This window comes from Anas acuta, chromosome 15 (genome assembly GCF_963932015.1).
Source record: "Anas acuta chromosome 15, bAnaAcu1.1, whole genome shotgun sequence".
NCBI lineage: Eukaryota > Metazoa > Chordata > Aves > Anseriformes > Anatidae > Anas > Anas acuta.
This window is the reverse complement of record NC_088993.1, coordinates 10,160,382-10,575,456: the sequence shown is the minus strand read 5'-3', so window position 1 is coordinate 10,575,456 and position 415,075 is coordinate 10,160,382. Positions and strand designations below refer to the sequence as shown.

Sequence of the window (415,075 nt, the reverse complement as noted above, 5' to 3'; positions counted from 1 at the left end):
AGCAGGATGGGGAATGGGGTTGTAGGTCTAGTCGAGCAAACTGCCCTGCACTTTTACTGCAGTTGTGTGAGTGAGAATGATAGGGTTTGACCCTTCAAAATCCACTTGTCACATACCCATGAATACAAAAAGTTCATCATTTGCTTCTTGTTTTGTTAAAAATCTGGGTGTTTCATAGCCAAAACCAAAACACTCCAGCAGGTTAATAACACAGAGGCTGAGGGATGCTGTCTGCTTTAATTACTGTGCTGAACACAGCAGTCACTTGAGGTTGCACAGCATAAGATTTTGATGTGACTGCTTAATAGGAGAAAATATCAATGTGCTGAAGTACAGGAATCCAAGGAGAAAAGAATGCAGAATAAAGTCCAGCCAAGAAAAGCAATCGCAGTGAACAAATTAAATAAATGAGATGTGGAAAGAAGGAACCATGAGAAATAGATAAATGATAAGTAAATGTCCATAAATTGAGTGCACTCTGAAGGAAGAAATCATAGATATATATGATAGAAAGATATAAAAAGAGATTTAAAGGTAAAAGTCCTGTTAATAATTGAGCTTCTAAAACCTGAGATGTTAGCCAGAGCATGGCTACTACAAAAGCCTTATTAGATTCACAAGACAACAGGAATGATTAATTCATATCAGATAGTGCTGGCTTCCCAAGGGAATAGGTCCAAGACAGATGAAGAGAAGCCTGATCTGGGTGCCTCCAGATGGACTGTAAAGAACAGGAGCTTCCACAGAAGCAGTGTATTGTTTTCTTTCTCTTTCCCTTTATTTAGGCTCAGTGTATATGTACCCAGTTACATGCCATTTTCAGGCTGAGGCTGAAAATGACCAACAGAAAATGCTGGATGAAAAAGCCCTCATTTCTGGGACTTTGCATGACAAATGCACCCTATACAAGCCAAGCTGAGGACATAGAAAAGATCAAAAATGTTGAAAATAAAACCTCAGATTCTTGTAGTTAAATAGATTGGATCTTGATGTCACTTAGGACATGATGGATGCTGGCAAATGGGTCCAGTGTAGTGATACAAGAGAAAAGAACATGCAACTCACACCAAACATCTCTTGGCAAGGTATTCATATATTTTTAAATTAATATAAATGCAGTAGCAAGAAGCCTGACTGACAAGAACACAAAACTTGCTGTAAATTACTCATATTTATATTAATTCAGCAGTTATAAGAGTCAATAAGCCACAGCTGAAATCAAGGTTCAGATTTGCCTTCTAGCATACCATCACTACCAGAAAAGGCAGTTTGTAGCAACCTAACAGAAGTGAATGAGTGAATGGAGAAAACTCTAAGCTCTCGAGCTTTGGGAATGCTTTTATTTATTTATTTATTTTTGTGGTTTTGGAGAAGAAAGGAAGGGTTTTAATAAAGAATGTGCTATGTCTGGCCTTCAATAATATTTTAAGTTATTCAGACAAAAAGAAATCCAATCTCCATAAGAAGGAAGAAAAAGCTTTGAATCTAAAGCTTTTAGTTTTTTGTTTTTTTTTTTACCTTCACATCGGTTCTTCTTGGTAGAATGTGCTTGAATTAATATCCTGTGTACCATAGCCATCTATGTCTTTGACCTTGCTATACCACCTAAAGCAATTGGTAACCTCTTTGCCTTCCATTTTAGCAGATGTTTGAAAAGAACTGCATTCTATTTTGAATCAGGAAAAGATAATCAGTGTGCAGGTTACAGCAACAGGTACATTAATTTATAAGCAAGTATCTACAGTCTTTCCAGGGTTCTTGAGAGCCTGTTTTCTTTTATTCACAGCATTCAAAACCTTCTTTCTTGGCCCCAGCTCAATCTGAATGCTTTGTAGATCTTCATCAGAACATAGCATCAGGGTGTCTAAATCAATTTTTTCCCTCATGAAGACTGGAAGAAACTCATCCAGCATCTGGGATGCCAGAAATACCTCAAGGGGTGTGTTTTCTGCTTCCTCATCATCCCAAATGCCTTCCTCCTCCTGCCAAGGGATATCAGCACCATTTTCAACATCATCTTCCCTGTCATTCTCAGCACTTTCATTCTGAAAGAGTTCACTGGACATTTTAAAGCTTATGACTTCTTTCTCAGGAGACATGATTCCAGGATTTACATCTGCAGCCAAATTCCTTCCAAATACGATCTTGCCAAGACCTGGCCTCTGGAAAATAGAGAGCCGACTGTCATTGTCATTTAGTAATTCATCCTCTTCTTTCTCATCAAATAAATGCATCACACTTCTCCTATCCTTCTCATCTGCTTGGCCATTGCTTTGTGTTTCCTGGCTTCTTGTGCTACCAGCTGTCTTTTTTGTCCTCAGTTTGAAGGTGTCTTTCAAATTTTTGGAGAAAGGAGTTGTTGTATTTGAAGTGAAGAGACTGGGTATCTTTACCCTCGAGTGTGTCCCTTTGGAAGAGGTTACTGTGCCAGCATTTTCTTTCATATAATTCCTGTTCATTTCATGTTGGTGTTTCTCTTGTCGCTTCTCACATTCCTTAATTTGTTTCTCCACATTTCTCTGGGCCTGGGCTTTTTGTTTGGCTACCTTCTTTGGGTTCAGCAGGTTCTGCTCCGTGGCAGCTTTGTCCAGGATTCTGACACATTCATGGCGATCTCTGCTGGCAGCCACCTCAAGAGGAGTGCGGAGGTCATTGTCCAGAGCAAATATATTGGCACCGAAGTTGATCAGAAAGGAAACGCAGTGGATGTGACCATTGCAAGCAGCATGGTGGAGAGGAGTGTTCCCCCAGATGTCACATTTGTCTGGATCACCTCTAAGAAGGAAAATAGCACAGAGTGAGCTGGACGTATACAAGCATAACATTGCAGTGGAACTGAACAAATTGTAAATATTTACCTCAGCTTTGCTGTGAGGACTACAGCATAAACAAAATGAGTCAGTTTAGCTCCATCCTGGAGATCAGTGCTGCACCGATTGGTGCTACTTACCTCAAGCACTGGGTATACAGGCAAAAGGCTGCAGCCCTGCCTACTCTGCCACAGACTGCTGAAAGCAGGCTTTGACTTATACTCATTGGGACTGGTTGCAAAACTGTTTCAACCGCTCTTGGGCAGAATGTTTTAGAGGCTTTTGGGTGACTCTTTCCTTTTGTTTGTCAAACACAAGGACAATATTAGGAGGATTCTTCAGTGATCGCAGTGATGCATACGTATTGTGTCCATACAGTCACTTCTTTGGTAGGTAATAGGTAAATGATTAGGAGTAAAGCCCTGATTACACATTTCTCTCCATTGCTGCTGGATTAAGCTGAGGCTGATGCTATTGTTTTTCTTCATCACTTTTGTTCTCCTTAAGCTTCTTTTACTCATGGGGTTTGGAAAGCAGAAGCTCATTTGAAAACAAAATACCATGTCTTTTCAATAAAATTTAAAGCCAGAGAACTTTTTAACTCTTGCACCGACTTCACATTGATCTGCTGCTTGCAGACTAGAATTGGCTTGAATCTGTTCATTCTTATTTGGTGGGATCAACATCAGCCATGGTTCTGATCAAAATTTGGGTCATCTGTGATCAACATGTCAGGCAACCACAGTATCCCAAAGCCTTTAATAACCTTGGAAAATTTTGCAAAGTCTTGGATATCTGTTCCATGGCAGTTGTACCGTGGATTAAATCGTATATACTATCACAAAATCTCCTTCAGGTGTTGATCTCTGTCAATGAACATCTCCGGAATTAAAACACTAACATATTTGCTGAAGGCCAGTTCTGAGAACATCAGAATTCAGCCTAAAATGCTACAGGCAAATGGGAGATTAGGGGCCATGTAGAATTGAAGCACACAGCTGGTTGTGTTGAGAAACAAGAGCAAGCCTGAGCAGGCCAGGCTCTGAGAGTGCAGGCATTTCTACAGGGAGGTGGCAGCTGAGCATCAAAGTTTTCCCACTTAGACATGTGGAAACCATGTGTACAAATTTCTGCTTTTGTGGCTGTGCCCTGGGGAACTGCTGCAAAGTGTGCCAGATTCCTTCATTCCCACATTAGCAACTGTCTGCATTATCCTGGCCTTGGAAGGGCTGGGCCATCCATCCTCCCCTTCAGAGCTGTTTGAGGTCTGTTTTCCCTCTGGAGCCTGCCAACCTTTGAGTCTCAAACAATTCACAAACCAGAGTGTCAATTCCCAGCTCAGGGGGACTTTGGGCAAAGTTTTACATCTACTTTGGCATCTCTTACTCCTCTTCCACTGCTTTCTCAAGCATGAAGGAGGCTCACACAAAAGAGAGCAGATCTGCTACTTGGTCTTGCCTCCATTCATGTGCCTTCAAAGCAGGCAGAGAAAACATCTCTTAATGTCTGGGAGACAAACTCTTACAAGATGAAAGGGCTTATTTTTAGTATTGGTACATTTTCCAAGGGCTGAGTGTGTTGCAGGCTTCAGAGTCCTAAAATCTGCAACCACTAGAGGAAAAATATCCTGTATCTCAGTGCCTTTGTCAGGAAACCTTCTTTGCTTCAAGGAAAGGATGGCTTCATTAAAAAAATTAAAATACTTTCTTAGAAGACACTGCCTGACTGTAGAACAGATTGAACACCTTCCAAAGTTCAGCTTCTGCCAACAGAACTACTGAGACACAGCCATATCTCTGACAGCCTCAGCCTACTGATTGTGTCAAGAAATCTTAGATTAAAATAGAAGTGCATGTATATGTTTGATAATTTTGAGAGCAATGCTATCCCAAAGTTGTCCTCTACTGAAAAAAAAAAGAGTTAAAAATACATTAAGTAACAAACACACAGAAATTTCTTATCTTTGTGTCACCTGCTGTGACTTCTATGAGCATATACAGTAGAAGACACTTTTAACTCACATATTGAAAAGATTACTTAGTTATTTGTTCATTAGGTAGTCGTTCTGTCTTCTCTATGTCCAGAGACCTTTATTGACTCTAGGTATTTCCTTGGAGCTGCCTTTATACAAGTTGAAAAACTGTCAGTCTATTTTCGCTTTTCCTGGGGGACACAGCCATAGCTATAGAGTCCAAAGGTCTTTTTTATTGTGCTATTACAGCCACACCTGAGTTCAATGAACCTTAAAGCAAGTCTATGACAAATTCCTTTTTATTTTATATTTTCAATTCTAATTTTTAAAGAAAAGAACACTAAATATATCCAAACAGTTATTCAACTTTTCACTCCAATCTTCTTTAAACTATTATGATTGAAAATGCAGGTTGATCTTCATCTCATCCCAGAAAGAATATTTTATTTACTGCATTTTCTTCTATTAAATCTTGCTAGAGAATCACAGTTTAAAATGCAGACTCCAAGCAGAGAAAATACTGAGATGATATGTAGAGGTAATGGCCTTTTGAATAATACCTTTTAAATTAGTACATTTAAATGATAAAAAGAGAACTATTAGGAGAAAACAACAACAACAAAACAGTAGAAAACCTTTTTTTTTTTTTTTTCTTTTTCTTTTTCTTTTTCTTTTTCTTTTTCAGTTTGCAAGGACCCTACCCAAGTTCTGAAACAGTACTACAATTTTTAGTGTGATGGTAGTTGCTAATACTATAAAAAACAGAGAAATAACATTTTTAGATTTTACTGTCTCAAAACTATCAGTCATGACTTGCCTCTGTAAAGTACTAAATCTTCTGGTGGTACCTGCACTTTAGGAAGCAAATGAGATAGATTTTTTTTGCTAAAAATGTTTCAGACAAGGCATTTACTTTTAAAGCCAGTTCCAAAGATATATAACCACAAAAGGCTGTTGGCCCACTTCTCCATTAGAGAGAGCTTCACCAACCCCATGTACAGACCTGTTTGTAGGTTCTGGGCCTAAACCCATATGAATGAGGAGAAACAGTTCTTGGCAGTGCATTGAAAGAAATGACCAGGATTTTCAGCCTTTTGGGTCTGGTGTCACAGCAGCATTAGAAATACACAGTAATTATACTTTTGAGCCACAAGCTCACGAGAAATGGAGGCGGATTCACTCACCCTCTCCGGCATATGACCTCTAGAGCTTCTAGATACCCGTGGTATGCTGCCAGAAGGGTGGGCGTCATCCCGTCTTCATCTGAAGTGTTAAGATCTTTTCTAGTGGCTTCTTTCAAGAGGTCCAGATTGCCATCAGCTGCTGCTTTGTGATACCTGCTCGACATTTTCAGGAACTTCCCGAAGCAGCTCTGTCCGATATCCAGACAGTACAGCTACCTTTCCATTACAGGGATAGTCCATTAATGATTACAAGTTGAGACGTCACCTTGAGGATGAATATGAGGAGGCAAAGTTCACCCTAGCAAACAACTGGAGTTCTGCAATAAGGCAGTGGTGTGCTGAATGCTTTCATTTCCTGAGGGGTGGCTCTGCTGCTTACCTCTCAGTGCATATTTGTCTATTTAAACACAGAGGGGATTCCTTCGTCTTTTCCATGGCTCAGCTGCTTTTGCCAAACTTATTTGTTCTGGGAAAACTGTCTTTGAAAGAAGCTTTACCACTGATGTCAACGTGACCAGATTTCACCCTAAGTAAAAACAAACCCTTGAGTTTTGATAGGCTGAAATACTTTGGAACCTCCACTGGACAAGCTGTTTGTAACCTATCATTTATTTGGGTTACTGCATTTGAAAACAAGCCTCTCCCCATCAAAGACAGCCACATCCGTGAAGCCGTTTGGTGCACGCAGACGGATGTGTGGGTGGAAGCAGGCCTGTCAGGACCGGGAGGTGTTCGGCTAAGACTGGCCAGCTGGTCCACAAAGCACAGTAGGGAAAACCACAGTCTCTGATCTTAACACACTTGGCAAATGTAAAGTCATCTCACTGGTACTGTAATCTCTATGTTTGGATGCAGGTGAAAAAATCTGAATGATTTCCTCAAGACGGCACAGGGAATTCAAGAAATAGAAACATGATGGTCCTGAGCCCGCTGCCCCACATGCACTGCAGTCCTCGCCTTGGAACAGATTGGTCCAGTCCCATTTTCACACAAGCACTTCCTGCTTTAGAAGTTGTTTACATTGACTTCAGTGGAGTTAAGGGCTACATCTGTGAGTGAAAGCTCATAGAGTTAGGCCACAATTCTAATTTTTCAGTTCAAAAGAATTGCTAAGAGAAAACCACATAAAAGGTCAGCTTTAAGACAGGAGCTCAGAAGGTATCAGTAGGTAAATAAAATGTCCTGGGCTGTCTGTTACTCTGGTCACGCTGACAACAGCTGCCAGCTCTGTGTTACTTTTTTTCTCAAGCTGTTTTCCATGACTAACTGAATTAACCTGTATCTCAGAGAGAGTACTCTCAGCAATTAGCAGTGAGGTTCTGTTGCTTATTATGCCCCTGTTACAGAAGTGGTAGCAATTGCAAACCAGCTCATTGTCTGAAATTGGTGCAATTACTGGATGGAGAGCCACCTCATTTACTTCCCATAATGCCACCCACGTAACGCACAGCAGACCTCTCCAAATGGGCTTTCTGTCATAATTATTTTCTCAGACAGGGACTGAAGAGCTCTTCAGGAACAAGCTTGTACCAACATTTTCCTCCACGTAGAGAAGAGCCTGTCAGGTCCTGTAACAGGTCTGAATCTCTGAATAAACAAGTCCAGCTAGGGGTAAGCTGAAGCTCTGGTCCACAGGCAGGGCTGCCCCACTGCTGCCCGGCCCCCGGGTTGGTGAGGAAGGGCTGTGCTTCACCCAGGCCCACCTCCATCCTGCTGCAGGGGACAGTTACCCTCAGCTCTTGTCAGGTTCCTGGCACTGCTGTTTATACCTTTCTAATAAAAACTTCAGTGATTTATTCTATTTTCTGTTTAATCAGGCTCAGCACTGAGTTAAATTTACAGCTACTAGGAAAAAAAAAAGAAAAAAGAAAAAAAAAAAGGTGCAGAACAAAGACAGATTTTATACACAGATTTTATTTATATACTAGATTAGCTGTTTCTCAGTGCCATTGCATTTTATTTCCTTAATAAAGAGTATTATAATTTCTTTTACTCTTTGTAGAATGATCACCCTGGCATGTATTGCCTATACCACCAGTGCCTGCTAGCAGAGAGGAGACAGCATTTTTTCTAGTACGTTGACATCTTATATTGTTGGCTACATCTATTGAAGCGAGTCAGTGGCAAAAAAGGCTGTTTTTGTTTTCTTTTGATTATTGATTTCTACTATAGAATTATATTCATTAGCTTTTCTATTAACTAATTCATCACACAAAATATTGATCTCAGAGAGATTTTTATCATCTAACATCTCAAAATATTTACTTCAAAAGAAAGTTACTTTATATGATACTAAGTGGAAAACTATTGTTTCAAGTTTTAATTAGAGGTAAAACAAAACCCACTTCAATTGGAGGGAAGCTCTAGGACTTTTTCTTTATTTATGTCACAAAAGCAGGCATCACCAAAACAAATAAAAAAGAAAAAAAGAAAAGACCAAACAAAATTTCCATCTATTTCTAAACTCCTGGTATTTGTTTATTCTTGTCCCATCTAAAAACCTCAACTTAAAATGCAATAAATGATTCAATGTCAAATGAATTAAATTTCTCAGCCTGAATAGAGATGTGTCTTTGAGAGCAACGCTCAAAATTGAGAACTTTTTAAAGTCTCTAAGTAGTTAGAATGAAGCCTTTCATTTTGGGTCTGAAAAGAACTTCAAAACCATTGCATTTCCAATTGAAATGTCCTACCAGGCTCAGGAGAAACTCTGTTGTAATGGTACGTGTTGTTGTAGACTAATGAATTATTTAACTAACAGTTCTCTTTTGTTATTGGGATTTGCTACATCTATGATTATTGTTCTATTTCCTTCAAGGACTATCTCAAGAAAAATACTGCCAGTTAAACAAACTATTTATCTAGTAATACTACAGTATCACTAGTTATGTTGTTCTAGATAATTCAGAGCCCTGTATTACTTGCCTGGGAGAAAAACAGTGAAGTTGTGCCATCTGTTTTGCATGAGGTATTACCTAGCACAACATTGCCTCATTGCAACTTTTATGGGCAACAAATGCAGTACAGTAAAGGCCATACAAGGGAAGGGGGGAGGCAAGTAAACCTCTACTTGTCTAATGAGATCGCTGGAACAAATGGGCTTGGAGAAGAATGAGGTTGTTCACACAAGGTGACTGTGGCTACACAAATCAGAGATGATAGCAACATCTAAGCAACCATAAAAAGGTATTTTTCACTCCTCACACAGGCAAAGCTCCCACTGCTGTGTCCAAGAACACTGTTGCTGTACGCGCTGTTTCCACAGAGAGGTTGTGTGTCCCCCCTGCCAGCGCTGGCTAAGACCCCATCCTGCAGTCATCTTTGCTAGGGTTGTGGGCTCCAGCCCTCACCGTCTGCCCGCACACAGCATTTCAGCAGCAAGGCCTTAGTTTATCAGGAATGATGCATAAATTGGAAACATAGCAAACCCAGAAAATCAAAGCCCTGTCTCTCTTCACCCTCACACCTCGACACCCACCCACACTGTACATGTAAAAGCAGACTGGGAGACTTCTGTAGAGCTAGAAGCAGTGATGATGTTGTATGACAGTGAATTGCTGTCTGAAATGCTGTCCTGCTGCTGCTATGTGACCCAAAGGCAGGCAAAACCCATGGGAATGTACATCCGGGCTGAGATGATCTGTGTTTTTCAGTGTTGGTATGCAACGCCCCAGTGTTCAGCACTGATCTTGAGCAATGCCTTTTTTTCTGCAGAAGTCAGAAACTCAAATAAGTAAACAAAGCAGAGAAACTGAAGAGGAGACCTTGCAGTTTTTTTTTTCAGAAAAGTAAGAGAGTAACGGAGATAGTTTTGTGTTCCAGGACATGAGTTAGATGTTTAACCACATAACTCAGGCCATAGTTATTTTCACAGGTTCAGCAACTCAGACAGGTGCAGCTGAACTTTTTGAAAGGAGAAACGGCCATGCTTTCTCTGCGGCTTTTGTCGCACACCCTGGAATTCAGACATCTTAAGTGAAGCAACAATCAATTATCCTAGCACATGTTGATGAATCACATCCTGCAGTCTTACAAACTAGAATATTGAAGTCAGGAGATGCTAACGTGCACTGCAGGGCAAATCCAGGTGACCATGGCAATCACATTGCTCTAACTGTTTCCCCTACCGTGTTAAGTCCAAGCTAAATAAAAATAGATAAATAATGCAACAACCTAGCATACAACTCCAGAATTTGTCTCATTAATTTTCACTGTAATCATGGCTTTTGAAAGCAGTGATTCTGATTGTAAAATAAATAAATAAAGGCACGTGGTATACATTTTGTGAGCCCAGGGTCTCTGGGAAGTTAATTTCTTGCCAAAGCTTTGCTTCATACTAATCCTATTGATGGCAAAAGCAGAAGTCCAAATCGTTTTTCTGCTACTAAAATCAACTGCTATTTACTCCAGTGCAGTTGCAGATTCTAGCTTTGAACAATAACAGTCCAGAGCCTCCAGAGATCTTCCAGTCTAAAAATTGATATGGGACTTCTCATCTTCCTTAACCTGCCACTCATGTTTTTCTCCTTTCCACTCATGTTTCTCCTAAACCTTCCACTCATGTTTTAGTTCTATTATCAGCATTGCAGATTTGTCCATGCAGGGGAACAAAATATTTTCAATTATATACAAATCTACCAGTGGAATCCTTTTAAATTATCAGAAAATTGAAGTGGCACAGAAATCTCCTTTTAAAAAAAAAAATTGACAAAAGTGTACTTTTTTCTATGCAACATCTGGCAATAGAATAAAGAGAGTAAATTTGAGATAAGAAGAAAACGCCTTAAAATGGTATACAACAATCAGTGTCACAGCTTTAGCATCACTTCAAGGTTTCCTATGAGCCCTTCTCCTCACCTCCTCACCACAAGCAGACTACATCTCAACAAGACACAGGTGCAAACTCTCTGTCCTTTAGGCAGCAGAAAGACTGCACCTGTGTGGAGCCTGCACCAGGTCCTATATAACTCTGCCTGGGCAGCACAGAGTAAGCTTGTGGTAGCAGAGAGATGTGGTTGTGTATGGAGGAGCAGTCCTTCAGCACCCCAAGGATGTGGTGAGTGGGGTTTGGGTGTGGGATGGGGGAGCTGGGCTCTTTCTTTGTTGCTCTCTGATTTGACTCTGTTGTGCTTGCAGGTTGCTGTTCCTCCTGTTTGGATTTTTGCTGCCCTTGGTCCCTTGTGATGGTGGCCTCGGGGATCAGGATCTCTTAGGTAATGAAACCTCCCTGGGCTGGTAGGGGTTCAGATGGGGTCTCTGTTTTCTTGGAGCTGCTTCTCCCTCTCCTGGTGTAAGAGAGGGTCTCTGGGCTGGGGGTGCACCTCCAGGAGGGTGAGGGCAGAGCTGACTGTGGCCTTTGCTTTGCAGAGAGTGTGACCTGTCATACAGACAGGATGGAGGTTGAGTTTTCCAGAGAGCTTGGCAACTATTCCTGGCAAGCATGTGCAGTGGGTAGGTATTGCTGCTGGCATGGTCCTTTCCTCTGTAGCTTGGAAGTAGGTGGGTGCCTGCCTGCAGTACTGATCATTTGCCTTCTTCCTAGATGTGAGTGGTGAGGAAATGGTGTCCTGTGACCATGCTGTGGATTATGAGAAGCTGTTGGTCAGTGTCCCGCTTGTGAACTGCACTAGCCTGGAGGTAAAGGGAGTCTCTGTTCTAGGAGTGTGCTGTTGATGTTTTCTGGTTCTTTTCTGGTCATGATTAGATTTAAGAAGGTTTCTAGTCCTGACTTCATTCAGGAGTGGAAATGTCTGGATCAGTCCACAGGACTACTGACTTAAGCTGCTAAAATACTGCTGCCTGACTACTTATTCTTCTAGCCATGCATTAAATGCTTTTGGATGCCACCATAAAAGCTGTGCTCTCCTGTAATAGAGTTAAGAGCTAGTTGAAATGATACCATGTAGGGAAGTGAGGTCTGAGAATTACATAGCACTTTATTTTTTCATATGTATATTGATGGATCAAATAATGCAAGTTATCCTCTCTTGGGGTAGAGCAGTAACTGGGAGGCCACCCCAAGCAGCTGGCCTCAAAGGCAGAAGCTTTACAGCTATTAGTTGCTTCTAGGTATTTGAAATGCCTGCAGACTTCCATTGGGTTTTGTGGTAGTTACTGATATGTGGTATTTACTAATGTGCTTTTCAACAGTTGCTGCTACAGTCCACTGGTCAGGCAGTCCTTGAAGCTTTCTTCTTGATTCCTGTATCTCTTAAGCTGCAGAGTAAAACTCTAATCTTGTGTACCCATGATCTTCTAGAGAATATTTTTCTTATCATAGAACTTCTACATAATGGTTAATCTTGCCCTTGCTCTGGTACAAATGCCTGAAATAACTGTAAGTTGGAGCAAGTCAAAGACTTGTTTTTGTGCTGTGAGTACTGCTTTCTGATTAAAGTCTCCTGTTGCCTATAGTATGGTCAGCACCAGCTGAGACTGAGGCTGATGGTGAATGACACAATGGGAGAGGAGAAGAACATAACCTACAGTACTCACTGCAATGTTGCCCGTGCAGATGAAATCATTGCTCCTTTCTTTGCTGGTGCAACAAACTGTACAAAAGACTTCATGGCAGTAAGTAGAGGAATGGGAGTGCTATGGATCTTTGAGGCAGGATGGCTGTCTCTCAGAACTGTGTGGCTGGGATCTGCAGAAAGCTCCAGCCAGCTTTGGGGAGGTCTGTTGGCTGTGTCCACCTTGGCATGGCCCACAGCTTTTTGAAGAGCTAGTCAGCAAATTAACAGTAACAATGCAGATGGTCTGGCTCCAGCCCTATTGAAGGGGGAACTGGGATGCTAATGCCAGCTTCTGCTTTGGAAACTTGTAGCAGAGACTTCTCGTGAATGGTGAACTCATAACTATTGTCTGCTTGTGTTGTCTAACTCCTGTGCTTTACTTTCTCAGGTTACCTTCCCAAGACTCATTCCAAGCTTCAATGATGAGCATACAGTAGGTGACCTCCTTACAAAAGGGAGGGTGTGGGTGTGCCTCAATTTTGAACCTAAACTGAGCCTAATGCATTCAGGCTGGAGTACTTGCATCTTGTTGGGAAGTCTAATTTGGTGCTATCAGTACAGGTAGCTTGAGTGTGACATCTGCAAGGTGGCAGCCCTGCAGAGTGAAGAACTAACGTCTTGCTGTTGTGTGGTTTATGCTTTCCCTTCCTAAGGAAAGATTTTCTGCTTCACAGGTTCCAGCAACTCCAATGACCTGGACTCTGTCAATTGATGATGGAACCAGGGTACACCAGCTGAGCCTTGGGCAAGCCATGCAGCAAGGCTACAACTTTCTAGCTGATGGACACAACCTGATTTTTCAGGTGGCTTTTACTGCTACTGGAGTTGTCTCATACAAGGTAGGTGCACAAAGAGATAGGACTGGGAACTACTTCTCCTGATACTTCTGAGTCTGGACACCTTCCTCCTGACATCTGCAGGTGCTTTCAACAGAGCTTATGTCATCAGATGTATTTAGCTGGTGTGTGTATGAGTCTGTTAGACTTGACATAGTTGCCACTGAATTGTCCAGCCCTATAAAATGGGGGAGTACAGCATGCATCTCCTATCAGCACAGCTGATAGGTGTCTACATAGTTGGGGTTCCAGCTGCAGTCTGTCCCATGAGCATCTGACTAGCAGTGTCATGAGCAGATCCCTTCTGGAAGGGTGGGAATAAACTGTTTGAGATGTAAAGCAGCAGCCTTGAATCAGATATGATATACCAACCTGCAGGATTCCACCTGTGGTGGCTTGAGCTGAGTGCACTGTAATAGAACTGTATCTTTTGCAGCATGATGGCAAGGTGCTCTACACTGTGGCACTCAAGCTCACATATGGCCCTCCTGAACGTAGGTTGACTGTGGAGTCAAGAATGCTTTGTGCACCAGGTAATGTGTGGAAAAAGCTGGTCCTCCTCTGTCCTGAGAAGTAGGTGTTATTTATATCTTAACAAGGCTGTCATTGCAGGTCCAGCAGTCTGTAATGGAACACACATGACTGTTGTCATCCCAGCCTTCCCAGGCACCCTTAAGGCTGTGGGTATAGAGGATAAGACCATTCCAATGGACCAGCTCCAGGAAAATGGGATTGCTCTGGATACCAAGAGGGGGGTCAAGCTGCATGTGAGCAGGGAAGTCCTGAAGTTCAGGGTGAGTTCAGATTCTGAAGTCCTCAGGGTTGGTGTGGTAACTTATGTAACTCATTGGTGTTAACTGGGAATGTGGTCAAAGCTTCTGTGCTAAGCAGTGGTCAAGCCAGCTGTGTGCCCTGTGGCTGGCTGAGGGCAGTTATGGTGTTGTATTTGCCATGGCAGATAGTGATCACTCATAGGTAACCCAGGCTTCCTCTCCAAAAAGAGCTGGAGGTAGACTTGCTCTAGCTGAGTGAAGAGCAATGTGGCCACAGGGCAAGAAGAAACAACTTTAATATATGTGTGTGTTAAAATGAACACTTGTATTTATACTACAGGAGAGTAATTCTTGTCTTTCAGCTACATGGGGAGAGCTGCCCAGGAGTTCAGTCCTATATGTCTGCCTTGAAACTGGCTTTTCAGTTCCATGGGGAGATAGTGGCAATGGTGATGCATCCAGAGTGCCCCTGTGACCAGCACATACCGTTAGGTGAGTGATTCTGCAGTGGACTCAGCCCAGTCAGCTGCTCAGCTGGTAATACTTTCTCAAGGCTTCTTCTTGAGCTGTGCCTTCACAGGAAGGTATATCTCTAGCTAAAATCCACTTGCTTTTGTCAGAGTGAGTCATGCCCATGTCTGGGCATGATAATGTCTGTAAATCTCTGTTCTAGCTGCTGTATGCACCCAGGATGGGTACATGGATTTTCAAGTCCTTGCTGACAGTACTGTACCACCACTGGACTTGGATACACTTAAGCTCAGAGACCCAGCATGCAAGCCAGCCTTTAAGTCCTCTTTGAATGACAGGGTTTGGTTTCATGTCCCACTGAGTGGATGTGGGACCAGGTATTGGGTAAGTATGTTCCCAGGGCTAATGGGGAAGACTCTGTGCAGTGTGAATGCCCTCACTAATGCTGTTATTACTTCTCAGCTTGATGGAGAGAAGATCATTTATGAGAATGAGGTGAGGGCACTATGGACAGACCTCCCACTGCGCAGGATCTCAAGGGACAGTGAATTCAGGTGTGTCTGGATGCCTCTTAGGTGGGAACTGTTTCTGGGTCTAGCTGTTTTCTGTATGGATGTGATACTTACTTGCTCTCTCATTCTTGCAGATTAACAGTCATGTGCTCCTTCAGCAATGGTGATGCATCCCTCTCTGTAAGGGTAGACAACTTTCCTCCACTGTCATCTTCAATGAACCAAGGTCCCCTCTCCTTAGTTCTTCTAAGTTACCCAGGTAATGCTGATTCTAGTTTCAGATAGCTGGGGAAAAACTGAACTTTCTGTTGAGAGGGAGGGTGTATAGGTGGACTGTTCTGATGCTTGGACTTCCAGTGACTTCATATGCTTTCTTCTCCCATGCTACTTGAGGTAGAAAATCTATAGCTTAGTATCTGACTCTTGGACCAAGTGCAGCTGGCAGACTGGCTGGTCCTGAAGAGTTTCAGGCCAGTCTCTTCAGGACTCTGTACATTAACTTACTAAGGTTCTGGTTCGTGCCTTTCAGAGGACTCCTACAGGCAACCTTACCGTGATGATCAGTACCCAATAGTAAGGTACCTACGGCAGCCCATTTTCCTGGAAGTGCAGGTCCTGAACCGCAATGACCCCAACCTTCATCTTGTATTGGATGACTGTTGGGCAACAGCATCACAAGATCCAAGCTCACTTCCCCAGTGGAATATTGTTGTTGATGGGTGAGTACTGGTGCACTGTTGGCAGTAGGTGGCAAGATTCCCCTGACTCTTCCCTTACCACCACCTTCTCTCTCTGGAAACAGAGTCCCAGGTATAAGGGCTTTGCTAGAGGTGCACTCTCAGGCATCTTGATTGCACCACCCTGGATGTTTTGGAATTTGCAGGAGAATGGCAACATCTCTACATAGAAAGCTAGCCTGCTTCTGGAAAAAAATCTGGCCTATACTATTCTGACTTACTGCTTCTTAATCATTGGCAGGTGTGGATATGACTTGGACAGCTACAAGACTGTGTTTCATCCTGTGGGGCATGGTGTCAGCTACCCGAACTATCGTCAAAGGCTGGAAGTGAAGACTTTTGCCTTTGTATCTGGTGACAAATCCCTCCCTGGCCTAGTAAGTGACACTACTTCTGCTTAAAGCAGTAAGTAGGACTACTTGTTTCTCTAAGTGATGGATCTGTGTGTGTTTTCCAGGTGTACTTCCATTGCAGTGTCCTAATCTGTAACCGTTTCCAACCAGACTCCCCTCTGTGTGTAACAAAGTGTCCTAGACAATCTAGAAGCAAAAGAGGTAATGTCTAAGCAGATACTAGGCTGCACTGGTCCAAGATCAACCTGCTGTACCATGAGGCTCATCTCTGATATGTTATTGTTGTAGAGAGTGGGATGACAGGTGTGAACTCTGCTGTGGTGAGCTTGCGGGGTCCTGTTCTCCTTGTGCCAGAAGGATGGTCTGCAACTGAAGGTACTAAACGTGTTATGTGAGCATAGTGCTTAGTTCGAAGATGCAGCTTTTTACTGTACTTAACTGTCTTCTCCCTTTGTAGGGAACACTCTCAGCAAGGAAGCATGGGCTGGTGTTACAATGACTGCTGTTGCCACTCTGTCTGTGGTGGCCACAGTGCTGCTATTTTTGGCTTTTCTTAAATGCCTGAAGAGAAGAGCATTGATGCTAAATGTAACATGTTAGTGCATTTTTACAAATAAACTTGATGTGATCCTTAACCCTTTCAGAAAAGACTTATCTCTTTAGTATTGCATTGCCAAGACAGGTGTCTGGCAGAGCAGTGGTACTACTACACTACTTGGTCAGAGTTATCAGGCTAAAACCAGAACCAAAGCTTCTACGATCCTTCACATTGAGTAGGCAGTAACCTGTGACTAGTGATCTAATGCTTCCTGTCTTTGACAGTGATATTAAATCAAGTGGCTGTAAGAGCCAAGTGAGCTCTGTGTCTTTGTGAGGAGCTGAGGATTGTGTATTGGTAGCTTTTAAGATCATTATGGTTGATGTTTAACTGCCCTTGAATTGTGTGTTTCAGACATCAGATCACAAGTTCTTTGAAGATAAGTGGGCCTCAGTGGTATGCTGAACCCCTGGCTGCTCAGCTGTAGCCTGCAGCTGACCTTTTGTACCCCTGGATTAAAAGCTTTGTGGTGCCTTCCTAGGGGTGAATTTTGGTGAAGTTAATAAATGGGAACAGGGTTTTGGGACTATCTACTTTAAAATAGAAAAATGTGTGGGTGTGCATATCTGTAGAGGGTACTGATGGAAGTTTTGGGACTGGTTGGCTTTCCTGTGGATGAAACTACAGGGTTTCTAGGACTGAAGGCAGTGGAGCAAACAACCTTGGGTTATGCTTGGCACAGTGCTTTTGATCCCCAGAAGTGCTGCTGCTGAGTACCTCTGCCCACAATTGCTGTTTCCTGTTTGCCTTGCATCACACTGCTGTGGTTCGTTGCTATTGATTATTGACAAACAGAATATGCTTTAGGTTTCAAGTTCAATGGTTGGAACTCAGTTTTAGTCTTTACTAGTGTTTTATTCTACCAGTTTATCCCTGGAGGACTACTACTCTAGGGGATAATCAAGTGTTTTAGAGGAAAAATGCCTTAAAAGTATGCCCCTATCTCACAGTATCATAAATAGGTTTGTTAATCAATAATGAACTCTTCCAGTTTTCCATCACTCCATAAATAAATGCTTCATACCAATTACAGATTTTCAAGATGTGTGCTTCCTAGGTCTGTTTCAGGTTTGCTTTTGCTTTCTTGTGGCTCTCTGCTACTTCTGTCAGGGTAGAGTTCAATTCATCACATTGTCTATTATGTATCCTCTTCCTATCTTGTATATACTTATGAAACTGCATACAGATTTCCTCTTAATCTCTACTCATTAAACAATTTAGCTTTACCTGTAAACCTGAACTTCCTGAGACTGCTTATTCTACTGCCATGTTACTTTATTCCTAAATTTTACAGCCTATTTCCTTGAAATGCTTATCAAATACTCCTTCTAAAGAAATGCATGTTATGCCAACAACTGCAGTATGTATAGCTCTTCCACCTGCTCGTTCTGTAAACAAGTCCTGTGCTGCAGCTGGTGATGGAAAATGGCTCTGTGCAGGCCTACCAGTAACAACCAGTATGTATTTTTGATTCAAAGTATTACTGTAAAAACACTTCTTACAATTCATCTGTTCACCAAGGATGTTGAAGTGCTTATAGTCAAGCTGGATCCTGCATCTTCTGACCACTGTGTAATAGGAGGCTACTGAGACCTCTGATAAAGTTTAATGACTGTCTGCCTCCACAGCTGATACTCTGGGTGGCTGGCAGTTTCCTGACAGTTCCCTGACCATTCGTTGAGGACAGGGGGAGTATGCAGTGTTGGGGTTGCTGAGAATTAAGGTGGAGGTGTTCCCTTGCAAAGGGTGGGCTAAGCAAGTAACAACTGTCTTCTACTGTAATGCATACATTCAAGTGTAAGCAGCTGTGTGTGCAGATGGATGGAAAAGTGTTCATACTTTCCTTGGCTGGAAGGTGGGGATAAAAGGTGCACGGTAGTGAATCATGTTTGCTTTCTGACAGTTTTTGTTACATGCAGCTCCTCCTACTCAGTACAGAATTGGAAAAATCAGATTTCAGTTTGGGTGCTGGGAGAGACTAAAGAGCTCCCAAGTCCTCTTTGGGTGTTAATTGCTCTATTAATATTCCCTTCCATTTAAAAAAAAAAAAAAACAAAACACAAACTTGAATGATATAGGTTACTCACTTCTATTTCTAAAATATTCCTTTAGAAAGTAACTATTTTCCCTTCACATTTTAATCCAGATAAGGTTAAACATTAAACACTACTGCATTGTAGACTGCATTGTAGGGAGCCAAGTAGTTTAACAGGGTATTTAACCTGCAGAGAATGGCAAATACCAATGCTACCTCAGAATTAATGATGCATCCTGTGAAGACTGGTTGTGCCATGCTAATTAGATTGAATTTGATGTGGGTCTGTGGTTATCCTTTACAACAGTTGATACCCATTCTTATGGAATGTCTTAATCTGGATAAGCAAGGGACAGCTTTATGAAACTAAATGTTAATTTGCTATGCTACTTCCTCCTGCCGCTGTCATAACTAGTATGAGTCTGTTGTTGGTTCCTTGATTTGCATAGTACATTCATTTGCTTTTGATTTATGCTGAAGTGCTACTATATCCATGAAATACTATTGCCTGCTTCTGCTGTCACATGTGAAGAACATGAACTATCATTAACCGCCTTTCTACACCTTTCCACACTAAACCAATCAGTGATAGTCCTGAAGTGCTTGGATTAACAAGGTTCACTCTGAAAGTACCATATTTTCAGTATGAACACTTTTAAATTGTTCATATGTTGTGTTGCAGAGCAAAAGCACTGATGCCTAACACTACTAGTCACTAAAGAATCACTGCACTTCCTAGTAACATAGGGAGGCTGTGTTCCTTAGTCTTGCTGTCCCATAAATGGAGCCTAGAAGTGCTTGTACTAATTATTCTTGTATGAAAGGTGGTAGCACTTCAAGCTTCAGCAGGACGTGAGAAATAGTAAATCAGTGCTTTTGGTAAAAGGTCAGCTTATATTTTTAAAAGTCATTGTACAGTTGTTTGCTGCTTTTAGTATAGGAAATGACAGTACTGCCTATAGAGGTAACAGTTTATTTTCAGTCAGGTGGTTTCAGGCATGCAATTAAGCTTTATTTTGCATTCTGTACACATGACTTCACACAGCCAAGGAAATGGTGCATGAAAATACAAATGCATGCAGCAGAATATCAAAGAATTAAAATCCTCTGCACTGCTGTATTCATTTCTTATCAAGTTGGTAAGGGTTAGGTTTGAAAGGATTGCATGGGTTAAGTCCTATTGCATTCGATTTTTAGATGTAACATGAAGTATTTACATCTATGATGGATTTCATGTCCTTGTTCTTCTGTTGAAACTGATGGTCCTTCTTCTTTGCATTTTTACATAGCAGTGTCTCTTTTTAGCTAGGTCACCATATTTACAGTAAAGTTACATCCAGTGATAAGTAGATACTTCCTAGGATGATGGACCTCTAACTATCATTCATTTGTACCATTCTTTCCCTTTTCTAGAGTTGTTGGGGAAGCAGAAACAGCACAGCAGCCCTGCTTCTGGTTTTAGCTAGCTATTTACTCATGCCTCTCTTACATGAATTGTGGAGCAATAGCGATACTCAAGTGGTGTTGTTCCTGGCTGTCTACACTTCTTTTGTAGAAGCTAGTGAAAGTGGTACTTAAGGAAGAGGGTTTATTTTGTTAACACAGCACTTATCTGTGTGTGCTCTTGGCCTTTCTGAGCCAAACAAGGCTAATGTTCTTAATTTTTCTCCTTCCCTATCTCTCCCCTCATTCTGAAATGTGGGAAGAGATTAGTGCATGTTTGGGTAGAGAAGTTTTTTTCTCAGCTAGAATGGAGAACCAAATTCCATCTAGAATAGCTTACATAACATTTTGTAAATCCTAGCTGTCACGTGGAAGTCTACCACTTCTGTTTTACAGAACAATATCCCCATAAATTAAAAGGTTGCTTATGTAGTTCACATAATCACCTGGAAGTTTTAAGGAGCAAGGACCCTTGAAACACTTCACTTACATATACCTTTATCTAAACATGAAAGCTTACTCTTGCTGTTACTTTCTTTATCCTTTACACTATTTTTAAGAGCTGGGGTGGTTATGCAAGGAAGTGACATACAGTGACAACCACACAGGTCAACTGAGGGTGATTCTAGCTTGGTTCCTGTTTCTGGCTAGTATCTGCTTGGGGAAATATGAGAGGAGATACGTCCCTAGTCTCCAAGAGGACTAACTTCATTTTTCTCCCAGGGTGGCTCAATTGTGCTGATTTGAGGACATCAAAAGGGAGTTTTGAAGTATTAATGAAGCTAATGAATATAGAAGGGCAAATAATGGTGCAGCAAGAGGACAAAAAACATTATTGCAGGTGGAGATAGCATATACCTCTCTTCCCTCTGTCCTGCATGTGTGGGCAAGTCTCCAAGTACCTGGTTCAGGATCTGTTTCAAAGCTCTTGGCTGCAACCATCCTCAGAAGGGCTCAGGATGTTTGGAATACTCTGGGATATAAGGATGAGGGCTTAGAAGCATACCTCAGAGCTGCTCTCATGCTGAAGTGGGGCCTACAAGCCTTTGGGAGGTAGTGCTGCTCAGAAAGCCCGAGTTGGTCATGCTGAGGAACTAGCTGGGCCTGGTACCACCATGGTGGAAAAGGCACCTGCTGCTTCCCTACTGGGCTGCCTGTGTTCTGCAGGAAGCCAAGAGGGTTGAAACAGTTCTAATACCCTCTCCACACCTCCCTTGCTGAAAACTGTGTTGAAGTCTTCTCTTCTCCTGAAGTTTAAATGTGGGAGAGTGTGATATCACTCTAATTTTTTTCAAGAGCAAAAGGGACCATTGTAACAAAGATTATTTTGCATGATGCAGAGTTCTTAACTTCATGGGTATGTTAAATAACTTTAAAATCAACAACACAAACTCATCATTTGAGGGATAACTTCCATCTCCACTAAAACTACATGGTCTGCGCTGACCTAGTTCTATTGCTTCAGTGTATCTCCTTTTGAAAACATGCTACTGTGGTGATGGTGTGTCGCGTTAAAGGGGTGTAGCCGATTAACCGTTATGGGCCCGGTTGGATTCAGAGTACTGAACCAGTCGGACATTCACCAAAACTGGGGGTCCGTTCGGACATTCACCAAAAACGTAATAACTGCCTGGGGGTCCGCTCAGACATTCACCAAAAACGTATTAACCACCTGGGGGTCCGTTCAGACATTCACCAACAATGCATTAACCGTCTGGGGGTCTGGTTAGATTCAGAACACTGAACTATCACGGATAACCACCCTCACCCTAGTTGCATTAATGAGAGCTATCACAATGCAATCAAGTATGGTTTATTACAGCAACAGATAATCAGGTTCTTTTGGATTGCCGGTGATAGTGACTATCTGCAAAAGCAAGCTAGTATGCATGAAATACACAGGTGTGGGTTCTAGGTGTGGGTTCTAGGTGTGGGTTCTAGGTGTGGGTTCTAGGTGTGGGTTCTAGGTGTGGGTTCTAGGTGTGGGTTCTAGGTGTGGGTTCTAGGTGTGGGTTCTAGGTGTGGGTTCTAGGTGTGGGTTCTAGGTGTGGGTTCTAGGTGTGGGTTCTAGGTGTGGGTTCTAGGTGTGGGTTCTAGGTGTGGGTTCTAGGTGTGGGTTCTAGGTGTGGGTTCTAGGTGTGGGTTCTAGGTGTGGGTTCTAGGTGTGGGTTCTAGGTGTGGGTTCTAGGTGTGGGTTCTAGGTGTGGGTTCTAGGTGTGGGTTCTAGGTGTGGGTTCTAGGTGTGGGTTCTAGGTGTGGGTTCTAGGTGTGGGTTCTAGGTGTGGGTTCTAGGTGTGGGTTCTAGGTGTGGGTTCTAGGTGTGGGTTCTAGGTGTGGGTTCTAGGTGTGGGTTCTAGGTGTGGGTTCTAGGTGTGGGTTCTAGGTGTGGGTTCTAGGTGTGGGTTCTAGGTGTGGGTTCTAGGTGTGGGTTCTAGGTGTGGGTTCTAGAAATAGACGCGTTAAAAGGATCAAAGACTCTATAGAGCAATAATATATAATTAATGAATATAAGCAAATATTCAGATCTCACCCAAAGGCGTCCCAATGGGGGGGGAAGAGAGGCTCAGCCCATCGACTGATCCCAGGAGTCAGGAGGTCCTAAGGATGTTGTATGTCCTTGGGATGGTATCTCCCCTGACGATGGTATCTTCCCTAACATCCCCTCTCTCTTGGGCCAATTTATATTATTTTCTATCTTTTAGGTGGAGCTTGAGTGGCTCTAGTCAAGCATATCTTAGTTATGATTGGTGTAAAGTTTTCCCGTTTCCGTTTAAAGTAATAGGCTCCGAGAAATTCAGAGCGCATGCTCAGTGAGGGGTGGTCGCACCTTGGAGGCGGGTAGCTTTTGGGATGGAGGTGTGTTTTGGTATTATAATGAGCAAAAAGTACACTAGGGTACAGCATTTGTCAAAACATGACAGGTCTTTGGCTTAGGGTGGCAAAAAGTGCAGCTTTGTGCACAAGAACAATTGAGGCCCCACCTGATTACAGAGCCTAGCCGTGGTGTCTCCACTCCACTCCGCGCTCCGTGGTGTTCCTTAGAGCTAGCACACCAAGTTTCCCCAGCGCGATAGCATCTAAGGTTGGGAGCCTAGGGAATGCTCAGATAATGCAGTTATGCCCTACCCTGAAAGCCTCTTCAATGCTGTACCTTTTCCTTAAAAGTGTGAATGTTAGTTTTATTTTCCTAGTTACTTCAGGCATTTACACCACATGGTGCAGTACTGAAAGTAGCTCTTATTAAAAGGATGTGTTGAGAAGCTTTGAAAGGAGCAGCTGATAAACACATGAAGGTCAGGACAGCAGGAGAGAAACTGTGCTATGTTCTACTTCTAGCTGCTGGCAATTGAGAGTTCACAGCTTTGGCTCCTGATAAGTGCTGATGACAGAATGAATCGCATAATGAAAATCAATATTAATATGTAGAAGGAAATAGTGTGGCTAGCCTCTGAGCTGGAGTATATTTGTTGCCTCAGTGCTGCCTTTACTTTGTCTCTAAGCAAGGTAAAGATATATCCCATAGGCAAATTAAGCACAACACTACCCTATTCCTGACTTCATGTTTCCTCAGGAAAGGAGGAAAATGACTGGCTAGTGGGGGCGTATCCTTATTACTGCATGATTTGTTACCTGCCAGAGACAGATACCAAATGCAGTAGTGGCTGCCCTGATTCACTTGCATCCCCATTAAAGTTTTTGATCCCCTTTGGAGTGGCATGTCCTGCAGCTGCTGGTGTTACAGGGACCCCAAGCCGCATTGGAAAATTCTGTCCCAGCAGGATGTAGATAAAGGGATTCAGACAACTGTTGGCATAACCCAGGCTGATGGCCACGTTGTAGGCATAGTGGAAGGGCAGGGTAGGGTAAGTAATGGCAAGCTGGGCCAGTTGTAGGAAGTGGAAAGGTGCCCAACAAATAAAGAAAGCTGCACAAATGGCAATTGCTGTACGGGTCAATTTCTTGGTTCGAGCAGCTCTTGTGCTTCTTTGGCTCATCAGTGCTTCTGAGGACCTGGACATCTTCAGCAAGATCTTCCTGTAAGCTACTGTGATAAGGGCAAAAGGGATGGCAAAGGCCAGGAAAAACTGATAGAGAGTGTACCAGTAAATGTCCCTCTGGGGGTCTGGCAAGCATATCCCACAGCCTATCAGCCCTCCTGGTAGAGGGATGAGCTGAGCATACATCCACACAGGTGTAATACTGAGGAAGGAAAGGGCCCAGAGTACACAGATGACTATGATTGCCACAGGGGGCTTCCTGAAGTGAGTAGAAGTGAATGGGTGGACAGTGGCCAGGTAGCGGTCCATGGATATAGCAGTGAGAATGTAGGTGCTGGTGAACTGGCTGTTAGCATCCAGGGCAGTGATGACTGTGCACATCATCTCCCCAAAGTGCCAGGCTCCATTTCCCAGCAGCTGGTGGATGAGGAAGGGCATGCCCAGGAGGAAGAGTAGGTCTACCATGGAGAGATTGATGATGAAGATATCTGGGACACTACTGGTAGGGCTGGATTTCTTAAAGACTGTGCAGATAACCAAGCTGTTACCAATAACACCCAACAAGCAGGTAATGCCAAACAGGGTGGGCATGATAAAGCTGCCATAGCTCATCCTGGAGAGGTCACCTGCAGAGATAATTGCAGGCAAGAAAAAAGTCAGGTGTGCCAGGGCCACAGCTGAGGGTGTGCCTTCTAGATATTCTGGCTTCTGACAGATAATGAGTGATCAGAATAAAAGCAGTAATGGATTTCTTAGGCACGTGTAAAGAGAGGATGTGCTTTGTGTATGCAGTTGTGTTTAACCACGAAGGCACTTTCTAAGCAGCTTTTACAATTGTACAGCCTGAATCAGATGTGTCTAATCAAATGCGCATACACCCACTCCTCCCTTCGTATGAATGAACATATAAACAACAGAATGAAAGAACACTGGTTTGTCATTCCATAATTGTGTGTACACATCTTCAAATGTATGCATATAAAATGTTTTATGAATACATGCATTACCTGATGCATATGTTCAACTGTATGGACATTAGTATCTCTGTTCAGGCTTTCAAAATCATCTCAACTGCCTTTTATTCCCCTTATAGCTCTTATATTATATTAACTTATAGCTATTATAATTTATATATTTTCCGCTTACCTGTTAATTGCACTTACCAGACATAGAAAAGTTTTGAACAGCCTTGGAGCTCTTGGGGATACAGCTGTTCAAGCTCTCTGTGTGATTTGTTTTATAATCCATTCTTCAGTAAACATTGGCCCCTATCAGCAGCTTGAAGACGTTAGTGTTTTTTATTAAAAGAATAAAGGTTGCTGATTCCTTGGAGGTCTGTGAAGCTGCTCGGAAAGCTAATGCTCTAAGAATCAGAAGCTGCTGTTAATGTGGGTTAAAAAGCTGCTCCTGTGCTCCCTGCACCACCACTAGGCAAAACTGGTATCAGGATGTAATGAGTCAAAGTGCCTGTCACCAGGCTTCAGTGGAGTGCTGGAAATGCAATTGCAGGGAGAGCAGAATTTCATTTTAGTGTTGAAGGCAGTAATCAAGATCCACTGAGAGACAAAGCACTGGACTTGTGCTCTGGAGAAGCAAACGAGGACCGGAAGTAAATAAAATCCACTAATAAAATGATGGGTAGTAAGAATAGAGAGCACACTTTGTTTTTAGGGGGATAATTGAGTATAACTTAATGTTATTCTACAAAGAACCATGTTAAGCTAAAGTGCCTAAAATTTAGTTTGTGGCAAGACTTGCAAGTGGAGATTGGGGTTAATCTCTTTAGACCGTCAAACACAATCTTTCTAAAAGTACAAAGGTACGAGCTGTGTGAGCATGTATGTGGAAATCAGCTGTTTTCTAGCTATACCTGATCAGTTGCAGCACAGCTGATAAACAGCGTTATTATTTCCCTCCTGTGAAGTGTTTTCTCCATTTCAATTCATTTTGAGGTCTTAAGCATAGCATAGTACTAAAGTTGTATGTTTCATTTTAGGCAGACTGATGGAAGAAAATAGGAGATAAACACGGGATTGATTTTCAAGGTGTACTTAAAATTACAATAATTCGGTATGTTATAAAGGCAGAACGCAGGAGCCATTAAACAATTGAGGAGGTGACTGCTATAATCAAGTCACATTGATCTGTCTTATTCCCCTCATAACAATTAGTTTGCTTATAACAGCCACTAAAGTCCTAGATTGAAGGCATTACTGTCTAGACATTTGGAAAGTAAGATTAGACTCAAACTATATTCTGATGATTGGGGACAGCAGTCCAGTGAGAGGCAGGAAGGGTTATATAATGATTAGAATGCTATTGCAAGGCTCATTTTTTTGCTAGCCTTAAGGATTTCTAGCACTTAGAAATAGTTCTTCTTTCAGTACTTCACAGCTCTTAGCAGGTACCAGTCCATTTGCACAAGGGCTAATGCATACCATTTACAAGACACTGCAGAACACCTCTTTTCACCTCAGTTCTGCCAGCATACAACCTTGTCGGAGTCTCTTCATTTGCAAACACTGGTATCCTTCTTTTTTTTTTGCAGTCCTGTATATGCACTGGGAATGTGCATTTGGGTTATATTACCTACAGCTCTGATGTGCAGTCTTACACCTGGACAGTACCACACAGTTGTTAGTATGTCTTTCCATTATCTTACACACCAATCCTCATCTGCTGTAAACTGGTAAAGCTCTATTGTAATTGACTACCACTGCAGATTTGATCAAGTGGAAATAACAGCAAAGTAAAAAAACTGTGCGCGTATATTCATGTGAAACCTTTGTTCCTTCTTTTAGATGGATTTCTCCAAGGTGTTTGTTATATAAACAATGCCACGGCACTAGCTTTTTTTACAAAGAAAAACAGAGAAAGCACACTCCTGTTTTGTTTTTTTTTTTCCTCCTGCCACTTGAATATTGTTATCACCTAGAAATTAAAAAAATAAATCTGAGATAAAACTTGGAAGTATCTGAGAAAAGTGTTACCGACCTAGTAGGTTTTAGCTTGAAAGGAAAACTTTTACCATAAATAGAATATCATAAGACAACTTAGTTAAACAAACAACACTTTATTAAACTAATATAGTTAGACACTTTCTTAATGCTTAAAAATATTATAGCATTTGCAAAAATGGGTAAAGTTTAAATAAAGTACAAGGTTACAAATGAGAAGCAAAAAAGGCAATTTAAATATGCAAAATAATATAACAAAATGCAAGACCAAATTGCATACCATTGATGTGATGAGGCAATGAGAAGAAGGAAAATACTCCTTCAGAAAAACGCAACATTTGAAGGTATATAAAAGCTTATACCACGAGTTAAGGTATGTTGTAACTCAATTTTCCTCTTAAAATATAAAGCATCAGCATGGTATGCTCACAGTATTTTAACAAAGGTTGTTAAGGCTTAAAAATGTTTTTCAACATTCAAAAACATTTGATATTCTGAGCCTTGTCACGTATGTATCAAAACGCCCCATGGCTGCATACAAATTTCAAAAGATAGTACATCTAAAACTCCAGTTAACGAATGGGAAGTTGAATACCCACCTACCCCTTTCACCTAATTGTCACCAACTTACTAGTGGCTGTTATTATCACATCCCTTTACCAAATCCTTTGGAACATCTCATCATGCACATAGACTTAATATCACAATGCACTGCTTAAAAGGTATTCTTACTATTAGTTTTACAGTGACAGTATAAGATGCATATTGTTTTTTTCCACTTCCCATAAGGAGTGCACAGAGGTTGAACGCTCACCAAGTAAACAATTACATTGCAAAGGTCAGAATAGTACACTTAAGTGCATATGAAGGAAATGGGGAGAATTCCACTTATTCGTTCTTTCCTTTGTTGGCAGAAAGGTCCGTGACAGAAGGATTCTTCTGTGAAAAACTTCCATTAGCTTCTTGCTTTCTTATCTCACCTCTGTATACAAAAGAAAAGAACGGTTTTACAGCCTGTTCTTTCATAAGATTATTGTCTTTTAACTTTAGCCTAAAAGCTGAGCAACGTGAGACAGACCTATCTGAGACTCCTGCAACATTCACTGCTGATTTACCAGAGTTCTCTCAAAAGGCACAGGAACATGGAAAGATCAATCTTCCAGATGCTGTCTGTGTTACATTAAGGTTGTATGACTGGTTTCTAGGTTGGGCTGTGTATTAGCATATGCTATAGAAAAGAGAAGTCTTTTCTGGAGATAGTTGGCAATGTCATGGACCTGGCAGCATGCCCTGGAGGAGTGGTACAGAGCCCTAGAACAAAGTCAAATACACTGGGACTTGCACCATGGTCTTGCCTTATTGAAGGCATCGCGGGCTCCACAGGCAGTTCTGTGTGGCCTTGAGAACTGTGTGGGAAGCACTGCTGTGATGGAGCAAACTTAGGAAATCTAGGACAGAGCAGCTATAATTTTTCTTGCCCTTCCCTATGCTTAGGAATGATTGTCATTAATTCCCTTGTAGATGCTTAAGTGAGCAATAGATGGCACTCCAGCATAATCTGCTATTGCCTCTTACCTTCAGCCACGTGCTTAGACAAAGCATGGCTAAGGCAATGCTGACTAAAGCGGGCCTCCAAGCCTCAACTTCTGGGAGCACAAGGAGACACGACTGGCAATCAGCACATGTACAGCACCCAGCAAAGAGTGTCATTTCTATTATAGCCACACGCTTGCTTTTAACTACTCATCTACTTATCCTAAGGCTACAAGAAATTTTGGTCCATCATTCTATGAATGCAGGTAAGCTGAGATAGCTGGGTACTACATCACATGGGAAGAACTTTGCGGCATACCTAAGCAAAAGCTTCATCCTCTAGGCAAGCTTCAAAGCGTGTTTTAATGACATTTAAAACATTATTTATTCTGATAAAAAATTCTACTTTATTGTTTGATACTACAGTTATATTGTGTTAGCACATGCACATTTAAAGACTTACTTCCTTTTACCGGAGAGGCTACGTATTAAATCTCATCAAAATACATATTGATAACTAGCCATTTATGTTGAATATTAAATCAACAACGTAGCCAAAGGTGCTCTAGCATTCAAGAAGCGTTCATTAAACAAATCAAAAGTGGCTAACTGTTAAAGTAAATGAAGTAACCAATGTAATAGTGCAGTTGTAATCTGAAGTCAGACAACGGATCAAGACATTAATTATTACCTTGAAGCATACCAGTAGTTGACCAGAGTTGAAAGAATGATGTAACAAACACTCAGTACTCCAGAAACTCCAAGTGAAAGGGCACCCAGGCCACACAGCACACAAAGGAGGGCTATGCCACCTATGGATATTACAACACCTAATAAAAGAAAATCAAGGTTGTTATTTAAACAAGTTTATATTTAAGTGAATTAGAAGAGCACACATTCTACCACAATCCCAAATTGAAACCATTCACAAAATGGTCTACCATTATCAGCCGCTTGATGGATATAATAGCTAAGAGCCTCGGTCTAATAGAAAATCCCCAGACAGCACTCTGAAAGAGAACCACTCTTTCTAAGATTTATATTATTTATGTGAAGGGGAAGAGGTCTGCCGAAATCAGACCAATATGTTTTCTCAAGCTCTGCCTGCACCAATCCCAATGATCTGGAGTGATTATATATCTCTATATACTGCACACTTTGTTAATATCTTATGCTATGCTAAAGCCTGTCCTACACCTCCAAGTAGCCCGTGAAGAACCTTCACTTTGGAGGTGAAGGGGCAAAGAAATTGTCGGTGTCATACTTTGCCAGAGATACACAGAATATCTAGAAGAAATCATACTTCAGAAAGTTTTAATGCCTGGCATATAATATAATACCACATAAAAACAAAACAAACAAACAAAACAACAACAACAAAAAACACTGCAAAATTGTCTTCTGTAAAAGACCATATACTAGAGCTATGCATGGTCAAGATAACTGGTTTAGCTATATCCAGATGGTTGAGATTAGACAGGGAAATAGGATTTCCCCTGTATAAACTACAGTTAATCAGATTAATCTTGTATTAAGAGTTTCACTACTGCTAATCTTCAAACACTCAAACTAGGAATTCCAAAAGGAAGAAGAGAAAAAGGAAAAGTTGTCATGTCTTAAAAGGGAAAATGTAAAGAAATGCAGCCATTCATACAGTACCTTCCATGACTATCACACCGATACAAGCCATTACGGCTGTCGTAACAATAAAAATCAGGAAAAATGCAACAGGAATAGCAGACACTGCAACAAACATCAGGAGTGATAAGGCAATAAAAGGATGGTCATCTAAATATAGGCCAACACGAGAGTTCATAAATGCAACAACCTGTGGACAAAAGAAAAATATTTCATATTTTGATTTTATCTCATCACAGATAACTTTAAAAGGTCATAGCTACTTTAGTGAAAAATATGGGTAGCATCTTTTTCTAAGTCTGCAGCTTGAATAGAGGGCAACCATTGCCTCTAAATTTCACAGGGATAAGGACCTATTGCAAATATAGGTAAGTGCATAGCAAATACAATCCTAAAAAGGCCTGACATGTTTCTCTTGGACTTCCCAGTTCCGTTCTTGCACAAATTTTAAAAATGTTACTAAAACAAAAAAAACAAATCACGGGTTAGCAGCACAGATTTCAGTAGAATCTGAAGAGCTATGATTTTGATCTAGACAGTAGAGGCTTGTCTGGATCACAAAGTTGTTAGAAATATAATTATAATGTTACAAGCAGAAAAAAAATCTTTTTGTAGAAGCTGTTACACCCATACACTACGATTTTACTGTAGGAGAGACACTCCTCTTCCTCTAGGGAAATACGTATACTAGATTATTTTATAGTAGCACGACCATTTCACTAAAATGCCACTATTCTGTCTCAAACGGTTATGACAGTAAATCAGAGAAATGCAGAACAGATGTCCCTTTTTGTTAATTGTGGAAGGTGTGGGAAGCCGGCCCTTCTTGTAGGCTCCTCAGTGTTCACTTTAAAAAAGGGAGTGCCAATATTCTCCATAAAACCAAAGTTTTGAAATTTCATTTAAATAAATTGGGGTGTGATAGTCCAATAATTACAAAAGGAGTATATTATAAATGTTTTATAAAATTTTAATTCAGACCCACATTTGAGTTGCTGTGGATGGACTCCACCACAGAGTGCCATTGCTTCTGCAGCTCTTGCATTTCTTTAGACATGTTGTACTCCCCAGTGACAGTTTTGAATCTTCTGAACAACCACTTCTTACTCAGCCATCCAACCTTCCTTAAAAGTAAAGTAAAATTAGTAACAGGCTCGTGCAGATGTTTCCAGAAAACAAAGTTTTTCTCTTGCAAAAACAGCGAATGTAGATTTCAGACGTTAAGGTCATCCACAGAGTTTAAAATGTCACTTTTACAAAAGTAAATCTAGTGCAGGGTGCTCCTCCCTGAAAATGCTTCTGAAACTCCCAAACTCTGAGACAAATATGGAGATAAAGGATAATTCTCACCTTCTTCCTTTACAACATTGACCCTGTATTTAACCATTAGGGTACTGAATCACCAGTAAAAAGTCAATTCTATCTGTATAGACAATTATTACTACTAGTGCTGATAACTTCTAATACTTATATGAACGAGAGCTGTTTGTGTGAGTAGCCTGGTATTCAGAATTGAAACCACACCCTGTAGAGTTTCAAAACTCAGCATGTAAAGGCAAAATATTTTCAAACATTGACCACGGTTATGACAATTTTAACGCAACATCAGATCAAAAGTCTTTTTGTTCCCACCTCTGAAATCTGGTAATCTGGTACCTATCTGAATCCATTGTTCGGGAAACCATTATCAGTGGAAGATTAAGAGATGTGTTTTCCTTATTTTAAATCTAAATATTCATTGTGTCAATGTTATGTATTTATATATATGCTATATATACATATGTATACACACTATAAGTGTTTTTATACTTTTGTAATATATATTGCACACACATACATTATTTAATACTAAATTAGACTGTTTTATAGATGGTCCTTCCTTCTGTTTACACAGCATTTTAATACCAAATCGCTTCGTCCCTCGTTCCCAGTGCAGCTCAGCACAGACGCCCGCAGGTGCGCGCCACCCGAGCCCCCCAGGCTCACGACTTTCAGCCGGCGCGGCCCAGCTGCGGGACCGAGGCAGTTGCTGCCCCTTGCACACCACCACCCCCGGCCTCCTCTCGGGCTTTGAAGCCGGGGTGAGCGAGGACCCACCACGCCTCGCCCGGCTCCTCACAGCGCCGAGCCCCGCCGCCGCTCCCCGCCGCCCTCAAAGCGGGGCCCGGGGCAAGCGCAGCCTGCGGCAGGGCCAGGCCCAAGCCGCCGCCACCCGCGGCTCCGGGGCACAGCGCGGGGCCTCCCCGCCGGGCTCCGCTCCTCGGCACGGAGACACCGGGCGGGGGCGGAGGCCGTTGCCCGGCCGAGCCGGGGCGGTGGGGTCCAGGCTGCCCGCGGCCGCAGCCCCGGAGGCCAGGTGGGTCGGAGCGGGGCGGCGCCGCTCCCTGCCCGCCCTCCGCCGAGCCGGAGCCGGCCTCCCCCTCACCTGAGGCGGCTGCCCGCCGGGCCGCAGCCCCCCTCGGCCCTAAGCCCGGGCCCGGCCTGCCGGGGCTGAGGGAACCGCTGCTACCGCCGCCTCCGCCGCTGTCTCCTCCCCGCGGGGGCCGGCGGAGCGGCGGGCAGGGCCGGCGGCTGGAGGGGGGCCAGGGCTTCCCCTTCGTGTGGCACAGGCACCATAGAGGATTTCAGCGAGGAAAGGGTTGGACAGGCTTCCACACACCGCCTGGGGGTTTAGGGGAATTCATTTGCTTTTTATTTCCTGGTTTGTGCACTTTGGTGTCCCCTCAAGTTGCCCTTCGCGGTCGGTCCCAGCATCCTGCCTCAGCAATGCGGGGCTGGGCATCCCCAGGGTTTCTGGGTGGGGTTTGCCCTTAGGACACAACTTGTATCCTTGAGGGTGTTTGTGTTTTTTCCTGTGCTGGAATTAAGGACAGAAAATGAGGATATCAGCGATGGCCACACAGTTCTTCCCTCAGAGATGTGTGGTGCTCAAGGGCTTACTCAGCCCTCAGGGTGCCACAGGCCAGGCCAGGAGATGCACGGTGACTGCCTTGCTTCTGAGCTACAACTCATGACGTGATGTACCAGAAATGCACGCATGTTTATATTATAGAGAGAAAATCATCCACAGCTAGAGGGCTTTCTGCTGTTGGAGGCTATGAAGGCAGTCTTGGGTGAATTGTGGCTGCACAGCCACAATTGGCTCCACAATGTGGTGGAGCTGCAGGCGTGAAACGCTTTGGTTGGCATAATCAACATGTTGTTGAAAGAAGCCGTCCTGCCTTCTTCTCTGTTTCTAGTTGCTTGTTCCCACATTTCCACGTAGTCCTGCTGCCTCCTTGGGTGCGTGGGTGGCCACGTGGCAAACCTGTCTGGGGAGGTGTGCCACGTGAGAAACTTGCATAGAAAATCTACTGGGTTTTCAGAAAGATCTGTGCCCCATATGGTATCCCAGCACTTGTACTGGGATTAGGAAGGGCTCAGTTAGGTGTGCTGCACTACTGTTTGCACTGGCTGCTTTCCAGGGCCGTTATAATGGTGTTACATGCAAGCCTGAAGTTTCAGTGATTTCCCAGGCTTTTGCTACATAGAATTCCTAACACTGCAAATTACAGTCAGAAATTACCAAAAGTTCGTGTTTCTCCTGACTGCTTTAGTGACTGGTTTTTGTTGGTGCCAAAATAGGAGTATTGTAAAACTGAGCATTAAAAAATTCATGATTATTTTTTAAAGGCAATGAAATAAATTGAATATTTAATTTGGAGCATGCTGGTATTATAAGGCAAAGATGACTTTTATAAAGTATGATTTATTTATTTATTTTTTAACCTATCAGACTGTTCAGGGTTGGTGTCTTTGAGGTGCTGGTTTCATTGAGCTCTGCAGATACAAGGATCTGTGCAGACAGATGAAGTAAAGGAGAGATTTTCAGGTTAATGAACTTGGACCACGGGCTCTGAAGAGCACAACGCAAGATACTACAAGAAGAGGGTGGTGAAGGCAAGTTTATTTTGCATGAACTATTAGTGTTTATATCTGATATTATTAAAGTGCATAGTATATTGGTATACCCAGTAGACTAGCATATGTAAAATTGAATTTCAATTTGTTGATTTTATATAAATATATATATTTTTAAAGTGAACATAGGGAAAAACTAACTGGTAGTATCATAGTGTCACATAATCCATTGATAATGGCACTATAAAATGTAATGGCTCCACTGAGTTTGAAAGTATATTGAAGACTTTAAATTTCTGGCTGTTTTAAAAACATGACATAGCTGCAGTTTTGGAGGTAGTCTTTTACATTTTAGTAATTTATTTTCCTGCTACGTGTAACTGCATAATCTCATTCCACATAAAACAGCTGTTTTTAATGCTTCCCAAACAGCACAACTAATTTATTTAACTTTAAAGGGCACGCATAAAAAACATCTGAGTTGTACGCAGAGAAACTGTAGTTATCACAACTGTTGCTTAATTGAGATTGTCTTCTTGCCAGCATCACCTTGAAATAGCAAGAAGATATTCGTGTTGCAAAACAGCCAAATACTGCTGCCAAATACACGGGAAACAATGCTGCTGTACCAGGATAACATCCATTCTTACTGTTTACGTAAAAGAAAAATTTATGTAATAATTTTTTGTAATATAGTAAATATAATAATTATATAAATATGTGTTAAATTATATAATAAATATAATAAAATAATAAATTTATATAAGAAAAATTTAGGATGAAAAACACCATCCAAAGACATTGATGAAGAGTTTAAGTTAAAATGGAAGGTTTGCCATGTTGGGCAGAATGTGTATAAGGCCTCTCTGGAGGGTCAGTGTAAGGAGACTGCACTAGATTTTATGTTGGATTGTAAGTTCCCATTTGTAAAGAAATTTAAAGGACGACACTTTCTCTCAGCACATAGTGACAATGGTGACTGGAAGGCAAATGCATACAGATCCAGAAGAACAGGGAGTACAAGTATCCCAATGTCTTTGGGTCTCTGGGAGGTTTGAATCGGAATGGTTTAAAAAAAATAATGGTGATGTTTGGATTCAAGATTTTGAATCCTTGTTTTTTTTCCCCAGTTCTCATGAGAAGTCACATTTATACTATCTTTCTTGTTCTGGGATCTCCTTTGCTGTGTACAGTGTTTTCATACAAATACCAGAGTATCTAAGATGTTTTAGTAGCTTTTGGAGGTAAGATGAACTAGTTCTATTCCTCATCGGTTCCGGAACTGAGTCTCTGCGACCACAGCTTGGTGCAGCACAGCACTGAAAGGAGCTGTTTTCTCAGTTCTGGGAAGACAGGGAGGAAATTCCTGTCTCCTAGCACCAGCTATGCTGTAACTGGGGCAACGAAGCCGAGGACTGAGAGGAAGAGAAAGCGTCGGAGAAGTTCACCTAGCTAGAACAGGCAGAGGAACGGGTTACTAGGGCGTCTACAGGTAGTCTTCCCTCTGACCTAGCTTGCTCATGGACTCTGTGGTTGTTTAGGGCATGTGGGCCATATCGCTCTTTCTCTCCTCCCATTCCTTTTGACATGTTTATTTCTCATGGCAGTTCATGTGTGGGTAAATCTGCTGTAAAGCACTACTGAGGACTCAGAGTCTCTGGTGCCTTAGAAGAGAGCAGGCTGTGGGGAGGAATGAAACTGGAGAACATGGAGAGGGTAGGGTGAAAAAATCATGCTTGACAGATGTCTGGAGAGAGTAAGAAAGTGAAAAGTGAGCCTGAACAGGGAAAGAGAGAAAAAGAAAGTGTGTGGTCTGGAGGGGAAGAAAGCCTAGCGTTGTAAGCTAGCAAGAAGAGAGCCAGGGGAGAGTTTTGTTCTTCTTAGCAGAAGGGATAGGAAGCTGATTGTTTTCGTACCTTTTGTAGTACCTGAAATAGTTCTCTAATTCTTTTTCAGTGTGAGTAACTACCAGGATACTTATTTTGAGGGGGAGGACCAAAATCTTCTAAGCAGACAAAAAACAGGTTGATGAAAGACAAGGCAAAATGAAGCCAAAACAGAGACCTATGGTCCCAGGGGTAAGTTCTCTCCACTAGGACTGTGACAGATTGATATCTTTTTCAAATTGGCCGTTACCAGTGGCTTATGGTTTCACATTAAGAAGGACTTTATTTGAAGATACTCATTCTTGTTCAATATTTTTGGGGCCTTAGCCTTTATAATAATAGCCTTTTTATTAATAATCCCGTTGCTCAAGTATTTAAGAAGCATTAACTCTTTAAATGGTTAGGTAGCATAAAAATCAAGAGTTGGTGTTAGAATGTACAATGGTTTTCTTCATAACTCTTATACCTTTATGAATGAACAAGTCTACCAATAAACTGCACAGTTTATTCTGTAAAGGTACCCAAAAGCCCAATCCTTTAGTCATTAATCAAGGGCAATTCATGCTATCTTTATTGAAGCATGTCTGGCAGTTATAATGATTTCTGTGTGTCTCTGTGAGATGGGATTATTAATAAAAGTTGCCCTGTTTCATTTTCAGTGAAAACTGAAAGTCCCTATTCTTTTTGAATGAACGTTTTTCAAAGCAATATAATTCATAAATGCCTTTGAAAGTGTTTTTCATATCTCTCTAGTCACAAAATGATTCAGTGTATAACATGAGCCATCCAAAACAGTTACCAGAGTTACCACCCATACCTGCTTCTTCTTCAGCTACACCTTCAGATTTGTATCAGGTATGTGTGCTCTCCCCTTTTGCAAACTACATATGCTAGAGTGACTTTAGGCATTATATACTACTAGGCCTTAGGAATTGAAGATGGGAAAACCTAATTAAATTACTCTTGTTAAGTTAAGGAGATTACTCTTGTTAAGGAGATCACTGAGTATTTACTGGAGCTGCTCTTATTTTAAAAAAGTGTTGTTGCAACTTATATTATTTGGAGATTAAACTGTGGCAATTTAAATGTTTGTTACATTATAGTTCATTATTATTTGCTGTTGCATTTTGACTTTAAAATATTTTTCATCCAAACAAATTGTGATTTTTTTTCCTTCTTTTTTTTTTTCTTTTTTTTTTTTTTTTAAACATAAATATTTTATGGCAGAGCACAAAACAACTGAATTAGAATGCTGTTCCAAAAACAGCTGAGAGCTTGGCAGGTGCAGCACTGATCTGAATGAACAACTTGTACACATGACACAAATAAAAATTACATGTGCCAGGACTTAATGGGAAGAAGAAGAGAGGGCTGGCATTCCTTATCATACATGCCTCCCAGTTGCTCATTTGGCTCATTTGTGTCACTACTTCAGTTTCTCTGAGATGTCTTTTCTTAGTAAGATACTGTTTGTGAAGAAATTGTGCTGAAAAATGTCTTATATTGGTCTTTATTTGAGATTAAGTATCTTTAACTGAAAATGTATGTTTTTTAAAAGTGAAAATTACTTAACGAAATGTTGCATTAAAATCTTTTATTGTCATGAAAAATTCAATTAAACTTTCTGGGGAAATGTCAAGGTTGAAATACAACACAAGCTGATTTAGCCACCGAAATTTTTGTCACGTAAGAAGGCTTTGCATGCAGAAAGTTGTTCTACGTAGTGGGAAAGAAAGAATGTAGTTTTGAAAGCAGACCTAATTAGGAGAAGAGCTGAGAATTCAGAGTTTATACTCAATTCAGCAATTCCTATAGATAGCCAGTGACTTTTCTCAGATCTCCAAATCTCCAAACTATTTTCAATTCTTGTATGAGTTCAATAATGCAAAACTGTAATTCAGGGACCTACTCAACTGTCTAGTGTGTGCAATGGAAGAAATGGAACTGAAATGATCCTGTGAACTTTCAGAAGCTACTTTAAGGAATATGGTTGCAGCAATAGTGTGATAATAATGTTATTCCAACTAAGTAAAAAAAAATCATTAAACCCGATGTAATACAGAAGCTAAATATGAATTTAAAATAAGAGCTTTAGGCACCATGATGTGAATTACATTCATTATTCTATCTTACATGCATTTTCTCTCTTAGGGTATCTTCATTAAAAAAACATACTTTTCTATCCCACATCCCTTATGCCTGCGAGCTTCCTCATTAAAGTTTAGATCTCAGGGCTGATAAAGAGCCAATCGATAGATACTAATTCACCTGAGAGGAAACATGGAATGAGTAGACAGAAGAAATATGTTACAAATTGACGTGGGAGAGAGAGAAAGATGAGAGAAGAATTTGCTAATTTGTATTATTGTTCAACTATTACAAGGATCGAGTGTAGATGTATGATTAACAAAGGCTTGAGGAATAACAAGTTTTCTGATTTTAACCAAATGTATGGTGAAGAAAAGAAGCAAGAGGGAGATGTGAGGAAGTAGTGAGTACCAGATAATGTACTAGCGCTTTCCTCTGTTTTATTAAAAAAAAAAAAAAAGCATGAGTACTCCCACAAAAGACTTACATAAATTATTTCTTAGATGTATGTGGAGCATTGGGATCTAAAAAGAAATTGGTGGTCAAATGACTCTGACTCAGACTTGTAGATTTCATCTTTATGGTGATATTTGTAGCTCTGAGAAGACCTAAAAACATTGTGCTATGTACAACTATGGCTTCTTTTTTTTCTCCCATTGCAGTTTGTCCTTAAAAGACGATGTTATCCTCGTTTGATGCAACAAGCCTCATGGACTTTGGCAGCTCCATTCAAAGAACAGAGTCACTACCGAAGCCCAAGTGACTCCATAGCTAATAATTATACTCCTACTGCACGGGATTTAAAACTGAAGAATCTTCACAAGTTAACATCCTCATCAATGACGAGGACATCACTGGGTTCAGCAGAGTGGAAAACTGCCTCACTGTGTATCCACATTTGAACATGTTCATAGGTTTAGCCTTACTTGTTCTGTACATAACTTAAAGCATCATCTAGCAAAATCACTCTTCCCTAATAAATTCTTCCAAGCGTATTACCTGACAGTCAATATAGACAAATTGCCAAAAGCATGCATTCATTTTAGTAAAGGTAAGGCCTAATAAATTTGTTAGATTCATCCTCCCAAATAATCACACACAATTATTAGGAGGGAATTGTTTGCAAAGCAGAAAGCGAAAAAGATGCAAGCTCTGATTGTAGTTAGAAGTAAAAATTGGTACCAGCAGCAAAATACGGAAACACATTCAACATGTACACCTCTAATGTTCATATTCATGAGCCTTGCATAGCATAATAAAATGGGAGACAGGCATCAAAATGTTCCTGTGAGGATCAACTCCAAGTAATGTTACTTAATACACTTCTTATGTCTAAACCATGCAGTAGAAGTTTGTTAGCAAAATGTGTACGCACATGTAAGTCCTATGATATGAGATATTATGCTGTTGATTTGATATGATGATGTGATATAATGCAAATAAGGACATCAAGAGCTGTAATACTCTTACTATTTAAGTTTACCGAACAAACATTCTATGAAAAGATTGTTCAGGTTTTTAAATATCTTACCAGTTGCAGGTGTCAAATTAACTCCATCAATTAGTCTTCAAATTCTAGAACTAAGTTATTCATTAACTTTATTTCATTATTATCTAATTACATGTCCTCTGTATCAAGGGAAGACATCTGTACACTATTGCTTTCTACATAACATTGGTCTGTAAATAGACTCATCCTACATTGTTGCTTTGCTTCTCTCAAGTGTTAGAAACTGTTTTTTTTCCCCTCAGATAGATGACACATAATAGATCCAATATCTGCTTATTTCCCTTGTACATCATTTAAGAAGGGTTTGATTTTGTTCACTAGGTAAAAATGGTTTCTTAATTATACACCTGATTCTTCTACACATTGTACTTCTATAGTACATGAGTGGGATGTGGGAAGCAGGTCATGGTATGTGTCTTGGAAAATATTCATAATGTATTATTTTTTTTAAAAGACCTGTTTATTTGTACACATGGTAATAATTTGTACTTCTCAGATTTTTCCTGTGCAATATATTCTGTGGAACTATACATTGTATTGAACTGCTTTTAAATTCAAAATAGGAGGTCACAGGGCAGAAAACATGGTTTGTTCAGAGACATATGTAAGCACTGAAGTCAGAAGTGTGAGCTGAATGCTTTCCTGAACCTAGTTTTTAGTTTCAGACTCAGCAAGATTCTTTAACATGTGGTTTTACTGTCTTGCTAAATCCTTAGTCAGAACCAAGGATTTCTTTGTGATATTGCATTTGTCTGGCATTTCATTACCTGATGGAATTGATTTAGTGTTTTTTTTTGTTTTGTTTTGTTTGTTTGTTTGTTTGTTTTTGTTTTACCGATCTAAAATAATAACTTATTTGAAAAATATTCCTTTATGTGATTTTCTTAACTGGCACTTAAAGCTTCAAAAGATTTTTCACCTTCCAGGAAGAGACTCAAAGTTGCACAGAGAAGTCAATGTGATTCTGCTAGGTAATGTTCTATAATAGTATAAAGATACAAAATATTAGTTATTCTAGCTATTTGATTTGTGCTTTAATTTTTCTTTTGACTTGGATGCTATGTTCAGCATCACTACTAAAATTGTGTTCTAAATGAGTAGCTTTCACTGCTTCTTTGTGGCAGGGCAAATTTCAGTCTTAGGCATGCTAACAAGGTCTTCCTTTTACAATGAGTGACTTGAGAACCCAGAGTTTAGTTAATGGAGATGCAACTCAGTTGTTCTGTGAGTGTTTAAATGCTCTGTAATTCTCCTGGGGTTTTGATAAATTGGTCACTCTTCTATGATGACTGGAAGTGCTATGACAGTAACTATCTTGTTCCACGTTAAGATAATATGGTGATCTGTACCATTAAAATGACAAAATGGAAACTTAAATTCTTTTCAACTATGGATGGGATTATGTGGAATAAATCAAGTACGGAGTGACTGTTGGCTGATTGTTGCATATCCTGAGCAGTGTAGACAAAAGATTTATAGAAAATAGCATATAACCTGAGAGTGAAATCTGCAGTACAACATGTATGCAAATGAGCCAATTTAAACTTTTGGCTCAGATTGTTAAGATTTTGGAAGGATAATCACCTGAAAATAGGTAAGATCATGGGCAACCTACATAATAATAAAAGTAGATCTGGCACTGATAGAATTGCTTATAAAATCTTGCATATCTCAGTGATATTGTACAATAGGAAAGTTTATTGTTATATGATATTAAAATGATAGATTGTATTTCCTCTGTTAAAGTAATATCGTATGTTACACAATTTTACTGAGTAATTGAATACTTCATCATAGGCCATACTTGTCCTCAGTGCAGTAGCTTATCATTTGTCCATGTTAATTTAAGAATCAGTTACATCTTCTTTAGTCACATGTAGTCTTTTGTTTCAGAAGTACACCGACATTGTTGAACAGTTTGGATCTCATCTCACTGTGTGTACCTGCTCGTATGCCAGAATTACATGTTATACATTATACAGACAACCAACCATTGACTCCAGAAGAACAATTTGTTATCATGCACTTACATGAGGAGGAGATAAATAAGAAAGAAAATTCACCTTCAAGTAATGATATAGAGGTATTTACTTTTCGTTTTATGGTTGAGAAAAGCAGCAGCAATAATCATCAGTGATATGTCTATAACCTCTTTACTTAAAAGCAGTTGAGAAGAGAATGCAGTGCAGGAGGTTAGGAAGATGTAAATATGAATATTTAGCAACCTGCTGTTAAATTTTATTTCCTTTCCTATTTGTTTCTCTTCCTGGCTCCTTGGTGTGCTTCTTGTCCAAAGGGTTTGCAAGTAAAACTATCTTTCCAAATTCTTAACCTCTCACATTGTTGGCTTGTACTTCAGAGATCAGTAATTTAATATGCTGCACTTAATTTAATATATGCTTACATCAAAAAGTGCAAGTATTGTAAAAATGTCAGGCATTAACAGTGCTTTAAAAAGAACTGGGAGATAGACATAGCCAAAATCTGTGATATTCAAGCACCTTTTGATTGCAGAAAAGGTTCAAGTAATAGAAGAGCCAAAAATATTTCTTAGTAATTCATTATTTGTCAGAAACGTCCTACAATAAGTGTAATATTTTATACATTATTTTGTAGCGGTACTGTTACTACATACATAATGGAGTACAGGAAGACATGCTGGCACCTCAGGATAAGGAAGTAATGAATGTGATTTTAAAACAAATTCCAGCTCATCTTCTTGCTAATCCATACCTGGAGAATTCACTTGTTTGTTTAAAAGAGGAGATTAAGGCAGACTATCTAATCAGCCTCATGAAAGCTATTGGTAAGACTCATAATCTCTTAGCAATTCAGAATATGTAAACACTTACTGCACTTTAAGAGCAAATCTCCATTTTGTTCTTAGTGCCAGTGGAGAGTTCCTTTCGGGTCAGATAATATAGATCAGACTTTTGAATATCATGTTTCCTAGATGCAACGGATGATTTCTGTTATATTAACATTTCTGTGTTTCACAAATGTTTAAGAAGCTTTCTAAAAATCGTGCTTTAAATGAAGGTATTTCTATCCCCAGTTAACAGACAACGTGTTGAAGCGTTAAGTAGATGTCTTGGTAAGATAGGATGAAAAGCTCTTTCTCCTGTCTCTCTGGTTCTTTTTAGAACCAGAAACAATCCTTATTTTCTTTTTTTTTGAAAATACTTCATAGTTAAGTTGGTAATTTGATTATTGTGCTGTACTTTAAAAAAAAAAAAGTACTCCTAAAAACAAGTTTTAAATGTAGAGAACTCCATGAGTTTATAAGCTGTGGAGATACTGTGTTCTCATATGTGGGTATGACGCAATCTCACCAGGATGTATGTATGATTTGTTCTAGTTGATTACATCTTGATGGATCCAGCTGAGAGAGAGAGACTTCTAATTAGAAGTACACCACGCCCTTTTCCCCAGAGAGTTATCCGTGCACCAGTCCCGTGGCACAGCTCTTATGAAGAAGCAAAAAGCTGGAATGAAAATAGTCTATTCACAGTGAATCCACTGATGTACACTTTGCAACAGCTTTGGCTTTCTGAGTAAGAAGTCTTGTTCATAGGATCACAATTAAACTGGGAATGTTCTCATTTAATGGCTCGATTAGAGTGCATCTGCTGACTTGTCTACATATGCTGCTGAGGTTCTGGTGGGGGCAGTAGAAAGAAAATTACAAAACCTGTTCTCTTTTCTGAAGATTTTTTTTTTTCTCAGTCTTCAGCAATCTCAGCCATCTTCACTTGCAGACTGTAAATACAAGTGTGAATGTTGTACATGTCCGCAGTGAAGAATGTGGACTTAGTGCTATGAAAAGGTCATCCCCTTTGTTAAAAGATGTTATCCCTAAATTGAGTCCATGCTCAATTAAATAGTAGTTCAGAATTCTCATCTTCATTCCTGAAGTTAACAAAAGAAAAGCATTCACATCTCTTTAAACTGAGTCCCTTTCAAATGTTTGTAGTTGGAAGTTTTACTGGGGACTTTGGAAAACTGAGGCATTTTTTTCTTGTGAAGTTAATATGGTAGTTACTAATCCTTAGCACTGTTTTTTTGTTTGTTTGTTTTTGCATTTAAATAGCATTTGAAGTAATTTAAGCTCTTGTTTGTTTCAGACAGTAATATATGCCATGTTGATGAAATTAAAAAAAAAAAAAAAAAAAAAAAGATCTCCTTCTCAGGGTAGCCAGAATAGACAAGCAAGTACTCTGACTGTTTTAGAAAAAAATAACACAATTTGAAATCTGACAAATACAAAATTAAATTTATGAAGCCCTTTACATTTGCTAATAGCAAAAAACAATTAATCAAGCAAAGAAAAAATATTAGAAATGGACTTGCTGGACAACTTAGCAGTGACAAGACATGCATCGATGGAAAATATTATTAGTACATACGGTTCTTCCAACATATACATATATATAATACCTACAAGACTTTCTAACTGTATTTCATAATAGTTTTTTGTTTTTATTTGTTTGTTTAATTTTAAACAGAGGTCCTTAATGTATCTCCTGTTTGCTTTACTTTCCATAGATATAGTTATCTAAGGTTTGTCCGCACTGAAGAAATGCTTTGTGGAGACCTACCACTGCTGCCTACAGAATTTGTGGATGTCATTCAAAGACACTGTGTGGAAGCTCGAGAAATTCTTCAGAACAAGTCAGTGCCAACTGTAGTAACAGTAGATAAATAGAGTATTTTAGGGTCTGATTTATGACAAGAACTGCACATTTAAGATTTTGCCCTCTAACATGAGAAACAAATAAATTAATTTGTACATAGAAGTGTTCAAATCCTAACTTCATTAACGTGAGGACATGATTACATTTCGGTTTCCATTTATATGGACTTCAGTTGCAAAATAAAGTTTTTTAGGTATATGTTACAGATCCTCATCTAGGTAAAACAGAGCACAAAATTCTCTCTGACTGCAGCAGCAGACAGCCATTCCCATACAGATCCAGAACCATACTGTTTGAGTGGAATATTCTCTTAGTTTTAAAGGAGACCACCTGCATCCTGAGGCCTTTCTGATACATGAAAGAAGTATTTTCTCTTTGGCTTCATGCTGTTTACAGAGGAGTGTGAAAGGGGAGCTGGCTGTGAATGGATACACTTCCTTTTACGGACTGGTTCTAGCTTCAGTTCACTGAAAATTCTTGTTAAGCCCTGTCCATTTCAAAGGATTTTCAGAAAATATGTTGAATGGCTTATGTCGATACCTAATAAATTCTATCCTATGGATCCCAGAGCCTCTAGAGTTCCTGTTTATTATACTTTAATATTTTTATATTAACTAATATATATATACACACATATTTTAAAAAATAGGGAGAAACTGGAGAGCTTTTTTAAACAGATCTTAGACTAAGATGATGCTAGTCCCAACAAAAAGGCTGCCAAAGCAAAGGGATCAATAAACTATAGGGAAAAACATCTGGATCCTGAAAGAGCTTTTGGAACTAACTGCAAGAGTGCTTGCACAAGAGCAAATGGGAATAAACTGACTACACGTACAGACAGATTGGAAATAAGAACCATGAGAGGAAGGGAGGCTAAATCAGCCATTCATCTACAGAACTTGTGACAAGAAACCCAACTTTTTTCATTATGGAAATAAATTAATATAAGAAAGAAATTCTATGAGGTAATAGCCCATGACAGTAGGGGGCATTATTCTGCCACTTGTTATCTTTTCCAGTCTCAAGGTTCCCACTTAATGGTAATCATTTGTCATTACTGTTTCATCTATTCATATTCATTTAAACTAATACTAGGGGCCCATGAAAACAAGTACCCTTAACTTAAAAAATTATGTTTTCTCCAAGTTCTGGTAGATACAGTTTTAGTATGACATCTAGTTAACAGTTCTTTGGTTGCTTTTCAGATTTTGATCATTCTTTGGGTAATTTCTGAGCTTAGAATTCATTGCAAGGAGCAAGGTAAGACTAACAAGCTTTTAAAAACTTTGTGTGTATTGCTTTCTTTCAGGTGGATCCCAACTTGTGCATCTATCTTTCTTGATGAGAAAAGGAAATGGATCCATTTTGCTCCTCAAAATGACTATGACTCACCTCAGCCAATTGAAAGCTATTTTAGTTCAGTGGCAACTCTAATGTCATTACAACTACGTGGGATGGTTGTTAACTCCTTGGAAGATCTTCTTGCATTTTTTATGATCTACAAGGTATATGCTGTGAGGTGTATCTATGCATATAGTTTTCCGTGTTACATAGAGACAATAATTCATACAGCTATAAAATGTAATGCTCTTTGAAGGCTAAAATATTCTAGATCTTGCCTTAATAAAATATGTCTGCACCCTTCAAACTATTCTGCCTACTAAGTGGATTTTTTTGAGTGGTCAAGAACTGCTTACTCAAATAATCCTTTTGCAGGCCAAAGCTTATAATTAGCAGTTGTAAGGGTTTACAACTGTCTTGAATGGAAGTAGATTTCTTAATATTAATTTTCAGTTTTATCTGTTTTGGCCTTAACCTGGCAAAACACTGAAGTATTTTGTTCTGAAAGCACACAAATATTCCTTGAAGTAAAAAGTGTGCATAGTCATACCCGTAATCCTTTGCAGAGATAATTTATGTATGTGGTGTCCCCATCTATGCCAGATGAGTGCCCTGTATTATTTCAAGTAACGCATTCAATTGTGAAAATAAACACTAGATTGTTAAAGTTTTAATCACTGGTTGCTTCTTAGTGGACATGAGTTCTTTAAGTTTCAGATCACACAGGATCTACCATGGCAAGACAACATGAAACCTATTTAAACAGAATGAATGTGTCTGGCATTGCAGCCAGAGGATCACACATACAATCATAAAATCATAGGGTTGTTTGGGTTGGAAGGGGCCTTAAAGATAATCTAATTCCAATGCCCCTGCCATGGGCAGGGACACCTACAACTAGACCAGGTTGCTCAAAGCCCTATCCAACCTGACAACGTGGTACACTATGTTGTCAAATTTACGATAGGCCTCACCTTGCATCTGGATGATGGTGCTGCTGCTGCTGCTTTTTTGTTTGTTTGAAATCATTATAGCATCTACATTATGAGCCTAGTCATGGATTAGGACTCAGTTACTGTAAAAGTAATTTGGGGGTCATATAGTTCTTTTTAACCATACAAGACAATTAAAACAAACAAAAGCAAAACAACAACAAGGTCTTGTATTTGATACTGGATTTTAGTTCTGATAGCATTATAGATTTTTTTTTCTTTGAGTTTTGGTTCTGTATGATAATTAGTGCTTTACTTCTGTTAGTTCAGTAAAAACTGAGGCAATTAGGCTTAGATCCAGTTTCCTAATTCCAGATCTTATAGATTCATTTAAGAGTTGGCCCTTCAAAATTTTATATATTGGAGCATCAGTGTTATGAACAAGAATCGCAGAAGAAAATCCCGTTGATGCTGTACAGTTAAAAGTGGGGGGAATGTGAATATTTTTTAATTATTATATTTATAGAAAGTTTATTTAACATGTCCAATTTTAACTCTTTTTCCCTAAGGATGGGAGTGATTTTACAGAACCATATCAAGACATGAAGTTCTTTGTACCTCAAATGCTAATAGTCAAACTCAATGTGGAAGAACCCAAGATTGTCTTTGAGCCATCTTTGAAAGAATGTTGGGATTTGATCAGTCATTGCTTCAGGGAGATCCTACGAAGCGCAGAGGAACTTCCAAAGGTACTAGATAAATTAAAGCTGCGTGCAAAATACAATGTGAATAAAAATTGTCTGTGATATAAAAATGAGGCAGAAAACTGCCATATACAGCATAAAGATGTGGGTCACATATCAGGAACCATGTGAAATTTTGTGATTATAGAAGATAGCATAGGAATTGTTATTTTTCTGATTCAAGTTTTAAAGTCCAGGTCTGATTTTTTTTCAGTGTGTGTGTGTGTATAGTTTTCACAAACAAACTGCATATGTAACTAAGTGAAAATTTGTTCAGAGATTATTACTACCTTTGTTGCTACAGTTTTTCTTATAGTTTGTGGGTTTTGTTTGTTTGTTTGTTTTTTCCTACAATAGAAATACTTTGTCTACTTGGATGAGTTGTGTTTGTTCCATTGTGCAGCACCCATTGGGATACTTAAATGTTTCTACTTAAAATGTGAGGAACAGCCCACTTACGTACAAACATGGGGTCCAAGAGAGGTTATCGGTCCTTTAGTTGAATACCTATCTTGGCACTTTTAATGTAAATATCAGTGCCTCTGTATAGATTTTTTGCATATATGTACTGGCTTAAGCATTCAAAGTGCTTAAACTCCATAGAATTGAAGGCCCAGGCTTGTGTTTACTAAATTATACATTTTTTGAAGTGGATGGTGAATGGGTAATACAATATCTTATTTCCTCTGTTGTACATGCTATCACATTATTTGCAATGATTTCCTTCAGGTAGAAAAAATTCTCTTTCCACAATTAAAAAGAGATGATCTCACTCTCCGTACGGTCAAACCAGATGAATTGTTGTTTTCAGATTATGTGAACAAGCTTGAAATGATCTTTGAGAGCAACATACTTGGTCCACAGAAGTAAGTTTTTTCTGTTGGCTCTGTTGCCCATCCAAGTCCTCAGATTCATAACATTATCTCTTCAGCTCAAACATTAAACAGTTTGAGCTGATTTGTTTCTTATTATAGAGAATCTTCACATTGGGATCTTGTGTTTGTTTTTGTGATCTGTATTTAAGGTATTTAAACGTGTACAAGAAATACAGCAATCTTTTGAACAACAATGCACAGCAAGATGTTACAGATTTCTTGAAAGAAGATCATTCTTTAAGAGCTTTGGCAGAGGTAAGATGTAACTGACAACTGCTTACATGTTCATCCAGCAGCTAACACATCACGCTTGACTTTGTAGTATATTGCTGTTCTAAAGAATTTCCATTTGAATGGCTATGTTTGCACTTGGGAACACTAGGGAATCCATTGCACCTTACATAGCCCCTTACTGTAAGGCTGCAGTAGCAGTGGAGAAGGTTTCTCTATGGCCTTCTTCTGTGGGTTTTGTTGAGTGAAATAGCCAGTGGAAGACTGCCCAGAGTATTTGGTGAATCTGAATCTTACCGGTCTTTTGATTGTCTTGTCCTTAGCCCTGTCTACTTTGTTTGCTGTATTCCTGAGCTAGCTTCTGGCTGAATACTTCTTTAAGCAACTTATGGTGTTTCTTAATATGGCATTTTATGATGCAAGGCTTTCAGCCCTGAAATCTGTTGGCAATAACTGAGCTCTGAAAATAAATAAAAAGAAAAAAAATGTTGTCCCTTCTTCTGCTTGGAATATATTATCCACTTGCTGGATGGGAATTAATTAGTTGTTTCATCTATAAAGTTTAAGGAAAAACATCAGATTTTTTTCTTTTCCATTTGTAGAAGATTGACAGCTTAACAAAACTGAAAAGAGAGATTATGTCTATGCATGTCACTGTCCCCCTGGCCATGTTCTGTCTGGATGCTGTACAACTGAATGAGGAACTTTGCATTCGGACTCAAAATCTTAAGGATAGATTAACTGAATTTGAGGTGATGGAAAACAGAGAGTCAAATAAAAGGTACATGTTGTTGTCGTGCATGATTGTTGCTGTCTGCGTGGACTAATATTGTATATCTGTGTCTGAGATAACTTTATTCATCTACAGGCTTTTCTACCAGTGTTGGCCAGACACGTGTAAGGAAACCAAACCAGTATTTAAAATCAACAGATATAGAAATACTTGTAAATAAACACATAACTTAGTCTGTATAGGGTGTACTTAAAGTTTAGACTGAAAATAGGGTGTTGTTCTTTCCTCCTTGACTGAAATCCAAAGATTTGAGTTGAGGTCCTTGCTTTCCCTGCTGGCGTCCAGCTAAAGCAACATGAAGAATGTACTATGGAGCTAAATTTTTGTTTTGTCTCTGATTTATTTATTTATTTTGTTAGGGAAGTACTAGTTCTGATTTCATATCATGGAAATTTTAAGTAAAAAATAAAAGAACAAAACTAAGGCTATAATTTGGCTCCAGTGTAATGGGATAATCATGGCTCTGTAAATTAAAAGCAAACAAACAAAAAACACAGTGGCACATAATTAATTCTTTCACAGTGAATGGAAAGAACAATAACCATTGTAAAAAGAAAAAAAAAGAGGGGGGGAAATTCAACTCATCTGCAAAGTACCTCCAAGTGGAGATGAACTGCTCTTTAGCAGCGCCTCTGGGCGCTTACTGGGGAGGGAATCTAGGCAACAAGCTTATGCTCAACACCTAAGATTTTGAATGCTTGTGCTGGTTTAAATCAACCTATTTGTGTGTGGTTGCTGTTCACATGCCTGCTGTCTGTACAGATGTTTACAGTACTGAGCTGGAATCTGGTACAAGAAATTTTATCATTTTAATGAAGAAGGAAAATACTGTTTTTTCCATGCGCAAAATAAATAAATAAATGTGATTCTTTAATAATTTTCCTCTTTATAACTGTGTTTCATCCCATGCACTTAATTTTATTTTTGTGGGGTGATAGTGAGCTCTTGCTTACTGTATTCAAACATTGCTTTCTGCAGCGAGTCAGATCTTGAAAGAGGAAATTCTAAGCCTATGGGAAGTAAACTGTTAATATTCTGTTAATTGTAATTTGGAACCAGTGTAGTGATTGCTTTATTATATACCAGTTCTTGTAAACATAGTTGAACAATAGAAATTATTGTACAGAGTGAAATATCATCCTTTATAAATGCACATCTGCTGTGTGTATTCATCTGAACACTTGCTGTTTAAAAGACAAACTTCATTAATAATATCTTGCATCCTACTTCATTTATGATCCCAGTGATGTGTCTGTTTACTTTTTGTTGTAGAATTTGTGATGAATATAACGTAATTGCAAAGAGATTGAATGAGCTGCCTCTGAACACTGAGGAACTAGTAGAATTTGATGCATTCTTAAAGAAATCCAGTAAAGTTACTGCATCTAAACTGAGACAGGAGGTCTCTGAAGCAGCACGCAGACTGGAATTCCTCATGGACTATGCTGATCTTACTAGTATGTCTCAATTACAGATTATGAAAGTCTCCACATGGAAGTATTTATATATAGATACCGGGATAGATGTTGCATCTTCTAGAATGCTGATGAAAGACTGTGTACTGAGAACACTTTGAAACATTTTCATAGAATAAGCAGTGATTCAACCAATACTATTTCATGTCATAATAATGAAATCAAGTAGTCTGCCCTGTGTGAAATCAGTAGGCTGTCCTTTGTGAAAGATATTTCTGCCTACTCTATCCACTGCTGCAGGGATTTTGAGGGAAATCATATGGTAGTTTGGAAATGCCCAGCAACAGTTTTTCAATATATGGAAGTGTAATTAATTTGTTTTATTGGAATACTAATTTTGGAGCAGGCTAATTATTAGAATGTTTTTGCCAATGTTAAGAAATTCAATCAGCATCTTTACATTTTTTTTTTAGCAGATGTCATATTTCACAAACAATATTTTGAAGAAACTAACACCTGATACATTCTCTCTGTTTTTCTGAAGGATGAAACATACTTTCAGTGCAAGAAATAGAGATGGCTCAATGCCATTCATTGGATTCTAGTGGAATTCCCAAGTGTAATTACTGGTGGAACTAGAAGCAGAATGTATGCTAGTTCCAAGTGATAAAGGTTTAGGCTGAGCAGAGGTTTCATGCAACATTTATTTTGCCAAAGGGTAATGAACTGAGTGTGATGAACAGAGAAATATGAAGATGTAAATGTTGGCTCATTGTAGTATTGTATTATTATAATAATCATGTATTATTATAATAATCATGTATTATTATGCTATTGCTGTTGTGAATAATTCAGCATTTACACATTGTGGACTAAATGTTTTAAACGTTACTTTTATCCACCTTGTTTAGATATTTTTTTATATATTTAGTTTGGAATGGTCTGTGTCTTTATATAGTTGGACTCAAATATAGTTTAACAGAATACACGTTCTGGAATAGTTGTTCTCACCAATTTCTGTCTACTAAGGTCTTATTCAGAGAATTTTACGCTGTTCACTTGATTTTAGAGTCTAATCTGTTTCAGCAAGCAGTTCTTTTTGCAGTGAAGATAATTCTGTTAGCAGCTTGAAATACATAGCTTCTTGGAAAGCTTATTTCTAACTCACGTGTTCCTAAATACAGTTTTAGGTTTTTTACTTACTCTTCACACCAACCATTCTATTAGACCATTGCTATATAGGTATTTTCTTCAAGATATCTATTTTTTTTTCTTTTTAGGTTATGACATACACCTGAATAGCATGGTTTTCCATTGGCCTAATAAGATTGAGACAATGTTTGATAACAGTAGAGATGAGTTGTATAGCAGGAGGAATCATATAGAGATGGTGTTGCTTGAGAGGTATGGTGTTAGGACATTTTCTTCCACTGGCTATTTCTAAAGAAAATAAAATATCTGAAAATATCTCATCAGTAAAAGGATATTTCTTTTACCAGTAAAACTTGGAAAGTGGCTGAGAAAGTATGGGAGAAACCTGGTTTGCAGTATTATGGAGATTACAGAAAAATATGGTTGATCAGGGTAGATTAGAATATTCCTGTACTTAAATAGGTCTTAAAGGAGAAATTAAAGATATTGCTAGAATAGTCCTAATTCTGTCCTGTTATATCGCTTGGCTTGGCATTAAACATTTTCACAATGTTTTCACTCTTCTTTTATTTGCTTTAAGTGGCAAAAGTAGCAAATGTAAGTGAACTGAATTTGAAAATGAAGTTTGAATTTTAATGCTGTTTCATGTATACGGTTGACGTAACTAATAACTAATGGGTTTTGACTGGAATCTCTACTTAGTTTACACTAGCACTGAGATCAGTTTTCATTTCACAGTGCTTGTTATAATTCATAAAATAACCGAAACCTGAAAAGGAATGAAACAAAACATCATATTACTTTACCTATCTTTACCTCAGGATTTCTCAGTTTGATGAAACTCTTGAAGGTTATAATAGAGAAGTAGAAAGCTACAAAAAGCGGGATATTATGACCATAGAAGAAATGAAGAACAATGTTGAGAAATTTAAAGAGTTAAATAAGAATCTAAATAATGCAGTAGCAGAGCTTGAGGTTAGTATTTTTGGCAGGTATAAAGTGGGTTACAGTGTGTTGGATGAATGAATGTTTTTTTCCAGGTTCTGGACATATATTGTCAAGCTGGCTTTAAGATTCCCAAATTCACCAACAAGTGGCCAATATCTTCTTGTCCCCATATACAGTACTAATGCTGAGCTGAAAAGCATATTTTGGGGGGGAAATGTTTAGGGAGTTTTTTAAATTGAAATAGCGAATTTCAGTATTTCTAAACAGTCGGTAATAGCAGGATACTATCCATGAAAAACATTTTTTTCTGGCAGAGCTGACTAGGAGAACAATTAGGGAAGTGGTATTTTCCCTGAATTGTGGTTTGTGCTAGTTGAGCTGCATTTAAGCCTCTTTCATGGTTCTCTAATTAGAAACAAATGCTCTCCAACTGTATGTATCATTTCCAGAAGTTGCCTATAAGCATTAATATAAGTTTTCAGATGTTAGAAGGAAGCTGAACGCTGAGATTCCTAGATTCTACTCAGGGCTCTTTAACCAATATGCTGTGTCGTTCTTGGCTGAATAGTTGCTTAGCTATGCCTCTGTTGGGAAATGAGAATGGTTACCTTTGAGAGATCTCACAGGTATTGTGAGGCTTACTTAATGTTCTAAATCACAGTGAGATGATGAGATTTCTGCATATATGGAGCCTTAAGAATCAAGCTGTTAATTAAGACCTGCTCAAAAGAGAAAACAGGACCAAATAAATCAGTTTGGGATTTAGATAAATTGCTACAATCCCTATATATCAAGAACCTTGAACTGATTTAAAGGCATCCAGTGTATCTAGTTAGTTTGAGTTAACAGCATTGATAAGTTGTAATGGGTAGAACAGAGTAAGTTATTAAGTTGGTGAAATTTCTTAATATATATTCACAATGAGATTTGTATCCACACAATTTAAATGACACCATGAACAGCTGAGTGAATACATGAAGTTAAAGATTACCTTGAAATATGGATCTTCAAGTTTCTCTGTCTGCAACTCACATAGAATGATTAAAAGTATTACAAAAGTTCTGATGGCATTGTGAAAACAGATGTAGGACTCAATCTGAATCGAGTATTTGCATTTCAAATAGTGTTTGCCACTGATTCCTTTTAGTACCTATGAAATGAAAAAGGCAACACTTTTCTCTAAATCTTTGCACATTCGTTTATGCTGTAAGCTCTTTTGGGGGAAGACAATATCTTATATTAGATGCAGCAATTAATATCCTGTTCTCGTTGGAGCCCCCAGATGTTTCTGTAATACAAGCTAAAAACAAATAATCACAAGTGGAAAAAAATCTCGTAAGACTGTGTGACTGGGGAGCTTACATCCAGGTTTCAAAGTGGCTTGGTAGCTTGTGAGACTTGGTATCACTGAATGCTATGGTAAATTGTCTATTTTTAAAATAGATATTTAAAATTATTTGAGTAGTAAAAACTACCAACAAATAACTAAGGTAATTTACAAGAACACAGTTACCTTATTTACCTAAAAGCCACAGGCTTAAATCTACAAAACTGGCTGGCTTTGACATGTGAAAAAAAAATCCTATCCAATATTACTTAGTAAAAAATTAAAAAGCAGTAGCAAGAATTTTTGATGGAAATATTTTTTTATTATTATTATTATCATTAAAGGCTATAAATAAAGAAGAGGAGTTACTTGAGCGGAATAAGAGTCAATTTCCCTTACTGCAAATTATAATCACAAACAAGCAACCCTTTGAACAACTTTGGTTAACAGCCTATGAATTTCATACCAAGTCTGAGGAATGGATGAATGGTGAGATATTGATGAAATGTGTCATTTTCAGTTAGTTAAGTAGAAGCTGAACAGGTTGCTTAGTTATTGTGATAAAATAATTTTGAAGAGAGAAGCAGTGAAATCAATCAGTGAAATAAAATTGTTGACATGGATTTTGCATAAAGATTTTTTTGTAACATAAATGATTTCCAGTTAAATGAGAGTGACTATAAATACCTGTAAATAAACCACCCTGATAATCCCCTTGTGCTGAATTACTCACTGCATTTTTTTTTTTTTTATGTTGCTGTATTCAGGATCTCTCCAGAAACTGAATGCTGATGAAATTACTGAAGAAACTGGAAATATGTGGAGGACTATGTACAAGCTCAGTAAGAGTTTTCCAGATTTGGCTGGGCCTAGACGCTTAGCAGAAAGTACAAAATACAAACTTGATAAGTTTAAACAGCATCTTCCTGTCCTGTCAATTGCCTGCAATCGTGGAATGAAGGATAGACATTGGGAGCAGGTATTTTAACTCTGCTTTAACTGTGGAGGTATCCTACCTCAGAAACTGACAGTTCAATGCAGTACTCCATATATTAGTAATAGTTCTGTATTTCACAGTAAGATCATTCTGTATCCTGTCACTTAATAAAAGCAGTTTTGAAATTTTTAATGGTACAGGCATGAGCTTCTTTGAATTAATGGAAGAAAAGCAAAGTGGGGTGCTGCACTAATACTTTTTAAGCATTTTTTCCTTGCTGTTTACCAAGTCTATTAGAAGCATCCACCTCAATAATAGATTTTTCTTTATTTTCAGATCAGTGAAATTGTAGGATGTGAGATCAAACCCAATGAAACTACTACTCTTCTAAATATGCTGGAATTTGGACTCTCAAAATATATTGATCGGTAAGAAGCTTACTCTATTCTCAGTTTTTTTAGATGATCATGGTATCGTATGTAAGATACAAAATTCTAGTTGTTTTTTTTTTTTGTGTGTGTGTGTTGTTCAGAACTTCCATGTTTTCACAGCTATATCTTATTAAGATAGAGATGGAACTGTCAGATGTCCTTGTGGAACCAAGACAACAAAACCCAGAATCATATTCCCAAACCACTTAATTTCTGCATTTGGAATTTTCTGTCTTTATTTGTCTCCAAATTAATACTAACTTTTCTAACTTGGTGAGCTCAAAAGTGAATAAATATTTCCTGAAATAAGAGTGTGTGTTACTAAGAAGATATCCAAATGAAAGGGAAAGGTAGTCAGCTTTGCTTCACTTCCCTTCTGCTACATTGCAAAAGTATTTCTGAGATACATGTTTCATTCCAATTTAGGCTGGAACCTATTGGAGCAGCCGCAAGTAAGGAGTATTCTTTAGAGAAATCAATAGAGAAAATGAAATCAGAGTGGGTCAACATGCAGTTCACTCTGGTGAAATACAGGGATACTGTGAGTAAACATGAAATCCATATACACATTGTTGAAATGAATTACTTTGATCCTCAACATCAGTTCAGAAATATTAGAGGGAAGTACTGCTGATACATTGTGGTATCATACCCCAAAGCCTGGGCAAATGTATCCATTACTATTAGTGTGTGGTTAACTTGGAATCTCAACGTATTAATCCTAACAAATCTGTGAGCCTGAGAGCTTCTGCAGTTTTGTATGGAAAAGTGAACAGTGGTGAAATGTTAACTTGCCCAGAAGATATAGGAAATCACATACTGTGCAAAAGATTGTTATAAGTCACTAGCATCTCTGGCTAGCTTCCTATTGACAACATCCATCTCTTGACCTTTTAAACAGAGATGTACGGGAGAGATATCATTTCGTATCTTCAGACATATTGCAGGCTTTGTCAGTGCCTTGCTACTTTCCTGCCTTCGGGGAGAAGGGGGGGCAGCAGGAAGCTGAATGAGAGTAAGGTTGGAGAGCAGCGAAATAAGCAACTGCTATTTACCTTAGCAAAATATGATGTCTTTACAGAACAACAGCATCCTGTCAGCAGTTGATGACATCCAGCTTTTACTGGATGATCACATTGTTAAGACTCAGACAATGTGTGGCTCTCCCTTCATCAAACCAATTGAAGCTGAATGCCGGGTAAGGAAAAGCTGGTTTCATTGAGCTTCTGTGTTTCTCGTAATATTATTTCTGTAAGTCCTTTCAGGTGTTTTGGCATGATAGGATGTTGTATAGGTTTTAACCATTTCTAAGGAACTCACATTTGTATTTTTCTCTTTGATTAAAGTTTCCAGACAAAGGTATGCAAGGCTTGCTTTAGAGCTAAAGAAAATGTAATTTCTTTGCTAATCTAGTCATTATATGCATTTATTTTTTAGTTCATTGTGTTGGGTGGGTCAGTTAATTTAAACAAATCCTACTGTGTTGTCTAATAAGACACAGGTCTGTCATTTGTTTTTATATTTGTAATCCTCTGGCAATGGCACGATACATAAAGCAGCATGGAGGGGAAAGATTGAACCCACTATATAAAAGGCCTGCAAAATGGCATTTACTCAGTCTGCTGGCTACCTTGTCAAGGTATCTATTCACTGCTGATCAGATAGAAAGTACACAACTAGCATTTCAAAGAGATTTTTTTTTTCCTAGAAAAAAAAATGTGGCTTTACTTCTTCGCTGCTGAAAAACAATCTTGCACAAATTCTTTAAAAGTTTCTAGCTCCTTTGGCATAGATTTTGCAAGTGTGTGTATGTGCTTTGTTGAGGTATAAAGTATCCTTTCATTTGATTGCTAGCTGTAGATATTAGCAGCCAAATCAACTCCTGTAAAGAGAATAACCTTGAAGAAAGCTGGAAGCATGAACTCTATAGTCTCATATTCCTTCAGACCTGAGTTGCAGAATTGTTCATCATAGAATCATTAAGGTTGGAAAAGACCTTCAAGATCATCCGGTCTAATCAATTAGTTTGTAGAGAAACAGATGCAGAATCCATTCCTGAACTGTTGTTAAAAAAGAAGTCATCCATCATACAAGTAATGTTGATAGGACTTGTGGGACTATGATATGAGTTAGTGGTGCATCATCAGTCCCTGAATGTTTAGGCCTTTCTAAAGAGGTTCTTTCCTGTAAGTCTGTAACAATACAGGAGAAACTGTTAGAGTGGTATGTTTCCAAAGTCCTGTAACAAAAAACACATAGGAATCCAATAATGCAATAATGCAAGTTAATAACTTGTGATTTTATACTATCGCTCTTGTAATCAATCTACAGTTTTAAATGGTTGCTTATACATCTTAAATATTTTCAATACAGGCTTGGGAAGAGAAGCTGACTTTAATGCAAGACATTCTAGACAGCTGGTTAAAATGTCAGGCAACATGGTTGTATTTGGAACCAATTTTTAGTTCAGAAGACATTATAGCTCAAATGCCTGAAGAGGGCAGAAAGTTTGGGGTTGTGGATACATACTGGAAGGACATTATGGCACAAGTGGTAAGTGCTTGTATTCAATAAAGCATGTATTTTTAGGTATATCTGATAATAGAATGATTGCTGTCATGAAGATGTACAAGCTCTCTTTTTTTTTTTAGTTGGATATTTGTATTTAAGTCGCAAGAAGGTCTAATGTGGAGTGGGAAAACCTTTACTAAAGCCTACCAAAATCTAGTCTTGCAATAAAAGTGGCAGATCACATCATTACTACTTTGAGATTTCCATAGAGGATGGACATTGCAGGATAAATTAGAGCTCAAGTAACATTTTAATTCTAATTTTTCTGGCTTTTGTAGACAAAAAAAAAAGAAAAAAAAGAAAAAAAGGCAGAAAAATATACTTTCATACATTTTTTTTTCTGGCATTTTTCAGTTAAATGATCATAATTAGGTGGAAAGATGAATGATTTGTGCTTTCAAGATCTGCTTCAGAATTCACTGGTAGGAAGTCTTCACTGTATAGTCGGATTTTAGATTCGTCTTTTAAAGGCTCAGAGATTATTAGAGCAACTAAATGGCTTATTTTCTTTTCTACCTTTCTCCTCCTTCTCCCCCCTCCCTTCCCCCTTTCTTTCCACCTTTGGGGTTGATGTCCCATGTCTGTCAGTGTAAAAGAGACATTTGGATAATACCCTTAACAATATGCTTTAACTGTTGGTTAGCCCCAAAGTGGTCAGGCAGATTGACTCAATGATCTTGGTCTATTCAACTTTTCTGTTCTGTTCTATTCTATTCTATGGTTGTTAGAAACTTTGGTGAATATGTAGTGATCTGATAGTGTGTCAGGATAAGGTTATAGAATCATTTTGATTAGAAAAGACGTTCAAGGTCATCAAGTCCAACCATCAACCTGACCTACCAATTATGGGGATAGTAAATGACATTGGTTATGCTGTTCAGTTCTATACAACTAAGAAATTGGATAAGAGACAAGTTACTTAGTGGCAGTATGAGCTGAGATCTTTGTGAAAAACATTGACAGTACATGACTGTGTGACAAAGATGTTGAAATAATCGGTATAACAAAATAGAATCTGATACCTGTCTAACAGCTCAGGCCAAATAATTACCGTGTGCTGTGACTCTGACAAAACTTATATGTGAATGAAAAAAAAAATGTAGCAAGCCCGAGATACAGAAGGAAATGCCAAAAAATTAATTCATGTGAATATTGTTGCTTTATTGTCTATAAAGTTGAAATTGGTAAAAGTGTTTAAAAAGCAAAGCTATCAAAGAATACATACATATTTAATAACATAAAGGCACACAACAGAGAAGTCTGTCTAGTTTTTATCCTCCTAAAACATAAGTGATTGATGATAACAATTTTTATGTATGAACATAATGTGACTTTTATCAATTCTGCTGTGTTTTTATAAAGGTGAAAGACACAAGGGTGCTTGTGGCAACTGAACAGCCCATGATGTTAGACAGATTTCAGGAAGCAAATATTCTCTTAGAAGACATTCAGAAGGGGCTGAATACTTACTTGGAAAAGAAAAGATTGTTTTTCCCAAGGTAAACTAATTAAGCAGGCCTAAATTAGAGATAAAAATCCTGAAGCTCTTTCAATTTATACTGAGCTGGTAAGTCTCATTTCATAAGCATGTGTGGGATACAGTATCATGCAACACGAAAAAAAAAAAAAAAAGAAAAAAAGAAAAAAAGAAAAAGAAAGCCTGGCGTTTTTTTCCAGATTTCCATTAGTTTTCTCAGCTTCAGCTAAGTTTGCAGTGCCAGGGACAGGTGGTAGTGGGGAAGGAAAAATCTGTCTAGCACAGCTTTAATTTAAGATTAGAAACACATAATCACTTACAGAGCATTTTGAGGGAATTTGCTACTTTCCCATAATTGATTTGAAATTATGTTTCAGCCCTACTCTCTTTAGCTGTGCAGAGATTCATAGTACATTGGAGTTATATATGATCATGAGGAACATGATTCTGTGTTCAGAATTTTTTACACAGAATTTTTTACACAGAATTTTTTATTGGCTGCACAGACATACCCCGTATTTCCTGTGTGTTTGAAACAACTTTTTTCTTCTCTGCATGAAAGGATGGTCGTATGGAAATTTTGACAAAACAGTGTCATGAATTTTATAATGTTAACAATAGCTTAGAAAAGGGAGCTGATATGATAATTTTCCCTCTGTTATTTTACTGTCCTAAGCAACAATAAAAACAATTAGATTTTTCTTGCTAACAGTAGAATTATAATGACAATTTTCTTGTTTGGAAAGTTTATATTCATTGATTGTGTTTTCCTAACAGATTCTTTTTTCTGTCTAATGATGAACTGCTTGAAATACTCTCAGAAACAAAGGATCCCCTTAGAGTGCAGCCTCATTTAAAGAAGTGTTTCGAAGGAATTGCTAAACTGGAGTTCACGGAAGATCTGGAGATCCTAGGAATGATCAGTTCAGAGAAAGAAAACGTTTCTTTCATAGACAAAATCTATCCGATGAATGCAAAAGTAATTTTTTTTTTTACTATGTTATTAAATTAATGTTTTGCCTAAATTGTATTTTTGTGGGGGAATGAGATCTAAGACATCTAGTATGAGATCATGAAAGGTGTTTCAGAAGTGAGAGTTTGCACCCATGTCCTAGAACAAAAAGGAATTCCTACAAAAAGGAATAAGATGTACCAAGTTTTTGGTAAATTCCTCTGGGCACTTTTCTACATCTTTACACACTTACTACTTTTAAGATGTGCCTGTCAAATTTGGATATTTTCCACATATTTATCTCTCACAGAGATCAGAAGAAAGTATATTTAAACCTAACATATTTCAAAGAATTTGCCCTTTAAAATTAATGTAATCAGGAAATGTTTACTGACTCTTAAATGTTTTTCCTGTTTGAAGGGCATGGTAGAAAAATGGCTTTTGCAAGTCGAGGAAATGATGCTGGCCAGTGTAAGACAAGTTCTTCAAGATGGTATAAAAGGATACATCGAGGTAATTATTCCTGAATTATAGTGTAAAATAAGGTTTCACAAGCAACTGTACATGAACAGATTGTTCACATTCTTCTTAACCAGGGAAACATGTTTGAAGCTAAGTGGAATCCATCTCTTCTTATTTGAAGTTTTATTTCTGATTTTATTGGAGAAAAAGTAACAGAGCTAGTTCTCATTTATTTTTTGCATGAGACAGAATAAATTTGGGGAAAATAATTGTTATTAGTGCCATAATAAGATGTGTTTACATGACTTTGTTTGGAATGGATCTTTAAGGTTCCTCGAAAAACGTGGGTACTTCAGTGGCCTGGACAGGTGGTTATTTGTGTTTCATCCATTTACTGGACAGAAGAAGTGTCTGAAGCTATAACAAAAGGAACTTTACAAGTAAGATTTTCTTCCACCATTCTATTAATTAAGACAAATTTGTTATTTTGCACAAGTGTGTTTCCTCATATGTTTGTGCTACCTTTGTCATCAAAAAACTTTTACATAGCACTTTGTTGAGGCTGATGAAGGCCTGTGTTGTTTAATACTAGTTGAAGATCTTATTCTGCTTACTCAATCACAAAATTCCTGCCTGACCATTTCTTCAGTCTGGCGAGGTTCCTCTGAATGGCAACACACTTGTAGGGTCTATCAACCAGTCTTGCCAGATTTTGTATCATCTGGAGACTTTCTGAGGATGTACTCTGTCCTGTTGTCTAGGTCATTAAAGAAAATTGAGACAGTGATGTAAAATATTTATAGTAAAGTGTGGAGAATCTTCAATTTATATTGATTTTATTAATTTACAATTTACTACAAATTTCCAGAAGTGAATCCAGATTCACTCAACGGCGTCTATACATTTCCTATGATAGAATTTTGGTATTTCTATTAGGAAGAAATAAAGAGACTTCTGTTTACATTATTTTCAGGCCATAAAGCTCTCTAAAGTGTTTATAGTAAAATAAAATGCCAGTATATGAAAGAGAATTTAAAATGGTGGTGTAGTGCCAGGAGTTCGATTACTATGTTCTGTTAGAGGGGCTGCCTCCAATGATTGCACCCATGGGAGTTCAGGAAATGCTAGCTACAACATTATACTAATGCCTGTGTTCTGTTTCTGTGACAGGATTTCTTGGAGAAAAGCAATCTACAAATTGCAGATATTGTTGAGTTAGTGCGAGGAAAGCTGTCCAGTGGAGCCCGGCTAACTCTTGGAGCTCTTACTGTCATTGACGTCCATGGTAAATGTGCAGTTGCTGGTACTCTAGGGCCATGCTTATATAGTTAGCTTGGTGAACTATTAGAGAGAAGCAGCTATAATACTTTCTTCACCAAAAGGACCATGGCATAAAATGAGCTAGAGAGTTAACATTAATTTTCTTTGGTTAATTCACGGAAGTTGAAAACTAGATATACTGGCTAGACTCATGCATGAGCTAGCTAAGCTATTTATTTAGGCACAAGGACTTTAAGTAAACTTTGTGGGCTGCACAGTCTCAATTCTTTTCTGATTGGCCTCCCTTTTTCTTCCAGCAGCAGGATTGATGAGGGAGGGAGACTATTTACACTCTCACTGGGGAACAGCAGGTGGAATTCTCAAGCTTTGCTAGCATTTCTACTGTTTTAAAGGAGTGAAATGGTGGTATTCTATGCATTTAGAAGCTCTTCACAAAAGTGAAGTTGGTACATAAAACATAGCTGCTGTTCTACCTCTATGCTGGGAAAGGAAACTGCACCTTTGATCCTTGGTGGAATGGACACCCACTAGACTTAACTGCTGATGGGAGGCTCCTTAGAGAATTGAGACTAGAGGATTTAGATGTGTAGTTAATGATCAGAAAAACACAACAAATATTATTTCTGCAATAATTAAAAAAGGCAGAAGTGTCAAATTCTGCCTTAAAAAAATTATTCTATCCCTGTAAAATATTTTTATGCTGCTTAGATCATATAAGGGCATTAAAAATTATTTCACTTTTTATTTTGCGACATGAAGCTGTGATTTTTTTTGAACTTTTTTTTGAGTGCTTGCAGTCTTTGTTTCTCTTCAGCTCGATTTAATATTTAATAACATTAAACTTGCTTCCTGGATTGTTTCTGTATGTAAAGGAAGGAAGAAGAAAAAGTAAGCTTTTAACTTTAAACATCATTCAGCATTCAACCATGCAACTGGTGTAACTGTATTTATAGAGCCAAATTCTGTCCTAAACAACGTTCTTTTATTTCCTGTCTTTTTTTCTAGTCTATATATCAGAGTGGAATTTGATCATGAGATTGGATTTTGTATCCTACTAAGGATTTAAATGAAGCCTTGTTTTTCTCCTGCAGTAGTGGGAAACAAGTATCCCATGTGGGTTGTTTCAGCTACTGACTGTAAGCAGCCTTTACACTGTTATTGCATAGTGGGCTGATGGATGTTGCTCAGCCCACTGAGCACTGGAATCTAAATCAAACTAACCTGACTCCCTGTACAAAATGGATGGAGATTTCTTTCTAACATGAAATTCAACCTACTACTCTGAATGTTTATTTACATAATAATAAGTAACTGTTAGCTTATTTATTCATTGTTTTAAGTAAACTAACATGGTAGAAATGTTTAGTTTTTAAAAAAATAATCTCTCTTTATGTGCAGCTCGTGATGTGGTTGAAAAATTGGTTGAAGACAAAATCACAGATCTGAATGACTTCCAATGGATTTCTCAGCTGAGATACTACTGGGAAGAGAACAATGTAATAGTGAGAATGATTACAACAGAAGCCAAATATGGATATGAGTATCTGGGCAATTCTTTACGTCTGGTTATAACACCACTAACGGATCGATGTTATAGGTAAAGCCATGTTTAAGAATAGCATGTTTTTTTTAGATTGGTCTACATTTAGTTTCATATGTTACAATTAATAATAGTAGGAACTTTAGCACCTAAGATTTTCCCATAGGTTTTGGAGGCAGATTTTACATATCTTCTTTGTCCAGATATGGTAAAATATTTACAATGTTTAGATTTCTACACCAGTAGAGCAATAATTTCTATTGTATCCAATAATGTGTCTCTAAAAAAAGCTGGCAGATCATGGCACTGAAAATATAAAGAACTGTACAATAGCACTAGTCAATGCTTTCTCAGCCTTTTCTAAAAACTGTCTGCGTTTATAAAGCCAGCCTCAGGTTCTTGTCATGGGGAGTGCTCTTTGATGAAAAGGTGTGTTTTTGCAAACTCTGACACTTTCCCTGTGGCACTGTGCATTTGTTTGTGCAACTGAGGGTATTCAGAGTGGATGCATGTAATAAAAAGCCTTGACATTCCTTTTAGAGCAATTGGATGAAAGCTTCTGCTTCTGGGAGTCATTTATGAGACAATAAAAGGTTGTTGGCACAAGCTGTAAAGTTGGTAGGGAACAAGTAAATCATTACCAGCGGAACCTGTATAGGAAGAAAATTGGTTCATTCCTTCAGAAGCGATCTGCCATTAGAAACCACTATTTCTATTGACTGTGTTCTTGTTTACATAGGACATTAATGGGTGCCTTGAAATTAAATCTTGGTGGTGCTCCAGAAGGACCTGCTGGGACTGGCAAAACAGAAACAACTAAAGATCTAGCAAAAGCACTAGCTAAGCAGGTACCAAAATATAATCTTTTTTTTTTTTTTTTTTTTTTTTTTTTCTGGATACGTAGATAGCTCTTGCAGTGTCATTCTTAATCAAGTACTGTTCATTCTCTACCTGTTCTTTATTCACAGAAATAGTTGGTAAGAAGCACATGTTTAGAAATGTGTCTACATGTTATCCTAGTGTAGTCATCCAAAATTGGCAATAATAATCCCTTCCCATTTTAGACACTAATAATTTTATAGTGGACTTTGCATTAATACTGAGAGATGTTCTCTGTGTGTTTTTGTTGTAGTGTGTGGTCTTCAATTGCTCCGATGGTCTTGATTACAAGGCAATGGGCAAGTTCTTTAAAGGGTTGGCACAGTCTGGTGCATGGTCCTGCTTTGACGAATTCAATAGAATTGAGGTAACTTTTCAACTTAGACAAGTAAAATGAGAAAGCTTTGATCTAAGACACAAGAAGTTCTAGATTTACATATCACAGTATTATTGCTGATTACCTACTTTTATTTTGTGTAGCCTCTTTGTTTTTCTGATCAACGCCACTGAAGTAGGTACTTAAGTGCTGTGTTGCAGAAGTCTTGTGTTCTGGGTTTTCTAGGTGAAAAAACAAAACAAAACAAAACAACTCAAATGTGATTTCCACTTTTGTTTGTGACAATCATAGTTAATTTGACTCCAGAGTAACACAGATTTTTGTGGGGAAAGAACTGTCCACCTCTTTTCCTTGAGGCTGCATTTATATATGTCCAACACAAGACAGACAAATCCCAGTGGAGGAATTCCTATGATGGCTAGTTGAGTGTCACCGAGTGACCAGGTTAACTAACTGTGTAACCAGGTGCATCTAATCCCCTCCTTGGTATTGCTTTGATCCATGTGTATATACACACACATATATATGTATATGTGGGTGGGTGTGTATTTTTTTTATTTTGTCAATGATGACTTTAGACAAGTTTTATTGTTATTTTGGCCTCTAGAGGGAGTTCCTGTCCACCTAAATTTAGTGTCTACATTCAGGCAGATCATCTGCCTGATGATTACAGGCTGGGAGAGGAATGGTTGGAGAGCTGCCAGGCAGAGAAGGACCTGGGAGTGATGGTGGACAGTCGGCTGAATATGAGCCAGCAGTGTGCTCAGGTGGCCAAGAAGGCCAACGGCATCCTGGCTTGTATCAGAAACACTGTGACCAGCCGGGCTAGGGAGGTGATCGTCCCCCTGTACTCGGCTCTGGTGAGGCCGCACCTCGAGTACTGCGTTCAGTTTTGGGCCCCTCGCTACAAGAAGGACATCGAGGTGCTTGAGCGGGTCCAAAGAAGGGCGACGAAGCTGGTGAAGGGGCCTGGAGAGCAAGTCCTATGAGGAGCGGCTGAAGGAGCTGGGCTTGTTCAGCCTAGAGAAGAGGAGGCTCAGGGGTGACCTTATTGCTCTGTATAAGTACATTAAAGGAGGCTGTAGCGAGGTGGGGGTTGGCCTGTTCTCCCACGTGCCTGGTGACAGGACGAGGGGGAATGGGCTAAAGTTACGCCAGGGGAGTTTTAGGTTAGATGTTAGGAAGAATTTCTTTACTGAGAGGGTTGTTAGGCACTGGAACGGGCTGCCCAGGGAGGTGGTGGAGTCACCATCCCTGGAAGGCTTCAAAAGACATTTAGATGTAGAACTTAGGGATATGGTTTAGTGGGTACTGTTAGTGTTAGGTTAGAGGTTGGACTTGATGATCTTGAGGTCTCTTCCAACCTAGAGATTCTGTGATTCTGTGTGTGATCTGGAGGCTTCCAGAAGCCGCTGTTAATATCTGTGCGTTGGTTGGATAGGGAATGGGGGGTACTAACTTTGCTATTGATAGCTTCAATAGGCAGCTAATATTTAGGCTCAGTTGTCAGACTAGGTATTACATAGGGTGATTTTCACCTGGAGGAATGCAACATATAGCCACCAAATCACAGAATCACAGAATTGTCTAGGTTGGAAGAGACCTCAAGATCACAAAATATATAAACAAAAGCATTTTCCATTGTCTGATGTTTTCCTATCTGTTCTGCCTTATTAGGTTGAAGTATTATCTGTAGTTGCTCAACAAATACTTAGTATACAGCAAGCCATTATTCGTAAACTCAAAACATTCATCTTTGAAGGCACAGAGATCTCTCTTAATCCTACCTGTGCTGTGTTTATCACAATGAATCCTGGGTACGCTGGACGGGCAGAGCTGCCTGATAATCTGAAGGTAAATCTGGAATTTTCATTTATTCTGGAAATTAAACAGAATTTGCTTCTTCTTACCTGCTTTAACGAGAAAAGAAAGACATTAAGTATTACAACGATATAACTTATTCTGCTCTGCTATTCACTAAGGTTTTATAAGTTCAGAATTGTACAAAGTGCACAGACAAAAGGTCTCAGCCTGATAATGCTGACACCTGTTCACAGCTTTAACTGTGCTCTCTTTATGTGGAAATTCTCCTAGTTTACAATCCTTAGAGTTCCAAACCCCAATGTAATTATAACTCTGCAAGTTCCTTAGACACTGCAGAGAGACTGATATGGTCCTAATTCTTTTCCCAGCTTTGGCATGCATTTTTTGCATGACCTTGTACAAAACATTAACCATGTCACATGCTAGTCTGTCTATTATGAAAGAGAGATGAATAATAACTAATTTTTGTCTATGAATAGTTCCTTAAGATTATGACTCTCTCTAAATATTTGTTCTTTCAATGCTTAGCACAGACCTCTTGATAAGATCACAGTTCTAGTAACAAATCTAATGCAATCTCATTTAAGTTAGATAGTTCCTAAAGTAATGAAAAAGGAACACAAAGTATAAAAGTTGATAAATTTACAGAAATACTATTCTTACAAAATAAGCACAAGTTATTACCGTATTATATAGTATAAACTTATATTTCTTTTTCTTTCTTACAGGCATTGTTTCGAACAGTTGCCATGATGGTTCCAGATTATGCTTTGATTGGAGAAATTTCACTTTATTCGATGGGATTTTTGGACTCTCGAAGGTAAGGCATGCTGAATATTCCACTTTGATTGAGTTGCCTCATTCCTATATAAGGCACATATGTATATATGCATCTTTGAGGCATAGAATTCTGGAAGGCTGTCCATGTTCTGTTTCTTCAGATAGTGCTTTTTAATTTCCTACTTTATAATCACTCCTCATTTACCACATACTTTTGACAGATACATACCTCTACACAGAACCATTTGGAAAATGTATCATAGTATCAAACAGAATTCCTAACTGGCACACACATTCTCTGGCATGTCACAATCTACAGTTTTGCTTCCTAGATGTTTTAGGCCATTTTACCACTTTTACTAGTTGGTGGGTCTGATAATCACTGCAGTGACTTTGTGAATATAGGTACTTATTTTCTTTGCCGTGTGATATATTTTCATTCTACATGTGGCATTTTAATACCCACAGTCTTGCCCAGAAAATTGTTGCCACTTACCGTTTGTGCTCTGAGCAGTTGTCATCTCAGCATCACTACGATTATGGAATGCGTGCTGTTAAATCAGTCCTGACAGCAGCAGGAAACTTAAAACTGAAGTATCCAACTGAAAATGAAAGTGTATTGTTACTTCGGGCTTTGATGGATGTTAACCTTGCCAAATTCTTAGCACAGGATGTGCCATTGTTTCAGGTAAGTTATCAGGTGGGTGTGTTTAACTTTTGTGATGATGAGGTCCATCAGAAGAACCTGAAGACAGAATGTTTTGTTTAGAAGAAACAGGTTATCATCTTAATTTAGAACAGTTTGATCATGATACAGCCATATTAGTGTACAGTTAATTTATTCCACTGATCTGGATGCACTCTTGGGTTCTGTTGTAGCTCTTAAGTTATTCCATGAAATGTTTTATAAGATATCTTGCTAAAAGTCACTGTGTTGTTTCAGTAGTAGAAACCATTTTTTTGCAGTTTACATTCTAGCTTTGTACTGCAAAACAGGTGTAGACAAGTGAATTAGTCAATTAGAAATTCAAAGCCAGAATGAAAGCAATGAAGTTTTGCTCATATGCTGCTTTCATGACTATGTTTCATGACTGTGTTAAGCTACAGATCAACCAATATTAAATTAAAGACCCAAAAGCTAAGGTGCAAGCACAAATAGTCATCACTCTGAAATTTCAGAACACATACACTTTTGTTTAATCTCTGAAATTCTTTCAGCCTCTTAGTTTCCTGCAATACATTTTTTGGTGCAAATTTGCAGAAAGTTAAGCTTTCTTCTACAATATCAATATGTGTATGAAGATTGCAGGCATTCACTTATTTCTCATGGATGCAGAATACTTTCACAGCAATGTTTTGCACTGAGAAGTTAGTTTTGTCCAGCAGAAGATATTTCACCTTAAGTTCCTGTATGAGTATTGTTTTACTTGTAGATTATTACACTTTGGGAATTTTCCCTTTTTTTTAATCTGTATTTAAATAATGTTCTAATCTGTCTTTCCTCAACAGGGTATCATATCTGACCTGTTTCCTGGAGTGGTTCTTCCTACACCTGACTATGACCTGTTTGTCAAGGCATTAACTGAAAATATTAGAAAAATGAATCTTCAACCTGTTCCGTGGTTTATTGGAAAAATTATTCAGGTTTATTTTCTCATACCTCTTGGGGGGAAAAGAGTGTGAGAGCTGATGATTAAGAAATATTCTTCATTCACTCTCTGGCTGTGTCATGAATGAATGAATAGCTAATGGTCTCCACGATCAGTTAAGATATTACAAACAGCATATTTTTACTGACAAAAAATATCATGAAGAAAAAGCCTGCTTTGCTTATAGTGAGTTTTGAATTCAGCCAGTTTGTGAAGGAGCTAACCAGTGAAACCACATCTTAGGTCTTACGATTCAGGATAGAAAAGTAAGTTGAATCTGTTAGTAACTGAGACAGCACAGCCTAGCAAATTGACCTCTGGACTGGAAGTCAGGCTCTGTTCCCAATTTTTCTTACAGTCCTCCTAGAGAAGTCTTAAAAGGGGTGGCATTTTTCATCCTTGTTTTATGCTTCACCTCCAGCTCTGTCTTCCCATTGTCTCCCATGTACTAGTATTTATGACCTTTTAAAGAAGAGCAGAAATACATGGCCTGGTGTTCCCTGCAACAGCAGTTCAGATGGTAATGGGCTTATGCTGCTTTGCAAAGCATACTTATCTTTCAATTAAGTAGTGGTAGTATTAACTAGTAAAGGATTTAAGCTAAACCATAAAATATCAGTTTTAATATCAACTGAGATAAAGAATATTTTCTTAGGTGTTCCTTTTAGGGTTCTCTTTGAAGATGTTCTGTTTGAAAGCTTTGACTTGAGTTAATCAAGTTCTAGTGGGGTGACTGAAGAAGTTACCACCCTTACTGTTCAAAGGCAGCCTTGGTGGAACCAGTCATATGAAAGATCCTCAGAACTGTAGTTTCAGTCCCTTTGTATTAGACTCATTGATAACCACTAATTTCAGTTTAGGCCTATACGTTGGACTGTGATCAGCAGAGGCTAGTGAGTGTAGTCACAGTTCATACAATGAAGCTGTTACAGCTGAGGGATGACCTTTAAGAAAGAGAAAAGTAGGAGCAAGGACGTCTTAAATTGTAACAGTGTGAATTGCCGTAGTAATATGCCTGCACTCTGATTTGGTTTAATGCTTCAGTCAGCCTTAATAAAGAGCAGATGTTGGGCTGTTATTTTGTCCAGTTGTGTCTGAGTGCAGGAGAGATGCCTATGATTTCGTAGACATTATGCTTATTTCTGAGCTATGTTAAAGTTCAGTCTCTTGTCACTGGTACAGATATACGAAATGATGCTGGTGCGCCATGGTTTTATGATTGTTGGAGATCCTTTGGGTGGAAAGACCTGTGCATACAAAGTGCTAGCTGGAGCCCTTGGTGATTTATGTGCAGGTAACATTGTTCAGCCACAAAATTAGAATCAACTTCATTTAATGATGTGTATTTTTTTGTTTTGTTTTGTTTTCTTTGTAGAGACATGTTGAAGTTGTTAGTCCTCCTGTATTCTCCTTTCTCATCTAGTTCTGTCTGGTACATTTTCTCTGGAACTTTTGTCTATAGTTACTGGAATATTAAAACATACCAGTATGTTTACACTTTCATGAGTTTTGTTAAGCTTTGTGTTTGTACGTAATACTCATGCAAAACCAGGCTATGATGGGGAGATTGTAAATACCTCCCATAAATGTATAAAATCTCTTCTGCTCTGTTCTTTCTTTTTTTCATGTGTGTTTGCATATTGCACTTTGCACTTTTGTTGTACAAGTAAAGGAAATTCTTACTTAACTTCCAAATGTCTGTCTTTTTAGCCTTGTGCTGCTAAAGTAAGATCCTTTCAGGAATGTTCTTAGTTGCTGAATTAAAATAGCCTATCAGATTTTCTCATCTGTTTGTCTTCTTATACAGCAAAATTAATGGATGAATTTGCTGTTCAATACAAAGTTATTAATCCCAAAGCAATTACTATGGGACAGCTGTATGGCAGTTTTGATCCTGTAAGCCATGAGTGGACAGATGGGGTTCTTGCAAATGCCTTCAGGGCACAAGCATCTTCTACTACAGATGATCGAAAGTGGATTATATTTGATGGCCCAGTGGATGCAGTTTGGATAGAGAACATGAACACTGTGCTGGATGATAATAAAAAGGTAGCCTGATTTTTGCCACTTACCTTATACTCGAACATGTATACTTTATTGTAGTAGTAGCGGTATTATTACTGTGGTGGTCAGAGGACGTAAAGGCAATAAGGCACAAGCCTCGGGAAAAGCTTATGTGCTTAAAAGCATTGCTTTTCCCCTCAATTATATGTTTTGCTTTAGTAGAAGACATTAAGCTGTTACTTCTCCCTAGAAGCCTTGTCTTGTGCTTATTTTATTGAAATGAGGTTGTTTTTTTGAGGTTTGTTTATTGACCATATTAGAAAACCAAAATAAGTAAACTCAGTTCTGGAACTGAAAAATGAACTTGCATAAATTACTTAGTAAATATATTAACTAAAGAAAAGCTGCAGGTCATAATTGCTTTTCCTTACAGAGTTATTTAAAGATATAGCATTGTTCTCCCTGTTTCTGCAAGCCATTGCAGTAACACGTGGAAAAGTTGAGATGAGGTCAGATGGTGTCCTGTGTTACAAGAGCATGAATGAGTGAATGAGCAGTGACACTAAGTAGAATGTTCAGCGATTGTATGACAGGCATTGCAATGACATGACTACTCACGTTTAAGTGATGCTTTCCTTCTAGCTATGCTTAATGAGTGGTGAAATAATTCAGATGAATTCAAAAATGAGTTTAATCTTTGAGCCAGCGGACTTAGAGGAGGCTTCTCCAGCTACTGTTAGCAGGTAATGTGAAAGCACTCAAACCTGAAGTGTCCCACTTTGCACACCTATTCCTATACCGTGGTTGTTTGTTCTTCCCAGGTGTGGTATGATCTATATGGACCCACAGCAGTTAGGTTGGAAGCCACTGAAGGATTCCTACATGAATACACTGCCTCCAAATCTGCAGGAAGAACACCGAGAACTGGTGAGAGATTTAATTTTTTTGGTATAGGTTCCATTTAGCAGATTAAGGTGTTGTTCAGTTTATCAACTTGAAAACTGGCATGCAGAACCAAACTTATGATTCTTCCATGATTTAGAGGGTCCCAGATCTACTAGAGGCTGTTGTAATTTATTTTGCAGCGATGGCTGTCAACCATTGTTGTAAGGAAAGTGCATGAGAGCTGGAGATGCCATGAGTAGTAGAAATACAGTGTGGGAGAAACTGAAAGATTTAAAATGTTTTGAACTCATCCTTCTTCTCTCTGAGACATTGAGAGTTTAGCTTGAGAAATACTTATTAATTATAATAATGTTATTATTATAGCTAAATCTTCAAAGGCTTAGTCACCTCAGGAATGCAAGCTAAATTGTCCTTCATGTGTTGGTTGCTTGTATGAATAAGAGGTCTTTGTGTTGTGTGTTACATCTTCAGTATGGATGCAAATGAAAGTAGGTCTTTGTGGTAGTCAGATATTAATCTAATCAAAATTCAAATTCTTGTTTATTGGTCATTAAAATCTAGTAAAAGAATAAGAAAAAAACATGTTTACAATTGGATTAGAGCTGAAGAAAGCTTTGGTTTCTGTGATCTGACAAGATACACTTTGAGGAAATTGAGGATACGCTTTGCAGGAAATTGGGACTAAATTCAAAAGAAATACAAAGACTGTAAAAGCTCTTTATTGAAAAAGTCATCTTAGTTCATCAAAACAAAAAAAATATTTCTTAATCAGCAGATAAGTTAGTGCATCCTTTAGTGCATCTCCTTGAGTACTAGTTCCTATGAAGAGACTAGGTACTGATTCCTTTCCTGTTTTCCCACTTGAATTCATGGAGTAGATACCACCAGCCTTGGTCACTAACTACCCTGATGCTGTAACACTCCTTCAGGTACAAGTCATTGCTTTCCAGTACTCCAGTATGGCACAGTAGCTGTGCTGGGTACTCAGTAGAGGCCAATCCTTTTTAAAGGGGGATGAGGCCCACATGCTTATTCCCACTGGAATAATTTTGTTGTTGCTTACGCAAAGCAGTGGTCTCCCTAGGCTGAAGTACTCCTCTGCTGTCTGGACTACTATCTGGGTAGCAAGATTTCTGGTGAAAACTTTCCTTCACAGAAGCGGCTTGTTTTCACCATGAGATAATGACAGTGTGACTTTGTGATCATTTATGTACTGCCTCACAAAGGTTCTTTCCCGATATTCTTTCCACCAGCTTGGAGAATTACTGATGCTTTGTGTTTTAATGAGAGAGAACTGGGGGACAATGGGAAATGTGGCAACTTCTGCATTGTTTTAAAGCCATTTTCTTTTCTTCTGGCAGGTGAATGACATGTTTATGTGGCTAGTAGAGCCCTGTTTAGAGTTTATTCACCATAATTGCAAAGCCATAGTACAAACATCCTCTATTCATCTGACTTACAGCTTGATGAAACTCTATACTTGTCTGCTTGGTAAGTACCCTAAGCCTCATTCTTTTTATTTCATTTTTTCTTTATTTCCTGTGTCTCATAACAAGATGCAGATTATCAGATGCAAGGAAATACCAAAGGAATACCTTTACTGCCTGAGACCATATGACACAAATCTTTTCTTATGGATCAGTGTATTAATAATAGTGCTTTGACTACCATACAGAGCTTTCACACTGGGACAGTGATGTTATTACAAAACTGAACATGACCTTTTGAGTGTATTCCATGTGTTTTGTTTGCAGTTTGCTAGCATTTGAAGGAAAAAAAGAAAGAAAAAAAAAAAACACAGACAAATTGTAAATGCTTCTCGTTCATTTTTATTTGTAACTAGTATTTTACACAGACAAGGGCCTCACTATCTACATTGTTTTTCTGCCACTGAAGACAGTGCTCTAAGTTTGTCTCAGAATACTTTTGCAAAGATGTGTTTTGGATTAGGACTTACGGTTGTTACTGGAATTTAACTAACATTTGTGTTTTAGATGAAATAAAGCAACCTGAGGAAGAGGGGAAGGAAAGCATGTCTAGTCAGCAGATCACCTTGTGGCTGCAGGGGCTTTTCCTTTTTGCATTGGTTTGGACAATTGGTGGGACCATTGATGCAGACAGCAGGAAGAAATTTGATTTGTTTTACCGCAACTTGCTAATGGGACAGGATGATGAAAACCCACGCCCTAAAACTGTGAAGGTTACCAGAAGCAATATCTTCCCAGAAAAAGGTGCTTCTTCATAACTGTACTTGCCTGGCTTTTTGTAAAGCAGTAAGAAGACTCAGTAGTTTAAGGGAGAATAGAGTGCCTGTCAGATATTAAGTCTGCAGCAGAGCCACCATCTGCCAAGCCATGGGCTGCACAGTTGGGTGTCCTTTTAACCAGGTGTAGCATATGCCTCATGTACTTAAACAATGTAGCTGAATTTGACCTAAAATAATTTTGTGATCATAATGGCAGAGGAGGGAGAACGGTGTCTCACGAAAAAAAAGCCTTCTTTATCTCACAGTGTTGGACTTCTCACACTAAAATTATAGAAACTTATTTTTATTCTTTAATCAGAGGGTTTTCATATGTTCTGTTTTTTTAATTAACAGGGACTGTCTATGACTTTTACTTTTACAAGCATGGCAGCGGGCAATGGAACCTGTGGACAGATTATGTCACAAAAGAGGAACAAGTCATCTCTCCAAGCGCTAAGGTCTACATTGATACCTATCTTTGTAGAAAATAATTATTTTGCTAAATGATTTAGAGGTTTAAATCAACTACCTTTGCTAACTCTGATTCTATTATATTAGGCTGTTTAATGTTTCAACAGCAACATTTCATTAATGTCTGTAGGCCCCTTTTCACCCTTATATCTTAGTTCTGGTATGACTAATATCATGATACAGTATGTATTAATTAGAGAAACCAAGCAAAAACCAATACTACTTGCTTGGGATATGGTGGGCAGTACTGAGAGTCCTGGATACCATTCATTTTCACAGAGTGGGACTTGCATTTTGATGTCATTTGTGAACTCAAGGGAAGTGTAGCACAGCAGAGATCTATCTATATGAAGTACTTATTCTGCAAGCATCATTTCAAAATAAATAATGTTTGTTCAGCTTTTCATCGCATTGTACTTGCAATTTTATTTTCTATTAAGTACATGAGAAATGTAAGATTACATTTTATTTTGCTGTCTAAAATCTTTTCTTGATAACTAGTGCACAGTGCCCTATTAATGAAGGCGAGAGATGGGGAAGAGAAATAAATTTTCATAGATCTATGCTTTTCCCTTTGTACAATAGGGGGACAGAATTGAGCCATGTTTAGCCATGCAGTTCTCCTTTCAGGCTTTATATAGTGTCTGTGAACCATAATACAGGTAAATACCAGTTGTGCTATTTATGTATAAACACTGAAGAAGTGGTGCCATCTATGCTATATAACAGAACCTCATTATAACCTAGATTTTCATCAGCATAAGTTTGTACTACAGGCTTCCTGTAGTTACATAAAAAATATTCGTGTAGGTTGTAATGTTAGATGTTTGATTTTCATGTGCTATTTTACTTTCCTATTTAACAGGTGTCTGAGCTGATCATTCCAACAATGGAAACTGCCAGACAAGTGTTCTTTCTTAAAACATATGTTGAACATAACGTCCCTTTGCTTTTTGTGGGTCCCACTGGCACTGGAAAATCAGCTATAACAAACAATTTTCTACTAAAACTACCAAAGGAAAAATACATCCCAAGCTTCATCAACTTCTCTGCAAGAACCTCTGCTAACCAAACCCAGGATATTATTATGTCCAAGCTGGACAGAAGAAGAAAAGGATTATTTGGGCCTCCTCCAGGGAAAAAAGCTTTAATATTTGTGGGTAAGACTGTTTTTTTCATGTTTTTATATCATTCAAATTCTGTTTTTAGGCAAAGGAAGTGATCCACTGAGACTAGTAATTTTGGTTTGCCTCAGTGCTTTGTGTTATCTTTTCAGGCCTCCAAGGAAGGATTAGCACTGCCCCCTGCTGAAAGGTTTCTAACTGCTGAAGTGACACTTGTCTTCAGATTAGTTAATTAACTCATTTTAAACGTGTTGCAGTGTGACACAAAATAAAATACAACCAAATCACCAGCCACACTACATTAAACCCTGATTTTTAACCATGTCTGCAAATATAATGCCATTTTATTATTGTTTTAATGCAAAGTAAGAATAACAAGATAAAACCTTTTTCTACCTCTTTCATTTTTTTTTCCTTCATAGCTTTGAAAAAAAAAAAAAGATATGATTCCTAAACATTCAGGATTTTTTTTCCTCAGTAACTCTGTTTTCCATAGATGACCTAAACATGCCAGCAAAGGAAGTGTATGGAGCCCAGCCACCTATTGAGCTTCTCAGACAATGGATTGATCATGGTCACTGGTATGACAAGAAAGATACATCCAAGATTAATATCATAGATGTGCTGCTTCTTTCAGCTATGGGTCCACCTGGGGGAGGCAGGAATGATATCACAGGTAGGAAATCTATAAAATATAGTGAAAAGTGAAAAGATATCTATAAAATAATACAGTGAAAAGAGCACATATTTTTGCCACGTCTCTGGCTACACTATCAATTCTCATCTGAAATCCTATCTACTGCTGCTAAGATAGGCTGTCTGCATTTATTTACAAGCATGTTGCCTGCAAATCTGTGATTCATGTCATAGTACCGTATGGGAGGTTATATTTTCTGATGAAACAGTTGTGTCAGTAAAAGCCTTAATGTACCTATGGCTGCATCATTACAATCATTTATCTTTCATATTAACACCCTAGTACAGGTATAACTGTATGCACTCTGAGGAGGCATTATTAAAGTAACTATTCTGATACAGATAATTTTTAAAAAATTTACTAGTGTATAGACTGATTTTTTTTTAAGTGAAGGCTGAGAACTAGGTGAGTTGCTTTTGTAAAGTTTTACTGTACCTTTACTTTTTGTAAAGTTTTACATGATTGTCAGGGCTAATGGGAGCTGAAATTTAAATTTGGGTAATAGTGTCCCTGTTGTAATGAAAAATCATGTTTTTCATATTAAAAACAGTCCTTTTAAGAGAAGTACTGACATTAAATATAAACCAGTTGATATTGCTTTTGCATCACTGCTCAGGCAGAAATTTACCGCAAACAAAATTGCAGAGCTGGAGCCAGATTCAAATGTTCTTTGAGTCCATCTCTTATGAGAGTCAATCCTAGACAAATGCTAGGTGAAAGGTGGAAAAGTGCTTGGATGTTGCTAGATTGTTATACATCTTTTTCTGTGTATTTCAGGACGCTTCACACGGCACTTGAATATTGTATCTATTCGTTCTTTTGATGACAGCATATTAACCAAGATTTTTACTGCAGTTGCTGATTGGCACTTCAGCAAAGGGTTTGAATCCGTGTTTCTAAGGTGATGTGATATAGTTTCTGTAACACTTTTTTCATCTTTTCTCCTGCAGTGTCTCTGCAGTTCTTATATTGTATCTCTTTTCTCTCTTCAGACTGGGTAAGATAATGGTCCAAGCAACAATGGTGATTTATAAAATGGCAGTTGAAAATTTTCTCCCAACTCCTTCAAAATCTCATTATGTGTTTAATCTACGAGATTTTTCCCGGGTTATTAAAGGAGTGCTGCTCTGTCCACACACTCATTTGCAAGTAAGCTGTAGTTTAGTTATGCTGCTGTAAGAAAGAGGAATGGGAAAATCAAATCACTGGTGTAATATTAGTAAACAAATGTCTCAGAATACATGAACTACAATTTCAATTGATGTACAAGGTTGTAAGTCAGGATAGCACTTGAATACCTTACTATGTATTTTCTGTCCCTCTGTGACTGAGGGGAAACAGCTGTTACATTTGTTAATGTTCTTTACATGTATTATAATTATGCCCAGAGGTCCAAGGTCCAACTCTTAAGGCCTGTACATCAAGTCACTTGTACTAGCAAAGTACATGTACTGAAGAAACAAATGCGGAAGAGACTCAGTATATGTTTTACAAATAGTGAGCTCATCAGTGAGCAAGTCAATTTAGCTCAGAATTTGGCTGTTGTAACATACTACAATTGAATACTGGCAGATGTGTAGAATTTTCATTCTTTGACTTTTTTTCCCTTCATTTTCAGTAAAACTATATGTTAAAGGAATATTAAAGGTTTTGTTTCTACTGAGGGAATGTTTTGGTACAGAAACAGATTTAAATGTCTATTCAGAGTGCATATTGGCTGGCAACAGAGTTTGAGTGGGGTGGGGTTAGAGCCCTTGTCTTAGAAAGTTTTATTCATTGCTTTATGTAGAAAAGGTGGGGAGATTTGATACAGGAAAGGAAAATACATTGGCATTACAGTCCCAGATTGTATTGGCAGGGAGGGTAAAATGGTCACTAGGTGAAGATGCCAGTTAGCAAATGCTGAGCCATGCACCAAATAACTTGAGATTGAAAGATTCCCACCAAGTTTAGTACAAGATATACCAGGTTGTGGATGAACATTTCTGTCCTTCCGTTTTCAGACAAATCCTGCCCAAACTATGTTTATACAAATTCTTGTATTTATATTTTCAGGATGGAGATAAACTGATCAGACTTTGGATTCATGAGATATACCGAGTTTTCTATGATCGCTTAGTTGATGAGGAGGACAGGAAGGTATTCTTTCATATGGTAGAAGAGACGACATCAAATAACTTCAAGCAGAGCCTTGATAAGGTATTTTTCAGTAATGTGCTGGGCCTAAGAATGAGACTGATATATTTTCAGAAATACTTAAACGTTGAGATTGCATTCGTATTGGACACATTTTGTATGATTTCTATCATTGCATTTATGGAGCTTGGATGGTCTTAAATTTGTATTACGTATTATACATATCCTTATGCAAATTAATAAAATTATCTGCATGATAAATAACGTCAAAAGGATTCTGCATTGGTACAGAGGACTATCTGGAATAACTGTTTTACACTGTATATTTGTGCTCTTGTTTAACATACATTTGAATGAGCCGCTGGGAGTAGTGGGTACATTTCTGAGAAAGCTTTTGGGAACTTGTCCTGTATGTGACAGCAAAATCAGTCTGTGAGATATGCACAGTGGAAACTTGCATGTCAGCCTATAGCATATTATCCCATTTAGGTGGTTCCTCCCTTCCCTTTCCTCACCTTTCCCCCACATTTCTGCCTCTCCTTTTCTTTCCTGTTTTCTTTGTTTTCTTCCAAGCTAAGGTAATAACTAGAATAGCTGGAAAACAGTGCTTCCCACAGTATTATTATTAGGTGGATAAGAATGATAAAGGCTTTAAGAAAAACATTCTACAATAGTCTGAACTGTCTGTTGATTCTTGTCTTTTCTTTAGGTATTGAGTCATCTGTCACCTACTGGCAAGGTCTCTGATGATAATATTCGCAGCCTCTTCTTTGGAGACTATTTGAAGCCGGACAGTAATGTAAAAGTGTATGATGAAATTACAGACTTGAAGCAACTGACAACTGTGATGGAATACTACCTGGAGGAATACAACAATATCAGCAGAGCACCAATGTCCTTAGTCATGTTCAAGTTTGCTATTGAGCATATCTCAAGGATATGCAGGGTATTGAAACAGGATAATGGACATCTGTTGTTGGTGGGGATTGGTGGAAGTGGCCGACAAAGTGCTACCAAGCTAGCCACCTACATGAATAGCTTTGAACTCTTTCAAATTGAAATTACAAAGTCCTATGGAATCAACGAATGGAAAGAAGATATCAAACGAGTGATGCTGAAAGCTGGTGTTGGTAACAAGAATGTGTCCTTTTTGTTCTGTGATAATCAAATAAAGGATGAAGCATTTGTAGAAGACATCAACATGCTTTTAAATACTGGTGATGTGCCTAATATCTTTGCAGCTGATGAGAAAGCTGAAATTGTAGAGAAAATGCAAAGTGCAGCGAGGACGGAGAACAGGAAAATCGAAGCTACTCCTCTTGCTATGTACAATTTCTTTATTGAAAGGGTGAAGAAAAATTTGCATATTGTCTTAGGTCTGTATATAATGTGCTATTTCTTGGAATGTTTTTTTTTTTTTTTTTTTTTTTTCTGCTTCCTAACTCTGAACAAGCTTAGTTAACAATCGTGTGATTCTTTTTCTTTTTCTTTTTTTTTTTTTTTAAATCTAGCAATGAGCCCCATCGGTGATGCATTTCGGAATCGACTGCGGATGTTCCCTTCACTGATAAACTGTTGCACCATTGATTGGTTCCAAACCTGGCCTACAGATGCTTTGGAAATGGTTGCAAACAAATTTTTAGAGGACGTTGAACTTGAAGATGACATTAGAAAAGAGTATGAGTTTATCTATCAAGAAACATATGAAGCAAATATTTACCTCCCCCTTATTAGACATAAATGACCAGGAAATTGTCCCTATTAAATGGGCCAAGCTAAACCAACTCTGTTATTTCAGTACAAGACAAAGATACCTAGATATATGTATCTGATGTTTCTGAAAGTCAGAACGTTCTCTGAAAGGAGTCTAAAATATTTCATATAATGGGAATTAACAATTCTGCCTTCACTAACACTGATATAATTTCATAGGCTTAGAGTAATTTCCTCATAATTAATGTAAAAACAGATTGTATTCATGTATTAACAAGAAAAAATTTCTCCAGGGTTGTATCCATGTGCAAATATTTCCAAGAAAGTGTGAGAGCGCTCTCCATCAGCTATTACAGTACACTGCGAAGACACAACTATGTAACACCAACTTCATACCTAGAATTGATTCTTACCTTTAAGACTCTGCTGAATAGCAAAAGGCAAGAAGTTGACATGATGAGGAATCGTTATCTTATGGGACTTCAAAAACTTGACTTTGCATCTTCACAAGTAAGTTTCAGATGAAAACATTAAATATATGGCATATGCATATTTTAGTATCAGATCTGTATAAGATGATTAAAACTTATAAAAAAAGTAAAGTTAATTAAATTCCCTCTTCACTGTATTCATGATGCTGTTGATAATTTTCTACAGAAAGACATCATGAAGTTAGACTACTGCTTAGTCATTTAAACTTCAGATTATATCACTTAATACAAAACTACATGAAGCTGATGGTACTCATGAAGCTGAATGTCAAAGGGAAAAACCTTAGTGATTTTGTTATTTCTCAAAACTTTATATCTAGAATTCATGCCTTGGCATCCTAGTAGTTATTACCCTTTATAAAATAGGGAAGAAGATGAAGAATATTTTAAGACATTAACAACATTGATTCCTGAGTAGAATCCCAGTAGGAAATTGATCAGGTTCCATGTAAACAGTCCCCTCTTCAACCCATCTGATCCAGGGACTGATCTTTCTAAGACGTAAAGGGGGCTTCCAGGCACTTGCCTGATAAAGAAGAACATTCAGTTTGTAGCTGCTGCTGTCACTAATTCTGTTTTAATCTTAATTTCTTTTGGATTTTATATTCCACCTGTGTAATAAAGGATTATTTGGGGTTCTATAAACTGAAGTTGGCTGTGAAGAAAAAAAAAGTATGATTGATCAGTGGTGAAATTAAGCAGGTCATAAAAAAGGAAGCATACTGCATAGATGATTTAAAAACCCTCTTTAAAAATTCTATTCAGATAAATAAAATAGCTCTAGTAGAAACAGGCCAGAGGAGTATTTTAATAATTATTTAAGATCTAATGTCCCTTTTTAGATTGTATTTAACATAGTGTCTTCTGATCTTTCTTCCTAAGACAGAAAGATGTGAAATGCATGCAGATGTTTATAAAGATTTCTTCTTGATTTCCTGTTATGTTCATCAGGTTTCAGAGATGCAGAAAGAACTGACTGCCCTTCAGCCTGAACTGATTCAGACTTCTGCAGAAACAGAAAAAATGATGATCCAGATCGAAAAGGAAACAATTGAAGTAGATGCAAAGAAGGAGCTTGTGTCAGCAGATGAAAAAGAGGCTAATGAAGCAGCAGCTGTTGCTAAAGCTATTAAGGTAGTGTACAAGTGGTGGGTTCTAACATCTTTCCAAGTAAATTTGAGTTGTGATGATGTGTTAATGGGATGATCCAAACTCTTAAAGTAACAAAGTTGCAAGAGATGATGAATGAGACTATCCTAATATAAACAAGGTAAATTTTGGCTGCTTAGTGTATGATTGTATCTCACAGTACTGCATAGCTTCCCTTACTAGTTCATACCCCAAAAGCCAAATAGCTTTTATTTCTGTACTAACATATTCTGCTTCTCAACAGATTGAGTAATGAGTTTAGATGGTTTCCAGGCCCAGATATGGTTTGTTTATAGAGTTAGCTGAGCTAACTTGGCATAGCACTGCACATAACCCTCTTAGGCATAACTGAAGAGATATTGCCATAGCCAGATGTCTACAGCACAGAATTTCCTGTGGGAAGATGCAGGATTCCTCAATATATTTTGTAACCAGTTGGAAATGCCAGTGATAGATAATTACTGAGATCTGGGTACATGATAAAGAATATAAGCTTCATGGTATGTATTTTCTACCTGATCAGCATTCTAAGATTTAACTAAGAACAATTGTATCTAACCTGTATTTTAATTCTCTTTGTCAGACCAGAGCGATTATGAGCTTGAAAGTTTGTCTGTCTTCATCAGCTATGAATTGAGCTTAAGAAAGTTACAGTTTCTCTACAAACCTTCCCTCTTTAAACTGCTCAGACAAGTTATGAAAGTAGTTGTCTCTTTAAGAAACACAATCTTGTGAAGACTCATTTTCATTAGGTACTTGCAGGCAGATAACATTCTCTGAGACTGTGTTGGAGAGGGATAATCAGATTGCAGACATGGTATTGTGTGAAGGGTTACAGGCATCTCCCCAATGTCTTAACAGGATGAATGTGAAGGAGACCTTGCTGAGGCCATGCCAGCTTTGGAGGCAGCACTTGCAGCTCTTGATACCCTGAATCCTTCAGACATTTCTCTTGTGAAATCCATGCAGAATCCACCTGGTCCTGTTAAGCTTGTCATGGAGAGTATCTGTGTCATGAAGGGAACTAAACCAGAGAGAAAGCCTGACCCAAGTGGCAGTGGTAATTATGTGATATTTCTTATCTTTGCCCTAGGAATGTTTGATGTACTGCAGTATTGGACTAGTGAAATGCTTTTAGTGTCAATGCAGCCATGAGCACAAAAAGTGCATTTCTGTTAGCAATGACATAAAGCTACACTGAATAAGTAAGAACTTATTTTACTGTTGTCAAATACTGTAGTTGCTTGACTGTTGCATCAGCCTTGTAGATACGGTCCCACTGGGCACAAAGTCACATCTTCAACTTGCTTTGATCCAGTTTTGAGGTTGACATTGCCTTGAGGAGCTCTGGGAGCTGGAGGTGCATCATTCTTCTGTATTTTCCACTCTAAGTCCTGCTACTAAATCCTATCAAATATACTGGGAGACAGAATTCTAGCTGTCCCTCTACCATAGACAGTTACTCTAACAAACCCTTTTGTTGTGGGTTATGTTATTATTGTGAGATTGTATAGGATTTATGAGGTAGGAAAAGAGACTCTTTTCTTTCACTTCTGTTTACCTTATGCCCCCACAATTCAACCCTTAATAACAGAAAATAAGAATTCTATAAGTCTGTCTTTCCTCATAAACTGTCTCGCTTAGATTAGGAAATAACACCTTTGCAAATGTGATAAGAGAGATTGTATAATAATTTGTTTCTTTTGTTGATGTAGAATTATTATATAATTAATAAATATGACATAGTGATGCTGAAGTTCCTGTCTGAATTTCTTTAGGGGAGGATTTTCCCAAACTAGTTAACGCTAGTAGCATAGTAAAATTCTGTTGCAAAATCATGATGTTAATTCTTCATGTTATGTTTCATGTATTTTTTTCACTTTGAACATGCATGACTTGAGCCTGATTTTAATATTATGTGTAATATAGGTAAAATGATAGAAGACTACTGGGGGTCCTCTAGAAAAATTCTTGGAGATCTGAAATTCCTTGAGAGCTTGAAGGCATATGACAAAGATAATATTCCTCCTGCTATAATGAAGAGAATTAGAGAGAGGTTTATCAATCATCCAGATTTTCAGCCAGCTGTCATAAAAAATGTATCATCAGCATGTGAAGGACTATGCAAGTGGGTGCGAGCCATGGAGGTATATGACCGTGTTGCAAAAGTGGTTGCTCCAAAACGTGAACGTTTGAGAACTGCAGAAGAGTTACTGGATGTTCAAATGCAGAAGCTAAAAACAAAGCAAGCAGAACTTAAGGAGGTAGTTGATCGCCTCCAAGCTTTGAATGATGACTTCGAAAACATGAATGACCGGAAGAGAGAATTAGAAAATAATATTGAACTCTGCTCAAAAAAGCTTGTGAGAGCTGAACAACTAATTAGTGGTCTCGGTGGAGAGAAAGATAGGTGGACAGAAGCTGCACGACTATTAAGAATCCGGTACATAGACCTTACAGGAGATGTGTTGCTATCATCAGGAACTGTGGCTTATTTGGGAGCCTTTACTGTAGATTACCGTCTACAATGTCAAAAACAATGGCAGGTTCTGTGCAATGAAAAGAACATACCGTGCTCCAGTGATTTTACCTTAAGTAATACATTGGGGGATCCAGTCAAAATCCGTGCATGGCAGATTGCTGGATTGCCAATTGATTCTTTTTCCGTTGATAATGGCATAATTGTTTCTAACTCAAGAAGATGGGCTTTAATGATAGATCCTCAAAGGCAAGCTAACAAGTGGGTAAAAAATATGGAGAAAACTAACAAGCTGTCAGTTATCAAATTATCTGACACACATTATGTTAGGACATTAGAAAATGCTATTCAGCTTGGAACACCAGTCTTGCTGGAAAATATTGGTGAAGAATTAGATGCCTTCATAGAACCCATTTTATTAAAGCTAACATTCAAACAACAAGGAGTAGAATACATGAAATTAGGGGAAAATATAATTGAATATTCAAAAGATTTCAGGTTTTATATAACAACCCGCTTAAGAAATCCTCATTATCTTCCTGAAGTGGCTGTGAAAGTTTGTCTACTCAACTTCATGATTACACCTTTGGGTCTTCAGGACCAGCTTCTTGGAATTGTAGCTGCAAAGGAAAAGCCTGAACTAGAAGAAAAGAAAAATGAACTGATTGTAGAAAGTGCAGCCAACAAGAAACAATTAAAGGAAATAGAGGATAAAATCCTGGAGGTCCTTTCCAAGTCAGAAGGAAATATTTTAGAAGATGAAACAGCAATTAATATTTTGTCTTCATCCAAAGACTTATCTGAAGAAATTTCTGAAAAGCAAAAAATTGCTTCTGCAACTGAAATGCAAATAGATTCTACTCGAGTAGGGTATAAGCCAGTTGCTGTTCATTCAGCTGTTGTCTTCTTTTGCATCTCTGATCTGGCAAACATTGAACCTATGTACCAGTATTCATTGATTTGGTTCATTAACTTGTATGTTCAATCTATTGCTAAAAGCCAAAAGAGTGAAGATCTAGAAGAGAGAATTAAAAATATAATTGAGCATTTCACAGTAAGCATCTATAATAATGTCTGTCGTTCACTGTTTGAGAAGGATAAACTGTTATTCTCCCTCCTTCTGACAGTAGGCATTATGAAAGGGAAAGACCAAATAGATGATGAAGTTTGGCGTTTCCTACTCACAGGAGGTGTTGCTCTTGATAATCCTCATCCCAATCCAGCTCCAGATTGGCTATCTGACAAATCGTGGGCTGAGCTTGTACGTGCGTCTTCTCTGACAAACCTTAAGGGACTAATGGAACATGTAAGGGAAAATTTTTCGAAGTGGAAACTAATATATGACTCTGTAAGACCCCATGAAGAAAAACTCCCAGATTCGTGGAGTATGTTGATGGGGTTAGATCGCATGGTTATTCTCAGATGTTTGAGACCTGACAAAATTGTTCCAGCAGTGCAGGAGTTCATTGTAGAAAATATGGGAAGAACATTTATTGAACCACCTACTTTTGATCTTGGAAGAAGTTACAACGATTCCAGTTGTTGTGCCCCTTTGATTTTTGTGTTATCACCAGGTGCTGATCCTATGGCAGGTGAGATTGATACTTAAAATCCTTTTTTATCTCATTAAATGACATTGAATGTTAGTAAACTGATAATAGTGTAAGCCCCTTCACCTGATCTTTAAAGTGTCTTTAAAGCACAACACAGCAGTGAAGCAAGCATTTGCATTTGCAAATGACAGAAAAATTGTTAGAGGGTGGAATGAATGAAGTGGTGATGAAATATATGGATCTGTGAGCAGCAACTCAGAGGTCTGGGTATTTTTAACATCCAGACCAGTTTATAATTTATGTTTATATTACAATTCCTCCAGTGAACGTTTGTGAGTTGCTCCAGTCTTTGTAACAACCCATTCTCCAGAAAGTTTCCTCCCCTGTTACTAATTAAATGGTGCATATGGCCAAAATGAAAAGCACATCTGTTAAATGTCCTTTAAAAAATAACCACCCAGATTATTTTTAAACCTGGTTTTCTGCCAAAACGATTGTAACATGGATCTGTACCATAAGGAAATATTTTCAGGAGGTACTGGCTTTGATAGCAAAGCAGTAGGATTACTTTCAAGCCAGATAATAGAATTATAGAACAGCTTGAGTTGGAAGGGACCTTGAAGCCCATGCAGTTCTACCCCGCTGTCACCCACTAGATCAGGTTGCCCAGGGCCTTGTCCAGCTTGGCCTTGAACACCTCCAGGGGTGGGACATCCGCAGATTCTCTGGGCAGCCTGTTCCAGTGCCTCACTGCCTTCTGAGTGAAGAATTTCCACCTAAATCTTGCGTCATTTAGTTTAAAACCATTCTTCCTTTTCCTGTCATTGTCTGCCCAAGCAAATAGTTGCTCTCCATCTTTTCTATAAGCCCCCCTGTAAGTATTGAAGATCTAAAGATTTGGTTCACAGCTCAATCCTGTAAAAGAAACAGAGAGAGTAGACAGGAGCAGCACAGGCTGGAACCGAGCACTAAGGGCTGAAGAAAATGGCAGGTATTTAACAGGGCTATTTTTTATTATTATTTTGTTTTATTATTACTTTGTACATCTAAATATCCCTCAAAAACACGGGATTGATACAGCGTTCGATACTACTTGTAGGTTGTTGAGGTGTTGTTGTTTGTTTTCTTTTCATTTAAGTAAAATATCTATTGGCTTTTACACATTCAATTACTTTTTCCATTTTGAAAATAATGAATGTAATATGGATCTACTTTCTAACAGATTTTGTCTTTCTTTGCACTTGTGAAACTTGCCATCATAGGTTTGCTAAAATTTGCTGATGATGTTGGCATGGGAGGTACAAGCATTCAGACTATTTCACTTGGACAGGGCCAGGGCCCAATAGCAGCAAAAATGATTTCTCAGGCTATTACTGATGGAACCTGGGTAGTGTTACAAAACTGCCATCTTGCAACCAGCTGGATGCCTGCTTTGGAAAAAATCTGTGAGGAAGTTATAGTGCCAGAGAATACCAATGACAAATTCAGGTAGGAGTTTTAATATTTTGCTCTTTTTATGTATTTCTGGTTTGTTGAACACACTAGTAAAAACAAATTAAATTTAATTTTTATGAATAAGTACTTATAAGATTCATATTAATGTATAATAATAGAATAAAGATACCTAATCAGAATGTCATCTTTTCTACCTGTTTAATATAATCTGCTTTATGCTTTCATTTTTGAACAAATTTAGATGTTATCATCATAGTTAAAGAAGTGAAAACCAACCAAACAAATAAAAGCAGCACAACAAACCTAGTCTTCTGCAAATCAATACTGAGGACTTGTCAATATCAATGATTTTTTGATAATGTGCTTTTTAAAATTCTTTGCAGATTGTGGTTAACCAGCTATCCATCAGAAAAGTTTCCTGTTAGCATCCTCCAGAATGGCATCAAAATGACAAATGAACCGCCAAAAGGGGTTAGAGCGAATCTGCTTCGATCATACCTTAATGACCCCATCTCTGACCCTGCATTCTTTAGCAGTTGCCGGAAGCCAGAAATATGGCAAAAAATGTTGTTTGGTCTTTGTTTTTTTCATGCTATTGTGCAGGAAAGGAGAAACTTTGGCCCATTGGGTAAGGTTTAGGTTATTTTGTATATTGTTTCAAAAAGATTAGTAGTTTTGAAATGTATTATTGGAGACCCTCTGTAAAAAGCAATATTGTTGTTAGCAGCATTGCAGGAGTGCAATCTGTATTGTAAAGAACATAATGAAGTTCAAAAGCTGTTATTTTACAAGAATTCTTGTTCAGGCAAAGCTACTCTTGGAGCTACTAAAAGCGATACCCTGGGGGAGGATTAGAAAGTATCAGTTTTCCAAGTAAATATATCATACAGTATTTGCATTAAATTATAGCTTACTAAATTATTATTAGTTTAATACTGTGATGATCACTAACTACAGTAATTTATCAAATCCAGTTCCATTTTAAATTTTCATCTTTAAAGACATATCATCTTCAGTAGTGCTTTTATTTGTGTGTACTTTTTTTTAGCAAAGCTAGTGCATATGTTTACTTGGTGTAAAATCAAAGTTTTATGGCTGCTGTGTGTTGTTAATAATACAACCAAAAAGATAAGTTATATATCAGTAAGCTTATCTCCAGATAGCAAAAGATTAGCTGAAAGTACCGAGTAGGTCTGTGCTCTACTTCAGGTAAAACACAATGTTTCAGGAGTGAGGGATGCCAAATATCTGTGCTGATGTTTTAATTGCATAGAATGATGGTTATAAAGCCTTAGGATACAATCCTGTAGTGGGGTCATATTTTTTAGTTGTACAATAAACAGCCTGGTAAATGCCAGGACTACATCTTGGTGTTATCTGGCAGCTGTGATCTTCAGCTCTGTAGTAGTAGTGTAATACCAATACCATCATTTCCTGAATATGGTTATCAGCACAGTGCACCACTTACCCTGTATATCTTTCCTGAATTGAACAGGTTGGAATATTCCATACGAGTTCAATGAATCTGACCTTAGAATCAGTATGCGACAGATCCAGATGTTTCTGAATGAATATGAAGAGATCCCTTTTGAAGCTCTGACATATCTAACAGGTATAGGTGTTGCACCCTCTAACACATACTGAGTTTGCTAGGCACTTCCAGCTGGTCCAGCGATAAACTGAGTACTTCACAAATGTAGTAGATTCCATTCAAGTTTACTTCCTTGGTCTTCCACATAATGACAAGTTGTATCCCAAACCCTCAGATTTGGTTGCTGTCTTGGCTTATATATAGCTAGAAGACTTACTAATGGTCCAGCAAACCTCCTTGTCTTTGTTGCATATATGTTAAAAATATGTCAGTAGCCTTAGCTGATCAATACGTCAGATCAAGTCTTACGAGATGTGGCTGAGGGAGCTGGGTTTGTTCAGCCTGGAGAAGAGGAGGCTCAGGGGCGACCTTATCACTCTCTATAAGTACATTAAAGGAGGCTGTAGCGAGGTGGGGTTGGTCTATTCTCCCACATGCCTGGTGACAGGACGAGGGGGAACGTGCTAAAGTTGCACCAGGGGAGTTTTAGGTCGCATATTAGGAAGAACTTCTTTACTGAAAGGGTTGTTAGGTATTGGAACGGACTGCCCAGGGAAGTGGTGGAGTCACCATCCCTGGAGGTCTTTAAAAGACATTTAGATGTTGAACTTAGTGATATGGTTTAGTGGAGGACTTGTTAGTGTTAGGTCAGAGGTTGGACTTGATGATCTTGAGGTCTCTTCCAACCTAGACAATTCTGTGATTCTGTGATACTGACAAAGTAAGCATTGGTGATTTGCCATAGGATGTGATTATCCTCATCAGTTTAAAGCAGTAGCTGTTGACCTGTGTAAACAACTTAGTTGCTGTGGCAGTTCTCATTCTCCAGAAAGACAGCTGCTTTTTGACATCTCCCTTGTCAATTCTATAAATATGATTCCTGATTTTTGCTATTATTATAATTAGCTTTATGAAGAAACAATATAGGTATTTGCAGGATTAGGGTAATAACTGTGAGCTTTTAGCTATTTCCTGTACTTTATATCTGTGAAAACCTTCACTCACTACTTCCCCATTTCTTGTCTCCAACCCCTTCTGTATATTTGTGATCCCTTGTTTTCTATGGTATGCATACATAATCAGCTTTGAGTTTGTGTGAAAGGAACAAAACAAGGATCAGCTATCTCTCACTGTTCAGATTCTGACAGTTCTAAAAATTCTTACCAATGAGAATTGCAAGCAAAACAGCTGTAATTTGAAACATGCCGTTATTCATTGTGATGTGAGTTGCAGTTTCTCAGACCATCTCAGAGTGTTCCTTATCTTCCACCATCAAGACACACAGATTGGGCTCACAGTCCCAAAGTTGTTACAGTGCCCAATTTCCATTGAAACATTGGAAGTGCAGTGCCTAAAACTTTTTTGAAGATCTGTAGCTTCAGGATTTCAGCTTACTGGAGCAATACATCAATGTAAAACTATTTTTATTTGTTCATTAACTTTAATCTTTTCATTCTGATTTTCTCTGTCCTTTTGCAGGGGAATGTAACTATGGAGGAAGAGTAACAGATGATAAAGACAGGCGGCTTCTCCTGTCCCTTCTTTCTGTATTCTATAGCAAGGATATAGAGCAGGACAAGTATATGCTTGCACCTGGAGATGACTACTACATACCACCACATGGTCCATATGAGGTGAGGAGATAACAAATATAAACTCTCCCTGAATTGTTGTGAAGAAGTTTATCTACACTGCACTTTTATATGCTAAACACAACAAATAGAAAAAAACAACAACAACAAAAAACGAGATCACAAGGCCATGCCACACTATACAATTTAAGTATGAAATATGAATCTGGTACTTAATATCACACCAACAGAGATGTAACAGTGTACAGTATCTTCCCATATTCTGCTGCATGTTGATGCAGAGAGCAACCTCTATGCAGGTTTTCAGTACAGTTCTGAAAAACCAGCACGAGTCAGGCTTAAGGAATTTACAGGGTAGTTCGGTACTCTCCTGCAATCACTTCTGCCTTAATAGCAATGATCAGGGTGAGAAAATAGAATGGCGGGTATATACTCAATTTTTTCCTTTCTACCAGCTACATGGATATCACAAATAGGTGTGATTTGAGCACACTTATTTAGTCTGCAGTTGTAAGCGTTAAACATTCCTTGCATGTTCTTTTATGTACATTTATTTTCCATGCTTTCACTTGCTACTTATATGAGGGTAGAAAGAACAATTTCTCAGTGAGTCTTTGAGCAGTTCAAAACTTTTATTTATATATTTATATATATATAAATATATATTTATATATATTTATAATATAATATATATTATTTATATATATTATAATATTATTATAATCTATAATTATAATTATATATTATAATTATATATAATTAATATAATATATGTAATTAATTTCAAATAATTATAATATTATAATATATATTTATATTTATATTTATATATTTATATTTATATATATTTATATTTATCTGTGCAGCCTGGATGTGAATTCCTGGATGGTTTAACTGGGAATTTACATGTGTGGTTCTAAATGGGAATGTTCTAACAAAGTTGGAATTACTGATCATTTATGAATATATTATTGCATAATTTCTGTTATTTAATTGTTTCTTTTACAGTCTTACATTGAATACCTAAGAAGCTTGCCAATTACAACACACCCTGAAGTGTTTGGGCTTCATGAAAATGCAGACATCACCAAGGATAACCAGGAGACTAATCAGCTTTTCACTGGAGTGCTCCTTACCTTACCTAGAGAAGCAGGGGGAGGTGGCAAGTCCCCTCAGGTAACTGGGAAAGAAAGATCAACCTGCAGCCTGGAAAAGTGCCCTTTCCTCTTATGCCTTGGTTCTCAGAGTAATCCAACACCTCTCATCACACGAGTGTTGTGTAGATGTGTAGAGAAGAGGGTGTAGATGCATAGAGAAGTAGATGGATTTGAACTAGAAGAACCTTTAAAGATGGAAGATACAGTAAAGACTTTATATTCAAATAGGTATATCTAGGCATTAAAATACCACACAACCCCACCTAGTTAAATAGAACATGTAATTTGAGTAAGAAAATTTCTGTCATATACCGTGTTTTATAACAGCACTTGAAGTGCTTCACTTCAGTCACGAATTGAAGCTAGAGCACAGTTAACAAGCACAGCTCCTAGAGAACCTCAAATCAAATCCCTGTCTAGGCACTTCTACAGTATGACATTCAATTTCGGTCTGCAAATTTGAATGTTAGAGGTTCATGTACTAGCCTGACATCAACCATTATTGGTTGCATGAGTTTTCCTGTCATCATTAGGGAACATACTCCAGAGTGCTAGGAAATAATATCAAGCTAGTCAACTGTCAGGCAAGCAATATAGCCATAGCTAGAGGTGAAAGTCTTCGTCCTGGTGAAGTTTATGCTATAACGACACTTCCACTCTATTTTATTGTTCATTGAATGCTTAGTTTTTGAGGTATGATTTTTTGCTTTCACTTGGCTGCTTCAGTTTATACAGTCCCAGACTTAAACCTCTGTGTATGACTTGTGTGGCACAAAGACAGGCCAATCTGGCATAACGGAACCATGTGAACCCAGGCCTCACTGTTGTCTACACCTCCACGGGATCTGTTTGTGAAGGTGCTGGGAACTTCTTTTTCTTCATCTTGTCCTAGTGGTTCAGGTTACTTGGGCCCAATCCATGCCCCTTTGAGATGACTTTTCACACCCCCCTGATATCCTGTATTTTATACACATGGATTCTAGAAAAACTGAATTGATGGAGCCTCATTTCTTGTGAGGGTGTATAGTGATTGTATTCTCTGATGTTTAATGCGCTGAAAATTACGCTTCTCTCATGGCTGGGATGTTCACATTTTCATTATTCCCATGCTGCATACTTTGTCTTTTCCTTCATTGTGGCAATAGTAGGATTATGCTCATCTGTCCTGCTGCCTGTTACCTCAGAATTTGCCTAAAACCTTTTTTCAAATTAAACTCCAATTGTTAACAAATGTAAAATTATTAAGAAGAGAGAAGGAGCAAGCAGGCACATGCGGAGACAAACAAGATGATGAACAAAGAGAGTATGATCATGTAAGCATTAGGAAAATGGACTAAAATACTTATCTGGTTATACAGCAAAAACATATAGTCCATAATATTTTGAGGAATTTCTTGAATAGAAATAGGAAAAATGAAAAGTCCTAATTCACAGTAAGTTTGTGATTTCAGAAAACTGTTGAAGATTTGGCACAGGACATCCTTACCAAATTACCAAGTGACTTTGATGTTGAAGAGGTTATGAAGATATACCCAGTACTTTATGAAGAGTCTATGAATACAGTTCTTAGGCAAGAACTGATCCGATTTAACAGGTATGGTTCAATGTTTTGTGTAGCATTACTAAGACTGAAAAATGCTTGTTTGTCAGTTCTAGCTGCTGGCAAGCTTTGAACAGTTAAAAGCCTTTCACAATACATGCTTCTTAAGATGGAAGATTATGCTTTAGATGAACCTTATTAGAAAAACCTGAAAGCCACAGCTGAGTACCTGAATATAGAAACAGAACCTACTTTCTTGGAGTGTGAACTTAAATCAGAATTGAATTTGTTTTGTTGAGATGGGGCAGCCTACATTATTCTTTTTAAGTTATATCAATTACCTTATATTCACAACACACTACATTAGCTACTGTAAGGATCTTAAAACTCTTGTAATTTGATTTCTTTTGTCTAGAACAGGAATTTTCCCTATCTTTCTTTTCTGTATCTGTGTGTGTTTGTTTGCTTTTTCCAAGTTAAATCAGAGTTTTGATTACTACATGTGGGATAAAGATTTTCTGACAGGATATTCCCAAGCTTTGATCAGCCCTTCCTTCAGGTTGGAGTTGGAGGTCTATAGCCAGATAAAAGTATATGTAAATAATGAGGTGGCAATTTCTTTTTTATCTGAAGGCTTACTGAAGTTGTTCGGAGCAGCCTTGTTAATTTAGGCAAAGCCATCAAAGGGCAAGTGTTGATGTCATCTGAACTTGAAGATGTTTTCAACAGCATGCTAATGGGAAAAGTGCCATCAATGTGGGCTGTCAAATCCTATCCATCATTGAAGCCGCTGGGCAGCTATGTGTCTGATTTGCTCTGTCGTTTGAACTTCTTCCAGGTATGCTAAACTGAGACTGACAGGTCTAAAGACTGGGTAGTTGAAAGCTGAATGGATAAAATTTGTATCTGTATTGTCCTCACTCAGCAGTACCCCCAGTAGCTCCAGATTGTGAACTATTTGCATACATTCATGACCAAATACACACTACATTAATAGCATTGGAATTTGCTGGGCCACTGCTCTGAAGGGTGAGTCCAGGAATATATTCTTTGGTGCTACTCCAGTGCAGCATTTAGTAGTTTCAATTTTTCTACTTCTAGAAGATGCATTTTATTTTCCATTGATATCATAATGACTTCTCTGCTCAAAGAACACTGAGCTAGGAGTAAGAATGCTTTAGAAACAAACCTATGGTGTATAAGAGGCACTATTATATTTTATGTGCGTGACTGAATTTCTTTGAAGTTAAGTAAACAGTGACACAACTTCCACATACCTTTTGAACACGCTGATTCTTTACTCAGCCTTCCATTATTTCCCTCGCATTCTTAGTGTACTCGTTAAATTGCTTAGAGTTTCAGATGTACCTTGAATTGCTGAGGTACTGAGATGTAGTGGAATCCCATGCAAATCATATGACGAGAAACCTAAAAAGAAGTGTCTGGAAGTCTTGTATGAGCAGCAGAGTTTCATGGTTGCTGAATTAGAGTACTATATGAGTTTCTTTAACTTGGCTCCTAATGGCTTAGGCTAGTGTGGGGACATTCTGTCCTTGCCTTACTGCCTTTATGATTTCCAACACAGATACTAGTCCAAGATCTCCTTGTCTGGCATCTTTGTATAGGAATGATTTTCACTACAAGGTTCTTATTTGTTGGCTGTAGTGATAGATTGCCCTCATAGTGATAGAAAAAGATACTATGTGAGAAAATCCAACCTTTTTTCATGTTAGGAAATCTGGGTTTACAAGACTGTAAGAGAGGGTATATTGATAAAAGTATTCCTTGTTTGTTTGTTTGTTTGCTTATTGCTGACTAGCATCTAGACTCACACTATTTATAACCATAATATGGTTATGCTACTTTTTAAAATTTCTTTCAGTAGCGCTGAGTTCCAGTTGTTGAATGAGTAATTATTTTTGTTACCATCTAAAATAACCGACTTTGGTAATTTGTATATATATTTAGGGACAACATTTTATATATATATATATTTATATACATATGTATAGTGTGCATTTATATGTGTATATATATACATGTGTATATGTATATGTACACACACATATATATGTAATTTATAATATATATATATGTGTGTGTGTGTGTGTATATATATAAAATATATAAATTTATAATATATGAATATATACTGAATGGTAGTATCCAGAGCATCCAATCAAGGCTTAGATCCTATTGTGCTGTTTAACTCTATCTCAGAAAAAGACAACCCTTTCTGGTGAATTTATACAGTGAAGCCACAAAATGTATCTTTAATTCTATTTGTTTTTTTTCTCTCCATATTCAGGACTGGGTCACCAATGGGGCACCCACAGTCTTTTGGCTGTCAGGATTCTACTTCACGCAGTCTTTTTTGACAGGTGTTTTACAAAACTATGCTAGAAAATACACCATACCAATTGACCATATTGGATTTGAATTTGAGGTAAGAAAATGCAGAGGAATTCTGTTTTTCTTGAACAGCTTGAAACATGTTCTGAAGCAGCAGGGAACAGAGTTTTCAAATGAAAAGAAATTGTATTTAAATGAGTAATTTCGGATTATCACGTACAGGATTTAATATACTCCAGATAAAAATAAAATAAAGCAAATGGTTTCATCATTCCAGGTGATGAAAGAGGAGCACACAATGGAAAAAATGCCGGAAGATGGAGCTTATATAAAAGGCCTTTTTTTGGAAGGTGCACGATGGGATAGAGAATCCTTGGTGATTGGAGAATCACTTCCAAAAATCCTTTATGATTCCTTACCCATAATTTGGCTCAAACCTGGAGAAAGTTCTAGATTTCGTCATATGAATATCTATTCATGCCCTGTATACAAGACAAGTGCAAGAAGAGGTGTCTTATCTACTACTGGCCACTCAACCAACTATGTTCTTTCAATTGAACTCCCTTCAGACAAGCCCCAGAAACACTGGATAAATCGAGGTGTGGCAGCACTATGCCAGTTAGATGACTGAGAAGTATGCAAGTCAAAACACTCGTATTTTGTAATTAAAAGATACACTTTACTCCCCAATGGCTGCCTTTATTTTATTTATTTATTTTTTAACATCACTACCTCCTGCTGTCTTTAAAGCAGCTCCCAATTTCCTTTGTTTTTTTAGCCATTCTCAGCCACTAGACAGGAGGGAGTGAAAATAGAACACTGCAAACAGAAACTTATTTCAAAGGCCTGTGCTTTGTCTTGCAATACATCAGAATAAACAGAACTCCCATCAAGCTGTGTGCCATCCATATTATTGCAAATCTTGTGAAATTCTAATATTATCAGCTTGCTGTTGTCATGGCGCCTTTTTTCCCCCAATGAAATTGGGCCCAAAGAGTTTTGCTGCTAATTTTAATGGGAATCTAAGGCAGAGCTCTTGCAAATAGGACTCTCTGGATTTGCTTACAACTTCTATGTCCCAGGATAATATAGAGCAAGGAGGGAGGGCACAAGCATAGACTGTTCTCAACATGTAAAACTAATCCTCCACTAGAATTAACTGCCAGAGCTGTATTATAAAACTATAATATCTGGCACTCTTTGAACACGTGCCTCAGAACTTCTGCGGAAGAATTCTATATACCACATGCATTGGGAACCTGCCATTTCTCAGAGCAGTATACTTGTCTCATAATTTCTTAACTTTCTAATTTCAGTATTACTTACATACATATCCCAAGTACCTGATAAATGGAGCTATGTTTCCTTTCTCCCATGGTCTCAGTTCACTTCTTTGTCTGGCCCTCTTGCATGTGAGACTAATAAACCACCTGATATTTTGTAATTAAGCCTTTCATCAGAGAAGCTCAAGGTAGCTTGCAAACATTAATTAAAAATAAAATAGCCTGAACATCTTCAAAGCGCTATGCAGTAATTAACTAATCCCCACAGCATGCCAAGACGGTACTAAAGATGGATCATTAGACTTTTTGTACACACAGTATAAGGGAAACACAAAGATCAAGACAAGCATTTAAAAACAAAACAAAACAAACACATAAACATCCACTAATTTCAGGTCTTGTATTTTTTTTTGCATTGCCCAAATTGCAGCATTTTAATGACTTGCTTGAAGCCTCACAAAGTCAGAGATGTAGCTTTAATTCAGCAATTCCTAGTATCCTGCTACAGTGGTACTACTAGGAACTTATCTGTTGTGTCATGCTTAGCTGTTACAGGAGAAAAGTGTTCATTATTGTTCTATTAACCACTGGTTTGTTTTATATAGCTATTCATGAAATAGCAACGTTTAAGAATGGCAACACACAGGTAAGCAAGAAGTAGTAAGAAGTATTACAGGTATGTTGTACAGTGTTCTACATAATGAAATCCATAGGTAATTAGTACAGTATCTTTATGTATGTACCCTATTTGATGATGCCTCATAAGTAGTACAGTATGCAGGCATTCAGTGCATCATGATTGCTACATGGTGACTAGAGCAAAGATATCAGCAAGAAAACTTAATGGATATTTGTTTTAATAAAGGGAACAGAGGCATACAGGTCTTTCAACTTACTGATAGGGAGAAACTACCCGTAACAATTCAGATGAAATTATGTTTGACACCTGCAGCAAAGATAAAATTTTTTGTATATGAATGTTACATGGTCACCCACAATGACATCATTTTTGAGGTGAGAACTATACAGAAGTTCTATAAGTAAATTAAGATTAATTAAAATTTCTCCTTTAGAAACATAATCCTTTCTTAGTTTTCATAAAAGTAACATGGACAGTTTCTACTTTTCATATCATTAAAACTAACTGAAATTTAGTACGTATTTAAACAAAGTGGTAATTACAATACTTTTGAATAGTTGCATCTAATTGTTGTGATTATCAGATCACTGATTAGGTCACTGTGACATCAGATAAAACAAATCAGTCACCAGCCTGTTTGCACATAGTCCAAGGAGCCTGGACCTGGCTGTAGATCTTTCCTTGTGGATCAGTCAATTGAGCCACTGCTCTTGAAAGGAGCTTTCTTTTTATATTTGAGCTTATGCATGTAACTGACTCTGATCACTTGATGTGAGAGAAGTTAAAATTTTAGGACTGAGTTTCTCCCTCCTTCTTTGGATAATGCTAGTTCTGTAAACAGTCCTCTAAAGTAAGCCATTATAAATTAAAAGCCAGATTCAGTAGTGTATGCTAGCTGAATTATATTTTTTTGAGATCAATTACTTTTGAACCATTGAAAAATATGGAGTCTGTTGTGTGGGTTTCTTTTTACTGTCTTTTTGTGAACAAACACTAGCTGATAGTTATTTAAATGACAGCTGTGGGTCTTGTGAATATACAGTGGCTTTGCTACTATATTGTGTACAAAGGCTGTGTTGATATTCTAAATGTTTCTTCTGTGTTAATGTTTAGATTTGAGATTAAGGCATCTCTTAGAACATATTTAAAGATGTAATTCAAGGTTTTGTAGATGTGACCAAAATATCTAAATAAGAGAGAAGTCCTTAAGAGAGGGTTCATTTATCTGTCATTTGCTATGTCCCCCGTTGCCAGGGATCAGGTACAGCTGAATTGCTTTAGCTGATAAACACTGAAGCCTTGAAGAGGTATGTGATTTCCTGGGCTGCCCTTACTATTAGAGAGAAAGCAGTGGAATTTACTCTGTTAGAGAGATTTTTCTGTGATTCTTTTGATTATTGAAAATGAACTTCCCAACTTTTTATTGAGCACTGTCTGTGCCTTCCTGAAGAATGATACACTCACTGTCCAGACATTAGACTTCACAACCTTTCTTGGCTGAGATGCATTCAAAAAAAAAAAAAAAAAGGCAACCCAACTCTTAGTTGGACCAACTTTAATCTCATTATAAAAAGGAAAAAAAAGGACATATGAAATTCCTTGTAGCAGTAGTAATAGAATTCTTGACTCTACAGACTTACGATTTCCCTTTCTCAATTAGAAACTCTTATTAAACAAACCACACACACACACAAACCCAACCTGTAATTATTACAAATCATAGATTCTCAGCCTTACTAATAACTCAAAGCCGATGGAAAAAAATGCAGTATACAGGCATTACAGAACAAGAGAGATTCATTCCTTAAAAACAGCAGATAGACTTTCAGCTGGGGATGCTGTAAGACAGGTTAGGTTAGTACATTTTCTCAGGAAATGCAAACTTTTCTTACACCTTATCTGTACAAAAGCTGTTTCCGAAATAGAAAGGGTCACATCTGATTTTAACACTGTTGGGCTGCTAAAAGAGAAAAATATACAATGAGAAGGCAAAAAGACAATGTAAAGGCCTCAAATTCTCCTACTGAGAGATTCCTGTAAGCTAGAATCCAATTAGAGAAAATAGGGAAAGGTGCAGGTCTCTCCTGTATTTAGTATGCTTGACATTGAATTCATAGGTGTGATCGAATAAGTGACTGTTCTGTTTGTGGATAAAAGCTGGATATTACTGATGTCAGTTCTGACAGACTTATAGTAGGGCCCCAAAAGAGTGAGGTTGCCTTATTTTCTCCAGATCTAAATGGGATTACAGGAACAAACTTGCATTACTAGGAAGATGTATCAGATGACTGATTCCTTCTTAAACTTTGTTTTGTGATACTTCCCTTGGCATAGATTGGGTCACTGTGGCAACTTAATCAGAATTTCTTCACCCCTAGAAAATATTGAGTGGGCATATTCAGGTCCCAAGTCTGACATCTGCTTAAATGATCATTGCATAATGATCTTAAATGATCATAGTGTTAAGCTTGGGTTTATAAATGCTTGGCTGCATTTGTTGTAACCTTTCTAATGATGAAATTAGGGAGAAGATTTCCAGGGAAGAGATGATATTTGGATATTCAAGGCCACATGTCCTGTCAACAAATCACCCATGCACTGTCTACTAGTTAGCTTGCAGGAGAGTTCAGGAAGCTGACTCAGGTTTTATTTCTAAGGAACATCCAATTAATCTCACAGGTTATTATTCTAAAACATCTCCTGACTAGCATGATAAATTGGAAAGAGACAGTATTTACTGGAAGGAGAGTAAGAGGAGTTAAGGAAGTACAGGACAGAGTGTACACTGACTGACTGAATCCAGTGCGTGATAAACTCTTAAGAACTCAGAGGCATTTCAGTGCAGCATCTTTTTGCAATTAAAATTAATGTGTAGGAATACTTATTGACAGAAGTTACGTGGTCTTTGGAATTTAAAGGAGTACCAGTTGAGACATCTGCCAACCTTTGACCTCAAAAACAAAGGACTCTTGTTTGAGACTGGTTCTCTTGCCTCATACAATGTTTAACTTGAGCTGTGAAAGAATGGCTTTGCTCTCCAGCCTCGACAATAGAGTTGATGTAGTCCTTCCTTTAGCTGAACAGCCTGAGGTTTTAAGGAATTTCAGTCTTTGCCTCCTGGTGCTAGAAAGTGATGAGGATCAGTCAGCAGTTAATCATTTCTCAAACACTTACTTTGGAAAATTAATAGGCTGTTTAGCATTTAAAAGCATCTCAAATAATGTGATGCTATTACACAAGTTCAACTTTAACTGGATTTTCAGTTGAACAAGTTGGATACTCATCTAAGTTTCTGTAGTCTACTTGAGCCTTTTAAAAAACTGAATATTTATATTTCCCTTCAGAAATAAACTTAAATTCATACTATTATTTCAATTTCACGTAAAATGTCCATAATTTTAAGGATGGATGCTCACTCAAGAAAGAGTTGTGCCTATAAAACAGACAGTAAATTTAGACTGCCTATTTACATGACTCTATGTCTGATGAATCACAGCATCAGTATCTTCATTAGACACAAATTTTAAAAATTAAAAAGATTAAAGTCGTAGTTTCATGACAAAGAATAAGCCTAAGCTTCCTTTCAAAACCCTTGTCTCTACAAGGTTTGCTTTGGTTTAGCTGACATATCTCCACATTGGTGTATCAGAACTAAGGACAGGAAAAGAAAGAGCTTCTTTCAGTGAAGGACTATGCAGCACATAATGTTATTTTTACTGTCTCTGACTTAACCCTCCTCTTCCTACGTTAAAGGAGTTTTGTGTTTTCTTGGCATCAGTAAATTTGCAAAGCTCCCACTGACAGGCAAAACAATGGCATTTAACATGTTCAGTGCAAAGTACTTCCCACATAAGGCATTCCAAGGAAATAATTATATGGGAATAGATAGCTTTGTGGACTGGAGCCATAAAAGGTAGTCAGAAATTGGACTAGCCAGTACCTGTCATGCTGACTAGCTCTTCTCATTGTTTCCTTGTACTTTCTCATCTGCCTGTTGTTTTTTTTTTTTTTTTTCCCCACTCTTGTAAGTACATTCTTGGGGGAAGAACTGTCATTCTGTTCTGTATGTCATCAGTAAAAAACCTAATGCGAACATAATTGCTGAGAAAGCCAGGGTGCTGATTTTGTTGAAAGACTAAGCATGTAAAAACGCACAGGGAAGATTAATTACCTTAAGTTTGCTTCTGCAGTGATACCCTGAAGGGAAAGTTTTCAGTCAGTTCATACATGAGAACATGAGGAATCCAACACTGGAATGTTTTGCTCTTAGTTGTGTAATGGGATTCCAAGCTTTGCATTTCATCCCCATGCCCTCTCCAAAGGAAGGTGAAGCTGACATAGAGGCTCCACACCATTCCTGTGCAGTGTGCAAAAAGGAAAAAACAAACGGTGGCATTTCTGCTGTCTCTTTGCTCCTGTTCCCTTAGAAAATATACTTCACCATAAGGGCACTATGAAACCAGCACATTTCTCTAGGGCCAACAGGCACAGCAGGGACAGGAGAGGAAGGAGTGCAGCTGCATGTGGCAGTCACCACGTTCCCACTTGAATTCATAAGCTCTTGAGGCACTGTGACCCGCCTTATTCTCCCGGACTTTCTTGCTTTTTGCTGACACAAGGCAGTGCCTTAACTCAAAATTGAGCATATATAATCCTCAAACCTCCAAAGAACCCTGCTGCAGATTAACAAATTTTGAAAAACTGCTGTAATTTGTCCTGATGCCAAAGTAATCTTCGTATCACACCTCACTCCTTGGGAAGTGCTACTTTTATTGATGAATCAATGGTTGAATAGTATTAGACCAACCTTATCCATCATATGCATTACATCAGTTATCTTTCTGGCCTCAGAAAATGTGGGAGCAAGTGACCAAAACAGCTTTGTTCACAGTTGTGCACAAAAATCACCTGAATTACAGTCCAAACACATCACAGTTCAGTGATGGGTTATGAAATTTCATCATGGGATTTCAGGTATATTGGCTTAGAAATCTTCCTCAACTTTTCCTGCTGTCGAAATGTACGGCCTTGTTTATGGGCAAGACCCATAGGAGGCAGATGAATCTGGAAAAGAAAATCCCATCAGTTAGGCACAAATGGAGAAACTACCAAAAAAAAACCACCAAAACCACCACCACCGACAAAAAAATAAAATCAAAGCAAAATAGCATATATACACGTTAGATTTCTTTGAGCTTTAAATACTTTTCTCACACTTTGGAGAGGGTAACTGTACTGTCTTAAACCAGGTTTTTACATTTCTAGGCAGAGAACTCTCTGAAGAGTGATTAATAGCATGACTTTGAGGCCTTAAACATTGTTTTTATTAAAATCCTATATATTTTAAGCTTTAGTAACTCTGTTCTGCAGTTTGAGATGTTGAAATATGACTGCTGGCACTACTCCAGCACAGCAAGACCCAGAAAACCCTACACATTTCTGAGCACAATTCTTAAAGCTTTACTCATACCCAGCTAGCAAGCCACAAAATAACCCCAAGCTGTATATATTGAAAGACTGCCTTCTTATTGTCAGAATTATATGTACTATATTCAAATGCACACTCAATGTCATTGATTCTACAAGCAGAAGGCTCGATAGGTGACAGGATTTTCTTTTGATTGACAAAGTCTTTATACTTTTTAAGACTGGGAGTAGGAGTCTTGCAGCTATATCCCCCCATAAGCAATTGAAAAAAATGTAGGTGTTAGCAGTCAGGTGCTATTGTTGCTGAAACTATCACCCTTTAAGACAGCTGTTTAGGTGCAAATAGTAGTAAAATTACTGACTAAACCAGCAACAGACATTTCTAGAATCTGAAAAACAATGATCATCCAGTTTATGTGAGAGTGATGATATAGGACTGATCCTTTAAGATTTAGGAGCTGCTGCAGAGCTTATGTTTTGATGCCCATTTCTAGGAGCACAGCTTGCCAGGTGTGCATTGTTGTTCTGTATACTGGAGCAAAAGAGTGAGCCACGTATGAAAGAGATGCTAAAAATGCCTATTCTATGCAAGCATCTGATGAAGACATAGATTAATTTGTACCATGACCAGCTTGATAATGAAACTATAGATGTGAAAATGGAAACTAATTAACAGGAGTAGGAAGGAAGTCTCTGTGGGATACAGCATAAGGTAATACAGACCGAAATGACTGGACAATGAGGAACCTATATTGCATGGTGCAATAGAAGATACTGTTACAACTTCCAGCAGTTTCACTAATCTAAGGCAGGTTTTTCTCTAGGAACAGGTGAAAAGAATCAGCAAGATAGGAAGGTGTTTTTATAAGACCCGATTTATGTCAGGGAGAACAGTAGTATACATTATTTTATATATTACGAGTAGTATAGGCTATGAAAGTTATTACATCTATTGCAGATGTAAAGAAATATTTTGAATCTGTTTTATTCTCTTTTAATTATGTAGAAAGATGATCAAATGGATTTGATTCTGTTACCTTTTTTTCCTACGAGTCATTGGTCAGTCAAGGCTGCCTAATAGTCACAGTCCCTGGGAGCTTAACTCAGACAACTACATTTAGGTTTTGACTCCCTAGGTAGGAATCAAAGTGAGAACTTAAAGTGAGAAAAGAAATTGAGAATGTTTCAATGTAGTTAGCTTATTTGGTTCTGATTTAGCACAGTGTTTAAATACAAGCTTATCTAAAAATGCAGTGTGCTGACACTAATATGAACTTACGATTTTATTGTCAGGTGAGAGCTAAGTGGATACTGATGAAGTCTGTGAATAGATTTATACTCACAGGTCTTGGGTAGGGGATGTTATAATGAAGTCCAATTTCTATTCTTGCCTCACATTCTTCTATGCACTGCTTAATCAACTTTGGATCTGTTACCTAAGATTTAGAGTTAAAAAAATATATATATATTTTTGTACAACAACTAGCAGTTGGAAACAAGTATAAATAATGTGGCACAGCCATATGACTTGCTTTTGGGCAATCCCAAGGATACAATGATTTTATTTTGCACATCCATAAAATTTAACATTAGCCTTTGCCATGACTCAATAGTTCCAGGCATTAAAGGCCTAGAGGTTGTCAGAACTGACAGTATGGTATGAAAGGAGGGTTTTACCCAAACATGGTATTTTATCCGTAGAAGCAATACACATATAAACTACCATTACATCCATGAAAAAACATACGCACTCATTCATCACACTGCAAGGTAGCTAGAGGAGAAAAAGAGACTCTTTGGGCTACATTCTGTTATCGTTCCATTGAGAAAATCCCTTTGAAGTCAGAAATATGGTGTTAATTAGGACTTAAATTATTTTTATTTTTGCATCAGTGGAATTTAGTCCCACACTGAAATGGGATATAAAAGAATATTATGACCTTGGATTACAACAAGGACATCTGACTACCATGTAGTCTGTTTTGACCCTCTTGAAAGAATTTTGAAATGTTGTCCTTAAGAAAAAATAAATGAGACTTTTATGAAAAGTGCCAATAATTGCTGCTTTGAAATGAGAAAAACAAGTATAAGATGCTACTGAGCACAGCTTGCCTTTGCATGGGTAATGATACACTTTGCTAGCTTTCTAAAAGATCAAAAGGTGCTTCAATTACATGGGCAGTATCTTTGGAATTAACTTATTTTTCTTGGAGCTCTTTAATAAAAGCTCCAGACCTTTTAGCCTTCTGTAGGAGTTAAAGACCTGAAATGATTTGAGTTTTCTTATTTCAGGGGTGAAATTTAATAATAAACTATAACTCAAATATGCCTTATAATGTGTTTATACCAGCATTTCTGGTGAAGGAAATTTGGGGAAATCATTCTTAAATTCATACCTCAGCATCCAGTCACTAAGAGAATACATGTACAAAGCACAAAAAAAGAATCATTCAGAAATTCAAATCTATAAGAACACCAACTTACATCTTTGTTTTTTCGGAACAATGTTTTGGCTTCTTTCTTAATGTACTCTTTCTCTTTAAGAGTTTCTTCTACCTGTCCTGATGCTGATTGCCATTTTTTGGCTATCCGGAATATCTTGCGGTAAAGGCCAAGAACTTCTTGTCGAGTAACTGGTGTCATCTAAAAACCAACCAAACAAAGAAAATAACACAAAAGTCCAAATGTATACATGAACACTTGGGCTGTTAAAAAGGCCACCAAAACTAGTTTTTCACACAATTGAATTAGTGTAAAAATATTTCCACCATCTAAAGGTCTGCTGTGTCTTATGAGAAGAACTGAAATAGCTGTAAGCAATAATGAGCTGATGAAAGCTGAAGACTCAGTCCATTAAAGCATTTAAACTAATACTTAAATCTGTCTCCATTCAAACAGCTTGAGCTCCTGCTCAAAGTTAAGCACCTGCTGTAATGCTTTGCTGAATCAGAGTCCTGGTTCCAGAATGGCCAGATTTTGTTTCCCTGCTATTTTGCAACAGACATTGGGCAAGTCACCGAAACTCTTACCTAGTGTCCCCTTTTCTAGTGTAACAATGCTGACCCTGTCTTTGCAAAGTGCCTTGAGACCTGTGAATACAGTACGTGATAAAACCACTTACAATATTGCTGGAAACCAGTATCGGTGTCAGGTGCCGAGAAGCTTGTTCGTGATACCATTACAGTATGTAGTAACAATTCAGACGAAGTTTGATGTGATGAAAAGGTGATGAAAGCAATGTTATCTAAGCACTGCAACAGAGGCAGGCTACCTGCAGATTTAGGAAAGTCCTGATTGTCTTGATTTTCAGAGAGCTGACTGCCTGCTGAGCCCCCTGAATCAGCCTCCAGGTGTGCTGGGAATCTTTATCAGAAATCAAAAGTGAAATCCTATTCTCATTCTATGTAAATAAGTACTTTGTCATGGAACCAGTGCCATGACTTCATCGCAGACCAGAGAGAGACAAATACATTGCTGGAGTAGCAAGACCGCTTCTTCCCCGGAGTCAGATTCTACTCCACATAGGTTAGATTTGCTGAAACCATGACTTCGGCTTTAGGAATTGTCAAAGGTACCTTTCTGTCCAAAAGGAAAATGCAGCAGGACTGTGAAGTGAGTAACCGTATGGGTGCAATGAGGAACAAGAGTCAAGGAGAGGACACCTGAAGGTCTCAGGATCCATTGCCAACCTGGAGCTCTGGTTACTGTGGCTAACGCTACCCTGCAATCAGACCTGCGCACTGGAAATAGCTCCTCTGAAGCTTGGAGCAGGGTAATTCAGCCTGAGCTGTCCTCTGGAGGAAGCACTCTCTGCCTTAGTGGTACAGGAAATCTGCAAAACTTTCACAACTTGGTATTTTATCTCCCTGCAGCCTGTGGGAACTCCTGTTACCGTGGAAAGCACGAGAGGGTTTTGAATCAGGCCATAGAGCTCTCAAGGGGCTGCAGCCACCCTTCAGGTAATATTGCAGCACAGCCCTCCTGTTGCTTCACACATTCACACGATCTTTCCCTTACCAAATTCAGTTACAGATGCTAACCTGAAGACTGGATTTGGCTCACCGTTTTTTTGCTAAGAAATCCAAACTTTTAACTCCTAGCCCTTTTTGTCTTAAGCATTGCCACGTTTTAAAGGCTTGTTTCATGAACTCCATTGTGGACCTGAATAAGTATAGACATAAAACTATTTTTATCTGGTTCTTAAGACAGAACATTTTTGTATTCATATTTTAAAACATTTAACCAATCGTATATTTTCCCCACATACAAAAATGATCCTTCCTATCCAGCAGAAATTATTTCTAGCAAATGTTTAGGAAACAAATATCTGCAATAAAGAAGATAGGTAGTCCCAACTCATCAAACACTTTGGAATGAATGCTTTGCTTTATCCACTCTACAGCTCTGTTTCAGGCAAATAAATAAATAGTCATACTCAAAGCTATGCATGCACTTGTATCTGAAAAATCATCGCTTCCCTCTGCTGAGTGCGTTATTTTCCAGAGAATGAACAGCTCAGTTACGAGGGCTGACCTGGCACAAGCCGAGTCCCAGATCATGGCCTCACCTCCAGCCACTCCTGGCCTCACCCCGTTGCTTTCATTCGAGGGTGTCACCTCTGGCATTGCTGCTAATGCTCTTTGTTCCCTGATGACAGCTACTAAAAGGGAGTTCTGAACTGGAGAATTTGAGCTTAGGTTCTCATGTAATCCATAAAGCAAAAATAACAGGAATAATTTCAGGGGAAAATAAGTTTAGAATCCAGGATTAAACTCTGACCTATGCATCAGACAATTTCTGAGGCATAGCTCAGGGCCATGCATGCCCTTAGGTTGGAGCTGTAATCACACCTACTGCTTTTGGATTTTGACTAAAACTTTCTTTCTTTTTTTTTAATCCCCACGGGTTGCTTCTGCTCCTCCACCTTGAATTTACTTTTTCCTTTCTTTCATTTCTCAGTGTTGGAATGGATACAGAGCTGCACAGCCCCTCACCGAGATACCGGCTGCAGTTTTGCATGGTTGCTTCTCCTTCCTGCATATGATAGATGACGTAGAACACATTAAGCAGATTTCCAGGTATACTCAGCAACCAGCTGCTCCCATAGGTGATTTTAGTCAACAATTTCTACAATACAGACCTGCTCATAAACCATTCCTGCAGAGATACAGAAATGAAGGTGTGAGGAGCTCTCCACCCCCTCACTATCATGGGTAAGGATGAGAGTAAAGCGGACGACATTCAAAGCATGGGTCAGACTCTGATCTCAGAGTGTAAACATGGAGTAATGCCACTGAGAGACCAGAATTATTTTCAACATGGAACATCATAAAAGAAACTGAAATCATTTTCCTTGGTATAAACAGAGCCCACACGGCCAGAAACGTAAGTGACGGTACAAGTCACGTATTAGGTGCAATTTCATCAAGTGACGCTACTTGTATTAGTTTTGTGGGTGTGCAAAATGACTCTGAGTGGGACAGAAAGGAAGATAAGGGAAGCTTTCATGTCCTCTTACTTACTCATCTTGGCATTTAAATCATAATTATATTTCACATCTCTGGAATGCTAAGTGGATGTTACACCACTTTCCCACTAACATTCATCTTGTGGTAGTCACACCCGTTGTTTAACTTCTACCACCCTTCATTTCATGGCAAAATTCAGCCCACAGATGTTAACCACAGGCGTTTTTGTCAAGAAGTACAGGGCTATTGTATTAGCTGAGCAAATCTCAGGTGTTTACTGCAACAAAACAAACAGGGAGAGGTCAAAGGTAGGTCTGCATGCACAAACATATCAATGGGAAAAGTGGCACCCTGGTTTTGAGCTGATTGCTAGGATTAAGCCTTTGGAAATAAGCCAAGCGTTGGCTTCCAAGCAAGCATCTGCTGGATGCTGAAGCAGAGCTCTGACAATGCAGCGTTGTATCGTTCTTTTGATCTACATGCAAACCCCTGTTATCAGCATGCAGATCAAGCACATGAAACATCCCATTGTATCCAAACCTGCAAAGGAGGCTTGAGCACTTAATGAGTTACTGCATGACGAAAATGCAAATTTTTTTTGTGTTAATTAAAACAAATAGTCCTTCAGACTATAAAATGCAATAGCGAGTTCATCTTTCAGGAAACAAATACACATGCCTTTGGTTTTTTGGACGGTTTAGGCAAAAGTTCAATGATCTGAATAATCAGTGAAACACCTGTCTTCTTTTGGTATTTGCAGGTTTGAATAGAATTCACATTAAAAGTTTATTAAAAAAAAAAAAAAAAAAGGGAAGGAATCTGTCAGAGGCATGATAAGGTGACCCCAACAGTGCAGAGTCAAAATGAAGATAGGACAGAGGGCAAGCTGCATAGATACCAAATACTCATATACGAGCACCTAAATTAGAGCTGCTTCCCAGCGATGGATGCTTGACTAAGAATGCATGTCCAGCACCTTCCTCCTACCTGCACAGCTCCTCTGCTGAAGTTGTAAGTCTATTTTATTTCATCCTTTCAAGTCAGTTATTAGCTACTCTAAACATCAAATCTGCCAGCAGTGAGTGTATAAAGGATTGTCGGAAACAAAGGGTGAAAGTAATAGCCCATGGAGAAAAGGATATTCTAAAACATTTTATCTCTTCTTTTACATCCCAGCTAACTAGGGCATGCATTAGTAACACACAGACGCTTAATACTGATGCTGAAACCACATTTGCTCAGGGGAGAAGAAGGTGGAAAAGAACCCTGTGTGGAAGCATTTGAAAAGCACATTTGAACTTCTCAGCTGTGAAGTGTTTTATTTAGGACCAACACAATTTCAATTTGAGAGCTAGGTTGCTACTGTCAAGGACTCCTAAAGACACGACAAACTGCTGGGCTGACTGCTTATGGAAATAAGTAACATAACTCAAAAGCACAATGTAGTGACATTATAGTATAGAACATGATCAGCTTCAGCCCATATGAGAATCTCTACCTCATATTTTCAAATGTACCCTTTGGCTAACGTTTATTTGAAGAGATGCAAAAAATTGCATAGCTAAATTGCATAGCTAAATTATACCACTTAACTAAGCTAATGCAACAGATAATCACTCATTTCACAGCTATCCACAGCAACTGCAGGTCAGTAACCTGTATTCATGTTTTGTGCAAGTTTGCCAAAGCAAGTCCGCTGCTTTTAAGGGACAACAGCTGGCACCGTGAGTTGTAAGGGGTCACAGACTCCTGTGATAGCTGTGCAGGTCGCTACCTTCCAGAGATACTAAATTTCAAAATCCACTTTCCACAAAAATAATTTAATCTTCTTCTACTCAAATCAAAGACATAGTGGCTTTTAGCAGCTGGTACACTGCAAACATTTGACCACATGTGGATGCATTCTGTAGTTAGCGAAGTGGCAACTTTGTTTGATTTTCATTTTTGATCCAATATTTGTTCCTTTTTTATTTTTTTTGATTCAGACAAAACCAAATCACCGTGAAGCTTCAATTACAGCTAAACTATTCCATTCAATCACGGCTAAAGTATTCCACGGTGAATAACAAACTAAACTTCACATGGTGAACAACAAACTAAAATGAAAGATCGTATTCTTCCATGATGATGTTACATTCTCATTTTTACCAGTGATGCAAAACCTTTACATTTCAAGAAATTTCCATTAAGGATTAATTTCATTCCAAGTATTTCTCATTGTTTCCACCTACATGCTATGGTCAAAAATCTAAGCAGGTTTGGTGAAAAAGTTATTGAAACAAGTTGTTCAGCAATGGTATCAGGAAACAAGGTGACTTTCAAATGCTTTTACATTTTGTTATGCTAGTATCTTTCTGTTGGCAAATTGAAGTGATCTGAAACACTGAACACCTCTTAACTAGCCTAAGTCTTTGTACTTATGCTGTTGAACAGCTGCGATGAGAACTCCACCATTCTATTCATGCCTGGGATTTTTGACTGAACTTGGATCTCTTTTAAGCTTTCTCCTACACATGGAGCAGCCTTTTGATCAGAAAAAGGAAACCAAATGCAAAAAGAATATAATTATATAGTAAACGGAAGGGCTTGGGTTTTATCACCGGTTTTCCCATGTAATTTCAAGTAGGTGAAAGTGCAGAAAATTAGGATTCTATAACATTCTCTTCATTTGAATAAATGAAAGTAGAAACCCTTAACTAGTTCCCTTAGATCACAGAGTTTTCGTTCTCTTAGTCTGAGGCTGTTGAGGCATTATCTGGATTTTGTAGACATACTCTCGCTCTGGGGGTGCCTCTTGTGCTTCAGTAGCCTCAGGAAGGAAATACAAATGCTGATTTAGACTGGAGAGGAGGATTTAAAGCAGAAAAAATTGCTTTAAATACTCATTAATTTTCTGTTAAAAGGCACGTAGTTTCCAGGTAAATCCTAAAGCAATATGAACTTGTCTCTAGTGTCATGCAACCCTGTCACTCATAATTTCATAGATTTAAAAATGTTTTCTCCTCGTGCTTATTTCTTTATTAGTCATAAACAGAGAAAGAGGTTTTAATGCAGTGCAACAAATTTAGCAGAGAAAATAAAAGGCTCAGCTATCCTTGGATGGCCTTCCTTATATAATATTATTGATGCATACAAAAATATAGCAACATAGACAGAAAACCCAGCATATGTTTATGCACCTTATTCATACATTGGCTTTAAGCCAAATGCAACTGAGTGTATGAATACAAGTATTTCCCAGCACTGGAACCGCTCCCAAACTCGAGAACAGGTATAAATATTAATGCCAGCAGAGGAACAATCCTCCCCGCCCCCTTTCTCCTTTCATTCCTTGGTGCATTTATGAACGCTGTGCTTCAGTTTCCAAACACTGCTGTGCAAAGGCTTCCACACATACACTACTAAAGATTTTTAGTTGTAATTTGAGAACTATAGCAGGACATATTTTGAAAAAATACTTGCTTTTTGGAAATCAAGTGTATGAATTCCATTCAAATTCTCAAATTTTGCTGACTAAGTATCAACAGTATTTGCATTTGACTGTCCTGGGTTGGCATATGGGTTGGTTTTGGGCCCTTCTGCCTCGTGGGCTGCACCTGGGGCACTGAAACACAGCTGTGCACAGCGACACCTGTCTGAGTGCCCTCATGTTTTTGGGAAAGGACACTCAGGGCAGGTGGTGCAAGGGATGGAGGACACCCTGGCCTATCTTGGATGTGACACTGCAGCCACTCCAGCACTCTGCAGGGAGCTGGGCAGGGCAGGAAGCCGGTGGGTTAAGGGGTGCTGTGGAGCTTGACTGTGCCTGGCGCTGCCAGTGCTCAAATCACACAATCAGAGAACGGTTCGGGCTGGAAGGGACCTTAAAGATCCCCAGTTCCTCCCTACCCTGGGCAGGGACACCTCCAACCCAGCCCCAAGCGCTGCCAGGGCCGGGCCAGCCCCAGCCACAAAATGGCGGCGGCCGCCCCCTCCCATCCTCCCCCCCCCGCCCGGCCGCCGGGGGGCGCTGCAGGCGGGGCACCCCCTGCCCCCTGCCGGCCGAGGCGCAACCAACGCGTGCAGCTGGGGGGGGGCAGCACCCCAAACCTCCCCTTCCCCCCTCCCCTCCGCCTTCTCCCCCGCGCCTCCTTCCCCCCTTTTCCCCCTCCCTTTACCTCCACGCCTCGGCTCTCCGCCACCCCTCTCCGCACCCGCCCCGCGGCGGCTCGGCCCCTCTGCACCCCCGCGGCGCTCCGGCGGTGGGCTGCGCCTCGCCCTCCCTGCCCTCACCGTGCGTGCGGCGTCGGGCACGCAGCCTTACGTCGCGCCGCGCCGCCAGCTGACTGCTCGCCTCCCGGAAGTGATGCGGGGAGGGGGGGGAGGCCGGCAGCCTCGCCGGGAGCGCGGCGGTGAGTGAGGGAGCGGCGGCACCGCCGGGGGAGGGGGGGGGGGGGGATGCTGGGACCGGGGGGCTCCGGGGGGCTCCGCGCCGCCCCTCGGCCCCGTTCGGGCGCTGAGGGGGCTCCCCCCGGCCGCCTGCCCCTGCCGCCGGGGCGTCCCGCAGCCCCGGGGCTCGCAGCCCCATCGCGGAGCGGCCCCGTCCCGAGCGCTTCGGGCCGGCCGGGCCCGGGCCCGCGGGGCCTGAGGGGGCTAAGGGGGGTGGGGGGGGAGGCGCGGGGCGGCCGGGCACGGGGCGGCCCTGCCCGGCTTTGTGCGGGCGGTCCGTGAGGCCCCTGAGGTGCTGGGCAGCGGGGGGATGAAAGGCAGAGGGAGCGGGCCGCGGAGGAGCCGGCTGCCCGGGCAGCGCTCGGTTTTTATTTTCCTCATTTCGGCTTTTGCTCCCTCTCCGGAGCGTGCCTCGCTCCCCCCGTGCTCCTCCTGCCTGGGAGGGCTGGCTCGGGCCACTCGCTCTGCGGGGCTGTGCTGAGGCTCACAGCCCGCCTGCCACAAGTCCTGCGTGGTCAGGGCTTGAAGCGAAGGTTGGTTGAAGGGATGTGCCAGTCCTGTCAGAGCCATGGTTGCTGGGTCGTCTCCTGAGCATCCCTTATGGAGTTAATGCTGCTGGTGTGCTGCCCTTCAAGGTATTGTGTCAATAACCGAAGAGCCTGATGCCAAGTACTCCAATATACATTGATCCACAGCTGGTAACTTCTTTTTAAACGGTGACATCCGCAGAATAACTGACAGGGGTAATGGTGTCAGTGCTCTGAAGGGCTGTAGCAGCACAGACAAAAAGCACAGAGCTGACTGAACCTTTCCAAAAGCTGCTGATAGGCCTCAGTGGCTGTTGGAGGTTCGTTGCGCGCTCTGTCTTTTCTGGGAGAACAGATGATCAGAAGATATCTCTTCTAAACACATTCTGATTATCTGTGTGAGAGCCTCTTTGTCAAACAGTTAATGTGTGACTAAGGTATTAGTGTTTCAGTTAGGCTTGCAGTGGGCAGAGAGGAGGTCTGAGTGCTGGTGTTTCCTTGGGCACATCTGAAGTCTGCTGCGTGCTCTCCTGGTGTAAGATACTCTTCAGAAGAGGTCACGGTCCCTTGATTAATGCTGTGTGTGAAAGCAGGGAGATGTGCCTTCACGTTCTTGTCTATTCTGTAGCTTGTCTTTAAAGTCTTGTACCTTCTCTGCACAGGCATTACCTAATGGTCTGTGGAAAACCTTCACAGCCCTTTATGTGACAGGCAGCCTGAAGCTTAAAGCAAAGATTTTCTGCAGATCAGCAGAAAAAGGAGAGCTTGTGATCTGTGGTGAATTAGTTCAGATTCGTATAACTGGCTTTACAGCCTTACTGCAAATATCAGCTCTTGTAATGATTTCTAAAATCCTGATTATTTCCTAATAGCGAGTTCTGTGGGGACATGAATGGTTATCATCCTTAAATAATTTTGCAGGACTCGTAATGGGGGAAACTTACAGCTGTGATACTGCTTGACTGCTCAACGTGATGTTTTTGAAACTGCTTTCAGCTTGAGACTGATAACCTGCAACGCGACTTGTAATCTGCTCTTTTGAGGCTGAGTTTGGTGTCTTCTCTGCAGGATTTCTTGCTTTATTTTGGAGTCAAACACTGTCACGTTCATAGTAAATTGTAGCCAATTTGTGTCAGCACTTCTTATAATTTGTTGATCTTGGAAATTCATTTTAATTACATCTTGCTTCTATTTAGCATTAAATAACATGAAAGAAAAAGATGATTTAGTGAATTAAGGCTGATTTTGCATCAAAACACAGAACAGCTCTTTTGGAAGGCTTTAATTTAGTTATAGAAGTGTGTACTGAGGAAGAGAGGCTGCCAGAGCATTTGGTGGACTTCTAAGACAAAGGGACTTGTTCTGACAAATTTGTGTGTGGTTGAGGGGGAGGCTCCGTCCTGCTCGGTCCTTTGGTTCACCTTAAGGACTGGGAAGAAAATCGTGTGTGTTGTGTGGATGTGTACTGGAGCAGGGGAGTATCAAGTAGACAGAAAGGAGGTGGAGGAATAAGGGATGGACATGACTACTCCAACACTCTGAGCCGTGTAAACTTGTATTTCCTCATGGCAGAAAATGATGGTAGGGGGGCTTGGTGTAAGCAGATGCACATTTGTGATCTGCAGGAATTTGAGTACCCCAGTACTGCTCAGAACTGTCCCACGCTGTGGCACTCTCTTTTCTTTCCTGGGCATGGGGAAGTGTCCATCAGTGTAATTAATGTAGAGCCTTGGGGCACTGTAAAACCCATCATCCTGTTGTTTTGGCTGTTTGTGAGAACTTTCGAAGCGCAGGAACGATGTCATTATTCCATTAGGCACAGGAGTCTGTAGTAATGAAGGGAACAGGAAAACTCTGAGTAAGAAGAGACTGTAAAATTAGAGGTGTGGGGTGTCAGGAAAACAGTGCTTTCTTTCATCCTCATCCTTAAAAATAAAAGAGGAGCTGAAGGTTGCCAGCCAGAACTTTTGGAGACTGAAAGCGCAATCTATAAACACTTGAGGGACTCGCTAGTCATGAGATAAGGGGGAACCCTTTAACAGCCTTCAGCAGAATTCCCTGGCTGGGCTCCTTCTCTCTGGCTCTTTCTCCCTAGGGGTCTGTCTCTTATCTCGCTGGCTTCCTTTCCTTTATTGGCCTCTGACTAATAGGCTTTGTCTTGTGGTTACTGGAAGTCTAATAATTCCTTTTGTCTCTTCCCTCTTCCTCCTTTTAAAAATACTAGATTAAATGGCTCTAATGTTTTGCAGATTATCTGTGGTGGTGACATGGATTAATTGTATGCTTGACTCTAACTTACTCAGCAGTAATGACATAGTAGCTTGACTCGAAACAATGGTAATTTCATGGCGACTTGCATTAGCAAATGTTGCCTTTCTGGTAAAGAGCCACCTGCAATTTACTGCCTGTAAACACAGGACACTCGTAAGCTGTCTGTGCCGGCTGTCTTGGTGTCTTCTGTACCATCAGTCCAGAAGCAGTCTCAATCACGTTGTGTGAAGCGCTCAGCTCTGCCAGCTATCCTTTTATCCTTTTTTTTTTTTTTTTTTTTTAAGCTCTAGTTTGAGTCCGGTAATTACAGATCTGTGTTGAAGCCCTCCCAGGGAATGATCAGAAAACCCAAGGCTTGCAGACGTGCTCGCATCGTTTGCTTCCACCTCGGCCTCTCCTTTGCATGAGAAGGTTTTGAGGAGCTGCTCAGCAGTCTGTAACTGGCTGTTGGTGAGCTGCTGGAGCACCCCAGGGTGCTGGGGGTTGGCAAACCAGAGGGGAGCTCTCTTTGCCCTACCCCAGTGCCGTGTTCTTCGTGATGACATAAGGAGCTTCTCCCTGCCACAGGTAGCTGTGGTGTGATGCTTCTGAATTCTGATCTCAGTGTTAACCAGACCAGAGGAAATACAGGGGGAAAAGGTGAATGAAAGCTTCGTGCCCAAAAGGTAATGCGAGAACAAGGCTGCTTACACTTGGTGCGTACGTGTTTTATCCCTGTCTGGGGGGACAGCTCTCCCGTCAAATGAAGGAAGGAGAGAATCAGGCTTTTATTTAATTTTAATGCTTGTCTACGTGAAGAGCGATGATTAGGGGATGACTTAGTTGTATTGAAGAACTCTTTCACAGAGGTAGGAGTACTGTAGAGAAACTAACAAAGACATAGGTGGTAAGGCAGGATGCCAGTAAACAGAACGAGCTGTGATAATCTTCTGGTGTCTCAGAAAGAATAGTTATAAATGCTGTTCTGTCTGTGACATCTGTTTTGTGAAAGACAAAACTTACTTAGCAAAATGTGAGAATGCTGTTACTGACCTTCTGTCACAGTTTTTTATTCCCAAAAAGTCAGGCTGCTGAAGACGGTATGACAGTCGTAGTTATTTGTTGTCTCACTTTTCCTACTTAGTGTCTGTGTTTTTTTTTAAAGCAAAAGGATTTTTGTGCTCCTGAAAAATGCCAGTCTTATTTTTGCATCCAAGTAGTAGCAGCAAGTGACAGTTTTCATTTCTTACTCTGAATTTTTTTAGTGTAACACAGCTTCTCCTTTTGCAGTTTTGAAACGTCTAATGCTGTCAGTCTTTTGTTTTAAAGTGAGAGGGAGAAAATCATCCTAGCACCTAATGGATATAGGAGGCGTGTGTAGCTTAGTAATAGACTCATAAATCCGAATGTCTTCGAACTTGGTCATATGCTGACTGTTCAGTATTTTCAGTACAAATGAGTCTGTGCAGAGATCCTCAAGTACTCTGCGCTTAAATGGGTGGTCTAAAAATGCCAAGGGTCTGGTCTGTGAAGTATACCAGCTTCAGGCACGGTTGCCTGGGCCTGGAGTTAGTGATTGTATTTCTTAAAAGACAGAAGGATAGATACCTGCACACCTTGACAATTTTCTAAAATAAATTGTTATTGAGTTAAATCAAGGGTAAGTCAAAATTTATTTTAAAAGTGTGTTGGTCAAAGCTGCCACTGGGCTCAAAAAGAAGAGCTGAGAGTCTTTGTTGTTACTGATGACCAAGTTGAAGTATTCAAAGGACCTCCTTTGAAGCTGTTGATACAGTTAGCATCTAAATGGTGCTGCATCCTTTGTACAGTGTGAAGTGCCCTGTAATAAGGAAATCAGTAGAAAGAACTAAGGTCTCTGCGGGTGGCTTTGTGTATTTTTTGCTTTAAAAACTGCAGCTGGAGTTTTAAAAATCCAAGCACATGCTCTTAAAATGCTTTTAGATTTCAGTTTGCTTTAGGCCTTTCACTTAGCGCAATTCTTTGTACGTAACTTAAATATTATTCCAATATTTACATGGTCGGCTGGTCATGAAGTTCCTACACAGCTGTATGAAATGAGTGATTCTTCTGGCTGGCAGCCCGTAAGCTACATTATGCTTTACCAAGAAGGCTAGCGGGGCTTCTGTAAACGTCTTGTGAGCATCTGATGCCAGAAGTGACCTCAGGAGATGGTCTGGCTCTCGTCTCTGGGCCTGTCCCTTCTCTGGCCTGGTGGGTGTGTGTGTGGTTCGAGGTTCTCACGGCCGCCTTCAGACGTGCTGGAGGTGGGACGCTGCTTATCAGAGCTGCTAGGAGGGCTTTCTGCTTGTGTGTGGTTCATGTAGTTTTCTTCGTTGTTGTGAGCAGTAAGAAATAGAAAGCTACTGACTTGCTACATCACTTTTAAGCATATCTCATTGTTACAGGAGTCACTTATTAGCTGCACGAATTACATTCGCTCAACATGCCGTGTGGAGGTACCTCAGCTGCTTCAGGATGAAGTCTGCCAGCCAAACTTGAAGCAAAAGAAAATCCACACACACTGAACTCAGTTCAAAAGAAAATATTTTTCCATTGCAGAGTGCGTTGTAGACTGAGGTGGTTTCTCAAAGTTATTCTGGTTTGGCTGCAGGACAGTCACAGATTTCTGTAATTTACAGAATTGACTGAGGCAGAATAAAGTAAATATTTGTACCACAGTAACTCTCAGATGTTTACAGTGCGATGCATCTGTGTCAGATATCTGAGGATCACGGTTTCTGTTGGTTCCCTAAGCTGCAGCTTTGCTGTAGTGAGGTGAGCAGGCTGTGTCTGAGCACAAAGGAGCTCCTGCCCTGGCGTGTGCTGCTTCATTCATAATACACATCGAAGTGGTAAAGGTCTGTCATGCTGTGCAAAGTTACGGTGAACCCTGCAAAAATGAGGAAGGAATATTGTTATACAGTATTTTGCATGTTAAAGGAAAAAAGAAGTCATTAAATGATGATTTGCTTTCCTTGCAAGTGCTGGACTTTGGAAGTTGTATGGATTTTGGCAAGGAAGTGAGGGGAGGTTGACGGGTTTCAGTAGATGGATATGAACTGCTCAGTGACTAAATCTTTTGGTTTTTGAAAATGATAGATTCAGACTCCCCAGGTTTGAGTTACTTGCAGCAGAATAAATGAGTTTGCTTGTGTAAAAGTATATAAAGTTTGTACTAGGTGGGAAGTTGGATGGAATCTGCTCTGGGTTCAGCTTTCCTGAAGGTTGGTGGTGTTGCCTCGAGTGGCCGCATCCTTTGTCTCAACTTCCCCACTGTGTGTTGTCTTGCTCATAGCCTAAATAGGCTCCTAAAAACAAGTATTGCTGCTCTGTAAATTAGTTCATTAACTTATTTACATTGTAGAACCACCTGGAGGCACCCTTCCAAGATTATGCACTATTTAACTAACTGGACTTGGGTTTGCTCTGTGAAAATATAATAATCCTAACAAATCATTCCACCCACCTAATAAAATAGGATGAAGCACGTAATAGGAAAGGATTTAAAACTTTTTAATGGCGCTAAGAGGAAGAAAATGAAAAATAATCAGCATGAAAGGTATTGAGTGGTTAGAGAATGTAAAAGAAAGGGAGGGATTCAAGCATGATGCACGTGTGCTTAAAAAGCTGTTTAAAGATTGTCTTCCGCAAGCAAACATGGTGAAGTACCTTCCCCTTCTCTTTCCCTATCACTTCTCACATTATTATTCATTTTTTCTTAAGCTAACCTCATACAATTAGCTGCACACAGTGAGCTACAGATCTGAAACATCTGTCCCAGTGTTTTCAGGCTTTTCTTTTCCCCATTGTGAACATGAAATGTTTTTATGCCCTGTGTCTTAGCAGGGTGCTCCTAAAGAGAGCAGAGAGCTGGTTTCTTCTGCTCAGTCTTGAACAGAAGGATCTCCGGTGATGTCTCGGGGCTGGATGTGAAGTGACAGCGCACGAGGTTGAGGTGTGGTTGTTTAAGGGGTTCTGGCCTGCACGCTGGGCGCTGTAGGGGTTGCCCAAGGCTGACTTTGGAGGCTTGCTGGGAGCTCTGGCTCTTGGCGCTGAGAGCTGGCCCTTGACTGCCGTTTAGCCCTCTGCCAGGTGGCAGCCAGAACTCTGCGTGGTCCCTATGCCTGTGTGCGTGCCTTCTGCTCTGATACACGTGTGGCTTGCAGAGGCAAACCTTGTCCAGTCTGATCTCATTTCTAAATACTGTGCTTTGACTCCAAAGCCAAAAGCAAGGCACACCAGAAATGGTTTGTTAACCTGATTTGGGACAGGTCAGCAGCGTTCCCATCGGGATTCCCCCCGATACATAACCTGGCTGTAGCTCACTGGCAGGTGCTGGAGCTGCAGGAAGCCTGACAAACTCTCAATTCTTTTTTTTTTTTTAACTAGTTGCAGTGGGACTTTCTTGCTTTTAGACTTCCTCTTGAGTAGTTTTGCATGGAGGTCCTTCTGCAGCAGAGATGCAGAGCAGATGTGCTACAGCCTCGTGCTGGCGCACTGCTCGTTTAGGGATGTGGTGAGAGGAGTTTGGGGCTTCTGAAAAACCATCACGTGTCCATCGTGCCTGTGTCAGGGTGCTTGGACTGAGGTAGTTTCACTGCAGGCTATGGATTGGAAAGAGCAGTTCCCATAACGTGATGGCTTTGGTAGAAGCTTTGTTCATGCTTTCATGTTCATGCACCAAGTGCATCAATGCAGGACATGTGCAAAATTGATCCTGCTGAAGGAGACAATATTGCTAATTCTTCACTGATTCCACACAGAAAAAAACAAAGAACTTTGCCTTGAGTAAGCTCACTACCAGCTCTTACTCCTTGAAAAGCAGCTGAAGACCAGTGTTGAGGCACCAGCAGCCTTGGGGCTGCGGCGTTTCTGTAGCGCGATCCTCTGGGTGCCGGTGCTCGGGAGAGCGCAGCTCACAGCAGGGAGCCAGGCTCAGGTGCAGGAGGAAGGCAGGGCAGCCAAACAAGGGTCCTGGGGGCACTGAGGGCTTGCTCACTGTCCCTGTGGATTGCTGCACGGGGTTGGTAACGAACGAGGGAGGCTGTTTGAGTTGCTGTAGCCTGATTCTTGTCTCGTGCCAGCCAGGGGAGATGCTGTGTGACTGCAGCACCGAGCCCTGCCTTGGGAGCCTCACCCAAGCACCAAGCTCAGACCCGTGCAGGAGAGTGATGCTGCTGCTCCCCGCCCCGCTGCATTCATCTCGCATGACTTGGGCTGGAGTCAGTCACAGCATCGCTGCACTGACCTTTAAATACAGGCTTGAAGAGCTCGTTGTGTGTTTTTAACGAACTCGTGCTAACTTTTTATTCCACGCTCTGTAATTGTGTTGTCACAGAAGTTTAGGCTTGCTGCTTGTATTAAAAAAAAAAAATAAAGTGAAATGGACAGCTTGGTAGAATAAAAATTATAACAACAGAGGAAGAATTGTGGCTGGCAGTTCTGGCAGATGTTAAAAATTCCTGGCTCTTGACTATGTATCTACAGGTCAGCCAACGTGGAAACTACTTCAAACAACCTGGGAAAAGTTTGGCTCTCGTGGAGTGGGGCTGAACTCTATCAGCTTCAGCTGCCTTTGAACCTGCAGTACGCATCGGCTTCCAGTAAGAGCTGTAGTCTGCTGGAAATGTGGAATCGGTGGGTCAGAGGCGTCTTCCAGAGAAATACCGATCTGTTTGAGGAGCAGTTAGTTTGTTGCATGAAGTTGCCATGGCGATGCTGCTTTAAAATGAGAAGTGGGAGATGCTGCCTCTCGGCAGGCCCCTGGGGAAGGAGGCTGCACGGTGCCCTGTTCTGCCTGTCTCTCCTTTGCTCCCCAGGTGATTTATAAAAGGATTTATTTAGTTGCAGGAGGCCAAAAAAGTATTAACAGAGAGGTGCCAGATGTAGAGTTTCATTAAACTCGGGGTTTGTGGGAAGCTGCATTCACACAGAAACCTGAGTTGGTACTTGTGTTGCGCGGGGTGGCCTCTTCGGGAGGAGTGTGGTCTGAAAGAGCTGGGGGCTGCTGCTGGTATGTGGGGGGGTTGGAGGCAGAGGGTGTGAACCCACAGGGAATGGGCTGTTTGGAATGCCAGCCTCAAAGATGGTCTAAGAAGGATTCATCAAGGTGTGTTTCTGCTCTGCGGTGTGTATTACAGCCAGAGGTACCACCCTGCCATTTCTGCTGCTCTCAAAGCTTTTGGGATCCCTGGCTTGCCCCTTTTATAATAGCCTTGATCTCAACTAGGTTTTATTCTTGTTTGCTGTCTTGTCATATCTACCTATAGGACTTGAGCTTGGGGAAAACTCAGTTTATCTGGAGAATGGCACGTGCAATAAGAACCTGTCCTGTGGCTGACTTTCTCCACCCATTCCCTGCTCTGCACCGAGGAAGTCACTGAAGCAGCTAATGTTCTCCCTCGTTTCCTAGCAAGTAGGTCTCATGTAAAGCGTGCAGAAAGGCAGCTTTTGATCACCTGCCTGCTCCCTAGATGTACTGAGGGCTGTAGAAACAAGCCTTTTGGTGGTAGTGTGACTGAGCAGAGGAGCTTTGCCATAGCTTTCTTGTTTTTATTTTTTTTTCCTTGGTCAGGTACAAACAGAAGTGTTGTCAAAGTGCTGTGGTTGTAGCCCGTGCTGTACAAACCAGACATACCTTTGTCTGTCGTCATCTCTTCAGAGCTTCTTACTTATATTAGCAGAGCTGGGAACTTCAGAGAAGTGAAGCTGAGCCAACTGGACTGAACATTGGAAAACAAACATTGAAAAGAACGCGCTAGAGAATGAAAAGAGAGTTACTTTCTAGACCCAAATCGTGCTTTGCTAGGTAGCAGCTGTCTGGCATTCCCAGATTAAACAGCCACTGAACTAACATGCAGTGATAGCATGGCCTCTGGTTTGCCGTGAGCGCACAAAATGAGGAATTAACTCTGCCCTGCTGAAAGCCATAAAGCTGTCCGGAAGTGTGTGTTTGCTTTTAACAAACATTTGAACTTGTCCGTTATATTCTGTACCTATCTGTGCTTTCTGTAATAACACAAAGTGGCATTAATGTTACTTGGTAAGTCCAAAAGTGAGGTGGTTTTGTAAAACGACTCTCTTAACAAACAGAATTGGGCTCTACAAGGTTTTAGTAAATGCATAGTCACTACTGAGCAGTTTGGTGTCTTTTATGGTTTTTGTAGTCTCTTCTGAATGTAAAGACTTGTGCGGTCCTTTTGTTTTTACAGTGTTCCATGTGGAACCCAGGGAACCTGAAGGAGGCTGCAAAAGCTAGTGGAATGATTCCCTGTGTAGCTGAAGCTATGTAAGTAGATGTTTGCTTACAAGGTCACTGGCACAGCATCAACTGTTAGAACAGCGATTGCTTCTGGTTCAGCAGTTGTAATGATCCTCTTGTGCCTCCCCTATGGAAAGCTTTGTGTGTCTGTTCAGAGCTGGAGAAAGATGGGGCACCCATGATATCGTTCCCTACGCTCTGCTATTTTAGAAGTCATGCCTCCTTGCCCACAAAAGGTAAATAACACACAGTGAAATTCTGTGAAACTCTTATAGGCTCTGCCTGATTGTTTGCAAAAAGTTGAGTCTTGGTTAAACTCTGACAAATGTCTTTGCCTTAGCTACTGAAACCCTGCTTGGGAAGGGATTTAATGTGTGGCTGAGCTGTGTCCCCTTTTGTTATGCAGTTTCATAATCCTGTCTTTGAAGTCTTCTTGAATGTATGTTTTTTTTCCTGCTTCTTGATACTTTATACTTCTTGAAACTTGTTGTAAATACCTTGTGATGCAACCATGTATTAAACAGCATAATGCTTGGCTGTGTTTTGTTATTCTCTGGACATAACCGATAATTTGTATTACTACAATAATGTTAGTCATTGAAGAAAAATACTGTGTAACTTAAATATCCCCTTCACATTTTCACTTCTGCTAACTCTCCCCCACTGCAGTTCTGGTGTTTTCAGTTGAGCCATGGCGTGCTGCGTGTGACAGGGTTGGTACTGAGTCACTTTGTTGTGCTCCCTTCACACCTTGGGTTACGTCTGATCTGGACACTTCAAAACACTGAATAAAAACCAATTGCTTTGCAGCACTTGAAAAAAGAAAAAGAAAGAAAAAAAAAGAACAAAAACAAACAACCCAAGCATTAGCAAGGTCTCTCCCATCTTCTCTAGATTTTGTGTCTAATGTGTTGGGTGATACAGTTGTACATACCCTTTGTTCTCAGAGGGTGGCTTTCCTTTAGCTGGCGGCAGTTACCAGCACTAGTCTTCCTGTGTTTCCAGTTGCTTACTCCCTTCTAGAAAGGAATAGAGAACATCATTGTTGATCTCTGCTTAGCAGTTCCTGTTCTGGGGAAGATGGCCTCATGGGCATCTCGGTGATTCATATTTACTGTAGGTTATTACTCAATACTTGTCTGAGTAACCAGACTTCTCTGGGAGTACTGCATCCTGTAGCACTGAGTGTGTTCCAGTGCTAGCCCTGGATTTTGATCTTTATTACGAGAATGGCAAAACTGCCAATCAGTGCTGCCTTTTTTTGTCTCACTGACAAGTTGTATAAGCATGTTACAGTAATTTTGCTCTTAAGAACTGATTGTTTTGGGAATTGGTGCTTTGCCACCAGTCCAGTATAACCTTTGTATCACATAACAAAAGAACTTTATACTCGAAGTTCCCAATCCAGCTGGGACAAATATGTCTGCACGTCCTTGTGCTAACTTCAGTATAATCGGTGTGACCTAGACGTGACATTTGCTTTGCTCTACAGTTAAATGAGTAGCTCTGTTCACTTTCAGGAAAGTGCTTTTTTTTTTTTTTTAAATGCTTGTTGAACACTGAGTTCCGTGCAGCTCCCGATGCTGCAATCAGATCCTTTCTCCATCCTTCCTTAACAAAAGGTTTGAGTTCTCCCACTTGTTTCTATCTCCTTCCGAGGCTCTTACTGCTTTCATGGCTTGAAACCTGAGTCATGTAGGAAGCGGAGGTGACTAGTAAGTGAAGTGGATCCAGCACAGCGAAAGCATTTTATAAAAGGGTAACTGATGGAGCGCCAAAAGACTTGTCTCTTACAAATCCAGATAATTTGACAAAGTGCCAACGGATACACCGTGACTTTTTTTTAGCTGTTTTTGCTATTTTGGGGGTGGAGTGCTTCAAAGTACACATGGCATCAAGTTTCAGGTAGTAGAAAAGTGAGGAATTGCAGCAACTGTACTTGAGTATCTTCTGGTGTGTTTGATGAGCAGGATTGTGCTGTGAAAATCTCAGGCAGAGGAAGGGAGGATCTCCATCACTTCAAGAAAGAGCGATGCTAGCAGGGCTCTGACAGTGGCAGCTCAGGAGCAGCAGCAGCCTCTGTAAGGCAGGTATGCTGGGGTATAGGAAACTTGTCTGTTTAGAGGGACGCACTGCAGGGGACTTGCTTAACTTTCACTCCCTGAGTTCATGTTATTGTATTCTCCGGTGGGTTTCAGAAAGAGCAATGAGGACACTTCCTCAAGTATGGGTGTTAACGCTGGCTGACCTCCCCTCTGTCTTCTCATGGCAGCAAATGACAGCAAAACTCCTGTTTCATCATACTGATGGTGTCACTTAGTAGATGTTAATGTTAGATTATTGTTATTAATACAAGCTGTTGTTAGGAAGCGTGGCAGCATGAATCACTTTTGTTAGGCAAGTGTGTGGACAGAGCTTGTAAGTTAGTCTTGCAAACTGTCTTTCTTTTTTCTGATTTAAATCTGGATTACTAAAGTGAATTGGCTTAATCTGTCCATTGTGCTGCATGCGATTTGACATCTACCAGCTGCTTTAGAAGAAAGTACCATTTATTAATAGGCAGCTCTTCTTTAACCTGCCCATAGGGAAAAGCTGTTCCTAATCCACAACAGCTAGTGATTGCTGTTATATCTTTGACCAGAAAATTTCATAAACTTCCTAAACTCTGCTTTAAGCTCTATAGCTACTTTTTAGTTTTTTTAATCAATTCTTTTACTTGCAGGTTGCACTTTAAAGAAAAACGTAGCCAAATTAGTGCCAGTTGCCTTAGAGAAGCTGATGGAAGAGCAAGAGTTAGTGTATACTTAGCACTTGAATGCTGATTAATTTAAAGAAAAAAAGAAGGAAGGCTGATATGCCTAATAATATCCTATTTTGTTTTGGTGTAATGAAGAAATGACTGGTGCAGACTGAAGAAGGCAATGTTCCTCAGACATATGATAGCAAGGAACCAGTGCCAGGCTGCACTCCGTAACTCAGAGAGTTGCGAAATGCTGAGGAACCGGGAAATTCTTATGGGTTAGGTGAATATGCATGTTTTAATGAATCATTTGAATACAAATGAATAAGAAATTTTTCTCGACTAAGTTAGATTGAACTTTATTTGCCTATAAAAATCGTGTTACAAAGTTCATCTTTAAAGCAAGTTTATGAGAGCATGTGCCAGGTGTTTGTTTCTACCTGTTGCTTTAAAAAAAATGAAATTCAAAGTGATTTTCTACAATTGCAGTTGTTAAATGACTTTTTTTAAAGTAGATTTCTAATGTCAGGTTAGGAAAATGCATACTTCTTCCCCAATTCTGCCCTCTGTTGCTCTGTTTTTTTTCCCTTCCATCTTCCCATTTCCATGCTCTCTGCAAAGTGACTTCAGATTATACCTGTGGATTGAGTGAAGCTTGTGACACTGACTCGGATGCTGTCAATAAAACAAGTAGTGAAGACTGTACGAGTGTAGCTATTCTAAGAGAAGCATTGGTTTAAACTGCAGATTCATACTTGAAAACTTAAAAAAAAAAATTATAGAGAGCCATGTAGTCCATTGTAAGTTGTTTTTTTTGTTGTTGTTGACTTTTTGAGGGATTTCTATGACTTTGCAGTTACAGAGTTTGTTGTGTGAGGAAATTGCTTGATAGAGTTGTAGCTTTTGGGTTATTAACTTCAAAAAATAATTTAAAAAAAAAAAAAAGAGGGGCTAGGAAGCCAGGTAGTTGAAACCAGCATCTTGACAGTTGGAGTTGTACAGACAAAAGGAATCCTTTTTGGTCGTGAAACTGCCTAAGTGCCATTTTGCCAAAATAGGTATGATGGCTGAGAGAAGATGCATGCTTGTAGTCATAATTTCTGGAGAATTCATCTATTCTTGGCGCTCTTGTCCCAGATTGGCTTACAGCTTTAAATACGGAGTTCAGTCTCTGCGGAGTTTTCCCCAAGAAAGAATACAGAAAGACAGTCAGGACATATGTTTTCTTCCTTTATATTTAGTTTTTATCTCTCTTTTTTTTTTTTTTTTTTTTTTTCTTGTTCTAATCTGTAACCTGGAAGCAATAAACAAAAAGACGAAGCAAATCCAATTTTATGTTGGAGGCTTTTTCCTAACTGACAGCAGAGATGAAATGTGAGTAAATGGGTAAAGGAGGGCTGTGATAAGCAACTGCCTTCCCGGAGTTGATGTTTCTAAGAAATGGACTGTCTGTGGCATGGCTGCGTGCTGATAGCATGGTGTCAGAGAGTTTGCTTGGGTTTAGGGGGGATAACCTGGAGTCTGTTCCCCGTGGGTGAAATTCCTTTTCCAAATATGCAATGTTTTAGCATTATGATTTATAACAACAGTATGAAGAAATCATTTTGGCATTTTAATTTGGATTTTAAAAACTGAAATAGAATTACTACTATTTATCTGTGCATATGTCTGTCTGGACAGTTTAATTAAAAATGCCCCATCCCCTTGTCTGTCTCATTACCTGGGGGAAGAGCCCACTGAAACAATTAATAATTACTTGAAAACCAAGCAATTGTTATCTTTTTTCTGCAAGCATGTTCTTTGTGTTTCCAGAATGAAAATCTGGATTCCCAACTCTGTTAAAAACAAAACAAAACAAAAACTTGTGCTGCTTTGCTAAAGGTACAGTTTTAGCTCGAGTCTGTCAGGTTGTCTCATTGCTGTCCCTGTGTTTCCCCCACCCAGTGCTTTGTTTCAGTGTTTTGTATTCTATAAATAAAACATGGGTATACTTTTTTAAAACCATTTCCTTTAGAGTATTTCTGGGTTAGAGTAGTCTGTCTTGATGAAGTCTGTACATGAATCAACCTCTTTGTAACCTATGTTGCAGTAAGAATTTTAGGAATTTCCTTTATTAGGGCCCATTAGTATACTGCAACCACTGAGTGAGCTGCATTGATTTCTAGGTGAAGCAGCCTGAAATTGCCTGAAATTTACAGCATGTGCCAACTTTCCGTACACTGCTCCTTTTCAGTACGCAAAACTTAAATATCCTGAAGTCTGTCTCTTACTGGTGAATGTTATCCCACATTTAATACTTACAATATTCTTTGTGGAGAAGCAGCTATTTCACTCTGAAACTGTTTTTCAGGTTAGTTGACTGCCACTAATGGCATGGTGAAATGTGTTGAAGAGCAGCTGCGAGGGTGTCCGACGGCGAGGGGACTGCTCTAGAAGCTGGGCTTGCAACATCATGGGCCAGTGTGTCACAAAGTGTAAGAATCCTTCGTCCACCCTTGGCAGCAAAAATGGGGAAAGGGAATCTGGCAGCAAGTCGCACAGTAAGAGAAGCGCAGTCCACAAAGACGACCACACTTCAGCTTGTGGGAAGTCTTCGGGAGATATTCTCGTGAACGGGACAAAGAAAGCGGACACTGCTGTCGAGTCTAGCCAGCCTTCAACGTTTCCTGGGGATACAAAGAAAGACTCTGTCTCCAGTGCGGAAGAATCTTCACTCCAAAGGATTGGAGAGTTATTTAGGAGATACAAGGATGAACGGGAGGATGCCATACTGGAAGAAGGAATGGAACGATTTTGCAATGACCTCTGCGTTGATCCCACTGAATTTAAAGTGCTAGTTTTGGCTTGGAAATTCCAGGCTGCTACCATGTGCAAATTTACAAGGTTAGTTCTTGTAGAACTTGTAATTATTTTCATATGTTAAAGTATATCCTGTCATCTCTATGTCAGAGACAGCCTCATTAACTTCACTTAGTTATTTTTTCTAACACATGCATGTTGATCAAATTAATTCCTGCTGCTGAAGAAGAAAGCTTTGTGTTGTCCTCTTCTTTTCCCCTCACAGTGGGTTTTAGAGCTGAAAATGTTTTTGGACGTTATGCTGCTAATGATGGCATTCTGAATGGATGTTAGTTTATTCTTGACTTACAAAACCAGTTTTTCTGTATCCGCCATGGTCTTAATGATAAGATTGGACACTGAAAATCATTTTTACTTTAAAACAATGTGAGATTCCTTAGTAATTGCTATTAACTATGTTATCATTATGTGAAGAATGTAAAGCAGACTCCTTGCTAAGAATCATTCTTGCCCAACCAGTGTTACATGTAATGTCTTTTTCCAAGGTTAATTCTCGTAAAGCACAGAGAAATGTTTCTGTGGTGGCTGGCAAGTGACTGGTATTTGAAGAGCTGTCTGTTGTTCTGGAAAAAGTTGTCAGTCAGCAGGCTCCTAGCATCAAGAATGCTATAGGAAGTGACAGAACAGCTAAAACTTCACAGCAATCCCCTGCACCCCTCCAACACGACTACCCATCAGTCCCATCAGTAAATCCAGAGTGCTTTGAGTAATAACTATTTTTATTCAGCCATAACTTTCAAAGTTACTTTGGTGTTCTGAGCCTTAAACCGAGCCCCTGTGTCTGAACACAGCTTCCCTGCGTCTGCAGAGGTGGTGTGGGTGTGTGTCATGTAGATGAGTTACTCTGGGATGCCAATGGGGATTTGTTAGGGGCTGAAGGAGCAGGTACCTGCTAACATGGTAAAGGAGTCGCAAGGAATGGCTATGATTTTGCACAGCTGCATGGTTTTCATTGATGTTTTGATTTTCTTGGAGAGATGGCAATGCCAGTGGTGAGAGGGTACTTCTGTTTAGTGGCCTGCTCCATGGTACTGGTGCAGGTTGAGTTCCATCACAGAAGGCAAGGCAGTCCCGTGATCTGAGCTCTGTGCTCTCCTGTCTTCCCTCCAGCCCATCCTGCAGCAGAGTCCGTGGTGTCATTTAATATGGCTGGTCGCTGTACTGCAGTGCTTGAACATGAGCATCGGATAAATCTGTTAGCCACCTACCCCTCACAGCCAGATTACTGGGGGTTTCCTGAAGCACTGCTTTTGAAGCAGTTTGTATGTTGCCCTGTAGCCTGTGTTACGTGGTGCTGTGCTCTCTCAGCAGGTGCCTCCGCAGTTGGCACCGCTTTTGTTTTGCAGCACAGAAGAGCAACCAAACGCTGAAGGAAAGCCCCCCCGAACTACTCTTTCCCTTGCAAACAGCTCATCCAGAGCATGGCACTTAGGCATAGGTGGTATGGTATCAAGCTGCTTTGTATGGAGTGCCTCAGGGAGCAAATGGTGTTCTCCAATGTGTTCAGCATTTTTTCTGTGGTAGATTTTGTGTTTGTGGGTTTGTCTTTTTCTGTGAAAGGCACTGGGTATGGTAGTATGGAGCAGGCAGAAAGCCGTCACAGCAAAGTTTTTCAGACTCTAGTGGTGGCCCAGCTAGGCCAGTGTGCGTGTTGTGAGTGTGTTCTGAGCCAGCAGAGGCTTTTTGGGAACGTCTCTTTCCTGTAGCTGTTGTTACCAAGCGTTTTGTGCCACCTTGCTGGCAGCCGCCGTGTGTGTTGAGGTAACTCTTTCCCTGTGGCGTATCTGAGCGGAGACGGGAGGCACTTGGCACATGAGAGGCGTTCGCACTAATTTCTCTTCTCTTGCTTAATAGGAAGGAGTTTTTTGAAGGCTGCAAAGCAATAAATGCGGACAGCATTGATGGCATTTGTGCAAGGTTCCCCAGCCTCTTAAACGAAGCCAAGCAGGAAGATAAATTTAAGGATCTCTACCGTTTCACCTTTCAGTTTGGCCTGGACTCTGAGGAAGGACAGAGGTCGCTACATCGGGAAATAGCCATTGCCCTTTGGAAATTAGTCTTCACCCAAAACAAACCCCCCATTTTGGACCAGTGGATACACTTCCTAGTCGAGAACCCCTCAGGAATCAAGGGAATCTCCCGGGACACGTGGAACATGTTTTTAAATTTTACTCAGGTGATTGGACCAGACCTTAGCAACTACAGTGAAGACGAGGCGTGGCCGAGTCTCTTTGATACCTTTGTGGAGTGGGAAATGGAGCGAAGGAAAAAGGAAGAGGAAACCAAATGTATTGCATCTTCAGACACAGAGGGTCTGTGTACAGAAGAACAGACTTACAGCATTTAAGCAGTGGTGACAAAAGCAACCTGTTGCCCTTCATGAAATGTAAACTCTGGATGTTTCTGGAGATTACCAAGGCTCCAGATCTTTTCTACTTTACACCTTTTTCTGCCTTGTATTTGAAAGGGCTCTAAAATGCTGTATCATGTTTTAGGCACTTTCTTAATTTTGGTTATTCCTTTTACTCTTGCCCTGAAATATTTGACTCTGGCTACAAGTTAAGCATTTTTGGTTTCTTTTAAGACTTCAGATTAGTATAAGTAAGTCTGATATTTCTTGCACAATGTAGATCTTTTTAGTTAGGTTAAATTAACATTGCTAAATTATACAGTGCCAGATTAAGTTTTTCATACTACATCTGTCAGGGCAGGTTTGTACTGTGTGTAGTGCTGTTTACATTGTTGAAATTTTAGGCTGTAATAATTTTAAGGTTTTATACCAAGACAAATAGCAGTGTTAACTATAAATGCATTAATCCCCTGGTAATAAGGCTCTTAAAAAAAAAAAAGAAAAACGTTCCAACATAAGCAACAGCTTTTTGTAATATGGCTAATTCCCACTTCAAGCTAACTCTCAGCGTTTGAGTCCAGATCATTCCTTTTTTTCAAAGTTTCAAACTAAATGTTGGGATTGTTTTATAAAATTACTGTACCTGTCAGTCAACTGAGTGGTAGATGATGATTTGTATCTAAATCTCTTATACAACACATAATAAAAGAGCAGTACTACCTCAGTTTTATTGAAAGTGGACTTCTTGATGGAATTCCATTTTCTCTGGAAGTTGTATTTTTGTGGTTACACGAGAATATTTTTACTTGACTAAAAGAACCAAAGGTTCTGCTTCTTAAGTTTGTTAAACATTGACAGAAGCAACACACAAGCCCTAAGTCTTCAAGGAAAACTGTGGTATAATTCTGCTTTAATTTGTTTGATTTATACCTAAAGTATTATCTTACTTGTCTGGCAAGCACAGTACTTCTATGTAAGGAACTATCTTTTGCATTAATATTGATGAACCAATTTTTTTAAACCTCTGTTTAATTGCTAAATCGCAGTTAATACTCCACACTTGCTGGAGCAACAATATCGGCATCTGATGACAAAGTGAATTCTTAATGTGTTCTTAATGACAACAGTGTAGATGAGTCATTTTTAGACTGATTTGATAATATTTGGATAGGAGTCAATTATTTTACAATACCTGTATCGGGACTATTTGCCTGTTGAAACTGTTGTGACTTAAAGGGAGTTTTATTAACACTGGTTGAAATTTTTTTGGTTATTGATGCTACCTTTTTTAATTTTAGTATGTCAACATTTTTACACGTTTTGGTAAAAGAGATGATTGCCAAGGCTTTCTATTAAGCTAAGTATCAAATCCATTAAGCCAATACACTTCCATTATACGCCCTTTCTTTTCAGAGCTGTATTTCGGGATCATAAAATGACTTCAGTTAAAAAACAAAACAAAACAAAAGCAAACAAAAAAAAAAACATAGCATCTAATGGCTTTTGTAAGGGTTTTAAAGCTAAAGGAAATCACAATTTTAAGTGGTGAGCATGTCCTTGGATCCCAGATAGCATGCTTTGCACCTTGTGGTGCCCCAGAGGGGTCAGCAGAGAGGAGAATCTCCTGAAGCCTGGCACTGGCTCTGCTGGTGCACGGCCTGTGCGGTAGCGTGGGTCTGAGGTCGTAGATCAGTCACAAACCACGGCTGTCTAAAACTACATAAAAACCAATCCGCAAGCTGCAGACAGCATCTCTTTCACCTAGTAAAAGGAGAATATGGTCCATACTGCTTTTGGAAGCCCTTTTTGGGAGATGTGTTTAAGCTGTGGAAAACAAAGCTAGTTCTAGCTGAGTGTTCCTTGGCAAGAGGGAAGCCCTGATCTTGGTTTATTGTAGGCGACTGTGCCCAAAGCTTTGTCCCTGCTACTATCATCTTCCAAGCTACCATGGCACAAGCGCTATTTGGCAGGAAAATCTTTGGCAAAACAGGCCGTAGCACTTGTGCTGGTATAATTGAATTTATGGTGAGACTTCTGCTGGTGCTGTTATTTAATTAAAAAAAGAAAAAAATAATCTCCAACAGAGGCTGCTTTGTTAACAAGAGTTCCAGATGGAGACCTGATTTGACAGTAAATGACTGTATTAAGTTTGAGACTACTCATTCATTCAGCTATTAAATGCTTTGTTCATCACTTCATCTTTTTCCTAAAGGGAATTTTAAACTGTTCAGTGTGTGACAACTAGCTGGTCAAATGGATACCCAGTGCGTGTGGCAGCGGTTGCTACTGAGCTGTCTCTGAATTGCAGCAGCTCCAAAGGATCGGGGCTTGAGACCTTCAAGGCAGGTGTTTGGCCTGAATGTGGATTGCAGTAAGGAAATGAACTGATAGCATGGCGAGGTTTAGACATTTTAGTGCAGCAAACATAATGCAGTTTCTTTTTCAGAACAGTGGTGGTGAATATACAGAAGGGAAAGTTTCCTTTCCCCTTGGAGGAAGGACGTCCGCCTCTCAGCAGCTCCTGCCCCATGCTTTCAGTCCGAGAGGAAAGCCTTGCTCCTGTGCTGCTCTTCCAGCCCAGCAGGAGCAACTCCAGCCTGTTGGGTAAAAGACGTGCAAAAATAGCCAAAATATCTACCTGGTAACAAACCATTTTTTTTCAGTCTAACCTCATTATTTACAGTACAGTTACAGAGCACAAGCCAGGCCTGTGTCTGTTTTAAACTCCTGAGCCAGGAGCTACAGTTCAGGTGCAGCTCTGCTGCGGTAGCAAAAGTGAAAGAGGGCGCTGGGCCCGCGCTGCATTGCCCGGTCCAGCTGTGGTCCTGAGCTACAGCAGGCTGTGCTCTTCAGTGCCGGGGCAGTGCTGTGTTGTATGTGCTCCTGGGACATCTTCAGCTATGTTGGAGCCTCTGAAAATTGCTTGTTTAATGGTTAAGCTGTGAATATCTGTGGAACAGGCCATGTGCATTCTCTCTCCCTTCTCATGTAGTTTAAGTCTGTAATGTGTAGGTCACAGGACTGCAGTGAGCGGTGATGCTGAAGTCCTTAAAGCCATTGGAGTTATTTAATTTTATTTTATTAGAATATGCTTTGGAAAACTTGATGCATGTAGTGAATCTGCTGCAACTTGGGATGAATAACTAGGTAATTATATAGATAGTTTTAGTAATATACTGGAAAACCGATCTGATGTCCACACCGTGGCATTTTATTGCCTTCCCTTACACGCAAAGAAATGCAACTTCTGTGAACTGTACTCCCTGGTAGAACACTGACGGCTTGCACAGTGTTACAGTTTGCAATACCTTTAAATTTGGCTCCCAGGTTGACTGGAGGCTCCACTGTGCCAATTCTTTGTGGGGGTGTGTTTTGGAGGTCTAGGACTATTTATTGATTCATGTGAAGATTTGAAAGGTTCTGCCCATAGTTGGCCATGAAATGTGACTGAGTAAATTAATTGACATTGAACGTTAATTGTGAGTTTACTTGCTGCTGGTGCTATTCTATATGGAGAATTATAGCTTTTTAATACTGTGCAATTGTAATGAAAGAACCACAGGAAAAATAAATGAAGGTGTGGCAGAGAATCAGGTAGCTTAAGCCTGTGGCAGTTCGGTCCACCCTGTGACAAGTGCCGACTTCCCGAGGCTGGCACAGCAGCTCTGCTCGTGAATCAGCCTCTGAACCACGGCAGCTTTGCAGCCAAGCACGTGTAAGCGCCTGAAAGGCGTTTCCTCTGCTCTGCTGGAGAGACGTGACTTTGGGGTTGGTGAACAGCAGCTGCCCCTCTGCTGGAGCGGCTGTCGGGGTGTCCGGGCTGCTGCAGGCGGTGGTGGCCATGCCTGGGTGAGTGCTGCCTGACTCCCTGCGTGTCTGCCAGAGCCTGAAGAACCTGTGGGTGCCAGGACAGGTACTGCCTGTTGTCACCTGCGTCCCCAGGCAGGGCTATGCACTGACTGGTGACCTTGGTGTTTTCATGATGCTGTCAGCATGAGTATCTTCCTTATGCTTCTAAGCCTTGTTTAAAAAAAACAAAACAGCGAAGTTAAACACTGCGTAGTTAATGGCCACCTCAGCATGATGTAATTTGTTGGCTGAGGTTACGTCATTCCCATTCATTGGAAAATAATAGTCATTGTGAATTTCTGGGTCTGGCAGCCTTGTGTTCTGCAGTGTGATTTTTTTTTTTTTTTTTTTTAGAAATCCTTGATAAATCGAGTGCCCAAATCTCAAAATGTATGCATGTGAATTTAGCCTTTCATATTGAGAAGGAAGATGCTTAACCTGAAACCCAAAGTTCTTCAGTGTATTCAGGGTAGCATTTCAGTATAGAGCAAAACATAAATATTGATTTGGTTTTAATTTTTTCAAATGCGTACTTAGTAAGAGCTAAGTGTCTGCTTAAATTTTGTGTGCAAACCAAAACACCAGTGTTAAAATTTTCTCTCTGGACTATTGAAGATTGAATATTTCTTTTTTTGATTGTCAGCTGAAGTGACATATGTGAGATTATAACCCGGAAGGCTGTACCTGCTTCACCATGAAGTATGTAGGTATCTCTACCTCTTGTTCTTAGACTTGAACAGTTTAAGGTTACCATCCTTTTCTCCCAGGATTTTATGCCTGGGTAAGTAAGATTTTTTTTAATTGACCCAAGTTAAGTATTATCTATATGCCATACTTCTTGGTATACTGCTTAACTTACATGCACTCTCCCCTTTGAAAAGGAGCGAAGTCAAGTTGCAAACAAGTGTCAGTCCTCCGGGTTCTAGTTTTGGAGTGCAGTAGAGTGGCTGGAGCTACACCACGTGTGGCTCAGGGGCTTTCGTGTTCCTGCTCAGGCTGCCTGCACTGACAATACAGTGAAGGTGAAGCAGCTGCTCCCCAGGAGGGAGCCATGTCACTTTTTCATTTGCCCATGAAAAACTTCAGGAACTCCCCTGATGCTCTGCTGTAAGCATATTTTTCCTTTGGTGAAAAATACAATGGCTTGTTCCATGTTGTGCTGTACTGGTAACAGCCAAAAAAATTGGAGGCTGCAAAAGTGTAAGGGCAACACACATGTGTTCCCCCCCCCCCCCTCTGAGGGCAGCATCTTCCTCATGATATGCTTAGAGCAGAGCTGGAGAGTTCCCAAGTGCATTTGTGATGCTGGGCTGGTTCCAGTGCTGTTTTTTCCTCATTACTGCAGTGAGGTGGTGTCTCTTCCCTGCCACCCAGCTGCGCCCCTTGCTTTCCTCCCTGGAGGAGCCTACAGCACAACTGCTGGTACACAAAGTGAAATAGCTGGGCTGCAGCAGGTGCTGCCACAAGCTGCTGCTTCCAGTCTGATGGCTGCGCTGGGCAGGGGCTGCTTGCACTATGTGTACAGGCTCGCGTTTCAGGAGCCTGAGGGACTGGAGATGATAGGTAAAAGGAGCATGAATGTGCTGCTAACAGCTTGCCTTAAATCACTGACATTACAGCGGGCCTGCACTACTATTGCAATCCTCAGTCTTTCTGTAGTTAAGTTTCTAAATGCAACAAGTTCTGGAGGTCTTACAACTTTTCTATTTTTAAAAAGCTCCTGTCTTTGTGAAATTGCACTCTTCAGATGAGCCCTTTCTGGACAACACATCAGTTTTTCACACAGACAAAATACCTTAGTCTCCCATGGTCGTGCTGTAGCCCCTTCCTTCCCCCCATCCTTGTAAATTATATTTGGCCTGAAGGTTGCCTGCTGTGGAAGCAGTGTGTTTACTTGAATGTCACTGTTTTATGCAGTTACAGCTGCCGGCTCTTGCTCTTCTCTGGGCCCACGTGGCACCTCCGTGTGGTGGCAGTGGAGTTGGAGGCTGGCTGCTGGTTTTATACTCCCCTATGTAGTAAATGTTAGAGGGCTTTGCATAATAGTGCTTAATATTTTGAAGCGGTGACTTTTTAGTCATGTTAAACAGTTATCTTAAAATATTTCTACTTTCTTATCTGCAAGTTTAACATAGTCTTTTGAAGAGGAAATGGGCTGGCAGGAGCGGCTGGATGGCCTCATGCTGTTGGTTCCTGAATGTCTTGGGTTCCAGAAGTGGCTGCAGCGTGCAGGGTTAGGGCCTAACCCGGGGCTCCGGGGGCTGTACTGGATGGTCCTGAGGGCATGAAGCAACTGCAAGTCATTAACAGGCTGCAGGGAGGTGACTGTCAGCATGGGCGAGCTGATGCAGCTGGATTTCTTGGAGTACTTGCTTGTGGATCTCAGCCCCAATTTAGTCCTGTCACCCTTTATGGCAGGTATGCAATTTGATGGTATATTTGCTCCCAGAGCAGTAACTAACCAAGGAAACAGTGAAAGCACACCTTTGTGCAGCTTTCATTGAACTGCATGTGACCACAGCTAGCTGACCAATCCCTCGGTTCCTCAGCAGACCCTCAAGGGTACGTAGGATCAAATCTGCTCTTCTCCGTGTCAGGAGTGATTTTTGCCTTTTCAGACTCTCCAATAGATACTGTGTGTGATCCGATTCTGTCACGCTGGGAAACGATGAATGTATTGCTTGTCGTGGAGCAAACCATGCTTCCTCTTCTAGACAGCACATTCCCAAGTGCTGTGTAAATGTAATGCTTGAAAATGGCTGGAGTAAATTCTGTTTCATGTAGGCCCCTTTTTTAAAGGGATGTGGCCAAATTTGAAAAAACAAGCTAGGGACAAAGTGGGAGAAGGTCAAGATGATGCATCTGTACTGAGTCCCATTTGCTATGTTGCTTTACAGTTACTTTTTGTGTATCAAATTTTGCTCACCATTATTGTCTGGAACAGAATGGAAACAGCATCTTACAGAATGTGCAATCTAAGGCACAATGCAAATAGGTTGTAATAAGGAGGTTGTCTTTACTTGATAGCAATCCTGAGTGCAATGTTCTTGTCGTGTCCCTTTTGAAAAGCATTAAGTGCAGTCTGAGATTTTTCTTTACTTAAAAGCAAAGCATTGGTTTGTCCATTACTGACTTCTTGTGGAGTTTGTGCCAGATGTATATTAAATATTTTGGTGCTTTTTCTAATCCAGGCTGCCATTCATTTACCTGTGAGATTATTGTACTTCTGTATATTTAAATGACCAAGCCCTTAAAGAAAAATAACTCACCATCACCAAAACCCAACAACCTTTAGTCACCATGTATCCTTACTACTGCAGCTTTGTAATGTTCTAGAGCTTCTGGGTTTCCTGTATTCCAGTAATGTCTGAGGGAGGGTGGGGAGCAGCTAGAGAAACCTAATCCACTGGAAAGGGACCTTGCACGTTGTTCCGTGCGTTACTGAACAAATGAGTAACTTTGTGGTGTTTACATAATGACACTTTGGTGTTCACTCTTTTGTGCTGAAGCTTTGTACAAAAATGTCTTATTTAAAGCTGAAGTCCTTTTTACATTTTCAATTAAAAGGGGAAAAAATAATTATTTTTTCATGACTGTAAATAGGACTCTTGCTAGTTTTATTTGTAATACACAGTTTCTCAAACAGGACTCTTGGATGCTTACTAATGCTTCTCAGTCCTTGCTGGGATGTGACCACATCATTTTTAAGTGCATGGCCTGAACCCTAGCTGCTTTTGTTGGTGTCATTCAACGCTGCAGCGCACGTGTCTACAAGGAGCTGCTGGATGTCAACAGTCTTAACAACAGGAGGGTGATCTTACGGAGGGATGAGTGCAGAGGTCAGGTCAGGCTGCCATTCACCCCAGGGGCCAGCTCACCAAGCTGACACCACGGTCTCTGCTGTGCTCAGGTAAGCAGCAGGGCAGGGCAGTGTGGGATGAAGGACTGGCCACCGTTCTGGTTGTATAGCGATGCTGCCACCGGTGTCAGTGTACTCATGCCTGTTTGCAATAGCTAAAGCCTAAGGCTGCCAGGCTCACTTGGCCTGGATACATTATGGGTTTAAAAGGGAGGAGAAATGTTTAATAAGAGAGTTCCTTTCAGGAGTGTTGAAGGCTTTAAATTGTAGGTATGAGAAACACTGATGTGAGCATCTCCTACTCACTCACTAGCACTGCCTCTGAACGACTGCATTTTTTTTCCCCGCTATTATTTTGCCTGCTCCTCCATGCAGCATCTCCCAACTTCTATGCCATAAATGGCTCTTTGCTCAAGAGCTATGCAAAGCAAACTTGGGATCGAAAGTAGGAGGGTGTGATATTCTGTCAGCTGTAGTTCATCATGTCTAAGTAATAACTCTTTCAAAATTATCTTAGCCTATTCCAATTCATCCCAAGAAATCCTTTGTCTCAAACTTTGTAACAAATGTTTCCTTTAGATTTTTTAATGCCCAAAGCTTACCTAGGCATCCTTGTGCTTGCAAATTCAGTTTATTACCAAGAGATGGTCAGCCTTTATTTCTAGGTGGCAGTGGCTGCAAAGTACAGAGCTGAAGCTGTTCAGGCTGTAAACCATCGCATCCTTCTGCTGGTCATGTACTGTTACAGCAGCTCTGCACTCAGCTGCCCCCTGAAACCATGTGTGATGTTTGCACAGGTATGTGTGTGTCCCTCAAAAGGGCCCTTGTCCCTCCCACTGCAGCCACTGTAGAATTTTTTTTTTGAAGGGTGCTGGGAGGTGGTCAAGGAAGGAAGAGAAAGTGGAGATTATCCAAGAAGGATGAATCATCCATTCCTCCTTTCCATGGACTAAGGACAGTACTTTCCCAGAAAGGAGGCAGCAACGGCTTGAGGAGCTGGCACAGCACATTTCCAGAGATCCACACAGTTCCCAAGAAGAGCTTTTAACTGTTGAGCAGCTGCTGTAGGTACTACATTAGCTTAGCTTAGCTTACTGGTTTGTGGCCTCCAACATTTTAGTGAACACAACCCAGCTCATCCATCAGGCTCCTCCAAGGAACCAGCTTGCTGAATTAGAGCACAGAGCAACAGTGATTGCGTTTTTTGCAATAATACTGCCTCTACTTTAGCCCCAGCTCTTCCTCCAGCACTTGCCTAGGTCACTGCCAGGAAAAATGCTACAGCAAGAAGGGTTAACAGGAAAGATGGTTTGAATAGCTTTTATTTTTAGACTTTATAAAAGATACAGTGAAAGGCTATTGTTCTTATGATAAGGGGGTCTTTACAGAGACATCAATATTTAAAGTAATTAAGACTATCTTAACAAAAGATTGCTTAAAAACATGGCAGCTTAACAAGCACTGCTCCCTCCATTATCTTTTATTCCCATCAGACCAAGGCCAGACTGCGATTCATGGATGCTGCAACATAAACAAGAGATGTTATTTCTGTTCAGGGTAGCAAAGTTAGCTGGCCTAGCAGTGAGGAGCCAGGAACCCCCTGTGTCAGCACACTGTAAAACTGCAAGGTTGTTCTTTGTTTTTTTCCCAGCCAGTCATGAGTCATCATTCTTTTTAAACAAGAAGCCTGGGCTGAGCTATCATTCCTCTGGGAAACAGTAATTTGGGAGCCTCAGTTGGCAAGAAACCTCTTCCAGGCCTGAGAGGGTGCACCCTTTTTCCCAAACTGTCTCAGACATGGCTGAGTTATGCTGAAGCAGCATTTGACACCATGCTTGTGCAAGAAACCAGTTGTAGAGGGCTACATGCAATCAGCATTTGTCTAATGAGGGAAGAATTGCTGCTGTCTCGTTTTGCATGCTATTATTCTTTGGTGTGATGGGAAACCAGCTAAATGACCTGTTCTCAAGGAAAAGAAATTGACGTTACCAACAACTGCCCAGGTAGAGCAGGCCATGCCAAGAGCTGCCTTTGGGACGTACCCTTGCTAAAAGGGCTTGTCACAGGCACTGAGCCCAAACAGCTTCTGGACTTGCGATGCCTCCCCCCCTGCAGGGACGGTGGTCAAGAAGATAATACAGCAGCACGTGTCCTCTCCTCGGGAAGCTTTGCAGGTAAGAATGGGGAGCTGGGCCTGGCTGCGGAACCTGACAAAAGAGCTGCTGCTCTGGTTCTCTGCTTCTATAGCAGAGCCTGGCTCGTGTCTCCCCAGAGGCCTGGTGCCCTGCTGTTGAAGATGAACTTCAAAAAGACAGGGATAGATGTGACCCTTGTCTGACTGGCTGAAGAGCAACACTTAGAGAACTGAGAGAAGACTGCTGAACTAAGAATATATTTAGTAACTAAGGCCTTGCCTGGGAAAGATTCAATTTTCTTGTTAATAATTAAACAGGGACTGGCCATCCATCGCACTTCAGGGCCCTTGGGAAATAAAGGGAGCCTATCTCCTGTGGAAGCATCCCTGCTTTAACCTCTGAGGCCCAACTCAACAACTGCATCTTTCCTATGAAAGATAGCAGTGTTTTTTTTTTTTTTCCCCAAATCATGCTTTTATATTCCTGACAGAAGAATGGAGTTAACCTGGATCCCTGATCCATGCTAAGGATAAGCATGTAAGGCAGGGTACCACCAGAGAACTGGTAGATGGTGCAGGGGAAGGAAGGGGGAGGGGTATGATTTTATTTTGTTAACAAAATAACTTGACCATATATAAAACACTACCAACACCTAGTAGAACTTCTGAAGTGTGTTTCTCTCCCTCCTTAAATGTCTTTCCTGCAAGGATAGTGTAGTGAGGGAGAGGAGAGGACTCCTAGCAAAAGAGAGGCAATTTACCTGTTTGTTCCAGGGAAGAGAACAACGCACAAGGTATTCTTCTGCAGACTTCTATAAAGCTTTTTTATAATCTGGTCCAACTTCTTCACCTTTTTCCTTAGGTCCTGCTCCTGTGTAACAGAATAAAGGCACTGAAATCCCCTATTCTTCTACAAATACGTAACAATCACATCTGAAAGTGTTTATACAGAGACTGACCCTGGAGCTGTGTCAGGGATGGAAGGGGAGATTCTATTTTTGGATAGCATGTGGAAGTGCAACAGCCCAGCTGCAGGGAGTGCCACACACCCTACTCACATGGCACTGCAGGTTCCTCCACTAAAAATGGGAGCTGCACCTACATCTATTCTTTCCTGTAGGCTACACAACTTGTCGCTTCTCTCTGACTTCCATACGCCTCCCTATACCTGTGCATTGCTCAGTGTGCTCTCAGCTGGGAGGCTGCAGTTCTCCTCTGTGGAACTCACTGTTCCATAGGCCCAGGCTGTTTTTCAGTTATTCTGTACCCCACTAATGCCACGTTATCTCCTGGGATATTACATCTCCAAGCTGCCTTAGGAAAATTGAACCATGGCACCCTCTGCACCAGCAGAAGATCCAACTGCTACATACAGCTCTGTACCTAAGCCGCCTCCCAGTGACCACCTCTAGTTACCAGGGCAGAGGCAGTTCCATGCCATTATCCTTGCTAACAAACTGCAACAAACACCAGCATAGCCTTAAACTCACAGAGTCAGATAGAGGCACCGTCTTCTCACATAAGCTGTTTCCTACTTGCTTCCCACTGCTGTGATTCATTTGCCAAATCCATCTCCATAGGTGACCTGAAGCAAGCGCCTTCCTACTTCTTAACTTGCTGCCCTTCACAGCCCAGCTGCTTATAACTTCAAGGGCATCCACAGCACTTTGTGATGTCTGGAATTCTGAAAAAACAAGAAAGGGATCACCCTTTGCCAGTTATGATGCCCTGTTCTTTGGCACCTGCAGGGCAGTGCTAAAAAGGTAGAGGGCTAAAGGGAATGAGACACTGAAAATCACTGCAGTAAGCAGATGCTCATCCTGCAAACAGGTAAGTGTCAGACTACAGGACTGCCAGTTAAGTGCAACACCACTCATCTGGCTGTTCTCTTCATTTTTTAGAAGTGATTACATGCCTGTGCAAAGCTGCACAGTAGCCAGCTGTGCTTTCACCCAAGTATCTCGAATACTGTCTCTTGGAGCAGATGTGAGGTTCAGTTGCTCTTGCTGTGTCACTGAATTTCCCAGCACTGCTGAACAAGCTTATTTGAAGGAAATAACCAGGCTGCATGGCAAAGCTACTTACTGAGGAAACAGCAGTTCCTGTGCCTTCCACTCTGGAGATCCTTTGGCAGGAACAGAGTTTCCAGGCCTTCCAAGTGGCTGAATTCTTCTTGCAAGTCTGTTTCGCTTAATGACTTCTTTAGACCCGCCACATAAATCACACCTTCGTTTTCTATATCCTGTTCTAGTTCCTGTATCAGAACATCACAGTCCAGCATTGCAGCAGTGACAGGTCTCTGAACCTGGGGTGGGTCCAACAGGAACACACACAGTACATCAGCCAAAGCAGCTCTGTGTTCTGAGCTTCTGTTTTAAGTGATTCTGTCCAATTGCCAAAACTGTTAGCTATTTTTCCCTTCTGTGAACAATGTAATTAAGGAAGGATAGATTAATTAGTCATGAAAGATATGTCTGTAATGCAGGACAATTAAAAATACTATGTATGTGGCATTTTAACACCTGGTTACTTGGCTCCTCATTTTTAAGACACAGTTGCCAGGTCAGAACGCTTTCTAACCCTTTCTGTTGGCAGATGGCAAAGAAAGAGGGCAACAACTTTCTGCCATCTCCTTTCTGCCAGTGGCCCTAAATTGTCTAGAGGCAGGGAGATGGCAACAGCACAGCCAGCCAGGATTTGCCCAGACTCTATGCTCAGGGTAGGCACTATGAAGTGACATATTAGTCAGTATTCCTGTGCTACATGTAACTTAGGCTTTTGCTATTTACTTTGTTTACCTTAATGCAGGATCCTGCTACCTTAGCTCCATCTAGGCTTTCCACAGCAAGCTGGGCAGCTTCTAGCACCTCATACTGGATACAGACGTAGGGCTTGAAACAAGATAATACACGTCAGATTTATGAATAATACACATTAGCCCTACCCCTTGTTGTAAGTTGTGTTTGTTTTTTTTTTTTTTTATAGCATATAAAAAGGGTTGGGTGGGTAATACAGGTAACACTCCATACACTGTAGCTGTTTAAAAAACCTTCAATTAACTTGGCAATTATTAGCAACCTTGTTTTGCCATTAAAGGCCTAAGCATATCAATTCTCTTGAGAGAAACAAAAATCATCTTGGTTTCACCAGTACTCAGTTAAAGCTCTTCAGCTTGAGCAGCATTGCTTTGCCACATCAGCTGTGCTTCTTGTTGCTGTGTGCAGCAGCTTTTATATGTGCTGAATTGTTGTAGCTCATGACTAAACAGCCAGAGGAAAAAAAACACAAGAGACAAAAAAAGATATTTAAGTGGTTCTCATCCCTAGCTATCCTAGAGGTTACTCTGGACTTCACTGCCTGTCAAACTGAATGCCTTGAGTGCCCCTCACCTGGTATGTTTCCGTAACCACTGTCAGAGACTGGATTGGTCCACACTTCCCAAATTCTTTTTTCACAGACTTCAGGCAGAAACTTTCTTCAAAAGGACCTGCATAAATTGTCAGCATGTCAGTCAGCTTGCTTCTCACCTGTGGGAACACAGACTAGAGAAGGACCTTCACAAAGCATACATGTCTCTTTCCAAGTTGAGCAATGAAGACTAGTCTTGCTCAAAAAAAAAAAAAAAAAAAAAAGAGGTACCTTCTCACAAAATCCAGCAGGAAGATGAGATGCAATGTACTCTGGACCCAAACTGAACTGAACGATACTGAATGTGGAGAGGGGAACATCTTCTAAGGCTCTCTGAAGAATCTGGGAGGAAAAGAGTACATATGGCTCAAAGAGGTGCAAGGTAATTGTACTGCAAAAGATCAGAAACAAAGCTCTTGAATTTAGTTCTCCACTTTAATTGTCATTATTGTCCAAGGAAGCCCTCAGGCAGAAATTCTTCTTTAGTGAGTCATGAGAGGGTGATAGAGGATCAAAGCTTATTTCTGAAATAAGAAAATGGATTTAGCTAACCTGGTATTAACACTATTGCTAACGCTACTGTCAGCCAGCTTTTTAAAATAGGACTCATCAACCCACCCCCAGAACAAGAACTTCAAACTACTTTGAAGCTTGCTTAGACCAACCCACCCAAATCCATTCACCTGTTTGTTTGAAGTGCTTAGGTTACTCTGACACAGGCCAGAAGAGTCCACTTCTTGTCTGCCTAAAAGGAGGGGTTTTTGGCCGGTCACCTGCAAGCAGTCTAAAAAACTAGCGGAGAGAAAAAAAAGCTGTGATGCACAGTAGTTATTGATACGGTGAGTTAAAAGCATGTAAGGAAGTGCCTGTCACTGAGAAATGACACAGTTCATTAAAGAAATCTTAAATAATATTCTTGCCCTCAAGATCAAAAGCAGCCTGGAAAATGCTTTGTGAAATTTAAGATACTATTTCTGAAAATTTTACAGTGTTACTCTACAATTATCTGTGTCTCTCTAAAGGCACTGGTGGCTTTTGAAAACATAAGACACTTCTTTGATTTCACTGAGGATTTGATCAAAGGAAAAACATGCATATCTGAGAATCTTATTACCATGGTTTGGATAGATGCGGAGGATCATTCAACTGCTTCTGGACCCTACATCCTTGTGGCTGTAACGCAGATTTGTTCTGTGACACCTCAGTCAGTCTTTCAGTTGTCAGCAGCATTTCCAAATTTAGTTCTGCTACCTTGTGGAAGGAAGAAGATGAGTAGATTGGTTTCATCTCAGCTAATTGTAGCTAACCAAGTAGCATGTGCCTTCTCTATGAGTCACCTAGGCACATTCCACAGTAGTGGAGAGACAAACATTCATTTTTTGCCTTATTATTTTCTGTTGTCATTTTAAGCATGCAGCACTTAGGGCATCAACCAGCACATCCAAAATGTCCTCTCAAGAAACCAACAGTACAAGGGGATTCAAAAAACCTGCTGCCAAAACATACGAGGTCCTCACTTCTTTATTTAGAAAAAAAATGATAGGTACTCCTGTAGGCTGCAAGCATCTGAATCTTTCTTCCCCCAATGCCCCTCTGCAAGATCAGCCTGATTTCTCTTTTAAATCAGTAAGAGGATGGGCAAGAATGCTTTTTCTTTGTATACACAACTTGTATATTCTGCTGTTAAAGATATTAGATATAGCTACCTTTGCTGGTCCTTGCTCAATAAAGAATTGAGCCAGTTCCAATGCAGCTCTTGCATCTTCTGTAGGATCATGACCAAGGTTCTGGTCACACTGGATCTCCTTCCTAGGGCATCAAAATTAGGTGTACTGGCAGGTTATCTGTTTTTCCATACTGACCAACATCTCATCTTTTCTAAATTGGGTCCTTTTCAGGCAAAATAGCTTTCCCCTCTCCAAAAAGGATTTCAATTCTGTGCAGCAGTATTCTTGTGAAATATTCCCCAAAGTTACTGCAAGAAATATTTTTGCAACATTGAGCAAAACACTGTTTACAGGGTTTGACAGAAGCAGCAGTAATACTTGGTATTCTGAGGCATGATTATTTTTAATTTTGCTTTTTCCTTGACCAATGACCCAATGCACAGGCAGGGAGGCAACCTCCAAGTCAGTGAGGTTTGGAGCTACAGAGAAAGTGGTGCGTGCTGGATTGCTAAGATGTGCTATGATAGCTAGTATAGCAAGGGACATGATTAAGTCAGTAAATTATACTTCCATAAGTTAGCTTTTCTTTCTAGATAACTGCAACATATCTCATTTATGTGAGCCAGAGTTCATTTGCTGCTCTACAATTTCATATAGTGGTAGAAGTGCAGAAAAGCTAGTTTTGTGGTTCACATACAAATGAGCTCATTACTGGTTGTGTCATAGCATCCCTACTTGCTCAAAGATAAGCTAATTTATGACACTGCCTGATGTTTCAAGCACACAGTAAACTCCTCTTTATTGTCTATTCGCACAGCCTGCTCTCCTTCCTTTTGAGTTTTATCAGAAAGAAAAAAATTCTTATCCTACTGGTGGAAGAGCAGGACCCTATAGCCCCCATAACAGTTTCTAATACTTTCCATGACAATGCAAAAATAATCTTACCCTAAAACAGCTTTGGCTAAAAATTTTAGCTTAAATCTTCGACCTTCATTTCTGGCAAAAAGCAATGAAGTATCAATAACACTAGGGTGGATCATCTGGAGGAGAGAAAACATCACCAGTTTAATTAAGAACAGCACTCACATAGAATTGGGCAGTGACTCCATTATCTGTGCCTCTGCCCTTTCATTTCAGTTGCCCATTTGTCACTGACAGATAACTGGTTCAGACAAGAGAACACATGGGAACCATGAAACAGCCCCAAATCTCCTTTCTAATGCTCTGTTGGGAAGACCAAGGTGGGGTTGGAACGACTACGACTCAAGCATTTTGGCCGGTTAAATTCAATACAGGAAGGACTTCAGTTCTTCCTGTGACAGTGATTGAAAGCACCTGGCTGAAGCAGAAAGGTGAAGCTTCTTCCTTTTGGGTTCTGAACAGCACCTTGCAGGTTTTATAGATGTAAGGGGAGTATTTCTCTTTTAAATCCTTACAGCCATAAGGCTATTCATAATGAAAAGCAACTAACAAGTGTTTACTGATTAAAAAAAAATTGAACTTTCAGACCTGAAATGAATAGCAGTTCTGGGAAAAATACTCTTAAAAGCATACTCACTTCCAAAGCCTGGAGATCAGCATTTAGAGAATGACCCACCAATACTGCATCATGCGGCAGTATTTTTTTTAGTCTGCTTTGTATGTCTGGCAATCTTGTTTTCACCGGAAGCAGCATCTTCCTTGTGATTCCTGAGAATCTTCAAAACAGAAAGTGGAAGGAGTACAAGCTGTGCATCAGCAACAGCACTTATTGGAGAACATTACAAGCAGCGTATGTAAAATAAGAACCCAGTGTAACAAATGAGAGAATGCAATTTATTGCTTCCTTAAATGCATTCCAACATAAGAGGATATACTGCACAAATATTAAGCTGCTACAGTTACCATATCTGTTTCAAAAGTTTGTTCTTTTTCAAGCATAACTTAAGTGATGCAGTTCTTAGCATCAGATAGCACAGGTAAGGAAATATTGCAAAGCTGACATGGAAGGAAATGCTTCCATGTAACCTGAGGGAATTGGCACTTCACCTCCTGGAAACATGCACACAAAGTCTTGGAGAAGACGTGGCTTGAATTTTGCCTTCTTTTGTTATAATACTGAGCCCAGCCCTAGAGCTTGAAGTGAGTTTATGACCTGCACTGTTCATTTTCTACAGACGAGCAAACTTAGCTAGAGAGCAGAGACCCAGACTGCAATCCCATACTCTTACTCACCCTGTGTCCTACTTTATATCTAGAAGTAAAGAGTAACCTGTACTGTGTATAATTAACCTGTAACAGAAGTTTTCCTAGAACACTGCAGAATGATAACGCTTCTGTCTAGACACAGGGGCACTGCACAGCAGGGAGTGCATACATAACGTTGGTTATTCTACCCACAAAGCACAAACCAGATTCTTAACACCAAGTACAATGCAGTAGACATTGGTGAGTAGACAAGTGTACAGACCAGAATCTTCTGCAAGGTCCTGTGTTACAGGCTTGATTTGAAAGGCTTGTAGCTCTTGAAGAGATAAGACACTTCAGTACGACTCACCTGGTGCGGTAGTTCACTATTGTGCTTTCAGGTTTGACTAGTTCATTCAAGAGGCATTGACCCTGTGCATCCACCAAAGAGACACGAGTGACTTCATTTCCCCTTGCAGTCAGGCACTGTCAGGAAAAAGCAGAGGCAGCTTTTGAATCAGCACAACGCTGCCATTCAACAACCTTAGCTGAGATCTGCTTTGGCTACAGCCAGCATCACTGCTAAGGAGTTGCTTTACTTAGAGATCTGCCAGTTATAGCTTGCTTCATGCTGTAGCATGCTTCGTTTTAATTGTTAAATGCCCACCATAAACACAGCGAACACACAGGCAAGCACAACACAAAGATAGCCTTTACAAAGAAGTGCTGATTTCACAGAATCAGTTTGTATTCTGCACTGCAGGGCTGCAACTGAAAGCACCTTCACCAGAGAAGATAAATATAATTTAAAAGTAGGGCCCAAATCACATTGTTAGTCACTCAATGCTGATGCCAATGGGGCATCTCTGCAAGGTCAGAACTGCACTAAGAGAGGAATCCTCACCACAGCACATTGCTGAAAGAACTGGAATGGCTAAAGGTGTAACAGAGAGACATCTCTGCATTCCCAAGCTTTGGGGAGAGCTGGGAGAAGGAGAGTTACTGCAGCATTGGTGATGGACCTGGCAGTTCCAGATGCTGTTCTGAAAACCACCATGTAACTGAGTTCTCTGGAGGAGAACTCTGAGTCCTTCCTGTGGTTGTATTAACACTGGTACCATAACTGAAGGGATTGGAAGCAGATGTATTAATACATCTATTGTATATTATATATATATAATACATTTATTAATACATGGTTTAATAAATGCCCAGGGTGCCTGGCTCATTTTGGAATAGCTGCTTGGAGCTCAATTGCTTGACTATGCTTCTTTGTAAGGTCACACATTTATTTTTACCATTTCACAATCCAGACCAAAGAGGGGGCTGCTGTCTGTCCTCTGCTGATCACACTCTGTATGCACATAACCCTTACATCCAGGGGAGCCTAAAATGAAAAGACACCTGTGAACAAGACACAGACCTCCCTCTTCTAACAGAAGTCATGTATCTTACATGACCAGGCATATCATTAACTGGCAAAATTAAAAGCAAACAAAAACCAACCCAACCCAACCAAGCAAAAACCTCAAAAAACTGACCTTTCATGGGATAATCATTTTTTTTCAGCTCTTCTACAGTTAGAATGTACCTAGTAAGGCCTTGTTTTGATTCTCCGTATTTCCGGATGATGGGATCACATTGCAAGTCTGAGTTTTTAGGAATACATCCACTGCTAGTGGAAATCAAGCCTGTAACATACAGAATCACCTGTCAAATTCAGATAGCACTCCTTACTTGCAGTTTTCTGCATTAGTATGCACACTAAGAGGTTACACCATTTCACAATAAAACACTATGTGGAACAATAAGATATTATATATATATATATATATATAAATAAAAGGATAAATGATATATGCTGACGTGTGACAGGGTATTTGAATCCTACTCCCAGTTTAGCTACTGGCAGTTAGCTGATTGTGAGCAAGTCACGTCACAAGTCTGTCTCACATTCCTTTCAGTAACAGAGAGAACACTTTTCTCATAAGCATGACAGCATAGTCATCTGTTATGTAAGCTGTAAAAGTTCTCTTTTTTCCTACTTTCTGTGTGAAATTCTTTTCCTGAAGTGTTATTAGGAGAAAAGACACTCTGTGGCTCAAAAAGAAGCAAACTAACACCAGAATCCACAGCTGTATGAAGTCTAATTATTTTGTAGGTGATTCCCTGCAGATTGCACTTAAAGAGAAATATACCTGACATCTCAGATCTGTGACTGTGCAGTAGGTTTACAGTCAGGATGCTAGAGGACTTTGTCAATACACTGAAAGTAACAGCTGTTCATTCTCCCATTTAGGACTGGAATTCAAGATTCTTTGTTACACTTCTAACAATTTCAGTGAAGTTCTCATTGTAGTCTCTTGCGGGTTTTGTACAAGCCCGTTGGATTACAATCACCTCTATAAAGAGTGTAAAAATAGGAGATCAGTTGTCAACATACCTATTCTTTACCTTGATTTGCAGCTCAGCATAACAAAGAAAACTACAAGCAAATGAGTAACATCTTAGCTTGAATCTACTTTATATCCGTGTATCTATTATTAGATATATGTTACAATAAAATAACCACAAAATGGATAATGAAGCATCAGAATTTTGGGTTAAACTTACTAAGGTTTTCTGTTTTTTGCATATACTTATGACAGTAAGTCCAACAGAGAGTTACTGAACTAGTTAGAGGAACTAGCCTCTTGGCTATTATACTTGTTCCTTTGTAAACAAGTTTAGCATAGCAGCATGTTGGGATAGCACAGCATGCAAAGCTATTAAATTACTCTTGAAAGCAAATCACTGTGACTAAAACGGATGGTGCAAAGCCAACCAAGATACCTTGTGCATTGTTTTGAGTTTTCACATCTGCTCCTTCTCCATAAAGGTTGGCTAGGAAGCTAGCTGAAGAAGGTGGTAATGTGAATCTCTGAAGAGGAAAAAAAAAAAAAAAAATAGAGATGTTTTAGGAACTTTGAATCACAGCAGAAATGTCAAGTATAAGGTGCCTCTTTATCCCCACAGCAATGAAATTTAGAGAAAGGTGGTTAAAAAAGTAGCGGAAGCACGTTGGGCATTTTCACAAGAAAACAAAACAAAACACAAACCAAACATTTTGATGATAATGCACACTATAGAATTCTTTGTACTAAGGAAAGATTTGCCTTCCCAGATATGACTGCGAATGTAAGTTTCGGACTTTAATTGATAGAAACTAAAGCACTTCCAGACTTTCCAGCTAAGCTGTGATTTTGTATTTGCTGCAGTTCAGAGAGAATTCTCTAGAAGTTCCAATCAAAGCACTTTTTTCTTCCTTCAAAAACGTTGCTTGTAGCTCAGAATAATGCTTTTGGGAAATGGAAGAAATCTGATAGAAAGTGTAAATTGTTAGAGTGAGATTTTTCAACCAGTCATAACTCTGAGATTCTCCTCACTCATAGCTTAAAGTAAGTTTCAAATCAACCGAGGTATTTTCAATCTCTCGGGCATCCTGAAGATGTTGGAAGTACAGAGGGCTGAAACACCAATGTATGCATATTTCACCTGGTAAGGCTTCAAAGACCTAAGTCTTGAAAAAACCGGCTTCCAATATTAAAGCCATGGTCTTTGTTCTGGGCTTACAAAGGCCACTAACAGATCCTCTCATTGCTTTAGGAGTCAAAAGGCAGACTCTTCCTATTGGAAAGACAATTTCACTGCAGCAATAATCATTGGGACTTGCTTTAAGGATTGCAGGAATTTTAGCAGACATCAATATAGCTTGGGGACTTACATGCTGGAACACTTTTCTGAGGTGTTTGAACTGTAAATAGAATTTGTAGAAATGGAGTTGGCTCATCTCATGTAGAACAATAACCACAACCCCTGCCAGGTGGCTTTGGTGATAAATACGACACCAGCTGCAATTAAACAAAAGAAATCAAAGCAAAACAATCATCAAACACTCTTAAAAACAAACTTGGCGCCAACCCAGCTTTTCGGTCAGTCAGTGGCAAAGTGCCAAGTGACTTCAATGCGAAGAGGCTTTTATAGCTTATCTCAGCCAGCCACATATTCCTAGAAGCAACATAACATGAGAAACAGAAAGAATGAATTGTAGCAAAATTCTGTTACAGTACCATTTCAAGTCATAACCTACCCACCTCATTTATATTAATCAGAATATGAATACATACAAGTAACTTCAGCTGTAGCGATGCAGTCTAGTCAATCAAACTGAAGAATGGAATCATTTCATCAAAATGAAAGCTTCACAAAATCACTTTCTCTTTGACAGTAAAAATCCAAAGTGGCGCATTTTGGCCTTTAGCTTTATTATATTTCACCATATTTATGCCCTCCGAGGTTGTATACACTCCGCAGCCTCCCACTTCCATTGCTGAGAAATTGCCCCGAAAAAAGGCAGTGATTAAAGTGTCCTTCCCAAAACACTCTAGAGAAAACATTTCAATTATATCTGTCATGAAATGTTATGCACTAATATTTTAACATATTTTTTTCCTCAGTGTGTTTTTTGTACAAAAAATGTTTAATTTTTGGTAACTGCATGAAGCAAAGCTATGAAATGGTAGAATTTTTATCAGAGAAGAAATTGTGGTCTCCAGACAAGTCTAACAAGAACCATAGCTACACAATGTAGCCTGTCATTACGGCATCTGTGCTGCAAGGATTCTAAAACAAGCATTGCCTATGCCTTTAGGTAGGTTTTCACAGCATATGAGGACATAAGACAGGGTTGATTCCCAAATATGAAAGTGTTATACCTGGGCTGTGTGACATTGTAGCATTTTCCCAAAGCTGCGTACTTTAACAACTCGTAAACCTGGTCATGGCTGATTTCACAGTCCTCACCAAATAAAGCTGCAGACAAACGAGATGACTTTTCCTGCAAAAAGGAAAATGCCAGTAAAGAAAGTTCCATGTGATCACACAAGTTTGCAGAAAACGAAGTCAATTATACAGTAAAAGGAAACTATTTACCACTCAGGTGCAATCAACTGCATGTAAAGTAACTCTTCCATTCAGTATGGGCAAAAAGTTCCTTTCCAGATCCCACTTCAATACTAAATTCACTGTCAGTGTTTCAGTAACCCAGGTCCTCTAACTTCACAGATGTATTTTGTAACAACGAACATGTGAAGACACATATAGTAAGGAGACTTTTAAGGTTACTTAATTTGCAAATATGATGTGCTATAGTCTCAACCCGTTCACCCACTCCCTGCTGTAGAGCTTTGGGCATTTATAGAAGAGTTACATGTAGCCATTTGTTCTGTTGAAACCCATTTACTTCATTTACACTGTGTCATCTGCTTTGGTGGATGGATCTGCTGGCCTCTACAGGAAAAATGTTTCATTGATATGCAAGGCAGATGCGAGGAAAAAAGCATCAGACTAAATGAGATGAAATGAACACTACCGCACAACTCTGCACAACAGCTCTTTAAGCCGTGATCCTAAAATCAAGAGTTCTCCCAAGCTGGCCAGCAAACAGGTACGTTATTTTGGAGGTCTCCATTACCCATCTGCCCTGTTCCGATAGCGCTCTTTTGGCCTGCAGTTTTTACAGATGCTCTTTTTTACCTAATGAAAAGACACTGTGGCATACTGATGTCATAGCTGAAAAGAAAAAATGAGGAAAAAAAGCACAAACAAGCAGCCAACACTACAGATGGAATCCCGCAGGGGGCTTACTCGGGTATCTGCCTCGCTACCAGGCGGTGTTTTCCTCAGCACGCTAACGAGCCTCGTGCTCGTTAATTGCGGCAGAGCCTGCCCCCTGGGCTGTGCTGGTGCAATTTAAGGCCTGGGTTAGAAGTTAAACAGAGGCGCCAGCCTGTGAGGCTGAGCGGCCAAACCCCCGCTAGGAACCCGCGGCGCCATGGCCCCCAGCTCCTCAGGCCGACCCGAGGCTCCCCGCCCCGGCCGCCCACCTTCGCCTTGTGCCGGCCGCCCCGCTCCGTCCTGCTCCTCTTCCGAGCCGCCTCCAGTCCCTCCGCGGTGCCATCAGCCTCGGCGGGCCTCTTGCAGGCGTTCCCGCAGCCGCTGCCGGCCATGGCCCCGCTCCGGGTCGCGGGAGCCTTCCTCAGGGCCGGCCCCGCCCCGCGGCCCCGCTCCGCCCCGCTCCGCCCGCGGCCCGGCGGGAAGCTCGAAATGGCGGCCGGCGGCCCGCGCTGAGGCGGGGATGGCCACCAAGCGCCTGGCCAGGTGCGGGCCCCGAGGGGGCCGGGAGGGGAGGCCGGGAGGGGAGACCGGGAGCGGGGCGAGGCGAGGCGAGGCGAGGCGAGGCGAGGCGAGGCGGGTGCTGAGGGGAGCCCGGTGCCGCCCGCAGGCAGCTGGGGCTGGCGAGGAGCAGCGGGCGGGCGCGGAGCGGAGCGGCGGTGGCGGCAGAGCAGCGCTTCGGGCACCTGGTGGTCGTGGACCTGGAGGCCACCTGCTGGCGGGGCGAGCGGCGCCACAGCCCCGAGATCAGTGAGTGGCGGCCCAGCGGGCCCTTGGCGCCTGGTCGACCTCCGCTGACGGCTCGGCCCGTGTGTACGCGGACGGAATGACCTCCGCGAGCAGCTTTAACCTTTCTGGCCTGTTCCTTCCCCGTCTCGTTCTGGTTTTGTCGCAGTTGAATTTCCAGCAGTCCTGCTGAACACCGCCACCGGAGAGATCGAAGCGGAGTTCCACACCTATGTCCAGCCCCAGGAGCATCCTGTGCTCTCCGAGTTCTGTACGGAGCTGACCGGCATAACGCAGGTGTAGTGCTGTTCTGTGTGAAGTTAAAATTGCCACTTACTACTATTTTGTGGAGACCTTTAAAGAGGGCTAAGGAGAAATAAGCCTCAAATGAATTCCAGTCCGTATTAACACACACATCTCTTCTTCTCTTTCATAAAGAATCAAGTCGATGAAGGGGTCCCTCTAAACATTTGTTTATCACAGTTTTTGAAATGGATTCAAAAGATACAACAGGAGAAGAAAATTGTATTCAGTTCAGATACTCCAAGTAATTCTATTTCAGAAGCAAAACCATGTACGTTTGTCACTTGGACAGGTAGGCAGAATTTTCATTTAATTTTTCTGCAAATTAATACCCATTAAAACTGAACATTTGGTGGTGCTAGTAAGATTGCATCTTCACTGCTAGGGAGTCAAAATCCTGATAAATATTAGGGATATGATATCGGATAAGACTGAAAATATGAATACTGTTGAATTCTGACTTGTTCACTCTATATTTGTCTCCAGGGTCATCACATTTTTCTGCTTTACACAGAGTGCAATGTGTTGCCATTCTCAACAAGTGTAAATGATTTAGTGAGGTCTCCAAGATATTTATGTATCACAAAGTCGTTGTTTACTAAGAGCATGCACTCACTTGTCATCTTGAACCATTGCAGCAACCCAAGTGCTTCTCATGTACAAAGGCTTCATGTGTCCTGTACCCATCTGTACAGGATGTTACTAGTATGTTGATTCATCTCTTTATGTAGGTTTTAAGGCATGCTTAGGACAGTTATGGAAGTACAGCAGTACCGGCGACCTGCCCAATTAAACATCTGTGCTCATTATCTAGAGTTATCATGCAAACAGTTGCATTTTTTCTTGCTAATTTTTTTTTTGTAACCCCTAGTCCATTCAGATGAGAGAAAGGCCTAATTGGAAGGCATCAGGATTAAAAAATATAGTAAGTCTTCATTTGGTTTTGCTTTTTCTGTGCAGACTGGGACCTGGGTGTGTGCTTGCAGTATGAGTGTAAAAGGAAGCAGTTGCGAAAACCTGACATCTTAAATTCCTGGATTGATCTCAAAGCAACATATAAGGTGAGAAAAATCAATAGACTGACACACTTATACCCATGTTACCATCTCAAAGGCCAAGTATACCTAAACCAATAGTGTATGTTCCAGCATCTAGTTACTCCTTTGTTTTCTTTCTGTGTTATCACTCAATAATGAATTGCATGCTCTAGAACGGCATGAATTTTAACAGTCTTAATGCTTGGAAAAGTATTGAGTGTTTCTGTTACATAAATGAATGATAATCCCAGAAGATTTTTTTGAGCTGCTCTTCCTTTCCTGACATCTTTTACTCTGATTGCTGCCTTAACTTGTTTTTCTTATGTTCTTCTTACTGCTTTACACTGCTGCATGGAAAATAGTGATCCTCATCTGTTTAGAAACTTTGACCAGAAAGTATATTCTGAACAGCATTAGCAATACTGGAAAATGAATATATATATATATATATATATATATATATATATATATATATATATATATATACACACACACATATAAAATATGTATATAAAATGCATTTATACTGAGAAAATGAAAAGCTTTGTGTATGTGTGTTTGTGTTGGTGGGATTTTTTGGCTCATTTTTTCATAGTCTACATTGCAACAGAGTTCTGCCTTAGGGACTAATGGCACCTGGGTTCCCCTGTGTAGCCAGGGAAGCTCTCAAAGGTTTATCCAGGAGTCTACCTGTCCACTGATACTTAGAGTTTAAGCAGCAGAATTAAGTCTCTGAAGATAAGCAGGGCATTCATATGAGAAACAGGGATTATTAAATGAGAAAAAGTATTATATTTGGCACATACGTAAACTCTTTTTAATGCTTATGCCTTTGCAATGCATAACAGTTTAAATGTTCAAGATAGTATTTATAATTGTATTCCTCAAGGCTGTTGTTAAGGCCTTCATCAACGCAAACCATAAAGTGCAAATGAAGGTAAAATGAGGTAAGATAGAATGGATTAGTTTAAGGCTGGGAGAAGGGATTTATGGTTCTTTCCATTCTAATCTGTTACAGGGTAAGTCACATACTGAGTTACACTTGTCTTCATTTTACAGTTGTGATAAATATTTGTCCTTGTGAGATGTACTATTTGTAAGGTGATATTTCTGAACTGTTTTTCACTCCACTGTGAAGGGGTTTTGAAATGTTTTTTTATTAACCACCTGCATGTTTTTCCCTAGGCCTTCTATAATAGAAAGCCTAAAGGACTAAATGGTGCTTTGCAGGATTTGGGGCTAACTTTTGTAGGACGGGAACATTCTGGTAAGCATGATATGATCATCCTCATTTTAACATACATACATATCTTTTATAAGACTAGATAGCTACTGTTTAGCTTTAGTTAGGTAAACTAAACTAGCTAGTAATGTCTACTAGTTAATATAAATGTTACTGTTAATTCCAGGCTATGCGATGTTCTGTTCAACAAAACCATCAAAGTAAGAAAAGACAGATTCTTCAAAGATCATTTTGTCATTTCTAACCTCATGCTTTGTTTCAGAAATCTTTCCTAGATCTTTTGCCTGTATGTTGCACAAGATCAAGCTCTGGATTGCTAGGGTACAAAAGAAAAAAGAGCATGGGAAAGATAAGAAAACTTGATCTTCCCTGATAGGTCTGGACAGCTTATTAGTGTAAGAGAATACCAGTGCAATGTGATTTTTTTTACTTATTTTTTTGACCTAACTAATACACCTGAACATGGATTTTGATCGTTGTGGCTATATATTCAGCTGTATGGGTTGTTCCTTCAGATGTTTCAGCACAGGAGATTATTTTTTTTTTCTTTTTAACTTCCACTGCCCTTTTCTGAACTATATAACAGTGTCAGAATTATGTGAATCCATTTCATTTATGTAAGATGTACCTAAATGTCACTTTTCCTCTAATAAGAACCATCCCCAGTAGTAGTTTAAAAGGAAGGCATTAATATAACCATGCTTTTGAAGGGTTGGATGATTCTCGGAATACTGCCCGTCTTGCTTGGAGGATGATTTGTGATGGATGTGTGTTGAAAATTACTAAATCTTTGGATAAGGTTAGTAACTATTTTGTATCTATCCTCCTACTTGTCTTACAGCCTGAAATACAGATGAAAGGTGAGCTATAACAAAACCAGTATCTTGACTATGAATAATAATCATATCCATAAGCTGACACGCTTACTAGTTTTGTACATCGATTTCTAAAACTACTTGAGTATTCACTCTCCAAAATCTCTTTTGATATATGGACTCCCTAGGCATATCTGAAGAAGAATTTAATCTCTAGAACACTGAACGCAAACTTCGCTGACAAGACTCCACTTGGAACTAACAGCAGACCTGAGACATCTAGAGAGAGAACTTGTAAAACAAACTCTCTGGCAGAGAAAAACCACAACAGTATTGCAGGATTTATCATAAATTCTAATGTACAAACTGAAGAACAACAGACTACTTGTACTGATTCCTCTCCAGACATCCATGTTGCATCTAGCAGCAGCTTGAGGACTGACTTAAACAATCAAGCCCAAAGCTCTTTGTCAGTGTCTACTGACGGATTTCCTCTTCCTCTTAGACATGTGCAGCAATCTCACAGTAATTTATCAACAGGCATTCAGCAAGGATTGAACAACGGGCATATTATGAGTACAACCAGATACAGCCCAGTGCATGAATCAGGACTAGTACTTGTCTCCACTACCATCTCCTCAGTTAACATCTCCACTGAGGATATCAGTACTAGTTCTGACTGTTTACCTCTGCTGGCTGACTGGGAAGATGTAGCTTTAATACCAGAATCTCAATCTGAACAAAAATCAGACTGTGTTGAATTTAAAGATGGCTCAAGTATGGATATTTTAACAGTGTTTGAAGAAGAAACAATTCCAAAGCAATCAGCTGTGATGAGTTCAAATAATCAAAGTTCAGGGAAAAGTGTTGTACCTGTGGAATCTCTCAAATCTATCATTTACAAAAGTCCTGATACTACTATCTATAATGTAGGAACAGTACAAGGGCAGACTTCAAATCTTTCAGCTTTTAAGTTACCATCTGCAAAGGTAAATGCTATTTCATCACAATCAAAATCATTGAAAAATTATTCCACTCCTTTTGAGGTTCCTAAAAGAAAGCCAACTAGTCCAAAAATGTTCCCACCAGCAAAGAAACGGTCTTTCTCTATATATCAAGAAAAAAATGCATCTTTTGATCATTCCTTACCTTTAAGAAGTTCAAACTTGTCCAAAGTATCTCATACCATTCTGAACTCCACAGTCAATCTGAATCAGCCTGTAACAGCTGTGAAAAATGAAAAACCAACTCCCCCTCTGTGTAACTGTGGTCGAAGAGCTAAAAGGCTTTATGTATCAAATGCTGGTCCAAATCATGGCAAAGCGTTTTTTTGTTGTCCTGTTGGTAAGCATAACAGTAATAAGAAAGGTTGTGGATACTTCAAGTGGGAAAATGCCTTTCTAAAAGAGAAAACTAATGTTCTCACCCTGAATGCAGGTGCCTCGACCTCTCTTGGAACTTGCCCCAGTACTTTAGGAAATTCTTCCAACAAAAACCGTTTGTTCCTTAGGCCATCTATGAGAACTTGACATTTTACTTTTGTTTTTTTTTTTTTGGTCTGAATCTTTAATCGTTAGTTAGCCACGCTTAATATAACCAGAACAGTCTAATGATGTCAGATGTTTTCATCCCATTCTCAGAACATGACATTGCTTGGTTAAAAATTGAAAATGCTCAAGCATACAGTAATATTCATATATTATAAACTATATCATTAATGCAGTGTGAGAGAACAGAAAAAAGTAAATGCTAAGATTAGTATAAGCAGCTATTAATTATACTGTATCATGTATTTTAAATTCTTTGCTAGTCTAGTCCTCAACACTTTAATGATGTAGATTTTATTTGCACTATTTTTTCTAAATATACTTTCAGTGATTATAACTTTGAAAATGTATTTATAAGTTATCACACTTTTCAAAAGTGATTCTTGAAACAAGCGTTCTTTTAAACTCTTTTTTAAATTGAGTAACAATAAAGATAAAATGCCAGTGACACTTTTCAGTTTATTTAATGCATCTATTGTACTCTTGACTACATGAATTTTCCACTTCATTTGTATCAGTCTGCCTGCTTTTGTACTATTAGCTATTAGTGTAGCACCAGGGACAGCCAAATGCTGGGGATCAGGTAAGAATTTAAGAGTTGGACATGATGACCTTAGAGGTGTTTTCCAACCTAAATGATTCTATGAATTTATAAAATCCTAAACTAAGAAGGCCATAGTCTTTTACTCTACATTACTGTATAAATCAGCATTATCTTTTGTTTAAAAACAAAAAACTGACTCTATAAAAGAACTCTACTATTTTCTCCACTCCTTCTGGCGTAGTTCATTCCTTCGAATCTTCCCACTAACAGTTTTTGGCAACTCTTGAACAAACTCCATCTAATGGGAAAGGGAAGAAATTGCAACACAAAATAAGATACAGTTTACCTGAATTTTGACTTACTTAATCTCAGCAGCACAGCCTTATAAGCCATATTATAGTTGATACCTGCTATCAAATAATTCACTACCTGCTACTGAAAAATATTTAAAATATTGGGGTAATTGAAGACTTACCTTCCTAGGATACTTGTATGGAGCAGTAACTTTCTTAACGTGGTCCTGTAGCTCTTTTATCACTTCTTCTGGATCATGTGAAACATACTCAGGTGTTAAAACCACGAAGGCTTTCACTACCTTAAAGTTAAAGGAACAATGGGTTAACTGCCAATGAAACACAGCACAACAGTAAGATTTGAAACATTAACCAAACACTTGCTGACAAAACATAGAACAATGTATAGGGCAGATACGAGCAGCTTTGCCAGTGTCTGCACATGCTCTATTTTTATGGACCAGAACTAATTTATATACATTTACTAAAGACCCATAATTTTAAGTATTTGAATGTTAAGAAAAAATTTCAAATGGTGTTTTTGTTATATTGGATATTGGGGCACCTGTCTCAGTCAGTTTTTCCGGCACAGAGGGATAGATGGCTGATAGAGTAGAAATGCCAATTTGAGTTTATTTAGTTTAAAAATTAATCACTTGGCAGACAAATCCAGTGGAAGTTGGGTTTCGTCAGCTCTGGTATGCACAAAGCTACTTTTAGATATAAGCTCATTTAATGTGTTTACCTCTCCCCTGATGGGGTCTGGGCTGCTGACTACTGCTGATTCCACCACTGCGGGATGCTCTATTAGGGCACTTTCTACTTCAAATGGTCCAATACGGTATCTTTAAAATGAAAGGTCTTTTTGAAACACACATTTGAAATACACATACTATCACACCTAAATCAGCTGTATTGTTCAAGTTTGAAGATGTATTATTAATCAGTTAAATTACCCAGCAGAAGTAATGACATCATCAGATCTTCCAACAAACCAGTAGTATCCATCTTCATCCATAATCCCCCTGTCTCCAGTGACATAAAAATCCCCACGTATTGTTGCCGCTGTTTTCTCTGGATCATCCTAGTAAGCACAAATTTGTATTTTATATAAAAACAGCTTGAAAAATACATTACATTGCATTCTAACATATTCAGTATATAAGTTGCGGTAAAGCCAAATGTTCATAGATTTCAGCCTTTTAGACTGGTCCATATCATTATCTGCATCAAATTCAAGTGGGACACAACTAATGGTGAATTATAATAAACATTTACCATTACTAATCCACACAACTAAATCCGTCAAAGTTTTCCCTTTTTATTAAGGAAATAACAAGCAAAAGAAAGTGGATTTTAACTTGTTAGGCAAGACACTCGTTGAACAACTAATCGTGTAAGTAGACTAAATAACTGCATCAAAAAATGGAAATTCCTCTTTCCTCCCCACAGGCTTTTATCCTTCTAAGTAAAGAATATGTACAGGAAATGAGGCATCAAATTACTTGTTACAGAGACTTAACAGGACATCTACTTTAACTGTAGTAGGGTTCTTACAGTATAGCAAGTAAAAAGAAAAGGCGGTCTCGTAGGTTTTACTCTGATGGCAATATCTCCTTCTTTTCCAGGAGACAGAATATTACCGTTTTCATCTATAATCTGAAAATAAACAAAACACTGTTTTATTATCTTGCACTCAAACTAGAAAACATTAAATTAAGATTATAGAATCTTAGTACTCATTTAAAGTATTTAGTCGAAATATTTCCTGGAAAATAATTCGGAGCAGTAGAGGACAGGTCTTACCCTGACAATTCAAGTGTAAGATCACTGCAAATCCACTGTATTTCACACTGGGTCTTTTATCTGAGGAATTCCAAATACTGTGCAAACATGTATTGAAGTTAGTAAGACCCCAGAGGACGATAAGTAATGGGGTGGGAAAACCTTAAGAACTGAAAGATACTAAAATCTTAAACAATATTGCTAACTGATCTCCTGCTAGAATCTGAATCAACAGTTTTGTTATCACCAGGAAACACCATTCACTCCCACTCTTCCTTAACTCAGTAATTTAAATTCTGTCATTGCCTTAGCATTTGATATTTAACCACCAGTTATCAGTAGGTTGTCATCTATGTAATGCTGTTGAGGTTGATACAACAGGGAGGTTTAGATGCTCACTTTGCACATTCAGTTTGGGACATTTCTTTTTCACTCTTATTTCCTGTTGTATGATGCTACATAGTACAACTCCATGTTAAAGCTTTCAAACCTCTTTCATAGAAAATGATTACTGAGAGAGCGACAGTGCCACCAGAGGTACAATACCTTGACATCATACGTTGGAGATGGTTTTCCCATAGAACCAGGCTTAATTTTCATTCCCTTAAAATTTGCACAGATCAGCACCTGTAACAAATGTGTTTGTTTTTCTTTTCTTAAATGACAACTTGTACATTCAGTCTTTAACTTAGGTTTAGAATACTCAGCTAACATTGCAAATTTCTATAAGAAATAATAACAGTCCTCATTATAATCATATATCCTATGATTAAACTTCTAGAAATAAAGTACACCCTTAATATCTTGCCCACAGCTCCAAACAATGCCAGTGAATGTTCTAAAGATAGCTTTTAAAGCAGAATTTGGAATGCAGTAATGAGGAATATACCTCTTTTGTGTTAGTTCTCAATTCAAAGCTCACAAGAATGAGTAACAGTGTTTGGATTTTGGGTGAAGACGTTACAATCGTTCTAGGACTTAAAAAAAAAAAACAACAAAACACTACATTTTTCTACTGTTGCCTATAACAACTGACTTTGTTGTGACAGTTGTGATGAATCCATGTTGTTGGAATGTGCTGAAGGGATGAGGAGTATGTAAACCAAATACAACTGTGTAATCTTTCTAATCACTTTTTCTTGGCAACCTGAGTGGAATTTATTGTTTTATCTGTAAAGTATAATTTTTCATCTGTAAAGCTGTACATACTGTTTCTGTCTGTCCATAGCCTTCATGAATATCCAGCCCAGTCTGCACTTTCCATTCTTCCATCACATCGGGGTTGATTGGCTCCCCAGCACTCACACAGTGACGCAGGCTTTTAAATGTATAGCTTGATGGGAAAAAGAAATTAAATAACTGGCAGTTATCTATCTGTTACACCCCATTCAATACTCTGTTTTGGTATTGTGGGAACTTTTCTACACAAAAATACAAATTTTACTGAGATCTATTAATTCTATTTGAACTGTGTAGCATTGAACAGAAACAAATCTGAAAAAAAAGCAAACAAAAATGAAAAACACCTGTTTTACTTCTGTATTATTTGAAAATCTACTAATATCATGTTTCTAACCCTAGAATCTCAACTGGAGTCTAAACTGAAGAGGATTGATGAAATTCAACACTAATGACAAAAAAAAAAGAAAAAAAAAAAAAGCACAGGAGATTTAAATGAAGCCGAAGAGTTTTTCATGCATTTCACCAAGCTGTACTGACATACATTTCTTGTAGTGGGGAAACACAGTAGAAAAACAAAGGGAAGGAGAATGTGACTATAAAAGCACTTTGGAGGATATGTTAAGCATGATACCATGATTATCTTATTATAGCTTCAGCTAAACTGCATTTCACCGTTATTCATGAAATCTGAGGTGGCACCCTGACTCTTTCTGACTTTCTTCATCACACATAAGACTCAAGATGTTGAGAAATACAGTCAGAGTTACTGTTACACCATTGTAAATTTGGAATAAAATCAAGGTGAGCTGAGCACTTGGTTCATTGTTTTGATCAAATCCACCACTAGAGGTACTCTGCTTTTTCTTACCTGGACAGTTTATGTTGCACAAACATTCGATATGCAGTTGGAGGAGAACAGAAGACAGTTATGGGGTATCTTGACAGACACTAGAGAATTTAGAATAAGGAAAGTGAATGTTGCCAATACAATGAAACCTATGAAGTCTCATCTACGTTATAAGACATAGTGTAATCTCTGTCTATATCAAGCTTATAAAACACGTGGACAAAATGTTAGTGTCCAAAAAAAAGTTAGCTCTGCAGTTGCCAACACCGACATATAGCAGTTTTATCTAACTAGTTTCTTCTTCAAAACAGAATCTACTTCATCTTACAGTTAATTCACCACACCAGAATTTTGTGCTCTTGAAAGCCTTGCAGTCCTTGTTGCAGAATTTCTTCATAACTTAAGTTTAAGTAGAAACCAAGTGAAACCATAAGGCTACTCTGAGATATTCTATAGGAGTAAAACCAAGTGTTATTCAACACAGCCTAATGTTATCTAACAGTTTCCAGCCATCTAAGTAAAATAAATATGATGAAGGTAGTCTTTTTCAAGGGATGAAGGGTTGTGTGTGGAGGACGTAGGACAATATAATGTTGATGCCATTTGTTAAAGAAATTCAGCCTTGCTGCATCTTCACTCCTTAACATGGGATTACTTGGTGCAGGCAACTGAAATTCTCATTTATCTGTTATTATCACTTATTTTAATAACAACACCAAGTGCTCTGCAAATCCCAGTCCAATTTCTTTTGTGCTTCTTTCATGCCTTAGAAAGAATGTTTGCGAGTTTGTGCAGTAAAACCTGTTTTCAGCAGACTATATGATTAAACTGTTCGAATGTCAATTGTGCTTTTATTTATTTGCAGCACTTAATACTGAAATAATGATTCAATATTACTGTTGTGCTGCATGTTGCCCCCTTTGCAGCACCACGGGAAATGAAAGCTTTGACAAGACCAGCAAGCAAGAACAATGCTGTTTGTTGCTGGGCCCTCCTCACTTACCTCAAAGACAGTAATTGGGTTGAATTGTGGCATTTTATGTACAAATACACATGCCCCTTGAATCCACGTTGATATACTAGCCCAAGATGCCTTTGCCCAGCCCGTGTCTGATGTGCTCCAAGTTACGTCTGAATGAGTCAAGTCCAGCCAGTACCTGGTAACACAAGGAAACATGATTCACAATCTGTATTTGGCAGGAAAAAAGACAAGTATTAAAACATCAACACAAGATATGTCATGGAGTCACATCCAGCACTGCTTGTCTTGGGTAAATGACACTTAAAAATGGCCGAATTTCTGAGCACAACTGAGCACAGTGAGGATGTCATCAGAACAGACTGATGTTGCATTTTTCTAAAGGAAGTTATACTGATGGATCTCCTGATTTGTTATTCCTTGCCAGTTTCAGTGAAGTGTACTGCCATATCAATTTTAAAAACAACATTGCTTTATAAATGTAAAGATTCTGAACTATCAGCATTTTGTTCCTGTGGGAGTTGCATCTAATCTAGACGTGTGTGAGTTCAGAAACCTCACAGCCACATTTTTTTCTCTTTTATGACACAGACTTTATAAACTTGTGCGGATGTTCAGTTTGGGGTAGTCTGTTAACCGTACACAATGAAGGGGTTATCAAAAGTTAAAGAAAATACTAAAAAGTAATTTAAGGCCATTTGAAGGCTACATTCTATATATACTGCCTGGACTCAAAGTATGACTTGCTTACCAGGAAAAACAAACAAACAAGCCTTGTTCAAATTTAACAGAATGATTGTTTTTTAAAAAGTGAAACAAAGGCTTCTGGAGAAAAACCTTTTGTTTCCTCTTCCTTCTGCCATGTGAGCAGCTACACAAACATGTCTGTCAAAGTAATATCCATACCTCGCATTTACTGTGAAGCCAATACCATAGCTGCTGTGGGAATGTTCAGTCATTTTGGGGGATCCTGTAGTTCCACTGGTAAAATAGATGGCCATTGGATCATGATGCTTTGTGGTCACACACTGGTGATTAGAAGGAGCATTTCTTTAAAACAAGCAAAACGATGAATAAAGTGATTTGAAAGTGTGACTTACATGCTCTTAAAAATGTTTAACTAAAATAAGTTTTGCAGCAATCAGAAACATCAAAAACACTGACATTTTTCCATTTCATTGCCCTAGAAGGATAGGAACATGTTGGCATGTGCCAGCATTTCCTATTCAAAACAAACTAACATGTTTTTATTTTTGCTGTGGCACTGTCACAGCTGTGGTTACTCACTTCAGGAGATCTTTAAAGTTCAGCCATCCTTCTCTGTGGCCCTCTGACACAAGCAACTTGCATTTCAGAGACTGGCATTCAGCCCCAACTGAATCTACAGCTGGTGCCACAAAATCATCAGTGATGATGCACTTTGCCTTGGATTTCTGTAGTCGATAGAGAATATCCTTCACTGTCAACTGCTGCGTGCCAGGAATCAGGACATTTCCTAAAGAGGAGGAAGTAAAACGGAAAAACAGCTGAAACGTTTTATAATAATAGTTGTACCTACAAGCAGACATCAGCTTACCTAGTGCTTTTGAGTGAGACAAGGCAGTATTACAGCAGGATTTGGCCCTGCATTCATAAATACACTGATTTATTTGATGGATTAAATTGTATGTGAGGATGGATTAAATTCTAATTTAGCCAATACTAGGCTGATCACAGGACACTAACAGAAATCAACAGAACAACTTTTTTTGTTTTGAAAACACCTCAACTGGACCATGCCATCTCTCTGGACTTAATTTCTTTACTGGTAGACAGAGCTGTACCCTGCTAGTGTTTGTGAGGCACCAAGACATTCTGGGATGTAATTTCTGGCAAGCTGAGTATTTAACAGATCCCACAGGGAAACACATGAAACACTTGGTTAAGTGTGGGCTAATTTCACTGCAAGTTTGAAGGAAGGTGCATTTGTGATTCATCATAAGTGGTGGAAAGAGAATGAGAGAGGCACATGGACTCATAGGGTTTCCTTAACAGATAGAGCACGTGCAGAAGTCCTAAAAGTATCACAAAGATAAACTTGGCATGAAGGATGTTCTTGATCAGTGTGGCAATAGTTCATCTTCAACAGCATATTTGTAGTTTTGATTGTGTTAAAAAGCAAGGATTGGTTTAAGTCATAATTTCTATACCTCTGTGGTATGTGTGCTTTTACCAACCTGTTCTCAAGCAAGCCACATTCACCAGCCACCATTCTGGGATCCGGGGCAGAATGAGAAGAACTCTGTCTCCCCGTTGCAGACCGCAAGCATCGGAGAGTACATTAGCTACTTTCCTGGAAAGGACTCCCAGCTCCTCAAAGCTCCATTTCACCTCTTTTCCATCACCATCTACCCACCACAATGCAGGATTTTTATTTTTTTTCCCTTCCTGTAGAATAAAAGGGTGCAGTGTAAATGATTCATTTTAGAAACACACTGCCTTTAAGTCTGAGGAAGAGCATTTGCCAGTTACTCATTGCTGGAGAAATCTGGGGATACAATTGAAATCTGCCACTGATTCCAAATGAGGCAAAGAACTCTCCTTTAGAATAAACAGCCTATGAATGTCATTTAAGAAATTAAATTTGTATTCCTTTCCTGAGCTCATCATGTTACACTCTGAAGAGGTTGTACAACTTTTTGTTTCAGGCCATGAAAATAAAGCAGCTGATGAATGTGGGTTCTTTTGGGTTGTGCCCCAGAGCTTCCCAAATCTTCAGAGGTCATTTCCAACTTCATCTGGCATTGGGCCTGTTTGCTAATTCTGAAAATTAAATCACAGGTTCAAGAGCATAGGCCCACACAGTGTGAACTGATGTGTGAAAAGTGAAATGTACGTATACAATGTGTTCTGAAGGGGTCCAATGCATTTAGCAGTAGCACTGTGCAAGACGCTTCTTGAGCAAAACTCTCTGGGGCAAAAAAAAATATGGTTTATTTTTAAATATTTGAAGGTACAGTAACACTAAGGCTCATTTTCAGGAAGCAGATTTTAGCTGTGCACTTTAGAGGGCACCAGATGTTGTTTCTTTCTCCATTTACAGCCTGCCAAAATCTGTTTTTCCTGCAAAAGGAACAATTGCTCCCTTTGTGTCAGATAGGTGACACTCTACTCTGTTCCTGCTGCCAGGTGGACATAACTACGTTTAGACTCTCATCATGAAGAACCTGAGTCTGCAAAACCAGTCCTACATCCTCAGACTCGAGTTACGTAACAGGATAGGTGATAGACCTATACTTTCTTTTTTCTCCCTGTATTTCCTTTCCTTGTTTAGACCTCATGTCTGTTTGGGCACTCAGTTTTCAGTTCTGTAGATATAAGGTCCCTGATGCAATGATTTTTCATTTGGGAAAAAAATTGAGAGGTTAGACGTTACACAGTATTATTCATTTTGTAGGCAGGCAATGAAATATATGGAGGTCAAGTGATTTGGCCAGCACAAACAGACAGGGTGCAATGTCACAGCTGATTGTGGAACTAATGTGTGGTTTAAAGTGGTAAAAAGTCCATTGTCTCATTCTTGAAGCACCTGCTTACAGTTATTCTCACTGGAGTTACTGATTAAAAAAATGAACCACTTGGACTCATGGGCAGGACAGCATGTGGCCGAAGGGATCTACAGATTCAAAGTGCATGAGATGATCATCAGATTATAATCAAGAGCATAATTCCAGTTACTGGATTTGGTTACTGGATTTGTCACTGACAGCATTAAGTACTACAGCATGTGAGAAGCCACGGAAATGTTACCTTTTCTATTTTAGTCCATCTGTCCAGCACATCGCTTGCAAAGTTGAAGTACTCTGGCACCTCTAGTCTGCACTGTTGTTTTATAGCCTCATAACTGAAAGAGGTGGAAATTGTGTAGCTCTGGCTGCAAAGCTGGAGAGATTTTCTCAGGGCAGCACGTAGGGATATAGCACTCGGGACCTTCAGTAGAAAATGCATGGCAGCAACAACGGCTATAGCCTCTCCAAGAAATTCTGCAGTAACACAAATACAAACCTGGTATTAGGCATATGGTTTCAGAACAGCTTTTACCATCACACAGCGAATACACTGGAATAACAATAACTGTTAATTGGAATACCTGCTGAGGACAGCTCTGGTTTTCCCACCGTGTAATCCCTGCTCTCTCCTGACCATCATGCAGTTGAGATCCTGACCACACACTCAAGCAGCAGTACTCAGCCCCATCGGTGTGATAACTTACCTGTTCACATTCCTTCCCTACCCACAAGCCCTGCTGATCACATTGGTAGACCACATTGCAGTTACCTTATAGAGGCTTTAAGAGCTATAAGGCTTTCAGTGCAGAGAGGCACTGAAAGCTCTTAAACTGTGACTTCTGTAAATGAAATGTCTGCTACTGATTGACAATCCTGCGTTAGTTACTGGCTGACCACAGTGTTACTTAGTACAAAGACATCTGTAGTTTTTCTAGTCTATCAGCACTGGGAATATGCTGTCTGCCAGAAATTAAATCGATGTAGGAAAGCCCTGAGAATAATTTTAGCATTGATGTATTAAATACTATTTTGATGTGTGGTCAGCAAAAAACACCATTTTATGAGATGGAGAAACTTCAAAAGACTCCCCGATGAAGGATCTGAAGTGTAGAGCCATAGTTCTGTAGAATCAACTTAGCAGGAGGGCTGAAAAATCTGAAGTCATTATTTTCATGCATTGTCCACTTTTATTTACAAAATAATATAAACAATGATAATTCCTTACCAAATTAATAATTATCCAGCTGCAAACCCATGTGATTTTAGTGATTCAATTAAGCAAAAAGACTTTTTTTTTTCCCAATCTCTAACATTCAGTTTGTGTATGACAAACACAGGAAAGAAACACAGCAAAATGCAAGACGGAGAAGGACAGGGAAAAGAGGGAATGTGGTCAGACAAGCAAATCCGTACTGTTCCAGGGCCAAAAAAGTGCCCTGGCCAGCAGCTTTCCGGGACGGGTGGAGGGTCAGTTACCTTGTGAAAAAGCTGTCAGTCCCAACTTACTGCTTCTTGGCCTTGCATCAAAATGTGAGTCCTCTGAGTATTGAGATGCGTCCCAGCTTTGACTCCTCACACAGATCTCAGACTCTTGGCTGTACACCTGTTCTGGCGCTGTCACTGCATTCAGTGACTTACTCCTGTGTTTGTTACATGTACTTTGGACTCACGTAAAAGGCAGCCAAGTCCTGTCTGTGAGAAGAGCTGACACATTTCTGCAGAGCTCAAAGAGGAAGTAGAAAGTGAGAGGTTCAAATCTCTCCCGTTTCTTTCTCCTCCCCTACTCCCACTCACCAGCCGCTGGATAAAAACATACTTAAGACCTTGCTGCAACCAAGTCACATCTGTTACATTCTGGATAGGGCAACACAGGGAACAACAGCCTTATGATTAATTAATAGGTTGTGTGAGTACACTGCTGAGCAGGTAGTTTGGGGTACCTCAACAAACCATAGCAGTTCAGCTATGATTGACAGTGAGTATTGATTCCTGGGATGCTGCTGCCCTGACCAACTATGTTAATGTGTATGCTAGAGACTTGCGAGGTTTTGTAAGTGCTCTGCCTCATGTTCACAGAGCAAACAGTTAAGTTGTGCTCCAGCATTGCTGCTGCCTCTGCTCTGCTCCCACAGGAGAGATGGGATGAAACATTTGCCAACCCCTCTCTGTCCTGGCCGCAGCAAGGCATCACTGCAGAGCCTGTCATCAACGTGGGCATGGCCGTGGCATTGGTACATGCTTTTGCCATCAGCCTCTGCTGCAAGGATGGCACTTGCCAGGGAGGTGGGAGACAGCTGTAGCTTAAATTGAGGCACCAAGATTTTTTTGGTAAGAGTTTGGTTGCTCAAGCCCTAAGTCCTTCCCGCTGCATCTTCATTCTCTAAGGCCAGCAGAGAGATTGCTAACACCCATCAATGTGTTTGGAGCAAAACAGTCCTCTCAGTGCTGATCAGCAAGGGTGGTGCTACGGTCTTACATGGCATGTGCTTTTGTCTGCACTCCCTTCTGGGGTTCAGTGTCAGTCTGTGACAAGTGGACAAAAAGGCGATGTTAACCAGCTTCCTGAAATGTTCATTGCAGCACAAAAAAAAAAAAAAGATTCAAAAGATTCCCCCAAACAACAAAGCTGCTCTCCACCTAGCAGTAAAGAAGGACCTGCAATCTGCAGGAGCAACATTTTAACAAGCTCTTTGAAATGCAAGTGACAAAATCCTTACAGAAGGCAAGGGCCTTAAAGGAATTCCCTACTCAGATTGCATCACCCCAGAGGAGGCACAGAAGTAAACCAAACATGACAGCAACCAGCTTGTGATGTCAGTGAATAAGCCAGGAATACTTTGGAAGAAAAACCTTCCATGGTGACCTAAGTGTAAAAGAAGCATAACTGTTTCTCTGTATTATTCTTTTGATAGGGCATAAAACTATTTCCCTGAGTATGGACAGGTTTTTCCAAACCCCTCGGCACTCCTCACCACCAAAGCACCCTAGTTATGTTCTGTGTGGTGAATTGCATGTCCTCTGCACCACTCACAGCTGCCCGCAGAGATCCTCCCTCCTGCGTCACACTGTCCTGACAGGCCCAGCTCCTCAGACTATTGCTGCAACTCCCCACAACTTTGAGTCTTTCATGCAACCCCAACCCAGCAAAGATTACATGACTTTTATTTTACTTGTGATCAATAATCCCACCAAGGTATAACAATTGCTGAAGAGTTAAATAAGCCTTGAAGACTTTGCAGGAGAAAAGCTTTATATAAAATGTAAACGTCATCTCCTGTTGCAGCTGTGACCGATAAATACGTCCATTAATTTATGAACTTTTTCTCCCCTATTTTATCCTATGTGTAAATAACATGACAGTCCTGCCCTTTGTGAGGCCTCCTTAGCTCTGTCCTCTACATACTTTCGCAAAATATCTTCATTTTTCTTCTCTTGATTGTCCAAAAAGCTCAAGGGCTAATGGAGGGAGATGAGGCCCTCATGGACAGTAGTACACTGAGGTACCTTCCTTCAGAAACCAATGCTAAGTGGTGTGTATTTTTATTCTGGTAACACATGTTTTGAGTATTTCAAGGCTAAAATTACCTGTATGAGGAGTTTCTGTTCCAGCTGGCCCTGTCACACCATGAAAACTTCAGGAGCTGGACAGGCCACTGAGGAAAGGGCCAAATGGCGGCTGTCCCTTCTGGGGCACACTTGCCATGTGAAGAAAAAAAAAAAAAGCAGGACTGAAGCCAGCTGGCTCCATCGCTCTTGAGTGGCAGCCAGCCCACTCCCGGGGCCACCTCTCCTCCTAATTCCACAATCATTAACACAAACCAAGCCTTTAATCCCGGGATTAAAGTGGAAACTCATATAAACTGAGTTTCCAAGCTCAGAAAAAGCAACCAAGACGAGCAACTTCACTCAGCGCCGGAAGCCCAGGCTGTCCCTCCAGGCCACGACGTTCCCGGGGGGGTCCGTCCCTCCCGAGGTCAGCCACCCACCCTGCCTTGCTGCCGGGAGCTTTATTTATTTTTCACCCCCGGGAGCACCGCCCGGCCCCTGCAGCCCGGGGCGGGGAGGGCCTGTGGCGGGGCTCGGCCGTGAGGCGGCGCCGCGTGGGGCCCCGGGCGGGGCGGCGCTGACGCCATCGCGGTGCGCGGCGGCGGCGGGGCCGGTGTCGGTGTGTGTGTGTGTCTGTCTGTGTCTGTCTGTCGGTCTCTGTGCCGGTCCCGGTCCTAGCCCATGGCCGCGGCGGAGCCGGTGGCGGCGCGGAAGCGGCGGCCCAAGGGGCACTTCGCGGCAGCGAGGGCCAAGCGGCCCCGCGGCAGCGGGCGGCAGCTGGAGGCCGGCATGCGCGGCATCCTCATCACCTGCAACATGAACGAGCGCAAGTGCGTGGGGGAGGCCTACAGCCTGCTCGGCGAGTACGGGGACCTGCTCTACGGCCCCGAGCAGGTGCGTGCGGGCTGCCCCGGCCGTGACGGGCTTTCCCCTCGGCCTGGTGGTGGTAAGGGCCTGCTTGGGGGGGCAGCGGTGCAGCCTTTCTGTCCCTAACAGCACCCCGCAGTGCCCCCCGGGCGTGCTGGCTTCCACAGGTGAAGCCCTGTGTAGCCCCCTGGAGATGCGGCCCCTGGCGGGTTTTAAGTTTTTGGCGCTTTTGGCCTGTACTTACTGAAGTAGGGATGTGCTTTGTGTGAACAGTTTTCAGATCCTGAGGAGCGGCTCTCTGGAAGTGAGAAGGAAGAGGATGAGGATGACGTTGAGGCTGCCCTGAAGAAGGAGGTTGACCAGATCCGCACCTCGACAGAGCAGAAGCTGCGGCGGTTCCAGTCGGTGGAAAGTGGTGCCAATAATGTGGTCTTCATCAGGACCCGGGGCATAGGTGGGGCACAGACACTGCACGGTGCTGCTCTGAACTGCATCTGTCAAATGCCACAGTGTGGCTGCCCAGGAGCTCGTGTATGCCAGACAAATAGAGAGTCTCTCCTTCCCTTTAGCCTTCCCATTGAATTCTGTCATAAGCAGAATTGCTAGAAGTTGAGGCATCTGCTTTGACAAAGTGATCCTAAGGCATCCAGTTTTGGTGTATTAAAACAGTTCTCCTCGGAAAATGATTTGAGGCAGACCACAGTGCACCTAAGCATGCATTTTCCTGACGTATTATTAAAAGGGGGGAAGAAGGAAGAAAGTGTCTCCAATTTGTTTCTCATACCTAGCTGTTTTTCTTTTAGAACCTGAGAACCTGGTACACCATATATTAAAGGACATGTATGCCACCAAAAAGAAGAAAACAAGAGTCATTCTGCGCATGCTGCCCATTTCTGGAACTTGCAAGGCTTTTATGGAAGATATGAAAAAATACACGGAAACATTTTTTGAGCCCTGGTTTAAAGCCCCTAATAAGGGTACTTTTCAGATTGTTTACAAAGCTCGTAATAACAGTCATATGAGTAGGGAAGAAGTAATTAAAGAATTGGCAGGTATGTATTGATTTCACACAGAACAAAAAACAAGTTTAGAAGCAGCCAACAATTGTGTGGATAACAGCATAGCATAAGTCAGACTACTAAAAGAAAAGTGGTCTAAATGGGCATACATATTTGTTGTTTAAAATCTATATGTTGAATTACAGAGACTTCTCTATGACTGTGAATACAGCTTGATATCAGTGTGCCTTGTTAGTGTTGATGTCTTAAAAGATCATGAGCAGAATAGCGTACAGTATTGAATTTACTTTGGTGTGTTAGTTTCGCATACTTTGGAAGGGCTGCTATCAGGCATTTTGAATGCTATATTGCTAATTTGAATGTTGTATTGAAATAAGATATTGCTAATTCAATTGAACATACGACTCAAAAAATAGCTCTGCCTTACTCAGGTGTTTTGTTTCTTGATAATTGCAATGGGTTAATTTTCCAGTTACTGCAGTCCTACTGATAGTATCCTCTAATAGTTGTACTCTGTTCTGCTATTTTAAACAACTGCAATAAATAGCAGTTGGTTACAATTAGGGGGGATGTTGTCTTCCCTAATTTTTATCCTTTTAGTAGTGTATGCTGATGCTCTGAAACCATTTTTCCATCATAAAAAAAAAAAAACCAACAACAAAACTATATCTTGTTTTTACAGGAATTGTGGGCAGCCTCAATCCAGAAAACAAAGTTGATCTTAACAACCCACAATATACAATTGTGGTGGAAATAATAAAGAATGTCTGTTGCTTGAGTGTGGTGAGAGACTATGTTCTATTCAGAAAATACAATCTACAAGAGGTAGTGAAGAGCAACAAAGAAGATGCACAACAAAACCCATCAACCGTGACAGAAGAACAGAACTTGACGGTAGTAAAACCAGAAACCGAAGAGGAAAAGAGCTCAGAAGTAAAACAAGAGAATAAGAGTGAAGGTGAAATACAAGCTGAGTCCAAGGGGAATGATACGCTGACAGTGTAGAAAATGTAGAAAGATCAACACGATGGAAACCTATTAAAAATGTTGCCCTAGAGTTCTGTCAGTGTGTTTTAAGGAGGAGAGTGGGTTTTGTTTTGAAATCTTGGTTTTAAAATCCATATGTGTAAGAATTTTAATGTTCACTGCAGGTGGAGCTGACTTTATACTGCAGATGTGAGAGTGCTTCACCACTGGTGAAGTTTGCTGTCATTCTTCTACACCTTGGTTCTGCATTGCTTTTTGTTAGCACAGAAGGCAGGTGTATTTGCATACATAGATAAATGCCACCAACCCAACACATATTGACCCTGTTTTGTTGTATCTGATGACTACAGAAATGAAAGGCAGTGCAGAATCAACTCTGTCAGGAAGCATTGACAGAAGTGAGAAAAAAGAAGATGGTTGCTTGCAGAGAGTTTCTAGGGAAGTGATCTGACCATTTGTGTGACTGCAGAACTCAGATATATTTTTCTATGTGAACAGCAGAATGAGCTAAAACTCCTGATCCTTTCCTGTATGAGGGAAGGTTGTAAATATACATCCCTCTACAAGGACATGCAAAGTCTTGAAAGTGTATTGGAAGAGCCGCTATGATCAAAATACTTGAATACTATGAGAGAATTTAGAATAATAGATTTGACTGTTCTACAACAGTAGAAGTATGGTGCAGGCATTGCAGATGGCTTTAGCAAGAGCTACATGTGTGTTTACATTAGCTGTGTATACAGCAATTACTGGCTTATAGCAAATGCTGTATGTGGTCACTGAACAGAATCCTTTCCAGTATTTTCTTGCAAACAGACTTTTGCTGCTCTTTCCAAAGACATAATCTTTGGGGTGGGGGGGGGGAGGGAATACTGGGAGGGGGTTTTAGAAGTCTTTGTTCTTACTGTTTTCTTAAGTTTCACAAATTTGGATTTAAAAACTGCTTGGAAATTTTTAATGAAAGAAGCTCTCCATGATACCATATTGGATAAGGGGAAATAAATTTAATTTTTGATACAGTTTTAGCTTTACAACGTTAATTTTGTTTCATATTGAATGTAATGTCAGTTTTTCTGTTGTCAGTTTGTTAAAGCAGTTCTTCTGATATCACAGTGACTGGGGAAAAAATCAAACAAAAACCAACAACCAAAAACCACAGCTATAACCTACTTTACATTAGCATTTGGAGTATGCTTCCAGTACAACTGTCTAGCTTTAGTATTTCATTTCTAGTATAAAAGCCTGCGGGTTGCTAATGGCAAAAGCCTGTCTTGTTACTTGTCTTGGTTTAATGAAAAGGATTTGTTCAAATCAAAACTGTTTAGTTTGTATTTTCCACTTCTGTCAAAACTGTTTTAGAAGTTGGAAAATTAAGAGGACTTTTTCCCTAGTCCTGTGTCCCTTACCACCCATTTATTAAAAATAGGCTTTCTTACCTGCATCAGTGTTTTCCTTTATGTTTTAAAGCTTTTTGTGTGTGGATTAAAACCAGCACTGTCTAGGTCACACCTAGGAAAGAACCATTAGAGACCAGACACAAAGGCCAACTGTGAATGTTTATTGGTGGCTGATGTTGGTCATGTTGATCATGATTCAAGACAGCCTACTCATATTATTACCAAGGACAAAGATAGATTCATGAATAGTGGTTTTTTTTTTTTTTTTTCCTTCTGCCTCTCACTCTTACAAGCCTGTGTCTGACATACAGGTGCCTATGCTGCAGGCTTAGGAGGTCCGCTTTTTTTTTTTTTTTACTTCTGACATTTTTTTCTTTTCTCTTTTGTAATTTGCCCTTGCTGCACATTCATTTTTAAAACATAAATTCCTGAACCTGGAGGCTTTTGAGATTCATATAAATAGGGTGCTTAATTTGGATATGTGCATGATCTATAGCCATTTCTGGGTATGTTTTCAGCTACTACTATGATTTCCTTATTAATAAACTTCTTGTGAGTTAAGATACCTGGTCTCAAAGTATTAACAGACTGCTCCTTCACGTGGTAATCACTCCTGCCATAATTCTGACAAGTGTTAGGCAGCTGGAAGATGCTGCATTTGTACATGCTTTGCTAGGTATGTTTGATTCTATGATTTTTGTTAAACAAGAATGCAAACGTTTAAGGACCACACAGTTGGGACTTCTTAAACCTTGTGCATTAGTACACATTCACTAATGAGTGAAATACAATCCTATCTTGGTGCTTACAATTGTAATAGAAAATCTCCATTACAAGTGGAATCAATGGGGACAGTTTTTTTAGATTGCTTATCAAAACTAAATCTGTCCCCACTCTTTGTTCCTCAGTTCACTCCGTCTGATTTTCCCAGTGATTGTCTTTGGCAGCTGCTCGACAAATTCAATCTGATTAAAAAGAGGGAAAAAAGTAAAATAAGCGGACTTCATTTATAGTTTTTTGATTCAAAATAACATAGGTTTTCATTCTGTTTAATTTAAATAAGAATTTGGTAACTTGTAGAATAATTCCAGTTTGTTTTTCAGATTCTGTAGTGTCTATTATTTTCCACAATCTTCCTGGAAATAATATTTGTCATTTCTCTTGCACACCACAAGTGTTGGGCTTTTTGGTTTGTTACTAAATTGGATGTTATGAACTGAGTCTAATTTTTCAGTTTCTAGCCTCTCTCCACTTTAAAAAGGTGATTGGGAGTTCTTATTTTATTTTTTTAATACACTCTTATTTACTTGCCTTTCTGGGGTACTTGTATGGAGCAGTGACTTTCTTTACATGATCTTGCAATTCACAGGCCAGTTTCTTTCGATCTTGTGTCGTAAAGGAAGGAGACAAGACCACAAAAGCTTTTACCACCTACAAAGGGAAAATAAACCAAAAGTACAGCATTAATTAATCTAGAGCAACCTAGCAAATGAGGCAGTTAATTGAGAATAAATGAGTATTGCCTGTAGTATCAGCTTGCTGTTTCACACCTGTCCTGTAAACAAATTTAAAATTCTGACTAAATAATGTTTCTACTTTATGCTAACAAAGTTACTAGATAACACAAGTTTCAAAATCTGCTTCCAAATTTGTTAGAGTTCTGCCAAAGACTGTTATAAAGATCTTAGATGCTGGGGCCTTTTCTGCAAATGTACATTGTTAAATTAAGGAATATAATTCTCCCAGAAGTAGGTGAAAGTGTACAGCAATTCCTACCAGAGTCACTTTTATATTCATAGTCATGTTCATGTTCTTTAACAGACTAACGATTATATTGTCACTAAAAAAACATACATGGAATATGGGATATACAAACTATTGCTTTACTCCCTTTGAGTAAAGTGATGAAAAAGTTGGGATAGCTATATTAAGTGTCTTATGAATTCACTGGCAACTGAATGTAAACTGACGGAAGACATTTCATGAATCGAAGGGTGATCACTAATTACCTCGCCTCTGATGGGGTCTGGGCTGCTGACCACAGCTGACTCAACAACAGCTGGGTGCTCTATCAGGGCACTCTCTACTTCAAATGGTCCAATACGATACCTAGGAGAAGAGAAATTAAATGCTTAGGTGAAAAGCATATAGTTATTTCTTAGACATTTCTTGGCACTTTAAATGAAATCTACAAACCCAGAGGAGATGATGACATCATCAGATCTCCCCATAAACCATATGTAACCATCCTCATCCATGCTCCCTCTGTCTCCAGTGATATAGAAGTTCCCACGGATTGTTGAAGCGGTTTTCACTGGATCATCCTGTTGAACAAGCAACAATTAAATACTCGAAATATTGGGAAGCCTTAAGCTTAGAGATGAGTTTTGCCACTTTGGACACTACCCATAATACCTTTCACTGCATTATTTCTAAGAGCTTGTGCTTGCTTTTTCCATAAGGGAAAACTTATCACAATGGCACATACAGGAGTGAAGATCACACAGTAGGTCTGTTGAAGAAAGGGGGAGAGAATGGAGGTTTCATATCATGAAGTCCTTGCTCAGTCCAAAAATAACTACTTTATAATATTAAGAATATTTTAACCTGCCCCTATCACAGTAGCTGGATCTTAGATGGAACTTGAGAAACAGAAAATCACTGTCTCTATCTAGCCCTGATCAAGCTACTTTTCCCTTGAGGTGCTTATGCCTGCAGCCTGTCTGAGTGACCAAGTTTGAAGAAAAAAAACATATATGCAGCAGCACCATTGCTGTATACCTTTCTGGATTAAAAGAATAACGGTGGGAGGAACATATACATATACCCAGTATCTGTGCTACACTTTAAGAATCTCCTCTTGCCTTCTATGCTGTCGGTAATTATGAATAAGAGATGGTGGGAGAAGCAAAAGACCAGTGTTTCTACACAAAAAAAGTAACATAGATGCTGCAGAGTCATTCCCTTGAAATGCACTAGGGGTGAGTACACCCTCCACTAAATTTGAAGGAGAGTGCTTCAGTTTGGCAGCTTGTTTTGGATTAATATTGTTACAGTAGTCAAGGTGGAATATGTTGGGGAAGGGCATGGGTGATCATCTTATGCTGAAGTTTGAACTGTTGCATGTTCCTGCCATCGATACTTTATCTCATGCCACTGAGTCAAAAAGTCACTGAAGTCAAAGCACTGTTAAGTTAAGAAGAGCCACAAGCCTTTTGTGCTGCACCTCCTCCTGTAGGTATAAATGCATATCATGCTGCAGACCTGAACTGGCCCTCAGGAAATTCACTGTTGGCTTACCACGTATCGAGTGAAAAAAGTGAATGGCCGCTTGGCATCAATTTTGATAGCAATGTCTCCTTCTTCCCCAGGAGGCAGAACACTGCCTTTTTCATCTATAATCTGCAACAGAAAAGGCAAATGGGTAGTTATGTTTTCACATTTTAAGAGCGCCACGTTCTAAAACTAATCAACACAACAGCTCAACCACTCACAGCCCTGAATACCACCATATGGTACTGAAAGTTGTACTGTATGTTGTGCTTTCCCATTTTTCACTTCCTATGATAACAGTAAACAGAAAAGGAGATCACCATACCTGAACATCGTAGGGGGGAGCTGCCTTGCCCAAGGAACCTGGCTTAATTTTCATTCCTTTCATATTTCCACATATCAATCCCTGTTGGAAAAAACAAACAACCAGCCCAGATGTTTTTCGCTGTCATTGCTGAGGCTACTCCTGCTCTTGTACTGTGCCCACTGCTGAGCTAGCTTAAGATCTAAATCTGCCATCTGTGTAAGCCAAAACATTAGAGGACTTCACTGAGAGTCTTCAAGAAGTCGATGACATTTTACAGTTTAAGTAGTCTTGGAAGCAGTATCATAACCAAGTTGTAATTGTAAGTAAAACAATAAACCCTTCTGAAGGCAACTGCTACGTATTCTAATGTCAGCACTCTTTCTTAATATATATAGCCAGGTTCTATATTTGCCAGGAGGAATGAGATGTCTTAGTCCACTGAGAGTCTTGAGTGATAGCTAAGTTGTAGCCCCTTACAAATGAGGGTGAACGTACGATTTCTGTTTGGCCATAGCCTTCATAGATATTCAGTCCTGTTTGGTTTTTCCACTGTTCCATCACTTCTGGGTTGACTGGTTCCCCTCCACTCAAACAGTGTTTCAGTGTCTTGAATGTGTACCTTCATAGACAGAGGACATTGCTGATATCAGAGGAAAGAAAGGAACAAATTCCGCTCTCCCAGACAGCTGTATGTCCAACCCTGTGACTTCAGGGCAGACTGAACTTTCTTAGAGCTAGGACTGAGAGAATGCCTAGAGGTATATTTATTGTCCAATGCCTCAGGGCAAAACATGCTCTGGGTTGGAGGTGTCAAAGGGTACGTTTTGTCACCTCTCTCTGCAATGCTGAGGAAAAGGCTGCACCTCCTGACAGTCCTTGCCTCCAACATAGAATTTCAACCACTCTGAGAGTTTAAGTAGAAAGCAATATTAAGATGCAGGCAATAGCTTGTCCAGACATGGTATTGCTAACAGACAATTGTTAACATAGCTTGCTAACAGACGTGAGGTACCTGGTGAGGTCATGCTGTACCAACATGCGGTAGACAGTTGGGGCACTGCACAGAGTGGTCACTGGATACCTGCACAAGGTCTGACAAATTAAAAAGAAAATTAGAATTCAACAGTATTTTTTTTGGGGAAAAAAAAAACACAACTTGTTGCTAACGATTCATTTCTATTCCTAACGATTCATTTCTATTCCATATTAGGGCACAAATTGTAAAGCCTGACTGTAACCTCACTTAACATTGTAAGCCAAAGCAAAAAGAAGTCAAACCCACAAAGTAAAACAAAACAAAACCAACCAACCAACCAACCAAAAACAACTGTGACTGTCAGTGTTGAGATAAGATACTTACAGTGCTTAAAACACCTGGTGAAGAGGTGATACACTGTGGTAAACTGCTGGTGTTCCTAGTTTGTCCTGATACCCACTTGAAGCACAAAGGACTTTGACTTTTGTGTGAAAACCTGGCTCTAGAGGTACAACATAATTTCTGAAAGGGATTTCAGTAAAGCATGCATTTCACCTTAGGATAAAGTCAGGCACTGCAAAATGGAGGCACCTAACATGAGAGGTTTCTTTTGAATATTTTGCCTATGTCAGTCTTTTATTTGATCTCACACTGTAAAGAACTGCCACAAAGCTCCAGATATGCTGCAATTCCTCAGCAGTCCTGACAAAGTGCCTGCCATGCAGTACAATGTGCAGAGCCAAACCTCTTTAAGTTCAGGCTGGGTTAAGAGTAATGTTGTATTAAAAGGTTTTGGTGTTTTTTGTTTTTTGTTTTTTTTTTTTTTGTTTTTGTTTTTTTTTTTTTCAGATTGCCAAACATATATATTCCTTCTTTGGTTGGCACTGAACACAGGACATTAGTGCCTTGCTAGAAAAAGCAAAGATCTCAACTGAACCTCTGGTTTCTGACACATCTTTATTTCTCTCCAATAACACCAGCGAATGATTCTCAATCACTCAGGTAGAAGAGCTAAGCCATACTTTTTATTTTTTAAACCTCACTTCTGCCTGCAATGAAAGTTTGCTCAGAGACAGGGGACAGGTAGTGATAAACAAAAGTAAAGGGCAGACCTCTCATTTACCAGTTGTCACTCCAGCCACACCATGGGTAAAGCAGCCTTTAACGTCTACTTCATTTTGTGCAGAGATGTGATACCCCATGCACATTGCAAGCAGGTGTCAGCAAGGCCAATAAATTTATTTAAAGAAACTAAAACCAAACTAACAACTACCATTTTGAAAAAGGAAATGGGATTAAAATGCCCAAATAAACCTCGTGGTGTTAGGAACGTGTACTTTCCCACATATGTGCTTTGAGCCATTTAGGAATAACACTCTCCCCTTTTTGTGTTGCAAGAGTAAATCTCATATTAGCTTGAGAAACTTGAAAATAATTTGATTTAGGAACAAGCCCATCTCACTACTCCATTGTTTTCCAGTGCTGACTTGTCTTTCTTAAGGGTCACAGCATTTTAATTAAAGTATTAATTTACATGTAATTCAGCTCATTTATCATTTCAACAGTGAAATACAGGAGGGGAGAGGTTTAAGTAATACCAGTAACTCCTGCTGATCAGAAGCAGCTGGTAATATCCTATGCCCAAAAAAATCATGCTGCAAAATCCTTCCTGTATTATATTCCTATTCAAAGCACAATCACCTTGTGGTTATGCCAACTTAAAACAGCTAATCCCATCAACCTAAGAGGCTTAGTTTTGTGTCCTGCCTGGAAAACAACATGAAATATGAGTAACTACTTATTGTAAGCATGGTGTCCTTACATTTAAGATTACTTTTGGATCAAACTGTGGCATGGCATGTACAAAAGCACATGTACCCTGGAACCATGGACCAAAAACATTCCCAATAGCTGCCTTTATCCAGCCAGTGTCTGACATGCTCCACACGACGTCTGAGGGAGTCAAATTCATCCAGTATCTGTTAAAGACAAAGATGACCAATATAAGGATGCATGCAAGTGGAAATTAAAAATGTGAGAGGTTTTATGTTTTTTTTTTTTTTTTTCTTTTTTTTTGTCTTAAAAAGGCATGGTAAAATTGATCCAAAACTCAAGAGCTCAAATAAATGCTTTTTATCTCTCCTTTATATTGGTGGTAAACATAAAGAAAAATAAATTGTATCCTAACTAATTTTTTGAAATATGTTATTTTGCATGGATTAAATGGCAAGCAGTTTCTAAAATGGTGCTTTATACCATGTCAAACAAGATTCTTGCTTCCTGGGTACAATTCAGCTGAGGAGACCGCAAGAAATGACATGCACTGTATGTGGGAGCCTCATCATCTACCATAGCTTTATCATATACAAAAATTCTTCTGTATGCTTTGTATGTCAGAGCTGTAAAACCACAATTAACAGAATACTTCACCTTCCACAGATAAAAAAACCCAGACCAAAGCTTCCATAGGAATGTTCAACCATTTTGGGGAAGCCTGTGGTGCCACTAGTAAAATAGATTGTCATTGGATCCTGACTTCTTGTCTTCACGCAGTTATGGACAGCAGGAGCGGCCCTTGAAAGAAGGAAACATTATATGAAACAGTGAGTGATGTTATTCAGCTAATTTAGCTTGGCTCCTTTGTGCAGGATTGTCTATATAGTGAGATGTTAGTGCTAAGAAACTACTGAGATTCCTTCACTCTTGCACTGCTAGTTCTGTATCAGTGTCATTGATCTTGGTCTTTAACTATTCTCTGCGTACATCTTCTCCACAGTTATACCCCCAACTGGCTCACACTTTCCTTCACCTCCCATAACCATCAGAAGACCCAGTATCTTGTGTTTGACCAAAGTACCCTCCAGAAAGCATGTCTTCCAGCCTTAATGTAATTAGCTGAGGGCAGATCCACCATTTCAGGTGGTGGATGGTCCCACCAGTTAATTATCCTGGGGAAGCATGGGGATACACGAATTCCTGGCAGTCTGGCACACGATAGGGAGATACTTCTCATCCTGTAATGGGATGAGAAAACAAAACCATTTCTTCTTCTGTGCCAGGACTGATGTTTGAAAAGGTTTTGCTTGGCACAGAAACATTGCCCATGCCTGGCCCCCACTGTGAGATTGGGCTCAGGATGTCTGTCTTCCTGGGCCTGCTGTCTCTCCGTGCTGGCGGGCAGTAACCTCACTGACAAGCTCCACAGCTCCCTGGCCAGCTAAGCAACTGGCTAAGGCAGCTGAGGACATGGTGCTGGGAGGCTGGGCAGCTACCCCACTAGGTAGGCAGGCTGCCAGCGATCTGGCGAGACAGCAAGCCCAGCAGGACAGCAGCCCAGCAGTCTGAGAAGACTGGGGGCCTGACAGCCGAGCACCCCCGGAGCCAGACAGCCAGCACTTTGCAAGGCAGCCATCTGGGGAAACCAGACAGCCTACCTGACTGACCGCCAGTGGCATCCTCTGTAGGACTGACACAGTTCCAGACAATATTCAGGTTTCAAATCAATTTTACCCACTACCATGGACCTAAGCCCTGAACTATTAAGCTCAGCATGCAAGAGGATGCTTCAAATCCACTTGACAATGCTTTAGTAGCTCTAGGAGGTTTAAGAATGCAATGTTACTGCTTTCTTTGTCGTCCAGTTAAGCGGTACTGAGGTGGTAATTGAAGTAAATACAGTGACAACTGGTAATGCTAGTTCAGACTTCAATGGTTGTAAGAGCGCATGGAACATCTTACAAAGCTCTCAAAGTGACTAGAGAGCTTGTATGCTACCATGAAAGAATGTTTTTAGCTACACAGATGCTTTTAACAAAATGTCAGTTTGTAAAAATCACACGTAGGGCCCTGAGCACATTGCAGCGGGGTATTTTGCTTCCCTACCCCATGGTGCTTCACCACCCCTTGCACAGTCCTGTGCACTGCAGTGAAAAGCTGTCTGTTGGGTGCCGCTTTGGCAGCTGCATTTCAGTAGTGAATCAGGTGGATTTCTAAATGCATTAGGATCATTTTGCAGTGTGCCCTTTTAGCTTTTCATAGTGAAATGCTATTCACATAAGTCTTATCATCATCAGGTTTTAGGAATATGAATTGGAGTAATTTGTATAGGATATTTTTCTTCGAGCTTTAGAGGGCAAATAGCCCACAGCTGTCAGTGAAAGACTTTCCTGTCTATTTTGCTATATTATTTTTCCATGTTATTTCATAGTCATATGAAACAAACCTAGATGTCCTAAGACTCTCTCTCTATATATATATACACACACACATATATATTTATTTATCAATTTGGCTATTCCCAAATATTCTATTTCTTTGTAGAACACTGACTAAATTGCCTTCTCTCCACCCTCTCAAAGGTATTAGTTCATTAACAAGACACGGGTATGTGTTTAAACAATGAGAAAACTTCCATTTGAGGTAACAGTGATAGAGCTGAGGCAGAAAGCACTTACTTGAGCAAATCACTGAAGTTAAGCCACTCAGCTCTTCTGCTTTCAGATACAATTAGCTTTGTTTTCAGAAACTGGCACTGGGATGCAACTGAGTCCACCACAGGAGCAAGCGCATCAATTGTAACAATACACTTAGCCTTGGAAGCCAGCAATCTATAGCAAATGTCTTTTGCTGTCAGCTGTGTTGTCCCTGGGATGAAGACAACACCTGGAAGTGCAATAAAATGGGAAACTTATTGGCTATTTTTCACTTTCAGCCCTGGTCACTTCATAGCTTCTGATTTGTTGAATATCAGCACCGTGCAATCCAGAAATGAGATGAGGGTTAAACAAGTCACACATCCTTGAACTCTCTTTCCACTTGAATACAGATGTGCAGATCTAAAGCACAAAATAGCTTCTTTTTCTAAGAGACCCTTTGCTCCAGGCACAATGTAAGTAGAAGGTATAACTACAGGGCAGTTAATGCTAGTAGCTTTAACGTAAATCTGTTGATATTAAATCAAATTGATTTCTAAATCATCACAAGCCACAAAAAGTGAAAGAAAACTAATGAAGGTAATTCCACCAGTCTTAAGACACTACCTCTGTCAGCACCTTTGATTGTCAAATATTCACCCTACAAAATCAGGTAAGAAATGTAACTGTTAAATTAATTGTTATTGACACAGAAGGTAACAAGCAGTCCACAGACCATCAGGAACGATACCATTCACCTGTTCGCATACAAGCCGTATTCAGCAGCCACCACTCTGGGATTCGGGGTAGAATCACTATAATTCGGTCTCCTCTTTGCAGACCACATGGGCCAGAGAGCACATTGGCCACTTTTCGTGACTCGAAGCCCAGCTCTTCAAAGCTCCATTTCCTTTCACCTCCTTTTCCATTTATCCACCACAGAGCTGGGTTTGATGGTTCCTTTCGTTCCTGGAGACAATGTAAGAACAAGTGACATGCTGGTTACTTCCAAGACTCCTGTAGTTCTTCTGGGATGCTTCAGGCAGTGCAATTCAACAACGTTATATATTCTAGGACAGGGCAAGAATCTTAAGCATGTGTTGAGTTTCTGTTTAAAAGAACCCTTTTCCAAGGCACATGAAAGTTTGTGTATATTTAGCTGATTTGCAATGCTCATAAATTACTTGGAGGCTTTTACAAACCTGGCACTTTTCATACACACAAAGCACCATGTCCCCTTTGATGCTGAAGCAAATTGCTTGTTCTTGCTCTGCATAGTAAGACATTAAAATGGAAAAAGGGGAGGAAATTCTGGTCCTGTTGAAGTCTGTGACAGTTTTAGACATGAATTTTGGGGATGGAGGCATAGTTTCATTTAAAATACTGAATCCGCAAGGTCAGAAATACTACCTTTTCTATTTGAGACCACTTGTCCAGCACATCACTTGCAAAATTAAAGTATTCAGGCACTTCCTGTTCACAACGACCGATGGCTTCATAATCTGTGAGATTCAAAGGTGCAAAAGTCTTACGGCATTGGTGGAATAATCTGTAGAATGTCTGGATGCTCCATGGAGACCGCAACACTTGAATTTCAAGTAAAATCTTCATGGCAAAACCAGATATATGTGGGCTTTTGGAGAGGATAACCATCAGAGCTATTTTTTTAATGATTATTTCCCTTCTAAAAGAGACAGAAAAATCAGTAATAGCGTTATGATGTACACATTTCCAGCTGAGCTGCTGGTTCCAAATGGATCAGATGTATACAGAGCAGTAAAGTCCATCTCTTCATGACATTTTATCCCACCTCTCCTTATGGTTAAGATAGAGTTCCAATAACCCTTTTAAGGTTTTAAAGCTGTACACAGGCTTCTCATAGAATTCCCCCTTGAGATGACAATTCCCATGCTGTCCAACCAAAGGATGGACTTGAAACTATGGACACACCTCCTCAGAGTTTTTGGTGTGTTGCATGTGAATAGTGTGTTGTTTGGACGGGCACTACTGCAGCTATTTCTGTCAAAAACAAAACAAAACAAAACCAACAACCAAAAAAACCCCACCAAACACTAGATAGCAGAAGCCAGGATTCAGCCCACAATTAGAAAGGATGAACCCTGTGAACCCCTTCTATCACCCCACTGAACTGGCTGCTGAACTCAGTCCTAGAGAGGTTTAGGGGTTAGATTATTTGTTGTTTGGACAAAACGTGCGTGACAGAGTGAGAGACTGAAGCTGGTCACTGTTCCTGATGCTTACTATGGATCAGCACTGCAGGGAGGCCAAGAGCAGGTGCCAGCAGGGACACCTCAGACTAGGCACAGCTTCTCCGTATGGGCATGGAAAGAGCTAGCAGAGCACCCTGCGATGAGCCCAGGGAGTTCCCACCTCATTCAACTGAAAGAATGAGAAAGACACCAATGAATCTGGTCCAGGGTGCTCTGCCATCTTTCTGCATATCTTCAGATATTTCCATAGCCCATCTATAAAGCTATTGCTCCTGTTTAAAAACCTCAACAGTAGCAAAACATCTTGCTCTTGTGATGCCAGCAGCAACACAGACCTCTTCCAAATCATCTCAGGAATTTCTTTGTTTATACCACCAAACAAAAGTATTCCAGAGATCCACAATGACCTTGCAGTTAACCAAAAGACCAATCGGGTCTTTTTATAGCTCTTATCCTCTCATCCCTGTTCCCTGCTTCCATCTATGAGACTTACTGTGGCTTCAGGTCCTCAATCCAGCTCTCCAATTGTCAGGGTTTGGATCCAATATTCCCATGTTGTAGGCACCACAGGAGTCTTACCTACCTATACAAGGCTACCAATTGCAAACATGGATTTGGTTACAGGATGGCTGCCATCATCTGTCTCTGGTATTGGCCTTGGAATTCAGGACATAATGATCATGCACAACTATTCAAAGCCCAGAGTAATCACCAGCAAAGAGGGGCAAGGCAAGGGAGCTGTGATGGAGTCTATGCATTTAGCCAATATGGAAGAGAGGCAATAAACATACACATTGTTGCTTTTTTTTTCAAAAGCAACAACCACAAAGCAGAAGTATGCTTCACATAGCATTGTTTGCCCTCCTTTCCTTTTGTCCAAACAGAAGACTGCAACCCCTCCATGGCATTTGCCTTAATATATTAGCCCGATAGCACAGCATCACGAATAACTCAAAGGTGTTTTTTCACATTCTCTTATTGATTTGCTTACTAGAATAATGTTTTTGCTCCGTTTGCATTTATCCCTAAACATACACAGATGAACTTGGTTTCACAAAATAAAATTCATTGTTATGTTTCACACTGATACTTTGCAAAAGAGTGAAGCCAATTAGAGCAGTATATATAGGAACATGGTGCTCACGGTACGTTCAATCTCAAAGGCTAAAATAGACAGAGGCTTTTTCTTTTTAATATTATTTAACTCTGCTTATAACATATTGCTTCTTATCTTTATTCTTAACAGGTCATGAAAGAAAAGCTCAATTCCCAAACTCACAATAAATCAGTGAAAGTTGTGTAGAAATTGACTACCATTTTATTTTTCTTCCAGATCTGAGATAGTGATTGGAGACTCACACCTGGAAGATGTTCTTACAGAAAGAAGCTACTTCTTCAGTCTGCTTGACACAAAGCAAAAAAGTACAACTGCTCTCTGGCATTCCACATTCCCTCATAAAAGTGAAAATCATGTGAAGAAAGAGGAATAAAACGTTGCATTATAGATTTTTCTTTTAACAGTAGCAGAAAGCATCTTTCATATTTGAGAAGAATAAGTATTTTAACAATCACTAAATAAAAACTAATTTCTGAGGGTGTTTTAATAAGTTGTCCTTACCTGGAGATGTTATTTGTGATCAGGTGAGACTTCTTTTAACTTCTACACACATATCTTGTGTAGTAGCTGCTGGTGAGTATTGCCCCTAGCTCCCTGAGTGGTCATAGCCCTTCATTAGCATCACACATCACATTCTGTGGTTCTGTGGTGGGGATTATTTCCTCCTGAGAGTGAAGATTTAATTTCTCCAATTACCTTCTGAAGAAAGGCACAATTACTGAAAAAGTTGTGAGAAGACAGAAAGAGCACTGAGTACAAATGACCACATTTCTGGTTCACTGCCTTTGGAGAATGGATAATCCACCAAAGATTAATATATAACTCCATTCTATGGCACCAATTATTTTGGAAACTGCAACAGTAGGTCTTTCTTTTCAGGTCCTGGAGTTAAACACAGTATGAGAATTGGTACAATAAAAGTATGAAGATTTTAATAAACCTGGTGCCGATAAATGTCACATGTAATATCTGACAATTACATGAATAAAATACATGGAGTTCAGCCATGTGTCATCAGCTCTGATTATGAAAACTCAAACTATAGAGTCATTGCTATGAAATGGGGTGACAAAGATGAGGTGAGACAAAGTCCATGCTCTGGAAGGTAGCAACACGATGTATGAACTACAGGTTCAGGAGAATCTACTACGATCACAGTACAGCATTTTAGTTTTTCCACCTTGGGCAATGAGTCCAGCAAGGGGAAAATATTTATAAACTAAAGACCTAACTAAATAAAGGCTATACATAAGCATACATATAGACTATATAGCATATGTAGACTGTATATAAATATACAGAGGCAATAAACTGTATAATTAGGAATCAGAGTCAGGGAACGGCCAGAGATGATGTTAGAAACAAGCAGAGATAGCAGCTGTGGAAGTAATGGACTATGGAGAGGCAGAACCAGGCTGTTTGAGCCCACATGTCCCTGCCACATCAATGTATGACTGATTCTTCAGGTAGACTGCTAAATTGCTACATGTTTGGAGTACCCAAAAGCTTTCAAGTCACTTTTGCAAACTGAACCTAAACTCTGAAATTACTCAAAGGTAAACTACCAATCTGTCTTCCTTGTCATTGCACAAGTCAAGTACAGCCTCTCTCCCTATCATGTCTTATTATAGACCCAGAACCAACTCCCCAGACTAAATTCTGTAGAGTTCACTGTTAGGAGATGACCTTCCCCAGCTTGGTAAACTACATACAACATAATAAAAAAGCATATACTCAAAACTAAAGTAACTGTAGACTGCCCACCTCTTGTTTTAACATTTTTTTTAAAAGGGTGTGCAGCAGACTTCCTAAAGTGACACTGTTAGCTGATGTTATGGTAATGTGAAAAGAGAATCACTGCATTCTTCTGATTTGACTGCTATTTTCGTGGTTTTGCTTTTGCTCTTACCATTTTTCAGTCAAGAGCATGAAAAAATATAACTATGGATAGAGGTACACGGAAGCTCCTATACACAGTCAGAGAAATTAAGATGGACAGGACAACAATAAAATACAGGGAATTCCCAGTAAAACCTGGAGAAAAACACTGTGTGGTGCTCAGTTCTTTGAATTTTCACTTCAAGAGAACATACAGTGAGATTCAGAGCAGGAACATTTGGGCTAGGTATTGAGGAACTTCATGTCTTTGTAGCAGGGCACAGCATCTTCTGTCTTCTCTCCCCACAGTGCAAATAATTTCTCACACTGCCTGGACTGGTAAGTGGCTTTTGAGTTGTGTAATACACACAAAAAAACAAGTGTGCTACTCTGAACACATGGCATTTCTAGCATATGAAGAGAGCATTAGCTCATCTTCCATCCCGTTTGGAGAGACTGAAATCAATGAGTGAGTTTGATCACAAGTTTGCAAAGCAGCCAGAGCAAATTGGGGTAAAATCCTAAGAGCAATCAGGGGTTTACAGCAACAATTCAAGTGACATTCAACCTGTCTGGCCTGCATTCTGCAAATGCATTTTGAGACATACAACACAGCTGCTACTGTTTGTAAATGTCCTTAACCATTATTTGGTGCAATAGTGTTGGGTAATATACACACAGATAGGTCAGACAGGTAATTTGTCCTCCAACTCCTACAACAAACAAATAAAAAGTATGCCAAGCTTTCGATTGGACACAGCATACTGCAGCAGCTTTCTGCCAGCACACACAGAAAAAAACACTTGAGTGGTGATTTTTATGGTAGCAACAATGAAATCTGAAGAAGTTTCTCATTTGCTCACCAAAATGTAACTAGCTGCCCCCAGAAAGTAGGATTCAGAGCAGCTGTTGATGAGAATGTACTGGAGAGCCTCCCAAGGCAGATAATGCAGTTCCAGGTTGACATCTCTTTTGCTTACTTCAGATACAACACATTGGACAGGAAGTAGCCTGAAGACTTTCTGTCTGGAATGAATCACCAAAGGAATAATTAAAACAATATTATATACCAATAAAAACCCAAAACATACCCCACACCTCTTTCAGTCACTTTTGTCATTTCCTGAAAAATATAATGCTCTCAGCATGCAAATGCTCCAGTGAGTGAGGTTTATTTTTCATTTCATGCCTAGTTCTGTTCCTACAGAAATCAATTTGCAGCTATCCCCTGGTTTCAGCAGTGCAAGTTCAGATCCATTTAGATGGTTGTAATCTACATGGATGCAGTACTTTGTGCATTTGATTTTTCTCTCTCTAAAACAAACAAACAAACAAACAAACAAACAAAAAAAAACCTCATGCAATTATGTACTTAGTAGGTAGAAAGCAAAGCAATATTCATTTCAGAGCTTAAGAGTATGAAAGAGGTAAGTACCCTCCTGGCACAGCCTCTCCTGGGACTTCTGTTTGTCAGTTAGTAACTCAATTAGTTGTCCTGAAAGGTCATCAACAGCTTCACTACACAGCACGTTTGCTATTTTTCCAAGCTCTTGAGACAACAGCAGACGTGCTCATGGGTACAACATGGTTTAGAGCAGAAACAGGACATTTTGAGATAAATAAACCTATTTTTTGGTTCACTGGTGTTTTTGTGCTCCCAGTAAACACAGCTCGATTTGGTCATAAAGTTCAACTGCTACTTACGTCTTCTGACTCAAGAATAAAGAGTACATGGGCTGTGTTGTAGCAGCACTGTTTGAGCTGCCAGTGCTATGGAGGGGTAACAAGAAATCTGAGATGCAACCTAGCAGGGATGAACTAAGCCTCTGCTGCTGCCATACCCACGTAACCATGCTTGACTGTTATGGAAATACCTTGTAGTCTAAACTCATCACTCAGCCCAGAAAATCCTTGATCATATTTAATCCTGAAACTATATGTAACTAGCTAAAGCTAATGTGGAAGTCTGATAATCAAAAACAGTTAAAATTATTCTCATAGAATAATGTTTGTTACCTACTCGCAGTAATCCTAAAATTCATTGTGGCTTTCAGCAATAACAATGCATATATGAAAATAAAAGTAAAAGTAAAAGGAAAGTCTGATTTGTTCTCTTTTCTTGTTACTTTCAATACCATTTCTCCCACATATATTTAAAATTATAGGAAGTATATTGCTTTAGAAACATCTGAAAACACAAGAACAAAAATCAGCAGCTACTCTTGATTAGAAGGTTGTTCAACACCTCTTAAGGCTGATAGGATGACAGAAGGCAGAAAAGCAATTCAGGATCAGCACATTCTGACTGGGAGCGCAGCAGCAAAGTTCTTCCTCATGCTTTGTTCCTTAGCTGCTTCCTTTGGATTTTCCCAGATATTGTCTTTCATTGTTGTTGAACAAGCTCTACCTAGTTTATAAAGAGAAATAACAACAGTACTTAGCAGTGTGACACAGCCGCACTGCTTTTCTTTGTTGTGGCAAACCTGCAATTTCAAAAGTTATGGGCTCTTTTGAGGATGAGGCAGGCAGGCCACACTCCAGTTCCAGTGCTTGACAAAAAATCCTTCAGGATTTTCCTATTTCGATTCAGGTTTTGCATCATTATAAAAATGCACTAATGCATTGGTGAGTCCAACAGGCCCAATGTATAGAGTGAGAACTCCATAACTTCAGCAGAGAGAAAAACTCCTGGGTGAGACTTTCCCTTGCATAAGGGGTAATTTACACCACTAGAACAGGGCTTAGGGGAAAATCAACCCAGACTAACATGGGCTAGTGCCAAAAAGCAAGAATTTGTTCTGGCATTATATTCTTAAGACTGTTTTAAAAATGATTACTTCCTAAAATCATAATTAGATTGTTAAAAAAAACTTCTTACATAGAATAAATTGATTACAAGAACGATCTGATTTATTTGCTTCAAAGTGGATTGCTTTGCCAAAACACATTCCAAATTTGAATGCACTTAAAAAGAATCAGATTCTGAAACTGTGACCAGATTACATTATTCAACATATTTTTTATGGTTGCACTTAAAAATCCAATGCTATTTATAGTTATTCCACTCAAAAATGGGATTACATTTAAAATAATCAACCTGTTTTCCCTCTGCTCTAATTAAATCAAGGAGAGAAAAAATTAATCTCCCAGAACAAAGCTGTTACTCAGGAAAAAGGAATGGAAATTTAAAACCATGTATTGATGCTGTTGAAACCCTGTCCAGAAAGTGAGGAAGCCAAAGGAAGACAGTGCAGTCCATTGATTTTTGGTGGGAACTGGTGCATTGTTGCTTAGCCAGATAGGGCTTATTCTGCTATCCTGGATGAACTGATCATGTTTAACTCTGAATGTGGATGCCCTGGAGTTCTTTTCAACCATTCTGAATACACTGCTTGTGGAGTTTGATTCCTGCAAAGGAAGCCCCACCTGTGAAGGCTGTACTACTGTCCCTCTCTGCACAGTCCGCTGACACCAGTAATGAGCTGTGAAAATCACACTGTAATTCCCCCAAACCTGCTGTACCCTTTCAGCCTGACAATCTGGCACCAGAGAAAACTGTGATAACTCTGCTGAGGAACTCGACAGGCTAGTGATTGTTAACAGCTGAGGCTCTCACCCCACGCTATTGTATGTAAACTCTCTGTTATTGTAACATCTCAGCATTATCTTTGTCAATGAAAATGTCTAGAAATACATTTAATATTTTATAGCTGTATTTAATTTACAAAATCTGATTCCTGTGTTTAAACAAATTAAGCTAAATTTATGCTTGTAGACACAATTTGATTAGATGAAGGAGCATTTCATTTTCCTGTACATAATCACAGTGCAATCTGATACAGGTTCATCTGTAGTCTCAATGTAAGATCATCAGATCATATCAGCAGAGTTCAACTAATTAGTGTTTACTTATATAGCTAGAATGTGGTCAGATTTTTCAAAGCTGCATTTCAAAAAATGATTAAAAGACATAGAGGTACCAGGAGAAAAAAGACAAAATTCTATTATTCAAAAATGTGAGCTGTTTGTATTTCTAAACTGATTGTTAGGTTTGCTTAGAGTAGTTTTAACTTAAGGGTGCATTTCATTGGTACTTGCCTTTCTCAGGTATTTGTAAGGTGCAGTAACTGCTTTCACATGCTTTTGCTGATGAAGAATTAATTTTTCAGGATCATGAAATGTAAATTCATGAGACAGAACAATAATATCTTTTACCACCTAAATAAGACAGCTAGAGTTAAGCAACACGCAGCAATTGGTATCTTGATGAATAACATTCAAAAGGAAGACTAAGATAAATAACTCAATTTTCTACAATCAAATTCCTTTAAAATGATCAGAAATAAAAGTTTCTAGGCCAGATGAAGGATAATTTTCTGTACCTAGAAAGCAAATAAAAATTTGGTATTAAGAAGCAGCACAGGCCAAGTAATTCTCAAATCTTTGGTTCAGTGGTAAACCAAACCAAATCAGACCAGCTATTTATGAACATCAACAGCTTTCTTTACTTTCTTTCCAGTAACATGAAAAAGGTAAATGACTGCAACTGATTTCAAACTGAAATACTTCATTCACCTCAAAACAGAAAACAGCAAAATTCTTTTGGTCAAATAAAATATTTGGAGTTAATATGATTCTTCTCTTAAATTTAAATCAATACTCAAAAAACATTTTGTTTCAAAATGAAAAAGTAAAATCTTTTGATTTTGACAACATTAGAATGTAATTTTATTAAAAGAATGCTGTAAATGCAAAATTGCAATCATTTGGAGTGATTTTTTTGGATACTGGTGTTTCTTGTAGGGGGACTAGCAAATCCAGAATCTTCTATCTGTGGGCCTTGGAATTTCTCCTCATCTGAACCACTGAAGTGGCACCATGGTATAGTCTAGTTTGAGTTCAAAATTTTCTCCAGGGAACTCTACTCTAGACATCTGTAAGGACATTTCCATTGTATGCAAGTGACTGCAAACACACAGATTTGGTTTGGCTGTTACATTTGTAGACATCTAACCTTATTTTTTCATTCTGCTGTTATGAATGAATATGAATGAAATGTTCTGAGCAGCCTGGCAAAGTTCACAGAGGCCTTAAAAAGCTGAGGACCTTCATGCCCACAGCCTCACTCCCTCAGTGAGAACCTGACTTGAGAGCACAGAGCCATGTGAAGTGTAGACTTCTCAGCAAACAGAGACCTTGGTGAAGCCAAATTTGTCAACAGCATTATGTTCTTTCTTCTTCTGGTAGAAATCATAATAAGCAAACTTCTCACTTTTATGGGGGATTTGATTTCCTGTGCTTACAGAGGTTTTTATGCTCCCCTTGAAGTCCACAGGATTGTGCAGGAAGATAAATTTCCTTTGGATTTTAAGACTGTATTCTAGGAATCCACTAGGAATCAAGCAGCTGCTGGACACTGTTGCTCTTAGAGAGCCAACAGAAGCTCAGACACTAATGATGAGTTTTTGATCTGCATCTTAAATCTAGTATTTTGAATGTGAAGGCTGAACTTGGCAAATTACCCCTTCTGTAACTGATCTTTTCAGTAATGAATCCTTCTCACATGGATTTACTTACAGTCATTTCATTTATAAATTGTGCTCATTTTTATTTGAATGGGGGGACTATTAAGACTCATACAAAGCATTAACATAATAATTGGTTTTACATCAACAACATCAACAATCTAAAAAGCCTTACGAATAACTGAAAACAAACTCACCTAATGGCTGCTCTATTTTTCATTACAGCTTTACTCCAATTTTTTGTATTGTGGAAAAAGAAATGAAGTCATAGATCACTTATAAAATGTTCCTGCTCAATGGACTAGCTAAAATAACACACGAAAAGTCACAAAAATTGCCATCCAGCAAATCTGCAAGACCATGTTCCAAACACATTCTGGAAATGTGTTAAGGACTTCCAGGCATAAAGCTAAATATTAACTTTCTTACTAATGCAAGCAAAACAGTTTTATGGGCTAACATACACACAACACTATATATATGTCTCTATATACACAGACACACAGTATGTCTGTATACCTGTAATATTGAGTATGCACTGTAACTTTCTACAACTATTAGTTCTCATTGTCTATGACAGCATCATATACGAAAGGATCATTCCTCAGTATTGCATATAATCTCAAATTCTCACTGCATTTATCTCAGAGAGACTGTTAGAACAAAAGATGGGGTCTCATGCTCATATCTATCTCAAAAGCCTACTTGGTTTGTGCTTGGAGTTCAAGAGACCCTTCATCACATGGTTCCCATCCTACCAACGTAAATGTGAATTTTGAATTTTGCCAAAATAAAACTGCTAGACCTTTATCTGTACCAATGCATTTTCAGGACTTGTGCTGCCGTGGTCCCAAACAAAAAACAAGCAGACAAAAATTGATATAACCACTATGGGTAAAAAAATAAAGAGGAACCTGTTCCCACCTGAAACTGAAGTTTTGTCTCTTTATAAAACTGGAATCAGTTGTTTTACTTGTCTCCTGTCCTTAGAACAGCTGTGTTGCCCATTCTAAACACACTTAAAACACCACAGAAAGAGTAAAGGGATACTTATCTTCTGGAGCAGGGGCTGAAGACCACAGAGCCCCAAGAACACAACAGCTTCTTCCTTATGATCCATTTCTGTTTCTTTGAAATCCTAATATAACAGTACTGACTTTGCAGAAGTTCAGCAAAATATGCAGAGGCACTGGCAGCATTAACGCCTGGGGGAGCTTGATTTGCAACCTTATCATAGCAATGCACTCCTGTAATAAAGTCATCATGTTGCTTCCATAGGCTTTGGATGAGAAGCTAAAAGCTCAGGAAATAAGCTATCAGAAAGCTAACAGGAAAAATATATTTGATACAGAACACCTTTTCAGATGCAGCTATTATTTTATTGTCTCTTAAAATAACATTAAATTGAAGCTGGGCTATCACAGGGCTGGAAAACAGGCCTGAAAGACAAAGGCTGGTCTATTGAAAACAGTACTTTTCAGCTAGAATGATACAACGCAGTCAGATTTCAAACTTCATGGCTCCAAAAAACAGCTATGTGTTGGAGAGAGATTTTGCTTTCAACTGCTTGTAAATCCATGTCTCCAAAATCTTTCTGCACAGATTAGAGGAAATTTATTTGTGATTCTCTGGATCTTGGGAAGAGGACAGTTAAACAAACCATCTACCCTGAATACGAGACATAAGAGTATAATGAACATCAATTATTAAGAGGTTGCTGCAACATGGAGCAGGGTACCTCGCAGACTACAGCAGAATGAATAACCTGAAAATATGTTTGACTTTGATCCTAGCCCATTCATGCAAAAAAAATGGGTACTAGAGAACAAGAAAGACCCAGCTTCTAGAGTCAGCTAAATAAGGGATTACAGTAGGTCATAGTTTAGGCACTGAAGCTTGGCACAAACTATTCTAATGAGACAAACTTGAATTTTGAGTCAAAAGATTCCTGACCCCATTGAAATCAGTGGTAGAACTGTTATGGTGGGTGTAGTACAGTTTCATTTAGATCTTTTATAGGCCTTTAACTTTCCCAACTTTCAATTTAGCTGCTTGATTTTTGGGCCCTTACAATTTGGTGATGGAAGGAAAAAAAAAAGCAAAAAAAAAAAAAAAGCAATCCCAACAACCCTCAAATATTCCTGGAGTTTAATGGCCCAAACAGCTAATTGCAGTGCCAGGGATAGTTTTAGGGTCTCTGAATCCCAACGCATACACCTGCTTATGATTATACTTTTTGCATCTGGCTGGGCATGCGATAGTAAAACACTTAATGTCTGAAACCAAGCAGAAAGATCTAGAAGAGGCAGAGTCCCTGGTAGGTCCAGCAGTACATAACTTTTAAGGGAAACTGAACTGGGTACAAATAAGTGCTTTAGACAGCGATGAGTGACGTGCCAAAACAACTGCATTTAAATAACTCATGACTAGTTTTACAATTATGTAATCTATACTTCTATAAATCTTGGGAGTGAAATAGTGAAAAGTGTTATGAAATCTCTGTGAAATACTAAGTAGCATTAAGAAAATGAAGCCATTATCAGAAAAGAATTATGTAAACATTGTATTTATTAATGATTCCTTTCATTTCAGCCATTGCTGCTACATAAATTGTTTATTGTTTCATTGACATAACCAAAGTGTTTAAGCTAAAGAAATAAAATGCTTTATTTTCTCAAAATTAGCATTCTCCAAATCTCACTTTAAAACAGCGCAGAAGACACAGAACTCCAGGCAGTGAGACAGCTGTAGAAGACCTTCTTTCCTGCCCTGAGATGCTGCTGTGTTCCAGCAATTTCCTCTTATTTAATGAACACAAGAGGCCCACTGAAGGTATTTTCATGATATAATGAAAATTCATGCTAGAAAATGAAGTCTTTGAGTACAACAAGCCTGAAGATGAACAGTTAAGAACTAATACAGCCTTAAAACTTGGCCCACTATTGCATGTGCAACTGAAGGAACAGTATGTACACTGCCATACATGTTTCTTCATAAAGCGAAGATCTAAATATTAAACTGACGTGATCATCCAAACCAGATCACAGGAGTTTGTTCACTGGATTCACCTCTACCTACGTTGCAGAGAGAGCCTGGTCCTGCAGCAAGTGGCTAATAAGGCTAAGAGCCATGATTTGTTCTACAAAGTGCGTCACTTGCCTAACAGCAAACTTTAAAGACCACAAGTGGTATGGGAGTTTTTGTCTATTATATGTGAAGATCAGAATAGAGGGTGAGCAATGAAGCTACTGTCCATATTAGACAGTATTTGTGGAAGAAGCATATAAGACGCTGAGAATCAATAGGGGAGTTTTTCCATCATTAAACGTTAGGAGGACTGCATTCACTTTAGAGCATGTGGCATTTAAGGACAGAGCATTTGAACAACTCAAAGTCATGTCTGTCTTTTTCTGCAAGTTGGAACTATACAATCTGTATCAGCAATATCTCTTCACTGATTTTGGATGCTCCCTAAAAGAGAAGGGTCACCAGCTAAGTTCTTTTGAGCTTTTGGATATTAAGGACTAGAATGGAATTGTATGATTTGTTTGTTCTCCCAGCAGTGCTTCAGGAACTGAACCAGTGGCACTGACATTAGAAGTTTTGCAAGCAGGTGCAAACATCATACTTTGGGATTATCTACATGTTTTGATGCTCGGGCATTTGACAAAAACAAACCAGGCCAGTTGTAACGGAGAAATATAGCAACAGTGGAATGAAAAAGTTCTGTTAAGTTCCAAACAATGTTACATCCGTCCCCACTCTTTATTCCTTAATTCATGCCTCTTAATCTTCCCAGTGATTGTCTTTGGCATTTGTTGGACAAATTCCACCTAAATAAAAAAGACAGAAGACAATGTAGTATGTTCTCTATAGAGCTGGTTTTCCAAGAAAGGCATTCAGGATATGTGGAAAACATGGAGGCTTCCCATCAGTAAGAATGTCTTGTATAAAGGATCAAGACCATGCCCAATCAGGGTAGCACAATGCAAATCTTCTGTAAATTTCTTTGGCTGCCTAGATGGCCAAACATCTGTGTAGCTGCCTCCCAGCTAACCAAACCGGATACTGTAACAGAAGGATGAAAAAGACCTAAACAATATCAGAGGACAGAAATGAGTGACAAAATGAAGAGAAGAGGGATGGTGTTGGCACCAAGTCTTTAATGGTCCTTAGTTCCTATGCATTCTACACATGTGAACTAAAGCACTGTTGGCAGTAATTTTCCTGTAGTGCTGGGATTTCTGAGAAACATGAAGTGCATCCTCCTGGACTTTCCTCTTACATGTAAACTGTGAGGACCATTGGATAAATAATTACTCAGACTCAGTCAAGTGCTATCCCTGAAGTCACTGGAGAGTGCATAGTTCCAGACAAAATGCAAAAATGGAGAATTGCAATTGTGACCCTGACTTAGAACATGCAGATCTAACTAGGATATAGAAAGCCTAGAAATATTTGTGAGGTTTAAACAAATACTTTACACAAACTATTGTTATTTAGGAAGATTTTTCTGGAGCCACTGCTCTAGCTGAGCCCCTACCACTGTCTCTTTCAGGTGAACAATGGAAATCCACATTATAATTCTCCCGTGACTTACAGAAGGGTGCCCTAGTTTAGTTTCTCCACAGAAACATTTACCTTTCTGGGATATTTATATGGAGCAGTAGTTTTCTTGACATGCTCCTGCAATTCACAAGCTAAGTGCTCCCGGTCGCTGGATGAAAAGGAGGCAGACAGGACCACAAATGCTTTCACAACCTGTAAGACAAGGTCAGTAAGAGCGATCTGGCACTGTCAGTTTTTAAGACCTGATACATTGGTTACCAGTAAGTAGTCATAACATACAAGAGGTACAAGGAGAGAAACCAGCACAGTGTATGTTAATGGTTGTGCCCAGCTTTTGTGCATGTACATGCAAAAGGATGTTTGAAGTTTAAGAAAAAACCTTTCCTGTTCCCATTACACATAAGGAAGATTTGCTCCATGATCTCAGGGGGATGTCAAGAAGACAGGGGTAACAAGGAGTGTCTCAGCAGAGGCTGCCCAGAAGCTGAGGGACATTCTATTTCTCTGAAGTTCACACTGAGGACAGTAGGACTGTATCATCCCAGTACAGGGCTGTGCTTTCCCCACACAGGCAGCCCAAGTCAAATGTTAGTGCAGTTAGAGTATAACTTTGGATATACCAAGACAGCCAGAAACAACAGTTTCCGTGTGTAGAAAGTGCTTGATAACAAGCAGGTCTGATGAGAGGAAAGCAAATGTCACTGTAATGCTCTCTACAGAGAATGTAAACAGGATGTAAACAGGAAGAAGTTTTGCCTGTCATCCCAAGTAGGATTGTCCATCATGGCATGACTGCCTTACAGCTGTACATTACAGCAAAAGAACTTTGCTTTATATAGCTATATATTTAAACATATTGCTTCCCCCATTGCTGTTCAGCATCACTACCTCTCCTCTGAGGGGATCTGGACTGCTGACAACAGCTGCTTCTGCTACTGCTGGGTGTTCCATCAGCGCACTCTCTACCTCGAATGGCCCAATGCGATATCTAGGTAAGGAAAGAACAACGAAGGATTTGATTTGATGAGCTGGAAAACCAGTACCAAATGTTTTGGCTTTTTAAAATTTGCATAGTGAGAAAAAACAACAACAGCTAGTTTAGGCAGAATGGGAAGGCTAACTGTATTATAAGGTAGGAGCATTTCATGGTGATCATGTGGTAGAGGACTGCTCGGAGAGAGGCAGTGGCTACCTGTCCATCTCCCCCCTCAGCTCTCCTGGTGGCTCCTGAGCTGTGCCTACACCCACCCCAATAGCTGGGGTCTGCAGTACCAGCTGATGTCATGTTACAGTGTCACATCATACAATACCAAATTGTTTCATTTCGTCATGTTTGCAAGAAAATGTTTCAATGGTCTTTGACTCTGATATAGGTGTCCTTCAATTTCAGCTAAAAAACAAACTAGATTAAAATCCCTCCACTGCCAGTGGAATTTTTCACTCTGTTGAAACAGATGAGATGTTGCAGGGGAAATTGTTAGAGATACATGACCAAGATGACACTGCTGGTCTGCGGAAAACTAATAACAAATGTGAGCATTCATAAGGCAAGTGGACAATGCATTTCACAAGATCATTGTGTCAGAAGCTCACCTGAAGTGTAACATGTAAGACTATACAACAGCAGATTTAGAAAGGAAACATGCAAACCAACCCTGAAGAAATGATGATGTCGTCGTCTCTTCCAATAAACCAAAAATATCCATCTTCATCCATAGTCCCTCTGTCCCCTGTGACGTAAAAATCCCCACGCTCGCTTTCAGCAGTTTTCTTAGGATTATCCTTGAATTGGTTTACAAACAGTCATTTAAATTTTTAGCATGTATCAGCTATGCATTATGCTATAACACATAAAATGTTAAATTAATTGGAACTTAATTTTTTGGAACTTAATTTTTTCAATCAAGGCTCTTGAAGAATTTTACTGACATTGTTATAAAATACAATAAAACAGGTTTTAAAAAAAAACAAACTGACTCCTGAAAATAACTCAATCTCAAATAAATTCTTCTCTTTGCTTTTCTAACATTCACCAATCCAAATAAATGAATTACTCGGTTTTGCTCTAGATTTCTCGATCTTTTGGTCAATCCTTACCATAAATATTTATCTAGCTTTTCAGATAGTGTATAGTGAATATACGGTACTCCTCAGTGAGATCATGGTAAGTGGTGAGGATGTTAGGGAAATGTTTCAGGCTGGGTTTTCAAATCTGTGTTTTAAAGTCCTTGACCCAAAATCTGAATTAAAGAATGGGATGAAGTGAAGTCTGGATCACATTTTTTCCCCTCTGTTCTCAAGGGCGTCTTCTCAGATTCTCTCTACTAAACCAGTTTGCTTCTACAGGTCAGGACTCAAAGATGAGTCAGCAAACCTGAGAACTGGTGAAAAATATCAGGCCTTTATAATCCTTAAGGAACTGGAGATATTTTGGGGAGGCTGCTGTTTTGGAAAATACTTACTATATATTCAGAGAACAAACCAAGTGGCCTTATAGGTTTGCTTCTGACAGCGATTTCCCCCTGTTGTCCTGGAGGCAGAATATTTGCATTTTTGTCTACAACCTAGAATGAAAAACAACGTGTACTTGAGTCAAAAAAATAAATAACCCTCTAAACTGATGAAAAAAATCTAGAGTACCCAACAAACCTGAACATCAAAAAGGGGAGCTGCCTTTCCCATTGATCCAGGTTTAATCTTCATCCCTTTAAAAACAGAGCAGATTATTCCCTGAAAAATAAAAAGCAAAATAAAGATTTGTCGCAAAAAACTGCTACATTCACATTCAATTAAGTGTATTTTGATGAATAATCTCAAAGTAAGGAATTAAGATACATAGAATCTTATATATTAGTGCTGTATGGTAGAAATGAGTAAGATCAAGAAACAAAGTAACCTGTGCCACTAACTGCAAAGAATCTGTATCCTCTAATAGCCAATCTTCTTCCTTAGCTTCAAGCTCTGCCATTTTTCCTGTCACTGTCAACTAGAATTTGCTTAATGACATTTAAGGGAATATTAGAGCACATCCTCTCCCAACTATCCATGTTTCTGTGTGATTCTGTGAGGACAACCGTGAAAATGCATTCTGTCAGAGATTATCAGTAGAGGTGGTTACTAAAATATTCACAGAAATGTGAAAGAATCAACAGTGTTCTTGAAACTAAAAGCATCATAAAGCAAAAAGGAATTACAAATATTTAGCAGAATATTGACACTATAGATGTACCGTTTCAGTCTGGCCATACACTTCATGGATGTCCAGCCCTGTCTGGCTTTTCCATTTTTCCATAACTTCTGGGTTTAGCGGTTCTCCTCCGCTCATGCAGTGCTTCAGGTTCATGAATTTGTAACTTCACATGGAGTTAAAAAAACAAAGAGAAACACATCTATCAGGTCAAAGAAGGAGCAGAAAAACAGCATACAAGTGTAAGCAAATAACACTGGGGTGCTGTTTATGGGGAGAGTTATTCCCATGAAGGAGGGAAATCAAAGGACTCCTGATCATGGGCTCCCAATAAAACAAGGATATCAGTCTTTACTCAACATTATAAACGAATATTAGCACAGGTCGACACACATGGAAAACAAAGAAAACTTTTTTTTCTGAAGTCAGTTGGGATTTAAGCATAAGCCTGTAACTAACCCCGGATTAATTTGCTGAGCAAGGGGCCTGATTGCTGACCCTCAGCAAAAGTCCAAGTGAGAAAGTGCAAGAGAGAAGGTACAAATGGTGCCAGTTCATTTGTCAGTGAGAAACTGGAACAGAAGATGATGTTCAACTGCTACACCGCAGTTATGCTAATGCTGACTTTCTAGGATGACAGCCCTTCCCAGTGGACAATTAACGTGGTAATTGAAAATGAGAACAGAATTTTACAGGCGCTCAGTTTCATACCCTCTGGGATTTGCTTTCAAGTTCAGTAATGAAAAGTCTCAAGTTTCTCATAGAAAACATCAAGTTTCTCTATGTTTGATCATAAAGCTCAGCAAAACTCACACATCTTGTATGACTGTCTTTTCATAAAGGATATTTTCAACTGAATTACTACTAGTTAAAAAGCCAGATCCAGAAGATCACTAAAGGGTAGTTAGGGTAGATAATCTCTTAACCTACCTGGAGAGATCGTTTTGCACCAGCATGCGATACAATGTTGGAACACCAACCAGAGTGTCAATAGGGAATCTGCAGAGAGTCTAGTGAGTTAAACAAGATGACATATGAAGCTCAGACCAAAAAAAAATCTGCTTTGTGGATGTACGGTACATAGGTGATGTACAGAAGGGGACAAAAGCTCTCCCTTCTAAGCAAGAGCACTAGATACTCTCTGTTGGGTAAGAAACTCCCCTAAACTTGCCACAACAGGCTGAGAATCACAGTATGTTTGACTGGACAAAATCCCATGCTCACATCCCTACATAACACCCAGACTGCACAGCTGGAAGCATGGGCAGAATAAGCCTGTCTACATTACTGAGATGTTTTTGCTTTCACCTTGGCCAGTACATACAGAGAATCACTTCAGATTCAGTTTGCATTAATGCCAGGCAACATTACCTCCACAGTGACTGGAAATATATGTAAGCAATTAGTTCTGCTTTTGGGATGATTTTCACTCATATGCTCACCAGCTATGAGTGAAACATATGAGGGAATCTCAGGATTGGCCCCTTCTGTGTATATTAAAAACATGAATAAGGCTTTATGGAAAGGATGCAGTATCTTGAATGCAACAGTGGACATAACTCTCAATAAATCTTTGTATGCAGTTAAGAATTACTTTTTGCTCCCTTTCTGCAGATTAACACATATCCATAATTTCTTCCTTACATTTAGGATGGTTGCTGATTCAATCTGTGGGAGCTGATGCACAAAGATGCATGATCCAAAAACCCAGGCATCAAAAACAGACGTCAGTGAAGTTAATATCCAGCCTGTGTCTGCTGTGTTCCATATTACATCTGATGGAGTCAAATCCAACCAGTACCTAAACACAGGAGGAAAAAAAAAAAGGTTATGGTAACTTTTTATTTTTTTTTAATGAAAGAAAACAAAAAAAAGAGCCATGTCCTTCCTCCCCACCCCTTACACATACACACACACACACACCCTCCAGAAAAAAACACAACATCTCCTAATGAGCAACATGGGCACTGGCCACTCTCAGTAAGTTCATCTTATGAGCTAGTTCAGGGATAAAAGGGCATCTAAGGTTTAAGTACACGTTTGTACAAAGAAATATATACACATAAATATATCATACATATATGATGTCAGTCATAACATAGGATAAAGTAAGGGAAAGAACTCCAATGAAGTGACTTCACACTGGGGAGGAAGATAGAGCTGAAGCAGAAGCATGCATGGATGCTGTGTTAGACACCAGATATTTTAGTTCTAAGTCTGCTCAGGGACCAGGTTGATCTGTGTAACCAAAATAAACTCTGACTCTCTTTATCCACACACATAACAAAACTTTTTATAGCCCAAACAGCATGATATATTTCGGTACTGCACACTAGAATATTCCCAGCTGATGGCTGTCCTTTGAACCACTCTAAAGAAAGGCTAGGAGATATTCATTGGAACATGGAAACACTGGGGCTGATCCTACTCACCTGTAAATCTGTAAGCATTTCTAACCTGATTTTAGAGAAAGAGGGACTGTGGCCGTACAATTGCGTATTTCTTACTCAGTAACTTCTCAACAGTTTTACTATATGCAGCTCCAATTATCTCACATTCAACCAGGCTCAAACCTTTCATACCTTTCACTTAACAGGGGTCTGAAACCAAGACTACCCTGGGAATGTTCAGTCATCTTTGGAGAACCTGTGGTTCCACTGGTAAAGAAGATATTCACTGAATCTTCAATCCTTGTTTTGGCACAGGAATGGTCAGCAGATTGGTTTCTTTAAAACACAGAATGCAACTGTGACTTTAATGGTTACTTTACACAGGTTTCAGAATCTAATGATGGGTTACACATTGCAACCCCTATTTCAAATAAGCTTCACAGAAGCTTTTAACCAAACTAGATTAAATAATGTCGAATTACGCTTTCCCCAATAATAGACTTTCCCTTAGAAAGAAGAGGGTAGAAACTTCCTGGAATAAGACCGCTGTTAGCAAACAACTACTGTTAGCAAACAATTCTGATATGAAAACAGCAATTAGGCAGTCATGGATTAACACCATTAAGGCTTAATGTTATTGGATAAGTATTTTCAGTTGATGAATACTTCTAAATGTGTGCTTGTGGAGAACATGTCTACTTTCTGCATCATGACTGCAATGCCACTAATGCATACTCACTTGTACAGTTCACTGAAGTTTAGCCATCCCTCCCTACTGCCTTTGGACACGATCAGCTTGTTTTTCAGAAGCTGGCTCTCAGATGCCACTGAGTCTACTGCAGGAGCCACTGTGTCATCAGTAATGATGCACTTGGCCTTTGAAGCCTGGAGTCGATATAATATGTCTTTGGCTGATAATTGGGTCGTTCCTGGAATTAAGACAATTCCTGGAAGAGCAATAAAGTTAGTTTGGGATAGCATTTTTTACATCTGATCCTTTTCTAAGAACCTAAACTACTAATTATTCCCAAACTGACCTCTAAGATGAATTTGCCCTGACATTCCCAAGTCAATTAACAGTGAAGTAATGGAGCTGCTCTGCTCTCCTGTAAGGAATGAAACGTGGACCCATCTGCTGACCTCCATAACTCCCTGTCTTCTGCCATCTCCATGCTTCCAGGTCACCCACCCTATGGCACCTAGTACAAATCCTTCAGGACTGCCTGCATAATTGGTAGCTACATTATTAATTTATATTACTTCTTTATAAACACTTCTTGATCCTTTCAGATGATTACTTTATTAACCAGTTTTACTACTCTCAGATATGCTCACTGACCTGCTCGCATACAAGCCACATTCACCAGCCACCATTCTGGGATTCGTGGCAGGACCACAATAATTCTGTCCCCCTTTTGCAGTCCACATACTTTAGTCAACACATTAGCCACTTTCCGTGACAGGAAGCCCAGCTCCTCAAAGCTCCACTTCACTTCTTCTCCTTTTCCACTTATCCACCAAAAAGCAGAGTTTGATGGTCTTTTTCCAGCCTGTAAGACATAGGGATTCAAAACAAAAACATTTTATTCCAAAAGGCCATGGAATTCTAAAGCATAAATACCTGCAAATTATGGAGCATTCAAGTGTCTCACAACTTGCATATTAGCTATTATTTGTGCAAGACTTGCTATAGATCATGCTCATACATTCCCAATAAACTGCCATTTTTGAACCTGAAATATTTACCAGCCCAATTGTCTCCAGACTAAAGTCCTAGCCTGAATCCTATTTCAGTTTAAGCTTCATGCTGAACATTAATGCTCCAAAGAAGATAACGCTTAACATGAAACACTTGACCTCATATCCCTGATATTCTGGATGGAGTTGTGGAATACTAATACACAGAAACTTCACAAAAAGAGGACAAAATAAAACAGGACAATGCAGTATACCAGGACTAGCACGAAAGCTCAGAAAGAGAGTTAACCAATTACAGGGCAGAATCTACCTTGGAACAAGGCAATTACACATTCGTCAGAGAAATTTCCCTGGTATGCACTATTATTGTTAAGCTACCCTTATTTTTATGATGCAAACATGTAACATTATGGCATGTGGAAAGAATAAGCACAGCCATTCCAAGATTAAATCAAAGTCATAAAGGTCTTACTAATGCTTCCTACACAGAGAGCACCAAGGGTCAGAGATGTTTTAAAAAAAATAAAGCAAGCAGTGAAATTCTGTATCATCACCTAATGCAAATTAGTTTTAGCAACTTATTATTTTTTAAATAAAAGCAAAACATATCTATTTCAAATGAATTAATGGATCTTATCTGCACAACAAAAGATTTCTACCTTTTCAATTTCAGTCCATTTGTCCAGTACATCACTTGCAAAGTTAAAGTACTTTGGTATTTCTTGTTCACCCCGTCTGACAGCCTGATACTGTGAATACACATCAGAGGCAAGCAGCTTGGAGTGTCCATGGAAAGTCCTATACAGAGGTTTCTGAGTCCACAAGGATTTTAGAATTGGTAATTTAAATATCTTCATGGCAGAAGATGTATGTAGATGCTGTAGACTACACAAGAAAGGTAATGGAATTGTTGTGATGAACCCTGCAACAAAAACGATGAAAAAGATAAGTATCACCTTGAAATTATCCAAAGAAAGATGATTCAGTTATGAACAGATTAATTATTAATTGAAGTCACTTAGGTGATTTGCAGCAAAACTGATGCTTCTAATAATTTCATTAAATGCAAAGTTCCCCAGCCTGCTTTCTTGTATCTTATATGAACAGCTTTTTAAGGACTTAATATACTGTCCTCATCATGTATCTTTTCTGTAGCTTGGCTGAACCTTATAGATTCCCAGTGTGCTCTTTGGGGCTGCTAATGGCCCACAGCTCTCTTTAGTCAAACACAACATCAGCTTGTTATTGTCTACTTTGTAAGAAGGTTATTTATTCTTATACCAGTGCACTCAATAGCTATTCTCTGAGATTCCTTTTCCTTCACACGAAACTAAAGGATATTTCCAGTTTCTGTTTCCTCACTGTAAATGCCCTCCCTTTTCCACCTGTACTCACCATAATAATCCTAAAGGCTCCCAAGTCCAGTGACTTTCTTCCTCTCCACTGCTATTTTTTCTTCTATTTTCTTCCATCTTTATTATTATTTTCAGCAGTCAAAAGATTGCTTCTGAACCTTGCCAAACTGCCATTTTAATGCTATTTAGAAGCTTCTGTTAAACATACACGAACATTTTGAAGCATGGAGCAAAACCTGGTTTGTATCTGGAAAAGCCTGCAGTCAGAGCAGGAGACAGTGGGGTCCTGGTAGGCAACGATGATTCTAAAATCAGGGCCCATCTACTGATTTTCCATTTTCAACTGCTACATGCAAATTACTAGGCTCATTATAAGCTACAGTGAATGACTGCTGAAATACAGGTTATTTTCTTCCCTGTTCTTACAAGGATGAACCCATCTATCAGCTAGGAATAAATTATAAATAAGCTCTTGATTGAATTCTTTTACATGTTAAATTTCTGTGGACTGAGCAAAGCTGCAAAGACAGTGAGCTTTGCCCTTTGTCCCACACATTTAAGCTAGTTTTGTATTCAACACTAGTTATCTCTTGTCCCATGTCCTCAACCGTAAACACTTACCTCTGATGCACTGATCATGGTTTTTATAAAAAAACTTTATTCCCCAAGACAAAACAACTAATTTAACAGCGGAATTATTTCATTTTTTCTTTGCAGAATCTGTTACAATAATAGTTAATCTTCCTATGAGGAGAACGAACTGAGATACCGGTGACTTTCACAACTTAAATCTTTTCAATGATGATTGACAGCATAAAAATTGTGTGAACCAGATGCAGAATGGTTCATCATCTTGTTACACTTTGTGATCTTTGATGAAGAAAGGAATCTCGTGAAGATATTAGAATCCTTCCAGATATGCACAAATGAGTTACTGGATATAGGCTGTACAGGAACTGTCGTGTACTTACACAAAACCTGCTGGAGTGTAAAACATGATCATTTCTGCCATAAAAAAAAACGTTCAGCGACTGGTAATATCATTCTGGTAATATCACTGCTGGGAGATAGCAGTACCAGAGATTCTCAAAAGAGTTACTGATTCTTCACTTCTAATTTGCTGAGTGAAGGAGAATTTTACAAAAATATTTAACCCAGTACATTTAACCCATTGCCTTTAACACAGTAGAATAAGCAAAGAGGCAAGGCTGAGCTGAGTGCCTGGAAGTCAGTGCAGTCAAAGAGAAACATGCTCTTGGCTCAGCAGTTGACAGGAAGGGCTGAGATGGCGTTGCAGCAACTCCCCTGCGAGGTCTATGTTTGCTTACCCCCAGCAGGTCTGCCCAGCCCCAGTAACATCAGTTCATGACTATCAGTGGGGTTCCAGCATGAACAGAGTTACCTGCACCTCCAGAACCATCAACAATGTAGAGAACCAGACTGGATAAAAACAGAACAATTTGAATCACACTAAACATTTCGATGACCAAAAAGAAAGTGCTTTGCTTAGATTTACAAAGCTCTCTCAAATAAAATGTGAATACATTTGAAAGCCTGTTTTAAGAGAATATATAGTAGCAGCTTAAAAATGTGATTTTTCTGGAACGTTGGGTCTCCCATCCCCACCCCAAACAGATAATTTGGTAAAACCAACAGTAATTCATGGTGTGCTCAAGGCTACATGGAGACTGTGGAAGAGAAATACTGACCAGTTTTAAATAATCCTGTACGGTATCTTTGCTCCAGAGAAAAAAATACTTGATTTTATATTCATCTCATATGATTCTACATCCTTAAGTGGCATCTTTTCCAGTAACAGTAGGTAAAACAGTGCTCAACTCAACAAATAAATACATTAAAATCAAAAGAACTAGGTTCACAGCAGTAAGAACTTACTTACACAGCAGTAAGTTTTTCCCTTGACAGTGAGAATCAGTTTCCCAAGGGGGTGTTTGATATAGGGAATGGAAAGCAAAACTTATTAAAATCCAGCACATGCATTCAGACAACTACAGTATGTATCCCAGAGGGATTGTGATAAGCAACAGGAGAGCCATGTCATCTACTTCAGAATCAGGATTATTGAACAGAAATTTAGAATTAAAGTGATACCTACATTTTAAATCAAAACCCTATTAAAAAGAACTGGTGAAAAAACTTCATGTAAGAAAAGGTTTTACTGGTAAAATATGGACTTTTAAATATTACAAGTGGATATTGGAATAATATATTTAAAAAAATACATTTTTAACTATTTTTCTTACTTAAGAAAACATCCTTCAGTAAAATTACCAAGCATTTTGTTAAATGTAACCTTTCCTTGAGGTTGTGACTGCTGCTGTTAATAATGATAAACAATTGATCTACTTTAATTTCTGTAACATAAAGACCTAATTATTTTGATTATTATTTTTAATAACATATTAAGCCATTTTTCATTTCTCAGTCTGCTTCAATTCTATGATTTAGTTAAAGCCTATAGATTTAAGAGTATTGTAAAGACAAAACATACACCACAACAGGTAAAGAGGCGACTGAGGACATTTAGGAACAGTGTTCAAGATTGGAAAGGGTATTCAAAGCTGACAAAATGAAAAAGATTCAAAATTCAGTGTTCCCTAGTGGTCTGCCAAAATTTATGTGAAGTTTTATTGAGAGAAAGCCTTCAACAGTTCTTAACACTTTTACCTGCAAAATTAAAAATGAAAATGAAACAAGAAAATCGAGAAAAGGGCTCAGTAATGATGAAGTCCTATGAATAGCTGCTAGAATCAGAAATTATTTTTCCTGATTTAGTACCAACTGCTTCTTCTCGGTGATTAGCACCACTGCTGAAAATTCAGACAAACATGATTTACTGACCTGTTTGCTGTGGACACTACTGAGGATCTACTCCAGGCAGCTCAATCTTCAGTGGTTCATTCAGCTTTCAGGACATGTCTCCCAAAGAAGCTCTGGTAAGACTGTTTGGAATGCAAAGCCTGGACACACTAATCAAGAAGTAATCAAGAGTGAAGCCCTTTCTACTTTATCATTTGCTTCTTTTGAAATAATGAGAACAGAACATAGTACAAAACTGACCAGGCAGTACAATTCTTTTCATGAAGTAACCTTTTTCTTGTAATCATTTACACTGTTGTAAATTGTGTATAATTTGCACCTTAACCTGAAGCACTTTGTATATTTTCTTCTCCCCTTTTAACCATTTATGTAGATCACAAATTCATCAAGACAAGAAGTAGTTGAAGTTGTCTTTCTCCTTCCACCCAGAAAGAATTAGGGAATATTATAGTGACAGTTTTTAAAAAGAGAATATCACTTCATCATTGCATGTACTCATTACAGGTAAAGATTTTTTTTATTAACTTAGTTATTTGTAATAGTAAAAATTGTTGTAGACTTTTTTTTTTTTTAATAAAGCTGCTGTTTATATTAATTCCAGTAAAAAAAAAAATAAACTTTTGTACACTCTTCAATCTCTCCCTTGTCTCTTTCATGCTTCATTCACAATTACTTGCATCTTCTTCCATTTGAAAAATTGCAGGTCAATGGTAAAAGTGGTTCTAATATCACATGTCCTCAAGTCACATGAATGTTACCAACTTTTTGTCCCCTGTAGCTTGTTTTTCCATACAATCTCTTAGTGCTCTGGGTCATGATAACATGCCAAGTCCAAACACAGCTATGACTGGTATGGATGATGGAAATTTCCTCTCTTCCTCCATTTCCATCAATCTTATGCTTTTTCCCACTCTTTGTTCCTTAGAACCTTTCTCTGGATTTTCCCAGTAGCTGTCTTTGGCAGAGCCTGAACAAATTCCACCTGAATGACAAAAATGCATACTCACTTTTAGCCAAACAAATTCTGATTAATCTTTGAGATGCAAGGAAAGACATACCAATATTATGGATAGAGTAAAAAGCTGGGAAGCTGCACAGCTTGGGGGTGGGATGGTGAAATTCCTTACTACACATCTTAGCTGGGCTGCACAGGTAGTACTTGCAGGGGCAAGAACCATAGTCCTGAAGGTGTGTGTGCTTCAGCTATTATGAAAGCAAATTATTGTTTTTCAACTCCTTTGATGCCAGCAGGAATTTCTACTTTGCTTTGGCTCAGAGTCTAAACAGAGCTCAAGGAAGGAACTGGTAAGAATGAATGCCTTGTCCATCAGAATCACTGTGAAAATCTTGTAATTCATGAAAGTACGACTAGTCCCTGATAAAGGTAAGGAACCACTTCTTCCTTTTGGGCTCTTTTAGTGAAAACAGCAAACCCAAGGCTACAGCTGGCTCTCTAATTTATTTTTATTTTATCTAACTATGTTTAAAGTGTTAGTCAGCAGTTGAAAAGGAACTGAGGATGGAAAAAAACAGTTCAGTTCCTGACACAATTAGAAGACCTTTTTGTAGTGTACTTACCTTTCTTGGATACTTGTAAGGAGCAGTCACCTTTTTGACATGTTGCTGAAGATCTTGAGTTAGTTTTTCTGGATCATGTGATACAAAAGCAGGAGCCAAAACAATGAAGGCTTTGACTACCTGTACCACAAAAGTTAAAGGACTCCATTAACTTCCAGATGTAGGAATAAAGAGATACTTTTGTTGCTACAGCTGAATACCAAAATACAAGAAAGTTGTTCTTAATCTCTTATGTCCTGGGCTATTGCTGTTTATTATGGAGTGAGTTGTAATAAAGGACACCAACTGAAGTACAGGGCTTTATGTTTGTTTGTTTGTTTTCCTCCACTTTTTTCTTCTTCTTGATTTTATATACTACTAAACTTTCCAGAAGTTTTAGAACAGAAAAGAAAACAGCTGAAAGTTTCACCTCAAAAAAAACCATGTTGGAATGTTGAAACACAAAAACCTCTCTGCTACCATGTGCTTAGTGACAAAATAGGAGTAAAATCCCTAATACTATTTCTTAGACAAAAAGATGCCACAATACATTATTTTTTCCACCTCAAACCTTTTGAGAGGAAAATGCTGAAATTCTGAGATCTGTCGAGGACTGTTTATTTTTTTTAAGTCATTTTAATTTCAAATTTGCAACTTTTTCATTCCAAGGAAGCCTCGTATATATAGAGAACTTTGTGCTTAGAATAAAATATATTTCTTTCCACATCTTTTTTTTTTTTTTTTTTCCTTTTTACCTCCCCTCGAACTGGATCAGGACTGCTGACAACAGCTGACTCCATGACTGCAGGGTGCTGTATTAAGGCACTTTCAACTTCAAAGGGACCAATACGATACCTAGGAGAAAACATAAATATGATAGCCATAGCAAGTTAGTCATTCAGCTGGTCTTTTGATATTGTATTTTGTGCTAAAAACCAGAACATTCTTACCAGGCAAACAATCAAATCTAAAAGCAACTGACTTACCCAGAAGAATTAATTATATCATCAGATCTTCCAACAAACCAGACATATCCTTCCTCATCCATAATCCCTCTGTCCCCAGTGACATAAAAGTTTCCAGACATGCACGCAGCAGTTTTCTCTGGATTATCCTGACAACAACCAACATTTCAAAAAAAGAAAAGTGTATCTGATAGTTAATGGAATGTAATTCATTCACTTTGCAGTAGTGCTAAGAATGATCAAGGCTATTTTTTAGTTAGACTCAAAGTAATATATTTAATGTTATTTTACGTGTTCAATTAAAAAAAAGAGCCGCTTTAATTAGCAGTTTTGAACAAGCAATGCATGAGAGATGGCATTTGCATATATCTATTTGTTTTAGAAAAAAAGGATGTGATCCTTCAGAATGCCCATCCAACATAGCATTTTGCTAAAATATGTATTTGATTTTCTTCAGAGAAATGATTTTTTATTGCAGGGGGTCTCCACAACGGTCTCCTGTCAACAGAAACTTTTCACCCCCTGACCTTCAAGACCAAAGCACAGATGAGGTGACCTACAAGAAAAACTTCATTAACTACACTTACCTATTTTTCTACATAAGAAAAAGCAACTTGACAACACAAGACTTGACGAAACATTGAAGATGTTAGTGATATTAAGGAGTAAGGTATTTGTGCTCTTTGGAAACCCTCCCTGAGCTCTTGGCATATTAGAGAAGCCTTTATGGATTTGCTTTATTATTCTTGATCCAAGGATAGGGGTGGAAAGGAAGAGAAGGGAGTGATGCACTGAATATAAAGCCTACAAAGCTAAGAGCTAGATGCAGGTCTGGAACAAGGTACTTCCTGCTTCATGGTGCAAGATGCAATTATATCTTGCCTGTGTGTTCTTGATCAGATGTACTGATCAAAGCTCTCACATAACCTAGACAGACCCTGTGAAGATGCTGGATGAAATTCTGCTCCTCAGTAAGGTAACTTTGCCCTGGGTCTCTCAAGCTTCTCAGCAGGCACAGAGATGCTAAGTCAGACTTACCAAGTACTCAGAGAACATACAGAATGGTCGTTCAGGTTGAACTCGAATAGCGATGTTGCCTTCTTTTCCGACAGGCACAACAGTACCGTGGTCATCTATGATCTGCAGAAAGGACTTACCATTACTGCTTTGACTAGTTTTGTGAAATACTTGTGTTGAAACTAGTGAATGACAGACCAGGACACAGACAGCATTCCCCTTATGCACATACCCCAAATTGCAGCTAAGCTCAGATGCAGTGTATCAACATACCTGCACATCATAAGGGGGAACAGCTTTTCCCAAAGAGCCAGGTTTAATTTTCATTCCTTTCATATTGGCACATATTGTTACCTGCATAACAGATATGTATTCATATTACTTATGAATGCATGTAATTCATATATATTCATATATAACATACATTATAAATCTTGCAGCATTTTCTAGGCTTTCTTATCAGCTTGCATTAGACGTGACATCTCTTCATGGCTTTGTAACAACCAGGACTGAATCAAGACTAAAGCACTGCGGTTCTCCATCATATGGGAGAATGGTTAGCCCTGTGGACTGTGATTGCTTATGCTCAGTTTGCCCCAATGCATTCTCTTGCAAACACCTGAATTTGCAAGACAGCAGATATAAGATGATCACGTCTTATTTCAATAAGGGGATAATTTACTTGGGACCCTCTCAAGGATAAGAGGAGAGAATGCTTGAAATCTGACTCATAATAGCTTCATTATGATCACTTACAGAATGGTCTGGGATGTGAACTGATTTAATTCTTTCCATCAGAAGCTCAAAGGGGCCAAGCTGATATCCACAGCAAATTACTTTTTATTTTTTCTTTTTAATTGAAGATGATGAAAAGCTCTACTATAAGTTATTTGATCTGATGTAGCTTCTGGCATGCTTTTTGCAAGGAGCTTCCTTTAAAAAGTTCATTATTTTCACCTTTTCCATTGATTTATCAAAGCACATCGTGCCTTGGGTACTGTCACCTTTGAAATGGCATACTGTAGGAATTAAAATGAACATACTGTTTCAGTCTGGCCATAGCCTTCATAGATATCCAGCCCTGTTTGGATTTTCCACTGCTCCATCACTTCAGGATTGAGTGCTTCCCCTCCAGACAAACAATGTTTCAGACTCATGAACTTGTAGCTTGAGAAGAATAGCAAATAAAATAATTTTCTTAATTTCTGAAAACAGCAGTGAATGGTTTTACCTGGGCAGCTCCCCTCAACTTTCAAAGAAAGTATAACTAAAACTTTACAAGCTAGTTTGAAAATGACAGTAATCATCCTGTTACATGCTCCTGGACTGAACTCCTAGATTGGTCATGTTACCACTGAGGACAATGTGATTTCTCTCTGTGTCACTGGGAGTTGCTAAGGACAAAAAAGGATTTCAAAATTTTGTTGGAAAAAAAGCAAGCAAAGGTGTTTTCTTGAAAGAACTGACCAGAGCAATCTGAACAAGCATGTCAGGTGTTCTTGGAAAGCTGAATTAGGTGGCTAAATCCCGACACCTAAGACCAAATCCAGAATTTTCTAAAGCAAAAGAAAGGCTAAATAGGAACACAGAGCCTGAGCTTTCTACTAAATTAGGGCTGGCTTTTTTCAGGATGAAAGTCATGTGCAAGAAGAGTAAGTACATCACTAAAGGTGTGAAAACTCCTTACAAATCACATTGACTACTTCTCATAAGCTGAATATTTTACAGCGTAACAAAACCAGTAGCAACTGCTGCCAAGTAACTCTCAGCATGTGAAAGTCCTCTAAATGATCACTTCATTCTAAAGTATACAGAACAACTTCACTGTACTCCAACAGTTCCTTGATCCAGAGCTGTCCGAAATCCTTGTTGACTTAAATTTAACTGTGAACCATAAGTTCAAAGGAAGTGATACCTTATAATACATCATCTAATTTATTTCTTCTGTGCTGTTTTTAACAAGACCCCATTCCTGAAGCCTAAATGGCCGAAGGTGTGACTACATATTCTCATGTTTCAGAACATAGCCTTCTCTTCTGAGAGCAAATTTTCGCTGATTAGTTTTCCTTTATCTGAAAAAATAACATAAGGCACTAAACAGCCAGAGCTGTCAGAGCATTATATCCCAGCCTCTCTGCTACCCTTGCAACAGATGCGCAGTACCTGCTCAGACAGTGTTGGACAAGCATGCGGTAGGCAGTGGGGGCAGTGCAAAAGGTGGTGATAGGGTATCTTGAGAGAGTCTAGAAAAAAAAGAAAGTTACCTTGCTGAAAATAAAATGTAATGGTGAGTCTGACTCTGTGTCAGGTGATGTTAACATGACTTATGTGCTAAAATGTTTGCAAAATGAAACTCCTACAAATGCCAGATACATTCAACATTCAACAAAGAACTGTGAATGCCTGAGACATCCTGACCATGGAGTGGTTGTACCAGTCAATGCCACTGCTGTAGAAAAAAATAGTATTTTCTGTCCAACAAAAATCACTCATGTGAATGAGTGACTGCTGAGAGTAGCTAGTAGTTCCATTTAAGATCCTTTCCTCCATCCCAAGGCAATGCTGTCCTAGGCTCAAGGCAAAGTGAAAACAACGAATAAGAATGAAGCTTTTCCAAGTTTGTTCCTGAAGCAGTCTGGGTCTCCCTTCCACACACGAGGCTGATGTTGAGAACAGCCCAGCTGTTTGGTCTTGTAAATCAGAGGGGAGGAGTAGGCACACTGGCAACTCACAGAAAATTCAGGATAGCAGAACCCCAGTTCAGGTTCATACCCAACTCTTCTTACTGGCCAATGCCCACCCTTCTCCCTAAGTACCCCGAAGTTCATAATCAAGCTTTGCTTTAGGCTAAATATTGGACAGGACACCAGTGATCTTCAGTTAATTCTATCCTGCATCTTTCACCACATATCCTCCACCCTGTAGCCCTGTCACATGGTCTAACCAGGAGGGAAAACACTTGCTCATCTAGCTTACCAGGCACCAAAGGGAGGGATAGTTGTTTGGAATGTGGGAAGTACTATGCTTGATGCTACAGAGCAGTTGGTACATATGCACTGAAATCTACCTTGTTTGCTTCATTTATGCAAAATGGAAATAAAGCTCAACAAAAATTAGCTTTATTTAAAAGATAAGCCATGCTTTCATCAAAAGAAATGTTATGCTTACCTCTGCAATAACTGCTGGTTTAAACTCTGGCAAACTGTGTACAAAAACACATGATCCATTGATCCATGGTGCAAAAACACTGCTCCAAGCTGCCTTTACCCAGCCAGTATCAGAGGTATTCCACATTATATCTGAGGGAGTCAAGTTCATCCAGTACCTGATAAAGCAGAGGGGAAAAAAAATGCTTCATACAGTGTGAGAGACTCAGGTCCAAGTCACAGCACAATTAAAGGAAATGACAGGAGGCTTCCATTAGAACATGAAGTGTCACCAAGTAGGGCTGTTTAGAAAGTTTGCAATAATTTAAGAAAATCTTAAAAACATTTTTCCCTTCGTTTCCTCCTGTTTAATATTTCAAGTATCTGTTTTTCTTCTGAACAGTGCAAAAACATCCTTGGCCTTTGTTGCAGAATCTGGATCCAGACCAAAAGCTCAAAAGCTGAGCAGATCATTTGGAACACGCTTTCCTTACCTTGTGGGTTAGACATCAGCTAAATACCAGATTATTTCTCTAGGAATTTAAACAAATTACTTCTGTTGACTCCATGCCAGCAACTTTCAACAGAGAACGCCTAAGGAAATGCATCTTTTGGTTTTCACAAAATTTCTCACTCCTTGGGAAGTACAAATGAGAAAGATGCTCAGTGAAAGCAAACCATTGCCAAGCCAGATTCCAAGTGAACTGTGACTTGAAAGATACAATCCTATGGTCCAAAGGCCTTTGGTTCTCAGGGAAGGCTTACATAATACTAAAGAACTCAACTTTATCTGGTTTTGCTATAAGGAGGCTATCCTGACTGCTACTCTGCAGTCAGCTCTGTGAGTGGTAAAACCCTGTGGCTTAATGATCTCAACTGAGTCTTCAAAAGTTTTTAATAACCAGTGTTCTACCCTAAGAAGGGGAAGGTGAGGAAGAAGCAAGATCCTATGCTCACAAAACGCCTACGTTTACTGTAACTCTTACTGTCCCGTTTTCAATCAGTGATTGTATCATGTAATCAGTACACTGGGAGCAACCACAAGCTATACCTGCCACTGGTTGCAAATCCAATGCCATAACTGCCATGGGACTGTACCACCATCTTTGGAGAGCCTGTACTTCCACTAGTAAAATAGATCAGCATCGGGTCTTGACTTCTTGTCTTGACGCATTTATGGTCAGCAGATGTCACCCTTCAGAAGAAATAGTACATAATAGCTATTACATTCCATGAAAGAAATACTACTTTTTAAGGTTTAGGAGATAAACAGGAAAATGATTGGCCCCAAACTATATGATCTCACAAAATAAATAGTTGCATCAGGCAGCACACATAAGAGCTAGAAAGCACATCTGGTTACTCACAAGTTTGCTCTGTATATAACAATTTTCACAACATGAGCACCTAGAGCATATTCCAGTGACTGCACACAATTATTTTGCAAGGGTTCTCAAAGCACTTCTTGTAGGACAGGTAGATGCAAAAATAACTTCTGCCTCAACACATACTGTCTCCCACTTTGAAGTCAATGGGGGCCATATTCAGGCTCTGATGCCAGGCAAGGTGGTCTTACACACATATTATACCATTTAAGTTCAAGATACCGATGAACTGTCAGACTGTCTGGGCTATCAAGACAGTCAAGGGAAGAAATAACTGATGCCACATTAGTGGGGCACCAACAGATGTTACGGCAATGTTATCATCTCATTGAATTAAAGAGACATAAGGCTGGGCTCTAGAAGACAAGCACAAACAACTGCAGGATTAGTACTCTGTGCATTTGTGCTGTGATTGCAGGTGGAAACAAACATTTTAGAAGCTGGCAAGTTGCTGAGTAAGCTCAAAGACTTGAGTTCAGCTCCCAAAAAGTATGCTGGAGGAATTTGTACTTAATGAAGTGATTACAGTGAGTTGGCAGAGGTATGGAAAAAATATAACTCATCTGTATTTTGGAATCCCAAAGCTCAGAGTCATCACCTGACTAACACAGCTTCCTTTATTTCACATAGATGTTGATAAAACAGCTGTACTCACACAAAGAGTTCTTTGAGGTTCAGCCACCCATCTCGGCTCCCTTTGGCTACAATTAATTTGGTTTTCAGAAAATGGCATTCAGACATGACAGATTCCACTGCAGGTGCCAGTGCATCACTAGTAACGATGCACTTGGCCTTTGAAGCCTGGAGTCGGTATAAAATATCTTTGGCTGTTAATTGGGATGTTCCTGGAATAAAGACAATTCCTGGAAAAAAAGCAACAAGCAATTCAGAAAATTCACCATTTATCTTTACAATGTTTACACAACATGACCCCAGTCACAGAAAAGCTGAGTTACTTGCCAAGAACTTATTCTTTCAGAACAAGGAACAAAGTTTAACTCACGTTTTGAAGGCACAGTTGGGTGAATTTGTGGTCAAGGAATGACCTGGCATAGACCCAACCTGCCAGATCTCATCTGTCTCTGAACAACCTCCAAAATCTGCAACACTGATGTTGAGTTTTGTGTCATGCACATTAAAGGTGTATCTGATGAGTAAGATCTAGATTTAGATTGTTTTTAATACTTCCTTCACGATCTGTATCTAAGGAAGGGAGTTGTGAAATTACCATCCGCTGAAGTGTATAAGGCCAGCATTTGGATAATATTTACATGTGGCATAAAGCCATTGTTCATTTCAATAAGGAATTAATATCTCTGACATGGTATATAGACCTCAACAGATTGAGGTCAGGTAGTTTACACATACAGCTCAGTCAACACATCTGTCAAGCATGGATTAGTATTCTAATGTGAATAAATGCGAGTTTGGATAATGGCCACAATGTGCTTGAATTCAAGTTTTTAGAGGGAAAAACAAATTTTCTGGATTTCTCTACCTCCTTTTCCCAAGAATTTCAATAACCTACACCTACATGATTGATTTCAGTCTTCCTGCACCTTCACATGTGTCTGCTAAATTTCACAGCTAGGAAACTGAAGCACTGAGCTACTGAATGATATTCCCATGTCATAGTTAAGAAAATCTTGGATGCAGTAAGAACTGGATTCCCTAAGTCTCAGCCCCATCTGCAACCTGCAAGAATCATGGAGCAAACAATATAAAAATACTTGATTGTGTCCCTGCTGATGCTGAATTGTTTTATAATGGATGTTTAGCAGACTAAAAATGAAATGGTTCAACTTCTTCTGAAGAATTTTTGAAACTAACAGCAAAATGGAAAAAATATTGTACTGAATTATAAACCACTGCAATCATATAAATGAGTGCATTAAAACTGTTGATTCTGATAATGGCTCTGGTCAAATCTGGCCTTAGGTTGTAAACATTTAATCTCCACTGTCTTCAACTGAGGATGCCATTTAACTGAACCGTGTCTATTCAGTATCTAGAACAACGCTGTTTCGGTTCTTGTGTGGGTGCTGCCAACTCTCTTTCTGTATAAAACAATTGTACAGGGCAGAGCAGCTAATTTCTGCTCACTTTTCTTTCTTTTTTTTTAAATATTAATTCAGCAAATTTTTCACATCTATGTATTTTCGTTCTTTCTGTGTCTAAGAAATCAATACGGTTATTCACCTGTTCGCATACAGGCCACATTCAGTAGCCACCATTCAGGAACACGAGGCAGAACTGCTATCATTCTGTCTCCTCTCTGCAAGCCACATGCCTCAGAAAGTATATTAGCTGTTTTCCTGGACAGAAATCCCAACTCTTCAAAGCTCCATTTCACCTCTTCTCCTTCATCATTTACCCACCAAAAAGCTGGGTTTGCTGGTCGTTTTCCATCCTAGAATGCAATAGAATATATTATAAATGACAAACCTTAAAAGGTTTAGTTTTAATCCAAAATAACTCCAGACTAAGGAAATGATCCTTTGTCATCAGTCTCTTAGAGTGATACCCACATTGCTGACAAAGAAAATACTACATCATACTCTCCAGCTAAAATTATACAGCATCCATAACGCAAATTTATTTGTATCATTTGAGATTTGTTCCAAAGTCTATGAAGAAGAAGAAAGACACTACCTTTTCCAGTTGTGACCACTTATCCAAGACATCACTTGCAAAGTTGAAATATTCTGGCAGTTCCTTTTCACACCGGTTTACAGAGTCATAGTATGAAATAACCTGAGATGTAAGCAGCCTGTTACATCCATGGAATAATCTGCAAGGCGACCTGAGAATCTGCAAGCACTGAGGAATCCAGGACTTGACAAATGACCTCATGATAAATGATGGTTTAGCAGACAGTGCAGAAATAAATATCAGATGAACACCAACAGGGATCAGTCATCTGCAATGACAGAAAATACATTTAAAAACAGCCAGATATTGGATGCTGTTGAGTTTGTGATGTTGGAGAAATGAATCCAAACCAGCTGGAACAAATAGGTTGTTTGTGTGCCCTCCCTGCTTTCCCCACTATTTTAATTGATTCTTAAAATAAGTATTCCTCCTTTTCCAGAGACTGTAATTGTTTTTTTTTTTTTTTTTTTTTTTTTATTATAATCAGCCTTTTCAGCTGATGAATAAATCTCATATCTCATCTATAAGATTTCACTTGCCAGTTCTTTTCTAAATCTCTCTCTCGATTCTTCCAAGTTTTACATTTTGACTGCTCACAGAAATGAAATGATCTACTGCTAAATCTTAGGAAATGTGTTACAGTAAGGACACTTTATCCCACCGATTCAAGCTTGCGTATGTAACTATGTTATGTCTTGAATACACACTAGGTGGCGATTCCCCATATGAAAGCATACATCAGTGAAACTGGTGAGTATTTCCTTGTGAGTTCTATTTTTTCTGGGGGGTATGGAATAAACACAAAATAAACAGTAGGCAAGCAAAGATGAAATTCCAAAGATTTCCATTTGCTTTGCACTTCAGCTCAATTGTGTGCCTGTAAGAAATATATACATTGTAAAATATACTCACAAAGAAAATCCCACCACTTCTTGTCTTGCCTACACAACATGCAGGCTCACCTGGAAGAGGCAGAACAGGTGATACCACAGTTATTTAAAGCCCAGCTTCGGAAGTCTAGAAAACTGGATCTTTACTCCTGGAATCGAAATCTTCTGATTAAACTTGTTATGAGTTTAGTCAGATCCCTAAGGATCTTGCCACTCTAGGAATCTGTGTCCTGGTAGGACTTGTGTGTGCTCCTCCTCTTATTCCAGTTTCCTTCCTGGAGGTTAGAAGACCTTTCCAAATTGGTGCCTACTACCTGGTAGGAGGTTTTCAGGAGAAATTTGATACGATTGCTATTTGTTTCAGTGGCAGACAGGGAAAAATCAACTCTGCAAGCAAATGGCTTTGTCACACTACCTGTGTGTGCTCTGGGAGCCTTAAGCTGTGTTCTGGGGTACTTTACAACATGGTCTGTTCAGATTAAACATGCCTTGTTATTTTCCCCCTGTTCTTCTGGAAGATGTTTTATACCCTCCCAGGACGTTACTTGGAAGACAGCTTCAAAAAAGAGATGAATAACTGATGTTTTCTCTGTTACAAAGAGAAAACAACCACAAAGTCAAAAAGGAGACTCTTATCTTCCTGTTGTGTGTGTGTGTGCGGTTGTTTTTTTCCCCTTTAGAACCTGATTACTGTATCTGTATTAGTGTGGTCTTATCTTGAAAGCAGCCTGAGTACACAGCTCCCTGATTTCATTAGGCACCCTGTACAAGTGCTAATCGGACAAGTCTCAAGGTGCATTACAGCCTTTGAGATTCGTAAAGTTCACTTGAAACCAAGCCCCACTCACACCAGGAATGAAAACAACCTAAACTGAAGCAATCTGCTATCACCAAGAAAATGGAGACTTACCAAATCAACCACAATTAGGAAGCCTTCTTCCCTTTAGCTGTACCCTCTCTTCATACCAAATTTTTCATCCTGTAGTCTAAGGGCATGAAAGAGCAAAGCTACACTTACACTTTCTCCAGAGAGCAACTTCTTTAACAATTAATTTGGTTCTACTTATCTGGACCGACCTGTCCTCAAGTCACCTCAGTCCTCGCCCACACCAGTGAAACAAATGCCAGAATACAGAATACAATTACAGGCTGGAAAATATTTTTGAAAATATTTTCAAAAATAACCATTTCTTACTAAATAGTACCTTCTTAACCTTTTCATAAGGTATTTTTAGGAGGTCTTAGAGTTCATAAACATAGATGAAAGCTATACTAAGAATAAAATAGTACGTACCTTCAGTTTACTCTACAGATATTAGCTAATTAATTTGGGTCACAAGCCCTTCATGTTGCATGACAATGGGCTACAAATGAGAATCCATATCAAAATCCTCTGGTTTAACCTGCAACATAGACATTTTCCTTGAGCTGCAACGTGACATGACAGGAGCCTCACAGCTACTAAAAGTACATATACAAAGCAAGGTGAGTTCTTCCCCGATTTCAGCATACTCTGAATTGAACCTGTAAGTAGCTCCCTAAGTGCCACAGACAACCAAATATTAACCAGAGAAGCAGCCACCAGATACTTTCCTAGGTACCTCACTTACTGTTTTGTCTGTAGTTCTGTGGTGGGTAATGGTAAGGGGAGCAGGGAGTCTAATTGGAGAGGTGCACTACGAATCCACTTGTTTCCTCCTGTGCTCTCACCTTCTCTCCAGGCTTTTGTTCTGATTATTTACAGAAACAATAAACCCACTGTCTCCACCGTTGTTTTTCCAAACACTACTAGATATGAGGAAGTAATTAACTACGTTAGGCTTCTAGTGGAAAGGTGCAGTTGGCTCCCCTGGTGGTAGACTTATCAACCTTATCAGCCCCTTAGTTTAGCTGATACAACAGCAGCCATTTGAGCAGCAAATACTGCTGTTTAGTGCTCCTTTACTCCTTTCTTTTTTGGTAACTGAGTAAAGGCAGAGCAAGATGAAGACATGTCCGTCTTTCTTTCTGCCACTATTATTTCTCACAGCTTTCCTGGCTATAGACAGCATAGGCCCAAATGAAACAAAACTAAAGAAAGCCAAGCTCCCCAGAATAAAAAAGGAAAACAATGTACTCCTGCTGAAAAAGAGCAACTTTGACAGAGCATTGAAGGAAACAAAGTACCTACTGGTGGAGTTCTGTGAGTATCATTTCTGTCATCTCTTACCCTGGTAGCTCTGCAGAGTACAGCTGATGCTGGGGCATCAAGGTACATTTGTTCTGCTGCTGCTTTGTCCTCCAGCAGTCCTTGTTTGATGTTCTCCATGTATCTATTTCTGACTATGGCTACAATCACTGATTGCTTTTTGGGGTGGTTAAATACCAGTCTGTTCTGTGAGACTGATATTGATACTAAGATGGGTCCACACACACGGAGTTGTGACTTGGCATTCTCTGCTTCCGTTATCTAATTTTGTAAGGATGTGGTTCACAGCAATGACGAGTGAGACTCCAAGTATTCAAAAATCAGAGATGGCTTTTCTTTCTTACATTTTCATCCATACCTTTTATTGAAGTTTTAGCAAGTTGGCATCTCGTGTCTGTATTTGGACTTCAGGGAATGGCTCTTTGCATTATTTTAGTGACTCTAATTGTATTATATAGATCTGCAAGACTCTTTCCCTGAAATGAGCTTAGTTAAGTGAAGGCAGATTTGAGGTTTTTCTATTACATTCATGTTTGTTCCTCATGGGGAAGAAACTTAATGGGGTCTTTTGAGCAACTAACTTTGAGACTTAGGTCTGGCCATTGGGGTCTTACAGAAAGTGTATCACGAAAGAAAAAGACAAAAAGTATAGTGTTTGGCAGGGCTGGTTATCTGCTTGGCTTGGCTCACTGGTGGGCCGGTACTGGAACCAAGGGAACCACAGGAGGTAGGAGTGGGAGGATTGGGCCTCTGTGCAGTGACAGCTGGCTGCTAGATTGGCTTAGCTGGACTGAAACACTGACTTTAAGGCCATGGTAAGGTCTCTTTAAATTGCCAAAAAAATGTGTTGCCTCTCAAAAGCACAGTTCTGCACTCTGGCCAGTGCCTAGTTAAATAATGCCAAACCCATGCATCTGGAATGACAGGGGACAAGGAGAGCCTGGCACTGTGTAGCATGGTTTCCTGATCAAAGTAGGCTGGCTGAGCTCACAGCTCTTCCGAGTTCCATTGCCAGTGTCCCTGATCTAGCCCGTATGATTCTGTACGGCTCTTTAGAGAGCAGATGTTACTGTAGAGCAGACGCCACAGCAACCACTGTGGATTCAGCTAGAGAGGAATTGTTTTACAGTAACATATTTTCAAAGATAGAACAAATATTGATGCTGTAAATGCTGACTGTGCCCGGGTTTACCTGGGATCCTATGAGGACTACAGCCCTTTCATTAGTTTTCTGTTCCCACCACCCCAGCTCCAAACCTCTTGGGTTCCCAGTGCAGTCCCACAGCTGTGCAGTAAGATAATAAACTGACTAAAACTTTTTTAAACTAAAAAAGGGGAGATTTGTATTAGATGTGGTGAGGCACTGGCACAGGCTGCCTAGAGAAGCTATGGATGTTCTATCTCTGTAAGTGTTCGAGGCCAGGTTAGGCAAGGCCCTGGGCAAGCTGATCTAGTGGGTGACAGGGGGGTCAACCAGGATGGGCATCAAGGTCACTTCTAAGCAAGCCCTTCTGTGATTCTTTGCAGAGATGGGGTGGCCCTGGTTTCTTCACTCTACTGCAGCCCCCCTCCAGGCCGCAATAGGGTTTAGGTGTTCAAAAGGGTTGTGCAGCAAGCCTTATTCTCAGTGGGACTGCACAAGCCTGAAGGATAGCATTGGTTTTGCACCGAAAATTTTTCCAGTGCATCTTTCCAGCTTGCTTCATACAACCCATCAGGGAGGCCAGTCTCACTCCACCCCTTCTCCAGATCATCACTTACATTAATGTTGAATTTCAACACATGGCCTTACAATTGCACATCGACACACCTTGTGCCTAGTGCTTTGCTGGACTAGAAGTGATCATTCAGCCTGCAGCAGGACTGAAATCAAAATGCATGGAGAGACGACATATTTCATATTAAATGCCAGGCACTATGGTTGGTATGGAGGGAGAGGTTACTGCAGTGGAGATTGGGAGCCTTATAAGAGACAGCAGTTTAACTAAAAATGATGTAAATCTCCAAGTAGAGACAGTTCAGCCAAACAAGCAAGGAAGGACATTACTTATGGCAAGAACTTTTTCTGATATAGGTTTAGTACGGGAGTTCATAATGATTATGGGCAACAGACTCCTCAATCTGCATAAGACAGCAAAAGCTTTGTGTCTGTTCCTCGGGCTTGACCTTACTTCACCCTGCGATTGACTGTGCCACATTCACTGAGCTCAGCACACACACCAACTCAGCCATAAATTACACAAACACCTTGCAAAGTAGCATGCTCTGGAGGCAGGTAGGCATTTCAGACAGGCACATACAGAAAAAAAAAAACAAATCTACCCTGAATTTTAAATGGATTATTTGAAATTAAAGTAACATCCTAACTTTGCAGAAATACATTTAAGGAATTAATAATAATTAATAAAATTAACTTTGGATCATACCAAACATTTAATTAATCCCAAAAGTGTTACAAAACTTCAAATATGTTTTAGAATTTCTAGAACAATCACTCAGAAATGTATTAGAAGTGCTTAAATGACATGTTTCAAAGTGTTGAAATTTAGCAAGATTTTATTTAATTGTGCAGGGTTTGAAACTATTTGCCAAATTCACCCTGAAATTGTGAATTGCTTTGATCCCTCTAAAGACACAGTATTTTGGTGAAAAAATAATTATTCAGGAAAAAAACAAAACAAAACAAAAAAAAGCCTTCGTCAAGCTTTATTCTCAAGCTTTGCAAGAGCCCGAAAAAACAGGTTCTCTTGTCCCTACTTCAGAGTAGTTTGGGACCTCTCTTGCCCTCACAACTGGGTTTCTTCAGAACCGAGGGACAGAGACACCCTTCCCCTACACTCTGCACCTTCTGAGAAAGTCAGAGATGAAACACTGCTCCACAACCACACCTTGCACCAGTGATCCTCACTGCATCATGGTTTGAATTCAAGGTCACCACATCTATCTGAAAGGCTTACTGAAAATTCATGGCTTGCCTTTCTAGCTACAAACCATAATGGCATCTACAGTCCCTGCAGAGAATTATGAAATCAATCACTAGACTGACAAGCTCCTCAGCTCAAGACACATTACCTGGAAATCTTTGGCCTCAATCTCAGCAGCTCCTTTTAGAGACTTGCCACTGAACAGCCTCTGGGACAGTGAAAAATCATCCTGCACTGAGGCACTGCCTTGGGATGTGTGAAATGATGTTCAGCCCACGTTGCTGAACAAGCTGGCTTGTTTGCTGTAATTTCCATTGCCACAGCACGAGGAGTCTAAAGATGGGACATGTACATGAACAGAGAATCCATAAAGTACTCAAGTTTTATGCCCTACTCCTTAAAATAGGCTATGTAAACAATGTGAACCTGGAATCACTCGAGGAGCTGTGACAATGAGAGACAAAGCAATAATCACATAAGCCACACAGGAAATTTGTGAGGCTGCCAAGAATTAGTTTCAGAAATCCAGAATGAATACAAGACCTGAGACCCTTCTCTTCTTGGCCTATTCTTAATCACTGAGACGTAGTAAGGGAATGCAAAGGAAACCCACAATTCACAGAAAGCGGGATTCATACCAAGATGGAATTAAGAGTGAAATCCAAATTTTGATCCAAAGCTCTAGGATCTGCCTTAGGTCTAGCTGTTAGGTGAAAACTCCAACCCTTTCCCTGCATTGTCTACTTACCAGTCCCACAATATTTAATCAGGAAGGGCCTGCTCTGATGTCTTCTGCCCAGCGACTCCCAGACCCTCCTAATGCCCTTCAGCTCCACCCTCACTGTGTCGCAGATCTGCCTTCTTTCAGGCAAGGTTCAATATAAAAGCATATGCTGATTCTCTGCCATGCAGGGTCAGTACTCTAGTGAGCTGAGCAAAGTACACTGGGCAAATACCCAACATGGAAAAAAAGTAATGATCCAGAAATCCAGCACTCTCCTGCCCTCATCCTGACTGCTTTTCAGCAACAAGAAAGTAACCGAAGGGGCAGCAGGAAGAAGGCAGGAAAGGCCAGAGGAACAGAGTACCAGCTTCGATTTCCCTTTTTGTGAAGGAACAGAACAATGTCTGAAAACAACATGAGCAGCACGCAGCAGTGTGCTGAACAGTGCCTGTTCTCCTGGCCAAATGACACACCCTAGGTGCACCCAATCTTGAAGCTCACATGAAAGGTGTCTCTCATTCTTCTGTAATCTATGGCACTTCCATTAATGTTACAGTGATCACTCATAGGCCTACTACCACAAGGAATACAGAGCACTTGCCACCAGCAGAAGGCAGATCATACATCAGTGTTGCCTACATGGCAGAGTTTTACTATTTACACTATACATTAACTGAATATAAACCCCTGCGGTGAATTGCATTGCAGAATATTGTTGCTTTTAAGTTTTTACTTACACACCTTTGAAATCAAGATAATTAACAAAAATCCCAAGCACTTTGATGAAAATAAGGCACCACAGGGAGGATGGACTGTGTACACTTATAAACGAACACTACAAATACTACTGTACACTACAACAAACTGTAACCATTTGAAGTCACAGATATAGAAGGAATAGTATAGCAATTGTGGCCAAGCACAGCCTGAACACAAGAAAACAACTGGCTTTCTAGGCTGCAAAACACATTAGTGGTTCGCATTCAGTTCTTCTCCCCGACTATACTGATACTGGGGATCACGCTAACACAGGTGCAGGGCCTTGCACTTAGCCTCATTGAGCTTCATGAGGTTCACATGGGCCCCCTTCCATAGTCTGTCAAGGTCTCTCCGTGTGACAGTTGGCTCTAGTTTGCCTGTCTTATTTATCAGGGGGGTTTCATTTTCTTTAGTCTGTAGTTTTATAACATTAGGACAAACATACAAGTGCACTTGCACTGCTGCTTTGTTCTCTATGCACATTCCAATTTACTAAAAAAGAGGGTGACATTTACCTTTTCTAGCAGGTCTGTTACCCAGTGAGCCACCAGATCAACTGTAGGATCCCTGCGGCCTGTGAATGACAATCTATGCTGAGATAATGACATTTAATAGGCAAGATGGGGTGACTCAAAGACAAACACCTTCTCAAGGCACAAAAGCTGAAGGCGATGTTACTGAAAAATGAGAAATTGCTGCCTGTGTGTATATATAGTTCATGAAAAGGGAGATTTCTAGGAAGTAAGGGGAGCGTGACTGATTTTAAAATCAATGTATATAGACCAGATGGTCAGCTTGCGTAAAGCCAACATCCAAAGCATACCCACTCATGTGCTAAGAACCAATTCCAGCATATAGCAATCTCCTCACCACATACGTCTGGTCTGGGTAAGTGAAAACAGTTCAAAACCCTAAACAGTTATATATTCTAACTAAGCTTCATACAGGAAACTCTTAATGAAGTGCAAAGGATACTGGGATGTGGGTGCCTCATTCCTGTAGGCTTTGTTGAAAATCTGTGTGAGTCCCTAGGAGTAAATTGTCTGAAAAGAGACAATTTGTTTGCAAAATATGCTTATAAAAATAAGCAAGACAGTGGAAATACACATCGATGCAGGTACAAGAGTCATTAATGATGTTCTAGTTGCCTGCTGCAGACAATGATTAGCATGCATTCCCTATGTAGATGTCTCTTATACATGCTTATTTTATTGAATGTTCTGAGTAAGAATTCAAACTTTAGAATGATCTTCAGTGTTTGCATACCAGAAGACCTCAAGCAAACTACAAACTGCAAACATTAAATTAGCTCAGCTTAAAAGTACAGAGGTCAACACAGGAGGTTATGGGCTGTGTTTTGCACTGTAGAATACTATGGCAACACTTCGAAGGTGAAATAAGAAAGTTTGCACCTGCAGCAAAATCAACATTGTGCTTCCACTCTAACATGTTAAACACAAAACCATTCTTCATCACAGAGCTCTTCTACAGAGAAAATTATATATCTGTAGTGAAAACTGCAAAAGCAGCCTACGCAGGGAAAGATGAAAAGTAGGACTGCTGAAATGACTTTCTGACCATGCCAGAAACTAACAGCTAGGAAATCAGTATTTAGCATGACAACGAGCATATTCACAATGTCTGCAGCAATCACTAGACCATGGGTACAGATTGCCAAATGAAATTGGAGGCCACCAGCATTAGCTAAAGAAGAAGGAACTCATCACGCTTTCATGTATACTCTCTTGAAGAATGCTTTAGGGTCATTAAACACATTTATGTATCAGCAAAAATCTCTGTCCCTCTGCCCACATTTCAATGTATTTTAGTTCAGTATATTGCACTACGAAATAACGTAGTGGCTTACTCAGGTTATATGCTTCTACGCATTCCAAGAGAAATACTCTCTAAATACAAGATTTCTAGTTCTCTCCCCACTTTTGCCATATCCTTTTGGTGTGGCTTTGGGCAAAACATACTCAGACTCTCTCTAAGACGGAGATGGTATGGGACAATACCCTGCCTTGTTCTTGATAGTGATGCAGTAATGCTTTAAGTTCATCAGGAAAACAGGACTGGTTCCTGACAAAATGTTTCGTATGCACAGAACACAAGTGCTGATGGCTTGAGCTGTAAAAGCAGCATTTTTGACAGTCTGATTAAAAATCTGTAGTGCCTTTCAGTTTTTCTGGTTTTGCTTTCAATGTGTGTGTGATTTCATGTTAACCTAGTTCTCCGTTCATGGAAAACAAAACTGACAAATTTCGAGCTGCTGACATATAAGACAGGTAAAATAAATAAGTGCATTTAAATCCTCAAACACATAGACTTGGCTTAGAAAATGGAAAATACGGCAATCCTCCCACACCCAAAACCTTGTCTTTAGGGAATGAGGGTGTATGTAAGATTTGTCCTACATGACCTTTAGAGGGAGGCATTCTTACAGCAGTTCTTAAAATAAAGGAAACTGTGGTCATCAGGGAAGGTGCTGAAAAATGTGATTCTGTTCTTCAGCATTTGCTGTCTGAGCAAAGTGGCTGCAGAAATGGTGCTACAGACTCTCCCCTGCAAGTAATTTAAAAAGGTGGTTGGTTGCGGCTCAATTTTTATCAGAAAAAAAGTGTAGAAATTCAAGAGGATACCTCACAGTTCTGTGGACCGTTTTTCATCTTCCCATGTCTGAGTCAAGGAGTTTGAGTTGTTCTCAGATGCTGGATAACATCTTTTCAGGATTTTCTTTGCTCATGCTCAAACTGTGCCAATCTGGTAAAATGTTCTTTTGGAGGTTCACATCTGTTTTGATGAGGACACTTCACAAAATAGCAATGACCGTGTGAGAGGGAATTCAGTGATGCTTCCAAAAAACAGATCAAAAACACTATCTAGGAAAATAATAATAAAAAGTTTAACAACCCCTTAAATTATGCTTCTCTAATTGTAAGAAAAATAAAACTACTTATAGTGAAGACATTCTCTCACTGTTAGTATAATGCTGTTCCTGAGCTGATGACATTTCAAGAGCCTCTCTTTTCTGGCAGCTGTGGCACAGCACACTGGTACACAGTGTGTGTGTGTGTGTGCATGGGGGGGTGTTTACATGGGTGTTTCACCACCCAGGCACATCTTCCCTAGTGACTTTGCCACCATCTCTGTTACCTTTCATCTGCCCTTGTATATGCTCTGCTGGCACCCAGCTCTCCTCGACTGTGGAGCCTGTGATCCCATGTTAGTCTCAGCATCTGCTTCCTCACCCCAACACCTGAAGCAATTGGTGCCAGTAAAAATCTGAAACAGAGGAAGCAAAACAAAACTCAAGAAAAGGCTCTAAATAAGAGAAGCGATGATTTCCTGCAACATCCAAGTGACTTGAAAAATAAAGCACCTGGGAAGCAAACAAAGAATGAGTGGAATAAAAAGGAATTGATGGAAAGCTGAAAAGGAGTCTAATCACTTGGGAAAGCCAGGGAAAGGTACGTGATGGATGTTTCCACATGCTTGCTGGGTAGCCAAGGAAACAGTTTTTATCTGTCTGATGAAGGTGGCTGCTCACTCAGTGAACTTGTCTCACAGTTATCAGGTTAATGGTACTCAGACTTCTGGTCTCTGAGTGCACTGCTTATTTTTTAGGGGATGGAGGCATGCACTTCTCCCAGTTCTGCCAGCAGCTACAAACTGCCAAGCTCTCATTATCTAACAACACTAGCAATGCTAATAGCTACCTGCAATTCTGCCTATTCAGGCCAGTTGGTGATGAGATCATTCTTAAAACATTTTTTTTTTGTTTGGAATTGAAATATTTCAGAGAAAAATGGATCCCCAAATCCCCCAGACAATCTATATGCATATCTAACACCCAGAAAGCCTGCTATTCCCTGCTTATTGGGAAGCCTCTAGGCACCATCAGCTTCTCTGTCTGAAATTCACCAACAATCTCTTTTGCACCTTCCCAGGAGAGTCCCACTTCACTGTGCAGTAAGTATCTGATCTTCCAAATTCCCCCCAGCTGTGGCAAAACAGCTATGCAACCCTAGGTTATTAGGGAAAAAAAAGCCATTACATTGAAATTGCCTCTGGTATAAACCATTGCCTTGGAATTAGCTAGAAGGCTTGGGATCCCTAATTGCTATGTGGCTTCCTGCTCGCTATTCCAGCTGTACTCCATCCAGAGCTACACACCCTCTCAAAAAACCCCACAGTTCTGCCTAACTGTTCTGTGCTCACCTTTTCTGTGAGGTTGTTATTTGTCAGCACTCTTAAATTGCACAGCAACTACCCCATGTTTTATTAGAGTCATTTTAAGGCTCAACAAGCACCATCTCTAGAACCAGCAGTGGTTTTCTATGGTAAACATGTTGTGTCTCATGTTCACCAGTCAGAACTTCTATTAGGTATCATGGTTTTCTGCAGTTTTATCTAGAGTATATCAAACTAGGCCAAAATTGAGATACTACTACATTGTTTTTTAGAGACAACATATTACAAACTTGTTGGGAAAAACACTGATAAGAGCATTTTTATAATGAGGAAAAAGGAAATTGAAGTTAGGATAAAATCTCTTTAAAATCTCTGTAAAGTTGCAATAAAATTATTTGATGGTACAGTAGTTTTATAGGCAACTAGAACACAATTTGCTTTGGACTGATGGGTTAAGGCTCATTTACTTTATTCAGAGAAGCACCTTCTATTCAACACCATTCTGAGTGTCCCCTGAACAGACACTAACTTTTGTCCTGCTAACAAGAACCTCATTTGGCACATTAACAGCTGGAGCTACTTTTACCAACACTTAAGAGCTCTGGGCCAAGATGGGTTCAAGTGCAGAAGAATCTAGAAAGGTATATCTGGTTAATATATTGAGAAAATAACATTATTTAATACTACTCCTCATGCTCCTCCTTGTAGCAGTTGGTGAGAAGAAAATGATTGATGGCTGGGATTCAGAGCAAGGATAATGATGAATAATAGAAGAAATGTAAATGAGCTCTGAACTGGATTAGAGGTTTTTGTCTTTCTTTCATTTATTAGAATTCATACAGAAACGTTCATTCAATTCTTGGTTACAGTTGCACTGCTCAATGTCTTCATGAGGTAGGCTGTAGAGAAGTGCGTTTGTAATTTTGTGAAAGAGCAAGAGATAATTACCGTGTTAGATTTATGCTTTGGCACATAAGTGTGTAAACATACATGTGAATGTAAATAATGTACACATACACACAAGAACACACAAATGCATGAAAACAGGACTGATTTTTTTCATTGGTTCCTATTTGAAAATTATAATGATGAAACTAAAATGTTTGTGCCAAATCTAAAGAAAATGGGCAAAACCAACAAGAAAGGGTATCTCAGTTTTACCAAAAGTTGCAAAAGTTGCAAAGCTGTAAAGCACCAGGCCTATACCACTTTACCTTTGAATGTGGAGCAGTGATACATAACTAGTTGCTTTCCCCTTGTCCCTTCTTCATGTTGGTGTAACCTACAACTTCACAGCACAGCCTAGGATGGCCCACCTCCTTCCTCCAACTACAACTGCCATTCAAGCTATAGAAGGAGTGGCCTGAGGCCCCCAAAAACATCTGTTATTTTAGAACCACTGCCAGTCTTTGAGAGCATATTCTCTTATTCTCTCCTTCCCTCCTCCCCTTCCTCCCTATCTGGATACAGTAGTTTCATCACTACACCAGTTTGCCTAAATGAAGTGCTTACAAAAACTGTATCTTATCAAAGAGTCTTAATGTGAGTAATATTTCATTCAGAGCATATTCAAACTACTTTTTTTTCCCCCTAGTCTTCCCAACAGAAGACTGTTGCAATCTTATTTGTATTTCACTGTAGCTGGTCCATGTACATGTCCAGTGATGAACAGTCAGAATCAACACAAAGAAGTAAAAATATAATTTCTCATTTACTTGAGTCATAAATTACCTTATTCAACCCTTCCAGCTACTACTTGACCCAATAATTTTCACTGGAAAGCTTCGTGCTGCACCTCGTGTAACCCATTCTCTTTTGTTTGACCCTTTCCAGATGTTTCTTTACCTCAAGCATCTCAGAATTTGTCTGAAGAATTTGCTGAGGCTGCACGGCAGCTTAAAAAAGAAGCTCCAAGAATCCAATTTGGCAAAATTGATGTCACAGACCAACACGATTTGAGAAAAGAATTTAACATTCAAGAGTTTCCGACTGTCAAATTTTTTGTGGATGGCAGCAGGGAAGATCCCATAGACTGCAAAGGTAAACTCTCTCATGCACTGATAGTGACTGGATGTACCCATCTGTTATGCTGCTGAGAAGTACAATACAACTGAACAGAAAAAGAATATGCAAGGTGCCAAATTGGTTTTGCCCTGGTATTAAACATGCAATTACTTCTGTATCCGTTTAAGAAATTCAATTTGAATTCATCTTATAAGTTTATAATTAAATATGCTTTTCTATGTTTAGTTCACACAGTCAAACCCACCGCTGGCACAATTGTACTCAGGGCATAGAAACACCCCCAAAATGATGTATTCCCACGTACTAGAACAAACATAAGTAAGTCACACCAAACAAGAACTTGATCCCAAACCTGCTTAGTTTGTTCTTCTAGTAGCTCACTGCAATTTCCACAGCTAGCATGACTGCAGAAGTAGACCGGAGCAATACACAGTATTTAACAATGAATTCTGAACTCATTAGGCTCCTTAATATGCAGCTATACTTCCTAAACCAAAGCAAAGAATTTTGCAGTGTAGCCATCAGAGGGAGCTCATTCGTGGCTCAGGAAAAAAACAATGGAATAATTTGAAATCTTTTGTGGGAAGTCATTAAGCAAAGACAACAGCATTGGAATAGGACTGACTTGAGCAATCCTGGGAAATCCTGGCCTCATTAGACCTTTTCTTTTACTGCAAACATATACATATTTTTCTTTCTTTTCCCCTTAAAATGGTAAATATTACAGAGTTGGCAAAAAGTCGTGACTTGGAAAATGGTCTGTTCATACTCTAAGTAGGTACTGTTGACTCACAAGTTTAATATAAATTAAAACAAAAAGGAGAATAAAGTTTGCTTCCTGAAACTGTACACAACTGTGTTTGGGTTTCTTAACTCCTGAGCCCCTGTGTCTGCTGCAGCTGAAAGCTGAACTTCTGTTAGAGGTGCAGATACATGAGAATGAACTCTCTGATTATATATATAGGGTGGACTTGAAAACATCACTTGAACAGGTAAACTTACTTGTCAAGTATGTTTGTGAGAGCCAGTGAATACAAAGCACTGTAACACAAGATGCACACAGCCAATCTCAGCACAGAGCTGCAATGTAAGGGACACCTACAAGCAAGACGCCAGAAATTACGAAACTGGCTTCTGCCCTACAATTTGTATAAAATAACACTAACTGTTCAGAGCACATGTACTACCAATAATGACTTAAATTACACTCTGTTGACTTGCTGATTATGTGCAACACCTAGTAAAATCGCACCTACCAGGTGTAACTTTTAAACCACTGAGAATCAGCAACTGAAAATGTTTAGCAACCACCCAAAGACTTCTTATACAAAACTCAAACTTCACCATGAAAGAAACTGCAGACCTTGCTTAAATCAAGAAATCCACTCAAGTACTTGATGGAAGAGAGCATTTTTGAATGATTGTCCTGACAACGGACACACAATGAGAGCCAAATTCTAGGCTTTGTAAAATCATCATTTACTTCATCTCCGAGGCCAGAATTTGCCCAGAAGAAACAAACTACAGGCTGTTTAAAGCAACGCAATATAAAGACTAACCACATGAAAAATATGCTGAGAGGTTATATTGCTGACACAAGCTGCAGGAGCTCAACTCTGCATTTAGACAGCAGAAGCCAAGCACTGGGTGGCCACTAGATACTGCTCTGTGCTTTTCTCTGCAGCTTAGACACTTTTAAGGCCAAACAGGCAGGCATCTGCTGGGGAAAAAAAAAAAAAAAGTATTTTAAACTAGTTGCAGTGCAGCCTGCTGCAAAATGACTTGATGGCAGTAAAATGGTCTGACTCAATTTTGACCTTGTCATATCGCTAAAATGCACAGCACCAGGACTTGCATCTTTGATAATCCACTTGTGCTGTACATCTTTACTCTGGCACTTCACAGCATACGGACTTTTTTTCATATACAGTTTTCATTAACCCTTTGCTAGACTCTTGCTCTACTCCAACAAGGACACCATGCTCACTGAGATGAAGGCGCTACTTTATGGCTTAGAGTTTCATTTCCTGAGCCTCAATTTGTGGCTCCATTTCCCCTGAAAACACAATAGCTAGAAGCTATTTTTAAAGAGACTCACGATTCCTATCACGATTCCTAAAATTCCTGAAAGCCTGAGGAGAATTTACCAAATAAACAAAGCGAGTATGAACTCAGTAAAACTAGCAGTAGTAATTTGGATCCCAAAAGATGGAAGTCTCCAGAATTAAATTACACCTTTGACAGATTTCAGCTTTGTTTCTCAAGTCTAAGCTGAAAAGTGAAGCTGCAATACCACAGGGGAATTTTAACGTGCCTCTGTACCTATCAGATCTTCTGCAGCACCAAAGGAACATTTTTGACACCTAATTTAATTGAACAGACAGTTCAATAAAATCTGCAATTGGCTTGAAGTCATTTTGGATTAAACCTCAGGTCGATAGCTGTTTATAACTTGCTATGATTTTGATTCTCTCGTGGACACATGAAATGCTGCAGAGCAGTTTTTCTGCTTTTCTTAATTTTCTCATCTCTATTCTCCACCTGTGATCAAGCAGTTAATGTGGACAATCATTTGCAGATATCCCACAGAACAGTGTTCATTCACTGCTGATCTTCTAGAGCTGGTAATAATTAAAATGCTGGCTAAAACCTGAGGCTGGATTTAGATGCTCAAGTCCACTTTGAATCAACTTTATCCTCAGTCCATAGGAGTCCAAGTTCAGCATCTTTTTGCACCTCCACCACTTCTATCTTGATTGCTCAGAAATGTGTCATTCATTTTGACAGTTATTTCAATTCTCTTTTTCTTCCACAGGAGTCAGACAGGCCTCAGCCTTTATTACGTGGGTCAAAAGAAGAACAGGACCCAGCACAGTCTTAATCAACTCTACAGATCAGGCTGAAGCCATGATAAATGCTGACAATTTAGCAGTGATTGGCTTTTTTAAGGTAATTCACTGGAAAACTCAAAAGGCTTGTTTCCATTCCACTTTTGGGATATGTTGTTTGCCACTGCCACCAAATTCCACATGTCCAAAAGACCCAAAACTTGCCTAAAAAACTTCCTGTGCACCTGCAGCCTCCTTGCTGGAGGGGCAGCACAGGAGACAGGGAAGTCCTTAATGTTGAGTAAGCACTGCATTGCAACAGCACTATTGTCACCAAAAATCCAAATCACAGCATCATACGAGTCTCTGCAAAGAACATTAACTCTGTCTCAGCCAAAGCCATGGCACCTAATCACAGCATTTCTATTCAAAGACAGTGAGTGTAAAATCATAGACATGAATAGTTGCAGGCAGGCTGCTGCAGTGAAGGAATGTTCCCTTCATGCTCAAGTCCATAAAAAACACAGTAAATATTGTCAAATATGCTGCAGTGCCTTTTCTTCATCTTTCCATTTGATGATTTAAACAAAGTCAGTGAAACCAAGGGGAGTGGAACCAAGCTACACCAGTAACATGTTAACTGTTTGTTTAGCTCCTGCCAGCTAAGCAATCTGTATGGATTGGAAGTCATAAAATATTACACTGTGTACGATCGAACTCTTGTAGTTCTGTTTCAGGCAAAATCTACTTTCCAAAGCATAATAAGGTTCTCAGGATTTGGGACTGAATAATACAGAACAACAGTCATAGCATAAATATCAGCTGTCAAAGCATGCAGTCAAGTCAGCAAAATAGGAATAGTTTTTTGCTGCTTTTTCAGTGTGTCCTTGAAGCCTTTATTACCTGAAACATTCAATCAATGCTCTAAAGAGACTTTTATTCTGGTAACTTTCTGCCCAGTTAAAAGCACAATGTCTGCACTCCTACCTGAACTGACAAGGTCCCAAATGCGCTGGCTACAGTGGAGAGACCATATTTCATGGATGAGGAGAACAGGATTCATTACCAAATTGCCCTATAGTAACAGAACTGATGAACACATACAGCATAACAGGACTAATTGGAAATACAGTGCCCAGAATTTTGCTTTGCAGCAATCTGCTTGCGGCCATGTCTGAAGGAGGGCAGTTTTCCAATGCTGGGCCGCATTAAGAAGCCCTTGCTATCACAGCGATGCTGGAGAACTTCCTGAAGCAGGCTGACAGCAGATAGTGCCTGCAGATGTGTTTGACTGGACTCCATGGTTTCACTTGGAGGCTGAAATGACAATAGATGGTCATCAGCGTGAGCTACGGCATGTCAGAAATTTAGTGGGTGGAAGCTAACAAAATAATGTCTAAGTAAATAAAGAGCTGGATTTGGCCTTCTATTAGTCACAGATTGCTCACAAATATGAGTGCCAGAATGTATTGTGAGGTTTCAGCATATAAATTACTATTCAACTAGCATGAAATAATCGTCTGATTAAATCAAATCCAAATGAGCTGCTGCCTTTCATCATGCTTATTAACTGTTAGTTTGAGGGTGGACAGCACAGTGACTATTTGACAGATGTAGGAGCCAAGGTCCCTACTTTGAAGAGCCCTCGGTCGGAGCACCAAACGCATCTGTCAGGTCCTCATGCAGCAGGAAGCCCTCTCTGCAATCCACTGCACCCTGTCCATATGGGTCCCTCCACAGCTGTGCAGACACGCTGCAGCAGGGGAGTAGCCATCCGTGTTATCCTTCCCCAGCTGCTGAAGTCTCTGTACAGAGTGAATGCCAGCAGAGTGCAGGGCAGATGAGACGAGTACAGGAAGGACAAAGGGAACCATACACTCCCCTTGAATGTAATCATGGCAAGCTATACCCACTCTACAATGATCTCACTTCATAAGCCTTGAGGGGCCGGCCTCACCTGTGGCTCTCACTCCTACACATCCTAGCAGGATACTGGTTTTAATAAATTCTCTATATGGGACTAGGAACTTCGCAATAACAGCATGGAAGTTTTCTGTGAGACTGCCAAAGATGTGCCAGAGATGCCTTTTGGGATGACAAGCAGAGAGGACGTCTGTGCTAACTATGGCATCCAAAAGAACACTCTCGTTGTATTTAAGAAGGTAGGAGTGCAAGCCTAGCAAGGTAAGGTGCAAAAAGCTGCTGTGGCAGTTTCAGGCTATAGACAGGCATTTTAGTTTTTTTTTTTTCAGGTTAAATAATTTCCTAGCTGAAATTCAGCAGCTTACCCAGATCCCTATATTCTAAACCACCAATTATTAAGTCACCTCTTTTACTTTGAGTTGCTTTTGGTCAGGAATCTTCCAATCCACATCAGAAGAAGTGGCCAACAAGAACAAATACACAGCAAATACACAACATTTAGGCTACTAAGTAATCAGACCAAGGACATCTGAAGTGGATGTGTCACAGACAGCATGTTTAGATATAGTAAAGTTCTCTTAGTCTATTAAGATTACTGTGCAATTTAAAACTGTCAGCTGTATCTTGAATTTTTGTAATCTATGAATTTTTGTAAGCTATGACATTTATTTTACAAGTTACAGAATTTCAGTTACTGAAGGTAATAACACATCAAAGCTGAGAACAACAGTATTTTAGATTATAATCAGTACCTTTGTCCCTATAGTTGATAAAGCCAACAACCTCAAACTTCACTATTTATTCAAGGGAAAACCTGTGCATAATGAAGTGCTTGAAGATGACAGACAGAACAAACTGGATCTTACAAGGCTAATCAAAACCTTTACTTTGGATTTGGTCACTGAATATAATCTTGAGGTACGTTGTTTTTTTCACTGCATTAACAAAAGCCACAGGAGAAGAACAGCCAGTAACATTTCACATCAACCTATGAGAAACCTCCCTAGATTTCTTTTTTTTGTTTTGTTTTGTTTTGTTTGTTTGTTTTTAGGCTATTACACTGCTACAGGCAGCATGTTATGAAATTGCCTATATGCCTTGACAAGTTAGTATCTGCAGTAGAAAGGGTATCTGGCTATCAAACCAGATGCTTTTCCTCACTTACTGCAACCTTTCACTTGCTGTACCTCTTACATTATAGTAAAGAAAGGGTGGAGAGGTGTGGGGAGAAGACCCCTGCCCCCCAATGTAAAGCCTCCATATAAGAATTCAGGGGAGAGGGAAGAGTGCTGTCTCTCTTCCTAAGAACAGCTGTTATTGTGAATGCTCTTTGAGCAGCGACTGTCTGCAGAGGAACGCATACAGAAAACAACTTAAGGAGCTCATCTGCTCCTTAGTGTTTGAGACTTTTATTTGACTAGGCCAGCCCTAAACAGATCTACAAACACCAGCAGAATCCAACACGCAGCTCTTGGTCAAACCCAGCCCAGACGATGCACCCCTCTAGCAAGATGTTTCCTGGAGACAGGAAATGTCTGGTCAAGCTGTGAACCACTTGGACATAGAAATACCTCCATCCTGCGGAGCCAGGACAATGCCCTGGGCTTTGTAGCAGCTGGGATGGGTGGGTGGGTGGAAGGTCAGTCTCTAGCCTGGCTCCAGCCCTTCCACTCCCATGCAGCAACCCAGTCCTCTTGGCTAAGACAAAGGAGAAAAATTGCAAGTAGGAGGGGAAAGACATGGAAATATCTGTTTCCATGAGGCAGTATCCCCTTGACTGATCATGGTGTGGCATGAGAAAGGGAAGCTTTGTCCAGAAAAGGAGATGTAGGCTGCTGATGCCACCCAGAAGTGAAGGAAGTGCCCCTGTCAGGTCTAGCTGCTGCAGCTGGGCCTCCCTGGGTAATGCTGCCTTTCACTTTCAGCACATCTTCAGCATTAATTCTTCAGCATGTGTTACACAGGAGGTCAGACTACAAGGTAACAGCCGCTTCTGACTGTAAAATCTATGAATAACGATGAGTTTTTTCCTGGAATATAGAAAACACTCAGCAGCTGCTGATTCTTCTCACTCTATCTTCTCTAAAACAATGAAAGAAATCTCAGGGTTATAGAAATGATTGGGAACAGGGCCTTAAGAAGTAAAATTTGCAATAGCAGAGCTGAATGACACTGGTACTCTGAGCCTCTGATTCACTGTTCTGCTTAAAAAGAATGGAACAGCTGTTGATTCTTGTTTCCCAGACATCTGTGAAGATTTTTGATGTCCCTGTCGAAAATCACATCCTGCTGTTCATCCCAACGAACTCAAAGACATTCAATGTGACTTATGAAAACTACAAGTCTGCTGCTATGGAATTTAGAGGGAAGGTTTGTAATAATGAATCCTGCTTTGCAAATACAAATGCCAAAAATCAATGGAAAAACACTCACGAATGTTGTTGCTAAAATTACTTTGCTGTCAGCCTGTCTCTTAAGTCTATCAATCCCTTTAAAAGTTTCAGCAACTATTTTTCAGCTTGGGCCCTTAACAAAATGATTTGACAAATTCAAAGAATAATTTTCACTTCATAATGATTCTTTAAAACACAAAGATCACAGAAACCAACACTGATTCCAGCTGCTCCCAATAAACCTGACTCTGATTTTATGCACACAACTTCTTCCAACCAAAGATAGTTTCAGCAAGCTTCTGGCAATTTCCGCCAGCACCAGGCAACACCATGAAGACTGCAGGGTATTGCCTGAAGCCAAAGCTAAAATCAGGTAGAAAGCCTGAGAAATATTGCAAGACACCTGTATAGCCTTGTCTGTAACACACAAGTGTCTGCAAACACCTATAGGCAGTCACAGACGAGTATTTCAGTTTCAGTTGTCACTGTGCTCCTACTCCTGCTCTAAGTATGCTAAAGACTGAAGAATGATCATTTGTCTTACAAACAACACACATGAGTATTTAAAAAGACACATGGACTATATGTGTTTCAGCTCTTTTGTCCTGTGAAGATTTATTAAGAATGGCAATACGAGCTTTGAGCGGTAATTCAGAAGCATTACTAAAATAAGCGGTGGCAAACCAGTATGAAAGGAAAGAATGAAAATATCTGTTCCTTTTGGTTGCTTTAGCATTTATTAACATGGATCAAGGTATGATAAAGTTCACAGAGCTGCTGCTTGTTGGACTGAGATCAAAAATGGTTCTACACAGTTGCTTGTATTTAAGGTTAGGTTCTAACCCACTGCCAACCCGTTTCTCTAAATGGTTATACCAAAGGTTGAAGACTCAACCAGATGCCTGACTCTTTCTTTATTATCAGATAACATTTGTCTTGGTGAATACTAATGAAACAAGGAATGGACGAGTTTTTGAGTATTTTCGCATCAGGGACATTGATGTTCCCGCTGTGAGAATCCTAAACCTGACAAGCAATGCGAAGTACAAAATGCCTGCAGATGAGGTGACTTTGGAGAACCTAAGACATTTTTGCCAGAGCTACCTAGATGGAAAAGCAAAGGTATGTTCATTACTAATGAGATGAGATAAAAGGAGACTTTCAGACAGTCTAGTATGTCTCTATTCAAGAGAGGAGCAAACAATTCTAACCATCAACTATGCATAGGTGCAAGATAGCAGTTCCCCACTCAAGGGAGAGCAGGGAGTAGTGTGTGAAGGCTGGATAGGACACAGAGATATCAAAAAAATAACATACAGTAATGGTGGACATGATTTAGAGAAAGGTCCCAGTGGTCTCACATAAACTTATCCTGGAGTAAAGTTTCTCAATGTTCCTTGCACTTTCACATCACTGTTTGTTTCTGCTTAGATACATCTCTCCAGTGAAGAAATCACAGAGGACTGGGACAAGATGCCAGTCAAAGTGCTTGTTGGGAAGAATTTCAACAGGATTGTCTTCAATAAGACCATGACTGTGTTTGTCATGTTTTGTAAGTGTCACTGTTGTATTCAAACATTAAGTTGCTTTAACATGATCAGTTGGAAATGAAAAAAGAAAGCTCATGCTTACAGACCAAACTAATCTTTGCACTTTACAGAAGTCATGCTTAACAAATTTTTGGTGTCTGGTGAAAGCATTAAAGACTTTTTTTTTCATATCTATGAAAACGCTGCAATACCTTGATGACTTAGGGTTGCACTGAGTAACACTGGATCCCTTAAATAAATATTTGTCAAGGCAATATCAAATCTCAGTGTTGAAAGAAAATGACACTAGAATGTCACGCTGCACAATGGAACATTATAACACACACAGTATGAGTCAGTCTGTCTTCCAAGGACAGAGGGAGAGTTAAGTAAGGTTGTCTGGTTATAATGCTCTAGCATTACATCCCGAAGAGGAGTTGCTAGATTAAGAAATCAAACTCCTTTTCCTCCTCTGTCTGCAAGGGAAGCAGTTTTCCCTGCTTGACCTTTCCCTGCAGAAACCACTGCCCTCTCCTGTACCAGTTGGCAGGGTTAGTTTGTGTCTTAATTAATTTGGTAGAGCAAACATACAGCATTTACAAAAATACAACATTAAATATAACATTAACAGAAATTCTTAAATGTAGCACAGTCCTGTAATCCTTGTTGTTGCAGCAGCCATTTTGTCCACTCAAGGTCATGTTGCAGTACCACGAACAAGCAAGCTGCCATAATAGTGATGTAGGCAGGAATCGAACCACGTCCTCTAGAAATGAAAGGCTGGTAAATGGGATGTAGCTTTTTCAGGAAAGTGTCCCAAAAGTTATATTTCCATCCAAACTGAGTATGACCACTCCTGTCATGACTGAAGGACTGTGATCGTGTATGTTACTTAATGGCATGCTGGATTTGCCTTTTTGCTAACCTGGCATGTGTGCAGTGCAAAACACCACCATACCTCTAACTCCTCCTTCCAGTACAACTACAGTGTAATTTCTGAACACAGTTACTTTCAGTATGTGTGAAGTGTTTTGTGCTTCTGACAAGTACCTCATCATGGAAATGATCCAAGTCTTATTTGGGCTGCGCTGGTTCTCTGGCACTCCTCGTCAACAAAGTCATATGACAAGTGTTTTGTGTTTGTTATAGTCATGAAAGGCTAAAAAGAGTTAAAACAGTGCTGCTGCCAGAAGTGCATTAGAGAAGCAGCTAGTTATCCATACACAGAAACTCATGAAGGGAAGGTAGTTTCAAGTGGAGACTGACCACAAGTTTACAATTCAAAACCCTGTTAACTCTTACGGGCTGAAGTGGGTACCACTGAGCATGCCAGCACGTGCCCTTCCACCAGACTGTTTTTCCTTTTACATCTGCAGATGCCCCCTGGTCCCATGACTGCAGAAAACTCCTGCCAATCTGGGATGAGCTAGGAGAGAAATATCAAAATCGCAAAGACATAATCATTGCAAAGATAGATGTCACAGCAAATGACATCCTGTCAGTTGTGTTGGATCGCTATCCCTTCTTCAGACTGTTTCCTGCTGGAGCCGATTACCAGGTGAGAAGCTTTAGGGGAAGAACGGGATGGCACAGCTGCACACTGAGGGGTGGGTGGCTGGGTGTGCGCACACAGATCACAGTGAACAAACACATGAGAAAGGTGTCCTTTAAGCAAGAAGGCTTTGCTGCATATCTAAACAAAACTGAATTCTTTGCTGACAAGACCCTGATTTAGAGAGGAAACCCTTCTACCTTCTGCTAGGTGTGAGGCTGCGGCAAGAGCCCAGGCACCATTTCCCATTGCAGACCTATGAAGTCATTACTGCTTATATTCTACTGTTCAACAACCTGCAATCTGCCTGCTGGGTTCTAGCAACGGTCTCAGCTTGGAGAAAACTTACAGCTCGCCTCCTCACCATTGCAAGAGATGTACAGTCTCTGAACTACTGGGTCTGTTGTTTCTGGAGCAAGTATGACTATAACCTCAATAATACTGGCATTCCTCTTGTTATATCCTCTATACTTTCACAAAACCCAGATCTCAAATTTTTCTCCTATGCAGTTATGCCAGTAGTTTTATCTCATTCAGCCTCAATAGGGTTTTTTTGTTGTCAAGACTAATGATCTTTAGAATATGCTACCTAATGCATCAGCTATGCTACAGAATAATCAGAAGATGCCACAGCTGAAAAAGAAAAATATTAGACAAAGTTACATTCCTCCAACTACACAGATAATCTAATTAAGAAGAAAATATGTCTGCAGCCAAAATAAATTACATTCTAAGACGCTGCCATAATTAAGACATTACTAAGCTTTTCATTTTTCTTCTTAGTCCCAAACTTAAATTGAATTCTAAGACATTTGCCCATGTCCTCATTTAATCTTTTAGGGAGAGATTTTGCTTTCAGATGTGCATGCACAGCTTCTAATGAATTGAACTGTAGTCCTGCACACTCGCACCATGCTTAGTCTTTGCACAGAAAAGCAGAAACCCATTAAATGCTCATAATAAATGTCAGTTTGTCAAAAAATATCAGTAATGACTTTAACTATTAAGGGGTAGTTTTACACTTAAAATACCCTAAAACTAAAGTGTGTTTGAAATCTGAAGCTCCCCCTTGGCTACCAGGCTTTTAGGCCAGTTCCCATGGCTTTGGAGATTTTAGCCTGCACTTGACTGCCCGTGCAGGTGCCTGCGGTGGCTGACCCATGTGTTCTGTCCTCTTTCTTACTGCACTGTATGAGCTGCTGGCCGCAGGCAATCAGAGATGAGCAGGGACATGCTCAAGCCATTAACACAAAGGCACTGCAACAGCTCAGCCACTTCCTACTCAACCAGCAGTCACACAGGGAATTCTTCCAAGTACACCTGTACTTTTCCAGAAGTTAACCAAGGCCAGGGTGCAGGATACAAATGCAATATCCCAATGGGCCAAGACTCAAGAGTTGTCCTGTGTTTCACACTGTATTGGCACTGCCCCAAATTTACAACCCCTACTTCCTTGCTCTGGCAATGATAAGAGCAATGGAAGAGGCTGGGAGCCCAAGAGAAACTAGTATGTGCAGGAGGAAGAAAAAGAGAAACAGGAAATACATACAGTCCACCACCACCTGGTACAGCCTTGATTTCACACAGGCATCTTCTCTAGCTGTCTGTATTTTGCTACTGTTGGAAAAAAAGACAAAACAAAACACATGAGCTTTGTAATATGCTCTGCTGATCCTTCACATTGTTTAAAGACTAAGGATGGATTAGTGCAGTAGCAGGTAGAATTCTAAAGATGGAATAACTATTAGAAGACTCTGCAAAGCACAGATTCAATGCAAATTAAGGAGTGTGAACTGGCTCCTGATAAACCACTGGAAATGTGGCTAACATAACATGACCCATAGCTCATTTCTAGACTGGGTTATCATGTTCTCTGGCTACAAGAGCCCCCCTTACACCTCCTTAAAGGCAAAGCCATGGGCAGAACACAGTGCTACAGAGTAACTTGTGAACACTCTCACCTGATGAGACCAGATCAGAAACCACCCTCCTCCAGGCAGAAGCATCTGCTTGGTCTCCAAGCTATGACCAGCCTGCTTTCTAGTGGAGTGCTACTCCTTAGTCTAAGAAAAGGGCAGTTTCTTCTGAAGTTAAAGACAAGTCACCCTCTTATTTTCAGTGGATGCAAAACTAGATGGCTGACTTTTTTTTTTTTTTTTAAACCTGGAGCCACCTAGGGTTAACTGGAGTTAAGTGGAGCTTGATGAACTCAGACACTTATATAGCTGGGCATTTACACATTTGTCCACTTTTCCAAATTACCAACTCAGTGCTCCTATGTTTTTTCATTCTTGCTCCATTTAATAACCATTGGTTTCAGTATGAGGATGTTGAGCCTAACAGCTATTTATATCAATAGCCTACATAGCTATGGATAAACAAAATTTTTGATGTCAAAAGCAAAAATCAACTTTCTCAGTGAGACAAAAAAGTTTACTCCTCCCCCATGGAACAATTAAATTTAGCACTTGGCTGTACACTGGGGAAGAGTTATAGTCAGAGCTGGAGAATGAGGGAGTAAATCTGATGAGTTACATCAAGGAAGGAGTGACCAGGCATCATCTGAGCTCCATCTGTGAAGCAGATGAACAACTCACCCACTGTGTCATCTACTTCAAACGTGAGAGAAAAACATGCAGTTTTTCTGGCAGATTTTAAGATGATTCTATTTGTTTCTATGGTTGAAGTGAGAAAAATAACATTTACATACACTTACGCACTGATTGCTCTAACGGGAAGTGTTGACACATCCTCAGGTACCAGGGCAGGGATCAGCTGCTTCTCTGGCTTTACAGGTCTTTGGTCTGAGAAATTGCTATTCCTGCTGACAGAGCTGATGAAAATCAAGATTCATCAGGGAGTATTAATTGCCTCTAGAGGAATCAAATAACATAACTCAAGAAAGATAAGTTTGTAAACAAAAAATAACCTCAAGGCTGCAAAACATTTTATTACAAGAGAATATCTTACTGCACAGGGAGTATTAAAACTGTGTATACATCCAGTGAGTTCACCAGAGAATGGAGGTGTTTTCTTTATAGTCCTTTGAACTTACATCAGGCATAATAGCAACTAGGATAAAGTAACGTAGCACTACTGGTCTCCGTGGGAGTAAGTCAGCTTACCCCCAAGTGAGAATGGGCATCTGCCCATTTCTAAATATAGTCAGCTAACAGCAGTCAATTCCCAATGTCACACACATGAGCTTCTATACATTTTTATTGAAAGACTTGTGCAAAATCCTTTCAGACTTCCAGAGAACGGTATTTGAAAAAAATCTTTAAAATACAGTAATGGTGCTCAGACTTACTTAGTGTTTCTTCCCTAAACTTTTCTGTAAGAAAATCTTCAATAAATCTCCAATTTAAGACGAAGTATAAGAAAATTAATGTCTCTGTTCATCTTCCTCCTGTTCTTACTGAACATTCAAGTTGTGGAACAGGTGGTACTTCTGGACTGTGTATTTTAAAACTGCTTCAGGATTTTGAGTTTCCATCAAAATCTTTATACAACTTCTAATGTCATGGCTGGAACCATGAAAGACTCTGCTCTTCAAATAGCTTGGAAATGTTTATCTGCTTTAACCCTGTCCTCACTTTTTATTTAAACTGAGCACCAAAGTCTAGAGTGTGGGCAATCTGAAACACTGAAATCCTTCAGCTTATTAGGCTGTTATTTCCAGCATTTTGTGTAGAAAGTTGAATGCTTTCCTAATCTTCAAACTCTGCAGGAAGTGGCCTATGCTGGGGAGCATACCTTGGCGGCATTTTCTGAATTCTTAGAAGAACAAATCAAGACAAAGGCAGAAACAGGAGAAAAGGTAGGCGTTTGATCCTGACAATGACTGATCTGCTATGAGATCCAAGGCATGTTCACACCCTATATGGCCCAACCTAAGGGGCAATAGCATATCCCACATATAAGGGCTTCAGCTCTTGCTCATGTCAATGCTCAGATGGTTCTTACGAGCTCTCAGCCAGTTTCAAGCATACCAGCTTGGCAGGACCATGTTAGCTGCAGTCATACCACTGCCAGACAGGCATACACCCACTCACATCCTTGTTTTCATCACACAGAAAGCTCTTCTCCCACTACTCATGGTACCTCTGAGCCACTACATTAACACTGTACCACAAGGCAGGAAGGAACCTGCACCTTGACCAGTGTAAGCAAAACTTTGCCAGGATTTTAGCTGGAAAAAAACTCCACAGAATTGGTCTCAGCTACAGCTGGACTGGTTCTAACATCCACGATTATCTCATCGTGCTGCATTTAGCATGGTGTCCCATGTTCATTAAACAATGGCACAACTGAGACAGACATTGCCCCCTCTCTTGGCCATCTGGTTAGGACAGCTGCCCAGTTCCTCAGCTCTCATCTCCTGTCAGACCAGCTGAGCATTAGCTGTCTCAGATCACACTCATCATTGATTCACTCCTGCCTTTACTGCTCAACTAGGTGCTTACCGACAGAGAGAGGTGACAGAACCAGAAGTCTGCAGTGCAGGATCAGACATCTGACTCTGCCCAGTCACTGTACACTTCCACTTCCCAATACCCCAAGCCTAAGTTTGGTGTCTGCCTCTTTTGCATGTTCAGTGATGATCTGTCTGCAACAGATCTGTTGAATTCCCCCCCCCCCCCAGTCTTACGTACAATGTTACAGAGCTGTGTATATTCTGTCATCTCTTCTTCACACTTTATTTTGCATTAAAGCATAAGTAAAAAAGCCCACTTGTGAAACACTATCCAGAAAGCGTGCTTTGTGTAGTAAAAGGGGTAGACAGCTGACATTTGCTCATACGTTTGTATTCTCCATCCTTACTAGACACCCTCCAAGTTTTCCCGGAAGAGTGCAGTATCAGACCTTTTGCAATACTGTGCTTGATGTGAAGTCTCCTGTTGGAGTAACTTCCTCCTGACCTCAGAGTATTCCCAGACAGGACAAATGAGAAGGTAGTGTCTTCTGTAGTATGCCCATTATCTTACCACATGCAGTTTCCAAGTTCATATTAAAACTTCACACAAAACCTCATCTATACTTCTTCATAAACCAGTCTCTGGTGTGAAAACAAAACACGTTTTTATCAACAGCAGCACTACTTCTTAACTCATTTACATGCCCTCATGTTCCTCGGTTGAAATGATGAAAACACATTTCATATCTTAATTTTTTTTTTTTGAAAGTAAAGAATTACAAAAGCAATTCTCTTTGTGAACATGAGTAACAAACAGCTTTGCTCTTGCATTTGCTTTTTCAAAAGGATCCTTCAGGAGGAAGCAAAGAGGATCTCAGCCAGAAAGAGACTGTAATAACAGAGAAAGAAGAACTTTAAGAGTACAGAGAAAAAGAAAAATTCTGAGGATTGTGGGGAATCCTTCCTGGAAGGAATTCATTGCAAGAAGGAATCATCTCAAGCGAACACAAAGCTGGACCAAAAAATAAAAGTGAAGACTTCACTATCAGTTGTTTATTATGTGATCTCTCTTCTGAACCCAGTTTTACTAGTAGTTTTATTAGGATCAGTTGTCTTCGGTTCTTAAAATATTATCAATTTGCCTAAATAATACTTTTACTATTAATATAACTGCTTCTCATTTAGAAAAGTGTATGTGCCATGGTTGGTGAATCAATATATAGTACTATTCTTGTTGAACAAAAAATGTAGCAGGTTTGCAAACAGCTAATCTCCCTTTAAAACAGTAGGGCTGTGACAGGGTAAACTGGAAAGCAACTGCTCCTTGAAGCTAGAGGCTGTGCACAAAGTGGCACCAGTGGGCAGTTTGTGTTTATTTTGCTCATTATCAAGCAGCAGAAGATGGAGAAATTATAATAAAATTTAATTCCAGTAAGAAAACCACTATACCTAATACACAAAGTCACTGGTATGATCCACGTTTCAGTTAGGAGAGATCCCCTTACCACCCCGTGCAAGTTACACAACTGCAGCTAGTGAAACTGCTGGACAACAGTCATTTCTCCCTGCAAAGTCCAGATAAAGCAGAAGTAAGTCGAAAAATTTGAAACCTTTTCTTGCAGAATTAGAGAGGGAAGATCATTTATTAATCATCCATTTCAAAAACAGACTTCTAACATCTTTGTTCCCAACTTGTTAATGCCAATAAGCTATATTCCTATGTAAGCAGAGGGAAAGAAAAGGTGAAAATGTAGGAAATGAGGGAGGATTAGTCACTGCTGTAAAGAACACAGCACTGGAAGAACAGTGGTGATCTCCTGCTTCACCTCTCTGATGAAAGTCAGCAAGAGATGGACAATTTTGAACTACTGGACCTCCTACATTTTACAGCTATTTGCTAGAAAGCGTAGTTCAGAACAGATGGTTTGTTTGCCAGCCAGGCTGCAATGTGTAATTAAATACCCACACTTACAGATTTAAGATGAAATATCAACTTCTCTTTACTTCACAGCTCTTGCAAACAAATAGCACTCAACATGCAATGCTTTCACCTCATGTGGCTGTTAGTTGGCCTTCAGTGATGAAGTGTTAATAACAAGGAGACAGAAAGTAAAACAGTTTATGTCAACGCTTCCCAGGCACACTTTAATCTCTGCTGGAGCTAATCTTCATTGGGACTGCAATTAAATCCTCTTAATCTGCCACTTGTAGAAGCATGTTCGATGCAAGATCACCATTCCTAAGAGGATCTGCCTTGGTTTTGTAGCTGGACCCACTTGGACCTACTTTATTGAGCAGTTTTAAGAGTACCTGAAATAGGCAAACATCACCAGAGGGTCAGATGGGCTCCACACACTGGTGTTTCTGCAAGCTGCAGCTCCCTCCTCTGTCACAGCAACATCACCTCAAGGTCAAAAGGGAGCCTCTCCCAGCTCCAGGTGGTGGTGCCCTGGTGCCCACCTGTGTGGCTGCTGCAGGCTCCTATACCTAAGTTTCCCTCAGCCATGAAGTTTCAGACTTGAGTAAATCTCAAGCTGTTATCTAGTACTGTACAGATAACAAAACTGTTTCAGGCAAATGATAAACAGACAGGTTATTTGTAAAATTGGTCAAATACCTGCTCCTTCTCTGTACAATTATTTCAGATAGTCTGTATCTGTACCCTTTTTCTTGAAAGACCAATGAAGAATGCAAGCTAAACAGACCCTGGGGCTGCTCGTGCAGAAAGGAACCCAACAGCATCAGTATATACACCATTAGAACCCCTCAGGACACCCCCCAAACCATTGGGACAAGTGTCACTCCCCACAGCCGAGAAGGCAAAGCAGATTCCTGGCAGCAAAGCCATTCAGACTCCCCATAATTTCAGCATGGCCAAGACCTCACCCAGCCTATACAGCAGGAGACCACAAATGGTCACCATGCCTGGCAATGTCCCTTGGTACTTTAACCACCCCCTGCACTTCAGAATAGAGGCTCACCCATCTAAGCTTCTCCACTGGAAGCACATCAGGGCATTCAAGGTCCTTGCACTGTCCCAGTCCCTTCCTGAAGTCAGTCCCATCACCCAGCCAGCTGGTTACGTGGCAAACTGCAAGCACAGGAAAATTCACAGTGTGTGCATGCTCTACTTCCCTAAACTTCACGAAGATATTTTTGAAGATTCAAATATTCAAATTTACTTTTTGCCCCAAATTCTTTGGCAAAATGTTTTCATTTCTTACATTTCAAAAGCCACTAAAGATAGCAATATCTAAAACTGGAAACTGCAGCTTAAGTCATGAGAGCAGATCTGAGAAATGCAGCCCACTCCTTCGCTTCTAATTGTGAACCACAGCTGAGCTATTATTTAAAGCAAAATTCTTCCTCAAAGTTGCCAAGTACCATTTAATTCTCATGCTTTAAGGACAGAACAAGTTTCTGATAGAACTGCAATACAGCGCAGGTCAAATCGAAGTCTCGCTTAGCAGCAACAAGAAACCACAGGATCCCAGATACCGGGGTGCTGGTTCAGAAGATACCAGCCTCTTTGCCATCGGTGGCAGCTCCCATCCCAGCCGGGCAGCGTGGGATGCAGTTAACACCAGGTGCTTCTCAGCACCATTGTAGAGAGGACTTTGATTTACAAAATCAAACATGACACAAACAGTTCTAGCACTAAGTATGCCAAAGCTGTTTTAATTACACACAAGTGAAGAAGTCAGTTCTCCTCTGCACCTCAAACAAGTTCTCTAGGACACTGCCAGTAGGGCCCTGCATAAAGTAAACGTGCTCACTGCTGGACATGGGGCTTCATTCAACACTGGGCATTTGCTAACGAACAGAAGCCCTTACCTGATATCCTGGGAGATCAGATTAGAGAGTGAATGAGACAAACTGAATCCAGAAGAGGAAGTGTCAGTGTGCCTTCCCTTTTCTGCTCTCAGCATGATGAAATTTGAATGGCAAGCAGCATCACCAATCTATTTTGAACAACTATTAAACACAGAAGCTATAATCTTTTAATTAGTTTCTCCACAGAAAAACACAGCAAGCAATGTTCAGCACCAGTCTATCCGGCAGATTGGTTTACCATTCAAGATAATGAAAAAAAATTAATTTTCACTGCTCCTACTCACTGTATGTGAGGCTCAATCCAGAAGCTGCTATCTATCCTATTACAAGGTGCACGATTACATATTAATGAAAACATGTGCCATCTCGGCAGATGATGGTCTCATTTCTATTCCAGCCACTCTCAGATGTTGTATAAAGACAAGGGGCCAAGTGCGGACTCACCTGCCATGCCCTGGTGCATGGAAAGAGGTACAAATCTACTTGATGGAGCATCTGGTAAAAGACTGCCTGCCAGACACGGTCCTCCTGCGGTGTGACGTCTGTCTCATTCCCAGCTGGGCTGGGTTCCTCCGGCCCTGGACCACAACAGGATGTGCCCTCAGTGCCCACACATGGCCTTGCCTGGTCCTTTTCCCTCTGACCCAAGTCAGCTCCAAAAGATTTTACTGGAACCAAAATTTAAACCAGATTCAGCTGATCCACTAACTCACTTCCCCTACAATGCCAACCTCTGCCAGTTTAATAAACAAAACTTGCAGCTGTCTCTATGGTGGCTCCTCAACTGGCACAAGCAGAGTTGAGTCCCAGAAATTTAAAACTGAATCACTTTCTCAAGCTTTACTAAGTTAAACGCTATTTTACTTTAGACTAAGCAGGAGAGCATTTCATCGTAACTGTGCTCAGACATTCTAAAAATTATTTAAATCCATGAAAAAAAAATCAATGTTTATTAATCAAATTTGTTCCTGTAAATGAGTATCAGTGAGCACACAAATATCACTGGTTTTTAATCATTTGAGAAATTTCCCCATGCACATAAATAAGCCCTATCAATTAGAACTGACAGGACTAAGTAAAGAGATATCAATGTGCACCATCTATGGAGCTCATTTAATCTGTAGCACCAAGATGGTTTGGAGCCGTGGAAACAAAACTCTCAGCTAGGAATCTTATTTATAGAAGCATTCAAAAGCAGTGTGATATAAAAGCATTCAAAAACAGTGTGAAGCATAGCAAAGATTAATATTTTTTAAAGGGGGTTCAATGTGAACTTTCCCCAAGAAATGTTCACTTTTTTTTCTTTTTTCTTTTTTTTTTTTTTTTAACACTAAATGGCCACCTATTCAGCCCTAAAATACAAGTTTTGAACACCTTGCAGATTGGCAATTCATCTCATTAAGTTCTCTTCTCAAATCCTAAGGAAGAAAAACATGATTCAGAATGACAATCATCCATAAACACTCAGATGCACAGTGAAAACAATCAGTCCTAAAGAGAACTGCAATAAGTCTTTTCGTCTCTACTACAGCTTCATCCTAGCTTAAGTCTCCTGGAATTACTCTCAGCTGGCATCAGCATACCAACAGAAACAGAACCACTGTACATTAGAAGAGATTAATCCAAATGCACAATTGCACTGTCTGTTCAGAAGGTTGGTTTTGGTAGAAATGTACCTGCTATACCCTTGACGACTGATGGGATAGCCAAAAGGAAGGGCTAAATCCAGAATCTCAGACATTTAATTCAAAGAGTTGGATTGCCAAGCTTCGTGTTAGGAAGCCTTTAACTCTGCCTTGCCTTTCTCTCACGCTTACTTCTGATAACAAAGAGGGGAGACAGCTCCAAGAGTATAATGCCTTTATACAGGAATATTAACAAAAGTGGACAATTCATTCTTTACTAAAAATTTTATTGTGTTAACCCAAGTGGAGCGTAGCTAATGGAAATCACTAGTTCAGCTCACATCTGAAAACCATGGTTGGCTATCATCAGCTGTGATAAGAAGGAAGGAGCTAGCATTCATTTAAATGCCGAATTTTGGAAACACTTTAAATCCATCTGTGCCCTGGGCTTCTGGTCACACCACTGCTTCTGTGCACCCACAGAGCTATACAGTCTTCAGATCATCCACACAAGTTTGGGTCCAATTCTGGGGGTTTCCAGGTGGATTTCACTGCTCACATTTCACTCTAGGTTCACTACGTTTGGGGACTAGTGTGACAAAGGCCAGGCAAAATTCTGCTGTTTCATTAATCTCGGAGAGTCGGCTGTTTCACATGGCACACTATTGGATCCAGATGGACACACCTCCCTGCCGTGCCCTCAGCTCCCAGGTTCACCTTGGAAAGTATTTGCTCTACGTGAAACATTAGCAGGGCTAGCACCACGCCAGCCCTGCTGCCCACTCCTGGCAGGACAAGGGGGCACAGGCTCCTGACCCACAGGTGATGGGCAGCAGCTATGCCAAGGCTGAGGGATTTACTGAACTGGGACCCTGTGCTTCACATGGCTGCATTTGTGCATCAGCGCTTACCCACCATGCAGAGAACAAGCAACTAAAGCATCATTTTCTCCACCTCCCCAGCAAGTCAAACCTTGCTGCATTTCATTTCAGCTCTCCTGGGCAAATACATGTTACCAATAGCTGCAGCCAGTGAATAATAAATATTAATAAAGTGTTTAATTGGAATCTTATTGAAAAGCACTTTCACTGGCACAGCCGGTAAGAGCCCCCTCGAACAAATGCCATCTACTTGCCAAGTACAACATAGGCAGAACTGTAATTAGAGGCTATGGTACGCACATGTGCAAACATCACCGCTCAAGCATGAGCTTTTCAAAGCATGTATTTAACAGACCGCAACAATATGGGGCTTCTACCTAATTTTCCTTTCCCTGGCCTTGTTTTTGAGCAGGTGCTGATTATTTCTCCTCTTCAGAGGCAGAACTCCCGGTTCACAAGCTGAGCTGCCTTCTTTATAGAGTTGGAGCAGGCTCTAGCTGTGAAGGTAGGATTTCTCCCTGCAGGACTGCCTAACCACCACTGGACTAAGTGCAGCAGTCCCACGGCCCCAGCATTCACAGCCAGGAGCCCAGGCTTCTCACCAGAGATGGGGATTTCACTTCCAGTTGAGGTAGCTGGTTGTGGCTCTTTTCCTTACTTAACTGAGGCAAAAAGAGGCTTGGCTCCTTAACCCATGTCCTCTTAAGTCCATCTCTGTATTTTGCACTGCAAGTTCTGTGCACTACCACTTACTTCAGCACTGAGTTTGAACCTGTGTGTCTTTCTTGCTCAGATGCCTTTTGCAAGTTTAAGGGGAAAAAAAAGCTCTGCTGAAGGTGAAGTGAAAATTCCTTGACTTCAGTGGACCAAGGCAACCACAGCTGCATGGAGGACTCTGATCACATTGCAACAATCTGTATTGCTGTTTTACCCAGGCTGTACAGCAGCAAGTGCCTCTCAGAATACTTGGTTTTATGTGTGGCGACTACAGCCTTTGTAAGAGCTAAGGGTGGGATTTAACAACCTTCCCAGTCACATTAACTAAATGCCTTTATGCTACTTTTTCTAGTCCTTAATAATTTCCCCTGTAATCCTTTATTAAGGCTCAGTGAAGGAAGAGACTTGGACACTCTAGTCCACATTTGATTGACGTGCTTTGCTGTAAATCCATCTGTTTATTTGCTCAGAAGAAACCCTTGAACTAAGATTCTGGCTGACATAAGAATTCATCAGAACATTTCCTCAGAGGGCACATCGGGGTGGAAATGTGAAGGATATGCTCCTCAGCAACCAGGGGACTTCATACTGGGTGGGGAAGATGTCTTTTTGTTGGGTAGTCATTGCTGAAAGTGAATGGTAGTTTGTGATATGTGAAAAGAAAATCCATCTGGATAAACTAATGTCTTCATTTTTGAAATTCATTTCATTTTGTGACCTGAAGTCTCTTCTTTCAGCTGACAGCCACTGAGGTTTTTGTTTTTGAATGATCAAATCTTTGCATGCAAATATTAATTCTTACTGGAATCACTCAAAGGACTTTTCCAAATCCATTTACTCTTTTATAACCTGGCTCCTAGTAACGTATTCAAGCTAGTATTGACAACATTTCAGTCATACAGACAGATGAGAAATGAGGCCGTATGACTTCGGGAACAAAAAAAAAAAATCACTGAGTGGTAAACAATACAAATTTAAGCCAGTCATTCAGCACAAGATTTGGAAGTGTCAGAAAAGCTAACCAGGCAGTGCATAAGTGTGTGAACTGGCAAGTAAAAAGGACACAAGAGTAAGTCTAACTTCCCAGGAAGCCAGTGCATCTAGTTTCCTCATTAGCAATGCCCAAAGCACATCTGACTGCTCCATTAATGCCACCTGCTGGTAAACTGCAAGATCTTGTTCCTCTGTGGTGACGGGAAGGGAAGAGACCTACTGGGCAGCCCCTGTGAGGACCCTAAGGATCCCACCCCTGTATTTGCATAACAGAAGTGTTCAATAAAGATCTACCAGATCATTCACATCCATATGTAACACCAAGCTCTAGCACTGCTGGAAAGATCAGCTGTGCACTAAGTACATTTTTTTTTCTTAAACTAAAACACTGAGACAAAAGAAAAATATTTCTGAAACAAACAAAAAAAAAAAAAAGAAAAAAAAAGGGTTCAAAAATCTTTCAGTAGTGTCTTCCTGAATGGTATTAAAATGCCTAATTCTACAAATGTAAAACAACTGAACACATGAAGATGTGCTACACGTGGGAAACGTCTCTGGACTTTTTGGAGCTTTCAGGAGCAGCAGAATTTCCAGCTGATGGTTCTTCTCCATCTTATCGATTTGTTGATTTTTACATTCCTGTTGTAGGAGAGCTTTGATGACTACAGCAACAGGTCAGACATGCTCTTCAACTGATGAAGCTAAGCTGATTAATACATGTTGAAGACCAGATCATTATTTTTAGTTAATTTGACTTGGTATTTCTACACGAACGCACGCAGTATGAGGAATAACATGGATGAGCTAGAAGTACTGGCCCAGTCCCGCAACTACGACATCATCGGCATAAGCGAAACCTGGTGGGATGAGTCCTGTGACTGGGGTGTTGCGATAGATGGTTACAGGCTCTTCAGGAGGGACAGGCAGGGTAGGCGAGGTGGTGGGGTGGCGATGTATGTGAAGCAGGGGCTGGACTGTGTGGAACTTCAGGTCGGCGATGGCAAAGTTGAGAGCCTCTGGGTAAGGATCAAGGGACGAACGAATAAAGGGGATGTCGTTGTGGGAGTCTATTACAGACTGCCTGGCCAGGACGATAGCGCCGATAACTTATTCTTTACAGAACTAAGAGAGGCCTCGAGATTAACTCCCCTTGTCCTTATGGGGGACTTCAACTTGCCAGACATTAACTGGGAGTGCCACACGGCTGACACGAGCAAGTCCGGGAGGTTCATGAAGCATCTAGACGGTAACTTCTTGGTGCAGGTGCTAACGGAGCCAACTAGGAAAGGTGCCCTCCTAGACCTGCTGCTAGAAAACAGAGAGGGTCTGGTGGGAGATGTGGTGATAGGTGGCCACCTCGGTCATAGCGACCATGAAGTGGTTGAGTTCAAAATTTACGGTGACAGAAGGAAAAGTGCCACCAAAACCTCATCCCTAGATATGGGGAAAGCGGACTTCAGGCTGCTCAGGGAACTAGTCAGCAAGGTCCCCTGGGAAACTGTTCTTGAAGGCCTCGATGTCCACCAGTGCTGGTCATTCTTTAAGCGATGCCTCCTAGAAGCACAAGATCAGGCAATTCCTAAATATCGCAAGTCAGGCCGGTGGGGCAGGAGGCCGGCGTGGCTGACCAGGAACATTCTAATGGAGATTAGACGGAAACAGAGAGTGTTTCGCTACTGGAAGGAGGGCCAGGTGTCATGGAAAGAATACAGGGATGCTGTTCGTGTTTGTAGGAAGAAAATTCGTGTGGCTAAAACACACCTAGAGTTGAAGCTGGCTGTGTCTGTGAGAGAAAATAAAAAGGGTTTTTTTAGATATGTGAATGGAAAAAGGAGAACTAAAGAATACATAGAGCCTTGATAGGGAAGGTCTCCTCACAGACAATGACATAGGCAAAGCAGAGACGCTTAACGCCTTCTTTGCCTCTGTCTTCAATGCCGATGATGGGCTTCGGGACCCAGGGTGCCCTGAGCTGGAGGACCGGGACGGTGGGGATGACAAACTCCCAACTGACCCTGAATGTGTGCGGGATTTGCTACTCCACCTGGATCCCTACAAGTCCATGGGTCCGGATGGGATTCATCCCCGGGTGCTGAAAGAGCTGGCGGACGTCATCGCGGAACCTCTCTCTATTATTTTTCAACGATCCTGGGAATCTGGAGAGGTCCCGGTAGACTGGAAACTAGCAAATGTTGTGCCGATTTTCAAGAAGGGTCAGAAAGAAGACCCTAGCAATTACAGGCCTGTCAGTCTCACGTCAGTGCCTGGTAAAATCATGGAGAAGATGGTTCTCAAACTTATTGAGGCGTACCTGGGGGACAAAGCAGTCATTGGTCCCAGCCAGCATGGGTTTGTGAAGGGCAGGTCCTGCCTAACTAACCTGATTTCCTTTTATGATAAGATCACCCGTATGGTGGACCAAGGGAAACCAGCTGATGTGATTTTTTTGGACTTCAGCAAGGCTTTTGACACGGTTTCCCATAGGATCCTACTGGACAAAATGTCCACCATACAGCTAAATAAAAACATCATACGATGGGTGAGCAATTGGCTAACGGGCAGGGCCCAAAGGGTTATGGTAAATGGGACTGCGTCAGGCTGGAGGGCGGTCACCAGTGGGGTCCCTCAAGGCTCCATTTTAGGGCCGGTACTTTTCAATATTTTTATAAACGATCTGGATGTAGGAATAGAAGGTATTTTGAGCAAGTTTGCCGATGACACCAAACTTGGAGGAGCTGTGGACTCGAATGAGGGTGGAAAGGCCTTGCAGAGGGATCTGGATAGGTTGGAGAGCTGGGCGATCACCAACCGCATGAAGTTCAATAAGAGCAAGTGCCGGGTCCTGCACCTGGGACGGGGAAACCCTGGCTGCACGTACAGACTGGGCGATGAGACGCTGGAGAGCAGCCTAGAAGAGAGGGATCTGGGGGTCGTGGTAGACAGCAAGTTGAATATGAGCCAGCAGTGTGCCCTGGCAGCCAGGAGGGCCAACCGTGTCCTGGGGTGCATCAAGCACGGCATCGCTAGTAGGTCAAGGGAGGTGATTGTCCCGCTCTACTCTGCGCTGGTGAGGCCTCACCTCGAGTACTGTGTGCAGTTCTGGGCACCACAGTATAAAAAGGACATGAAACTGTTGGAGAGTGTCCAGAGGAGGGCTACGAAGATGGTGAAAGGCCTGGAGGGGAAGACGTACGAGGAACAGCTGAGGGCACTGGGCCTGTTCAGCCTGGAGAAGAGGAGGCTGAGGGGAGACCTCATCGCAGTCTACAACTTCCTCGTAAGGGGGTGTCGAGAGGCAGGAGACCTTTTCTCCATTAACACCAGTGACAGGACCCGCGGGAACGGGGTTAAGCTGAGGCAGGGGAAATTTAGGCTTGACATCAGGAGGGGGTTCTTCACAGAGAGGGTGGTTGCACACTGGAACAGGCTCCCCAGGGAAGTGGTCACTGCACCGAGCCTGTCTGAATTTAAGAAGAGATTGGACTGTGCACTTAGTCACATGGTCTGAACTTTTGGGTAGACCTGTGCGGTGTCAAGAGTTGCACTTGATGATCCTTAAGGGTCCCTTCCAACTCAGGATATTCTATGATTCTATGATTCTATTGTCCTAATTCAAATTCTGATTGCCATTTGCTCACGAACATGACTTGCTGCTAAACGCACTCAATTAAGAGTTGCTCAAGTTGTGTTGGATCAACGTTTCACATTTCTGAGTCCATTTTTGACTAAAGAAGCTAACTTTCTCCTTAGAAGGGCAGAAAAAGGGTATGTTACAGTTTTACAGTTGTTCTCCATCACAGAAATGAGGAAGAGAGAGTTTGTGTTTTCCCTGTACAAATCAGCTTTCTTTGTACACAAACACCACTAATTACCTTCTCTTCATGTCTGAATATCAGAAAATTATCTATATTTAGCAGACTGAATGTAGCATTAGGAGTAGGATAAGGCTTCAGAGCAAGACACAAGTGTCTTCTTTAGAAGAATCCAGCATTTCTCAAAGTTCGATACTATCAATACATTCACTTACAGAAGAGAATGAATTTGAGTAAAACTTCTGACACTCTTTCAATCTCATGGATTCTCAGCATGTCTCTTTCAGAGGACAACATGAAGACTTGTGTTCTATTTAAGTTACTCATTCTGCTGATATTACTTTTCAACCTCATACTCAAGCACGGCAGATAAGTGACACATCTTCATCATGTTGTATTCCTCCTCCTTCCCCAGGTTCTTTTAGTGTCATAAAAAAAGAAAATACAGAGGGAAGGGTGGAGTGCATCCAGGAAATGCAACAGGGATGTGTGAAATGAAGAGCTACCCCAGGACTGGTGGGAGAGCAAACCACTGACTAAATGCTAGTTGTTTCCCAACTTGGAGAACAAAATACATGGGGCTTGATAAAAGACGAGATGCATGCATTAAGAACAAGAGTACAAGTTTTACAAGAGGAGAGATGTTCTGCAGCTGACTGCTCCTCCATCCAGTCCTAAATACACAGTGATTGCATCTCTAAGATATCTCACGCACAGAGGACCAGCTATCAGTGCAAGGCACTCTGCACTACTATATTCTGAGAAGAGCCTTCAGACTCCAGCATGGAATTATTTGTGTGATTTACAAGGCTGTGTTTTAGGGTAACAGTTTTAGTGCAGTTTTAATCAAAACCCAGACTGCCAGACAGTGGAGAACATTCCAGCTGAACCTAAAGTGAAAGCTGCCAATAGGATAAAAAAAACAATTCCCTGAAATTTTTTTGATCATAGGTTTTCTGTTAAAACTGTGCAGTATGCACCAGTGATATGTTACACCAGACTGTGCTGGGTTATTTTTCCCTGAATCCATCAGTGTTCACATTGTCAGGAAACAGACTGAGCACAGCTGTGAGATCAGTACATCCCCTCGTCTTGAATGACAGGTAAAACCCATGTTACAGGACGAGAAGAACAGCCCTCATTCTCATTCTAGAAGTCACCAAGTCAGTTTTAGTTAGAAGTACTGTAATTATCCACTTTGCAATAGATAATTATCAGTGTTTCTAATTAAAGATAATTACAAAGTCCTGTACTGCTACCTATCTGAGATAACCTTTGCATCAAAATAAGATATGGCCCACACTTCCTCACTTGTGTTGCATAGTCATGCAGGTTAAGAGCACACCAAAAATATTTAATCTCTAGCCAGCTATACCAAAGGCAGAGGTACAAACCTACACCAAAAGGATACCCCCTCTAAAGCTTATTTCACTCGGGGAGCTAGAATACATACATTAACTTGGATCACGTAAGCAGAACCTACGAGGAAAGTGTGCCAGGATGGTTGCTGTCAAGCATTTTGTAGTAGAAAGGTCCAAGACTCTGCGTAACAGACTATGTGACTCCCCATCAGAATTGCTCATGTCCTGTTTATAATTTTTTCATATTTTTAATGACTTATTTATCCCATCAGTTGGTCTGCTAAAAAAGTTGTGGATCCAATAGTTCCCCATGTCCTTTCCCTATGCCATTTCAGCAAATAGCTTTTCAGCATGTCCCATGACATCTTCTGAAAATACTTCTAGTGTCTTGAGACAAGAGAACCCACAGCAGTGCGAGCTATAGGGTCCTGCCACCACAACAACCACGGGGAGATATCCCTGAAAGAGCAATCACTGTGAGCAGCACATGCATCAAGATGGTCAATCTGGTCAGCACATGAATAATGGATCACACACAACAGGCACCCAATTCTCCTTCTGCCTGCTGGTATGCAGGCCAGGATTACCACACCACCAACTTAGTGACAGCAAAGTCAAAAGAGATTTTACAGAGATCACCAGCTACATAAATGAAGTTTTGACCACAGGAGCCAAGCCTATTTCAACAAACTTATGGCTACTGCTTTGAGGAATAGATCATCTGAGTACTGATAGTACAGGCATTTCATCTTTATCCCCTTCACCAGGTGCCTTCTAGCTTGGCCAGGTGGCCAACCATATCCCAGGCAGAGAAATCCCAGGCAATCACTTTCCCAAACAACCCCAAACTTCAGGGTACAAGCGGAAGCGGCCATGTCAGAGAACAATCTGTGCAACTGTCAGCATAAAAATTACATAGAGAATTACGCGATCAGAACAAGAGCTGTGCTTTCCAACCAACAATTTATTCTTCGTTCTCTGACTGGCCTGTCCCCAGGGCTGATCATTTTGAAGGTTTTACACCCAGGATGAACTTTACCATGTCTGCTTACAGCCGTTCCTTCACTTTCTACATAGTTTCCCTCCTTGCTTCAACACAACAGCAGGAAGAGACAGCGACTGCTTCCAGACTGTGGCAGAGGAAGGGAACAGCGAGCTGTGATGAAGGACCTGGGTGGGAGGTGTAGCCAGGGCAGCAGGGGGACCAAGCCTCCCAGGGCTGGGAAAGCAAGTGTTTTCCATCATGTGCTGCTCCCAACTCCTGGCTTCAGTTCTAGCCTGAGCTCTCCACAGCCCTTGTGACTTCAGCTGGGGACAAGAGCTAAAGCAGCCACTACATGACAGCAAAGGGTAAAGCGTCTGCCAGAGCAGCTGAGCAAATTACGAGGAAGTTCAAATCAGTGTTTAGGACGACATCTTTAGCATAAATTCACGCTACTGAATCTTGCAGTGGATCCATAAATCCATCATGTTTCAAAAGAACTTATAAAAGTCGTATTCCTGAAGTAGCTGTCCTTTTCTGAAACAAGATGTTTAGTAGTGCAAAATCAAGCACTGCTTACTTTTGCCACGAGTATGTCAGGTATACGTGGTGTGGTGCAGTCAGTATTGCCTTGCCAGAACTCACTCCAAATGGGAGAGCAATACATAGCCATGGATGAATTGTATTAAAAGTAAGGAGCATAACTGGTCTGTGACTAATTAAGAGCTTTTACTGATGGTAACAGTACAAACAGCATTAAGCTTTGCCCTTTTGGTTGGTACAGGTTTTCAGATGAATGATACAGGGTGTGGGATGCACAGACAAGCTAAACGATGTTCTTACAGCACAGCATAGTTCAAGTACAATGTATCTCCCGTATTTAACAGATGTAACACTGGGAGTATTAGTTCCTCACACCAGCTGTCATTTACACTAACTGCTGTTCCTAAGGAGCTCAGCATAAGCACAGCAAAGACCCAAACCAGAACCCTTCTCCCCACTGGTTACCACAGGTTCAAACACAGCGGCTGTCCAAACGAAGTGCCTATAGCATAAAAGGGAGCACCCGCTTTCATTTCAGGGGGTAATGAAACAGCAAGAAATGCTTTTCTGAGTTGAGATGAGAAACTCACCGAGGGTGAGCGTATGTGTGTGCTTAAATATAAAGAAGCTGTTAGCCTAAAGGATGAACCACATGAACTCCACAAGTTGGCAGAAGATTTACAGAGAGGCAAAGCTGCCAATTTACAGAGATCACCTCCTGGGGCATGCAGTCTACAGCAGTTATAATTTCTGAAAGAGACTGTGGGAGTGCTATTAGAGGGAAGTGTCATTTCGAGTATAGGAACAAAATGCAAGAAATTATACTTGAATATCTAGGTTTGCTGATGGCTGATGTCTCTGCTGGTCAATACAAATGCATTTTGGAAGAAATAATGGTACTTAAAATGCTAAAGTAAAGACCGATAATAACAGCAAGGAGATGCAAATCGTTCACCTTCTGAGGGGCATGATATAGCTGCCAGTGACACAGGGTGTAATCCCTCCCCTCCCTGCTTCCAAGGGAAGCTGAGCGTGACAATCTCTTGCTGTTTTTTGGAGGAGAGCCATGCTGAGCCTGGTGGGCCATGAAGACCCTCGCTGAGGTCACAGCAGTTTTTGCAGATGCCACGTCACAACTGCAGTCATTTGCACTTCCAATTTCTTTCCAGTCTCCCCTGCAACCAGAGCTCTGCAGTGCACAGAAAAGAGCCCAGATCACTTTCAAGGGAGAAATACCAGGCTAGGAACAGGAAGCTCACTGAATCAGTCCACCACCAGCACTGCCCAGCAAGACATGCAGCAGGCTGCTGGTCACAAACAGAAGCCTACAGATACAGCTGTGCTGCTCCAATTCAAGCAGCTCCTGCCTCTGGAACTGACCTGGGGCAGGTCAAACAGGGCTTCCAAACCTGAAGCCATATACTACTTTGTACTTGTGGGATGGAGAACAATAAAGGACTGAACTAATCCTTTCATTCTCTGACAATGAACACAGCTGTGATCTCCAGGTTTTCTAGAAGCAAATGCTTCTGCTCTCCAAGCTGACCCTTGAACAAAACAGCAAATACCCCCTCTGCCCACCCTCCCCCATGTATTTTGTTAGCCTGCTCAGCTGCTTTCAGCTGTGGAGCAAAGCCTGTGCTGAAGGTCTCTGAAGGTCTTTGGAGCAGTATCTGAAGAAGCAAGAGCCCCATTAACATCATCACATACTCGGAGAAGCTCAGTTAGCAGAGGCACACGGTATTTTCCCAGGCATGTTATACATCAGGCTTCTGTGGGTTCTGGAAGAGGACATTTCTGTTTAACCTCTTGTTTTCCCTACTGGCCTTTGATATACTCCACTTGCTGGTAAATGGGTAATACAGCCAGGGAATGGCCACTGTCAGCTCCAGTCAAATTATGCAGGAAAAATAGTCTGCCTTTTCCTGAGAGAGCAACACATCCTCCGATCTGAGGGGAGAGAAAATTTGGAATGACAGATTTGTCTCAGTCAGATAACACAGAGGCACATCTCTTACATGAACCTAGATGTGCCTCTGGGAAAATGAGAGGGCACAACTGGAGTAGCTGTAGGCAGATAAGGTCACTAGTAGCTCTGTACCTACCTCTTTACACACTGAAGATAGGTTTCCTGGCTCTGTATTAACTCCCCAAAAGTCTGAAATTATGTGGATTGAACTGTTACAACCAACCTGACCAGAAACAGCTCTCATTCTTAGATAAACGGAGGACTCCTCTCCCCTTCCTGTATCACCTCAAACAGCAATCCTATGGTGCTTGGAGAAGTAGCTGTTTTCACTTAAACTGGTCCCTGACAGTTCCTGTGCTCTCATTAAGAGCATGTTTATGTTCACAGTGGGATGGAGACCTCCTCATTTGGCAGGTTAATGCACTCTCAAGACCTTTTTAAATCAAGATTGCACTTTTTCTTATTCAACTCTCAATCCCACAGGGGGTTTTCTGTTACCAGCCTGTTAACAGTGGTCTGGATCAAAATAATGTGGTGCCTGCAGTCAGATGGTCTGGCAGGAGGATTTCTGTCAGCTTACCCAGAAGTTTTTGTGGCGTGAGGACTTCACTTATGGACTGCAGTCACAGGAGGGAATGTTACTCTGCTGTCTAAGGGTATGCATCTTCAGGTAGGATACAGGTTAGGTAACACTGACACCACTGCATATTTCCAGGTTCTACCTCGCCAGCAGGAGTGTTGCATCAGTATATCTTGAGCTCTGTTATGCTTACGGTGTATCTACAAACCAAACCAAGTACACTGCGGTGATGTCTGAACTAGTAGCTATCACCCACAGGCCAAAGCCAGAAGCCAAATAACTGCATTAGCATGGAGCTGGGCCTGAAATTAAGCCTTAATGATTGCTAGCAGCTCACCTTACCATTGGGGTTATCTCCAGCTTGAGCCAGAGGTGAGCAAATATCTTGCTTTTGCAGTGCTCTGGAAAACACTGTAGATCTGCTGGGAAAGGAAGTTTCCTAGCTTAGGGGTTCCTCAAACCATAAGCATGCAGAGAGCTCTCAGTAGAAGGGGCTCACCCTGAGCTGTCTGCACCAAGTGCTGCAGCAAAACCTCTGGGGTTGGAGAAGAGAAGTTTGGCTGAGCAGCTGAAAAGCCCTGCAGTCCAGATGCAGGCTTGTTCCCTTAACACTGAAAGGTCAGGCCAGCACGAAGTTATCTCTCTGTCTCACTGCTTTCAACCCACTCTTGATATTCTAAGTACTCCAGGCCTCTGCAAAAAAATAAATCAGAAATGACTTGATCTGAGAGTATGATGTCCAATCTTTGCTGGCCTCTGGGCAACACTACTGAGCCAATAAGTGATAACTGTTGCTGCATGTGACAAAATGCTTTCTCTGCCTTTTAAACTCAGAGACAGCACCAGCAGTGGCTTCCTACGGGTGGGAGCTGGAAGGAAGACTGCAGCTTTGTTTGGTGCAAGTCTGTGGACAGCTGTTCTCCTCCCAGGTGTGATCCAACAGTGAAAACATACACCCTTACTGCTTGTTTTTTATTTTTGGGAATCAAGAGCAGGAAGGTTAAAGTTAACTTTTGCTCTGGACCATGGCTGCATCCTGTTACTGATGCAGAATATATTTACAGGGCAATCTTGATGAGACTACAAGTAGCTCTTTTACACCGCTGTAATTTACAGAGGAAGAGGATCATCCGTAAAGGAGTCAGCCAGGGACAAAGTATTTTTCATGAAGCAGTTATGAAAAATGTACTGTAGCTTGGGAGGGAAAAAACCCTCCAGAAGTGTGAAACTATGTTCCAGCTCCTGCTGCCTTTCCTGCTTCATTCCCAAGGCTCACACCAGCCAGGCTAAAAGTCCTTCCCCTACCTACCAGTAAATAAGCCTCCAGGTAACAAGGCACAGTGTTGCAACTGAGTACATTGTCGAAATTGATTCCTCCCAGCCCTGATGTTGACTTCTTGACTTTACTTTATTCATTTAGCGCCTATGACTATTACAGCAGAATTACTATGTGTATTCTCCTTTGATCTAAACATCTCTACATAATGGTGAATTTAGACTACTTGATGGGGGAAGAAGAAAAGAACAGCAAATAATTTCATTCTTACAGAAGAATCTATTTGCAGGAGAACAGAGCTGGAAAATTACTGCCATTTTACTGTTTTGTTTGAATAATTTTCTGTAGGAGAATTTTAAATGCCTTGTGTATCAGTAAGGGGCAGCTGCTCCTTTTCCCAGATGGGTATTCTGGTATGAAGCACTGATACAATTTGGAAGATGGACTATTGACTGTTGTGAAATGATGCTGAAAATGATGCAATCAATTTAATTCTCTAATGGCCTAAGGAAAGGAGGGAAAACTTTCTGGGCATTGTTTGACCTGCCTTATGAGAGGTTGAAAATCCTGTTCTGAGTAATCAGAAGATGGATCTCATTTTATACATTTTTTTTTTCATTCAGAAGCCAAAGGAAGAACTGAATCTCAATTTATAATTCTAGTTCCTTCCACTATTACTCGGAATGAATGGAGAACACAGCTTCTGTTCCAAAAACTAAAATGCTTCAAGCCTTTAGATGACCTTCAGGAGAACTGCAAGATAGCCGTCAAAACTTTTCTGGTTCAATTAGAAGGCCAGCTTGTCTATAAAAGTATGGGACTGGGATTCAGGAGATTTGTATTCAGTTCCCAGTGCCACTACAAGTTTCCTGAGCAGGTCATTTAGCCTCATTAGAACTTGCTCCACTCTAAGCACATTCTACTGCTTTAACTGCAAATTATGCAAGTAGAGGAGTACCTAACTCTGTGTACCTGTAGCAGCTGGGGACCAGTCATAGCTGCACTCCAGTGCAATGTGGTATTACCGACATAAAGATACCAAACAAGCTCCTCCCAGTTAGAGCACCCAAACTGGACATTTCTCCCACTCTTCCACCGCAGTCACGGCTGAACATGCATTGAGATGCTCTGAACAAAGCAGCAGGCTTGCAGCTTTAGGAATCTTCCTTCTGCATGAGGCCACACAAGGAAAAAGCCCAGGACCCGATGCAACCTTGCTGGTTCACTCTGCCTCCCCTGCATCCATCACATGCTCCCTTTATAACAAGCCTTCAGGATAAACAATACCTCAACATTTTTGATTAAATGCTTTTCAAGCTCAAAGTCCCCAGCAAGCAAGCTAGTTTGGTCTGTGATATTGCATTATACAACAAGAATGATTGATTGAAACAAACCTTCTCCCTTTTCACTCCACAGCTATTTCCACGAGTATTTTGATTCTGGCAAGAAGTATGACATTATTGATTTGCTTCTGCATTGCTTGGTCTGGAGCCTCATCTGCAAAAGCATTATTCTTTATTGCTTCAATAATTTCACTGAGTGCAGAGAACTCCATTGTATTTTTTTTTACTTAGCGTTTAGTGATTCTTTAAATTTTTTATGTGCTCTGAAGCTGAGTACCAGCCATTTGCAGAAATGCTCTGGAAGGTAACCAGAAATTCAGATGTCTCCTTAGACATGGAACTACTACTCCTGCTGATCCAGAGCTCGCCACAAGAGGTTTTTTGCTTAGTCTGGGCACTGACAGCACATGGCATTCATGCAAAATTTTAAGTGATAAGAACGACTGGGAAGGGAAAGGAACTGATTCTGAACTCAGGACAGCACCACCTCCTGCACTGAAATGGCTCCTGGTCAGTAGAGGAAAAGTTTGATGCCTGAGCCAGACCCACAGCAGATCCTGGCAATGGGTCACTAAAAGCACATTCGTTCTCACCCTTTCCTTTTCAAACCCCTCTATTCATGGTGCTGAATGCAAAGAAAATTCCAGACCACTGAAGATGAAAGCATACCTTGTCCATACATTGTTGGCAGATTTACAACTCTGGAACTGCCCAGGTAGCCTCTGGACACATGCTGGGGACATTGAAACCAGAGCCCAACAGGCTCAGAAAACGGGTGCGAGGAGGACCATTAGCAGGGCTCCACAAAGTCAAGCTAACAGGCATTGATCCTGAAGACCACTTCCACATGGAAGAAGCTAACAGACTCTGACACTGTGCTCAGAAGCATGCTGGGTGCCCCAGGCAGAGACACAGCTGTAGCCCACTCAAACTGAGGGAAGCCCACGAAGGCAAATACGGCATGGTGTGACCTGAAGGAGGAGTCCGGTGAATTTGTCAAAGGGCCAAGACCTACTGGGAGAACTCTGCCTTTTCCTCACAGGCTGCTGCCTCGTGTGTCAGCCACATGCTGCAACCCAGCTTGCAGGCTGAGGGCCAAAAACAACTACAGTAAGACAGAAAACCTCCCACTCTCATTAGAGACATGAATGAGCTGTGATCTTCACATTATGGAGCATTTTTAAGTTTTCAGGATAGTGCAACATACAGAGTTATTTAGCAGCCTGAAAAGGTCATATCTACTCTGCCTCCCACCACTGTTTACAGAGCACAGTAGGCAAATGCAATAGGTCATGTATTTTCATTCTGTAGATTTCAGGGAGAAATAGAAAATTAGAAAAAAACATACTTGCAAAATAACACAACTGTGAATGGGACAAGCAGACAGCCAACTCATCCTCTTTCATATTTAAATTCCCTTTCACTGGTCTTAAGGGGGAAACATGGAACATTTTCCATATCTGAGGAATCACACTCAAGCCTTGAACACTGAGCTGAGAACAAATCCCTGAACTAAGATGTCATTATACAACAGCCACCCAGAAGCCATTTTGCACCTCAGTCTTTGCTTTATGACCTAAGAGATTAACAACTTCATACGAGGTGTCAGGCAGTGAGTTTGTAAAAGCTAAACCCCAAAGCTTCTCTTTGTCAAGATGCTAACTTGTCTGTTTTGGACAGCAAAGGGTGTTTAAGAAAAAGACAGTATTATACCCTGAGATATTGCACTACGACACTTTAAAGATGTATAGAGTTATAACAGATTGTGTGGTAATTTTCCCATGCAGAGGATAAATATCAGTGTTTAGAGGAAGGAGAGCATTATAAAATGTGCAATGCTGCAAACATATATTGAAACTCAATATATAAAATCTTCTTCCCCTCTCTCCAAGCAGCTGGATGATCTGATGTAACACAGCTGACTTACTCCAGTCACCACGGCCCTGCAATGCATGTCCATGCAGAGCAGAGGCAGAAATTAGTCCTAATAACCAATCCTACTCACTGCTGGGAATGCTTCACTAACCACCTCCTTCTCCACTTCAAGAATAAACTATTTTTTCAGAGCAATGGAAATTCCACCCCAAAGCTTCAAGCAAGCAACTTTTCCATGAAGACAAAGACCTGATCCTGCTCGAATGTGCAGAGCCAGGATTGCCAGCACAGCTCTGCTACCCCGAGCAGGGCTCTGCTGAACCACTAGCTGTAAAAACACCCACGGATGTGCTGCTGAAAGGTTCAGGGCAAAGCTACATGAAAACAGCTCTGGTCTGTCCAAGTGAAAACTGGGTCCCACTGAAGTAAATGGAACTCCTCCTCTCTATGTAAGTCAAGAATTAGGCTCAGAATTAATCTTGTCAAGCTTTCAAGATTGTTCCAGTGCATACTTCTTTGGTCATGCATTTTTTGACCTTATTTAAGAGACTTTTCAGTAGTTTTAATCTGCACATCTGTTCAACGCAACAACAGGGCAATCACAAAAAGCAATTCAAAATGATATTCTGGTATTTAGGACTGACAGATTCTTGCAGGTGACAGCTGTTTTGCCACATTGCCAACTACACAGCAAGCTTCATATCCAAGTGATATGACGAAAATAAATGGCCTCAAGTTGTGCCAGGAGAGGTTTAGGTTGGATATTAGGAGAAATTTCTTTCCTGAAAGGGTTGTGCAGCACTGGAAAAGGCTGCCCAGGGAACTGGCTGAGTCACCATCCCTGGAGGTCTTCAAGAAACATGTAGATATAGAACTTCATAGCATGGTTTAGTAGTGGAATTAAGTACTAGGTTAAAGGTTGGACTAAATGATCTTGGAGGTCTTTTCCAACCTGAACAACTCTGTAAGTCTGTATTACACCCACAAAGAAAGTGTGGCATAGCCCCGACAGGGCACACACAGTGCGAGCTCATCTCACCTCCAGCACTGCAAGCTCCATGGCACATTTTCCTCACATACCAATACCTCCATGCTTCTGGACGCAGCTAGCATGCCCTTTCTTCCAGACACGTTTGCCACATACAGCATCACTCCAGACACCACTGGGAGAAACTGAAAGTGGGGAGGGAGGTCAGGACGTTATTTTTGTCTTTTTTATCCCTTTATGATTTTATCCTAAGCCTTTAGTTTAAGGTGTACACTTATTTCAGGGAAATCGGGGACAGTTTTAAACTTGAAAAAACAAAACCCTGCATTTCTATTTCAGCACCTAATGCAAACTCCGCTGATAACAGCAGGATATTAACTGCCATTCTGCAGGACATCAGCCAACCCCAGACTAAGGGGGAGATGACATTGCCTGTACTTTTGCTGTGTCTAGTACCAATGAGACCAAACCAAGAAGTCAGCATGCACTCTGGCTCATGGCTGCTCTTCAGTTCAACAGCCTACTAACACCTGCACAGCTTTATACCCTCTCCTCTGATTGTAACCTGCAGCAGAGTCCATGCCATTATGGTAAGTGGCTTTCCTGTCCCCAGCCCTACTTATATTGTTTTGAATTACGAACTTTAAGACTATGTCTCCACCGACTGATCGAATCTTTCTTTGCTGGGTGAGCTCTGGCTTTTAATTTTGTATCAGAAACAAATTAAGTCTTTAACCTGTAATGAATACAGCAAGTTTACTGAACAACTCTAAGAGGCTTTTCTTTAGGAAGTTTTTAGAGCAAATTCCTTAGTAAGTAAACTGGTAGAGTTCCTGTGAAATACTAAACATTTCATACTTGCATCATTTCAGTAACACCAGTTATTACAGAAGTTTTTTAAGCTCAGAGGTTAGTTTGAAGGGTTACACGATGCTCAGGCATTGTGATGCTTCCAAATCCAATTTCATATTCCCCTTTCTGCCCCCTGCCAAAAGTCTCACCTGCCAATTGCTCATTCCTCACTACCTTTAATAAAACTAGTTACTTTTAATACAGAAGCCTTAGATTTCAGTGAGCACATTTACCAGCCTGTTTTCTCCAGACAGTCCTGCTTGTTCGTTTTTCACTTCCAGAGTAAATGGCACATAAGTCCATCAGAAGAACAGCAGCTCTTAATTTTTTTTTGACACCTAGATGACTATTTTTAAGAGGGTCTACTTTCACAAGTTCGTTTCATTCCCACTGCATTTCTGCTTTTATTTACAAGTATAGCACAAACCCTTTCTGCCTGTTTTATCTGACTGTCATTTTGTTAGGAAGAGGTGCCAAGTGCTACATTTTCCATGACTAAGTATTTCATAAAGTCTGCATTTCAGTTAGCCACACATTGGTCAACCCAGACAGAACCCCAATTTTTTAAATGGTCCCCATTAAAAACAAACATACAAAAAACACAGGAAACCTCCAAACTGCACTAACACAGCACTGAGCATTTTGACTGCAGAGTGCTGTGGGAGCTGGTATAGCTTTTTTTGTTCCATTTGGACTTGAAATTAAGTAAGACTACCTGGGCCCTTGATCACAACTCTTCACAGTTAATGATACTGTGGTGATCTGGAATGTGTAACAAATAAGACAGAGCATTGTGGACAACAGAATTTGGCCCCAAAATATAGTGAATTATTTTAGACTATTTCCTATGTTTCTTTTCTCCAACAAGTTTTCCAAGGGCTTGAAACAATTTAGCTTTTTTTTTAAGTTGGCACCAGAAGATTTCTATGCTTTCCATAAACAATTTACATGTATTCACAGCACATTTAATTAAGTAGACTTGGTTAGTGTTACACCTCATCTACTGAAGTCTGACTCTGTTTGTGAAGGAATATAGATGTGGTGAATGATCAGACTCAATTTTCTATGAAATTCGAATTTTATTTTCAGAGATTAGTGCTGATTCACATAGAAACATCTGAAAATGTAATTACTATGTGCTTGTTAATATTTTTAAATTCAAGAGCTTCATCCATGCTGAAAAACAGCCAGAGAAGCCATTCAAGACAGGGACTATGAATTTTCTGATAGAAACTTGACTATATGCTGAGCACAGACCCAGTTCCTATTGGGAAGGAACCAAAAAAATAAGAAAGGTAGCCCTAAATGAAGTCAATGAATATTACAGGCACTCAGAACCATTCACAATGGGATCTTTGTGATCCAACTCTAATGTAAAGATACTGAAGATGTTCTGAGTTACTGCTCTAAGCAGCTTCTGCATGAGCCTTAACATCAGCACAGTATCAGCGGAACCACGACATGGAGTTTCACACTACTTCTGAGAAAGCAGGAGCCGCCTGCTAGCAGCACCATGCCTGCATCATGCCCAGTTTTAATGATGGACTTCAGATATTCTATGGTATTCCATAGCATAAATAGATCAAAGCATGATAATTATTGTTAAACAGCTATTTTCATAACAATTTATTTCCTTGTCAAGGCAAATTAAGGTAAGTTCCCAGTACTATTACCAGTAGTTTAGCTCTGTGCTCATTAGGAGTCATTTTCCTTAATGCTTTCCCTGCTTACTGTGAAATTCACTTCTGCTTGAGACTTTCTCCATCATCTCACCTCTGCAGTTGATATCAACAAACTCCTTGCAGTCATCTTTGTGTTTAAATGTTGTGTTAAAGATGCCCTGCAACCTGAGCCCCACACGTCATTAAAGGCACTGACGCTGCACATATTCTGCTCTTCAGAAACCAGACTGGAGGACACAGCCCTAGGAGGCTTTTGTTTGCCGCTGTTGCCCTTCCACCCTCCCTGTTTCATTTAAAGACAATCTCTTATTACGCAGCCTTTTGATATCTCGGCATACTCCAACATGGGATCAAAACCAAAACCAATACAGAAATACAAACCATTGATTGATAATTAAGAAGCATGACCAATCAAAGCCTAGCACTAGATCTATTGTGACTAAAAAAGTACAGGAGGGTAATTAATGGCAGACTACAACATTATTACAACACTAAAGCAGCACGATCATGTGGGAATACTGAAATCCCTTGATTATGAGAATAATTCAAAAGCCAGCCTGTAAAAGCATCATCCAGTGAATGGGGCTGCAGATATAAGTTATGCTGAAAATCTGGAGTAGTAAAACCTCTTAATTCATTTCATTATCCTCTTTTCCCCTGCATTGCATCCCTTCCCCAGTACAGATCGTCTGTCAGTTGTGTGGCAAAACGCACGTCCTTTTCCATTTAAATAGACTACTCTTCCAGCTAGCTCTCTGGTAAGAGAACGGTCTTCACACGAAGGTGCAGCGGCATGACATCTTGCCAAAAGAGAAGTCAACAAGAGAAAATGGTCAGTTGACATTCCCAGGCCAACAATTTAGAGAGATTTTTATTATCCTTTGTCTACAAATTAATCTGTAAAATGGAGCCGCAAGCTCTACAAAGATACTTCTAAGCAAATCCAAGTTAAAATAATAAAAGAGGTTGAATCAAATCACTGTTTTGAAAGGGTTAGAAAAAATTGCACCTGAGCTGCAAAATGAAGATAAAGTACTAAAATGTCAGCTGGACTGGGAGATTTCCTTCTTTGCAAAATTAAGTAACTGTAGGCTTCAATGAATTTTTAACTGACTAAGCTTGGCCTGCTTCAATACACTTCTGCCTTTCTAACTGTACCTCTGTACTTAGCTATTTCCAGAAGGCCATAAAACATGTCCGAAGTAGGATGAGAAGCAGCAGCTATTTGAGAAGTCAGTGCTTGCAATAAATAATTAGAATTCTGAAAGGAAAAATCAAGGAAGTAAAAAGCTTCCTATGCATCAAATCTACTCCTACCATATACAGAGTTATTTCCACCCCCTATTCTACATATAGTTATATCCTGCCTAAATAAAAGCTTTAATTTCAGAGGGCCATTAGCTGCCAAGGGCAAGAAGGCTGCTTGCAGACTTATGCAGGAGCCATATGCTAACGAGCTAGTGGTGCTATATTAGACCTGGTGTCCATGAACACCCGTCTACAAGGAAGCTGCAGCTGGAAGCCAGTGCTGTGGTAATGACTGGGGCACTGTAGCCAGGATTTATTGCTACTGCTACACAAAATGTCCCCACTTGTCAAGGCCAACTTTTTACAGGCAAAAATTCTTCATTCCATTGACAAGCTCAGTATCAGTCCCTTGCTCTCTGTACAACTACACCCAACAGCTAGAAAAGGGTATTTTTCTCTTTTGTTTCAGAAGCATAATTAACATGGCACAGAAATCAAATAATCATCTACACGGTAAGAAATGAGATAAAGTATTTTCTTTTAACTATTTTATTTATCTGACATATTAGAATGTTGGTTATAGGTCTCTAACTATGAGCTGAAGAAAAGCAACAGAAGCCAGGTTTTGCAAGTAGAATTGCCATGTATAGCAAGGCTTTGCATACGTATTTGGAACCAGTGATCTACATCTTCCACACATACAGTCTTTGGTAAAATCAGGGCCTAAATAATTTCAGAAACAGGCTGCAACATCCACTTAATTACTGATATATCAAACAATGTTGAGTAAATTTTAGGATGATCTTATTTTCTAACAGCATTGTATGAAAAATACACGCTATTTCTAACAGGAGAGCAAAGCAGAATCATCAGTTTATTTTGAAGTTTAGTAGCATTGCAGTGTATTTCCAAACCCATGTTTGCATCAGATCAAACATACCACACTTTAGGTTGGCATTTAATACAGATATTTGTAGCCTGCAGGAATAATAAATGAAACTAATTAAGTTTAATAATTCAAGAGAACCTGGCATGCCTGATTGCTACATAAATGCTAATTATCTTTCTCTTCTTCCAGTACCCCCCGCCTCCCCAATATAAAGTTATTCTGGAAATATCAAACAAATATGTTAAGAAAAAAAGTAGCAATGGCAAGGAACTTCCAACACACAAAACATCCTGGGTCAGGTTTGCAGCTGATGCAAACTTGAATAAAATCCTACAGATTTTGCAAGAGCAATGGCTGTTTCCATGAAGAGTCAGCTTAGTGAAAGATTTATTTTTCTTATATGTCCTCACATTGGAACAGGACCTGAAAATCCACCTTAGACACCTTACTAAATCCAAGTCAAGACCTACAATGCAGCAGAGACTTCAACTACTGATATCTTTACGATTTAGTTCACGTGTGTTTGCACACAGTAACTTTTAATGATCTCCTTCCTCTGCCGAAGTAAGTAGAAGAACATAAGAAAGCATGAGTATTTCTAAAGAACTACCTTTCTCTTTTCCCATATCTCCCTGTTAGGACTATTACCAAAAACACGAATACGAATAAGTATGTAAAGCCTCTTAAACTGATGGATGTGCAATTCATCTGTTAACTGAAGTTAAAATTGAGAGAAGGCTTTGTCAACAGAAGCACTATACACAAGAGGGAAAACATGCATGTGAAGATTTTGCCTTGGACACAAGTCATGTACTGTGCAGCACTTCAGACTAGTAGTTACCCATGCAAGACACATTTTGCAGGTTATTTCTTAAAATTAAGAGAAGAAACAATTGCAGCTGCACCCATTCATTTTGTTCCAAAATCCACTCCCAGACAATGCTGTTTCACCAAGGTGAAGAGTTAACAAAAATACTCTAACACATGATTAATTTCCATTGCAGTACAGTGAAAATCTTTAGAGCCAGAGGTTGACTTAGATTACCTTGCTAACTAATAAAGAGAGCTTTGTACAGGTTTTTAATTAGGTTGCCTAAAGCTCATTCTTCCTTCATTATTTATGATTCTTCTCCACAGTGTAATTACCACCAACACACACCATGTGCTAGTGAGAAGCAGAGCCATTTCCTCCTCCTGCTCAGGCATTTGTACCTAATGGTAATTGTATAAAGAGATTTTGCACGTGCAGACATCACCTGCGCTCTTTTTTCAAACCTCTCTTTTCCTGAGACATCTACAAAACACTCACTAGGCAGACTGCTGAGGCTGCCCTGCGTAGCTATTAACCACAGCATTTCTTTTCACTGTCCATATCCATCTTGCATCCCTTGTTCAATAGAATCTCTTCCAGTCAAGGCTATTTTCTCCTGTACAGTGCCTACCATACCGGGCCTTGAACAACAGTGATGGATTCTCAGCATCATCATTAATGACACCATTTTTAATTTGTATTAAGAGATTTATAACTTGTCTGGTAGAACAACAGTTGCTCCCATATTCACATTTAAAATTACAGGAGGAAGTAGGTTTCACATGCACACAGTGCGGGACACGGAGAGGGCTGCATGAAGAAAGTGAATTATTTACATGTTTAGCATTACCCACTTCAGCTGAGTTGCCTTTGCCCACTAAGTCCCAAGTCTGCTCATTTACTACGACCACTGGGGAGACTGAATTAAGCTGGCAAACACCAAAGCTTGTGCTAGACGCACGCCTCACAAGAGGACAGGTGAGAGGCACTGGGGAGCAGGCTGGGGGGAACAGTGCTGTGACATGCAAAAGAGGTATCAAAGCCAGGCAGCTCAGCTTGAATCTCATGCCGTCATTACTTCTTGGCAAAGACAGCTACTGAATACAGGCAAGTAAAATCTAAGTCTGCATGCCACTAAAGTTTATTTCCCAGGCTAAAAGGCTTATTTGCCAAGTCTTCAATTATTGCAATCACTGTTTATCCCGGAGCAGAGGCTCCACATCCTTCCCAGTACTCAGATTTGGGGGAGTTTGTGGGACAGGCACTGACATTTAATGTTTTACCTCACTGTAGCTCTGCTGTGCAGATTTCTTCCTTTTCCTTAGCTGTGCCCAGAGAGAGCATTTAAGGCCAGCAATTACATATGCACAGCACATCTTCTTTCTATTGTGTACTATGCTTTTTCAAAGTTTAATAAGCCTCTGAAAAAAATGAGCATTCCTGTTCAGTTGCATTTGGGTGTAATGGAGATTTTTTTTTATTTTTTGCAGGGGTTGAATTAATTCACTCTAGCACCCTGCCTATGCAGATATAGTGCTACCTCTATCCCCGCACATGGAAAAAACAATTTGTGGCATCATTGATATGCATTGTAGCATCCCTGAAAGCCCTGTCACTGACTAAGCAACACCTTCATATCCAAACTACTCAAGAAGAACATCTCCAGCCAATGAAGGGAAGTTTTTACTTTTACTTTTTAATCTTTGGTTCGGGGACAAAGCTTATTAGCTTCAGGAATGACTTTCCTCCATGTACTTTACATAGTGCTAACCATAAGAAAAACTGATGCTAATCCACAGAAAAATAAAGTCCAGCGGGGGAAAAAAAGAAAAAAGAAAAAAAAAAAAGAAGAACAACAACAACAAATACCATAATTGCTTCTTGCTTTAAAGCTTAGAAAAGTGTGGAGAAGGCAGGCAGGAAGGCTGGCTATTTGACTAACTTATGTCATATGGAACAACAGCTTCCCAGTAGGGATGCACAGGGTTGATTTTCTGCTCACATACACTGGCATGTGAGGACCCTGCTGAAGGAGGGAGGAAGGACACTGCTACAGGGCCATTTCTTTGCAGCACGGACACTAAGAAAGAACTGGGGCTAATGAGCCCCACACAGCAGCTTCGTAGCTACAGTGAAAATATACATGTACTTCATGGCTTCTCTGTCACATACCCACACTCACGGTCCCACTCAGCATTCTCAAGACTCTGGCTATCTACAACTGAAGTAATTATCCAAGGGGACACAGGTACAAGCCAAGTCAGTAAAACATGTCTACTTTGACACGTGGCTACCTCTTTTGTTCAGATGAGCATACTTAGGTAAACTGTGACTAAAATTGGACAGCAGAGAGGTCAGGGTACAGGATGGCCAGCAACAGGGAAGACTCTGGTTTCAAGAAATGGCAGGTGTTGACAGCTTTTTCCCAGATGTAAATGATGTAACTCCCAAATGATTCTCGTTAACATTTTGATTACTTGCCTTTTGTGAAACTCCAACATACAGCTTTCATTGCTAGAACAGTGTCAGATCTTAATGTGGAAAGTTTTATGTTTCTATAGGTAATTACTCAGCAGAAGTTTGGATTCAAGACCGAAGTCTTCAAAACATGCTATCTCCCCAGAGCATGGAATGCATCAGTGGGACTGTAACAAGAAGCTGCTCTGCTTAAGCCTGATATGCTAGAGCCTAAATTCTTGTTACAGGTACTTAAACCACATTGCAGGCACACTTCAAAGGAACAGAAAGGAAGACAGTTAACACAAGATTGTATAAGCCCTTGAGATACCTTCTGTTTTGTTCTCCTCATGAAGGGCACCAGTCTAGAGTTTCTGATGACCAGTGAATCCTTCCTTCCTCACTGAGCTAACTAACACAGAAGTCTGCACATGCCTGCACACAACTCTGTAAAACAGGAAAGAAGCATTTGCCCTTCTGAACCCCATGGACACGCAATGCACAGTATGTTCTTGCCTATAATTATTCAGCCATGTGCTTGCAGGGCTCCTGGCAATTCCTGTAATTGTCGTTAGTTGATTTACATGTCATATTTTGAGCTCTAGAGATAAGAGCAGAAGTTGCCTGCAGGTTTGAATCCTTTCGGAACCATTGTATATCATGGCAGGGAAGGTAGATGAAACAGTTCTATGACAACAGAACAGCAGGAAGAAAGTTCCCTCCAGTAGTACTGCAGCTTCTGTTACATACATCAATGACTAATTTTGGACTACTGTAGCTTCACCTAGGCCAATACATTTGCATTGGGAAGAAAAATTATGCCAGTGTCTACAGTAAGGCCTGTTCCCTGCTTGTTGTAGAAACTTGTGCCTTTTAAATATACATTGGTGAATTCAAAGTAAGCACGAGGAATATTGATATTCTCAGCCAGCCAACAATGAGACAGATTCCAATAGCATTACTGGCAGGTTTCTGACAGTCTGTTACTTCAGTGGTGCTACTGGATGAAGCATGTACCACTCAGCACAAGTCTACCCAGCATTAGTTATTCACCCATTACATTATGTGAAGGACCATCCTTTAAACCGCCAAAGGCATATTCAAAAGGCAATACATATGCAGAGTTATGGGTATGATTCTGCCAAATACTGGCACACAGCTTTCACTCCCTATTCAGGATATCTTCTGTAATATCTGCTTAACTTTAAAGACATGCTTAAGTCTTAAAGAAGTTAGAATTAAAGGCCATTCTTTGAATAGCACATCCTTCTGTCTAGCACATCCGTTAGATGAGAGCTCTAGCACTTACCAACGATGCATGCTATTACTTATTGACTCACCAAAAAGAAGTTCCTTCAATACCTCTTCATGCAAATTTTAATCATTTATTCAACATCAAACCTTTCATTAAGCTGTTCCTAGGAAGCAGGGCGAAGAGGCCATTAGTAATACAGTAACAGACCCAAACCCTGTTAGAAAAATGACACTTTCACTTCAGTAGACTGACATATACTGATGTAGTTAATATGATTCTTATGTTCTAAGTACAAAAAGATACTGCACTGGGTTTTGTAACACCCTTGATGATTGTTCATCAGAGCTGTAATTTGTACATATATGCTACAGTTAAAACTGTACAGCAGTGTCAATGAGAAAGTTTGCTGTTTACAGTAATGAGTGTGTGATACTTTCATTTTTGCTACTATGAAATTTCTGTCAGAAAAAAATTCTTCGCTCATTTGCATCTAGTGCAGGGCAACAGACATTTCTTAATTTCATTTAAGAGCATGCTGAGGCAACTCCTAGAACAATGCGTTTGCAGTACTGAAACACTGAACAAGCAGATGAACCATAGTAACAACTGCTTGTATTAATTACATACCAAGTTGACAGGCAGAGAACTGGACTCGTTGAATGCACACACGAACCTGTAGTATCTAGCACACACCAGCCTGTAGTATCTTGCAATAAGCCTGCCAGAAGCATAAACAATGCTGTTCCCTGGGGTATTGCAAACTGCTATCCCTTTACATTTTTCTTCCAACAAACTTGTGCAGACTCCAAGGTACAAGATGGGCTGCAGAGAAATCAAGTAATATAACCATCATAAGCAAGAAAGGTGGTAAGCAGGAACAGTGATGAAAAGAGGAAAAATACTATTACATGCAAGTTGTCAAAAGAGTGATCAGAAAACAGATTTTAGACACTATGTGGAAAAAACTGAGCTAAAGATTAAAAGAGTACCACGGCTAGACCTTGATGACTTGAAAAGAGCTTACTTGAGCTTGAATTGAAACAAAAGCTCTCCCATTTATACTAGTAATGGAACAATAATCTAACCTCTGGGCAAAGTATGAGAGCAAAGCACATCAGAGATGAAGTGCAAGATGTGTAAATTCTAATTCTCAGTCCTAGAAGTGAAATGCTTTTATCTGAGGAGGTTATTGTAAACAGTATTATTTTAGTAGCTTTTCAAAAGACAACTGAATACAGAATCACAGAAACAAGGTACTTTTCTCTATCTGAACTTTGCCTCGACATAAGAAATACCGTGCGTCATTTATTTAAATGTTGGAAAACCAACAACTCCTAAAGCATAGCCATGCATTTCAACGTTTTATGCTTTTAAAATGACAAAATAATCAACTGATCCCTCCTGTGAAAAGCTATTGAGTCTCCTGTGAAACTGGAAGCACAACCTGTGTGAGCTCATCTCTGTTTCATGCATTCAGAAATATGGACGAGCTCAATTCCAATTTTAATATCTATGGTCAAAGTAGTCTGTGCATCTCTCACAAGCAGAAAAGAGAGAATATTCACAGAGACTCTTTTCAATAAGCAAAAATGTACCTGAATTGCTTTGGAGACATAATATTCACTATTTAAAATGACCATGTAGAAATTGCTGTAGTAGAAATGCAGACAGCAGACAACATGGTGCAGTGAACTTCATGGGCGATGGTGATTGCCATTTTTAGGAATATTAAATTTCACAAGCCTCAGTGCTCTGCTCTGTGACATTGATGATAGCTGGAACAATGAACAAGCTCTTGCTAAAGACAACAACATGACTCAAGGACGGCTGCTCGTACTCAGCTCTGCTATTCAGGAACCATCCTGAACATGAAACGCTAAAAGAAAATGATAAGCTCTCCTTATGCGATGACCATTTAAATTCCCAAAACAGGCTTCTGGAGTCCTACTCCCTCTCTCCCATCTCTGAGCAACTCACCCAATGTGGTATCAGATCCGCAACGTGAGCTAAGGTAGAGCTCAGGGACATGTTTTCTGTCAAGTATCACCAGCCACTTTCTTCCTCTTCTCTTCAGCAGAAATATTTGACCAAGCTGAACTGCATCACAACACAAATATCGTTCATGATTTTTCCCCCATAGTATTTAATTATTATGTCCCTTTTTCTGCCATAAAGACCTGCAAAAACACTCCACCAGCAAAGCCCCCTTCCCCACAATCTGCTCCAATTTTCACTTCTTGTTTTAGTCTACTCAAGTCCAGGAAATAAAACAGGAGTTAAATAACTTTACCTTCAAACACTGAGATATTGAAAACATACATTAGAAAAAAGGAAAAGTCACAATAGGGATGTGGCCACAGATGGAAATCCTCCAGAGAACACATGTCAGTAGAAGCTTGCTAATTTGCTGGGCCAATTTCTCTTTGCTTTTCTATTGCCTTAGATAAGTGAACAGAGAAGAAAATAACTGGCACAGAATGCTAACTTCAGGCCCTCTGAGGGCTGGAGGAGCTCACGTATGGCATTTACCTGCTGCAAGGCAGCACCCATTACCTGTGGTGCTGTCAACGCCCGCAAACACAGGAGTAATGCCGCCTTACCGCCACCAGCAGGCCGACGAGGACAGGTTAGGAGCCGGGCAGCACCGCCTGAGCCCCACAGCGGCCCGAGGGCACCAGACCTGGAAGCAGCGCGGCTCCTGCGTCTCCCTCAGCCGCTCCCGCCTCAGCCGCTCCCGCCTCAGCCGCTCCCGCCTCAGCCGCTCCCGCCTCAGCCGCTCCCGCCTCAGCCGCTCCCGCCTCAGCCGCTCCCGCCTCAGCCGCTCCCGCCTCAGCCGCTCCCGCCTCAGCCGCTCCCGCACCGTTGCAGCCGTGCCCATCCCCACACACACTGCCATGGCGAGGCCCCTGAGCGCGTCCCAGCGACCTGCTCCAGTGACATTTGGGTCATTCTGAGCATTTTCGGCTCCTCTCTCACAGCCCCTTTCAGCCCCACAATGGGCTCTCTCGTCCTTCGCAACAGATTTCCTTCATCCTGTTGACACCTTTTGGGATTTAAGAAGCCCAGAAAAAGCAACGCGCTGAAGGGAATTGAGAATAACAACACCAAAGCAAAGAGCCTATTCAGTCTGTCCTAATGTAAAAAACAAAACCAGAGCAAAAGAAACATAAAAGACAACACTAACTAATGAACAGTGATATCCGCTTAACTGCCCCAGTTCTGGCTTCAGTTGGAGAGGTCTCTTCCACCTCGGTACCTGCTCCTTGTGGGCTTGCACTCTGCAAAGGGTTTGCTGACTCCTAAAACTAATGGAGATTTACGGACAGCATCCCGATAACCTTTCCAATGTACCTGGAGAAATGTTGGTGCTTGCCCTTGAAAATTCTCCCCACAGAAACATCTCATTTTCTCTACAGAAGACAGCAATAAATTCAGTGACATGCTCAGCACGGACAGATCCTGGACCAAGTGTAATTTTACTGACATGCATGAAGTTACATCAGAATTGATTCACCCCACTATTCTCCACATCCCTGTTGCCCTTCAAAGTGGTGTGCGCAGTCAGCCTGCAAGGACAGTTTCACTGCTTGTTCAAACTCACTAAAATGTGCTCCCACCACTGGGCAGAGCTGGCCCACATGCCCAAGCTTGCCCAGTGCCTTGGGAGGTTGTTGAGGGTCTCACTCCACTGCCACTTGGCACATGCAGACAGGCTGTACAAAACTTTCAGCATGCCAGAGAAATGCAGACAGCTTTTCCTGAGATTCCTTTTGCAAGAGTTATAAAGCCTCCAGATCAGATCTGGAGCTCTTCTGTTTCATGGAGTAGGACTTAGTGACCCAAAGAATCTAAATAATTTTGGTGAGCATGCTCCTGCAAATCACTCATTTTAAAAAAAGGGGGGAGGGAGGAGCTGACTTTCCAAAGTCACTTTTCTTTTTGGTAGTGAGGCAGTGTGCCCTTGGCTTCTTCTGATCAGTGGGACATTCAGCAGTAAGCACTTTCTTTGAGTTTCATCAATATTTTCAAGAGATAGAAGAGAACTTCACTCCTTTTTGAGTACCACTCAGACTAAGATGAAAAGCTTGTGAAGCTGCCAATTACATAACCTGAACTGCCTTGTCAGTAAGGAGCTTTGCAGGATGCATTCTTGCTTCACAAGATGGAAATTCAGCTTTTATTCAAGTGGTGTGATTTGGTGACTTCACTGTTTAATGCATGTAGCTGCTGTGATGAATCAGAAGCAATAACTGAAAGGGAGGTTGCTCAAATTAATTCTCCTACCAGGAGAATGTGCTGAATATGCTCTATCTCCTGGATAACATGCCAGCGTGACCATTTCAAGACAAGGGTTGATGCAGACCGCACTGGTGACAACATATGCTTACCCTGCATGACAGAATTCCAAGCTGAGATATTGGACAGGCCACCAGTAGATTCCCACAGAGCAGTGGGCACATCAGATCTGGCCTGGAAGTTGTATAGCCATGTTTGTGCTGAATTGCATCCAGATTAGTAAAACATGTCCCCTGACTTACTAGTTTGGGCCCTCTACCAAGTCATAGACAGCCATACTGTTTCCCAGGCTAAAATGACTTGTATACAGCTGACTGGGTCACTCAGAAACAGCATTTCTTCTCTCCCTGATCAACATGGGTATGAGGACTGGATTTGAGTGCCTTAGACTGCAAAGCCTTTGGGACAGGAGCAGTATCTTGCTTACAAGTCTGGGTGGTACCTTCCATAACGGGAATGCACAAACATTCCTGAAGCTTGAATGTGACAGCTTTTCCTTCTGTAAAAGTAGATCAAAGCAGTTTAACTGCTGTTTTGACAGAAACTAAAAGAGAAAAACTATCAGTAAAATGTATCCAAACGAAAAACAATGCTGAGCTTATTAGCCAAGTTGCATGCAAGCTTAAAAATTATCATTCTAGACCTGGAAATTTATGTTCAGAGCCACGAATTCAGAGTTAATTTATTATGCAGTAGATTTCCAGCTCCACTGAGCTTAATGGGATTTGTTATTCTGTTAAATGGGCTTTTCCCTCAGAGCACCTTGTTTCATTAGACTATGTAACAGAGGTTTGCGTGAATGAGGTGTGTAAACAATACAGCAACACACCACCTGCCCCTTTGTTTTGCGCACCAATGTGCTAATTCCTCTTACAGACTGTGGCTGCACATGTACTGCACTCCATGCACAGGAGGGCATGCATGCACCATGGTCATGGCTGCAAGAGGAGGCAGTGGGATTTCTCTTTGCTGAAAGCCAAGAAGAAGCAGCAAGGAATGTTACAGATCCCTTGAGAGAGGTTTTGACTTGCTAACGGTCTCCAGTGTGTTTAGAGTTCAAAATTGGACCTAGCTTGCTTGCACTGTGTTGACAACACATTCTCCATGAGCCAGCTAGCATTTGGGGATGTGCCAGATGTATACAGAACTGTCTATAATTAAAAACACTTTGATTCATAACAGTGTTAAGTGGATCTAACAAAATCAAAGCCCTCAGACTCTCTCTGTCTCCTGTAAAGTATCTAAAATCCAAGTGTCAAAACAGAGAAGTCCACTAGGAAGGAGAAAGACCAAACTTCATTTCAGAGAGGTGAAGCCAAGGCAGTGAAACAGCACATGACCCTGGTGATAAATCCAGGAGTCAACCCAAGGCCTGCTTGTTCATTCAACACCTGAATGAAACTCCTTTTATGATGGTCCTCATAGGATTCTACTCCAGTGTGCCCAGACTAGATACTGTTCTTCTCACATCCATCTCTCTGATGAGAGAAGAGATCCTCCCTCTCCAGGGCTAATTGGAAAATTAATTTTTCTGTTAACTTTCATTTTTTGTAACAGAGTTCTTTGCCATTCTGAGCAGCAAGTTGAGCGTAAATGCTATAACCCTTAGTCAGGCAATGCATCCATTAAGGAGAAATTTTGCACTTTTTTATGATACGATTTTATACTACACAACTGACTGACCTTGATATTCCCACTGTTTACAATCATTTAATTTTTATACATAATATGATGATGTTTTCCAAGGAAAATTTATAAGCAATTTCAGCAGCTATTAGACATTGCCAGTGAAACTCCATTTATGATGAAGAACAGAATAAAACTCATGGAACTGTCAAGGAAAACAAGAAAGTCAATGTCTAAATTCCTGACAGCATCAATAACAACAAATCTAGTGTGAAATGGCATGAGTTTTCCCCAGATATCCATTTTGTAACTTGTATAGAATAGAAATCTTGCTGGAAATAAAATTAATGTACAGAACAAGGACTGAACAAATTCATAAAAGCTGCAGAACTCAAAAAGAAATTGTTTCTTTCTCTGTTGCTTTCATTTGTGTGTATATTCATGACTGTATGTAAATCTAAATACATTCATAAGCCTGAGGGCAATGTTGATTCAGAAACACAAAACAAAAATTAAAGAATCAATGACCTCTTGAAATAAATGACAGAACTCCCTTCATTTCAGCAGAGACAATTTTTCACCCACTATTTGGGCCAAACTTATCAACAGCCAAAAGACTGTAAATTTGACTTTGGAAATCCAGTGAACAGGAGGAGAAAAGTGGTCCTTGGATTGTCCGTCTATTTGGTAAATCTTTCCTGAAAATGTATCAGACAACACTCCAGACTTGCTTCCCTACCCTCACCTCATCATAATCTGGTGAACCCTCTTTCTCTACTACCCCAGAGATAGCGTAAGCTCCTTAAGTAGATGTGTCAGTCCAGAGTTTGGTGAGGAAAATACATGTCTTAGTGTGAGATAAGCCAGATCAGAATTTACTTTAAAGATGTGAAATGATTTCACACTTACTTTGCATTAGGAGTGTGCAGCGAGGGAATCAATGCAGGCCAGTTTATGTGGTGCACATCCCAGGTACCACATGCTGCTTACTTCCACATGGAGACAAGCCAATATTTGTTATGATTCCATCTGTGAAGTTTTTTCTTCTCATTCTTATCCTTGCAGCTGCCATCCTGAGATATAAAGAAGAAACAGTGTCTTTTATTTCCAGATAGAGGCACTGAGAAAAACAGAGACAATAATTCAACTTCTTTAATCTATACTGGTTTCAGGGCCTGAGTTACAGAGAACATAGATGTCATGAAGTGTGCAATGAAGCCTGCCAAGATATCTGTTGATCTCCCATGGTGGCCCACTAGTTGCCTGCATGACAGTGGTGTCCTTGCAGTTTATGTAGCTGTAGCTGCTCTGGACCATGCACGGAAAAGCAATCTGGATGTCAGCAGCAGCTCCCTCAGAGACCAAGAAGCCTGGATGATTTCACTGATGTTGCCTGTGCATATTGTTAAAGGACTGTGTTTGGAAGATGGCCTCAGAGGTCCCAGTCACTGCCTTGGTTCCATGGACTTGGCCATCCCAAGCCACCTAACCACAGCCTGGGGAGGGAGGCTGCAAGTCTGCACGGGGACAGACATTCTCTTGAACCCACAGGGGTTCCTGAAGTAGCCTATGAAGATGGTCATGGCATGGCATTCCCTGCACAGTTGCCTTGCATTTCTAGAAGTTTTGTACTCACTGCTGTTCATCCTATATGCGCTGGGTGATCCAGTCATCCCTAGCCAAGCTTGTCTACAGTGCCCAGAACCCCTGGCTCAGTGGGGCAAAGTGGCTGTAGTGGCACAGCACAGCAAAAGGCTGCTCCATCTGCTTCACTGAGGAAGACAAGGTGCAGCAGGACAGGCACTGGCTCATTTCAGAAGGCTGCCTGATCCCACAGATGAGCCTCCTTTCTACTGGCATGAGCCCAGCTCTTCTCTCTCCTTGTTCCTGTGACACAGAGCTGCAGCAATACCAAACAGCCACCAGACAGGTAGGATTTAACACCCTCATAACGACAACAATGCTCTTCAGGCAGAATCAAAGCCACTGCAGAGCAAAGCCCTAGCTTAAGGTGGAATGATGCATGTGTGGGACAAACTGAACTGCTCTAATTTTTCTGGTATTTATGTTTCATTAGCTAGCAGTTCAGAACGGCTCTGGGAGTAAATCCCTCCTGGATGAGTCCCAAGGTCACTTCCATAGCTGCAGGACTAAGAAATGCACTGAAGCCTGGCCAGTTGATAATCTTCTGCCTCGCTCACACCAATTGAATCCTTTCTTCTTTTGGACGAACTTATCCCAGAGCTAGCTAGACTGTAGGCCCCTGTTAAATAATGATGATTATGTTCTTTTGCTCACTGCAGACAAAGAATTATAGCCCCTCATTTAGAACTCATTTCAAAACCATGAGATTCTGTAATTGAAAGTGGCTGAAGCTAATTTGATAACCCAGTTCTGAACACAGCCAACTAACTACTTTCCCTTTGTCCTTTCAACAGTAATGGCCTTGTCAGGAAACTCTTCTGTGCTACTTTTACGAGGGCAATTATGATGGAGGTTGAAAGCTATTGTTCTGTGACAGGCTGCAATCTCAACATTGCCTTCAGGTTTTCAGCAAGGCCAGGGGCATGGCAGAAGGTTCAAATGCCCTCCAGACACATCTGCCCACTGAAACAACTGCCCCGCACTCACTGTCTTGGATGACTGGCTCTAGAGCATGCCTCAAAATGCAGAGCTCTGTCCAGGAGCATGTCTGACACTTCTCAAGCCTACACCAACACGTGCTGGGTTCCCCCAGGGCAGATGGGAGGGAGAAGTGTCTCTGCCTTTATTCTTGCTGGTAGCTCCCTCAGACACACTGCACTGTTGACCCTTGCCTACTAAAATCCCTTCACAGGACACATTGAAGGCTTCTCCTCACTCACAGCCACCTTCAGCTCACTGTACGGGGAGGCTGCACTAATGTTTAGATATAGCGAATGCCCCTCTTGGGCAAAACAGGCAGGTCACACTTAGACTGCACAGGTGGGAAGGAGATGAACTGTTTACCCTCACGAACATGCACAGAATACCGCAGGGGCACACTCATATTTTCACATGCACTGCTGACTGCATTGCTAAGATCCTCTCAGTTAGGAATACACTCACAAGCAAAGAATAACAAGGGCTTTCTGCCCTCAGAAAGGTTAAAACAGCCTAAGCAGGCACTGCAACAAAAGCTAGAAGATAAAGCCTTAATTTGATGCCCACCTAGTGCTCTATCTGCAAAACTGCTGACTCACTGCTTTGCTCTTGTGATTAACAGTCTTGACCACTGAACGCATTAACTCTGGTACAAGCATCAGTGCAAGAAGCCCCATTACCTCAAATTCCTGCCTGTCTCATTTTCATATCCTCACCCAGGAGTGCAGTGGGTGCTGGAGATGAGAGCAGCTTTCTCTGTGCGCCACTTTTGCAGTGAGCATCAAGGGGAATTTGCTGATTGCAAGATACGTATCTTTGGTATCTAAGTAAATTTTTCTTGGTGTCTGTAGGATTCTGGGCCTTCCCCATGGTAAAAGGAAGAAATGTAAATAAACAGCAAACATAGCCTAGAGCTGTGCTCATATTGCTCTGGCTGTTGTAATAATTAGCATAAGCAAATTGCTAAACTGTGTGCTGTGATAAAATGATGGATTACAGCATGGAAGAAATCATTAACACATTGATTAGCAGCACATGCCTTCAAAATCACTATCTAAGCAAATTCTGAGGATTGTGTAAGCTTTGCAAATGTTACAAGCACTGCCTTCCACAATCAAGAATCAGGACATATTAATACATAAATCACTGAAATACAAAATTAAATTTTAACTATTAAAGTCAGTTCTCAAGTGTTTCTGATACATTCTGTATCTGTTTGCATGGGGTTCCTGTTCTGTAACCCCTGTACTCACACAGAGGGGGCTGAAACTGTGGCTGCTTGAGGCAGGGTCTAAGATGCAGGGATCTACCTCCACATTTCCAGGTGCACATCCCCTTCCTTTTTTATCCGTATCTCTGCTGCATGTATTCTAAGCATTTGACAGCATTGGATGGTGAGATAGTGTGTCCATACCATGCAGTGTATACCTCCTGGCATAGAAAAGGATAATTAATAAATATATAAATATATAATAGAATGTGAATAGTAACCTTTTTTGTTGTTGTTGTTGTGTATGATAGTTTTGCTTTGAATGTAGTAGTAATTTGATTCTCCTCTATCTATTAAATGAAATGTTTCCCTGCACTTACATATCACAAGGATTTCCTGACCAGTCTATGTGGTTCACTGGCAGCATCTGCTGCTAGGTATTCCCTCATGATGCCTTTAATAATCAAAGCAGCTCTGCTTTTGCCAAAGCTAATAGCAAGAGACTTCGCTTCTCATTCAGTACAAGTGCTCAGTAGTTTATAAAATTACTTATTTGAATGGGTTTCCTTTTATTAGGATTAGCAGGCCAATCTCACCCCCCCTCCCTATTTCTCCCCCCTTGTTTTAAATAAGACGAGACACACATATTGAATTTTAATACATCACTGTAACAAAAATGTGTATGTCAATAGTGGCTACCTGCTGTGAAAAAGAAATACAGGAGCCTACCCCATAGCTCTATGTCAGCACGTTTACGTAATCCCAGAGGATTCCCAAATTCATTATCAGCAGTACATAAAATCAATACAAGGCTGTGATTTCACTTACTGACTTGGGTACTGCCACAGTGGAGATTATACATGTAGGCCTTGCTGTGGTGGTTACAGACATAAAATAACACACATCTCACAAGCTCTGACAGCCAGGAGGATAAAGGCACGTCCAGAGCAGTGAAGTGCAGGGACACCAGAAGCTCCGTTTGTCTTGCAGAAATGCTCGGTCTATTCCCTCCCCACCATTAACCCACTCAAAACTCCTACGTGGTAGGGGAAGGAGTGGAGCCACAAGTTTGGTTGTTCTGATTATTTTACAGATCCTACCACACACATCCAGGTCATAAACATGTTTTGAAGTCCTGCAGTGGACTAGAATGGGAAGAAGAGAAAGAGCTGAAAATGTTTGTAGTTCATTTGCCAGAGCTGAGTATCTCAGAGATTCCCTCACTTTTCATTTGCCAGAGCTGAGTATCTCAGAGATTCCCTCACTTTCACTGTCAGATTAAATCATGGATGTGGAAACTGGTGACCAGTGACTCCAGGGTCTGTGTCTATAAATGAGTGTTTCAATAGGGGGGTAATTTATTTCACTTAAGTAAACCCACTGGTATTTGCTATGAATGTATTCGGTAAAATGCCCTTTTAATAAGTAAAAGAATACCTTTCAAAATTGCAGAAGATTTGCAAATGTGATCTTCAATTCCTGTAGTTCCTTCTCCAGTTCAGTTCCAGCTGCAAGGCGGCTCTCAGAAATGAGAGACAAAGTGTTCTTCTCCAAGGAGAGTCCATTTTATGAGTGCCTGGTTGTATGCTTAGCTGCTCACTGCTTCTCTCTCAAAATCTAGCATCTCATTGGATTTTATTTTTTTAATTAATTGGGTACTTTTATACATAGTTCCAAGAGTTACCTCTCAGGACAGCATTAATTTTAATAGCATCTTAAAATGACAGATTTGAGATATGCCTCTAACACTGAATATATGTAATTAATAGATTTTCCTCTTGCTGCACTTGCTTGGCACTACATTTGTCATGGCAGTGGTCCTGCTTTGGCACCATTCTCATCCATTCCTCATCCAATGATTTTTATTTCATAAAATATCTTTCACTAGCAGTATAATTTCTGCATTGCCATACAGGCAATGTCACATACTTAAATTCTTCATAAACATTTACATCAGCATCTGTCTGTGTTAGACATCAAATGTTCTTTTCTGGAGGAGTCTGCAGTTTCACCTGCTATTATGGTATATCATCTCCCAGAAACAGTCTCAGAAATATCTCTCACAAATTTAAGTGTCATAACTTGCCTGAACAGCCTTCACCTAAACAGATGGAGGAAATTGTCCTGATTTTTTGGCAGCCATAAGGATTGTTCAGGCTGCAAGCAAAGTTGATGAATAACACGGCAAACAGCCCCTTTGCTAGACAGCCCCTCTCAGACCAACCAGACTAATAGCCTAATAGTACAAGTCCTTATTTTCCCATTTTTATTCAGATCTTCTCATTTTTCCTTTTTTTTCAAGAAGTCTGGAGAACATTGTTGATAGCTGTTTGAAGAATACCTGATGTTTCACAGTGACACAAAGCAGCGCAGTACTCCTTACATTTGTCTTCCATCTTCTTTGACTTAGAAAAGCCAGTCTGTTAAGACTAGGCTTTTTGTACTTATCCAAATGGGGTTTGAACCTAAAAGCCATGCAAGAGCAGAAACAGTTTATTGCCCTTAACCACATAGGACACCACAGAGTAATGTAGACAGAGAAAATCTTAAAGTCAGGAAAAACAATCACATTTCTCAAACTTGTTTGAGTGATTTCATTTCAGTACTTGCACACTTGTTTTGAGCACTGCCATGTTGGCAGTGGCCAAGAACAGCACAAGTCTGTGGAGCTGAAAGCACTCACTGCGCTCTCCTGCACACTGCAACTCTTTGTTTAGCTGCTGTTCCACAGTACGAGTGTTCCTTCTAGAGCCACCCAGAATTAGATCAAATGAAGAAGAGAAAACAAACCCATGGACAGATGCTTTACACTACAAAGTGATTGCTTCAATGTTTTACTTACTCAGGTTCGTCTCTCACTGGAGACCAGCAGTAGACTGCAGCCGAAGACCTGAGGCTATCCAGCTGGGACAAGGAGCAGATAGGGAACAAAGTAGATGCTGCAAAAGGGCTCCCGTTGTCTGCCCTGTCTTCTTGCTGTTAAAAAAGCAATGGGACAGTTCCATTCAGAGCAAGGGGAGGAATGCAAGGCAGTAAGGCTCGTATGGCTCTGTGGGTTTCCCTTTCCTGGGCTGTTCACGCCACTTCCCAGCCAGCACCTGCCAGCAGCTAGCGACCAACAGCCAGCTCACGCCTACAGCAGTGAGAACAATTTCAGGCCGCAGCACTCTTCTTAGGCAGAAGGATGTAAAATTGTCATGCATTAAATATTCTAGTTGATGAAAAGCTTCTTCTATTGAAGCAATGCCATAACTACCTCTGACTTCAATGGAAAAAGTATTTTTCCCATCCTTCTACTATCTCACTGATCAGATCTGTTTTCTGTTGTCACCCATTCTTTTCCTCTGAGGCCTTCCCAAATTTTTTTCTGAGGAAACAAACTGATTTTGTATCTTCTAGTTTTAACACTCCTGTAATATAATTGTATTCTTTGTCCTAAAAGGAAACTCTTAACAGTATGTGTTTCAGGTTTTCCATCTTGCGCAGTTCATTTTTGTAGGAATCAATAAAGGTCACACTATTTAAAAATGCCCAGCCTGACCAGAGTGCAGAAAAGACCACAGAACTGCTCAGGGTTTCCACAGCGATGCATGTTTTTATTGCTTTTTTTTTCCTTTTTTTTTTTTTTTTTCAGCAGCAGATGGTAGGGCTGACATCTGCAAAAGCAAAGGGCACAGCTGGGTTACATCTCAGGTTATGGAAAGCAACAACATCTACTATCTGTCACCTGTTTGGACTACATAATTCACCTTTCTCTGAGAACAAAGTGCTTCCCCTATGCATAGAAAATGACTGCATGTTTCCTATTTATAACAAAAGTGATGCCTCATACCCCAGAGGAGACAGAAGAGCAATGGCCTGTAACATTAACAACCAAGGATGACGCTCATAACAAAAAGCAAAGCTACCAACATTCAAGGTGTTTTCTGCATTCTGGAATTAAAACTCTTTTTGTGAAAGATGTTAGTCTAAAAGCAGCAGTCAGTATTTTGGCAAAAAAAAAAAAAAAAGGCAATGCCTTTTCCCATGGGAATGAATATGCTTCACGATTGCATCCCTGTTTAAAGCAATGAGGATGTTGGTTCCTGGCTGGAGCACTGCAGAGGCTGTGAGGGTAAAGAGGGTAGGGGGAACAGATGCCCACATGCCACAACTCCGGGTGGCTGTCCTCCCTCCCCAGCTGGCTGCAGGTACTGACAGTCATTTGACTCAAACGGAGGTGAAAACAGCTTTTGGTCCTAGTGACAGAGTTAACAAGCAAACCAAAAGAGAGCATACAGTAAGTTTCAAACCACTGAGGAGAAACTGGTGTATTTTACATCGCAATCATTCTATTCTTTCTGGTGTTACTGTCCAGAATTAAAATGAAAAGGTCTTTTCATAGCTCTGTTGTGATTCAGTTTGTGCCAAGTGCTTCCCAGTCTGGATTCCACCCCAGGTATTTTACTTCTGTGACATTATTTGAATGTACTGACCAAAATATACAATATTGTAGATAAGGAACATCTGTGGAGAATTATATTCTTGAATGCAGAACAAACAGTTGATGCTGTCAGTTGCTCTAATCTCTGCACCAGCTATGTGCATTCAGAGCAGTTGATAATGCAATTTGGTGTTTCCCTAGAAGCAGGCGGAAGGGCATGCACTTTCAGAGGAATAGATGGCATGACTGCAAGAGCACCCCAAAGTTCAGTCCCACCCCCTTATTTGTACTCTATTAAAGATACTCTGAATGTGTGCTTTCTGTCAGGGACTTTTCTGCATGCTGTTGATAATGTTGCCTTGTTCAGAGGGGTCAGCAAGAACAGTACAGAGTATTTTCCAATGAAATGGGCAGAATTACTTAGCTAAGTCCTTTTATTTAAAAAATAAAAAAAAAAATTGCTTAACGTCTCAGCAAAACAAGATCTCTTTGGCTTGATTCAATCTTGCATCTAAAAACAAAAAGGGCATGAATGTGAGTGGAATCCTGTCCTTGGAGTGAGAAATAAACCCAGAAGTGCTGTTAAGCCATTCTCTTACCTCTAGAAAAGCTGCCTCTAGATTTTAACTCCTGATGTCATAGTTCAGCACCGAATTGTTCATGCCCTGATCAGTTTTGATTTTTCATGTGATGTATAGCATGGTGTCAGCAGTGTGGCACTCCACAGCTTGATGTGATGCTGTAGGACTGCTCACAGACTTCAAGAGGGTCCAGGAAATCCTACAAAATAGCAATGAGATAGGATATAAGCAAAATCTGCAGTAGTTTTTCATGTATAAATAATTCACACTAAAGCTGTCCTATCACTGTCTTGTTATCATTTTATATATAGCTAATATTAGTAACTACCAAGAGAGTAATACTATACCATTAGACAAATGATCTCCATCCCCTAAATCAGCAAGGCAGTCGATACCCAGCTCATGTCAGCTACTGATAAGGAGAAATGACAAAGCAGAACAACAAAGCACAACATTTGGCAACACAGATATATTTTTGTGGCCCAGATGAAAAAATCCAGAAGTAGGATTTTCACACATACCTCGTGTCTGAGGGTGTCCCCAGCCTCTAACTGGACTTGCAGAAATGGATGCTCTAGAAATTGGGAAAGTTCTCCCCATTCCTGTTTGTCAAAGCAAGACCTGTGTGACTGCAGCACTGAAATATGGGCTGGGACACCCCCTCAAACAAGAAATCAAGGCATTGTCCTGTAATCTCAAAAGAAATTGGGATCTATATTAGAAGACACTGCAACTACCATGGAGAACATCTCAGAAGTCAAAACACGTGTTTTAACAGCCCAGGGACTTTGTAACCAGTGCTATCTCCAGCGGCTCTGGGAGGAAGGGTGCCAGGACCTCATCCTCTACAGTTACAGAGCAAGATCCTGAATTCCTGGCGTTTAGAAACAACAGAGCAGTCTCCAGCTGTTTTTCTTGTTTTCTCTGTCAGATAGAGAAACTTTTCCAAAGCAACTGCCTTGGCACAATAGATGGATGATGGCTTGCACAGTAGGGTAAGAGCAGGAAGCAATGAACTGGCTGGCTGGATTAATACCATCATTAAATAATAGCAATGTGTATTTCAGAGCCTCATTTTGCAGGGCTCCAGACCTCATTTTATGCTTTTGATTCACTCTCCCCTTATAACAAGCCTGTATCTTACTTTGCACTACTCTGTATTTCGTTCTTGAACACTCCTCTTCCTGCTGGTTAAGGATAAGGAATAATGGAGAAGTAAGCGCAACTATCTAGTGTGATGCTATCAGACACAGCATGGATGTAGCAATAAGCATTATGTGCTATCACTATTCATTCGGCATGAAAGACAGCTTCTGCCTTTGTGTGGTCCTGGCGTGCACCCTGCAACAACCCAGCCAGCGGGTAAAAAGGCAGGGCAGATTACCTGAGGAAGTTTACCTGATATTAACTCTTCATTAGAAGAACAGTTTCCTGCTCTACTGTGTCATCAAGGGGGACACCCTGTCCCTTGCTTTGAACAGAATTTGCCCCTGCTCAGCTTTTTTTTTGCAAGGCAGAGGGGAACAGGGCCAGTTGAAAGCACCTTCATGACTGCAGCAAGAGCCTCCCCACCCCTGGCCTCACTCGGGTGGGATGCAGGAGCAGGCTCAGCAGAAATCATCCAAGGAACGCTGTGAGCTAAAGGCCAATTTTCAGCTGAAGTCAGTGATCATGGCTACTTCTCCCTAAAGTGGCCAGAGAACCTGTCCTGAGGGGACAGGCACACAGCACTCTGAGACACGTGCCTCCTGGGCAGATATAACTGCATTTACCTGAGGTCCTGTCCTCCTGGGCTGCCTGCAAAGGGCAGGGAGGTGCTCCTGCCTCTGAGCGTTGCATAATCATAATAAATGCATTTGCTGGAAGAAATTAAACAACAACAGGTGTCCTTCAGAGCCCGAAATGGCTGTTAAAAGAATTTACATTCGTGAATAAACAGCATGAGAAATTGTCTGACAGCTTCTCGTTATTAAAATTAAGACCTGCTTAATCCCTGCCAACGTCAGTGGGACCCCAGATGACCTGCTAAGTGCTGGTCACAAAAGTTAATGTTGCCTAAGGGAAGTTTTGGTGAAAGCAGCCTATTTAAATATATATATACATATAATTTAAAAATATTTTGGAGCTGTCATTGCAGCAGTTGAAGTCAATGGCAAAATCCCACAGCTTTCAGGGAAGCAACGAAGCAGAACTTGTAGAGACTGTCTGCAAGTGTCCTGTGCAAGAGCACAGTCTGGAGGGAGGAATTCTGGTCCTGTGCAGGCAGACAGTTTCTTTCCCACTTGGATGTGCTCCAGTAAACAGTGCTGGAGGCAGAAGCTGCACACCCACTTGGAGAAAATTCACTGATCTGCTATGTGGCCTCCCTAGCACCTTGCCAGTCCTTTTTGTTCTCTGCTTGTAAAACAAGGATGCCAACAATCATATATACTTTTAAAATTTAATACACTTGGAAAGGTTCTCCCTAGAGTTATTGTTAAATTACCCCATTTGACGTACAAGATGTCCCACAACGCCATTGTTTTGAGTGAGGCCTTAAAGACAAACCCAGAGGCACATATCATGTATGTTCAATGAGGCTTACTGGAAACAATCTCAAGTAAGGTGGGGAAGGTTTTATGCTGACCGCCCTTCCTTTCTGCATCATATTTTGTTGCTACTCAAAAGTAAAGGATTGATAGGTAAAACAATCCATTTGCAGCAGATCTGTCATAATGTAAAAATATTGATATTTGAAGCCGCCTGCCCACGTGTAAAAGCAAGTTAAAATCAATAGGGATAAATTAGGACTTCTCCAGCTATATAAATGTTACAATAACAGAGCCTTTAGTGCATAAAAATCCTGTATGGCAGATGATAAAAATAGTTGAAATGTACTTTTTACTGCAGTTATAAGAGGCAAGGTAAAATATCAACTATCTTCCGTTCTAAATTTTGAGCAGTATGTTTTATTTCCACAGACACTGTTTTTTGCAGAGCACTGAGTCCTATCAATGCCCACTCTCCTCACGATCAGGCTCAAGCTCTGCTGCACCCACACCACTCCCTCTGGGGGACATCTCCCCAGGCTTGTCCCAGGAGCACAGAGGAGCACCAACTGACTTTTTTCTTTTACTAAATGAGATGCCACCATTGGGATAATATGTTTTTATTTACCTCTTTCTTCCAAAGTGCATGAGGCATTACTCTTCAATAACATATTTGTTACTCCTGGACTGTATTATACCTATATTATACCTGCTCTTATCTTGTATTTCCCTTCTTATTTTTCAGTGACTCTAGCTTCTAGCAGAGCTCCTTGCCCAAGCAAGTTGTCCTCCTGCATTTGCCTCTGATTATTTCATCGTCATGATGGCTGGCTGAGTTAGGCTGGAGGTAACAGAAGAACATGGTTTCCTGAGGAGATGAAAACAAAGTGTTACTCTGAACTTACCCCATGGTTCCTGCCAGATCTTTGTCTGATAACTTCAAATCTTGATCATTAAATGAGGATAGCACTACTTCTCAGGCACATTTCTGTTCCATTATGAATAAATATCACTACTTTGTTACTTATAAAACTCTTAGTGACTCTTTGTTCTTACAAATGCCCAGTGACTGCCCACAGAAAGGGAATGAGCAGGTGACCAGCCTTGTAGCTTGTTTGAGAGTTCAGGTGTGGAGGATGTTTGCAGGAAGAGAAAGGAGAGAAGTTCATTTTCCAAGTGGCTGCTGGACTTATTGACAACCTCATGTTTGGCCAGGATTAGCCTGTGAGAGGTTGGCAGCTATTCCCTTGGGCCTGAGCAAAGATTGTTTTAAATACTTAAGATGGGCTCTCAGGCTATACATTCTTTGCAACAGTTATGCTATTCATGAGAAGTTGTTCAAATGAGACTTTTCAATTGCTTACATGAGAGGAAGCATTTGGCAACCGGACAGAGAAAACCAGATTTTTTTGGAGAAGCTTTATCCCAAAGTGCAATTGTTTTGTCACACATTTCTTTCTCTCTCTCAAGGTTGAAAAGTTTTTGGCAGCAAAAACTGTAGAGCTTGCAAAAGGCATGGGTTTCCAGCACGGCGTGTCAGATGAACCTAATGAGACAGATCCTTGGCAGCCGCAAATGAGTGCAGTCCCATTGACAACACCACAGCAAGGCTGATTTACACTTGCGGAAGACAGGGCCTAATATGTTTGAAACTGGGAGGCTGCCATTACAGCTCTGAATACAGCTTAATGCCTTTACTCTGTTTAAATAATGTGCATGATGCCATTGCCCTGAAGTGCGGTAATTGGATATTATACCATTCCAATAGTTTGGGTTGGCTTCTCCTTATCCTCATCTTTTTACTGTAAGCATTCATACAATTGCATGTAAATAGTTTTCTTTCATAGCTCTTGATTTAAAATGATTTTCTAATACTATTTTCACTACATCTGTTCCAGCTGATTATCAGGCCTGAGAACTAGAATTTGGCTCTAGTATTTTCTTGACTTAAGGCTGTTAATGGTCCTGGTGCTCAAAGGAGTGGGGACGTGCTGCAGGTCAAGCCCTTTGGCCCGATCTGTGCCTGTGCAACTGTACCATTAGGAACGCACAACATGCAACCTGAGCTCTCTTAAGCAGCACAGAAAAATATTTCCCTGCCTAGTAAATGAGGTTTTACAGCTTGTGTTGTTCAGGATGTGAGATCTTGTGACCACATTGCTTCATTTTGACCTGATAGATGAAGTGTCTAAAAACTTTACTTAAAATACCTGTTACTCACATCCATGTGCATTGGCATACATACATGCAAAACCGGAGATTTCCCATGCAAACAGATTTCCATATGCAAGCAAATCCATAATTTGACAATGCAGCTTTGTGCTCTTAAAGATGCAGACAAGTGGTTATAAACAATCCTAAACTGACAGGCATGAACAGTGCATGCAGATGTCTTACATAAACAGTAAGAGATCTGTGGAAGTGCTGTACAGGCGCAGTCATCCTTTGTTACTCCCTGGTAATATACGCCTAGCAAAAGTGGATTCTACAGCCTATTCTGTTTTCTTGAAAAGGCACGTCTCCCATTTTCACAGCTTTTTCTTGGCAGCAAGGTAATAATCAGGCCCTGATTGCTAAGTAGAATTTTAAAAATCCATTTTTCATATTTATTAAAATTCCACAGTGTGTAGGCTCTCCAGAGAGTCATTAAATGATGAGTTCTTTATGCAAAATTTAATTTAACTAATTTCCGTATAAAACTCTCCATACAAAGCTTCCCAAAGTGTTTACCAGTGCAATAAACCATTACAGAGATTGTTTTAAGTCATTTGCCTCCAGACAAAATAGACATTTTGGAACATTTTGATTTCTGTCATCTAATAAATGAAGTGCTACAATTCTAAACTTAATATCTGGCATCCCCATTATTTTTCCTTGCTTTACATCCTTCTGAGAGGTTCACCATGACATGAAAAGATAAATTGTTGTAATATTTCCTGCACATAGGAAAACATTTATTTTTCCCCCAAGTTTGTCTTTTCAAGATGACTTGGTGTAAGTTGCCATTTTTTTTCCTAAGTATGTTTAGTTTATAGAACGGTGACCTCTAATTAGAGGCTAATTCACTGAATCTGAGAAATGTTCTATAATAAATGAGAAGTGTGGTTTGGACAGAGCCCCACTGGCTACGAACCGACCTTGTCCTTGATGTATGAGTGCCCAACAGACTTGACACTTCCTTCGTTTATTTAAAACATTGATGTTTTTAAGCTTGATCTTGTTTGTAGCTTTTACTGTATTTTTGATTATTCCTAACGATACCTTGCCAATATCTTACACTACGGTACAAACTCTTCCCATTATCACCAAAAATATTTTAATTGATGCAACTGAGAATCATGCCAGCTGTCCTAGGCTGGACACACTGGCAGCTCATAATGACTTTACACGTGACCAAAGTGCTCCAGCTTACTGTCTCCGTCTGCTAAGTCTGTAGTTTGCAGTGAACGCTGCTGTAGTCTTGACACTACGTCCAGCTTGTGGGACACAGCTACTACTGCCTGGGACACATCCTCATGCCCTGTTTGGAATTGACCCAGTGTGTACTGCTCATCTCTCCCTTCACTGCACACCTTACCTGCTGTAGCCAGCACTAATTTTGGCAGTGTTAGAAAGATATTTCACCTGGTCTCACCATTGTCACTGCCAAGAAGCCAAGATCTCTTTGACCTTAATCTCGGGTTAGAGAAACAAACTGTAAAAAGTCCTTTTTGTTATCTTATCATTGTTTCTCATCTTGCCATCTAAATGTCAGCAAAAATGAACGCTTTACCTCAAACATGATCCCTGTGTCTCTTTATGAATACCTAGTGCTCTAGAGTTTAACCATTCTAGCTGCATTCGTTTGTTCATCACATATTATGTCACTTAGCTTCTTGAATCATTACAATTTTAAGACTCTCATTATATGGGTTGTAAATACATTTGATGCAGTTTCCCTGCTATTGAACATAAAACTGAGCTTGGAAATGGAGAAACACTAAGCCCAAGCACACTTTGTAGAAATAGTATCACACTATACCAATGATACACTGGAAAAAAATAAATGCAAAAGTTAACTGAGTTTCAATGAATGCTCACTAGATACACACAGTTTTACCACACAGGGAAAACCATATTTCAAAGCATAAGTTAAATAAGGGTAGAATATTTTATAGTCTTAAAACCTAATTTATATCTAGTGCAGTATATTTACATCATCCCTCGCTGAAAGTTCCCACTTGAAGGTTTAAAACCTTTGTGCTCAGAGCAGCAAAAGCACCCTCGTTACCAGCCCAACGAGAGGTTACACCAGGCTTCAGGCAGTCTCACCTATGCCCTGTGAAACAGTTTGCAAGATACTTCACAAGAACATGCAGATCCTGCATCCTGATCTGTTGACTCCTCCTGTAACATCTTCAGCTTTAAGCACATTTTTATAATTCAGCAAGGGTTGTGTTAACCCAGAGAAACCTTTCTGAGACTGCTATGATCCTTGCTCCAAAATGCTCCTGGATATCCAGTACTGCTACAGTTATTATATAGATATCTCAAAGGAGGGAATGTTTGTCTAGCTATACCCCAGAGCTTCCCTGCCATATAGCTCAAGCCTCAGCCTGCTCTTAAACCTAGAGCCACTTACCAAACCTTAAAGTCAGGTACTTTATGTATGTATTATATCTGAAGACAACTTGGAGAAAACTTTCCGTTTGCCTTTCCAGAAAGTCTCAGCTCTTAACTGCTGCAAGGATACATGCCAAGTGAGTTCCTCTTTCACTAACAGGCTGTAGTCCTGAAACTGATCCTAGAAATCATTCATTACTAGCAGTTTCAGAGGGTTACATCAGTGTGTTATAACTTCAGCAAGATCTAAGGCTTCTAAATGAAACATCCCCATGCTCACCTATAACAATGTCATCTCTCTCAGCAATCTTTCAATTCAAGATGCACTGTCTGTTTCTGTATTTCAGGTTGAGTCTGACTGTACATATCAACACTACCAATGCATAATCAGAGCTTATGAAGCTAATTTGCCAAAAAGTGACTTTATACAAACAAAGTCAATGTTTGCATGCCTCAGTATCCGGTATATGCTCAGCTGCACTAAAAGTGGGTTCTGAATAAATGTGGGAAGGAGATAGCAAGAGCACCAACTACTGAGTCATGCAAGCCCTAATTGTGTTTGCATAAAGTCTACCTGATTGGCTCCCTAATGATGTATGCCTTGAGTTTCCACTGATTGTATTTGCTTCTGCATTTGAATCAGAATACGCAGCCTCAATACCCATGTTTAGAAATATTTCGATACCTCCTTTAGGATAGGATATGTATGAATTGGTAAAAGCATGCCATGTGGCACTCTCTGGTTCAAAAGCAGCCTGTTCCTTCATTCTGGGAAGGTTTCCACCACCTCTCTGCTCCCTGTCCCTTTAATAGTTCACTCACAGCTCTATCAGTTAGGAAGATTTTTGTAGATCTGCCTTGTATGAGGCCAAAGCTCCCTCTGAATACTACAGGCACAGCTCTCTCCATAGACCAAAGAAGTTTAATGTTCACTGTACTGGCTATGCTTACACTTTGCAGTACCTGAAAGAGTTGCTCTTCCTTTTGCCACGCCATCGGAATCTTTGAGGAGCATAAGTAAAAATTGTGTGTGAAAAAAAATCTCTTCAAAGCTCCATTTGGAGAATCTCAACTGTGATTCTTGTCTCTCAGTAGGAGTTTGAGGTAGTACAGGGAAGAATTATATCAGTCAAAGTCTATCTTATAGCTAAGAGAAAGGAACACTACCCTTTGTATTGCAGTGGTATAATGAATAGAAGAAAATATATATGGAATGAAATTAACTGGAGCCTGTGGAGTTTCCTTTATTCAAGACTCAATTTAACTCACTGCTTTCTAAATAGATTATGGTTCTTGTATCTATTAAAAAAAAAAAAAAAAAGCCCTTTCACTGTCAGTAACTATAAAGCAGTCCTGGATTACATAGGAAATGTGTCTCAGCAGAATGCTAATAAAATGAAGCAGTGAAGTATTTGAGGATGAGAATATACCTTTATATGAATAGCTGGGATTAACTTCATGTTGTATGATAGGAAAATATATGCAAATAACAAACTCACAGTCATTTGTTCTCCCCTTTTGTCATATTGGCAAAAATTCACTAGTACAGGAATCTCTGAGAAAGTCAACACTTTCCCCAAGAAAGGAACAGTGAAGGTGTTAGAATTAGCCAAAACTTCTATTATTTCTGTTTGATTAAGTAGATTAAGGGCTGAAGATCGCTCAGTGCATCACAGTAGTGCTCCATATTTTATATTTCTACATGCAAGATCTGACCTTTACAGTCTGCAGAAGTATAGGACCCAGCTCTCATCTGCTGTAAACTGGTACAACTCCAGCTGAAAAGACTGGTTTATACCAAAATTACTGGCTTACACCACTTGAGCACTGCCATGGAAGTCAGGATAGGTACACATCGGAATTCCCACTGTGTATTTCCACACACTGGGCTAATGATGGATGATCTTGTCATCTTCTCATTAGCTTTACATAAAGTGAATGCTTCCACTTATTTGCTTCTCAGGTTTTTCTAGCTTTGAAAATCTGCCTTGTAGCTAGTGAAGCATCATCAAGGCTACAAAATCTCTTTGAAGTGTGGCAGTACTCCTGCTCGGGATTTATGATTCTGCCAGGTCAATGAGACTTTAGTTTAGGAACTGTATAGAACAAATATTACTTACTAATGAATTCTACCCTTGAGAACCCCACTGCAAATCTGCTACAAGAGTCTGGATGGATCATTAATCAGGTATCTTTGTTTTAGCGCTCTGTGGAAACTACTGTGAGAGTGGAATCACAGAAAAAAAAAGATATGCAGAGCATCATTCCTCACTTTCAAAAACATTATTTACCAACCCATTAGGCCGTCAAAACAGCATCCAGATGTTACTGCAGCCCTTTCAGATCTTTATACATATGTCTCAATGCAGAGAAACTCAAGCTGAATACATAATAGCAATTACAAGACATCTGCAGGGCTCCTTATTCCATTTGAAAATTCGTCAGCTATTCTGTCTTTGCTTTGTTTGTGTTCTTGAAACATGATTTGGCAAAATGAATACAATCAGATATCAGATCAACACTCTTTGTTGAAATGCACTGCCTTTCATTTATTTGATGGTACATGTATATACTGCTCCCTGTTTCACTGGGTTTCATTTCCATGTTAGTGAGCGTTTGTGGTATTTATGATGGCTGCCAAATCTTGTACTTCACATCTTAGTATTGATCTTTATTTATTCTGCCCTTGATGAGGAATCCCAGAGTTAAAGACTCTCTGATCTCAGAGGCACAGCCTCCTCATGCATGTCATATATACTAGGCTGGTATCAGAGAAGAGCTGTACAAAATGCTCCTACCCAGGAGGAGGCTGACAGTGAAGTTAATTCCCCCCTCTGCTCATCACTAGGGCTTTTCTCAGGAGAGACCGACTCCTTTGGTGCATATTCAAACTCACTTTGTAGATTGGAATCTCATTCATACTCTCAGAATACACACAGAAGCAGTCCTTTGGGTCCAAAATACAGAGCACTACATAGTCCCCGCTGAAGAGCCAGGAAATAGCTGCGATATCATATGGCCTCCCAGAGGACAGCTTTAAGCACTGGAGTGATGCTCCCCGTGTGCTGCAGTTTCACAGCCATCCAAAACCCAGCGAGAGCAAGAGTGTAAACACAGCCCACTCATCCATCTTACACCAGAGCAGCAAAGTCATCTATCTGCATGCCTGTGCATATTAACTATTACTCGGTGCTGTTTATGCTGTTTACTGGAGGAAAAGCAAACAATCCAGCAGTAGACTAGAAAGGGAACTGAGTTCAGGTGACAGAGAACTACACTGAACTTGGCTTCAGACATTCAGTAGTGGAGGTAACACTCAGGTGGTAAAGTTAATGAAAGACAAATTCCACAAATGAGGATTGCTGCACAGTCCATTCGCTATTCTCCAAACTTTTCATCATATCCAGGGTTTATCCTGAGAATATAAAATCCTCCTGAACATGGTGAACCGAGACCTCTCTCCCCAACGTTCACCTAGGGGAGAATCTAATTGCAGGGAAACATAACACAAGTGGTGAGAAGGCACAGACTTCTGCACCTGCACTTAACCTGACCAGTGAGTTCAGGTGTCAGTTGTGGGGTAGCACTGAGAAGGGGGCCTTACCAGAGGTCAGAAGAAAATGACTCATCAGGAGAGAGGTGAATAAGTCAGGCTGCCTTCCACTGATTTCAATAGGATCACAAATCTACTGTAGGGCATGCCTTGATGACAACAAAGGGGATTATCAAGCCCATGGCTCTATGAATAAATGGCAATGCACACAGAAATCCATGAACAGAGCCCTCAGCTAGAACAAGTCCTAAAATACTCTCTAAAAAAGGCATCCATAGTCTATAGTTCAAGGATAACAACACCTTTCCCATCTTTAATCTTTTAATTTGCCTTTATCTGTGATTTTTGCTATCCTGGTCTCAGCTACACAGATGTGTCAGGATGGGCTTGTCCTCCTCCATATTTTCTGATTTGGAACCATGACATGGGATACTTTAAAGGACTTAAAGCAGATTAAAAAAAAATAATCCTGGTTTAAATGCGGTAGTGGAAACAACCCAGAACAGATCATGACTGTTGTAGCAAGCCTAAGTGAATGCCTGCTTTGTCAGCAGAAATCCAGCAACCCAGACACTGGTGACTCGATTTCAGTCTGCTTCCTAGGAGCTTCTGGCTGAATTTTTTCTCTCCCCCATGCAGTGTCAGTTTTTTAGACACTCATAAATCCTTTGTTGTAGTTGTTTTTCTGACTTAAACTCACCCTTTTTCAGGTATGAGCTCAACTACAAAACACGGCTTAGTCAGAGCTAACCCTTGCAGAGGAACGAAACACTTTGACTACTAAAGAAGCAATTTGCCTATTCTCTGTTTGGCATAGTGCGCAAATACCATGGCTGCGATTATAAAGAGAGCCTAGTAACAAATCTATAGGCAGAAGATACAGTATAACACACAGCTCCACAAACTTCAGTCGGTCTCTAAATGCAAACTAGTCTAACTCGAATACATACCTGGATCTTGATGGTCAAGAGTCTTGACATCCACTTCTCAAAATGTCTTTGGGAAAGTCTGTGGAGGATAATACCAGGAAACCACTTCCCATTCACACATTTCTAAAGGCAAGCAGTTTGTCGGTTTTGAAGGCAGCCATTTGCACTCTCAGTGCAGTATTTTTGGTGTGTCTGTGGTGCTACGGTCCATGTGCTGTAAGTCACAGAATGAGATTAGCTGATATATATTTTCTTTATAAGCACAGAGCCATGGAAGCATGCAGACCTCTGAGGTCCAAAGCCCTGCAAAAATCATAGCCTGTAGAGAGTTACTTTTCTATAAGCATGTAGAATAATTGCTTTGTAGCCAGAATCTCTGATTTGAAAATGAGTTTTTCTTCTAATTTCATCATTCCCTTTATTAGGACACGCACTAATCCTTGTCCCAGCAGGCACAGCCATGCATTCACCAGGGGTGACCTTCTGGGAGTGACCGCATTTCCTTATCTTTCTGCCATCCTGGATCTAAGAACAGGGGAGCCTGCATGCTGTTTACAGCAAATAGCATTCATCATCCAAAAGACAGCTGTATTGTACTCGTATTAAACTATGTTAATTGCACCTAATGGGGGGAAACAGATCTAGCAGATGTCCTCAGCTGAAAGCTGGGGAGCTGAACCTGATTGCAACCTGATCACTTGTAGGGTGAAACTTTACCATTGGAACAAACAGCTTGAGTGACTTGGCTCTCAGGACAAGCAGCAACACATCTTTATGCTGTCTAGTCATTTTGACCATAATGACAAGTGAATGACATTATCTGGTGATGATCACACTTTCTTCTAGACAAATCTGAGCACTTGGATGAACATTAAGTTAATTTGATACACATTGATTGAGGATGAGGCTAGAGACAGTCATCCAGTTTCTCTGCGCTTTGGCTTCCCATTTGTAAAATGGATATAATATTTCTTCAGGGGTGATGCAAGGACAAGTGAGTTCAAATTTGCAAAGGTCTTCATAATTGTTACTGATGGGGAGGAGGCACAGCTCCAGTACTGCTGTGATCTGATCGGGACAGCCCACTGCAGCCCTCACTGTAACACCACACACAAATATGCTTCAAAGTGCTATGCACCACGGGGGTGGACTGCCACCCTGTTAGCCCCACCCCATAACATGTATCTAATAGTTCTTTCTACATGATTCTCATTTTTTTTCATAATGTTCTATATACGACTGTACTTGAGAGCTACAGATATGTTTAACCCCCACAATAACACAAAGTGATCTTGAATTCAGCCTCTTGTGCTACCTTAATCCAGCAAATCATCACAGTTCACATCTCTGAGCCTTGGCGTTTTCCATCCAGATAGGTTTGCAGATTAAAATTAGGCTCTGTTCCTACCTAGCAGAAGAAGAACAGGTCCATATTTACAGGCTGAAGTGGTAATACAGTTTCTCTCTTTATCTCCTGAAATAGTATTTAGCATCCAACCAAAACTACCCATACAACTGAAAAAGTGAATATATCAACATATAGACACATTAAGATGCCTACAAGAATTTCTGTTATTAGGTCAGTGCTAAGCTACCAACTACAGAGGACTTTCGGTGTAGATGATGACCATTACCTCACACTTAGGTCTGCAGCAAGAACGAATTCCTACAGACAAGGGGGCATTTCTTCTAGAGGAGCTATTTCTGTGATATCAGTGGAGCTGTCCTGAGCTGCACCAGCTGATGCAGCAGCTCACTGCGGTTACTTATGGTTGTAAATCTGCTGAATAAAATGCTCCAGAAAAAAAAAAAAAAGTCTCAGTAATAACTCAATTATTTCAAAAGTTCCACTGTAAATCAGCAAGACTACCTATATGGGACTTTAGAGTGACCAGACTCGTAGCTTTGGGTTAGTTCATTAATGTCAGAGAACAGCTGTGCTGTGGCTGCTTTGTGTATTTACCACAGGTTGGAAAAGCATCTTACATGCTGCGGGTAATGTAGCTCTGTAGCTAGGCTTTCTAATAACCGGTTTTGCTTTGCAAAGATGTATGAAAGCTATAAACAATGACAATACCTGCAGGTTCGTCTTTTATAATTTTTCCTTTGTAGAAAAGCAAACTCCAGAATATCAGCATATGCAAGAGCCAATAAAAATTGGGATGAGGATACAGGAGGCTCTTATGAATTAAATTAATGTAAATCTATGCCTACATTGTTATGCTGATCTATGCAGATTCCTTTTGTTCATTTAAGATGCCACCAGGTTACTTATTTGTGTCTGCACTAGGGGATCATCCCGCACCAGGCATTATTGATTTGCTCTGTAAGTGTCACAACCCAAAGGCGAACAACTGCAGCTAAGCTCACATCCACTTACTCCAGAGCCCAGGCTTTATTTAACCTTCTGTCCAAACAGCATGCCATGACCACCATGTTTACCTGTTTGACTTGCAGTGCTGCCTCCGAATCTCCCAGGAACGGAGGCAAAGTTGAGCTTTGTGTTAGTAAGAGGAGTCAGGACGTGCCACTGGGGAGCCCCATCTCTCCTCCAGCCAGTTCCCAGCAGCCCAGGATGAGGAGATGTGTCCGCTGCAGACTGAGCTTTCAACCAGCTCCATTCTCACTTCAATCTCAAAATATTATATTCAATTACATAACTGAATTCATGTCTGATTTAGCCATATCTCATCAATGATTAAACAATTAAACATTATTGCACTTCTATCTCATACAGGAGGCATCACAATGAAATAGCGCATCGGGAAGAAATGGACAAGGGAGCGATTCTGGACAAAGGTCCAAAAGAAGGACAAAACCCTGACAGCAGCATTTAACGAGTGCCTGCATTACCACTTTGAAGAGCTTCACTGTTTCAGGCTCCCCAGCTCCCTGCAGCTGGCAGACAAGATCATTGTTATCCGTTACCAAATGCTGGTTTTCAGCATGAAGCACAAAGTAAGGCAAGTGTTGTACTGGAGGCTGAGGTGCAACGGTTTGCTCCAGCTGCTGGGGCTGCTGAAGAGCTCCTTCACACTACATGGAGCCTTCCCACACGGGTACCAGGGATCCCAGTGCTCTGCACCCCCCGTGGTTTGGGCTGGATGGCTGTAGGTGACGTTTCCTCCAGAGAAACTCAAAGCACAATGAAGTCAACAGAAGGCTTCAGCTTTCAGGAGCCATCAGACCACGCTTTTGTTGCTGCAGTTGAAATCTGCACTGGAGATGCTTTGATGAAGCCAAGAACATTCAGTGGCAAAGAATTACCAGTGAAACCACTGCACCCTCTGAGAATGCTTTTCACCTTTGGCTGCCAGAGGCCAGGTTTTACTGGCACGCCACAGCTCCAGCCTTCTCTCTCAGGCATTTTGGAGACGCGGTCATTTAAGGACAAGGAGGAAGAATCAGTAACGTGCTGTCTTGGCAAGCCTCTGAAGCTCACCTCCATTTAAAAATTACTAATGGGCCAACCAAATACAAGAAAGTTTTCATTAAGCTATTGCCAAAATGCATTTCACTGTTTTTAAAAGATCATACCCATGGTTAAAAAAAATAAAAATAAAAATAAAAATAAAAATAAAAATAAAAATAAAAATAAAAATAAAAATAAAAATAAAAATAAAAATAAAAATAAAAATAAAAATAAAAATCCATGCAGAATTGTTAGTGAAATGTCTACAAGAAAATGTAAAACTACCATGCCTTTTTGAGATTTTCCAGAAATCTGGAGGATGTTGAACTAAAATTCCTGGACCAACCCCCCTCCTTAAAGCTGCTATCCCAGGTAGCATTCATGCCACAGGCTCTCATCACCAGCTACGATTAGATGCAGACCAGGCAACAGATATTATTTGCCTAACTGGCATCAGCAAAACCCGAACCTTTCCCTTCAGTTCACAGTTCACACCATCTAAAGCCAATGCTCTACCATCAGTTTGGTTTGGTTAACTTTACCCTATTATTTCCCATAGTCACCCAGTATAATTACCTGATCTATAATTTCTGTTGTCATATACAGTAATATAAATAGTATAAATGGTTTATTTCTATAAGAGCACAGCATGTCCAGATTGCACCAATATTTTATTTTTCTTTCTTTATGTATGTATGTGGTTATCTAGGTGCTTACTAAGTATGGAATTATTACAATAGCTAAGAATAAATTGCAACTGAAAAGATGAAAAAATAAGACTGGAAACAAAATGTGACCCAAATGGTGTCTATCTTTTGTGCCTGCTGAATACCTTAAAGCAAGCCTGGTTCCAGAGCATTTCCAAGGAGCTAAACCCACCTCTGTGGTGGCAGTGGCCAGGGATGTGACATCTTCCTTCAGAGAGCAAACCAAGCCTTTACAAGACACAGAGCTTTGTCCTAGAAATCCCTACCTTTCCAATCTCTTGCTGCTAACCTAAATACCTTCCCAAACCAATCTGCATCCAGCTCAGAAGAACCCCACTGGGTGCATATGAAGGCAAAGGAAACCTAAATGTAAATCATGCGGGGCGACGATGCATTATTCTGATTAGTGGTGTCTCTCACATCTCCAGAAACTGTAACAACTTTGTCTTTAACTGGCAGGTCGGAACTGAACCACTTGTATTTTGCAGGATTCTTAAAAGCAAATGAGATCCTTAAGGGTGTCTTTTTTAATCACCAATTTAAATTCCATCATCTTGACAGTGATAAAAAGTGACACCCAGAATTCAAGCAAGAAAGAAGGTTTGACAGGTTTCCTGGAATTAAAAGGAGCTTTATGCAAATAGGCATCTTTACAAGAAGGGAAACAACATCCTCATTTATTAAAAAGTGACTCGGGTAATTAAACAAAAATTGGAAAATTCTGTGTTGGTGCAATCTTATCGTAATGCAGCAAGACCATTAACACATCCAGCCTTCTGATACATTACTTAGTGGTGGTAGCTTCTGAAGCATTTAGCTTTTAATGTCTGATTCCAGATTAAGTGGTCTAAATACATGCAGAAAGTAGCAGCAAGTTCCAGAAAGTTTATGAACTTGACCTTGCATCGCTTGCATATCACAAGCCTGAGCAGATTCAGTTCAGAGTGCAAACACTCCATATGAATTGTTCGATCACGTTTACTTTGGACCATGTAAAAGGAAAAAGAAGGGCTATGGGTGGCATTTCCTGATAGATAGGATGAGGAAGACACAACCAACACTACGTGCTACTCAGTTGCTCTGCAGATGGGCTGTGTGCATATCAGAGAAACTCTCCTGCTCTCAGAGAAGCTACGAGCTTTATCATTAATGCTGTGTGCTTCATGTCTCACCAACACACAAAATTAAACAGTGTGAATTATAAGGCAGGTACAAAAGGTAAACCTCTATGTTAAAATCCTATACCCTCACTCAAAAATCATGTAACTTTTCCTTTTTACATATAAAATACCCTTGCTGAAACCTACTGGTATTCATACAGAAATGCCAATGGATACAATGGATGATTTCGGCAAATCTCTTACCCTGCAGCTGCTCAAATATTGTGAAATTTTGAGAGAGAATCTAAAGGGTTTTTTTGCCCTTTTATTTATTTTTTTCCCTGTAATAGTTAATGGAGAAGTAAAGGTTGAAGATCCATCTTTTGAATGACAAATTGCATTGAACATTTTGGAGTTGCTTGCTCAGCCATGGGGTTGGCTGAAATTTTGAGTAATCAACAAATTTTTAAAAATTCTAAATAGCCAGTAAAGAAATGCTAAAAAACCCTTGCTTTTAAGACATTTTTCCCCTGGGTCTTTTCCCTTCTACAGCATTTTCACAAGCTTCCCAAAACCCAATTCACTTCTCGAGCTCTCCAAGTACTGTAATACATTGTCACAGCTCTCCTGCAGCAGTACATCATCCTTCATGCCACTGTACAGCCACCATAAAGACAGCATCCCTGAGTGGGACTGCTGTCATGATGTAATATAAATAATTATAACGACTGCTCAGAAGGCAAGTTTCAAATCTCACAGTCCCTCACCTTCCTTTCAAGAAATAAAGGTGGTTCTGAAAAATGGAATAATATGATTTATATGCAATTTTACGTCTTTGAATTTTTTTTTGCATTTCCCCCTGATTTTTCTAATACTAAATTGTAGCATTACTACAGCCTATATACGGTACTAAAAGAACAAATGAGTACCGATGGGAGCAGTTTTCTGGGACGTATACATAGGCTTGTACAGGTAGCCCATCATTACTTACAGTTAACATCACACAGTTCCCATCCCACTAGAATATTCAGGCACAAAGTACCATGAGCAGCAAAGCAGCTGCCTGCCAGAGGACCATTAGTTAGCTCACGCCAGACACTACATACATTATTGGTGGCAGGCTTCTACTTTAAGAATAATGATAAAAAAGCTTGTAATTAGAAGAAGCCCCAAATGGTCCATCACTAGGAACCGCGCGGCCTTTGCAAATGCTTCAGCCAGTCTGCTGTGCTGGATTAAACCTGACACCAACTGGACAAAACACCGAGGTCTCCGGCAAAACAACTTGATTTATTTAAGGGAAGATCACGTCCAACTTCTCAAATACCAGGAAGCTTCGGAGTAGGGGATCTCTTTGAACCCAGGGCTGAGAGACTTCACCACTATGAGCTGCACCTTGGTCTATGGGTGGCTGCACTCAGAGTGCTCTCACCTACAGCCTGGGCGTATGGGGAGCCCCAGACACGAGCACACAGAAAATACAGAAATACAGGTCCTACAGAAGTACCCTGTGCCTACAGAAATACCTGTGTCCTACAGAAACACACCAACAGCAGAGACCTGAGTCACTTCCACCTGCATTCACCCCCAAACCAGGACTGCTGGTGCAAAGCCATCGGGGTAGCAATGAATCATTTGGGCTGGGAAGCTGTCTGATTGCATCCCTGTGTCGCTGCCAAAAGCGCTGCCCCAGGAGGCACAGTGCTGGGGCATGACTGGTGCCAGTCCTTGGGGTGACACGGCCACATCAGGGGGATCGCTGCTGTTGGTACAAGTCTCCTGAGCTACCCGTAACGGGATTTCTGCACATACGTGCCCTGTGTGAATTTCAGGGTCCTAACATGATCATGGGAATGTGTTTGGTTATAGAAAACCAAGGATGAACAAGAAAGCAAAACCCAAGCTTCACACTTCAAGGATTTTTTCCTTTGCCCCAGAGAGCTTGGGTCCTGCACAAAACAATGGTGTTTAGACTTCAGCACCAAGCGCTGCACAATTGATGGGCTCAAGAACAACAAGCTGACGAGCGGATTTGGCATTCCCACAGCCAGAGCCCAAAGATTTATTGCACTGGAGCGGTGCACGTCAGTTTTCTTTCTCACTGGAGTCCCACAGCAGATTTATACGTGATGACGTTAATTGAAAAGGAATAAAGCCAGGCTTTCTCCTAACAACTGGGGCCCCCGCGGCAGCTCGCGGCCGGCCTGCCTGGCAGCCAGCAGTGGCTCCTCGCTCGTCTCGGGCACCTGGCAGCCAGCACGGCCACTCGGAGAAACGGGGTCACAGCTGGCCTCTTGCTTGAAGGATGCTCCGACCCGAACCTCAGCCAGCTGTTTCCGAGGAATCTATTAATCATCCCCAGCTCTAACACAATGCTAAAATACATCTCTTCCCTCGCCAGCTTCTCATGACCCAAATGGTTAATGATGTCTTCTCTACATGCCTAAGAGAAGATGGGCTTCCTCCTTGTAATTCAGACTAATGTCTGCTCTTTGGAGAAATATGAGAGCCCTAGCCCTGCTTTACGGCAGTGTTTGTTTCTGTAACTTAACCAGGCTCTGCTCTGGTTGTTCGAGCCTTCCTGCTGCCATTGCCAATACTACACGAGAGCTAATCCGCGTGTTTTGTTTTCTGGGGCATTTGCCAAGTTTGTGGTGAGTAAAGGCTACTAGAAAGAAAAACTTAAAAGAAAGCAGAGTGGAGTAAATAGCCAGCAAGCTGTTATCTCTACCGCATGTTCAAAAATAAGTGGGAATTGTACTTGCTGATCTTTCTTGAAGGCAATGCTTCAGCAGGATCACAGCATCTGCTTGGATAAAATACAATTTCATCTCGGAAACAAGCTAATACTTTGCTCTCTGTATTTGAGCTAATCCTATCCTTAGCTAGGGACTACAGCAAAGGTAATGCTAGGCAGCATTTCTGCAGATCCAGCCCTAAAGAAGTGGGGCTGGATCCCTGCATCTCCCTTCCTCTTTGCTGCCTTGCCAGGAGAGCAGACCTCCCAGGGGGGACACACTGGCCTCATTCTGCTCCCTTCAAAGTTGCAGAAATTCACCTGGGAGCACAGACAAGTGAAAGCCCAGGTTCGGGAAGGTGCTCCAGCAGACCTATCTCACTAAGAGATGGCTCCGGGATCTCCTGGGAGAGGCTGCTTATCCAAATGCGGGCGAGCAGCTCGCTCTCACCCCTCAGCACCTCAGCTCTGTGCTGTCACTGCAATGTCCGACTCAGAGGGCGAGCAGCTGCTCACGTCTTGTCTTGTGAGAGGTTTTCCAGGGTCATTGTGTCCTGATGGACACCCACAGGTCCTGCTGCTGCCTCCACTCCCTCCTCCTGGTGCCAGGAGGCTGGCTCCCTGCAGAAACGACCAGAGAACGCCATCCCAGGCAAAGGGTGGTTTTACTGAGGTGAGAAACCTTCTTATTGCTTCCCCGGATCTATTGGCTTTTTGTTGTTTCCATTAACTTTTATGAGTTTAATAAACATGCCTGATTTTAAAAAATAAAGTATTCTCCCAGCCTGGGAAATTGGATTTTCCATCTAGTCCAAATGCAACAGCCGTTTTAAACTGCTCACCAAGAGAACTGACTGCAATGACACTTCTGAGCATTTCGTATTGCTTCCCTGTGAGTAACATGTAGATGATTTGGAATACAGCCACTAAATTAATTGTGTTCATTGTTGTATAACCCCAGTGAAAAAGCAAAAATAGCAGAGAAAAATCATCATTACCAACGTGATGACTTCTTAAAGTCTTTCCTGCCCAGCTGCTCATTGGCCAAATTGTAAACACGGTGACTCCACTCGTTAGTGCATTTGATCTATTTTGTGATGGTAAAAGTCAGACTTAAAAACAGCAAGACTAATACAGCTACTTGATGATTCCTTACATAAAATCAGCTGGAAGTGTTAGTTAGGCCCCTGCCCCAGAAATATGTAAATGATGGCTAGGAAAAGAAAGGTTTCATGGCCAGATATAACCTGCTCCCTTCCAGTTTTCCTTTGGAGCTCCCCAACCTCACAATTACCAGAGCACTGAGCTAGCTCAAAGTCACCTTTATTTAAGCAGCCGAGCTGCAGTATGCGCATGTCCCTGCAGCCCCGGTTCTGCACCAAAGTCTGGCTGCATTAAAAGAGGTGTGAGCCCTCCTGGAAACCTGAAAGGTCTTCACAAGGACTGCAAGCATTACATGATACATGATTACAAGTAAGACAACAGCTGAAAAAAAAAATCAAGCTAATTTCAGGACTGCAGGACCTGCAAAGCAGTCAGGCTGTCCAGAGAGCTCTAGAAAATGCGGCTGGATACAACAAGCTGCAAAAATACTCACACGGGGCTCAATGCAGGCATGACCGGGGCATCATGAAGAGGAAACTCCACTGACGTTCAATAGTTCCAGCAGTGAAAGAAGGAATTAACTAAAAATCTGCATTCCTTTCTGAAACTATAGTATATATTTCAGTGCCTTTCCAATAATCCTAGAATTATCATTTAAGGAACACCAGGATTTTTTTTCAGCCTCTGTGTAATCCTATTTTACCCAGCCTAGTCCAAAACACACCTAGGCTACCGCAAGCCCAAGAAAAATTACACCAAGTATTTGATAGAAATTGAGCCGTATTTCCTGATGACTCCCAAGCCATTGCACTGGGGTGAGCTGTAATGAGGTACGGGCAGGGAGATGAAGGCCTTCCCCTCTCCTCAGCTCATGTTCACATTAGAATTATAAATGCATTTTCCAGCAAAACCATATTATTTGGCCCAAGGCCTACGGCAAAAAATCTCAATCTGACGTTTAAATAATGCCAAGCAATTTGCAGGATACTAGTAATCTTAGATCAATTGCCCACAAGCTGTTTAAAAAAAAATATAAAAACCCCTTCTCCGCAGTGGTGAGGAGAACGCGAGTGGGCTGCAAAGCAGTGGGAAGATGGCTGAGCTGAGGGGGAACAGGGAAACAGCCCAACAGACTTATTGCTGTTGGGCAATGAGCAGCTGCAATCCAAGAGAAAAAGCTATTTAAAAGCCTACTTCCAATGGAAACACTTCTCTTTACACCTGTAAGCTGTATAGAGAAACTAGCTGCCTTATAACTATAGTCTTCCTTTGTGTTTGTTTGTTTTTATATTAGTTATAAAAATATTTGGGGGATATTATAACCTTATTTTATAATTTCCAGCTGTCAGCATTACGATTAATCCTGTCCCTCGCTCCTGCTGTAGGTTTCTGTGAGCACTAGGCCACATCTTGATCAATACTAAACTGGACACTTTGTTTTTAATTTGATTACCATTGACCAGCTTAAGGTTTTGAATTTCAAAATATTCCAATAACAAATGTATCACTTTATATTTTCCATATGTGAAGAAAAAGTGGCATTATACAAGTACTACGGCTGTCATCCACCTACAGACCCAGCTAACAAGAGCCGACTGTCGTAAAGCCACATTACCGGACTTGATCAATAATCAACTCTAAGGACAAAACTGAGAAGCAGCCCTGCTGATCCCAGTGACATTTCAGTGCCTGAGGGTAAACAAGAAGCAAGTGTGGAGCTGTCTCTTTTCGATGGTCCGCAGCTTTCTGCCATCACTAGCAAACACAACCTGGAGCTGGGTCAGGTAGGCTGGCTACTGCAAAGGCTTTTTGTCTCTGCACCGTACACATCCCAGCCAAGTCGGACCCTTTACCTGGGGGACAGAAAAGCCCCAAGCACGGAGCTGTAGGGTCCCTTCCAGCAGTAATTCAGCCTAGCTGGAGACAGACGACTTAATGCAATCTTAATGTGATAAACTGCTAACTTGATTGGATTCAATGAGATGTAAATTATTAGATTCAATAAGTACACAGAGACCATTTCACCTTACACTCTGCTCGGGAGGATTCTGCCTCCAGTCTCTTCATCACTCCCGCTAATTGCACACAATGCATCACAGGGATGGGAAGGGGCTGGGACTTAAGGTTGTCCTCTAACTCCCCACAAGCCAACACAGCGCTCCCTCCTGCAGAAACATTTCTTTTATTGTTAAAGAACTTTTTCTCAGAACAGCGGCGATTGTGTATGGGCACAGACTCATCTTCAGTATGGTCAATACTGAACTAAAGAATAACTATTAATCTACATTTCTGGAAAATTCCCATACACTTAAGCCAGAGAACAACAACTCATGTGGACTCATTCCTAGTAAATACAAACTCTGTGGCAACAAGTAGACTTTTATAGCTTCTCATTCACTGCAAGATTCTTTAAAATCTGTTCTGCTTAATGCAGGAATCAGTGCTACTATTCCAAAAAAGGGGAAAAACGCATGGAACACCATGAAAATATGTACAGAGATATTCACAAAAATATGAGCCCAAACCAGTGTCTCTGAGCTTGTAAATCTCAAGTTGGATTTACATTCCCTTGTGGTTTTTAAGCATTTTGAAAAGATTTCTTCTTACAGCCGTCTCACATTCTGGCTCAGACAAGTGATGTTTCCTAATTTTGTTTAACTGCAGTCTTTCTATTCAGAAAAAAAGCGCTGGCTCACACTCGCACTCTGTGTTGCACACCTTCCCTTCACCTTAATTTTCCATGTCTGCCATTTGGCGGTTTTTATTTTTTACCACCCAATCTCCTCACACAGTATTTCAGAAGCTTCCAATTGACCGTGACATAATTCCTAAGTACTGCTACCCTTTCTGACAGCCTTTGCTGGGATGAAGGCACACCTCTGCCTTACAGATGTGGCTTTTGTCATTGGACAAGTTCCACAGACATTTCTTTAATACACAGTCCTTCATTTTAAAAGCCTTTGAGAAATAACTTAACATAGATAACACACAACCTCTTAGACCTATCACGAACAATGTCCTGCACCGCTTAGCAGAGACCGCAGGTATTTCTCCACTTCAGGCATCCCTGAAGGAATTCTTTAAACAAAATGCTCCTACCTGAATGCGCTGAGCAGTTTTATCCTGAATAATGGTCTGTCAGAATCACAGTCCTGATTGATGTGTGCAAAGGATGAGTTTATGGGTTCAAAACCAAATCAGAGTATTTAATTTCAGACTCCGCACATCATGGTGACTTTTTCATTTTGCTTTAGGGGAGAGTTTCGGTTCCTGGCAGGATGGGATCCCAAATGATGTTAAGCAATGTTCCCATACAGCTCCCCAAACACAGCCATTCACAATGACATTCTTCATGTCTCTGTGATTTTATCATGTGTTGCTATGACAAACGGTACCTGAGGAGTTACCACTGCAGAACAGAGCCCTTGGAATATGTCTGGTGGACAAAGCAAGGGATGCCCTGGTGCTCTGCAATGAAGCAACAGTCAGCACCTAACATTATGGTTCATTTTTGGTTAATTATTGGCTCATTTTCTCCTGCCTTGGCACGGACCAGAGCTGGCCAGGGTCTGCCATCAGCTACGCCAGCTTTTCTGATCCACAGCTGACACCATGCCCGGGACAGCAGCAGTGCCACAGCCACAATGGACTAGCCCAGCAAATGTTTCACAGCCTGATGGGGAGGTGGATTTGTCTCTTCCCTCTGTAAAGAAGCCAGTTTATCTGTGAGAAACGGCTGCTGGGTTGATAGTCTGGCTCTGGACGACTGGAGCAGCCCACATTGCCCTTCTCGTGGGGTTTTCAGACTGATACCTCCCACTTTGAAGTTCTCTCTGCTTCTCCTCTTTCAACCTAACACGCGGTTTATGGACGTTTCAATGTGCAGTTGCTAAGCAGTGGCATGGCTAAGAAGCCGGTAATATCAGCAGTATCTTTAAAATGACACTTCTGGGCATGCAAGAGCTTCTCAGGCAGCTCCGACTGGAACTGAGTTTCACACTGCTTGCAGTTCTCAGAAATGCAACCTGGCTGGCCTCACTGGCATTCCTTATCTCATTTATTTTCCAACACTTGCACAGACAGGTGAGTTGGGGAAGTAGAACTTACTCAAGGAAGTAGAGAGTAATTTCTTTTTCCTCTCTCTGTGCTTCCATGCAGCCTTAGCTTGTTTTTTCCCCCTTCCTTTTCCCTTTAATTAAATTATCCTTATCTCAACTCATGAGCCTTTTTTTCTTTCCAGCATACTTTCTCCTCCAACAATTCTTCTGAGGAGGGGGAATGAGAGAGTGCTTGTGGTGGAGTTCAGCTGCCCAGCAAGGTAAAAGCACTGCAGCAGCCCAGATTAGAGCATGCCTTTGGGATCCAAAGCCAAGAATGTACAGCATGGACATACAGATAATTAGAGGCTGGTTTCAGCTCTGCTGAAATCAGTGGACAATAGAGAAGGAGGCATGAGGAGCAATTGCTGCCCAAGGAGAGAGGTGCAGCCTGTGCAGGGAACTTGCTGAAGCATCTTCAGCATCTTTGGGGGATTAGATTTGGGAAAAGAAGGCACAAAACTAAGAGATGGGGAAATCAATTTGGCTTGAGGAAACACTTTGGGATTTCAGGTAGCTTTAAAGAGAAATAAAGCCTGAGCTGCTTTTAGCAGGAAGGATCTTTGCAGGATATTTGCCTCCAGAACACTGAATTCTAGTCCAGATCTGCAAATTTCCTTCCTGACTCCACACCACCACCCCACTGCCACATGCTACTGTGAAAGGTCAGGTAAAAGCATTAGAACATTGTTTTCCCTCAAAATTGTTAATAGCCAGATCTGAGAAACCCAAAAGGAAGCCATAAAGCTCATTCTGCCATATTAACACAAATAGGGACTTTTATTTCCCCTTGACTTATGTGTACTTAGCCCTATTATCACCAGGTGTCAATGCACAGCCCCAAGGACAAGATCTGAGTCCAGCTTTAATTAGTTTATTGTAATGAGGTAAACCACGCTTCACCTTTCCAAGGAAGTCATTACTTGCACTCTTTCTGCTTTTCAGTACTCGTGCCACCTTCTTCATTTGCAATGGGGGTGAAGCAACCACCTGGTTCCTTCAGAAATGCAGCAGAAACAGTACAGTAAATAGAGACACGAGGACAAAACACTCCTGAAAATGACGCTATGGACCAGACGTAAGCTGAGATCATATCCAGTGACAAGGCAAGCTGCCGTTAAGAAATGCTACCTCATTACTGTCCTGCTTTGGCAGTGACGAGGCCAGCCAGCTGCTCGCTGAGCCTTCGGACACAGCCCCGTGTATCCCTTATGCGCTGAGCATCCTGAACCTGACATAGCTATTTCCAGCACACGGGACACAGCAAGCTTCTCCCTTGCCCTGAAATCAGGGACACGAAGGATCCCCGAACTGGGGCTTCTTCCCAGCACTTTCCCTTAGCTAAGAGAGCTCACAGAGTTTAAAAACAGAATAAAATAATAAAGCCAGACTTTCAGATATACCTGGCTATCAATTTGTCTAGGACATTTAAGGGGGAGCTAGGGATGAAGGCAGCTAAGGGGCAAGTTTCCAGGTTTTGTAAAAAAGTAGGTGAATAAAACATTTATTTCTAAAAAGGGGGCCTTTCTCTTTCACCGTAGTTCTGCTGTCATACCGTGTTTTCCCTGCAGGAGCGGGGATGGAGCAGCTCCCTCTTCCAGGGAGCAAAGGCCCCGTGGCTCCTTTGGTGATGGGGTCTCTGTGAGAAATAAGGGCTGGTTCTCAAAACACACTCATGGGAGGCTGTTGCCTACGTAATTCTGCAAATCCTTGCTGTCAGTCTGCTCCGTAGACACCTAAATATCTTTCAGAATCTTGCTCTATGTAAAAATGGAATAGGACCCCCTCTGGCTTAGGGGATACTAAACAATCTGTTCCTGGAGATTTGCATTTATTTTTTATTTTTTGGAAAATGTATTGCTGCCACAAAAATTTATCTCAGGTTTTAAAACCACCTCAGCTATAAAAAAGGATAATATTAAGCAAGAGAGTCATGAAATAAGAATGATCAAATACTTTCAAGCCTTATCATCAATAAAACTGTAAAGTTAGCCACACCAGTTCACTTCAGGGCATGTGCTCACATTTAATTGAATGATTGTTTTAATTTTTCATTGTTTAAAACCACTCAACCACTTATCAAAAGCCAGTGCTGCTCTTACAGCTGAGCACAAAAACTCCTTGCTGGGCTACATGGAAAAGTCCGTCCTTTTTCACGAAATTGGGTCCCTGTGAGAGCTGCAGCCGCACAATGAGACCCATGGCTTTCCCTGGCTGAATGCCCACCAGCAGCCACACGGCACTGAGACCCCTGGGGGCAATGCTGGCTGCAGGAAGGCTCGGGCAGGGTCCACGGCCACCCTCAGTGCACCCAGGGGAACCCAAGGAAGCCCAGGTGTGCAGAAGCACAGCTTTGTGCATCCGATGGTGCTCAAATGGCTCCATGGGGACCATCACTCACTTTTATCAGAGGAACCCGGGGTGCTATACTCTCTCCCAAACTTCCAAGAGGCTGTTTGCCTCTCTGGCTCCTTTATTGAATCTCAGAGGTTGAACTTTACATGAAATAATGCAGATACAGGATAAGCATCCTTCTCCAAATAGGTTTAGTACATGGATAGTTTCCTCTGGGGTCTGATGGTTCCTGCAAGTCTGGACAAGAGTTAAAGCAATGAGTACCAGTACTGGCACAGGAAATGTGCCTGCTGCCTTGTTAATGTGAGTGATGCCACCAGGGAATGCCCAGGAGGTCTGAAGTCCGTATAAAAAGAGAGCCAACCATCCCCACCCCAGAGACCTTCCATTCTACACAGTCATGGTGAAAGCAAGAGGAAAGGCTTTTCTCACCCACGCAGCTGGTACCACGGCTCTTACCTCCTCCATCAGCTGGCCAGACTGGGCAAGGCAGTCGCCACCACAGTGGTGGTGATGGCAGAGCCACAGGGGGACGAGGTCCGTTACCTGCCACCTCACAAGGAGCACCGGCTGTGCTGCAGGAAGGGAAAAGGGGGCTCCAGCGCTGCTCCTGCCCCCCAGCCCTCTGTACAACCCTGGCAATGTCTGCAGGGGCTGACAACGCAAGGGAAAGCTCCTGAGAAGAGAGGAGCCAAATTCCTGGGCAGTGTTGCTGGGCTCAGCAGAGCACTTCAGTGCTCTTGAGTTTCTCAGTTTCTTCAGAAACTTAAAAATCCTTTTGAACCAGGGTTTTGATGTGTATTTAATTCCCTGCTGAGTAGACCTAGAAAGGTGAGGTATTCGGGTGAACCCAGTGGCAAGATAAGAAAGCTAAAGCAAAGGAAATTGCATGCAACACTTGTGCACGTACACACACCCCACCAGCTGCTTTCTTTAGGAAAGAGGAGGCTGGACTCTGAGAAAAGCTGGATTTTTTCTTTGGTACTAAGGCCACAAGCCAGCTAAGCGAGTTCAAGGCCCTGTCTTCATCTGTTTTTTCCAGGGCAGCTTTCCCTGCAGTGTTCATCCCCAGCAGACCAAGAGCTTGCCAGACAGATCTGCAAATTAAGAGTTGTGCATACAATGGGCACATAATTTGAAAATCCAAACTTCTGCACCTTCCAATTTTTTTTTTTAATCATCCCCTATTGTTTCATTTATCTTCTTTGTTTAATTTGCTTTTTAAATAACAGCTTGATTGTGGAATGCAAACACCATATCAAGGCAAAAGCTGGGATGCTTGAGAAAAATAATTCAGCTTCTCCAAATCAAATGTCCCCAGTTTCACTCCCAAAGTGTTTGCTGAATATCTTGTGAATCCACAGAGAGCTTTGGATCTGCTGAAACTACAGTTGTTGGGTTTGGGGCTTAAAAAAAAAAAATAACAAAAAACACAACTTAGTATTCACTGAAAGCAACTTCCCAATATGAGATTGGTTCTGTCATGTGATAGATTCTAAAACCATGAGATGTTACACAGTAACTGCAGGACTGTTCAGTCTCTGGAGGACGAGCTTCTCCTGGGCCCTCAGCTGATCTGTGCAAGCTGATCTTTGCTGCTGTGCAGTACAGAAACTTATCTTTTCTTTAAAATGAAACTGAGAACCTTATGTAATTGAATGACTCCAGCATCAAATATTGCGATACAATCTCAATTTGGAAGCCTTGCAATTGCAGATGTCCTAGGGCTATAACCTATCATTTCTCTGAGTCTGGGCTGTCTGGGTAGAATTACTGCGGGCTTTCCCCACTACAGCAGATAGTGGAGGCTCCAGGGAACCAATTCCAGGTCCCCAATTCTCCTTCCTTTCTATGTTCTGCATTACTTTTAATAGTCCACTGTTTTGCCACTGTCAAGGAAACTACCATAGATATACAGTGAGCAAATGGATATAGAGTGAGCAAATGGATTCTCTCGTGCCACATTCCTGTGCATGAAATTCATCTCATCAGCAAAGATATGAGAAGTGCAAGGGCCACACTCTCACGCAGATGCTCACTGAAGCCTTCCTCACATCTGGGGAACCTGCTGGGGTCAGCCTGCAAGCAAAAACTAGAAGCTTGCACTTCCTCAGCCCTGTGTGGCCCAGACACATTGGAATTGCCCACCTGAGATGACAGAAGGGGCTGAGATGCACCCAAATTACACCAGATGGATGCTAACACTGAGGCAAGATGCTAATTCCTAAAATTATCAAATCCCTAGAGCCTCGTGCAATGCTATTTGTCTACATTAAGTCCTTGAGTGCAATTACCAGTGCTAATGGTTGCAGGGACAGATTCCAAAAGAATGCTATTTAAAACTTTCTGAACTGGAGGGTTTGGGATAACGCTACAGCCAGGCAGAGAATCTCTAGAAAAGAAGACCAAAATGTGATTACAAGTGGGCCATGCTCACTAGGCATTTTAAATTAAATGAATGTTATACCAGGACACAGAACCTTGAGAAGGAACAACCTGGATTTTTTTGCAAATGCTGCTGGTGGTTGATATCCAGACACTGGTCATTAGATCTAGTTTTATTACAGCCATAAAAGAAGTGAGTCAACAGCTTAGTCACATCAGGCCGGATATGCTTCAAGCACAGCCCGAATGAAAGAATGAAGTTAAACACCGAGAAATACAAAGTAATTAAAAAAGATCCCTAACACCTTCTTCCCTGAAACAGCAAGAGGTGAACACACCGGGCAGTCCTCCAGTAAGACTGCGTGGTGTACAGAGGGAGAGCGGAACATGAATTTAAGGGAATGCCACAGGACATACCAGTACGGCAACCTGTAGGCTGTCACTGCCAGCTGCCCTGGTGGCTTTCAGAAGTGTCAGGTAGTTTTGTCCTCCAAAAGTAACGCAGAGATAGATAGCGAATCTGATTCTTGCCTCACAGCAGTATGGTACTTGCTGCCTGGTAACTCCATCTGTGCAGAGACCTCCTCAGTACAGGCAGACACTGCTGGCGTGAAGGCTGCAGGACAGGGAAATGGTCAGCAGGCTCAACACGTCAGGTAAGGATGGAGCGACCTCTCAGATGGGATCCAGAAGAGTCTGATGGATATATTAGAGCATGATTTATTTATTTGAAATCAAACCGGTCACTAAGCGCCGTACCCTCAGGAAGAGAAAAGAAAGATACGGTGATCAGGCTAGGGAGACAGCAAGGAAGGAAATCTTTGCAGACGAGTCAACTGGGTTGTGTAACTGCTGGACTAGAAAGTAGCCTTTTCTAGACAGCGTGGCAGATTTACGCCTCTCCGGGCTTGACTCCAGAAGGCAGGAAAGTTGCAGCGAGCTTTTTAGAATGTCATTTTATTTCAGTGGGGGTATATGATTAAGGCTCGATACTGAAGGAGTTTAACAACACTATATCCCCAAGGGAAACATCAAATATATAGACACAATCACATGTGCCCTCATATCTGATGGCAAGAACTAGCACTTTCTATTCCAATTGAGAATGTGAATGGGATTGGGGTTTCGGGAATAACACACCGAAGAGCACCTCTCACGGTAGTTGGGGTGGGAGTCAAGGGACTGCTGATCTGTTCCTGAATCCCCGGGGGCCATCAAAGGTCTGGACATTGCTGATGTTGCTGTAGGCAACTAATAAGGTCTGCGCATCTGTTTTTCTGTTGCACATTTGCCATGTGCAAATAATGCTATTAACTCCTCCTTTGGGACCAGCAGATGAAATGGATGATATATTTGTACATGACGAGGATTAATATGAGGAAAAGTGAGTATGCCACCAGAGGGCAGTGAATAAAACAGGTTGGTTTGTTGTTTGTAAGAGACAAGTTACAAGGATAAAACAACCAAGCCAGCTAAATTCTACATATACACACTGACAGACACATCTCATGCTGGATTCAGTGCTGATTTAGAGCAGGATGGGGCTGGAATGGCATGGTGAGATTCAGTGGAGTTACAGAGATACAAAATCAGTTGAAGGAAGTGCCAAGACTGCCTTGTATTAGAACAGAGCCGTGAACATGTGTGAGAAGGGGAAAAAAAATAGGGGGAGAACCTGCATCTAAATACACAGAGCCAAAGGCCTCCAGCAAAAGGAAAGCTACCCAAGATACCCACCCCACGTTATCCCAGTCACGTAGCCAGGGACCCATGTGAAACTGCCTTAATCCTTGCAGATCATCCCCCCCTGGGGCACTCCCCTGCCCTGCTGGCACAGAGGGTTACCCCAGCCCAGCCCTGCCTTTGCCACCAGCTTCTCCCGGGAAGGGGGAGCTCACAGGGCTGCAGGGGACACCCCCATCAACCCCAGGGGCTATTCTGCACCTGGACCTGCTTGGGACTGCTCCCCTGCAGTCGGAGCAGCTTTCTGAATCACTACGGGATATCCTTCCCATGGATCTGGAGAAGGTGGGGACCACTTCCACAGCTCTCCTGCGTTACTCTGCTTTGTCCTCAGAGTGCAATTACCCGAAACACAGTCATAAGACACAAAGTACAATCCCTGCAGCTTTTGGGCATCCCGGTATACTGGCTTACAGATAGAATTTGAAGTAGAATACGGCAGATAGGCAGAGCACTCTAATTACTGATTTACATTAAGAGGAAAGTTTAAAAGCTAATAGGACATTATTAGAATAATGATCCCTAGCTGTTCTTCCAGCTGAACATCTGCCATTACTAATTAAAAACAAGTTAAAGTCAACCTGTTTAAAGAGAAATCAATATTTACAGAAACTAGATACGACTCTAGTGTTAGATGTGGTGCCGACCTACAAGAACCTCCCTACCCGCCATACCACATCTTTCAAAAAGTGCGTTGGCTATAAATTGGTGCCAGTGCAAAAAACACCTTTGTAAAGCAGTCAGAAACTTGACTTATGTAGGGCTTGTCTGTCTGTTTCATTAGTCTGCTGCCCGGTTTTAAAAGATTACTACATAAAATAACACGATACCCACTTTCTGAGTTTAGGGTGTCATTTTTTCCAAAAGCAGGTTAGAAATTACATTCCAAGTGGCAGAGGAAAATCATCTTCTTGCAGCCTCTGTCTTTCCTGTCTGCATCCCTGATTGCTATCGAACAGAGAGTCATTTTGTGGAAGTGCACAGAATCTGCATCAATCTAACTACATGGGAACGTAAGAGTAAATCCTAGAAGTGAAGGCATATGGTTACAGAGAGAAAACAATTAGGCAAAAAAATTACAATAGCAAATAGCTTTGAAATCCATTAGCTACCTCAAACTGAAAAACAAATGCTTTTTTCATCCGTCATTGTACAGCCATCACAAGGCAGAACAAACCCCTGAAAAGGAGGAAACGCTCGGCTGTCTGATCCAAAGCATCTTTTAAATTCTGCCACTAGTATTGTGCAAGAGAAGTAATGTTCAGAAATATGCATGTTCATTCAAAGACTAAACAGTGAGTATCGAACCCATGGCGGTAGGCGCAGCACTCCAATGCCTGCGTGCTTCCACAGGAACTTGACACAGCTACCAAGGGAGACATCTGCATTATCTGACCCAGGAGCACCAGCCAGTACAACCAGAGGAAAAGGGATGGGGTCCTGCTGCTTGTTTTCCCTTCCCTCTCATATAAACCCAAGTCTGATGAAAAAAAAAACACACAACTAAATCTAAGGCTGACTTTGGAATTTAATTCTGCCATTGGTCCCAACAAAGCCCTTGCACATCAACCTTCAGGAGCAGGCACATGACTATTAGCTATCTCACTGGGAATGTTGACCACTGATGACTTCCACAGACTCCAGGTAAAGATCAGTGGCCCCTTTGGAAGATACTATGCCATTTGTTAAGCATCTGGAAGAAAAGCTCTGTAGTAGAGTAAGTGCTCCAGTGTTCCCAGGCCAAGAGCAGTCGGAGAGAGAAGAGTCAATGGCACAAGAGTCTCTGCTTTTATAGAAGTGCCCAAGTTGGACTTCAGGGGCCAATAGAAAGCAATGTGTGACCTTGCATTTGTGATTTCCATGGACTGTGTTATTAGAGACTTCAGTCTGGTGTATGTTTTTGCAGTGTGGGAGCAATAAAGAGCAAAGGCAAGAAATAAAGAGCCTCCGGGTGCTGACATAAAATTAAATCCTGACTTCTCTTTCAAGTTCAAGGTAGGAAAATCACTGTCATATGTCTTTGTCAAAAGTGTGCCCAAGCACTAATATCATCAAGGACAGCCACTTTTGCCATGTAATCTTACCACACTCCGTATATCATCCAGAGCTACTGTGGACTAAGATGTAAAACAAACTGCTAAACCCTTTTCTAAACATGCTGGCAAGCCGGATTTGGCCCCATGTAAGTAACTTTGGATTATCGCTGCCTGATCCACAGGGAGACCAAATCTCCCTTCAGGGCAATATCTGATTAGAGAAGAAACAGTTGTCAGCCTCTAGGAAACTGCAAATCATTTTTTGTTCAAACCTACAGGGATTTTTGCAAGGCCTGCTGAGCCAATTTAAACAGAAAAAAAAAAAATCTGAGAACCCTGCAATAACATTCTCTGCAGTTTTCTAAAAGCCAGATCCCGCTCATCCTACTCAGTGAAGCAATTTTACTGAAGCTAATGAAACTGGTCCCCACGTAGCAGATAGGCTTACTGCAGCTCTGCCACCATGCCCAGAGAATCGCTTGATTGTCCCTGGTGAGTTGAACTGCAACACTTACTTCGCAGTTACATCACTCTCCCTGGAATACTGACAAGTTCAATTTTCTGTTTGTTTTCTTCTTTTGTTTGTTTGTTTGTTTTTTTTTACTCAGCGATATGTTCCAACATCTTTTCCTCCTGCTGAAGACTGAGGTAGGTGAGCTGCAGAATAAACATAAGGATATCAAAGCACTGCACCTGCCTGTAAAATGACATGAATTTAATCAAAACCATTTCTAGGCTCAGGGCTCAGACACACTACTGGTCTTGTTGCTCTTCCCCTAGGCAACTGCTTGTTGTGCCTCTAGAATAGGCTTGTACATGCGTTTGATATCACCGGCAAGTGACCAACCGGAGATGTAGGGAGACTGCATTATTTGATTTCTGATTACGTAGAGCTTCCTTCTTTTTCTGCTCTCACTGGCTTTGTGGATTACAGTAAATCTTTGGCTAAACTATGCCTGATTCTGCTTTTATGCCTCAAGGTAAACCAAAAGAAACTGAGGCACAGTCAGTGGAACTACCTGAAAGTAAGACTGAGTACAAAGCTCATTAGGGTTTCTCATAGCACTAATTTTTTAATAAGCACTAACTCTATCTAGAACAAATAAATAAATAAATATGAAAAGACCAAAGCAGGAAAATGCATGTCCACTGACAGACAAATTACTCTTGCTGAAAATTTAAAATAAGAAGCTTTACAGCAAGGAAATAAAACCAGGTGGACAGGGGGTTTATGGCACTTAGAGCATCCACCTGTAGGAAGGTTTTTTTGCTGTGTTTGCTAAGTGTGATACCTCAAAATACCCACTATACCTAAAAAGGGAGGAAAAAAAAAAAAAAAAAAAAGGATTTTGCTTCTGATAACTTTTGTAATGGTTACATCTAATTCAAAGTGCATCAGACAAGAAAGAAGTTCAAGGAAGCCAGACCCTTTAATCCAGTTAATTACTAGGGGGTATAGCATATGAAAGCCTTATGTAAAATGAGAAAGCAATCTTATTCTGCTCAGGCTGGCTGCTCAGTTGGTATATGGGCAGAAGTTAACGAGGGGCCCTGCAATCTATTTAATTGGCCCAAAGATCAGAGTATGCATCATCCTTTTGACCATGGGACTGTGCTCCTTCATGCCTCCCGGTCCTCCCCATGGAAAATGAAGGCATCTCTGCAAGACGTTCCCTCAGCTCTGCCAGGCGCTCAGAAAGAAGCCCCACGCGAGACAGTGGAAGAGCTGCCTTCGCTGTCCGAGCTCCCACAGCTGCATGGCTCGCCTCTGTGCATGCCTGTGACAAGCACGCAAATGGCAGCCGCAACTTCTGACAAGACGGGCTCTGTAGGCTCCTCGTTAGCAGCCAGTGACGACGGCTCCGTATAGAAAACACTCCCTGCTCTCATGAAGAGGAGCATTGATTTGGCTGGCACTCATTGCATTACTCCAGTAAAGCAAAGGCATCAACAAGTAGATACGGGGAAGGATTATGTTTTCTTAAAGGGAAGAAGAGCTCCAAATCTAAATAAAAATCGTACTGTTATCTTGAGATACAGAGGGTGAGTTTAACTGGACGAACTAAACATGTCATTTGCATGCAAAACCCTAAACTAAACCCTACGTAATTTTGTGATCTGACCCTCAGATAAGGTCTAATGGGGTTTACCAAGATGAATGTGAATGTTTAGTTATGCTGCTAGTAACCAGCATTCAAATTGAAATAGCTTTTGCATTCTAGTACAGACAAGGTAATTCACAGCATTTTCTTTTTTCAGGAAAGTAAAAAGGAGGCTTAGAAAAATCAGCTGCTAACCCAGATATACCCTGTGTCAATCGCAAATCCTGAAGTATAGTCCTAATATTTCTTCAAAAGACATACATCAATTTTGCAATAATTAGAACAAGTAACAGGTATAATTAATTTAAAACAAGATAATCTGATCTACATTCACCCTTTTACCCTTTTTCTTACTATTCACAGGCTGAAATTCACTTCTGCTAAGTAGCAGAGTAAGTTTCACCTCCGTTTGTCATCAGCGCACTGCTAGGTTTGTGTGCATGCCACCTTTTCTACAGTTAAGCCATGCAGCATTTCAAGACCAAATGAAAAGATAAGTATTTGAGTATTTTATTGGGATTTTTAAAAGTTGAATGATAGTAAAAATGCAAAGAATCTCTGTGACGTGAATGCCATGTGTTTTCTTTTCACCTTGAGAAGAGGACAAATTAGCTTCCGTCTTCAGAAGTATTTGTCAAGTAATTATATTTCAATCCTGATTTATTTATGTCTGAACCCAGCAAAGCACTTAAGCGTATGCTTATGGTAAACGTGAGAATTAGCCCCTTAACTTTGTAGTTAAGCATCATACATCAGACAAGCATGGAATCTAGGTCTATAGAGCAACAGTATCTACCACCATTGATTCTCCTTACTTCCTTATCTTGCAGAAAGAGTCTAATTTATATTGTGACTAGGGGATTAATTTTATCTGAAACACCTCTGATACGCTGACTGTTGCAAAAATAGCACTAATTTGTCATAACCACTGCAAGCTGGACGGGTCATACTGAGTTTATCTCAATGCACATTTCTGCCCCATATTTTCAGGGTGACCTGAAAAGAATAAAAAGGAAGATCAGGTGTATCACCTATCAATTAAACCCAAACAAAACATGGTTACCCTCTGTTGTTTTGTAATGCTTCTTTAAAACAGCAGACGCTAGGTTAAATCTCCTGTTCGGGCATTTATCACATCTACTTTCTGTTCCCTTGGAAAATATACTCGTAATACTGCTCAAATGAATTACAATAAGATTTTTCAGTTGAAACCTAAAAGGGAGTTCAGGGAATAAACATTTACTTTTAGGGGTGAAAAAGCATTTAGCAGCTTTAAACATGTTTTCAGATGGCTCAGATTGGCAAGGATCCATTGCAGCCACTGTTTGAGACCTTCAGGTCTCCAAGGAGCTACAAAGCCAAAGGATAAGCAGGTGTCTACAGTGGTACAAAACCGGCTGTGAATGAAGTGGTACGAGGGTGCTGGCTGTGAATTAACAGAACAAGCTGAAGGAGCCACGACATACTCATGATCTGGTCCCACAGCCTTCCCCTAGCAGTAGCCAACAGAGCAACAAAAACTTCTCACCTTAAAAATGAACAAATCTTCACTGCCCTCCTGTAAAACTGTCTATTCAGAGGCACTGATGAGGTCCCCATAAAGAACTTTCATATTGACATTTCCTTCTAATGGTTCTTATGAGAATGCTAGAAGGCCTTCCTCCCTTTGCAAGCCTGGAGAAACCTGCAGGACATTACTGAGAAAGACAGTCATTTAACCCCAAAGTAAAATTTGATTCAATTGACTCAATTGTTTTGCAGGTTAACAGTAAGAAAAGATGCAAATATTGAAGAAAAGGGTTTAATTGCAGAAAAATTGTATACAAGCATCTAATGAAATGAAGTATAATCTATGACTTGCCAGTCTTACAGGTATAATTTGTTCTGCAGTAGCTCTGAGATGAATCCCTCCATCACTGCTACATAGCTAAGAAAACCTTGATCAGGCCATAAACCAGTTTTCTTGCCAATGTCCCTTGCCTCTTGCAACTGCTAACCCCCTTTTTGGCCAATCTCTCTTCCTTTATGAGACTCCTCAACCTTTCCACTGCCTCTCCCAATCTCACACGCACAGACCACATGTTAGTCTTCCATTTTCACCTTTGCTGTCTTCCAAGCAAAACTCATGCCACTGTCCTTCAACAATATGACATTTAGTTCTTTCAGATGACTTGAGTCAACTCCTCGTTTCTCCTGAAGTCACCACTGCCTTGCTCCACAGCTTCAGAGGAAGGCGGTAGATGCGACTAGCATGTCACTCGAGCTTTCTTCACTGCTTGTGAGTTTATAGGGAGACTCAGTTCTTCTGAAAAACATAAACCTAACGCAGTTCAAGTGGCTCTAGAATTTTAAAAGCAAAGTATAAGCTCCTCTTATGCAAGGAATAAACTGCTCTTTGGAAAAGAATAAACATCACTCATTGTTTGAGCACGATTGTTTATGAGATGAGAGTCAAAACTCCAGAGCCCTTCTCCTATCACTGTTATCCAAGAAGCAGACCACTGCCCTTCTCACTGCAGGCCTGATGATACACGTAAATGTCATCCCTTTGGAAAGTGGCTATAAAACAGTGAGGACATTAAAAATAAACATCTTTAAGTAGAAGCAAGCATTGTGGTTACTTCTGAATTGGCTTTATTGATGTTTCTTTATGTCTGAGGTTCTGTTACTGCAGAAGTCAGAGAGTAGAATAACCAAAACCGTTTCATTTAGGCCAAGAATTTGTTTGAAGTCGTTTGAAGGACAAAAAAAAAAACACAACTCAAATCATCTTTTACCCTCTGAACACAAGACCAATCTTCACAGTCATTTACTTTGGGGATTTCACTCTGACATATTCCAAATTATTTCATTAATTTGACCTCAGTGAAGCAAATGCAAATCAGACCTGGAAACCTGGTCCATTCTGCATTAGAAGCCCCCGGCTCACCAAGAAATATATCTGTTTCTGTGCAGATTTGCATGCAGGAAGGCAGAGAAGCTCTTCAACGAGCTTTAAACAAGTTAACTGAGCTACCAGAAGAAAAATCCTTTTCTCTTGCCTCTCCATTTGCAGGCCAGGGCAGAGGAAAGGTTAGTGAAAATGAACACATTTTCCAATTCTTCCCATTATACAAAGGAAATGCATCAGATGCAACAGAGTCCCATGCAACTTGGAGACTGGAGTGAGAGTTCAAAGCAGAGAGATGGGAAAAGATTAATTTTCTTACGACCAAAAGTTCCTGGCATACAAGCAGCTACCTGAACCGTGCCCCGGAGACAACTCTAACTCTGAGGAAACTAATGCTACTATTATAGAAATCTCTCCAGGGAAGTCCTATTGCTCAGGATGTTTAAAACTAGGCCAGACAGAACAGTGGCAGAAGCACAACAGAAAATGGATGACATAGACGCTTCCTTAGCCTCTAGCTTCTGTGGGATTTCACTTGTGTTAATCAGGAAGCTGAGACCCACGGTGCTGCAAACCAAGTGTATGAGGCATTCTAACCATCACTACCAGAGTGCCAAGCCACTACTCCACTGCCATCTCCTCCTTTTGTATGTTTCTTTGCTGATAAACTTCGAGTCAAAACAGTGAGTCATGCTTTCAGTCCTGCTGATGCATTTACGTTACCTAAGAAAAGGTTCCAGGAATCACCACTTCACTTTCAGTAGGCAGTAAAAGATCTTTCCTCATCAGCTGTATTGCAGGAGCACAAGAAGAAACTATACTTTTTCAAATAACAAGAAGAAAACCTTTAGGTTAAAAATCTGGAAAAAACAGGAAGAGTTGAATTCACAGAGCTTTATATCTCATTATCACACCCACCACATACACTGTTTTATGCAACTCTGTGAGTTGTTTGAATGAACTGTTTCAAAAAGTTTCTTTTTAAAGGGGACACATTCACTTACAGGTCATATGAGCAGACTCCACCCATCTTTAAGGCTACATTCAGACATCTACTGAAAAAGAAGAGGAAAAATGCATTCTTTTTCGAGCATGTTTAACCTGAGATGCTTGACAACAGTTTTAGCACAGTTCAAAAAGTCCTCTTCTATTAAATATTTTAAGCATGTGAATAATCTCACTAAGTCTCCCAGCAAAGTAACTTCCTCAAGTCTTTGCAGGATCAGAGCCTTGCTTGCCCCCTCTTTGTGTTTCCAAGCAGAAAATAAACCACCTTTCAAACAAGATCATGGAAACCCAAAGACATCATACCTCTGCTTTGTAACTCGATGATCTGTCAGTTTTTGTCCTAATGGTGCCTTCTCATCTATAACACTCTTTTATACTGTATTATTATGCACAGACCACATCTTTGCTTAGTTTTACAAATCACACATTATGTTCTTATGCCTATCCCAACAGAACCGTTTCTTTGACAAACTCCACATACATTACGTACATACGTACTTGCAGCCATAGAAATCAGTGGGATTCTTCCCACACACAGCACCAGGCTGTGGACTTAAACCCCACACACATTTGATGATACAAACTTGTTTTCTGCCCAATGAAAGTGCACTGTAATTAAGCACCTACTTTATCATTAGCCAACAACCTCCTGCACCTGTCAATACGCTGTCAGCCATACAGCCCGCTAACCGGTAGCACAAAATACTGTGCTCCACCAGCTTAACATAACAATCATACCACCAAATTCTTTATTAATTACGTGTGCTTTATGTTCTGAAACACACAAATGCTACGGAATTGGTGGAGAACATTTTCAAAATCCCAGTTTCCCTTTTGCTTTGCCGCACCTGAATTGCACGTGTGTCCTTAGGCCATGGGGGGGGCGCGGCGTCTTGCACTGCTGGCAGTCCAGGCAGTGCTGTGGGGTGGAGAGTGACAGCGTAATTAACCCCAGGTTTGGGTTTCAATTTTTACAGATGAAACCCCTCATGTCAGGGCTTACTACTTTCTTACTAGCTGGTTTCGAGGCACAATACAGGGCTGACAGCTGACGGGCAGGTATGCCACCAATAAAACCTGCCAGAGCTTTTTCTTTTGCCCTGATGGTTGCTCACTGACTTGGCAAAAAACTCCTTTTTCACAGAGTCACAGAGTCCCAGATTGGCCGAGGCTGGAAGGGAGCTCTGCAGACCACCCAGTCCAAACCCCTGCTGAGCAGGCTCACTCAGAGCACATTGTGCAGGATGGCATCGAGGCAGGTTTTGAACACCTCCAGAGGAGAGCGCACAACCTCTGTGGGCAGCCTGTCCCCGTGCTCTGTCACCTCACAGCACAGAAGTGCCCCCTCTTATTGAGCTGGAACCTCCTGGGCTTCAGTTCGTGCCCGCTGCCTCTCCTTCCTCTCGCCGGGAAAACTAAACAGAGACCGGCCGCGTCCTCTCGACACCCTCCCCTGTGTTTCCTGCCTTTCAGTGAGGGAACAGCTCGCTGCTCTCCAACCCACCCGCGGTGCCAGGGGCCCTTCTCCTCTCCTCATCCCGCCGCGCCTCAGCAGCCGCGGTCCCGCCTCCGGGGGCGGGCGGGCCCCGTCCAGCGGGTGGCAGCGGCGGGGCCGGGGGGCGAGGCCGGGCCGCCTGAGGCAGGGGCTGGGGCTGGCCTCGCCCCCTGCCCGCCCCTCGGCCCTGCGCCGCCCGGCCGGGGGCGCTCCGTGAGGTGCCGGTGCCGGTGCCGGTTCCTCCCGCCGCGGGGGCCGCGCCGCCAGCACCGAGCGCGTGAGGGGCGGGCGGGCGGCGGCGAGCGGGGAGAGCGGGTCGATGGAGCACAACCACCTCCACCTCCACAACGGCTCCCTCCTGGCGCACCACCGCTATGGCTGCGGCTTGGGGTACGCGCCCGTCGTCTACTACAGCCTGCTGCTGTGCCTCGGGCTGCCAGGTGAGTGCCGCTCCCCGGTCGGCTGCGGGCTCCGGGGGCTGCGGGATCGCTGCGGGGGGAGCCGCCGGGGTGCCCGCAGCCCGCCCCTCGCCACCCAGCCTCGGCCCGCAGCGAAGTTTCTGCCTCCGCCACACGCGAGGTGGAGCGGCAGCGGGCAGCGGGGCGCTGGGGCTGTCCCCTGGCACGGCGGGGGCGAGGAGAGGTGCGAGGGTGCGGGTTTTCTGGCGCTTTCCTGGAGGAGCCGGAGCGGGGACGGAGCGCCCTGCCCGAGGCTCGGGGTTGGCCGGGCAGCGGGCTTGGGAGCCCGGAGCCATCGGGAAAGTCAGCTCCTGGGGGCTGCGCTCCGCAGAGGTGATGGAAATGCTCACCCCGAGCTCCCTGAGCACGGTCCTGAGCTGGGCAGGCAGTCCCAGCTCGCTGCCACCAGCCTCCAGGCGGTGCGACCCGCAGCACTGCCTGCCACTTAGAAAGGGGACAAAGACAAGGCGGGGATGCTGGGGGAAGCAGGGGATGAGAAAAGCAAGATAAGTGGGGTGGAAGGGAAGTTCCAGGCTCGGTGTGAACACCTGTGTGGTACCGCTGCCACACACGGGTACCACGGCTCAAAATGCCCAGATGCCACACGAGCATCATATCAGCGTCCCTGTCTTGGCCGAGGACCCGGCAGGTTTTTCCCCCCAGGGGTCTGTCTGAGGCTGTCAGCGAGGCAGTGGGGACTGCAGGGAGCTGTGCCTGCAGCACCCCTTCTGCACTTACAGATGGGGGCTTTAGCAGGCGGGGGAACATCGGGCTTACTCCCTGACTCGGCTCTTCCAGCCTCAGAGTGACTTACAGCGATCCCAAGGACAGGCGCAATGAGTCGGGCAAAGTTAGAGCAAGCAGCATTGCCGAGCCGAGCCGAGGCAGCATTCAAAGGGTGCAATTTGGGAGTTTGGTTGTGTCTAGCTACTGCTGCACGTTTAAAGTGGCATACAGATGGTGAGCAGCACTGGTAGTTAATAGTCTGCAATTTCTAGATGTTTTGTTCACCTTAATTTCTCTGGCTTAGAAAATAATATTCTCCAAGCAATTAATTCACAGAAAAATTTTTTAATCAGACATGAAGAGAAGCCTGCCTCTGAACAGCACACATGCAATTACCACTCTGCATATGAATTGATGTTCTTTGTGCGTTTTTTTTCATTTCTCCCTGGCTTATAATTAAATTTTGAAGACTGGCTAATAGTTCAGAGAACTGGAAAGTTAGGTCCTGCATTTACCCACAGAGCATGCAGGGCACTGGCAAGTGTCTGTGCTCCACAGCATCAGTGAGCCTCAGCCCTGACCTGAAGGGACCCAGCCAGCAGGGCTGAGGAGGTGGTTTCCTCTTCATTGATTCCTCAGATCTCCGCAGTAATGACAGGCTCCGATTTCAGCATCTATCCTCTAGGAACTGACCAGGACCCTCTCAAGATTATCCAGTGAAGAAGTTGTCATGAGCGGTCTGTGACTAAGCTTGCCTTTGTATGTCTTTTAAATGGGGGAAAATCTTACGTGTGTAGACAAGAAAATTCACTTAATGAGTGTTCTGCACATACTTGCACCAGCTCCCTAGGGATACTACATTGTAATTACAGACCTAACGCTGCCATTCTAAGAACATGCTTAAAATCGGTGAAGGAACCAAGGTAGCAATGGTGACATGCATTTCTGAAGAGCTCAGACATCCGTTTGATTAGAGAACCAGCAATAGCACTTAACAGAACTAACCAAAACATTTGGTGGTGCAACACTGCTGAGCTCAGTGGATTTACATCAGGTGTTAGCGCATCAACTTGGTCAGTGCGTGTTATCTGAGGGTAACGTTGGCGCTAACACCTGGAAACACCATACATGTACAGGATGCTGAGTAAATGCACAGTGTGCTGCATGCCCGAGGAACTTAAGATTCTCATTTTGACATTGCAAGAGATGAAAACTAGCAGGGTAAGTTTAGGGGAAGACAGACAAGCTTCCCTGAGGATGTGGTACAGGGTGAGAACAGTGCTAGAGAGACCTTTTTGTCTTTTAATTTGAAGCCACACTACAGTTTTCTAACATTAGAAAACTCTAGAGGTAATGCACATATTTACCTGATAGACAAAGAGCCGTGAAGTCTGTGGGATCTAAGTAATCAGCTTTGCAGGGTGCCAACAATTTGAGAGAAACATCGTCTAGGACCTGTCCTCAAACGGAGCACCAGTGCAGTGTTTTGCTGACATGGCAATGGTCAACTCCTTGCTGCAAGTCTTGGACAGGACCGATGAGAGGGGAAAACATAACTGTTTTTGCCTTTTCTGCTCTGGTGCCTGAAGGAAATTTCACTAACTCAACAACTCCACTTTGAGGCCAAGCTATGCCAGGCCTGATTGTGTATGCAGAGAAAGCATCGTTTCCCCCACTTGTATAACCCAGGCATCTGAGCAGATCCTTTTCTCAGCAGCGGCTCTTTCTCCCCTCCGTTCACCCAGGCACCAGAAAGTCTGGAAAAGGCAGAGACAAAAGAGGGAAAAGTGAACTCCCTTTGCCCTTTGGTGTAACGGCAGTGCACACAGGGACAAGAGCGAGGCCATCCCCTGCAGAGGCACAGCAGCAGATGAACCACTGCACGCCAACCCTCCGCAGTCAGGTACCGTGCACCAGGGTAGCTGCACCCTGCACCCCTCCCAGACTGTGCCTTGTGCCCAGCTGAGGTCTGTTCTTTTCTCTCTAGGCACAGGCTGACAAGACAGAGAAACATACTGCTTTCTGAAACTCGTTTTGAGTTCAGATGTGCAAATTCCTGTTCAGAGAGGTGGCTGGCAAGCACGTGGTCCCACCCCTGGGATGCTGAGGGAACAGACTGCACAGGACAGTGAGGAGCAGAGAGGTGGTAGTGCTGGAACTGGGGTGATGCTACCGCAGCAGGGGCAGTGCTACAATTCACAGAGCTGTTCTGCAGCCCCAGCGCTGCCTTCCCTGCACTTGCCCCCTTCTGTCAGCCAAGAAGGAATCACAGAATCATCTAGGTTGGAAGAGATCTCCAAGATCACCAAGTCCACCCTCTGACCTAACACTAACAAGTCCTCCGCTAAACCATATCACTAAGCTCTAAATCTAAACATCTTTTAAAGACCTCCAGGGATGAAAAAATATGGAACGCTTCATGAAAGCACCTCCAGTTGGCTGGGAGGTGAGAAAGGGGCTGCCGGAAGGCTTAATGGAGGCATTGCTTGATTTAGTGAGAGAAAATGTCAGAGAAGAGGTGTTGTTGAACATGGGGGAGGGAATTGCTCCGATTCAGTCAAGGGGAAGGCTGGTAAGGTAGAAAGCAAAGAGCAACAAGTATCAGCTCTCCGTCCATCTCCTTGCTGGTGAGCTGCACAAAGCAGCTTCACTGAAGAGCTGTGGCTGCGGCGGTGCCACCAAACACAGCTGGGAAGGTCAGGCACAGAAGCAGCGGCGCTCACTGCAGACAGCTGGCTTTGACCCTGATTCCTGCTTCGCAAGGAGGTGCAGCAGCAACAGAATTGCCATGCAATCTCTTTCCCCTTTGGGGGTATAGCGTACTGCTAAAAGGACATGGTGGCAGCATTTCCTAAATCAGGGCCTGACCTGATCCATGCTTCCTGGGGTTTCCTCCTCCTGACAGTGCTGCGAGGCAGCGTGCAGGCTGCTTTCCTCACTGCACGATGTCTGGCTCACTTTGACACACAGCACGGAGCACATGCCCAGCACTCTTAAGCCCTTGGGAGATAACACTCGCACAGGTGCCCCAGGGAAACGCTACTCCAAGCTGGCTGCTTGCAGAGCCTGGTCCACAGATGTTTCTTTCATTCGTGCTTTAGGCTTCTGCTTAAAACTAACTTAAAAGCAGATTCGGGACTTCGGAAGGGCGGGAAAGCAGCCTGGACACACATGGCAGAAGGGTACCTCCAACTGGAGAGCAGGAACAGGTAGCTTTTGTGTCAGACCTGCTGCTGAGCAAGGTGGCACGGAGATGGGGACAACCCAGGTCATTCACACCCCAGCTGTGCACAGAGCACACTCGGTGGGATGCACGCAGAGGGAGGGAAGCTGTAGCCTGGACATAGAGGAGTGTGTGAGCTCAGCAGGGGTGCCTACCCTTTTTAACGCTGTCAGGGGAGGGTTACACCTTACAGACCTTCCCCGAACAGCTGACAGCAAGGCAGATGCTTCCTTAGGGTGTTGGATTAGCATGCAGGTGTGTAACGTTTGCACTGCGCCTGTGCAAAATGCAGCATAGGCGCAGGCAAGCTGAAAAGGTGGAGAAGTGGTCCTGCTGGAGCCTTCTCCCCATATATAGCTTGGAGTAAGGAGGCTGTGCAGGGAGGCACTTAAGCCAGGGTAATGGTCCTGGCAGGGCACATACTGCTGGTGGGCTGTTGGTTGAGCGTCCCTGACCCAAGAGAACAATGCCCTGTCTGCGTGGTAAAAGATCTGCAGCCCATAGACTAAGTTTTTATATATCCTGCAGACATAAGCACAAATGGTACGCGGCAGTTATCCAGGTCGTTACTAGCTGGCTGACTTCTAGGAGCATTTGAGGTGGGAAGTGGAGGCAGACAGAGAGAGCGATGCAGGAGAGAACGGAAGAATTGTGCAGAAGAGAGCAGCAGAGACAGGAGGTGGGAGAAGCAGCTGAGCATTCCTTTTGGGCTGCTGCCACTAGTAGAGTGGAAAAGAGGAGAGAATGTACAGAGTTCACCTGGGTGAAGTTTTACCAGATGATAAAAACTAAGAGCAAAAAATCTGATGTGGCATGACAATGTAAAGAAAGGAAGAGGGGAGGAGATGAGGTAGTGGTGTGCACAGAACAAACAGAAGGAAGCTGAGCGTGTGCACAGCACCGCACAGCTCCTTCAGCTCCACGGTGGTGTCGGGAACAGGACCTGAAGAGCTTTGCCATCTGTGTGCTTACAGGCACGACCTAGTAAGGAAGAGGAGCAGGCAGAGGGGCAGGTAGCAATGTGTGTTGGTGACTCACATGGCAGGTAGCGGCCAGTGAATACCAAAACAGGCGGTAGGAAGGTGGACACACTGCACACTTATTCAGGAGCATCCGACCCATTTTGGATTTTTACCGTCTACTTAGTATATTCTTCTGCAGCCCCAGTACAGGTTTCTGATTAAAGAGAGCATTTCCAACACCTCAATAAATAGCCCCTCATAACAACACACCTGAACAATAGACGTACCAAAAGAAGAGCTGAAAATGAGCGGGAGAATTGTTACACACAGAGTTATGACTTTGAAAAACCAGCACTCTTCATCTGCCGCTCATTAGAGAGACTTCACGCAGTAAATAAGAACTGAACCCTCCCAAGGCCTGATTCAACCCCAATTTTATTCAAAGACCGTACTTTCTTTGACTTAAAATCTGAATTGGACCCAAAGCCAGTACATTGCATCCTGCTAAAGGAGAACAAATAAATTGGCAGAACTTTCGCTCAGCAACCAAAGGGCACTGCAGCACGGTACAGTAGCAAGGTGGACAGAGAGGGGAACAAAACTTCAGCCAACACGCTTAAAATGAATCACTTCCTATTGTAAAATGAATGCTTTTTCTTTAAGGAAAGAAGAATCATTATGAAAAAGAATATATTCCTTACAGTGCTCCTGCACAGAAATGGTGACAGCAAGGCGTGCAGATGGAAGCTGTTTAGCTCGGTCAGTCTGTCTGGAGACTGTGCCCACTGAAAGCCTTGCAGCCTGAAAGGAAGCGTATGGCAGAGCCCGTGCTGATGCAGAAGAGGACTTGATATTGCATCTCTGAACACCACTACAAAGCACAACTGCTAACTTAGGTTTTGTTCTGCCACATTAGCAGGAAACAACGCAGTCAGGGCTGTAATGATAACGAGGTGCAATACTGGGGAGGCTCAGCAGACTATGAAGTGCACAACCTTGTATGGCAGGCTGCAAAAATGGATTGGGAAGGAAAATCTCCGGAGGATATTTTTCCTTGGTATGACAACGATACAATAGAGAGAGCACAGCCAGTTTTCACTGTAGGTGGGTAATGCGGGGCCCTCAGTTGTTAAGAAGTCAAGCCATTCAAAAGCACTAGGCAGCCTAATACCCCGCTGGTCTTCATCCACCCCATTACTTAGTTCTCTCCTCCTCCTCTTTCTGCTCCCCTCCATAAAATCGGGGTGAATCAGCAGACACAAGCCAGCAGGAGAAAGCCTTCATCCGCACACGTCAAAACAATTTACTGTAGGCAGACAAACAAAACCAAGATTTCCTGACCTGATGCTCTCTCTGCATTCACAGGCCAAGCACAAAACAATCCCTAGGCACAAAGGCTTTCACCTCCTGTTTCAGGTGGTCTTTTTGAGACTTTAATCTCTTTTCCTATTAACTTTGAGATACAAAGAAGAGAAACAAAGCCAAAATTATTTCCTCGAGCACAGGAGACCTCACAGACAGTTTTCAGTCTTCACAGTAAAGATACGTATTTATGTCAAGATCTTAAACTCCAAAATGCAGAGCACTGTCCGTGCCATTCAGTGGGTGATAGGATAGGAGAAGGTTGTATTGGGTTGCTTCTCAGGACACCAGTACAATCATGCAGAGGGAATGAAGCAGGAGCAGCTAAGTAGGACCATGATTAGCAGTGTAGAAGAAGACCAAGAGGAGTTTTTTCCCTTTAACCATGGAAGAGAAGATAAGCCTACCTATTAACACACTGAACACATTGTTTTTTTCATTGAAATTATTTTGTATCATCTGAAACAGAGAGCCCCTGGACACTTGTCCAACTTTTCAATCATCAGGTGCATTGACTGCACGGGTAGGTGCACTGAAGGTTGCTCTTGGTTTCAGGACAAATTGCCTGTCAGTCAGCTCCTTCCAACTAGGATGTTTCACAAACATTTGTGCATTCCAGATGTGATTTGTTCAATGTCCAGGCTGGCACACTAAAGAGCAATGTATCTAAGTGTGGATGCAGTATGTGCGCAGTGGGGGAAATAAAGCCAAACTGTGATGGTTTTACATAGTCTGTAACTTCCTGCTTATTGTGTAGAGTTGGCATTGTCTCTGAGAAAGCTCAGCCATGGGGCTTGCAAGCATGAACTCCTGTAGTATTAGCTAATGCTTTAGGAAGACGTGAGGACTTTGTTTTTAGCAAAACCGCAGTCAAAGGTAAAATCATCTTAATTATTCATGTTCAGTAAAGAATTCATGATATTGCCCTTATGAAATCACCACGTCCCGCTACCATCCTAGTCATCCCATTGAATACCTTTGGCACTTAACTCAGTGCTCTGATGTTTGATTTCAAGTGGGTAGAATGGTTTTGTTATCCTCAAGCTCAAGTTACCCAGCCTGAGACCTCTAAAATTTTGCCGACAGCCCACGTTCAGAAGCACAGACACCTGCCAAGTGAGACACCCGAATTGCCTTGAAATTCTGTCTGTCCAGCTATGTCACATGAATAACCAAATCCTTTTTATGAGTTCTGCATTATTTTGCAGATTGCTTTTTCTCCTCCAGCACAGATTTCTATTAAAAAGCTTTACTGCCATAGTAGTATGGTGCGAGGCTAGACATGGAGATGAAAATTTTAGACATTTCCATCCTTGCATAGGTGCCTCTGAGGAAGGCTTTGTGTGGGGAACGTTGAGCTCATTAGAGGCTTTCTGCACTGCAGGCCCAGCTGAGGAAAGGGCATATCCTTGCCTATCCTGTCTCACTATTGATCCAATTTCCTTAAAAATGTACAGCAACTTCACTCCTGCAAGGCTTATTTTATTTGCATTTATATCAGTGGTTTTGGAATGCATGAAAAGCCAGTTATTAGAAATACACAAATATACTTTGTGGTGTGTCCATGAGGTGTTCTAGACTTAGCGTTACAGCTCTGAAAACAAAAAAACACATAAGTCGTACCACCCTTGATACTTTTTTCTGGAACAATACAGCTGTGTCACTGGGGTCAGCTGTAGGCAACAGGGAAGGGGAAAATATTCCTTTGTCTTTGAGAGACCATACCTGCGTGGGAAGGGCTTATGGTGCTGCTTTGGAGATTGCAGCAGAAGACCATGGAGTGAAAGTCATGTTCTGGCCCAAACACAGTTGCACAAAGGAAGGGTAGACTCATCACATAGATGAAGAGGGTTAAGACAAGAAGAGGACAACCAGATCCCTCTGACATGACAGCACGTGTCCCTGCCAGTCAGTGTCTGCTGGGCCTCCATGCCTCTTAGTCCAGTCTTCCTTCTGGCTGTTTTCATATTGCAAAAACGGTTCTATTTTATGAACACTAGGAGCAAAAGCCTACTCCAACTGTCTAGGAAACCCAAAAGCAATGCGATGTAATTACACCTGTCTGCCAGACAAGTTACTGCACTTAACAAGCCTGAGTGGTTGGCAAGGCTCAAAATGAATACCGGCCATTGGCGTCGCTGCACCATTACAGCGTCTGCGCCCTTGAAAATCGGAGGAAGTGCTTTTGGCTTGGTTAAAATCTTTCTCTGGCCTCAATGACCCAATTATGGCCAGCGCCAGCCATTGAGAAGAGTGCACCATTCAGTGTTCTTTCCCAAAGCTGCCTCAGTTAATAAATGCTGTCACTGAGAAAAAACAACCCTGGAGGCCAGATCTCACTGACAGAGTCTGGCTGGTGACACCAGCTCGTTAATTCACCTGTGACTTGCAAGGGCAAGGACGTGCTACACTTCCTCTAGCAGCTGCTAAGTCTTCAGGTTAAAGGTTTCACTTCTGCTCTCCAACCTGGCATGATCTGTCCACGCACATGGGATTTGTAAGCACAAATCACACGAGAGCCTTTCTAGAAGGTGTGAAGCTTTCTCAAGTCGCAATCCTGCACACATTCATGTCACAGCTTTTGTGCTGCTCTTTTTTTGTCTTGGATCCTTCCCCATCCCCTGGGAGACAATGCACGCACCGGCAGTACAGGCTGATGGCTCTTCCCTCCCAAGGGTGAGTGGGTGCATGTATCTCAGCAGCGCTCAGACAACTGAACAACAAATAAATCAATTCATTTTAAAATCAGTCCTCACAGGGACTCTCAGAGAAGGAAAAACTTGTATTGCACTAATTATATTCTATAAAGTATCTCTTTACACTTGGCAACTGTTTAAGAAGGGATCTCAGGATATGATTATAAAGGAGCAGAACAAATTACATTAGCCATGAGCAGGCATCGCTCAAAAGGTTGTTCCCAGCTGCTGAAGTGCTGAGTCCGACCCATACCATCTGCAAGAGAAAAACGTGGAACTGCCTTACGCTCTTTAATGACAGATGAGATGCAGGGGTCGTTTTAAAAAGAACATCTAACCAGCTATAGCCAGCATCCCTAATAAACGGATGTATACATTGCCATGGCATTTGTTTTTTGAAATCATTCCTGCCGTGTAGCCTCTGTCAGAAATCACCTGTTGTCATCAGTGTCTCCAGAGAGCTCCCACACAAAGTAAAGGCTAAATGCCATTCGCATCTCAGATCTGGTAACCACTGGCAAATGACTGTGTTAGTAACCGTGGTCAGATCAGCCTGCTGAACACAGTACATGTTTACATTTTAATATTGCCTCCTAGCCGAGGGGAAATCATCTATTCCCACCAAGCCAAAACATCCCTTTTTTCAGCATACATTTTTAGTACATTGAAGTGAAAGTCTCACTGTTTCAAACTATGAAAGAGGTGTGACTAACGTATTTTTCCAAAGCAATTGAAATTTCATGTTCATAAACAGCCTATGTGCCAGTCAGGTGACTAATGCATGGCTGGTAGTTTCATACATTGCACAATGATTCGTAGGGATCCTAGCAACAACTGTATTTGGTAAAAGGTGTCCATTATATCCAGTGACCTAATGTTTGTCGCACTCAGTAAGCGACCCTCATGGCTACTCCATTTAGGCAGTTTATGATACTGAGCCACTGAACCACACAGTGGGCCTTATTCACAGCCCAGCAGCACTTCCACTTGTGTTGTAAAGGCTATTTCACCGCACAGCCTGCCGCGTACATGCAAAACGTTCTCGATAACAGAAACAAACCCAAGAAAGATGCCTATTTCTTCTTTAGATAGATAAAACTGCTCTTGCTTAAGCTCACACAGTGATAATGGAAGGAGTTGTGTGAATCTCCCCCAAAAGCCATGGTCAGGCACTATTAGAGCTATGACTGTAATCCACGAAACAAGGAGCTGGGGAAACAGCGATGCCTTTAGGTTGCAGGCACCGCTTTGAGGCAGCACAGCAGACTGCCCAGGCGCTGCAGGAGGCTCAGCGAGGCAGCGTGGCTTTGGTATGGAAAGCAAACCCAAACCCACATGGGAACCAAGGTTACTGCTAAAGGACGATCTCTCTGGTACACAGGTTGCCATGTTCTGAGCAGCACAGACTGATGGAGTCTGGGTGTCGCAGACCTTCAGATGCTGTCTTTCAAAGGCAATAGCTCCTCATGATCAAAGGGGAAGAACCAAGACTCCACCAATTCTTACAGTTGTTTCTCATCATCTGCTAGTGACATCTCTTGAGTCTCCAGCCAGCAACTCCCTAATCAAGCCCCAGTTCTCAACTAAATATTTATAAATTCAAAATGCTGCACTGCAGCAAGCGACGCTGGCATAAATTCCCATCTGTCATCCCCTAATCAACTCCCAGCACAGTGATCAATCTTTTTCAATTTCAGATTATCTCAACTACTTAATACCCAGAAAAAACACTGCAAGAAATGGATACTGCCATCCAGGACAATTCAGGGGCACTGACCTATCCAGCAGCTGGAAGCTGCATGCATTTTATAGCACAGAGATATTTTTATATATCCATTATCATCCCAGTCTTCACCCTGACTACAATATTAGAACAAGAATTAGGGTAAATATGGTTAAAATGTGGTCTCTGTCTTAAATGCTCCTGTCCCCTTTCATCAGCAGTAGGTCACCTTTTGCCCACAGGAGAGCTCGTGGGGCACTGAGTAGACAGCCAGGAGTCATGATGGTGCAAGGGCACGGTTGTTCACACAGTACAGTGTTCCCACCCATTTCCCATTTTATTGAGCATTAGGCAGCGTTTGAGGACACACCAAGGACCAAATTAACACTGGCTAGGAAACAGGTGAAGGACCAAATGAGACTTATCCATAACTGCTTTCTGCTTTCCCTACACAGCCTGCAAAAGGAGAAATACTCCCCAACCCTGTGCTACGACACTGCCACACTGGCAGCTTTCTGCTACACCCCGCTATATATCTGCTTTCACTAAGTCAATGACGTTACTGTATTTCATATCATCCAGCCAGAAAAAGCACTAATGTGATCCCAGGGAAAGCATTTCCAATACAAGATATTGTAACCCTTGCAGAAAAATTGGACAGAGCTTGCATGTACTTTTGTCAGATCAATTTTCTAATCCGGCTCACCAAGCAAAGCTTGCTGGCGTTAGACGGATAACTTGCATTTCAGTACATGCTGTTACTGCCGTTGCTGGGAACCCTGAGAAAGGCGGGGGAGAGGGGACAGGAAAGGCCTGCTCATAAATCTGCTCCTGTAGGGAAAAAAAAAAAAAAAAAAAAAAAAAAAAGAGGGGGTAGGACCAAACATCAGGGCCCCCAGAACAGGCAGATGATGTGGGGAGCGATGCTGCTGTGCCAGGGCACAGCTCAGCTCCAGCATCCCTGCAGGAGCTCCTCTGCAAGCGTGGCCAGAATTTACCAGCAGGGGCCAAAGTCCCCAGCTGTCCCCCTTGCTGCGTGCAAGCTCCAGCTGCTGGAGTGCATCAAATCCAAAGGATTTAAAGCGGAGGTGAGCACCGTGGGTCACATCCAATATCTGCAAAGCCAAGCTATTCAGCCCAGCTAGCCAAAACCAACAGCAACTGGCACAGTCGAGTCAAATCCCCTGACTCGAGGATTTCCTTGACAATACATCACTCACCGTACCTCTAGGGCTCATCAGCAGGCACAACAGGTACATTTTGTAAGCGAGTGAGCAAAAAATGGCACAGCAGTTCTGAGTGCATCACCCCCCCGGCTACTCTGAGCTGAAATCCTTGAGGTTGCATTCCTGTTAACAGAGGATGGATTCAAGAAAATTCTCTTGAAGGTGATTTCAGACAATACTGTTGGGAAGATTACATAATTTAACCTGGGGAAGGATTCAGTTGATTGTCATATTTGGTCTAGTTTTGTTCCAAGATACAAAATTAATAAATTCAGCTAATACAGAAATAGGTGACACTTATGAGGGCTATTACTCAAGATCATTCACTCTGCTGCAGTTCATTCCCCTGACGACAGAAATCCGCTCTCAGAAAGCAGACTTCTGAAGGCATTTGCAAAGGAGGAAGTTTTCCCCAGTACCAAGTAAAACAGTTTTAAAATGTGCATTTTCAGTTGTAGGACATAAGTGTCAGGTCACTGTTACTTCCTTTCTCTCCAGTTTGAAGAAATCCTTACTAATATCGTTGATTTGTTTTGGGAAACCCATCAAAGTTTGCAGAAATGTTTGAAGCAGTGAATGCACAGAAGAGGTGATTTATAGAGCACTTACGAAAATGTCAAATACAAACATTTGGCAGTCTGTTATACAGTAAGCTAGTGCTCTGATTTTTAAGCACTACTTCAGGTATTCTAGCCAAGTGATTTAAACTTCTGATGGGAACAATCTTGCCTGTCTCCTTCCAGCCATGCTGCTATTAGGAACTACAGGATTTTTTGTCCTGATTCAGGACTACCCAGTAAGTTCTAGCAAACATAAGCAAGTTGTTAAAATTTGGCTACACCTTACTGCTAAAGCAAAGCTCTCAAGGACTGCAAGGCTTGTTCGTACCCATTGTGGGGAGCTCTGCCAGGCCAGGTGCTGTAGGACCAAGCCCTTTGTAGAGCACTTATATACACTTAGATAATTTTATAATATAAGCCAGTAAAGTTTATCTTTAAGTCGAATAGCTGAGTTGCAGCTTCAGAAGTCTGAAACAAACTAGATGGTGAAAACAGCAAAGACAAGATACTGTAGTGTTTCACTGCATTATTATTTAAGTGTCATGTACCACTTCTAGGCATGGGTTAGGTGATGGGTTTGTGTTGTGCTCAGAGAGTTGCAAACAGAAGCTTTTTCAGGAAACTCAGGGACATTTACAGTTGTGCTGAGCCAGAACATCCATCATGTCTGATTTGACCAGCAGGATTTCCTTAAAGGCTGTATCACTCCAGAGGCAAAAGACCTTGTAAGCTGGGGAAGGAGCTGAGCTCTGAAGAGCAGCTCTGGATAAGCAAGCAGATCTTTGTTCCGGCGGTGGGAAGAGAAATGCTTCCCCAGAGCCCATCTGTAGAAGAGCAGGTCAGAGAGGGCTGAGCTGCAGGAGGCACATCCTGGGCAGAGCTGGGAACTTCTCAAAGCCTTGCAAAGTGCCTCCAGTTCTCAGGAAGAGCCAGGGCCACGTGCTTCCCTGGGAGTCCTCCGATCAATGCGATCCCACTCAAGCCAGATACAGGGCCAGCTTGGGCACAGCAGGTAAGAGGAGAGCTGCTGTCCTACAGCAGCTGTCTCAGCAGCAAGCCCAACTCACTGCTCCCTCCTGCCACCCCACACATGGGTGGGGGGGACCCAGCACCCCCTGCTCAGGATGCTCCTGCTGTGCCTGCAGCTGTGAGGCCAGCTCCGAGGAGGTGGCAGAGGGAAGCTGGATGCTGCCTAACCCCATATCAGGACTGAAGGTCCCGGCTTCCTGTCCCTTGTCCTGGCATGCAAGGACAAGAAGTGACAGTGTAAGGACAGTTGGGAGCAGGGCCACATGCTCCTGTGTGGCAGCTGCTCGCAGGGACCCAGCTGCAGCATTTTTCTTTTGGTTTCTTGGATTTTAATAAAGGTCATGTTGCCAAGTGTTTGAACAGAGCCACTGCTCCAAGCAATTGCTCAGAAAAGGTAACGTTATGTCTTAATGGCCTAACTGTGTGTTTCTGTCCCCACAGCAAACATCTTGACAGTCATCATCCTTTCCCAGCTCGTGGCTCGCAGGCAGAAGTCCTCCTATAACTATCTTCTAGCTCTAGCTGCTGCTGACATCCTGGTTCTCTTCTTCATCGTCTTTGTTGACTTCCTCATGGAAGATTTCATCTTAAACAAACAGATGCCTCAGGTACTGGACAAAATAATTGAGGTCTTGGAATTTTCTTCCATCCACACCTCCATTTGGATTACGGTTCCACTAACCATCGATAGGTATATAGCCGTGTGCCATCCACTGAAGTATCATACAGTCTCCTACCCTGCTCGCACTCGAAAAGTCATTGTAAGTGTCTACATCACCTGCTTTTTGACCAGCATTCCCTACTACTGGTGGCCCAACATTTGGATTGAAGACTACATAAGCACATCAATGCATCACGTCCTCATCTGGATCCACTGCTTTACAGTTTACTTAGTGCCCTGCTCCATCTTCTTCATCCTTAATTCGATCATCGTGTACAAGCTGCGACGGAAGAGCAATTTCCGACTGCGAGGGTACTCCACAGGGAAAACAACAGCCATTTTGTTTACTATAACTTCTATTTTTGCCATACTCTGGGCACCAAGAATAATCATGATACTGTATCACCTCTATGTATCGCCTATAAACAACAGCTGGGTGGTACATATTGTGTCGGACATTGCCAATATGCTAGCATTGCTAAACACTGCAATTAATTTCTTCCTCTACTGTTTTATTAGCAAAAGATTTCGCACAATGGCAGCTGCCACATTGAAAGCCTTCTTTAAGTGTCAGAAGCAACCTGTGCAATTCTATACAAACCATAACTTTTCAATAACAAGCAGCCCTTGGATTTCCCCGGCCAACTCTCATTGCATCAAAATGCTTGTTTACCAGTATGATAAGAATGGAAAGCCTATAAAAATATCACCATGAAGAGGGCAATAGCTGGAGTTTCCGGGTGCAAGTTCTTTACAAGTGGTTACATCTTCAGGATGTAATCTGCTGAAATGGCTGTTTTAAAGAGTGGTCATTTGATTTCATTTCCCTGGGAGGCTGAGGGCAGATGAGACTGTTAGGAGGGAACAGGAGCACTTGATTTAGGAGCAAGAGTGAGAAGGCAAACACCTCCGTCTCCTACATAGCATTTTGAATGTGCTTCAGAGTTCAAGTCTTAGTATTCAGTCGCACTCAAATGTTTTGCATCCAAACACCAGTGCAGTCCAAAGTCTTTGGAGGGGGAAACCCACGACAGTGTTTAATTAAGACCTTTCAAAACCACCACCAAAGTCTTACTTGACCATGTAGTTCACCATCAACAGAGCAAATGGATGCTTTTAAGTACTGTGGAAGGTGCCATTTCTGTTGTGTGCACTTGCCAAAAATGATGTGTTCTTTCTGACATGAAATACCGCCGCACAGACTTGCTGTCAAGACCTTTTGGCAGGAGGCAGTCCATGAGACACGAACTGTGACAAACCCTTTTTTAGCTCATTTGAGCAAGCTCAAGGACCGATATATGGCCTGTAACAGCCTTGGCACGGAAAGCAACCCTGCAAGCTGCCAGTGTTCATATGTTTTAAGTTATTTGAGATGTGACCAAGATGGGGAAGCTTGAGGGAGGGAGGTTTCTAGAGCCAAGAACAAAAGCAGCGTATTTTCCCAGCTATTTCAATTAAGGTGTCTAAAGACTTTCAAGTGCGAGGCCAAATCCTGCCTGATGCAGAGCTCCCACAGAAGCTGGTCCTGCGAGGTTTGGAGTGATTACAGCATTCAGATTCCTTGTTAACCTGTGAAGACTCTCAGTTATCCCCCATGTTCAGGCCTTTAGGGAATATATATATTTAAAACCTCAACCTAAATTTTTTTCTTCCTGACAGATTATACCATCCTATTGCAGATTTGCCGTTTAATTGTTAACAGACTATTTGTGAAAGAAATCCATTAAATCTGTTAAATACTCAACAGTAAAAGCATAGATCAGTTTCAAATATTTACCTTATTTAAAGCAGCTTAACTTCTCTTCCTCCACACTCAAAAACCAGCATCCCAGCAATGCTGGGTGTAGAAAATGAGATTTACAGAAAGGCTGAAAGGGCATTTCTTTTATCTCCTTTTTAGATCTTGGCATGTGGTCTCTCAGAGTCACGTACCCCAAGTTTTTACTTATAATTGGGCACTTTGTACAGCCTTATTGACCAGGAGGGCAGACTTCCTTGCATGGTGAACACAAGCACAATTTGGTCAGTGAACACAGCAGCTTCTCAGTAACTGCAAACAAAACACAGCCCGGTGCTAGCAGTGTGTTTGTGTCTGTGCCCATCTCCATTACCAGCAGGGAGCTCATGGTGCATCTGGGACTAACACAGTGACGTCCCCCGAGGAGGGATCCAGTCTACTTTGCTTTGATGGGATCTGAGGGCTGAAGGCATCCCTCCACAACCTGGGTAGTTCAGCTTTGGTGCACTATCACATCCTAAGAAATCTGCAGAAGTCCTGCTGAGGACAACAGCCTGGTTTCCTTCTGCCATGCATTTGCACACCTACTCCCACTGGCATCCTGCAAAACCAAAACCCATCCCAAACCCAAGCACACTTTGGGAAGAAATGGTAGCAGAAGGCACAAGCCACGAAGAGTGGGGCCCCATACAAAGGCTGGCTTACGGACGAAGGGGCTTTCTCAGGAAAAGTCAAGACTTCTCAGGTCGGTCAGGAGGAGAGAGGGGACAGTGAGCAGGTGCCACCCAGTCCTCTGCCAGCAGCAGAGCCACCAGGCTGCAGCAGTGAGGGCCAGCCCACAGCCAGAGATGCTCAGCACTTCCCCATGAGGTGCTCGAGCACCCCTGGGCTGTGCTGGTTAGAGCCAGGAGAGGGGCACGGCTGGCAAAGCAAGAGCTGACCCTTCCTTGGGCAACCAAAGGAATGCTACAAGCCTCAATCTCCTCAGCGCTGAATGGAAGCAACGAACCCCCTCATGTTCTAGGCTGTTTGTCCCTCTAATCTCAACAAACATCACACTTACTTGCAATAATAAAGCATAAAAGGGATGCTCAGCCTTGCTGTATTTATCACAGCAAGGTTAAAATGATTCCTCCCTTTACTAGGGTTTTACATAAATTCAGTCTGGTGGCCATGCCTTCTACCTTACTCAGAAACCTCTGTTCTTTGTGTCAGTTGATAGTAACCAAAGTTACCTTATGAAAAAGGTACTGTATGTTTCATTTGGGGGAAAACACTGTATTTATAACTTATTTTTATGCTAAACTTGTTATGAGGAATGCTAGTTTGAGTTACATGTGAATGAGTCTGAAGTGCAATATCTATATAGATAAGTGGTTCATTTTTGAGAATGTATCTATTGAAAAAATATTTATACAAGAAGTTCACTATTCTACTTAATATAATAGTAACCTTACAAAAATAGTGAATGTTTAGGGCTTTTATTTATTAAAAAAAATAAATTAAGTGCGTGGCATATGCTGCCATACACATGGTGTGATTTATCAGTTTTTGTAACATGATGTTTATCCTGCAAACTAGCAGTCATCTGATTTTTTCTTGTCCTGATGATGTATTTTTGTAAATTACCATATTTAAAAATAAAATCTTTTTGTGTGAATATTTATTTCCAACTTAAAACAACTCATTAAAGTGTTGTAACTTCATTTGAAAAACGACTCAACCTTTTTCCATATCATTTTAGAAATGACACGGTGCAATTGTACATGTACAGTGAATTGGTCATTTCGTTTCTGATAATTTAGGGCTTTAAGAGCTTACTTCCAAAGCCCCTTGAAGTCAAAGGGAAGGTTGCCTGTGGCTTTTGTGGTTGATTTTCCCAATCCCTATCAATTTAAGAGGGCTTTGGATCAAGCCGTATCTTGTTAACGGCTGTTTGAAGCCTTCTTAGAGTCCAGTTTGGATAATAAAGCCTTGACTTTTTAGTCTGCCATATGGGAGCTGCTGTTGATAATACTTGCCTTATTTTTGGTTTTGTGAAGCATCTTGCAATGACTGTTGCTAACTAGCCAATGTCTTGCTGTATTATTCATACCTCCTAATTTTCCAATAGTAAGAACTTAACCAAGCACATATAGTGTCATGAGTTAGGGAAGTATCCTGGAGACAAAACCATCTTTGTTCTGTAGATGGTCTTTTGTACTCTAATTTATATTTCAAGTATCTACAATTAGAAAAAAGTATGCTGTGAATGGACAGTTTTACAATTACTTATAGGCATACGTCCCTCCAGAACACAGCTAGGAACAAAGTACTTTTTAGATGAGTTGCTGGTATATAAAATTATGAGACCTATCACCTATTTAAATTGTGAATATTGATATTTTCATAAGTAGACAATATATTGTGTTTGACAGACTTGTTTGTATTATAATAAATTATGAGATGGTGCATAACTTATTACAGTGTTTGGAGCTATTGTGTTTGACTTATAGATTCTCATATACTTTTGATGTTTTTATACTTAAGATACACTGCAAATAAGACTGGTCCTTGTGACAGTTACTGAGTAAAACACAGCCTTGGATTACAGGTATTCATTCACTTGCTGGAAGTAAAAATCTGAAATGCAAGATGTACGAACAACTACTGGCTCAATTCTGCTTTTTAAGCCAAAGTCTCAGCTGCTGTGAGTGTAGCTGAGCTGTTAAAGTCAACAAACCCCTGTCCCAAATGCCATCCGAAAGTCTGACCTGCAGAGATCATTTACACCTGACCAAAGCAGGCGTGGTGCCAAGAAATTGTGCTGCTGCTCCTCAGACATTGTAATTGTTGAAATATCCATAAAGTTGGGTCCAGAAGAACAATCCACACAACCTCAAGTCCCAACACTGGTCAGTGACAGAATCGATTTTATAAACTTCCCTGCAGATAGTCTGTATTCAGTTACGGGAGCTGGTGGAAATAGGACAAGTAGCAGATTGATTCAAATTGGGGATCAAAAGGGATTATTAAAAAGGAAATCCTCCCAATCCACATGCCTGGGGTGCCCAGGGGCTGTGTTTTAGAGGCCAGGCAACTCCTGTTCTGAGTTCCTGTTCCGTTGGGGCTGAGCCTGGAACCCCTCCAGCCTCCTCCCCCAACTACTGGAGATGGATGGGAACTGGCATGGGTTTGCTGGGCTGTCCTGAAGCCACCAAGCACTGGTGGGTGTACGAGGTGTGATCCAGGTAACGTTGGACCCACATCACAGTTCCCACTGACACGAACAGCTTTACAGCAGGGTTTTAAAGGGCAGCAGTAAGGAGAGACAAATGGGTAGGAAAGGGGCACTGCTGGAAGGGGCAGTGTTGGGTTTGATGGCGCTTATCAGGTAGTTGTTCCTCCAGGAGGAAGCCAGGGATGCGCCTGTCTCAGTATTTTCATTAACAGCCGCAGCATGCGAAGTACCGATGAAATGCAGAGATTATTAAAAAAGCATTGTACTGCCAGTGGAGGACTGAAGGAAAGGTATTTCATGTAAGAACCGGATGACCTTGAAGATTCAAGTGATAAAAATTGGATGAATTCAATAGTAATAAACACAAGGCTCTCCACTTGTCTGCCTGTAACAATGCATTTGCTATAAAACCTCGGTAGTCAGAAACAACCGAGAACCCAGTTGTGCCAGCTGGGCTTGAATGACAATGAGTCACCAACAGAAAGCAGCTGAAAAATCCCAGAATTTAATCAAAGACATTTGAAAGATACAGCAGAGTATTAATTGCATTTTGCAACTAATACCTCCAAGGAATGTGCATATATATATCAAGGGATAAATAGCAGTAGCCAGAAAAGAGCCTGATAAAGAAACAGCATGAACAAGAATAAGTGGTTATGGACTTCCCTCAGGTACTTTTACCCTTGAAATCAGAAAATCACCTCTACTAAAGCAGAGAGGCTTTGCAAAAGCCTGCCCAGAAGTCCAGATTTCCTCCGTGGTTTTAAATGGAGATCAGTGGGTTTACGAACAGGATGGTGAGACGAAGCCGGCAGCAGGATATGTCAGGACAAGGCATCCTCAGAGCTGGCAGCCCCACACCCCGACCCTTCCCCAGGTCCTCACACAGCTCAGCAGGTCCCTAAGGGCAGCAGTGGTGGCCCCCAAGCCCATTCTCCCCACCTGGGCTGTTTCAGGGGACACACATCCAGCTCAAGAGGCCGAAAAACTGCTCGCTGCTTGTCACAGCCACCCCACGCAGGGTGAACTTGGAAGCACACAGAGCATGGCACAGATCAGGGCTAACACACTCCCTGCTGAACTAGCACTGACTTTTGCATCAGCTGCTCAGGTCTTCAGAAACCTCTTTAAACCCATCAGAGGCGAATAAAAAGCAGCCTCACGCAGACTTGAACTGTTAAATAATAATCCCACTATTAGCAGGCTGGGGCTGGATTTGCCAGAGCTGCCTTTCTGACAGCATGCAATTAATCCCCGGGAGTTGCCAGACACAACAAGGGGGTTGAAAGGCTCCAGCCTTTTGTAATAAATAGGCATTGCAAATGAATTTACTATTAGCTGCCACAGCGGACCAAAGCAACATAAATATTTATTGTAATTACAAAAATGTGTCAAAAAAAAAATTAAAGGCCTGTGTCTTCCTGCCTCACAGACAGGCTGGAATTCCTGCACCATGCATTTCTCATCAGCAGCTTTGCCATCGACCGTGCTAGGAGTATGATACTGAATATCACAGGCAAAAGATGAATGTGCATTAACGAAGGCCTTCAGCAAGATGAATCTGCCACTGACCTGAGGATCTCGCAGCCAGAGAGGAGAGGAGCAGGAAAGGAGTGCAGGTGCATTTTTACTACCCTTGTTTTGCAGATGGAGAAGTGAGGCACTGGGAGGAGCGATTGCCTCGCATTCCTCAAGTGAAAAAGCAGCAAAAGGACTCAGTGTCACCAGCCAGGTGGGCCCTGCTGGGCAAAGGCACCAGTAACCCACTGCCCTTGCAGAGGCAGCTCTGGGCTGAGCTCTCCCAGCTTTGTCCCCCCGGCACAGACAGCATCGACCTTCAGTGTTGCTGTGTTCCTGGGATAAAAAAGCACACGAGAAGCCCAAAGGTGACGTCTGCTGGGGAAAACAGAGCCTCTGGCTGCCTATCACCCACCACAGGTACTGGGACCACAAAACCACTCAGAGATGAGCTGTGTTTTAGCAACACAGCTTACAATGGCCTTAGCACAGATCTTTCCCCAATTTTCTTCTGTTTTTAAAGGACTGGGGGCGATGGGGGAGGGGGCTTAATGAAGAAAAAGGGCATGCACTGTGGGGTTTTTCCTCCTCCTTTCAATCTACGTCTGTTCTGCAAAAAGCTGTGTAACTGAATTGGAGGCAGTTTCAGGGATGGGCTAATAACACCAGTAACACCAATAACACCAGTAACACCAAAGCAGCAGTGGAGGCACCTCTCACAGTGCCTCCTCTTCTAGCTGTATCGCCACTTAAACAGGAACAACCCAGCCCCAGCTCTGGATCTCCAAGAGGCCCTGCCAAACCAGGGGTGAATGGTATGAAACACACTATTTGTTCCTTGCCACACAGCCCAGAAGGAACACAGCCCCAGCGTCCTAAATGCTTTTATGGCAAGAGGAACATGGACGTTCAGGAAGGCAACACTGAGAGCAAGCCCCAAAGTGTAAAGCACAGAGCCTGGGCATGCAGAAACAGACCAGAAAGTGTTACTATTTTTATTGCAAACTGTAGGTATCAGGCGAATCACATCACCTACATCTTTCTGACCAGTTTCTTTAAAATAACATCTACCATTATTTATCATGAGTTTTAACAGTGGTTGTGTGGAAAAGATTTGCTGAAAGCTGCTTTATAGATCACATCTGACTCCGGTTGGAGAAGCACAAATAAAGATAAACAAGGCACTACCTGAAGTCTTTTCCTCTGGATAGATCCAGGAAGAAAAGGCATTGCAATGAGGGCTCAGCACAGCCCATGCACACTGGTACTCAGATAAAAGGTGGGTTTCTGTCCTGGTGCTTCGCGAGCCTGCAGTGAGGATGCAGCACCACGCCTGGGCACATGAAAACCACCAGTCCCACCACACAACTCAAAATCATCCTCCGATCTTACAGCTGCTTTTATCCCGGATCTCAGAGACAACTGGCCACAGCTGGCTGGTTAATCAGCAGCCTGCAGGAACAGACACATGGAATAAACAGATCTTCATTTAAGCCAATATTGCACTGGTGTGACCTTTTCCAAGAGTGCATATGTGTAAACTCCAGCAATCAACAGCACTACAGCTCAGCAGCTGCATGGGGGAAGGCTCGTGCCTGATAATTCCCTTCTCCAAGGCAAACCCTGCAGACGCTGAGATGAGAGCAGTGCTTTGTGCCTGCGCCTGTGAGCACTGAGAGGGTGGTAGTGCTCACGGGGTGAAGATAAGGATACACATCTGCAGAATAGCTGAAGGAGAGACCTGCTTAACATGCAGAACCATCACGCTCAACACAAGCAATTGCTCCAGTGATTCAGAGAGGAGAATGAATAGGCAGGGGATGAAATTTGCAGTTTAATTAAACTACTAGGAATTATCAAGAATGGGGGGAAATCAGGGAAATGGCACAGGGGAATCCACAGGCAGTGGCCATTTTGCTGAACTGTCTGCTAATACTGGAGTACGAGAGTATTAATAAAAAATTAAAATCCCCCAGAACATCAGTTGGGTCTCAGGGAGGGAGAAGCCCAGGAGGGAGACAAGAACAAGGCTGCCATGGTGCAGAGCAGGAAGGCTGGAGTTCCTCTGCGTCAAAACAGAGGGATTGTACCAGACCCACGCAGAGCTGAAGGGTGACACGGGCAGAGAAGGGGCTCCCCTTCAGGCTGCCTCACCACACAAGGGCACGGCTGATCTACGACATGGCAATGGTGACCTGCAACAGGACCACAGTCCCAGAAAGGTTTTCTGCAATTGCAGCCCCAATGATTGCTACAGCTGAAGAAAAACAAGTTGTTTTTTTTTTTTGTTTGTTTGATTTTTACACCAGACTGGGAGAATGGAGTATCAAAGCAGCTCTCCAAAATCAGATTTGGAAGGCATCCTGCTCTGGGTTGCAGGAAGAAAGCAATGGCAAGGAGGGAATGCTGGAGAGCAGAGTTTGGAAAGTCTCCTAAAAAGGGATAGGATAAAAGTACAGCAGGACAGGGCAGCATCATGCATGAACAGCACACCCTAGCCCAAATCTGACATCCTCAAGCAGCTCAACTTCCCTTCCAATGAAGGAAGGAACTTTGCTGTGTCCACACAGGGCCTGGAGGCATCTCAGCAGCTTCCTTCCCTCCACCAGCTGAGCTCTGCAAGATATTGGGGTGCTGCCACACTCAGCAGGGCGCTGCCTCTGTGAGCTCAGACACGGGCACCACTGAGGCAGTTACCTAGGCTAACACAGTTTGGTAGCTATAGCACTGAATGAGTTGAAGGATCAATAGGTGTAATTACAATGAATAAAGCTGCTGGAGTTAGCCAGGCACTACTAGGATTGGAGACTGGGAGTTGCTGCTGCTGTTCTTGTTGCTCAGCAAAGCAGCTGTCCTGCTCACCCACTGATTCCATCTTTATTCTGACTTCAGCATCATTACTTCCCTTCTGTCTGAAAGGGCCCATAACAGCTGTAGCAAGTCTTCAGTTTGGGCAATGGTCACACCACCCACTACACCTACTAACAAATTAATATCTATGCACAATTCAAGACATCAAGCCCTTGTTTTACAGGGCTTCCCAGAGCTGCCTTGGAACCCCTGCTCTCTGTTCAGCCCTGTGCTCCTTCCACTTTGCCAGTTCACATTCTCCAGCTCTACCCCTGCAAAGGGGCACTTGTGCTTGCTCTGCTCCCTGCATCCCACTCCAGCCCTGGCCAAAGACCACTGGTCCATTCTGGGCTGGCAGGGACCCCAGACCCTGAAAAAAACATGCCAAAAAGCTGGCACCCTGGAGAAGGGCAGATGCATTAAAACAGCTCACCAGGAGCTCTCGAAAGAACCATACAGCCGCTACCCAGCCTACACAGCCAGGGTCCTTCACTACCTTGATCTGCACCACATGCCTACGGTTTGTCATAAAAAAAAAAAAAAAAAAAAAAAAAAAAAAAAAAAAAAGCAACCAAAACCAGGCAAGCTTCCCTCCTCTTGGCTTTAGGCAGGGTAGAAATGCTGCTGGCTCAAAGATTGCCCTTTAAACCTCTACATGATGCTGCTTCACTACCAAAAACTTTCCCAAAACTAATTGTGAAGGGAAATTGCTTCTCCAGCCCCACTCATGCTTGGGTGCCTCTAAGAAATCAGTCACAAGTAATGGCTTGACTGAGGGACAGCTGGAGAATTTTAATACTTTTTTTTATGACAAAAAGTATATGAAAACTTCACATAACTGATTGTCTCCCCATCTCCCCTTTATAGGAGAGGTTTATAAGGCTCCAAGAGCACAGACTGTATCCATGCTCCTGTCCTAAACCCAGCAGAGCTTTCAGTTCTTGCAGACTGAAAAAGCTATTTTTGGAACCACTCGTAACCTACAGAACTACATGGGCCCAGACCTGCTCTGTCTCCAGGTGCTCCGTGGATGTGACCCTCAAGCACAAACACCCAGGACCCACCCAGGAGCTGCTGCTGCCATCAGCACCCTGAGGAGGTGACCACGGCCTCCATTTTGCAGCTGTGCTGAACAGACATCGACACAAGGCCTTGCAGGAGACAGTTTAGGCATGCCAGCCCTTACCACACACGTTCCCTTTGTTACTTGTGTTTACACCAATTATTTTAATGTCTTCTAACATCCAGGCTTCCATGCTTTCAAGTTAGCTGGGGCTGAACTGAACTACAACTACAAAAATACCTTCCTCCATTTCTGAATTGGATACATTCAGGTGAAAAACTCCCTTCCAAAGATGGAATTGCAAATTATGCTTGGAAAAAAATCATTTTTCCTGTTTCCCTCTTAACTTTACAGCGTGTTTTAAAGCTTTAGGTGTTTCAAGTGAAAATACTAACTACTAAATGGATTCAACAAAACTCATCTTCAGATCCTCACGAGAGGCTGAGCATTGACAATTTGCATCGCATGTGTTTTCTAGTAATTTCCTGGAACTTGGCTGGTTTGCACCTTACACGCATCCTGCCCCTGGGGCCATGGTTCCCTGCCATGGCTGCCAGGCATCCTTCTCCCCACGAGCTACCACCTCCCCACAGCCAGAGCAGTACCACAACGCGCCCTCTCCGCAGCCATTTCCCTAACACATCAGTGGTCTACAAAGAGGAACACAGCCCCCTGTCTTGGCAGTCATTTACCACAACAGGTATTAGATAAGAATGTAGAAGCTGGATTTTCCTTACAGAAGATATTCTGACTTTGAGGAAAAAGTCAGTTGGATATTTAGTGCTCCCAGTCTTACATGGAGCCACAAAAGCCTTCTTCAGCCAGACATTCAACTACCTCAGCACAAACCTCAGGGGCCATGAGAATTTGGCAGCCTCAAGCAGTTCTCACATTATGGGTGAAGCAGGTGGAGAAATGGATTTTGCTGGGAGTTCTTAGCACATCACAGCAGCCTCTTTTGGTTTACGTGCTACAACCCAGACCTTGCCTCCCAGGAAAGCCATTTTATGCACCTGCAAGTCTTGCCTCCTCAGTTAGCACTAGCACATCCCCACCTGCCACGGGATGCTCATTGATGAGGTTTGTGATGCAGTTCAAACAGGCAGGGGCTCAAAAATGAAAGTTGCTAATTTCCAGTCAACTCCCAGCTAAACAATGAATGATCAGGAGAAACAGTTCATCTGAATCAGGCCTTCCAGTCACTGACTTTGTCTTTGCCAAAACATCTGCCATCCCTAAACCCAATGTTTCCTTCACATAAATAAACAAACAGGAACTGAAAGCTGCATTAGTACAAAATCAAAGAACACACGGGTACCTGAAGGTGTACTAATGCTTTGTGAATATAGTTTGCCACGACCTGTGCCCACTGCTGAGGTTTCACTGCCCAGGTGGGGCTCTCAGCAGGTACAGAGATCTGCTTCAAGACTTGGGGTTAGGACAGATGTTTGCTTTCATACCTGGTTACTCCTGAGCAGCACTGACACCATATTTTATGAATGCTTTGAGAACTACGCTGATGTAGAAAACTGCCTTAAGGATTACTTCAGATGATCCACCATTAAGACACCTCTGTCAAGCAAAGGCCTGATTCCCAGAAGAGCCCTGCCTTTGACCAGGAGGCCACAAAACACGTACAGGCCCTAGATTCAGACCAGTTGTGCTAAAGTCAGTGTGATCTGACAGTGCTGTACTAGGTTGAATGCGCCTCCATCAATTATAAATGCTGCCAGCACGGTATCTGGTTGCCTGGGACAAATTTCTATGGGAAATACAATCAGGACCATAGCTTAACTGTAGAAGTTGCTTTTTTTTTTTTTTTTTTTTTTCCTCTCTCTCTCCAATGGTTTACAGATTTAGGAAGAACTCTGCATATTTCCAAGGAACATGTGCCAACATCCAGGTCAGCAATTTAGGTCATACTGGCCTTGTTATGCTGCTGTCTCCTGATCTGAAATGAGCAGCTGGCACCAGAGGACAGGGCCTTAATACACAGCGAAAGCAGGTCAGGCACAGGGAGAGGCCAACTTCGTACTAAGCTTTTTGCACTGAATATGTGAAAGATGAGTATGAAAACACTAAGAGAAGCTACAAATGGACTGGAGGTTACTGACTGAAAATGGAGCCAGGGCTGTAAAGGCCTGGAGACCAGGAGAGGGTGCACTTCTCCAAGATGGCTATTAACACATGGATATGAGTGTATCATCTCAAAACCCCTGGAGGAGATCAACCTTGCAAGTCCAGAGCCAACAAATGATATTCAAGCACAAAAATAAGGTCTACAATAGTGAGCAATCATAAAGCACCTCTAAGGCTTATAAGGAAAGCCAAGGAGACCAACTGCAGTTTTAACAAGTTCATAGGGTAACTGTAAATTCTCATACATTAGAAAGGAGCACCTGAGATTTATGCTCAGTGCTTGTGATATGTAATATGTGCAAGTGCATCCCTACCAGAAGTCACAATGGTAAAAATCACAGGTGAACCAGGAAGACCAGTCACTCTTTGGGGACCATCTACTATCAAAAAACAGTTATTTAATTTCAACTTGTACTTAAGAAAACACATTTCTGGGGACAACAGAACGCCCAATTCAGAGAGCACTTCACCATCATTATACTATGCAGACAACTCACCTGGAGAAAAGCCACTCTCTGCAGCAAGTTTGGCAGGTACCAGTAAATGGAGCAAAGTGTCTGCATGGAAGATGAGGAAGAAATAACACATAGAAAAGGTGCCAGTGAGGGAATTTAGGTTACCAAACAACTCCTCCCAGCTTCGCCACTGAGTTCTCATACAGCCCTGAACACCTCCCTCGGCTCTCAGAGGAAGCTGATTTCACCAGAAGCCTTTTAGGACACTATGATTTTCTTTGCATACTCAAGTATTTCACTTCTGCGAGATAAGTACCATAGACAAGAAAAAGATGCAGGAAATTATGCCAAATTACATCTCTTGATCAGTGACTTTGCTTCCTGGCTTCTCAGGGTCTTTAAGGCACTCCAGTGTTGTTGCTTATCACTGACATTCCTGACAGTGATTTCTCTGCAGATTTCCCCACAAGTTATAATATTTTGATGACCTGCCTATAGAGCAGAGTCTGCTTCCCAACATGGGAACTCATTGACTGACTGCTGATGAGATAGGTTTAGTTATTTGAAAATCAATTCTACAGGTATTTAAACAGAAGTGCTAGAAATTCCTCTTCCAGATAAAATAGTCTCATTTTTCAATACATTCTGTTGCCTGTGTGAAACTACCATGAGGCTATTATTTGGAGATAAATACCTTGGTGGTATGCAGAGCCTGCTGAAATTAACCTGATCCTTTCCAATATGTAAATAACCTAAAATCAAAGTTATGGACTTGCAGCTTAAGCGCTCAGGAGTTACAGCAGTAGGAGAAGCAGATATGTGAAGGTCAGACCAGCTCAGAGAGGCCAGCATGGTGTTTCCCACCAGACCTGGCACCTCACCAGCTCTTGTGGCACAGAATCTTCTAACCACATGTAACCAGAAGTGACAGTGACTCTGCCATCCTGAGCATAGCCACAGTCGGAGCAGATATTCTCCCACATTTGCATTTTCTAGCTACTTAGCTTATGCAGAAGCTTTCTGCTATGCTTCATATACAGATATGTACACATGCACACACCCACCCCAAAAAGCTGTGACGCCAAGTGCACTGTCAGTGACTGCTACACTAATGAAGTCCAACGTGAGACAGTCACGCTGCAGATCTGATCCTTCCGCACGGCTTCTGGAGCTGAGTGCTCCAGATGGTACTTCTGGCACAGATTTATACTGTTTGCCTGGGCCACCCCAGAAAACACTATGCCAGCATTGAGTTAATAAAACTAGCTGCTAGGCATGAAGGGTTAACAGTTCATCTAGAAAAATTAATTTATTCTCAAAACCCATTCTGTTGTCGCTTACCAAGAGGAAAAAAGTTAAGCACTGTAAAATGGGCAGCAGTAATTGTATTTCCTTAAGGACATGTCTGGCAGGAGGTTGCTATCTGTTTCACGAAGTACGTGACCATGATACTGTCATTTTGACAGCATCAATGTGTGTAGCCATTAATCTTACAAGTTTAAAACCCATAAATCTGTTAAACCTACTGTCATTGATTAGGAATTACATTACTGCAGTACACAGAAGCCTTTTAATTTTTTTTCTTCCAAAATGAATAAACAGGTCTGTTCAGTTTATCTTTTCCTATTAGTGATAAAGGGCAAAGCTGTTTCATGGCTATGCATCATTGTTTTGGAACAAAATCATACCTAAGAAGCTTGGGAGGGGGGGAGTGAGTAGGAAAAACAGGCTTCCAGAGTTGTTATGTAGCCTCACTACTTACCTTCTCAAGAGTATCAGCGAGACAGAATTTGTTAAACCTTGAATCTCACAAATTCAGTTGATAGGGACCCAATGAATAATCCAGCCAGCCTCCTCATGCATGGAAGATAAGCATATCTGTTGTGTTAGATCTTTATTTGTTTGCCAATTTGATTTTTTTTAATGCTCCTAGCTATTGGAAGTATTCCAGATTGATCAAATTCACAAGTAAACCGACCTTCCAAGACCACATAGATAATTACTCCTCATTACAATAATGACTCAATTCACACAAATGACTGGGAAATCCACTGCCTTTAACTGAATTTTTACATCTAGGTGCCACTAAAATGCAAAAACAGATGTGAACCTCAGCATACAAATAATTCTATTAAGGTCAGAGACTGATGTGCTGATAGCTCCACACACAAGTGTTCTCCTGGAGAGCTCCAACTCCACCTTCACTACAAAACTCCCCAGGATTTGGTGCCATCAAGTCACCATATCAACTTAGAGTATTTGACAAGCAGGGGGAGAAGGAGAGAAGCATACCAAGGTCTTTTTGATAATCAACTGTAAAATTGGGAACTACTCTTCAGATTTAGCCATCTGCTCATTTTATTGGGTGGGGAGGTGCATACAAGAGAAAGCCTCTGAGAATAAGGACTCGTTAACAAGAGTTTTCTGGAATTAACAAGAGTTTTCTGGATGCTGTTTTTAAGAACAGCCAGTGGAAAAACAAAGGGGAGAGCAAGCACCCACAGATACATTCCCAAAGCAAAACCAGTGTTCCAGGTGCATTCTAGTAGTTCTTGCAGGAAACAAAGCACCAAAGGACTGAAATTTGGTTTTGACTCTTTCTGCACTGGTCTTTTATTTCAGTGCTCATCTTTCTTTTCTTCTTGGTTTAAGCAACGGTTAAACTCCACCAGCTCGGCTGAGTTCGGATGCAAGGACTGCATTGGGTACTAATTAAATATAGCATATGTTCTCTTAGTAGTTGTTTACAGCTGGAAGATCAAATGGTTTTCTGAGACTTTGATCTTGATGCCTCTCCTTGAAAAAACACAGACAAGTTCAATGGACCTTCGCTGCAACTTCTTAGGGATGTTGTTGATTGGATGCAGTTCCCATTAATAGACCTGCACATCTTCAAGATTGGGAAACCAAGTCAGCTTTTCCACTCTGTATAGGAATACACTAACGGTTATGCTAAAATTGAATGGAAAGCCAGGGTACAAGTCCCCAAAATGCAGCTTTGGAGCAGAAGCTAACCCAACAGCCATTCAGTGGCTCATCCAAACCACAGGAGAGTTCAGTGATGCACTGAGATGGGCTTCACCCTGTCCTTGCTCTAAAACTCTGGCTGAGCTGGGAAAGGACTGACCACACCATCAACCCCACAACCGCCACAAAATGCAATAGCTCTTTTTTTAAAAATAGTAAAAGACATCTTGCATAGGAACTTTTATTGGCACAAATGGATCTTATGTAAGATTTTCATAGTGGTTTTATACAGTTAACTTCAGGAAGATTTTCCTGACTTTCTGCCTAAGCTCTTGCTCTCAGGACACAGTGCAGGTTGTGTAACTTAAATAGTCCCCAGGATGCAGGCCAGCCAAAGAAAGCTATGGGAGACTGACAACAGTCAACAATTTAATTTGCCTGAGGGCTGGAAAGTCAGAGAGTAGTACAAGATCCTCTGAACACCAAGTGGCCTTAATAAATAGTCCCCTTCAGAATCATTACAGCTGAATCTTGCTTTTCACTGTATTACACAGACACTAGGAGTCACTTAGGAGCTTGCCAGCTCTCAAATTGGCCAACAAACCAAAGTCAATCCAATTGGAATTGGGATAGAAGCATGTTCTAGTGTGAAGTGGACCATGAGAGATCAATAATATAGATCCTGGGACAAGTGAAAATTACTGTGTCTGCAGAAGGAAATAAATGAGAAAAAAGTCCCAAATCAATTATTTCCAGGTGCCAGAATCTGGGGGAAAAATGAAATAAGACCTATAAGACCATGGCTAACAGAATAGTAGCCATGTATGTATGAAACAAGTAGACATGAGAAAATATATTTACTGTTTATGTTCAGAAGACCAATTGCCATTCCAGTCACACCACTCCTTTCATGGCTGTATCTGTGTGTAGGGAGGACATGTGCATTTGAGATTCAAAGGGAACACAGGAAAAAACATGATAAAAGATAGGAAGGTCCCTTCCTTAAAACGCACCTTTCCAAAGAGCACAGACTGAGTAACACCTGAGCAATCATCACAGGGCTTGGAAGAGAAACTCTACTCCCCTTGTTGAGAGGCAACTTCAGATGCTAAGCACCGGATTTGATAACCCTTTCCCTGCAAAAAGATGCTGGTTAAAAAAAAAAAAAAAAAAAAAAAAAAAAGCAGAAAGGTACTCTTAATCACCTACTAGCCAGTGGTGGAAATAGTATGCCAAAGGATGGAGTTATTTATACAGTTCAATACAGTGACCCTTACAAAAACAGAAGACGAGTAAAAATTGCAACTCCATGCTGAGGTCAAAGATTTTCAGCAATATCCAAACCCATATTCAAGATAACCCCTTAAACATAGCTATGATCTATAATGCGTAGGGTGGTGTCACATGAAGTCAAATAGTAGGAAATAGGGACTTCTTGGGGAACATTTGTTCCAATTGAACAGGTTTGCACTATTGCACAGATCTTAAATATCAGCAGCATCTGCTTTCCTGCAGAGGCTGAAGAGAGTTACTGTGCTTTGGGCTTCAGACATGTCAGGGGTTACAGGGACATGTTAACAGCTGACACATGTATGTGCAACAGCAGCCTGATAGACCTCTCCCAGCCACACTTGTGTTGCAAGCTGGCCTTTACATGTCTTATCTAACGTTCTTGTCTGTCAAAAACGTATTTTAGTTTTTTAGTTTTGAGGATAAATGCTGATTTCTGCTCTGTGAAATACAGACTGCCATGGATTTCAGTCTACAGGACCAAATTCCAGTAGTCTGCTTTCCAAATCACCTGATGGTGCCACAACTCAGACAAAGGGAGAAGAGGGAAGGGTAATTCCATTCTGAGTGTGAACATTTCAGTTCACACCCCCGAATTACGTATTTCATGGGTTCAGCTGTTTTCTGTAGGTATCGCCTCAGAGGGATCTACCTCCTCAGAGATCACAGCAACCAAGGGGGTTCATTTGGTCTCTCCACATGCTTGAGTTAAACTTACTGAAGCAATAGGAGATCTTGTCAAGGACTGCAAAACAATTTGGAAAGGGCCCTGGTGAACTAATGCTTTACCAATGACTAGAGCCCTGCATTCCAGAGTTTTTCCATTTGTGTATTAGCCAACTGCTAAAGACAATTCTTCTCAAATCCAGATTGCCAAGGACCTGCTCATTAGCAAGGCACGGGCAAATCCTGCCATCTTACCACAGCCAAATTTCCAGTGACTGCAACTTCAAGAAATCCCATGGACAATCTCTCCCAATTCAGAGAATTCCCACGTCCCCCACCATCTGTCAAATTCATCTTTGCAGATTTGCTCAGAGTACACATTACAACGCCAGCAACCATCAGCTGGCAGAGCCTGCACTGCACTCCTTGTATTTCCTTGTACGTTAGCTGAGGCAACAGGATTGATGGATGCTTTCCCTGCACCAGATACGATTTCCATGCAGAAGGCACATGTTTAGCAAGCATTCTGGTAATGCCTATTCATCAGCAGCAGTATTAGTAGAGACAAGTGTCCTTCTTCAAACATATTGAAACCATGCCGACATCAGCAAGACTGCATGGCTTTGTCCGCAGCCATTTGTTGAGCTCTTCATTTCATTTATGTGAAGTTCAAAAGATCCAGTATTTTAGTATACTAACAGGATTTATTGTAGCATAAAGTTGCCACTATAAAAGAGGTAATAAAAGTTAAGCCTAATGAATGTCTGAAATGAGAGTACCAACGAGTAAGACAGAGGGTTCCACTGCCAGGACAGTGCTGACTCGCACAAGAATCTGCTCAAATATGCAGTGTGTAGCAAGGAAAACCCTAAAGCCCCCCTGGGCCCCTCAGTTTAAGCAGAGGACATGCTGACAGAAGCCAGCCTAAGCATTTCAGCCCCAAGACAAGTAAAGGAGGATGCTTGATATGACAGGACAGCCTGCCTTTAACCCTTGCCCAGTACAGTCCATCTTCTGAGAGGTTTGCCAAGCAGCAGAGGAGAGCAGAGTGCAAGCAGCTCCTATTTAGGACCATATCCTGTACGCAGCATCTGTTGCTCAGGATAACTGCTGTGCAGAGGGTCAGAGTTCCCAACCTCGCTGCTCCCTGGCTTAGCCCGGGGCCACATCCATCTCTCCATGCCCTGGGGCCAGACTCCTGAATCACAGCTCTGCCTTCAACACCATGTCAAGGGGTAGAGGGATGCAGGTACAATTTACCACTTGGTAATGGGGATTTAAAACAAAACTTTCCTGGGTGTCTGACAAAATTCCCTCTCCAAACACCTCAAGCCGTCTTCCACCCAGGGCTCCTCCCTGCAGATGCACAGCCTGCCCTGGGGGTCTGCCAGCAGCCTGCAGCACGTGCTTCACCACGAAACGTTCTGCTTTAATCCTGACTTATGCTAATGTTGCTTCTGGGATTGATTATTAGGACAAACTGCTTATTGGTGTCTCTCCAAATCAATATTTCACTGCCTCCAAACCACTCTGTGTCCTCCCCAGAGTGAAAGCCCATGTGAACTGCCCAGTAACTTCAGCAGCATTTCGGTAAAGGCCAGCAGGGCAGCTCCTCTAACAGAGTCAATCAATCTTTATGGATTTCAGTGGAGTTGCACCAATTTGCACTAGCTGAAGATTTGGACCAGCATCTTTCCCCACTAGGAGCCTAAAGAAGCTTTTATATTATTTTCAAGTCACCTATAAAGCAAGATCTGATGACATCTGCAACGAGCAGATCTGCAGCCGTTCATTTTGAGTAGTTAGCAGCCCACGCAGCAGCAAATCACCACTAATGTCTGCTTCTCACACCACAGGGCTGTAAAACAAAACCACCTCTTGATTAAGAGAATTGTATTCAGAAACACTGCAGCTGGCACTCCAGCCACATCCACCGAGGTCAGCTCAATATTGCCTTGAACCCTTCCCCAGCTCCCTTCATGTTCTCCCTCGGAGCAGATGCAGCTGAGTATTTCCCACCCCCACGTGTGGGATGGAAAGCCATGGCTTGGTAGGTTTTTCTACTCACACCGGAGCCTGGGACGGGCAGGAGATACCATGCAGCTCAGGGACTCAGCACTCTCGCACTATCACATGGAGCAGGAACTAACTCAGTTCTTACCACGCTTGTTTTAAACACAGAGCTGAAGAGACTACTCAGAACAGCCACGTGGGGGCGAAAAGGTTAAACAATGACTAAAAGCAATTTTGGCAGGTAAGGAGAAAATGTAAAAGGACATGTCTTTTCTTTTGCTCTGGCAAGTAGTTACCCTGGCAGACAGCACAGAAGACCTCTGTCATGGCCAGGATGATTTCCAGCAGTTTGGACCTGGGCATATTGAGCTTTAAGCTGGGAATATCATTTCCCTTCTGCAGTGGATTTCACAGCTCTGTGCAGACCAGTGGAAACAGCCTAAGACTTTGTAAGCTTCTGCTAGCAAATTTGATGCACTCAATTCTTTTTCAGGCTGTCAAGCTGACTTGGGTGAGCTATTGCTTTCTATCCAAAAGGAAACAGCTATGGGAGAACCTCACAGCTCTGTCAGCCGGCAACAGGCAGCCAGGGGAGCCAGCCCGTGCAAGCCTTGGGCTGCAGGCACTGGTGTCACTCCCTCCAAGCACCAGCTACTTCCACCTGTGACCACACCACAGTCAGAGCATGGGACACCTTCCCTGCACTGTCACCTCACTACAGGTCTCTAGCAGCTCTGCCATCCCCTGCTAGGTCTCTCTACAAAGGAGACCATCCCATTTCCCACAGAAGGGGGACAAAGATCAATGCCCACCACAGGAGAGGAAAGCTATTTAAGTTGGAGCGTTTTGCACCTGGCCATCCACCCTTAAATAGCTGTTACACCCTTATGTATCACTTCAAGTTTTTTCCAGCCACTCTATCCCCCTGTGAAGAGCTCTCTTGCCCCAGCATGTGAACACTTGACGGGCTTCCATAAAGAAAGCAGTATATCTACAGGCAGCCCTCCCCAGCCAACACCTCCACCCAAAGGAGTGGGGACAGCCAGCCCTGCTAGGCCAGTTTAATGTATAGCAGCAACCCACAGTCCCTGTGAAGTCAGAACTTCCATAGTCCATCACAGCCCTGTCCACCTGAACTACCATCTGAGCACTCATCACAGCAAAAACAAACCTCTCCCCAGAAGTGCAGAAGGAGGTTTGCAAGCAGGCAGATTTTTAATTAAGTGGAAAGGGCAGAATCCACAAAATGATTAAACATCTGCCAGGTGCTCACCCACTTGTCTGCTACTCACTGCAGATGGCCAGCTTTTAACCACAGCTTGCTCTGAAGGCAGGGGACCAGCCTTGTCTCTTCAACTGATGCTTAAAAGACATTACAACCAAGCTTGTTCCATCTTCCTACCATGCTTAATCAGATGTCTATGAGAGCTTTATTTTTTTTTTTAATGTAATCTCAGAAGGGACAAATACACTGGAAGACTGTAGCAGTACCTGGCTGCAGCCCCAGCCCTGCCTAGATTTACTGAAGGTGCCCACGGACCCAGGCAAACACCCTCAAACCTGTACTGTGACCTGGCTGTGCCCAAAAAACAGAGTTGTTCCTAGCCTCATTTAAAAAAAATAAAAAATAAAAATAAAAATAAAGCTAATTTTAGGCCAAACCTGTCTGCATGCTGAGCAGTGGTGTGCTACGGGTCAGTGCTGGGGCCGTGGCAGTTCACAGCCACGGAGGAAGCAGCAGGAGGTCCCCTCGCGTGGCAGGGCCAGCCCCAGTGCAGCCAGAAGCACAGCACATTGCTGCACCCAGAACAAGCCTTATCCAAGGCTGGGCACCAGCAGAGTAAACCCAGCATTTGGGCTTCAGACCTACCCAGTGCTGAAGCCAAATCCACACGGCACGATCTCCAGCAGCCCTTCACCACCCAGGGCAGCAGTACTGGGCTCAAGCTACACTGGAGACCTACGAGGACTACACAATGCTTTTGAATAAACACTCAGAACACACCCGCCTTGGGGCAGCAGACCAAGAGGTTTGTTCTCCTCTGTTTGCCCAAATCACTGCATGCCCTGTCTCTGAAGTAGCAGGAGGCATCGCAGACCCCTCTGTTTGCTCTCAAGCACAGGCTGTACCGCAGCACTCCCCACACAGCGTTAGGCTCATCACAATATTTGCCTTTAACACCCTAGCCTGTCTTTAACCACGCTGGTTGCGCCTCTGTCTGTCTAGCTGTCTCGTTACACATTATTCTGTTTGCACACAAGCTGTTAGTTCTTCGTGCTGCTCAGCACTGTCTTTGCAGAGCCTGTTCCCTGGGGACTGAGGCATACCATATGAACAGCTTTTGCTTTATATCACGTCTCCTTTTTGCATTTAGCAGCATGCATGTGCCAAGGTAAGGAATTATTCAGGCCAAGATACTCTTATTGTAACAACTGTACACCAATGCAGCAGCAAGCACAAGACTTCAGGTTTTAACATCTGGAAAAAAAAAAAAAAACACAGCTCAAGCTCAGAACCAGGCCCAGCAGGATGATCCTGGAACACCCTGCTGCATCAACAGGTGAAAGTGACCACTTGAGGTGTGGGGACAGCCTCCAGTCTTTGTCTAAGTTAGTAGCAAACTTTAATGAAGTTTGCTATGCTTCGATCAGTGCCACACCTTCCACCCAAGGAAACAACACCAATGGAGAACTGGCTGTCCAATAAAACCCTGTTTCCTCCAAACACAGTATTTCTTTGAGCTTCGCAAGGAGCTGGGACTTTAGCACCCAATGGTCTTATAAGCATACTGCCTTTCAAACACTCGAGGGCTCCTCTTCACCTCAGTTTTCAATCTGAATTTCTAATGTGTTCTGCAGTTGACACAAAAGCACTGGGATTTGCTGCCCAAGCACACTGATATGTCACAACTTACCCAAAGAGCCTGGATGACAGCTGGTGAAGGAGGATATCAGCATTTCTGGGTGTAGCTGCACTTAGCATTCTTCCCTTCCACCTTTCCAAAGAAACCCTGCAGGGTGGCCCACCCAGTCAAAGGACAGCCAATTTGCCCTGGTGTCTGTGCTCTGAGCCTGAACGCTCGCCATCCATGGAGGTGACAGATGCATTCGTTCTTCCTCTTTGCCACGCGATGAGATAAGAGCACTGGTCAGCATCAAGTGCTCCTGAATAACAAACGCAGTTGGCATTGAGATTGCTGAGGCTGGTAAAGAAGAATTCATTCACTCGGCACATGTATTATCAATCACCATAGGTCAAGCACTGGAAAATACATTTCTAAAGGAGAATGCTTTTACTGTTCAAGCCTTGTTATTTCTTCACACACAGAGATAGCCAGAGGATTCCATCAAGAGCCTTCAGAAGCACAAAAGAAGCTCTTAAGCAATGTTTTGTGCTATATGCTTTAGAAGGGAAAGTGATAATTAAAGCTTCTCAGAGATGCTCCAAGCCTTATGAGGTGAGCTGTAATAAATACTCTGCCATGAGCTGTGGGTATGCTGAGCACCCCTTTCCCCGCCTCAGGCTGGCTGTCAGGCTCACCTTGTCACCCCCTGCCCACCCTCACACACCCAGCAGCTTTGCCTGGTTTAAGAACTGGATGCTCTCTCCTGTGTCAGCCTGTCCCAAAGGTTTGAAAGATGGAAACAAGGCAGCTTTAAGTGAGAAAGAAAATGTAGAGCAATGCCTAAGATCTCTTTGCCAGGCAACGCTATCTCAAAAGCCCTTACACAGCTAAAACCTTTGAAGGAAGTCTGTTGGCAATTAAACAGCTCTGGAAACAATCACCACATTTTACACATTCCTCTCATCCAGGAAAATGTTTCATTGGAGACATATCATTGTGAGCCCTGTGTAACACACAGCCCTTGAAAACCCATGGTCATTATGGATTTCCCATTGGCATGAACCACAGTCCTATCCTCTGTGAGTGGCTTTGGTTGGAAGCTGCACCCTAAAACTTACTGAGAAGAGAAGACAGCCTATGCATTGCAGAGGATTCCTCCCGCTTCTCTTATTGGCTTTAATCCAGTAGAGTTAACTCTGTGCAGAAAAGTACTTAGATATGCACCTTAATACTTGGCTGGTTAGGTCATTATGAAGAACGTGATTCAGAGTTCGGTGTGAATGAGTTGTGTTCAAGTATCTGCCCTGACCCATATACTCAGAAGGTGCTAAGCTACGGGTCCCATAGCAAGCTTCTTTCTTCCCCACACCACATGGCTCATCATGAAGCCAAACTTTATTGTGTACACTGCTAACGCTTAGGTCAGAAGTGATCAAGTTAAAAATAAAACGGAGTTTGGATTTTAGTCTTTACAATGGTTGCGTATTTGCCTTAAAAGCCTGGTGATCAGAAAGCTCCAAACCCCCAGTCAGTGAATTGGGGCACTCAGTCTCAAGCAGGGCATGCACAAGTGGGAAGAAAAGCTGTGAGCACTACAGCTGAGCAGAGGTCTGATAAAAGAACAATTGCATCCCAGCTCCCAGACTGAAGAGAATTTGGGCAGACTTCCTTATTTTGCAGGAGTTAATTTATATTTAAGCCATTTAGCATTATTTCAGCTCTACACAGCATTCGTGTTATATGCCCTGTTTAAATTAGTTTGGCCAACCAGTAAATCTGATAATTCAGGACTGAATATAACCAATTAGATTTGCTGTATGATACACCATAATCTGATCAAGCTGTCTCAAAGGATTTGACTTGTTAGCATTTCAAAAGCATAGGAGGTTTTTGAATAATTTATTACATTTCTTCCAAGCTCATCTTTGTTAATTCATTAAACGTAAAGATAAGGCAGATGTTTTACAGAGACCTGTTCCATATCTGTTTTAACTTCAATTGGTTTTCAAAGGCTCACCTTAGCTCAGCTGAAAGCAACAGGTGCTGAAAAAAGTAGGAAGAGCTGAGGGATGCATCTTTCGAAATTTAGGCCCAGAGATGTGGGGATTTCCCCTACCCTCCACTTTCTGAGAAAACAGTTCATGCTTACTCCTGCCTGGGTTCCTGTCTCTAGCCTCCCTACCTCTCCCAAGTTCATTTTTAACATGTTCACTCATGGTTTGTGTTAGAAACTGTATTTTTTGCATCAGAATCTCTGGAAATAGAAACAGGAGCATGATTAAACAAATCCATATATCCACAATTCAATCTTTTTTTTTTTTTTTTTTACCCTGCCCACTTCTCATCTTGCTAAGAAACAGACCTTTGGTCCTTTGCTACAACAGCAGGTGTTCCCAGGGAGGTGGCTTGCTTGCTCCTTTGCCTGTATCTTGGGAAGACACCTGCTTCCGTGGGTTATTTTTTGGTCTGTTCTTGTTCTGCCCAGGAGAAAGTTATTCACCTGAGTTTTAAATTCCAGTAAACAAACTTTGAGTCCATTCAGAAAAGATCATGCGTTCATTCCTTGATCTCTTCTGGGAGCTCAAGGCAGAAGGAATCTCCATGGGCTGCAAACCATGTGTCTGTCAGCACAGGTCCCTCTTCTACTCTGATCTGAGCAATGGTACCAGAGCAGCCCTGTGCCAAAGCTGCCACCCTAACCGATGTGAAATTGAGCCAAAACCTTCGCTTCCTCCACTGAGTAAGGATGCCAGTTTTCACAACCCGTACAAATTTGACCACTGGAGCATTTTACTTGAGTTCCTTTTGCAGCTTAAAAACACCTTCATCTGCTTTATCTCACTGAATTGTTTTTAAGCACTCCCACCCAAATGTTACTGCAGCTTGGCAATAGATTATTTCTTACCATAGAATGATCTCTCCAGAAGAAGATGCCCATAGTATAACCTTCATATATATATGTATGTATTAGCACTCCCCATACACCATTTTTTCAGCATGCTCCAAGGAAACGGCTACCTCAGGAAGCACAGCTGGGTACTTCACACACCGAGACTGACCACAAAGTAGGTCTCAGCCCAGATAAGGAGTTCTGAATAAGGAGCCAACCCGATGCAGCTCCCACCACACATCCCTCCTCAAAATTACTAGGTTTTCATATAACCCAAAGCTCACTGCTGTAGTAAATTAGCCAGAACACAGCTGGGTTATATAAAACCTATATGTTCAGGTACCAGCTAGTCACCAGGTGGGGTCACCCTGAAATTTAGGGTGAGTTATCTCAACCTAGGTGGCAAACAGTTATAGTCAAAGCAAGCAGCTGCCATCAGTCAGACACTTTTCTTGGGATATAAAGAACCTGGAGCTGTTTTTCCCCACTGGCTATAGAAAGAGTGCAGACATATCAAACTTCACAGATGTCTAAGCTTAGAGCATTTTGAGATCTATGGTTCTTCAGGTAGGACAGTCTCAATTGCTGCACATCTACACTGCAGTCATCTGCAGATGGTGGTACTGATATATTCAAGTTTATAGATGGCCAACAGGGATCAAAAGGGAAGAAATTACTTGAAGATTTCCTGGAAGACAGCACTTCTGCTGCAAAATTTGTCCAAGTATGCCAGGTCAAGAGATTTTGACATGACTTGAGAAATGTTTGATGAAACTGAAGGCTACTTGAATGCAAAATTGTATTAGCAAAGGCTACAGACCCGCAGATGAGAACATTGTGACCCAGCAAGCACACTTCATGTTGTGAATAAGCATTACTTCTTTAAGGGAGGGTTGCACCCATCTGAGGAAGTTCCTGCTGTTGCCAGTTCAGTACCATGCTACCTGTTGAACCTTCATGGGAAGACAGCTATTTGCACATGCTTAGAACCAAGGCTGACAGCGCTATTGCCCACCATGTCAAACAACTCCATTTTAAGTCACTGGTAACTTCTGGGGGGTCAGCAAGTGAAGTTTGTCAAAGCTACATGGCAAGCATCTGCAAACAAACTTTTGTATGCAGGCACCTAGCAAGACAGTGCTGTAACACATACTTATGGTAGTGCTCATGTGTGATATCGATCTAAAAAGAAATCCAACAATAAAGCTGGAATGATCCCAACATTTACAAATTCCTTTATAATCTAGATTATTTTTTTTTTTTAAATACGTGTTGAATTAACTCATTATCTACAGAGCAAATTCTGATCCAGGAAATTTGTTTCATCTTTATTCCATTTTCAAAACCATCTGGAAGTGCATCACACAGATAAACTAGTATCAAAAATACGTGGCTATTACTAATTATGGTATGCTATGCCATTTCCCACCACCTGCCAGTGATGACACAACATTACTCAAGAATGAAGCTTGATAAGCTTGATGAATAATATTTAGACTATTTTCTTCAGCTTGCAAATGATCTGTGAGCAGATTTGTTCTCCCCCTCCCCATATCTAAGTTATTTAAAATTAGTCATAATCATTTTGGTGACTAATTCCTGATCCATAACTTGTTTATGAGCACTGCATTGCAAGGGTTTGAGATTTGAAATTCAAATCTTTGGTGCACAATTTAGATTTGACAAGTAACTGAATAGCAGTTTACTCCCCAGCTAGATGGGAACAACAGAGTCACCATCTCAGGATGAATACTTGCATTTGTAAACTCAAAGCTCACTTTCTACCAACTTCTGATATTCCCTTACAGCTTGCTGCATCTCGTTCACTCCTTCACAGAAGGAAGAACACAGAAGTGGCGCAAACAAAGGAGTCTTGCAGGTAAAAGGTGGAAGAGGTAAGGAATTGCCTGAGTTTGCTGCTATTGTTGAAGCTACTCCCCTAAAGCCAGAAAGAATCAGCTATTCTTAGTCTTGCTTCTAAACAATACGCTTACCTCTTAACCAATGTAATCTAAGCCTTTCACAAACACCTGTGGACAAAGACAGGGACCTGAAAACAACTGCTCCAAGTGCATCTCATTCCTCTCACAGCCATCTTCCTGCATAGATAAGGATGGCTTCATTAAGAAAGTACTAATTTAGTAAGAATTTAAATATGTACTGTTCACTGGATGAGGCCTTCAGCTACCTTGCATGCCACCAGTCTTTTATCCTCCATAACATGCACCCATTTCATTTTGAAAGTGAACATATTTGAAAACAAAATATATAAGCAAAACATCTTCCACATGGGAGACAGCCCCCTGAAGTCAAGCAGGAGCACTCCCACTATACCCAATTCCATTTAGATACAAGCCCATGTTTTGGGAGAATGCTCATTGCACTGTAGGTAAAATAAAACCACATCCCCCTCCCTCTGTAAGCCCCTTCCAGTGCAGCACAGGACATCTCCCACCTTCCACTCCTCCTCAGCATTTCCATCTAGCCCTGTCCAGCCAGAAACAGTCCTCACCTCTTGAGTTTCTAGGTATCCTGTGACTGCTTTTCCCTCTTGGCTTTCATGTCTATATAAATATGTAGATATTTTGAAGATATTTGCTTCCTCTCAATCTCCAGTGGCAGAGTTTCAAGTCAGGACAATGACCACAACTGGGCCCATGCGCAGAGTGCACATGGAGGACCCAGGTGAAGCTGCTCGGGGCAGTTAAGATCTGTTGGTGTTCCTCAGACCCCAACAGCCCACAGCTGGCAACACCATCTGTACCTCCCATCTCCAGATCACTGCCTGTAACCCCAGCCACATCACTTCACAATGCCAACCTCCCCACAGATGTTAGACTGCATAGCTTAGGAAGTTCAGAAGAGGCAAGCCATGACATGTAAGAACTGAGCCTCAGATAAATCCTCTCAGTTGAATTTGGGAATAAATTCTATGACAGCAAAACAGAGCACTGTTTGCATTGTGATGCAGCTGGCATCTTATTTTGTGATCCTGCAGAGCGGCCATCAAATATACTTCACTGCCACAAACATCAGTCAGCCTGGCAATGCATCATCAGAGCTTTGGAGCAGAGCCCTTGCAAGTCAAAGCTGCCACCTTCTAAGTGCTTTTCCCTGCCAAGGCATCAGCTTTGCCCATAGGCTTCACAACCATCCTCAAACCACATTGTAGAACCTGCTCATTACAACATCCTGTGCTACATATCCTGGGCACCCACCACCTTTGGGTATATCATGTCTCGTGTCCCAGGAATATTCTGAAGGAAGCTTAAAGACAGAACAGACACCCCCAGGAGAATTAGTTCCAATCTATCCCCACAGAGCAGAACACAGGGTGCTCAGCTCCCTGACCCCAGCAGAGCACAGAGAAAACCACCACTGCAAACCGTGTGGGATTTCACCTGCTACCACCTGGCCTCTGCAGGCAGTGACAGTATCTCGCAAAAAAATATTTCTGGAAAGTAGCCTGTAGCTCAAGGTGGATGGAAAAAAAATCACCAGACAGCATTCACTGGCCTATATTTTGTAGGAGGTCTGCAGTGCTCTAAAGGGATGATAAATGGAACCTCTGAGAAAGCTTTCACTTAATGCAAACCAGATTGGCTGAACAGTAGAAGAAATAGCTTGTGAAGCTGCTGCCCCATCAAACTGTTACCTGTCTCATGGATAACGTGCTGCACTGTGCCATGTCACATCTCAGGCCACTTCTTACAGGACTGGTTATTTACACTGGATGAGACAAGCTGATCATAATAGTCCCTCCAGATCAAAGCTGATAAATGTGTCATCATAGAAGTTACTAGAAGTGCTATGTTCTCCTGACAGCCCTGACACAGGTACTTTGAAGCATAGAGATATGTGCCATAACCAATATTAAACTTAATTCTTAAAATACTAGAGAAGAGTTAAGTTTTAATTTTGTCCTATTCATTATGATTAAAATACTTTTCACATCTTGCTAGTAAGATTTTCTTCATTAATGCGGTAATTTCACTCATTAGTTTTCATCTGCAAGTCAGCTTCGCTTATGCCAGCACCTCTAAAAAAAAAAAAAAAAAGACTCACCTTGTAAAAAAATAAATGAATAAAAATGAGAACAACCACAGCCACTCTTTCCAATGAAAAGCAATCCTGTGATTTTACTCAGGAAGCTAATTCAGCCAAATGCTCCCAATTTGCAATTCTGTTTCAGGAAGATGAAATGCATGGGCCAAATTTCTTAGAATAGGACAGGACCAATTTGATGGAAGAGTTTTGTCTGATAGAAATGGAGGAGGGGGGAAACCCTTAAGGATAGCTAGTGTTCCAGTGGTTGCTTCACAGATTCACTCACATGTCCTACCTCCTTCTCACAGGATGAGGAACAGTCACATGCTTGCAAACTGCTTGGGAAAAAAAGTCCAGGAAGCATCTGTCCTTATGTTCCTCGAGTGCTTGTGTCTCCAGCTTCATGCGACATTTCCCAGCCAGCGCACTGCACTAGCTCTTCAGCTCTGTCAGGGTGACTCGCACATTTAGACTTCTGGAGCCTATCTCATAGCCCAGGAAAGCTTTTTGGATGGCAGATAAAGGCAACGCTGTCCATCCCATCTGTAAACCCACTCAAAGGACCTGGCACAGAGAGCTGAGCACAGCAAGAAAGCTCTCCTTAAAGCAGTGCAGCTGAGTCCTCCAGGCTCATCCCAAACCCAAAGCTCAGAGGTGGGAATACCCATGATCAAGGAAAGCTAGCTCAAGAGAAAACATACTGAACACAAGTCTAGGCAAGAGGTGACCCGGGTGAGACGGGCCCTGTAACAGCACAACAGCAGAGGATAGAGCTAGTTCCTGTCTGAGGTTACTGGGAAAGTCAGAGCTTCTGCCTTCCTGTGTATGACCTCTTCATCCCCAAATCCTAATTTATGTCTTCCTTACAGAGGAAAGTTTTCTTTAATGGAGAATAAAACAAATTAAGCTTTTAAAATCATTTTGGAAATCAAATGCCGCGTCTGGCACAGTCAGACACTGACAGCATGCATTTTACTGGCAGCAGCAAGTGGCTAAGGCTGCAAGGAGAACAAATTGGAAGGGACAAAACCCAAGGCGGAAGGTCCTTGGCAGCAAGACTGTGGGCTGTAAATTTGATTCCTCTTGCCATGTTTGCACCCAAGAGAGGTGAAAGTCAAGAACTGGGACTTGGGTGATGCTGCAAGGACTGGGAACAGGATACAAGCTGCCACCTCTGATTCAAGGCTTGCCCCACAACCAGGATTATTCCACACAGTGGTGGGGGGAATAGAAGTCAGGGGCACTTCTGCTCCCAGCTGCTTTCATGGTTGCACAGCTGTCACCAGCAGTGCTGTTCTTGGGGGATGCTGGGGCCTGCCATGTACCTTCCCTGCCAGCCCTCATCACCCTCTGCCTGCCCCCAGCATAGTGAGGACCCAGACTTCAGCCCCATTAACTGCGTCACACAAATATTACAGTAGTTGGTAGCATTAGGAAGGGGCTGTGTTTTAATTGCTTTTTAGTTTCTTTCCTGTTTCTCCCTGCCAACCTTCTTTTTTACTGTTTTGCTCCCTGTGCTGGTAGGAAAGATGTTTCATCTTGTTAGCTAGTTTCCATTTCTCTGGGAAAACTTTACATTTTCTGAAATACCTCTCTGTTCTCAGGGTCGTTTGTACAGTAAAGCAGCCACATGCTGAAGCGCACAGGGTACCATCCATCCCAGCAACAATGTCCTCACGGGGCATGAGGTGAAAGCCTCTAATCTTCACGATGAATTGTGAACTACTGTAAAGAGGCCTGAGGGGGAAAGGAAGGCGAGAAGACTCATCTGATTTGTTAGACCTTTGCAGCAGCTGCCTAACTATTATTGGTTTGGGGAACTACTGTGTCACTGTGCCCAGCTCTCCAGCCACACTCACCCAGTGACGTTACTCCTACTTGCACAGCTTTCCACAGAGCACAGGAAGAAAAGCCTGCCCTCAGACCACCACGCCACACACCTACCACCAGCATCTGGCCTGCACAAAGCAAGATGAAATCAGAAACTTTAAGAAAATCTTGGCTTACCAAGAAACCCTTCAGCATCCAGAGCCAGAAGGTCAACAGTAACAGCCTAAAAGAGATGCTGCAACAGTTCCAGTGCAGATTGAGTGGAACAAGGCTCATTAATGCAGGGAGTCAGACCAGGTGCCTCTTCTGTTCTCAGCAGAGCAAGGATCCACAAAGAAGGAAGAACAGACCCAATCTTTCTTTGTATAGTTTTAGCTTGAGAAATTCCTCAGCAGCTCATCCTCCATTCACAGACCCTGCCACCAGTTAGTCTTTGAGCCACCCAAGCTGTTGTTCCATGAAGACAGTCCCACAAGAGCCATGGCAAGTCTGGGAGAAAAAAAACCCGAAACAGTTCTTAAAGTACTTGGGCTCTAGTTGCCAGAGCAGCCAAAGCCTACCTCTTTAGAAAGTAGCTTAGGGAATTGAACTGAAAGCCAGGAGAACAGAGTATGTAAAGAGCTGCAGAAAGCAGCAACTGAGTTGGGAAAAGTCAAATGGAGAAAGATTTTGGCAGAAGAGGTTTCAGCCTCTATGAGCCAGTTCCTGCTACTGACCTAGAAAAGTTTTGGAAAGAGGTAATAGAAGGAGGTAGGAGGCCAGAGATCACACAACAGGAAACCTAAAGCACTGCTGATGCCCCCAGCTTCAAGAGCCACTAACTCACAGGACTGGAAACATTGCAGATACCCACAGATCTACCCATCCACACCTTAACTCGGTTTTTCTCCTATCGCACATCTCTCTCCAAGGTGAAAACGGCCCACTTCTAACAAGCTGACACACACCAACACATTGTGAATTTATATAATGTTTTTCATGTTATTGTGAACTAGTAATGAAGTACAAGACAGGTTCTTAGCTTATGAACATTTCATGCAATACACCACAAAAACAGTTACCTATTTTACCTGTACATCACATCTTAAACTTTATAAAATTGTCTTATACCAGAGACACCAATTGTGATCACTCACGCATAAAGGCTGTAGAAACAGTTTCTTTCTCAAAAATACATGTTCAGAAAACCTTCTAATTAAGACAAGATGACTCATTGTCAAAGTAGTTGGGTCCCCCAAAACATCTTCAGATACAAACTTGGACTTCTCCAGGGCTTTACACACAAAGGGCTTTTGAAGAGCCAGAAAGTCATCAGAACAGTTTGTTCCTGGGGAGAGCAGCGTCCAGATTTCATTTGCACAAGTCCCCACTCAGTTAAGAGCACCACTGACCACCAATCTATAAACCACACATCCCTGCTCTAAAGACAGTAACAAAGCTTGTAGCGCTTATAAGCCACAAACATTAAATTGTATTTAAAAGCATCACAAGGTTCTCATTTGTGTGATTAACTACCTTTTCCGTGCTATAATCAAATGAAAAGTCCGGATCTCTGCAGCCCCCAAAACACTTAAAATGATCAGTAACAGCTAAATAAGAACTGCCCTCCATTTTACTTTCCATTTTTATCTTTCCATATAGCTTTCTCCCCTACACAGCCCCCAGTGCCCCAGCAAGATGACATAAGTCTTTCCAGGACCTTAAAAGCATTTTCAGACCTATTTTAAGTCTGCTAAAGGCACCTTGTTAAATGTGTCTTCCCAGCTTCCTCAGCTGACCACTGCTGAGGATGACTTCACTTCTGGGAGGGATTTCATGTTTTATGTGGGTATCCATACAGAACACTAAAGATAGCAGAATAAGCATTCCACCACCAAGTCCCAGTGCTTCGTAATATATGGTGCTAACACCCACAAGGCTATATATATATTGGGGTTTGGGAATCAGCAAACACCTCTGTTGATGAGGAAGGCTGAACAGAACATGTCCAAGATGATACTGCAAACACAGTGCTTTAACCTCCTTACCACCCCCTTAACAGCCAGGATAACTCTGAGCAGGACTCAAGTCAGGGTCAAGCACCGCACCTGAGCCCATTTTGAGCTACCTTGAGCTGAAATTAATACAACAGGCAGAGCGGCAGGCAGCCTGCCTGGGAAGCAGGGTGGGTTCCCGACAAGCTACCTTGTGTCCATCTCTGCTGCAGTCAGGCTGCTGACAGTAAATTAGCTGGCTCTGCTCAGGGAGGAAACCCCCCAGTGACACTATTTCTTATTTACCCTCAGACCCACCGCACTGATGCGGCGTGTCAGCTCCCCATTCATCAAGGCAGTACAACAGGAGACTATTAGCTCTGTTTGCTTGCTCTCATCTTACCTACTCCTCTGGGAAAGTTTTAAGCCTCCTAGCTCTTGCCATCAGCTGTCAAGATAATTGGAGCTATTGTTTATTGCAGCAAAGGACTTTGATTGACATCCTTGTAGGAGTGCAGAGCTCCTGTCCTGTGGCAGAACTGGAGAAAAGCGTATTAGTACCATTAGTTTTGAGGCTGGTAGAAGAACAAGGATGTTATTCCTCCTTTGGCTTCCCCCTTACAGTTATTTAACAGATGACAATGCATTTTCTTGGCTTTAGCTTTACCTAAAGTGGGTCAGACACTGACTGCTATTTCTTGATGTGATGTTACAACCAGAAAGTGAAGAACAAAGGCAAGCAAAGCTTGTTAGGAAAATGCATTTAACACACTTTTATAAAGAGACCCAGTATCAGTTTTGGGAAGCGTCACCAGAACCTCAGGAGATTTACTAGGTCATTGCTTCTCAGTAATACACCAAACAAAGCAAGGACATCCACAAGTGACTTACAAACACCTTTCCACAGGTCAGCACGGCTCCTTTGTCTGGGTTCCTTCTGAGCTTTCGTGATCTGCCTGTATGAAGCCACTTTGCTACCACTTTGCAACCCCTTCAAGAGGGATATAAGAACAACTCTGTGCTAATGAGGACAGACCTGCTTACACCAAAATGTAAGAGAACAAAAGTTGCTTTTACAGCTTAGAAAATAACATTCTGAAAGACCGAGTTTGGAACCAAAGCTGCAGAATCTTCCATAGTTTAAAGATTGTTTAAGGACATGTGAGGTACTGTCAGGTGGTCATGCTCATCCAGGACAGGCATGATTTTGGTTTAATTTCAGCTCTTTTTCCTCCATGCAGAAAAATAATACCTTTCTCAAAATGCAAAGGTGCCATGGAAAAATGTCCCAAAAGCTCAGCTCTTATAAAATTATAATGAGCCTGATAAAGCAGCAAGTGTTTGGTAACCAGTGTTCTGTTCTTCAATAGATGTTGTGGCACACAAGGTCTAACCCAGAGGCCAGGATCAGGCTCAGACAAAAGTCCCTTCCTGAATAAGTCACAGCCCTGCTCTGCATTTCCAACATGCATTAACAGAAAAACCTGTGTACAGCATCCAGCCCTTCCAGATAGGATCTTCTGCTGTGAACTCACTCTGAAGCTCCAGCCTGGATTCATTCAACCTAAAGGAGCCTCTTCAACAGCTGCTCTTCCATCACCTTTTCTCCCTCACACCTGGGATAAGGCTGACAGTACATCTCAGGTATTTTCTACCCTAGCAAAACATGGAGGAAAAATAGACCTCATTTAAAGGAGCATCCTCATCAGCAACAAAAAGATTCAATGGATATTTACTGTTTATAAAGGAAATAATTGGCTGGTCTGTGCTGTGCAGATTAGAGATTCTTCAAAGGTATAAAACCAAAGCTGGCACAAACCCAAAGACACTGTAGTTAGTTAAAAGGCATGAAGTAAGAAGAATTTTAATCAGAGGCACACTGATCCATTCCTAATTAACAATATGATGGGGTTCACACTACAGCAGGGTGACTTTGGGAAGAGGTGGTGAAAATAAGACATTACTATAGTGCATAAGCATTTATATTTGTTTTATATTTATGCTCAGTCTCAACAAGAAAAGCAAATCCAGAAAACAAAGGAAACACCAGAGTTCATTAACACTGGAGCAGTTTTGGGGCTCCTCATTTTCTCTTCTCCCTCTTGAAGGTACCCAGAGCTCTCTGGTGTGGCACCACAAGCTGCAAGCTCTCCACCTCCCCCAGGGTGTCAGTCAGGACAGAGTGACCTGCACACTCTCCACCTCCCAGCCACAGCACCAGGAGCATTCAAGCTCTCTGCCCTTACACCGAGCTCTTCCTACAATAAGAACAGTGAGCCACATTATGACCAGCGGCAGCCAAAGCTCACACAGCACTTCTTATACCTGCTTAACTGCATCGCCTTGCTGTGACCTGCCGTGCACTGCCCACACTGGAGGCAGGGGGTGGCTTGATCCCTCAGAGGACTTTAGCTCCCAGCACAAGATGAGCATCTGCAATTAGCAGCACGCGTTGGTTTCATTTGCCACCAGTGCCTGGGGAGCCACCTGTCAGAACAGCTCCAGCTGTTCTAATAAAGCTCAGACCTGGCTAAAGGTTAGTCCCTTCTCAGACACACATCAACACTTCAGGTGGCCTGGCTTTGTGGGCCATTTGCACAAAGGACTCTGCTTCCCTCATCCCTTTGTGATTTGATGCCATAAAGTGAATAATGAAAGAGGCTGAGCTGGCAGGGACGGCTCAGCAGCACAGAGCCAGCTTCAGGCTAGAGAGATAACCTCTCTCCTGGGCTCAGCACCACTCCTTTCAGACAAGGAACCACCCAGCATCACCAGCAAGCCCTCCAGCAGCCTAAAAACACACATGGCAAGTGCTCTGATCCAGCCTGCAGAGAGATGAGTGCACAGAATTTAGGATGAAGGAGCAGGCAGAGCACCAGTTCAGCACCCACAGGTAAGTCCATGCACCCCTCAGCTCAGCCAAGGCTGTCAGGACCAAAACTCCAAAGTTCCTTAGAAAAATTCCCAGAGCTGTCCCCTACTGTCCTTGCCATGCCTGCAGGACATCAGAGCAGCACAGGCAGGAGCAGGTCCCCTGTCCCCAGAAGCCAGCAGCCAAGCAATAGGAACACAGGGTTCAGGAACAAGGGCTCTGAGGCATTTTGAGGTTTTGCTTTTAAATACTGCCCAAAAGTTGTTCCTGGGCTTCACAGATCTGGTGATACAGCAGCATCCTTCCCATTTCCCACTTGCAGATATCCAGCTGACAGCATGTGCTCACCTGTCAGCACAGCCCTTTATCAGCTGTCATGTCTTATCAGCCCAGTCCAAGGCAGCAGCGTGCAGAATACCCGAGCTGCTCCCTGCAGCCCTGTTCCCTTTCCTGAAGCCCAGACATGGCTTTCCTCAACCTGCTGCTGCTCCACACTTCACCTCATGCAGGTATCATAAGAAATTCTAAGGGGCACCCAAACCCCAGTGCTGTGTGCCCAGTGTAACAGCTGCTGCTGCAGGCTGGGGCACCCTGGCTGATGCCTGAGGAGCACAGCACCTCTCACCTCTGCTCAGTCCACCCTGAGGTGAGGTATCCCAATCCTTCTTTGCAATCCCCTTGTTCTATCAAGAAACTTTGTCAGCATAACATCACATCACCTCATTAATGTATGACTTCAAGCCACCAAGACTGCCCTTTAATGGCTTCTGCCAGCAGCTGCCCTCCAGCACACAATTACTTCACCAGGATCTTTTTCCTCCCTCCCTCCAGACTTACCTTGCCTCACCATTCCTGCAGCCATTAGCTTTAGGTTTATTTATAGTTTGTTAGGGGCCCTGAGTAAACACCCACCTGAGATAAGTTGAAGACACCCTTGCTAGGTATTGTAGCAGAAGGTGCAGCGAGCTGTAACAGCTCCTCTGGAAGCATTTCATGGCAGCACTGGGCAGCCCTTGAAGCACCACGCTGGGCCCCAGATTTGTAGAAGCAGGGCAGGTTAACACAGCCAGGCCAGCCAAAGCTGGGCAGCCAGCCTGCTCTTGCCAATTATTGACCCAGCACCACAACAGGAGGAGCGCAGGCCCCTGAGGCCAGTACCCTGTACTGGGACCAAGCCCAGCTGCACCAGGACCTGCTCTCATCCAGGTCATCTCCTGCAGCATAAACTGGCTTGGGGCAACAAAGCTCCCACTGATACCTGGGTAGAGGGTCAGGGCTGAATATTAAAAGGCACAATCAAATCACTTGTTCTTTACAGGGTGCTGCAGTACATTTCCGTGAGGAGAATCCAAAGACAATCCTGCAGCGTTAGATGGGCTGAGCAACACAGAACAATACTCAGCAAATTGGTGCACATTGTAACAGTGGGAAAGTCAAACCAAGTTAGATTAGAAAGGTGTTTTTTCTCCAATCATGAGTTAACTGAATGAGGTGCAACCTCTCAACGAACCTCCCCAAAATGGGCAGCCCATCTCACGTGTCAATCACAGCACGCACCCTAGTTCAGACCAGACCGACAGGCCCTTAAGCACAGCATTTACACTTCTCAAGGTCTTTTCACCCATTTCCCATTCCTATTCAAAAAGAAAAATGGGACATCTTATTGCAGAGAACATTTGCAGCACAGACTTTCAGCAGTACAGACTGCTTCTGGGCAGATCAAGGTGCCCGCTGAACCATTTATTTCAGTGCAACAGAGCCTGAGTGGAAGGTAAGATATTTTTGAAACCCTGGCCTTGATGAGACTTATTTCTTTTTTCTTTACCCTGAAACACTGGGACATCCGTGCTGTACAACACTCTGCTAAGACTAATGCCACACTCCAACCCCTGCACTCCATGTGGGAGCTGAACTGCTCGTGCTCTCCTTGGTACCTCCACGGCCAAACTGGGACCAGTGCCTGAAGCTTGGGGTGGTTTTGGTAAAGCACGACCTGCTGTCAGACCCGTCACCCCCCCACATGTCCCCAGAGACCTCAGTATCAGCTCATTTACCTAAGGCACAGAAGACCGCAGGGCATCTGAGCAACACAAACAAGTATCTGCCACTGAACATAGCTTGCACACCAGCTCCTGAAGAGTTCTCTTCCACGTGCTCCATTCCTCACCACACTGAAAGATCACTTTCTACCCACGGGGAGATACATTTCTTTGGTCAACAGCTCTGGCAGAAAGCTTTTCACTTCAGGGGATCTAAGGAGTTGCAGCTTTCCTGGGCATGCCCTCTGCTAGCAAATGACTGTACATTTACAAAGAGCAGCTTGCAAGACACTCACTGTCAGTGCTGCTCCTAAGGGGGAAGAGGAAGCAGGCCAGTGACTGCTGCTCGCCACACTACTCAGCAAACGCCTGGAAGGCTCAGAAAAGAAAGGCACACAACATAGGCACTGGTGCTGAAGAGAACAGGTTACAGAACTGTCCTCTAGTATGCTAACCCTAAGCCCCTGTTTCTCAGAAAACACAAGAAGAAGGAAGTGTTCCCCAGCCTTTGTCCCTTGGGTCTCCTTCAGGCATCCTTACTCTGAAGCTCAGGCTCACCCCTAGCAATGCAACCATGAAGAGGGGCTGCGCCACAGGAAGGAAAGCTCAGGTGAGCTGGGACAAGGAGGCAACATCCAGCAAGCTCAAACTCACTCTGAAATAACAGCTACAGAACGAAGTGTTACACTCAGCCTTGCCAGCCAGCGTCATTAACACCAGGCAGCATTAAATACTCCTGCCAGCATGCACAGTTTTGATTTCAGTGGCTTTGCTACACTTTAGAGATGAAATAACCTTTTGGTACAAGGATGGGTCAGTCTGACTAACCAATTAGGGGATGAACAAAGAGTGAAATAGGAAGAAAGGAGGAACAAACCATGCCAATTATTTTTCCAGCTCATTTCAGATCCTCTCTGTCCCCCACCTGAGTCTCTAGCTTTGTCCCTTGCAGCATTTCTCCCATCACACACCAGTTTTTATCACCTCTGCCATTCCGTTTCTCACGTCCCCCTCATCTAAACGGTAAAAACTTTATCTGTATCTCCCTGAAATGAAGTTCCAGTGTACTATTTAGGAAGAGATGCAAAGCACATATCTTCCTGCTGACAGGTGAAGTCTGAGAAACTGCCTAATCATGGCCCTGACACCCTACATGACAGTCTATTCCAAGCATTAACTGATGCTTCATGGCATTAAAGAGATAGCATAAGTTGTTTTTAAAAAAGTTCTTGATGCCATATCTCTTTCCACATCTTTAACTACAACTGCCAAAAACTTCTGCTTACTCACCCACTGCTATTCTGCCACACATTTTCTGAATGAGAAGGCAAATGCTGAACATATTTTAACCTATATAATCATGCGCTGACATCAACAGCAGCAACTGCTCTAAAACACTGACATGTTATGTTTTAGAGGGAAAGGAGCTTTTTGTACCGTATTTCCACTGGTGTGCTTCCCAAGGAGGGGCAAGTCTGGGTCAGCGCAGGGCCAGGCAGCAGGGACCAGGCAGGAGGACCTCACAGTGACTCTCAGAAGATGCACGAGCCTGAACCTGGGTAAGAAAAGCTTGCCTAAGTGTAAGGTAATGACATAGCAGTCTACACTTACAGCAGTACAATGGTAACAGGCTAATGTATTTATGGAATAAATATAAGCACCTCAGCTTAGAGTAACAGCAGCAGCAACCCCAGGTTCCTCATGCTGCACCGAGTCAGCCCCAGGCAGCTCTGGGGCTGCTCAGCAGCACCTAAGGGAAAGATACGCAGTATTTTTCAGTGGCTCCTCCACGTAACCTTGGGTTTCCCAGCTCAGTGGCCACCCAGCACTGCTGCAGGGAGCATCAGTGGGGGCAGCTGGGCACAAACCCAGATTTCTGGGTCCATCAGGGAAGTACAATTATTGACTTGGACAAACCCAGACAGGGAAAAGTTTGGTCATCAGCTTTGCAGCTCATTTCCACCTGGATTATCAATGTAGAGCTATCCTTCATGTTCCCCGGACACTCGGGTGTTCGTGGACACCTTGGGACAGTCCCCCAGGTACCCCCAGGTCTGTGCACACAGCACTGGAGCCCCTGCACAAGCTACCTGCTTTCCCAGTCTGGGTTTACACCCAGGTTCAGAAGTTTGTTCCGGGATTACACCCAAGCTTACAAAGCCATGCCTCATTTCCAGCAGCACAACCCAGAGGACACAGAGCCCTGCCAAATGACAGGCCCTGCACCAGCATCACCCTGATGAGTCAGCACAGACAAGCAGCATTTTTCTTTAGGACAGGTGCAAATGCCTTAAAAACCTTAAAACCTGCAGCCGACTCCCAGACAGCGATGCCCACCAGCACACAGGGCTGCAATGCCCCCCCCACCCCATGTTGGTGCTGTCACCACCAGCTTCAGGCAGCCCAGGACCCCCAGCACACTCCCCACAGCTCGTGGCAAAAGCACAATGCAATTTGTGCCTAATGACTTCTCCCCTGACAAAAGAATGTTTTGCATATGTTTGTCCTCATAACATAACAGCAAATTCTAATCAATTGCTAGTCAGTTAGAGCAACTTCTCATTTTAATTAGTTTTGATAATTAGCCTTGAATTTTCTGCGTGCAGTCTATTATCCCTCCTCAGCTCTATTTTTCCATTACTTTATGCTTTGTTTCTACAGGGAAATTCTGATGTTAAATATTTACAAGCAAAACACCCCCAGACAATATTGGTGTCTACTTCCATAAAACTACATTTTCTAGGGAATACTTAGATTAAAATATATTTTAATCAAAATATCTTGTAAGAAAAAAATATTTTTGGAGTAGCTCTTGCTGCTGGTGGTGCCTGTGTCATTGTAAATACATCCACGGAAACTTCTGTGGGTACAGGGTGGCTTTGAGCAAAGCAAGAGCTGATAGGAAAGCCCCCGTCATGCTGGAAGACAGAAAGAAAAAGTCAGAAATAGAAAGTCGAGCAGGTAAAGGAAAAAAATCTCCTTCCCACGGCTGCAAATTGCTGACAGAAGAGCTAATTACTCAGCAGGAGCGATGCAGAGGTGGCAGTGACATTCAGCAGCTGGTTTGCCCCTGCTGACGTTCAGCTGCAGCCCCCAGCCTTGCTGCGAGCTGCCCTCCGCTCCTCGGGACCGGGGGAAGAGGGGAGAAGCTCCAAGGGCACACAGCGCAGGGAGGCAGGGGCGAAGGGCAGCTCTGCTCTCCAGTTAATTATTCTGAGCATGAGGGGCTTGTGATGGGAAAGACAGCCCAAAGCTGTGGCAGAAGATGCCCCAGCAGGAGGCTGCCCTGACCATGCCCCTGAGAAGCGCTCCCTGTCCCAGTCCCCGTGGGCAGCTCCCGAGCCCTGCACACCCCAGCTCCGCACTCCTAAGTCAATGGTGCCACCTAGTGCCACCGGCCCTGGCGCAGGACAGCCCAACATCCCCTAAAGCAACGCTTTACTCACACCCTCTTGGGCAAACTGGCTTCTCTTGGGGCCCAACCTAGGGCTCTTAGCAGACAGCCCTTGATGGGATGGGATCTATCCCACACCAGCACAGACTGTGCCCAAGCAAGGGATCCATCAGGAGCAAACCCCCTGAGCTCCAGCTTGTTTTGGGTGGCTATGGAAATGCTCCTGCCCATCATGATTGCGGACTGTAACCTCACTTCCCGCTGCCTGCCTTCAGCCCAGTGCCTGCAGGGTTAGCGGGAAGGATCACCCAGCACCATACCTCGGCCAAGTTCACCGCACCCTCACAGGACGGCCAGCCCCCGATCACAGCCCTCCAGGAGGGCCACGAACGGCCAGGAATCAGATCAGACGTAACAGGTTAAAAAGCTACCTTAATGGCCTAAAAACCTGCAGAATGTAATTTAGCTGCCAGACCTCCCTGAATCAGAGCCTTAACATCTTTAAGAGGGGCTGCAGGGCTGGATTTTGGGGGCTGGTGCAGGCACGCTGAGCCAAAAGGAAATGAGTTTGCAATGACACCAGCGGCAGAGAGGCAAACCTCCGACAGGCCCATCCGTGGGAGGTTTGCATGTGACAAATGGAGTCATCGCTCAGATGACTGCAGCGGAGCCACATGAATAATGACACAGTTGCTCTGGGATTGTAAACAGCATCAATCCTGGGTGAAGGAGCCAAGATCCCAACCACTGAGGTCTGCACAGAGTGCCAGGGCATGTAAGCAAGCCCCAAAGTTGTGGTGCTTTGCATGAGCAGGACCACGTGCAGAGCCCTATAGCAGTTTAGTGTTCCCGTGTCCATACAGGCAGGGGCACAAGCCCCAAAACCAGGAGGCAGAGTGAAACCCCAGCCCCACCAGGACCACAGCCATGGCTCACCGCTGCTCCCGTAAGGGCAGGATGCAAAAAAGACGAAGCAGCCTGGCTGTCCTGAAAGCTGTCCTGTGTGCCAAAGGCTGCCTCAAGACAAATTACTGCTCTATTCCCAGCTGAGCAGAGATTTTCCACTGGTCCCGCTGTGCTACGAGTCACAGCTCGAAGGCCAAGTGCAGAACAAAGAAGCCCAGCTGCCCCACTGAGCTTTCTGCCTGCCCCATGAGTACAATCCAACCATCACTGCTACCAGCACTCTGCCCCCAGGATGGTACTTCAGCCCACGAAACTGAAGAATGTTTTAACAGACCGTTCTTTAAACTGCATACTGCATTCAACTCTTCTATTCTGAATGCAATGAGAATGAATCCCCTAGAAAAATATTAACAAGAGAATAAAGCCAAGATGTTCTCAGTATTCCAAAGGGCGACCGGGTAATTTCAACTAAATTAGGGTGAATTGATCTTGACATTAGCTCCTCTACATGGAGGTGGGATCAGATTTTACTGTCAGCATCAATTAGGCAAACTGGTCACTTCATCGTGTATTTGTTCAAGGGCTCCCCTGGGTTTCTGAAGAAATCAACCTGAACAAATGGCATGAGAAGGAATCACTTTGTTTCATAGCCTTGAAATACTGAGAAATGAAATTGTCCTTTTGTGAGGGAGTGGAGTTGGGTCTGAAGAATGAGGTGCCCATCTAGATCAATGTCCTGGTCAACCAGCAGGGCATCATCAGCTCCGATCAATGCCTCACCTGCTGTTTGGATCTGTTAATAATGGGATTTAATCGAGGCTCCGAGAGGCTGTTCAGGGCTGCAGTGCAACTAATCTCAGAAGTGTTTCCTGGAGACAGAAGCCAGAAAGGGGGGTGGATAGCAACTTGATGACCTACTGGGAAGGGAAGGTCCATTTTCAACTTTTTCTTTGGGAGTGTTTTCATACTCTTCCCATTCTTGCCTTTAAGCACCATTCAACAACAAATTCATTTTGTAGCACAGGCTTCAAGGACATGGTTCCCAGCTGGATGGGCACACAGAGGCTACGTGGGGTGTTTGTGCAGGTCTGTGCCTGCACTCACAGTCCCTGACCCTGGCAAGCAGCAGGGCCCTGCCGCTGCTCCCAGCTCCTGCCCCTTCCTGACCTCCTGTCCCTGCACTAGCACTTGTTCAGGACTAACGTCCCTGTAACTTGGTGTCACACCACGGCACTAGGCACAGGATGTTTGAGGCTGGCAAGCAGGGAACCAGCCCATCAGTCACACCCACAGAAAAATCCTGAGTGCTTCTAGGAACAGATGTCAGAGCAGCGTGCCATAACAGAGCTCAGGGAATGATGTGATTTACCCTGAGTCTTTCAGGTCAGGAACAGAGGACCAGCACATGCTACATGTCAGAACCGCACCACCTCACTCATTACCTGAGCTCAATGTTCCCTGCATCCCCAGCCCTTGGAATGATGCAATTAAACCAGGTCCATTATCTCCCTCCACATCCCATCTTTCTCAGCCAAGCAGATCTGTAAGCAGATGATTTAAGCGAGCTTTGTCTAGCAATCAGAAAAGTATCTTCAGTGCCTAATAAGCAGAGAGTTGTAGTAGAAATTGGCAATTCCTTCAGCAAACCAGCAACTCCCACGCAGAGAGGTCTTGCAGCCAGAGCTCACATGAGCCAAGAAGAACAAGGCTATTCCCTCCCTTGTGACATGCGTAGGCTGCTGCATTTCCAGTAAGAAATTGCTTGCTGTCCCAGAGAAAAGAGTCTTGGCAGGTGTGAGCAGGCTGCAGTCCTGCTCAGAGCACAGGGCTGGCCCCATCCATCGGCACTGCCTGCCCAGGGCACCAGAGGCTGCTTGGAAGCTGAGCAGGAAGGATGGGGACTGCTCCCGTTTCAGGGAGTGGTGGGCAAGCCTCCTGGGGCAGTGACAGGCAGTGGGATGACAGCAGGGGACACACGGCAGTCTTTAATTCCTGGTGGCTCTTTTCAGGGCTTTGGAGGGAAAGAGGAATCTATCCCTCCTGCCTCTTCCCCATCACAGCCCTGTTTGGCTTTCCCTTCCTTACAGTTTTACTTCTAATAAATAGTGATTTTTTTATATATATATATATTTTTTTTCAGAAAGGAAAACCAAGAATTTGGCCCCTGTTCATCCTAACAAGCACAGACACCTGGCAGGGGCAATGGAAGACTCAAGCACTGAGCCTGAAGAACCCCATCAGTGTCAGGCCCCCTCCTGCTGACCAGCAGCCCCTCAGCACTCCTGAGGGCAGAGCGAAGAAGCAGAGTTTCTAGCCTGTATCAAAAAGGAGCTTAGTTTTAGTTCACTTTTCCAGGGTCATTCTTTGGCATCTAATAAAGATAATTTGGCTTGTTTGTGAAGATATTTGAAAGTAACAGGTCTTTTGGGAGGAGGAGAAATGGAAGAACAACGCTAGTTTTAAACAACAGGGAAGGTAAGAAGCACACTCGCACATGTTGGCCCCAGCAGCCTTTCAGAATCACAAACTGCACCAAGGTTTTCACATGAGGCCACCAGCAACTGCCCAGCACCGTGCTGGGGTCTCAGCCTGGCCCAGAGCACATCCCCATAACTATTCCCCCACCAAAAAGGTGGAAACACTCCACTGCTCACAGACTTTTTGTTAGCTTTGATCCCCTACAACACTCATCAGATCTCACCAGAAGGAAATTGTTTCTAAAACCATGCAGAAACAGTACCTGAGCATGGTGAGCAGGGCAGGTACAGAGACCACAGCCGGGTTCAAGCAAGAGGTGAGGTTACGATATGAGTCCAGGGCAACAAAGCAGCTCCATGGCCAAGCAGTGTATGCTTCGGACTGAGCCAGAGACCAGCAATCCTACAAAATAGCTCAGAAAAAGGTAAAAAACCTGAGCTGACCTTAAATAGAGTTCCTAGTCCACAGCTGGGGGAAGGGGAGGATCCAGGTGAGGATGGATCAGGGTCCTTAGGACCAGTTAGTGTGCTCAGGCTGTGACCTGCAGCTGCAGAAGAGGCTGCCCTACCCCAGACTGCAGGTGTTAGGTGACCTTTTGAGCTCCCCAGTGGCTGCAGAGCCAGGGAAACATCTCCTGGGTAAGGTGCATACAAAAGGCTCTTATCAGCCCTCCAGCAGGAGTGTAAGATTTAAAGGAGTGCATAACAAAAAGCTAGGAGACAAGGAACGTCCATTGAGGCATCCCATCAACACAAGGGTGGCTCCCTTGCCAACATGACTGTTCATTACAGCTCCAAGTGAAGGCCCTGCTGCTGCCATCCCTAAAACCCACAGGTCTTCAACACCCTGAGACATCAAAAGCCCTGCCCCTGTCTCGAGAAAGGACTCAACAACTTAAATAATATTTAGACAGAAAGAAGGCTGCCAATGATCTAACACCTAACCGCGTGGTACAAGAAGCAGCTGGCTGAAGCCTCTGTGTTGATGGCACGTGCTGGCAGTGGCACGGCTACTCCCATGTCATGAGAGGTGGACTGCAGCAGTGGGACCCATGTCAAGGCCAACCTGAGTCTGCAGTGGGTGACAGCTCAGCGGCAAGAGCGGATGGATTAGACCAAGGGACTGGAGAAGTGGAAGAGCTGCAGGCTCCTCAGCAGTGTCCTGTTGTGGCACTCCGCCCCTGAGGTCTGGGCAGCATAACTAACATAAAGCTGTTAGGAATAAACTCTAAAGCCAGGGAACATCTGTGTGGATTGTTGTAGGGAAACTTAGAAACACTACAATTCAACCAGGAAACCAGGGAGGGGGAAAGCATGGGGAGTAGGATACGCTCTCTAAAGCCTCTCTTCCTTACACACGCTTAGCTTTTGGTGGCATTGCAGCACCATCTGTTGGAAATGCATTACAATTGGCTAGCCTACACTGTGCTTTCAGCGATGCTGAGACATACACAAACCGTTTCATGCTCACATGCATGAGTAGGCAGTCTGGGGACAGAAACCCTGATTCCCCAGGTCATGCCGATGGTAACTAACCAAAACCTGGGCTAACCTGCAAGCCACTGGCCTAGAGGAGGTGAGCTGGTAAATGTGCATTTCCCCAGGCAGGCAACCCTCCTGAAACCCCACCGAATCTGGTGTCAGCCCCCACCTGGGTGGTCCCTCCTGCTGCTGAACCTGCTCGCCGTGTACGTGTGAAGACACCTGGCTGTAACGAAGGCAGTCCTCAGCAGAGAACTGCCAGGCCAAGGAGTCTCATCAAGGAAAGCTGGGCAAAGGTCACCATGCCCTGAGCTACAAGCTGCACAGACAGCAGAGCCCATTGGAACCTGCATGGCAGACCATGAAATATTTGCTCTGTGGCCCAAATTTGGCCTGCTGTGACACCTTTGGTTGGTTGCAGTGTGGCCCTTACATCTAGGAAGGTTGACATAGGTGAAAGCACATGAAATATATGTACAGTGTGGCTGTTCTCAAGGGAGATCTGTGATTTATTACCTGCCATACAGTAGGATAGTCCAAGCGTACAAACCTCCTTCCCCTCTCCCCGCCTGCCAGCAGGCACGGTGCTGTTAAACCAGTGAAGCAATAACGATGTCCGAGCAAGAGCGATACCTGGAGAGGAAGGTCTAGCAGTGATGACCTCGCAGTATGTTGAGAGGAGTCTACCTTTGGACTGGGCCGACAGTCCACTGCCTGCCCAGACAATTCTGAGCTTCTTTTTCACCGAGAAAAGCTTTTCTCAATACAATGTGTCATCTTCAGGGATATCAGCGCTACGGATCCTACCCTGGGGATGAGCTCCCACAGCCAGAGCATATGCTTCACTGGGCATTTCTGCGAACGTCCTCTGCTGTGCACACACTGAGTCACTAAGCAAGCACTTGTCCTTCCCCTCCTACCACTGCAGCGGCAGAACGGGCTGTGCTGTGTGTCCTGCAGCTCAGTGAGAACATTTCTCTTAAAAATGTAACAAAAGCAACAGCTTTCCGAAGATTGCATCTTATTAACTGGGAGGCTTCGTGGCCTCATTCCTCTCCCCTGCTTGCAGAGGCATTAACATATGGCTGCCTGTGGCCATTCCAGCACAGGGGCTGCAGCAGGAGGGTTCCTGCTTCGCTTGCTGAAAGTCAGCAGCACCTGGGGTCACTGGACAGGTGAATGCCAGAATAGCAGAGCAGCCCATGAGGAACCTACTGACCCTTCCGCTCCATTCCTGTCACCTGCAGCTCTACTGCTGCAAATATATTCCTTCCCTGCATTCATTTACTGCCTTCCTTTCCAGTATTACTATTTTATGTAATTGGCTATGTCAAAAGAGACCTTACATAACCACAGCCACCCTAGGCACATGTCTTGAAACACATGCATGCCTCCCTTCTCTGTCAGTTGCAATATTTTGCACATGGATGGACTCAGCCCTTCTCCAGGAAATACTAAAAATAAAGAAAACACACTGTCAAGTATCAGGGATTCACTGAGCATGGCATAATAGTTTTTCTTGTCTCCCACAGACAGTATCTGGATGTTACAACACAGAGACATAGAGACAACATATGCCAGTAGAAAAATAACTTGCTTTGCCCATAGTCACCTTCTCTGCATTCAAGCAGAGCGAGATCTCTTAAGGAAAAAGCTTTTTTTTTTTTTTTTACCTTTGTAAGTGCCAAGCCATCCATACAGATCAAGGACCTGTACAGAGGCTAGAAACACTTCGGACAGAGTAATTTTAATCATCTAAGTGATTTCATTGATTTTCCCAGCATACTCATGCAGCTAAATGAATCTGAACATTTGCATAACTGCTGCCCAAAATTTTACTGGCTAAAAGCATTGGCACAACAACATCCTGTGAGATCAGATCTATCACTGGCACAGAGAACCAAATTGACTTGTTCAGCACTCTGCTCACACAGATCATTTGCAATGGGCAGTGTCACTCACGGACAAAACAAGCTGGAGCCTGTTTGGCAACAGCAAAGTCAAGGAGCACTTTGGCACTGGCTCCAGGGAAAGCGAGATCATGGCCTAGATAACAAAGGTCATGGTTTGTTCCCAAAGCTAAGAGACATTTACTCCACCTAAGCAGTCACTGCAATCTTACTTCACTCTGACAGCAATACTTTGTCTTTTTTTTTTTTATTCATCTCCTTAGTCTGCCACTGCTTTGCATGTGTGGTAGGCAGGTGTCTCTTCTCACCCCTAGCATCAGTAACTGCAAAGCTGCTAACTCCAGGTTTACGCTAAAAGGAGTTGGGATCTGACTACATCTGTTATGCTGACTTTGGCTGAGAGCCCTCATGCATGTTTCTGAGTGCTGAAGGCAAGCAGTTGTTTCCTCATTTCTATATTCAGCATTTCATTTTACGAGGCTTATTATCACAGCCCTTTAATGGCCACATACACTGCTAGAGTGTTGGCCAGCCTGAACATCGTCTTAATTTATGAGATGATGTCAAAGTCTTGGAGTTGTGAGGCCCTGCTGACATCAGTCCAGCTAATGATGGTCTTTTTGGATGGAAATTGTTTTAATTTTCTCTCAGGCAATGATCACAGATTGTATTAGGGAAAACGATGGTGAACATGGAGTCACCAGATAGAGGCCAGTCAGTTAGTAATCATTTACTCACAGGAATGACTTTTCCAGCTCAGTACTGAAGGTCACTGTGTATTGCCACAACTGAAATAAATCTGCTTTTGCAGGGGCTGGCTCCACAGAGCGGAGAACTGACAGAGAAGTGAGGAGATGGTGGCTTTCTCCTGCCTTGATCTGGGTAGGGCTGGGGGTGGCTAGGCCTGGAGAAGCACTGCTCCAAGCTGAGATATTTTTATTTTTATTTTTTGATGAATTTCCTTTTCTTTAAAACTAAAAGGATGTGGTTGGAGCAGAACTTAATGCAAATAATTAATTTAGATGCTGGAAAAGTCACCACATTCAGGAAAACTGCCGTGTTTCAGGTAGCACAACTCACCTAACCGCTGACTGACAGCCCTACCTGAGGCGCAGGGATCCACGTGGCTGGTTGCTGGCTCTGGATGGAGTGCTGCTGTGATAAAAATCCACTTCTTGGCGGTGATAAATGGCTAAGGAGAAGCAGGCCTAACCCTGGCTCAGTCTCTGACAGAAACCACACTGCTCAGTACTCTGACAGAAAGTTTTCTGCCAGCTCTAGTGAAAATTCACTTCCCCTCCCCCTCCCTGCTTTTTTCCTCTAAAGAGCTCACTGCATCACAAGCATTAATTAATTAAGTTCCTCACACACTTAAAATGCTTGCTGGAGGTAAGTAAGAGATTTAGGGATCGCTTCACTGGCCACACGGCCTATGGCAGGATGGCTCCTGTCAGGAGCCATGTTCACCCCTAACGCCTGCTCCTGCCACGTGGGCCCAAATGCCTGAGTGGTGCAGTCTCCACAGCAGAAATTACAGGAAAACGCGGGTCTGCATCCAGCTGTACCTGCTGGAGGGTATGGAGACAGGAGGTGCAGCTACTGGGGTCTGCGTACATCCAGAACCTTCCTTTCCAGTGAGGAAAGTGTACAGGCTTTTTCTACTTAAGCTGAGACTGCCAGCACGTATTTCATCCAGACACTTCTGCAAACTATCAGTGGCCTGAGATAAGAAATCTGCTGGAAGCTTTAGAAGCCCATTGCTCAGGATAATATAACCCTGACAGTTGCTTTACCTAACAAGTAACACTTTGTGGAGTAAGACAGACACATTCTGAAGGACTAACAGGCCAAGCACTACTCTAGGCATTTTCTTCTGCTGATAACACTGGGACAAGATACTACATAAAATACTCTCTTCCATTTTTCCAAAGCATATCATATTCTTGTGCTAGGTCTCAGTTAAAGCAAAACAAACATTGGGCGGGGGAGGTAAGTACAACAGTGTGTGCACAAAGCAGACCTCAGCAGAAGCCAAACCCTGCTTCTCTCCTGAAAGTGTCCTGAATTCCTGCAGCTCCTCCACGCCTCTGCTCCCAAAAGCACAGGACTGTTACAGAAGACTGCATGTGCTGAAATGCAGTGGTAAGAAGGATCAAGCACAGGAAATACCTAGTCATATTCACAGAAAAATGTATAGATTTGTTCATATGAGAGAAAACAGGGCTCACTTGTTTTCAAGCAGCATACAAGTGAGGCCAGGCAATCTTGCCTCCCAGACATAAGCTTCAGGCTCTGATCTCAGCTCTGTGTCCCTTTTCATGAGGAGTTCCCCATACGGGGCAGCTCCATCAGCACAGCTAAATGGAGTCAGCAACACAGCCCTAAGACCTCCCCCAGGACATCTGGTTATACAGCAGCACAATCATGCACTGATGTTCTTTTCATCCTAGAGAGGACTCCTTTCATAGGGGAGGCTATTTAAGAGATGTATCATACCGCAAAAGAAGTTTCCAACCAACCCAATAATTCTTCTAATGTGATCGTGCTCTGGTGGAACCTCCTCTACTGAGGCTTATAAAGGCCAGATTAAGCCTCACAAACAGCCCCAGTGGGGAACAGCATTAATCTTGTTTCACTGAGGAGAGGAAGGGAGCAGAGGCACAACGTGCCTTGCACAGAGCCTGCCAAGCAGTGGGAAACAAGGAAGCATCTCCTTGTTTCTCCCTCATCTCTGAACCACCCATCCACATTCTCAGAAGTCATAATTGCAATTCAGCATCAGTATGTCTTTGTGCAAACATGCAGAAAAGCAATTATATGAGACATTACTATAAACATGCTCTAATGTCTCAGTCACACTGGGTGCTCAGCTACAGAAACCAAGGGTAAGTCATCAGAACCATCCAACAGGGCCGTCAGAAGGTCTCAGTGGAAGACAGCCTGCTGATTTCAGGAGAGGTGCTCAGTCCCTCAGGATGAGAAACATCATGTGCTCTTCCTGCTGACAGCAGGATTAGTAGGTAAATTTTAAACAAATAACTTAGTAAACAAACTGCATGGTTTGGTGAAGGGCAAAAGTATCAACTTTGGCCTAAGCTTGAGAAATTGTAGTTCTGAAAAAAATTACTTTAAGATTTTGCTTCCATGCATCCAGCAAGAAAATTTCTGCAATGAATTTCAATGTTCTGCTTTTGAACTGAGGAAAGTTTCAAGTTTTAGGCATTTAAAAAAGCCTGAAAAGGAACTGACTTTCTGGCTTATGTTAAAATGTTTGATTCACACAATTTTTTATATGTATTTCAGTATGAAAAAGTCTCTTCATGATGAACAGAAAATAACCTTTTAACAAACAAAGTAGCTATCTTTTGTTGCCAGTCACCAGCTTCCCTGATTACCCCACAAATCCCACTTGCTTACGCAACACTGCTCTTAAATTTTGCTGTGGTATCTTTAAACCTGCGCTTGGGCATTTTATTTTAATATCTCCATTTCCCACCTTCCTTTCCTTTCTCATGTAATCAATACCACAAGATCAAAGCATTGTGATTCGTTGTGGAACTGCACTTTTTTTCAAATCAAAAGCTGGCTGTTTTAGAAGTCTTCCTCAGCTATCCTTGTCAGCTTCCCAAATTCTGGGAAAGTAAAGCTAGGTCAAGTCAACAGCACAGCCTGTTACAGCACAAAGCACCCATCTGATGATAAACAAGTTATTTACATGCTTTTTCGCTCTTACAGCATCAGCTCTCCAGCCAAATACAACACTGTAAGGAGTAAAACAAAGCAACATTTCATCCTGCTCACTAAAGACCTTTATCTTCTGATGTTACAATGATAAACAACAGGCAAATGAAAATAACCTTCCCCCCAACATTAACAGAATAGTGGTTAAACCCAGATGTTTTTTCTTTTTCTTCTTCTTCTTCTTTTTCTTTCTTTTTCTTTTTCTTTTTCTTTTTCTTTTTCTTTTTCTTTTTCTTTTTCTTTTTCTTTTTCTTTTTCTTTTTCTTTTTCTTTTTCTTTTTTCCTTCCCATATGGATATACAAATCCACCTGCCAGACTAGGAAAGTACAAATATTATGTCTGTACATAGCTGTGTGCAGCACCTGGACCTGTATTTGCAATACAAGGACATCTGGAAGCCTCTTGCCCAAAATCAGAAATGGGACTCTTCAGTCTACTAAGATGTAAAGTCAGGGTTTGAAAACACTTGAAGTGCCATGACACCCATGGGGCTTGCTAACTAAATGCAATGCTACTTGTATAAATATTTGCAAAATCAGGATAACTTACAGGCACTTAGCTATCCTGATCTACCGGTTTGCGGCAGCCCAACTTCTGCCCTGCTGCAGAGTTCCTGGTCCTGAGTTCCAGCTGCAATCAGTGTGAGTTTGAGGTACATGGGCCAATAAACGCCTCAAGTCTAAGAATGCTACAGAGACAGCCTGTGTGCACACATCCTAATTAAACCAGAAACCTTCTCTTTGTGCAACACCTATTTGGGTATCATTCTTTAAAGTCAAGAAGTTCATGAAAGTAAACTACTAATATTTCTAAAACTAAATTTATAATTTTCTTCCTGTTCAATTCCTTTTATCCCAAAGATGGAAAGGGCCTTTTATTCCTCCCTTCTGCAATACAAAACCCATACTAGAAACCGGACAAACGTGACCCTTTATGGCAAGGACTCTCAGAAACATCAAATGTTCTCCAAAGCCCCTTTGAACGTTGGCCAGATTTGCAGCCCGACCCTGAACCTTAACAAAATAAAATTCCTCTGCACCTAGCATTTAGGAGGAAGACCAGATGGCCAAGGGGAGGGGAGGAAAAGAAAGAGGCCACATTTTCACAGCTGTATTTGACAGGTATCTTTTCTAATAATAATCTGATGAATAACTGCACTGGTCTGGTGGTGCCTCATGGTACTCTTCAGAAGAAGCAGCAGGCTGTCTGCAAGCAGCTCCCAGGCACAGAAATGGTATCCCCCAAAATGTTCCCCTGAAGTAATGCAGCAATAGCTCAGCTCACAGCGCAGTGAAACAGCTCAAACCAGGCGTCTCAGCACTGCAGACACAGACCCAGTGCTCCCAGGAGGGAAGGTCCCCAGGCACTGTTTTCAGGATCTGAGCTGGGGACAGGGGAGTGCTGGGTCCCTGGGCAGCTCTTACATCCTGCAAGGAGCCTCTGGGTGTTGGAGTTCAGTGCAGGAGACCACACAATTCCCACTCACTCTGCTAAGTCCAGGGCATATATCTAAGGAGGAAAGGCCTCAGGCTCTTCACTTTTGTTAACTGACTGCAGCAAACCATGACCTGCCAAATCCAGGGGAGGCAGAGGATGGACCATGAAGTCCCGCCTGGGATGCAGGGGGGACACTCTTGAGCCACCTCTCATGAGCATGGCTCTGGCTCCTATACAGACATCCTGCTACAGGAATGTCTCTGGTCCTTAACTACACCTGAGAATGTGACAGCAGTGGCATCCCACACCAGAAAAGGCAGTGGAAGGACCCAGCTTGTCCAGAGCTTTGAATCAGATACATCTGATTCTCTCCATGGTGTGCTTCCTGAAGAAAACCAAAAATATTCTGAACTCCAACAGCCAGGTTTTATCTGAAAAAAATCCAGAAACTTAACTTTCCGAACAAACTCAAAGTCAAACTATCAGTAACTGAACACACAGCTTTCTGCAAATCCTATTTCAAGACTTGGCTGCAATTCAGGGACGTTCTGAGCTGCAGCCAGTTGTGCCTGTCCACGTGGATCCCCAGGGAGCCCTGAGCCCAGCTGCCTTCTCCCCATTTCTCTTTGCAGTTTATCTTTGTGCCCGAGCTGTTCCTGCTGCTGGGCTGTGCTCCCGGTGTTTTCTCCCCTGTTCATCTCTCATATCCTCCCTCTGAATGTGCTCAGTAGCACCCCAGGGAAAGGGCAATGGAGGTAGCACCTGATCCAGTCTCTGCCTTAAGGAACACAAACATAAGAGAGGAGGAAAAAAAAAAAAAAAAAGGTACTGTTTGTTACAAAGGGCATGAAAGATCACTCTTTGAATCAACTCCTGCACTATACTACAGACCAGTCCTACTCGTCCTACTCATGACATGAGACGGAGATGACTTCTAACGAGGGGGTGGAAGCTGTGTTGATTACTTCCAAGCTGCACAGCTCGGCTTGTGGGGCTCCTCCCCAGCCCAGGGCAGAGCTCCTAAGGGCATCTGCAAAGGGACCTTCATACGACCCACAGAGGTGCTGCCCTAACAGAAGAGCTTCTTTCACCTTCCCTAACAACCTCAGTCAAAAATGCTTTGCTTCTACCAGGTCCCGACCACACCTGTGTGCAAAAATCAGCCCCAGGAGGTGAGGAAATGTTTATCATCATAACACAGAAATATGAGAGCCACGATGGAGCTCCTTTTTTTGAGGGGAGGGACAGGAGCGGGATCTGCCCTTCTCACTGCAAAGGCCCTGTCACCAGAAAAATCAGAGTCCAGATAAGCTTCAGGTGACAAAATCTATAATGCAGCACAAGGAATTTCTTTTTGACCTTCAGTTCTCCCACTTGTTAAGATACATCATCGTGTTTTCACAGCTTGAGCAGTCTCTGTTTGCTGGATTCGAGACTTGTAATGTTTTTACCCAAATTCCATTTCCTTCCTTCCAAAGCAGTAAGATCTGCTTATGACTCAGCCCTCAATAAAATGCACAGCAAGGACCATTACAATGAGTGTGCAGTGCAATGATAAAACTCGAAGGATACATTTTGGGGACTGGAATCTTCCTTGCCCTCTATTTACCCCCAAAACAACATGAATTTGTGTTGTGTCTGGGTACAAAGTAAATCCACCAGAAAATGAGTAGTTTTGAGGAAATATTTCTCCAATGGTGAGAGAACATCTCCTTGTGACAAACAAAGTGACAGACGGGGCTGGAGAGGCTGCGCCACAGCCTCTGGAAAGGCAGCCCTCCGCAGCCTCCACAGCACTCACAAAGCACTCCAAACCATCCTCTGCCTGAATAAAGACATCACCAGCTTCAAGGAAATTATTTACTGAGAAGTGTGGGTGGATCACAGACAAGGAAGCCAGAGGGATTTTTCTCATTTTGCATTCATAAATTTGGAAAAAGAGAGCATTTCAGGCAAAGGCTTGTGTTCTCAATGAAAGTGGAAAGGCTGGGGCTGCTCACTGCTGACAGTTGTGAGAGCTGGCTCCAGGGTCTCCTTGGCTGCAAGCCAGAGGTTTCTAAGCCATCTCGACACTGCATGGCCTTGAAGTGTTTTACTCTTTTACAACAGAGCACGAGTAATGGGCAGAGAAGTAACTTAGAGGGGAGGAAAATATCATTATCCTTCCTGTACGGGGGGGAAACTGAGACAGCATCCTCTTAATCCAGCAGACCAAAGCCTCTCATGAAAAGCATTTGAAATCTGATCCTAAAATCTTTGAAATGACCCTTTTCACTGAATTCAGTGGAATTTCAGACTCCAACCTCTGTAAAATCTTGTAGATTTTTTTTTTTTTAAACTTCCCACTTTCTTTCATAGAAAAGATGTCCAGGCACCCAGTGTTCTCTGACAACAACCAAAGTTTGTAAGTGTCCAAGCACAGGAATGAATTGAAGGAAAATAATGTACCCATTTCACAAAAAAAAAACAAACAAAAAAACAAACAAACAAACAAACAAAAAACATATATATATATATATATAAAAATAAAAAAATATTCTTTTTTCAAGTAAGAAATAAATATACGGCCAGTTTGAACATATTCAGCACTACATATTGGCTCCAGACGTGGTAAAAAAGTATTTTTAAAGTACAAGAAATCTATTTTTTAGAGACGCACACTAAGAGGCATATGAAAAACATCCTCTTTAAAGTTTCAGTATGACATACAGCAGTGAGCTTGAGGGTTACTTTAGACGTGCTTTCTGGCTGCAATACCCTTATGTAACACCCAGTGGGCTGAGGATAGTTGCCATGAAACTGCCTGGATGGCACCAGCTTCCCTTTCCTATCTGCAACCCTGCAGAATGCCAGCAATACAGCTCAAGTACGTATAAGAAAATATACAGAATTTAGAAAGAGTTACACAGAAGGAAGCTCCATCAGAATAAATAGTAAAGAGGCAGTTTTGCAGTTCAGCACCTGCTGTCCAGCTCAGCAACTCGTTTCTGTGTCTTAAACAGAAGAAAAATCCATCTGAAGAGCATCTTCCAGGCAGTACATACCTGCTCTCAGGTCTGGGGAGGAGCAGGGTCCTCCAACAGAGAGAACTGAGCACACCCCGGTCCCATAGTCCAGCCATGAACTCAGACATTTCTTGTTTACATAGGCTGAGGTTCTGGCCCAAAGACTGGCAGAAAATGAACCACCAGTGAAAAGAGATGTGAGAGATGGGCTAGGACAGAGCTAAAAGCAATTCTCCTCCTTCTGTGTAAGAGCTGCAGAGCAGATCTTCTGTAAAGGTCCTTTGATTCCCATTGAACTCTGCAGGGCAATACTGAGATCTGGCCCTTTCTTCAGGTTCTGTTGCATACACAGCCTCACACAATGAAAATCCACCACAGGCAGAATGGCTGGTTTTGTTTGATTGATTGATTGTTTTTGCCTTTCCCTTGAGTGTTGGTTATGGCTTATTTTTAAACTACTGGTTGCTCTCATTAAGCTTAAAGGGACAAGATTTTTCCCCCACTGTGATGAGATCTTGGTTTCCTTTGCAATACAACTCCATGAAACCTGGACTTTTTATAAAACAGGAGGACTTCTGGGTTCTTAATCCAGTTCCATTTACAGAATTTGTGCTCTGTTTAGGGTTAGATAAATCAGGACCATCTTGGTGGTGACATTTCGAAAGGCAAAGCTGCATCTTTGACTCATCAGATGCTGTTCCTGAGATGCTGGAGAGCAGCTCGGTGGCCAGTAGGTGACAGTCTTTCCAACAGAAAAAAAACTGGGCAGCTCACAAAGAGGGGCTGTTGTTCCCTGTTCTGTGAGAATGCAAATGTTATTTATTTCTGCTTATACATATAGACAGTCCGCAACAGGGGGCAATATTTTTCAGCTAGCATGCCAATAAAAGGGAAGGTCAGCAAAGCTCTTGAGTGGGGTCAAGAGGGGGACATTAATGGTACTGTAGATGAGGCAATAACACGATTCTTAGCTGCATTCGGAAAAAAAAATACCTTTACATCTCAGTGCAGGTTCAGGGTTAGCATATATAAATTAAAAAAATAATAATAATCTTAAAAATCATAGAAAACCACCACACTCACTTAAAACATAAGCACATTCAAGCTGGCACAGCCACGCCAGCTGATACCTTCAACGTGAGAGAACAGCACGTAGAAAACCTGTACGTGCGTTTTAGGTGGCTGCAACATTTTCTTTGCAGCAGCCCTAGGCAGGGATTGTGTCTGGAACACAAACTCCTCCTATGAACACAGTCATGTGTCTACAACACAACTGATTGCAGCGACCAAGACAACCTTTGTAGTAAAAGCTAAGAAAATATTCTCTTGTTCTTTTAGCCACCATACACATTACTTACTGGAATGGCTGCACCTTGTTTAAAATCCAAAAGAATAATAATTTTTAAAAAAATCTTGAATGGATCAGTAAGAACCATGATGAGTGATTTAAGGGAAAAATGAGAATCCATGGGTAGAGAGAGGTTTTCTACTCCACAATCACTTCATTTACTTCCTAACGTAAAGCTGGCACTCTGAGACACCCCACTGCACCCACCAGCATCCACAGCTAATCTCCAAAAAAGAAGCTCTATGGCATCAAGCAGAAATTAGCAGTTCCGGCAAGGGTCACAAGCTCCCCAACATATGCAATTTTAAGGCAATGTTCTCAGGCCAGAAACAGAAAAGCACACATCCTTTGTCTGATCAGATCTGTTTTAACAGATCTGGGACTTTGCCTGAGCAAAGGTCAAATGCAAACTTTTAAAAGCTGAATGGTTTGGCCAGCTTGAGAGGTATCTGTCTAGCTGGAGCCTCAGACAGTGTGTAACTTCACAAGTCCACAAAACAGAGATGTACTTATTAAAATAGCTGTGGCAGCTTTTCCTTGTGAAATGAGGATTTGAAGGTGTACAAAAATAAGAGTTTTAACCACCTATGCCTGGTGCCACATAACATCTTGATCTGAATTGTGCATTAATCAAATTCTGCCAGGTGCATTCAGTTTTAACTTGTCCATGTTTCTTTGCAGCATTTATTGAGCACTCATGTAGTAAAGAAACGTGTTGAGAAAACAAACAAGTATCATACTGACTGCATTGTAAGCCTTGCCTGCATTGGTGCTCTCTTGTCCTGGTGTTGAGAGCTGATTGCTAAGTGGTGAACACTCACTGCCTTTCTGTATAGCACGAGTCAAGACAAGCAATGGGTAGGTGCAATGCTACAAAAAGCGTGTTGTTACCTTGGCTTGTCCAACCCAAGTTGAAAAACAGGTGCAATTGGGATCTGAATGTGGATGTGACATCCAACACCATGGCCTTTTGCCCACACTATCCATGCTGAGTGCACCTTTCTTTTGTGCAATGAATACAAGTTGTACTGGATTACATTTATCTTTAGTGTTTCAGTAATTCTTTCTCCTCCGTGTGTCCATCTCCTTCCTGTCATCCATCTTTTTCTTCCAGTTGATTTCAAAACTCTTTTCTTCTTTCATTTCCCTTTCTCCTCCCTGAATCTAACAGAGTCCTGTGTCTTGTGACAGCAGACTGTGCCTTGGCAGTGCAAGGAGCAATGTGTGAAACCCTCTGCAGTTATGGAGAAATCATCTTGCATGTTCATCACTGGGGCAGCTGAACATCTAGCAAGTGATACCACAGCCTGGTCACCCCGTGATTAAGCCACGTGGATTGTCTCAGGGTCTTCTTCCAAAGACTGCTTGAAAGGAGGCTGCTTCATAGACTGAACTGCATTCAGGAGGGCTGGCTTCATCTCACGTGGTGCAGTCCTGTGTCTGCCTGGGGCCTCTCTACACGCTCACATAATGAAAAGAGAAAAAAAAAAAAAAAGGAAAGAAAAAAAGCAATGCAGACTTAACAATCCCCATCATTTCCATGTACCTATTGCTGATCTTGTAATGAAATATTCTGCTTAAATTACACCGGCACGAGCACAGTCCCATGCTGGTAGGAGCCATAAAATCACTCTACCAAGCGTACAGGTTCTGCAGGACTTGCTGTGCAACAGGAAAGCTGCTGGTGAAATACTGTTTGACAGCTTTTCAGGAAGCATGACACCTTCCAGGCTTGTTGAAGGGGAGGAGAGAATAGAGGATGGAAATTGCCTTTATCTCAGGTTGGGAGACAGAAGAAATTCTGAAATGAGGATGACAGGCTGAGGCAATACAGGTTTGGCATTTGTTGATAGGTGAGTGCCATCCTCTCAGGGCTGCTGTAATGCGCTCTCGCTCTCTGCTGTCACGTACTGCTAAAAGCACTGCTGCAGAAGAGAAAAATCTGGGGACATGCAGTGTCATACAGGCTCTCTGTTTACATATTGTCATAAGCTGGAAGTCAAATATTGAAAAAAGGTAAAAATCAGGTAATTATTATGTATGTGTTGTAATATATAGGAAGAACAAAGTTACTGAAAAGCAGTGTTGTGGTTTGTTTCGTTTTGCTTTGTTTTAAGTTGAGCATAATATCTGCCCAGCGTAAAGAAAAATAAGTATTATGTGGTTTTATCAATCTTTCAGAGACAGACAAAAGCAAGTGAATTTACTTCTTTTTAAATCCTCTACTCTGGGAAGTATTACATGGCACCCCACAGCAGGGTGCGCTTCACGGGCAGTCCTAGCAGTGGGGTAGGAGCTGGGAGCACCACTTACAACCAGGGAATTCCTACAGCCCACCTGGCTCACAGTGGCTACTCCACCCTTCTACCTTCTTGTTCTCTTGGGGGAAGGAAACACCGAACTTGCTGATGAGCTGACGGTTGACTGATGAAAATTCTTTTCCCCTTAATTAAAGCATATTTTCAGAACATATTTTTAACGTTAACTACCAGAAGAAAGTAATGCAAAGGGAGCTATGGTTTAGTCCATCTACTCTACAATAGTCCTTGGTAATTCTGTGTTCTATCCTTCACAGACTCATGGCAGCTAATACTAAAAAATATGCTTCACTGGGGGAGAAATCAGGCTTACTTGTTAATGTTCCACCAGTACTTGTTGGGAGGAGCATTATTTTCCCTGCTCTGCCAGTAAAAGGCAAATGGAGGAGGCCACTTCCTTTACTGGTACCAAGAGTTGTGGTAGGGATGCACAGAGGGAAGGGAACAATGACAAAAATTTGCATTTGCTGAAGGGCTCAGTACATTGCTCCATTGTGAGTGGGCCAAGACCTTTATCACATGAATTCTTGTGATTCATCCTCCCCTCTGGTCTACCTCGCTGTATCCAGCGTGGTACAGAGAACTCTGTGTGTTTATATACAAGAAGATCTTTGCTTGTTACTGTAGCACACAGACTCACACTCCTGAGCTGGAGTGGGGGTACAGGCAGAGCTAGTGAATTGGTACTTTTTACTCTCCTGCCAGGCTGCTGAGTGACCTTGGGCAGCTCACAGCCACTTCACTTCTCACTGCCTCAGTTTCTGTAAAATTCCTGGTTTACTTTGTATAGCGTGTAGATATCGACTGATGCAAGGGCAGGGTATTATTGCTTACATGTGACTCAAATAACACCAGTGCCTAAAATCCAGAATCAGCAAGGGAGAAAAGAGCAGAAACATGAAATTGTTCTGTTGCAGCTGTTCTCCTCCTGCTGCCCAGCCTAAACACAGGGAATCGCATTGCAACAGCACCATCTGATTTACT

At 41.5% G+C, this 415,075-nt stretch overlaps 16 protein-coding genes and 3 long non-coding RNA genes across 50 annotated transcripts; 7 read left to right on the top strand and 12 right to left on the bottom strand.

Moving 5' to 3' along the window:
- Positions 1–1,337: 1,337 nt before the first annotated feature.
- Positions 1,338–6,220, bottom strand: ANKS4B (ankyrin repeat and sterile alpha motif domain containing 4B). Its single transcript, XM_068699710.1, has 2 exons — positions 5,967–6,220; positions 1,338–2,775 (listed from the first exon to the last, which is right to left on the bottom strand). The coding sequence occupies exons 1-2, from the start codon at positions 6,128–6,130 to the stop codon at positions 1,725–1,727; spliced, it is 1,215 nt and encodes a 404-aa protein (XP_068555811.1). The 5' UTR covers positions 6,131–6,220; the 3' UTR covers positions 1,338–1,724.
- Positions 6,221–10,873: 4,653 nt separating this feature from the next.
- Positions 10,874–16,798, top strand: ZP2 (zona pellucida glycoprotein 2). Its single transcript, XM_068699707.1, has 18 exons — positions 10,874–11,022; positions 11,103–11,179; positions 11,334–11,417; positions 11,509–11,603; positions 12,381–12,539; positions 12,870–12,914; positions 13,156–13,320; positions 13,754–13,850; positions 13,930–14,111; positions 14,453–14,582; positions 14,764–14,945; positions 15,024–15,115; positions 15,208–15,332; positions 15,603–15,792; positions 16,052–16,187; positions 16,268–16,364; positions 16,452–16,538; positions 16,621–16,798. Exons 1-18 carry the CDS (start codon positions 10,976–10,978, stop codon positions 16,761–16,763), a joined length of 2,133 nt encoding a protein of 710 aa, XP_068555808.1. The 5' UTR covers positions 10,874–10,975; the 3' UTR covers positions 16,764–16,798.
- A 6,660-nt stretch (positions 16,799–23,458) lies between these two features.
- Positions 23,459–25,633, bottom strand: LOC137864817 (melanin-concentrating hormone receptor 1-like). Its single transcript, XM_068699342.1, has 2 exons — positions 25,401–25,633; positions 23,459–24,863 (listed from the first exon to the last, which is right to left on the bottom strand). The coding sequence occupies exons 1-2, from the start codon at positions 25,483–25,485 to the stop codon at positions 23,866–23,868; spliced, it is 1,083 nt and encodes a 360-aa protein (XP_068555443.1). The 5' UTR covers positions 25,486–25,633; the 3' UTR covers positions 23,459–23,865.
- A 1,661-nt stretch (positions 25,634–27,294) lies between these two features.
- LDAF1 (lipid droplet assembly factor 1) lies at positions 27,295–32,935 on the bottom strand. 2 transcript variants are annotated; one of them, XM_068699311.1, is made up of 5 exons: positions 32,791–32,935; positions 31,351–31,489; positions 30,387–30,555; positions 29,419–29,557; positions 27,295–28,176 (listed from the first exon to the last, which is right to left on the bottom strand). In XM_068699311.1, exons 2-5 carry the CDS (start codon positions 31,420–31,422, stop codon positions 28,083–28,085), a joined length of 474 nt encoding a protein of 157 aa, XP_068555412.1. In that variant the 5' UTR covers positions 31,423–31,489; positions 32,791–32,935; the 3' UTR covers positions 27,295–28,082. The 2 variants fall into 2 exon arrangements, with proteins under 2 accessions (XP_068555412.1, XP_068555413.1); XM_068699312.1 differs by having other exon boundaries at positions 31,351–31,485; positions 32,791–32,929.
- On the top strand, positions 32,567–96,895 carry DNAH3 (dynein axonemal heavy chain 3). Of its 3 annotated transcripts, none has more exons than XM_068699283.1 (63): positions 32,567–32,721; positions 34,141–34,304; positions 36,222–36,343; positions 36,905–37,006; positions 38,902–39,127; positions 40,651–40,720; positions 41,646–41,832; positions 42,366–42,555; positions 43,108–43,303; positions 44,295–44,420; positions 45,753–45,948; positions 47,286–47,465; positions 48,189–48,325; positions 48,484–48,589; positions 49,168–49,346; positions 50,631–50,815; positions 52,054–52,177; positions 52,747–52,900; positions 54,545–54,689; positions 54,968–55,179; positions 55,474–55,565; positions 55,995–56,109; positions 56,650–56,766; positions 57,942–58,121; positions 59,502–59,638; positions 60,394–60,595; positions 60,989–61,081; positions 61,360–61,470; positions 62,201–62,315; positions 63,710–63,908; positions 64,591–64,699; positions 64,984–65,097; positions 66,745–66,921; positions 67,620–67,711; positions 68,140–68,359; positions 69,181–69,315; positions 70,503–70,614; positions 71,128–71,369; positions 71,967–72,067; positions 72,146–72,251; positions 73,592–73,721; positions 74,225–74,461; positions 74,830–74,933; positions 75,812–76,106; positions 76,567–76,746; positions 77,545–77,668; positions 77,760–77,916; positions 78,823–78,966; positions 79,613–80,279; positions 80,415–80,580; positions 80,910–81,126; positions 82,059–82,241; positions 83,118–83,316; positions 84,186–86,327; positions 87,551–87,776; positions 88,127–88,371; positions 89,239–89,355; positions 90,814–90,968; positions 91,935–92,102; positions 93,535–93,677; positions 94,257–94,461; positions 95,932–96,069; positions 96,253–96,895. In XM_068699283.1, the coding sequence occupies exons 3-63, from the start codon at positions 36,311–36,313 to the stop codon at positions 96,604–96,606; spliced, it is 12,213 nt and encodes a 4,070-aa protein (XP_068555384.1). In that variant the 5' UTR covers positions 32,567–32,721; positions 34,141–34,304; positions 36,222–36,310; the 3' UTR covers positions 96,607–96,895. The 3 variants fall into 3 exon arrangements, with proteins under 3 accessions (XP_068555384.1, XP_068555382.1, XP_068555383.1); XM_068699281.1 differs by having other exon boundaries at positions 41,643–41,832; XM_068699282.1 differs by lacking the exon at positions 32,567–32,721 and adding an exon at positions 32,949–33,066 and having other exon boundaries at positions 41,643–41,832.
- Positions 96,896–99,436: 2,541 nt separating this feature from the next.
- Positions 99,437–113,201, bottom strand: LYRM1 (LYR motif containing 1). Of its 2 annotated transcripts, none has more exons than XM_068699315.1 (4): positions 113,066–113,201; positions 105,810–105,968; positions 104,669–104,761; positions 99,437–102,962 (listed from the first exon to the last, which is right to left on the bottom strand). In XM_068699315.1, the coding sequence occupies exons 2-4, from the start codon at positions 105,966–105,968 to the stop codon at positions 102,846–102,848; spliced, it is 369 nt and encodes a 122-aa protein (XP_068555416.1). In that variant the 5' UTR covers positions 113,066–113,201; the 3' UTR covers positions 99,437–102,845. The 2 variants fall into 2 exon arrangements, with proteins under 2 accessions (XP_068555416.1, XP_068555414.1); XM_068699313.1 differs by having other exon boundaries at positions 112,951–113,079.
- DCUN1D3 (defective in cullin neddylation 1 domain containing 3) lies at positions 113,046–131,953 on the top strand. 12 transcript variants are annotated; one of them, XM_068699308.1, is made up of 6 exons: positions 113,046–113,184; positions 123,231–123,307; positions 123,418–123,516; positions 125,251–125,370; positions 128,371–128,903; positions 130,734–131,953. In XM_068699308.1, exons 5-6 carry the CDS (start codon positions 128,473–128,475, stop codon positions 131,224–131,226), a joined length of 924 nt encoding a protein of 307 aa, XP_068555409.1. In that variant the 5' UTR covers positions 113,046–113,184; positions 123,231–123,307; positions 123,418–123,516; positions 125,251–125,370; positions 128,371–128,472; the 3' UTR covers positions 131,227–131,953. The 12 variants fall into 12 exon arrangements, with proteins under 12 accessions (XP_068555409.1, XP_068555408.1, XP_068555405.1 ...); XM_068699305.1 differs by lacking the exon at positions 125,251–125,370 and adding an exon at positions 122,289–122,434 and having other exon boundaries at positions 113,086–113,184; XM_068699307.1 differs by lacking the exon at positions 125,251–125,370 and having other exon boundaries at positions 123,436–123,516.
- Positions 131,954–140,239: 8,286 nt separating this feature from the next.
- On the bottom strand, positions 140,240–154,406 carry REXO5 (RNA exonuclease 5). Of its 2 annotated transcripts, XM_068699285.1 has the most exons (19): positions 154,237–154,406; positions 153,067–153,188; positions 152,076–152,202; positions 151,145–151,232; positions 149,854–150,003; positions 149,611–149,699; positions 148,683–148,798; positions 147,705–147,843; positions 147,092–147,186; positions 146,186–146,288; positions 145,594–145,730; positions 145,163–145,271; positions 144,711–144,821; positions 144,461–144,598; positions 143,870–143,962; positions 143,157–143,376; positions 142,562–142,755; positions 141,833–141,942; positions 140,240–140,458 (listed from the first exon to the last, which is right to left on the bottom strand). In XM_068699285.1, exons 1-19 carry the CDS (start codon positions 154,357–154,359, stop codon positions 140,389–140,391), a joined length of 2,334 nt encoding a protein of 777 aa, XP_068555386.1. In that variant the 5' UTR covers positions 154,360–154,406; the 3' UTR covers positions 140,240–140,388. The 2 variants fall into 2 exon arrangements, with proteins under 2 accessions (XP_068555386.1, XP_068555387.1); XM_068699286.1 differs by lacking the exons at positions 151,145–151,232; positions 152,076–152,202; positions 153,067–153,188; positions 154,237–154,406 and adding an exon at positions 150,511–150,649.
- Positions 154,407–154,611: 205 nt separating this feature from the next.
- Positions 154,612–160,143, top strand: ERI2 (ERI1 exoribonuclease family member 2; the record flags this gene model as incomplete). Its single annotated transcript, XM_068699647.1, has 7 exons — positions 154,612–154,774; positions 154,920–155,047; positions 155,189–155,345; positions 156,014–156,114; positions 157,276–157,357; positions 158,044–158,132; positions 158,337–160,143. Coding segments are annotated over 7 exons (2,061 nt in total), but the record flags the coding sequence as incomplete, so codon positions are not given.
- LOC137864793 (acyl-coenzyme A synthetase ACSM3, mitochondrial-like) lies at positions 160,135–172,845 on the bottom strand. 6 transcript variants are annotated; one of them, XM_068699290.1, is made up of 16 exons: positions 172,459–172,845; positions 171,350–171,396; positions 170,350–170,596; positions 169,115–169,347; positions 167,542–167,752; positions 166,613–166,820; positions 166,232–166,375; positions 165,350–165,503; positions 164,368–164,447; positions 163,527–163,650; positions 162,864–162,944; positions 162,090–162,191; positions 161,489–161,616; positions 161,278–161,377; positions 160,715–160,834; positions 160,135–160,537 (listed from the first exon to the last, which is right to left on the bottom strand). In XM_068699290.1, exons 4-16 carry the CDS (start codon positions 169,310–169,312, stop codon positions 160,454–160,456), a joined length of 1,734 nt encoding a protein of 577 aa, XP_068555391.1. In that variant the 5' UTR covers positions 169,313–169,347; positions 170,350–170,596; positions 171,350–171,396; positions 172,459–172,845; the 3' UTR covers positions 160,135–160,453. The 6 variants fall into 6 exon arrangements, with proteins under 6 accessions (XP_068555391.1, XP_068555390.1, XP_068555393.1 ...); XM_068699289.1 differs by lacking the exon at positions 171,350–171,396; XM_068699292.1 differs by lacking the exon at positions 171,350–171,396 and having other exon boundaries at positions 170,380–170,596.
- Positions 172,846–172,970: 125 nt separating this feature from the next.
- Positions 172,971–176,733, top strand: THUMPD1 (THUMP domain containing 1). The gene is made up of 4 exons (XM_068699296.1): positions 172,971–173,313; positions 173,560–173,740; positions 174,090–174,338; positions 174,988–176,733. The coding sequence occupies exons 1-4, from the start codon at positions 173,101–173,103 to the stop codon at positions 175,308–175,310; spliced, it is 966 nt and encodes a 321-aa protein (XP_068555397.1). The 5' UTR covers positions 172,971–173,100; the 3' UTR covers positions 175,311–176,733.
- On the bottom strand, positions 176,277–189,764 carry LOC137864792 (acyl-coenzyme A synthetase ACSM4, mitochondrial-like). 2 transcript variants are annotated; one of them, XM_068699288.1, is made up of 15 exons: positions 189,507–189,764; positions 188,382–188,481; positions 187,068–187,341; positions 186,416–186,626; positions 185,700–185,907; positions 183,676–183,819; positions 183,068–183,224; positions 181,282–181,361; positions 180,765–180,888; positions 180,288–180,368; positions 179,990–180,091; positions 178,886–179,013; positions 178,699–178,798; positions 178,001–178,120; positions 176,277–177,654 (listed from the first exon to the last, which is right to left on the bottom strand). In XM_068699288.1, exons 3-15 carry the CDS (start codon positions 187,308–187,310, stop codon positions 177,568–177,570), a joined length of 1,785 nt encoding a protein of 594 aa, XP_068555389.1. In that variant the 5' UTR covers positions 187,311–187,341; positions 188,382–188,481; positions 189,507–189,764; the 3' UTR covers positions 176,277–177,567. The 2 variants fall into 2 exon arrangements, with proteins under 2 accessions (XP_068555389.1, XP_068555388.1); XM_068699287.1 differs by lacking the exon at positions 188,382–188,481 and having other exon boundaries at positions 189,507–189,763.
- A 9,471-nt stretch (positions 189,765–199,235) lies between these two features.
- LOC137864667 (acyl-coenzyme A synthetase ACSM4, mitochondrial-like) lies at positions 199,236–212,700 on the bottom strand. 2 transcript variants are annotated; one of them, XM_068699032.1, is made up of 15 exons: positions 212,470–212,700; positions 209,648–209,802; positions 208,912–209,174; positions 207,894–208,104; positions 207,294–207,501; positions 206,747–206,890; positions 205,809–205,965; positions 205,095–205,174; positions 204,207–204,330; positions 203,627–203,707; positions 203,440–203,541; positions 202,632–202,759; positions 201,866–201,965; positions 201,050–201,169; positions 199,236–200,241 (listed from the first exon to the last, which is right to left on the bottom strand). In XM_068699032.1, the coding sequence occupies exons 3-15, from the start codon at positions 209,107–209,109 to the stop codon at positions 200,155–200,157; spliced, it is 1,740 nt and encodes a 579-aa protein (XP_068555133.1). In that variant the 5' UTR covers positions 209,110–209,174; positions 209,648–209,802; positions 212,470–212,700; the 3' UTR covers positions 199,236–200,154. The 2 variants fall into 2 exon arrangements, with proteins under 2 accessions (XP_068555133.1, XP_068555132.1); XM_068699031.1 differs by lacking the exon at positions 209,648–209,802.
- Positions 212,701–212,942: 242 nt separating this feature from the next.
- Positions 212,943–230,078, bottom strand: LOC137864666 (acyl-coenzyme A synthetase ACSM4, mitochondrial-like). 4 transcript variants are annotated; one of them, XM_068699029.1, is made up of 16 exons: positions 229,921–230,067; positions 225,355–225,463; positions 224,971–225,046; positions 223,171–223,438; positions 222,718–222,928; positions 221,174–221,381; positions 220,185–220,328; positions 219,156–219,312; positions 218,151–218,230; positions 217,031–217,154; positions 216,261–216,341; positions 216,009–216,110; positions 214,992–215,119; positions 214,761–214,860; positions 214,027–214,146; positions 212,943–213,430 (listed from the first exon to the last, which is right to left on the bottom strand). In XM_068699029.1, the coding sequence occupies exons 4-16, from the start codon at positions 223,369–223,371 to the stop codon at positions 213,344–213,346; spliced, it is 1,743 nt and encodes a 580-aa protein (XP_068555130.1). In that variant the 5' UTR covers positions 223,372–223,438; positions 224,971–225,046; positions 225,355–225,463; positions 229,921–230,067; the 3' UTR covers positions 212,943–213,343. The 4 variants fall into 4 exon arrangements, 3 of the variants coding, with proteins under 3 accessions (XP_068555130.1, XP_068555129.1, XP_068555128.1); XM_068699028.1 differs by lacking the exon at positions 224,971–225,046; XM_068699027.1 differs by lacking the exons at positions 224,971–225,046; positions 225,355–225,463 and having other exon boundaries at positions 229,921–230,078.
- On the top strand, positions 225,971–253,420 carry PDILT (protein disulfide isomerase like, testis expressed). 4 transcript variants are annotated; one of them, XR_011101583.1, is made up of 12 exons: positions 225,971–226,242; positions 236,683–236,889; positions 239,690–239,823; positions 241,727–241,864; positions 242,433–242,543; positions 243,870–243,995; positions 244,943–245,140; positions 245,450–245,570; positions 246,924–247,105; positions 250,830–250,919; positions 251,927–252,054; positions 252,363–253,420. XR_011101583.1 is itself a non-coding variant. In XM_068699033.1 (11 exons), exons 1-11 carry the CDS (start codon positions 226,044–226,046, stop codon positions 252,432–252,434), a joined length of 1,578 nt encoding a protein of 525 aa, XP_068555134.1. In that variant the 5' UTR covers positions 225,971–226,043; the 3' UTR covers positions 252,435–253,394. The 4 variants fall into 4 exon arrangements, 3 of the variants coding, with proteins under 3 accessions (XP_068555134.1, XP_068555135.1, XP_068555136.1); XM_068699033.1 differs by lacking the exon at positions 251,927–252,054 and having other exon boundaries at positions 252,363–253,394; XM_068699034.1 differs by lacking the exons at positions 250,830–250,919; positions 251,927–252,054 and having other exon boundaries at positions 252,363–253,413.
- LOC137864671 (uncharacterized) lies at positions 243,997–339,029 on the bottom strand. 2 transcript variants are annotated; one of them, XR_011101586.1, is made up of 10 exons: positions 338,550–339,029; positions 338,384–338,454; positions 298,266–298,446; positions 296,086–296,219; positions 294,681–295,708; positions 293,287–293,464; positions 290,321–290,484; positions 249,810–249,932; positions 248,649–248,716; positions 243,997–246,313 (listed from the first exon to the last, which is right to left on the bottom strand). It is a non-coding gene; the product is annotated as an uncharacterized lncRNA (long non-coding RNA). The 2 variants fall into 2 exon arrangements; XR_011101585.1 differs by having other exon boundaries at positions 249,816–249,932.
- A 100-nt stretch (positions 339,030–339,129) lies between these two features.
- On the top strand, positions 339,130–357,854 carry GPR139 (G protein-coupled receptor 139). 2 transcript variants are annotated; one of them, XM_068699036.1, is made up of 2 exons: positions 339,130–339,470; positions 353,437–357,854. In XM_068699036.1, exons 1-2 carry the CDS (start codon positions 339,350–339,352, stop codon positions 354,369–354,371), a joined length of 1,056 nt encoding a protein of 351 aa, XP_068555137.1. In that variant the 5' UTR covers positions 339,130–339,349; the 3' UTR covers positions 354,372–357,854. The 2 variants fall into 2 exon arrangements, with proteins under 2 accessions (XP_068555137.1, XP_068555138.1); XM_068699037.1 differs by lacking the exon at positions 339,130–339,470 and adding an exon at positions 352,137–352,357 and having other exon boundaries at positions 353,432–357,854.
- A 12,039-nt stretch (positions 357,855–369,893) lies between these two features.
- LOC137864569 (uncharacterized) lies at positions 369,894–370,756 on the bottom strand. The gene is made up of 3 exons (XR_011101548.1): positions 370,620–370,756; positions 370,468–370,526; positions 369,894–370,372 (listed from the first exon to the last, which is right to left on the bottom strand). It is a non-coding gene; the product is annotated as an uncharacterized lncRNA (long non-coding RNA).
- A 9,869-nt stretch (positions 370,757–380,625) lies between these two features.
- On the bottom strand, positions 380,626–393,575 carry LOC137864670 (uncharacterized). Its single transcript, XR_011101584.1, has 3 exons — positions 393,510–393,575; positions 383,654–385,677; positions 380,626–383,350 (listed from the first exon to the last, which is right to left on the bottom strand). It is a non-coding gene; the product is annotated as an uncharacterized lncRNA (long non-coding RNA).
- Positions 393,576–415,075: the final 21,500 nt, after the last annotated feature.

Coding starts and splice junctions, on each gene's coding strand:
- ANKS4B (XM_068699710.1), bottom strand. CDS start 6,130: ATGTCGAGCAGGTATCACAAAGCAGCAGCTGATGGCAATCTGGACCTC. Junction 2,776..5,966: donor GAGGTCATATGCCGGAGAGG/GTGAGTGAATCC, acceptor TTTCCTTCTTAG/AGGTGATCCAGACAAATGTG.
- ZP2 (XM_068699707.1), top strand. CDS start 10,976: ATGTGGTTGTGTATGGAGGAGCAGTCCTTCAGCACCCCAAGGATGTG. Junction 11,023..11,102: donor TTCAGCACCCCAAGGATGTG/GTGAGTGGGGTT, acceptor TTGTGCTTGCAG/GTTGCTGTTCCTCCTGTTTG. Junction 16,539..16,620: donor AGGATGGTCTGCAACTGAAG/GTACTAAACGTG, acceptor CTCCCTTTGTAG/GGAACACTCTCAGCAAGGAA.
- LOC137864817 (XM_068699342.1), bottom strand. CDS start 25,485: ATGGATTATAAAACAAATCACACAGAGAGCTTGAACAGCTGTATCCCC. Junction 24,864..25,400: donor TCAAAACTTTTCTATGTCTG/GTAAGTGCAATT, acceptor TTATCTCTGCAG/GTGACCTCTCCAGGATGAGC.
- LDAF1 (XM_068699311.1), bottom strand. CDS start 31,422: ATGTCTAAAGAAATGCAAGAGCTGCAGAAGCAATGGCACTCTGTGGTG. Junction 30,556..31,350: donor CCATCCACAGCAACTCAAAT/GTGGGTCTGAAT, acceptor TTTTGTCCACAG/GTTGTTGCATTTATGAACTC. Junction 29,558..30,386: donor CGGTGTGATAGTCATGGAAG/GTACTGTATGAA, acceptor TTCTTTTATTAG/GTGTTGTAATATCCATAGGT.
- DNAH3 (XM_068699281.1), top strand. CDS start 36,311: ATGAAGCCAAAACAGAGACCTATGGTCCCAGGG. Junction 39,128..40,650: donor GTGGAAAACTGCCTCACTGT/GTATCCACATTT, acceptor TGGCACTTAAAG/CTTCAAAAGATTTTTCACCT. Junction 88,372..89,238: donor GAGAAACTTTGGCCCATTGG/GTAAGGTTTAGG, acceptor TGAATTGAACAG/GTTGGAATATTCCATACGAG.
- LYRM1 (XM_068699315.1), bottom strand. CDS start 105,968: ATGACACCAGTTACTCGACAAGAAGTTCTTGGCCTTTACCGCAAGATA. Junction 104,762..105,809: donor TGTTCCGAAAAAACAAAGAT/GTAAGTTGGTGT, acceptor TCTAAATCTTAG/GTAACAGATCCAAAGTTGAT. Junction 102,963..104,668: donor ACATCCCCTACCCAAGACCT/GTGAGTATAAAT, acceptor TTTCTTTTCCAG/ATTCATCTGCCTCCTATGGG.
- DCUN1D3 (XM_068699297.1), top strand. CDS start 128,473: ATGGGCCAGTGTGTCACAAAGTGTAAGAATCCTTCGTCCACCCTTGGC. Junction 128,904..130,733: donor ACCATGTGCAAATTTACAAG/GTTAGTTCTTGT, acceptor CTTGCTTAATAG/GAAGGAGTTTTTTGAAGGCT.
- REXO5 (XM_068699285.1), bottom strand. CDS start 154,359: ATGGCCGGCAGCGGCTGCGGGAACGCCTGCAAGAGGCCCGCCGAGGCT. Junction 147,844..148,682: donor ATAGTGAACTACCGCACCAG/GTGAGTCGTACT, acceptor TCTGTTTTGAAG/ATTCTCAGGAATCACAAGGA. Junction 145,731..146,185: donor TTGAGCAAGGACCAGCAAAG/GTAGCTATATCT, acceptor TCCTTCCACAAG/GTAGCAGAACTAAATTTGGA.
- LOC137864793 (XM_068699290.1), bottom strand. CDS start 169,312: ATGCATTTTCTACTGAAGGTCCCGAGTGCTATATCCCTACGTGCTGCC. Junction 166,376..166,612: donor AACTTTAAAGATCTCCTGAA/GTGAGTAACCAC, acceptor CTTGTTTTAAAG/AAATGCTCCTTCTAATCACC. Junction 161,617..162,089: donor TTCTTTTTACTTGCTATACT/GTAAGAACCCTA, acceptor TGTGCTTACTAG/GATGATCCAGAGAAAACAGC.
- THUMPD1 (XM_068699296.1), top strand. CDS start 173,101: ATGGCCGCGGCGGAGCCGGTGGCGGCGCGGAAGCGGCGGCCCAAGGGG. Junction 173,314..173,559: donor TGCTCTACGGCCCCGAGCAG/GTGCGTGCGGGC, acceptor TTGTGTGAACAG/TTTTCAGATCCTGAGGAGCG. Junction 173,741..174,089: donor CATCAGGACCCGGGGCATAG/GTGGGGCACAGA, acceptor TTTTTCTTTTAG/AACCTGAGAACCTGGTACAC.
- LOC137864792 (XM_068699288.1), bottom strand. CDS start 187,310: ATGGTTATCCTCTCCAAAAGCCCACATATATCTGGTTTTGCCATGAAG. Junction 181,362..183,067: donor ATCCAAAAGTAATCTTAAAT/GTAAGGACACCA, acceptor TTAATTTGTCAG/ACCTTGTGCAGGTATCCAGT. Junction 180,889..181,281: donor GTACAGCATGACCTCACCAG/GTACCTCACGTC, acceptor CTGTCTATGAAG/GTACACATTCAAGACACTGA.
- LOC137864667 (XM_068699032.1), bottom strand. CDS start 209,109: ATGAAGATATTTAAATTACCAATTCTAAAATCCTTGTGGACTCAGAAA. Junction 201,966..202,631: donor GACATCATCATTTCTTCAGG/GTTGGTTTGCAT, acceptor TTCCTTACCTAG/ATATCGCATTGGGCCATTCG. Junction 201,170..201,865: donor CAGATCCCCTCAGAGGAGAG/GTAGTGATGCTG, acceptor CTTGTCTTACAG/GTTGTGAAAGCATTTGTGGT.
- LOC137864666 (XM_068699027.1), bottom strand. CDS start 223,371: ATGAGGTCATTTGTCAAGTCCTGGATTCCTCAGTGCTTGCAGATTCTC. Junction 216,111..216,260: donor TTCCCCCTTATGATGTGCAG/GTATGTTGATAC, acceptor TCCTTTCTGCAG/ATCATAGATGACCACGGTAC. Junction 213,431..214,026: donor CTTACAAGTATCCAAGAAAG/GTAAGTACACTA, acceptor TTTGTCATTCAG/GTGGAATTTGTTCAGGCTCT.
- PDILT (XM_068699033.1), top strand. CDS start 226,044: ATGAAGACATGTCCGTCTTTCTTTCTGCCACTATTATTTCTCACAGCT. Junction 239,824..241,726: donor CAGTGATTGGCTTTTTTAAG/GTAATTCACTGG, acceptor ATATGGGACTAG/GAACTTCGCAATAACAGCAT. Junction 243,996..244,942: donor CTATGGAATTTAGAGGGAAG/GTTTGTAATAAT, acceptor CTTTATTATCAG/ATAACATTTGTCTTGGTGAA.
- GPR139 (XM_068699037.1), top strand. CDS start 352,152: ATGCTGCTATTAGGAACTACAGGATTTTTTGTCCTGATTCAGGACTAC. Junction 352,358..353,431: donor CCCTTTGTAGAGCACTTATA/TACACTTAGATA, acceptor TGTTTCTGTCCC/CACAGCAAACATCTTGACAG.